The 565,981-nt window shown below is 48.3% G+C and overlaps 17 protein-coding genes and 1 non-coding gene across 50 annotated transcripts; 9 read left to right on the forward strand and 9 right to left on the reverse strand.

Moving 5' to 3' along the window:
* Positions 1 to 1,550: 1,550 nt before the first annotated feature.
* On the forward strand, positions 1,551 to 55,679 carry C12H16orf96 (chromosome 12 C16orf96 homolog). Its single transcript, XM_049903035.1, has 18 exons — positions 1,551 to 1,970; positions 22,750 to 22,854; positions 24,055 to 24,135; positions 24,314 to 24,404; positions 24,477 to 24,490; positions 24,560 to 25,007; positions 25,071 to 25,904; positions 29,255 to 29,340; positions 29,712 to 29,822; positions 37,949 to 38,023; positions 38,723 to 38,887; positions 41,131 to 41,249; positions 41,987 to 42,049; positions 44,622 to 44,714; positions 49,229 to 49,409; positions 49,507 to 49,609; positions 54,552 to 54,632; positions 55,324 to 55,679. Exons 1-18 carry the CDS (start codon positions 1,551 to 1,553, stop codon positions 55,539 to 55,541), a joined length of 3,288 nt encoding a protein of 1,095 aa, XP_049758992.1. The 3' UTR covers positions 55,542 to 55,679.
* A 1,602-nt stretch (positions 55,680 to 57,281) lies between these two features.
* Positions 57,282 to 68,100, reverse strand: UBALD1 (UBA like domain containing 1). The gene is made up of 5 exons (XM_049905021.1): positions 67,956 to 68,100; positions 67,777 to 67,837; positions 66,519 to 66,846; positions 63,080 to 63,142; positions 57,282 to 62,635 (listed from the first exon to the last, which is right to left on the reverse strand). The coding sequence occupies exons 1-5, from the start codon at positions 68,098 to 68,100 to the stop codon at positions 62,279 to 62,281; spliced, it is 954 nt and encodes a 317-aa protein (XP_049760978.1). The 3' UTR covers positions 57,282 to 62,278.
* Positions 68,101 to 73,320: 5,220 nt separating this feature from the next.
* Positions 73,321 to 151,220, forward strand: MGRN1 (mahogunin ring finger 1). Of its 7 annotated transcripts, XM_049902999.1 has the most exons (18): positions 73,323 to 73,567; positions 112,036 to 112,154; positions 114,340 to 114,428; positions 115,728 to 115,874; positions 117,342 to 117,459; positions 124,722 to 124,788; positions 125,528 to 125,577; positions 128,957 to 129,004; positions 131,010 to 131,078; positions 133,946 to 134,105; positions 136,577 to 136,686; positions 138,739 to 138,804; positions 140,508 to 140,734; positions 142,173 to 142,296; positions 142,528 to 142,573; positions 143,403 to 143,492; positions 146,075 to 146,119; positions 147,359 to 147,447. In XM_049902999.1, the coding sequence occupies exons 1-17, from the start codon at positions 73,480 to 73,482 to the stop codon at positions 146,113 to 146,115; spliced, it is 1,659 nt and encodes a 552-aa protein (XP_049758956.1). In that variant the 5' UTR covers positions 73,323 to 73,479; the 3' UTR covers positions 146,116 to 146,119; positions 147,359 to 147,447. The 7 variants fall into 7 exon arrangements, with proteins under 7 accessions (XP_049758958.1, XP_049758956.1, XP_049758953.1 ...); XM_049902996.1 differs by lacking the exons at positions 146,075 to 146,119; positions 147,359 to 147,447 and adding an exon at positions 150,262 to 151,220; XM_049902997.1 differs by lacking the exons at positions 146,075 to 146,119; positions 147,359 to 147,447 and adding an exon at positions 150,265 to 151,220.
* A 97-nt stretch (positions 151,221 to 151,317) lies between these two features.
* On the forward strand, positions 151,318 to 153,306 carry NUDT16L1 (nudix hydrolase 16 like 1). Its single transcript, XM_049903034.1, has 3 exons — positions 151,318 to 151,524; positions 151,599 to 151,859; positions 152,493 to 153,306. Exons 1-3 carry the CDS (start codon positions 151,375 to 151,377, stop codon positions 152,712 to 152,714), a joined length of 633 nt encoding a protein of 210 aa, XP_049758991.1. The 5' UTR covers positions 151,318 to 151,374; the 3' UTR covers positions 152,715 to 153,306.
* A 1,129-nt stretch (positions 153,307 to 154,435) lies between these two features.
* Positions 154,436 to 201,663, reverse strand: ANKS3 (ankyrin repeat and sterile alpha motif domain containing 3). 8 transcript variants are annotated; one of them, XM_049902986.1, is made up of 16 exons: positions 201,473 to 201,663; positions 189,305 to 189,476; positions 186,502 to 186,700; positions 186,239 to 186,360; positions 184,745 to 184,826; positions 167,491 to 167,626; positions 162,091 to 162,249; positions 159,375 to 159,512; positions 158,745 to 158,851; positions 158,245 to 158,421; positions 156,598 to 156,722; positions 156,086 to 156,227; positions 155,583 to 155,755; positions 155,222 to 155,307; positions 154,751 to 154,834; positions 154,436 to 154,523 (listed from the first exon to the last, which is right to left on the reverse strand). In XM_049902986.1, the coding sequence occupies exons 2-16, from the start codon at positions 189,472 to 189,474 to the stop codon at positions 154,444 to 154,446; spliced, it is 1,980 nt and encodes a 659-aa protein (XP_049758943.1). In that variant the 5' UTR covers positions 189,475 to 189,476; positions 201,473 to 201,663; the 3' UTR covers positions 154,436 to 154,443. The 8 variants fall into 8 exon arrangements, with proteins under 8 accessions (XP_049758943.1, XP_049758944.1, XP_049758942.1 ...); XM_049902987.1 differs by lacking the exon at positions 154,751 to 154,834 and having other exon boundaries at positions 154,444 to 154,523; XM_049902985.1 differs by lacking the exon at positions 154,436 to 154,523 and having other exon boundaries at positions 154,569 to 154,834.
* Positions 201,664 to 201,724: 61 nt separating this feature from the next.
* On the forward strand, positions 201,725 to 216,428 carry DNAAF8 (dynein axonemal assembly factor 8). Of its 5 annotated transcripts, XM_049903003.1 has the most exons (10): positions 201,726 to 202,098; positions 203,291 to 203,462; positions 205,573 to 205,719; positions 208,304 to 208,819; positions 210,267 to 210,384; positions 211,417 to 211,558; positions 212,547 to 212,678; positions 213,056 to 213,154; positions 214,669 to 214,960; positions 215,540 to 216,428. In XM_049903003.1, the coding sequence occupies exons 2-9, from the start codon at positions 203,301 to 203,303 to the stop codon at positions 214,949 to 214,951; spliced, it is 1,599 nt and encodes a 532-aa protein (XP_049758960.1). In that variant the 5' UTR covers positions 201,726 to 202,098; positions 203,291 to 203,300; the 3' UTR covers positions 214,952 to 214,960; positions 215,540 to 216,428. The 5 variants fall into 5 exon arrangements, with proteins under 5 accessions (XP_049758961.1, XP_049758960.1, XP_049758959.1 ...); XM_049903004.1 differs by having other exon boundaries at positions 201,725 to 202,098; positions 203,205 to 203,462; positions 214,669 to 216,428; XM_049903002.1 differs by having other exon boundaries at positions 214,669 to 216,428.
* Positions 216,429 to 245,483: 29,055 nt separating this feature from the next.
* On the reverse strand, positions 245,484 to 254,577 carry SEPTIN12 (septin 12). The gene is made up of 9 exons (XM_049905023.1): positions 254,412 to 254,577; positions 253,782 to 253,907; positions 253,625 to 253,706; positions 249,878 to 250,015; positions 249,590 to 249,707; positions 249,406 to 249,501; positions 247,200 to 247,296; positions 245,775 to 245,826; positions 245,484 to 245,685 (listed from the first exon to the last, which is right to left on the reverse strand). Exons 1-9 carry the CDS (start codon positions 254,575 to 254,577, stop codon positions 245,484 to 245,486), a joined length of 1,077 nt encoding a protein of 358 aa, XP_049760980.1.
* A 7,147-nt stretch (positions 254,578 to 261,724) lies between these two features.
* On the forward strand, positions 261,725 to 262,892 carry SMIM22 (small integral membrane protein 22). Its single transcript, XM_049902636.1, has 4 exons — positions 261,725 to 261,796; positions 262,127 to 262,338; positions 262,432 to 262,511; positions 262,654 to 262,892. Exons 2-4 carry the CDS (start codon positions 262,203 to 262,205, stop codon positions 262,693 to 262,695), a joined length of 258 nt encoding a protein of 85 aa, XP_049758593.1. The 5' UTR covers positions 261,725 to 261,796; positions 262,127 to 262,202; the 3' UTR covers positions 262,696 to 262,892.
* An 840-nt stretch (positions 262,893 to 263,732) lies between these two features.
* Positions 263,733 to 270,410, reverse strand: ROGDI (rogdi atypical leucine zipper). Of its 7 annotated transcripts, none has more exons than XM_049902631.1 (12): positions 270,011 to 270,098; positions 269,851 to 269,922; positions 269,096 to 269,174; positions 268,695 to 268,777; positions 268,419 to 268,473; positions 267,639 to 267,719; positions 266,384 to 266,479; positions 265,037 to 265,135; positions 264,546 to 264,659; positions 264,417 to 264,466; positions 264,189 to 264,315; positions 263,733 to 263,821 (listed from the first exon to the last, which is right to left on the reverse strand). In XM_049902631.1, exons 2-12 carry the CDS (start codon positions 269,895 to 269,897, stop codon positions 263,780 to 263,782), a joined length of 873 nt encoding a protein of 290 aa, XP_049758588.1. In that variant the 5' UTR covers positions 269,898 to 269,922; positions 270,011 to 270,098; the 3' UTR covers positions 263,733 to 263,779. The 7 variants fall into 7 exon arrangements, with proteins under 7 accessions (XP_049758588.1, XP_049758586.1, XP_049758587.1 ...); XM_049902629.1 differs by having other exon boundaries at positions 264,189 to 264,336; XM_049902630.1 differs by lacking the exon at positions 269,096 to 269,174 and having other exon boundaries at positions 264,189 to 264,336; positions 270,011 to 270,410.
* A 380-nt stretch (positions 270,411 to 270,790) lies between these two features.
* On the reverse strand, positions 270,791 to 313,264 carry GLYR1 (glyoxylate reductase 1 homolog). Of its 5 annotated transcripts, none has more exons than XM_049902628.1 (16): positions 313,181 to 313,263; positions 312,099 to 312,135; positions 311,047 to 311,126; positions 300,599 to 300,737; positions 299,813 to 300,055; positions 294,687 to 294,773; positions 293,819 to 293,875; positions 293,023 to 293,073; positions 292,859 to 292,932; positions 282,715 to 282,814; positions 278,997 to 279,089; positions 278,226 to 278,327; positions 277,274 to 277,436; positions 276,801 to 276,980; positions 276,346 to 276,470; positions 270,791 to 272,950 (listed from the first exon to the last, which is right to left on the reverse strand). In XM_049902628.1, exons 1-16 carry the CDS (start codon positions 313,216 to 313,218, stop codon positions 272,876 to 272,878), a joined length of 1,644 nt encoding a protein of 547 aa, XP_049758585.1. In that variant the 5' UTR covers positions 313,219 to 313,263; the 3' UTR covers positions 270,791 to 272,875. The 5 variants fall into 5 exon arrangements, with proteins under 5 accessions (XP_049758585.1, XP_049758583.1, XP_049758582.1 ...); XM_049902626.1 differs by having other exon boundaries at positions 270,792 to 272,950; positions 278,997 to 279,107; positions 313,181 to 313,261; XM_049902625.1 differs by lacking the exon at positions 270,791 to 272,950 and adding an exon at positions 279,295 to 279,357 and having other exon boundaries at positions 272,957 to 276,470; positions 313,181 to 313,264.
* On the forward strand, positions 307,097 to 307,203 carry LOC126087597 (U6 spliceosomal RNA). Its single transcript, XR_007519780.1, has one exon. It is a non-coding gene; the product is annotated as a U6 spliceosomal RNA (small nuclear RNA).
* Positions 313,265 to 313,382: 118 nt separating the features above from the next.
* On the forward strand, positions 313,383 to 343,245 carry UBN1 (ubinuclein 1). 3 transcript variants are annotated; one of them, XM_049902621.1, is made up of 18 exons: positions 313,383 to 314,582; positions 317,917 to 318,204; positions 321,247 to 321,333; positions 321,833 to 321,928; positions 322,250 to 322,384; positions 323,148 to 323,251; positions 323,989 to 324,427; positions 330,536 to 330,606; positions 332,297 to 332,426; positions 332,607 to 332,725; positions 332,924 to 333,052; positions 333,235 to 333,381; positions 334,515 to 334,565; positions 334,663 to 334,705; positions 335,760 to 336,986; positions 338,419 to 338,668; positions 338,887 to 338,976; positions 341,082 to 343,245. In XM_049902621.1, exons 2-18 carry the CDS (start codon positions 317,956 to 317,958, stop codon positions 341,129 to 341,131), a joined length of 3,417 nt encoding a protein of 1,138 aa, XP_049758578.1. In that variant the 5' UTR covers positions 313,383 to 314,582; positions 317,917 to 317,955; the 3' UTR covers positions 341,132 to 343,245. The 3 variants fall into 3 exon arrangements, with proteins under 3 accessions (XP_049758578.1, XP_049758579.1, XP_049758580.1); XM_049902622.1 differs by having other exon boundaries at positions 313,383 to 314,242; XM_049902623.1 differs by lacking the exon at positions 338,887 to 338,976.
* Positions 343,246 to 343,372: 127 nt separating this feature from the next.
* On the reverse strand, positions 343,373 to 396,618 carry PPL (periplakin). Its single transcript, XM_049902620.1, has 22 exons — positions 396,409 to 396,618; positions 371,099 to 371,198; positions 364,985 to 365,139; positions 363,819 to 363,939; positions 361,938 to 362,063; positions 361,805 to 361,846; positions 359,056 to 359,217; positions 358,842 to 358,949; positions 358,189 to 358,284; positions 356,787 to 356,909; positions 356,533 to 356,679; positions 355,652 to 355,803; positions 355,411 to 355,508; positions 355,091 to 355,248; positions 354,286 to 354,464; positions 354,062 to 354,200; positions 353,021 to 353,214; positions 351,552 to 351,702; positions 350,050 to 350,133; positions 348,958 to 349,074; positions 347,768 to 347,860; positions 343,373 to 346,981 (listed from the first exon to the last, which is right to left on the reverse strand). Exons 1-22 carry the CDS (start codon positions 396,468 to 396,470, stop codon positions 344,315 to 344,317), a joined length of 5,274 nt encoding a protein of 1,757 aa, XP_049758577.1. The 5' UTR covers positions 396,471 to 396,618; the 3' UTR covers positions 343,373 to 344,314.
* Positions 396,619 to 412,137: 15,519 nt separating this feature from the next.
* On the forward strand, positions 412,138 to 470,327 carry SEC14L5 (SEC14 like lipid binding 5). The gene is made up of 15 exons (XM_049904398.1): positions 412,138 to 412,200; positions 442,844 to 442,993; positions 443,493 to 443,624; positions 450,246 to 450,374; positions 451,446 to 451,638; positions 455,509 to 455,621; positions 456,493 to 456,682; positions 458,505 to 458,593; positions 458,707 to 458,777; positions 459,430 to 459,601; positions 461,124 to 461,258; positions 464,548 to 464,682; positions 465,229 to 465,456; positions 468,655 to 468,833; positions 470,219 to 470,327. The coding sequence occupies exons 1-15, from the start codon at positions 412,138 to 412,140 to the stop codon at positions 470,325 to 470,327; spliced, it is 2,088 nt and encodes a 695-aa protein (XP_049760355.1).
* A 9,829-nt stretch (positions 470,328 to 480,156) lies between these two features.
* Positions 480,157 to 497,504, reverse strand: NAGPA (N-acetylglucosamine-1-phosphodiester alpha-N-acetylglucosaminidase). Its single transcript, XM_049904169.1, is given in 12 exon segments — positions 480,157 to 481,747; positions 481,750 to 481,901; positions 483,418 to 483,481; positions 483,602 to 483,733; positions 484,040 to 484,168; positions 487,086 to 487,133; positions 487,223 to 487,428; positions 493,441 to 493,569; positions 494,459 to 494,567; positions 495,719 to 495,858; positions 496,844 to 497,299; positions 497,402 to 497,504. Coding segments are annotated over 12 exon segments (1,707 nt in total). The 5' UTR covers positions 497,488 to 497,504; the 3' UTR covers positions 480,157 to 481,691.
* Positions 497,505 to 501,535: 4,031 nt separating this feature from the next.
* C12H16orf89 (chromosome 12 C16orf89 homolog) lies at positions 501,536 to 511,836 on the reverse strand. Its single transcript, XM_049905024.1, has 8 exons — positions 511,629 to 511,836; positions 509,820 to 509,969; positions 508,380 to 508,530; positions 507,571 to 507,688; positions 505,128 to 505,263; positions 504,009 to 504,116; positions 502,437 to 502,520; positions 501,536 to 501,666 (listed from the first exon to the last, which is right to left on the reverse strand). Exons 1-8 carry the CDS (start codon positions 511,834 to 511,836, stop codon positions 501,536 to 501,538), a joined length of 1,086 nt encoding a protein of 361 aa, XP_049760981.1.
* A 2,066-nt stretch (positions 511,837 to 513,902) lies between these two features.
* ALG1 (ALG1 chitobiosyldiphosphodolichol beta-mannosyltransferase) lies at positions 513,903 to 530,746 on the forward strand. Of its 2 annotated transcripts, XM_049903612.1 has the most exons (13): positions 513,903 to 514,133; positions 515,249 to 515,326; positions 515,428 to 515,531; positions 517,337 to 517,485; positions 518,568 to 518,657; positions 519,015 to 519,125; positions 520,855 to 520,976; positions 521,115 to 521,153; positions 521,492 to 521,551; positions 521,936 to 522,046; positions 528,307 to 528,421; positions 528,627 to 528,702; positions 530,089 to 530,746. In XM_049903612.1, exons 1-13 carry the CDS (start codon positions 513,920 to 513,922, stop codon positions 530,218 to 530,220), a joined length of 1,401 nt encoding a protein of 466 aa, XP_049759569.1. In that variant the 5' UTR covers positions 513,903 to 513,919; the 3' UTR covers positions 530,221 to 530,746. The 2 variants fall into 2 exon arrangements, with proteins under 2 accessions (XP_049759569.1, XP_049759570.1); XM_049903613.1 differs by lacking the exon at positions 515,249 to 515,326.
* A 101-nt stretch (positions 530,747 to 530,847) lies between these two features.
* Positions 530,848 to 545,552, reverse strand: EEF2KMT (eukaryotic elongation factor 2 lysine methyltransferase). Of its 3 annotated transcripts, none has more exons than XM_049903614.1 (8): positions 545,403 to 545,552; positions 542,673 to 542,735; positions 538,229 to 538,309; positions 536,502 to 536,603; positions 533,761 to 533,894; positions 533,378 to 533,673; positions 532,059 to 532,208; positions 530,848 to 531,099 (listed from the first exon to the last, which is right to left on the reverse strand). In XM_049903614.1, exons 1-8 carry the CDS (start codon positions 545,496 to 545,498, stop codon positions 530,999 to 531,001), a joined length of 1,023 nt encoding a protein of 340 aa, XP_049759571.1. In that variant the 5' UTR covers positions 545,499 to 545,552; the 3' UTR covers positions 530,848 to 530,998. The 3 variants fall into 3 exon arrangements, with proteins under 3 accessions (XP_049759571.1, XP_049759573.1, XP_049759574.1); XM_049903617.1 differs by having other exon boundaries at positions 531,013 to 531,099; positions 532,059 to 532,168; XM_049903616.1 differs by lacking the exon at positions 538,229 to 538,309.
* Between the last annotated feature and the right edge of the window lie 20,429 nt (positions 545,553 to 565,981).

The following is a 565,981-nucleotide window of genomic DNA, read 5'->3' on the forward strand; positions in this document are numbered from 1 at the left end:
CACAACTACTAAAGGTATTTCAGCGCATAGAGAGATGGAATACTCCCAAACTCATTCTATGAAGCCAGCATAACCCTGATACCAAAACCAGGTAAAGACACCACAAAAAAAGAAAATTACAGACCAATATCCCTTATGAACTTAGACCCAAAAATCCTCAAAGAATTCTAGCCAATAGAATTCAACAACGTATCAAAAAAAAATAATTCACCATGAGCAAGTGGGATTCCTACCAGGTGTGCATGGGAAAACCTGATGGCGTAGTGGTTAAGTGCTACAGCTGTGAACCAAAGGGTCAGCAGTTCGAATCCAGCAGGTGCTCCTTGGAGACTATGGGGCAGTTCTACTCTGTCCTATAGGGTCGCTATGAGTCGGAATCAACTTGATGGCACTGCGTTTGGTTTTGATTATGGTTCAACATTAGAAAAACAATCAATGTAATCCATCAGATAAAACAAAAGACAAGAACCACATGATCTTAACAATTGATGCAGAAGAGGCATTTGACAAAGTCCAACACCCATTCATGATGAAAGCTCTCAGCAAAATAGGAATAGAAGGAAAATTCCTCACTGTAATAAAGGACATTTATACAAAGCCAACAGTAGGCAACTAAGCTAGGGGCACTGAAGACACTTTGGGTTTAGAGAATCAGGGTCAGAATTACTGCAATAATGGAAATAACTGTCACTTCCTCTGGCCTCTCCCTGCACCCTATACATGGAGTGTGTACCAGTCCAGCTGGTTGCCTGAGGTGGTGTTTGCCTTGGGCCGCTTATCAGGCCCCTCAAGGCCTCTGTAAACACTGGAGCCATGGACCAAACCTAGTGTTCTTGAAGCCCTCTTCAGAGAGAGTGAAAGCTGTGGGTCCGGACAAGTCCAGCTTTGATTGCCCACAGCTGGCTGAATGTGCCTTTGGGATGGCTTCGAGCAATGTCAGCTTTCTGGGACTCACTTCTTCCTGAACTCCCCATCCAAGTCTTGAATGTGGTCTCAGGGCCTGGGCAGAGGGGATGGGCCATTTGGCCAATGTCCAGAAATCAGATAAGTTCATCAGACTCTTTTCATTACAGCTCCTTTTCTCTTAAACTAGCTTTCCTAACTCCAGGAACATTGTCTTCTGTGCTGATTCTAGGGCCTTCCGAGGAGCAAGCTGCCTCTCTAGTGCCTTTTCTACTCATTTCTTGGAAGGGTTCATCAGTATTTTGTAACCGCAGGGCTGGAATCAAAGGGCCAGCTATTCACCTATTCAAACCTTCATCACATATTAACTGAGCACCTATTCCGGGCCAGGCTCACCCCAGAGCACCTGGCCAACTCTGCTCTTGGAAGCACGCTTACTTGTCCACGTTCCTTGGTGTCCTAGCAACCAGCAGAAACTCTGACCCGAGCTCCAGCCAAGACAGATGCCATTTTCTCCTTGACCGCTGTCGCTCGTCACCTCCCCAGACTTCTGAGGACTCATCCATCCAGCTCTCTGGGACCACAGAAAGCAACCACTGGTCCCCAAGTTCTCCCAGCACCCCGGCCCAGCAGCCCCTGCCTACAGAATGAGTTTCTCGCTCACGTTTGCTGAGCTGGTGAATATCGCCATCCCGCAGGGTGGGGTGGTGAACTTCCAGGCCCTGCACCTGCTGCTCCACGGCATCCTGGAGCACATCCACATGGCTGAGCTGAGGAAGGCCCTCTCAGGGGATGAGGACTTCCTCCAGACCTCGCAGGTGGTGCTCATGCCCAGGGAAGGAGATACCCAGCCCATCCTGAACCCCATGAAGAGGCTCAGCAACGTCTTTGACCATGTGGTGAGTCGCATCGACAAGTTAGAGAACCAACTGGCCATGCCACGGGAGCTGCCCTCCACTTCCCAACTGCTGGAGGCCAGCCAGGGAACCAACAAGCCCGTCCACGATCTATGGAACCTCATAAAGCTCCGGAAGATGGTGCAGGGCAATGAAGAAGCCATGGAAAAAGTAAGCCACCCAGCCTCTAGAACACTTCCAGTACCCTTTTCTGCCACTGACAGGGTAGAACTGCCCTATAAGGGTTTCTGGGCTGCAATATTTACAGGAGCAGATCATCAGGTTTTTCTCTTGTAGAAAACCCTGATGGGTAGGTTTGAACCACCAACCTTTCAGTTAGCAGGTGAGTGTATAACCAAACATCCTGCCTCCCACTCCCATGTGGCCTCATTTGATGAGCCCTTCTCTTATGACAAAGAGCCCGGGTGGCACAAAGGTTAAGTGCTCACTCGGTTGCCAGTTGAAAGGTCAACAGTTTGAATCTACCCAGTAGCTCCTTAGGAGAAAGTTCTGGCAGTCTGCTTCTGTAAAGATTACAGCCTAGGAAACCCTATGGGATGGTTCTTTTCTGTCACTTGGGTCGCCATGAGTCAGAATTGACTCAACAGCAACTAATAATAACAGCCCCTTACCACAGAGGGGGAAGAACAGGACCTTGGAATCAAAGAGAACTAAGGCCCCGCCCCCAGCTCACATCCTCCGTCAAATATTAATGAAGGGCCCACCATGGGAGAGGTTCCATGTTAGTCACTGGGGTTGTGATGTGAACAGGAGCTCGTGGCCTAGTGGGGGAGAAGAGACAGAAAGCAAATGGATAAAAAAGCTATAAAAAGTAGCTGCGTAAAGAGGGGGAAAGGAGCATTATCCACCTCTTTCACCTCAATTTTCTTTTCCATAATGTGGAGAAAATAATAGTAATACCTGATCGGGTTGTTGTGCGGGTTAAACGAGGTAAAGAATTATTGACACCTGACAAGGGCCAAGTAAATCTTAACTGTTATTATTGTTACCTGCTGTGTTAGTTTCTTGTTGTGTCACAACTTGGTGGCTTAAACAACATGAATTTATTATCTTGCAGTTCTGGAGGCCAGAAGTCCCAAATGAGTCTCCCTGGGCTAAAATCAGAAACCCTGATGGCATAGTGATTAAGTGCTATAGCTGCTTACCAAAAGGTTGGCACTTCAAATCCACCAGGCGCTCATTGGAAACTCTGTGGGGTAGTTCTACTCTGTCCTGCAGGGTTGCTATGAGTCAGAATTGACTCGATGGCAACAGGTTTGTTTTTTTTTTCGGGGGGGCTAAAATCAAGGTTTCTGGAGGCCCTAGCGGAGAATCAGGAGCCCTGGTGGTGCAGTGGTTAAGTGCCTGGCTGCTAACTGAAAGGTCGGTGATTCAAACTCACCAGCCGTTCCATGGGAGAAAAGACCTGGCGATCTGCTCCCGTAAAGATTTCACAGTAGGAAACCCCAGTTCTACTGTGTTCTATGTGGTCGCTACGAATTCGAATCGACTCAGCGGCACCTAGCAACAACAACAGGGGAGAATCCATTTCCTTGCCTTTTCTAGCCTCTAGAGACCTTGGCTCATGGCACTTCCTCCACCTTCAAGATCCAGCAGCATAGCATCTCCTAGCCTCTCTCTGACTTCTGCTTCCATCTTTACATCTTCTTTCTCTCACTCTGATCCTAGTACCTTCTTCTTTTACGGACCCTTGTGATTGAGTACCTGAGACTTACCTGGATAATTCAGCTCAATCTCCCCATCGCAAGAGCCTTAGCTTCATCACAACTGCAAAGTCCCTTTGGTCATGTAAGGTACCATATACACAGGTTCCAAGGATTAGGCCGTGGACATCTTTGGAGGGCCATGACTCAGCCAATTGTACCTATAGCATACCTGCTACATGCTAGGCTTTGGGCCAAGTCCTCGGTTCAGAGAGGGTGTCCCTGCCCTACAGCCCTCAGTCTTGCAGAGGATAAATTGCCTCATTCCCTGAAAACATACAGAGGAGAGGTAAAGGTTGGACAAAGAGAGGATGGATGGGATTCTCCAAGGCCAGGCTCGGGGGGAGGGCTAGCAGGTTCGGACCAGGAGTGCGGCCAGGTCGGGGACAGGGTGAGGCATGCGGCTGCTTCCTAGGTTGCCACAACTGTCTGTGTCACCAGAACATCCAAGGGAAGGCCTCTCCTCTCATCCTCCCGTTGGCCAGCTCAGAGGATCGGAAGTTAGAGGGCAAGGGGGTCTGGTGGGTGCAGTCCTTGTGGGCTAGCCTCCAGGCACAGAGCAGGTGGAGGAGGCTGGAGGGTGGGGTGTGCAGGGCCAGACAGAGGACACTCATCACCCTGGGGACCACTGCAAGGTGCCCCACAGAGAGGACTAGGGACAGAGTATCAGAAGGGAGGTGGGGTGAAAGCAGCAGGAATGGCCCTGGAATTGTTAGTTGCCATTAAGTTGATTAAAACTCCTGGAGACCCAACCTGTGCCAGAGTATAACTGCTCCGTAGGATTTTCAAGGCTGTGACCTTTCAGAAGCAGACTGCCAGGCCTGTCTTCCGAGGTGCCTCTGGGTGGGTTCAAACTGCCAACCTTTATAGCTAGTATCTTGTGCTTAACCGTTTGCAACCCCCTGAAGACTTGTTGGCCAGGAGAGGTGGATGTAATTCCTGTGGGCAGAGAGAGCAGAAAGAGGGACTTCCTAGCAAAGGAAGCAGGGGGAGCACAGGGCACTTTTGGAGAGGAAGGGATGGTCCTGTTGGCTGTTCCTCAGAGAAGGAGAGTGTCCGGAGGAGCCAGCCTCCCAGGGGTAGGCCCCTTGATGGATGAATGTTCTAGAATGTATGGGACTTTGAGAAGCTTATGAGGAAGAGGGACTTGCAGACAGGTTTGGACCTGGCCGGACAGTGCCCAGAGGTCTCCATGCAACTGAGGGATGTCTCCAGTGTTGGAGACTGTCGCCCTGCCCTGCGTGACTGAGGTTCCCAGGGGTTAGCACAATGCCCCATTGTTAGGGTTGCCATGGTTTTGGGGTCTAGGATGGTGCAAGCTGATTAGCTAAGTGTCTGCACCTACTAGCCAATCAGGGTGCCCCTCAGGTGGTGGCAGACCCAGTACGTGGAGAGCTGGGCTCACCTGTTGGTGCCCCCTCCACACCTTTCTCTGGGCTGGCCAGCCAGGTTATTGTCTTTTGCTGCCCTACTGGGCCCCCCTCCAGAGAACCAGCCCCAACTGAGGAAGCAGAAGCCCACAGGCCTCCTCACCCCCCAACCCCAGACAGGGCGAATGGGGCCCAGGAAATAAGGGCAGGCACTGGTGAGAGAGAGAGAAGGTTCCTGGGGATCCATACATGTGGCCCACTTGGGCTGGTGCCATTGGATAGTGCTCCACCAGACTTGGGGAGCTTGTGGGTTACATTACAGAGTTTCCCAGCCTTGACTCTATTGACATCTACGGCCAGATAATTCTTGGGGTGGGGGGTATCCTGTGCACTGTAGGGTATTGAGCATCATGCCTAGCCTCCACCCACTAGATGTCAGTAGCAACCGCTGAGTTGGGTCAATCAAAAATGTCTCTGTGTTATTATTAGTTGCCACTGAGTTGACTCCAACTCATGGCGTCTCCATGTGTGTAAAGTGCAACTACCTCACAGGGTTTTCAAGTCTGTGACCTTTAAGAAGCAGATCACCAGGCCTGTCCTCCAAGGCGCCTCTGGGTGGGTTCGAACTGCCAGCCTTTTGGCTAGTAGTCAAGCACTTAACTGTTTATGCCAACCAGGGATTCCTAAAAAATGTCTCTAGACATTGCCAAATGCCCACGGTGGAGCAGGGGGAGACAAAATCACTCCCAGTTTAGAACCCCAGGGTCAGAAAACTTGGGCTCCCAGCTGGGCTCTCCAAATCTTGACCCTGTAATCCCTGGGGTATCCAGCCCAGGCACACCCAGGGAGTTTCTCCAAAGTTGCAGATCCCCAGGCCCAGCCCCCACCCCGTTTCAGCATCTCGGCAGCACCCTTGTGTTTTACAGAGCTGCACTTGGGAGCTGCAGTCTGTGTCATCGAGGCCCTGGTGTGCTCATCTGTAGTAACAACCCTGGGTCAGCTGCAGAGGAGATAATGTGGGACAACATGAACTGTCATTCTGTCTAACCCTGTTTTCGTAAATAAACTTCTGGGTCCCGGGTTTGGAGAGATTTTAACAACCTGTTATCTTTTTTTTATTTTACTGCACTGTCATGGATTGCATTGTGTCCCGCAAAAATGTATGTGTATCAGTATGCCTAGGTCATGATTCCTAGTATTGTATGATTGTCCACCATTTTGTCATCCGATGTGATTTTCCTATATGTTATGAATCCTATCTCCATGATGTTGATGAGATGGAATTATCGGCAGTCATGTTAATGAGGCAGGATTCAGTCTACAAGATTGAGTTGTGTCTTGAGCCAATCTCTTTTGAGATATAGAAGAGACGAGTGAGCAGAGAGACATGGGGACCTCATACCATCAACAAACAATAGCCAGGAGAACAGCATGTCCTTTGGACTTGGGGTCCCTGTGCTGAGAAGCTCCTCGACCAGGGGAAGATTGTTGACAAAGACCTTCCTCCAGAGCCAACAAAGAGAGAAAGCATTCCCCTGGAGCTGATGCCCTAAATTTGGACTTGTAGCCTACTAGGTTGTGAGAGAATAAATTTCTCTTTGTAAAAGCCATCCTCTTGTAGTATTTCTGTTATAGCAGCACTGGATAACTAAGACATCCCTCAAGAAAAAACTCCTGCTCTATTTCATACAAATTGGAATGCTTTTAAATTTAAATAGATGTTCTGAGAATTTCATAACATAATTTAAAAGCTATAAAAGATTGAATTGTGTCCACCCAAAATGCATGTTAAATTCCTGGCCTTTATACCTATGGGTGTGATCCTGTTTGGAAATAGGGTTTTTCTTTTGTTGTATTAATGGTGTCATGCCAGTGTAGGCCACTACTCATCTGTCAGTTTAAAATACTGTGGTAGCTTGCATTTGGTGTGATGCTAGAAGCTATGCCACTTGTATTTCAAATACCAGCAGGGTCACCCATGGTGGACAGGTTTCAGTGGAGCTTCCAAACTAAGACAGACTAGGAAGAAGGACCTGGCAGTCTAGTTCTGAAAAAACTGGCCAGTGAAAACCTTATGAATAACAGCAGAACATTATCTGATATAGAGCTGAAAGATGACCCCCTCAGGTTGGAAGGCACTCAAAGGACGACTGGGGAAGAGATGCCTCCTCAAAGTAGCTGCCTCCTACTTCATGACGTAGATAGAGTCAAGTTTTTGGGACCTTCATTTGCTGATGTGGCCTGACTCAAAATAAGAAGAAACAGCTGCAAACATTCATTAATAATCGGAACGTGGAATATATGAAGTGTGAATCTAAGAAAATTGGAAATGGTCAAAAATGAAATGGAATGCACAAACCGATATCCTAGGCATTAGTGAGCTGAAATGGACTGCTATTGGCCATTTTTAATTGGACAGTGATATGGTCTGCTATGCTGGGAATGACAAATTGAAGAGGAATGTTGTCACATTCATCATCAAAAAGATCATTTCAAGATCTATCCTGAAGTATAACGCTGTCAGTGATAGAATAATATCCATACACTTATAAGGAAGAGCAGTTAATATGACTGTTATTCAAATTTACACACCAACCACTAATGTATATCCTACCTGGAGATTTTTACCAACTTCTGCAGTCAAAGTGATCAAACATGCACTCTTAAACGGAGTAGCTAAAGTGAATGGAAAAAAATGACGTGAAAGAGCCGAACAGAAGATTTCAAAGGGCGACTCGAGAAGACAAAGTAAAGTATTATAATGAAATGTGCAAAGACCCGGAGTTAGAAAACCAAAAGAGAAGAATACACTCAGAATTTCTCAGGCTGAAAGAATGGAAGAAAAAATTCAAGCCTTAAGTTCCAATATTGAAGGATTCTATGCACAAAATACTGAGCAACGGAGGAAGCATCAAAAAAAAGATGGAAGAATACACAAAGTCACTGTACCAAAAAGAATTGGTCAACATTCAGCCATTTCAGGAGATACCATATGATCAAGAACTGATGGTACTGAAGGAAAAAGTCCAAGCTGCACCAAAGGCATTGGTGAAAAACAAGGCTCCAGGAATTGATGGAATACCAATTGAGATGTTTCAATAAATGGATGCAATGGTGGAAGCGCTCACTCGTCTGTGCCAAGAAATTTGGAAGATAGCTACCTGACCAACCTACTGGAAGAGATCCATATTTGTGTGCATTCCAAAGAAAAGTGATCCAACAAAATGTGGAAATTATTGAACAATATCATTAATATCACATGAAAGTAAAATTTTGCTGAAGATAATCTTAAATGGCTATAGCAATACATTGACAGGGAACTGCCGAAAAGTCAAGCTGGATTCAGAAGAGGACATGGAACAAGGGATATCATTGCTGATGTCAGATGGATCTTGGCTAAAAGCAGAGAACACCAGAAAGATGTTTACCTGTGTTTTATTGACCATGCAAAAGCAATCGACTATGTGGATTTTAACAGATTATGGGTAACATTGGGAAGAATGGGAATTCCAGAACACATAATTGTACTCATGTGGAACCTGTACATAGATCAAGAGGCAGTCATTGGAACAGAACAAAGGGATACTGCATGGTTTAAAACCAGGAAAGGTGTGCATCAGAGTTGTATCCTTTCACCATACTTACTCAATCTGTACGCTGAGCAAATAATCTGAGAAGCTGGACTCCCTTAAGAAGAATGGGGCATCAGGATTAGAGGAAGACTCATTAACAACCTACGTTATGCTGATGACACAACCTTGCTTGCTGGAAGCTAAGAGGACTTGAAGCACTTACAGATATGATCAAAAACTACAGCCTTCACTGTGGATTACACCTTAACATGAAGAAAATAAAAATTATCATTACTGGACCAATAAGCAAAATAATGATAAATGAAGAAAAAATTGATTTGTCAAGGAGTTCATTTTACTTGAATCTACAATCAATGCCCACAGAAGCAGCAGTCTAGAAATCAAACAACGAATTGCTTTGGGCACGTCTGCTGCAAAGACTTCTTTCAAGTGTTAAAAAGCAAAGATGTCATTTTGAGGACCATGGCAGGCCTGACTCAAGCCATGGTATTTTCAGTTGCCTCATATACATGTGAAAGCTGGACAATGAATGAGGAAGACTAAAGAAGAATTGATGCCTTTGAATTATGGTGTTGGTGAAGAATATTAAATATATTATGGACTGCCAGAAGAATAAACAAGTCTGTCTTGGAAGGAGTACAGGCAAAGTGCTTCTTGGAAGGGAGCATGGCGAGACTTCATCTCCCGTACTTTGGATATGTTATCAGAAGGAATCAGTCCCTGGAGAAAGACACCATGCTTGATAAGGTATAAAGAGAAAGACCCTCGACAAGACGGATTTACACAGTGGCTACAACAATGGGCTCAACCATACTAATGAGTGTCCAGATGGCGCAGGACTGGGCAGAGTTTCTTTCTGTTATACATAGGGTTGCCCTGAGTCGGAACCAACTCAATGGCACGTAACAACAACAACCAGCGTAGGGTGGATCCTAAACCTAATCACTTCTGAGTTATAAAAAGACCAGAATAGACACACATATACACATGGGGGAAGACAGACACTGTGTGAGGACCTGCGTACTAGCCAAGGAACCAAGGAATACCCGGGGCTACTGATAAGGAGGGAATCAACACACCCAAGACCCTGATTTGGACTTGCAGCCTCCAGAACTGTGTGAAAATAAATTTCTGTTCTTTAAAGACACCCACTTGTGATATTTGTATTAGGGCAGAAGTAGGCAACTAAGTCAAGGGCACTGAAAACACTCTGGGTTTAGAGAATCAGGGTCAGAGTTAACTGCAATAATGAAAATAACTGTCACTTCTGCTGGCCTCTCCCTGCTCCCTGTACTGTGAAGGGCTTTCATTTTTCATTTCCCTGGGAGCCAAACACGGTTAGCATTCCCATTTGCCAAAGCCCTGGATATGGAGTGTGTACCAGTCCAGGTGGTTGCCTGAGGGGGCGTTTGCCTTGGGCCCCTTATCAGGTGCCTAAAGGCCTCTGTAAACGCTGGAGCCTTGGACCAAACCTAGCATTGTTGAAGTCCTCTTCAGAGAGACTGAAAGCTGTGAGTCCAGACAAGTCCAGCTTTCGATGCCCACACCTGGCTGCCGTGTGGCATTGGAACAGTTTCCAGAAAGGGCAACTTTCTGGGTCTCACTTCTTCCCGAACTCAGCCCCATCCAAGCCCTGAATGTGGTCTGTGAACCCTGGGCAGAGAGGATAGGTCCTTCCTGTTTATATTTCCTCTGAAACAGTCCAGACCTTGACCTTTTCAGACAGCCTCCCTCTACCAGCCCCTTCCACCCTAGGACAGACAGTCCAGGGCATATCTCCAGGCCAGGTCAGATAGCAGGTTGGGGATCACATGGTTCATTATCATGGGAGAGCAGCACCCCATACAAGAAAATAGTCTTGTTCTACCTTTCAACTGAAAGATCAGGCAGGCCTATAAAACAAACAATGATACATGTGAGGAACGTGCTTCTTAGATCAATCAAGTATATGAGATCAAATGGATAACAGCTTCCCCAAAACAAGAGAAGGCAGGAAGGGACAGGAAAACTGAACAAATGGAACCAGGGAACCCGGGCTGGAAAGGCAAAGGGGGAGAGTGCTGATACAATGTGGGATTGCAACTAATGTCACAAAACAATTTGTGTATAAATTTTTGAAAGAGGAACTAGTTTATTTTGTAAACTTTCACCTAAATCACAATTTTAAAAAAAGAGCGAGACTTGGGGAACATTTAGCTCAATTGGCGTAACATAGTTTCTAAAGAAAACGTTATACATTCTACTTTGGTGAGTAGCATCTGTGGTCTTAAAAGCTGTGAGCAGCTGTCTAAGATACTTCACTGGTCTCACCCCGTCTGGAGCAAGGAAGAATGAAGAAAACCAAATACACAAGGGAAAGATTAGTCCAAAGAACTAATGGACCACAACTACCACAGTCTCCATCAGATTGAGCCCAGTACAACTAGATGGTGCCGGCTACCACTACAAATTGCTCTGACAGGGATCACAATAGAGGGTCTTGGACAGAGCTGGAGAAAAATGTAGAATGAAATTCCAACTCACACACACACACACAAAAAACAGACCTACTGGTCTGACAGAGACTGGAAAAACCCTGAGAGTATGGCCTCTGGACACCCTTTTAACTCAGTCATGAAGTCACTCCTGAGGTTTACCCTTCAGCCAAAGATTAAATAGGCCCATACAACAAAACGAGACTAATGGGCACACCAGCCCAGGGGCAAGAACTAGAAGGTAGAAGGGGAAAGGAAAGCTGGTAACAGGGAACCCAAGTTTGAGAAGGGGAGAGTGTTGACATGTTGTGGGGTTGGCAACTAATGTCACAAAATCGTATGTGTGTTAATTGTTTAACAGGAAACTATTTTGCTCTGTAATACTTCATCTAAAAAGTACAATAAAAGAGAGAGAGAAGAAACATTAAAAGAACATCCTGTCAAAAAAAAGAATAGTCTTTCTCCATTACCCTTGGAGCAGCCTGTAAGTTTCTGCCATATTTCCTGGAAACCCTGGTGGCGTAGTAGTTAAGTGCTATAGCTGCGAACCAAAGGGTTGGCAGTTCAAATCCGCCAGGCGCTCCTTGGAAACTCTATGGGGGCAGTTCTACTCTGTCCTATAGGGTCGGCACTGAGTTTTTTTAATCCAATACTTAACCTTGTGAGATGGAAATAGTTATTACTCAGGTTCTTTAGTCCATGGGGTACCCTCAGTCGGAGAAGCATTAGCAGATAGGTGAGGAATCTGGACCTGACAGATTTCTCCAAAAAGCATTTTCCATCTATGGTAGATAAGATCATTGTAAACTCATCTAGTAATACCATGATCATGCCCAACAAAATTAAGAGTAACTCCTGATTACCATCCAATAGACAGTGTTGAAATTTCTCCAATTATTTCTAAAACAAAAAATGCTATTTTTTTTACTGCTTTATTGAGATATATTTCACATACCATAAAATTTATCCGTTTAAAGTGAATTCTGTGGTTTTAGTATTTTCACAGAGTTGTACAACCATTACCAAAATCTAATTTTAGAACATTTTCAACATAATCATTAGCAGTCACGCCCATTCTTGACCATCCTCTTCCTCTCTTCTTTGACTTAGTATGTTTTCAAGGTTCATCCATGTTGTAGCCTGTACTGGTACTTTATTATTTTTATAGCCAAATGATATTCCACTGTATGGATGTACCACATTTTGTTTATCAGTTGATGGACATTTGGAATGTTTGTACTTTTTTTGGCTATTACTAATACTGGTGCTTTGAACACTGGTATACAAGTGTTGTGTGGATATATGTTTTCATTTCTTTTTGGTATATAACTAGAGGTGGAATTGCTGGGTCATATGATAACTCTATGTTTAGCATTTTGAGGAACTGCTGACCATCTTCCAAAGCAGCTGTACCATTTTACATTCCCACCAGCAATTTATGAGGGTTCTAGTTTCTCCACAGCCTCACAAACACTTGTTATTTTGTCTTTTTTGTTATACCTATCTCGTTTTTGTTGTTGTGTGCCGTCAAGTTGATTCCAACTCATGGTGACTGTATATAACAGAATAGAAGCGCTCCTTAAGGGAGCAGATCACCACGTTTTTTCTCTGGCAGAGTGGCTGATGGGTTCAAACCGGCAATCTTTTGGTTAGCTGCTGAGTGCTTAACCATTTTGCAACCTGGGCTCCTTACAGCTAACTTAGTAGGTGTGAAGTATATTCATTTTTTTTTCAAAGTATTACTTTAGAAAAAAATTGTTTAGACAATTTAATGAAGACTGAAACTTGAAAATATATGCCAGAAGCTTGCTCGCTGTCAATGGGAATTTCTTTTTAAAATAATATGTTTGAATCTCAAAGTATTTTTAAACATAGAGGATCCATATTACATTCATGAATAGAATGTAACCATGAAACTAAAATATTTTATAAATATTAAAACAGCTCTTTGAAAGAAAAGGGGAATTTTCCAAGTATGCAAATAGGTTGCCAAACAAAAGAAGTTTAAACTTAGGATGCAAATATGATAGTCATAATTAGAGAAATCATCCACCCTATTGTATGTGTACTGTAGTTATAGGAAGAACCCAACCAGTTGCCATGGAGTTGATGTCAGACCCTACGTGTGTCAGACTAGAGCTGTGCTCTGTAGGGTTTTCTTTTTTCTTTTAATAATTTATTTTCTTTTTTGTTGTTTTGAGAGTATACACAGCAGAACACATACACAAATTCAACAGTTTCTACATGTACAGTTTAGTGACATTGACCACATTGTTCAAGTTGTGCAAACATTCTTACCCTCCTTTCCTGAATTGTTCCTCCCCCATAGCAAACTCACTACCCTCTAAATTCCCTATCTATTCTTTGAAATTGCTGTTGTCAGTTTGATCCCATATAGATAGTTCTTAAAAGAGCACAATGCTCAAGGCAGATATTCTTTACAAGTTAAGCTGGATGGAATACACAGGAATCGGTCGACTACATCTGTGGAAAGAGATGATGGAAAAGCTCAATATCAAAAAGTCAGAACAAGGCCGGGGCGACTGTGGAACAGACCATCAATTGTTCATATGCAAGATCAAGCTGAAGCTGAAGAAAATTAGAAAAAGTCAATGAGAGCCGAAGTAAGACCTTGAGCATCTCACCTGAATTTAGAGACTATCTCAAGAACAGATTTGGTGTATTGGACACTAATGACCAAATACCAGACAAGTTGTGGGACGACAGCATACATGAAGAAAAGAAAAGGTCATTAAAAAGACAGGAAAAAAAAAAAGACCAAAATGGATGTCAGAAGAGACTCTGAAACTTGCTCTTGAATGTAGAAAAACGAAAGTGAATTCAAGAAATGATGATGTAAAAGAGGTGAACAGAAGATTTCAAAGGGCAGCTCAAGAAGACAAAGTATTGTAATGAAATGTGCAAAGACCTGAAGTTAGAAAACCAAAGGGGAGAACATGCTCAGAATTTCTCAAGCTGAAAGAACTGAAGAAAAAATTTAAGCCTCAAGTTATAATATTGAAGGATTCTATGGGCAAAATATTGAATGACGCAGGCACCATCAAAAGAAGATGGAAGGAATACACAGAGTCGCTGTACCAAAAAGAATTGGTCAATATTCAGCCATTTCGGGAGGAAGCATATGATCAAGATGGTATTGAAGGATAGAAGTCCAAGCTGCACTGAAGGCACTGGCAAAAAACAAGGCTCCAGGAATTGACAGAATACCAATTGAAATGTTTCAACCAATGGATGCAGTGCTGAAGGTGCTCACTCATCTATGCCAAGAAATTTGGAAGACAGCTACCTGGCCAGCTGTCTGGAAGAGATCTATATTTGTGCCCATTCCGAAGAAAGTTAATCCAACAAAATGCTGAAGTTATCGAACAATATCATTAATATCACATGCAAGTAGAATTTTGCTGAAGATAATTCAAAAGCGGTTGCAGTAGTACATTGACAGGAAACTCCCAGAAATTCAAGCTGGATTCAGAAGAGAACATGGAACAAGGACTATCGTTGCTGATGTCAGATGGGCCTTGGGTGAAGGCAGAGAATACCAGAGAAATGTTTACCTATGTTTTATTGGCTATGCAAAGGCATTCAACTGTGTAGGTTTTGACAAATTATGGGTAACATTTCAAAGAATGGGAATTCCAGAACACTTAATTATGCTTATGCGGAACCTGTACATAGACCGAGGGACAGAACAAGATGATATCACATGGTTTAAAATCAGGAAAAGTGTGCTTCAGGGCTGTGTCTTGTCACCATATTTATTCAAATAATCATAATAATCCCAGAAGCTGGACTATATAAATAAGAACAGGGCATCAGGATTGGAGGAAGACTCAGTAACAACATGTGATATGCAGATGACACAACCTTGCTTGCTGAAAATGAAGAGGACTTGAATCACTGATGAAGAGCAAAGACCATACCCCTCAGTATGGATTACATCTCAACATAAAGAAAACAAAACTTCTCACAGCTGGACCGATAAGCAACATCATGATAAACAAAGAAAAGATTGATGTTGTCCAGAATTTCATTTTCCTTGGTTCCACGGTGAATGCCCATGGAGCAGCGGTCAAGAAATCAAACAACAAATTGCATGGGGCAAATATGCTGCAAAAGACTTCTTTAAAGTGTTGAAAAGCAAAGATGTCACTTTGAGGACTAAGGTGTGCCTGGCACAAGACATGGTATTTTTAATTGCCTCTATGCATGTGAAAGCTGGACAATGAATAAGGAAGACTGAAAAATTGATGCCTTTGAATTATGGTGTTGGAGAAGAATATTGAATAGACCATGGACTGCTAGATAAGTGAACAAATCTGTCTTGGAAGAAGGACAGCCAGAATGCTCCTTAGAAGTAGGGATGGCAAGATTTCATTTTACTTACTTTGGACCTGTTATCAGGAGGGACCAGTCCCTGGAGAAGGACATCATGCCTGGTAAATTAAAGGATCAGTCAATGAAAGAGATGAAGACTGTCAACGAGATGGATTGACACAGTGGCTGCAAGGATGGTTTCAAGCATAGCAATGATTGTGATGATGGCACAGGACTGGGCAATGTTTTGTTTTGTTGTACATAGGGTTGCTATGAGTCAGAAGCGACTCGACAGCACCTAATAACAACAATTAGGCGAAACTATTGGTTGGTTTTAAAAAGACTTCAGGGGATATTTTTGGTTTAAGGTTTAAAGATTATCTTACAGTAATAGTTTCAGGGGTTCATCCAATCTCCATGATTCCAGAAAGTCTGGATTCCATGAGAATTTGAAATTTTGTTATGTCTTTTCACCCTTTTGATTAGAATTCTTTTATAGAATCTTTGACCAAAACATTCAGTAAATGGTAGATGGGCACCATCCTGTTTTTTTTTTTTTGTTTGTTTGTTTGTTTTTTGTGTCATGGCAAAGGAGGCAGTTGTTTGTGGAGACAATTAGCCACACATTCCCTTTCTTCATTCATCCTATTTCATTATGGTTTTGATTTGCCTTTCTGTAATGCCTAGTGATGTTGAGTATCTTTTCATGTACTTACTGGCCATTTGTTTATCTTCTTTGGACAAATGTCTCTTTAGATTCTTTGCCCATTTTTTAATTGAGTTATTTTTATTTTTTATTGTTGAGTTTTAAGAGTTATATATTCTGGATATATGATGTCAGAGGTGATTTGCAAATATTTTCTCCCATTCTATGGTTTATCTTCATTTTCTTGACGGTGTCCTTTGACACTCAAAAGGTTTTAATATCTATGAAGTTCAATTTATCTATTTTTTCTTTTGTTGCTTTTTTTTTTAATTGCCGATGTTTTTAATGTGTGTAAGAAACCATCGCCTAACCCAAGTTCCCTGTTTTCTTTTAAGAGCTTTATAGTTTGGCCTCTTACATTTAAGTCTGTGATCCGTTTTGATTTCTTTTTGTGTGTGGTATGAGGTAGGGGTCCAAATTCATTCTTTTGCATATAGATATCCAGTTGTCCCAGCATCATTTGTTTAAAAGATTTTTTTTCCTTATTGAATTGTTTTGATACTTATTGAAAATCGGTTGACTGTAAATGTTAGGGTTCATTTCTTGATTCTCAATTTTGTTCCATTAGTTTTTACGTCTGTCCTTTTCCCAGTACTGTGCTGTCTTGATTACTGTGGCTTTGTAGTAAGTTTTGAAATTATTCTTAGTTGGTTTTTTGTTAATTTGTTTTTAATAATGAAAGAGTATTGGATTATGTCAAATGCTTTTATGTGTCTATTAAGATTATAGTATGTTTTTTTGTCCTTTCTATGGTGTATTACATTGATTGATTTTCTGATTTTAAACCAAACTTATATTTTTGGGGTAAATCCCATTTGGTCATGGTGTATAATTCTTTTTATATGTTGCTGAATTCATAAGGTTGCTATGAGTCAGAATCTACTCGATGGAAATGGGTTTGGTTTGGGTTTTTAATTCAATTTGCTAGTATTTTTTTGAGGATTTTTTCCATATATATTCATCAGGGATATTGGTCTATAGTTTTTTTTTTTTTCAAGATTGTTAGACTATTTGGGGGTCCCTTGCATTTTCATATTAAATTTGAGATCAGCTTGTCAATTTCTGCAGGAAAAAAACAACTGAGATTTTGATAGGAACTATAGATAGTTTTGGGAGTATTTCCATCTTAACAACATTAAGTCTTCCATGAACATGGCATATCTTTACATTTACTTATGTCTTCAATTTTTTTCAGTGATGCTTTGTAGTTTTCAGTGTACAAGTCTTGTACTTCTTTTGTTAAATTTACTCATAGGTATTTTATTCTTTTTCATGTTATTATAAATGCGATTGATTTTTTAATTTCAGGTTTGGACTGTTCATTGCTCATGTATACAAATACAATTGAGTTTTTTATATCACTCATGTATCCTCCCGCATTGTTGAACTTGTTTATTAGTTCTAGTAACTTTTTAGGACTCCTTAGGATTTTCTATATACAAAATCATATAATTTGCAAATATAGTTTTATATCTTCCTTTTTAGTCTGGATGACTTTTACTTCTTTTTCTTGGCTAATCACCCTGAGTAGAGCCTCCAGTATAATAGATGGAAGTGGCAAGAGTAGATGTCCTTGTCTTATGCCTGATCTTAGGAGGAAAGCATTAAATCTTTCTCTATTAAGTACAATGCTATAGTTTTCTTTTCTGGTGATGTCTTTGTCCAGTTTTGTATCAAGGTAATACTGCCTTTATAAAATGAGTTGAGAAGTGTTCCTTTATCTTCTACTTTTTGGAAGTTTGAGAAGTATTGGTGCTAATTATTCTTTAAGTGTTTGGTAGAATTCTCCAGTGAAGCTATTTGGGCCTGTACTTTTCTATGTTAGAGGTTTTTAAATTACCAATTAAATATGTTTGCTTGTTATAGATCTATTAAAATAATCTATTTCTTCTTGAGTCAATTTCTAGGAATTTGTTTGTTTTATCTAAATTGTCTAATTTGTTGGTATACTGTTGTTCATAGTATTTCTAAGTTCAATAGTGTCGTCTTCTCTTCCTGATTTTAGTAATTTTAATCTTCTCTTTTTCTTGGCAGTCTAGCTTAAAGTTGGTCAATTTTGTTGATCTTTTCAAAAAACCAACTTTTGGTTTAGTCAATTTTTTAATATTGTTTTTCTACTTTCTATTTTGTTTATTTTCTCTGTAATCTTTATTATTTCCTTCTTTCTGCTTGCTTTGGATTTTGTTTGCTCTTTTTCTAGTTTTGTAAGGCAGGTTAGGCTAGTGATTTAGACCTTTCTTCTTTTTAAATACAGGCATTTACAGCTATAAATTCCCCTCTAAGCACTACTTTAGCTGCATTTCGTAAGTTTTGGTATGTCGTGTTTACATTTTCCTTGTGATTTCTTCTTTGTTCCATTGTTTATTTAGAAGCATATTTGTTTAATTTCCACATATTTTTGTGAATTTCTAAATGTTCTTCTGTTGTTGATTTCTAATATAATTCTATTGTAGTCAGAGAACATACTTTGTATGATTTCAATCCTTTTTAAATGTATCAAGGCTTGTTTTGTGGCCTAGCATATAATCTATCCTAGAAAATGTTGCATGTACACTTGAAAAGCATTTCTTTTTGCTGTGTTTTGGTACAGTGTTCTATAGATAACTGTTAGGTCTAGTTAGTTGACAGTGTTGTTCAAATCTTCTGTTTCTATGCTGATCTTCTGTCTACTTGTTCTACCCATTATTGAGAGAGGGATACTAAAGTCTCCAAATATTATTGTTGAATAACGTATTTCTACTTTCAATTCTGTTTTCACTTTATGTATTTTAGGGCTCCATTGTTAGGTGCACATATGTTTACAGTCATTTTGTCTTGTAGATTGACCCTCTTATCATGATAAAATGTCCTTTGTCTCTAGTAAAAACTTTGTCTTACAGTGGATTTTGTCTCATGTTAATAGAGCCACTCCAGCTCTCTTTTGGTTACTGCTTGCATGATTTATATCTTTGTCTATCCTTTTCATTTTAACCTATGTGCATATTTGAATCTGAAGTATGCCTTTTATAGATACCATGTACGTGGATCATGTTATTTTTTTTTAGTTCATTCTGTCAACCTCTGCCTTTTAACTAGAACATTTAATTCACTTACATTTATGTAATTACTGATAAGGCTGACTTATTTCTGCCATTTTGCTATTTGTTATTTTTATTTGCTGAATGCTTAACTATGCACCAGGCCATGTATATACGTGTTCACATTATTTCATGCCCATTTTATAGTAGAGGAATCGAAAACTCAGAAAGATGTAGTAGCAGTGCCAGTCAGTGGTAGAGCTGAGCTGTGAACCTGGCATTGTGATCCTGAGCTCTTGCCTAGACGCTTCCTTACAGGTCCCCTGGCTTCCACAATTGCCCCCCTAGGGCCAGTCTCCATATGCAGTCAGAGGAATTCTTTAAAAATGTAAATCTAGCCTTATCTCTAAAATCTACACTATACCGCAAAAACTCAACTACAGAAAGACAAATAACCAATTAAACAATGGGCAAAAGATATGAACAGATACTTCACTAAAGAAGACATTCAGGTGGCTAACAGATACATGAGGAAATGCTCAGGATTACTAGCCATTATAGAAATGCAAATCAAAACTACAATGACATTCCATCTCACTCCAACAAGGCTCGCATTAATCCAAAAAACACAAAATAATAAATGTTGGAGAGGTTGTGGAGAGACTGGAGCACTGATACACTGCTGGTGGGAATGTCAAATGGTACAACCACTTTGGAAATTGATTTGGCGCTTCCTTTAAAAGCTAGAAATAGAACTACCATACGATCCAGCAATCCCACTCCTTGGAATATATCCTAGAGAAATAAGAGCCTTTACACGAAGAGATATATGCACACCCATGTTGATTGCAGCACTGTTTACAATAGCAAAAACATGGAAGCAACCAAGGTGCCCATCAGTGGATAAATGGATAAATAAATTATGGTTTATTCACACAATGGAATACTCCACATCGATAAAGAACAGTGATGAATCTGTGAAACATTTCATAACATGGAGGAATCTGGAAGGCATTATGCTGAGTGAAATCAGTCAGTTGCAAAAGGACAAATATTCTATAAGACCACTATTATGAGAACTCGAGAAATAGTTTAAACAAAGAAAAAGTATTCCTTGATGGTTACGGGGAGGGGGGGTAGGAAGAAGGGTGGAAGAGGGGTATTCACTAATTAGATAGTAGATAAGAACTACTTTAGGTGAAGGGAAAGACAACACACAACACAGGAGAGGTCAGCACAACTGGACTAAACCAAAAGCAAAGAAGTTTCCTGAATAAACTGAATGCTTTGAATGCCAGTATAGCAGGGGCAGGGGTTTGGGGACCAGGGTTTCAGGGGACATCTAAGTCAATTGGCATAATAAAATCTATTAAGAAAACATTCTGCATCCCACTTTGGAGAGCAGTGTCTGGGGTCTTAAACGCTAGCAAGTGGCCATCTGAGATGCATCAATTGGTCTCAACCCACCTGGATCAAAAGAGAATGAAGAACACCAAAGACACAAGGCGATTACGAGCCTAAGAGACAGAAAGAGCCACATGAACCACAGACTACATCATCCTGACACCAGAAGACCTAGATGGTGCCCGGCTACAACTGATGACTGCCCTGACAGGGAGCAGAAGAGCAGTGGGATGCAGACCCCAAATTCTCCTAAAAAGACCAGACTTAATGGTCTGACTGAGACCCTGGTGGTCATGGCTCCCAGACCTTCTGTTGGCTCAAGACAGGAACCATTCCCATGGCCAACTCTTCAGACAGGGATTGGACTGGACAATGGGATGGAGAGGGATGCTGGTGAGGAGTGAGCTTCTTGGATCAGGTGGACACTGGAGACTATGTTGGCATTTCCTGTCTGGAGGGGAGATGAGAGGATAGAGGGTAGAGGGGGTTAGAAGCTGGCAGAATGGACACGAAAAGAGAGAGCAGAGGGAGGGAGCAGAGTGTCTCATTAGGGGGAGAGCAATTGGGAGTATGTAGCAAGGTGTATGTAAGTTTTTGTGTGAGAGACTAACTTGATTTGTAAACTTAAAGCACAATAAAAACTAAAAAAAAAAAAAAAAGTAAATCTAATCATGACACTACTGCTCCCAATCCTCCAATGGCTCCCACTCAGAGCCGGTTGTGCTGCCTCCCTTGGTGGTTACCCTTGTTTATGTGTATCACACAGAAAAAGACATGAGATGCTTGGTGATGAGCAACTCCTGAGTAGCTAGATAAACTCAGCCACAAGTTTGCTCCTCATGAGACAGGCCTCCAGAAAGCTCAGAGCACTGCAGACTTTAGTATTGTTTGCTGGCCTCCAAGCACCTTCCAGAGCCCTGGTGGTGCAGTGGTTAAGAGCCACAGTGAGCTACGGCTGCAAACCAAAAAGTCGGCAGTTCAAATCTACCAGCCACAACTTGGAAACTGTCATGGATTGAATTATGTCCCCCCAAAAATGTGTGTATTAATTTGGCTGGGCCATGATTCCTGGTATTGTGTGATTTTCCTATATGTTGTAAATTCTGCCTTTATGATGTTAATGAGGGAGGATAGGGGGCAGTTCTGTTAGTGAGGCAGGACACAATCTACAGGATTGGATTGTGTCTTGCGGCAATCTCTTGAGAGATAAAAGAAAGAGGGGAGCAGAGAGACAGGGGAATCTCGTACCACCAAGAAAGCAGTGCCAGGAGCAGAGTTCGTCCTTTGGACCTGGGCTCCCTGCACTGAGAAGCTCCGAATCTGGGGGAAGACTGGTGAGAAGGCCGACAGATAGAAAAAGCCTTCCCCTGGAGCTGACACCTTGAATTTGGACTTTTAGTCTACTTTACTGTGAGAAAATAAACTTCTGTTTGTTAAAGCCATCCGCTTGTGGTATTTCTGTTATGGCAGCACTAGATAACTAAGACAGAAGCCCTATGAGGCAGTTCTGCTCTGTCCTATGGGGTTGCTATGAGTCAGAATCGACTCAATGGCAATGGATTTTTTGGGGTTTTAAGCACGTTTCAGCCCAGGCCTTGGAGAGCCTAGAGGACTGTTTTAGCCTGGGTTCTCTAGAGAAGGAAGACCAGTGAAGCATGTATAAAAAAACTATGTACATATATATGTGTATATATACATATATGTGTGTGTGTGTATATATATATAGACACAGAAAGAGAGAGATTTATCTTAAGGAAATGGCTCACACAATTGTAAGGGCTAGCAAGCCTCGAGTCCGTGAATCAGGCATCAGGCTGGAGGCTTCTCCTGACTCACGTAGCTTCAGGGGCTGATGAACCAAAGATCAGCAGGTCAGATGGCAGGCCACTGGCCCATAGTGTACGGAGGCTGACGAATCCCCAGACTGGCAGGTAAGCTGGTAGCTCAAGTCCCAAGAACCGGAGATCAGGTAATGAGGAGCCAGATGTAGGATACAGAGTGAGAGCCTTGCTGGAACATCTATTTGTATGCTGGAGGCAGACCACATCCCCAGGGAAACTACCTTTCAACTGATTGGCTGCACACTGCAGATTTCAGTGGAGTTGATTACATCATCACATAACTGACAAATTACATCATTACATAACTGCCAAACTACATCATAACTGCCAAACCACTGAGAATCATGGCCCAGCCAAGTTGACACACAACCTTAACCATCACAAGGATCCTTTGGGCTGTGGCCATCATCGAAAGTTTGCCCTACTGCACTTGTCTTCTCCCCCAGCCACATCTAACTTCATGTTTTCTCCCCTCCGCCTCTTCAGACCATGCATGTCCTGCAGGAACTGCTTAGCGACCTTCACTCAATTAAGGCCACTATTGAAACCCTCCGGAAGGATGTGGACAAGCTGAAGGACCAGTTTGAAAAGGTAGACTCTTCTCAGCATCCTCCACACTGGCCGTACTGCTCAGACTTCTGGTGGTTGAGGCAACAGGGAAAATCTAGGAAGCCTATTCTTAATCAAAAAAAAGCAGCCATGAGGGCAAGAAAAGGAGACTGACATGGCCCAGGCACTTGGCCTGTCCTGCTGAGCTTTGCTTGCCTTTGGGTTGTTACCCACGTTTGGTCCCCACGTGCTACTCACCGCACTGTGCTAGTCAGAACACTTGGTTGTAAATGACAGAAACTCAGTTCATCCTGGCTTAGGCAAAATAAAGGAATTTATTGTCTCATTCACAAAAAAGTCCAGGGATGGCTTCAGGTACAGGTGTATCTAGATGCTCATATAACATCAACAATCTCTTTTTCAGCAGTGCTTTCCTCTGGGTTGGCTTCATTATCAGGCAGGTACTCCCCACGACTCAGCACCTCCAGGCTTACATTCCATCAACTTAGCAGAAAGAGAACAACTTTTTGTCTTCTGGAAAGCTCTGTCCACAATGAAAAGAAGAGTAAACCTAGCCCAAGCATATATACTAACTCTTGGTGTCAATGCAAGAATATCAATCCAGGCATGTTTTAACATCCTACTATGACATGGAAGGACATGGAATCCCTGAAGAGTGATCAGTCAGCGCTGAGGTCAGAAGCCAGGTGTCCACACCCCTAGGCCAGTGTTGTGGCTGAGGTTTTGCAGCTTGCCCTGAAATAGTGTGACTTAATGCATCATCCCTGACTCCCAGGTGAGTGGATGCATTTGATTATCATGGCAACTGTGAGAACTCCAGTCTTGGGCTGGGTAGTCCCATCGGAACAAGAAAGGGCACTGTCCAGAAACCATGTCAGGGAACACCAAAAAGGACCCCTGGGACAAATTTGTTTCAGAAACTGCCTACTTGGCCCACCTCTTAGAGATTCTTAATGTACTTTTTCCACTAAAAGCTCTGAGAAGTCCTGTAGTAAAGGAACCTATTGAATGCCTTTTAGCCCAGCATTTCCCAGACTTACTTGCCCCTGAGACCCTTTCCCATCCCTCTCCCCGCTCTCTGGGAAGCACTGCTTTGCAATCTGTTCTTCCTCCTCAGACACTTAGTCCCCAAGAGCTAAATCCTTATATTCAAGGTGTGAAAAGAAGGGGGCTGAGGCCAGAACCTGCACCCCTAGCCCACAGGCTTGGTTCATTTGACAGATGAACCTGGAAAAAATTGAGACGATCTTTGATGATTTCAAAAGACAGAACCGCAAGATGACTGCCCTGCAGCGGGAACTGGTGAGGGCCATGGCACCTGTCCTTTTTCCCCCACTCCCCACCTTCAGGCCCAGGGGTGCTGAGGGCAGAGGGGAGAGGAGGAGAGCTGACTCCAGAATGGCCAGTGCATAAGGGAACCCCACGAGGGCAGGCCATCCTCCAGGTTCACACCACTCATCCCCAACCACCCCATCCCCAGATTGCCGTCCAGAACAAGGTCAACACCTTTCCCAAGAATGAGGATTTGGTGCTCTGGAGCAGCCTCCATGAGGCTATGTTCCCCTTGGTGAGTGAAAGAAGACGAGGACAAGCAACAGGGAGGCGGGGAGAGGGAGAGGGCAGGGGTGGTGGATGGGAAGCAGCCATGACCAGCCCAGTCCATCTTCCACAGAGAATCTCAAGAAGACCAGAAGGAAGGCCAGACCAGCTACCACAGTGGGAGCAGGGGCCTCTGTGGCAGACCACTGAGCTTTTCCCAGAGGCCACCCTGCTCCAGACTTCAGAGTACGTCGAGGCTGTTGGTCGCATCCAGGCCACAGACCCCATTCAGGGCACTGAGCTCCTGCAGACCGTGTGGCATTACGAGACCCCGAGTGCCCTCTCGGACGAGGAGTCTGCACAAGCCATTCTGCTCCCTGGGGCCCAGGAGCCAGGCCAGCCGCCAGCACGCCAACAGCCAGTGCCCCAGCCGGGGTCTTCACCACAGCCTGGACCCTCAACTGAATCTGAACCCAAGCGTGGGCCAGAGCCCAAGCCTGGCCCCGTGGCAGGGACAGAACCTATGCCTGCACTGGGGCCTATGCTGGCGCCCAGCCTGACCCCTGGGTTTGTACCACCACCTTGGCCTGTGGGACCGGGGCCTGCCCAGGGGCCTCAGCCCATGCCACCGGGAGGCTGGCCTATGCCCCACAGAGGTTGGCCTATGCCCCACAGAGGCTTGCCTATGCCCCCCGGAGGCTGGCCTGCTCCCAGAGGCTGGCCTGTTCCCAGAGGCTGGCCTGGGGCAAGCACTTGGCCTTTCTGGGCTTCAGACTTCTTCGAGCCTGGTCCAGGCCTGTCAAGCCCCCTGAAGCCCGCCCAGTCCCAGCACCCACCCACCAGGGCCCCGCCACCAGCCACGGAGCTGGGCTCAGCATGGCCCTGTCCACTTCAGCCTCATAAGCCTCGTCAGGCTGAGGCTACCCAGCTCCAGGCTGTTGCAGAAAAGGGGGAAGACCTGTATGCCCACGAGGCAGCGGCCTTCAAGGATGGGGCCCCCAAGGATAAGGCCACCATGGAGGCACACCCCAAGGCTCCCCGGTCTGCCTTTCAGCGGATGAAGACCACAGCTGCCATTGCCGCTGCCGCCGCTGCAACCTACGCTGCTGCTGCCAACACAGCAGCCCAGGCAGCCAAGGCTGCCGCCAAGGCACTCAAGGATGTTCCTGCCACCAAAATGGCCACCTTAGCCTCAAACATGGCCTCCGCTGGGCCCTTAGGGGTACTTGCAGATGTCTTGGGTGCTGGGACCTCCCGTGGTGCCTCCAGTTCCCTGGCCGTCAGTGATGACACAGATACAGAAGAATACTACCACTACTTCTCTCCTCCACACTCGAGTGCCAACATCTCCCCCGAAGACTCCTCGCCTGCCACCTTGCTGGCTGCCCAGAAGGCCGTGAGCCCTGAAGACAAGAGGAAGGCAGTGAAGAATTCCATGAGCTACATAGCCACGCTGCCTGCTAGACATGACTCCATGAAAGAAGAGTTTGCCCAGCTGTCCTCCAAGCTGCAGCAGCGCCTGACCTACCTAGGTAGGCGTGGCCCGGCCCCCTGTGCCTTTGATAAGCTCCTCCTCTCCTTCGTTTAGCTCCCCCAACAAAATCTGTGTTTCGCCTTTGGCCATGCATTTCTTTAGATTAAGTGTTAGCCTCTCACTTGTTACAGGTCATGGAGTTGGCCCTGACTCACTGCAACCCCATGCACAATGGAACAAAACACTGCCTGGTCCTGCACCAACCCATGATCAGTTGGTGTCTTAGTCATCTAGTGCTGCTATAACAGAAATACCACAAGTGGATGGCTTTAACAAACAAATTTATTCTCTCACAGTCTAGGAGGCTAGAAGTCCTAATTCAGGGCACCAGCTCCCGGGAGAGGCTTTCTCTCTCTCTGTCGGTTCTGGGAGAAGGTCCTTGTCATCAATCTTCCCCTGGTTTAGGAGCATCTCAGCCCAGGGACCCTGGGTCCAAAGGACACGCTCTGCTCCTGGCACTTCTTTTTTCGTGGCATGAAGATCCTCTCCTCTCTGCCTGCTTCTCTTTTTATTTTAAGAGATTGACTCAAAATATAACTTAATCCTGTAGATTGAGTCCTGCCTCATTAAGATAACTGCCTCTAATCCTGCCTCATTAACATCATAGAGGTAGGATTTATAACACACAGGATAATCACATCAGATTACAGAATGGTGGACACCCACACAATACTGGGAATCATGGACTAGCCAAGTTGACACATATTTTTGCGGAACACAATTCAACCCATAACAGTTGGGGATTGGACCAGTTGGGGATTGGTCCATTGTGATCCATAGGGTTTTCATTGGTGGATTTTCAGAAGTAGATTTTCAGGCCTTTCTTCCTAGTCAGTCTTAGTCTGGGAGATCCACTGAAACCTATTCAGCATCATAGCAACACAAAAGCTGCCACTGACAAAAGGGTGGTGGCTGCATTTGAGGTGCATTGGTTGGGAGTTGAACCTGGGTCTCCTGCAAGAAAGGCAAGAATTCTACCAATGAACCACCATCAGCCCCAACAGCCTCTTACTAGGCTACTCTTTTACAGTGAATGTATGATGACATCTTATCTTTGGGAGTGGGTGTTAGGGCCAGTACTGAAAGGGGAAAATCACGTGTCAAAGTGAATCCTGAAAACTCCTAAATGGCTCATAAAACCAGTACTATAGAGGGTTTGGAGAAGTCTAGCTTCTCCAAGTGCCAACAGCATTGAACAGGCCCCAGAGGAGGTAGTTGGCTTGGGATTAGAGCCACTGCCGGGCAAAAAAATATGTATCCTTAAAGACCACAGTCATGTTCTGGGTGGCCATGGGACCAGTAGATTTCTGCTGCCACTTCATGCCCGTGGCGGACATAATGCTTATTGGGTGGGATGGAGAACAGATGGCCTGCATGAATGGTTCTGCACTTGAGTCTGCCTCAGCATCCCCTGGAGAGCTTAGTAAAACCCAGATGGCTGAGTCCCACCCCACTCTTTTCTGAATCTCTCCATCTGAGTGGGACTCAAAAATTTGCATTTCTAACCCATTCCCAGGTAGCGCTGATGCTGCTGCCCGGGTGGACCCTACTTTGAGAACCACTGTCCTACACTCTTTAAACCATTATCTTCCTTTCTTGCTCTCTGCCAGTTATAGTAGTTGAATGAACCTAAGTTAAACCCATATGTGGTGCTACATCTGATAGACAGTGATATTCCAGGGAATATCTTTTTAAAAAGTATAACTTCATATAGCTAAAAAGAGTCATATTGATATCAGTGAATACTGGTACGTAGCCAAGATTATGATAGTAATAAATTTAAATGTAAAGGGTAAAGCAGTAATAGCCCAAATTCTACTTCAGACCAGCTGTGATTTTTGTTAACACAAAGGTTATAAAGCTCACCTTGGCCAAGATTTTTCATATACTCCCAGTGGTGTTGTGTATGTTATTTTTTGGTTTTAGGTCTCTGGCCTCCCATTTTTTACTGGTATTTTTAATCCCCCCCCCTCCTTTTTTTACGTTCTCCTTCCTTTTTCTCTTGCAGTGGAATAATATGTATACGCTGGTAAATAATATACTGTACTTCACAGTTTTGCTCAGGGTCATTTCTGGAGGAAGGTAAATTCCAGAAGTTTTCTTTAGGCCTTGTTCTGTCCTCTAGAGTAGCCCGAGCCACATGTGGATGTTGAGCCCATAAAATGTGGCGAGTTCAAATTCACACATGCTCTAAGTGTGAAATACACACCAGATTTTGAAGACAATAGAAAAAAAGAATATGAAATATCTCATTTTTTTAATTGCATATTAAAAATGATAATCTTTTGGATATATTGGGTTAAATAAAATATTTTATGAACATTAATTTTACCTGCTTTTTTTGTATTACGTTTAGTGTGGCTACTAGAAAATTTTAAAGTACGTGTATGGCCCTCAAGCTCACAGTATATTTCTTTTTTTTTAATTTATTTTGTGGTTGTTGCGAATATGCAAGGCAAAACCAACACCAAACCCATTGCCATCCAGTCGATTCCGACTCATAGCGACCCTATAGGACAGAGAGTAGAACTGCCCCCATAGAGTTTCCAAGGAGCACCTGGTGGATTCGAACTGCCAACCTTTTGGTTAACAGCCATAGCACTTAACCACTATGCCACCAGGATTTCCATACAAGGCAAAACATACACCAATTCAACAGTTTCTACATGCACAATTCAGTGGCATTGATTACATTCTTCAAATTGTGCAACCATTCTTGCCCTTCTTTTCTGAGTTATTCCTCTCCATTAACATAAACTCACTGCCCCTTAAGTTTCCTATCTAACCTTTCAAGTTGCTGTTGTCAGTTTGATCCCATATAAATAGATCTTGAAAGAGCACAATGCTCAAGGCAGACATTCTTTGCTAATTAAGCTAAACTGTTGTTTGGTTTTAAGAAGACTTCAGGGGATATTTTTGATTTAAGGTTTGAAGATTATCTCGGGGCAATAGTTTCAGGGGTTCATCCAGCCTCCGTGGATTCAGAAAGTCTGTATTCCCTGAGAACTTTAAATTCTGTTATGCATTTTTCCCTTTTTCCCCTTTTGATCAGAACTCTTCTGTAGCATCTTTGATCAAAATGTTCAGTAATGGTAGCCAGGCACCATCCAGTTTTTTGCCATGGTCTCATGGCAAAGGAGGCAGTTGTTCATGGAGGCAATTAGCCACACATTCCATATTCTCCTCCTGTTCCTGACTCTCCTTCCTCTCACAGTATATTTCTATTGGACAGCACTTGCCTGAGTCATCTCCTAATGGAAGCAGTTAGAGCTCTAGCCCACAGGGATTTCTGCCAGATCTTCTTCCTCTATCCCTGCCCCCAACAGCCACCCACTTCTTTGCTTTCAGTTAACATGGGTGCCTCTTCCAAGCTCGGAACCACCGTGGACGTGCTGCAGGAGAAGATTGGCAGCCTCCAGAAGTCCAGGATGAAGGTCAGTGTCTTGGGCAAACAGCTGCTTTAGGGATCACAGCTGGAGGTGAGATGCTCAGTGACTCCTGGAGCTCAGAACCAGGTGGAGCGTCTACCGTCCTAGACATGGCATTATCCTGCACCAGAAAGGATACCTGGAGGAGTAAGTTGGGCCGAGCAGGCAGCTGCAGCCACATGGAGGGGGCCCTGGCTGGTGTGGGTTCTCAGCCGGGCAGGCGGCTGCAGACTCCTCCAAGCGCAGTCCTAGTTGGCTGTTGAGATGAAGCGTCTGGTGACACACTGGTCTGGGGCATCCTCCTTGGCTGAAGCCCTCTCTTCTGGGCCTTCTGGCCCTGGTAACCTCAGAAGCTGAGGCCTGTTTCCCTCTTTCAGGAGGAGGAGCTTGAGCGCATTTGGGGTAGCCAGATTCAAATGATGAAGGATCACTACATCGTGTTGGACAGGACTGTGGAGAAGCTCCAGATTCGCATGGATGAATTCAAGGTTCGAGTCTAGAGAGCCCAGGGGAGTTATAGGAGGGCTAGTGAGGGGCCTTCCTCATCGGGACACTAGCCTCTCCCTAAAGGTTGCGTAAAACCCAGAACCCAGTGCCGTCAAGTCGATTCCAACTCATAGTGACCCTATAGGACAGAGTAGAATTGCCCCCACAGAGTTTCCAAAGAGCACCTGGCAGATTCTTAGCATAGAAGGTGGGAATGCATCAAAAGCCAGGGAACAAGTGGATATTTAACTGGCATTTCACTGTGTAAAAATTACAGTTCCCACCACCTACCTGTCGGTGTGCTGTACTGTGGTGGCTTGTGTGTTGCTGTGATGCTGGAAGCTATAACATCAGTATTTCAAATATGGTGGGGTCACCCATGGTGGACAGATTCCAGGGGAGCTTCCAGGCTAAGACGGATTAGGAAGAAAGGCCTGGTGATCTATGTCTGAAAATTATCCAGTGAAAACCCTATGAATCACAACAGAATATTATCTGGAAGATGAGCCCGCTAGGTTGGAAGGTACTCAGAGCACACAGTGGCCACAGCAATGGACACAAGCAGACCAACGATCTGAAGATGGTGTAGGATCGGGCAACATCCCTTTCTGTTGTACATGGGATTGCCAAAAGTCAGAGCCGACTCCACCGCAACTAACAAAACATACTTCAGTTAAAATGAAACAAATCCCACCTCGCCCCACACACAGATGCAAATAGAAGGGCATGGATGGTGCCTGTCTTATTGACCACTCTGTCACCAGCCCGAGAAGGGTGTCTGGTGCAAAGTAAATGCTCAGTAACATTCGCTGAATGAATCATTTCCCCTAAACCATTTCATTTAGAGGAGTGGAGCCCTTCCCCGAGTTCTCAGTGCCCTTGGACCTTTCCAGAACAACAGAGTCACTAACAGTGACCCACCAGCAGAGTCAGGGCCTCGTTACATGATTAATGTGCAGACAGACACAGAGCACCTACCTCACTCAACCCAAACTCCTTCTCCAGTGGGCCTGAAGGGTCCTGCCTTCCTGGGGTTGCCTGATGACCCTGGACTCGTAGGTTTCCAGGACCCACCCAGTCCAGTCTATACCCGTCCCAGACCAGAAAAGAGGGGCTCAAGGGACCCTTTCCAGTAGGAGCAAGCCATTCAAGGTTGCTTCCACTGGGGCTTCTGACCCCAAGTCAGGAGGCATATTGAGGGATGCCTTGGCATATTGCTCCCTCCCAGGACAGACACAGCATGACCAAGCTCAGACAGACATGCAGAGCAACTTGGAAGAGAAAAAAATTGTACAAGGAGAACCACTTCAGAGCCTAAGAAGTGGGGGCAGAAGGGACAGTTCCCTTTCTTTGTAGCTACTGGGCAGTGTGTGGGCAGAGGACATGCAGGCCACCACAGCTCAGACCTTTGTGAGTTCCACTGATCGGGAATGCCGTCATCTCCTGCCAGCTCTTTGCCCTGTTTTAGTCACTGCTGTCTGCAGAGGCCTGGGTCACCATGTCCCAGGGATGTATTGGTGTTCTTCCTTCATGGAGATTGTCTTAGTTTCTTAGTCCTGCTATAACAAAAGTACTACAAGTGGGTGGCTTTAACAAACAGAAAGTATTTTCTTACAGTTTAAAAAAAGCCAAACTCCCTATCGAGTTGATTTTGACTCAAATCAACCCTATAGGACACAGTAGAACTGCCCCGTAGGATTTCCAAGGCTATATAATCTATAGAAACCCTGGTGCCGTAGTGGTTAAGTGCTATGGCTGCTAACCAAAAGGTCTGCAGTTTGAATCCACCAGGCAGTCCTTGGAAACCCTATGGTGCAGTTCTACTCTGTCCTATAGGGCCAATATGACAACGGGTTTGGTTTTTTGTTTTATGCCTGTGGTTATGATCCCATCTGGGAATGGGTTATCTTTTTATGTTAATGAGATAGGATTAGTGTAGGGTGTGTCTAGAGTCAATCTCTTTTGAGATATAAAAGAGAATAAATAAACACGTGAGGAGAGATGCCAAGCCCAGGAGCAGAAACTAAAAGAGATGAGGATATTCCCCCAGAGCCAACGCAGAAAGAAAACCTTCCCCTAGAGCCAGCACCCTGAATTCAGACTTCCTAAACTGTGGGAAAATAAATTCCTGTTTGTTTAAAGCCATTCACTTATGGCATTTCTGTCACAGCAGCACTAGGTAACTAAGTCATTGACCCATTAGGGTGGAGTAGAACTGCCCCATGGGGTTTCCAAGGCTGTAATCTGTACGGAAACAGACTGCCACATCCTTCTCCTATGGAGCAACTGTGAGTTCTAACTGCCGACTTTTATGTTAGCAGCCACGTGCTTAACCACTGTGTCACCAGGGCTCCTTAGTTGTCCTTAGTCGGAAGAAACTTGAGAGTATGAAAGCCCTACCAAACAGTGTTAAAACGGGCCATGTTGACCTTTGTCCCAACTTCCTCCCTGGGTCTTGTGCCAACAATAATTACTTGCCGATAAATGTTAACCCTGGAAGGACCTGGAACGGGGCTTGTCTTAAGTGAACACATGCTGCAAGAGATCAGCTAGCCCATCCAACCCTTCCAGTAAGGAAATGAGGGCTGTAGACACACTGCAGTGGCTCTGTCACAACATCTGGAAAAATGAAGAGGAAGCCACTGTTAGTGCTTTAGCTGTTCATCTGTTTGAAAATGTTCTGAACCTAACAGTTGGTACAAGAAACCCTCTTATTCATTCATTGTATCATTCAGCAAATGTTATTGAGCTTTCACTCTGAGTTGGGCACCCTTTTAGGGGTGATGACACAGTAATCAACAAGACAGACACTATCCAGGCCATTGTGTGTGTGCGTGCATGTGCATGTGTGTATGTAGGAGCAGTATTTGTATGCTCTTAATTGAAATATAATTTATTCTTATAATTTTCACTGATCCCCAGTGGCACAGTGGTTAGACACCCGGCTGCTAACTGAAAGGTTGGTGGTTCGAACCCATCAGCTGTTCTGGAGAAAGGTGTGCTTCTGTGAAGATTACAACCTTGGAAATCCTATGGGGCAGTTCTACCCTGTTCTATAGGGTTCTTATGAGTTGGAATCAACTTGATGGCAACATATTTTGGGTTTGACAATTTACACACAGTGAAATGCCAAGTCTTATGTATTAAAAAAGAAACTTGTTGCTGTCGAGCCAATTCCAACTTATAGCGACCCTATAGGACAGAGTAGAATTGCCCCATAGGGTTTCCAAGAAGCAGCTGGTGGATTAAAACTGCAGACCTTTTGGTTAGCAGCCAAATGCTTAACCACTGCGCCGCCAGAGCTCCTGTATAAGAGGACTTACGTATAAGTGCTTGGTTAAGTTTTATCAGTGGACTCAAATATAACAATGGTCACAAAGACTGTGCAGGACCAGGCAATATTTCATTCTGTAATACATAAAGTCACCATGAGTCAGAGCCAACTCGAAAGCAACTAACAACAACAAACTTTACCTATTTATACACCCCTGTGACCACCACCCAATCAACACTGAAACATTGCCATCACCCGGGAAGGCTCCCTTTCCCAGGAAATACCCTTCACCTGTGGTTGCCTCTCTTTTGTCTCCTATTGCCTGTTTTTGAACCTCATATAAATAGGATCACACAGTCTCTGCTCATTTGTGACCCCATGCCCTTCTGGAGCTTAGTGAGAGGTTGTCTTTGTGGAAGAAAGACCTTCATAAACCACTTGGAGTAGAAAGATGAGATCTTATGGGCAGGACACAGGTTATTAAAAGAGTATCATCTCATAACTGGATATCCATCCATATGAAAAAAAAATGAACCTCAACCTCTCCCTCACTCCATGCCCCCGTATCAACTAGAGGCAGAGCGTAGACCTAAATGTGAAAGCTATAACTGTAAAGCTTCCAGAAGAATGTTGAAATGGCAAATATTTTGCTACATATATATTTACCACAATTTAAACACACACACACGAGAATATCAAAACCAGTAAAATGTATAAATACACGTAGAGATTTATATCAAGGAAATTGCTCATGCAGCTATAGAGGCTAGAACGTCCCAAGTTGGTGGGTCAGAACAGAGGCTTCTCCTAATTCATGTAACCACTGGGGTTGGTGAACCCAAGATCGGCAGGTCAGAGAGCAGGGCTCTTGCTCACAAGTTGTGAAGATTGACAAATCCCAAGGTGGGCAGGAGAGATTGCAGGTAAGCTGTTAACTCAAGTTCCAAGAACCAGAGGTCAGAAGAACCTGCAAAATCCAAAGCCAGCAAAAGCCCATGAGCCTTGCCACAATGCCCACTTACATTGGAAACAGGCCACACCCCCAAGGAAACTCCCTTTCAACTGATTGGCTGTTCACAATAAATTCCATCATGGAGGCGATCACATTATATCAAATCTCATTATGGAAGTGATCACAACATCATACGACTGCCAAACTACATCATAACTGCCAAACCACTGAGATTCATGACCCAGCCAAGTTGACACAACCTTAATCATCACAGCAACTTTGGGTTAGGTAAGATTTCTTACATCACAAATGTTGAATTCTAGTTATTGATATATATACTAAATAAAGGTCAAGAGTACTGATGTTAGATGAACACTTAAAAATGCATTTTAAAAAGGGTAGCTTGATCAAGTCTAAGAACATTCTATCTTTACATATTAGTTCTTTATATATTGTTGCCCTATTCCAAAACATGATCTGTATTTCCATTCACTCAGAATGTTTACAGCTCTATAGGTTTTGGAGTAATCAAGTGAGGTAATGTGTAGAAGTACTTTGCAAAGTCAAGAAATTTCTAGAAATGAAAATGGAAGGACAGGCTCATTCGCACGAAGAAGCTCATCTAAGACCCCTTGCAGAACAATCCCACTGGGAGGATCACTTGGGCAACAATGGCATCACAAACTTCAAGGGGTATAGTGAGTTGGATGGTGCCCCTAAAAGATATGTCCATGTCCTAACCCCTGGCACCTGGGAACATTTGGAAAAAGGGTCCTTGCAGATAGAATTAAAGGCCTTGAGATGATGAGATCGTCCTGGATTATCCCGGCAGCCCTAAATTCAGTGACAAGTGTCCTTGTAAAAACAAGGCAGAGGGAGATGACCCAGACAAACAGCAGATGGTTATGTGAAGGTGGTGGCAGAGACTGGAGCAATGGAGTCACAATCCCAGGAATACCTGAGGCCACTAGAAGCTGAAGAGGCAAGGAAGGATCCTCCCTTAGGGCCCTTTAGGAGCATGGTCCTGCTGACACCTTTGATTTTGGCCTTCTAAACTCCAGAACTGTGAGAGAATAAACTTCTGTTGCTTTAAGCCACCCCATTTATTGTCCTTTATTATGGCCTCCCCAGGACACTAACACAAGAGTTAACCATCTTCCTCAGACTCCAGGTTTAGGTGAGGAGGTCACTAAGAGAGACTGCTGGAGCCCTGCGGCTCTCGGCTCTCGTGGGCACAGTTCTGTAGGAGCCAAGCTGTGGGGCTCCCAGGAGTGCACAAAGCCAGAGGCAGCAGCTCCAACCCCAAACCCAGGATCAGTGAGTGCTCAGGGCCCTTTCAGCTGTCTTTGCAGGACAGTTTCAATGCCAGAAGCCCCACCATGGATAGAAGGATGGCAGAGTCAACAAGTGGCTGGGCCTAGGAGCCCCTGGAGTGCTTCCAGCCACAAACACAGCAGGAAACTGAGCAAGGACAGAATTCTCTCTGATCAGCTCCATGGAAAACATCACTTGCCCTTCGTAAGTGGACAAATGGCCTTTAACAGGCTGTGGCTGTGTTCCAAAATAATTCTTGGAACAAACTATTATACTCAGAGCCCTGGTGTGGTGCAGGAAAAGACCAATAGCTAATGAATATTGAATGCTAATCATCTGCCAGGGCTGTTATAAATATACTTTCTAGTCCCCTCAGTATTCCTGGAAGAGGAGTGGAATTAATGCCATTTTAAAAAGGAGGAAACCAGCCTGAGCTTACTTGGCTGGAAGGTGCCCTAGAATGTGGTTCAGAGCAAGGTTTTGAGACTAGATAGGCCTGGTTTGAATCCTGATTCTGCCTCTTACTGGGTGACTTTGGCATTGGAAAATAGAAGATGCTGACTAAATCACTCCTCTTTATTTCTGGACTTTAATTATAGAGAATATACATAAAGAACAGAGTGGGTATCTAAGTTTTACTGCTGGGCCTGATAACTCCCAAAGCTCCCTTCTAATGCTGGGTTGGAGGTACCAACTAGACTTAATGCCAAGCAGGAGCTTCTCTCATACCTCCACCTCCCACTCCAGACCTCGCGGCCCACCTGAGAGGCAAGGTTTGTCATGTAGCTTGGCTAATTAATTAGAATTAGGCTCAACTTCAAATAACATAAAACTCTCAAATAACTGACTTAAATAAGATACATGCATTTCCCTTTAACACTCAAGAAATTTAGAGGTATGGTCAGTCCAGAGCTGGTAAGAAACTCCACAGTGTTGTAGACCCAAGTTTTTTTTTTTCTCTTGTTCTATGCTGTGACTTCCATTCGCAAGGTTGCTTCCTGATCCAAGATAGCTGCCGGTGCTCTGGTCATTAGCTCTGCATTCAGGCCAGCAGTGAAGAAGATAGAAGATGAAGAAGGGCATGTCCTGTCCTACCAACTTCCAGTTACATCCCGATGGTCACGCCTAGCTATAAGGGAGGCTGTTAAACGTAGTCTTGGTCCTGGGCAGCCAGGTGCCAGCTAAAAGTTGGGGTTCTGTTGCTAAGGATGAGAGGAAGACTGGATAGGAAGGGAGAAGTAGAAGCCAGTGTCTGGCTTTTGAGGAAAACTGATCCTACTTCTGGAGACATGGCCCAATGGGTATGAGGCCAGGAGATACGAAGCTAATTATCTGCTGCTCCTCTCAAGGAGAGGATCTAGTAAGTAGAGAGAGGGCAGAATTATTGAGCTAGATCCATAGCTGCTGTTGAGTCACTCCAACTCAGGGCGACCTTATGTACAACAGAATGAAATGTTGCAGTCCTGCGTCATCCTCACAATTGACAACATGTCTGAATCTCTTGTTGCTGGTTATCATGCCAATCCATCTCATCGAGGGTCTCCTACACGCTCACTGGTCCTCTACTTCAACAAACATGATGTCTTCCTCCAGCAACTGATCCCTCCTGATGACGTGCCCAAAGCAAGCAAGTTAGGCAATGTTCTGTTGTGATCCATAAGTTTTTCATTGGCTAAATTTCAGAAGCAGATCATCAGGCCTTTCTTTCTGGCCTCTTAGCCTAGAAGCTCTGCTGAAACCTGTCTACCATGGGTGACCCTGCTAGTATTTGAAATACTAGTGGCACAGCTTCCAGCATCACAGTAACATGTAAGCCACCACAATATGACTGACAGATGAGTGGTGATTATTGGGTAGAGTCGGCAGCAGGGGCAGACTAACCATTAAGCAGAATATGCATGGGCTTATAGTAAACAAGGTACACACGGGCTTAATTGTGTTTAGTTACTAATCTGTAGTGCACAGTTTCTCATGGGTTTCACAGTTTCACAAGGATGTGGTAAAAAAGAGGTGAAATTGTGCGCTACAGATTAGTAATAAGTGCAAATAAGCCCATGCATACCTTGCATATTGGGTAATCTGTCCCTGGTTGACAAAATTATCAGAGAGGGGTGTTCCTCATGCAGTCATGCACATGGGAAATAAGGGTTTCCCCTTACCAGTTGGGCAGAGCATGTATGGCACATGATAAGTGGTCAGTAAATGAAAAGAATAGGATTCTCACTGCGACCTCGTTACAGATCAAAAGATTTCAACTTGCCTTAAACATCTAGGCAGCCAAGATACCCATCTTGCTTTGTGCTTTCCTCCTTCATGTGTCCCTCCACACAGAACCAAGTTTCTATGGTACCACCTACAAGAGGACAGCTTATCCCAAGTCCCAGTGTCCTTCCCTGTGTCAGGTGCTGCCTTCCCTCCTGATATGGGTACCTGAAGCCCTCTGAGTCCAGCCCTTCTAGTGTGCCCATCTGCCCACTGTCCAACAAGCCCACTGTCTCTTCCTAGCACATGGCATGGACAGAGTGGGAAGTAGACATTGCACTCAGGGCTCCCACAAGTGGCTGACAGGCCTTTGCTTCTGTTCTCAGACTCTCCAGTCTCAAATTAAAAAACTGGAAATGAACAAGGTGGATAAAAGCATGATGGAGCATGAGTTGAAAGAGGTGAGTAAGCAGAGAGGTTTCTCTGCCTTTTCTACTCCCCCATGCTGAGCCCCAGCTCTCCCACCCAGGAAAATGGAAGCATCCAGCAGAGGCAAAGCCAGGCAAAGAGCCTTCCAGATTTTCCTTTGAACTTTATTCATAAAGGAAAGTTGGGGAAGCTCTTTAAAAGTTGTCCCATCAAGTCCTATTCTCAGTGACTCAGGATTAGTGACATTTGTTATGTGGACTTAACAATCATATGCAAATATTGTATTATCTCACTTACATGAAATAAACAAACATAGAAAACAAAGATTATTACTATTACCAGGGGTGGAAGGGAGGCATTGAGTTTATGTTAATGATGGTGGAATAATTAAGAAAAGGATAGTGATAGGGCTTGTACCACATGAAGACTGTAATTAATGTCATTGAATTGTACATGTAGTTATTGTTCAATTGGTGAATGTTTTGTTATATATATTTTCACCTCAAACACAAAAAAATGTCATGCACCAACTTCTCTGTCATAGGAAGACATTGGCTTAGATCTGAATGTTGTATATGAGCCAGTATAGACTCCAAGGTTGAATTTAAGCTAAGGCTAGACCTCTAGAGTCCCAAATTTAAAAAAAAACTGACCAAAGGAGTCTGATTTTGTCCAGTCTGCCCCCACCCCCACCCCAGCAGCCCTGCCTCCTGAGCTCCCTCTCTCTGTAGAAAGCTGACAGGAGTGCCCTGGCAAGCAAGGCAAGCCGGGCCGACCTGGAGACAATGGTAACGGAGTTGAATGAGATGATGCATGGCATGCTGCTCAAGTTCACAACCAACAAGGAAGACTGGAAGAAGTCCTTGGAGCAGCTGAACAAGGATGTGAGCACCAAGGTGAGCACCCTGCGTTAGTTCTCTTTCTCTGTGTAACAAATTACCCCAAAACATAGCCACCTAAAACAACAAACATTCTGTTTCTGAGGGTCAGGAGTTTGGGAGCAGCTTAACCGGGTGGTTCTGGCATAGGGTTTCCTATGGGGGTGCAGTCAAGATGGCCATTGGTGCTGCCATCATCTGAAGGCTTACTGGGGCCGAAAGATCTACTTCCTCATTACACAGACTCCTTAGTGCTGCTTGAGTGTCCTCACAACATGGCAGCCAACTTCCCTAACAACAAGTGATCCAAAAGAGAAAGACAGAAGCTGCAGTGTCCTTTATGACTTAGCTGTGGAAGTCACACCCCATCCTTTCTGCAATATCCTGTTGGTTACACAAGTTGGCCCTCTTCAGTGTGGGAGGGGACTGGACAAGGACATAAACACCAAGGGGTGTAATTGATACTCTATTGCCCAATTGAATTTCTCTTATAAAACATGAGTTCAAAGATAACATTATTAGAAATTTCAAGATGGTAACAGCAGAGCATTAAACCAAGCAGGGTTCTTTTTCAGTGTGGGGCCCTGTATGACTGCACAGCTCTCTATGTAAAGCTGGCCCTGCGGCCAGGGGAGGGGAGAGGAGGCTTCAGTTCCCCACAAGTCCCTGCAAACAAATTTCCTTTGCTTTCATTGGCTAAGGCACCCACTATAGAACAATTCCTGATTGGCATGAGACCAACTAAGTTGGGATTTCTGTGAGTGAAACTCCATTGTTCCTAGAGAGATTTGAGGAAGTCTGCCACAGTGCTTGGCACATACAGCCCCCTACCCCCACAAATAGGTTGAATACACGAATTTGAGTATATGGGGACCATTGGAAGAAGTGCTTCTTGGGCCTCAGGGCCTGGAATGAGCAGTAGGCTTGGTTTCATCTTTTGGATGCAGGAAGTAATGGTGTTTCTTTGCCTTGGCCACTGTGAACCTCACTGCAGTTCCCCTCTAGCAATAAGGCATAGCATGTACTGGAAGTATATTTATCTCCCTCTGCTGCTGTAAAAAAGTACCACAAACTGGGTAGCTTAAAACAACAGAAATTTATTCTGTCACAGTTCTAGAGGCCAGAAGCCTTGAAATCAAGTTTGGTTCCTTCTGGAGGCTCTGAAAGAGAATCTGCTTCACGCTGCTTCCTAGCCTCTGGTGGTTCCTGGCAACGCTTGGCATTCCTTGACTTGTAGATAAAAAACAAACAACACACACACAAAAAAACAGTTGCCATAGACTTGATCCTGACTCACAGCAACCACATGTGTGTCAGGGTAGAACTGTGCTCCATAGGTTTTCAATGGCTGATTTTTTTGGAATTAGATCACCAAGTCTTTCTTCTGAAGTGAGCCTGGGTGGACTCGAACCTTCAGCCTTTCAGTTAGCAGCTGAGGGTGTCAACCCTCCAAACTTGTAGATGCATCACTCCAGTCTCTAGCTGCATCTTCACATGGACATCTTCCCTCTGGGTCTCTCTGTGTCTCTTCTCCACTTTTTACAAGGACACTACTCATCTAGGATTAGTATCCACCCTACTCTGGTGTGACCTCATGTTAACTGATAACATCTTCAAAGACTATCACCAAACAAGGTCACAGTACTGGGGGTTAGGACTTGAGCATATCTTTTTGGGGGACACAGTTCAATCCATAACAAGGGGTACGAACCTCAACCCAAGCATTATCATTTTCCTTTTTTTTTTTTTTGACCACCTCACTTGCTGTTACTTTTAAATCTTACCTTAAGGCCAAGAAGCCCTGCAGGAGAAGTGATTAAGTGCTCAGCTGTTAACTGAAAGGTTGACAATTCGAACCCACCAGCGGCTCTGTGGAGAAAGATGTGGCAGTCTGCTTCCATAAAGATTACAGCTTGGGAAACCCCATGGACCAGTTCTACTCTGTCCTACAGGGTTGCTATAAGTTGGAACTGACTTGATGGCAGCAGGTTTATTATAAAGCCTGGCAGTCTGCTTCCCAAAGGCCACAGCCTTGAAAACCGTATGGAACACAGTTCTACCCTGCACACATGGGGTCGCCATGAGTTGGAATTGACTAGATGGCACACCACCCAGATGGCAACTGTTTTTTTTGGGGGGGGGGGTGTGTATAATCTATGTAACTTTTTTAAAAAAAAAAAAAGGTGGCTGCAAATCCTTTTCTGGAATGGGGCAGGGTATGATTAATGGACTAAACTCTCTTTTCTTTTGACGTTTCTCAGCTAGTCCCAAGAGATCTGGACCCCCTGAAGAAAGAAATGGAAGAAGTCTGGAAAATAGTCAGGAAGCTGCTGATTGAGGGTCTGCGATTCGACCCCGACAGTGCTGCTGGCTTCAGGAAGTGAGTGTATGGGGGCTCCGGAGCCCCTTCAGGGTAGGGGTCCAGCTCCCATAGGCTGGGAGACCCTTTCTCTAGGAGGAAACAAGAGGGGTCCAGACCTGTGGGACATTGAGGGGAGGGCTTTCCCAACTCAGGTGGGTGGGTGGAGGACTGGGATGGGGCCACCCATAGGGCACACTGGGCACCCCTAGAGGTGGGTGGCTCTGGCCTTGGCTGGCAGAGGGACTCCAGGAAGGTGTCCACTCCAAAAGCTTTTGCCACAGATAAGGAAACAGAGGCTCAGAGGGGAAGGGGTTGTAGGAGGCCACACAGGGGGGTTGGGTGGGTCTGAGGCTGGAGCGAGGACCCCTGACCCCCACCTAGACAGTGCCCCATGCCAAGGGGCCTGATGTTCCTGGGTGGTTCCTGTCCTCAGCTCACCCCCTGCATGCCCCCAGATGCATGAAGGGCATCTTTCCAGAAAGCCTGGTTTTAAAGATCGTCCATTGTGTTTGGGGTGACGAGATAAACCACATCACTTTGGTCCCCCATCTCTGCTCCAAGGAGAGGGTCAGCAGAGCCTGAAGAGCTGAGGTGGGTGGGGCAAGGGAGGAGGGCATGAAGGCGGGCGTCAGGCCCAGAGGCACAGACAGATCTGCAGACCTCCCAAACCCCAGCGCTGCCGGGACCAGGGGCCTCCTCGCAGGGGCTGGGCAGGGGGTGGGTCCCCCAGCTGAGGGAGCCGGGGTCTCTTCTAGGAAGCTGTTTGAGAGCGTGAAATGCATCTCTTGCGACCGCCCGGTGGAGATGATGACCGGCCCGTGAGTACCTCCCACATCCTCCCGCCAGGGGGCGCAGGTGCACACCCTGCTTGCCTGGTCCCCGCCCGCCCACCCAGGTCCGCCCGCGTGCGCCTTCTCTCTACGAGTCCGCGCCCGCCCGCGCCCCTGACCCTGCTATGTGTACCCGGTTCTATAGCCATCATTAACATAACATCTACACGCCTCCATCATTCCATGTGCATCATTTCATTTCATTCACTGGACTCTGAGTGATTCCCTGGGCGGGGGGCATTGTCAGGACATTCATTCTTTCTTCACCAACCCTCTCTGGTGTCCTCTATGGGCAGGGGCTGGACCAACTCCAGAGGAAAAAGGGTGGTCCTCATCATTGTGGGGAGGAGCGGAGCGTTGTGGGCTTCCCTGCACTTAACCGTTATGCCTTAGTCGATTTCGAGTCCTGGTGGCACAGTGGTTAAGAGCTTGGCTGCTAACTAAAAGGTCAGCAGTTCAAATCCACCAGGCACTCCTTGGAAATTCTATGGAGCAGTTCTACCCTATCCTATAGGCTCGCTGTAAGTCGGAATCAACTCGATGGCAATGAGTTTGTTTGGGGTTTTGTTTTAGTGGGTTTTGATGACCAGGCTACCCAAGGTGCTAGCCTGGCCCCAACAGCCCACAGAACTCATCACCACCCCATACCACTTAGTGCTCATGGAGGGGCATGGAGTTACATCCAGAATTTTTCCCGTGAACCACAGATGTCTAGCTGCAGCTTTATTTATAACAATCGAACATGAGAAACAACCTGAAGTTCAGAAAAAGAGAAAAGATAAATGCTATGGTACATTCAGAAACCCTGGTGGCGTTGTGGTAAAAAGCTCCCACTGCTAACCAAAAGATCCGCAGTTCGAATCCACCAGTAGCTCCTTGGAAACTCTGTGGGGCAGTTCTACTATGTCCTATAGGGTCGCTATGAGTCTGAATAGAATTGACTCAATTCTATTCAGACTATGAGTCTGAATAGAATTGACGGCAATGGGTTTTTGTTTGTTTGTTTTTACGGTACGTTCAGGACGCTGTCCCACAGAAAGTTCCGCGATGGTTGCAACGTTCTGCATAGACGCTGCCCGGTGCATAGCTGCTTGCCACGTGTGGCTGCTGAGCGCTTGAAACGTGGCTAGTGTAACCGAGCAGCTGAGTTTTAAGTTTTGTTGAATTTTAGTTAACTTGAGTGCGAATTTAAATACTAAAACGTGGCAATGTGCTGCGGTCTTGAATAGAGTGGTTGTGGAAAAATTTTTAGTGAGTGACCTAAGAAAACGTAAAAAGTGAAAAAAAAGCAAATTTCAAGATAGTATATGTATTATGACCCTATTTTTTGTAAAAATAAAGAAACACAAACATGAAATACTGAAAGGACAAATATCTAAATATTTGTTATGCAGTTACAGTCATTTACTTATTTCTTTTTGCTTTTCTGTTTTTGAAAATTTTCACCATCAGTACATATTGCTTTAAAATTTTATTGTCTTAACATACACATATGAAGTACACACATGTTCATTGTATGGATCGATGAATTTCTACACGTGTATACACCTGTGTAACCACTGTTCAGACCAAAATGTAAAACAGTTCCAGCTTCCCAGAAGACTAATATTTTTTTAGATAAAAATTTACATAAAATAAATTTAGCCATTTTAATGTGAACAATTCAGTGGCATTTAATGCATTCACAACCTTGTGTCACCACTACCTCTTCCTAGCTTCAAAGTATTTTCATCACCCTGTACCATGAAGGAGTCACCCCATTCCCCTCTCGCCACAGCCCACGGCAAGCACAACTCTGCTCTCCGACTCTCTGGATTCACCTATTCTTGGCGTTTTACTTTGTATTCGTTTCCTAGGATTGCCATAATGAAGTACCATAAATTGGGTGGCTTATAAGAACAGAAACTTACCATCTCACAGTTCTGGAGGTTAGGAGTTGGAAACCAAGGTACCTGCTGTGTCAACTCCTTCTGACTGCTTAGAGGGAGATTGTACCAGGCTTCTCTTCCTAGCTTCTGGTAGTTCCCAGCAGCCCTTGGCTTTCCTTGGCTTCTAGATGCATCACTCCAGTCTCTGCCTCCATCTTCACATGGCCGTTGTCCCTGTGTGCATGTCTGTGTCCCTATTCTTCTTTCTAAAGACACCAGTCATATTGGATCAAAACCCACCCCACTCCAGTATGACCTCATATTAACTGATAACATCTTAAAGACTCTATTTCCAAACAAGGTCCCATTCACAGGTACTGGAGGTTAGGACTTCAACGTATTTGTGGGGGGGACATAATTCAACCCACAACAATGTTTATAATTGGAAAAGTTGGTCTTTATGTCTTATGTAGATTACAGTGTAATCAGGGTCCCTCATAATTGGGGCTGCGGACATTTCTGGAGAGAAGGCAGCATTGGCAGCAGGGAGGAGGTGGAGGGGGGAGCTTGCCCTAAGTGTACACCTCCTCCCTCCGCTCAGGAAGGCTTCCTGAAGGAGGTGGTGGCTCTAGCCCTCTGCTGGCCACATGCACCTCCCACTTAGCTGCTGCCACCTTCTTGTCCCCCAACAGACACCTCATCACCATCCGAAAAGCCCACCTGCTTTCAAGGCTGCGGCCTGCCAGTGCCAACAGCTATGAGTACCTGGAGCGGCAGCAGATGAGGTGAGCCAGCCACGGGAGGAGGCGCCTCCCTGAGGTCACTGGAGCCTGGGAGCCCACTCCTTCAGGGACATCCTGCAGCCCCAGGAACCAAAGATTGTCCCAGGGCATGGCCAGCTATCTGCAAGGGTATGTGGACATTCCAGGAGGTGACATGGGCAGCAGATGGACAGATGAATTGACTGAAGGAGAGACACTGACTGACATGTTTATTGGCATCTATAGGTGTTTTCTATGAGTCGGAATTGACTCAACGGCAATGGGCTTGGTTTCATTTATAGGCGTTTCCAAGGAGCCCTGGTGGTGAAGTGGTTAACTGCTCGGTTGCTAACTGGAAGATGAGCAGTTTGAACCCACCAAGCCACGCCTCTGGAGAAAGATGTGGCAATCTGCTTCCATAAAGATTTACAGGCTTGAAAACCCTACAGGGCAGTCCTACACTGTCCTATTGGGACACTAGGCATCAGAATCAACTCGTCAGTAATGGTTTGGGATTTTGGTTTATAGGTGTTTTCAGTAGGTCTTGAGGCACAAATAGTTAAGCGCCCGACTACTAACCGAAAGGTTGGAGGTTCAAACTCACCCAGAGGTGCCTCAGAAGAAAGGCCTGGCAATCTGCTTCAGAAAGATCAAAACCTCAATAACCCTATGGAGTGCATTTCTGCTCTGGTACATATGGGGTTGCCCTGAGTTGGAGTCAGCTCAAAGGGAACTGGTTACAAGTGCCCTCCTTCACTGGAAGGTCTCTCATTTGATCCCCCAACCACCTGTGTTGTTGCTGTTGTTAGGTGCCATCGAGTCTGTTCTGACTCATAGTGACCCTGTGTACCACAGAACGAAACACTGCCCAGTGCTGCGCCATGCTCACAATCGTTGTTATGCTTGAGCCCATTGTTGCAGCCACTGTGTCAATCCATCTTGTTGAGGGTCCTCCTCTTTTTCGCTGCCCCTCTACTTTACCAAGCGTGATGTACTTCTCCAGGGACTGATCCTTCCTCACAACATGTTCAAAGTATGTAAGATGCAGTCTTGCCATCCTTGCTTCCAAGGAGCATTCTGGTTGCACTTTCTCCAAGACAGATTTGTTTGTCCTTTTGGCAGTCTGTAGTATATTCAACATTCTTTGCCAACACCACAATTCAAAGGTGTCAATTCTTCTTCCATCCGCCTTATTCACCGTCCAGCTTTCGCATGTATATGATGCAATTGAAAATACCATGGCTTGTGTCAAGCGCACTGTAGTCTTCAAGTTGACATCTTTGCTTTTCAACACTTTAAAGAGGTCTTTTGCAGTTGATTTGCCCAATGCAATGCGTCTTTTGATTTCTTGACTGCTGCTTCTGTGGGTGTTGATTGTGGAGACAAGTAAAATGAAATCCTTGACAACTTCAGTCTTTTCCCTGTTTATCATGATGTTGCTCATTGGTCCAGTTGTGAGGATTTTTGTTTTCTTTATGTTGAGGTGTGATCAACCCATACTGAAGGCTATGGTCTTTGATCTTCATCAGTAAGTGCTTCAAGTCCTCTTTCAGCAAGCAAGGTTTTATCATCTGCGTAATGCAGGTTGTTAGTGAGTCTTCCTCGAATCCTGATGCCCTGTTCTTATTCATATAGTCCAGCTTCTTGGATTATTTGCTCAGCATACAGATTGACTAGGTATGGTGAAAGAATACAACCCTGATGCACAGCTTTCCTGACTTTAAACCATGAAGTATCTCCTTGTTTTGTCCAAACGACTGCCTCTTGATCTATGTACAGGTTCCTCATGAGCACAATTAAGTGTTCTGGAATTCCCATTCTTCACAATGTTATCTATAATTTATATGATCCACACAGTTGAATGCCTTTGCATAGTGAATAAAACACAGGTAAACATTTTTCTAGTATTCTCTGCTTTCAGCCAGGAGCCATCCGACATCAACAATGATATTCCTGGTTCCATGTGCTCTTCTGAACCCAGCCTGAATTTCTGGCAGTTCCCTGTCGATATACTGCTGTAGCCGCCTTTGAAAGATCTTCAGCAAAATTTTACTTGTGTGTGATATTAACGATAGGAAACCCTGGTGGCGTAGTGGTTAAGAGCTACATCTGCTAACTAAAAGGTCAGCAGTTCAAATCTACCAGCCGCTTCTTGGAAACCCTGTGAGGCAGTCCTACTCTGTCATATAAGGTTGCTATGAGTTGGAATCGACTCGACGGCAGTGGGAATGGGAATGGGATATTAATAATATTGTCAATAATTTCCACATTCGGTTGGATCACCTTTCTTGGGAATAGGCATAAATATGGATCTCTTCAAGTCGGTTGGCCAGGTAGATGTCTTCCAAATTTCCTGGCATAGATGAGTGAGCACTTCCACTGCTGCATCCATTTGTTGAAACATCTCAATTGATATTCTGTCAGTTCCTGGAGACTTGTTTTTCGCCAGTGCCTTCAGTGCAGCTTGGACTTCTTCCTTCATCACCATCAGTTTTTGATCATATGCTACCTCTTGAAATAGTTGAATGTTGACCAATTCTTTTTGGTATAATGACTCTGTGTATTCCTTTCATCTTCTTTTGATGCTTCCTGTGTCAATTAATATTTTCCCCATAGAATCTTTCACTATTGCAACTCGAGGCTTGAATTTTTTCTTCAGTTCTTTCATCTTGAGAAATGCTGAGCGTGTTCTTCCCTTTTGGTTTTCTATCTCCAGCTCTTTGCATATGTCATTATAATACTTTACTTTGTCTTATTGAGTGGCCCTTTGAAATCTTCTGTTTGGTTCTTTTACTTCATCATTTCTTCCTTTTGCTTTAGCTGCTCAACATTCAAGAGCAAGTTTCAGAGTCTCTTCTGATACCCATTTTGGCCTTTTATTTCTTTCCTGTCTTTTTTAATGACCTCTTGCTTTCTTCATGTATGATGTCCTTGATATCATCCCACAACTCATCTGGTCTTTGGTCATTAATGTTCAATGCATCAAATCTATTCTTGAGATGGTCTCTAAATTCAGGTGGGATGTACTCAAGGTTGTGCTTTGGCTCTCATGGACTTGTTCTAATTTTCTTCAGTTTCAGCTTGAACTTATATATGAGCAATTGATGGTCTATTCCACAGTTGGCCCCTGGCCTTGTTCTGACTGATGATGTTAAGCTTTTCCATCATCTTTTTCCACAGATGTAGTTGATTTGATTCCTGTGTGTTCCATCTGGCGAGGTCCGTGTGTATAGTCGCTGTTTATGTTGGTGAAAAAAGATATTTGCAACGAAGAAGTCGTTGGTCTTGCAAAATTCTATCAGGTGATCTCCAGCATCATTTCTATCACCAAGGCCGTATTTTCCAACTACCGATCCTTCTTTGTTTCCAACTTTCGCATTCCAATCACCATTAATTATCAATGTATCCTGATTTCATGTTTGACCAATTTCAGACTGCAGAAGTTGGTAAAAAATCTTCAGTTTCTTCATTTTTGGCCTAAGTGGTTGGTGGGTAAATATGAATAGTCGTATTAACTGGTCTTACTCACAGGAGTGTGGACATTATCCTATCACTGACAGCATTGTACTTCAGGATAGATATTGAAATGTTCTTTTCGACGACGAATGCAATGCCATTCCTCTTCAATTTGTCATTCCCAGCATAGTAGACCATATGATTGTCTGATTCAAAATGGCCACTACCAGTCCATTTCAGCTAAAACCCCCTTTGAGCTGGGATTAAATGCCCATGTCAGCTTGGAGAGAATAAGTAATGATACTTGAGCCTCAATGAGCCCTCACTGTGGCCCAGCTTTGACACTGACCCCACTGGGGTAGCTTCTATTATCATCCCCACTTCACAGTCAAAGAAACTGAGGCTCAGAGAAATTAAGTGACCTGCCTAAGGTTACAACTAATAAGAGGCAGAGCTGGCATCTAAACCTGCATGTTTCTGTCACACCCAGCTGGCTCACTCGGGGTTTAGCCTGGAATCTTCATCCAGCCCCATTCCCCAACCCCTGACACCCCAAAGTTCAGGGGTTTCCCAGTTCCAGCCCTGTGGGTGTGTCAGCCAGGTGGGAGGATAATGCCCAAACAGAACCACCACCATGCAAAGGGGATGCTTTGTGTTCTGTGCCCAACGCTCCCATTATCCCTGCCTGGTCCCTCAGGAGGCCAAGAGCCTACATTTGGTCACTGGAACAGGGCTGTGAGGGGCAGCTGGGGTCTGGGGAAACGTGTATCCCAATTTGGCTCCTCTGCCCCAACTCTGGAAACCCTGGTGGTGTAGTGGTTAAGTGGTTAACCAAGAGGTCGGCAGTTCGAATCTGCCAGGAGCTTCTTGGAAACTCTATCGGGCAGTTCTACTCTGTCCCATAGGGTTGCTATGAGTTGGAATCGACTCGACGGCTGTGGGTTTTGGCCCCAACTCTGCTTGTCTGTGTCCACACACCGGGCCTCAGACTTCCCCAGCTGGTAACCCAAACCTCAGGCCATCTTGAGGCTTCCATGGGAGGAGGTGGCGCTGGCAGCTGCTGACCACACTGCCCTGTGCAGGGAACAGCAGCACCTGCAGCAGCTCCAGGGCCTAGGTGACCAGGATGGGAGCCTGGACTCCCTGGGCTCCCAGCAGGAGTGGGGCAATGGCCCTCGGAACAAGGCCGACCCCAGGCTCAAGCCGTACAATCTGTCGACGCTGTACCCCTATGGGGACCCCCAGCTGCTTGACTACGACACTGTGAGTCTGCCGAGGCTCTGTCCTGGGGAAGGGGCTTCGGGGGGCAGGGCTCTACCTTCTGGCACCTAAACTAGAGAGGCATCTGGGCTGTCTGCAGGCGGAGGTGGACATTCTGGGAGTGGACGGGATCCTGTATAAGGGCCGCATGAACAACGCGAGTGAGGTGCGGCCTACCTTCTCCTCCGACAAGGAACTCACAGGTGAGGGTGGCATTCCTCCTGGGCACCCGCCCAGGGTCTGCTGTGCTCGGCAGGGTCACGGGTTGCAGGTGATGGGCTGCTACACTAGGTGCAGGCTGGCAGGGTGCAGACTGGCACTATCCCTGCCTGGGGGCCCTACTGTGCACCAGGGTCTGCTCCAGGCACTGGGAGACAGTGGGGAGCAAAGCAGACAGGCTATCTCTGCCCCCTGCTCTGAAGTTTCCACGCAAGGAGGGGGACAGACCGGGAGCAGACAACCAGAATAAAAGGATCCATGTTACAGGTGGAGATGGACAGCTGACCTGAGGGGAGTGCCCTGAGGTCAGGGGGCCTGTGATGCTGGCCCAGGGAGAGAACTGGGATGGTGCCCAAGGAAGGGATGCTCCGCTGGGCTATGCAGATGGGAGAGGAGTTAGCTGGGTGACGGGTGGGGAGGGAGGAGAGTGATCCAGGTGGAGGGAAGAGCAGTGCAAAGGCCCTGTGGTGGGAGGAAGCCAGGTATGCTTAGGAGCTCAGGGCAGTGAGGTTGGCTGGAGGGTGGAGATTGGGGTAGGGAGGCGAGGAGGAGACGTGGACAGGACCAGATCCTGGAGGCCTCTCAGGGCAACGGGCCATGAGCTAACCTCGTGAGCATGTGTTAGGCCGGGGAGACCCAACCACCTGCACATCTGGAATTCGCTCTGGTGGTTTGAGACCCAGTTCAGCTGGCTCCAGCCAGTTCAGCTCTGGGCTTCCACACTGCACTGGGGTACAAAAAGCGAAGTCTTCTCTTCTCATCCCTTGCGGGTTTTCCCTCTCTGGGAAGAGGCATTGTAAGTTTTGCCCCAGGTCGGAGCTACACACTGCCCCTTAGGTGGTCCAGGGTGGCTGGAGTGTTAGAACTGCCCCTTGTAATTCTTCCTCACCCACCACTTGCCCCACTGAGACGAGAACTGAATACCAGACTCATGAGAAAAGGAAACGGAGGGGTGTGCTGGACAAAGAAGGCACCCCTGTGTCCTGGGACAGCCGTAACAAATGACCACACCCTGGGGGTCTTAAAGCAACACGGACCATCCCCTCACAGCCTGGAGGCCAGAGGTCTGAAGCCAAGGTGTGGGCAGGGCCAAGCTCTTACAGAGGCGCTAGAGGAGGATCTTTCCTTGTCTCTTCCAGCCTCTGGCGGTTCCCGGCCTTCCTTGGCTCATAGATGCATCACCCCCAATCTCTGCCTCCGTCTTCACATGGTGTCTTCTGTGTGCCTGTCCTTGTCTGTCTCCTATAAGAACATCTTGTGAGATTTAGGGCAATCCAGGATCTCTCATCTCAAGACCTTTTCCAAATAAGGTCACATTCATGGCTCTGGGGGCATATCTTCTTGGGGGCCACCGCTCAGCCCACTGTACAGCCCCACCCTGGTTCCAGGGGGCAGGACCCTGCACTCTCTCTGGGGATGGATGTGGCTGTCGGTGGCTTGCGGTGTTAACCGCTGCTCCTGGACTTGGCTGCTCCAGCCCCCTTCTGCCCCCGCGATGGATGCTGCTCTGAGGGCACTCAGGCTGGGCTTCAGGGATCACCAGGCAGGATGGGAATAATAGTGGCTAATATTTAACAAGCCCCTTCTAAGCCCAAAACCCTGGTGGCGTAGTGGTTAAGTGCTATGGCTCCTAACCAAAGGGTCAGCAGCTCGAATCTGCCAGGCACTCCTTGGAAGCTCTATGGGGCAGGTCTACTCTGTCCTGTAGGGTCGCTATGAGTCGGAATCAACTCGACAACAGTGGGTTTGGTTTTTGGTTTTGGTTCTAAGCCCAAGATGACATGGGGCCCACCTGGATCATCCAGGCTAGTCTCTCCATCTCAGAATTCTTAATCACACCTGCAGAGTCCATGCGTCTTAGTTATCTCCTGCTGCTCTACCAGAAATACCACAAGTAGGTGGCTTTAACAAACAGAAATTTATTTTCTCCCTCTTTAGGAGGCTAGAAGTCCGAATTCAGGGTGCAGGCTCTAGAGAAAAGTTTTCTCTGTCTGTCAGCTCTGGAGAAGGTCCTTGTCTCTTAAGCTTCTCTTCCTCCATGTGGCATCTATCTTCCCGCACCTCTGCTTGCTTGCTTGCTTAATCTGCTGTTTAATATCTCAAAGGAGATTGATTTAAGACACACCCTACACTAATGCTGCCTCATTAACAAATTAAAGAAAACCCATTCCCAAATGGGATTATAACCACCATAGGCGTTAGGATTTAAAACACATATTTTTGGGGACACAACTCAATCCATAACACTGTGTAAGGTCACATGTTCCCAGATTCTGGGGATTGGGGGACATAGACGTTTTAGGGGGCCGTGATTCATCCGACCCCACGGACCTCAGGAGCCTGACTCCTCAGCCCACCTGCAAGGCCGCTTGACCTCCCACCCTGTCTGTCTCTACTAGCCACGGGGCCTCCACCCATGCTCTGTGCACTGCTTGGGGCCCCATCCCCATCCCGCCCCTGAAGAACCTTCTCATCTTCCAAAGCTTAGAGCACATGCTGCTTCCAGATATTACCTTCCCCCTCTCTAATCACAGTGTTTTCCATGTACCCTTAGGCCCAGCCACATGGACCTACTCAGAGCTCTCAGGCTAGGCCATGCTGTTTCATGCTTCATGACCCCTCTTGCCTAAAATATCCTTTCTCCACCATTCAAGTGTAGCTCACATCTACTTGTTCTTCAAACACTTGTTCTTCTGGGATGCCTTCCCCTAGAAGCCCTCCTGACTCTGGGCAGAGTGGGCTGTGGCAGCAGAGGGTTCAAAGGCTGGCTTCTGGGCTTCTGGTGTGTGTAAGTGGGATATTGGGAGAAGCAGGTGGGGAGGCAAGGCTGAGTTCACTTTGGACACGTAGGGTCCCAAGTGTATGTGGCCTTGGGACAAGTGTGGGGCTGGCAGATAGAGCCCCTCTCGGGGACTCAGAGGAAAACCCTTGCTGGGTCTGAAGTTTATAACCTGGGCCCACATTCCTTGTCTTGAGGGGCAACAGTGGTTCAGCTAGGGGGACAAATTAATTTAGTCTCACTGGTCAGCTGGTTGGTAGGTCCCATCTCTGGTCCCTGGAGGGGTCTGGGTGCCAAATGGTGATCCAAGCTGGCGACAGGGAGCCCCCAACTACTGGGCATTGGCACTCATGCAGACATGGGACCTGATTCAAGCCACATGGAGCCCAAAGTGGGAGTCAGGATGGCGCTCTGTGAGCTGGGTCCTCTGGAAAACCACCCTGAGGCCGAGTTAGGAGGGCAAGTGTTTATGAGGGTGGGACATAGCACCTGTGCAAGATAAAAAGGGGAGGGGACAGGGCTAGGCCAGGGGGTCAGCTGGAAAGGGGGGAGCAGGGTGATACCCCTAGACAGTGATGTGGCTTGGATGAGGTCCAGGCCAGCCCAGTGGGGAGCTTTGGCACAATGCTGAGGCTGGCAGAATGGCCTGCCTGGGCTGGTGGCAAACAAGTCACTGGCCAGGGACCCTGCCCTCCTTGCAGCTCTACAGCTGGTTCTTTCTTGGAGGGAGAAACGTCTTGGCTGCCACATGCTGCTGGTCATCCCCTGAGTAATTCCTGAGCCCCTCTTTGAGGCCAGGCGCTGTTTTTGCACCACTGGTGGTGCCTGGTGTGGTCAGGATGGTCAGAGTCTCTGTTCCATAGAGCTTGTATTCTACGGAACCAGAAAATACAAGCGAATCAGTGAGTTCAGTGAGGGAAGAGGTCAAATGTGGGGATGGGAGAGAAAGTGGGGTGGGGGAGCATTTGAGGTTGGGTGGTCTGGGAAGAACCCTCTGAAGAGTGACATTTAAAATGGGAATAATCAGGAGCAGCCAGGGAAAAATCTGGAAAACAGAGCTGTCCAACAGAAGGAACAGCCAGGCCCTGGGCAGCATGTCTAGCCTCCTCACCCCAGGCCCCTGGTGCCCTGTGGAGTCTCCTGCTCGCTCGCCTGTGGTCCCTCCCGCTCTCAGTCATTCTTTCTTCTTCTATCTCCTTGCCTATTCCCACATGTCCCCACCACTTCTCCAGCAGTGGCCTTTGGTCTGGGTGGTCAGTCATGGTGATTCTTGCCTGGATAAGGGGTGGCTTCCGGTTCAAAAATGAAGGAGGGGAGGGAAGAGGGCCTTATGGTGGTCCAGCCTCCAGTGGGAATGTCTCAAGGACTGCTGACAATGGGCCATGACTATTTCTGCCAGCATCACCTGGGCCTTGCGATGTGGAAACCAGGCCTGCCTCCTCCCTGGCCTCCAGCGACTCAGAAAGCCTTCTTTCAATGTCTTCATCTCAAGACCTCTAGACTCCAGAAGGCAGCAGGGCAAAACCCTCTCCTATAAGGCATGGGTAGTAACTGAGGGTATGGCCGTGGCCCCAAGGTGGGACAGTGTCTTAGTTATCTAGTGCTGCTATAATAGAAATACCACAAGTGGATGGCTTTAACAAAGAGAAGTTTATTTTCTCACAGTAAAGTAGGCTAAAAGTCCAAAATTCAGGGTGTCAGCTCCAGGGGGAAGGCTTTCTCTCTCTGTTAGCCTTCTCATCAATCTTCCCACAGACTAGGAGCTTCTCTGCACAGGGACCCCAGGTCCAAAGGACATGCTCTGCTCCCGGCAGTGCTTTCTTGGTTTGAGGTCCCCCACTCTCTGCTTGCTTCCCTTCCTTTTTTATCTCTTGAGAGAGAAAAGGTGGTGCAAGCCACACCCCAGGGAAACTCCCTTTACTTTGGATCAGGAATGTGGCCTGGGTAAGGGTGTTACAATCCCACCGTAATCCTCTTTAACATAAAATTATAATCACAAAATGGAGGACAATGACACAATACTGGAAATCATGGCCCAGCCAAATGGATACACACATTTTGGGGGGGGACATAATTCAATCCATGACAGATGGGAACTCTGGAAAGGACCACCCACTCCTGCCTCTTTCCGTTTGCTTTTCCCTAAGCTGTGAAGGTCCCCAGGCCCCCATCTCGAAACCTGTATGACCGCATGTATACCAGCGACTTATTTGGTGCCATCTACCCTAGTGAGTACCTGTCCCCCCAATTTCCTGGCCCAGCCGAGCCTCTGGCAGGACCTCGGGCGCTCCAAAGCCCAGCCCACATAACTTGGGCTCCTGGCCTCACCTCATCCATCTCTTACCTGCTCTGCCCATACCTGCCAGGACTGGGAATCCCTTCAAGTGGGCCAGCCTCACACAGCTCCAGACCCGGAAATGAGGGCCACAAGAATGTTGTTCCTGAAGGGTGGGAGAAGGGAGCCTGCTAGGCCCCTTGGACCTCCCTGTGACTCATATTGCCATGGTAACAAGCCTCTGAGGGGCAGAGGACGGTATACAAGCACTGTCTCCATTCATATCTCTCCTGGTCCTTATTCCAACCACTGTCAGCACAGTAAAGCAGGGTGCTGAGGCACAGGGCTGTGTCCAAGGCCATGTAGCTGACTGAGCCAGTGCTGGAACCTGGGACCAGCCTCTCAGACAGCAGTTCCTTCCCAGTGGTCTGCTCCCCTCTACTTTCCATTCCCAGGTTGTGTGTTTCAGGTGTAGGGCACCCAGGGGCTGGGGGAGCTAGCTCCCTGCCTGCTGTGGCCATAAAGTCCCTCCAGTATGGGGGCTCTGTTCTCTGAACAGGGACTCCCTCCAGGCTGCCACTCTGAGGCTGGGGTCTCCAAAGGGAATGCTCTTGAACACATGGAGGGTTTCTTCTGCCCCCTAGCCCTGTACCCCCGCACAAGTACCAGCACGGCTGCCCCAGGCCCCCATCTGACAGTGCTGTCCCCGCCACCATCTCTGCCACCTCTGCCACTGCTGCCACAGCTGATCTCGCCACCGCAGGACCCCCAGCAGGCTGCGGGGGCCACCAGGCACACGAGATCCCTGCGCTTTGAGTCCCGAGCCAGCACCCAGCCCAAGGAGGACCCCGCCAACCTGTGAGCCTCACAGCCCCCCGTGGCCACCAGGGTCCCTCCAGGGCTCTGAGCCTGACCTAGGAAAGGGGCTGTGGACATGGGGGGTGTCTTTACAAGTGTTGATCCCCATTTTGACCCAGTGGCTATTCTAACTGCACTTGTATGAAGGAAATGCCATGTCTTTCTGGAATGAGCTCTCCATTAAGCCAATTTAATACCCTGACCAATTTTCAGTACAACAGTGTTTTTCGTTTTTGTTTTTTTTTTAATGACTTTCTTTTTTATTCCATCACAGTTTTTCAGTGAAACTGATTCCTTGATCAACCCACCTCATATTGAACTAATACCACCTCCTGCCACTATCAGTTTTTTCTGGGGGCCATTATTTCTACCCAGTCCAGTTTCCCCATGGGAAAAAAATTTACTGCCTGCATCATTTTTTATTTTTTGTTGGTTATTTCGACCAGGAATTCCTGTTAGGAATTGGATCTTTAAAAACCTGATGGTTTGTACTTAGTTCTTGCCTAACCCGAGGACACTGGAGCAATGCCACTCAAATATGCCCTCATCGCCCGGCCCTGGGGGGTTACCCCTCCTGAGCAGTTCCCAACCTTTTGGCTGCTGTAACCACCCATGCACTTGGTGGGACCAAGAGCAGACCGTGAGGCCTGAGTGCCCCTTTGGCCAACTGAGCGCCTGGTCCTGGAAGGCAAAGCTTAGTGGTTCCCCATCTTTCCTGGGTGGCCTCTGGCTATTTCTTCCCCTTTCTCCCTTACCTCTCCCTCACTCCCCAGTTCGGGGATTCTGCTGCTTCACTGTGATGCCCAGTTTTGGGGCATGCCCCCCACCCCCCATGCTCACTGAGGTCCCTGGGGTACAGGAGGAGTCGGGGGGGGGCAGTGAACCACCCATGAGTCTGGAGGGGACTCCCCATCTTCACCACTTGGGCCCACCCTGGGAGAGGCCTGAGGGCTCTGGGCTCTGCTAGGGGTGTGCTGTGAAGGAGGGTCTGCCTGTTCCCAGCAGCCCCTGCCCTCCCCAGTCCCTGGCCCTGACTGCTGTCTTTTCTGAGGACTATGTCCAAATGAGGCCCCGGGCTTCCTGACCCAGTGACTTACCTGTCCAAGCTGCTTTGGGGGGAAATGGCCAGCAGTACCTCGGCCGCCCATCCCCACTTCCATGTCACAGATGAGTATTTTGCACCATTTTCCAGAATAAAATCACTTTGCTGACTGTGAATGAGAGTGACTGGCTGGTGCTCCTCTGTGGGGCTTGCCTTCCCCTTGTGGACAGAGGGAACCTGCTAGTCCCTCCTCCTGCCAGGGCCCCACTTCTGCCATCTCTCCCACCGCAGGGAAGGGAGGCACAGCCCTGGCTCCAGTAACTGGACAGATGGGGTCTGAGGGAGCCCTGCACCGGGCCTGTCGTGGTGGTGGGGCCTGTCCCTGAACCCCCAATGCACACCCACATCCTTGCACCCAGGGCTCCTCCCTTGCCCCCATGGCCAGGCTCGACTGACCCTCCCAGCCCCTGGTGCTTGATCCCCATATGGCCCTTGCAAACCCGGGTGCCTGCAGCTGAGGAGGGTGGCCTGGGTGTGCGACATGTAACATATTTGCATTCTCACAGTCCTCCTTCATAGGATGGGGAACTTCAGATGCAGCACTAGGCCAGCCAGGAGCAATCCCAGAGGAAGACATTCATATCTCTGTGGGGTGGTGGGTGGGGGCAGCCAGCCTCTGGACTGGTCCCAGGTGGCAGCCACCCTTCAGTCCCAGAGGGGTGGTACCTGGCAAGCCCTGGAAGCTGGGTGGGGGGTGTGGCCTCTTCCTGGCCCCTTGACAGGTGCCTCAGGAGGGGCCCCTCACCGTCCCAGCTCAGGGAGGCACTGGGGAGTGAAGGAACTGGGATGAAGCCGCTAGGGTGGGAATTCTGGGGGACAGAAGTCAGAAGCCCCTGGGTGCAGTCTCCTCCAGGCCTGGGACACAGTGGCAGGGCTGGATGGGGAGGGGAGCAGGGTGACCCACTGTCCTGAGTCTTGGGGCTTCCAGTTTTAAGACCAAAATCAGTTGGTCAAGTGGGGAGGGAGGCATCCAGGCTGGCGCTGCATGTTGGGCTGTGAGAGTGGGCCTGGCCAGGAAGGGGAGGGAGGTGCCTCCTGCAGAGCAGAGAGTGCCAACTCATGCGGTACTGGAGGGGAGGGGACGCTGTGCAGGGACTACCCTGCACCCCCAGCCCAGCCCCACAACACACCGCTGCACACGGAAGGGCCACTGAACATTTTCTCCCTTTCGAAGACCTTGAATTCATTAACCCTAAGGTATAAACAACTAATGGCAGCCTCGAGTGTGTATCCCAAACAAGACAATCTGCACTGGAGAAAGACACCACCAGTAAGTACCCAAAGTTAGGTGTTAGGCGCACTAAAGGGAAGGGCCTGCTGTGCAGGGATTCCTTGTTGTTGTTAGGTGTCTATTATTGACTTATAGTGACCCAATGTGACAGAGTAGAACTGCCCTGTGGGGTTTCCTAGGTTGTAATCTTTACAGGTGCAGATTACCACCGGGTGGGTTAGAACCACCTGACCTTTCAGTTAGCAGTCGAGCACTTAACCACCACGCAACTGCAGCGCCTTTCCTAAATACAAGCTGTGGTTAGAAAACTCAGAGACCTTTTCAAATGAACAAACTGGAAACAACCTTGCCTCAAAAGGAGTCAAAGGCATTCTTTGTCCTTGGTGCTGGGGACAAAGGAAAGGCCCCTCAGAGACCTCCAGGGACGCCCCCAGTGAGGGTTCCTGTGGCTGGCCGGCCACAGTGTTCTCAGAGAGCCCTGGCAGCCACCGAAAAGTTCCTGGGGACGCTCAGCTGCCCTCGTAGCGCCCCCAAGTCCCAGATAATCCACAGTGGAGAGCACGCCCTTCTCTTTTCACAGCCATCCAGGGAGGATCCCAGGCGGCTGCAGAAAGCAGTTTAGTGTCTTAACACATCTCTCACCAGCAGACATGGTGCTCATGCACTCGAGGCTCCCACCCCTCTGCGTAGGGTCACTGAAGTGCTTCAGCTGTGGAGAAAACCAAGATTCCTTCAGAGTCAAAGCAGAAGTTGGAAGTGCAGTGTCTGCAGTGGCAGCAATGTGGCTGGCTGGACAGGGACATGATGGGCCGCATCCCCAGTGTGATGGTCAGCTTTGGCTAGTGGTGGTTTGAAGGGAATTTGGCCAGATATTCCAGTTCTCCAACATCAGCCAGAAGTGGGGATTTTCATGTAAACTCTCGTAATTTTAAAATGTTGGCAATCACATAAGATTTAAACACTGTACAAGGCCAGCAGCACCCATGGAGGGATTGTGATCTGCCCCTCTAGGTGAAGCCCTTCCTCAGAATCAGACACATGGTGCTCGAAGCCCAGTCTTCAGAGCAACCTCAGGGCATGCAAATAGTGCTTCCTAGAGTGGACTTTTGGAAACAGCCAAAGCTATCAGGTCAGGTCTGGCAGGTGGTCAGGGTGACCGCCGCCAAGGCTGCCGGGCTTTGAAGTGGTGAGGCTGGTCTCCTAAGCTGCCAGGCAGCTCCCAGGCGGGTCTTGAAGCCGACAGGCTGGGGGCCTGCAGAGCTGGGTTCTGCTATCAGAGCACCAGCACTGTCTCTGCCAGTCACCACTGGCCCCATGAGTGTTCCTTCTTAACTTCCAGGCTTGGAAGTGGTGAGAGGACCCACTTCTAGCTCTCCCTTGTCAGTCGTGGTTGCTTTTCCAGCCCTGGGTGTGATGCCAGGGGCAGCCCTCGTCCATGAGCTGCCAGACAGACCCCCAAGTTCCCAGGCACAGTTGCAGGTGCACACATGGGACGTGACAGGAAGATCCTGGCCTTGGGGAGCCGCCCAGGCGGGCCACCCCATGGCCCAACTCTGTGAGGGGCCAGACTGACTGCCTTGTGACAGGACCCGTCCTGTGGCTCCCACCCCGCTGGGCCTTCCTCCAGCATGGCTGCCTGGGAGCCTGGAGACCTGGGTGTTTAACAAGCACCCGTGAACCTATCACCCTGAGAGGCTGCCCGGGGGTGTTTTTCCGAATAACTTTATTGAGATGTCACATGCCATAAAGTTCCCCCTTTCAAAATGTACAGTGAGTGGTGTTAGTATATTCACAATCAGTTGAGGGAGTGTTTAAAACCTACTCTCAGGCCCTCCCCCAAGATTCTGCTGCAGTAGACCCTGGAATCTGCTTCCTGCTGCTGAGTGCCACAGGAAGCTCTGCTGAGCAGCTAGGTACTGGAATGGGAGTCTAGAGCATTTCTCCACAGGGGCGATTGTTTTCCTGGGAGACACCAGCCAAGGTCTAGGAATGTGCCTGGCTGTCACACCTGGGGCAGGGGTTCCCCTGGCACCTGGTGGGTACAGACCAGGGATGCAGCTCAACACCCTACAGTGCACAGGCCACTCCCACCACAAGGACCGATCAAAAACAGTGTCAACAGTACCACGGCTGGGAAGCCCAGGTCTGGGAGACCTAAAGTTCCTCCAGCTTTCACATGACTACCTGAGACCTCCCAGCCCCAGTGGCCCCAGAGCCAAAACTGGGTCCCCAGCAGGCCAGCACTCAGTCAGGGCGTTGTGTGGGACGCATCTCAAACTTTAAGTCCATCTGCACCTCCTGGGGGTCGTGTTACAAGGCAAATTCTGACCCAGTAGCTCCGGGCTAGGCCCTAGATCCTGCACTTTCAGCAGGCCCTGGGGACACACTGGTCAGTGGCCACAAGGAGCAGTTGAGGGTGTGCTCCCTGCTTGTCCCAGGGGCCAACCTAAGTGGGGCTTTGGAGTCTGCTGCTCCTGCCAGGACTATGGGTTCTGCACGGCCACCTCAGTCATCTGCCCTCAGGGACAACCAAGGCCAGGCCCACCCCACACAGCAGGTAACTCAAAAACACATTATTTGTCCCTGGAAAAGTTTTTCTGCTACTTGAAGGCAGAGTTTCTAGAAAATTCTCTTGCATCCAAAAGCATGAAGCTGCAGAGTGAACACTTGGAACGGCTGAGATGTCTTCCCTTCTTGTCCTGCTCCTGGTCCCTTCCCACCCTGCCACTCGTGTGAATTGGATGATGTGGCGATCACTGAAGTGGAGCCGCCAGAAAGGCAGGTTCAAAGCCAGTGCAGCTCTCGGGAACACAAATACCAGCTTGTGTGGGCCAGCAGTCAGGTTTCAGTGTTGACCCAGAGGAGACAGTCATTCGAGGTAGGCTTCACGACTACCCAGGTCCCATCTGAGCAGAGATGGAGCAGGTGGGGACCAGAACAGGCACAGGAGCCTTGAACAAGGCTCTCAAGTAGGAGACAATACAGACACCTGAACAGAGGGTCCCCCAGGTGACGGACCAAGCACCAAGGAGGCCCTCCTAGGGACGGAGGGACAAGGTGCAACCTGAGTCCCTCCCAAGGCCAGGCCCTCTCGGAAAGGGTGCCAGGCCAAGGCTGCCTCAGGACCCCCTAGAGTGGGCAACCAGGAGCTGCACTCAGGCTCGTTCCCTGGGCTAGAGCGGGTGCCTGCCCAGACCAACAGGAGCTGCCTGGGACCTGTGCTCTCCTGCCCCTTGGGCCGCCAGTCTCCTTGAGACCTAACATCTGAGCCCCAAGCCAGCCCTGGCCTGTCCTCTGTCCTGCTGGCTAGTCCCCACTGGCCCTACAAGCCTGCTGCCTCCAGCCACATTTGCAGGAGGTTGGGCTCAGAGGGTCTAGCCTGCAGCACAACCACAGGGGCCTGCAAACAAGGAAGGTCCTTGTGTGAAACTTGGGTGCTCAGAGGTGGGGTCGGGCTCTGTCCACAAGAGGCAGGGTGGGCTGACTGAGGTTAAGTTCTGGCAACATGTGCCAGCAACGAGCTCCGTGGGAAGAGTCTCAGGGGACAGGGCAATTCCGGAGCATGTGGTAGTTGCAGAGGCAGTGACAGACAGGGCGGTACGGGGTAGGGAGGACCCAGAGGTGGCCCAGCTCTACATGGCTGCCCTCCCCAGCTCAGGAGCCACGGGTGGCAGAGCTGAGGAGGCACGGTAAGACCATAGAGCCTAATGGTGGTCTGCAATTCTTTCTTCTCCTTTGTTAAAAGGGAAAAAGAAATGAAGCTGGGGGATCCTCGGGCTCTGGGGAGGCATGCAGTCAGCCCTAGCAGGCAGAAGTTGGGGTATGTGTGGGAAAGTCCTGGAGTCTTCCACAATCCTCTTCTCTACACAGAACAGCAGTGACAGCTGATGGAAGGGTAGGGGTGAGGCAGGCCCTGGGGAGGGGGCAGCGGGCGCGGGGTTCACTCTAACATGCAAAGTCCCACTGCCCCATGAACAGCTTGCTTTTGGAAAAGCAATATACATATAAATACAGACACAGCCACACACACACACATGGACAGGGCCCTGCGGTCCCAGGGACTCAAAAAAAGTCAGGAACTGGCAAGTTCTCCACTGTCGTTGTTCTCTGTGGTGCCCTGGGTTGGGGAGATCTTGAAGGAAGGCTGTTTGGTCTCTGAGAAGTTCTGTCCACCAGGCTCTCCAAAGGCTTTATACCACATCCAGGTGACAATGGGCCACCCACCAGCTCCTAGGCGCCATGCATGCAGCTGTGCATGTGAGTGTGGGATGCAGCCCCCGCCTTGCCAGTCTCTCCCATCCAAGGCTCCAGGGAACGACGGGGTGCAGGAGGGATGTAGGGGGCCCATGGAGACGTCCTCTCCCCCCACCACAGGGCCCTGGCCTCCAGGAGGGGGGAGGGGCCTCCCTTATCTCTCTGCCTCCATGGCAGGGTGGGCCCTCGGTTCTGAGGCAGCCTGCTGGGGGGCCAGGGGTGGCCAGTCTGAAGTTGGGGAGGAGGGTGCCGGAGTCCACAGGGGCAGCTGCTGCAGCTGGTGGTGCTGTGTACCCACTGGGGGTGAGGCTGCAGTCGGCCAGCTGGGTGCCGCAAAGTTGCCGGCTGCGGCAGTGTGGGGAAAATGTGGTGGGGGTGACGTGGCCCCTGTGGCCATTGGGCTGCTGCTGCCCCCACCGTGGAAGCTCTCGGAGGCCTTGAGACGGGAGAACATGGTGAGGGCGTCAGGGAAGTTGGGGGGCGTGGCAGGGGTGTTGGCGGGAGTGCACATCTGTGGGGGAACAGAAAGAAGAGAGACGTGAGGCTCCCCTTTCTAGGAGCCCTCCTAAGGAGGACCGAGCCCAGACCATGGTCCAGAAGCCTTTTGGTTCCTATTCCTAGATGCTACCCAAGCAACCCCCCCATAAACAGCCCACCCCTCCAGGAGCTCCCAGAGTACAGCCACCCAGAGATGGGCTGATCCAGCCTGAGGGGCATCACTAACCCATTTCACAGCCACCTCCAATGAGGTTGGTACCTTCTGGACCTGCAGAGTGGCAGGAAGGGCTGGATTCAGGTGCTCACCCTGGCCATTGCCCCTGCTCTCAGGTCTCTGAGAAGCCCACAGCGCCAGTCCCAGCATCTGCCCTCCTCCCTGGATGGGGCCCACCTGCAGCTCCTGTCCTTCTCCCACCCAGAACTGCAGTGCTGCCCCAGGGACTCCAGGATCACTTACCATCTGGTGGTGGTGGTGGCTGTAGGGGATGTTGGTCTCCTGGAAAAAGGCGCTGAGGGCCGTCTGTGGGAAGAAAGGTCCACCCTTGCCTTCAGGATCCCTTCCAGGTCACTGCCCGGAAGCAGGCTTCCCTGGGGACTGTTGGGGCCCATGGCCCTGGGCCAAAGTGTGGGAGGGGGCTGGCTGAGGCGGTGCACCAGGAGCCCTGCTGAGCCTAAATCTCTGAGGACCCTCGGAACACTGTGGCCACCAGCCTGTCAGCTGCCTCTAAATCAGAGTCCTTCGTTTGCACATACCTGGGATCATCAGCCATCCCCATGACAAAGGGGTTCCAAGCAGCACCCCATCACACGGGGAAAGAAGGTTCTCTGAAGGCCTGTGGCTCCTCTGCCCACAGCCTCGGGGATCCTGAGTGCCAGCCAGACCCAGGTCTTTGATTCAGGAGACTCCAGTCAGGGTGACCCCTCCCCCGTTTGGGCCTCAGCTTCCCCATCTGAGCCAGCTCGGATGGTCCAGAACCAAGGCACATGGTCTGGGTTTTACACCCGTTTGCTTGTTCACTCAGGCCTCCTGTGGAATGTTCTCAAGGTGGCTAAGCAGGGGGACAGCACAGGAACACGTGCCTACAGGACTGACTCCTGGCCAGCCTTCAGGACAGGCCAAAGAGAGATGGAGAAGAGGGCTGGCCAGCCATTCTGGGTCTCCGGCTCAGATGTGTGACCCTGAGGAGCTGGAGCAGGGACAGGCTCCAGGGCGCCTCGCGAGGGGCCCCTGTGGGCGGCACTGGGTGATGAATCCTGCTCAGCGGCCACAGGAGGAGTGTTGGAGGGAAATAAGGGAACCAGCTGCTCTTGTAAAAGTGCCTGGTATGGGAGATGTGAAGTGTGTGAAGGGTCCGCCGGGCATGTGGCCAAGTCCTGGGGCCCAGCCTCGGAGTTGGAGCTGCCAACCCCACTGCTCTGCTCCAGCCCTTACCCTCCAGTTCCTCCCCGCCCAACACATCTTGATCCAGCCAGGCTCCCAGGGCCTGCCTTCAGGGGCTTTCTTAAAGTAAACTCAGAAGAATTACTCTGGGAACTTCCTGCTGGAGATTTCCTACCCTGTGTCCCCAAATGGGGGTGTAGGAGCTCCAAGCTGGGGGCTGGTCTTTAAGCACCTTCCAGTTACCCCAACACCCCCAGATGCTCGCTCAAAGCCAGTTTCACTCTCAGGGAACAGCCAGCCCCTCCTCCCCCACCAGCAGCCCCAAAGGCCCCAGTGTGCGGGGATCCCATTGGGAATTGTCTCCCCTCCTTATGCCTACCCCAAAACCCCAACCATTAAAGCACAATGGGTCAACTCACTTCGGAGGGCCCTCCCACTGCAGCCTCCTGCTCCCGTTAGCACCCGAATCACAGAGAACATGACCCAGAAATACCACCTCTGTTATGTCTGCATCTGCTGCCAGCACCAGAGTGGAGGGCCTGGGGGGAGGGTCAGCCATGGGAACCCCCTACTCACTCCCACCAAGAGGCCTGGGATTTGGGGTTCACAGCCACTTTCACCTTATTGAGCCTCCCCTGCATCCCTCGTTTTACATATGGGGAAACAGACCCTGAGGGAGCCCAGGGGTCAGGACTCCTCCAGGCCCCTCGGGTTTGCAGAGCACTGTCCCTCCTCCGACATTTTCCAGACAGTTCAATTCTCAGAGCCACATCGCCAATACCTGGAACCAAGGAACACCCACCTGTGCCACCTGGGTGCCCATCTCCTGCCCAGCTGCCTGGCTGGGCTGATCTTTACAGGCAGGCATCCACCTCCGTGGACACTTGCCTGACTTGCCCCCCTGGCAGGGAAGAAGCTGTGTATGCAGATACTAACTGCCATAAATGTGGTTTTGCAAGAGTTTTGGCACATGCAGCCCCTGATTAGGGGTGTCTGTTGTCAGAGAGGTGAGGAGCAAGGAGCTTCCTGGAGGGCTGGCTGTGGCCTGGGGGATGGGGCAGTCAGCTGGCCTTTCATTCCTTAGGGGCCTCTCACATCCCCCAGGAACAGATGTGGAAACTGAGGGCAGAGGTAAGAAGGAGCCTGCCCAGAGAAGCAGAGCAGCCTCTGTCTTTGGGTGTGAAGACACACAGAGTCAGGGGCCCCAGGTATCTGGGAGAGGGAAGGAAAGATTCATCCCGGTGGAGTGGACTAACCACTGTCTTCCCAGTCTTTCCAAACTTTAGGGCAGGAAATTCAATACCATTCCAACCCCCAAGAAGCTGACCAGGGCCCCTGGCTCCTGGTGCCTCTGGCAGCTGCCTGAGGAAGCTGGTCTCTCCAGGCCAAACACCTTCCCTGCAGTGGCCTTGGCTGGGGCTGTGACCCTACACACCACCCTGGGGTTATTTCTGAGCCAGGGAAGGCCTCCTGGCCTCCTGGGAACACAAGCTGTGGGCACTAGAGCCCCAAGGGACAGCAGTGGTCTGGGGTGAGGTGGAGCTGGACTGGGGGAAACAGCCCACCCTCCTGCCCAGTTGGCCTGAAAGCTACCAACCCTTGTACACCATTCAGGTGCACTGCTGCAGATATGCGATTCCCCTGCCAAGGGAGGGAACATGGACACGCTGACTTCCCCAAGGGTGCAGAGCATCCAGTCACTGGGGTGTGAGACTCCAACACACCACCCGCAAGCTCGGCGCAGTGTGGACACATGTCACACAGTACCAGGCATGACCACAACTGCAGAATGAACCACGACACCCAGGTACTCACCGAGTACACACGCATCTCCTACCACCAGGTCCACTGCGTGTTTACACACATGCCGGCATTTCCCCTCCCCCCTCAACCCGAGCACACAGACGTGCGGCAACGTGCGTAAATACAAATGCACATGTCCATACGCACAAGACGGGGCACGGACACGCGGACCACGCACTGGGGAGGATCCACCCGTGGGCCCAGGGCTCGCCCTTCGCCCATCCAGTAGCTCTCGGGTGGGGGATGAGGGCCCGCTTACCCGAGGCCTGGGGCGTCCTCCTTCCGGCCGCCCGCCGACTATACCGCCCAGCCACCGCCCAGCCCTCCGGCCCGCGACCCGGCAGTTACCCGAACAAAAGGGGCGGGGAATCCCCGATCCTGACCGCTTGGGGACTCGGAGGTGAGAACTCAGAACCCAGGTGGGAGGGTCTCCCCTGCCGCCCACCCCCGCCGCGGCGTTTTCGGGGGAGGCGGCGGCTGCGTATACGCGTCCCCGCGGGATCCGGGCCTGACAGCCCCCGTCGCGGGTGAGCGTCGGGGTCCGGTGGCAGGATGCGCGCAGGCCTGTCGGGAAACCCGGGCGAGACCGCGGACGCAGCCTCGGCCCCGGCGGGGCGCACACACCCGGGCATGTGTCCCCACGGCCCGCACAGCCGCACGGCCACGCGGGCACAGACACAGCGGCCCCGTGCCCACCCGGCCCGGCCCGCACCTCGAACTGCCAGTGGGCCGCCTGCAGGAGCTGCTTCGCCTGGTCAGCCGCGCAGCCCGCGGTCAGCACGAACTGGTTGATCATGACCTGGTGCTTGAGCTCGTCCATGTTCAATGACAAGGCGCCGCGCAGCTCGCTACTCCGTCTCACGCGTCCACCATTAACTAGCCGGCTCCGGCTAATACAAATATTTACTGTGCGGTTCTGACTCACCGAGCCTCGCCTCGCTCCCAGCCGGCGGGCGGAGCGCTGGGGATGCTGGGAATCGTAGTTCGGCGCCGCTTCCGCCTCTGCACCCTTGAATAGGAGCTGCGACGGCGGGCGCCCACTACGGGGGACGGGGCAGACCCAAGTCCCAGTGTGTCCCGGGCTGACTGATGTCGCTCGAGGCCCGGGCAAAGGGAAGGGATGGTGTGTCTGAATGTTAAGCACTTACCGTGTGCAAGCCCCGGGGGCCCAGTGCAGAAACAGGATGAGAACTGATGCGGGGTCAGAAGGCAAAGGGCCTCAGATCGTGAGTGCAAACTGCGGACCATACAACAGGGGCCTTTGTAAAGACCACAGAACCCTCAACCCTGCTGTGGTTGGCATCCTTCTGTTAAAGTGGCGTACTCTTGATGCGGAGGGGAAGACTAGGATTATTGGCAAAAATCGGCTGTGCTAGGCTTCAAGGTCCCCCAGGGCCTGGCACAGTTGTTGTTAGGTGCAGTGGAGTCTATTTCGACTCACAGCGACCCCATATGACAGAGTAGAACTGCCTCCTAGGGTTTCCTAGGCTATAATCTTTATGGGAGCAGATGGCTAGGTCTTTTTCCTGCGGAGTCACTCACTGGGTGGGTTTGAACTGCCAGTTTGAACTCGTCCAGTGAGTGAGTGAACGAATGAATGAATAAATCAGCCCTTCAAGGCGCTGCCGGAAGTCACCGCCTCCAGAAAGCCTTCCAGGTCTACCCGGTACTCGGAATGCAAGCACGCATCGCCCACTCATGGCCCGCGGCCTGACACACAGTAGGCCCACAGTAGCAACATCTGGGAACAGGTGGCCCGGGGATAGGCTGGCAAGGCCACCAGCCTGGGACGCCTCGGGGTCTCCCTCCCCTCCGCCACAGGACTCCCACATTCCCACTCAAAATCTCGTTCGCTTTAGCGGAAATCTCGGCTTGAACTGTGCGGGCTCCAAGACCGCGCGGAGCCAGTGCCGGAGAGCCCGCGAACTCCCAGTCCCAGAATGCCTCGGTTTATTTGCATCTTTCGGTACCGGGTGGCGTCACTGAGTGAGGTCGCGCCTCGGCCAATGGGAGGCCACGGGGTGTTAGGACCTGGCCATATAAGGTAAACAAAGCTGGTGGCCCAATGAGGCGGCTGTGGGGGCGGGGTCGGTGTGGGTGGGGGCGGGGCCGGAGAGGACGAAGGTTGGGCGTTGCGGACAGTGTTTACAGCCCGGCACATGCAGCTTCCGGTTGGCGTTTGGGCTCGGGCGTGCGGGTACCGGGCGGATTGGACCGGCATTGGGCGGCGGGGCGAGGCCCGACCCACGGCCTGGCTCCGCCACCCCGAGCCGACTGACCTTGTCCCGGTTCATTGCGCTCCGTGGGCCCCGGTTTTGTTTATGGTGTAACTATTTGTTGTGTTTTTATTTTCTGTGGGGCACTGAGCTGGCCCGGAGGGGTGGGGGACAGCGGAGGGCAAAACCGGGCTTGGTCGCCGCCCGCGGGTGGTTTGTTAAAAATCGCGAAAACAAATGTACGACTGCTGGTATGGAAAATGCCCAAAGGGAGCAGGCACAGGCCGTGAGGGTGGGTTGAAAGCTACTGAAGGGTTTTGATGGATCTGATGCCATGCGGGCCCCCTGCTAAGCCTTGACTGGGAATTGGAATTAATAGAGGAACCGTCCCGAATTGGGCGGCCCAACCTGTAGTGCTCTCCGGGGAGTCCTCCCGGGGCCCCTCATTGCTACCAGAGGCTCTCCATTAGCTGGCAGAGGAGATAATTGGGCGCTGGTGGACAGGGCCTGAAAGGTTTGGGCATTTGGGGCTAGTAGAAGTGAGCTAGCTCTTGATGTAAGGGTGATGCTCTGGCGGCAGAGGGTGGGGAGGAAAGGAGCTGGGCGCAACGTGACTGCTAAGCAGCTTCTGAAGCGCTGGGATTGGCGCCTAGGAGACAGTGCGGAAGCCTCAGCCCTGCCTGACCCCACAAAACAATTTCGGTCTTTTTTCGGTTTTTTAGGGATCACTCGGGCTCCACAGTTTCTTGCAAACTCTGGTGGCAACGTGAGATATTTTTGCTTTCATTGAGAATAGCTCCTCATTGTTGCAAAGCGTCATACACATGAATCAATGTGGGCAAAGCACTCAGCACAGGGCAGGCACAATAAAAGGCACCTCTGAATATGATTAGCATTATCATTACTGTTGTGTCAGCAACAATATAGTGGAAGTTGGTCAGGATTCTGGACCAGACAGTCCTGGGTGTCAGTCTTAATTTCCCCACCTACTGACTGTGATGTTGGACACTACTTCCTCTATGAGCCTCAGTTTCCTCATTTGTCAAAGCCAAGGTAAGAGTTGATTTAGGAAATAATATTAGAATCATTATTCCCTGTCCTTGAGCTGGGGCTGAATTCACGAGGACTCACAAGGACACATCCCAGATAGAATAATCTTAGAAAATATCTTTTAGGAAACTTTCACATAAGCCAGAACACAAAAGACTGTCCACTCTTATCTTTTCCTATTAACATTTTAGTGAATAGAAATTTGTTGGCCCAATGAAGATCCTCCCGATTGTCGTTACTGAAACCTGTACAATTCAAAATGTAAGAGATCACAGTTTCTAGCCCATCTGTGAAAAGGTGAAGCTTTCAATGGTTTTGCCCGTTTGTAATGTTAACATATACTGATGACTCTCTAACCTTCCTTGGATTTGGTCAGACATGGCTGTGGCAGTGTGCTTGTCCGTTTTCTCACTTTAGTCTCTTCTGTAATTTCCTTGGACTTGGGCAGCAATGGCTGTGGTACTAGGCTTGTCTGTTTTCCCATTCTTGCTTACTCTGTAATATTTCCCTGGACTCAGGCAGACATAGCTCTGGCAACATGCTTTGTTGGCTTCTCAACTTTTGTCCTTTTGGAATATAGGCCGAATAAAACTGTCTTTTTGCTCTACTGAACTTGGAGAGGTTTTTTCCCCTACAACAGAGTGCCTAGCTCTTCCAGGACGCAGTGGGGTATTATGCCTGTGAAGTGCTTAGGATGGGGCTTGGTGCTCATTGCACCCAATTGTCCCCTTCTGGATATCTCTGAGAAACCAAGGCCCCATTTTACAGATGAGGAAACCAAGGCTGAAATCCAGACCTCCTTACCCTCTCCCCAGGGTTCAAGGCCAGTGGAGAAGAATGGTCACCCAGGGTACAGTAGGATGTGTTTCTGGCAAGGGAGGGTGGGTGCCATCCTGGCAGGGCTCACCAGGGAATTGTCTTGCTCAGTGAGGCAGGATGTGCCTTCACCCCTCCCCCACCCTCATTCAGGTACCACTCAGGTACATGCTCAGGCTTGTCCAGCCCACAATCAACTCTCACAGGCAAAGGCAAAGGCGCAAAGGCAAGGCAGGCAAGGCAAGACTGGCAGGGCAAAGGTCACCCTGATGGTGCCCCCTTCCCTCCCCCGCAACCAGCTTGTTATCCCAGGGGCAGCAGGGAAGGAAAAAACAAGCTTGTTTTCATCCAGGAGCAGCCTGGCTGGAGTGGACTTTGGATTTCTGAGCAGGCTTGGCAGGGGACTTACATCTGGGGCCAGTGGATGGGGGAGGGAGAGGCGTTTCCAGCCTGGCAGAGAGGTTGTGGGCTTTGTGGAAGTTCCAACAGCCAGTCCCTGAGGGACTGGGGGCCTGGCCTCCCCTGGCCTCCTTCTCTTTGCCTCTCCCATCTTTCTTTCAAGGCACTCCAAAGATGCTTATCAAATACCCACTTCATGCCAGGCTCTGGGAGCTCCAGAATGAATACCCCAGGGTCCTCCCTGCTCAGGAGGCTTGAGAAAGTCTAGACCTGAGAGACAATGCCAGGAGGCCCTGAGCCGTTTCCAGGCTCTGCCTTATGTTTCAAAGGACCCAGCACTGGCTGATGAGGGGCCTGGTGTCCTGCCCCTGCCTCTCTCTAGACTTCTGCTCCTGTACTTTCTGCCCTCACTCTATTCTAAACACACTGGCTTTTGAGCCTCTGGATCACATTCAGCTCTTTCCTGCTTCAGGGCCTTTGCACATGCTGTTCCGGCTGCTTGGAACTGGACTGGCCTCCATTACACTTTGCTTGGTTACTTGTATTTCAAGTGTTAAATGTTTCCTTTTTCAGAGATGCCTTTCCTGACTCCCCTAATCAATAGATCTTCCCGATTATTTCAATCCATTCCTCCACAGAATTTACCCATGTTGTAATTATACACTCATTAACCTTTTTAGGGAAACTCTTGTGGCATAGTGGTTAAGTGCTACAACTGCTAACCAAAAGGTCGGCAGTTGGAATATGCCAGGCACTCCTAGGAAACTCTATGGGGCAGTTCTACTCTGTCCTATAGGGTCACTATGAGTCAGAATCGACTTGATGGCAATGGGTTTGTTTTTTTGTTTTTTTCCAACCTTTTTAGAGGAGCCGTGGTGGCACAATGGTTAAGCACTCACCTGCTAACCAAAAGGTTGTCAGCTCAAACTGGGAGAAAGATGTGGCAGTCTGCTTCTGTAAAGATTTGTAGCCTTGGAAACCCTATGGAGCAGTTGTACTCTGTCCTGTAGGGTCACTATGAGTTGGAATCGACCTAATAGCAATGTGTTTGGTTTGGTTTGGTTTAGTAACCTTTTTAGTGTCTGTTTCACCACTAGCTCGCAAGCTCTGTATCTGACTTGCTCCCCCATCTGAACACAGCTTCCTGGCTCATCGTCTGTCACATAGTGGCTGCATGGTAAATATTGATTGAATAAATAAAGGAATCACCCAGGGTGTTGGCTGTGGAGCTAGGACTAAAACAGAAGAGGCCTGGCTCCCAGCTGTGCATGGATAATCACAGAAAAGATAATGCTTCAGGGGTTTTGAGGCCAAAGGTCTATTAAATGGAACGTTTAATTAATCAAACATCCAGCTGTGAAGATGACAGCCATGGCCCAGGATCCAGCAGATTCAACACAGCCTGTTGGTGTTATTTTTCAGGGGTAGGTGTGGGAGCAGCATGGTTCTCAGCACGCCCCTAAACAGTAAAAAAAAAAAATTTAAAGGAGGTGGATAAATTGAATGCAGTGTTGGTATGTGCATGTGTGTTACCTGATTCAACAGAAGGAAGTCTAGAAAGAGGGAAGAAAGCTCACATGGCAGGGGGCAGGAAGGGAGTCTTCAGGCCTAACCTGGGCAAGAGACATGAAATCTGGAGCATCTGAGCATTCTTATCAGTGGGGAGGAGGAAGAGTGTGGCAATAAGAGCAGTGGATTGGTTCAAATTCCAGCTCTGCCACTTACCTGCTATGGGACCTTAAAGGGGGATGCTTCACCTCTTCTGTAAACTGATAATGAAAATAGAACCTACATCAGAGAACTGTTGTTAGGTGCTGTCCAACTGACTCAGACTCGTAGCTACCCCATGTGACAGAGTGTAACTCCCCCATAGGGTTTTCTAGGCTGTGATCTTTATGGGAGCAGAGCATCAGGTCTTTGTCCTGAAGAACTAAACCTTTGGTTTGAGCCTCCATCCCTTTGCTTAGTAGCCAGCACTTAACTGTTGCACCACCAGGGCTCTTTCATCAGAGAACTGAGTGAGAGAATATATACAAAGCCCTCAGCACGAAGCCATTCAGTAAATGGAGATCTTGGTAGTGGATAGGGAGTTGACTCAGGCTCCCTGGAGACCTGGACTCTCCCTCATATTTGCACAAGTTCCCCAAGGCTTTTATTCTTCAGACCCCTGGAAAGGTATATGGCTCATTTTAATAAGGACTCCGGTGAATTCACCATCTGCCCTCCCTAGCTGCTTTCTTGGCTTGAGTACCAGTAGCCCCGTGCATTGGGAAGTGACTTTCCTCTCTAAACCGCAGTTCAACACCTCTAAAGTAGGTAAAAAACAGACCCCAGCGTGGCCTGAGTATAGAGTTGTGTGTGAGTCAAAGCCAGAAAAGTACCTTGCAAACTGTGACGTTTATATCCTTACCCTGATTCCCGCAAACTTGCCTCCAGCACCTGACATGTAGCCCTCCCTCCTTTTCGCCTCAGTTTCCCTATCTGTAAAATGAGCAGAGGTCTACTGTCTTCTGTGGGGGCTGTAAAATTATGTCTTCAAAGTAATTGTTCAAGACGTGGGATCGGAGAGATGCCTTGAGGTCTCTCTAAGGCCAGAGCAGGCGCTTCACTTTCTACCAGAGCAACCTCCAGGGGCGGCAGGTAAAGGCGTGCCCTCTGCTGGCGGGGCAGGAGATAGGCCCTGGGAAGTGGGGAGAACCACGGTGGCTCAGGGAGATACTTCAGAGGAGTAATGGAAGGCTTTGGGTCCCTAGAAGGGTCTATATCTGAACAGATTAAGACGAGACTAAAGAGTTAAGATGTTAGTGCTGCGTTTGGAATGTAAAGGAAAGGACAATTTGCGGAGCGCTGATGGTAAACTCCCCTGTAGATTTAGGCCCATTTGGTTTGTCCCGCAGAGCTTGTCAACAACTTCTCAGGCCTGGTCTGGGATCATTCTGGGAATTGTAGTCCGCAGGCGGGCCCCTCGTGCCGCGGCCCCTCGCCCTCGGCGGCATCGGGACTCCATTTCCCGAGGTGCCCCGGGCCCGGGAGGCGGAGGCTGCCGTGGTCGAGCTGGGGGTGGGGGCTCAGGGGCCGAGGTACTGCGGCGGCCGTGGGCGAGCGTCCGTGCGGCCTGGTCTGGGCCGTGTCCGCGTGAAGACCTACTGCCGCCGTCGCCGCCCCTCTTCCGGCCCCGGCCGCGCGCGCACCATGGGCTCCATTCTGAGCCGCCGCATCGCGGGCGTGGAGGACATCGACATCCAGGCGAACTCGGCCTATCGCTACCCCCCCAAGTCCGGTAAGCGCGGCCCGGCCCCGGGGCCGAGCGCGAGGAGGAGGTGCGGTGGAACGCGGGCCCGGGCGGCAGGACGCGGAGACCTTCTGTGGAGGGTGCGAGGGTATGAGGGAACTCTGCCCGGAGCCGGGACCTCCCTGCCGCGCTCCTGCCCAGAAGCGCCTGCCTCCGCGCAGCTCCTCGGCCCGGACCCCCAGGAGCCCGTGGGGGCTTGGGCCCGGCAGCCTCCTAAACCGCCCGGTCGTGGGCCCTGGCCTGACTGGCCCGAGGTCACACCGGCTTTACCACTTCCTGGCCGGATGACCTTGGGTCAGTCACTTCACCTCCCTCGGCTGTACAGGAGGGAGCTACTTGTTCCAGACTCACATGGCCGGGGTGAGGGTTCTGGAGCCAACGGTGCTTGACATTTCGCATGTGCTTATAAAGTATCACTTGTCAGAAGGGCTGACATCACTACCGTCTTTGGCTTTTGCTCTTTGGTGGCTGGGTGTAAGGGCTGGGCCAGTGGGTTTGGACGCTTTCCATCTCAGGTGGGCAGAAGCCGAATTCGAACCCGCCTGCGACCTCCCGGGGTGGGTGTTGGCGGGGAGGAGAGTGGAGCTGGGCCCAAGGTGTTGTGATTGGTGCGAGGATGGGGCTCTGCGTTCTTACAGAGAGGAGGGGTCCTTCAGCTAAGTCGGAGAACAGGGCGACGGCTGGAGGGGGCTTTCCCGAGTTTTCTGGTTTCTGCTTTATGGCTGAGGGACCTGACGCCAAGAGGGAGGGAGTGCTTTCTCCAAGGTCTCAGCTGGATAGCAGCTCACCTGGGACCAGGTGTCTGATTCCCAGGCTCCAGGTGAGCCTTGTTCTGTTGCCTCTGTTGATGAACGTGGCTTGATTGAACTTATAGCTGTGGTTACTCGCCCTTAGTTGTTCGTGGTGGAAAGGAGAAAGGACTTGGACCTGGTGGAGACGTTCCAATTGGGTGCCTCAGGTCCTGCTTTCTGTGGGGTGTGATCTGATGTTGGGGTGTTCTGGGCCTCACAGTTGACATCAGCGCGCACCAGCGTTCCTCTGAGTGTGGTACGGTACCACCTGCTTCCACCTGGTGGGGAAACTTGTAAAATGTGCATTTCTCATACCCTGCCTCAGACCCACTGGGCCTTGTCATTCATTGCCATAGAGTTGGCCCTGACTCATGGCAGGCCCATGTGTGTAGAATAGAACTGTTCTGTAGGATTTTAGTGTTCAGCTGCTAACAGAAAGGTTGGCGATTTGAACACACCAGCTGCTCGGGAGAAAGATGTGGCAGTCTGCTTCTGTAAAGATTGTTTCGTTGTTGTTAAGTGCCATCGAGTTGGCTCTGACTCGTAGAGACCCTACAGGGCAGAGTAGAACTGCCCCATAGGATTTCCAAGGAGTGGCTGGTGCATTTGAATTGCTAACCTTTTGGTTGGCAGCCGAGCTCTTAACCGCTACGCCACCAAGGCTCCCTTGGAAACCCTGTGGTGCGGTTACAGTACTTTGTCCTGTATGGTCACTATGAGTCAAAATCAACTTGACAGCAATGGGTTTTTTAAAAAAATCTTCACGGAAGCAGATTGCCAGGCCTTTCTTCTGTGGAACTGCTGGTGGATTCGACCTGCCAACCTTTGGGTTAGCAGCTGATCACAAACACTTGCGCCGCCCAGGGTCCTTTGCTTAGGCCCAGGAACCTGCGTTTTAAACCTATTCCCCTAGATGAGTCTGATGTCTGCTCAAGTTTGAGAACCGCTCTGCCCAGATTTTGGAAGGTGAAAGAAGGGGAATTACTGGGGTTAAGAGATGTGGGGCGAGCACAGTTAAGAGGCAGCGGGAAGGGGATGAAGTCAGAGCTGGGTAAATGCACTATTGCCTACCACACAGGAGGTCTCCACACCTGCTTGTGTGCCAGGCCCAGTGGCAGGGCAGCTGGCCTGGTGTGTGGCTGTAAGCTAGTGGTGTCCCCTGGAGGCTCTGTGGGCTAGTATCCCTGGACCTGATGGAGTGGTTTTTAATGTCACCCTCTTCTGTCTCCAGTGTTCACCTAGCCTGTCTTCAGCTGAATGACCTTGGGCAAGTTAACGCCCTAGGCTACAGTTTTCCCCATCTGTAAAACGGGGTGATAAGTTTAACGGTGCGCAGAGCGGTGGCTGGCATGTAATAAGTGCTTCTCAAACATGAGCTGTTATAATTGCTTACAAAGGAAGGTAGGTGACCAGCTCTGACCCTGATAGCAGTTAGCAGCGGCATGGCAGATATACCAAGAAGGTATAGGCTTAATATGGTACCTCCTGTCACCTGGGACCAGAGTGAGGTTAGTGTCCCTTCACTTGGGAACTTGGAAGGAACAACGTATACATGGCATTTACAGTACCACTTTTGGATCTGGCCATCACAGACATGGTTATTCAATCATGACACTCTTTCCCACCAAACCTGGACTTGATTTCAGAATCCACCTAGCCACTACTAACCGATTGGAGCTGGCACCAGAGGTGAAACCCATTGGCCACATTGGTGATGCTGCCAGTGGTAGCAGTTCTGTTTTGGGCCGTCCAGTCCAAAGGCTGTCTTATCCGGAGAATATTATTTCCCTGTTTGCTTTCTCATCCTTCGGCCCACCTTACAGACTCTTGTGCCTATCATGCTTCATCTGTTCTGCTCCCTATCCTTGCTTGAGGGCCTGAGGATCCTGGTCCTCTGTCATATAGTCCTCTTTCTCCCCAGATCCTGCAGGAGAACACCTTAAGGTCAGGGAGGGACAGTGAGAGGCAGAAGGGACCTTCAAAATCCAAAAACCAAACTCATGGTGACTGTATAGGACAGAGTAAAACTGCCCCATAGGGTTTGCAAGGCTGTAAATCTTTAAAGCAGGCAACCACATCTTTCTCCCATGGAGCCACTGGTGGCATCAAACTGCCAGGCTTTTTCTTTGCAACCAACCTCTTTAACCACAGTGCCACCAGGGCTCCTTAAAGGGACATTAGCGGTCAGTGTATAGTGTGTTTCCTCAAGGGTGGACTGGGGACTGTGGGGTGTCTGAGATGATTTTTTAGGGGGTGCCCTGGAACATAAAGTCACTTATGTTGTCGTTCCCTTTTCATGACTCTGCCAGTTTTTTTTTTTTTGAATAATCATGATTTCATAATCACAATGACAGCTAGTTTTGTCACATGAATTACATTATGTGTTAAATCTTTTCCAGGTACTACCTAAACATTAAAGTGCATTTTTTTTTTTTTAGTTTTTCATTCAAAAGTGTGTACACAAATTGTGACATTGGTTGCAATCCCTGCAATACGTTGGCATTGTTCCCCTTTCCCTTTCCACCCTGGGCTCTCCGTGTCCATGTGTCCAGTTTTTCTGTCCCTTCCTGCCTTCTTGTCTTTGCTTTGGGACAGGTATTGCCCATTTGGTCTCATATACTTAACTGAACTAAGAAGCATGTTCCTCCCATGCGTTATTATTTTATCCCTGTGCCATCGAGTCGATTCCGACTCATGGTAGAACTGCCCCATAGAGTTTCCAAGGAGCGAACTGCCAACCCTTTGGTTAGCAGCCGTAGCACTTAACCACTACACCACCAGGGTTTCTTTTTTTCTTGTTTTATAGGCCTGTCTAATCTTTGGCTGAAAGGTGGATTTCAGGAGTAGCTTGCTTCAGTTCTGAGTTAGCAGGGTATCTGGGGGCCACAGTCTCAGGAGCTCCTCTAGTCTCTGTCAGACCAGTAAGTCTGGTCTTTTTTGTGAATTTGAGTCTTGTTCTATGTTTTTCTCCAGCTCTATCTATGACTCTCTATTATAATCCCCGTCAGAATGATGAGTGGTGGTAGCAGGGTACCATCTAGCTCTTCTGGGCTCAGGCTGGTGGAGGTTGTGGTTCATGTGGTCCATTAGTCCTTTAGACTAATATTCCCCTTGTGTTTTTGGTTTTCTTCATTCACCTTTACTTCGCATGGGGTTGGACCAATAGATGTATCTTAAGCTTTTAAAGCCCCATAGGCTACTCGCCAAAGTAGGATGTAGAACATTTCCTGCATGAACTATATTATGCCAGTTGACCTAGATGTCCCCTGAGACCATGGTCCCCAGCCCTCAGCCCCAGTAACTCAACCCCTCAAGGTGTTTGGATGTGTTTGTGAAGCTTCTATGACTTTGCCTTGGTAAAGTTTTGCTGCCTTCTCCTATGTTGTGTGTTGTCTTTTCCTTCACCTAAGTTATCTACTATCCCTAATTAGTGATTTCCCCTTCCTACCCTCCCTTCACTCGTAACCATTGAAGTTTTTTTTTTTTTCTGTGTGTAAACCTTTTCTTGAGTTTTTATAATAGTGGTCTCATACAATATTTGTCCTTTTGTGATTGACTTATTTCACTCAACATAAAGCTCTTGCCAGTTTTTTTTTTGATTATGTCAAAGACAGTCATCAGGTGCTGGTTTTTTTTTTTTTTTTTTTCTTGTTTTTGTAATGTAGGTTACAGTTTCCATAGCAAATTAGTTTCTCATTAAATAGTTAAAACATAAATTGTTTTGTGACATTGGTTGCCAACCCTGTGATGTGTCAGCGCTCTCCCCTTTCCACCCAGGTTCCCTGTTTCTGTTCGTTCAGTTTTCTTGTCCCTGCCTTCTTGTCTTTGCTTTTGGGCTTCATGTGTGTTATTGTTGGCTCTATAGACCTGTCTAATCTTTGGTTGAAGGGTGAACCTCAGGAGTGACTTCAGTACTGAGTTAAAAGGGTTTCCAGGGGCCATACTTTTGGGGTTTTTTCAATCTCTGTCAGACCAGCAATCCTGGTCTTTTTTTTTGGTGAATTTGAATTTTGTTCCACACTTTTTCCCCACTTTATCTGGGATCCTCTGTTGTGATCCCTGCCAGAGCAGTTGGTGGTAGTCATCAGGCAGCAACTAGTTGTCGTGGACTCATTGTGGTAGAGGTTGTGATAGTAGTGGCCCATTAGTCCTTTGAACTAATCTTTGTCTTTTGTCTTTGGTTTTCTTTGTTCTCCTTTGTTCCAGATAGGATGAGACCAGTAGATGTATCTTAGATGGCGGCTCATAGGCCCCAGTCGCTACTCACCACAGTTGGATGTAGAACTTTTTTTTTTATAAACTCTGTTAAGCCAGTTGAGCTAGACATCCCCCGAGATCATGGCCTCCAGCCCTCAGCCCAGTGGAACGGTCCCTCAGGGCACTTGGGTGTGTCCGTGAAGCTTCTATGACTTTGCCCTGGTCAAGTTGTTTTGAGTTCCCTGGTATTGTATACTGTCTTACCCTTTACCCAAGTTACCGCTAACCTACTACCTAAAAAAATGCATTGCTGTTGACTTATAGGGACGCTCTAGAAAGAGTAGAACTGCCCTATAGAGTTTCTGATGAGTGCCTGGTAGATTCGAACTGCCGACCTTTTTGTTAGCAGCCGTAGTTCTTAACCACTACACCACCAGGGTTTCCATCTACTATCTAGTTAGTGTTTTTCCCCCTCACCCTTCCCTTCCCTCATAACCATCAAAGATTGTTTCTTTCTATGTGAAAACATTTTCATGAGTATTTATCATAGTGGTCTCACACAGTATTTGTCCTTTTGTGATTAACTTATTTTACTCAGCGCAGTGCCCTTGAGGCTCATCCATGTTGTTACCACCTAACACTTCCCGATTTCTTTTTCCTAATGGAGTTTTCAGCTTGAGCTGCAATAGCATCTAGCTCAAATTTAAGAACATTTGCTTTGTTTTTATTGCATTTATTTTTTTCACCCTTAACAGCTTTATTTAGGTATAACTTCCCTACCATAAAATTCATCCATTGTAAATGCGGTTTGATGATTTTTAATAAATTTATAGAATTGCGCAGCTGTCACCACAATCTGCCGTTAGACGTTCCCATCATCCCAGAGCGTTTCCTTGGGCCTGTTTGGTGTTAGTTCCCACCCCCACCCCATCACTCATCTGCTTTCTGACTTTAAAATTTGCCTTTTCTGGATAGTTCACATAAATGGAATCATACAATACGTGGCCTTTTGTCATCTGGCTTCTTTCACTTAATATAACGTTTTGACATTCATCCATGTGGTAGCAGGTATCAAAACTTCTTTGTATGGATAGACCACATCTTGTTCATCCGTTCATTCATTGATGGACATTTGAGTTGTTTCCGCTCTTTGGCTTTTGTGAATAGTGTTGTTATGAGCATTGGTGTACGAGGTTTTATGTTTTCATTTCTCTTGGGTATAAACCTATGCTTGTAATTGCTGGGTTATATGGTAACCATGTTTAACTTTTGAAGGAACCATCAGACTGTTTTCAGTGACTACACCATTTTACTTTCCACCAGCAGTGTATGAGGGTTCCAAATTCTCCACATCCTGGCCAACATGTGTTATTGTTGTCTAGAGTTGACTAGATGGCATCTGGTTAGTGGGTGTGAAGTGGTATTTGTCTGTGGTTTTGATTTGCATTTACCTAATGATTTTGAGCATCTTTTTCATGTGTTCATTAGTCATTGTATATCTTTCTTTTTTTTTTTTTTTTTTTGCGCAACATCTATTTAAGTCTTTTGCTTAATTTTTAAAAATTGGATTTTCTTCTTATTATTGTAAGAATTTATGTATTCTGGATACAATTCTTTTATCAGCTATGTGATTTACAAATATTTTCTCCCAGCCTCTGATTTGTCTTTTTACTTCCTTAATGGTGTCTTTTGAAGAGCAATACTTTTTTTTTTTAAATAATTTTTATTGTGCTTTAAGTGAAAGTTTACAAATCAAGTCAGTCTGTCACATATAAGCTTATATACACCTTACTCCATACTTCCACTTACTCTCCTCCTAATGAGTCAGCCTGCTCCCTCCTTCCAGTCTCTCCTTTCATGAAGATTTTGCCAGTTTCTAACCCTTTCTACCCTCCTATCTCCCCTCCAGACAGGAGATGCCAACATAGTCACAAGTGTCCACCTGATAAAAGTAAGAGCAATGCTTTTTAATTTTGGTGAAGTCCAGTTCATTTTTCTTTTATGGATCATGCTTTTAAAGTCGTAGCTAAGAAATCTTTGCCTTGCACAACGTCACAAAGATTATCTCCTATGCTTTTTCCTAGAGGTTTTATAGTTTTAGCTATTACCTTTAGGTTTTCAATACATTTTACTTTGTGTGTGTGCGTGTGTGTGTATGGTTTGAGGTAAAGATCTAAGTTCATTCTTTTGCGTCTGGATATTCAGTTATTCCAGTATCATTTGTTGAAAAGACTTCCCTTTTCCCATTAATTGCCTTTGCACCTTTGTCAAAAATCAGTTGACCATAAATGTGAGCGTTGATTTCTGGACTGTCTTCTATGCCGTTAATCCAAATGACTATCCCCATGGTTCTCTACTTGAGCAAGTCTGAAGGGGTTCTTCAAACTTGCTCAAGTGTCTGTTTGGTGATTTTGCACCCCCAGGGGACATTTGGCAATGTCTGGAGACATTTTTGATTGTCACAGCTGGGAGGCAAGTGGTGCTGGCATCTAGTGGGTAGAGGCCGCAGGATAGCACCCCACCCCACCCCCCAGCAAAGAATTATTATTAGTTGCCATCAAGTTGGTTTTGAATCATGGCGACCCTGTGTATAAAAGAACAAAATGTTGCCTGGTCATGTGCCATCTCCACAGTCTTTGGTATGCTGGAGTCCACTGTTACGGCCACTGTGTTTTGAGCGCCTTCTAACCTAGGGGGCACATCTTCCAGCACTATGTTAGACAGTATTCTCTTTCAATCAATAAGGTTTTCATTGGCTGATTTTCACAAGTAGATTGCCAGGCCTTTGTTCCTAGTCTTTCTTAGTCTAGAAGCTTCTTTGAAACCTGTTTTCAATGGGTGACCTAGCTGGTATCTGAAGTACTGATATCATAGTGTTCAGCATCCCAGCAACATGCAAGCCATCACAGTATGACACTGACAGACAGGTGGTGGCAACAAAAAACTTTTCTGGCCCAAAATGTCAGTAGTGTTGAGGATAACAAACCTTGGTCTACCGTTATGCCAGCATATACTGTCTTGTTTACTCTAGCTTGAGAGTTTTTTTTTTTTTAATTGTGTTTTAAGTAAAGGGAAACCCTGGTGGCCTAGTGGTTAAGTGCTACGGCTGCTAACCAAAGGGCCGACAGTTCGAATCCGCCAGGCGCTCCCTGGAAATTCTATGGGGCACCTGTAGGGTCGCCATGAGTCGGAATCAACTCGACAGCACTGGGATTTTGGTTTTAAGTGAAAGTTAACAAACCAAGTCAGCCTCTCAGACAAAACCTTACGTACACCTTGCTACATCTCTTTTCGTGCCCATTTTGCCAGCTTCTAACCCCCTCTACCCTCTCATTTCCCCTCCAGGCAGGAGATGCCAACATAGTCTCCAGTGTCCACCTGATCCAAGAAGCTCACTCCTCACTAGCATCCCTCTCCAACCCATTGTCCAGTCCAATCCATGTCTGAAGAGTTGGCTTCAAGAATGGTTCCTGTCCTGGGCCAACAGAAGGTCTGGGGGCCATGACCACTGGGGTCCTTCCAGTCTCAGTCAGACCATTCAGTCTGGTCTTATGAGGAGTTGGGGTCTGCATCCCACTGCTCTCCTGTTCCCTCAGGGGTTCTCTGTTGTGTTCCCTGTCAGGGCAGTTGTCGGTTGTAGCTGAGCACTATCTAGTTCTTCTGGTCTCAGGATGATGTAGTCTGTGGTTCATGTGGCCTTTTCTGTCTCTTGGGCTCATAATTACCTTGTGTTCTTGGTGATCTTCATTCTCCTTTGATCCAGGTGGGTTGAGACCAACTGATGCGTCTTAGATGGCTGCTTCCTAGCATTGAAGACCGTAGACACCACTCTCCAAAGTGGGATGCAGAATGGTTTAATAGATTTTATTATGCCAGTTGACTTAGATGTCCCCTGAAACCATGGTCCCCAGACCCCTGCCCCTGGTACACTGGCCTTCGAAGCGTTCAGTTTATTCAGGAAACTTCTTTGCTTTTGGTTTAGTCCAATTGTGCTGACCTTCCCTGTACTGTGTGTTGTCTTTCCCTTCACCTAAAGTAGGTCTTATGTACTATCTAGTTAGTGACTACACTTCTGCCACCCTCCCTCCCTCCCTCCTCTCGTAACCACAAAAGAATGTTTTCTTCTCAGTTTATTTTTCAAGTTCTTATAATAGTAGTTTTATACAATATTTGTGCTTCTGCAGCTGAATTAATTCACTCAGCATAATCCCTTCCAGGTTCCTCTATATTATGAAATGTTTCACAGATTCCTCACTGTTCTTTATTGATGTGGAGTATTCCATTGTATGAATATACCATAATTTATTTATCCATTCACCCATTGAAGGGCACATTGGTTGCTTCCATGTTTTTGCTATTGTAAACAGTGCTGCAGTCAACATGGGTGTGCATATATCTGTTCGTGTAAAGGCTCTCGTTTCTCTAGGATATATTCCAAGGAGTGGGATTGCTGGATCGTATGGTAGTTCTATCTCTAGCTTATAAAGGAAGCGCCAAATCGATTACCAAAGTGGTTGTACCATTTCACATTTCCACCAGCAGTGTATAAGTGTTCCAATCTCTCCACATCCTCTCGAACATTTATTTATTTATTTTTATTAACTTTTATTGAGCTTCAAGTGAACGTTTACAAATTAAGTCAGACTGTCACATATAAGTTTATATACATCTTACTCCGTACTCCCACTTGCTCTCCCCCGAATGAGTCAGCCCTTCCAGTCTCTCCTTTCGTGACAATTTTGCCAGCTCCCAACTCTCTCTATCCTCCCATCCCCGCTCCAGACAGGAGATGCCAAAACAGTCTCAAGTGACCACATGATATAATTAGCTCACTCTTCATCAGCATCTCTCACCTACCCACTGTCCAGTTCCTTTCATGTCTGATGAGTTGTCTTCGGGGATGGTTCCTGTCCTGTGCCAACAGAAGGTTTGGGGACCATGGCCGCCGGGATTCCTCTAGTCTCAGTCAGACCATTAAGTATGGTCTTTTTATGAGAATTTGAGGTCTGCATCCCACTGATCTCCTGCTCCCTCAGGGGTTCTCTGTTGTGCTCCCTCTCAGGGCAGTCGTCGATTGTGGCCGGGCACCATCTAGTTCTTCTGGTCTCAGGATGATGTAGGTCTCTGGTTCATGTGGCCCTTTCTGTCTCTTGGGCTCTTAGTTGTCGTGTGACCTTGGTGTTCTTCATTCTCCTTTGCTCCAGGTGGGTTGAGACCAATTGCTGCATCTTAGATGGCCGCTTGTTAGCATTTAAGACCCCAGACGCCACATTTCAAAGTGGGATGCAGAATGTTTTCATAATAGAATTATTTTGCCAATTGACTTAGAAGTCCCCTTAAACCATGGTCCCCAAACCCCCGCCCTTGCTCCGCTGACCTTTGAAGCATTCATTTTATCCCAGAAACTTCTTTGCTTTTGGTCCAGTCCAGTTGAGCTGACCTTCCATGTATTGAGTGTTGTCCTTCCCTTCACCTAAAGTAGTTCTTATCTACTAATTAATCAGTAAAAAACCCTCTACCGCCCTCCCTCCCTCCCTCCTTCCCCCCCTCATAACCACAAAAGTATGTGTTCTTCTCAGTTTATACTATTTTTCAAGATCTTATAATAGTGGTCTTATACAATATTTGTCCTTTTGCCTCTGACTAATTTCACTCAGCATAATGCCTTCCAGGTTCCTCCATGTTATGAAATGTTTCACAGATTCGTCATTGTTCTTTATCGATGCGTAGTATTCCGTTGTGTGAATATACCACAATTTATTTACCCATTCATCCGTTGATGGACACCTTGGTTGCTTCCACCTTTTTGCTATTGTAAACAGAGCTGCAATAAACATGGGTGTGCATATATCTGTTTGTGTGAAGGCTCTTATTTCTCTAGGGTATATTCTGAGGAGTGAGATTTCTGGGTTGTATGGTAGTTCTATTTCTAACTGTTTAAGATAACGCCAGATAGATTTCCAAAGTGGTTGTACCATTTTACATTCCCACCAGCAGTGTCTAAGAGTTCCAATCTCTCTGCAGCCTCTCCAACATTTATTATTTTGTATTTTTTGGATTAATGCCAGCCTTGTTGGAGTGAGATGAAATCTCATTGTAGTCTTGATCTGCATTTCTCTAACGGCTAATGATTGTGAACATTTCCTCATGTATCTGTTAGCTACCTGAATGTCTTTAGTGAAGTGTCTATTCATATCTTTTGCCCATTGTTTAATTGGGTTATTTGTCTTTTTTTAGTTGAGTTTTTACAGTATCATGTAGATTTTACAGATCAAGTGCTGATTGGAAATGTCATAGCTGAAAACTTTTTCCCAGTCTGTAGGTAATCTTTTTACTCTTTTGGTGAAATCTTTGGATGAGCATAGGTGTTTGATTTTTAGGAGCTCCCAGTTATCTAGTTTTTCTAGTTTGTTAGTAATGTCTTGTATACTGTTTATGCCATGTATTAGGGCTCTTAATGTTGTCACTTTTTTCTTCCATGATCTTTATCGTTTTAGATTTTGTATTTAGGTCTTTGATCCATTTTGAGCTCGTTTTTGTACATGGAGTGAGGTTTGGGTCTTGTTTCATTTTTTTGCAGATGGATATCCAGTTATGCCAGCACCATTTGTTATAAAGACTGTCTTTTCCCCATTTAACTGTTTTGGGGCCTTTGTCAAATATCAACTGCTCATATGTGGATGGATTTATGTCTGGATTCTCAATTCTGTTCCATTGGTCTATGTATCTGTTGTTGTACCTATACCAGGCTGTTTTGACTACTGTGGTGGCGTAACAGGTTCTAAAATCAGGTAGAGTAAGACTTTGGTCTTCCTTTTCAGTAGTCCTTCACTCACCCGGGGCGTCTTTCCCTTCCATATGAAGTTGGTGATTTGTTTCTCCATCTCGTTAAAGAATGTCGCTGGGATTTGGATCGGAATTGCATTAAATGTATAGATTGCTTTTAGTAGAATAGATATTTTTATAATGTTAAGTCTTCCTATCCATGAGCAAGGTATGTTTTTCCACTTACGTAGGTCTCTCTTGGTTTCCTGCAGAAGTGTTTTGTAGTTTTCTTTGTATAAGTCTTTTACATCTCTGGTAAGATTTATTCCTAAGTATTTTATCTTCTTGGGGGCTACTGTAAATGGTATTGATTTGGTGATTTCCTCTTCGATGTTCTTTTTTTTGGTGTAGAGGAATCCAACTGATTTTCGTATGTTTCTCTTGTATCTCAATACTCTGCTGAACTTTCCTATTAGTTTCAGTAGTTTTCTGAAGGATTCCTTAAGGTTTTCTGTGTATAAGATCATGTCATCTGCAAATAGAGATATTTTTACTTCTTCCTTGCCAATCTGGATGTCCTTTATTTCTTTATCTAGCCTAATTGCTCTGGCTAGGACCTCCAGTACAATGTTGAATAAGGGTGGTGATGAAGGGCATCCTTGACTGGTTCCCCATCTCAAGGGGAATGCTTTCAGGCTCTCTCCATTTAGGATGATGTTGGCTGTTGGCTTTGTATAAATGCCTGTTGTTATGTCGAGGAATTTTCCTTCTATTCCTATTTTGCTGAGAGTTTTTATCAGGAATGAGTGTTGAACTTTGTCAAATGCCTTTTCTGCATCAGTTGATAAAATCATGTGATTCTTTTCTTTTGTTTTATTTATATGATGGCTTACATTGTTTCTCTAATGTTGAACCATCCCTACATATCTGGTATGAATGCCACTTGGTCATGGTGAATTATTTTTTTGATATGTTGTTGAATTCTATTGGGTAGAATTTTGTTGAGGATTTTTGCGTCTGAGTTCATGAGGGATATAGGTCTGTAATTTTCTTTTTTTGTGGTGTCTTTACCTGGTTTTGGTATGAGGGATGTGGTGGCTTCATATAGTGAGTTTGGTAGTATTCCGTCCTTTTCTATGCTCTGAAATACCTTTAGTAGTAGTGATATTAACTCTTTGAAAATTTGGTAGAACTCTGCAGTGAAGCCCTCTGGGCCAGGGCTTTTTTTTTTGTTGGGAGTTTTTAATTACCTTTTCAATCTCTTCTGTTACGGGTCTATTTAGTTGTTCTACTTTTGTTTGTGTTAGTTTAGGTAGGTAGTGTGTTTCTAGGAATTCATCCATTTCTTCCAGGTTTTCAAGTTTGTTTGAGTACAATTTTTCATAGTAATCTGATACGATTCTTTTAATTTCAGTTGGGTCTGTTGTAATATCGCGCATCTCATTTCTTACTCCGGTTATTTGCTTCCTGTCCTGTTTTTCTTTTGTCAGTTTGGCCAGTGATTTATCAATTTTGTTGATTTTTTTTCAAAAAGCTAGCTAGCTTTTGGTCTTGTTAATTCTTTCAATTGTTTTTCTGTTTTCTATTTCATTTAGTTCAGCTCTAATTTTTATTATTTGTTTTCTTCTGGTACCTGTGGGTTTCTTTTGTTGCTCTTTTTCTATTTGTTCAAGTTGTAGGGATAATTCTTTGATTTTGGCCCTTTCTTCTTTTTGGATGTGTGCATAATTGACCTCAGAGCACTGCTTTCTCTGTGTCCCAAAGGTTCTGATAGGAAGCGTTTTCATTCTCATTGGATTCTCTGAATTTCTTTATTTCATCCTTAATGTCTTCCATAACCCAGTCTTTTTTGAGCAGAGTATTGTTCAATTTCCAAGTGTTTGATTTCTTTTCCCTGCTTTTTCTGTTATTCATTTCCACTTTTATGGCCTTATGGTCAGAGAAGATGCTTTGTAATATTTCAATGTTTTAGATTCTGCTAATGCTTGCTTTCTGACCTAATATGTGGTCTCTTCTAGGGAATGTTCCATGTGTACTAGAAAAGAAAGTATAGTTGGTTGCTTTTGGGTGGAGTGTTCTGTATATGTCTACGAGGTGAAGTTGGTTGATTGTTGTATTTAGATCTTCCGTGTCTTTATTGCGCTTCTTTCTGGATGCTGTCCTTCACCGAAAGTGGTGTGTTGAAGTCTCCTACTATTATTGTGGAGCTGTCTATCTCACTTTTCAATGCTGATAGAGTTTGTTTTATGTATCTTGCAGCCCTGTCATTGGGTGCATAAATATTTAATATGGTTATATCTTCTTGGTATGTTGTCCGTTTAATCATTATATAGTGCCCTTCCTTATCCTTTCTGATGGATTTAACTTTAAAGTCTATTTTGTCAGAAATTAATATTGCCACTCCTGCTCTTTTTTGGTTGTTGTTTGCTTGATATATTTTTTTCCATCCTTTGAGTTTTAGTTTGTGTCTCTAAGTCTAAGGTGTGTCTCCCGTAGGCAGCATACAGATTTTTTTTTTTATGAATTTAGTGCTATCATTTTGATGTCTTTTTTTGTGCGTTGTTGACAGTTTCTTTTTCCCAGTTAATTTTTTGTGCTGAGTAGATTATATATTGTCCTTTCCTCATATTTGTTGTTGATTTTGTTTCTGCTGAGTTTTTTTTTTTTCTCGTATTTTATTGTGATGTGTAGGATAGTTTGTCTCCTTTGTGGTTACCTTATTATTTCCCCGTTTTTCTAAATTTAAACCTAACTTTTATTTCTTTGCATCGCCTTACCTTCCTCTCCATATTCAAGATCTATGACTACATTTCTGAGTCCCTCTTCTTTTAATGTTGTCTTCTTCTACATAATAACATTGCTATTACCCTGTCTTGAGCATTTTTTAAATCTTGATTCATTTTTTTTTATTTCCCTGCCTGGGTTGACTTCTGATTGCTCTGCCTGGTGTTCTAGTCTTGGATTGATACCTGATATTACTGATTTGATAACCAAAGAACTCCCTTTAGTATTTCTTGTAGTTTTGGTTTGGTTTTTACGAATTCCCTAAACTTCTGTTTATCTGGAAATGTCCTAATTTCACCTACATATTTGAGGGACAGTTTGCTGGATATGTGATTCTTGGCTGGCAGTTTTTTTCCTTCAATTTTTTAAATAAGTCATCCCGTTGCCTTCTTGCCTGCATGGTTTCTGCTGAGTAGTCCAAGCTTATTCTTACTGACTCTCCTTTGTAGGTGACTTTTCCTTTATCCCTGGCTGCTTTTAAAATTCTCTCTTTATCTTTGGTTTTGGCAAGTTTGATTATGTCTTTGTGACTTTCTTTTAACATCTATCTTATGTGGGGTTCGATGAGCATCTTGGATAGATAGCTTCTTATCTTTCGCAATATCAGGGAAGTTTTTTTTGCCAGGAACTGCATGTTTGTTGCTGGACTCCATGGAGTGAAATTTGTTTTCATGCTCTCCACTTCTGTTGCTCTGGTCCATGCATTTGACAGGTTGTGCTGACTCAAGGGACCATTCACTTTCTCCAGGAGTCATTGCGGGACCATTGCTTTAAGTCGAGTTGCAAATAACCTGGCTCCGTTGAGTCAGTGCAGCTGTATTGAGACTGCTCATCCTAGCCTCATGCACATGGGGTGTGTCGAACTTTCATAACAACTGCCCATCTCTTCAGCACTGGCATCCCACCAGGCACGCACGTGGAAGAGTCACACACCCTTTCTTTAGGCCTTTGAAATCATGCTCCTCACAGCCAGAGCAGCCCGGTGCTCTGGTTTTTGGACATTTGTTGGTCTGGCCTCTGCGGCTCAGGAGGAGGGGAACAGAAGGGAGCAGATCATTAAAAAATAGTAATAATAACAACAGCTTTTTTGTTGTTGTTGGGTGCCTGTTGAGTTGTTTTCTGACTCATAATGACCCTATATGACAGAGTAGAACTACCCCATTGGGTTTTCTGTCTTTATGGGAGCAGATCGCCAGGTGTTTTCTCTCGTGGAGCCGGTGGGTGAGTTCAGTTAGCAGTCTCGAGTGCTTAGCCATTGCACCACCAGGCCTCCTTATGAACCCAAAACCACACCCATGGCTGTGGAGTCGATTCCAACTCAAAGCGACCCCATCGGGTTTCCGAGGCTGTAAATCTCTATGGAAGCAGACTCCCATGTCTTTCTCACATGGAGCTGCTGGTGGTTTCGAACCGCTGACTTTTCAGTTAGCAGTCAATCGCTTTAACCACTGTGCCACCAGGGCTCCTTCCAGGGCTCCTTAGTAACAGCTTTATTGAGCTATAATTCACATACCAAAAAAGTCAGCTTTTTAAAGTGTACAATTCAGTGGGTTTTGTATATTCACAAGGTTATATGACTATCATCACGATCCAACTCCAAAACATTTTCGTTGCCCCAAAAAGAAACCCTGCGTCCGTTCACTGTCACTCCCCATCCTCCCCTTCCCCAGCCCCGCCACCCACTAATCTGCCTGTTCTGCACACTTTACAGAGATGGAGTCATACAATATGTGGACTTTTGTGTCACATTGATTTCACTCAGGATCCTGTTTTCAGGGTTCATCCATATTGTAGCATAAATGAATGCTACATTCCTTTTGATGGCTCAGTAATATTCCGTTGTATGGATGGACCACATTGTGCTTATCCTGTTGACCAGTGATGGACTTAGGTTGTTTCTGGAACAGGCCATGTTTTGATTGGCCCAGAGAAACTTCTGCACCCCCTGGGTCCCCAGATTTGTAGAGGTGGCCAGAGTTTCCCTTGCCCCTCTGCCTTGTGGTTGGGGGCTTTCTCTGCAGCCAGGTGCCCCTGGGGGCTCTCAAAGTAGCTGAAGGCAGGAGGCTGCCCAGGAAGTGAACATCTTCCTCCCTAGGAGGGCTCCCATTTCCCCTTCTCTCTCATCTGGGGTCTTGAGGACTAGGAGGCCAGGCTGTGAAGCTGAGCAGAGGCCTCAGAGCAGGCTCAGAGGGTTGAGGTTCCCAGTCCCTGTTTACCTGGGGGGCCCCAAGGCCTCAAAGATGCTATGGAAACAGTCCCTGTAAAAACTGGTCACCTGGTTTTGACAAAGACTCTGTCACTTCTCTGTCCTTCTGGAAGTTACTTCCTCTCGCTGTGCTTCAGTTTCCTCATCTGTGAAGTGGGCGTAATCAGAGTACTCACATCTCAGGTTATTGGGGGTGAGGCGTACGACAGGATGCATGTGCTGGGGACGCTGGGGCCTCACAATGAGAGCTGGACAGCGGCCATCTTATAAAACCCATAAAGCAACAGAAGCTCTGCTCAGACTCCTTCCTGGCTTTGACCAGGCTCTGGGTCATCACTGGGGTCCAAGTGCCCCTTGGGTCATGTTTCTGCCTTGGGGCACAGTTGGGGCTGTAGGCACCCTTTGTATCATTGCTGTCCTGTCCCTGAGTGCCCCAGACCCCAGAGTTTTTTCTCTGCCTCCTGCATTGGGAGTGGCATCAGGCCTAGGAAATTGGAGACCAGGAGGTGAACTGTCCCTCACAGTCAGAGGGAGGAGGTCCAGGCAGTTGGGGATTGGGCCTTTGATCCCATGCCTGGAGGTGGCTGCTGCCATCCCATTGCTGACCATGGCTACGAGGCCGGGGGTGGCCGGACTGCCCAGGATAAAAGGAGACTTGTGTTTTCTTCCTCACAAGTTAGAACGGGCTTTACTTTGTTGACAACATGCCCTTCCACCAAGATGGCCATGAAAGTTGACGATTAGTGGCTTGAATTTCATAGTTGAGCAAATTAGAAAAAAAAACAAAAACAAGACCAGAAACCCTCCTAACTGACCACGGTGATTGAACCATGGTGAGGGGCTCTTTGACCCCCAGGCCCTCAGGAGACATGGGTAGGTGGAGCTCAGGATTCAGGTCTCAGGCCCAAGTCTGTGCCAGCTCTGCCAATCATTTATGTTGTAGCCTTGAGCCAGTGGCTTGCTCTCAGGGCCTCAGTTCACCTGCTTAAACACAAGGCGATAACCTCTGGTTTCCCCAGGCCCTTTCAAATCTGACGGAGTCCACATAAACCGACAGGGTGGGCGGGGGCCAGGCAGGACCAAGCCCCAGCCCCAGCCCCGCAGCGCTTTTTGCTTTTCACCGGGCTGGGCAGTTTTCCGGAGAATTTCTGGTACTTCTTGGATGACCTGGCAGTGGTGATCACTCCCCCTCAAACCAAATGCTGCCAGGGCCAGACATTTGCACGGTATCATGTTCCATTTGTTTTTTCGAGTGTGTGCTTCCGTGTATGGTCGAATGTCTGTGTTGATTTGTAGAATGAAAGACAGCCATAGGGCCACAGATGCCATGCCTTCAGCCCTGAGTTGGGGCATCAGTAAAGAACGTTGAGTTGTTCAGTTCTGCCATCTGCCCCCACCATCTGCCTAGCTCCCTGGAGCTCGGGGACACCCAGGCCCATCCACCCCCTGTGCCCCGGGAGAGGCGACCATCCCACCAGAAAGGGGGTGGGAGAAGGATCAGGCCCCATAAGGGACAGTTTGGGAGAGGGGCCACTTGATCCATCGAAAGACTTCAGTTGATTTGCTTTATCATGTAGTTAGGTGAAGATGGGAGTCCCTGAGTGGTGCAAATGGTTAATGCGTTCGGCTGCTAACTGAAAGGTTGGTGGTGTGAGTCCACCCAAGGGCACCTCGGAAGAAAGGCCTGGCAATCTACTTTGAAAACTCAGCCATTAAAAACCCTATGCAGCTCAGTTCTACTCTGACACACATGGGGTTGCCATGAGTTAGAGTCAACTCAATGGCAACTGGTTTAGGTGAAGAAGAGAGCAGTTCGTGGAGTGACTCTGAACTTGAAACATTTGGCTTGGGCGACAGAATCTGTCCACCGCTGTTGCTGAACTAAGATACGAGCTGACATTAGAAAGAACACATCTCTCATTCCTTTCATCTGGTGCAATTTGATTTGTGCCCTGGGGCTCAGTCCTGGGTGCAGGCATTAGCGGCTCTCCCAGAGTCCACCCATTGTCTACTGGTCTGATAATAAAGTTTTCTTCTGACCACATCTCTTGCCTTCCGGAACTGACATTCATTATAATATTCCTGAGCGATCAGACTCCAGACTGCCTTTGGGGAATCAAAAGAAGATATTATATTCAGTTCAGAGCTTTAAAACACACACATACATACACATACATTTATATTTTAAATTGAAGTCTAACACATGTTTAATGAGCCTGGTGGCAAAACAGTTAAGTGCTTGGCTGCTAACCCATAGGTTGGTTGTTCAAACCCAGCGACTCTGTGGGAGAAAACACCTGGCGATCTGCTCCCATAAAGATTACAGCCAGGGAAACCCTATGGGGCAGTTCTGCTCTGTCCTGTAGGGTAGCTATGAGTCAGAATTGAGTCAGCGACACCTAACAACACATGAAAAATGTTCACGCCATAAACACAGCTTTATGAAAGATCACCAGCTCTGGAGGCCCCGCTCATGGCCCTGCCCTGTTGCTGCCTCCCTCCTCCTCCTGTGGGGAGATCCCTCCCGTGACTTCTACCAGTAGTGAGTTGTTTTTTGAACAGTGTCTGGTTCTTTAGATCCACATCGGAGTTGCCAACAGGTTCGTATGGCAGTAGTCATTTCATCTTGCTGCTGTGGGGCATTCTCTTGTGTGTTTGTACTGCACCGTGTCCATCCCTTCCACCGTGGGTGAGCGTAGTTGGGTGGTTTCCAGTTTGGGCTATTATGAGTAATGCCACTGTGGACGTTGTTGTCTCTGTGGTGCATGGGAAGTCTGATTTTCTTGGGGGACGTTATTATACCTGGACATGGGGTTGTTGGGGCCCTTGGTGTACATAACGCTCAGCTTTAGTACGTTTTGCAACCAGCTTTTCAGCGTGGTCATACCCGTTTGCATTCCCACTAGTAGCGTGTGAGAGTTCTGGCTGTTCTCTTTTTTCACCAACACTACGTATCATCAGGGGTTGTTTTTATTTTACTTTTTTAAAACTCTTCTGACACATATCTCATTGTAGTTTTTGTGTTTTGTTTCTTTCCAGTTGATTTTTTTTTTTATAATTTTTATTGTGCTTTAAGTGAAAGCTTATAAATCAAGTCAGTCTCTCACACAAAAACCCATACACACCTTGCTACACACTCCCAATTACTCTCCCCCTAATGAGACAACCTGCTCTCTCCCTCCACTCTCTTTTTGTGTCCATTTCACCAGCTTCTAACCCCCTCCACCCTCTCATCTCCCCTCCAGGCAGGAGATGCCAACATAGTCTCAAGTGTCCCCCTGATCCAAGAAGCTCACTTCTCACCAGCATCGCCCTCCAACCCACTGTCCAGTCCAATCCATGTCTGAAGAGTTGGCTTCAGGAATGGTTCCTGTCCTGGGCCAACAGAAGGTCTGGGGGCCATGACCACTGGGGTCCTTCTAGTCTTGGTCAGACCATTAAGTCTGGTCTTTTTATGAGAATTTGGGGTCTGCATCCCACTGCTCTCCTGCTCCCTCAGGGATTCTGTTGTGTTCCCTGTCAGGGCAGTCATCGGTTGTAGCCGAGCACCATCTAGTCCTTCTGGTCTCAGGATGATGTAGTCGCTGGTTCATGTGGCCCTTTCTGTCTCTTGGGCTTGTAACTGCCTTGTGTCCTTGGTGTTCTTCATTCTCCTTTGATCCAGGTGGGTTGAGACCAATTGATGCATCTTAGATGGCTGCTTGCAAGCGTTTAAGACCCCAGACACCACTCTTCAAAGTGGGATACAGAATGTTTTCTTTTTTAATAATTTTTATTGTGCTCTAAGTGAAAGTTTACAAATCAAGTCAGTCTCTCACACAAAAACCCATATACACCTTGCTACACACTCCCAATTACTCTCCCCCTAATGAGACAGCCCGCTCTCTCCCTCCACTCTCTCTTTTCCTGTCCATTTTGCCAGCTTCTAACCCCCTCCACCCTCTCATCTCCCCTCCAGACAGGAGATGCCAACATAGTCTCAAGTGTCCACCTGATCCAAGAAGCTCACTCCTCACCAGCATCCCTCTCCAACCCATTGTCCAGTCCAATCTATGTCTGAAGAGTTGGCTTCAGGAATGGTTCCTGTCCTGGGCCAACAGAAAGTCTGGGGGCCATGACCACCAGGGTCCTTCTAGTCTCAGTCAGACCATTAAGTCTCGTTGTAGTTTTGATCTGCATTTCTCTAATGGCTAATGATCGTGAATGTTTCCTCATATATCTGTTAGCTACCTGAATGTCTTCTTTAGTGAAGTGTCTATTCATGTCTTTTGCCCATTTTTTAATTGGGTTATTTGTCTTTTTGCAGTTGAGTTTTTGCAGTATCATGTAGATTTTGGAGATCAGGCGCTGATCAGAAATGTCATAAGTAAAAACTTTTTTCCAGTCTGTAGGTAACTCTTTTGGTGAAGTCTTTGGATGAGCGTAAGTGTTTGATTTTTAGGAGCTCCCAGCTATCTAGTTTTTCTTCTACATTCTTTATAATGTTTTGTATACTGTTTATGCCATGTATTAGGGCTCCTGACATGGTCCTTATTTTTTCTTTCATGATCTTTATCGTTTTAGATTTTATATTTAGGTCTTTGATCTATTTTGAGTTAGTTTTTGTGCGTGGAGTGAGGTATGGGTCTTGTTTCATTTTTTTGCAGATGGATATCCAGTTATGCCAGCACCATTTGTTAAAAAGGCTGTCTTTTCCTTTTTTAACTATTTTGGGGCCTTTATCAAATATCAGCTGCTCATATGTGGATGGATTTGTCTGGATTTTTAATTCTGTTCCATTGGTCCATGTATCTGTTGTTGTACTAGTACCAGGCTGTTTTGACTGCTGTGGCAGTATAATAGGTTCTAAAATCAGGTAAAGTAAGGCCTCGCACTTTGTTCTTCTTTTTCAGTAATGCTTCATTTATCCGGGGCCTCTTTCCCTTCCATGTGAAGTTGGTGATTTGTTTCTCCATCTCATTAAAGAATGTTGTTGGGATTTGGATCGGAATTGCATTAAATGTATAGATTGCTTTTGATAGAATAGATATTTTTATAATGTTAAGTCTTCCTACCCATGAGCAAGGTATGTTCTTCCACTTATGTAAGTCTCTTTTGGTTTCTTGCGGAAGCGTACTGTAGTTTTCTTTGTATAAGTCTTTTACAGCTCTGGTAAGATTTATTCCTAAGTATTTTATCTTCTTGGGGGCTACTGTAAATGGTATTGATTTGGTGATTTCCTCTTCGATGTTCTTTTTTTTTGGTGTAGAGGAATCCAACTGGTTTTTGTGTGTTTATCTTGTATCCCGATACTCTACTGAACTCTTCTATTAGTTTCAGTAGTTTTCTGCAGGATTCCTTAGGGTTTTCTGTGTATAAGATCATGTCATCTGCAAGTGGAGATACTTTTACTTCTTCCTTGCCAATCTGGATGCCCTTTATTTCTTTATCTAGCGTAATTGCTCTGGCTAGGACTTCCAGCACAATGTTGAATAAGAGTGGTGATAAAGGGCATCCTTGTTTGGTTCCTGATCTCAGTGGGAATGTTTTCAGGCTCTCTCCATTTAGGGTGATGTTGGCTTTGTATAAATGCCCTTATTATGTTGAGAAATTTTCCTTCTATTCCTATTTTGCTGAGAGTTTTTTATCATGAATGAGTGTTGAACTTTGTCAAATGCCTTTTCTGCATCAATTGATAAAATCACGTGATTCTTTTGTTTTATTTATGTGGTGGATTACATTAATTGTTTTTCTAATGTTCATACGTGGTATGAATCCCGCTTGGTCACGGTGAATTATTTTTTTGATATGTTGTTGAATTCTACTGTAGAACTTTGTTGAGGATTTTTGCGTCTACATTCATGAGGGATATTAGATCTATAATTTTCTTTTCTCGTGGTGTCTTTACCTGGTTTTGGTATCAGGGATATGGTGGCTTCATAGAATGAGTTTGGTAGTATTCCGTCCTTTTGTATGCTCTGAAATACCTTTAGTAGTAGTGATGTTAACTCTTCTCTGAAAGTTTGGTAGAACTTTGCAGTGAAGCTGTCCGGACCAGGGCTTTTTTTTGTTGGGAGTTTTTTGATTACCTTTTCAGTCTCTTCTTTTGTTATGGGTCTATTTAGTTGTTCTACTTTTGTTTGTGTTAGTTTAGGTAGGTAGTGTGTTTCTAGAAATTCATCCATTTCTTCTAGGTTTTCAAATTTGAGTTTAGTTTTTCATAGTAATCTGATATGATTCTTTTAATTTCAGTTGGGTCTGTTGTAATATCACCCATCTCGTTTCTTATTCGGGTTATTTGGTCCTCTCCTGTTTTTCTTTTGTCAGTTTGGCCAATGGTTTATCAATTTTGTTGAGCTTTTCAAAAAACCAGCTTTTGGTCTTGTTAATTCTTTCAATTGTTTTTCTGTTTTCTATTTCATTTAGTTCAGCTCTAATTTTTATTGTTTTTTTCTTGTGCCTGTGGGTTTCTTTTGTTGCTGTCTATTTGTTCAAGTTGTAGGGATAGTTCTTTCATTTTGGCCCGTTCTTTTTGGATGTGTGCATTTATTGATATAAATTGGCCTCTGAGCACCGCTTTTGCTGTGTCCCAAAGGTTCTGATAGGAAGTGTTTTCGTTCTCATTGGATTCTCTTAATTTCTTTATTTCACCCTTAGTATCTTCCATAAAAAAAAATTTTTTTGTCTTCCATAACCCAGTCTTTTTTGAGCAGGGTATTGTTCAGTTTCCAAGTGTTTGATTTCTTTTCCCTGCTTTTCCTGTTATTGATTTCCACTTTTATGGCCTTATGGTCACAGAAGATGCATTGTGATATTTCAATGTTTCGGATTCTGCTAATGCCTGCTTTCTGACCTAATATGTGGTCTCTTCTAGGGAATGTTCCATGTGCACTAGAAAAGAAAGTATAGTTTGTTGCTGTTGGGTGGAGTGTTCTGTATATGTCTACGAGGTGAAGTTGGTTGATTGTTGTATTTAGATCTTCCGTGTCTTTATTGAGCTTCTTTCTAGATGTCCTGTCCTTCACTGAAAGTGGTGTGTTGAAGTCTCCTACTATTATTGTGGAGCTGTCTATCTCACTTTTCAATGCTGATAGAGTTTGTTTTATGTATCTTGCAGCCCTGTCATTGGGTGCATAAATATTTAATATGGTTATACCTTCTTGGTATGTTGTCCCTTTAACCATTATATAGCGTCCTTATCCTTTCTGATGGATTTAACTTTAAAGTCTATTTTGTCAGAAATTAATATTGCCTCTCCTGCTCTTTTTTGATTGTTGTTTGCTTGATATAGTTTTTTCCATCCTCTGAGTTTTTGTTTGTGTCTCGAAGTCTAAGGTGTGTCTCTTGTAGGCAGCATATAGATGGATCTTGTTTTTTAATCCATTCTGCCACTCTCTGTCTCTTTATTGGTGCATTTAGTCCATTCACATTCAGGGTAATTATAGATAGGTATGAATTTAGTGCTATCATTTTGATGTCTTTTTTTGTGTGTTGACAGCTTCTTTTTCTCACTTGATTTTATGTTCTGAGTAGATTTTCTTTGTATATTGTCCTTTCCTCATAGTTGTTGTTGATTTTGTTTCTGCCGAGCCTCTATTTTTTCCTTGTATTTGATTTTGATGAGTAGGATAGTTTGTCTCCTTTGTGGTTACCTTATTATTTACCCCTATTTTTCTAAATTTATAACTAACTTTTATTTCTTTGTATCGCGGTATCTTCCTCTCCATGTGGAAGATGTATGATTACGTTTCTTAGTCCCTTTTTATTATTTTAATGTTGTCTTCTATATAATAACATCGTTTGTTGGGCTTTTTTTTTTTTTTTTTTAATAATCTTGCTTTGTTTTTTCGGATTTCTCTGTCTGGGTTGACTTCTGGTTGCTCTGCCCAGTGTTCTAGTCTTGGGTTGATACCTGATTTTATTGGTTTTCTAACCAAAGAATTCCCTTTAGTATTTCTTGTAGTTTTGGTTTGGTTTTTATGAATTCCCTCAACTTGTGTTTATCTGGAAATGTCTTAATTTCACCTTCATATTTAAGAGACAGTTTTGCTGGATATATGATTCTTGGCAGCCTTTTTTTTTCCTTCAATTTTTTAAATAAGTTATCCCATTGCCTTCTTGCCTGCATGGTTTCTGCCGAGTAGTCTGAGTTTATTCTTATTGGCTGTCCTTTGTAGGTGACTTTTCGTATATCCCTCATTGCTCTTACAATTCTCTCTTTATCTTTGGTTTTGGCAAGTTTGATTATAATATGTCTTGGTGAGTTTCTTTTAAGATCTACCTTATGTGGAGTTCGATGAGCATCTTGGATAGATATCTTCTCATCTTTCACAATATCAGGGATGTTTTCTGCCAACAAATGTTCAACGGTTTTCTCTGTATTATCTATTATCCCTCCCTGTTCTGGTACTCCAATCACTCATAGGTTATTTCTCTTGATTGAGTCCCACATGATTCTTAAGGTTTCTTCATTTTTTTTTTAAATTCTTCTATCTGATTTTTCTTCAAGTATATTAGTGCCAAATGATTTATATTTGAGTCCAGAAATTCTAGCTTCTACTTGCTCAATTCTGCTCCTCTGACTTTCTACTGAGTTGTCTAATTCTGTAATTGTATTGTTAATCTTCTGAATTTCTGATTGCTGTGTCTGGATTTTTCTAGCTCATTAAACTTTTCATTATGTCCCTGAATAATCTTTCTAATTTCTTCAGTTGCTTTATCTTTGTGTTCCTTGGCCTGTTCTGCATATTGCCTCATTTCCTTCCTGATGTCTTAAAGGGTTCTGTGTATTAAACTTTTGTATTCTGCATCTGGTAATTCCAGGGATGCACCTTCATCTAGAAGATCCCTGGATTCTTTGTTTTGGGAGCCTGTTGAGGTGATCATGGTCTGTTTCTTTATGTGACTTGATATTGACTGTTGTCTCTGAGCTATCTATAAATTATTGTATTAGTTTATGCTTGCTTACTGTGTTGTAGCTGCTTGCTTAGTTTTGTTTTGGTATACCCCTATGGGTTGCTTGAGTGAGCTAGCTTGATTATTTTCACCTTTGGAGCTCTGGTATCCTGTCCCTAGCTGGCTAGAGCTGTTATCAGGTATATCAGTCTAGGAGTCCATTCAGTTTTCTTGTATGAATTCAGCTCAGGTTTCTAGGTAGCTGACCATCAAGTGTGTGGTACAGGCTCTGTCCTACACCCTTAGAGGGGCAGGGGTGATTGGTGTATATACTGGTATCTGACTGTATCAGGGGGTCATGCTCTGAACAAGGCAGGGGGCTGAGAACCGACCCCCAAGTGTCTCTGAGGAAAACGCGTCTGTGTTCCCTAGAGCGTGCTCATGGTTGGGTTCTGCAGAAGGACCATGGGCACCCAGAGTTTTTGGTTATGAGTACTGGGAGGTACCAGTTATCTTTGGACCCCTGTTGCGGGTGGCTGGGTGACCTAAGTGGAGCTACCAGTCCTTAGGTCCCTGATGTGGGTAGGTGAGGACCTTGTTTAATAGGCAAAGCAATGTCAAATGTCAAACAGCCACCTCTCCACCGCACAGCTGAAATGGTTGGAGTTTGCCAACAAGGGCCTATTCTTCCAAAATAAGCCCACACAGGTCCATGCAGAAGGGAAAGGTACTCAAGGTCCATGGACGGTTTATGCCTGGACAGGAGCTGCTTCTCTCCTGAGCTCCCCCGGTTAATGGAGCTAGCAAATTATCTTTTACCCCCAATTGCAAAATTTTTTCCTTCCCCAAGGCCTTGAGGATGGCTCTAGGTGCTCACTAGGGTGTATCTGATCCCCAGGGATTCAGCCGCTGAAGCTGGCTGGGAGGTGGGGGCGGGGAATGCAGTAAAATATATGCAAGTATTTAGCTTTTACGGGGAGTGCCTTTCTCCTCAGCTTCCGGAAGTGTGAGCGGGCTGCTTGGCTGGCTGCTTCTCCCTGAGGAAACTGCGGCCGAACACTAGGACCCTACCCCCACCACCGCCGCTCTGGGAGTGGTATCTGAGGGCTCCCCGGGATTCAGGTCCGGTAACTCCTCAGCCAAGGAACCTCAGGTCCAAAGGACGTGCTCTGCTCCTGGCACTGCTTTCCTGGTGGTATGAGGGCCCCATGTCTCTCTGCTCACTTCTCTCTTTAATATCTCAAGAGAGATTGGTTTAAGACACCATCTAAGTCTTGTAGATTTCATCAATATAACTGCTGCTAATTCATTTTATTACATCATAATGATAGGATTTACAACACATACGGAAGTCACATCAGATCATAAAATGGCAGACAATCATACATCGGAATCATGACCTAGCTAAGCTGACAGATATTTTGGGGAACACAATTCAATCCATGACAGCACCTTTTCATAAATTTCTCTTCCTCCTCTTGTGAAGTGCCTGTTGAAGTCTTTGTACGATTTTAAAAATTGAGTTTTTTCTCTTTTTTTTTTTTTTTAATGATTGAGGATTCTTTACTAAGTGCCATTTTTGCATTTTGAATTCCTTGGAAATTGGTTGTCTATATGGCATTTATGGAAACTAGCTTAGGCAAGAAATGAATTTATTGGAAGGACCTAGGGGATGTCTCAAGGAACCAAGAAGTGGAAAGCCATCAGAACCCAGCATCCCCTGATCCACTGTAGCCCCAGCATCCTCTTCCTGCCTCTGCAGAGCTCCACACACAGCTCTGAGGACCTGGTTGAGCATCCTGTGGTCCCATTTCTTGGTTTCCTGGGAGACAGAACCTGATTGGCCCTGGTATCCATCTGGCCAATCATCTGTGTCCAGGGGGCTGGGAGTTCCATGCTATGGTGGCAGCAGCTGGGATCTAACCCTGTGGGTGGTGGATTCTGTTTCCAGAAAAGGGGATGTATGAGCTGCGGAGGACACTTTCTCCCCCAAAATGGTGGCCGCAACCACAGAAAACTCGGTGAACTGAAATCCCTGCTTGAGTGAGTACCTCACTGTTCCGCGCTCATGTTTCTGTCTCCTCCACTCTGGGTGCAGAGAGGTTTATTTAACGTGCTAACCCTGGTGGCACAGTGGTTAAGTGCTGGAATGCTAACTGAAAGGTTGGCGATTTGAACCCATCAGCCGCTGAGCAGCAGAAAGATGTGGCACAGGTGATGGGGTGGGCTTGGGCCCTCCTCTGGTCACCTTCTTCTCTCAGGCCAGCGTCCTGCCCTCCTGCCTTTCACCAGACATGTGGTCCTTGGAGCAGCCCTTGGAGATGTTTTCCCGAGATCAGTTCTCTTTGCAAGGGGCCCTGTGATGTGCTGATCACGTGGTTGTCCGATGCAGCTGGGTTAACTCAGTCCTCAGACCTCGTGAAGGTGCTAACGGGAAACATCTGTCCTCTTACAGAATTAGGAGAATTTTTGGCAGGTGAAATTGATGAGCTTTTTCCCTGCGATTACGGACATCACCTTCCACTCTGCATACAGGTGCCGATTGCCTGAGGCGAGTTGTGAAAGCCTTGAGCTTCGTCCCAGGTTCAGGGCATTGTTTCTTTGGCCAGGGGCAAGCTGGTGCCTTTAATAACTTTACTGCCTTCTTATTGTGTTCATCTTTGTTGTAGCTGAGGATGTAGCCTCTGGGGTCAGCTGAACAAAAAAACAAAGCAGCTGCTGTCTAAATCGACTCCTGGCAACCCCGTGTGTGTCAGCGTAGAACTTTGTTCCACAGGGTTTTCAATGTCTGATTTTGGGGGAGAAAGTGTCCTCCCCAGCTCATGCACCCCCTTTTCTGGAAACAGAATCCACCACCCACGGGGCTATACCCCAGCTGCCACCATAGCACGGGACTCCTAGCCCCCTGGACACAGCTAATCGGCCTTTCTTCAGAGGTACCTGTGGGTGGACTTGAACCTTCAGTCTTTTGGTTAGCAACCAAGTGTGTTGACAGTTTGCACCATCCAGGGACTCCTTGGGATCAGCCCCCTCTCACTGGGTGGGACTTGAGTAGGTTTTTTGACCTCTCTGTGCCTCAGTTTCCTTAACTGTCAGGTAGTAATAGCAGTGTTGTCCACCTTCATTTGTCCCGTGAATGTTTATTTAGCTCTGCTGTGGGCAGGCTAGGGTGGTAGTCATGGGGTGTGTAAGGATAGTCTTGGGTGGGGAGGCCAACAAATAAACAAGGAGAAACAGTGACAAGTACAGTGAAGAAGGTGGAAGTGGGAGGTCTGCCAGAGGGTGGGGAGGTGGCCTGCAGGGTGGTTGATGAGCCTGCTTGCTGAGTCCCAAGATGAGAGTAGCTTGTGGGGCCAGAGAATGTGAAGGAAGCCTGACAGTAAACGAGCTGGGAAGGGAGTGTGAGGTCAGGTGGACGGTGAGGAGCAGAGTCACTGGCTTGCTGGGTGGTTGGCATGGCGCCTGGTCTTAGGTTGAGGCTCAGCCGTGTTAGCTGTTGTGGTGTCATTAGCATCATTAGGCCTGGCCCCTCAGAGTGTGAACAGGGAGCCTGGACTGCCCAGAACGATGCTGAAAAGGGAACGCAGGGCAGCCCAAGTCAGGCCCTTGGGGCACACATCCTGAGGCAGATAGCTGGCTGGCCTTGGACTCAGAGCCCTCTGCCAAGACTCTACACATGGTCCCTACTCTTGGTCTGCATGCGGATGCCCACGTGATCCCTACGTTGGCCTTTCTGAGGATAGGGCCAAGATCTGAGGGGTGGCAGGTGAGCCGAGGAGGGTCGGTGCACAGGGCCTGGAGGCAGGAGGCGTTGTGTGTGCTGTGTCAAATCAGGGAGGAGGTGAGTGTGGTGTAACAACTCAGCGGCACGTGGACCCAAGGTAAGCTGCATCTTCAAGAGACCGAGGAAAGACTCCAGAACCAGCAATCATGACGTATGGTTTATTTGGGGAGCATACTTGTGGGACAGTGGGCCCAGGGCAGCGGCTGGACCAGTTTAGCACTCTGCAACCGCCTAGCAAGGGACACAAGCTTATATACTGTTCCAGCTGGGACCAAGGCTCGTCGTTTTTCTTCCCAAGCCCTTGGGCAGCCAGCATTCCCAGGGACTTTGTGTTCAGAGCCAGATGTTTTTCTTCTTGTTGCTAAGGTGTTCTCGGCCACCGGCCAGTAATACTACTCCCAGCCTTGTACCTTAGCCTGAGTCCATTCCATGTTCATCCCCAGCATGCTACGGAGAGAGCAAAACTGACTTTATTAGGAGGGGATGCGTATCGCTGAATAACATTACCCTACGGTAAGTGAGGGGCGCCAGGGCCTGGGGAGCCATGGTGAGAGTTGGGATACAGTCAGGATTCCGATTACGATCTGGGGTTGAATGTGAAGGTCTGATTTGCATTTTAAGTAGGTCCTTCTAGAACTGAGTGGTTATCTGGGGCCACCTAGAGCAGTGGACTGGTCTGAGGAGCCCCTGTTGCAGGCTGCTCATCATTCAGCTCTTGGGTAGACACAAGAAGTTCATGAAGCCATTTCTGCAGCCCCCATGGTGGTGATGGCTGTCCCTGCACTGGTGGCTACTGCTCCTGTGGTTGTGGTGGCTGTCCCCACAGTGGTGGCTACAGTCCCTGTGGTGGTGGTGGCTATCCCCACAGTGGTGACTGCTGTTCCTACAGTGGCGGCTGTTGTCTCTTTGGTGGCAGTGGCTGTTCTTGCAGTGGTGGCTTCTGTCTTCGTGTCCCTGCAGTGGTGGCTGCATTCCCTGTGGTGGTGGTGGCTGTCCCCACAGTGGTGGCTGCTGTCCCTGTGGTGGTTGGCAGTGGCTGCTGTCTCCCCGGTGGTGGTGGCTGTCCCCACAGTGGTGGCTGCTGTCCCTGTGGTGATGGTGGCTGTCCCCACAGTGGCTGCTGCTGTCTCCCTGGTGGTGGTGGCTTTCCCCACAGTGGTGGCTGCTGTCCCCCCAGTGGCGGCAACTGTCTCCCTGGTGGTGGTGGTTGTCCCCACAGTGGGGCTGCTGTCCCTGTGGTGGTGGTGGCTATCTCTGCGGTGGTGGCCTCTGTCTCTGTGGTGGTAGTGGCTGTCCCTGGAGTGGTGGCTGCTATCCCCACAGTGGTGGCTGTTGTCTCTGTGGTGGCTCATCTGGTACCCCTCAGATCATGGCCCTGTCTTCAGCAGTGGCTGTCCTTGCAGTGGTGACTTCTATCTTCATGGCGGTGGCTGTTCTCGTGGTGGTGGCTGTGGAGACCATGGTGGTGGCGGCTCTCCCCACAGTGGCAGCTGCCGTTCCTGTGGTGGTTGTGGCTGTTTCTGCAGTGGTGGCTACAGTGCCCGTGGTGATGGTAGCTGTCCCCGCAGCAGCAGCTGCTGTCTCCATGGCAGTGGCATTGGTGGTGTCACTGCTGGATGCCTTAGAGAGGGGAGGTGCTGAGCCTGCCCTGTTGTTTCTGTTGTGGGTGTCCAGAGATGGGTGGGTTTGAGTGCAAATGCTTCTCAAAGGTCCACATGTGGGAGTCCCAGTGGTGCCAAGCCCTGGTCCCCGATGAACTCTGGGTTTTAAGAACAAAAAACTCTGAGTGTGTAGTTGTGAAGGACTCAAGCAGCATGAGTGTTTTTAGGGAGAATGTCAAAGCCCCCTTTTACTCTTCCCAGCCCTCTCCCCACCTCCTCAGAGTTCCCTTGACAGTGTCTGGTGTGGGTCCTTCCAGAACCTTTTCTTCACATAGTGCCTTTTGTTTCGTGTTTTAATGTAAATTTGTCTGTGTTCTACGTACTAACTTGGACTTTACCTTTTTATATACCATCCTTTGGAGATCTTTCCTTGGCCGCATGCCTCCCTCCATTTCTTAGCTGGGTTAGTTCATTTAAGTGATTGAGACTGTTACAATTTTTCTCTTATAAATGGTCCTGCGTTTCTGTCAGTTTGTCATACTGTGGTTGCTTGTACGGTATTGCTGGGATTCTAGAAACTATGCCACTGAATTTCAAATACCAACAGGGTCACCCATGGTGGACAGGTTTCGCGGAGCTTCTAGACTAAGACAGACCAGGAAGAAGAAGGACCTAGAAGTCTAATCCTGAAAAAATTGGCCGGTGAAAACCTTAAGAATAGCAGAGTAACATTGTCTGGTATAGTGCCAGAAGATGAGCCCCTCAGGTTGGAAGGCACTCAAAATGTGATTGGGAAGAGCTGCCTCCTCAAAGTGGAGTAGACTTTAATGATGTGGATGGAGTCAAGCTTTTGGGACCTTCATTTGCTGAGGTGGCACAACTCAATATGAGAAGAAACAGCTGCAAACATCCATTAATAATTGGAACATGGAATGTATCAAGTATGAAAATAGGAAAATTGGAAATCGTCATAAATGGAATGCATAAAGATCGGTATCCTAGGCGTTAAAAAAATGGAATGGTATTGGCCATTTTGAATCAGAAAATCTCCTATGCCATGAAGGACAAGTTGAAGAGGAATGACATCACATTCATCATCAAAAAGAATATTTTAAGATCTATCCTGAAGTACATTGCTGTCAGTGGTAGGATAATATCCATACATTTACAAGGAGGACCACTTAATATCACGATTATTCAAATTTATGCACCAGCCACTAATGCCAAAGTTCAGGAAATTGAAGATTGTTTTTATCAACTTCAGCAGTCTGAAATTGATCAAACGTGCAATCAAAATGCATTGATAATTACTGGTGATTAGAATGTGAAAGTTGGAAACGAAGGAGGATCTGTAGCTGGAAAATACAACCTTGATGATAAAAATGATGCTGGAGATCACATGATAGAATTTTCTAAGCCAGCGAATTCTTCATTTCAAATACTTTTTTTCAAGAACATAAGTGGTGACTATACACACAGACCTCGTCAGATGGAACACACAGGAATCAAATTGAGTACCTCTGTGGAAAGAGACGGTAGAGAAGCTCAGTATCATCAGTCAGAAAAGGCCAGAGGCCGACTGCGTAACAGACCATCACTTGCTCATATGCAAGTTCGAGTTGAAGCTGAAGATCATTAGAGCAAGTCCACAAGAGCCAAAATAAGACCTTGAGTATGTCTCACCTGAATTTAGAGACCATCTCAAGAATATAATGCATTGAACACTAATGACTGAAGACCAGATGAGTTGTGGGATGACATCATACATGAAGAAAGCAAAAGGTCATTAAAAAGACAGGAGAGAAAGAAAAAACCAAAATGGGTGTCAGAAGACACTCTGAAACTTGCTCTTGAATGTAGAGTAGCTAAAGCAAAGGGAAGAAATGATGAAGTAAAAGAGCTGAACAGAAGATTTCAAAGGGTGGCTTGAGAAGACAAAGTAAGTATTATAATGACATGTACAAAGGCCTGGAGGTAGAAAACCAAAAGGGAAGAACATGCTCAGCATTTCTCAAGCTGAAAAAAACTGAAGAAAAAATTCAAGCCTCGAGTTACAGTATTGAAGGATTCTTCAGGGAAAGTATTGAACGACACAGAAGCATCAAAAGAAGATAGAAGGCCCTGACATCCTTTTAGCCCAGTAATGAAGTCGCTCCCGAGGTTTACCCTTCAGCCAAAGATTAGACAGGCCCATAAAACAAAATGAGACTGAAGGGGCACAGCAGCCCCGGGGCAGGAACTAGAAGGCAGGAGGGGACAGGAAAGTTGGTAATAGGGAACCCAGGGTCCAGAAGGGAGAGTGTTAACATGTCGTGGGGTCATCCACCAGTGTCATAAGACAATATGTGTACTGTTTAGTGAGGAACTAGTTTTTGCTGTAAAGCTTCATCTAAAGTACGATTAAAAAAAAAAAAAAACAGGAATGTCCTGGGCATACCAAAAAAAAAAAATGAAGATGGAGGGAATACACAGAGTCACTGTACCAGAAAGAATTGGTCAGTGTTCAACCATTTCAGGAGGTAACATATAATCAAGAACTGAAGGTACTAAAGGAAGAAACCCAAGCTCCACTGAAGGGAATGGCAAAAAACAAGGCTTCAGGAATTTAAAGGATATGGATTGAGATGTTTCAACAAATGAATGCCGTGCTGGAGGTGTTCACTAGTCTGTGCCAAGAAATTTGGAAGACAGCTACCTGGCCAGCTGATAGGAAGAGATTCATATTTGTGCTCATTCCAAAGACAGGTGATCCAACAAAATGCAGAAATTATTGAACAATATCATTAATATCACGTGCAAGTAAAATTTTGCTGAAGATAATTCTAAAATGGTAGAAGCGTATATGGATAGGGAACTACCAGAAAGTCGAGATGGATTCAGAAGAGGACATGGAACGAGGGATATCATAGCTGATGTTAGATGGATCCTGGCTGAAAGCAGAGAATACCAGAAAGATATTTCTCTGTGTTTTATTGACTATGCAAAGACATTTGTGTGAATCATCACAAATTATGGATAACATTGTGAAGAATGGGAATTCCAGAACACTTAATTGTGCTTGGAAACCCTGGTGGCATAGTGGCTAAGAGCTATGGCTGTTAACCAAAAAGTCAGCAGTACGAATCCACCAAGTGCTCCTTGGGAATTCTGTGGGACAGTTCTACTCTGTCCTATAGGGTCGCTATGAGTTGGAATCGACTGGGTGGCAATGGGTTTTTTTTTCCTTTATTTGTGCTCTGAGGAATCTGTATATAGACCCAGAGGCAGTCATTCGAACAGAACAAGGGGATACTGTGTAGTTTAAAGTCAGGAAAGGTGTGAGTTAGGGTTGCATCCTTTCACCGTACTAAATCTGTATGCTGAGCAAATAATCCGAGAAGCTGGACTGTATGAAGACGAACGCAGCATCAGGATTGGAGGAAGACTCATTAACAACCTGCGTTACGCAGATGACACAACTTTGCTTCCTGAAAGTGAAGAGGACTCAAAGCACTTACTGATGAAGGTCAAAGACTACAGCACTTCAGTATGGGTTTCATCTTAACAAAGAAAACAAAAATCATCGCAACTGGACCAATAAGCAACTTCATGATGAAGTCGTCAAGGAATTCATTTTACTTGGATCCACAGCCAAAGCAGCGGTCAGGAAATCAAATGATGTGTTGCATTGGGCAAATCTGCTGCAAAAAACCTCTTTAAAGTGTTAAAAAGTAAAGATGTCACTTTGGGGACTAAGGTATGCCTGACCCAAGCCATGGTATTTTCAGTCACCTCATATGCATGCGAAACCTGGACAGCGAATAAGGAAAATCAAAGAAGAATTGACGCCTTTGAATTATGGTGTTGGTGAAGAATACTGAATATATCACTGACTGCCAGAAAAACAAATATGTCTTGGAAGAAGTACAGCCAGAATGCTCCTTAGAAGTGAGGATGGCAAAACTTCGTCTCACATACTTTGGACATGTTATCAAGAGGGACCAGTCCCTGGGGAAGGACATCGTGCTTGGTAAAGTAGAGTGTCAGTGAAAAAGAGGAAGACACAGTGGCTGCAGCAGTAGGCTCAAGCATAACAACGATTGTGAGGATATCCCAGGACCAGGCAGTTTTTCGTTCTTTTGTACATAAGGTCACTATGAGATGAGCTCATGTGACGGCACCTAACGATGACGACAGTATAAATCGTAGTCATTGCACACTGTTTTTGTGAAAGTTTACATATCAAGTTAGGTTCCCATTTGACAGTTACCACACAAATTGTTCAGTGACATTACATTTATCACAAAATACCAACATTCTCTTTAATTGTGTTCTGGTTGTTCCATTTCTGGTGCTCTAGTTTCCCTGCCCCCTTATCTTCTCATCTTTGCTTTTGAGTAATTGTTGACCTTTTGGTCTCATACTGATGGTTTTTAAGTAGGGCACTGATCTTATGGGTAATAGCCTTTATTTTATGTGCCACTCTTGCTATTTTGCTAAAAGGTGATCTCAGGGGATAGGCTCGGTTCTAGATTTAAAGAGTGTCTCAGGGTGATAGTCTCAGGGAGTCCTTTGTTCTCTACTGTTTCAGTTTGTCTGGCTTTTTTTTTTTTTTTTAAGAAGTTGGGTTTTGCTCCACATTTTTCTTCCGTTGTATCCAAAACCATCTGTTGTGACCCCAGTCAGAACGATCAGTGCTGATAGCCAGGTACCATCTAGTTCTTCTGGTCTGAGGGTAGGTGAAGTTCAGGCCCATGTAGACTTGTTTCTTCTCTGCACTTTTGGTTACCTTCTTACTGTTTTCCTCCTGGCGAGTAGAGACCCATAGTTGTGTTTTAGGTAGCTGCTCTCAAGTTTTTAAGACCCCAGATGCTACTCACCTTACTAGGATGCAGATCATGATTTTTGTGAATTATGTTATGCCAGTTGACTGAGTTGTTCCATGAGACTATGGTCCTAAACTTTCAAACACAGAAAGCCAGTCTTGGAAGTCATTTGATTATATCTGAGGAGTATCTATATTTGTGTCTTCAGTGGGTATAGGTGCCTGCACCCACTTATTTGTATTTACACGTAGTGGCACAGTGGTTAACAGCTCTACTGGTAAGCAAAAGGTCAGCAGTTCACATCCACCAGCTGCTTCTTGAAAACCGTATCGGGCAGTTCTGCCCTGTCCTATAGGGTTGCTATGAGTCAGAAACTACTCGATGACAATGGGTTTTTGGTTTTTTTTTTTGGAGTTTTTTTTAATAGATAACTTCTGTTGTCACCTGCATACACACCTGTTCCTTATTTTATACCAATATGCCTGTACCCATCCATATGTGCTCAAACGCTCATTTTTACTTTGATTGTGCTGTGCTCACTACATTCACATTTGGTACCACTTTTCCCTTCACCAAAAATAACAACTCTCTACAGTCTAAAGTGTACTTTCCCCTCCCCGGTAACCACCAATGAACATGGAATCAGGAGGGACCAGTCCCTGGAGAAGGACATCATGCTTGGTAAAGTAGAGGGTCAGCAAAAAAGAGGAAGACCCTCAACGAGATGGATTGACACAGTGGGCCCAAACATAGCAATGATTGTGAGGATGGTGCTAAGACCAGGCAGTGTTTCGTTCTGTTGTACATGGGGTTGCGATGAGTCAGAACCAACTTGACACCTAACAACAACGACATACTAAAAAAAACCCAATTGGCATTGAGTTGACCCCGACTCACGGCGACCCCATGTGTGTCAGAGTAGAACTGCTCTCCATAGGTTCTCAGTGGCTGTTTTTTTGGTAGTAGATCACCAGGTCTTCCTTCCGAGGGACCTCTGGGTAGACTTCAGCCTCCAACCTTTTGATTAGCAGCCCGGTGTGTTAACCATTTGCACCACCCAGGGACTCCACATACTATAATATTGTTGTTGCTGGGTGCTGTTGAGTCAATTTTCAACTCATAGCTACCCTGTGTGACACAGGAGAACTGTTCTGTAGGGTTTCTAGGCTGTAATCTTTATGGAAGCAGATCACCAGGCCTTTCTCCCACAGAGCCACTGAGCAGGTTCAAACTGCCAACCTTTTGGTTAGCAGCTGAGTGCTGAACCAGGGCTCCTACTGGGCATTAAAAGTAGGACACACAAAATGTAAAAATGGCGTGGCAACAGTTGAGACTGTGTTGGCATCTCCTCCTTGGAGGGGAGATGAGAGGGTAGAGGGGGTTAGAAGCTGACGAAATGGACATGAAAACAGAATGGAAGGAGGGAGTGGGCTGTCTCATTAGGGGGAGAGCAACTGGGAGTATGTAGCAAGGTATATATAAGTTTTTGTGTGAGAGACTGACTTGATTTGTAAACTTTCACTTAAAGCACAATAAAAAACAAAAAAGTGCCACATTAGTGCGTGTTCCCTGAAAAGGTGTGACACAGAACAGAAGATTTGGTCTTTTGTCCCCTCCACATCTCTCTCAGCTCCCTTCTCCAACAGTACTTGGCATGCATCCTCCCAGACCTCTCTGTGTCCTTACAGCTCGTGTTGTATGCATCCCCGTGCATGCACTTCCCTGCAAAATGGGGCTTAGAAAATACATGCGACTTGTTTTACTTTTATTGTGGTAAAATGTATATAACAAGAAATTGCCATTTTTACCATTTTCAAGTGTATGTTCAGTAAATTCACCGTGCTGTGTAACCATCACTACTGTCTGTTTCCATAAGTTTTTCATCATCCGAAATAGGAACTTGGTATCAACTTGTTCTTTTCCTAACAAAGATGTGACCATCTTTTTCCATCAGCCTGTCCAGGGCTGTGATTTGCTTTAACAATCCATGGCGTTTCATAAACTAAGATGGGGCCATGAACTATTGCCGGTCACTGTCAAGTCAGTTCCAACTCATGGCAACCCTGTGTTTGTCAGAGTAGAACTGCTCCATAGGGTTTTCAATGGCAGATTTTTCAGAAGTAGATCTCCAGGCCTTTCCAAGGTGCGTCTGGGTGAACTTTTACTGCCAGCCTTTCTTTCAGTTAGCAGCTGAGTGCTTGAACCATTGCACCACCTAGGGACTAAAAAAGGCTGCTTTATTCTTTTTCTCTTGCTGCAGTTGGCGTTTTCTGGTTTCTGGTCTACAGGGTCAGTTAGGTACGCCCTCTGTTCCTTGAGACAGGCCCCCTGCTCTGGGAGGGGCTGCCTGGCCTCACCACCTGGCTCTTTGCAGACCTAGCTGAGCCCATTGTGACTGGAGGCTATGTTCTCAGAAAGAGTGTGCAGGTCCGTGGAGGCCCGTGAATTCCCCTGGGGGCCAGGTGAGGTCTCACACAGGCTCAGATGACTAGACCTGCCCTAGTAGAGAGCAGCAGGGATGGTGTGCAGGTCAGTATGCAGGCCAGCCCCCCTGAAAATAGGCTGCTTAGGGCTGGGCCCCTCGACCACCAGAGCCCACTGGGCTGTATGGGGCCTCATAATTGACAACTGTGTTTTCTCGTTTAACAGGAAACTACTTTGCCTCACACTTTTTCATGGGTGGTGAGAAATTTGACACCCCCCACCCTGAAGGCTACCTCTTTGGTGAGAACATGGACCTGAACTTCCTGGGCAACCGCCCGGTCCAGGTGAGCCAGGGCAGGGCCAGGGTGGGCTGCCCGTGGAGCTGTGGGGTCAATGGAGGTCCCAGCCTGGCTCCTGCCCTCAGTCCCTCTGTGTCCCAGTTGTGAGGACTGCAGGTCCTGGGTCACCCCAAAACTGGTGAGCCGTCAGCTGCCCAGAAGGGGTTGTGAGGTTGAGCTGAGAGTGTGTGAGTGGGGAGTGTCTTGGTGCTGCCCCCAGAGGCAGGAGAGTGTGGGGCAGGTTACTGAGGGACGAAGCTGTCTTTATTGAACCTGGCATCACATCCAGGCTATGTAGGACAGTGTAGGGAACTTTGCCCAGTTTATAGATTGGGTTCCAGCCTCTTGGATTCTTTTCTTTTAAAAAAAAAAAAAAAAAGGACATTACATACCAGGAGGGAAATGACAATGGCAGTGAGCATGCTTTCAGAGTTTGCCTTCTTTCAACCAAAATACCAAACCCATTGCCATCAAGTCAGTTCCGACTCATGGTGACCCCATGTGTGTCAGAGTAGAACTGTGCTGTACAAGGTTTTCAATGGCTGTAATCTTACGGACATAGATAGCCAGTCCATTCTTCCACAGCACCAGTGGGTAGATTCGAACTGCTGACTTTTTGGTTAATAGTTCAGTGCAAACCGTTCATGCCACCCTGCAGCTCATATGCTCAGTGTACATTTGGCACCTGCTGTGTGCCTTGGCCTCTTCCAAGGACTGGAGACATAGGATGGGTCTTGCCCCTGCTCCCCAGTGGGCTACAGACAGTGAAGAGGAAAATACTTGCATGACAGGCACTAAACAAGGATACAACGGGGGCTGTGAGGGGGACAGAGAGGGTCCCGGGGGCCCCACAGAGAAGCTGTGGCTGAGCCAGGACACACTTTGTGGGAAGGAGCCCCCACCACACAGAGCAGGGTGCACAGGCAAGAGCGACCCAGCTTGTGTTGTGCGGTGCTAGCCCTGCCCTCCCACGTCTGCGAAAGCAGGACTGCGGACCTCGGCTTACCTGTCTCTGTACCTTCAGCCCCGCTCAGGGCGGGGCCTGGCTCACACAGGCCTCTGTAAATCTTTTCTTTTTTGTTTAACTTTTTTATTGTGAAATAATTGTACATTCACCTGAAGTTGTAAGCAATAATACAGAGAAACCCCACGTACTCTTCATCCAGTTTCCCACAATGGTGATATCTCAGAAAACCCTAGGATAGTGTCACAGGTGGGAAGTTGACATTGATACAATCTACACACCTTTTCCAGATTTCACTGGTGTGTGTGTGTCTCTGTGTCAGTGTCTGTGTGCACTGTCTATAAATCTTTATCGTCTTAGTTTCCCAGGGCTGCCATTGCAAAGTACCACAAACAGGGGGCTTTGTTGTTGTTAGTGGATTGATTACTGCACAGCTCTGGAAGCTAGAAGTCCAAATTCAGGGCTGGCAGGGCCACACTCTCTCCCTCTTAGCTCTAGGGAAAGGTCCCTTTTTACATCATTCAGCTTCTCGTAGCCCCAGGCGTCCCTTGGCGTTCTTTGGCTTGTAGAGGGACCCTCACATGCTCCCTTCCACTGTGCATCGCTCTGCCTTTCTGTGTTGCTTTTATAAGATGCCACTCAGACAGGATTAGGGTCCACCCTACTCCAGTATGATCTTGTTAACTGATAACATCTGTAAACCCAAAACCTACTACCATCAAGTCGATTCCACAAAGCAAAGCCCTGTTTCTCCAAACAAGGCGGCATTCACAGGTTCAGGGGCTGGGACCTCAACATACCTCTTTGGGGAACACAGTCTGGTCCATTTACTGACCATTTTTGTTATGTGGAAAGACTGCCTTGTTCACAGTCTGAGTGGATGCCTGTGTCCCACCAAACAGGAATGCGCTTTCAGATTCCCAGTCTTATGCCCCTTCCTCCCTCTGGCCAGGCTGAGTCTTTTCTGGAACTGGGGAGTCCTGACTGAGTGGCCCGAGGGAAGGCTCCGGAATCATTCTGATGGTTCTGGTCCTGGCTTTGCCCCATGTAGCCATGTTGCCTTGCTTTCCTCACACGTAAAAGGAGGACAGTCAGCACAGCCTTTGCATAGCACCTGGCACCCAGGAGTCCAGTGTGGCCATGAGCCTTGCTGCGGTCAGTCCTGCTCCTCTGTCCCCTACCACTCCCTGGGGAGTCATGTAGGGTTATTTGGTTTTTCCCTCCTAGTTTCCTTATGTCACTCCCGCCCCTCACGAGCCAGTGAAGACACTGAGGAGCCTGGTGAACATCCGCAAGGATTCCCTGAGACTCGTGAGGTAACCTGGGCACTGCCGGCTCAGCCCGGGAGGCCAGGCCAGCTCTGTGGGATGTCATGTGATGCAGGGGCCCTGCTTCAGTGCTTGGGAAGAGAGGGGGCATTGAGAAGGCCTATCCAGTCTCTGCCCTCCTTTCTGTAACCTTAGGAGGCTGCTAGCAGGATGGGATGGCGGGGGGGTGGGGGGAGGTCGAGCAGGGGCCTGCTGTAGAACTCAATCCTTTAACCCAGGGTTCTCCATAGGGGCAATTGTTTTCCCGGGAGACACTGGGGAAGGTCTAGGAATGTGCCTAGTTGTCACAACTGGGGTGGGCGTGCTCCTGCTGTCTGGTGGGTGGAGGTCAGGAATGCAGCCCTACCACAAGGAATGATCCAGAACAAAGTGTCAATAGTGTCAAGGCTGGGAAGCCCAAGTCTAAACCAAAACCAAAACCAAACCTATTGCCATTGAGTTGATTGCTACTCATAGCAACCCTATAGGACAGAGCAGAACTGTCCCGTAGGGTTTCCAAGGAGCAGCTGGTAGACTCAAACTGCCAACCTTTTGGTTAGCAGACGAGCTCTTATCCGCCGTGCCACCAGAGCCCAGGTCTAGGGACCTAAAGTCCTTCTAGCTTTCATGTGACCACCTGAGACCTCCCAGCCCCAGTGGCCCCAGAATCAGAATGGGGCATGGTGGGACAGACCCCTAGCAGGCCAGCACTCAGTTGAGATGTGTGTGGGATGTTTCTCAAACTTTATGTCCACCTGCACCCCCTGGGGGTTGTGGTACAAGGCAGATTCTGACCCAGTATCTCCAGGCTGGGCATGAGATCCTACACTTGCAGTAGGCCTTGGGAATGCCACACTGAGTGGCAAGGGTGTGCTTCCTGCTGGTCCCCGGGCTGGCCTGGGTGGGGCCTCAGAGCCCACCGTCCCCACCAGAACTGCGGGTTCCAGACAGGTGCCGTCTTGGGTGTTCCACAGGCACAGTGCATAGGGTCGCCCCCCACCCCGTGATGAGGAGGGAGCTGGCTTCACATGTCAGCAGTGCTGAGGATGGGACACCCTGCTTGCAGCATCTGGGGCTGTCTCTAAACCAAGAGGCTTGCTTCCCTTTGCCATGGGTCAGGAGAAGGTGAAGGAAACCTGGATTGTTGGGCCTTGTTGTCCAGACGGAAGCAGCTTCCACATTTGCCACAATGGGTGCATAGAAGCAGTGGCTCCATAGGTCTCTTGGCCACAGTGCCCCTGCAACAGGTCACCCGGTCAGGCCTGGGCCCTGCTGACCTGTGCGCCCCCCGCCCCCCCCGCCCCTCAGGTACAAAGATGACGCCGACAGCCCCACCGAGGAGAACGAGAAGCCCCGGGTCCTCTACAGCCTGGAGTTCACCTTCGACGCAGACACCCGTGTGGCCATCACCATCTACTGCCAGGCGACCGAGGAGTTCCTGAATGGCATGGCCGTGTGAGTCCTTGGGAGTCCGTGCACACTGGCAGGCAGCTGGTCAGGGCTGGGGCTCGTGTGGGTGTGCGTGTGCGTGTGCGTGCGTGTGTGTGCACTTGCAGGCAAACATAAGCAGCCAAGGACCCAGCAGCTCTCTTACCAAGCCAGTTGCTGCGGAGATGATTCTGCATTGAATAGAACTGTGCTGCGTAGGGTTTTCAATGGCTGGTCTTTCGGAAGTGGATCACCAGGCCTTTCTTCAGAGGCGCTTCTGGGTGGACTCAGACCTTCAGCCTTTCAGTTAGTAGCTGAGTGCATTAACTGTGTGTACCACCCAGGGCCTCCAGCTCTGCTGCCAGCTGTTTTGTGTGTTGAGCTTTTGGATAAGATTTTGAGGTATGGGTCCTGCTGGCCAAGAGAGTTTGAGATCCGCACCTCAGTGCCCCACCTCCAGTCTCCCAGGCCGGGCTCCACCTGGCGGGGCCTAAAGGGGAGCAGGAATGTTCTTGCCTCCTTCCCTTGCTGGGAAAACCACTCCTAGGCCAGATTGGGATCTGGGAATGGCACCATGGTGGAGAGCTTGGGCTTTGAATCTGGCCCAGACCTGTCCCTACTGAGTGGCCCAGGGCACCCGATTCCTCACGCCTTGTTTCCTCAGCTAGGGTGGCTGGAGCCTCTCTCCTGTGGTGTTTGGAGAACAGGACACCTCTGTGCGCAGTGACTGGGGAGCGCAGCGCCAGGCTGTCAGTGAAGAAGCGGCGGCGGGGGGGCTGGGGAGAGTGTGGGCAGGGGCATGCGGGGTGGGGGTGGGGAGCATGTGTGAGTGCGTGAGAGCTGCTATTGAGCCTTACAGAGAGAGCTGCCAGTGCATGTGTGAATGCCCTCAGCCTCTCCTGGAGCCACACCTGGCTGCTTCGAGAGCAGAGGAGAGGGGCCGGAAGCAGTGTGGGGAGCCCTCCACACCACACGCCCTGGTGCCTATGAGGTGTGGGGAGCGCTCTGCACCATGTGCCCTCATGCGTTTGAGGTGTGGGACACACTCCATACTGTGCACCCTGGTGCTTTTGAATGTAGTACCTTGCTCGTTAAGAGCTGTACAAACCAGGTAAAGGGATGTGGGCCACATATAGAAAGGTCTTGGAGCTGGCGGCGGTTGTGGGCTCTGGAAGGGTTTGAACCGCATGACCCAGCTGTGTGACTGGCAGGATGAGTCAGTGACAGCTACATGGAGGGGCTCTCAGGGACAAGTGCTGTATGGCCACGGGGGCCACCTTCCTGCTTACTCCAGAGGGGGCCACGGACTTGCAGCTGTGGGAGATTCCTGCTTTGTCCCTGAAAGGAACATGGGTGCTGGCCTCTGCATGGAAGGTCTGTGCTGGCAGGGATCCTGGGTGGCCGACAGCAGGAAAGACTCACTGAGGTGGGGCCCAGAGGGGTGTGTGTGTCAGCAGAGCCTCACCGCCTCCCTTCTCTTTTGGTGCCCCTCAGATACAGCCCAAAGAGCACCGCCCTGCAGTCTGAGACCATCCACTACAAGAGAGGGGTGGGCCAGCAATTCTCCCTGCCCTCCTTCAAGATCGATTTCTCGGAGTGGAAGGATGATGAGGTAACGCTCCTGGAGGAGCCCCTGCTGGTCCCCGGGCCCTTTTCTGAATTCCCTCCCCTCAGGGTAGGTGGGCACGGGGGGCTGTTGTGGTCAGTTCCTTGAGTGGTGGCTCTACACCAGGAGCAGCTTCCCACCAGGACTGAGGTCCTAACCTGCATGTGCTGATAGGCAGGGTGCATCAGGTCTGAGCATTGGCCGAAGGAGTAAGCAGAGGCCAGACCATGTAGTAAGAGCACCAGGCTTGGTGCTGTGTGAGGAAGGGGCTCCCTTTGGGGCCACAGGGCTATGCTTGGCAGGACCCGTGAACGTGGTGTGTCGGTTTCACACCCAGGGACTCATTTTACATAAAATAGAAGGGTGTTTATTGCAGCTTTGTTTATAATCGTAAGAAACTGGAAACAACCTAAATGCCCATCCCAAGGGGATTGCTCACTTTATTTATATTGTGGGCACCATACATGTGTATGTAGGAGCCCCTGGGTGGTGCAAACAGGTAACACACTCGACTGCTAACCGAAAGGTTGGAGGTTTGAGCTTATCCAGAGGTACCTTGGAGGAAAGGCTTGGTGATATACTTCTAAAAAATTAAATATTGAAAACCCTAAGTTCTGCTCTAACACACATGTGGTCGCCATGAGTTGGAATCAATTTGACAGCAACTTTTTTTTTATTGTATATATTATGGAATCCATAGTTCATTTTACATTATGAGGTGCCATGCAGCCTTAAAGCAAATGAAAGAGATTTGTATATACCAGTGTAACACAGAGAGCCCTCCTGGGCACAGAGAAGAGCAAGTATAATCTTTGATCCCATATGGATAGATCTTAAAAGAGCACAATGCTCAAGGCAGACATACTTTATTAATTAAGCTAAACTATTGTTTTTTTTTTTTTTTTTTTATTGTTTGGTCTTAAGAAGACTTCAGGGGATATTTTTGGTTTAAGGTTTAAAGATTATCTCAGGGTAATAGTTTCAGGGATTCATCCATCCTCCATGGCTCCAGAAACCCTGGAGTCTGTGAAAATTTGAAGTTCTATACTGCATTTTCCCCCTTTTGATTTTGATTGGAATAGAATGTTTGATTAAGATGGTCAGTAATGGTAGCTGGGCACCATCCAGTTCTTCTGGTCTCATGGTAGAGGAGGCAGTTGTTCATGGAGGCAATTAGCCACACATTCCATTTCTTGAGGTATAATTTATGTACCATAAGACTCACCCATTTTAGGTGTACAATTCAAGGATTTTTAGTAAATTTATGGGTTGTACACTCATCATTACAATCCACATCCAGTTGTAGAACATTTCCATCTTCTCTGTGGGATCCCTCTTGCCCATTTACAGTGAATCCTTGTTCTACCCGCCAGCAACCACTCGTCTACTTCTTGTCTCTGGGTTTGGCCTTCTGGATGTATTGTGACTGACTTCTTTCACTCAGAATAATGTTTTCAAGATTCATCCATGGTGTAGCACTTCATGATAACAGTGCTTCATTCCTTTCTATGGCTGAGTAAGATTCCATTGTATGTTGTTGTTAGGCCATCGAGTTGATTCTGACTCATACCTACCCCACATGACAGAGTAGAACTGCTGCATAGGGTTTCCAAGGCCGTAATCTTTACGGAAGCAGATCACCAGGTCTTTCTCCCACAGAGCCACTGGGTAGGCTTGAACCCACCAACATTTTGATTAGCAGCCAAGCATGTAACTTTTGGGCTACAAGGGCTCCTTCATTGTACGGATAGACCACATTTTATTTGTGTTTGGGTTGTATCTACTTTTTGGCTATTATGACTCAAGCTGCTATGAACAAACTTCCTGTTCCAGGTTTGTGTGGACAAATGTTTTCACTTCTCTCAGGTGTAGCATGCTTTTTATTTGCATTTTGTTACTGAATTATACTGGGGATGTCTTTTGGTGTCAGGACTTCACCGTTCTCCTCCGAGGTCTTGGTTGGTTGTGGCTGGGGTGATGTCTTCACTAACTTTCTTCGTGTATTTACATTCATCTCAGTTACATGCCCTCCTCCTCCTTCACCCCTCACCTTGTTCTACTTGCCAGAGTGCTCGTGACCTGTCTGGTGGCTCATGTGTGGTGGGGAGAGCCTGAGGCACCCAGGGCCCAAGGCAGAGAGAAGTTACATGGCTGGCTCCCTCCAGGGCTGTACTGGGGTAGGGGAAGCTGAGCCTGAGGGTCTTGGGTGTGATGTGTACCCGTCAGCCCCCTCCCTGGGTTGCACGGCCACCCGTCCTAAGAAAGCCTCCTAGTCTTTGCTCTAAGAATAAAACAAATGTCTCTCCAGCTCGCCAGGGGGAGGAGGCTCTGCCCTCTCCTGCCATACCTTAGCGGTGCCCACGCCCAGCTGTGTGTGTGGCTTGTGGTGGTGCTGCATGCCCAGCTCTGCATGGCTCATAGGTGGCACTGTGTGCCCAGCTCTGTGGGTGGCTTGTGGTGGCGCTGCATGCCTGGATCTGGCACCAGGAGCCCCTGGGAAACGAAGCAGCTCACTGGTTGCCCCGCCTTCCCTGGGCATGGGCCTCACCATCCATGTGATGTGCCTGGGGTGGGGTGTTGTGACCCCCAGTGGCACATCCTCCTGGGCCTTGGTTCCATGGGGGAGGTAGGGTCACAGTGGGGTCTCTTTGCCCCCTGAGCTCTGCATTGGTCCAGCACAGAGGGAATCCCCAAAAACCAAAACCAAACTCATTGTTCTCGAGTTGATTCCAGCTTATAGCAACCTACAGGACAGAATAGAACTGCCCCATAGGGTTCCCAAGGAGCACCTGGTGAATTCGAACTGCCAGCCTTTTGGTTAGCAGCCATAGCTCTTAACCCCTGTGCCACCAGGGCTCCAGAGGGGGGTCCCCAAGAAGGGTTAACTGAAGACCGTGAAGGAGTTACCATGGAGTGGTCACTGGTCCATCCCACAGTGACCACTGAGGTAAATGTTAGTGGGAGGTGTCAGGGGAGGCAGCTCAGTGGAGAGCCTCGAGGTAGGTGTGTTCTTCAGGACTTCCTGCATTGTAAGTGACAGAAACACAACTCAATCTGGCTTAAGGAGAGGAAAAAAGGCATTTGTTGGCCTAGATTCTGAAAGAGTTGGACAGCTCGGGGTTTCTGCCTCTGGGGCCCAAGCAATGGCATCAGGGCAAGTGTCCCTGCGGCTTGGTGTGCTCTCCCTGCAGACCAGTGAAGGATGGTGCTGGCCAGTCCAGCTGAGGCTGGGCCGCCCGCTGAGGCCTGGCCGCCTGCTCTGGCCGGGTTAGGGTCACTCCACCCGCCTGCAGGGCCTGGAGGCCAATTCTGCCACTTCTGCTGCGTCCCTGAGACTTGGTTCCCCATCCGAAAAGTGGAGGTAGACGCAGTCCCTCCCTCTGAGGGTGTAAAGTGCCAGCCCCAGAGAGGAGGTGAGAAGGGAGAGCAGCCACCCCCTGCTGGTGGAATTATGCACACACCTCCCAGACTGTTAATTTTAAAAATTCCAGCACCAAAACGGAACTGCAAACTGGTGCTGAAACAGCATTCAGGTTAGAGTGCAAACAAGGAAAAAAATCACGAAAAAAAGTTATCAGCTCAGAGGCGTCAGCACCAGGCCCACACTCCAGCAGCTGAGCTGGCATGGGGGAGGGGGTACCAGGCCCTCACCCTACACCTCTGCTTTCGTGGGAGTGAGGCCCCAGTGGCTCCACTCCTGAGTTCAGTTATGGGGCTTGTGAGGTGCAGTCTCTTAGCCCACACCCAGTGCTCTTGTCATAACCACCAGTGACTGGGAAGGTCAGTGGCTGGATCACGCCCATGCACATGACTTGGATATAGAGGGAAGGACCAGGTGTACAAAGGGGCCCTTGTCCCCGTGGGTGTAGGTGAAATCTAGGAGGAGAAGGGGGTGGGGCAGGGTACTCAGGGCACCCGCCTGCTGGTACAGGAGTGAGGGCAATTGGGTGGCCTGCCCTGTCACAGATCCAGGCGTCTGAGGTATAGCCCTTCCCCTGGGACTGCACAAGCTGGAGGTCTGACCAGGCCCTGCTTGTGGGCATGTGGATGTGTCGGCCCCTTTCCAGGGTGTGTAGTTTCCTGGCATGTGTGGACCGCTCCACGGAGGGCCTCTATGGCCCAGTGCAGTCCTTGACTGCTCTCCTCAGCTGTCAGCCACCCCTGTGGTCCCATGCCCAGAGAAGGCAAGTACCTGATAGCCCCCACGCAGAAGTGTTGCTCAGCTCCCACTGCCCACACACTTGGGGCTTTCTTGTTGCTGGTGTTAAATGCAGTGCTCTCCTGGGCACTGCACATAGAGCTTTGCTTTTGGAAGAGGACACTGAAGCTCAGGTCTGAGCTTGTTCACAGTGAAAGGATGGGACCCAGGCTCGAACTCACAGCCCTGAGTCCTGGCCTGCTGTCAGCACCTCTGCCCAGTGCCTGCCACTTTCCGGCTGTTTTCCCAACCAATCATACTGCCATGCCTGCTGACATGTGACAGTACAGCTCCCTGCCCCTGCCTTTTGTGGCCCCTGGGTGTGGTGCCTGCTGCCTGCCAGCTGCCTCTCTCCTCCAGTGTGTCAGCCCCTGGCCTGGGGGCTCTGTGGCCCCCAGTCTACTCTGAGCAGATGTGGATTGGAGGTCTGTGGTTGGTTCAGCTGATGGTGCTTCCGTAGAGCCTTTGGTGTGGAGGGACATTTAAGAGTGGAGCTCTTGGCTTCCAGACAAAGCAAATGAAGCTCCTGGTGCGCCTGGGGAACCAGTACCATGGGCTGGCCATCGGCAGAGCTACTGGTGTCTTCCACTAAAACAGAGCTACTGGTGTCTTCCACTAAAACAAGGGCAGCACAGGTGTCTGACAGGTGGGTGGGGGTGGGGATCTGGGCTGTGGTCTTTCCTGTGTGTGTGTCTGTGAGTATGTATATGTGTATATTGTGAGTGTGTGAATGTGTCTGAGTGTGTCATAGTATATGAATGTGTACGTGTATGTATATGTGTATGTCTGTGATTGTGTGGGTATGCATGTGAATGTGTATGTGAGCATGTTTCTGTGTGTATGTCTGTGTGTCTGTATAAGGAATATGTCTGTGTGAGAGCATGCGTATTTGTGTGGTGCGAGTGTCTGTATATGTGTGCGTGATTATGTGAGTGTGCATGTGAATGTGTGTGAGCGTATGTGTGCATGTGTCTGGAATTGTGTGAGCGCGTATGTATGTGTGTGAACATGTATGTGTGTATCTGGGATTGTGTGAGTATGCATGTGAATGTGTGTGTGTGTCTGGGGTTGTGTCTCCATGTGTGCCTCTGGGCCCCAGTTGGGCACATGTTTGCATGTGTGTGTCTCCTGGCCTGCTTCTCTCTGCTTGTCCTTTGTTGTCTGTTTTGGCTCCTCTCTTCATTTGTATTTTTGGTAGGGATTCTCGGTATTTACAAATCATAGAATCATTGCTTCTGTCCCCTGAATAATGGTAATAACAATGGTGGCAGTAACCAACCCAAGTGGCACCTCTGTGCTAGGTCAGGTGGAAGGACTTGATGGCATCATGTCACAGGAACCCACGAAGTCCATGCGATAATCACCCCATTTTACAGAGCAGGAAATAGGCTTAGAGAGGCGGAGTGGCTTGAAATGGAAGTCACCTGGGCTCCTGGGTGGGGACATGCAGGAGGTCTCTGTGTCCAGAGTCTGCTTCCTAGAGGGACCTATGGGGGTGGGGGGCCCTGTGCTTCCCCTGCTTCAAGCTCATCCAGCTGACGCTTGGGAAAAACCAAAACCTGGTCTTGCTGAAAGTGCCTTTTTAGATCTGTGGGTCTTGCTGATTCTAAATGTATCTGTAGGGGATTGCTTGGCTGCGGGCTCAGGATTCTGGTATGTCAGCCCAGGAATGGCACTATTGTGACATTTCTGAAGGGCGGGTACTGCAGACAGACCCAGCGGCCTCTCCCATCACTCGGCTGCTGTTGCAGACTCTGAGGCGGAAGCAGTGCTCTCTGCGCCTGGCCTGCTGGGGTCACTGGGGTCCCCACGTCCTTTCTCTTTGGTGTTTTAGCCATCCTTTGTTTTGTTGTTGGGTGCCATTGAGTCGATTCCAACTCATAGTGACAATGTAGGACAAAGTACAACTGCCCCATAGGGTTTTCTAGGCTGTAAATCTTTTATGGAAGCAGATAGCCAGGCCATTCTACTGCAGAGCTGCTGGGTGAGTTCATTCAGACCACTGACTTTTTGGTTAGCAGCAAGTGCTTGACTGTTGCTCCACCAGGGCTCCTAGTATTTGTTTTTACAAAGCTTTACTGAAGTATTCTAAAAAGTACAGTTCACCCATTTAAAGTGCCTGATTCAGTGTTTTTTAGTGTATTTGTGCAGTTGTGCAGCGATTATCCATTCTTTTAGTAAACTTCTATTGAGAAATCAATGTTTTTTTCCTCCAGAAATTAAAAAACCGATGTTTGTGGGCGGGTGATGAGGGTGTGAATAGACGGGCAAGGTCTCCACCCCACGCGGGCTGTCTTCTCATGGGGAGTTGGGGAGATTATTTATGTGGTGCCTTTCCTTTTTCCAGTGGTCATACAGAGGTGACCCTGGGAGCCAAGAGAGTGTGTACTGGGGCTGCCACACTGGGGGTCCACGGAAGGTGATCCTGAGACCCAGAGGGAGTGGTCAGCAGGGGGCACTGGGGAGTGAGAGGTCCTGGCAGGAAGGAGGTTGTTGTTAGGTGAGGTGGAGTCGATTCCAACTCATAGTGCCTTAGAGGACAGAGTAGAGCTGCCCCATAGGCTTCCAAGGCCGTAATCTTTATGGGAGCAGACTGCCACATCTTTATCCTACGGAGTGGCTCGGGGGTTCAAGCCATTGACCTTTGGGTTAGCGGCCAAGCTCTTAACCACTGTACCACCAGGGCTCCTTTAGGAAGGTGGGAGTGGGCACATTTGAGGAATGAATGTGGCCTGGTCTGGCGGGGGGATGAACAGGTTGGGATGAAGTTGTAGCGTGTGGCGTGGGCTGGACGGGCTGTGCGAGGCCTTGTGGGCCTTGTGGGCCTTGCGGTCGTCCATGGGGAGGAAGCGGCCTTTAGAGCGTCTGGGAGCCGGAAGAGATTTAAGCCCCGGTGGGTAATGGAAGGAAGGAGTTTCTCCCGAGGTCCCCTTCACTTCCCTCCGTTCTGTAGGGGTTCAAGCTGGGTGCCTCTCTCTCTCACCGGCTCGTCCTTGTGTCCCCCCTCTAACGCTGAGTCCGTGGTCTGGCTACTGTGGTCCTGACCATCATTGCTTCCTTCCTCCCTCAGCTGAACTTTGACCTGGACCGGGGCATGTTTCCGGTGGTTGTCCAGGCTGTCGTGGATGAAGGGGATGGTGAGCAGTGTTGGCTTTTCCTGCCTCTCTCGTCTCCCTGGGAATGCTTCTTTCTAAGCCCTGGGCCTGTGGGAAGACCCTCCACAGGCCCTGCACCTGGCCAGAGTGGGTGGGAGCTATGAACTTGGCCCATGGGGCAGGTTTGGGCCCAGGAGCTGCAGGCACTGGACGCTTCAGCTCTTCTCTGCTGTGGCTGCTGCCCAGGTGCTCAGGGCCTTCCTCACCTCCCTGACCAAAGCCCCTGACTGCTCCTTTTCATCGTGGGACTACAGCTGATGGACAGGCTGGCTTCTCCGTCGCCTGCTTCCCCGTGCACATCTGTCTGGGCGAACCAGCTTGGTCATTGCAGTCACAGCCTCGAAGAGCATCCTGTGTTTCCTGGGCTCACACATGCCTGAGGAATCACCCCTAGTCACATGATGAGGATAGGTAGCGGAAAGGGCCAGAGCTGATGTCCGCGTCTCCTTTCCCATGTGCTTCCTGCTGAGGTGTCCCTCCATGTGTGAGTGAGACAGCAGATGGCTGTCAGTGGGGAGCCCATGGGCCATGAAGGCAAGCCCAGAAACAGACTCATGACTCTCTTGGTAGACCCATGAGCATGTAAAACCCCAGCCCACTCAGTTGAGGGGGTAAGACCCCATGAGGGAGAAGCCAGGGCAGGTAAGGGAGAAAGGCACTGGCATCCCCACGCCTGAGGGCAGCCAGCTCTGATAATCCTCCTTTCCCTCTCTCCCTGCAGTTGTAGAGGTGACTGGCCACGCCCACGTGCTCTTGGCTGCCTTTGAAAAGGTAAGTGCCATCTTGCCCACCTGCCCTTTGTAGGGGGCAGCCTTTTGAGACAAGGAGCGTGAACCTGGGGTTCAGGCTTGGAGAAGTGGGCCCAGTGCCGGAGGCCAAGGCAAGTGGACGATTCTCCCGTGTTCAGGGCCTAGGGGAGGATGATGCTTCCCAGGAGGCTGAGAGAATGTTCTAGACTGAGGCCAGCCCTTCAGAACTCTGTGTGTCTGTGTCTGTAGTGTGTATTTGTGTTGATGTGTGTATGTGTGTCTGAATGTATATGTGTGTATGTCTGAGTGGCATATATGTGTGTGTATCTGGTGTGTATATGTGTATAGTATATATGTATTTGTGTGGTATGTATGTGTCTGTGTATATTACTGAGTGTATATGTGTGTGTGGTATGTATATTTCTGAGTGTGTGTGTCGTGTGTATATGTGTGTGTGTTTGAGTGTGTGTAAGCATGTATGTCTGTGTGTGGTGGCTTTGATAACAAGGCCCCTCAGCTCCCCAGGGAATCATGAGAGAGTCACGTATTCTAGGAATGGTCAGACCCGTTGGTGACTGCTAGTTCCTGGGGGGGCCATGCAGACCACTTTGTGGGTGTCTGTCCCTAGAGCCAGTGAGTGCCAAGCTGTGTAGGGACAGGGTCCTGCTCACTAAGAACCTCACCAGAGGCCAGTGGGGTGTATTCCCTAATGCCATGGCTGACACCCCTGCCCCACACTCTGCCCCATGCTCTGACCTCCACGAGCACTTGGCAGCTGTGAATTTTCAGTGCCAGCCTGCGGTCCCTCTGTTTTCCAGACTGGCAGCAAGGTCCCATACTGGCTAGTGGATGGAGCCTGGGGCTCAGAATGTTCTGGATTTTTCCCGGTACACTGAGTGACCCGCTGACTCTTGGCTCCCCAGCCCCAGATGTGAGGCTCCTTCCTATGACCAGGCCTTTCCAAAGCACCCTAGGGAAGTTGGCACAGCTGGTCCACAGCCCCCCTGTCCTGTCCTCTGGGTGAGGCTGGGTGCCTGGTATGGACTTGCTCTCCTGCTTCAGAGCTGGCTCACTGCCATACCCACCGAGCCAGCCTTGTCCAGGGAGATGGTCACTGTTGGCCTCTAGGATCCTCTGGCTGACATTCTGTCCTGTGCTCCCGGTTTAGAGCCCGAAGAGAATCCACTTGACTGGTGGAGTCTAACATGTTGGAAATTTCCTTCCGATCCTACCAGCCTGTCTAGAACCTCCTGGCTTGGCTGGCTCAGGAGGGATGCTGGTGTCATCCCAGATCTCTGATCTCGTGCTTTGATTAACCTTATGCACCTCTGAGCAGCATGTCTCCTTGGGTGCTGCCCAGCGCAGCTTGCTTTCCGCTAATTTGCTCTTTTGGTTTTTAAAGCTTGAGCTTTTCTGTGTGTATGCTTTCTTCCTAATTAAGCCAAACCCTCGGAAAGCCAAATGGGTTTGCCTTGAGCTTTGCACCCAGGGCTCTTTCTTTTTTTAAATAATTTTTATTGTGTTTTAAGTGAAAGTTTACAAATCAAGTCAGTCTCTCACATATAAACTTACATACACCTTAGTACATACTCCCACTTTTTCTCCCCCTAATGAGTCAGCCCGCTACCTCCTTCCATTCTCTCCTTTCGTGACCGTTTTGCCAGTTTCTAACCCCCTCTACCCTCCCATCTCCCCTCCAGACAGGAGATGCCAATATAGTCTCAAGAATCTACCTGATGCAAGTAGCTCACTCCTCATGAGCATCTCTCTCCAACCCATTGTCCAGTCCAATCCATGTCTCAAGAGTTGGCTTCGGAAATGGTTCCTGTCCTGGGCCAACAGAAGGTTTGGGGACCATGACCACTGGGATTCTTCTAGTCTTAGTCAGACCATTAAGTCTGGTCTTTTTATGAGGATTTGGGGTCTGCATCCCACTGTTCTCCTGCTCCCTCAGGGGTTCTCTGATGTGTTCCCTGTCAGGGCAGTCATCGGTTGTGGCCGGGCACCATCTAGTTCTTCTGGTCTCAGGATGATGTAGTCTGTAGTTCATGTGGCCCTTTCTGTCTCTTGGGCTCTTAGTTGTCGTGTGACCTTGGTGTTCTCCATTCTCCTTTGATCCAGGTGGGTCGAGACCAATTGATGCATCTTAGATAGCCACTTGTTAGCGTTTAAGACCTCAGACGCCACACTTCAAAGTGGGATGCAGAATCTTATTAGAATTTATTTTGCCAGTTGACTTAGATGTCCCCTGAAGCCGTAGTCCTCAGACCCTTGCCCCTGGTACGCTGACCTTTGAAGTATTCAGTTTATTCAGGAAACTTCTTTGCTTTTGGTCCAGTCCAGCTGTGCTGACCTCCCCTGTATTGAGTGTTGTCCTTCCGTTCACCTAAAGTAGTTCTTATTTACTATCTAATCAGTAAATAACCCTCTTCCACCCTCCCTCAGGGGCTCTTTCCTGATGTGGGGGAGGGTCTTGTGGTCACTCGGACATTGGCTGAGTGTTCTTTAAACTGCAGTGTCTCTGCAAGTCACCCCAAGCTCGGTTTCATGGGTCAGGCCCAGGAGTCTGTGTCTTCAGAATGCACTCAGGTAGCTGTGACCCAGGTGTGGGACCGTGCTCTGAGAAACCTCGGCCTGACCCTTTGATCTTCACACATCCCCTCCTGTGTCTAGGTATGGGCGTGGACTGACCAAGGAAGGGCCTTTCAGCAGGTTTTAGGGTTTTGTCCTTTATTTCCACCCAGACCTGGAAGCCCCAGGCCACCTCGTTTTATGGGACACATTTTTGTTAGGGATGTGTGTGTGTGGTGTGTCTCTGCTGTATGCGTACATGTGTCATCGTATAGGAAACCCTGGTGGCATAGTAGTTAAGTGCTACAGCTGCTAACCAAAGGGTCAGCAGTTCAAATCTGCCAGGTGCTCCTTGGAAACTCTGTGGGGCAGTTCTGCTCTGCCTTTTAGGGTCGCTATGAGTTGGAATCAACTCGATGGCACTGGGTTTTTTGTTTTGGTCATCGTATATGTCTGTATGTGTCTCTGTGTGACTGTGTCTGTATGTGTCTGTGTGTGACTGTCTTTATGTGTGTGTCTGCTATGTGCGTGCATGTGTCTGTGTCTGCCGTATATGTACATGTGTTTGTGTGTTTATGTGTGCATTTGTGTGTCTGCATGTGTGACTGTGTCTGTGTATGTTTCTATGTCTTTGCATCTTGTCTGTGGGTGTCTGTACGTGTGCCTGCTCTATGCATACGTGTGTATGTATGTGTGCTGCATGTGTACGTGTGTGTGTGTGTCTGTGTGTCTGTCTGCTGTGTGCATAGGAGTGTGTGTGTGTGTTCAGCTAGGACCATTGAGAGTTACCAGCTCCACCGACTTACCCTTGGCGTTTCTCCTCCTGGCAGCACATGGATGGCAGCTTCTCCGTGAAACCTTTAAAGCAGAAGCAAATTGTAAGTTGGTCTGACTTGCTCTCGTGAGCCTTTTTGCTTTAAAAGATGCATGCACGTGTGCACACACATACGGAGTCCAGCAGTCTGTGCGCGTTGTTCTGCCTGGGCCACCTGGCTGCTGCTTCCAGCCACCTGGTGCCTGTGGACTTGCTGGCTCCTCCGCTGGGCTGTGAGCTGGAGCACCTGGAACAAGGACACTGGGTGAGTGCGTGTGTACTGCATGCCACTGTATACCAGCCACGGCTGCCACACGCCTGTCCCTGGTCCACCCTTGAACCCCATCCTGGTGTCTAGGACACAGTACTAAAAAAAAAACAAAAAAGGCATTGTCGTCGAGTCGATTCCAAGTCGTAGTGACCCTGTAGGACAGAGTAGAACTGCCCCATAGGGTTTCCAAGGCTGTAACCTTTATGGAAGCAGACTGCATCTTTCTCCAGCAGAGCACTTGGTGGGTTAAAACAGCCAGCCCAAACCGTTGTGTGCTGCCTGTCTATAACATGTAAATACAAGCCTGCACTCCCAGTGCCTCCATTCTGGCCCTTTCTTTTCCCCATACATCGCAGTTCTCCTGACAGTCACAGGGGCCCCCTCTCTCCTGGCCTTACCTTCCAGGGCCAGCCCCAGGTCCACAACCAGACCTCACTGTTGAATCAAAACCTAAAAGTAACACAACATCCTGGTCTGTTGCTGTTGAGTTTATTCTAACTCATAGTAACCCCACATGACAGAGTAGAACTTGCTCCGTAGGGTTTTCTAGGCTATAATCTTTATAGGAGCAGATTTCCAGGTCTTTTCTCCTTCGGAGCAGTTGATGGGATCAAACTGCCGCCTTTCGGTTAGCAGCTGAGTGCTTAACCACTGCGCCACCAGGGCTCCTTGGAACATAGTAAGCCTTCAGTAAGTACTTACTGAAGGGAATGGATAGAGGAAGGAAGGAAACAGGACACAGAAAACTACACCCTCCTTATCCTCCTCATGATTTGCTGAAAAATTGTTCATCTCAGGTAAAGACTCGGATTGACTTCAGCATTGGAGAGGAAGCATGGAATATTCTGGAATAAGTGGGAGCTGTATACCAGCCACATGGCCCAGACTCCTGTTTTTCTTTGGGGGTGTTAATTTCATGGTCCTACACGTGAGGAGCTCTGAGGAGTTACTCCTGGTGGCCTCGAATAAGGACCAGGAATTTAGGATGGGGGTCCCCTAAACAGAGCTAAGCTAGATTTTGATTTTGAGACTGATTTTAATGTGGGCAAGGGTGGGGCGTGTGTCTCAAGGCCATGGTTCGCAGTTTTCCTTGTGTGTGGCTGCTAAGGTGCGCCTCCCTATTTCAGACCACAACCGGGAAAGGTGTTTGTTATTTTTTAAAAGGTGGGTAGAGAGAGCGCCGGGAGGTCTAGCAGAGGGTCCAAGGCACAGACATTCAGAGGCACCTGCCTGGGAGGTGCGCAGCAGCAGGCGGCTCTCCATAGAGGTGCTTGTGCGTGGTCCGTGGGACCGTGGGGAGCGGCTTGGGGGAGCGGCTTTCAAGACCGCTTTTGAAAATTACCTGGGAGTGAAGGGCAGGGCAACGCCATTTGTAGAAAATGGGTTCAGTGTCTTGGAGATGAGAGACATTTTCTCCTTTTGTGGAAGGAGCTCTTATAAAGTAGTAGCGGCTCAGGCTGCCATTTGGTGCCTGAGAGACCTCAGTTTCCAGCCTCAACTCTGATCACTCTGAGGGGCTGGTGGTGGATGGGGTCAGAGTGGTTTGTCCCCAGGGAATGGGGGCAGTGAGGTGGGCATAGGGTGTGGGTGCCGGGCCCCCATGGAGCTTGGTTCAGTCTGTCTGTAATGGGCAGACCACCTGGGGCAGCAGCCCCACGTCCTGTGATGCTGGTCTGGCTGGGCAGGTAGCAGGTAACCCCGCAGCCTCACTTGGAACTGGGCCTGCTCCCTGAAGTGGGGCTGTGCCAGGTGAGAGCAGAACCTGAGAGAATGCCCAGCATGCCTCTCTGCCCTCCAGGTGGACCGAGTCAGCTACTTGCTGCAGGAGATTTATGGCATCGAGAACAAGAACAACCAGGATACGAAGGTATGTCCTCGAGGCTGGACCCCTCACGGCCCAGTCCCGCTTTCACGGGAGCCAGCTTGCTCTGAACGATCTAACCCAGGGCTCTGGGCTGATGGAGGTGAGCCGGCCCCCTCCCCTGCCTTCACCCAGGGGTCTCTGGCTGACAGAGATGAACCAGACCTCTTCTCTGCCTTCACCCAGGGGTCCTGGGCTGCTTCCCAAGCTCCATCCTTTTTTTTCTTAATTTTTTAAAGAATAATTTATTGTTTGCTGAAAACATACAAAGCAGAGCATACACAGTTTGACGATTTCTGCACGTACAATTCAGTGACATTGATTACATTTTCGAGGTGTGCAACCATTCTCAACAGATTTCCAAATTATTCCTCTACCATTAACATAAACTCACTGCCCCCTAAGCTTCTCATCTAACCCCTTTCCAGTCTTAATTTTTTTTTTTAATTTTTATTGTGCTTTAAGTGAAAGTTTACAAATCAAGTTGGACTCTCATACAAAAATTTGTAAACATCTTGCTATATACCCTAATTGTTCTCCCCCGATGAGACAGCACACTTCTTCCCTCCTCTATTTCTTTTTGTGTCCATTTGGCCAGCTTCTGACTCTCTCTACACTCTCATCTCCAGACAGGAGATGACAACATAGTCTCATGTGTCTACTTGATCCAAGAAGCTCATTCTTCACCAGTATCATTGTCCATCCCATAGCCTACTCCAATCTCTGTCTGAAGAGTTAGCTTTAGGAATGGTTCCTGTCTTGGGCTAACAGAGGGTCTTAGGACCATGACGTCCGGGGTCATTCTAGTCTCAGTCAGACCATTAAGTCTGGTCTTTTTATGAGAATTTCGCGTCCGCATCCCACTGCTCTCCTGCTCCCTCGGGTTCTTTGTTGTGTTCCCTGTCAGGGCAGTCATTGATTGTGGCTGGGCACCATCTAGTTCTCCTGGTCTCAGACTAATATAGTCTCTGGTTTATGTGGCCCTTTCTGTCTCTTGGGCTCATAATTACTTTGCGTCTTTGTTGTTCTTCATTCTCCTTTGCTCCAGGTGGGTTGAGACCAATTGATGCATCTTAGATGGCTGCTTGCTAGAGTTTAAGACCCCAGACACCACTCTCCAAAGTGGGATGCAGAATGTTTTCTTAATAGATTTTATAATTATGCCAGTTGACTTAGATGTCCCCTGAAATCATGGTCCCCAAACCCCTGCCCCTGCTATGCTGGCTTCCAAAAAAAATTCTTTTTTTTAAGGTAACAGATTATAGAACATTTTGCCCTTTTTTTTTTTTTAAAACAAATTCACTGGTTTATTATGTAAACCTCTGACTTAGGGACAGGAAAGGACACAGGAGGGCTCCATCTCCTCTGGGCTGAGCCTGCTTTGTGGTCTTTGCTCACAGTCCAGAAGAGAGTAGCAGAGAGAGAAGTTGACACCTGTCTGCCTTTTTAAAGTGTACTGTCACCTGTTTCATAAAATCTCTCTGGAAGCCTCACATCCAGCTTTTCTCAGGATAGCTGAAACCAGCTAGAAGCAGTTTGGGCAGGCCTTAGCCCTTTAGGAGTTAGCCTCAGATAAAGTATCCCTGCTCACTTCAGATGTTCTAGAACAGAGGCTGGCAGCCTTTCTGTAAAGGGCCAGATAGTAAATATTTTTGGCTTTGCAGGCCATCAGGTCTATGTCACATCTGCCTCCTACTGTCGATGTAGCACAAAAGTGGCCATGGATGATATGTAACTTAATTGACGTGACTGTGTACTGATGAAACTTTATTTACAAAAATGAGCGGAGGGCCAGAATTGTTGACTCCTATTTTAAAGCTGCCATTACCTAATGAAAAATTTTCAGACATGTTAAACTTGGTTGATATTTTTAGTGAAATAAGTGGGTACCCTCTGATCAAGGTGAAGATATGTTCCTCAGCATCATAGCTTTTCCACATTTTCTCTTTGGTTCTGAAGAATAGAGAGAGGCCTTTGTACTCTTGATCAGGGGTGTGTATGTGGTGGGGAGGATCACAGATTCCCCTCCCTGCATTGTAGTTGGCAGGGGCTGTATTGGAGCATGGTGTCCATCGAGTGTTGCTCTTGGCCGGACAGCTCTGAAACCTTGTCTGAGTCACAGCCCTTGCAGTGTCATTTGCAGGCTCTGGGGGAGGACACCAGTGGCAGGTTACAGCCAGAGGGTGGTAACTCCCACTTTGAGCAGCAGCTTCCAGCTCTGTTGCACTTGTATTGATCAAAATTCAAGCTTGCATTGGCCAAACCAGAGTCTGAGGGACCCCGGGGCCCTAGAATGTTATTGGGTCACTTAAAAGCCTCCCTAGTCCTGTTAGTCTGGAAGATGCTGGGTTAAACCAGCACAGTGGTTTTCTTTCCTGAAGACTTCTCAGGCCCGTATAAGGCCATGGCTTTGGAATCCTCGAAAAAACGATTAATAGTGACAGGACTGGAGTGCCAGTGCAAGTGTCTAAGTAAGTGCTTTGCATGTGATGACCCAGTGCTCAGCATGCTACACCATTCTAGAGGGGCAGACTGAGGCTCCAAGAGGCAGTAGGCCACCCGCACTGCACAGGAAGTGAGAAGCAGGCTGGGATACGGTTCCTGGACTGGTCTCACCCCAGGTCCTATGCTCTCCAGTCAACACTTCTGTGTTTCTGTCCTACCTGAGTGGGGAGCTGCAGTTGGGGTGGAGTGGCCTGCGTGTTGCCCCCAGGCAGCAGTGGCCTCTCTACTGGAGCCTGTGCTGGGGACAGACAAGGCCAGCTGAGGCAGCATGGGCCCCTCCTTGGCTCCAGCCTCTTTGCTCCCCACCAGCCCTGGCTTCCCAGCCTCTGGCCCTCAGAAGGCCAACCCACGGGTCCTTGTCTCCACAGCCCTCGGACGATGAGAACAGTGACAACAGCAACGAGTGCGTGGTATGCCTGTCAGACCTGCGCGACACTCTGATCCTGCCCTGCCGCCACCTCTGCCTCTGCAACTCCTGTGCTGACACCCTGCGCTACCAGGCCAACAACTGCCCCATCTGCCGGCTGCGTGAGTGCTGCGGGCCCCAGCCACACCTGCACTGGGTGGGGAGGGGAAGCTTTTGGAAGGAGATTAGGTCCTGGGCACAGCGTGGCAGTCCTGTACCAGGGGGCAGTCCCAGGGAGCTGCAGTTGGCGTGGTGACACATGTTAATTACCAGCAGAAAACTGACAGCGACCTCAGAATCTGAGTCTTAAGAACATTGGACTTGTTAGAAATAATGGCCATGAGAGAATGCTTCAGGGACAGATGTCATGTGTGAAACTCAAACAGGAGAAAAGTTGATCAGTGAATCAAGTGTTGATTTTAGAGCTTACATGGAATTGAATTTATATATGTATTTTTAAATTTATTTTTGTTGATAACAAACGCAGCAGAACATACATCAGGTCAGCAGTTTCTACATATACAAGTCAGTGACATTGATTATGTTCTTTGAGCTGTGCAGTGACTCCCACCCTCCTTCTCCGAGCTGTTCCTCCCATGAGCATAAGCTCACTGCCCCCTAACGTTCCTAGCTAATCTTTTGAGTTGCTGGTATCAGTTTGATCCTATATAGATAGTTCCTAAAAGAGCGTAATACTCAAGGCAGACATTCTTTACTAGTGAGGCTGAACTGTTGTTTGGTTTAAAGAAGACTTCAGGGGATATTTTTGGTTTAAAGTTTAAATATTATGTCAGGGCAGTAGTTTCAGGGGTTCATCCAGCCTCCATGGCTCCAGAAAGTCTAGATTCTATGAGAATTTGAAATGCAGTTCTGCAGAAATTAATTTATTTTGATAAAAATTATTGTAAACATGAAAAGGGGAAAACGTGCTGGTATAAAATTGATCTGGAACCCTTCAGCAGTTTTCTCAATCATCACGTTAGGCAGAATTCTGAATACAGTAATTGTCTTCAAATACAGGGAGTCAGACACTCTCAGGGTAGAACATTCCCTCGGTCAAAATGAGCATCACGCTGGTGTCCCTGTGGCCCCTGGGCCTGTTTCCTCTTCGGCCCTCCGAGTAGGTTTTCCACCTGTCAGGGACACTAATGGGGGCTGCCTGTGGAGCTGCAGGACACCTGTCTCATCTTGGAAACGTTCGTTAGTAGGTAAATGACTGCTTTAAAAACAAAAGAATGCCCTTCTGCTGTTCTCAGGCCAGGGCGTGAGGTCAGCATCACCAGGAAGCTTGTTGAAAATACCAACACTTCACATGAGCTTCTGTGCCGGGCATGGACCTGAGAGGGATGGGGGGTGCCTCACAGTCTGACCCCGGCTGTGGAGCCTGCCCTGGCACTTTTGGGGGCACAGGGAGGGACTTGCCCAAGGTCTCTGCAGGGTCGGGGCGGGCTTTGAACTGGAGTCAGCGTCGGAACATACGCCCTTGACCCCACAGACTGGAAGCAACTACACCAACTTGTCGTGTGATTGTCCCTCCCCTTCCCCAGGACAGCATGTGGGCTGTGGGAAGGGTGCGATTGTGTGTTTGCGTGTGTGTACACGTGTGTACATATGCTTCTGCATGCATGCGTGAGTGTGTGCATGTGAATGTGCACATGTATGCAGTGGTGGTTCTTCAGGGGCTGTGGACAGGCTGAGTGTGTGGATGTGGAGTCTGAGGCCGTGTCATGTAGGGGCCTCCAGAACCCAGGAGGAAGGCCCAGCCACGGCAGGACAGCAGGGCTGGGAGGGGAGCCTGCGGGTGGGTGTGTGCTGGGCCCTGGAGGGACAGCAGACAAGGCACCCCTGAGGCTGGATGGACTTTGAGCTGAGAGCAGCATGGTGTGAGGGGCCAGCTCAGTTCATCAGTTCGCTCCCTTACACTCCTCTTGGGTTGCTAGGAGACAGGCGGGGACGGGGATCAGGATGTCAGGAAGTGGATCATCAGGGACTTGGGGCCAGGGTGTGTGTGATGGAGGGTCTTTCTGTGCCCGGGGAGCAGACAGTCACCTCACAGTCACAGTCACCCTTCTTCTGCGGTCCTGCGCCTTTCTCATGATTGTTGTTATGCTTTAGCCCATTGTTGCAGCCACTATGTCAGTCCATCTCATTGAGGGTCTTCCTCTTTTTCTCTGACTGTCTGCTTAACCAAGCACAATGTCCATCTCCAGAGACTGGTCCCTCCTGAAAACATGTTCTAAGTATGCTTACTTATAAGGAGAATTGTGGCTATACTTCTGCCAAGATGGATTTGTTTATGTTCTGTGGGTTTAGACAAACGTGGGGTCTTGTATGTGTCTTACGGCCTGCTCCTTAGGAACTCCACTCCAGGCCTCACCCCTGGCCAGCTCCAGAGCAGCCATTTCCCTTCCCTGGGCCATCTTGTTAGGACTTTCCTTGCCTCTGATTTGGAAACATGGGCTGTCCCAGGGATGCTGCTGCAGGGTGGGAAGGGGTAGGTGGGGGTGGTCGGCGTCCCCAGAGCTTGGAGGGCCTCAGTGGGGCTGGAATGGTTTTCAGTTACCTGACACGAGCCCTCTCCCTTTTGCCACAGCTTTCCGGGCCCTCCTACAGATCCGGGCTGTGCGGAAGAAGCCAGGGGCTCTGTCCCCAGTCTCCTTCAGCCCTGTCCTAGCCCAGAGCGTGGACCACGACGAGCACTCTGTAAGTGTCCTTCCTCCTGCCTGTGGGCTGGCGGGAGGCGGGGAGAGCTCTGGAGGTGTCCCACAGGGCCAGGTGTAGGGTTAGTAGTGGAGCGTGGCCAGGAAGGAGGCCGGCCCCAGCCCAGCCTTCAGGGCAGCACCAGGCAGGACCCAGTCGGGCTACTTTGTCCTCATCTGTCCATCAGGCAGGCATGGCCCCCAGGGATGGCTGAGAGGCCTTAGATGGGCCCACCTATCCTGGGTCCAGTGAGCACATGGTGGTCCTGCCAGCAGGGGGCTGCAGTGGCTGATGATCTCCCTCGCCATCCTGAGAATGAGCAGATGTGAGCCCTGTGTTGCCCACAGTCACTCCCCATGCCAGGCATGCAGGGAGCTCATGGTTCATGACTGAGAAATGCCATTTTCCCTCTGAAGACCTCTCCTCCAGTGGTGGCTGGGACACTTGCCTTCGTGTACCCCTGCCTACAGCGGACCACAGGAGTCTCAGAAAGTGTTCTCCAGATTTGGTCTGCAGATACCCTGACCGTAGACCCTGCTTCAGGCAAACAGGGGAGTTAGAATCTGAGTTCTGGAACCTAAGGAGAGAGAGATGGACAGAGATGCAGAGAGACACAGAGATACATGGAGAGATGAAGAGAGCCACTCACAGAGATACAGAGACATATAGAGACAGAGATGAGTGTAGAAAGGGAGAGACTGAGAGGTGGACAGATAAGGAGAAAGAGATGGGGAGAGAGAGAGAGAGACAGTGATGCAGACAGAGACAGAGAGAATCAGATACTGAGAAAGAGACACACACAGGTGGGGTGGCTAGAAGGGGACAGACAGATGAGTGAGTAGGTGGGGGGTGGGGTGGGAAGCGAGTGAGGAGCCCCTGGAGGACAGTGCCAAGGGCAGAGTGGCCCTGGGTCTGTCCCTGCTGGCACTGCATGTGGTCAGTGGGTGAGTCCACCCGTCTCCCCAGTGCCCAGATGAGGTGGTTTGGACCAAGGGATTAAGGCCCTTGCAACCTCTGGGTGGTTGAACTCCAGGACCATGACTGCTCTGCGGCCCCTGCTTCAGAATCCTCAGGTTCGGGAGCTGGGCCACCGCCGTTGGCGGATGAGGCATGTTCGCCCCAGGGTGCTTCTAGATCGGAGCCACATTGATAATCACCATGCTCCCTTCAAACTTGGACACCTGGCTTCTCCTTCAAAATCCAAAGTTGTAGGCTCATAGCTGGAGCCGAGGTGTAGTGGCCCTCGGGGTGGAGGGCCCACCACCCCAGGCCCACCCCCGGCTTCCCTTCACCTGTGTCACGTGGGGTCTGTTGTGCATGTGTGTACTGTCTCCAGCGGCATGCTTTTTGGAGTAGTGGGAACGCCGCCTGGGTGTGATTTGCCCATGAAAGAGGAGGCATAGGAGTTTACAAGGGTGGATGCAGCGGTGGTGGCAGTGTTTGCTGCCCCCTCCTGGTTTGTGCCCTGGTGGCCGAAGGTCTGTTTCCTCCTGAGCTCTGGGGCCGGCAGCCAGGTGATTGTTTCCGCTTGTCCCGAGAGTGAGGAGACCCTTCTCGCAGCCCAGGGCCTGGTCCTAACCTTCATGTTCTGCCGAAAGGCCTTCATAGCAAGCACCATGAAGAACCCTGCGGAGTCTGTGCAGATAATCGGGTGTTGGGCTGCTTTGGGGCTGACATCTCCCCCTAGCTGTCTTGAAGAGTTGGATGTTGTGATAGGTTTATGACACTGAGCTGAGCCTGATCTCGATGCTCATTGTGGCCTTGACTGGTGACCTCAGTGTCCCTGTCCCAGGCCCAGCCAGGCCCTGCCTGATACTGGAGCCTTTGTGGGCACCTGGCCTGTCTGCCACTCGCTCCTGGCTCAGACCATGGGTGGTGGGTGTTGGGCTTTCTGCGAGCTGATTAGCAACACAGCCCTGGCTGCACCTGACCTGCGTCAGAACCTGCGTTTAACGAGTCCCATGGTCTGAGTGTCTTCTCCAGGGGCCCCATTCCACCGCTCTCATGCAAGTGGTGCGGCGGTAGTTGTAAAATGTGTGATTTTTATCTCGACAGTGCCCCTTTAAAAAATCAAAGTCGCACCCCGCCTCACTGGCCAGCAAGAAACCCAAAAGGGAAACAGTAAGTGCGCTTGGTCCTTACAGCTCTGTTTTTTGCCCTGTGCCCTCATTTTTACAAAGGACAAGGATGGGAAGTCATGTTCGCCCCACGCTAAATGTGTTCGGTTCATTTAACCTGTTGAATCCGCTCTCCCCAGTCCCAGCGCCCCCGCCCTGGAAGGGAGTTTTGTGGAACAAGCAAAGCTCACTCAAGGTCTGTAGGCAAAAAGCCAGTGTCCTGCCAGTCCCTGCCGGCCTCGTTGCCGCCTCCTCCCGCCAGCTTTGCTTCTGCCCTGTGGTCTCCCTGAATGGCCTCGTTTCCCTTTTTTTTCTTGCTGGCAGTGGAATGAATGTCAGCGGTGGAACTAACGTTGCTGCTGTTTTTGCAAACGACGCCTATCACGCATGCTGTGTGCGCTCCCGCACTCTCCCAAGGACCTTGGTTTTCTTGTGTTTTCCCTGCGTCTCAGGTTGCAGGGTCAGGGGGCCGGGAAGCCTGGAGCCTCCCAGGGACTTAACTGCCACCCATCCCACCGGCCCAGGGAGGCCTGGCTTCAACCCATGTCCTCTGTCAACGTGGAGAGAGGGGGAGTCAGCCTGTATTTACATTTTTTCCATTTTTGGAGGGGTGAGGGGATCCAGAGTAATCATTCACCTTTAAATTGATGGGCTAGGTGAGGGTCTGAGAAATGGAGGAAGCCCATCTGACTGGTGGCCAGGAGTTGCTGGCTGAGGCAGGAAGTGCCAGCCCCTGTGCTGGGTCCCTGGGGTGCTGGGTCGCCTCCTGGTCAGGCGGCCAGAGCGTCGTGGAGGGGCCACTGGGAGCATGGTCCCCCTGCCGTGTATAGTGAGTGTGAAGGCGGGTGTTGCCATCCAGTTCACCTTCCCCAGTACCGGGCTTCCCTCCTCCTTCACCAGCAACCCTAAAGCAGACTCAGCGTTGTTGATACCATCCACTCCAACCAAGCAAGGGGTGCCTAGTGGAACCTCCTGGAGTGGCCACCACCTGCACAAACGCCACCCTGGCCCATGAAGGGACTCGGGAGCCAGGCGGGAGGCCTGTGCCAGTGCAGCCCCCGGGGGCCAGGCTTACCCTGTCCTGGGAACCAGCGCCCCAAGTGGCCTCTCCTCAGCATGGCTTTGCTCTCCACCCGCTCCTGGTTCTCCTTGCTGTCACTAACCCCTCTCTCACTGTCCCCTCCCTGCAAAGGCAGGAACAAGCCAGGGAGGGGCTGGCGAAGGCAAGGTAGGGTGGCTCCAGCCAGATGCCTGTCTCGTCCTCCATCCTGGGCACCGATATGGGACGTGTGGGTGTCTGGGTGCCCTCAAAGTGACAGTGCCTCCCTTACCCACAACCTTTTGTGGTTGGGAGCATCAGGATGATCCAGTCCCATCTGTATCCTCCTCTAAGGGCGGAGGCAGGGCCAGGGCTGGTGTTCTGCCTCAGCCGGCTGGCTGGAGCTTGTACCTTTTATGCGAGCTCAGCTCTGGGTCCATCACTGCCAGCTCAGGCCCCCCAGCCCCCCGCCTCGAGCTGGGGAGCCCTTCTCCAGAGCAGTTCAGGAGCGGGGTGTTTACGTCCCCAGAAGGTGGCACAGACAGATTTCCAGAGAAGGTTTGGGGAGTAGACCATTCCTGGGGCTGCGAGCTCAGCATCTGGGGCTCTGGGCCCCAAACAGGGACGCCTGACCAGCCAGCCCTCCTCACCCACCCTTGTCCCCGCAGAGTCCTGACAGCATCCCGCCAGGCTATGAGCCCATCTCCCTGCTCGAGGCGCTCAACGGCCTTCGGGCCATCTCCCCTGCCATCCCCTCAGCCCCCCTCTATGAGGAGATCACCTACTCAGGGGCATCAGACGCCCTGTCCCAGGCCAGCTGTCCACTTGCTGGGATCAGTCAGGTCGTGGACAGTAGCCACCTGAAGGGCAAGCCGCGGAACAGGTCTCCTGACAGGTGAGTCTGCTCTGCCTGGCCCTCACCTGGGTAAGGTGTGTGGGAGACCCCCACCCCTGCTTTTAGTGGGCCCAGGGAGGGAGGGGAAGTGGTTATTTTATATGAAATTTAAATCAGGTTTATATGTGGCTTTAAATAGTTTGTATCATTCAGTGATGCACCAGAAGGACTTACGAGATCCACTAGCGGCTTATACACACGGCTAAGGTTTATTATACTGAGGCTGTGGTGGTTCAGTGTTAAAATTCTCACCTTCCATGCAGGAGACCTGAGTTCAGTTCCTGGCCAGTGCACCTCATGCGCAGCCACCATCCATCAGTGGAGGCTTGCATGTTGCTGTGGTATCTGAACAGGCTTCAGTGGAACTTCCAGTCTCAGACAGGCTAGGAAGAAAGGCCTGGTGATCTACTTCCAAAAATCAGCAAACAACAACCCTGTGGATGACAACGATCTGATCTGTAACTGGTCACAGGGATGGCTTAGGACCAGGCAGCATTTTATTCTGTTGTACGTGGGGTCACCATGAGTCGGGGGCCGACTTTGACTTCAGTTAACAAGGACAGCAAGGTTTATTACACAGAGCATACAGAGCAAAGGCAGTGGTGTCTGGTGGAATGCAGAGGGCTTCTGGTGTCTGTCCTTGTCCCTGGCCACACTGCAGGGAGAGCATAGAATGTGTGTGCCCAGGGAAGGCCATCAGAGTCTCAGGATCTGAGGACTTTATGAGAAGCACATTCTGCTCTGTGACCAGTCGTGGCAGCCAAAGCGCAGGGCCCAGTAATGAAGCCAGTGCCCATCGTCAGTGTTGATGCTCGTACAGAGCCACCTGGACAAGCCAGCACAGCATGGTCCATTGCTCCAGACTCGTCCATCTCTTAACACAAAGAACCCGAGGGTCACATACCCAGTGGTTGGCCAGGGGTCCATTACAGTTCCCTTGGAGACGTGCAAGCAGAGAGAGAGCAGGTCCACTGGGTCAGCTCCTTCCACACATGCATTAATTTTTTAAATAGAAGAGTGTAAAGAAGTACATTCTATAATACCACACCCAGGCTCGCCTCTGATTTACACACGTGACCAAACAACTCCAAAGATTCAGAAAAGATGGGAGTCCTTTTCTTGATACTCCCCTCACCCCAGTCCTCTCACTCCAAGAATATACCATCAGTGGTTTCTTTTCTCCTTTAAGGAAAAAAAAAAAAAAGAGTTGTGCCAGCATGCATGTCATGGAGCCTTTTTGTCAGCACGGGTCTGTGAATATCCCCTGACTGCTGGACATTTGGGCTAGCTCGTTGGTACCACTAGAAACACCTCCCAGTGAACGCCTTCTCTGTAGATCCTGGTGGACCTTTGCCCCACTGTGCCAGCAGAGGGGTTGATGCTTCCTGTCTAGTTGTCCTCTGCGCCCACCTTCACTCCCTGTCCCTTCCACCCCCAGCACCCTGCGGTCGCCGTCATCCCCCATCCGCGAAGAGGATGAGGAGAAGCTCTCAGAGGACTCAGATGCCCCTCCCCCACAGAGCAGCGTGGAGCTGGCACAGCGGGAAAGCAGCTCCCCTGAGGTGAGGCACTGCTCACTCCTTCCCCACCCTGGCCCAGCCTGCCTCCAGAATCTGTGTCCTTGCCTTCGTGAGCCCATTCCCACTGCCCATCCCTGCCATACTTGCAGCCTCCCGTGTCTTCTCCCCTGGCCACATGTGGCCTTGTTACCGGCGAGCTGGCCCCAGACCATGGCTGATGGCACCAGTCCTAAGCACTGGAGCGCCAGCCAGACTTTCCTCTTTATCCCCTAGAGTTTCATCACGGAAGAGGTTGACGAGATGTCATCGCTAAAGCAAGGTGAGCCCTCTCCTTCCCAAGAAGCTTGACTCTTCTAGAGGTTTCTCGAGGCATGAGATTCCCTCACTCCCACCACACTCAATCACAGCCTGCCCCTCCCAGGGGCAGCACTCCCAGGGGTGGCCGGCAGCGTCCTTTGCTGCTCTTGGTTGCCCCGCCATACCCATTCCAGGGCCTGTGCCAGGGTTTATTAGTAGCATTTATTTTGCTTCACTCCTGGTCATCTCTGCATGTGGTCTGGCAGGGACTATGGGTCACTCACAGATCAGCCTCCAGGCCTGTCCCCCCTGTATCAGTCACCCAGTCACATCTTAGTCTGGGCCTGCTCACAGCCCCCACCTCCAGAGTGTAGTTCCTGCCCTGGTTTTGAGGGGTTGTCTCTGGGCTGGTGAAACACTCTCCTTCCACCCTCTCAGCAATTCCACTCCAGTTAGATACGTTCTGCCTCCCTCCTGATGTGTATGCATAGTTACACATGCATGTAAGGCAGCACTCCGTCCTGGCCTCAGACAAGGGTGGCAGAGCCGTTGGGGTGGGGCCTCAAGGGAGGCTGTGCCGCTCACCTGGGAGGATGACAAGTGGTTAGCAGCCATCAGCGTTTGATTTTTTAAAAATGTGGTCATTGAATACTCATGTAATCAAAACAAAAGATCCAAGGCAAGGAAGAGAAGGAAGGAGAAAGAAAATGAGGAAAGGAACCATCTACCTTTGGGGCTCTTGCAAGGCTGGGTGGGAAGTTGGGGTGGGGTCTGAGGCTGTGAGCTGCCAGGTGGAGGGACGGATGGGCTCGTGGGCCTCTGGGTCACTGACCTGGCCCTCCTCACTGCAGGGAGCCAGGCCCCGTCCGTTGAGAGCGTCCTGCAGGACAGCAGCCCCGAGCACCGCGGCCTCGGCCCACCCGCCGACATCTACCTGCCAGGTACAGCTCTCATACCATGGGGGCTCGGGGCACCTGCCCAGCCAGGGCCCTGTGCTGTCTCTGTCCTTGGTATGCGGCAGGGGCTGGCCGCTGGGAGCCAGGCCTCCTGTCCCCTTGGCTCTATGCCTGGGTCCACCCAACACAGGACCCAGGCCAGGGCAGGTTTCACAGCCACCCCTCCTGTAGCACTGGCTCTTTGGAGTGGAGCCCGACTGCCAGGCCATTCCCACCTGAGATTCTCCATCTGTGGGACAAGCCCAGGGGCACTGGGCAAGTGCTGGGTAAGCTAGCCACAGGGTCTCTGCCCTTGGGGGCCATCGTCCAGTAGAGCTACAGACAGAAAGCCCAAAAGCAAGCATGTGGCTTCGTGTTAGGTGGGGGGTTCAGGCCAGAGAGAGCAGGGACAGTGACCTCTGGGCCACCCACCTGCCCCAGCAGCAAACGGGCTCCCACGGCACTCAGGGGAAGCAGTGTGCCGCAGGTCAGGGCTCAGACGGCAGGCTGTGTGCCCAGGTGCAAGTGAGGCCAGGGACAGTGGGAAGGGCCTTGCTTTTCTCTCCCCCCTTCACAAAAGCTTTTTAGGCCAGCCCCCTTGTCCTCTGCCTGCGAGGTTCAGATTTCACTGCTTCAAACCCTGGGCAGCAAGGAAGGGTGCTCAGATCATTTGTGCTGGCTGCTAGACACTACAGAGGTACTGGAAGCCCAAGACAGAACTTCCAAAGCAGCTGCCTGGCAGAGCCCGGCACCCCCAGCCTTGTTCCGAGACTGGCCGCTGCTTGGTCCTCCTGGTTGACTCGTCAGTCTGGGGTGGGGATGGTTATGATGGGCTTTGGTGTGAAAGACTCCCTGTGCAAAGGGCCCCTTAGATAAGGCAGGTGTCAGGGTCCCCAGATGTGAGAAAGCAGAGTGTTTTTTTTATTGGCACAGAAGAGCCTCCCCCAGATATAAACCCATGCGCAAAAGCCGAGTGTAGGACCCACACAGTTAGAAATAACACGGGCATTCAGGTTAGCTCTGTCAAGAGACATGACGCATGAGGAATGCCAGCCTCTGGGAGCCGGGAGTATGATTTTCGGCCCTGCATGGTGCCACGGGCATCTGGAGGGATCCCGTTCCTTGCCCCTCCCAGGGGCCTGCAGAGCATTGGAGTGTCCATGGCACCAGCCAAGGCAGGCACAGCTGCTCCGTCTGCTGGTTAGGCCAGAATGCAGGGATCTCGGGCCTCATCCCTGGGCAGGGGTCTTGGCTTCCTTAGTATGACAGTGGACTGTGGTGGGTATTGGGTAGCAGGAAGTTAAAAACAGCAGGTGAGGAGTGCATGATAACAGCCAACATGAGGTTGGTTTCCAAAGTGGGAACATCACTCATGTCGCCACCTTTCCACTTCTCATTCTGACACCAGCCACCCACGTGGCACTTTGATTCTTTCTGACTCTAACCACCCAGGGTTGAATCTGCAAAAGTTAAGACTCTATCCTTTCAGCCCCTGCTGAACGCGCAAATGCCAGGCTGTCTGCTGGCTCTCAATGGCCCCAGTGTATTCGATAATTCCCTAGGATGACTCACAGAACTCAAAAACCAGTACCTATGCTTATGGTGACCCATTTACTGTAACTGAAAGGACACAAGTGTAGAGTCAGATCAGGCAAGGTCCTGGCTCCAGGCCTCTACTATCCCCAGGGACATGTTGCTCCCTCACCCCTGCATGGGTGCTCTCAGCAATCCTGGAGGCTCTACCTGAGAGCTCCAAGGTCCTGGGTCCCATAGTCCTTGGGACCTCAGTGAATGTGTATGACTGGGGCCTTAATGCATAGTCCTGATTGATCCAATCAGTGAATATGCATGGATATGTCTTTTCAGCGTGTGTGTGTGCATGTGAACACACACACACCTGCACACATCCTTTTCATCGACTGCACAGTCATCCCCTGTGGCGGTAGCATAACTCAGTAAACTTCTGTGTCCCTCTTGATGGGAAAAGAGGCGATTTGGGGAAAAATGGAAACCTTGGTGGCATAGTCAGTAAGAGCTATGGCTGCTAACCAAAAGGTCGGCAGTTCAAATCCACCAGGCGCTCCTTGGAAACTCTATGGGGCAGTTCTGTTCTGTCCTGTAGGGTCACTATGAGTTGGAACCAACTAGATAGGAACAGGTTTGGTTTGTTTTTGGGGGGAAATATGTAAAATGGGAAAAGCCCAGGCCCCCAGTGTCCTGGACCCATGAGGTGGGGGCCCTCCCAGGCCTCAGGGCCGCACCTTCCCCCATTGGGGGTCAGCCCTCAGCAGCCCTAGCACCCAGCCCTAGACCCTCACTTTTAAGATGCAGAAGTGACACCACAGCATGAGTCTCGTGCTGGGAAATCTGCCCCCTCTGGGCCGCTGGATGGCTCGCATGGCATGGGCAGGCCTCACGTGATGCTGGGCCCGGCACTCTGGTTTCAGCGGTTGTTGGTGGATTCCCCCTTGCTTCAGCAGAGCTCCATGTGGGCCGCAGGCATTGTGTCGCCCTCCCCTGGCTTCTCATGCAGACATTGCGAGCGCTTTGCTAACTGAGCTCCGTCTGTCTTTCCTCCTTTCTGACAGCCCTGGGTCCCGACTCCTGCTCTATTGGTATAGAGGAGTAAGCTGGTACGTGACCTCCTTTCTTCGCTTTCGAGGTGGCTTTCACGGGCATCCGGCAGGGCAGTGAGATGAGTACCTTCAGGTTTTCTGGTCGTCTTCCCCATCCACGGCATCCCCCATGGGCATAGATTCTGAATCCAAGCTCTCACAGGCACCTTCACCCTAAAGATGAACTCTGAGGGGGTGGCTGGTGGCGTTTGGAGCCAGAGGCTTTCCCACCTGGACTGGATGGGCCAGTCAAGTCTTTCAGTCGTTAGGGTCCCGAGAGATGGCGACTCAGCCCAGACATGTGTGGGCCGCCCAGGCCTGCTGTAAGCAGGGCTTCATGCAGTGCCCACATGGGAAACGTGCTTCAAGGTGTGGCTCACCTGACCAGACTAGGCTCAGGTGTCTCTTTCTTTGTTGACTGGATGGCCAGTCTTGTGTTCCTGCAAACACCTTTCTCTCCTTGAGAAGCTTCTTCCTGATCTTGTCCCTCTGTGGAGGTAGGGCCCAGCCCTTCTCTAAAGTCGGCTGCAGCCTCCATGTCAGTGGGAGGTGCTCTTGAGAGTTGGGATTTGTTTAAAACTTCCGAAGTAAGAAATAGGACAGGCCTAGAGGCAGAGAAGCTGTTGGGCCTGTGGGCTATGGCACAGCTGAGCCCCTTTAGGAAACACCCCCTCCTTGCTGAGTTGGAGTTCTGTGTCCCAGGCCACCAGGTGACTGTGCAGAAGCATTTCTTGGCCTGCTGGTTGAAGGAGCTCATGGCACCCGAGTGTCAGGGTGGGCGGGCAGCAGGCACAGGCTATCTGGCATTCTGTGGCCCTGAGAAGTGTGGGCTGACCCTGCCTGCCTGAAACAGACCATCCATGTGAGCTTGGCGGGGGGCAGACACAGTCAAGGACGGAGCGCCGTACAGCATCATTGGGTAGTCTGGAAATGAGACAGAAAGCCTCCAAGGAAGCAACCCCCGCCCCCCCCCCCCCAGAAACCTGCTGGGGTGGCTTTGAGCAGGGGCTTGGAATCACCAGGGCTGGTGCCAGCCTGGCATCTACTGAGCTCCGTCCTGAACCATTGGAAAGGCCTCTGCAGGACAGCAGCTGTGGGAGACTAGGGAGCCTCACCTGAGAGAACCGTTGTTCTCCCCATGCTCCGCAGGCGCTCTGCCCTGGGCTCATGGAGGGTGGACCCCCAGGCCCGGTGGTGAGAAAAGCAGGTGAGGCTGGACCGGTCGCTAAGCATAACCCTTCTGCTTCCCACCTGCAGGATGTTCTGCCTCCATGGAGTTGCCCCACAGCCTCGTCACCGCCGGCCCCCCCTGGCCTCCACTGGGTGGCCCTCATCCTGACCCCGGGGCCACCAAGCTGAGCCTCCTCTGAGACCTGGCCTAGCAGGCGTTGGCAAGGGGCCGCTTGGACCCAGTGCGACCCAGCCTCCCATCTGCACGTGTCCGCAGCCACTGGCTCTGAGGACCAAACAACCCTCAACTAAGAGCACATGGACTGTCCCCTAATGCCCCCTTTTTCTACAGTCGGCGTATTTGTAAATGGTACAAATGGAGGAGAGCAGCTTTCTACCCCATTTCCTCTTGTGCCGCTGGTTGGCAGCAGGGCTGGGTGGCCTAGCATTGGTGGGGCCCAGCCCCCAGCCGGGCGGGCTGATGCCTGGGAACTCATCTGACCTGTGGAGGAGCCTTTGCTGGCCAAGTAGTGCCGTGTTGGGCCACGCACTCTGCTCCCCTCTCCCCTGCTGGCTGGCTGGGACCCTTGGGGCAGGCAGGGGTCTGGAGACAAGGCTGGGATGCAGGGTACAGACACAGGGTGTGCATTGGTGGTTTTGGGTGGTGGCCTGCCCACAGCTTTTTGGAGGCCCCAATCCACCTGCGTCTCATGCCTCCAGGTGGGGGCCTCCTGCTAGACTTGGCTGCCCCGAGGGGCCTGCGCCTCTGCCCCGGCTTTCCATGCCACGTCAGCATCCCTGTGCGTTTCTCTTTGACTTTTGTTGTCTGCGGCTCCTGGAGTGGACCTGCTGGGGACTGGGGTCCCACTGCAATGTATTTTAGGATAACCCTCTGAGCAGCAGAAAGATGATAGGGGCTGGCACTGGACCTGGTACTTGTAGGGCAAGAGCTGCCCCGCAGGGGCCTCTAGCCAGCAGGGAGGGGTCCTTGTGGCTCCGGGGCGGGAAGTATCCTGGGACCCCCACCCCGTGCCCCCAGCGTCTCCCTGTGGCTGGGTTGGCTGGGCCCTGGCTTTGCACATCTTGGCACTTGGGAGAATCCGTCAGTCTTTTCCTGCAGTTGATCCTGCGCGTGGTACCCTCACCTTTTTGCAGCTCTGCTTCCCCCAGGCCACCTGCCCCTGCACTCAGCTTTTACAGCACGCTTCCTGTCCTGCAGTATGTTCAGGCACCCCACCCCCTAATATGCACACACTCAAGCAGGCTTCTCCCCTCCTATTGCTGTCAGTGTTGGTGCCACCGCTCTGTGTTAAGGGTGGTGCTGGTTTTCCCTTCACCCTTATGTGTGCTATCACTTGTAATCTGATTGGCTAGTTTTGTGTCTGTTTTTACTGTATATTTATAGTAATAAAATCATGCAGTAATATCCTGTTCTTCCTGTGTAGCCACATGGGGGTGCACTCTTCCCCTCGGACCCCCAGCAGTTTCATGGTCAGCTGGCAGGGCACTGAGTGGTCAGGGCTGGCTCTGGATACCCTCATGACTGTGCGAGCACCACCTCATGGCCCGGGCCAGTCCCTCAACCCTCTTCAGCCTCAGTTTCCCCATGTGTGAGGTGGCAGTGGCAACTGGCTGCCCCAGCAGGGATAAGGGTTAAGTGAGGTTGTGTGTGGCCCACTGTCGGCCACCACAGGCGAGAGCTGCTGCTCCCAGCCATTATCTTCCTCGTCATCACTGCCAAGTCTTGGGTGGAGGGAAGGGGACCCAAGGGGCAAGGCCTTGAGGTGTACAAGGGGTGGTTTGAGCCCACTTCTCCATCACAGAGATGGCTTGTCCCAGGCATTGTGTTCCTGTCAGCAAGACATGCTGAATACAGAATCCATGCTGCTTACTGTGAGGAAGGAAGCAAACTGTTGACACGATAGAGGTCACATGGTACTTGATTTGACCAGGGAGGTTGGGGCCTGCTCTGAGGAGGCAACATTTAAGTCAAGACCTGGGAGATGAGAAGGAGCCGGAAGAGTTGTCCCACAGCAGAGGCAGCAGGTGCAAAGGCCTGGAGGCAGAGAGCCTAGGTGTGAGTGGAGTGGAAAGATGTGGGAAAACTTGGAAAGATCCCAGAGCATGCAGAGCTCAAGCTTTATTGTAAGGGCTGTTGGGACCTGCAGAGTGTCTTAGGCGGGGCAGGGGCATGCTCTGATCACGGAGGTAAAGCTGCCCTAGGGTCTCATGAAGAATGAGGTGAGAGGACAAGTGTGGTTGCCAGGAGATGGGTTCCCAGCTAAAGCCTGACCCCTCCAGTGGGGCATCATGGTCCCCACATGCACCCACCCCAGCACTGTGGGCCCCAGCTCCTTCCTTTGCACGTACGGCCCCTCTGACCCCAGCCCAGGGGGTGAGGACAGAATCCGGGTTTGTTCTTGGTCCGGCCCAGGGCCTGTGGGTATTCAGGCCCTAAAGCTGGGCTGAATCCAGTCCTTCTCTGCACCTCCGCAGACAGTCCCAGCCCTTTGGGCATGTCTCATATTGAGGCAGGCTGAGGCAAGGGAAGCTTTGCCCCCGTGACCTTGCCCCCGCAGGTCCTGGGTTCTACTGCCTGGAGATGGGCCCTCTTTTGGATGGGTGGGGAGGGGAGGGACCCTTCCCCTCGCTGGTCTCTCCCTTTCAGACCTGCTTATGCACCCTGGACTCTGGTCTCTCCCTATGGCTGCCCTTTCTGACCCCTGCCCCTGGCCAGAGCAGGGGACAGGTGCTCTCTTTGGGTTTTTATTCCCCACCTCTGGCAAACCAGCCCCATGGACCACGGAGTGAGTTCCTGTGGGCCCTGTCCACCCACTGCATATCTTTGTTGTCCTGCTGCCTCAGCCTGCTCGCAGCAGCCTTCTTGGTGCTAAGGAGCATGGGCTGTCTGCACAGCTCCCCAAGCCTGTGCCTGATGGCCCCCTGCCTGGCCACCCATCCTACAAGAGCAGGCCGGTGTTCTTCCTCAGCAGCTCAGCAAGTTCACACTCGCATGGAGCTCAGCCTGCTGTGGTGAGGAGAGCAGGTACCCTCTCAGGATTTGGGGAATCCTGTTGCTTCCTCAGACTGTCTCTCCTACACCTGAGCCCCCAGTGACCTCCTTTTCCTGTGTGGAACAGGTGGTAAGTACCCAGGCCCTACCCTGAGTTTTTCTGTTGTGGGCACTGAGTGGGAGCAGGATGGGAGCCTGGTGCTATCACCAACTGCTGGGTGCCCCTGGGCACGTCCTGCCCCTCTCGGAAGCTCCAGGCTCCTTGCCTGTCAACTGGGGAGACTCTACTTCCTCCCACAGTACCACATATAAGGTGCCTGACTTGGAAGCAACTTGGATGCAGAGCTGGGACTTCAGTCACTTCTGCCCCAGCAGGCTGGGTTGGGGATCCCAGGGTTCTTGTCATTCCCCAGCTGGCAGGATTGAGCGTGGGCACAGTGACGGTGGGACAGAAAGAGCTGCGTGCGGCTTTCCTTGCTCTTCTGGAGTCAGACCAGGGTCTGGGTCTTTGGACAAGTGCTCGGCAGGTGGTCGCGCCGGGGCAGTAGGGCTGTTGTGCATGCGTGCCTGGCAGGGAAGGTTGTCCCCTCTGGTGTCAGGTCTCAGCCGGCTGTGTTCCGGTGACTTCTGGGGCAGGAGTCCCCCTCTCCCCCTCTCCACGCGGGGCCGCAGGGGCTGAGCGGACCCACAGGTGGGAAGGCCGCACTCGGGGCATTCGCCGCTGTGCGGGAGCTGCAGCAAGGCGCCTCTGCGGTGGACCAGCCGTGTAGACGTGGCTGCGGAGCCGGCTCGTACTCCACGGCCCCAGGCGCGGCTGGGGCGGCCTCTGTAAAAGAGGAGCCGCGGTGCGACGGGAAGACGCCGCTATCTTCGCGGGTGAAGCGATCGGCTACGGCCTTCCTCTCCCGAGCACCCAATGAGGGGACACTAGTCGGCCGCAGGTCTCGGGCAGTGCATCCTGGGGATTGTGGTTTCGAGGGCAGTGGGCGGGGCCTCTTTGGGCTGCGCAGCTATTGGGCAACGGCGGCGGCGGGGGGGGGCTGCGCATGCGCGTAAGCGGCCAAAGCCGGAGGGCGGGGGCAGTGCCAAGATGGCGGTGGCGCTGCCCGAACTGAAGCAGATTAGCCGGGTGGAGGCGATGCGTTTGGGGCCGGGCTGGAGCCACTCCTGCCATGCCATGCTGTACGCCGCCAACCCCGGGCAGCTCTTCGGCCGCATCCCCATGCGCTTCTCGGTGCTGGTGAGGACGGCGGCGGGCGGGCCGGGGTTGGGTTCTCCGTGGCCCGGCCCACCCGTGACCCGCTCCCCTTGTAGATGCAGATGCGCTTCGACGGGCTGCTGGGCTTCCCCGGCGGCTTCGTGGACCGGCGCTTCTGGTCGCTGGAGGACGGGCTGAACCGGGTGCTGGGCCTGGGCCTGGGCTGCCTGCGCCTCACCGAGGCCGACTACCTGAGCTCGCACCTGACCGAGGGCCCGCAGCGCGTCGTGGCGCACCTGTACGCGCGGCAGCTGACGCTGGAGCAGCTGCACGCCGTGGAGATCAGCGCGGTGCACTCGCGCGACCACGGCCTGGAGGTGGGGCCGCCGCCGGGTCCCGCCCTGCCCCGGGTTGGCTCTGGTCCCGCGGAAGGCACCGATGGGTAACACGTCCCGAGCATTCTCTGGCCGGGCCGGGCGGGGTATCGCTGTCTCAGCAGCAGGCTGGGGGAAGGGGCTTGGAAGGGGCCGGGATGGAGGGGCTGGGGCACCCTCAGGGCTGTGTTACAGTGTCTGCCTTGCTGCCTGCCATTGCCAATCCTGGGAGTGGGGCGTGGGATGGGGGGATACCTGGGGACAGGAGGGGTGTGCTCATGGGCTGGGAGGGAAGGAGGCTGGGGATGTGGTACGGAGGTACTCGGTGTTTGTGGGTTTCATGGACTGGAGGAGCTAGATGCGACACTTCGGGTGTTTAGGATTCATGGAATGGAAGGGGGAGCATGAGGCGTGGGCTGGCAGGGGTAGCAGGTGAGGTTGGTGGGGGCGGGTAGGGTGGAAGGGGCATGGGGGTCCTGGCTTGTGTTGGCCTTGAGATGTGTTTGAGGTGGTGTGATGCTCCAAGGGGAGCTGGCTAGCTCTGTCTCATTGATCCTGGCCTCCCATTGTGTCCCTGGCCCAGGGGCTTGCTATCCCATGGGGGCCCCAGCCGAACCTTGACTCCTCTCCATGCAGGTGCTGGGGCTTGTGCGTGTCCCACTGTACACCCAGAAGGACCGCATGGGGGGCTTCCCCAACTTCCTCAGCAACGCCTTCATCAGCACTGCCAAGTGCCAGCTCCTCTTTGCCCTCAAGGTGCTCAACATGATGCCTGAGGAGAAGCTGGCTGAGGCCTTGGCCGCCGCTACTGAGAAGCAGAAGAAGGCCCTGGAGAAGCTGCTGCCAGCATCCTCCTGAGGGGCGCTGCCCCGGCTTTGTTGATCGCCCTGCCCCAGGCTCCCTGTGCCCTTGGGCTGAGACTCTACCCCGTGGAAGTGTGTCTCCTAGCGCGCAAACGTGTGTGTGTTTGACCCCCTGCTGACTGCCTGGGGCCAGTGGGCACCTTGTCGTTTCTTATCCTGAGCAGTCCCCTCGGCCCGCTGGAACTCAGGTTTGCAGGGCTGGACAGCCTGGGTGTACCAAGCCAGGCTCTCACCCGCCCCACGACACTTGTTCTCCTCTGAGTCTCTGTCCCTGGGCAGGTGGAGGCCTTAGGCTGATTCCCCAGGTGTTGCGGTGCCACACTCAGTCCTTCCATGGGCAGTTTGTTCCCTTGGAGGACGCCTTTGTCCAGGTTGACTCATTCCTGCGTCGCCCCCAGGGCCTGAGAGCCAGGCGGGGTAGGGTGTTGTACTGTTAGTCTTGGTTCTCCCTGGATTTACTGGGTTAGACTTTCTCTTCGACTTTCTCACTGCAGTGAGGCTGGGCTTGGTTCCAGAGGGCAGTCGGGGCCAAGGGCCCACTGTGTGTGCCTTGTTCAAGAGGAAGACAAATAAAGTAGCTCTTAAGCTGCTTTCCGTGTGTTCTCTATCCCAACTAGAGGCCAGGGCTAAACCTGGGAGGTGCCAGGCCCAAGAGAGGGCGCTGGCTCGTCCCTCCTGTCCTGGCCAGGGGTGCACACCAGCTCTGGCTAGAGATGGCTGTGTCTCCATGCTCACTGTGGCGCTCCTGACCTCCGGGCCCTCAGCATGGTTTGATGGCTTCTGAGTTAGGCTCCCTTTTCTAGGCTGAGCCCACTGCTCTGGATAACCTCCCTTTCTCCATTCTCAGCACAAGTTGCTCAAGGAGATGGCCTGAAGCATGGGCTGAGAACTCAGAACAGTGGTGGGGTTGAGAGGCTACTACCAGCTGCCTCCTGGGGCCTGAGACACCCCAAGGGTGCAAACGGGACATTTCCAAAGCCTGTGCTGGCTGGGTATGTAAGCAGTGCCCCGGCACAACCTGGGTGTCCAGTCTACCCGTGAGAGCTCGAGGGGTGGATAAACTTCGTCATGGTGCCATGCCCCCCATCCCCGCCTGCTCCAGGGAGGAGCTCAGCTGTAGAAGCTGCCTAAGTCAAGTTGGACTCTGTGCTCACTCAGGCAGATGGGCTGTCCTGGCTGTGGACCTGGGGGTTCACTGGGGCTGGGGTCTCAGCCTGGCTCTCTGTGCTTGGCCCGATGGCTGTAGCCTTTACTGTGTGGCCTGCGGCCAGAGGTGCACTTCTTACCAAGTGATCTTAAATTTTATTTTCCAACAAATAACATGTGCGGACCAGGCGTCCCAGTCTGCACTGAAAGGTCAAACCTGAATCTGGCACTTATGGTGTATGGCCCATGCACTGTTCCCATGCTCTGGACCAGGGCTGGCCACACACGGTGGGCCTCACGGCCAGTTTTGAGTGGCCTGTCCTGCCTCAGTGCTGGCCCTGCGCAGCCCGGCCCGCCTCTGCCACTGCTCCAAGGGGCCAGTCCTCGGCCCCCCTGGGCCACCACTGCTCCCTGCCTGCAATGTCCTTCTGGCGCACAGCTTCAGGGTGGATTAGTCACCCAACGTCAGATTCTGAAAAGAAAGGCCCCTGTGAAAGGGAAGGGGAGGCAAGGTGATGCCCTTCTGCTCCCCGGGCAGAGCCCGCCCCCCGTGCACTCACCTGGCCACAACTACCTGGCTATGGCTCCCGCCAGTTCTGTTTCCCATTCAGCACTTGCAGCTTCTCCAGGCTCTGGGTCACCGAGCACAGTGCCTGCCCTGAGGATGCAACAACAGTCACTGCTCTGCTGGTGGGGGGAGCTCTCAGGGCGCTAGGGATGGGTGACCTTGAACCTTTCTTGGTGGGCTGCCCCAGAGGCTCTCAGCTAAGGGTGCCTCCAAAATACAAGTGCTCTTGATGTTCACCGAAGTCTGGCCACAGAACCCCCTCCCTTTGCAGGAGCATGAGTCCTGGGCAAGGTGCGCTTGCTGCCCCCAAGACTTACCCATCTCCTGGACACGGTCCTCTAGGGCTCCGGACAGCTCAGGGAGGCTCATGGCCTGCAGGGATGCCTGCCAGCCTTTGCAATCTGCTGGGCAGAGGTCTGGTGGGCCTGGGGTCTGTGTCTTGCAGGCCCTGCCTCTGTCCTGGGCTGCTGAGCTGTCCCCACTGGGCCCCCTCAGACACGCTATGTAAAAAGTCAGGACTGAACCCAGGAGAGAAAGTGTGAGGCCCAAGTGGCCAGCCTGAAGGGAGACAGCTGGAGCAGTCACCAGAGGGCTTGTGTAGTGTCCAGTCCACCACAGCCTACACTCTCACCTCTGCCTGTCTCCCGCAACCTGGAGGGACAGGGCTCTCCCCATCATAGGTGAGGAGAGCCCAAGAGCTATGCACAGGGACCCAGAGAGGGGCCGTCAGACAGATGTGCTGAGGTACCTGGATAACCCACCCCTGAGCCAGAATGTGGCTCCCTTACCAGCAGTGGGTACAACTGGGCTCCGGGATGTCCTTCCTGGGGACTCATCCTGCCTCACCCGGGTTGATAGCTCTGCTTGGCAGGCTCTGTGGACACAAGACCCCAGGGGGGGGGCGGGTCCCGGGGTGGCGATGAGAGCTGACACCCTCCCAGCATCAGGCCTTAGGGAGTGAGGTTTGGGCACCAACAAGCCTACATCGGGTCCTGAGAACCGGACTGGCCCTGCAGGGACCAACACCCAAAGGAAACTCGGCCGTCGCAGTGAAGCAACCCAGAGACAGCCCCGTGGGTAGAGAACAAGAGGAAACGCAGTGACTTGGCACTCAGTCCCCTAGAAGCTGCCCTACAAGGGGCCACTCACCGCAGCTGATCCAGGACGAGAGCGGCAGTGCGCGTGAGGGCCTGGGTCTCCTGCAGCTGGGCTTGCGCAGCTTTGCGGACACCGTCTTGCTCTAGGAGGCAGCTCTCCACCACGGCCCGCAACTCCTGCTCCTGCGACACCTGGCCCCGCATGGCCTCCACCTCCTCGCAGCACTGTAGCAGAGGGTGCGGGTGTGGGGGCTGGTCCTCCTCCCCCTGGGGCCTAGGGTTACTGTGTTTCAGACCCACTGACTCTCCATCTCCTTGGCTCTGGGAGGCCTCTTCTCATAGTCTCCCTCCCTACAGTCCCTTGCAGCTTCCAAGTACACCACCTCACCTTCATGGTCTTTTCTACTTTGTTCCCGCTGGACTCTCTCCCCCGTCTGGGTGTCCTCTGTCTTTCTGTGCCTCCCCCTCTGCTGACCCACTTGGGGTGTCTGGCCCTTGCCCTTTCCCTGTGTTGGCCCTTTTCTGTAGGTGCAACTCAGCCCCTCGCCCTGGCACCTTGTGCAGCTGGATGGCCAGCTCCTGCATCTCAGCCTCGAGCCGGTCGGCGTAGGCCAGCTCCAGGGCGTCACCGGGGGGGCGGGCACTGCTGTGCCAGCGGGCAATGGCAGAGGTCATCTTCCTCTTGGGCCCAAACAAACTGCAGGGTGAGGAGAGAGGGCAGCCGTCAGCATCTCTGCACAAAGACCACGTTTCATCCTCTACCACAACTGTGTCCTAGGGATAGGAGGGAGGGAGAAAAGGGCCAGGCCCCTGCTGCTTTCCCCACACACAGTCCGTACTGGCCTGCTCGAGGCGTGGATAATGCCTGCCTCAGGTAAGTCTGAAAGTTTCCAAACGTTAACTGGTGGTAAAAGTCTGAGGGCCCCTGAATGCAATCTGCCAAGCCTCTGGACCTCAGGAGCTGACCTGATTGTATCCAAGCCAGGGGTGGGTGGGTCTGGTGGAAAAAGGCCGACCCCAGCCCAGCATGTTGGCTGGGCCAGAGGGATGGAGCCCTCTGCACTCACGTGATGCCGATCTCCTTCAGGTCACTCTCGGTGAGGGTCAGGAAGATGCGGAGGTCCACATCCTGCTCCTCAAACACCTGCAGGTACTTCAGACACCCAATCTGCTCCAGCAGTGAGGCAAGGTCCTGGAAGGCAAGATGGGGCCAGGATGGATCAGACATGGAGCACAAAGACAGGGTACAAAGCCATTCTCCTACTGACCACGCATCCCCCTCTGGGCCCTGCTGGTTCCACAGGTTCAGCACGAGGGAAGTGCTTTTTCCCTGTGGCCGCAGGCAGAGTAGGGAGGCGGGGACACAGGGAGACATTCCCAGTTGGTTTCTGATGAGAAACGGAGGATCCCTCGTATGTGACGAGTTACCTCTTTTGCTTCTTTTAAGATTGTCTTTGACTTTCAACAGTTAATGATGTGTGTAGATGTGGTCCTCCTAGAAGTTACCCTACTTGGAGTTTGCTGAGTTTCTCGGATGTACAGCCTCATGTCTTCCATCAGATTTGGGAAGTTTTCAATTGCCATTTCTTCAGATAACCTTGTTGCCCCTCTCCTTTCCTGGAACTCCCATTCAGAGTTTATTGGGCTGCCTGGTGGTGTCTCACAGGTCTCTGCATCTGTCGTCATTGTGTTTTGTTTTTTTGTCCCTTTCTGTTCTCTCTCCAATTCTCTCTCTTCCTGCTCTGATCTGCTTTTGAGCCCCTCTGGTATATTTTCCATTTCAGTCATTATACTTTTCAACCCCAGAATTTTTCTCTCTTTATTAATATTTTCTATTTAGTGAGCTATCACTCTCACACTTTTCTTTAGCTCTCTGAACACAATTAAAATAGCTGATTTAAAGCCTCTGTCTAATTAGTCCAGTCAATGTCTGGGCTTCCTCAGGGACAGTTTCTGCAGCTTGCTTTTTTATCTGTGTATGAGCCATACCTTCTTTGCATGTCTTCCATCTTGTTGGTCAAAACTGGACATTTTAAATAACATAATGAATAACTAGAAATCTGATCCCCCTGCTGCTGCTTGTTGTAGACGCTGTTTGCTTAGTGAATTATATCTGAAATAATTGTGTAAAGTCTATATTCCTTGTCATGTGTGGCCACTAAACTCTCAACATGGTTACCTTAGTGGTCAGCTAATGACTGGACAGAGATTTCCTTAAACACCTGGAACCAGTCTTGGCTGAGAGGCTGTGTGTGTGTTGGGGCATACCTTCAAAATTCAGCCAGGCTACCGACAGCTCTGGCTTTGGCTTCACTTCCTGCTTGCCCAGAGCCTCAAGGTCATTCTGAGGTGAGAACTCAGGGCCTTGCCAGGTCTTTCCTGAACATGCGTGTTGCCCTGCAAGCTCACAGCCTTTTACATTTCCAGGAATGTGTCAGAGCTTTTCAAAGTCCACATAAACATCTCATTCCTCAGCTTCCTTTTAAGCCTTTTGGTTAGTCTATTACTTGCCTCAGCTGTCACCTAGCGTCTCAGGCATCTGCATAGTTAAAACACTTGTCTGTAGTTGTTTTCACCAAATGCCCCCACCTCCTAAGCAGAAGGCTTTCTTTTTGTGTTGGGTAGACAAGATCGGAGTCAGGTCGGATACAGATGGCCATCGTTAAGTATACAAAACAAGTCTTAGAAATCACAAAAAGTGCCATCGTCCTTACCTGGGGTCCTGAATAGGGGGACCTCTGGGTTTGGGGGATGGATCCTGGGGAACAGGGTGCCCCAGAGGTTCTGGTGCTTGGAGGCCACTGGCTGTCACTGTTGCTGTAACGGCTCTTGGTCTTCACATAGCTTTTCGTTTGCTTGCGAACTAAGCTTTTATGTGTGTGATCTGAATCCTGGGGCAAGAGATATGTGTTTCAGGAAACCCTTAAGTAACCCCGCAGGACTCACAGCTAGCACGGCTGTGTCCATACTCTGCCCCATGACTAGCTTCTATGTTGTCATCTGTGCCATCTCCCTCATTCGCCACACAGGCATCCTTGGTGATTTCCACTGCAGTCTGTGCCACCAAACTCAGGCGGCACTGCTAGAGCCCAGGTCCCAGAGCCCGAACTTATGAGCAATAAATACTTGTTACCACCCTTGCTTATCTCAAGCTGCTAGGCTTCCCCCACAATACCAAGAGAGGAGATAGGAAATCAAGAAAGAAAATCTTCACCTCATTGCTCTCTAGAGAAGCCTCGCTGCTGACTCCCTGGGCCCGGGCCAGCCCCTCACTGCTGCTGCTCCGGGTAGTCCCATGGTTGGCACAGAAAGCATGCTCTTCTGGTAATGGTGAAGACAGGATGCTGACCACTGGCCTCTCTCAGGGTGACCGCAGAATCGGGCACTCCCAGCCCCACAGCACTCATCTACTTCTTAAACAGTGTGATATTTTCATCCATGTAGTGATGACTGCCTGTCCCAACACCTTCTGCACACATACGAGCAGGGCTTTTTGTTCAAGCCCTGAGAACAGTGCTTGGCACATGGTAGGCACTTAGTAAGTAGCTGCTGAATAAGTGAATACGTGTACTTAATAAGACATTTCCCTCTAGGAAGAGTGTTACAAAAGCCTCTGAGAGCTTATAAATCAAGGGGCTAAACCTGTGTGTTGGGATGACACCCCCTAACCCCAAACACTGCACTTGACACATCTCCTTGCCTGTCCCCACAACAGTCTTTGATTTTCCTCACAAGACCCAGGGCCCTCAGAATTGTTCACTGTATCATTATCTACTGGGTGGGCGCAGGGTGGGCACACATGAATTCCTAAACCTGGAACTTTGGCTGAGGTGGGTGTGTATACCCCTGCTGCTGCTGCTGCTGCTCTCCACGTCCTGGTCGTTGATGGGGGAGGTGACGTCCCGGTAGCAAAGCCCCCCCCCTTTCAGGGGATTCTCATCACTGCTGTTGAAGGTGACATAGCCCCGTGGAGGCACCTGCTCTGTGTAGAGAAGGGGGCATGTAAACCCATGTGAGCACAAAAGAGATTCACACCAGCCTCCTCAGGTCGCTGTCAGAGAAGACCCAGGACTTAGGAAGGAAGGATGGAACTCAGAATTCCCTGCACGTCACCTCATCTGCTCTCCTCAGTGCCTGGGACATAACTGCTCTTTGCAGTTTCCCCGACTGAGAACAGGCTCGGTGACCAGCAAGTGTAGAATGAGGCCAGGCTTGGAGCAGGCTAGCCCACTGCTGCCTTCCCCACTATACCATGCTGGCTCTTCTTTAACCCTTTGGTGACCCAGTCTTTTTCTCCTTTGAATTTTTTGTTGATACTAAGTGTTTTCACTAATGGAAGGCATGCTGATTCAAGGATCAATTCAGAATTTTTGTTACGAGGTATGTATGGATTTTGATACCCATTATCTGGGATCCCATATGTCCCAGTGGATGCCAGGATGTAGTAAATTTTTATGAGTCAATTAATGGTAGTAAGAATAACTTACAGGAGTTCAAGTTTCTTGAAAAGTACCACTGCAGTGCATTATTCCTTATTAGAAAGGCATTACTATTTGGAAGCTAGAAGAGAGCCAGTAACACCTGGAAACAATGAATGGCATAGAGAAGAAAATGGCCACTCTTGACTGAAGGCTGATGATGGCTTATTCTCCCGATAAGTACATACTCACAAGAACATGGTAACTAGGAAACATAGTGGAGGCTTATCTCACAGAAAGTCAAAGCTGTCAAAAGCTTAGAAAATTTACATACCCGAGAGGTATCACCTAAGACAATGCTCAAATCTACACAAAAATGAGGCTCCCACTCAGGATTTTTCAGTTTCACACATTTCAAAAGGCTTCTACCTTGAGGCTAAATGTGTTAAAATTGGGCTACCCCTTCTTCCCAAAGAACTCCAGAGGCATAAAAAATAGTTGGGATACCATCTAGCCCATGAGTCTCCAAAGGGTTAAGCTAAAAAGTAGGAAATGGTAAGCTGTAATCACAACTTCCTGAGCTACAGAAAACGAATAGTGATAGGTGTCCTCTTTAGCTGGAAACATCTAACGCCACACACACCTGCCTTCAACCTTCTCTGAGACCCTACACAGGCATTACTGGTGTTCCTCCTCGGGTTGGTGAATCCTGGCCAAAAAGAGATCCAGCTAAATAAGGTAAAGGTAGAATGTCCTGGGCTAAAAATTAACAGCAGCTACACAAACTTCCATACGTTCCATGTGTCTGCCTCCACGAAAATGTGCAGAAAAGGCAGAGCACAAAACTAAAGACGAAACAAAACTAGACAAGCATAACTCTTTTTTTTAAATTGTTAGTAAAGACAATACATGCACTTAGAGAAAATTCAAATACGATCACAAGGTACAAGGAAAATCTAAAGTCCCCTGAAATGCCACTACTGAGAAACACCTGCCAGCATCCCTTTGTTGAACATTCTTCCACGCTTGTGGGTATCACTATATAAAAATAACTGCGCAAGACAGGCTTCGGCCTTGTTTTGGTAATTAGAAAGGATTCTGTGTTAAGTAGCACCCGCTGTGTGGCTATGCAGGCCAATAACAAGTAACACCCCAGGGATAAGACCCGTCCTTCCTATCCCCCCAGCCATACCTCACGGTGGGGACAGGTAGCATGGACTCCTCGGAAGGACAGGCTGCCGCTCAGAGAGACAACGGTTCAGTCCTCCAGCTAGGAGCTCAAAAGCACACAAGCCAGGACACATGGTGGCTCCCGGCACCCAGAGGGAAGCTTGCCAGAAGCTGGGGGAAGGGTTTCTCCAGCCCCCCAGTCTGTGCAGGGAGAAGGCCCATCTGGAGTTCTCTACCCAGCGCAAATGAGTTTGAGCATCCCAGGACTGTATAAGGGAATCACATTACTCATAGTTATTGACTGAAACATGGTTGCCTCTGTTGGGGAAAGTCTCTTCCTACCCAGGCTTCAGAGGGGCTCACTCATGAGAAGGGACTACTAACCCAGCCCACCAGATCAGCAGCCATAGCCTGGCCCCAGGCAGTGACAGCCATCAAAGGAAGATGTCACTCACACCTGAGTATGTCACTCAGTAAGGCCAGAGCAAAAAAGAGCACCACACACAACTCACCACAGAACCGGTGCTCCCTGAGAACATAGCACTTGACACTTGATTTGAGAATAAACTCGAGATCTGGACAAAGGGTCTAGGATTCTAGCACCACCAAGTACACCACCTGACAGTTCTCAGAAGGGTTTGAGCACCACCTCCGTCATCTTGAGAAGAAAGCGAGACCAGAGCCATACCCTGGCCCTAGAAGCACATCCAGCCCACTGCCCAGCAGATGCCCAGGTGGTGTGGGACTTGAAGGGTCATATTTCCCTGCACTAGCTTATCCACCTGAACAAGTGAAATCTGAGCTAAGCTATGACAGCTCTATTTCTGACTCTAACTGGTGGGAGGGACAGTCAAGGAGATGAACCAGATCCCAAGCCAGTGGGGACTACTGTGTGCCCATCGCTGTAATCAGCTGTGGGTCTCAGTCTCGGAGTGAGACATCAAAGAGCCACCAGGAAAACGGAATGCTCACCGTAGCAAGGCTGCTGGGTCCTGCCTCCAAGTCCAATGGCAGTGATCCTGGCCAAGGCACGAGGCCCCTCATGGATGCTGAGGCCCTTCTTCCGGCACGGCCTCTGCCTCTGAGGAACAGAGTAGGATTCGTCGGATGAGCTTAGGTCTTCGTATTTTTCTGCGGGTCAGACATCAAAATTAAAGCAGTTTGTTCAATGATGGACTAATTCACTAATCCTTCAAGTAAACTAGAAGAAATTAAGAGTTGCTGGTTTTCCCAAATTAAGAATAAGAGGAGTGTGCCCCCAAAGACTTGACTTGTAAGAAATGCCACAATGGGCCAGACCACTGCTCAAACGGGACACGGACATCAGGGGAGGTGGCGACTTGCTAAGTGTGAGGCTAAACTAAAACAGCTCATTATGATGGGGTAGAAGTCTCCTTTCCCCATCTTCTCTTTGTGTTTTCCAAATTTGTTCTAAAATGCATGTATTGTTTACAATCCAAAATAAATTACATTCTAAGTTTAAATGAAAAGCAAGATCTATCACTTAATGAAAATACAGGCATATGAGTCACAACCTCTTAAATAATTTTATATTTTCAGCCTGAACAACTTCTTGGGACATGAATGCCGTATGTTTGCTATTGAAAGTTTTATAAAATATTTCAAATCACTGAGCTGAAAGAGCTCAACACACCTGTAGCCTTTAGCATTTTACAGTTTCTTACAGTTTTTTATATTTGATCATATACCCATTGGATTCTACTTTTAAGAGACAAGGCATTTAAGTGAGGAACTGATAAGCCCTCATCTTAGAGTTGCAGATATGAAGGAGTGGTCCCTCACGAGACCATCTCATACCATATGAGAGCTGGTATTTACTACAGAACACTCCTGATGTCAGAAAGAGAGATGGGCAGAGCCCAGTTCATTTAAACACAGCCAGTGCCGTCGAGTGGACTTTTGCTCTCCTTTCCCCATGAAATGCGCTCCTTGGACGCTCAAGGATCTACACCAAGAGGAGGAGGCTGTGGTCTCATCCAAGTAGGAGAGGAAGGAAGTTATAAAAATAAATGGACCTAAGTGGAATTCTGGGAAGATGGTGGCATAAACAGACCTTCATTCTGACTCTTCCCCCACAAATACAACAAGCAAGATGACAACGGATGGTGCTTGGCTTTGAGGGACTCTGAATTGGGGAGCAGAGGAAAGCAGCAGGGAACTGCAGACAGGGAAGAATCAGTGACTCAATAATGAGTCATACATGGTAGGAAAATGGCTTCTCCTACTGTCCCTACCCATCCCCCAGCCACACAGGCTGCCAGTTGTGGTGAACTGGGGTAGTGGCCCCAGAAAAAGAGCCTGCTTCCTTAACCACAACAGCCCCTGCCCAGAGACAGGACCCCCAAGCTTCTGTGCTTAAATCAACAAGACAGACTTCCCTAGGTGCTTGCTTGGAGTGTGCCAGCACCTCCCCACCTGAACTCTGTCGATGGCACGTCTACTGCAGATTGCTACAGAAAGCCTGTACAGTGGAGTCTGCTCTCATAGTGAACACTCTCCGTGCCTCTCTGCGTACTCCAGAGCTCAGGCCTCTAAGGCCTCTGAATCAACAGGATAGACCTCTGGGAGTAAGGGCAGGTCTGTCTGCTCCCCCTTCCAGTCAGTGCTGAGGACTGCTGACTGAGGCTGCTATGTGTTAGGAAGCAAGCATTTTTAGTGCAGGCTACGTCCACAGCCAATATACTACAGGGTGGGCTCTGACAGCACAAGGCAGACCTCCCTGGGGGTCTATTTGGAGTGTGACAACCCCCTCCTTCAACTGGTAATTGTCAGCTGCCAGACTGATAAAAACTCCTACAGAAGGTTCCCTACATTGGAGTCTGGGGGTGGGTCACCTAAGTAGAGACTGCTCCCCCAAATACTACAGGGCCACTGGGACTCTCAAACCAACAAGGAAGGTCTTTCAGAGGTCCTTCTGGGGAGTACCAGCCCCTCCTCCTCCTGAAGCAGAGGAAAGTCTGCCTCTGCTTCCCTTGAATGCCAGCTCAAATATAAACAGTCCCCACAGAGCAGGGAAGGAAGCCTTGCGCAAAAACAAAGGTAACATCTAGCCCCAAAGGGGGCTTGCTGGTTGTAGGTTTTCCAGCTAAAAACATGGCTGCAAAAACAGAGGAAAAAAAAAAAAAAAGGAAGGGAATAATAAAACAGAGAGAGGACTGTGCCCCCCCACCCCCAGTGGGCAGATTGATTAGTACATGGTATCTCACCTGATTGGCAGTACCTGCTGGTGGAAAGACTGACCACAACATGTTCTCTGGTGTGTTTGGGAGAGACAAAGTTGAAAACCAAGAGCTGGAACTTTCAAATCCTAATTAAACCAGGGAGGGAGAAGGCACTATCACAGAGAGGGAGAGGAAACTGCAAGAAAGCCGGAAGTCTCTGTCCACCTAAGAGTTTTCTGCAGAAAGTAGTGTGGGCAAAAACACCAAATACCAGGGAAAACAAAGTTAACACCCTCAAAAATCCTAATGCCCCAACAAAAAAATTCACAAGACATACAAAGAACAGAGAAACAATGGCCCATCCAAATGAACATGATAAAGGGAGTGAAAGCACATCTCGGGATGACCAAATAATGAAAAAAATGGAAGAATATAACAACATTAAACATAATTAAAGAACTAATGGAAAACATAGACAAAGAGCTAAATAAGGAAAACAACACAAGAACAAAATAAGGATCTAAAATAAGAGATACTGCAACTGAAAGGGACAATAACTGAAATGAAAAATACAATAGAAGGACCTACCAACAGATTTAATCATGCAGAAGAAATCAGCGAATTAGAGGATAAGACAGTTAAAATTACAAACACTGAAGAGTAACAAGACAGAAGTTCAAGAAGGCTGAGTACATTTTAATGCAATTTAATGTACTTTAATGATAAGAAACTTAGTATCTATTCATGAGAATTCCAGGCGATGAGAGAAAGGGACAGAAAGAATATTTGAAGAAATAATGACAGAAAAATTCCCCCATCTAACAAAGAACATGAATCTACAAACCCAAGAAGCTCAAAGGACCCCAAGCAAGATAAACCCAAAAATACGTACACCAAGACACATTATAGTTAGGGTCTCGAAAAGTAAAGATAAAGAGAGAATCCTGAAAGCAGGGATAGAGAAGCAAATAGTCACATACGAAGGATCCCAATAAGATTAGGGGCTGATTTCAGAAACACTAGAGGCCAGAAGCAATGGAATGATATATTTAAAGTGCTGAGAAAAAAAAAAAAAACTGTCAAAAATATTATACCCAGGGAAACTATCCTTAAAGAATGAGGGTGAAATTAAAACATTCCCAGACAAACAGAAGCTGAGAGAGTTTATATCTACCAGACCAGCCCTACAAAAAATACTATTGGGAGTTCTGCAGACACTAGAAAGTAATTCAAAGCTATACATAGCAAGACCCCTAATACAAGGAAATGCATGGACAACTATAAGGGCTAGTAGTAAGGTATTCATGCTTGATAATTCTAAATGTTTTGTCCATGTTTTTTAATAATAAATATATAAAAAGCAAGGATAAAATTATGTTACAGGGCACATGAAATATAAAGACATAATTAGCGATAACAAAAGGTGGGGGAGAGGACTGGCATATAGGATTTTTTGTATGTTATGGATGTTAAGTTGGTACCAACTTACCCTGGAATGTTATAAATACAAGCTGTTAAGTGTAATATTCATGGTAATCAGTAAGAAAACAGTATAGAAAAAAACAGAAAAGGAAAAGAGAAACTATAGGATATGCAAAGAAAAGAGAAACACACTAATAATAGGGGACTTTGTGGAAAAAGAAGTAAGGATGCAGAAGTCCTAAATAACATAAGGTAGATTTTTAGAAAAACAGTGGATTTTATGCCCAGGTAATGGAGAATTCCATTTCTTCTCAACCATACATGGACTATTTACAAAAACTGATCATTAAGCCACAAAGAGGACATTGATAAGTTCCATAAAGAGGGATTACAAACACTCTCTGATCAAAATGCAATCAAATCAGAAATTAATCACAAAATCCAAAAGGCCTGTTTATCTAGAAATAAAAACAAAACAACACTAACAAAAAACCAAACAAAACCAACTTCTATTAAACAACTCTTGGGCAAAGGAAGAAATATGAACCAAAATTACAGAATTTTTTAAAAATAATGAGGGCACATGTTAGAAGCTCTGGGATACATTTAACGCATCATCAGAGGAAATTCCATACCTTAAACATTTATATTAACAAAAGAATGAATTCAAAGAATGTAATCAATGTCATTGAATTCTACATGTAAAAACTGTTGAACTGGTGCACGTTTTGCTGGGTATATTCTCAACATCATCAAAATAATTTTTTTTTTAAAAGAATGAATCCTCAACTCAAAAAGCTACAGAAAAAAACAAAGTAAAACTCTCCAGCACCCTCCAAAAAGAGGCGCAAGCAGAAATTAATGAGGTAGAGAACTAAAAACCAGTGGGTATATGTAATTAATAAACCAAATTCCTGTTTTTTTTTTCTTTTTACTTACTAGACAAATGGACATAAAATGTAGTTCATTTATAAATTTACCACGGTCTCAATAAAAACATCAACACTTTGCTTTTGAGGAGCTAGGTAAGTTGATACTCAAGTTCATAGAGAAAAAGAAATAGCTAGGAAAACACTGAAAAAGAAAAGCTGTGAGGGGGACTGGCCCTCCTAGATATTAAAATAGACTAAACAAAGCCTCTGTCATTAAAACTGTGTGGGTCTGGTGCGTGAATAGAACAGTGTAACAGATGGTACAGACACAGACCCAAGTACAAATGGAAATTCAGTGTTAGATAAAGACAGCATCTCAAATCACTAGGTCAAAGATGGACTCTAAATAAATGGCACTGGGACAACTGGGTAGCCATTTAGAGAAAGATAAAATTGGAACCACACCTCACATCACATGAGAAAAAAGTCTTAACGGATCAGAGATCTCAATGTAAAAACTGAAACCAAGAACTAGCAGAAAACACGTGTGAATTCTTACACACTCAGGGTGCAAGGAAAGGTTTCCTGTGACTCAAAATCCAGAGGCAATAAAGGACTGATAAATTTGACTACACAAAATTAACATATTTTACAAGGCAACAAACACCACAGCATAGCCAGAAGATAACATAGAAGGAAACACTAGAACCCAGGTCCCTCTTTGTGGGCTCCATACAGCCTGGCACTGTCTCCCGTGGGCCAGCAGGCCTCAGCCTTGATGCTCAATGGAATCAGCTGTAGCCACACCTCAGAGGAGCAGGTGTTGGGGGGAGATCTTATTTCACTCACAGGTGCCCAGAATGCCCAGGGCAACCTCGACTTCCTCAGACAGGTACCTGGGCTCCGAAAGAGGCTCGTGGGCAGAGCTGTTGCGTGGGTGTCTATCAGCCCCACAATCTTCATGTGTCCATACTGCTTGGCCAGCATCCGGGCTGTGGCGCCATTGTGGTCTCGTGTGTCCACTTTGACTCCCTGTGAAAGCCATGAAAGAAGAATTGGGCACCTACCCTTCGAAGCACCCTCACTTCCCAGGCTGCCGGCCCTGGATAAGAGAAAGTGAGAGGCATCTTAACAGCACATCCAGAAAGCTCTGCTCCTGAGGGCCGCCAGACACGAGGGCCAGGTGAAAAAGGGGTGGAGGTTTGTCTGGTGGGGCTGAGGAGGGACTGCTGGACACGTAAAAGGGAGCAGTAATCAAGCTGTGGCACAGCTGCAGCCTCTGGGCCTCAAAGCACTGCCAGGGTGTTGTTTCATTTGGCTGAAGCCCACAATGGTGGATTGGACCCAGGTGGGGAAGGCAAAATTGGAGGGTCCCGGCCTGGACCCTTTTCTGCGCTTGTCCTACTCTCTCCACACAGGGAAAACCAAGACAACAGGCTCACTAGTGAAATGCCCTTAAAACCATGGTATCACCACCCTTCTGAAATAATTGGTAGCTTTTATCCAAAGCTCTGAAAAGTGCTTAGAGTCCCCAGCACAATAATTCCATGTCTGCAACTCTATCCTAAGGAATTAACCCTACATACAAAGAAAGCTTTTACATACAAAGATGTTCAGCACATTATTTACAATAACGAAAACCTGGAGGCAACAGCTGATGCTCATGTGGACGGGAAAGCCAGCTATGTTGCCGCCTCTTGGCAGAACACACTGCAGCCATAAATGTTGATATTTACAAACAGTTGGTATCAGCTTTTTAAAAAAGATGATGCAAAATTGTATGTACATTACAATTACAGCCATATTAAAACAAAACAAAAAAAGGTATACGGAAAACAATACAGGGAGGAAATATGCCCAAAATGTTAGTATTTTCAAGCAATGAGATGATGGCTTTTCTGCCTTTTTTTGGTTATTTTTTAATTTATTCTGCTGTAGGTGAAAGTCTACAAGTCAGTCTCTCATACAGAATGTTACACACACCTTGCTGTGTACTCCCAGCTGCTCTCCTCCTAATCAGACAGCACATTCCTACTGTCCACACTGTATTCACCGTGTCCATTCAGCCGGCTCCTGTCCCCCTCTTTCTTCTCATCTTGCCACCAGAACAGGAGCTGCTCACATAGACTCAAGTGTCCCTTGAGCCAAGAAGCTCACTCCTCACCAGTATCACTATCCATCTTATAGTTCAGTCCAATCCATCTTCAGAGTTGTTTTTGGAAATGGTTCCAATCTTGGGCTAACAAAGGGAATGTGGATCATGACTGTAAGGGTCTCTCCAGTCTCACTCAGAACATTAAGCCTGATCTTTTTATGAGAATTTGAGATCTGCATCCCACTGTTCTCCTGCACCATCAGGGATTCTCTGTTGTGTTCTCTGTCAGGGCAGTGATCAGTGATAGTCGGGCACCATCTAGTTCTTCCGATCTCAGGCTGATGAAGTCTCTGGTTTATGTGGCCCTTTCTGTCTCTTGGGCTCATCTTTACCATATGTCTTTTCGGTATTCTTCATTCTCCTTTGCTACAGGTAGGTTGAGACCAACAGATGCATCTTAGATGGCCATTTGCTACGTTTAGGACCCCAGATGCCTCTCACTAAAGTGGGATGCAGAACGTTTTCTTAATACATTTTGTTATGCCAATTGACCTAGATGTCCCCTGAAACCATGGTCCCCAGACCCCTGTCCCTGCTACGCTGGCCTTCAAAGCATTTGGTTGTGTTCAGGAAACTTCTTTGCTTTTGGCTTTGTCCAGTTGTACTGACTTCCCCTCTTGTGTGTTGCCATTCCCTTCACCGAAAGTAATTTTTTGTCTACTATCCAGTTTATCCAGTTAGTGGATATCCCTCTCCCTCCCTCCCCACTCTCGTAACCATCAAAGAATATTTTTTTCTATGTTTAAACTTTAGAGTTCTTATAATAGTGGTCTCATACAATATTTGTCCTTTTGCAACTGACTAATGTCACTCAGCATAATGTCTTCCAGATTCCTCCATGTTATGAAATGTTTCGCGGATTCACCGTTGTTCTTAATCGTTACGTAGTATTCCATTGTGTGACTATACCATAATTTATTTATCCATTCATCTGTTGATGGGCATCTTGGTTGCTTCCATCTTTTTGCTATTGTAAACAGTGCTGCTATGAACATGGGTGTCCATATATCTGTTCGTGTGAAGGCTCTTATTTCTTTAAGGTATGTTCTAAGGAGTAGAACTGTTGGGTGGTATGGTAGTTCTATTTCTAGCTCTTTAAGGAAGACCGAATCAATTTCCAAAGTGGTTGTACTATTTTACATTCCCACCAGCAGTGTATAAGTGTTCCAGTCTCTCCACAACGTCTCCAACATTTATTATCTTGTGTTTTTTGGATTAATGCCAGCCTTTTGGAGGTGAGAAGGAGTCTCATTGTAGTTTTGATTTGCATTCCTCTAATATTTTCTGCCTTTCTGATCTTCACGTCTATTTTTCAAATCGGAAGAGCCCAATTCACTTTACATTTCAAAAGCTACACGCCTGTACTCTCACACCTGGTGGTGGGAGGCTAACTGGCACACACTCGGGAGGGCAAACTGCACAGGGAATTGTTGTTGGGTGCTGTCCAGTCAATTCCAACTCATAGTGACCCTATAGAACAGAGTAGAACTCCCCCATAGGGTTTCCAAGGCTGAAATCTTTACGGAAGCACACTGCCACTTCTTTCTCCCTTGGAGCAGCTGGTGGGTTCGAACCACCAACCTTTCAGTTAGAATTGTCATGTAGATTTTAGAGATCAGGCACTGATCAGAAATGTCATAGCTAAAAACTTTTTCTGGTCTGTAGGTAGTCTTTTTACTCTTTTGGTGAAGTCTTTGGATGAGCACAGGTGTTTGATTTTTAGGAGCTCCCAGTTATCTAGTTTTTCTTCTGCACTCTTAATAATGTTTTGTATACTGTTTATGCCATGTATTAGGGCTCCCAACGTCCCTATTTTTTCTTCCATGATCTTTATTGTTTTAGATTTTATATTTAGATCTTTGATCCATTTTGAGTTAGTTTTTGTGCATGGAGTGAGGTATGGGTCTTGTTTCATTTTTTTGCAGATGGATATCCAGTTATGCCAGCACCATTTGTTAAAATGACTGTCTTTTCCCCATTTAACTGTTTTGGGGCTTCTGTCAAATATCAACTGCTCCTATATGGATGGATTTATGTCTAGATTCTCAATTCTGTTCCATTGGTCCACCTATCTGTTGTTGTACCAGCACCAGGCTGTTTTGACTACTGTGGCTGTATAATATGTTCTAAAATCAGGTAGAGCAAGGCTTCCCACTTTGTTCTTCTTTTATTATTTCCAAACCTTAGTTTTCTCATCCACAAAATGGGTCCAATCTCTTTGCAAGATTGAAGGAAGGGTAAAACGAGATACTATATGCAAGTTGCCTAGCACCGTGCCTAAAACATAACAGATGTGAAATGATGGTTTATCCCCTCCCCTTTTACATAAGAATACCCACCCCCTCCAGCTGAGGTTTCGCTGTGGGCCTGGGGGAGTCTGTCACCTTAATCTTAAGGCTGTCCCTGAAGTTGGTCAGTAGTGCCTTATTTTTCCAGGGCCTCTTTCCCTTCCATATGAAGTTGGTGATTTGTTTCTCCATCTCATTAAAGAATGTTGTTGGGATTTGGATCGGAATTGCATTAAATGTATAGATCGCTTTTGGTAGGATAGACATTTTTATAATGTTAAGTCTTCCTATCCACGAGCAAGGTATGTTTTTCTACTTATGTAAGTCTCTTTTGGTTTCTTGCAGAAGTGTACTGTAGTTTTCTTTGTATAAATCTTTTACATCTCTGGTAAGATTTATTCCTAAGTATTTTATCTTCTTGGAGGGTACTGATTTGGTGATTTCCTCTTCGATGTTCTTTTTGTTGGTGTAGAGGAATCCAGCTGATTTTTGTATGTTTATCTTGTATCCTGATACTCTGCTGAACTCTTCTATTAGCTTCAGTAGTTTTCTGGAGGATTCCTTAGGGTTTTCTGTGTATAAGATCATGTCATCTGCAAATAGAGATAATTTTACTTCTTCCTTGCCAATCTGGATCCCCTTTATTTCTTTACCTAGCCTAACTGCTCTGGCTGGGACCTCCAATACAATGTTGAACAAGAGCGATGATAAAGGGCATCCTTGTCTGGTTCCCGATCTCAATGGGAATGCTTTCAGGCTCTCTCCATTTAGGGTGATCTTGACTGTTGGCTTTGTATAAATGCCCTTTATTATGTTAAGGAATTTTCCTTCTATTCCTATTTGGCTGAGAGTTTTTGTCATGAATGAGTGTTGAACTTTGTCAAATGCCTTTTCTGCATCAATTGATAAAATCATGTGATTCTTGCCTTTTGTTTCATTTATGTGGTGGATTACATTAATTGTTTTTCTAATGTTGAACCATCCCTGCATACCTGGTATGAAAACCACGTGGTCATGGTGAATTATTTTTTTGATATGTTGTTCAATCCTATTGGCTAGAGTTTTGTTGAGGATTTTTGCATCTACGTTCATGAGGGATATAGGTCTATAATTTTCTTTTCTTGTGGTGTCTTTACCTGGTTTTGGTATCAGGGATATGGTGGCTTCATAGAATGAGTTTGGTAGTATTCCGTCCTTTTGTATGCTCTGAAATACCTTTAGTAGTAGTGGTGTTAACTCCTCTCTGAAAGTTTAGTAGAACTCTGCAATGAAGCCATCCAGACCAGGACTTTTTTTTTTTGCTGGGAGTTTTTTGATTACCTTTTCAATCTCTTCTCTTGTTATGGGTCTATTTACATGTTCTACCTCTGTTTGTGTTAGTTTAGGTAGGTAGTATGTTTCTAGGAATTCATCCATTTCTTCTAGGTTTTCAAATTTGTTTGAGTACAGTTTTTCATATTAATCTGGTATGATTCATTTAATTTCAGTTGGGTCTGTTGTAATATCGCCCATCTCATTTCTTATTCGGGTTATTTGCTTCCTCTCCTGTTTTTCTTTTGTCAGTTTGACCAGTGATTTATCAATTTTGTTGATTTTTTCAAAAAACTAGCTAGCTTTTGGTCTTGTTAATTCTTTCAATTGTTTTTCTGTTTTCTATTTCATTTAGTTCAGCTCTAATTTTTATTATTTGCTTTCTTCTGATACCTGTGGGTTTCTTTTGTTGCTCTCTTTCTATTTGTTCAAGTTGTAGGGATAATTCTTTGATATTGGCCCTTTCTTCTTTTTGGATGTATACATTTATTGGTATAAATTGGCCTCTGAGCACCACTTTTGCTGTGTCCCAAAGGTTCTGATAGGAAGTGTTTTCATTCTCATTGGATTCTCTGAATTTCTTTATTCCATCCTTAATATCTTCTATAATCCAGTCTTTTTTGAGCAGGGTATTGTTCAGTTGCCTAGTGTTTGATTTCTTTTCCCTGCTTTTCCTATTATTGATTTCCACTTTTATGGCCTTATGGTCAGAGAAGATGCTTTGTAATATTTCAATGTTTTGGATTCTGCTAAGGCTTGCTTTATGACCTAATATGTGGTCTATTCTAAAGAATGTTCCATGTGGACTAGAAAAGAAAGTACACTTGGTTGCTGTTGGGTGGAGTGTTCTGTATATGTCTACGAGGTCAAGTTCGTTGACTGTGGCATCTAGATCTTCCGTGTCTTTATTGAGTTTCTTTCTGGATGTCCTGTCCTTCACCGAAAGTGGTGTGTTGAAGTCTCCTACTATTATTGTGGAGCTATCCATCTCACTTTTCAATGCTGATAGTTTGTTTTATGTATCTTGCAGCCCTGTCATTGGGTACATAAATATTTAATATGATTATATCTTCTTGGTGTATTGTCCCTTTAATCATTATATAATGTCCTTCCTTATCCGTTATGATGGATTTAAAGTCTACTTTGTCAGAAATTAATATTGCCACTCCTGCTCTTTTTTGATTGTTGTTTGCTTGATATATTTTTTTCTAACCTTTGAGTTTTAGTTTGTTTGTGTCTCTAAGTCTAAGGTGTGTCTCTTGTAGGCAGCATATAGACGGATCGTGTTTCTTTATCCAGTCCGAGACTCTCTGTCTCTTTATTGGTGCATTTAGTCCATTTACATTCAGCGTAATTATAGATAAATAAGTGTTTAGTGTTGCCATTTTGATGCCTTTTTATGTGTGTTGTTGACAATTTCATTTTTCCACTTACTTTTTTGTGCTGAGACGTTTCTCTTAGTAAATTGTGAGATCCTCATTTTCATAGTGTTTGACCTTATGTTTGTTGAGGAGTTACGTTTTTCTTGGCTTTTATCTTGAGTTATGGAGTTGTTATACCTCTTTGTGGTTACCTTAATATTTACCCCTATTTTTCTAAGTAAAAACCTAACTTGTATTGTCCTATATCGCCTTGTATCACTCTCCATATGGCAGTTCTATGCCACTTATATTTAGTCCCTCTTTTTAATTATTGTGATCTTTTACATATTGACTTCAATGATTTCCTGTTATGAGCATTTTTTTTTAATTAATCTTAATTTGTTTATGTGATTTCCCTATTTGAGTTGATATCAGGATGTTCTGATTTGTGACCTTGTGTTGTCCTGGTATCTGATATTATTGGTTTTCTGACCAAACAATTTCCTTTAGTATTTCTTGTAGCTTTGGTTTGGTTTTTGCAAATTCTCTAAGCTTGTGTTTATCTGTAAATATCTTAATTTCGCCTTCATATTTCAGAGAGAGTTTTGCTGGATATATGATCCTAGGCTGGCAGTTTTTCTCCTTCAGTGCTCTGTATATGTCATCCCATTGCCTTCTTGCCTGTATGGTTTCTGCTGAGTAGTCTGAACTTATTGATTCTCCCTTGAAGGAGACCTTTCTTTTATCCCTGGCTGCTTTTAAAATTTTCTCTTTATCTTTGGTTTTGGCAAGTTTGATGATAATATGTCTTGGTGTTTTTCTTTTTGGATCAAGCTTAAATGGGGTTCGATGAGCATCTTGGATAGATATCCTTTCATCTTTCATGATGTCAGGGACGTTTTCTGTCAGTAGATCTTCAACTATTTTCTCTGTGTTTTCTGTCCTCCCTCCCTGTTCTGGGACTCCAATCGCACACAAGTTATCCTTCTTGATAGAGTCCCACATGATTCTTAGGGTTTCTTCATTTTTTTTAATTCTTTTCTCTGATTTTTTTTCCAGCTATGTTGGTGTTAATTCCCTGGTCCTCCAGATTTCCCAGTCTGCATTCTAATTGCTCGAGTCTGCTCCTCTGACTTCCTATTGCATTGTCTAATTCTGTAATTTTATTGTTAATCTTCTGGATTTCTACATGCTCTCTATGGATTCTTGCAACTTATTAATTTTTCCACTATGTTCTTGAATGATCTTTTTGAGTTCTTCAACTGTTTTATCAGTGTGTTCCTTGGCTTTTTCTGCAGTTTGCCTTATTTCGTTTCTGAGGTCATCCCCGATGTCTTGAAGCATTCTGTAAATTAGTTTTTTATATTCTGTATCTGATAATTCCAGGATTGTATCTTCATTTGGGAAAGATTTTGATTCTTTTGTTTGGGGGGTTGTAGAAGCTGTCATGGTCTGCTTCTTTATGTGGTTTGATATCGACTGCTGTCTCCGAGCAAGTGGTTTATTCTGTAATTGCTCACTGAGTCTTATCTTGTTTTGTTTTCTTTCAATATACGTGGATGGGCTACTAGATTGTGCTGTCTTGTTTATTGTAGCCCTTGACTTATTTATGACCTATTACCAGCTGGTATGGGCTGTTGCCAGATATATATGCCTGAGTCTATTCACTATTCTTGAGTAGAATCTGATTTTGGGTCATCAAGTGTGTGCTGCACCCTAACACCTATCCACCTCGAGAAGTAGTGGTGATAGTTGTGTGCACCAGATTCTATTAGCAGCTGGGGTTCACACTCCGGGGGGGCAGGATGCTGACAGGCTTCCCCCAAGTGTCAGTGAGGTAGGTGTGTCTCTATTCTTGTAGCACCTTGGTGGGAGGGCACTGCAGCTGTACCTTAGGCCCCCAGTGCAAGTACCTCTACTGACTGGTAGGTGTCACCCTCCTTAGACCCCTAAGGCAAGAGGCTAGGTGGTCTGGGGGGAGCTTCAGCCCTCAGTTCCCTGTTGTGGGTCAGTTAGGGCTCTGTTGAATAAGCTGAGATATCAGACCTGGGAAACTTGTTTTTCCAGAAAATCCGCTAAAAAAAATTCAGTCAGATCCCTATCAGAACTGGCTCTGGATTATAACCGCCACCTTGTTCCCTGTAAGGATGAAAGTCCGAGATTTGGATCATATATGCTTGGCTGTAGCTGTTTCTGTGTTTTTAGTCCAATTAAGGATGGATTTTTGGTCCCTGGGTTTTTTGTGGTTCCTTCTCTCAGGCCAGAAGAATGGGTTAGGAAAAGACCACAAAAAAAAAAAAAAAAAAGGAAAAGCAAAGCAGCCGTGGAGCCGGAGCCATTCTCCCTCTGGCTCAGGAAATTCCAATGTTAATGAAGCCGCCGGGGAAGGGTGGGGGAGGATTCAAAGAAACAGGAGATTAAAAAAAAAAAAAAAAAGGCACCCCAGAATATAGCCAAAGTTGCTTATCTTGCTTGGAATGACTATTTTATCTGAGACTCCTGAGGGGCATGTGGCCTATGTGTGCTGGCTGTGTGGAGATTGTTCCCGGGGGTCTGGCCCACTGAAGCCGCGGTCAGATTCTCCGCTGCCAGTCCAAAGCCCAGCGACAAGGTTCCCCTGCTGGGACGCTGCAGTCCCGGCTCCAAAATCAGTTGCTGCCTCCCGGGGACTTATCGTCCCACCAGCCGCGTTGCCGTGTCGCCCGCGCGGACCGGCTGGGCCCCCTCCCTGAGTTAGTTCAGGGGAGTAGGGCTACGCCCCGTGTTTGCGCCGTGACAGTGCCGAGTCAAAAGCCTGGCGCCAAGGTGCCCCGGCTGGGACGCTGCACTCCCGGCTCCAAAATCAGTCGCTGCCTCCCAGGGACTTCTCGTCCCGCCAGCCTCATTGCCGCGCCGTCCCCGCGGACCGGCTGGACCCCCTCCCGGGGTTAGTTCAGGGGAGTAGGGCTACGCCCCGTGCTTGCGCCATGACAGTGCCCAGTCAAAAGCTCGGCGCCAAGGTTCCCTGGGTGGGACGCTGCATTTCCGGCTCCAAATCCAGTCACTGCCTCCTGGGGACTTCTCCCACGAGCCGCGTCGCCACTCCGCCCGCGCGGACCGGCTGGGCCCCCTCCCGAGGTCAGTTCAGGGGGTAGGGCTGCACCCCTTGTTTGCGCCGTCACAAGTTTTTTAAGTTCAGCCCCCCTGGGCCCAGACCTAAGCCCGGTGCCAAGGTTACCTGACTGTGACATTGGCTCCAGGCTCCGAAAACAGTTGCTGCTTCCCCATATTTGTTCGTTCTCCATCTCTAAGTCTGTTTTTGTTGTTCAGGGTTCGTAGATTGTTATGTATGTGATCGATTCAATTGTTTTTCCGAGTCTTTGTTGCAAGAGGGATCCGAGGTAGCGTCTACCTAGTCCGCCATCTTGGCCCCGCCTCCTAATTCTCTTGGGTTGATTCCTGATATTATTTATTTTCTAACCAAAGAACTCCCTTTAGTATTTCTTGTAGTTTTGGTTTGGTTTTTATGAATTCCCTCAACTTGTGTTTATCTGGAAATATCTTAATTTCACCTTCATATTTAAGAGACAGTTTTGCTGGATATATGATTCTTGGCTGGCAATTTTTTTCCTTCAATTTTTTAAATAAGTCATCCCATTGCCTTCTTGCCTGCATGGTTTCTGCCGAGTAGTCTGAGCTTATTCTTACTGACTGTCCTTTGTAGGTAACTTTTTGTTTATCCCTCGCTGCTCTTATAATTCTTTCATCTTTAGTTTTGGCAAGTTTGATTATAATATGTCTTGGTGAGTTTCTTTTAACATCTACCTTATGTGGAGTTCGATGAGCATCTTGGATAGATATCTTCTCATCTTTCACAATACCAGTGAGGTTTTCTGCCAACAAATTTTCAACAATTTTCTCTCTATTTTCTATTATTCCTCCCTGTTCTGGTATTCCAATCACTCATAGGTTATTTCTCTTGATATAGTCCCACATGATTCTTAAGGTTTCTTCATTTTTTTAAATTCTTTTATCTGATTTTTCTTCAAATATATTAGTGCCAAGTGATTTATCTTCAAGTTCAGAAATTCTAGCTTATACTTGCTCAGTTCTGCTCCTCTGGCTTTCTACTGAGTTCTCTTAATTCTGTAATTTTATTGTTAATCTTCTGAATTTCTGATTGCTGTCTGTCTATGGATTTTTCAGCTTATTAAACTTTTCATTATGTTCCTGAATTATCTTTCCAATTTCTTCAATTGCTTTATCTGTGTGCTCCTTGGCTTGTTCTGCATATTGCCTCATTTCCTTCCTGATGTATTGAAGGGTTCTGTATATTAAACCTTTGTATTCTGCATCTGGTAATTCCAGGAATGCACTTTCATCTAGAAGATCCCTGGATTCTTTGTTCTGAGAGCCTGCTGAGGTGATCATGGTCTGTTTCTTTATATGACTTGATATTGACTGTTGTCTCTGAGCTATCTATAAGTTATTGTATTAGTTTATGCTTGCTTACTGTGTTGTAGCTGCTTGCTTTGTTTTGTTTTTGTATACCCCTATGGGTTGCTTGAGTGAGCTAGCTTGATTATTTTTGCCTTTGGAGCTCTGATGTCCTGTCCCCAGCTGGCTAGAGCTGTTATCAGGTATATCAGTCTAGGAGTCCATTCAGTTTTCTTGTATAAATTCCGCTCAGGTTTTCAGGTAGCGGATCATCAAGTGTATGGTACAGGCTCTGTCCTACACTCTCAGAGGGGCATGGGTGATTGGCGTACATACCAGTCTCTGATTGCAGCAGGGGGTCATGCTCTGAACAAGGCAGGGGGCTGAGAACCAACCCTCCAGTGTCTCTGAGGAGAACACATCCCTGTTCCCTAGAGCGTGCAGGTGGGTGGGTTCTGCAGAGGGACCACGGGCACCCAAAGTTTTTGGTTGTAAGGACTGGGTGGTACCAGTAATCTCTGGACCCTTGTCGCGGGTGGCTGGGTGACCTGAGTGGAGCTACCAGTCCTTAGGTCCCTGATGTGGGTAGGTGAGGACCTTGTTTAATAGGCAAAGGAATGTCAAATGTCAAACACCCACCACTCCATCGCACAGGTGAAGTGGTTGGAGTTTGCCAACAAGGGCCTATTCTCCCGAAATAGGCCCACATAGGTCCATGCAGAAGGGAAGGGTGCTCAAGGTCCACAGATGGTTTATGCCTGGACAGGAGCCACTTCTGTCCTGAGCTCCCCCGGTTAATGGAGCTAGCAAATTATCTTTTCCCCCAGTTGCAAATCTTTTTCTTTCCCAAGGCCTGGAGGATGGCTCTAGGTCCTCAACAGGGCCTATCTCAGGCCCAGGGATTTAGCCGCTGAAGCTGGCTTGGGGGTGGGGGGGGGCGCGGTGCAGTAAAATACACGCAAGTACTTAGCTTTTGCCAAGAGCGCTGTTCTTCACAGGTTCCGGAGGTGTGAGTAGGCTGTGCGGCTGGCTGCTTCTCCCTGAGGAAACTGCTCCGGGAACGGTGCCTGAGGTCTCCCTCTGATTCAGGTCTGGTAACTCCTCTCCACTTCTGAAGGGTCTCTTTCTCCCCCTGCTCCTCAGTTCGTTGTCTAAGCTTGCCTTTGATGCTCAGGGCTCCCAGTTTGTCACAAATATACTCCTTCCACTTGTTTTTTCGGGTCTTTGTTGTAAGGAGGGCTCGCCGGAAGCATCTGTGTATTCCGCCATCTTGGCTCCGCCTCCTGCTTTGAATTTTTTGTTGATACCATGTGTTTTCATTAATGTAAGCATGCTGAATCATTGAGTGTGTCAAAAATTTTGGTAGGTAGTATTAATTTTTTTTCTTTCCCCCTCCTCCCACAGGCTACCTAAGTGTTAGCTGTTATTGTCGGGTGCCGTCAAGTTGGTCCTGACTCATAGCAACCCCATGTACAACAGAACGAAATACTGCCCGGTCCTGCACCATCCTCATGATCGTTGTTATACTTGAGCCCATTGTTGCAGCCACTGTGTCAATCCATCTGCTTTAAGGTCTTCCTCTTTTTTGCTGGCCCTCAAATAGTCAAAAAGGCCTTAGCCTTTGTAGCAGCACACACTGTCGATAGTGCAGCAGCTTCCCAATAAACCTTCAGAGGCAAAAAAAAGTACCTGGTCCCTACAGGCACCTGCGAGCACGAAAGCGTTAAATTCTGATTCGCTCCTACAAGAGAATACTATGCAGCCTTTAAAAACAAAAAAAGGACAAAACAGCTACACGTACATTGATACAGAAAAACCTCTACAATGTACATTGTTGTTGTTAGTTGCCAGTCGAGTCTATACATACACTGATATAGAATGATCTCTATAATATGTTGTTAGTTGCAGTCAAATTGATTCTGACTAAGGGTGACCAGAGGTGTGCAGAGTAGGACTGCTCCAAAAGGTTTTCAAGGCTGTGGATCTTTCAGAAGCAGATCACCAGGCCTCTTAGAAGGCCTCTCTGGGTGGGTTCGAATAGCCAATCTTTCCGCTATTAGTTGGCTATTAGTCGAGTGGTTAACCATTTGTGCCACCTAGAAAGCAAGGTGGGAACAGCTACGTGGGTGGGGCAGACAATGTGCTGTAGGTGCTTATACATGCCCAGACTAAGAGGATACACAGAGCCTGATATGAGATGCCTGTGAGGAGGGCAACCAGGAGACAGGGTACAAGGGTGGGAGAAGCTCAGCTTCTGTGTCATCTCCATTTTTTTTTACCATGTACATGCGCTGTCCCCAGATTCTTTTTAAAAAAAGGGATGGCATTCTTAAAATGTATTATTCGAAACGTTCCCGCCAGTAAAAAAAGAACAAGCAATCCAACAGAAAATTGGGCCAAAAATACGACACAATTCGTGAAAGAAATACAACTCATAAAAGACACAATTCACACGGTCAATAAACATACAGAAAAAATGGTCAACCTCAGTAACAATTAAGGAAGTGCAGAGTAAAACAAATGCCACTTTCCTCCCACCAGACTGGCCACTTAAGAGACTAGGGATAGCCAACTAGTGAGACGGGGGGATGCGCACCTGCTGTGTCACTGCAGGAAGGACAACACAGACAACCTTTTTGGTGGGAATCTGTTAGGACCTACTAAAACTTCCCCCCACTGGACTTTTTAAAACCGTTTTATCGAGCTATAATTCATATACCATACAATTCACCCATTTAAAGTATACAAATTAGTTGTGCAACCATTACCATAATCAGTTTTAGAACATTTTGATCTCCCCAAAAAGAAGTCACATACCCCTTAGCCATCATCCTCCCCCACCTCAATCTCCACACTTCCCCCAGCCCTAGGAAATCACTCATCTCTGCTCCTACAGACTGGCCTGTTCTGAACATTTCATGTAAAAGGAATCATACAATATGTGGTCCTTTGTGATACAAACATAATGTTTTCAAGGTTCATCCACATTGTAGTACATGCATCAGTACTTCATTCCTTTTTATGACTGAATATTCCATTGTAATATCACATTTTGTGTATCCATTTAGCAGTGGATTAGACATTTGGGTTGTGTCTACTTTTTGCCTATTATGAATAATGCTGCTATGAACATTCATGTACAAGTTTTTGTTACAATACTGGTTTTTAATTCTTTTGGGTATGTATCTAGGAGTAAAATTTGAATCATATGGTAATTCTATGTAGACCTTTTTATGAAACTGCCAAACTGTTCTCCATAGCAGCTGCCCCAGTTTATGTTCCCATCAACAGTGTATCAGGGTTCCAATTTCTCTATGTCCTCATCAGTATTTGTTATTATTTGTCTTTTTTATTCTGGCCATCCTACTGGGCATGGTGTGGTATCTCATTATGGTTTTGATTTGCATTTCCCTGATGGCTAATGATGTTGAGCATCTTTTCATGTGCTATTGGTCATCTCTATATCTTCCTTGGAAAAATGTCTAGTCAAATCCTTTGCCCATTTTTTAACTGGGTTATTTGACTTTTTAATAGGGCCTGTTAAGTTTAAAATGTGACCACCAGCAATTCCTCGTGTGCAAATATAGTACATAGAAATAACTACATGTGTGCTAAAGCCACGTGTGCAAGGATATTCTCTAGAGCACTATGTGCAATTGCAAAATGTCGGAAAGTTAAATGTCTGCTAAGGAACTGATTCCGTTAAACTTGGGGCATGTTATCCATGGAATACTGTACAGGGATATGTGCTGACCTGATAAGATGTCTGTTGTTGTTAGGTACTGTCGAGTCAGTTCCAACTCATACCCACCTTATGCACAACAGAGCGAAACACTGCCTGGTCCTATGCTATCCTCACAATTGGTTGCCATGCTTGAGCCCACTGTTGCAGCCACTGGGTCGATTCATCTTGTTGACCCTCTACTTTACTAAGCACTATGTCCTTCTCCAGGGACTGATCCCTCCTGATAACATGTACAAAGTATGTAAGACGTAGTCTCTCCATCCTTGCTTCCAAGGAGCACTCTTGGTTATACTTCTTCCAAGACAGATTTGTTTGTTCTCTTGGCAGTCCATGGTATATTTAATATTCTTCATCAATACCACAATTTAAAGGTGTCAATTCTTCGATCTTCCTTATTCATTGTTCAGCTTTCACACACATATGCAGTGATTGAAAACACCATGGCTTGGGTCAGGCGCGCATTAGTGCTCAAGGTGACATCTTTGCTTTTCAACACTTTAAAGAGGTCTTTTGCCGCTGATTTGCCCAATGCAACGCGTCTTTTGATTTCCTGACTGGTGCTTCCATGAGTGTTGACTGTGGATCAAGTAAAGTGAAATCCTGGACAACCTCAATCTTTTCTCTATCATGATGTTGCTTATTGGTTCAGTTGTGAGAACTTTTGTTTTCTTTATGTTGAGGTATAATCCATACCGAAGGCTGTGGTCTTTGATCTTTATTAGTGAGTGCTTCAAGTTTTCTTCATTTCAGCAAGCCGGGTTGTGTCATCTGCATGTCTCGGGTTATTAATGAGTCTTCCTCCAATCCTGATGCCCCGTTCTTCTTCACATAGTCCAGCTTCTTGGATTATTTGTTCAGTATACAGACTGAATAAGTATGGTGAAAGGATACAACCCTGACGCACACCTTTCTTGACTTTAAACCACAAAGTATCCCCTTGTTCTGTTTGAATGACTGCCTCTTGATCCACGTACAGAATCCTCATGAACACAAGTGTTCTGGAATTCCCATTCGCCGCAATGTTATCCATAATTTGTTATGATTCCCACAGTCGAATGCCTTAACATAGTCAATAAAACACAGGTAAACATCTTTCTGGTATTCTCTGCTTCCAGCCAGGATCCATCTGACATCAGCAATGATGTCCCTGGTTCCACGTCCTCTTCTAAATTTGGCTTGAATTTCTGGCAGTTCCCTGTCGATATACTGCTACAGCCACTTTTGGAATGATCTTCAGCAAAATTTTGCTTACATTGACATTAATAATTTCAATAATTTCCCTGTTCAGTTGGATCGCCTTTCTTGGAAATAGCCATAAATATGGATCTTTTTCCAGTAGGCTGGCCAGATAGCTGTCTTCCAAATTTCTCGACATAGACGAGTGAGCACTTACTGCGCTGCATCCATTTGCTGCAACATCTCAATCAGTATTTTGTCAATTCCCAGAGCCTTGTTTTTGCCAATGCCTTCAGCGCGTCTTGGACTTCTTCCTTTGATACTATTCATTCTTGATCATATGCTACCTCATGAAATGGCTGAATGTGAAACAATTCTTTTTGGTATGCTGACTCCATGTATTCCTTCCATCTTGTTTTGATGCTTCTTGCATCGTTAAATATCTTCCCCATAGAATCCTTTAGTATTGTAACTCGACGCTTGACTTTTTCTTCAGTTCTTTTCACTTGAGAAATGCTGAGTGTGTTCTTCCCTTTTGGTTTTCTATCTCCAGGTCGTTGCACATGTCATCATAATACTTTACTTTCTCTTCTCAAGCCGCCCTTTGAAATTTTCTGTTCAGCTCTTTTACTTCATCATTTTTTCCTTTTGTTTTAGCTACTCCCTGTCCAGGAGCAAGTTTCAGAGTCTCTTCTGACATCCATTTAGGTCTTTTCTTTCTCTCCTGTCTTTTTAATGACCTCTTGCTTTCTTCATGTATGATGTCCTTGGTGTCATTCCACAGCTCATCTGGTATTTGTAATTAGTGGTCGACAAATCAAATCTATTCTTGAGATGGTCTCTAAATTCAGGTGGGATATACCTAAGGTTGTACTTTGGCTTTCACGGACTTGTTCTAATTTTCTTCAGTTTCAACTTAAACTTGCATATGAGCAATTGACGGTCTGATTCGCAGTCGGCCCCTGGCCTTGTTCTCACTGATGATACTGAGCTTTTCCATCATCTCTTTCCACAGGTGTCATCGATTTGATTCCTGTGTATTCCATCTGGTAAGGTCCATGTGTATAGTTAGTTGCTGTTTATGTTGGTAAAAAAAGGTATTTGCAGTGAAGAAATCCTCAGTCTTGCAAAATACAATCATGCGATGACTGATGTCTAGTGGATATTAAGTGAGTTTTTAAAAGGTGCAGAGCAAATACATAGTAGAATCCTATTTTTGTTCAAAACCAAAAGCGATGTGTTTGCACATTTATAGAGAAACATACAGTGTACCTGGGCAAGCAGAGGAATGAACCTGGGGAGGCTTTGTACAAAAACAGTGCAAATCTTGGGAAGGGGAAGAAGGGAGGGAAAAGGGAGGAAGAGCTTTGCCTTCTTATTCTATATAATTTGTAAAGTGACAGGATTATGAGTACTATTCACTTTTTAAAATCTGCTTTCCCACAGTCTTCAAATAAAAGTATTTCCAATGTCATTACAGGTGCAGATGTTCATTTTTAGTCTCCATGATACCTCTAATGCTAAGCTCCAGTGGACAATCATGAGAATGTCCATTTTCCATCCAATGTCCCCCAAATACATGGATGGAGGGTAGTTATTTCTGTGGAACGAGAACATTCTGTTATAGTTTCTACTTCACTGGCGTGATTCCTCACTTGCTGTGGCTAATTTATAAGCTAATAAACAGTGTCAACTTACATGGTTCAGAAAATACTGCACGATGATCTCATGGCCAGCAGCTGCGGCTTCCATCAGAGGTGTGAACCCGAACACCGGCTCCCTGCAAGATAGAGGCCACAGTCAGAGAGTAAAGAGGAAAAGTCCTGCCCAGGCAAAGCTTCCTGCTGAAGACAAAACCGAGCGAACACACAGGTCACCCATCTCTAAGGGCAGAGGCCTCTTGCTCACAAAAACCAGCAAGATGAGAACGAGAGCAGTTAATATTAACAGTCTCATTCACTGGTCTGGTCTGGGCCTCAGCTGTGGCCTTTTGACCTAAAGACAAGTCGTCCCCCATTCCCCTCCTCCTAAGCTGCTGTTCCCACCTGCTGCCTCCTAAATCTCCACTTAATCATGCTCAGAACATAGCCATTGCCCTGGACTGCTCACAGAAAACTGAATTACCCCTGACCACCTACCTCAATCCTCTCTATTGAGTTCAACATCCTCCAGGAACCCCTCCCTAAAAGCTCCAAGTACTACCCGTCTACCAGTTGACATCAAGTCAACTCTGACTCCTGGCAACCCCATGTGTGTCAGAGTAGAACTGTGCTCCATAGGGTTTTCAATGGCTGATTTTTCAGAAGATCACCAGGCCTTTCTTCCAAGGTGCCTCTGGGTGGACACGAACCACCAACCTTTCTATAAGGAGCTGAGCACATTAACCGTGCCACCCAGGGACATTAATCTAACCTGTCCTTAATTAGTCCCTAATGCTCACTCTATGTGCTTGGTTATAGTTAACTTAGCACTGCCTTCAGATTGCCTCATATCCTTACTTGTTTCAAGATGGTCTAGAAGGCAAGAACCACGCTAAACACTTGGTTTTCCATCATTCTAGGAAAAACGGTTTTACCATTTTAACATCTCGGAAATCAGAATGTGTCTCACAATCCACGGGTGAGTGGAATGTTATTTAGTAGCATTTTTCTTTCTTAGTGGCACATACAATTACAGCATGTCTTACAATGGCCAACATCAGTGGAGTACACAGAACCAAGCAGTAATGGATGCTGTGTTGGCTCTTGCTGTGTTAAGAGCGGATTATTCTCATATATGCTTTAGACAAAACCCCAGTCCCAGCTTATCAAACTCCTGACTGTTTTCAAAACATCACTTCATCTGATACAGACAAAGGCAAGTAAGAGAAAAGAATTGGTGCCTACTACCTGTTGGCCAAATGCCACGGTGTGTTAGACCACTGGTGCATGTACAACATGGGTGTGGGTGCCCTGGTTTTCAGATACAGACAAGGAGGCTCCATGAGCTTACAGTGATGCACCCATGTCTCCTGACAGGTGCATAAAAGGGCAGATTCTCACAGGTCCCGGGTGTGGTGAGACACCTTCCACTCTGCCCCTTTGTCTTGACCTCCCATCCATGGCAGAGGCTGCTCTGACTCTGCTTAGCTGCCCCCAGAGCTGCCCTTCCTGGCATCCACCAAGACCAGACCACTGAAAGTTGTGTACTCACCTCACATTGGCATTGGCTCCACTGTCCAAGAGAAACTTGACCATTTGCTGGTGCCCAGCGCTGGTGCAGTGGAAGAGAGCAGTCCAGCCCTGGATATCTTTCATTTCCAGCTCAGCACCTTGCTTCAAAAGAACACAGGGTGCTCATTACTGCCTGCCTCCCCTGCTGGAAGAGTCAGAAGCGATAGAAGCGATGGTGCCCTCTCGGTCTGGGCGGCCGGGAGAGCCCTCTGATCTCTGGGCCCAGGCACCCTTGCAGCTCACCTGGAGGAGGAAGTAGGCGATGCTCTCGTTGCCACAGCTGGAGGCCAGCATCAGTGGAGTCTGCCCTTCCGGGGTCGGCACATTCACACTCACCCCCGCCTCGAGCAGCAGGTGCACAATGGTATCATGTCCAATGTAAGAGGCATACATCAGCGGGGTCCAGCCACCACCGTTCTTCTTGTTCAAATCTAACTCTCTCCTAAACAAACGCAAGACACGCTAGCCATGCCCTGCTGTCTCGTGTAGGGTTCACAGCCAGTGGCGAGGCTGGGGCAGAGAAAGACCGAGAAGGGTTGACAGGAAACAGCATTATCTCTGACCTAGATACTCCCTGGCCAAGTCTTTTTTTGTTGTTAGTTGCCAGCAAGTTGATGTTCAACTCACGGTGATCCCATGTGTTACAGAGTAGAGCTGTGCTCCATAGGATTTTCTAGGCTGCAATCTTTATACATGCTTTGGACATGTTACCAGGAGGGACCAGTCCCTGGAGAAGGACATCATGCTTGGTAAAGTAGAGGGTCAACGAAAAAGAGGAAGACCCTCAATGAGATGGATTGACACAGTGGCTACAACAATGGGCTCAAGTATAACAACAACTGTGAGGACTGCGCAGGACCGGTCAGTGTTTCGTTCTGTTGTACGTAGGGTGGCTATAAGTCAGAATCAACTTGACAGCACCTAACAAGAACAACAACAATCTCTACAGGAGCAGATCACCAGGTTTTTCTCCCACAGAACTGCTGGGTGGGTTCAAACTGCCAACCTTTTGATTAGCAGCCACGTACTTAACCATTGTGTCGCCAGGGCTCCTTGTCAGGGAAAAGGAAGACAGGGAAATGCTTCCTACAAGCCTGCTATGCAAAGTCCATACCTCTCAGCACTGTTCCCCTGTTCTTATTCCATATTCTCACTGGCCCCTCCTGCCCAAGATCAGCAGTGCTCTTCTCCACACAACAGCTACTACACAGGTGGCTCTCAACTGGGGAGACGTTTCTTTTTGGTTGTCACAACAGAAGGGGTTACTAGTGGCATCTAGTGGGTGGGGGCCAGGGGTGCTGTTAAGTGTCCGATGGTGCACAGGATGGCCCCATGACACACAGTAATCCAGCCCTAAATGCCTAGAGTGCTGAGACTGAGATACCCTGGACCAGACCCTTGACCACCCACCAAAATCAACTAGACTCTGTTAGTCCAGTGCTGGTAGGGAGGGCGACAAAGGAGGGAGGGACTCTGACAGCGGATAAGCCCCACCGCAACTGATTCTTCCTTTGTCACCTTACCCTACAGAAACATTTGTGACAAATCCGTGACCAAAGACTCCTGTCTTTCTTGCTGATTTCTGTGAAAATTCTAGAAATGGGTCTTCTCATAGGGGGAAAAAAAAGCGGACTTCCCAGCCTGGGAGGGGGGGTTGGGGTTGAGGAATCACACTTAAAGGAATATCTGCTTCCAGGAGCATCTTGCATTGTTATGTCCCCCCAGCCTGGCCTCACCTTCCCTGTCCACAATTCTTGCCTCTGGCAGAGGTAACAATAACAAGTGGCTCTCACAGGTATACACACATTAAGCTGTACCAGACAACTATTCAGCAGGCACCAGAGTCTCCTGTTGATTCTGAGACTCACACGCCCGGGCAGCCACTCCAGAGCAGTGACTGCCACTATGCTCTGGAGGACAGGCTCACTGGGCACTGGAAAAGGCACAGGTGAGACTCATTCAGATATAGACGTAGGTCATTTCTCCAAGTTATTAAATGAGACATGGGAACCAGAGGAAGCTTAAAGTTGGGTGGAGACGAATCCTTTTCCAAAAATTACAGCAAGTATCACACTGTACTAAGAATAAGACATGGGACTTTGTTGTTTGGGGAATTAATATACATATAAATCACTTGCTGTCAAGTCGATTCCAACTCATGGTGACCCCATCCATATGTGTCAGAGTAGAACTATAATCCATAGGGTTTTCAATGGCTGATTTTTTGGAAGTAGACTGCCAGGAATTTCTTAGAAGCACCTCTGCATTGACTCACCGCCAACCTTTCAGTTGGTAACTGAACACTTAACTGTTTGCGCCATCCACAGACCCTAATATGCGTATATTGTGTTGTTCTTGGGTGCCACCGAATTGATTCTGACTCATAGCAACCCTGTAAGACAGAGTAGAACTGCCCATAGAGTTTCCTATGCTATATTCTTTACAGGAGCTGATTGCCAGCTTCTTTCTCCTGAGGAGCCACTGAGTGGGTTCCAACTGCCAGCTTTTCAGTTAGTGGCCAAGTGCTTAACCACTGTACCACCAGCGCTCCTTTAATATGGATATACAGGTTAGTAAAAACCTGCATGTCAGCAGTTGTTCAGGTGGCAACCCTCCAGAGGGGAGATAAAACCCAGCCCCCTTCCTTTTCTACAGCAGAAACTACAGGAGATAGGAGGGCATTAGAGATAAAAACAAACCCATCTGGCAAAGAAGGCCTTACAGTCACCGGCTTCTATCTTTTGTTTTTGAGGTTCTTGCAATGACTTAGTGAAAACTATATACTTACCGTGTTTAAATTTTGAAGTTCATATTGTTTATAAGCCGCTGAAAAAAGTTTACATCCTTCTTTTTCTTCCTAGGAAGAAAACCTCCCCCGCATCATCATTACTGACAACTGGCCAAGATAAATGGGAGTCAATTCACTCCACATGCATGAAATGTCTGTCCCTGTGGCCTTGTTAGATCACAGATATCTTCACATGGGATCTAACAATGCAACGGCGCTCAAATCTGAGAAGAACGGACATTTCGTAGTCCCTCTTACCGCTGGACACACTCCTTTACCACTTCGTACTGGCCGATGGAAGCAGCGGTGTGCAGATCCAAGGGAACATCCAGCTCCTCCCGGCTGACCTGTGGACCCAGCCCATGCCACATGGACAGGCTGCGGTTCAGGAGTTCCGGCTCACTGGCCTCATCGCTGAGCTCCGACATGGCTGTGGAAGGAGGCACGGAGGTTAGGGCTTTCCTTCTTGGCTGTTCCAGGCATGAAACAAGATGGTCTTCCTCCAAACTGCAGTAGGCCACCCATTACTACCCTATCAGTGATATTTAGTATACAATTATCTTTCGTCAAGTGTCATATGGTTTGGGCAGCTCCATCATGTTCACCCTCAGAAGCTTCTTACCACAGATCCTGAAAAGAGAACTCTCAGGAACTCAAGGAGCCTGACGGGCTATTGGCTGGGCAGTAAAGAAATGGTAATTGGGTCATTTGACCAAAAGTGTTCTTGGGTATAGTGGGAAAGATCCCTAGACTTGGGGTTAGATCAAAATTCAGCTCTGAACCACATGATCATCTCAAAAAATGCAGAAAAAGCATTTGACAAAATTCCACACCCTTTCATGATAAAAACACTCAATAGGACAGGAATAGAGGGGAATTCCTTAATACAATAAAGGGCCTTTATGAAAGCCCACAGTTAATATCGTAGTCAATGGAGAAAGACTGAAAGCTTTCCCATTAAGATCAGGAACAAGAAAGGGATGCTCACTCTCCTCATTGCTAGTCAATATCGTTCTGGAAGTCCTAGCCAGGGCAATTAGGATAAGAAAAAAAAGCATCTAAATCAGGAAGGAGGAAGTAAAATTACCCCTTTTCACAGATGACATGATTCTATACAAGAAAGCTACTGGCATTAATCAATGAATTCAGCAAGGTGCCGGGGTACGAGGTCACCACACAGCAATCAGTCAGGTTTCTATATACCAGCAATGAGCAAGCTGAAAAGGAAATTAAGGACACATTCTCATTTATAACAGCACCTAAAAGAATAAAGTACCTGGGAATAAATTTAGCCAGAAAGATAAAAAACTTGTACACAGAAAACTATAAAACATTCCTAAAAGAAATCAAAGAAGGCCTAAATAAATGGAAGGACATTCTGTGTTCACGTAGTGGAAGGCTTAATATAGTGAAGATGTCAATATTATCTGTTTAGACTGAATTGTGCCCCCTAAAAATATATGTTATAGATTCTACTATACCTGTGGTTATAATCCCATTTGGGAATGGATTTCTCTGTTTTGTTAAGGAGGCAGTGTTAGTATAGGGTATGTCTTAAATCAATCTTTTTGAGATATAAAAGAGCAGATTGAGCAAGCAACCTAGCAAGCAAGGAAAGATGGGAGTAGACAGATGCCATGCTACATGATCACCAAGGAACAGATGCTGGAAAGAGACAAGGATCTTCTCCCAGTGTTGACAGAGAGAAAGACTTCCCCTAGAGCCAGTACCCTGAATTTGGACTTCTAGCCTCCTAAACTGTGAAAAAATAAATTTCTATTTGTTAAAGCCATGTACTTGTGGTATTTCTGTTATAGCACCACTCACTAACTAAGACGCTACCTGAAGTAATCTATAAATTCAATGTAATTCCCATCAAAATTCCAACAGCCTTCTTTAGAGAAATAGAAAAGCCAATCCTCAACTCTATAAGAAGGGCAAGGGACCCCAAATAACTAATCTTGACAAAGAAGAATAAAGTAGAAGGACTTGCACTTCCTGATTTCAAAACATACTATAAAACCACACTAATTACAACAGCCTGCTACAGATATACTTAAAGACATATATGGAATAGAACTGAGCATTCAAAATAAATCCACACATCTACGATCAGCTGATTTCTGACAAGGGTGCTAAGTCCATTTAATGGAGAAGGAACAGTCTCTTCAATAAATGGTGCTCGGAAAATTGGATTTCCACATGCAGAAGAATGAAGAAGGACCCATGCCTCATACCATACACGAAAACCGATTCACAACAGAACAGGGACCTAAATATGAAAACTAAAACCGTAGAATTCTTAGAAGAAAATGTAGGGACAAGGCTGTAGAACCTAGTTTTTAACAATGCATTATCAGTTACGACAACAGAAGCACAAGTAGCAAAAAACAGATAAATGGGACCTCAAAAAAATTAAATACTTTTTTTCATCAAAGGACTTTATCAAAAAGTGAAGAGACAGCTTACAGATTCAGAGAAAATTTTCGGGAATCATATATCAGACAAGTCTCTAACACCTAAAATATATTTTTTAAAAATGTCTATAACTCAGAAAAGACTGGGTTATAGAAGACATTAAGGAGGGAGTAAAGAAATTCATAGAATGCAACGAGACTGAAAACACTTCCTATCAAAACCTCTGGGACACAGCGAAAGCAGTGCTCGGAGGTCAATTTATATCGATAAATGCACACATACATAAAGAAGAAAGAGCCAAAATCAGAGAAATGTCCCTACAGATTGAACAAATAGAAAGCAAGCAACAAAAGAATCCATCAGGCACCAGAAGAAAACAAATAATAAAAATTAGAGCAGAATTAAATGAATTAGAGAACAGAAAACCAACTGAAAAAATTAACAAAGCCAAAAGCTGGTTCTTTGAAAAACTTAACAAAATTGATAAACCACTGGCCAGACTGACTAAAGAAATACAGGAAAGGAAACAAATAACCTGAATAATAAATGAGAGGGGCCATATCACAACAGACCCAACTGAAATTAAAAGAATTATATCAGATTACTATGGAAAATTGTACTCTAACAAATTTGAAAACCTGCAAGAAATGGCTGAATTCCTAGAAACACACTACCTACCTAAACTAACACAATCAGAAGTAGAACAACTAAATAGACCCACTACAAAAAAAAGAGATGGAAAAGGTAATCAAAAAACTCCCAACAAAAAAAAAAAAGCCCTGGCCCGGGCGGCTTCACTGCAGAGTTCTACCAAACTTTCAGAGAAGAGTTAACACCACTACTACTAAAGGTATTTCAAAGCATAGAACAGCATGGAATACTACGTAACTCACTCTGTGAAGCCAGCATATCCCTGATACCAAAACCAGGTAAGGATACCACAAAAAAAAGAAAATTATAGACCTATATCTCTCATGAACATAGATGCAAAAATCCTCAACAGAACTCTAGCCAATAGAATTCAATAACATATCAAAGAAATAATTCACCATGACCAAGTGGGATTTATACCAGGTATGCAAGGTTGGTTCAATACCAGAAAAACAATTAATGTAATCCACCATATAAAAAAAACAAAAGACGAAAACCACATGATCTTATCAATTGATGCAGAAAAGGCATTTGATAAAGTCCAACACTCATTCATGATAAAAACTCTCAGCAAAATAGAAATAGAAAGAAAATTCCTCAACATAATAAAGGGCACCTATACAAAGCCAACAGCCAACATCATCCTAAATGGAGAGAGCCTGAAAGCATTTCTGCTGAGAACAGGAACTAGACAAGGATGCCCTTTATCTCTGCTCTTATTCAAAATTGTGCTGGAAGGCCTAGCCAGAGCAATTAGGCTAGACAAAGAAATAAAGGACATCGGATTGGCAAGGAAGAAGTAAAATTATCTCTATTTGCAGGCAACATGATCCTACACACAGAAAACCCTAAGGAATCCTCCAGAAAACTACTGAAACTAATAGAAGAGTTGAGCAGAGTTTCAGGTTACAAGATAAACATACAAAAATCACTTGGATTCCTCTACATCAACAAAAAGAACATTCAAGAGGAAATCACCAAATCAACACCATTCACAGTAGCCCCCAAGAAGATAAAATACTTAGGAATAAATCTTACCAAAGATGTAAAAGACCTGTACAAAGAAAACTACAAGGTACTACTGCAAGAAACTAAAAGGGACCTATATAAGTGGAAAAACATACCTTCCTCATGGACAGGAAGACTTAACATTATAAAAATGTCTGTTCTACCAAAAGCCATCTATATATACAATGCACTTCTGATCCAAATTCCAGCTACATCTTTTTAATGTGATGGAGAAACAAATCACCAGCTTTATATGGAAGGGAAAGAAGCCCCGGGTAAGTAAAGCATTACTGAAAAAGAAGAACACAGTGGGAGGCCTCACTCTACCTGATTTTAGAACATATTATACAGCCACAGTAGTTAAAACAGCCTGGTACTGGTCCAACAACAGACACATAGACCAATGGAACAGAATTGAGAACTCAGATATAAATCCATTCACATATGAGCAGCTGATATTTGACAAAGGGCCAGTGACACTTAATTGGGGAAAATACAGTCTTTTTAACAAGTGGTGCTGGCATAACTGGATATCCATCTGTAAAAAAATGAAACAGGACCCATACCTCACACCATGCATAAAAACTAACTCCAAATGGATCAAAGATCTAAATATAAAGTCTAAAGCGATAAAGATCATGGAAGAAAAAATAGGGACAACGTTAGAGCCCTAATACAAGGCATAAACAGAATATAAAACATTACTAAAAATGACGAAGAGAAACCTGTTAACTGGGAGCTCCTAAAAATCAAACACCTATGTTCATCTAAAGACTACACCAAAAGAATAAAAAGACCACCTACAGACTGGGAAAAAATTTTTCAGCTACGACATCTCTGACCAGTGCCTGATCTCTAAAATCTACATGATTCTGCTAAAACTCAACCACAAAAAGACAAACAACCCAATTAAAAATTGGGCAAAGGATATGAACAGGCACTTCACTAAAGAAGACATTCAGGCGGCTAACAGGTACATGAGGAAATGCTCTTGATCATTAGCCATGAGAGAAATGCAAATTAAAACTACAATGAGATTCCATCTCACTCCAACAAGGCTGGCATTAATCCAAAAAACACAAAATAATAAATGTTGGAGAGGATGTGGTGAGATTGGAACACTTCTACACTGATGGTGGGAATGTCAAATGGAACAACCACTTTGGAAATCGATTTGGTGCTTCCTTAAAAAGCTAGAAATAGAACTACCATACGATCGAGCAATCCCACTCCTCAGAATATATCCTAGAGAAATAAGAGCCTTCACGCGAACAGATATATGCACACCCATGTTTATTGCAGCACTGTTTACAATACCAAAAAGATGGAAGCAACCAAGGTGTCCATCAACGGATGAATGGATAAATAAATTGTGGTATATTCACACAATGGAATACTATGCATCAATAAACAACAGTGAGGAATCTGTGAAACATTTCATAACATGGAGGAACCTGGAAGGCATTATGCTGAGTGAAATTAGACAGTTGCAAAAGGACAAACGTTGTATAAAACCGCTATTATAATATCTTGAGAAACAGTTTAAACTGAGAAGAACACATTCTTTTGTGGTTAATAGAGGGGGGGAGGGAGGGAGGGTGGGAGAGGGTTATTTACTTATTAGATAGTAGATAAGACCTACTTTAGGTGAAGGGAAGGACAACACTCAATACAGGAGAGGTCAACACAACTGGACTAAAGCAAAAGCAAAGAAGTTTCCTGAATAAACTGAATGCTTCGAAAGTCAGCAAAGCAGAGGCAGGGGTTTGGGAACTATGGCTTCAGGGGACATCTAAGTCAATTGGCAAAATAAAATCTATTAAAAAAACATGCTGCATCCCACATTGAAGTGCGGCGTCTGAGGTCTTAAACACTAGCAAGCGGCCATCTAAGATGCATCAATGAGTCTCAACCCACCAGGATCAAAGGAGAATGAAGAACACCAAGCTCACAAGGTAATTATGAGCCCAAGAGACAGAAAGGGCAACATGAACTAGAGACTACATCATCCTGAGACCAGAAGAACTTGATGGTGCCCGGCGACAACCGATGACTGCCCTGACAGAGAACACAACAGAGAACCCCGGAGGGAACAGGAGAACAGTGGGATGCAGACCCCAAAGTCTCACAAAAGACCAGACTTAATGGTCTGACTGAGAGTAGAAGGACCCCGGTGGTCAGGGTCCCCAAACCTTCTGTTGGCCCAGGACAGGAACCATTCCCGAAGCCAACTCTTGAGACATGGATTGGACTGGACAATGGGTTGAAGAGAGATGCTGATGAGGAGTGAGCTACTTGCACCATGTGGACACTTGAGACTATGTTGGCATTTCCTGTCTGGAGGGGAGATGGGAGGGTGGAGGGGGTTAGAAATTGGCAAAATGGTCACGAAAGGAGAGACTGGAAGGAGGGAGCAGGCTGACTCATTAGGGGGAGAGTAAATGGGAGTATATACAAAAAACCTACCCAGTGCCGTTGAGTTGATTCCAACTCATAGCGACCCTATAGGACAGAGTAGAACTGCCCCATAGAGTTTCCAAGGAGCGCCTGGCGGATTTGAACTGCTGTAAGGTGTATATAAGTTTATATGTGAGAGACTGACTTGATTTGTAAACTTTCACTTAAGGCACAATAAAAATTATTTTTTTTAAAAAGTCTATAACTTAACAATAAAAAGACAAACTGAACAGATATTTCACAAGAGGGTATCTAAATGGCCAACAAGCACATGAGGTGTTCAATATCATTAGCCATTGTTTTTGTTATTGTGTGCTGTTGAGTCACAGCAACCCTACAGGACAGAGCAGAACTGGCCTATAGGGTTTCTTAGGCTGTAATCTTTATGGGAGCAGATCGCCAGGTCTTTTCTCCAGTGGAGTGGCTGGTGAGTTCAAACCATCAACCTTTCAGTTAGCAGTCAAGTGCTTAACCATTGTGCAATCAGGGCTCCTTCATTAGCCATTAAAACAAACACCAAACCTACTGTCATGGAATCTATTCTGACTCATTAGTCATTAAACCCACTGCCGTTCGGTCAATTCCAACTCATAGCCACTTTACAGGACAAAGCAGAACTGCTCCATAGGATTTCCAAGGTTGTAAATCTTTTACAGAAGCAGAATGCCATCTTTCCCATGGCGTGGCTGGTAGGTTTGAACCACTAATCTTTCAGTTAACAGCCAAGCGCTTAAGCACTGCACCACCAGCGCACCTCATTAGGCATTAAAAAAAAACCAGTGCCGACTCACAGCGACCCTATAGGACAGAGGTGCAAATCAAACCACAATGAGATTATCACCTTACTCCTATTAGAATGGCAATGATCAAAAAACTGGAAAACAACAAGTATTGGTGAGGATGTGGAAACACTGGAACCCTCATCCATTGCAGGTAAAAATCCAAAATGGTACAGCCATTGTGAAAAACAGTTTAAAGTTTCCTCAAAAAGTTGAACATAGAACTACCACTATTGCTTGTTATTCGGTGCTGCCAAGTTGGTTCCGACCCTATGCACAACAAAACAAAACACTGCCCGGTCCTGCACCATTCTTTTTTTTTTTGTTTTAACTTTTATTGAGCTTCAGGTGAATGTTTACAAATCAAGTCAGACTGTCACATATAAGTTTATATACACCTTACTCCATACCCCCACTTGCTCTCCCCCTAATTAGTCAGCCCTTCCAGTCTCTCCTTTCGTGACAATTTTGCCAGCTTCCAACTCCCTCTATCCTCCCATCCCCCCTCCAGACAGGAGATGCCAACGCAGCCTCAAGCCTGCACCATTCTTACAATCATTGTTATGCTTGAGCTCACTGTTGCAACCACCATGTCAATCCACCTCGTTGATGGTCTTCCTCTTTTCCGCTAACCCTGTACTTTGCCAAGCATGATGTCCTTCTCCAGGGACTGATCCCTTCTGACAACATGTCCAAAGTATGTAAGACGCAGTCTCGCCATTCTTGCTTCTAAGGAACATTCTGGTTGTACTTCTTCTAAGACAGATTTGTTCGTTCTTTTGGCAGTCCATGGTACACTAAATATTCTTCACCAACACCACAATTCAAAGGCGTCAATTCTTCAGTCTTCCTTATTCATTGTCCAGCTTTCACATGCATATGATGTGACTGAAAATACCATGGCTTGGGTCAGGTACACCTTAGTCCTCAAGGTGACATCTTCGCTTTTCGACACTTTAAAGAGGTCCTTTGCAGCAGATTTACCCAATGCAATGCATCTCTTGATTTCTTGACTGCTGCTTCCACGGCTGTTGATTGTGGATCCAAGTAAAATGAAATCCTTGACAACTTCAATCTTTTCTCCATTTATAATGATGTTGCTCACTGGTCCAGTTGTGAGGATTTCTGTTTTCTTTATGTTGAGGTGCAATCCATACTGAAGGCTATAGTCTTTGATCTTCACTGGTAAGTGCTTCAAGTCCTCTTCACTTTCAGCAAGCAAGGTTGTGTCATCTGCATAATGCAGGTTGTTAATGACTCTTCCTCCAATCCTGATGCCCTGTTCTTCTTCATATAGTCCAGCTTCTCGTAGTATTTGCTCAGCAAACAGACTGAATAGGTATGGTGAAATTATGCAACCCTGACACACACCTTTCCTGACTTTAAACCAATCAGTATCCCCTTGTTCTGTCCAAACAAATGCCTCTTGATCTATGTAAAGGTTCCTCATGAGCACAATTAAGTGTTTGGGAATTCCCATTCTTCACAATGTTATCCATAATTTGTTACGATCCATACAGTCGAATGCCTTTGCATAGTCAATAAAACACAGGTAAACATCCTTCTGGTATTCTCTGCTTTCAGCCAAGATCCATCTGACATCAGCAATGATATCCGTGGTCCCAAGTCCTCTTCTGAAACTGGCCTGAATTTCTGGCAGTTCCCTGTCGATATACTGCTGCAGCCGTTTCTGAATGATCTTCAGCAAAATTTTGCTTGCGTGTGATATTGATATTGTTCTATAATTTTCACATTGGGTTGGATCACCTTTCTTGGGAACAGGCATAAATATGGATCTCTTCCAGTCAGTTGACCAGGAAACTGTCTTCCATGTTTCTTGGCACAGACGAGTGAGCACCTCCAGTCCTGCATCTGTTTGTTGAAACATCTCAACTGATATTCCATCAACTCCTACAGTCTTGTTTCTTGCCAGTGCCTTCAGAGCAGCATGGACTTCTTCCTTCAGTACCATCGGTTCCTGATCATATGCTACCTCTTGAAATGGTTGAACATCGACTAATTCTTTTTGGTATAATGACTGTGTATTCCTTCCATCTTCTTTTGATGCTTCCTGGGTCATTTAATATTTTCCCCATAGAATCCTTCACTATTGTAACTCGAGGCTTGAATTTTTTCTTCAGTTCTTTCAGCTTGAGAAACGCCAAGCACGTTCTTCCCTTTTGGTTTTCCATCTCCAGCTCTTTGCACATGTCCTTATAATACTTTACAGAACTACCATATGACCCAACAATCCCAATCCTAGGTATATGCCCAGAAGACTTGAAAGCAGGAATGCAAAAATGTACACGAATGTTCACTGCAGCACTTTTCACGATAGCCAAAAGGTGGAAACAATCTAAACGTCCACCAACAGATGACTGGATAAGCAAAATGTAGAATATACACACCATGGAATACTACCCAGCCATAAAGAGAAATGGGGTCCTAATGCATGCCACAACATGGATGAACCTTGAAAACATCATGTTGAGTGAGATACGCTAGTCATAAAAGGACAAATACTATATGAACTCATTCACATGAAATAAGCAAATACATAGAAACCAAAGCTTATTAAGTGGTTACGGGGTGGGGTGGAAAGGGGGAGTGTTTGCTTAGGGGGCAGTGAGTTTATGTTAATGGTGGTGGAACAATTTTGGAAAAGGATAGTGAGATGAGTGCACAACTTGAATGTAATCAATGTCACTGAACTGTACTTGTAGTAACTGTTGAGACGGCGTATGTTATGTATGTTTTCACCACAATTAAACAAAAAAACACCAACAACACAACTTAGTTCTTTAGCATCTCCAAGTCTCTTGCTCCTCACTGTCTAATGGGGGTATTCCTAATACCTCCCAGGGCTGCTGTTAAAAACACATGGAAGAATGGGTGAAAACACTGTGGTACATCCATACAATGGAAGGCTACTCAGCAATAAAGAGGAAGGAACAGTTGATACATGCAACACATGGATGAATCTCAAATGCATTACACTAAATGGAAGCCAAACTCAGCAGGCTGCCTACTGTATGCTTCCTTTTATATGGCATTTGGGAAAAACCAAAGCCACAGAGTTGGAGGACAGATCAGTGGTACAGGGTGGGAAGGGGCACACCACAAAGGGGCAACAGGAGGGAATTTTCCGGGTGATGGAGCTGTTCTGTATCTTGATTGTAGTGGTAGATAAATGACTCTAAGCATCTGTTACGACTCATAAATCCGAACATCAACATGAGTGTGAGAATTTTAAAAATAGATTTTTAAAAAATGGAAAGAAAGCCCTGAAACAGAAACTAGGATGTGGTTGGTGCTCAGCAAATGTCAGGTGACTAGAAATTCCTCTAAGCATTCCCTGGAAGAGGGCAAGGTGAGGGGGATGTGCCAGGTGGATAAATCTGGAGGACACTTCCCCTGAGATGGGACAAGGCTGGTAATGGCAACCCAGCATGGTCCTTTATTCCAGGAATCCCAACTTAATGAAGACCAAGTCATTAGCTTTCTAGTGGAACTCTTAGGGCCAGGAGCGATATCTTCTTTTTACTGAGGGTGGAAAAGAACAAGAAAGCAAGTGTAGAAAAGGGAGAGGAGAAAACAAAGAAGGCCATACGATGTTCAAATGACCTAAAGGCTACAGACACCATCGTAGTTCACACAAATGCCATTAAGATCTCAGTCTCTAAAGAACACTTTCGACTCCCGGATGACAGCCAAGATGGTCAAACAACAAAAAAGGCACCAAAGTGGGGGAACGAAGAATTTAAAGTCCCTTGGGGAGAGTACCTGTGTGTGCGATGGGGCAAACACATTACAAAGTTAAGGGCAAACCCCTGCTTCCTGGAACCACAGCGTCTTCACACTGGCAGGACCTGAGATCACCTACCCCTCACCTGGAAGATCCAAAAGCCCACCGTCAACAGTCCTGGCCAACAGAGCCTGGACAAGGGTCCAAATAAGCTGACAGTTCAGGGCCATTCTCAATACACCCCTCAAGCCTTCTGTGGGGGTGTGTCTTCTACTTCAAATGCCTCCTTCAGGGTGGGGCCCATGTGATCTTGCCACTGACAGGACACTCACATATCCAGGACCCTTCAGAGTGCTGAGGGCCAATCAGAACCAGATCCCGACTCGAGAAACCTACAGAGAGAGGATGTGGGTGCTACGGGGCTACAAATCTGCCACCTCCAGTCAATTCCAACTCATGGCAACCCCTCATGTGTCTGAGTAGAACTGTGCTCCATCAAGCTGTCAATGGCTGATTTTTCAGAAGTAGAGCACCAGGCCTTTGTTCCTTGGCACCTATGAATGGCTAAACCTTTCAGTTAGCAGCTATTTGAACCACCAAGTGATAAAACTACCGTTATTTCCTTACCACCCTACCACATTTCTGACAGATGCTCTACAACACGTGGGAAATAAATTATTAATAAAATGGGATCACATTCACACACATATTTATACACAGTAGAAAACTTTTTGTGTACTGCTTCCAGAACTCATCTTCAGGAAGGAGAACTGGAGATACCCACCGCGGTCCAGTCGATTCTGAGTCATAGCGGCCCCACAGGACAGAGTAGAACTGCCCCATAGGATTTCCAAGGAGCGGGTGGTGATTTCAAACTGCTCACCTTTTGGTTAGCCGCCCAGCTCTTAACCACTGAGCCACCAGGGCTCCAGAACTGGAGATAGGACCTTTTAATTGTCTATCTTCGATTCTGTCTATTTTTTAAATGCTAAATATCCGTTACTTTTAAAGTAAACCCACAAATAACTACTTAGAATAAATGACGCTGGTGGTCCACTGTCAGGCCCACAGGGCACCCCCTCCCGCCAGGACAGAGGGAGTTACGACGACCCGGGGAGCCTGCAGCAGGGAGCGGGCTATCAAGACTCACAACACTCATCCTAGTTAACAACCTGTCTCGACGCCTCGGGGGCATCCCCTGTCGCCTCCCCGCTGTAACCCTATAATTCACAAGGCATTATTATCCTCACTGAACAGCTAGAGAAGAGGAAGGTCGGATCATAAAGTTATACGCGGAGCAGGTGACAGGGCTGGGCCTCCGCGGGCGCAGGTGCCGGCACCTGGCAGCCTGGAAGCCGCAGAGCCTACCTGCGGTGGGCCTCAGGCCTAGGGCCACCCTCGGGCCGCCGCCGCCACCAATCCCGCAGGCCGTTCGCCGCGCTCCCTCGACCCGGGCCGCGATCTTGGGCAGCGCGCGCTCGGGATTCCCTCCGCGCCGCCGCCACCACAGCTCCCAGCTGGTCGGCCCCGCTGCCCGCCCCGGAAGTGGTTGCAGAAGGGCGCAGAGCACGCCGGGACGCTCTCTGGTCCCCGCGGGGCCGCTCTGGGCACTGTGGAATTGGCCTTTCCCGCACCCGGACCTTCCGGTCAGCTCGCCCATCTCGCGGAGTGACGTCCATGGCAGCCAATGAGCAGGCGGATCTCGCCATACCCCGCCCCTCCACTGGCACAGCGAACCATTCCTGTTCTAGAGGAGACAGGACGAGCCAGGCCCCGGAAGAGGAGCGTTGGGAAAGGAGTTGGAAGTCCAGTTGTGTAGGACTTTCTGGAGGGGGGTATTTCGGAGGACTCGACACCCCCATAATTGCACCCGACCCAAGGGGGCGAATTGAGACCAGAGTGACCTGCTGGAGACTGTTTATAACCATGTCAGGACCGCGCAGGGAGAGGAGATGGAAGCGGAGGCCTGAGGTGATTGGAACTGCACAATAAAGGTCGGTAATTGGAGGAAACAGTGGGAAAACAGAGAAATGGGTGGGATGAAAAACAGTAAGTTTTCCCGCTTCCCAGCTTTAGAATTTAAAAGCTCAGCCCTGAGGCCGTTGGCGTCTAGTTGTCATAACAACCCACCGCCTCCTGGCAAACGGGGCGGGGGCGGGGCCTGTGGGGGCGGGCCAACGAGCTGCAGCCAAAAAGCGGAAATGGAGTTAGAGTCAGATTTAGAGACGACTCTGCGCTTCGTTTTCCAGTAGCATCTGACTTAATCCTCGCCGCGAGGATGAGTCGAACTTCTCAGCCTGAGGTTCAGGATCCTTCACGCTCTGGCCCATTTTCACCGTATAATTCCAGCCACTGACACCTTCTTCCCTCAAACATGTTGAGCATTTTTCACTCCTCTGAGCAACTGTACACGCTCTTCTTCCTATTTTTAATGCCTTTCCCACTCCTCTGCCGGAAGAGCGGTCTCTGGCAGCCCTTTTCCCCTCTGTGATTCTGTTGCCCTGTGAAATACTGCGTCCTGAATTGCCAGGCAGAGATCTGGCTCCACAAAAGACCCCCTGATGTATGTACCGGGGCCCCCGGTGGTACCGTGGTTAAAGCTGCTAACAGAAAGGTCAGCAGCTGAAATCCACTAGGCGCTCTGTGGGAGAAAGATGTGGCAGTCTGCTTCCATAAAGATTTACAGGCTTGGAAACCCATGGGGCAGTTCTACTCTGTCCTGTAGGGTCACTTTGAGTTGCAGTTGAATCAACACCAGTGCGTTTGATGTACCAGACATATCCATTCCTAGTTTCCTCAGTTCAGAGTGCTCCAAGCACCTGCCTCCCTCCATGAGCTCAAAATAAGCAAGAAAAGCCCCTACTCATGTCTCCTGCTGTTTCCTTGAGAGTGTATGGGAAGCTGTGGCTCACTGTTTATGATTGTGTGTGTATATATACTCCTCATAGTATTACACACACACTAATACACACATGCATATACACGCAACACAAAACACACATGGCGCAAGCATAGAGCCTGGCACTCAGTCACAGAATGCTGCAGATCCAGAAGGGGTAACAGAGGCAGGGATCTGACAGTCTGCTTCCATCTCCTACAGGGTGGCGGATGCACTGAAACAGCAGCCCCCATCTTCTGACCCTCAGCCATCTGGACCCTTCTCACCTCACCCCATGTCCTCCCCAGGGCTTCCTGAATGATGGCGTGCTGGAAAGCTCCCCATGACCCAGGCTCCATGGCGTCCAGAGATGCAGCATCCCCGCCAGACTCTCCCTGGGGGCCCCGCATGGGGCCCTGGGATGCCATCCTCAAGTCCGTCAAGGAACAGATCCCATCCCTGGACTCGGATTCCTCCTGGGTGAGCAGACCTCTCTTCTGAGGACCCTGACCATCCTCTCTCCCATGACAACAGTATGCCAATTCAGACACAGCTTTGCGGCACTGCTTCTGTGGGCTTCTCCCTCTGACCTTTAATAACCAGCAGTGAAGCGGCCCGAGTTCATTTTGATTTGGCATCATCCGGCCTTACGTACAGCCTGTTTTCTGGCTTCCTGCTTCATCCTTTCTTCTGAGTCTGTCACATTCTCTGCCTTGTTCCCTGGATACACCTGGGTGCTCAGCTTCTTTGCAGGTCACTTCTGTGCTCTGAAGCCCCAGCTGGAGGAACCCCCAAGGGCTCACCACGATGCACTGAAACAGTCACCACTCTGTGTGCTGGCTGCATCCTGGCCCAGCAGAGGGCTGGAAACGGCACAGTGGCGGAGCGGAAAGAGCAGGGGCTTCAGCATCAAAGCAGACCCACTCAACTGCTAACTGGTTGTGTTTCCTGGGCAAGGTTACCATACCTGGTTCACCTGTGTATTTGGCTGCAAACCATGAATAGTCCTTACTGGGTCAAATCTGAGATTTGCATGAACACAGCTCCTGGCCTAGAGCAGGTGCTCAGTAAACTGTTAACAAAACCGCCCCATTCTGGGATATTTCCTGTCCCAGCAAATGCCCTGGGCTGCTTTGTGTGAACAACAGACAGGCAAGAGTATCACATGAGAGTTAAGTACTGGGGCTCCGCACTGCCTGGCTCAAACTGGTTCCTTCTGGTTCGACCCCCTGCTGAGAATTTGCTTTTCTACCCAGATATACTGAACCAGAATCTACATTTTAACAAGATCCCCTGGTGATTCTTATTTACGCATATGAATCACCTGGGGATTTTGTTAAAATGTAGATTCTGGTTTAGTGTATCTGTGGTGGAAAGGCAAATTCTCAGCAGGGGATTGGACCGGAATGAACCGGTTCAACGCCCTGGTTCAAACCCCAGTTCTGCCATTTTCTGACTGTCTAATCGTAAGCAAGTACCTTAGACTCTCTCAGCCCCAGTTTCCTAAGCTGAGGTAACTGTTCCCTTATATATGCACCTTACAGAATTGTCATAGGATTAAGTCATCCACATGACAGCACCAGGGTGTATGCTCAATGCTGGTCATTGTTACCATTGATCACCTACAGTTACTCAACAAACATTCACAAAGCCCTTTAAAACACTGCAACACTACCACAGACCCTCCCTCACAATAAAAAGTAGCGGTGATTATATTCCAGTTTCTGCTGACTCAGAGAATGTCCAGTGACAAAAAGCGACTCTGAATTCAGGTTTCAATGGCCGTTCCAGCTTCTACACATAGCTGGGAAGCGGACGTAAGCACATGTGTAAGATGCAATAGTGGCTCTGCTACAAGGCAGGGTGGGCGGTGTGTTGGGCAGGAGCCCCCCAGCACTGCACTGCAAACTGGTGTGACTGGGGGCTTCACAGAAAGGGCAAGGGTTTTGTAAGTGATGGGCCCAGGTTCATGTTCTACCTGGGGCACCTGCAGAGGTGAAGGTGACAGAGCTTTCTGGGCCCCAGGGACCATCCAGTGCATGGGAGGCATCGGGGAGTAGAGAACTAGACCTCAGAGCACTGCAGTTTTCGGAGCGTGTCCACATCTGCCATCCTCTTTGATCTCATCTTCCCGATGACCCTGTGAGGTACGCAGAGCCGGTATCAGCACTTCTGCTTTAGAGATGGCAAACCGAGGCCCCCTGTTATAGTGGTGGCTCATGGTCACAGGGGAGGTTGTGGGCTGGACTCTGCTCTTCCAGCCACCACACACGGCTTTGTTCATCCAGCAGGACACATTAACTGGGCACCTGCTATATACAAGATTTCAGGTGTGGTAGGTTCGTGCAGAACCTGGAGCCCTGAATTTCTGCACCACAAGGGGGTGCTGCTGAGTTCATTTCTCAGTTGATGGAGTAAACCAGCAGGGTAAGGCTGCTGGGGAGAGAGCTGGATCTCCGCAGGCCGGTTCAGAGCAGCAAGGCCGGGCCAGGAGGGCGAGGGTGGAGGGTGGAGGGGCTGAGGCCCTTCCGTCCCTGCCTGCTGCCACGTAATCCAAAAGCCCTCTCTCTTTCTCTCTCTGTCTCGACAGTCAGACTGTGAGGAAGAGGAGCTGTTCATCTTCCAGCGAGATCAAACCGCCCTGATTCCCGACCTGTCGGAGGAGCTGGCTGAGGACCCTGCCAATGATGGCGTGTCCGGGCCCTGGGTGGCTGCGGGTGATGAGTCTCCTTGTGAGGTCTGTGGGATGCAGGCCTCAGGGATCCACTCTACCTGGGACCCTGCGGGCAGAATGGGGTGTGGATGTGTGTGTACATGTGTGTACATGCATGTGTGTGTTTCTATGCATATGTGTGTTTCTATGGCTCTCATTAGAGTCCAAAAGGGATTTGGATCTAAAACGGCTAAAAGCACAAGTCTAGCATCTGTCCTGAGTCCCTGTGTGGTGCAAACAGTTAACACCCTCTGTTGCTAACCAAAAGGTTGGAAGTTTGAGTCCACCCAGATGCAACTCAGAAGAAAGGCCTGGCGATCTGCTTTTGAAACATCAGTCATTGAAAACCCTGTGGAGCGCAATTCTACTCTGACACACAGGGGCGCCAGGAGTTGGAGTAAACTCGATGGCAGCTGGAGCATCTCTTCAAGCCCCCATCCTTTGTCCAGATGCAAACTCCATGGGGTTCAGAAGCCAGACATCTCACCACCATATCAGCCCCTCCCCCAAGGAACCCAGCAGCACTTAGGGCTGGGGGAGGGGGGCACTTGGTTTTCTGTCTGATTCTGCCCTTTTGCCCCCTGCCCCAGTCCTGTTTTTTACCAGGCACCCTGAGCCGTCTGGCAGAGGCTTTGTCACACTTTGTTCTCATAAACACATCTCCCTTAACCCAGCTGGGTTCAGAGGTGCCTGAGACCCCTCACTCCCAGCTTGAGCCTTGGGTGTAAATAGGAGCTCCCTAAACACTTGTTGAATTAGTGTATGATACAATAGAAGTCACTGAGTGGCACAAATAGTTAAGCGTACTACTACTAACCGAAAGGTTGGCCGTTTGAACCCACTCAGGCACTTCAAAAGACAGCCCTGGTGATAAGTTTCTGAAAGGTAGCAGCCCTTGAAAACCCTATGGAACAGTTCTACTTCTGCACACATGGGGTCACCATGAGTCAGAATTGATTGACAGCAACCAACAAAAAAAAAAAACCTTGAACAAATATGAGAAGACACTCAAGAATTCAGGACTTCCTTTAGGACCAAGAATTCTATATAAAGGGAATGGCTTGATTCTGAAAATGAATTGCTGCCTCTGCAGAACCCGTTGTTACTGGGGAGGTCCCTGACTGGCTGGACCTGTTCAGCTCCCTCGATGTGGTTGTGATTAAACCTCCCATTTCCAATGAAAACATTTTAGAGGCTCTAACCCACTTCCATAATGAAGAGCTGTGAATGCCCCAGGTAACTGCAGCAGCTCCAGATTCAATTCCCTCAGCCCAGCCCAGCTCCGAGGGACCCATCATCTTCATTAACCAGATGCAGGGGGCTTGAGCACCAGAATAGGACCACTGTGCCAAACCTGTCCACTTCCTGTCACTGTGGCAGAAACCACACAGCCAAGCCTAGACATTTGTTTGAGATGACTGAGACACAGGAGAAATTCCCGGGTGGACAAAACCCTGGCTTAGTTCAGGTGGAAAATGCCCATGTGATTTTATTTTGTGCATTCTTTGTTCCTACAATTACTTTGGCAACTCTCCTGCACGATTCCTTTTTTTTCCCCCTTTATTCTGGGATGGGCAAGTCAGCTGGTGAATGAGGCCACAGCCTTGCTTTGGAGTCAGAGGGCCTGGACTTCTTCCTGGCTGCCACTTAACAGCTGTGTGGCCTAGGACAACATGTGCAATGCTCTTGAGCCCCAGCTCTCTCATCTGTAAGGTGGCAGCTGTAATGGGACCCACATCCTGGGGTTGGAAGATGATTAGGTCATCCATGTTGTCCAGGTCCACAGGCAGTGATAAGTGGTGGCTACTGTTATCATTATCGATAATTTAAAAATCACTCCATTGCTGTACAGCTCCACTGTATTCTTGAACTTAAATAGCAAGATGCCTGGTGTGTCATCATCTCTAACCGAGTACATGTCTTGGTGGTAGCTTCCCAATGTTGTCTTAGATTTATATTTATCATTGTGTTGTCTACTGTCATTGAATTGGCCCCTGACACATGGCAACCCCATACACAAGGGAACGAAATGCTGCCTAGTTCTGTGCCATCCCCATGATCAGTTGTAGATCAGACCACTGTGCTCCACAGGGCTTCCATCATCTGATTTTTGGAAGTAGATCACCAGGCCTTTCTTTCTAGTCTGTCTTAGTCTGGAGGCTCCATTGAAATCTGTTCAGCATCCTAGCAGCACACAGGCCTCCACTGACAGAGGGGTCCTGGCTGCACATGAGGTGGAGTGGCCAGGAACTGAACCTGATCTCCTGCATAGAAGATAAGAATTCTGCCAGAACCACCACTGCTCCCTGGATCATTGTGTAGATTCGAGCCCTGCTTGAAGGCCAAGTGTCTCTGAAACACAATCATGCCTATTGGTTCATGTCAGGGTCTAGCTGTGATACAGGTGAGACTGTAGGTGTGATAACAAAAGCAGTCACAGCAGTCCTGTGCCAGGACCATCACCCCCCCTACACACACACACACACATTCCCTTCTGCGACATCGATTCTGAAGCATTAGGAGACAATTCCCTAAGGCTAATAAGAAAACAACCCCTACGGTATATATGTTTAAAAGATGCTAAGCATGGACCCATTTTTCCCAGTAGCCAGCTCTGGTGACTGTGGAATTTGCTGCGGAGCTTGGGAGTGAGTGGAAGTCCAGGACCAAGGATTCAGCCTCTCAGGAAGGAAGGGACGTCCAAAAGCCTTTCCAGAGCCGTGGTGAGACCAGCTCTCTTCCTAGGATCCCTGAGGAGAGCCCCAGGTGGCAGGAAGGTGCCCTTGAGAGTGTCTCCTTCGGCACTAAAGAGCCCCAGACTCCTCCCGGGGGGCCACAGGGAGAAGCCCCCACCTCCACCCGGGCAGAGGGAGCCCTAGCGACAGAGGCTCCGATTGTGCCATTGCTACCCCACCAAGGCTCTGCTTCTGTGGACCTCAGAGCCCTGAGACGAGAGAGGAGAAAGATGATAGAGAGGGATATGCTCCACAGAGTAACCCGGGGGGCCCAGGACTCAGCCTGTGGCGACCACAGGCAGGCAAAGAAGACACCTCAAGAAGCAGCTCCAAGGCCGCAGATGCCACCAGGGGAACCTCAGGCTGGCTGGCCTGTGCTCTCCCTCCAGGTGGGTGTCTCCACTGCTGGCACAGCCCCCGCCCCATGCGCTGGGGAGGGAACTAGCCCAGTCCATTACCACCATAGGCCCAGGTTCAGGTTCACCTGCAGCTCACCAACTCCAGGGGTGTGGTCCCAGCAGACACCATCCTCGGGGTGAGGTGAGGGGGAGCAGAAGGAGGAGACCCCAGCCTCCCTTAAAGAGGAAAAACAATGAACACTAACTCCAAGCATATGTTTATAAACACAATACCATCTACAACCACAGATAAAATACAGAGCAAGACTTTGTCTAAGGATATTTCTCAAAATGTGGAAGTCCCAGTGAGTTTACGTCAGTGTGGGGAGGAATAGTTCAGATAAGAGAGTGAGAGAGTTTACACAGCTTGAAGAATGCAATCAATGCCACTGAATTGTAGAAACTGTTGAATTGGTACATGTTCTGCTCAAGGCTTCAGACTGGTTTGTTCTGGTTCGAACCCCTGCTGAGAATTTGCATTTCTAACAAGTTCCCTGCTTAGGGGCCAATTCTGAGAACCACTAGTAGAAGCAGTGATTCTTAAAATTTAGTATACATAAGAATCACCTTGGGATCTTGTTAAAGTGTAGATTCTGATCCAGTATATCTGGAGTAGAAAAGCAAATTCTCAGCAGGGGTTTGAACCAGAAGGAACCCTGTCATAGAGGTTTGTCTCTATGCATTTTCCTATTTTAAGTATTTTATCTTAAACCTGTATGAACCTATTTTTAAATGGCACTGACCTTCCTCCAGATCAAACAACATCTTTGTGCCAAAAAAAACCCAAAAAACAATTGCCATTGAGCCAATTCTGACTCATGAAGACCCCGTGTGTGTCAGAGTAGAACTGTGCTCCATAGGGCTTTTTTTTTAAATAATGTTTTATTGTGTTTTTGGTGAAGGTTTACACAGCACTTTAGGTTCCCATTCAACAATTTCTATACAAGTTGTTCAGTGTACATTGCTTACATTCTTCACAATGTGTGAACATTCTCATTATTTAAGTTCTGGTTGTTCCCTTTCCATTAATCTAGTTTCCCTGCCCCCTTACATTCTCATCCTTGTTTTAAAGTTATTGTTGATCCATTGGGGTTTTCAGTGTCTGACTTTTCTGAAGCACCTCTGGGTGGATATGAACCACCAACCTTTTGGTTAGTAGCCAAGAAATTAACTGTTTGCACCACCGAGGGTAGCCTCCAAAAATGAAGCATTGCCCAACAAACTGAAGGAAAGGGGTGCAAGAAAGGCAGCTCCCACTTTACTGGAGGCAGTTCATTCAGCCACCCACAAAGAACAGGGACCCCATATTCAAATGCTGTAATGAACTCAAACCCTGATTGCACTGTAAAACACCCCATGATCAACCCTCCGTCAGTAGCAGCAGCTGTGAAGTCAGAGGCCCTGCGACAGCTTGTAACCACTGGTTTAATCATTTCAGCAACTTGAAGAGTGGGATTTAGACTACATCCTTCAGAGTCTGGTGGGACTAGAGGAAGACTGGGGAGACGGAGAACCTGGAGACATGTGGCGGGCAGCTGACCACTGCCAAGGCCGAGGTCTGACCTTGAACGCTGCCACTGGGCAGCGTTCCTGGCCCCCTTGCTCAGCCCCTTGTGGTTCTGGACACTGATGCTGCCAGTCCTTAAAAGACTTCATTCATTCACTCAGTCACTCATTCAACACCTGAGGTGTGGGCCAGGCCCTAGAGATACAAGAGACCCTTCAGACACGGCGCCTGCCCAGGACCCATACCTTTTCCTCCTCCCCACCTCCTGGGTCTTCCTTCCTTCTCTCCTTGTCCCCCCACCCCTCCACCGCCCATGTCTCTCTTTCCAGGGGAAAGTAAATCCTGCCTTTTATGCTCCTTTGCTCAGCCCCTGCACACAAAACAATCCTGTCATTAGTACACCCTCTTTGCAGGGTAATGTGGCAGAATCTCTTCTCTGTTTTAAAGGCACCAATCCTTTGATCAAGCTACTGCACTTCTAAAATCTACCCTAACCACACACTCACCCTAATGGGCAAAGATTTGTATTTGAGGATGTTCGATGCAATGTTGTTTATAATTATGAAAAACTGGAAACAACCCACATTCAGCGGGAGTCTAGATAAATCAATTTTAAGTCACTCCTACTTCAGAAGCTGCTAACTGAAAGGGTGGTGGTTTGAACCCACCAGTGGCTCTCCAGGAGAAAAGACCTGGTGATCTGCTCCTGTAAAGGTTACAGCCTAGGAAACTCTACGGGGCAGTTTTGCTCTGTCGCATGGGGTTACTATGAGTTGGAATCAACTCGACAGCACCCAGCAACAACCTCAGAAAGCTCACATACAGCAGGCCCTGCTCTTAGAGCTCTCTCTCCCTGGGCCCTGCCGAGCTGGAGGGGGAGTCCTTACAAAGGGCTGTGAATAGAGGGGAGGGCTGCGGGGTGGGGGGGGGGCTCTGCCTTGTCCCCCGTTGCTACCACAGTAGACAAGCCTGATGGATACCCACACAAGGAGACCCGAGATGTCCTGAGGCTTCAGCTGCTGTGAGTCACACAGGGCCCCAGGTCCCCACTATGTGCCCCCTCTCCTTTGGCAATCCTCAGACCACACTGTGCCTGCTGCCCAAGACTGGCTCATGGAACAGCTTACCCTCCTGTGTGCCATGCCGTCCATACTGTCATCCTCTGCCTGGAAGGTTCCTGCAGACAGACCCCAAGACACCGAGGAGCGGCAGGCCGGCCACAGGTGGGAATTCCTGCCAGCCATTGGCCTTTAGTCTTTAGAACTGGCTGTGGTCTGGCAGCATTTATTGAGCCTACTATGAGTGGAACACTTGATGTGCGTCTTCTCATTTAATCTCAAAAAATCAATCAGGTAGCTGCTACTGTTATAACCAGTTTATAAATGAGAAGGCTGAGGCTCAGAGAGGATGACTTGCTGGGGCTGTAAGTGGCCGAGCTGGGACTCAGGCCTCAAAGCATCTGCTTTTGCCCCAAACCCCATGACAATCTCCCTTCACTATCCACTCAGCCTCCTAGAGCGTGGCAGGGTTATCACAAGACCCTACCCTCTGGCCACAGTTGAATGGCCCAGCCATAGCATCTGACCTCAGCTAGAACAATTGGCACCCTTCCCTGGTAATTTTCAATCTGTCTGTAGGAGGGCGGAAGGGCGATCTGCAACCACGTGTCCTGCCACAGGGAGAAAGGCAGGCTGTGGGGAGAGGTTGAGACAGGCCCAGCTGTACCCTGTCCTTCCCGCACTTTGGTTGTTCCACCCTTCGTAGGAACCTGAGAGACCATGAGTTCACCTTTATGCCTGAGCTAGCCGGACTGAGCTCCTGTCACTGGCAACCAAAAGTATCCATACAGTAGCCACCAGCCACATGTGGCTACTGAGCACTTGGCTAGTGCAACTGAGGAACTGAGTTCTTTATTTTGGTAATTTAACTAGCCTAGCTATAAATTTAAATAGCCCCCTGTGGCAAGTGGCTCCCGTACTGGGCAAAGCAGATATTTTCATCATCACAAAAATTCTACTGGACACTGTAGGACTATATCCTGAGGGTTGTTCTGAAGGATGAGAGGGCAAATGGGTTAAAGCGCCTACCTCAGTGCCACAATATAGAGGACAGTCCTTCAGGGGCAGCCTCGAGCATCAGAAGGGTTGGGTAAGTGCAGTCACGGGATCGTCGCAGAGAAATGATGCTTTGGCTCCACTTTCCTCACCGCAGACATGCTTCCACGAGGCTGGGCTTCCAGGCTGAGCTGGGCCAGGGCATGAGGCTGAAGGGCCTGGTGGAGCTGCCCACCATCTTCATTGATCTGCGGCAGGCCAGGCCACCAGGCTGCCTGTCCCCGGCCAGGTACAAGAGCAGCAGCATGTGGCCATGTCAACCTTGTGAGCCACTGGTGGTCCCGGGTGGAGACACAGGGATTTGAGGAGGAGGATGACCCGGGTGAGGGAGTCCTTGGGGTATTCTCAGTTAAAAAGTCCTTTTGACAGGAACCAGGCCAACAATTTCACTTGGTCCAGTTGGCAGATACTGCCAGGCAGGAGAGGAGGGGCCAGGACAGAGGATGACTTCCGCAGGCTGGGCTCTGAGCAAGCCTTGTCCAGTGGGCACATGGTGGCTTCTGCCTGCCCACCCTGGTTCCCAGGGAGGCCCAAGGGCTCCGAGTCCCAGGGGAGAACCTGGGCCTGGCCAGGGTGGACTGGGTGAGCCCACATTTCCTCCCCCAGCTCCAGCCACAGCTCCTCTGACAGCGAGGAAGACTCAGCAGCTGCGAGGGACCAGCAGGGCCCGGTGGAGGGGGCACTTTGTTCCCCCCAGCAGCTCCGGTAACCACAAAGGCGCCCCAATGGCATGGGGCCTCCTGCCACCCTGGATGCCCATCTCTGCACCCCAGCCTGCCCTCACCTTGGCATGTCTAACACTGGAGCCTTCAGCTGTGGGTCCTGCACCTGAGGGACCCGCATGGGGGAGTGGGGTGCAGGAGCCCACAGACAGCCCACTTGGGGCCCAGTGCCTGTCTCAGCCTGGTCTGCTGTCCTCCAGCTGTTGTTGAGGATACCTAACTCACTCTCAAAAAGGGATTACTACATCTTCTTTCTGGAAAAATGCCCTGCAAATTTATCCTGCTTCCTGTTAGCGCAGCTATGGATGAGAAGAGAATGTGTAGGGATGGGATAAAGCAATGGCTGTTAGCCAGAAATGAAAAGGTCAGTGTGGAATAAATAGCAAAGCATCCAACTCAGAAGAGGCTCAGGTCGAGGGCTAATGACACACAATGGCAGTGTTTGTCACGGCAGAGCTTGCAGAGCCGACCCTTTGGGAATGCCCCCAAATGTGGCACACAAACAGCCATCAGAAGAAAATGGGGGGAAGAAAAAGCTGGGTTGGGAAGCCCTTAACAAGGCAGTAGGCATCTGACTCAGTGGCTGGGCCACCACCCTCCCTTTTTATTTAGCATCTCGAGAACCAGGGAGCACTCTGGAAGCACACACGGGGCTTTTGCACTTGTGTCTAGTCTAGTGACAGGCCACCGAAGTGTCTTTTTCCTCCTCTCAGCACCACCCATGGCAAGGACTTGTTTTTCTCAGAGCTGAGGGCACTGCCTGTGACAGGAAGTGCTACTCTCCTGGCCTAAGGAGCAGGAGACAGCTCAGTCCCTTATGGAACTGGGCACCAGCACCTGTGCTGTGCCCGTGAGCTCCGGCATCAGACCTAGCTCACTTCTGTTACTACCGCCTTCAGCTAATCATGTAATCTCGCCAAGACATCTTCATCTGTAAGACCGTCCTCAAAGGATTCTATTCATAAAGGACTTCTTCCAGAGTGGGGAACATGGAAAGTAGTCAGACAGTGGCAGTTCTGACATGATCTGAACATCCCCCACGCGCTGACTGGGAAATCAGCCCAACTGCACAGGAGAGCTCCTGCAACAAGGACCTCTCTGGTCTGTATAATTCCTCCTAGAATTTTCCGGCAGTAGGTTTAACCAGGATCAAAGCCTTAAACTCAGAGAGCAAACTCAGAAGAGGCAGAGACGACATTGTTCTAGTTGTCTTGCCAGCTGCATGGGGAGGCCGTGGGGACCCCAGAGTCATTCCAGGGAGGCGGGTACTCTGCTCTGCGTTGTAAGGGCACTGAGTAGAAGCCACAAGTTCCAGCCATGTGGCCCCTGCTTCCCAGGTGGGACCCAGTAGTGGCCAAGGTTACCAGAATCATGTCCTTAACTTCTGTTCCCAGGGAATCGATGTTGTTGCAGAAGCTGCCATTCCCTTTTTTCAGTGGTGAAGCTGGGAGGTCTGGCCTCCACTTTGTGTTGACTGAGGTCCTTTCATTGTCACAGGGACTGCACCGGCAAGAGCCAGCTGCTCCAGCAGCTCCGCGCCTTCTGCAAAGGGGCAGCTGCACCCAAGCTGGGTGCTGGCAAGGGTCCCAGCAGCCAGAAGGCTCAGGCCCCTGAAGATACGGCTGGATTGGGAATGAGGAAGAAGCAGCACATCAAACTCTGGGCCCTGGGGCGGGGTGCCCCGGCCACATTTCCAGGAGGAAGTCCCAGGGCCCTGGGGGGCTCTCTTGGGCCAGCGACAGACAGGGAGGCCATTATGACTCCACTGGGCCAACCATAGATGGCTCAGGTAAGGAGACCTGTGGAGAGGTGGTGGGAGACTTGGCTTTCCATGGACACGTGAGCCCAATGATGTACCTTCTCCCCTGTGTTCCCCCAGGAGCGTGATTTGTTGAGCAGGGACCCCCGAGTGTCTGTTAGAATCCCGTCAGAATTTTCTACGTGCACTTAGAGCAAGGGTGTACATACGCAGGTGTACCTGAAGTTGGGAAATAAGGTGACCCCCATCCTCTGAGACTGGATGGAAAGACCCCGCAGGATGGCTTTGTTCTGACAGTTCTGGACGGTCAGAGCCTTGTCTGTCTTTCCCGTTTCTGCATCCTTTCTCTTTACTGAACATCTGTCATCTCCATCACACAAATTCTTTTAGAAATAGAAAGCTTTAAAAAGTAAAAACTGCTTAGAGAATTGCAGGGGTGGAAGGGTCTTAACAGAATTTAGCTTGATCTTCTGGGTCCCTGGATACATGCGCACCACGCATGTGTGCGCGCACATGCGCGCACGCACACACACACACACAAGACCAAATGGACTTTTCATAAAGGAGAAAAGGCTGGAATCTGCTTTCTCTTTTTTCTCTTTAACCAAGACACAAAGGCACAAGTGTGTTCCAGGGTGGTCCAGGCCAACTAAAGAGAGCACAGACCTTACACACATGGATGAGACACAGAAATGTTCTAGCCGCTGGAACCTCTGTGTGGAACTGAACAGCACCTTCCCTGTCGATAACCAGCCAGAGCTGGGGACAGCTGGGCCCCCTCTTCCCTGCCAAGGCCCCCACTCCACACGGGCATCTCAGGTCTCCACCTCCTGGATCAACCCTGTCATTGCCATGCCCCCATTGCCCACCTCTACAAAGAGCTGCTCTGACCTATGCTCTTAGCCCCGAGTTGTCCTCCTGCCCAAGGACCCCCAGCTATTTTCCAGTGTATTAGACACCCCCCTCCGTGCCCCGCCCCATGGAAAGAGCAGAGAAACCACCTCAGGTCCCAACCTACCTCCAGTCAAACAGCAGACACGTTGCACCTGAGCACCAGACATGGGACAGGTCCTGCTTGGCCTCTGCCAGTGGTTACATCACGAAATGCCAGCCACAGGTGGCTGAGACCTGGCACAGACCATCACACTCAACTCCACTTGACCCACCCACACTGGAGACCCCCCAACTGGAGTAGCCCCACAAGGCCCCCCCCCAGCCCCCAAGCCCCAGTGAGGGGCAGTCTTCATTCACACAGCTGCTGTCTCCTGTAGCCCAGCTCCCCCAGCCTGCAGAGGCCTCACCCACCCCACGCTGTGGGATGCACACAGCAGGGTGCTGTCTGGTTCCTGATGTCCTCAGCTACTGCCAGCCTCACTGTCAAGAGCAAAGGTGGTTTTCCCCTTTAGTCCCCTTTTCTCCCATCGCTCCCCCTTTTAATGCCAGCAAATTCATTTCGAATGTCTCTGAAACAGCGACAGAAAATAAATTCTCTGCTCTGAGCCCGGCTGTTTGTGAATCACTGTCTTATGTAGGCGAGCAGGGGAAGCTCAGACCTGGGGCAAGAGCCGGCTTCATCACCCGAGCAAGGTGTTAACATATGTTGTGCCTCAGTTTCCCCACCCATGAGAGGCAGTATCACAGCAGAGACTCACACCTGGAACAAAGACCTTCCGTACATGTTGGCCATGAGGATGATGATGGTGATAAGGGGTGAGGGGATGCAGGCAAGAAGGGGAATATACCTGGACCAATGGAGGCAGCCAGAGGCACAGCTGAGGGCATGAGCAAGCGCTGGAAGGGGCCCAGTGGGATAGCCTTGGCCCAGGCAGTTCTAGTCTCCCAAGAGTGCAGACCCCAGCCAGACTGCTTCCACCTCTGGCCATAGCCTTGAATGAGAAGTCTGGGGGCCAGAGACTGCACGGGAGTGCGGATGGTCAGCAGAGGGAGATGAGGCTGGGAACTAGTGCTGGCTCAGGGCTAGCACTCGGGTACTCTGCCACAGGAGCCCCCAGAGCTGGTCTAGAAGATACAGACCACCTGCGAATTGGGAGGCCCTACTCTCCAGAAAACACATGGGACAGAGCAAATGGCTCAGGGGGAGAGTGGGGTCATTTATTGAGGGAACGAAGAGACTGGGGTTGTGCTGACAGGTAACATGAGAACATGCACAGGGACTGGTGACATGCAGAGTGAATGGAGCAGAGAGAAAAGGGGCAGGGAAACTAGAGCACTGGAAACGCAACAACCGGAATGCAATTAGAGAATGTTGACGCATTGTGAAAATGTAACTGATGTCACCGAACAGCTTGTGTAGAAATTGTCAAGTGGGAACCTGATTTGCTATGTAAACTTTTATCAAAAACAGTATTACCTAAAAACAAAGTGAACAGAGTACTGCAGGGTGGGGTGAAGGCAGGGCCACCTGCCACAGGACAGCTACTCAGCCTGGAGGGAATGGTCCAGAAGGCCCTGCTCAGCAGCTGCCCCCTGACGCTGCAATGATGAAACCAAAAGAGGACTCCATGCTGTGCCTCCTGCCACTTACCTGACAACGGATGTGAATAGGTAAGAGGGGAACACATGCCTTGGAGTCCACACAGAAGCTCAAAGGTGAGACTTTGTGCCTTAGAAAGACCCAGTGGGGCATCGAAGGAAGGCTTAGTCCCAGAAAATGACCCATTGGCCCAGGAGCGGGGCAGCCCTCAACCCTGACTCTGGGGAGGGGTCAAGCTCAATCAAACCCCAGCTTCCTCACCTGGCTTGGGGTGGCCATGAGGACGGGATTTTATGTTTCCATGCCAGACGTCCCCACCCTGCGCAAGATAAGGAGCTCTGAAGGTGACTCCCACATACCTGCCTCCCTGCTGACACCCCAGTAAGACTGGAAAGCAAGGATGGAGGCAAGGCCAGGGACAGTTACCTCGCAAGCAGCTACCACCAATGACCCCTTTGCTGTCCCTGCTTGGCCTCCAGGTCGTGCTCAGGCACTGTGCCCATCAGGGCAAACCTGCTGGGCGTCCAGGACACGCTCAGGTGCTGCACCCATTGGGGTGAACCAGACCCACGTGAAGCTGCTCTGAGAGCAGGGTTCTGGTTCTCTGTAAGTGACTGCGGTGGCTTCATGAATTGTCACTGTGGAATTCTAGAAGGTTCCTGTAAATGAGAAGCACTGTGTGTTGTGGTCAGCTTTGGCCCCAGGGGCACCAAAGTCTGTGCAGGGCTGAGGCCGGGGGGCTGGCCAGAGCTTCCGTCCCCTGCTCTGCGGGCTTCCTGGGGACCCCCCGCTGATGCTGTCAGAGAGAGCCCTCCCCACTGGCCACACATGCAGGGGGCTTCTCTGTGGTGTGGGTCTGCAGTGTTTGTGGAGATCGGTGCCCCATGGAATCTCCTGCCTCCAGGCATGTGTGGGGCTGCTTGCCCATGTGGATGTGCTGGTGGGCGCTGAAGCGGAAACAGTCACTGAAGCCCTTCCCACAGGCAGCGCACACGCAGGGCCTCTCCACAGTGTGGTGCTGGGTCAGGTGGGAGGCTTTGATGAACCCTTTCCCACACCTGGAGCAGAGAGGTGGCCCCCCTCTCTCAGGCTGCAGCCAGCCCACAGGGCCCTGGCTTGGAAGCAGGGGCCAGGTCCCCTAGCGCAGTCAGGGGCACCGCTCTATCCTCCTTGGTGTGTCCTCCCCGGGTTGTCACCATCATCGGCCCAGAACGAAATCATAAGGAGAGAGGAGCACAATGCCCAAGGGGTCACAGGGAGCCAGGGTGGAAAGGAAACCACTTCTAACAGTCAGGTGACCAGGCTGGGCTGGCAGCTTCCCATCTCATTAACCCCTGCTCTCCAAATTCCCCTCAGAACATCTCACAGAGAAGCCTGACAGAGACTCAGGAGGCAGATGGCAGTGCAGATAAGTGGGAACTCACTAAATCCTTGTGGCGCCCACTTGAGTAGGTGTCACTATCACCCTTGCTTTACAGACGAGGAAACAGACACAGGGTGGAGAGGTTAAGGAACTTAGCCAAGGTCACCCAAGGTTGCTTGGCGAGTATGTTACAGAGCCCAGGCAGCCGGCTCTGGAATCTGTGCTCCTAACTGCTAGGCCAGGAATTCTCAACTGGGGGCAGTGTTGCCCCCCAAGGGGGTCCTTGGCTATAGCTGAAGACAATTTTGGTAGTCACAGCTGGGGGTACAGTGCTACTGGCTTCGAGTGAGTGGAGGCCAGGGATGCTGCTCAGTATCCTAGAGTGCACAGGACCCAACCACAGGGAATGATCCAGAACAAAGTGTTCATAGTGCCAAGGCTGAGATGGCTGCCCTGGTTGAAGAGGTCCCAGCACCTTGGCCTACCTGTTGTATACTCAGGGGGCAGCCCCAGGGCCTCTTCGCAGATACATATTTAGGAGCCACTGCTGTTGTGAAGGCACAGGGCAAGAGGACCCTGGTCTGGCCCTGGGCCCAGGACCCCGGGTTATGTGACTCTGGGCAAATGACTTCACTTCTTTGCTTTGGCATCTGCAGAATGAGGACTATCCCACCCAGGGATCATGTGGTACAGAACACAGGAGGGCGTCTGGGGGCCTGGGTGGGAGCAGGCATCTTCAAAATCAGCACACAGCACCACACAGGGACAAGACCAAGGAGAGGCTCACGAGGGAGGCCACTGGCAGCCCCGAGATACATGAGGAGGCTGGCTGTCCAGGCCCGAGCCTCCAGGCAGGTCCCTACTCTCCCCAAACCTGCACTCCCAGAAAGCCCAACATGGGGTTAAACATACACTCCCACATCTGTAAAACTGGGATCAGGACGGGACCACCTCACTACTACCCTGCTGCCTCCACCCGCTAGATGCCAGCAGCACCTCCCCCAGCTGAGACAACCAAAAATGTCTCCAGATGTTGACCAATGTCACCTAGGTGACAAAACTGCCCTCCCCATGCCCACTTCATTGAGAACCACGGTTATAGGAGCTATCACTGGGGCCTGCTGATGATCAACCTAAGCTTCATCCCAACCCAAATACGTCCTCTAAAAACTAACTTCTTCCCAATTCAGACTTGGCATTCCCTCCACCTGTGGTAAGCTGGAGCAATGCACGTGGACAGCAAGAGTGAAGTCCTTTTGCTGCGAGGCCATGATCTCAGGAATCCCCGAGACACTAACGTCTGAAGGCTACTGGGCTGGTACCTGTAGGCAGTGGGAGCTAGTGACAAGTGCTAGGAGGGAAGTGGCCTAGAAAGTGCCTTGGGTCCCCTGACCAAGCACGCCACACACAGCAAATGCAGGGCCACTGCAGCTAGGCCTGAGAAGAAGAGTAACCATCCCGGAGACCGGCCTCCACACCTGGCCGAGCTCGCAAAGCTCCCAGGGGAAGGGACAGGTCTCCCCACAGGGCACGTTACCCCCAGCCCCCCCGCAGGGCATTCTGGCTGCAGCCCACTGAGCTGCACCCCACTCAGACCTGGCCCCAAGTGGGTGGCCCTCGTCACCTTGTGTGAGGCCACGAGCTGTGGTGCAGCCACCCCCCCATGGCTCCTGCAGGCAGGAGCCAAACCTGGAGTTCACCTCTCCTCAACCTCTTCCCTTCTGCACCTGGCGGAGACCTTGTCCACCCTATCCATGTTCATGCAGGCCTGATCTCCTGTTACCCACCCCTCCACCTCTTTCTAACACTATAACTACTATGTTGTTTTTTACTGCCGTCAAGTTTGCTTCCAACTCATGACAACCCTATGCCCAACGGAACAGCCAGCCTGCACCACTGCCATGATCAGTTGTGGATCAGACCATTGCAATCCATAGGGTATTCACTGGCTGATTAGCAAAAGTAGATCACTAGGCCTTTCTCCTAGTCCATCTTAGTCTGGAAGCTCCACTGAAACCTGCTCAGCAACACGCAAGTATCACAGCAACGTGCAAGCCTCCGCAGACAGACGAGTGTTGGCTGGCTGCGCATGGGATGCATTGACTGAGAATCAACGTGGGTCTCCTGCAAGGACGGCAAGAAAATTCTTACAGTGAACTACCTTTATTATTTTTTTTACCGTTATGCCACCAGGACTCCTATAATTTTATTTTTCTTTTTATCGTGCTTTAGGAGAATGTTTACAGCTCAAGTTAATTTATAACTCAAAAATTTATACACATTGTTTTGTGACACTGGTTGCAGTCATCACAATGTGACAGCGCATTCCCCCTTTCCACCCCGGGTTCTCTGTGTCCATTCATCCAGCTCCTGTCCCTTCCTGCCTTTTGGGCAGAAGCTGCCCATTTGGTCTCATACATTTGATTGAACTAAGAAGCACATTTCTCAGGTATGTGATTTTTTGTTTTACAGGCCTGTTTAATCTTTGTTTGAAAAGTGGGCTTCAGGAATGGTTTCAGTTTTGGGTTAGCAGAGCGGAACCGTAGTTCCAGGGGTTCCTCTAGTCTCTGTCAGACCTGTAAGTCTGGTCTCTTTATGTGGATTTGAATTCTGTTCTACATTTTTCTCCTGCTCTGTTGTGATCTCTGTCGAGGCAGTTGTTGGTGGTAACTGGGCACCATCTAGTTCTTCTGGTCTCAGGCTGGTGAAGTCTTTGTTTCATGTAGACTGATAACTTAACGCACACTTATTACTTACTATAAGTTACTCTTTCCAGTGCAAGAATATATATATACACATATATACATACATATACTATACTATGGCTACTGCGTTCTACCCCACAGCTGCAGGACAAGGTGGCCAGTCAAACGGACAGATCCTTGCACATGGCAACTTGGCCAGCTGGGCTGTGTAGCACTCCCTGCCTTACCTCAAGCCAGACCTGGGACCCAAAGTGGGTAACTTGGGGACCTCAAGATGCTTCTATGTCAGTGGTCCCCAAATCTAGCACTAGGCTGACCAGGAGCATGATAAAAAACAAGTAAACTATGTCTGGAAGAGGGAAATCCAATAGAGACAAGAAGTGGATCAGAGGCTGCCTAGGGCTTGGAAAGGGGAGATTGGGGGTGACTACAAAAGGGTGCAAGGTATTTTTGAGGGGTGATGAAGATATTCTGGAATTAGATAGTGGTGATGGTTTCATAGCTTTGCAAATACACTAAAAACCCCTAAACTGTACTCTTTAAATGGGTGAATTGTATGGTATGCGATTACATCTCAATAAAACTATTATTTAAAAACACCAATTCAACAAAAAAACCAAGTGGACTTCCGTTCCAGACCAGAGATGTGAGAGGAATCTACATTCTCTCCCCAGAGACAAGCTCACAGCAGGTTTGTGGTCACTGCCCTGGCTCACTGCGGGGCCTCAGACTCTTCCAGGTCCCCTGCCTAACCCTCAGGAGGCATGTGGAGAGAAGACAGGACTCCCGGGAGGCAAAGGTTGGGGCAAAGGCTGGAGGCAAAAGCTGAGGCAAAGGGGTGGGCGGCTCAGAAACACGCAGACCTGGCCCCAGGACAGACTTGTTGGGTGTGTGCATGCATGCACTGTAGGCCCAGTACCACCCTACTCACCTAGGACCAGGCTGAAAAGAAGGGTACTGCTGTCTCCTGAACCTGGGAGGCCTGTGGGCCTGGGGAAGGAGCTGTTGCCTGATTAGGGTCTGTGCCCTGAAGCAGTCAGCCAATGAAACGTATTCCAAGTCAGAAAGAGTGAGAAAGTTTATTTAGGAAGTGTCTACCACCGGCGATACGACAGTAATGCAGGCTGTCTCTATGGAGTCCCAAAAGGCAATTTTACATTAGAGCTTATATAGGATTTTTACAAGGGTTACAAGTGTCTCTGTAGCCTGCAGATGGCATGGCAGGAGGAGTTATTCATTACCAGAGACTCTTTATCAGACTAAAGAGATACATGTCAGATCTCCCTGTGGGGGGTCTGTAAGTCAAGGGTGTTCGGACAGAACAAAAAAAAAATTATAAGCATCAGATCAAAACAAAGAACAAAGTTATTTGCATCAGATCAAAACAAAGTCATTAACAAAGGTATGTGGAAATGAGAAGGAAGGCAGAGGAAGGAGAAAACCTTTTAGATTCATCATGGTGTTATGTCAAACATTCAGCTGCCCGTTTTGAAAAGGAGAAAACATATTGGGGAGTGTTAGGGTCACAGAAACAGAGAGTCACGGGCTGAGCCCACACAGTTCTCTCTCACACACACGGGTGTGCGCGTGCACACACACACCCCTATGAAGGCACAGATGGCTGTGTAGCATCTGCTTCTACCCAAGCCAGCTCCCTATGGAAACCATGTTCACTCCCACCCATACCCACACAGGCTCCCACTCCTATGACCCCCATTTCCTTCCCCCCTCCCTCACCTACAATACTTCTCTTTGCTTTAGAGGCAGCTACTCACCCGTTTGGCTGTAGCTGGGGCCCTTTTTTGGTCTGTGGCTCAGCTGGTAAAGCTGACAGAAGGTCTCAGGGCTGGGGTCTTCCCATTCCAGGGACGGCTCCTCCACCTTCACCATCAGGATCTCATCCTGCTCCAGGGCAGCCAGGAGCTGGAGTCCAGAGGTCATTGCCATTGTGCACAGCGGGCCTTGCTCTTCCTTGTCTGGTGGTCCAAACCTATCTCTACCTTGTACTTCTGGCCACACACTTCAAATGGTATTTTCAGGACTCTGGGGAAAGAGAATAAAATCACCTAGAGTGAAACACTGGGGCTGGACGAACCCTCTAAAAACTTATACCTTGGCTCTAGGACTACCTCACATTCACTGGCAAAAGGAAAGGGTTGAAATAGAACAATCCTGACTTTGCTACTAGCCCCATTTAATCTTGAACAAGTTACTTAACCTCTCTGGTTCTAAGTTTCCTCATTTGACAGAGATGAAGATATCACCTACATAGGTTACTGAATATTAAATGAGATGTTTGAGAAGGATTTAGCACGGTGCCTGGAATGTGGACATAGTTCAAGAAAAGTAAGTTTTCATCACTACATGTTGCCCCAAACCTGGTGGAAACTAGAACCTCCTCTGCCCAGAAGGATGCAGATTCTGTCCCAACTTTACCCACAACTTCGGGGCTAGGCGAGCCCTGACGCCCTATGCAGGCCCTGTCAGGTACAAGTGGATGGTCACCAAAACCAAAAACCAAACCCATTGCTATCGAGTGGATTCCAACTCATAGTAACCCTATAGGACAGGGCAGAGCTGCCCCATAGGGTTTACAAGGAGCAGCTGGTGGGTTGGAACTGCCGATCTTTTGGTTAGCAGTAGTAGCTCTCAGTAGACTGCCGGGTCCTTCTTCCTAGTCTGTCTTAGTCTGGAAGAAGGACCCGGCAGTCTACTTCTGAAAAGCATTAGCCAGTGAAAACCTTATAAATAGCAGTGGAACACTGTCCGATATAGTGCTGGAAGATGAGCCCCCTAGGTTGGAAGGCACTCAAAAGATGACGGGGGAAGAGCTGCCTCCTCAAAAGTACAGTTGACCTTAATGACGTGGATGGAGTAAAGCTTTCAGGACCTTCATTCACTGATGTGGCAGGACTCAAAATGAGAAGAAACAGCTGCAAACGTCCATTAATAACTGGAACCTGGAATGTACAAAGTATGAATTCAGGAAAATTGGAAATTGTTAAAAATGAAATGGAACACATAAACATCGATATCCTAGGCATTAGTGAGGTGAAATGGACTGGCGTTGGCCATTTTGAATCGGACACTCATATAGTTTACCTTTCTGGGAATCATAACTCGAAGAGGAATGGTGCTGCATTCAACCTCAAAAAGAACGTTTCAAGATCTATCCTGAAGTACAACGCTGTCAGTGATAGGATAATATCCATACGCCTACAAGGAAGACCAGTTAATACGACTTTTATTCAAATTTACACACCAACCACTAGGGCCAAAGATGAAGAAATGGAAGATTTTTATCAGCTGCTGCAGTCTGAAATTGATCGAACATGCAATCAAGATGCATTGATAATTACTGGCGATTGGAACGCGAAAGTTGGAAACAAAGAAGAAGGATCAGTAGTTGGAAAATATGGCCTTGGTGATAGAAACAATGCTGGAGATCGAATGACAGAATTTTTCAAGACCAACGACTTCTTCATTGCAAATACCTTCTTTCACCAACATCAACTGTGACTATACACATGGACCTCAGGAGATGGAACACACAGAAATCAAATTGACCACATCTGTGGAAAGAGACAATGGAAAAGCTCGATATCATCAGTCAGAACAAGGCCGGGGGCTGACTGTGGAACAGACCATCAATTGCTCATATGCAAGTTCAAGCTGAAACTGAAGAAAATCAGAGCAAGTCCACGAGAACCAAAATATGACTTTGAGTACATCCCACCTGAATTTAGAGACCATCCGAAGAACAGACTTGATGCATTGACCACTAGTGACCGAAGACCAGATCAGCTGTGGAATGACATCAAGGACATCATCCATGAAGAAAGCAAGAGGTCATTGAAAAGACAGGAAAGAAATAAAAGACCAAGATGGATGTCAGAGGAGACTCTGAAACTTGCTCTCGAACATTGAGCAGCTAAAGCAAAAGGAAGAATTGATGAAGTAAAAAAACTGAACAGAAGATTTCAAAGGGCCTCTCAAGAAGACAAAGTAAAGTATTACAATGACATGTGCAAAGAGCTGGAGATGGAAAACCAAAAGGCAAGAACACGCTCGGCGTTTCCCAAACTGAAAGAACTGAAGAAAAAAATCAAGCTTCGAGTTGCAATAATGAAGGATTCTATGGGGAAAATATTAAACAACCAAGGAAGCATCAAAAGAAGATGGAAGGAATACACAGAGTCATTATACCAAAAAGAACTGGTCGATGTTCAACCATTTCAAGAGGTGGCATATGATGAGGAACCGATGGTACTGAAGGAAGAAGTCCAAGCTGCTCTGAAGGCATTGGCAAAAAACAAGGCTCCAGAAATTGAGGGAATACCCATTAAGATGTTTCAACAAACAGATGCAGGACTGGAGGTGCTCACTCGTCTGTGCCAAGAAATATGGAAGACAGCTTCCTGGCCAACTGACTGGAAGAGATCCATATTTATGCCTATTCCCAAGAAAGGTGATCCAACCCAATGTGGAAATTATAGAATGATATCATTAATATCACACACAAACAAAATTTTGCTGAAGATCATTCAAAAAGAGCAGCAGCAGCAGTATATTGACAGGGAACTGCCAGAAATTCAGGCCAGTTTCAGAAGAGGACGTGGAACCAGGGATATCATTGCTGATGTCAGATGGGTCCTGGCTGAAAGCAGAGAATACCAGAAGGATGTTTACCCGTGTTTTATTGACTATGCAAAGGCATTCGACTGTGTGGATCATAACAAATTATGGATAACATTGTGAAGAATGGGAATTCCAGAACACTTGTGTTCATGAGGAACCTTTACATAGATCAAGAGGCAGTTGTTCAGACAGAACAAGGGGATACTCATCAGTTTAAAGACAGGAAAGGTGTGAATCAGGGTTGCATTCTTTCACCATACCTATTCAATCTGTATGCTGAGCAAATAATACAAGAAGCTGGACTATATGAAGAAGAACAGGGCATCAGAATTGGAGGAAGACTCATGAACAACCTGCGTTATGCAGATGACACAACCTTGCTTGCTGAAAGTGAAGAAGACTTGAAGCACTTGCTAATGAAGATCAAAGACCACAGCCTTCAGTATGGACTACACCTCAACATAAAGAAAACAAAAATCCTCACAACTGGATCAATGAGCAACATCATGACAAACGGAGAAAAGATTGAAGTTGTCAACGATTTCATTTTACTTGGATGCACAATCAACTGCCATGGAAGCAGCAGTCAAGAAATCAAAAGACGCATTGCATTGGGTAAATCTGCTGCAAAGGACCTCGTCAAAGTGTTGAAGAGCAAAGATGTCACCTTGAGGACTAAGGTGAGCCTGACCCAAGCCATGGTATTTTCAATTGCATCATATGCATGTGAAAGCTGGACACTAAGCTGGACACCATGGACTGCCAAAAGAATGAACAAATCTGTCTTAGAAGTACAACGAGAATGCTCCTTAGAAGCAAGGATGGTGACACTGCATCTTAGTTTGAGGAGGGATCAGTCCCTGGAGAAGAACATCACGCTCGTCAGAGTACAGCGTCAGCGGAAAAGAGGAAGACCCTCAAGGAGGTGGACTGACAGTGGCTGGAACAATGAGCTCATGCGTAACAATAATTTTAAGGATGGCTCAGGACCGGGCAGTGTTTCGTTTTGTTGTGCATAGGACCGCTGTGAGTCGGCACCGGCTGGAAAATACCTAGCAACAACAAAATAGTTCTCGGGCTCTTTGCCACCAGGGCTCTAGGATGGTCACCAAGACCCTCCAATTTCACGGTCCTGGGAGGGGTGGGGGCCTCCCGGCCGAGATGCAGGCCCCTCTCATCCCCTCTTGTGACCAGTGCACGGAGGCCCAAGCGGACGCCGGGCGCGGAATGGAAGCGTAAGCCCGACCCTGCACGCTAGCGCACGCAATCACCGGGAGCGCCGCGGGGCGTGGAAGGCTCGGGGTCGCAACGCTAGCAGCGGTAGGAAGAGGTCCGGCTGCCAGCGCGTAGGAAACAAGCGTGTAGACCGACCCGCGGAGGGCATTGTGGGTAATGTAGTCTTCGCCCATTGGCTGTGGTGACCCCGAGTGCGTGGGAACATAGGCGGGTGGGCCCACAGAGGCACCAGTGGTAATATACTCCGCAACCCTACCACTGAGCCCAGGCTGGGTAGACGGGCATTGTGGGTAACGTAGTCCTCGCCCCATTGGGTTAGCCACCAGGGCGTGGAAACGAGGCCGGATAGGCAAGCCCATGGGGGGCATTGTGGGTAAGATAGTCTTTATCCCAATGCCTGAGCCAAACTTCAGGCATAGGCACGAGTAGGTAGGCGGGCCTTCGGGAGGCGTTCTGGGTAACCGAGTCCCCGCACCTTCAGAGGATTCGCGAGCGGTTGGAGGTTTCGCTGACCTCTGGGTCACCTTCCCCTCTCATCCACACCTGGCCTGAGAAGGTATGAGGTGGAGGGGACCTTGGAAATTTACTTTATTCTTACATAGCACCTTCTGTGGGCCAGGCACTGTTCTAAGGAATTTACAGTTAACTCTGTTTATCTCTAAAACCCTCCCCTAAGACGTGGTACTATTATTTCCATTTTATAGATGAGAAGACCAAAGCACAAAGAGGCTCTGTGACCTGCCCAAGGTCACTACTAGTAAGTGGCCGAGCTGAGGCGTGGAAGCAGATCCCATCAGTCTAACAGAGAATTTTTGGTTATCCAGTTAATATCGGAAACACCTATTATGTGTCTGGAAAGAAGCCCTTGGGGCATCATGGTTTGCACTTGGCTGCTAACCGAAAAGTTCGTGGCTCGAACCTAACCTGAGGCTCCACAAGTGAAAGACCTGGCCATCTGTTAGATGAGACCCTAGAAAACCCTATGGGGCAGTTCGACTCTCTCATATAGGGTCGTTATGAGTTGAAATGACATTGTAACAAATAATTACAAATACGGTGGCTTTATTCTAGGTCAGAAGTCTGAAATGGGTCTCACTGGGCTAAAATCAAGGTGTCAGCAGGGCTGTAACTCCTGGAGGCTCTAGGGGAGATCCCGTTTTCTTGCCTTTTCCAGCTTTTAGAGGCCCTCCCTCCATTTTCAAAGCCAGCAACTTTACATCTCTCTGACCATTTTCCCATAGTCACATCTCCCTCTAACTCTCAGACTCCCTCTTCCACTTATTTTGTTTTGACAGTCTTTTTTTTTATTTATAATACTTTATTGTGTTTACATAGCAAATTAGGTTCTGATTTAACAATTTCTGCACAAATGATTCAGTGATATTGGTTACATTTTTCAAAATGTGTCATTCTCATTCATTCTGTTTTGGTTGTACCATTTCCAGTACTCTAGTTTCCCTGGTCCATTACCTTCTCACCATTGCTGTAGAGTAATTTTTGACCATTTGGTCCCATTTTGCTTTTAAGTACCCTTGTGTCCACCGGAATAATCAAGGATGATCTCCCATATCAAGGCCAACTGATGAGCAACCATAATACATACCATCTTCGACCTTAATTCAATTCCCCTTTGCCGTGGAACTGAACACATTAGCAGGTTCAGGGGCTTCGCACACGGGCATCTTTGGGAGGGCCATTATTCCAGCCACCAGGTAAAACCGGTAGGCCTGACCTAGCCTCGACTCTGAAATCAGGGAAAGCTTTCCTGAGGAGGTGATGCTTGAGCTGAGGAAGGATAATGAGTCTGAGTTAACTCAGCAAAGAGCAGGTACTAGGGCCTGAGACTGGAAAAAAGCTTAGAGAGTTCCAGAAACTAAGAGAGGCCAAGTGGCAGGAACACAGGGATGAGGAGTGGCAAGAATGAGGCTGGAGAGGTGGGCAGAAACCCAACACTATGGGTTAATGTTAGTCTTGAGCCTGTGCTAGATAGGCAAGGGGGTGACAGGGAGATTGGTCTGTCTGCACCTCAGTATCCTCATCTGTAAACATGGATATAGAACCCATCCTGCCTAGCACAGGAGGTGGCCATGAGAATCTAATGAGATAACTTAAACAGGACTTACACTCTGAAAGGCACACCGTGTCACACATACGAAAGCACTATTTCTTGTGTCAGACCTGAGGTAACCACCAATCTGCATAAACAAAGAGCCTTATCAAAGTCACAGGAGGTAGGGATGACTACAGGTGCTGGGGCATGTGTCCAGAAAGGGAAACAAGGAAGGTCAGCAGTAGAAAGCTGGCACACAGAAACTACTACTACATGGATTCCACAACAAACAAAGGGAGAGAGAGAAAAAAAAGAACACCGGGGTAAGATCAAGGATGTGACAGAAATCAAAGGCTTAAGCACTGCCAAAGGCAGGTCTTGTCTAGCTCCTAAGTCCTGGTTATCAGTCTGCAGGTCCCTCCACACTGAGGGAGGTGTCAGAGCCTGGAAGGATACATTGAAAGCATATGGACAGGAGACTGAAGTAGGACTAGGCGGTCAGGATACTGCCTTAGAAATACCTTGGAAAATTCTGCAAATGTCCAGACCAAAACTACTCAGACATCGTCAGGTATACTATCTATTCAAAGTTGTGATCCACACCATTGTCTCTTCAACATATCTAGAACCCTTTATAATGTAAGAACGTCTTCAAAAAAAATTAGGGGTGGGGAGATAGAGTACTGCTTGTAGAACTGAAAATACTTCCTTCCGAAAGGGCAAGTTCTGATCCAGCTGTTCAGTCTGATCATTTATAAATGAGCTGGCTGCCCACCACACAGACATCTCCAAAGCACTAGCTGGTACGTGGGCCCGTTAGAAACCTTTTAAACCATGTAAAAGGGGGCAATGGGGACTCAGTGATAGGATTCTTGCCTTCCATGCGGGAGACCTGGGTTTGATTCCCAGCCAATGCTCCTCATGCTCAGCTACCACCCATCTGTCATTGGAGGATTGTGTGTTGCTAATATGCTGAACAGGTTTCAGCAGAGCTTCCAGACTAAGATGAACTAGGAAGAAAGCCCCAGGGATCTTTGTAAAATCAGCCAATGAAAACTCTATGGAATGCAGTGGTCTGATCCTGTTGCTCATGGGGTCACCATGAGTCGGGGCTGATTCAACAGGAGGTAACAACAACAGACCAGGTAAACTCATCCAGGTGTGGATACGATCAGCTAGAAGTTAGACCACACATATCAGAAAGTAAATCACCGCTGGTCATGCTAACCTTGATCACAGATCTGCTGTTCGCCAGATTCCTTCACCAGTCTTATTTTCCCCTTTCTACAGTATTCTTCAGAAGTGAGCCACTGAGTCTAGCCCACCGTCCAGGAGAGGGGAGTGGTGAGGGAATAAGGTCTCCCTCATGGAGAGGGGATTTATATATATTATTTTGAATTCAACTGCTAACCAAAAGATTGGTGATTTGACGCTAGCAAGCAGCCATCTAAGATGCATCAATTGGTCTCAACCCACCTGGACCAAAGGAAGAATGAAGAACACCAAGAACACAAGGTAATCATGAGCCCAAGAGACAGAAAGGGCCACATGAACCAGAGACTACATCAGCCTGAGACCAGAAGAACTAGATGGTGCCCGGCTACAACTGATGACTGCCCTGACAGGGAACACAACAGAGAACCCCTGAGGGAGCAAGAGAGCAGTGGGATACAGACCTCAAATTATTGTAAAAAGACCAGAGCCTTTTTACAAGAATTTTTACAGCCTGAGACTAGCAGGACCCCAGTGGTCATGGCCCCCAGACCTTCTGTTGGCCCAGGACAGGAACCATTCCCAAAGCCAACTCTTCAGACAGGGATTGGACTGGACGATGGGATGGAGAGGGATGCTGGTGAGGAGTAAGCTTCATGGATTAGGTAGACACTTGAGACTATGTTGGCATCTCCTCCCTGGAGGGGAGATGAGAGGGTAGAGGGGGTTAGAAGCGGACGGAATGGACACAAAAAGAGAGTGGAAGGAGGGAGTGGGCTGTCTTATTGGGGGAGAGCAACTGGGAGTATGTGGCAAGGTGTATATAAGTTTTTGTGTGAGAGACTGACTTGATTTGTAAACTTTCACTTAAAGCACAATAAAAATTAAAAAAAAAAAAAAGATTGGTGGTTTGAAACCACCAGCAGCTCTGCAGGAGAAAGATGTAGCAGTCTGCTTCCATACAGACTTACAGTCTTGGAAACCCTACAGGGTCGCTATGAGTAGGAATCGACTGGATGGCAGTAGGTTTGGTTTGGTTTTTGCGAGAAGACTTGCAAGACTCAGTTTTAATTCTGGGGCACAGCTTGAGCTCTGGGACTTCTACAAGCCCCCCAAGGACTGTGTGCAGCCTGGGTTAAGAACCACTGTGGTCTTCCAGCTTCCAGTCTCCTCCCAACACAAACCCGGCCATGTCATACCACCATTTAAGCCTTTGATGGTTCCTCGTCACCAGCAAAATAAAGTCCCAACTCCATTGCCTGGCCCACAAGACTCATCAGGATCTGGCCTCTGACCACCTCTTCAGCCTTATCTCTAGCCCTCCCCCGTGTTCCAGCAACACCAGAGTGACTGTGGCTGCCTGAAGCCTTCCCCACACCTAAAACATACTCTTTACTTGGACACTTGCTTCTCTTTTTTCCCTTTCCGGCCATTCCCAATCCCAGCATGGAGCACCCTCAATCTCTGCTTCTCTCTCTCTCTCACACACACACACACACACACACACCACCCATCTAGCAAATGCCGGCATTTCCCAAGACAAAGCTAAAACACCGCCTCCTCTGCAGGTTTGCCCCTGCGTTCCCAGGCCAGGAAGATTGCTCCCCCAGGGTTTGCCTCTGACGCTTGCATGCATCCTGCAGCTCCACCACTCAGGATGCTTACCACTCACTGCTTCCACATCAGGCGCCTTTGCTCAGCTGAGCTCTGAAGGCAGAGGGTGCAGCTTTCTACTTCCAAGTCTCTCTTTCTGACCTAGAACAGTGCTGGAACAGAGCAGGTGATGGAACGGAGCAGGTCCTCGTAAGTGACAGCTGAACAACTGAATGAATAAAATACACACCACATGCAGACACCAAACTCATGATACTAAAAACACATTTAAATGCCATTCATCACTTGAAGGGGAATACAAATCAAAACGGGAGGGAGGGAGAGAGAAAGGGGAGTCATTGCTTAAGGGGCTTCTGTTAAGGGTGACAAATAAATATGGAAATGGATAGTGGTGATGGCTGCATAACATGGTGAATGTAATGTCGCTGAACTGTACATATTAAAATGGCAAATGTTTTGCTGTATACATGTTTATTTGCCACAATGAAAAAATTAATAACAGCAAATTTGAAGCAAAAACCAAGGACCCTCAGCACCTTAGGGGGCAGCTGGGAAGCTTCCTTAGAATAGGTATTATACCAGCACCAGCATTAATAAATGACACTGAGCCCTGGTGGCACAATGGTTAAGCACTGGGCTGCTAACTGAAAGGCTGGTGACTTGAACCGTCCAGGTGCTCTGCAGGAGAAAGACCTGGTAAACTGCTTCTGTAAAGATTACAGCCTAGGAAACCCTATGAGGCAGTTCTACTGTGTCACATGGGGTTGCTATGAGTTGCCATCAACTCCACGACACCTAACAGCAGGCTGATATATCGACAAGTATGTTTCTTGTATAGAGATGGTGTGTAGGGTTAAATGAATAATGTCTTTTATAAGGATCAGCACCTTATTTGCATTAGCCAACTATTCATCACCCACACACACCTTATTTGCATAGCCCCACCCATCATTTTGTGGGAGTTACAAGATTATGCATGGCTAGAAGGGCCATATTAAGTAATTGACTGCATCGGAAGGGTCCAGGACTCTGGTAACCAGATTTTGATCAACCAACAAACATTAAATGCAATTATGCGTTGGCATGTCACTGAGGGTCTGCAACCACTCAAGGCTGAATACCGCTTTAACTTGACAAGCACCAACCCTTCTGAAAGAGGAGACATAAAAGCTCCTGCGTCAGGTCTTTGCTCACTGCCTGAGTCTGCACACACGACATAAAGGGGCGTGTGTGTGTAATGTGGCAAAGGGCTTTCCAAGCTATGATGGACAGAACCTTTTGTTGGACCCAAAGTCAAGTCTACTAGCAGGTTACCTCACTGCACAACCTCCCAACAATTTCAGGTGTCAAACATCTGAAAGAGGTAGGTGTGGGGTCTCTTGCTAGTGCATGCACCAATAGGTAATGAGACCAGAGTTCCGGCTGACACCCTTCCTGGACGTGCCACACTCATGGGGTCTCCCACTGGTGTGCTCCTCTGGTGGCCAGTGAGGTGGAATTTCCCAGGGAGGCCCTCTTTGCACAGGTCGCACTTGTAGGGTTTCTCTGTGGCGTGAGAGATCTGTGCTGGATGAGGTGTGAGGCTCACAAGAAGGTTCTGCCATAATGGGTGCACTGGCATGGCTGCCCAGCCAGGTGGACCTGATTCAGGTGGGTGACAAGGGAGGGCCTCTGAGCAAACCTCTTCCCACAGTGGGCACGGCCATGAAGTGCCTCTCCTATCTGCGTTTGCTGGTGGGAGAGGAGCTCTGAGCTCTTCATGAAGCCTTGGTCACACTGGGGGCACTTCAAGAATGTTTTTTTATCCTGCCTGGACAGCGAGACATCCTTGTTGGGCAGGATCATGTGTTTTGGCACTGTGAGAACTCCTTATTTGAATTCAGCTGACTGAAAGCCTCCTAAATCTCTTTTCACGACACAGGCCTAACCTCTCCCTCTCGGGTCTTCCTGATGCAGCCTCGGAAGTTTCTCCCACCTCAGAAAGGGGTGATGGAGGCATCTCTTAAAGTAGTGAATTCCCTGTGCTTTCTGGCTGAAATCTCTCCTCCTCACATCCACATCCTCGTGCTAAGAGAAAGTCCAAGCCCAGTTCTCCCCAGCTGGGGACAAGAAGAAAACTACAGATTGAGAAGTTATTCAAACCACTCCAAATCCCAAAATAGAGAGAGCAAGTAAAAAAGTGGCCAGTGCATCTAAGATATATCAATTGGTCTTAACCCACCTGGAGCAAAGGAGAATGAAGAATACCAAAGACACAAGGAAAATATGAGCCCAAGAGAAAGAAAGGGCCACATAAACCAGACTCCTATCAGCCTGAGACCAGAAGAACTGGATGGTGCCCGGCTACCACCGATGACTTCCCCGTCAGGGAACACAACAGAGAACCCCTGATGGTGCGGGAGAAAAATGGGATGCAGACCTCAAATTCTAGTAAAAAGACTAGACTTAATGGTCTGACTGAGACCAGAGCGACTCCAGGGGTCATCGCCCCAGGATTCTCTGTTAGCCCAAAACTAAAACCATTCCCGAACCCAACTCTTCAGACAATGATTAGGCTGGACTATAAAACATAAAATGATACTGGTGAGGAGTGTGGTTCTTGGCTCAAGTAGAACACTTGGGACTAAATAGGCAGCTCCTGTCTGGAGGTGAGATGAGAAGGCAGAGGGGGACAGGAGCTGGTTGAATGGACACAAGAAATACAGAGTGGAGAGAAGGAGTGTGCTGTCATGTTTTGGGGAGGGCAACTAGGGTCACATAACAATGCATCTATAAGTTTTTGTATGAGAAACTGACTTGAACTGTAAACTTTCATTTAAAGCACAATTTAAAGGAAAAGGAAGGAAAAAAATGTGGCCACTCATACACTGCTGGTGGGATTGTAAAATGGTACAACCACTTTGGAAATCCATCTGGCGTTATCTTAAACAGTTAGAAATAGAACTACCATACAACCCAGAAATCCCACTCCTCGGAATATACCCTAGAGATACAAGAGCCTTCACACAAACAGACATATGCACACCCATGTTTATTGCAGCTCTGTTTACAACAGCAAAAAGCTGGAAGCAACCAAGATGTCCGTCAACGGATGAATGGGTAAATAAATTGTGGTATATTCACACAATGGAATACTACGCATCGATAAAGAACAGTGACGAATCTCTGAAACATTTCATAACATGGAGGAATCTGGAAGACATTATGCTGAGCGAAATGAGTCAGAGGCAAAAGGACAAATATTGTATAAGACCACTATTATAAGATCTTGAGAAATAGAAAAAAACGGAGAAGAACACATACTTTTGTGGTTACAAAGGGGGGAGGGAGGGAGGGAGGGAGGGAGAGGGTTTTTTATTGATCAATCAGTAGATAAGAACTGCTTTGGGTGAAGGGAAAGATAACACACAGTACAAGGAAGGTCAGCCTAATTGGACTGGACTAAAAGCAAAGAGGTTTCCGGGATAAAATGAAAGCTTCAAAGGTCAGCGGAGCAGGGGCTGGGTCTGGGGAACATGGTTTGAGGAGACTTCTAAGTCAACGGGCAAAATAATTCTGAAAACATTCTGCATCCCACTTTGAATTGTGGCGCCTGGGGTCCTAAATGCCAACAAGCGGCCATCTAAGATACATCAATTGGTCTCAACCCACCTGGAGCAAAGGCAAAGGAAGAACACCAAGGCCACACGACAACTAAGAACCCAAGAGACAGAAAGGGCCACATGAACCAGAGACCTACATTATCCTGAGACCAGAAGAATTAGTTGGTGCCTGGCCACAATCGATGTCTGCCCTGCTAGGGAGCACAACAGACAACTCCTGAGGGAGCAGGAGGCCAATGGGATACAGACCCCAAATTATCATAAAAAGACCATACCTAATGATATGAATGCGACTAGAGGAATCCCAGAGACAATGCTCCCCAGAACTTCTGATGGCACAGGACAGGAACCATCCCCGAAGACAACTCATCAGGCATGAAAAGGACTGGTCAGCGGGGGGGGGGGAGAGAGATGCTGAGGAAGAGTGAGCCAATTAAATTAGGTGGACACTGGAGAGTGTGTTGGCAACTCTTGACTGGAGGGGGGATGGGAAGATAGAGAGAGAGGGAAGATGGCAAAATTGGCACGAAACGAGAGACTGAAAGGGCTGACTCAATAGGGGGAGAGCAAGTGGGAGAAGGGAGTATGATGTATGCAAACCTACATGTGACAGACTGATTGGAATGGTAAATGTTCACTTGAAGCTTAATAAAAATTAATTAAAAAAAAATGTGGCCAATGGATAAGAAAGGCAAAAATAGAAAAAAAAATTAATGACAGGAAAATTATTCCCATGCCTAGGAGCTACAACTGAATGACACAGAGTCCTTGCCCCAACCAGTTCCAAGCTCACCTGTAGAGATTTTGAGCGGAGAGAAGTGGCAGAGAAGCCCATGGATTTATGAGCCTCATAAGGCTTAATGAAGGAGCCCTGGTGGCACAATAGTTAAGCCCTTGGCTGCTAACCAAAAGGTTGTCAGTTCCAACCAACCTAGCTGCTCTGCTGGAGAAAGACCTGGCAATCTCATGTAAAGATTAAAAAAAACCCCGTTGCCATTAAGTCAATTCCAACTCATAGTGACCCTATAGGAGAGAGCAGAATTGCCCCATAGGGTTTTCAAGGAACAGCTGGTGGATTCGAACTGCCGAGCTTTTGGTTAGCAGCCGAGCTCTTAACCACTGCCCTGCCAGGGCTCCATCTTGTAAAGATTACAGACTAGTAAACTCTATGGGGCAGTTCTACTGTCACATGAGGTCACTAGGAATTGAAAATCGACTTGATGGCACCGAACAACAAGGCTTATGGAGAACGTGGGCATTCAGTTTTCAAACTAGAGAACAAGGAACCTTCTGGAATCTATCCAGACTGACTTAGAGTAGAACTAGGATGGGAAACCAGTTTTACTGTCACTTCCTCCCAACTCTGTTCCTAATACAGATTTGAGAATCACATGTGTGAAAAAGGCAAGCTAAGCCTTCTTTCCTTACACTAGGTATTACAGTTTGTTATTGGTTAAGAGCAGTTTAACTTTTGTAGAAACAACAGATCACAGCAGCACCTCCTGCATTTCCATTTCTGGATGGTGTGTTTACACAAAAGCTCACTAACAATGCCCCTATGCCCTGCAGGTCCTAGAGACCCCATTACCGGAGCTGGAAGTCAGAATCCCTACTGTCCCACAGATCTCTCCATTGCTGTACTTATCACACGGTCCTTTAAAAAACGGTACCTCTTCAGAGTGGTTTGAAACCCATAAATGCCAAATATTGTTTGTGGTCTAAATTAACAGTATTTGTAGTTATACAAGCACATCAATATTTATATTCAGACATATAATAATAGCTTCTTTTCGTAGTATTTATAGAGCACACAACAGCTTGACTTTAAAAGCAAACCATAGAGCAGCACACACATCCCTCCTATAACAGAGGGGATGATAATCTTTACACTGATGACTGTTTCACAGACTGAATTAATGCACATTTGTTCTTACTATTTAAGGCTGGGAAAAATGGCCTAAGATCAAGCACTCAAAGCTGTCATCTTTGGTAGCAATTTTCCAATGTCAAAATGACAGCCAACAACTGAATACAAGTCAAACAGTTTAGCTAATTCAATTTAATCATCTAGGAGGGTCGCCAAAAAGCTACAATGCCACAAAATGTAGTGGACATTTTATTACTCTTTTTCTGTGGCCTCTGCGAGCTAATAAACCTAACTTTTTTTTAACACAATGCCTTATTGTGTTTTCAGTGAGAATTTATATAGCAAATTAGGTTCCCATTGAACAATGTCTACACAGATTGTTCAGTGACATTGGTTACACTTTTCACAATGTGTTAACATTCTCATTAATTTCATCCTGGTTGTTTCATTTCCGGTAGTCTAGTTTCCCTGCCCCCTTACCTTTTCATCTTGACCGTTTGGTCTCATATAGATGTTTTTTTTAAAAAGTATAGGGAGTCCTCTAGTCTCAACCAGTACAATAAGTCTGGATTTATTAAGAATTTGAGGTTCTGTTCCAAATTCTTCTCCCATTCTATCAGGATCTATCTATTGTGGTCCTGATCAGAATGGTTGGTAGTGGTAGCTGGGCACCACCTAGTTCTTCTGGTCTCAAAGTAGATGAGTTTCTGCAGACTATCATAACTATAGACTAGTTTCTTCTCTGAGTCTTTGGTTTCCTTCTTTCTCTTTTGCTCCAGACAAGTAGAGATGAATAGTTATATCTTAGATGGCTTCTCACAAGCTTTTAAGACCCCAGACACTACTCACCAAACTATAAAGCTAACGTTTTTTAAAGTACTTAGTAAGTACACGGAGTTGTGCTTTGGCTGTGCTGCCTTAACCTTCACAATGACACTTGTGTGGACATCAACAGAACCCACACTTCAGACAAATAAACTGAGGCTCAGAGAGGTGCAGAACCTCACCCAAGACAAACTCAAGCTGGCCAACTTCACAGCCGACCACTCCCTAAAGGTGAGACTGAACCCTGGCCAGGGAATCAGAGCCCTGCTTTGGAGATGTCCAAACTGCCTTTCAGAAGACTCTGGTCCTGTACCACGATTCTCCTTTGAGATGGCTGTCCACTCAATGCCATTATGCCCCCTTCTGCCTGGTTAGACATAGTAGGTGGATCTTTTGGCACAGAGTAGGCGCTTATCAATGGTTAAGTGCTTGGCTGCCAACCAAAAGGTTGGCAGTTCAAGCCCATCCAGTGGCCCCACAAGACAAAGATGTGGCAGCCTACTTCCGTAAAGATTACAGCCTAGAAAACCCTATGGGCCAGTTCCACTCTGAATCATGGAGTCACTGAGCCAAAACTGAACAACAGCAACAATATTTGTCAAATGACTGAATAAACAAATGGATTAAATTTGCTCTTCATCAGCCACACAGCCGGTTCTTGCAAGAACCATGACACTGAGCTCTGCTGCCTAATCCTTATCAAAAACCGGACTCTAAAGATAATATACATACAGAACTGCCCATTAGCTGGTGTTGTCATTATGTCCATGAACAGTAAGGATGACGGATAAGAAACCTTGATGTGCAGTGCTCCTGGAGTCCACTTTTGCTTTGGTTCCATATAAAATTTTAAACAGATGAGAGGTTAAATCAATGAACAGAAAGGCAGGGGGTATTCACTGTTTAAACCTTAAATTGCTCAGCCTTTGAAACTCTGCCTGATCCATAGAGGTTGAATGAGAAACCAAAACCAAATTCACTGGCATCAAGTTGATTCTGACTCATAGTGACCCTTTAGGACAGAGCAGAACGGCCCCACAGGGTTTCCAAAGCTATAAATATTTATGGAAGCAGACTGCCATATCTTTCTCCGGTGGATCCACTGATGGGCTCAAACCATGAACTTTTCAGTTAGCAGCCCAGTGCTTAACTGCTGCGCCAGCAGGGCTCAGACAGATGATAACAGCTTTTCAAAGTGTACAAATTCCATTGAGGGAGAAAGACCTCTAGAATGAAGGCATTCTGAAGAAAGGCCAGAGGGCAGAGAAAGAAAAGGTGACTTAAGACCAGGCATGTTCTGAAATCCTTACCTGTGGGGTGACATCTGCTAAGCTCTAATAGCACTGTGAAGAAAAATACAGCGGGGTGAGGGGGAGAGAGATATTGTTGCTCTGGTTGCAGTCAACCTAGACATCACTTGGAATGAAGATTCACACAGTCCTCCTGGGAAAAATACACAGATCCTCAAACACCACCAGTCCCTGAAAAAGCACAAGATTCTCAGTCTTCAGAACACCATCCACTCTAGACCTGGGGTCACCTGCTCAGACACCCACAAGGCCAGAGAGGGAGGCAGGGCTTTCGACACAAACACACTGTTTGTATATCAAACACTCTGGAATATTCTTGCTTTCCACAAACACACGTCCCCTTGGTCTTTCTTTTGTATGACCATTTTTTAGAGTAATGGGAGTATGGAGAAATTTTCTCCACCACAGGAAAACACAAGAGCCGGCATGATGACAAAGGACTGCCATGCAAGGCCTAGGTGTCAGGGAAACAGGAAGTAAGGGCGAAAGCCTGCTTTAAAGGAGGCCGCCACTAATTAGAAGTCCATGGGTGGTGTAAACAGTGAATGCACTTGGCAGCTATCTGGAGGTTTGAGTCCATCCACAGGTGCCTCAGAAAGGCCTGGTGATCTACTGTTGAAAAATCAGCCACTAAAAATCCTATGAAGTACAGTGCTGTTCTGACACATATGGGGTCACCAAGAGTCAGAGGTGACTCAATGGCCACTGGTTTCTTTTGCCACTTCTTGGGTCCTGGAGGCTCCTCCTATGGGGGATGCAGACCCCCTCTGCCAGCCAGTCTGATTGTCCTTGAGAAGCCACGTATCTTCATTCTTACATGCAAACTCCCAATTGTGAATGTGGACTTAAAATAGATAAAAAAAAATACCATGTGAGGTAAATAAAACACACATATCACACACAAATAAGGCTACATACACATACATGTACATATGAAATGCCAGGTGGTGACAGCACTATGCAGAAAATAAAGCGTGGTCAGGAAGAGTGATGCCATTGCTCTATTAAAAATAGAGAGAGAATACTTAGGTAAAAGTCCATCAGCTCACCTGGGCTTAAGAATGGAAGCCACCATCTCCTCGGCTCCAATCTGTCCTCAAAGGCTTTCTTAAGGGTAGGAGGCCAGAGCTAAGGGAAGACAGTCAGAGGTAGCATGTCTGGCTCCCCTAAAGAATCTGCTGTGGGCTGAAGGCAATTAATAAAATGCAAGCCTATGAAAGAGAAAGAGAAATACACACACAGAGGTCCAGTTGAGGAATGAATGGGCATCTTTCTCAACCACTTTCAGGGTAAACGAACTCCCCATTGTCTTGCTCTGTCCTCTACAACCTACTGTGTTAACTCACTATTCCTGAGCAGCTCGAAAACTGCTCTCAAGAAGCAAAAGTGACTTTGCAATTCTCATTTCTAAAGGTAGAAGCTGTTCAAATACGACTGGATAAGAGGAGGAGCCTGGTGCCTTTGCCCATCCTCTGTCCTGGGGCTAAAAGATCTCCCATGTCAACTCCTAGCCCGCCCTCCCCTAGTCCCCAACTTCCAACCCTAAATATCCCTTGTCCGACGCCTGCTTCTTCCAGAAATAACAAAATAATTTTTGAGCACCAGGCAACACACATTTGCACTACGTTTGTTCCTAATTTAATAATAACAGAGGTAAGCAAGGCAGGGTTTCGGTGCCCAGGTGGCTGTGACCACGCCCAAGTGGCCTCTCCTCCCACAGCTTCAACCTCTGCACCCAAGAAAGCGCCCCAAAGCCCAGCTCTCGCGGCGCACACAGTAGGTGCAGAATCAATGTCAAGACGCGAACCCCGCTAAGCTCCACCTGCCCTCCCAGACCCCACCGCCCGGATTCGCCACCGCCGAGCGCGCCTTCCTCTCGGCTCTCCGGAAAGGTGGCACCGAGAGAAGCGGAAGTCTCGGGCACCACATCCGGGGGCAGGCTGGGACTACACTTCCCAGAGTGCCCCGCGCCGTGCCTGGGTAGGGGATACCTGGGAGCTCCGGGGAGCCTGTGGAGTTTCCTTGAGGGTCTCCCAAAGAGGCGGCATTGCGGTGGGCTCCGAGGAAGGGGCTTCAGCTTCTGGGAGGCCGAGTCTTTGTTGCCGAGACCATGGGCTAGTCCCACGCGTGCTTTGCGCCTCAGTTTGCACATATGTGAATGGGGCACAGTAAGCGCTCAGAGTTGTAACTCTTTCAGGCCTACTGACCTACAGAACTTCTGACCTGCAGAACTGTAAGAGAATAGATATGTGTTAAGTTGTTCCCGGGTGGAAACCCCAGGTTTTGCTCTGCCCAACTCATCACAGCCAATAAACATGAGGCCAGGGTGGGAGAGGAGAAAGGCCTTTATTTCATTGCCCCTAAGACTGCTAAGACAGGGTGAAAGGGAAGGTTACCTGTATGGTGTTTACAAGCAAAAAGTTCATACAAGTTACATCAGCAACATTTGTAATCGTTTTAAATCATACTACTCAGGCCCAGGAGGTCTTCCCAAGAGGTGGCTCTGCATCACATGTTCAGAGAATGGTGGTTAAACTTACCCAGAAGCAGAGAAGTTACTGCGTATAAGGTATTTAATGAGCTAAAAAGTTACCCAGAATGTCAACATGGCGCCTAAACTGCATCTGCTGGTTTCTTCCAGTTCCGGCCAGTAGTTAAGGAAAGGGGAGTCAGGATGTTAATGTAAAGCTAAGGGCCTGCCAAGGAAGCTGCTTGAGACCTCTGTCTTAAAGTCACCAAGTTTGTGCTAATTTGTTACAGCAGCCACAGGAAACTTATACATGTGGTATGGCTGTCCCATGATTCATTTTCCAGCCCACACCTGGTGGACAGTTAGGCCATTTCCCTGTGCTTCTACACTGGATACTGTCGAAGAATTTCTAAGAGTGGAAACACAGTTAAAGTAATGCTAGAGATTTATTAGTCAACCATACAATTCACGAATTAGGCAACACACAGCATAAAACTGAGTGTTCCAAAGAAATGGGACAGATTGGGGTTTTTGTAGTCCTAGGAACGAAGAAAGTCAGGGAAGGCCCAGTGGTTTCGCTCAATCTTTTGAATATTCATCAAAATGCCCCTTGAAGACCTTTTTTCTTTAGAAATGTCAGTTTTACTAAGAAGACAGATGACACTGTTCTCCAGGGGGTCAGTGCCTGCCAACGAAGGTTTCCAGATGGCAGGGACATCTGACCTCCTCTGACTTCACAAAGGGGAAGAAGGATCAAGGTCAACAGCCCAAGGCTGATTCCTATGAGGCTGAGATCAGACGTGCCTCCTACCCTCCAAACTTTTTGCCAGTTCTGACTCCAACCATCCGTCTCAAGGCACTCTCTAATTCTCTGCTGGGTTTGATATTTTGTTGCAATGACCACACAGAACTCACAGACAATATTTATGATTGTGGGGTTTATTAGGAAGGTAACAGGTCACAATTCAGGTTCAGGAATGCTCAGGAGACAGTTCTTCGATAAGGACAGCCTTTTCTCCACTGTGCCCACAGGTACACCTCTCTTTCTAGCCCCTCAGCCTCTGCCTTGCTCTGGCAAGTGTTTCAGAACTGTTTTAGCTCTGCCGATAAGTGTCCAGAGGCACCCTACTCTGCCAATAAGCCTCAGCCCAAAGGCACTCAGCTTTCTCTCTCCGTGGGCCTCCCTGCACCATCTCTTGGTTGGCCTCCTGGTTCAGCTGCCTCTGCTGCAGCTGGCCCAAAATGTCAAGAAATGCAACTGCTGTGCCAAAGAGCGTATGATTTTAAAATGTCGTAGATGTTGCCATATTGTCTGGGGCGAATCTTAACCTCAGGAATCTGATGTGAAGTAGTACAGTGTCTCAGCAGGCCAGCTGAGATGTTGGCTGTGGATGGTGTGGGTTCCCACAGGCCCTGGGTGCTCTCCAAGCCTGGAGTCAACCTGGGGTAGGGCTGGAGGGGCAGATTTGTGAATCCCACCCATAAATAGCTATGGGCCAGGCACTGTAGGATTCACTCATTCTGCACTGGGAGCAGGGATGTCTCCTCAGATATACATCTGCCCTCACAGAGCTCCCAGTCTAATGGGAAGGACTGACTGACTGGGAACCAAATCATGTGATAATATGTACACAAGGGAGCAGTTCCAGCATCAAACTGGAAGGCAAGGAGGACTTCATGGAGGAGGTGACTTTTAGCTGTACTAATACCTAGCTCAGAAACCCTGGTGGAGTAGTGGTTAAGTGCTATGGCTGCTAACCAAAGGGTCAGCAGTTTGAATCCGCCAGGTGCTTCTTGGAAACTCTATGGGGCAGTTCTACTCTGTCCTATAGGGTCGCTATGAGTCGGAATCGACTCCATGGCACTGGGTTTGGTTTGGTTTTTGGTAATACCTAGCTTATTTACTTAAGGCTCACTATGCGATCACTCCTATAACTTGGGTGTATCCCCCACTCCCCAGATTTTAGGGCTTACCCCTTATCTTAGCTGTCAAGTGCTGCTATAACAGAAATACCACAAGTGGATGGCTTTAACAAACAAATTTATTTTCTCACAGTTGAGGAGGCTAGAAGTCCGAATTCAGGGTGCCGAGGTCTAGGGGAAGGCTGTCTGCCTCTGTCTCTTCTGAGCTTCTACTCCTGGGTGATCTTCATGTGGCTTGGCATCTCTCTTCCCCTATCTCTGCTTTCTTGGTTGTCCTAATCTGGTCCTTTTTTATCTTGCAAGAGATTGACTCAAGACACAACCTACACTAATCTTGCCTCATTAACATGACAGACAACCCACTCCCAAGTGGGATAACTACAGGCATAGAATTTAGGATTTACAACACGTTCGGGGGGGACACAATTCAATCCATAACAACCTTCCACTTGCTACCAAACTAACTTATTTTTGGCCTCCACCACATGGGACTGCACAAAGTCCCTTTATTTTAGAGGATTCTGTAGGGTCCTGGGAGAGTGCTCACATCCTCCCTCCCTGGACTGATGCACACCCCGTTCCTCCATGCCGTGGTGGGCATGGTCCATGAATGATTGTGCTTTATGCACGCAACAGTGCTCTGAGAGGGGTACTGTCGCCCCCATTTTATAGATGGGAAAACTGAGGGACAGGAAGAGTAAGTGACTTGCCCAAGGTCACACTGCTTGTCAGTTGCAGAGCTGGGATGTTTGAAGCAGCTTTGCCAGACTCCAAAGTTGGAGCTGCTTTCTCACTGTGCTGTGCTGCCAGGGCAGGGGAAAGAGGAAGGCAGGAGGCAGTGGGGCAGAGTTTGATATCCAAACAGTGAGCAACCAAAGACAGGGAGTTTTTAAGTGTTGATCCTGTGGGCCTAGTGCTGTGCCAGGTGCAAGGGGTTGGGATGTAGCAGAGTTTGGCATCTCAGAATCTGGTTGGTAACTTGAGTCTGTTCTGGTCCAAAGGAGGGACTCCTTCCCAGGTCTTCAAGATCCCGAGGCCCTTGGGTCTCACACTATTACTTACAAAAGAACCACAGTTTTATTTGAGAAAAGCTTAAAGAAGCCATTTACAAAACGCTTTTGGTTTTCAAATCACAGCTTTTCATAAAAAGCAATGTCCATCTTTAATAGATGCTCTAGTACACAGGTATACACGGGTACGCTGCTGGATTCGGGGAGCTCAGCAGGGCCAGAATCCACCAGGGCTCAGAATTTCTCCTCCGAGTCTTCCTGGACCCTACCGGGGACCTTCGAGGACCTGGGGATGACCGGGGAGCTGGCCGGCACCGGGGCCAGGTTCACCCAGCCTGGCCCCCGGGGCAGCACATGGCTCTGGTTGAGTCTGAAGACACGGTAGTTCTCATAGTGCACGTTGTGAGTGATGTCCTTCAGGTCTTGCAGGTGGGAGCTGGGAGGCAGGAGGCAGGTCAGTCGCGGCCTGAGCATCCCCCGGAGTTCCTTCTAGCTCTCCAGCCCCGGGGCTGCCCACACCCTCACCGGATCAGCAGGTCTCTCAGGAGCGGAAACTCACAGTGCGCCATGTTCTCCACTGCAAGACAAGGGTCATTGACTGCCTACTGTATGCTGCAGTACCACCTGATACCCACCATAGCCCCTCCCCCATGTCTCACCTCCTATTTGTTCATTCATTCAGTCATTTATCCATTCAGTCACTGTCCCCAGTGCCTGGCACAGGTGGCTAGGTGGCTCCTACAAGCACTGGTTGAATCGATGAGTCCACCCATCATTTATCCTTACATTTTAATACTTATAAATTGTAGAGGAGCCTTCCCTGGCTCTGTAAGGTGGTCCCCCCTTGTTATGAGTTGTAAATCCTAATCCCTATACCTGCACCCTGGTGGCACAGTGGTTAAGCACTCAGCTGCTAAGTGAAAGATCTGCGGTTTGAACCCACCAGCCGCTCCTCAGGAGAACAATGTGGCAGTCTGTTTCTGTAAAAGACGACAGCCTTGGAACCCTATGGGGCAGTTCTACTCTGTCCTATAGGCTTGCTGTGAGTCTGCATAGATGGTTTATACCTGTGTTTACAATCCCATTCGGGAATGGGTTTCTTTGTTACATTAATGAGGCAGAATTAGTGTAGGGCGTGTCAATCTCTTTTGAAATATAAAACAGCAGATTAAGCCAACAAACAAGCAGAGAAGGGGAAGACATATGCCACTCCACAGGAAGATCACCAAGGAAGAAGCCAAGGAACAGAGGCCGGAAAGAGACAAAGACTTTCACCCAGAGCCCAGAGCCAACAGAGAGAGAAAGCCTTCCCATAGAGCCAGGGCCCAGAATTCATCTTTTAGCCTCCTAGACTTTGAGAAAATAATTTTTTGTTAAAGCCACCCACCTGTGGTGTTCTGTTATATAGCAGCACTAGGTAACTAGGAAACTCTGTCCTATAGTGTCACTATGAGTTGGGATGAGTTGATGGCAATGGGTTTTGGTTAGGTAACTAAGACAGCCACCCTCACCCTGTCATTGCCTCCTTTTTTGGGTTATTGCCGGTCTCCCAGCTTCCACCTGAACAGAAGCTCTGTGGGGACAGGGATCTGGTCTGTCTTGCTTTCACTACATCCCGGAAAACAGGACATAGTAGGCCCACAATAAATTCTGTTGAGTGAACAGAGCCTCCTGGGAATTGGGCACCATGCAAGGTGATGGGGAGTCCTCCTTTCTCTGCAACCTCCACCCCCACCCCATGAGGCTGATGCTATGACAACACCCACTTTCCTATGAAGACACAAAGGGCTGGAGAGTCAGGTGACTTGCCCACAGCCCCACACTGGGAGGAAGGGCTTGATCCCAGGTCTATCGCCTGTCTTTGGGCTTACCCACGCCAGGCCCTATGGGTAGGGTTTACAGCTCATTCTCACTTGCGTCAACCCCAAACCTCCAGTGCCCCTCACTGACCTTCAATGATGCCCCACTTCGTCTTCCGGCCCAAGACACACCTCCCATTCACCAAGTGCTCTCGGTCAGCCCCAACCACAGCAAAGGGGATCCGGTCCTGCAGGGTTGGTAGGACACAGGAGGGCAGGCCATGTTGGGGAGGTGGAAGAGAAGGCACCCAGGCAAGAAACAGGGACAGAAAGCAGTAAGAAGAGCACAAAATACCTAACAAGTCAAAAGACCCAAGTTCTAATCTGTGCCTCCATGTCCTCATCTGTAAAATGGGGATAATAGTAGTACCAGTGTAGGGCTTTGTGAATATTTGTGAAGCATTTAGCCTAGTTAAGGATTAGCAGAATAGACTTTGGAAACTGTAACATTACTAGTAACCACATAAATAATATAATCTTGCTAACCTCAAGCCTCTTACCTGTTAAATAAAGACAGTAATCTTCAATGGTTATCATAAAGGTTAAAAGAGAGAACTTTGTAAACCAGGGAGGGATCGGCAATTTACAGCCCAGGGGCCAAATCCAGCCAACACCCTGACTTTGTAAATTTTTTTTTTATTGTTGTTGAAAATATACACAGCAAAACATACACCAATTCAACGATTTCTACATGTACAATTCAGTGACATTGATTACATTCTTGAGGCTATGCAACCATTCTCACCCTCCTCTTCCAAACTGTGCCTTCCCCATTGACGTAAACTCACTGCCACCTAAGCTTCCTCCTGTCTAACCTTTTGAGTTGCCATTGTCAGTTTGATCCCATTTAGATGGTTCTTTAAAAGAGCACAATGCTCAAGGCAGACATTGTTTACTAATTACACTAAAATGTTGTTTGGTTTAAAGCAGGCTTCAGGGAATATTTTTTTGGTTTAAGATCATACAATATGCGGCTGTTTGTATCTGGCTTCTTTCACTTAGCATATGTTTTCAAGGTTCATCAATGTTATAGCATCTATCCATACAATTCAGTATTATTCAACTATAAAAAGGAAACTTCATTCCTTTTTATGGCTGAATAATACTGAATTGTATGGATAGACCACATTTTGTTTATCCATCAGTTGATGGGTATTTGGGTTGTTTCCACTTTTTGGTTATTATGAATAATGCTATCATGAACATCAATTTTTAAGGTTTTGTGTGGAAACATGTTTTCATTTCTGTTGGGTCTATACCTAGGAGTGGGATTGCTGGGTCCATAGAATACGGTTAGTCTATTTAATATTTTGAGGAACTGCCAAATGGTTTTCCATAGTGGCTGTACCATTTTACATCCCACCAGCAGTGTATGAGGGGTCCAACCTCTCTACATCCTTGCCAATACCTGTTATTATCTGTCCTTTTGATAACAGCCATTCTAGTGGGTCGCTATGAGTCAGAATCCACTCAGTGGTGATGGGTTAGTTAGTTGGGTTAGTAGTGGGTGCAAAATAGTATCTCATCGTGGTTTTGATATGCATCTCCCTAGTGGCAAATGATGCTGAGCATTCTTTCATGTACTTATTGGCCATTCAAGGAGCCCTGGTTGTGCAAAGGTAGAGCTTTTGGCTGCTAACTGGAAGATTGCCAGTCTAGCTCACCCAGCAGCTCCATGGGAAAAAGACCTAGTAATTTGCTTCTGTAAAGATTACAGCCAAGAAAACCCTATGGGGCAGTTCTTTTCTGTTACATGGGGTCCTTGTGAGTCACAATTCACTCGACATCTCCCAACAACAACACTAACCTGTTGCCATAGAGTTGATTCCGACTCATAGTGACACTATAGAACAGAGTAGAACTGCCCCAAAGGGTTTCCAAGGAGCGACTGGTGGATTCGAACTGCTTACCTTTTGGTTAGCAGCCAAACACTTAACCACTGTGCTACAACAACATTGGCCCTTCATATATCTTCTTTGGAGAAATGTCTATTCAAATTCTTTGCCCATTTTTAAATTGGGTTAGTTGTCTTTTTATTGTTGAGTTGTAAGAGGTTCTTTATATATTCTGGATAAAAGCCCCTTATCAGATGTAGGATTGGCAAGCATTTTCTCCCATTGTGAACGGTTTCTTACTCAGCTGGAGTCTGTGGATGGAGATTCAGACCTACTAGAAATACATGAACATTTCCCTGAGTTGTAGAGCGAGATGCATGTTCAGATGCAATGGATGATTAGGAAGAAAACCACCCAGCCTTAAGTCTCTCAAGCCTCCCCTCCCTCACCCCACAGCCATACCCGAATCTTGCTGTTAAGGATCTTGTCATTGACATCCTCATCAAAGCACTTCTGTGGGTACACGTCGATGCAGTGGGTCCTCAGGTTGTGCTGGATCTGGGGACCATGCACAGGTGACCTCAGCCCACCCACGCTGTCCACTGTGCCCCACCCCACCCAGCCCCACCTTGTGTGCCTAGCTCACCCTGCGCCTGAAGGTCTCTCGCTCCTCTAAGGTCAGGCTGTCTGCCCGGGCGATCACGGGCACCACGTTTACCGCTTGGCACAGCCGCTGCAGGAACTCAATGTCCAGGGGCCGCAGGCTGTCCCCAGTACGGTGGTGGCAGTGGTGGTGGTGACAAGTGTGTGAATGAGGGGGTGGCGCCAGCCCACAGCCCGTATCAGCAGACCCTCCTCCTCCTCTGGACCCCTGCAGGTACCCAGAGCCCTGCCTGTGTCTCCCGCCCCAGCCTGCCCGGCCCAGCCACCTCACCAGTGCCCAGTAGGTGGCACGAAGTACACACAGCAGTGCACCCGGGTGTCGGGGATGTGGCGCTGGCGGGTGATGAGGATCTCCTCCTGCAGGTACCGCTCATACTGCTCATTGATGTAGCCCAGGATGGGGTCCCAGCTGAGGCGGCAAGACGGACCCTCCCCTCAGAACCACCCCCGAGGCCCCAGCCTGCCTCCCCTGCTGTCGAAAACATCCTACCCTCCCACCCTTAGGGTGACCAGTCCTCCTGGTGTGCCTGGCACTGAGGAGTTTCCCAGGATGCAGGACTCGATTCCAACTCATGGCGACCCCATGTGTGTCAGGGCAGAACTGTACTCCCTAGGATTTGCAATGGATGTTTTTTTCAGAAGTCTATTTCTACCCCTTTCTTTTCTTTCTTCTTCTTTTTTTTTTAGGTTTTCAAAGTACTTTTTGTATTACAGAGATGGAAAGTTCCCAATACATTCTTTGAAAAAACACTGCACAGATTCTCCCATGCAAGCACATGAATTCAACAGCTTTCCAGGTTTTCAAACTACTTCGTGTGTAACAAGGACACTAAAGAACCTAAAGCATTCTATGAATAGACCTTTCTTTTAAATCGCCTCTGGGTAGACTTGAACCAGGGACGGATTACCCAATAACCAAGGTAAGCATGTGCTAAGGCCATCAACGAAACAGGTGCACCACTTGTCCAAAGCAAAGACTCACACTTGCCTAGCAGATGGGACACAAGGAAAAGCGAGTGGTGCCCTGGAAGACTTGATTCATTATCCTTATTATGTATGGAAGTAGATATTGTTCTGCAGCTTAATTGTGATGAAATCATTGAAGAATTTGTAAGTGCAAAGAATAGGAAAGTGTTTTTAACTGTAACATATTAGAGATGAAAGATCTATCTAAAAATAAAATATAGTAATTTGTAATTTGTTTTTTGATGATTAAATTTTCTTTTATGACATCTTTTCATTTGATCATTTATAACTATAGCATTACAAAACAAGCGTCAAAATTTAAGTATGAGCCGTTTAAAGCAAAATTGGTGAAAGTCAATTTTTCTTTGTGGAAGATCAGCAGATTTTTATATTGATTGTTGAAACAACCAAGTTCACTGACTCATTTTCTTTGTTGTAGACTATGTGGAGTATTCTTTTTCTAGAAAATGTGGTAGTAGTAAAAATGTTAGTACCCCACATCCACTAAAAATTTGATAATATAGTTCATCTCATTCCGCTAAAATGGCACATGCCAATTTGCATTCAATCACTGATATTATATTTAAACAGAAGTTATGTCATGGATAGCTAAAACACACACACGCGTATATGTAGATATACATGTGTATATATAACTCACATACCCCGTTCAAATGCATGAGTAAGCAGAGGAGGGAGCACCACAGATTGTCAGCGTTTAGGGCCCTCACATGTCTTAATCCAGCCCTGACTCAAACCTCTAACTTTCAGGTTAACAGCCACTTGAGTTCATGGTTTGCACCACCCAGGGACTTCATAAAACTTAGTTCTGGGCAAACTGAGAGGGCTGGTCAGCCTGTTACCTTCCCCAGCCTGCATCGTCAGAGAGACACAGGAGACTCCCTGCTATTCTCAAACTGAGACCTCAGCTTCCTTGTCTGTAAAATGGGCACAGGGGAGTGGTGAGCATTAAACAAGGTTAACAGTCATGCCTGCCTGGTTCAGACCACCACTGACTCTCACCCGGATTATTGCAAGAGTGCCCCGACTCCTCTTCCCGTGCCCCCTTGTACCTCCATCTATTGTCAACACAGTGGCCCAAAGGATGCTTTTAAAAACAGGAGTCAGTCAGATCGTGTCCCTTTTCTGCTCAACCTCTAGAGGCTGAGAAAAAGCCTGCAAAGCCCTACACCATCTGACCCCATTTCCTCCTGCCCCATCTCCCCATCCGCCTCTCCTTGTTCACGCCCTTCCAGCCTCCTCGCTGTTGCTTGAGCACACCTGGCCTGTCCTACCATAGGGCCTTTGCACTTGCTGTTTCTCTGCCTGGAGCGCTCTGCCCCCAAATATCCACATAACTCATTCATTAACTCCAAGTCTTGGCCCATTTGGCTCCTTCTCAGTGAGGTCTTTCTAAGTGTGTTCTTATTCACACTCTACTATTGGAGAAAATTTGCAAATTTCAGCAATGTTGCCTCTATATTACTAAGAGAAAAATGCATTTTTTTCTGCTATGTACTGATTTTTTGGGGGGGAGGTGTGAAAATATATATAGCTGAACATACACCAACTCAACAATTTCTACATGTACAATTCAGTGATACTGACCACGTTCTTCAAGTTGTGCAACCGTTCTCTCTGCCCTTTTTCCAAACTATTCCACCACTGTTAGCATAAAGGAAACCCTGGTGGCTTAGTGGTTAAGAGCTATGGCTGCTAACCAAAAGGTCAGTGGTTAGAATCCACCAGGTGCTCCTTGGAAACTCTATGGGACAGTTCTACTCTGTCCTGTAGGGTCACTATGAGTTGGAATCAACTCAACGTCAACAGGTATTAGCATAAACTCTCAGTGAGGTCTCTCTTGATCACCTACTGGTGGCACAGTGGTTAAGCACGCGGCCGCTAATTGAAGGTTCAGCCACTCCATGGGAGAAAGACGTGGCAGTCTGCTTCCATTAAGATTTACAGCCCTGGAAACCCTATGGGGCAGTTCTACTCTGCCCCATAGGGTCACTATAAGTCACAGTTGACTTGATGGCAGTGGGTACAGCTTTCTCTACCCCCTTCCCTGTCTTCTTTTTTTTCCATTAGCATTTTGCATCTTCTAATAGACTGTGTTTGTAGGTGACCACATCTCACAGTTCACCTGGGACACTCCTGGCTTCCCCCTGCTGCCCCAGTATAATGAATCACAATACCCCCTTAACTCTCAAAAATGTCCCATTTGGATGATAGATTTTGTGTTCACTCTCTGTATAACTGATTTATTTTCTTCATTGCCTGTTCCCCACCCCACCTCCACCCCCACCACCACGACCATGGAAGTTCCATGCAGGCAAGGATCTGTTTGATGTTGACTGCTGTATTCCCTGTTCCTAAACCAGAGCTTGGTACATAGCAGGTACTCAGTAAAGCATTGTGCACAGGGCCGGCTTCACGGGTGTGAACTGTGCAGTCAAAGACAGCTCACGCCTAGAAGGGCCCACACTTGGTTTAATGCTCTGCTGCCATGATCTTAAAATTTTTAATTTTTAAGACAAGGGGACCTGCATTTTCACTGTACTGGGCCCCCCAAACCACTCAGCCGGCACTGATTGTGTGTGTGTGTGTGTGTGTGTGTGCACTCCCAGCCATGTCAGGGGCTCTTATCAACTCCCTAGAACAACTCTCTAAGGTGCTGTCATCATCCTCAAGTTACAGTGAAGGAAATCAACACTCAGAGAGCTTATGTGAACTGTCCCAGCTTAAGCAGCTAGAAAGTGGCCCAACCCAGGGGTCCTAACTCTGGAATGTGGGATGCTCACAATCTGCTATACAGTGGCCTTTAGTGAGTGCTTACTGTATGCCAGGCAGCAAGCTAAGACCTTTACATACTGAACTTCAGTCATTGAGGTAGAGTTGAATGCACCCATTATACAGACAAGGAGACTGAGGCTCAAAGATGCAGCAGCTAGGTGGCTTCAGATCTGTTCCCCAGGCCAGGGTGGGGGTTCAGGGGAGTAGGGTGGACAAAGGGTAGAGGCAGCTGGGGCTCAGCCCCCAGGGGACCCACCATTTGTCATTGTTGATCTGGTCCCCAAAGCCCGGCGTGTCGGTCACTGTCAGCTTCAGCTTCACACCCTTCTCCTCGATGACTGTGGAGGGACACCGAAGGGGAAGGAGATTGGACCGGGTAGGGTAGGAGGGGGTGGGGGTGGGGACTTACTCACCATGGGTCACCGACTGCAGCTTCAGCGTCTGGGGCGTGGGCCCCCCCAAGCCCGGCGGGGTCGACTTCCACACCTTGGACTTGAACAGAGTGTTCACCATTGTGGACTTGCCCAGCCCGCTCTGCCCTGGGAGTAACCGTGATGGAAGCAAGCATGGTGGATGCTGTAGGTATTCTTTCTCAAACTCCTAAGTGCAATTTTGTAAAACTTAACTGTTTTCAAAGTACAACCTACATACAGAAAAGTACACACTGTTCTCAGTGTCCAGCTCTATGCATTTTTACAAACTAAGCACACCCATGTGAGCAGCACCAGGCCAAGAAGCAAGGCATTACAGCACCCCACAAACCCACTCCTGCCCCCTCTCTGTAACTACTCATCAGATATTCCATCAACATCCAATAGTTCTGCCTGCCTTTGACCTTGACATCTGCGAAACCACATAGCATGCGGTGTCGGGTGCTTTTGTCTATTAAGGACTCTGCAGTGTTTCCCAGATTTTCACCGACAGTACCCAGTGAGGTGCTATTAACAGATGGAGAGACTAAGGCTCCAAGAGTTGCAGTGACATACCTAGGCTGATGGAGACATGTCTGCTAGCCTGTCCAGCGAGCCCAGCCCCGCGCTTACCCACCACCATGATGTTGAACTCAAACCCCATCTTCATGGCTTTGATCTTCAGCTGGTCCAGCACAGCCTCAATGCCCACATAACCAAGCATCTCGCCGCAGGGTGGGGTCCTGGGGCTGGGGGTCCGCGATGAGCAGGGGGATGGGGACCGCCTTGTTGGGTCCATGGGGCCAAGGGCACGACAATGCCTGTCATCAGAGTGGGGTGGGGGAAAGGGCCGTGTCTTGGGCTCCAGAAGGGGAAGCACCCTGAGCTCTAGCTTCTGAGCCCTGACTCCCAGCACCCTTCCTGCCCCTTAGTCTACCCCAAGTCCTCTGACCTGAGGGGTTTGGTGAGCGGTACCTACGGAGAGCTGCTTCTTGGGGGAGACTCAGCCCCCATGCTGAGATGCACCCCAAGGATCTGCCCTCCCGCTAGCTTGCACTCATGTCCCTAACCCTAGCCAGGGCAGGAGTTCTCAGGCTGGCTCCCTGCTCCATCACTTCCCCTAGAAGGGGTCTGCCCAGGCTTGGGGTGGGCTTAGGGTCTCGGCTGGAGTCATGGATGAGGCCACAGGGTCCAGCGGACATGGAGAGGCAGTTCATGTTTTAGCAGGCCACTTGGGGAGTGGGCTCAGGAAGAGGTGCTCCCTGCTCAGGGGCCTCACTCTGCCCCCAGGACACACGACAGAGATGACGGAGATGGGGATCGAGAGAGGCTGCAGGAGAGCAAAAGGGACAGAGAGAGAGAAGCCAGGAACAGGCCCCAACAGACAGAGGAGATGGTCTCCCGGGGAGGCAGGGCAGAGAGCTCGCAGACAGACAGAGAGAAAGAGAGATAGAGAAAGGAGGGCAAGAAGCAGCAATCTCTGAATGCACCTGGTGGCCCACGTCCCCTGGGAGCTATCAGCAGCTGCTCCTGGCTGAGCAGGCCCTGGTGTGTATCCAGGGGGAGGGCAGAGGGTGACAGTTAACAGAAGAATCTGAGCTCCATCCCCCTTCCTGGGACCCCCACCTGGGTGGGGGCTCTTGTGCAGCTAGAGGAGGAGCAGGGAACCGGGAAGATGACTGTCATGGACTGAATTATGTTCCCCCCAAAATGTATCGATTTGGCTGGGCCATGATTCCCAGTATTGTGTGGTTGTCCTCCATTTTGTGATTGTAATTTTATGTTAAAGGGTGAGATCGTAACACCATTACTAAGGTCACATCCCTGATCCAATGTAAAGGCAGTTTCCCTGGGGTGTGGTCTGCACCACTTTTTATCTTACAAAAGGAAAGGGAAGAGAACAGAGTACGGACCTCATACCACCAAGAAAGCAGTGCCAGGAGCAGAGCGGTCCTTTTGACCCAGGGTCCCTGTGCAGAGAAGCTCCTAGTCCAGGGGAAGATTGATGAGAAGGCCGACAAAGAGAAAAAGCCTTCCCCTGGAGCTGAGGCCCTGAATTTGGACTTTTAGCCTACTTTACTGTGAAGAAATAAATTTATCTTTGTTAAAGCCATCCACTTGTGGTATTTCTGTTACAGCAGCACTAGATGACTAACACAATGACCCCCAGGCCCTTTTGGGACAATGCCCCTGTAACCCTCACAACAACCCTGTCCCAGGTGATGCAATGACCGTTTACAGTACAAGGACCTGGAGGCTCCCAGGGCAGCTCCCTTGCCCGAGGTCCCGGTGCATAGCTGGGCTTCTGATGTCCAAGTTCATGCCTCTTAGCCACTCTGCCAGGGGAAGCAAACCCGCCACCCATGGCCTGAAAGTGGAACGTAGTGTGTTTTCTTTGGCCAGTGTTGGTGTCAGAGTGTTTAAGATGACAGTGCTGAAAAATTAAAGGATTGATTTGGCAAATATTTACCCAATACATGGCATTGCTCTGGGAGGTGTTGGATATTAATTTCCTTAACACTCATCATGACCCGATGAACTAAGTGCTGTTGCCACCCCTAGTTTACAGGTAAGAGAAAGGTGGAGGGATGTGCTCAAGGTCACACAGTGAGGAAGTGGCAGAGCTGGGATTTAAGCCCAGGCACTCGGGGTCCAGAGTCATGTGCTCACTCTTTACTGCCTTTTTTCCTATTCACTAAAAATCTAGATTTCTGGTGTATCTTAAAACCAAACCCACTGCCGTTGAATCGATTCCGACTCATAGCAATCCAATAGAACAGAGTAGAGCTGCCCCATAGGGTCTCCAAGGCTGTAAATCTTTACAGAAACAGACTGCAACATCTTTCTCCTGATGAATGGCTGGTGGGTTAGAACCTAGGGCTTTAACCACCAAGGTTCCTCCCAATGCATCTTAAACGATCCCAAACACTGGCAACTCTAGCACAGTCCCATGGCTTGCTTGTACTGCCTCCTGTAGATAGGTGATGTGCTTTCCAGCTTGCCATAGTCCTCACCCACCCTATTGTCTCTCTAACTCTTTGGTGCTGTTGTTAGGTGCCCTCCAGTTGGTTCCTACTCTTAGCAACCCTGAGTACAACAGAACAAAACATTGCCCGATCCTGGGCCATCCTCACAATCATCACTATGTTTGAGCCCATTGTTGTAGCCACTGTGTCAATCCATTTCATTAAGGGCCTTCCTCTTTTTCACTGACCCTCTACGTTACCAAGTGTGGTGTCCTTCTCCAGGGACTGGACCCTCCTGATAACACGTTCAAAGTATGTGAGATGAAATCTCACCATTCTTGCTTCTAAGGAGCATTCTAGCTGTACTTCTTCCAAGACAGATTTGTTCATTCTTCTGGCAGTCCATGGTATAGTCAATATTATTCTCCAACACCATAATTCAACCCTAAGATATTTTTATCAAGCCCGGCTCACGTAATTGTTTCCTATTCGCCTGTTTTCTGGCACCTGAGTTCGCAAGCCCTAAGCATTCCTCTGCCCCCAGGGGTCAGCAAACTTTTTTGTAAAGGGCTTGTTGATATTAGTTGCATGGAGTTGGTTCTAACCCATGGCAACCTTTTGCATAACAGAACAAAATGTTGCCTGGTCCTGTGCCATCTTCATGATGGTTGGTATGTCTGAGCCCATCGTTGCAGCTATTGTGTAGTGCCTTCCTAGGGTAGGGGGCTCATCTCCCAGCATTATATCAGACAATATTCTGTTGTGATCCATAAAGTTTTCATTGGTTGATTCTCAAAAGTAGATTGCCAGGCCTTTCTTTGTAGTCTGCCTTAGTCTGGAAGCTCCGCTGAAACCTGACCACCATGGGTTACCCTACTGATCTTTGAAATATTGGTGGCAGAGCCTCCAGCATCATAGCAACACTCAAGCCACCACAGTATGACAATCTGATAGACAGTTGGTGGAAAGCGTTAGACAGTAAATATTTTAGGCTTGATGGACCAGATAGGTTTCTGTTGTTACTACTCAACTCTGCCATTGTAGCCTGAAAGCAGCCCTAGACGGTATGTAAATTAATGGCATGCTGTGTTCCAGTAAAACTGCATTTACAGAAGCAGTGTAGTTTGCTGCCACTATCATCCTCTCAGGCTCACCACCTCTGCCCCAGTTTGCTCACCTTAACTATCCTCAGCCCCAAACAGCCCTCTATCCTTCTTCATCTATGGCCCTTCCACCGCTTCCTTTCTTCTCGGCTACTGCCCCCACCTTCTACAAGACTGACAGTGTAGACTTAAAGGGTTGGAGGACAGGAGTTGGGGCTGGATAGGAGCCAGGACAGGAGGATGGGGGCCAAACCTACCCTGGACTACGGTTCCATTTTCAACAGTGAAATCTCACAAGCTACAGCTCTGAAACAGGCTGCTCAGCCATATCTTGAACAGTACCTGAGCCAATTTTTTTTCCTTCTTCTTTCTCTCCTCTAGCCCATCCCTGCCTCCAAGTAAGATCCTGATGTTAGCTGCCCAAATGGTTAAGTGTTAACCAATGTTTCCTCTAAGACTGTGGAAAACAAGTGATATTGATCTAAGCCTGTCAAATAAGAGGAAGGATGGCGCCAGCTACCCCCTGAGCTGATGGGATAATGGCAGGAAAAGATCAACATGTTTGAGATACGACCACCAAAACCAAACAGAAGAAAGAGGGCACACATTCCGCAGGTCCCTAAAACTTATGGCCCCTTTTCCCTTAAAAACCCGAACCTATTGGTAGTCTGGTGAGACAGACGACTTTAAGGGGAGATCATTCCCCTCTGTCTCCACATACCAGTATATCTAATAACGCTCTTGTTACCCACCTCACCCCTGTCTCAAGAATTGGCTATTTGCGGCAGGCGGCTCTCACTTGCGAAAATTGTGGTAACAACTCCAGAATGCTCCTTGAAAGCAAGAACGGTGAGACTATGTCTTACATACTTTGGACATGTTATCAGGAGGGACCAGTCCCTAGATAAGGACATCATGCTTGGTAAAGTAGAGGGTCTTCGAAAAAGAGGAAGATCCTCAACGAGACGGAATTACACAGTGGCTGCAACAATGGGCTCAAGCATAACAATGATTGTGAGACTGGAGCAGGACAGGGCAGTGTTTTGTTGTTGTACATAGGGTCACTATGAGTCAGAACCGACTTGACGGCACCTAACAATAACAACTTCACAGCTACTGAGGACAAGCCTGGCCTCATAAAAGTAAACAAGATGTTATTAAGATGGAACAGTTCCAGTGACAAATGGACTGGCCTTCAACCAAAGTAGATTCCACTTCTGGGAATGTTCCTGAAGGAAATAAACCTCTTTGCAGAGAAGAAACTTTCTCCAGGAAGATCATCCCAGGTGAGTGATGTATGAGTCTGAAAACTCTGGGGGAGACAGTATCAGTGGGCACTGGCAGGATCTTACAAAGTCAGTGTGTGCAAAGGACAGGTTCCTAAGTAATCTTGAGACTCAGGTGTGCAGAAAGTGTTACCAATCGCCAATCTGACACAAAGGGTCCTTGTCTTTTCCTGAGTAAGAATACACACGAAAGACAAACTTTATCTTCAGCAAGCTGTATTTTGCTTGAGTCAAGCAAAAGGAGTCAGTGGGGCAGTAAGCCTCTCCAAAAGGCTGACTTGAAAAGGGAAGCAAGGCTAGGGCTTATGTGGGTTTGGTGGAGACAACAGAGTAATGAATATTTAGTGGGCTTCCTTCAAGGGGTGGGTACTTCTCAGAATGGCGGTGCATGTTAATTAGGTTGCACGCGCATCTGGAATCCAAGATGTAACCTGCTGTTATTCAAGATGGAGTCCTCTCGGCAGCCCTTGGCATCACTTATTATGGGATATAGAGCAAGCGCACTGACCTTTGGCACTACGTCACCATCTTCGGAGGGCTAAGGAAGGTTAAAGAGCGGTCACACCTTGTTTTCCTGTGCATGTGGGAGCCTGTAAAGAGGAAAGGGACTAGAAAAACACTAAGGAGATAGTAATTTCAGCCTTATCTCATGTTGACAGGGTGTGGTTCCTGTTTACCCAACTTCTATATGGTAATCTTTTAACAGCTCTTTTGTTCTGCCAGCACAGTTAGCCCTATCTGTCTCAAAAGCGCACATTAACTGGGAAAGGTGCTCTTGGCTGTGTTGCTGGGGAAACAGGCTAAGGCGATTTGAGCCGTTTGACTACAGCAGGCCAGCCCAAATGCATACAAAGAACAAAAAACTGGGCAATTGCACCCATGAGTTGGGTTATAGTAATACACGACCATTTATTACAGTGTGCTAGGCATTATGCTAAGAAAGTTTTTACGTTATTTAATTCTCATGACAACCCTAGGAGGTGGGTACTATGAATATACCCACTTTACAGAGGAGGAAACTGAGACAGAGAGGAGTCAGGGAATGTGCCCAAGGTCACATACAGGTGGGTGTGAAGGGCTGACCTACCCTAGCTACTGCCTACCACTGCCTCCTATTATTGTTCTGCTTCGGTCCGGGTGGGGGTTACAGGGGTTATAGGCAAGGAAATGGATTCTGTCCCAGAGTCTTCAGAAGGAACGCGGCCCTGATGACCCATTTTAGACTTCTGACCCCCCACCAAGAACTGTAAAATAATAATCTGTGCTGTTTTAAGCCACTAAGTTTGTGGTTATATGTAACAGTAGTAATTGGAAACATACTACACTAGGTGTGTGATTTGTGTTAGTGGCTTAAATTCTCAAGACCTCAGTTTTCATATCTTTAAAGAGAGAATAGCAATAACACCCACATTAGGATGGCCATGAGGAAGAAATTAGATAATGTATGTGCAGCGATAGGCACGGAGCCTAACATTAAAACCTGTTGCTGTGGAGTCGATTCCAATTCATAGCGACCCCATAGGACAGAGTAGAACTGCCCCATAGGGTTTCCAAGGAGTGGCTGCTAGATTCAAATTGCCAATCTTTTGGTTAGCACTCAAGCGCTTAACCACTGCACCACCACGGCTCTGAGCCTAACATTGTTTTTTCCCCTGCTAAACCATGAGTGCCACGAGAACAAGAGATTGTGTCCACTTGGTTCACAGCCATACCTCCAGTGCTGGACACAGCCTCTGTCCCCTAGTGGGGATGGTCAGAGATATCAGGGTCAAGGTCAGGACCCCAGGCCCCAAGTTTGGGGAAAGAGCTCATTCGAGGGATAATCATTACCGCCTGCAATGGTTACTATGAGGATTAAAGCAAAGAAGATAAGAACCATCCTGGCTGCCCAAGGAACCATAACCAAAAAATCAAACCTGTTGCCATCACCCTTCAGGCCGGTAGAACTGCCCCATAGGGTTTCCAAGCCTGTCATCTTTACAGAAGTTGACTGCCACATCTTTCTTCCACGGAGCCAGGGCCACTGGGTGGGTTCAAACCTCTGACCTTTAGATTAACAGCCAAGCACTTAACCACTGCCCACCAGGGCTCCTTTAAGGAGCCACACCAGTTGCCGTTACCGTTGACTCTGACTCATCGTGACGGTATAGGACAGAGTAGAACTGCCCCATAGAACTTCCAAGGAGCACTTGGTGGACTTGAACTACGGACCTTTTGGTTAGCAGCCGTAGCTCCCAACCACTACGCCACTAAGGTTTCCTAAGGAGCCATAGTGGAATGTAAACAAATTGTCTCCCTCCCTCTCTCCCTCCTTTCTCTTCTCTGTTTGCCTGTCATGAAGCCCACAGTGGCTGAGTGCCCCCTGGGTTCCAGGTTGTTTGGGATACTGAGAAAAGAAAAAGAACCTGACTGGCCCCTGGGTCCTGCAGCATGGCCTCTTGGGAGGCAGGTGTGTGCGCACACCTGTCAAAGGCAGGCTCATACCTGTGGGGGCTGGGAAGGCAGCACTGGCGCCCCCCCTCCCCTGAGCTCTGGCAACACCTGGCTGTCCCCAGAGAGGGGCGGGGCTGGTTGCCAAGGTCTCAGGTGGCCAAAGATCCGGAAGCAGGAAGCAGTCTGGGCTTTCAGGACCCAGGACTTGACTGCCGGCGGGGAGCCCCAAGGTAGGGATCTGGGGTAGGGGGACTAAAGGGAGGGTAGGAGCTGGGGAGGGGGCTGCCCAGACCTGGGTCAGGGTAGGTGTGGGGGTGGGCCTGAGCCAGGAGCAGGGGAGAGACCAGGGGGAAGTGCTGGGGCTCAGGGGCCAAGCCGGGAGGGGTTTGGGCTGGCATGGGAGTCTAGGGCAGAAGCAAGGGCAGGAGTGGAAACAGGATATGTATCTGGGGAGGGTGTGTTGTGGGGCTGGGGTGGGAACTGGGCCAGCTGGGGGCTGGGGCTGGGCAGTGTGACCTGGGGTTTGGCTCAGCCCTCCTGGGCCACCACTGTGTGGCCAGCCTGCAGAGGAGCCCAGGGTTCTGAGGTGGCCCTGCTGGAGGGCTGGGCAGGTGGCACGCAGGACACAGTGCTGAGATGGCTCCGTCGGTTGAGGACCTGGGACAGGAGTTGGAGGCCACAGCCCAGGATGTGTTGGGGAAACTGAAGAGCCGCCAGCTGTTCCAGTCTGATTGGGACACGGCCGCCTTTGTCGTCTTCCTCATCTTTGTGGGTGAGTGTGGCCACCGCCTCCAGCCCCCTAGTAGCCTCTGTCCCGGCCCCAGAGGGCCAAGGGACAGGTCTGGACACTCATTCTCATCCATAGGCACGGTGCTGTTTCTGCTACTGCTTGTCATCATTCATTGCTGCTGCTGTTGCTGCTGCAACTCCCCCAGGTCCCTGAAGGTTAGCCCCATGAGGGTGCGTCGGCTGGCCTTCCTGGTGCCCGTGCATCACAGACCGCACTGGGGGAACGAGGGTGGCTGCAGGGCGGGTGCTGGCTCTCCCACAATTGGAGCGCCACCAGGCTCCTCTGTGTCTCTTGCAGCGGAGCCCCAAGGGGGTAGATAACCTCGCCCTGGAGCCTTAACGAGTCCCTGCCAGCCCCTTCCTGTGTCCTGCATGGCTGTGACAGTAAGAGCGCCTGGTGCTGCCTGGAGCTGAGCCTGCCGCAGAGTGTGTACACAGCCCCCGGTGGTGGTGTGCAGAGGGAGGACTTGGTGCTTCACGTGGACAACCACCTGGTCCCTCAGTGTCTTCAGCTGCTGATGGCTGTCACTGTGCTGTGTCACACAGAAGCCTGGCACTTAAAGGCTTTAAGGGACTTGGTGGGGGTCACCTAGCTATTGAGAGGAGAAGCTGGTCTCAAATTCAGGGGACCGAATCCCCAGGCAGAGCCGTCACCATCCCCCTGGGCCCTTGGTAATGCTGGCAGCCAGGGCATCCTGTCAAATTGGGCTGTGTGCCCCACAGGCGTAGGGAGGGGAAACCCAGGGCTGGTACCATTGGATGCTCCTTGCAAGGAGCTCACCCAGGCCTGGGTGTGGTGGGAAGAGGGGAGGCTCCTGACTGCCAAGGATCCCCATTCTGTGTCCCAACTCAGACACAAAGACAGGCAGACATAGGGGCTCCAGGCAAAGTCTGATGATCTTTTATTTCTCGGATGTCCCCGTGGGGTTGTAGAACAAACTCAACCAGCGGCATCAGTGCTTGGCCAACCCACCTATCTCCCCTCCTCCCCTCCAACTCACAGCTTGTTAGCCCCCCTACCCCGATCCTGTGGCGGGAGAGGGTGTCCAGCTACCTTTGCCATCCTACTGGTGGCGGGGGTTGGGGGTGGGGATAGGTGGGGGGGACAGCTCAGCAAGGCAAGGCAAAGGAGAGCCAGCCCAGCTCCACCCTGAGTGCAAAGGTCCCCGTCAGGGCAGAGCTCAGAATGTGGGCCTCCTCTCAGCAGCCTTTTGACCTCCCTCCAGAGCCAGCCCAAACCAGTTTCCCTCCCTCCCAGTGGTCCTAATGTCAGCTCCCATGGGTGTGATGTGAAGGGCAGAGTAAGGCAGAGAGGGAAATAGCCCACAGGGCCCAGGCTCAGACCCAGTGGCACACAGGGTGTGAGGGGTGGGACAGGACGCCCTGGGTCACGTGCCAGGGAGACAGGCTCCTGCGCGCTCTGCTCAGAAGGGTCTATAGCTCCAGTAGCTGGAGAACACGGAGATCTGGGAGGGGGAGCGCAGTCAGTGGTGGTGGGGGGCTCCCTGCAGAACTTGGCCCCTGGAGGGAGCAGGCCCTGCTGCATTTCCCTGACTCAGGGGAGGTGTTAAGGTCAGCAAAGGGCAGTGTGTCAGGGGAGAGGGTGGTGTTGCCTAGCAATGCTGAGGCTCACTGCCCAGTGGGGTAAGGAGGTACAATGAGCCTTGAGATTTGGGGGCACTTTGGAGGTGCGATAGGAGCCCTCAGAACCCACTCCCTCCCCATCATGGACAAAAGGTCCTGGGGCCCTGAAGGGGTTAGCAGCCCTGCCCCCTCGCTGGTCCCTGTGTGAGAGTGAGCCCTGCCCCCCAACCTGCAGCCCCCATCCCCCACCTTATCCTTGAGCTGCTGGCAGAGCTGCAGAGAGACGGTGAAGAAGACTAGGGCGTCGTTGAGCCAGGGGATCACGCACTCCACCTTGTGCACGTGGCTCACCTCCAATCGCTGCGAGCCCCACTCACTGTGGGGAGTACGAGGGTCCCTGAGGGTGGGCCTGGCCAGCTGAGCCCTCCCCCAAGGTGCTCGAAGATCTCCCTCTGCTCCAGTACCCCACATACTTACAACATGGCCCCGGGGCTGTGGAGCACAGCACCTCCTGCCGGGCGGAAGTTCTAGACAGAGAAGTGGGCAGCGCCGTCAGACCCGCCCACCGGCTGCAGTGTATGGGTGGGCTGGGTGGGGGTCCCTCACCTTGGTGGAGTTGGGCTGCAGGGCATGAAGCTGGTACATGGTCAGGCAGAGTTTGTTGAGGTTGATGTAGACATTCACCAGCAGGTCCGAGGGCAGGGTGGGGGCGAACATCCGCTAAGAGAGGCATGGTGGGCAGTGGGTACAGCAGACCACCACATGGGCCCTCTCACCCAGGACTGAACAGAGTGGCCACTACACCCTCATCCTTGAGATGCTCCTCCCATGGGCTGGGGCAAAGACCGGCTGCCATATGCCCCATGGGTGCCTCAGGTGTCTTGCAACACCACCAGGTACAGGTACCCCTGACTCAGAGCACGGTTAACATGTTTGGGGTACACAGGATGGAAGTCAAGGACTCCTTCCCAGAAAACCATGCATAGAAGCAGAATTCTGACTGACCACAGTTCGGGGATTCCAGGACCCCTGTGTCCCTCCCAGGGTTAATGACCCTGCTCTGTAGGGTCCCTGCCTCCTCCAATAGGGGAACTGACCGTGAGGCCACTAGCAGCAATCTCGGGCAGGGTGAGGGTGGCCGGGGTGGTGAGCCGGTTGCGGGCTCTGGTCAGCTGCAGCATCACGGCATCCATCAGCTAGGGGAGAAGGCAGTCACACTGCTGCATGGGCAGCAGGCCCTGGTTCACTCCTCCCCGGCTCAGGGAGCTTCTTGTGTCAGGCAGGTCTGGGCTAGATCCCAGAGACAAAGTAATGGCAGTTTCCAGTTCCTGCCTTCGGTGGCCCTGCTTCTCAGGTCCTGATGCCCACAGCAGGGGTTTGTTAAAGATGCAGATAGTTGGGCTCCAGCTGGGATGCAGACCAGGATACGTGCACTGTCCACCATCCATTCGGGAGGTTGTGGCATATGGGGCCTGGATGTTGGTCCAATGCAGAGCTATGTCCCAGGGGTGTAAGTGCTTTTGGGATGGGGATGAAAGCAATGAATGCATTTGGAAGAAGAGCCTCTGTCTGGCTTGGGTGCAAAGGCTCTGGGAGGGCTTCCTCGAGGTGATGGGATGGCTGAGTTGAGTCCTTAAGGTGGGCAGCACTATTTTTATAGATGAAGACAGTGAGGCTCAGAGGCCCCTTGTCCAAGACCACACAGCTATTGAATAGGGGAGCCATCTGGAGCCTCTCCCTCAGCCATGGAGCAAAGCCCTGGCTAACTCCTCAGAGTTGGCCTCCTGGCCACTCTCTGGCTGTTGCTATGGGAGTTGGGGTGATCTGGCTCTGGGGAGACAGCAGAAGAATTTGGTGGAGGAATGGGGGCTGGACCTCCTATCCCCTCAGGTGGAAGGGATCTTAGTCCACCTGGTTCCAATTTTTTATAAGAGAAACCAGAAGCCCAGAGAAGGTGGGCGATCCACCTGGGGACACACAGAAAGTCAGGGCAGAGAGAGGATGAGTCCAGGCATCTGATCTCAGCCTTCCTACCACACCAAGTCGATTCACTCTGTAATTGTCGTAAAGGTTGCTTGTACTACTACTACTAGTACTGGCAGCTACCATGAATCGTCATGTTTATCGTTCTAGCCTGTCCCCTTTTACAGGTGAGGAAAATAAGACACAGAGTGGCTACATATGTGACTTGAGGCCACACAGCTTGCAGGTAAGGCCGTGGGACTAGAATCTCACTCCAGAGCCTGGGCTGTAGCCACTATACTGTAACTGATGCGTACCTCGAGAGGTGAAGGGTCAAACTGCAGCTGAGCCTGAGAACATGGGCCCAGGCCCAAGAGTCCAGGCCTTCCTAAGAGCCCTGCAGGCTGAGTCCTCCAGGGGCTCGTTCAGAGGTCAAAGCCGGGGTTGGACAACCTGCTCTCCCGTCTCTGCTGGTGGCTCACCTTGAGAACTTCAGCTCCTGTCTTGAACTGGTAGCTCTTGTCCCGGTTGGTGAGCAGGTAAATGGCTTGGGTCACATGGTTCCTGGCGTCCTGGATCTGAAAACAGCACCTGGCCTAGGCCTCCGCAGGGAGGCATGACTCCCCACCCTGAGGGCCTGTCCTCCTTGGAGGGGTAAGGTAGGTGCTGCCTGCCTGGCCCAGTTCACTCAACCTCTCATGTGGCAGCTGTGTGCTCCACACTCTCCGAGGCTAGGCCCTGGCTGGGTGCTGGGGATATGGCACAGAGAGGCAGGCTTGGTCCCTGCCCACATATAGCTTTTCTTTTTTTTTTATTGTACTTTAGATGAAGGTTTACAGAGCATATTAGTTTCTCACTAAAGAATACACATATTGTTTTGTGACATGGGTTGCCAACCCCATGACATGTCAACACTCTCCCCTTCTTGAACTCGGGTTCCCTGTTACCAGCTTTCCTGTCCCCTCCAGCCTTCTAGTCCTTGCTCCTGGGCTGGTGTACCCACTTAGTGTCGTTCTGTTTTATGGTCCTCTCTAATCTCTGGCTGAAGAGTGAGCCTCAGGGGTAACTTCAGTACTGAGTTAAAAAGGTGTCCTGGGCCTATACTCTTGGGGTTTCTTGGCTACATTCTAAAGCCAGAGACAGACAGGAACCAGTAGGTAACAAACAGGGTGAGGCCGAAGGAAGGGTAGCCTCTCCAGATCGGGAGTCAGAGGAGGCCCCCAATGGGGTGGCTCTTGAGCCGAGACCCTGTGGTGAGAAGAGCTGGGGGATGAGGACTCCAGTAGAGAGGCTCTCACTAGCAAAGACCCCAAGGTGGAGTCCAGGGTTAGCGAATGGGGGCTGGGTAGGCAGGGCCAGGGGCCATAGCCAAATCTCACTGGAGCTGGTAAGGAGCACGGATTTTGACCTACAAGCTATGAGAAGACCCCAGAGGCTCTGGTCAGGGGAGTAACTTGTTGAGGGGTACTATGAGTGACCACTCCGGCTGCTGTGGGGTAGGGGACCCCTGTGGTTCATGGTGGGACCCAGGGCCCACAGACAGGCAAGCCCTCCACCTCCCAGATGGCACAGCTCTGGGGCCCCAGGCACTGCCTGCACTGGCTTCACTGCTAGGAAATGCCTTCCCAGGCTTGCTGTGGCCACAACACCCCACGGCCAGTCTCTTTCAATGGAGGCCCCAGGCCTGCCCCTACCTGCCCCTGTGGCCTGAGCCCTGGCCGGGAGGGGCTTCGCTACCTGCTGCAGCTTCCACTGTTTGTCCTCCCGGAAGGCGAAGTGTAGCAGCTGGTTGTTCCGGGGCATCTTCAGATTCACATCCTGCAGGATAGGAGTGGGGATCAGGAGGTGGGGGTGGGGTGGGGGGGGAAGAGGGCAGTACAGGGAACACCCTCCCACTTTTGGCCACATTGAGTCCTTGGGCTGGGTGCAGAAAGAGGCAGGGTGTGGTGGCTCATGTCCCCACCACCCCCTGGGGCAGAGGGTCTCCCAAAGCCTTGGCCATTTGGAGGATGAGCAGGAAGGTCAGGAAATAGGAACTCAGGCCCCAAAGGAGCCGTAGAGAAATGAAAGGGAAAAGAGGCCCCGAGAAAGGGGAAGGGCAGGAAAAAGGGGAAGGTGGAAGAAAGGGGAAGGCTGGGAGGAGGTATGTGATTGTGGGCAAACGGGGAATAGCTGCTAAAGGCCAAGAGGCTCAGGCTGGTGATGGGGGCCCCTCGCCCAGCCTTGGTGCCAGGAATGCTAATCTGGTGCCAGCCTAATTCTGACAATACCCACGCTTCACTGGGCCTGGATACTGTGCCAGGCTGTCCACAGAGCTGGCCCTGTCCCGTGCCCTCACGGAACCCACATACCAATCCAGGAGCAAGCACAGGCATGGCTGTCATTTACAAATGAGGAAACTGAGGCCCAGAGAGATCAGGGCCCTGCCCAGAGCCACACAGCAGAGCTGAAATAAGCACAAGACCCCCATCCCCTTCCCCACTGGTAGATGGGCAGGGGACAGGGGGTGGGACTCACCGCCTGGCTCAGCGCATCCCCTTGGAGAGTAAGCACGCCCTTCACTTGGTCTGTGCTGCAACATATGGGGGTCAGAGGGGTGCTCACACCCTACCCCTCCTACCAGTGTTCCTGGTTGTCACAGGATGGACCACGGGCCACGCCTGTCCTGCCCACACCTTGTGCACATCAGAGCTGACATCAGCCTGCAGGGAGGGGCTGTGGCTGTGCCTCCTAACCCCAGAGAGTGCTCCAGGAGTCCCCAGTCCCCATCCCCTGGTTTCCAACTGGGCTCACCCACAGCTGCCCAGGATGAAGTTCTCCTGCTTGGCTGGCCCCTCAGTGCCTGTGCCCGACAGAGTGAAGCGGAGAGAGGCCTCCTGCAGGTCAGAGGAGAGCAAGGGAGGAGGAAAGTCCACATTCAGAAGCTGGGGTAGCTTCCAGCTCTGTCCAAGCTCCAGAACCTTTACCTAATCAAGTCTGCCTAGGAGAACAAAACTGGGGCTAGATGGTGATTGCCAAGCCTTCAGAGCACCTTGCAGTAGCTCTGGCCCCTCCCCAGGGCCTGAGTTTCAGGCTCCGTGGCCAACCTGCTCATTCCATATTCACTGAGATCTCAGCTGAGGTGCTGGGAAGGAGAGGAGCAGAACCAGGGAATAAAAACAGCAATAACTGTAACCAGCAATTCCCAGCCTTACCAAGCTCTGGGCGACACATTTCTGTGCGTTGACTGGCTTATTTTCTTCATCACAGCCCCAAGAGACACTGGTATCTCCCCTTTTTAAAAGAGGAAACAGAGGCCCTGAGAGGCTGAGTAACTTGGCTGAAGTCACCACGCTCTGGACAGGTGGAGAGCCTTCAGATCTCAGATTAAATGCCACCTCTTCAACGGAACCGTTCCTGACCCCCAGGAGGGCTACATCAGGCCCCTGCTGGGCTCGCTCATTCGGGGCCAGCAGTTTTCCTTCGAAGGACTGGGCAACCCCTGCACTCACCTACTTGCTTGTGCATTGGTGTTAAATGCCACCAAGTAAATTTTGATCCATAGCGACGCCATGTGACAGAGTAGAACTGCCCCATAGGGTTTTCTAAGCTGTAATCTTTACCGGAGCAGATTGCCAGGTCTCTCTCCTGCGGAGCCGCTGGGTGGGTCTGAACTGCCAGCCCTTCGGTTAGCAGGTCAGTGCTTAACCGTTGCGCCACCAGGGCTCCTTTCTTGCTTGTGTAATTACCTAACTATTTGCTTGTGTCGCCCACCACATTACAAGCTCACTGCGGTTAGGGGCCCTGTCTGAGTATCCACGCAGGCGCTCAGTAGACAGGATGGCTGCTGGAACAAGTGGAATAAGAAAACGAGTGGTCGGCATGCCCAGCAGGGAGCCGCGCCTGCAACGGCCCGGGGGCAGGGTGCGGGCAGGCACCGGGCCCGGGTCCGCAAAGCCGGAGGCGTTACCTTGAGGATGTCCTGGAGCTGCCTGAGCACGGCGTGCACCTCATCATGCAGCAGCCAGCGGAACTCTTCTTCCTAGCCGGAGACGACGCAGTCAGAGGCCGGCGGCGCGGAGGGCAGAGGGGAGCCCCGGCCCGGACCCCGCGTGCCGGCCGCGCCTCACCAGCATCGCTCGCTCCGCCGCCGTAGCAGCCATCGCAGTCGCCATCGCTGGCCGCCGCCGAACACCCGTCACCCGCCCGCAGCCCTCAGCCCGCCACCCGCAGCCCGTCGGCCCTCAGCGCCTCAGGCCCCGCCCCCTGTCCTGCCATCAATTGGCCGAGCGGGCACCAGCCCCGCCCCAAGCCCGTCTCTGGGTCGGCGATTGGCCAGTTCCTCTAGGCCCGCCCGGCTCACGAGACCTGCGGGCGCCCAGAGGCTGGTGATTGCGCTACTGTAGCCCTCCCTCGGCGGCTGCGCGAACCCGGCTTGCGCCAGTTCGTTCGGGACGCCGTCAGCGCCTGCCTCGGGGCTCTGACTCCGTATTTACACCGGCTGTGGGTCGGTATGCGGTGACGCTTGTCTCGTCCCTCCCCGGCTCTGATAGGACGCCCTTCTTTACTCACACCCCGTGATTGGATAACGTGGTTTCGCTGCGCCCGGTGATTGGGCCCTGCGACGGTCTATTGTCGCTCGGCCGCCCCATTGGGCGCCTGGGCCCCGTGGCTCTTCGCGGACGGCCAGGATTGGGGCCGCTAGGGCACTGACCGGTCCGCACCAATCGGTGTCTGTCCCCGTCACACGCCGGGGTCTGTGGACCGGGTCTCTCTGCGCAGTTAGCCATCTCCGCACTCACCCTCCCTCTCACCACACCAGCAGGAGCTCCAGGAGGCCCGGCCACCCCCCGCCGTGCATGTCCCTGCTGCAGACCAGGGCCACCGAGACAATCGACTCACGCCGCACAACTATGTTACCAAGAAATGTTTTATTTTTCTTGCAGTAGCTTTGTTAATTGCACAAAATCATGTTGTTTTTGCCATTTAAACATTATCACACATTCCTATTCTGAAAAACAAATGTTCATTAAAAACAAAGCAAAAATAAAAATTCACAACCTTAATCACCTAGAAGAATTGTCATTTAAAGGAAGTTTAAAGGAAAAATAAATGGGGTGCGGGTAGAGGAGAGGCTTTTCTTACAAGCTTTTTCACAAGTGTCACATTTTCTCTTTAAAAGGGAAAGATTTCAAAATAAAGGTGAAATAGCTTAAACAGAAATATTCATAAAAAGGAACTTTACAGAATTGTCAACAATATTTAGACAACATTGACTAACCAGTTTCATTACAGCACCCCCCACCCCCCTCCCCCGTGTGTCCGACCAGGACAACAGGCTTTGTGTTCAGACAGAAATGAGTTGAAACCCAAATTACAAACGGTGCCAAAAACTGGACAGGCATCTCCCCTGCCCTCCCCCCATGGCCTCAGATCATCTAATAATCAGTGAAAAAGGGCCAAGGTTGTGCCAGGCGGGAACCCACACCAGTGTGGCCACAAGGTTTTTTAAATATATATATATAATTATATATTTCCCTATAAATGCTGACGTTCTGCAAATTGTGGCTTTGGAAAAACCAACCCATGCTGAGGGAGAAAAAGCTGACATCCCGTGTGTGACTTCTCCTTGTTCTTCTGCAACATTCCAACCCCACTCTGGTCCCCTATCCAAGGAAAAATGCTAGGGCCTCGAGGATGTCTGAACTCTGTCTTCTGAGGGTTAGTCAGGTCAGGTCAGGTCAGATCCAGTTCTCCTCCTCCCTGATCCACGGAACCCCAGGCTGGGAAGCCCGAAGATCATGATGCTGGCTGGAGGGAAAACACTCTTTCCTCTCTCAAGAGCTAAGCCTAAGAAATGGTCCATCAGGCTGGATGTGGGCCAAAGACAGCACAGAAAGAAATACTGTCCCTCTGGGAGGAGAGGGGGAAGGACAGGGTGGGGGCAGCATGCAGGGGACTTGTGCAGGGAAGGGCAGGCAGCTGGGAGAAGGCAGGGCCGCGTGAAGGGCCAGGTCAGAGCAGCTCTCCAGAGCCAGTTGAAGAGTCTGTGGCATAACGGAAACAGGAAGGAGCCCATCTCCCCCAATCACTCTTCACTCCTCACTGGCAGCCCTCAGAGTCCCTTTCCCAAGGGCTGGAATGCAAATCCAAATACTAAAACAGTCTGGTGAGAAGCAAGCTCCCACTACACTGACAAAAGGAACTCTGATCCCAGCCCAGGGCTCCGCAGTGCTGGCGACTCCTGGGACAGGTGTTGGGAGTAGCGAAGAGGGCAGGGCTTCCACGAAGCTCACCCAAGGGCTGGCTACTTTCTGCCCTCCCTGGAAAGCCACTGCCCTGTCTCTGCTGGACTTTGCCAAACTCTCTTCAGCTCACAAAGGCATTTATGAAGAGGTGGTAGCACACTGGTAGCTTAAACATGAAAATCCTTATCAGCTGGTCACCTGATGTTGGCAGTCCCACAAGACTCTCCTTCTGGAGTCTTGCTGGCTCATTTTGGCCCAGAGCCTCTACCTACAGGGGGTCCAGTAGGTTGTGAACATGACTACAGCCTCCTCACTCTGTGGAAGCTGTCAGGAGCCTTCCAACTCTCACTGCTGATTCCAGTTCCTTGGCTGGAAGGGGTCTGAGATAAGACAAACTGAGAAGAAGAAAAAAAGCCAGGTAGCAGTTTCTGGACAGCCTCTATCCTGGAGCGAGAGCCTGTGTGTTTGTGTGTGTGTCTGTGTGTATATACACAACCACCTAGTCCAGGGGCCAGTGCCCAGCTCGAGAGCTTTCCCACAAGCCAATTCTGCTAGCAGCCCTCCCTCCCCAGGACATCCAGGGGAGTGGTGCTGTATGCTGCGCTGATGGCAAGTCTCAAAGTCTGTAGAAAAGGAAATGGAGACAGGTGGACTGGTCCAGAGCTAAGTCCCAGGACCCTGACCCCGTGTGAGGAAGAGGGGGTCAGAGGGAATATTGGAGGGGTGGGGGTAGGGGGCGTAGACAGCTTAGTGTATATAGGCTCGGTACACGGCAGACATATCATTGTCAGACTGGTCCAGTGCCTTGGCTCTTTTGTACACCTGGAAAACAAGAGATGGGGATCAGCCTCTGGCCATGGAGCTGACTTAAAGACACGGACCTGATTCTGGAGGCCGTTCCAGGTGCAGCTAAGCAGGGAGGTTCTGGAGTTGAGACTAGGTATAAACCCTGGCTCCCCTACCTACTAGCTTGACATGGGGCAAAGTATCTGAGCTTCTCTGCTTCAGCCATTGCCCTTCCTTCACTGGGACAGTATGAGGATGAAATGTAGTAAGAGGTGTGAGTGCTCAATGTGCTGTGCTGTCAGTTGTGACAGCAATGCCCCCTTCTGCTCAGGACCCTCCAAGGCCCTCCTGTTTTACTCTCTGGCCTTTGCCCCTATGCCTGGACCACTAGTCCCACTGTGAAGCTGTCCCCTGCCCCATTAGCTCACAGGCCTTTCCTGCCCACGCCACCTCAAAGAGCGGTTGCATCCCAGCTGCATCTATCTATGGACTGGTTTTTTTAAAAATCTTATTTCTCACTCTCTGAAATTCTTAACTTGCTTAAATGTCTGTGTGCTTATTTTGTATCTCCTTCCATTAAAATGGAAGCTCCACAGGAAGGGAAGGAGCTGAGCACCAACATGTCCTCAGAGCCTGCAACAGTGCCTGGCAGTTAACAGTGATCCAGAGACACTAGGTGCGTATGTGAGAGGGTGGGGAGAATTAAAGAGCCACTGCTGACAGGGCACTATGACATCTAGTCGTGCTGAGGCAAGATTTTCTGCTTGCTTGCTTGTGTCTTAAACATAGTCCAGTTGGGGTCACGATGACTAAATAGGTGACGTGATGACTGTTATAGCTCAGATGTAAACACTGGAAGAACCCGGAGCCCGCTCTTGGCACCCTCTGCTCTCAGGCTCTCTGTGACTCCTAAGTGGGTCTGAAGGGGCAGGCACAGGGCTGAGGAGAGCAGCCAGAAACACCCTGGCTTCTCTGGGGGGTGGATCCTGCCACCCTGCCTCTGGTCAGCACCTAAGGTGCTAGACAAGAGCCCAGGGATGTCTGCTCAACTGGGGTGCAGACCCTTGTGGGAGGCCATTATCGTGGAGAGGGTGCATGACAGACAACATCTGTTTTCAGAAAGCTGTGACAGAACCCTCCCCAGAGAATGGCAACCAAGTCTCATTCCTTCTCCCTAGCACACCGTCAAGAGAGGCACTGACCTGGTAGATGTTCTTTTCAGCCTCGCTGTGGCAGAAAGCCTGGGAGAGCCTAGATGCTTGACCAACCCTCCTCCCAATCACAACTATAAACTCTGGACCAAATACAAACTCCCCATAGGCCCCACAGGGACAAGCAGACAGATTCTGGAGGGGTCTTGGTACTTGGAAGGAGGATGCCGCAGGGATGGGTTTTCATTGTTTCTTTTTGCCTGAAGGTAGGCTGTAGCTTGCACAGGCAGGGCAGCTAAGCCTGCAGCTTTTTGGGCCTGAAGAATCAGAGGCCGGAGTCTGGGGCAACCACAGCCACTAGAAACTGAGGGAGGGATCCTAGAAAGGAGAGCACCAGAGAGCGAAATCCCAAAAATTCCCCATGTAAACTCTGCCCAATCTCTGGCTGACCCCTTTCACATGCAGGACAGAGCTCAACAGCCTGACCAGGAATCGAAAAACTGAACTGAGGTTTGAGTTGCTGGTGAACAGTTTGCAGTTTGAGTCCAACCAGGTTAACTCCTTGCTATTATATCAACAATAAAAATGCAACACTTTTTGTTGGAATAAAATAGAATCCAGAGTCTCCACGACATAATCTTTACAATGTCCGGGACATAATCCAAAATTACTCAATATATGAAGAAACAGGAAAATGTGACTCATTTTCATGTGAAAAGATAAGCAACAGAGACTGACCCTGAGGAGACCCAGATATCAGAATTAGAAGACAAAGATTTAAAAGCAATTATTATCCTTAGGCTTAAGGACATGAAGGAAAATATGTTCACAATAAAGGAAGAGACAGGGTATCTCAGCAGAGAAACTACATAAAAAAAGGAACCAATGGAACTTCTAAAACTGAAAAACAAACAATTTATGCAGAATGGAGATGACAAATGAAAGCATCAGTGAAAGACTGGATCATTTATACAGATTCTACTGGAGCTCTGGTGGCACAATGGTTAAAAAGCTCAACTGCTAACCAAAAGGTCGGAAGTTTGAATCCACCAGTCACTTCTTGGAAACCCTATGGAGCAGTTCTACCCTGTCCTATAGGGTCACAATGAGTCAGAATCAACTCGACGGCAATGGTTTTGTTTTTTTTTTAATCCAAGGAAAAGAGAAAGAAGGGCTTGAATGTCCGAGGACTTCTCATCCAAAAACAATGGAGGTCAGATGACAATGGACCCATATCTTTAAAGTGATGGAAGTAAAAACAAGCCCACACAACAACGTAACTGTTAACTCAGAAGGAAGGCTCAAAAGAGACCTTTTGAGGTAAAAGAAAACTAAGAGAATTTGCCACCGGAAGATCTGTATTACAAGAAATGTTAACGGAATTCTTCCAGCTGGAAGGAAATAATACTAGATGGAACCCTGGTTCTATAGGAAAGGATAAAGAAGAGCACTGGAAAGGGTAAATCTAGAGAAATATAAAATTATCTTCCTCTTAATTTCTTTAGCATACATGTAACCACTTAAAGCATAAAATCACAGTACTGTCTGGGGTCTCAAACACAGGTAAATATAATACACAGGACATTACTTTAGAGCAGTGGTCCTCAACTGGTAGAGATTTTACCCCCAGAGGACATGTGGCAATACCTGGAGACATTCTGATTGTCACAATTGAGGGGGTGGCCAGGGTACTGCTAAACATTCCACAATGCACAGGACAGCCCCCCATCACAAAGTATCAATAGCGTGGAGGCTGAGAAACCCTGCTGCAAAAGATGGGACATGTTAAATGGATCTTGACGGTTGCAAGGTTTCTGCGTTTTATGTGAAGTGGTACAATATTAACTCTAAGTAGACCATGATATGCACACAGGAACAGTTAACAAGCCAGTAAATAAGATAAAATGAAATTCTAAAAAATATTCAAATAATCCAAAAGAAGGCAGAAAAGGGGAAAGAGACAGACAAAAGACAGAAGTGGCAAACAGAAATCAAGTGATAAAACGGCAGCTCCGTATCCAACCACATCACAATTCTCACAAGACCCTGAAATTGTGGTTCACACTATTTGGTGGTCAGAAACTCCCATGCTCCATTGAGAAATTAATCAAAAAATTTGTTTCCAAGCCAATGAATCCTATAGAGTCAGAGCAGAGGGAACTCAAAAAGCACCTCACAGAGATGCTTCCCCAACTCGGGCCACTCTTGGAACCCTTCAGAAGTAGCTGCAGTTGAAGGTGGCCTCACTGACAGAAAGGTACACAGTACAGGAGCTGGTACCTCATTGGCTGCAGCTGCCATAGGAGTTGGATGGTTGACAGCATCACCCAGAGCAATGGCTAAGCGCAGGTCCTTTTGAATGTATTTCAGGTAGAAATCAGGCTTAAAGTTCCCTTGTAGGATATCTGAGGAAAAAAAATCACTCATCAGAAGTAATAAAAGGACCATAAATAAGAAAACATCTGCAGAAGCAACAGGGCTAGCCACCTAGCATTCCCAACTTGTCTAACCCTTTTGGTCCCTCTAAGTCCTGAGCCTGTGCCCTCAAATCTCTTCCACAGTCTCTCTAGAAGTCCTTGGACTGAGGGCATATACTGACTGGAGAGAGTCCTTCTTTCACCCCCAGTGAGGCCCTGAAGAAGAAACTGTCTTGTGGCAGGAAGCAGCTGCCTGACCCAGTTCCCTACTGTGATGAATTAGTAAAATGGGTGAAGAGAGGCCAAAGGCAGCTTTACTTTGGCACTTCTGGTCCAGGAAGATGCTGGCCAACTGTCCCTGATTGAGGATGTCCAAGAGTGTCTGCTGGGACTGGCCTGTCACTTGGGCCAGGGTCAGGCCCTCGGCGATGGTGGCCATGAAGCTCCCCTGGACCATGTTCACGATGAGCATCATCTTGGCTGCATTGCCAACCTCACCTGCAAAGAGTCACAGTCACTTCCATGAATTCTGCAGGCGAGCAGTTTCTGCCCCACCCTCAGCCCTGCTCAGACCCACCCTCCAGCCCTCTGGGCCCATCTCTTCACCAAGGAGGGGCCCCATGCACCTGCCCCCAACAGAACTGGCTCTTCCTCCTTCTGGGCACTGACTGTGCAGGCCAGAGGAAACCTCCCAGGGGGGCCCCAGCAGAGGCTGTGCTGGGCAGCTGCAGCTGTCAGTGTGGTCTGGGGGAGTGTGGCCTGAAGTGACACGATGGTGCCAGGAGTGTTACCTAGGAAGAAGGAGGTCTTCCCCATGGCCTGGAAGCAGCTGCTGCAGTCCTCATACAGGCCCCTGTCTCCGGCTGCTAAGATCACCAGCATCCCATCATTAGACAGCTGCTGGTTCCCTGAGACGGGGGCTTCCAGAAAGCGGCCCCCCCTGGACACAATCACCTGGGAAGGAAAGTCACAGCTCTTGGAACCCTGCCTCTCTCACAGGGTCCACGTGGGGAGCACATGGGATAGGGAGTACAGAGGGCCCTCAGGCAGGTGTCTCTCAACCTGGGAACACATCTGTTCACCATCCCCACAACAGAGTTAAGGGGTGCAAGCTCTGAGCCGTCCACTGAGGCCCCAGAGCCAAGGAAGGGCTAGACGGACTGTCCTCCAATGGACACACAAACCACACGGCAGTAAATAGAGACGCTGGAGCCTCCCTGGAGGCGCCCACTTACCCTGCATCTTCTTACAAAGACGAAAGAATATCACCAACTGTGACTTTTGCAGTGTCATCTGTTTATTCAGTAGGGGGCCTGCCTAGGGTGGTGGTCGAACATACCATCCCTATATTGCCCTTTCTGACTTTAGCCCCCCTACAGAACATTCATGGGGTCCAGAAGCCACTGCTCCCTCATGTGGGCCCAGAAACTCAGGGAGGAGCAGTACTTTTCCACCATGTCAACTGGAGATAGCTGCTCAAACCAAAAAGGCCATGCTGGCAGCCTGGACCACTTCTCATTGTGAGGGGTCAGCTGCAGGGCCCAGTGCCCAGCTCAGCTGGACAGCAATCTCCTACAGCCGTTCCGACCTGCTGCAGCTTTGAAGTAGAATGTGAAGGCCAGCTAGTCCTAAGGCTACTTGTCTCCAAGGGTCATGAAGTTGCCAACACTTGGGTCTGTTCACTCTGGGTTGTGGGCTCCAATTGAAAGGGTGTTGGAGGGCCAGCCCAAACTAGGCTGCTACCTGTGCCAGCTCGGTAACTGTGTCTGCGTCCACTGTTGACATGTCCACATAACACTTCCCGGGGCGGATCCCTTGCAGCACACCACTGGGGCCCAGCACCAGCTGTGGGGACACAAGGGAGAAGCAATAGCCCAGGCTCTCAGCCAATTGCCCAGCAAGCCCCTCAGGCCCCAGATCAGAATCCTGCTGCCTTTTGGGCACATTTCCCAATTAGGAGCTAACTACTAAGACTGAAAAGGGAAGCGTAATTAAAAAAGCAAGGGAAATAGAAGTATTTCCAGTAGGTTCTCATTCATCTTTAGAAAGGATATTTGTGTGTTTCTTTTCATTAAAAACATCCCAGTTAAAAAAGGAACCACAGTGTTTATTTTTTAGGTCTTCTTTGGGTTTACTTGGATTAGATTAGCCACCAGTTCGACAAGATGACTACTTTCATCTATGTTTGAACTTTTAGGGCATACAAATACAGTGACAGCTAAACACAGGAACTTGGCACATAGACCAAAGGCACACTCAGCCCAAAAGCTTCCAGCTCAACAAGAATACATGGAACCCTTTCAGCCTAGACCTCTGGGACCCTGGTGGTTTTCAGTCATTATTCTGAAGGAAAGGAAGCCCGCATTCAGTTGAACACCCTTCACAAAGGGAGATGGCCCCAGGTGGAAAATTCCATCCCCACCTGCAGACACTCACTCTGTGTGCTAGGGAGAAGGGGAGCAAGCTGGCCAGCTTCCCTGGCTACAGCCTGGGGAGGGAGGGAGGGATCCTTACGTCCTTGGCTGCCTTGGGATCCGACACGCAGGCGAACGTGATGTCGCAGGTTGAGACGACTTCAGCGGGGGTCCTTCCTAGGCGGGCCCCCTCCTGAATGAACAGATCACACTGCAAAAGTCACAGATGCCAATGTGAGCCACAGGGAGCACATAACAAACGTGCCAGCCAGGCCAGAGATGCAGTGACCAGCCCTCCTCGCCACCTCCCAAGGTGGAGCAGGATCCCAGAGCTAGAGGTTCAACTTCCTGAGGGAAGGGAACGGGCCTCTTAAGGACTGTGTTGTGTCTTTGCATACCTGGTGCCTAGATCGATGTTCTACTTCACAGAAAGCACAAAACAAGTGTCTGTTGTTGGGTTCCTGTTTGAAGAACAGGATGTTGAACAGTACCTGTCCCCAGCCCCGCTGTGGTTGTCTTTGCTGTGGCAGAACCCATGCCACAGCCCAGAGCTACCAGTGCAGTGCTAGGGAATCAGGTCTGGGCACAGAGGCTTCTATCCTGGCTGATGTTCCTCACTGAGCAATTCTCTGCCAGGCTGAGACTTCTGGGGGTCTAAAAGTGCTAACTCTTCTGATAATTAAAATCACTCAGAACATCCCATGACAAAACACATCCTTAGTATTTTTTTCCACAAGCATTTAACAAAGTAATGAGAATAATTGTGTCTACCATTTGACATTTATTTTTATATTTTATATGATTCAAATTTATCCATACTGTTGTGGTCTTGGAAACTCTGGTGGCGTAATGGTTAAGTGCCGTGGCTGCTAACCAAAGGGTTGGCAGTTCGAATCCACCAGGCACTCCTTGGAAACTCTATGGGGCAGTTCTACTCTGTCCTATAGGGTTGCTATGAGTCAGAATCGACTCAACGGCACTAGGGTTGTGGTCTTTGATAATTACCATTTACAATGGATGGCTGCAAAACATTCCATTGAGATACACCTCAATTTACCAAACTGTTCCCCTACAGTTTGACGTCTAGCCTGATATCAAGTTTTAATTAGGGACACTCAACAAACACTTTGTGTCCAAAACTTCCCTTCTTTGTTTCAAATTTACACCCTCATAATTTAACAGAATAAAACTGGTTCCAAACTGTTCTAAAGTACTGATAACACTAAGACAAATGGCTTTCCCACAGGGCTGTGCAACTTATAATGATCATCAGCAAGGTCTCAAATGACCAGCACTGAGTCTATCATTTAAAAACAACAAATAAGCCTGCATAAATACATTTTAAACTTTTCCTACTTCATAATTTAGCCAGCCAAAAAACGGCAACTTCTGGTTTGACATATTTTGAATATGCCTGATTATCAAACCATTTTTACACCTTTGTTTACTGTGTTCCTTCTTCTGTGAGCTATGTTTGTCTTAGAGTTACCAAGCAATGTGCTTAATAAAATCAATGCACTACTCATTCTATCAAAAATGTGTTGATCTTTTTCTTAAGTGACTTTGATTGCTTCTGGGCTTAGAGACCAAAACCAAACGAAACCCATTGCTGTTATGTTGATTTCGATTCACAAAGACCCTACAGGACAGAGTACAACTGCTTCAGACGGTTTCCAAGAAGTGGCAAGTGGATTAGAACTGCTGACCTTTTGGTTAGCAGCCGAGCTCTTTACCATTGCACGACCAGGGCTCCAGGCTTAGAAAGGCCTATGTAAATATTTTATTTAATTTCTTCTGGAAACATTAATTCAGTAATCTATCTGGCATATATTTTAGTATGTGGTAGGAAGTAGACTGATATTTCCCTAAATTTCTTCTAACCAAACATAATTTACTGACTAATCCTTCATTCTGTTTCACTGATTTGCAAGGATGCCATTTTTCTCTGAGTAACTCCTAGGCTATTAGACTGATTCCTATTCCTACAAGTGCATTGTCATGGCTTTTTAGTACTACAGCTTTCATACTACGTTTTAAGCTTTGCTTGGGAGAGTCCTTCTCACCACTCTTCTTTCGAAAAATTTAAAAATGTTTCCTATTTAGCATTCCCAAAGAACCAGAGAGTCATTTTTGTCAGGACCCTTTAAGAAATTACATGAGAATTGTAGCAGAATTAGATTAAAACTGCTTTTGAAAGCTAACATGTACTAAATAATTTGTGCAGGCATGGTGCTAGGTACTTTCATCATCTCATTAAAACCTCCACACCGCTATGAAGGAGGTGCTTTTGTTAATATCATTTTAATATTTACATTTAAAGGCAACTTGCTCAGGAGGTCTGTGGCAGAGCTGTGCCAGGTCCTTAACTGCTCTCTGCTCTACTGCCTTCCCATAAATTAAATCAAATGACCATTTAGGTTTCCCAGTGACTGGGGGTACTTATATCTAAGGGGGCTACACTTATAACACAAACCCTCTAATTCTCCTGATGTTCTAACAAACAAGTCTGCACAAGTGTTCTGGCCACCCTGCTCTTCGGCCATAGGGGGGACTTGGAAGAATATTTGAGTTGCAAGGTAACCAGCCAATGGGGCCTCTGAGACCTCGCTGCTGGCTCAGACACCCGCAGTGCCAACCCTTTGTCCAGCGCCTGACACCCCCATCCCTTTGCTTGGTCCTCAGTGCCTCTTTTCCCTGGGACCCCTTTCAACTCTCTAATCATTTCCTTGTTACTTTGGAAAAGGGCTTTTTCTCAGCAAAGTGAGTTTTTTACTTTGCCTAGAATGTTCCTGTTAATGAGCATTGTTAGCTCTGACACTCCTCTAGTGAGCACACCTCCTGTAAGTTCTCCCCACTGCCGTGCATTCGCAGGGCTGCCGTGATGCTGCTCTGCACACACATGGGCGCTAACCCATTCCCTGAGCCACCCGCAACCACATCATGCTCTTCAGCAAGCTGGTACTCTTCTGTTCTCTTTTCCTTTGTTCCTGGCGATAGGTACAGTGCTTTATTTTCCTGGTACTCAGACTGTGGCTCCTCACCTCTTCTTGGAAGAAGCCATGGACCACCTCAGTCTGAGACACTTTTAAACCTATGCTGTCTGCTACCATCAACCCTAGCCAAATGAGGCTATTTAAACTTAAATAAAACTGAAAACCTGATTCTTCACTCACACTAGTCATATTACAAGTGTCCAATGGTCACTTGCGGACAGTGCAGATACAGAACATTCCCATCACCACAGAGTGTTCTAGTGGATAGCGCTGATCAACACAAACGAAACAGAATATACTGTGGCCACTGAAAAGAACGACACAAATCTATACACATTCCACGTGAACGGAATTCATGATGTACACACACACACACACACACACTCCCCCCAAACAACAGAATACATGTGGCCACTGAAAGAATGAAACAGAGCTATCTATATGGACTTAATGTGAGCGGAATTCATGATATATGGACAGACGCACATCAAGCAACAGAGAAAAGAAGGAAACAGAGATATCCATTTGCAATCGATGTGAACGGAGTTAACAATATATGTCCACACACACACATGCAGGTAACAGCAGGGAGTGGGGGTTTTCCTCTCATTGTATACCCTCGGGTATTTTTAACATTTGGTCTCTGTAACATCCTAAGCTCATATACTTACATTTCTATCTCCCTGAACTTTGCAGGTGCTTGGTTGCTCCTACTCTATCACACATAAAATGCTGAGCACCGGAAGAAGTTCCTATCTTTGAAGTCACTCCCCGCCTCCCTCCCCTCCCCGCCCCGGCATGAGCAGCACTGCTGCGAATGCTCACCTTCTCTGCAGTCCGGTTCCAGACTGTCACCGTGTGACCCATTTTTAGCAAGTTGGAGACGATGCCACTTCCCATGAGGCCAAGGCCCAAAAATCCTATCCTAAAACAGACAGAGACTGATGAGTGCATGGAAGAACGGGCGGGTACAGGTGCACATGTTCTTATGGTGGCTCCAGGCAGAGGCATGACCTCAGGACACCAGAGGCACTGCTGACACAGGGTGTTGACATTACATTTGCAGAGCCAGACTGTCTTTTCTTACTGTGCCATTTATTTACAAGTGTCCCTAAATTTAAAGATTTTTTAAAAAACTTTTTACTGTGCTTTAAGTGCCAAGTTTACAAATCAACTTAGTCTCTCATACAAAAATTTATATACACCTTGCTATATATCCCTAGTTGCTCTCACCCCAATGAGACAGCACACTCCCTCTCTCTCCACCCTCTATTTCTGTGTCCATTCAGCTAGCTTTCTGTCCCTGTCTGCGTTCTCAACACCCCTCCAGACAGGAGCTGCTCACATATTCTCATGTGCCTACTTGAGCCAAGCAGCTCATGCCTCACCAGTATCATTTTCTATCCTATAGTCCAGTCCAATCCCTGTCTGAAGAGTTGGCTTTGGAAGTGGTTCCTGTCCGGGGCTAACAGAAGGTCTGCGGACCATGATCTTCAGAGTCCTTCTAGTCTCATTCAGACCATTAAGTTGGGTCTTTTTATGAGAATTTGAGGTCTGTATCCCACTGCTCTCCTGCTCCCTAGGGGTTCTCTGTTGTTTTCCCTGTAAGGGCAGTTATCGGTTGTAGCCGGGCACCATCTAGTTCTTCTGGTCTCAGGCTGATGGAGTCTCTGGTGTTCTTCATCCTCCTTTGGTCCAGCTACGTCGGGACCAAATGATGCATCTTAGATGGCCGCTTGCTAGTGTTCAAGACCTCAGACACCACTCTCCAAAGTGGGATGCAGAATCTTTTCTTAATAGATTTTACGATGCCAATTGACCTAGACCTCTCCCCTGAAACCATGGTCCCCAAACACCTGCCCTTGCTATGTTAGCCTTTGAGGCATTCGGTTTATTTGGGAAACTTCTTTGTTTTTGGTAGCCCAGTTGTGCTGACCTCTCCTGTACTGTGTGTTTTCTTTCCCTTCACCTAAAATACTTCTTGTCTATTACCTAATTAGTGAATACCCCTTTCCCTCCCTCCCTCCTCTCATAAACCATCAAAGAATATTTTCTTCTCTGTTTAAACTATTTCTTGAGTTCTTATAATAGTGGTCTTACACAATATTTGTCCTTTTGCAACTAATTTCACTCAGCATAATACCTTCCAGATTCCTCCATGTTATGAATTGTTTCGCAGATTCATCATTGTTCTTTATCGAGTCATAGTATTTCATCGTGTGAATATACCATAATTTATTTACCCATTCACCTGTTGATGGGCACCTTGGTTGCACATATATCTGTTCATGTAAAGGCTCTTATTTCTCTAGGATGTATTGCGAGGAGTGGGATTGGTGGATCGTCTAGTAGTTCTATTTCTAGCTTTTGAAGGAATCGCCAAATCAATTTCCAAAGTGGTTACACCATTTGACATTCCCACCAGCAATGTATAAGTGTTCCAGTCTCTCCACAACCTCTCCAACATTTACTATTTTGTGTTTTTGGGGTTAATGCCAGCCTTGCTGGAGTGAAATAGAATCTCATTGTAGTTTTGATTTGCATTTCTCTAACGGCTAATGATCGTGAACATTCCATATATTTGTTAGCTACCTGAATGTCTTTAGCGTCTTTGCCCATTTTTTAATTGGGTTATTGGTCTTCTTGTTGTTGAGTTTTTGCAGTATCATGTAGATTTTGGAGATCAGTTGCTGATCAGAAATGTCATAGCTAAAAACTTTTTCCCAGTCTGTAGGTAATCTTTTAACTTTTTTGGTGAAGTCTTTGGATGAGCACAGGTGTTTGATTTTTAGGAGCTCCCAGTTACCTACTTTCTCTTCCGGTGTTTGTGCATCGTTAGTAATGTTTTGTATACTGTTTATGCCATGTATTAGGGCTCCTTGCGTTGCCCCTATTTTTTCTTCATGATCTTTATCATTTTAGATTTTATATTTAGATCTTTGATACATTTTGAGTTAGTTTTTGCACACGGTGGGAGGTATGGGTCCTGTTTCATTTTTTTTACAAATGGATGGCCAGTTATGCCAGCACCATTTGTTAAAGAGACTGTCTTTTCCCCATTTAACTGACTTTGGGCCTTGGTCAAATACCAGCTACTCATATGTGGATGGATTTATGTCTAGATTCTCAATTCTGTTCCATTGGTCTATGTATCTGTTGTACCAGCACCAGGTTGTTCTGACTGCTGTGGCGGTATAATAGGTTCTAAAACCAGGTAGTGCGAGGTCTCCTACTTTGTTCTTATTTTTCAGTAATACTTTACTTATCTGGGGCCTCTTCCCTTTCTGTTTGAAGTTGGTGACTTGTTTCTCCATCTCATTAAAAAATGTTGTTGGAATATGGATCAGAATTGCACTGTATCTATAGATCGATTTTGGTGGAACAGACATTTTTACAATGTTAAATCTTCCTATCCACGAGCAAGGTATGTTTTTCTACTTACGTAGCTGTCTTTTGGTTTCTTGCAGAACTGTCTTATAGTTTTCTTTGTACAGGTCTTTTGCATCTCTGGTAAGATTTATTCCTAAGTATTTTATCTTCTTGGGGGCTAATGTAAATGGTATTGATTTGGTGATTTCCTCTTCGATGTTCTTTTTGTTGGTGTAGAGGCATCCAACTGATTTTTCTGTTTATCTTGTATTGTGATACTCTGCTGAACTATTAGTTTCAGTAATTTTCTTGAGGATTCCTTACGGTTTTCTGTGTATAAGATCATGGCATCTGCAAATAGAGATTATTTTACTTTTTTATTACCAATCTGGATGCCCTTTATTTCTTTATCTGGCCTAATTGCTCTGGCTAGGACCTCCAGCACAATGTTGAGTAAGAGTGGTGATAAAGGGCATTCTTGTCTGGTTTCCGATTTCAAGGGAAATGCTTTCACTCTCTCTTCATTTAGGATGATGTTGGCTGTTGGTGTTGTATAAATGCCCTTTATTATGTTGAGAAATTTTCCTTCTATTCCTATTTTGGTGAGAGTTATCATGAATGGGTGTTGAACTTTGCCAAATGCCTTTTCTGCATCAATTGATAAGATCATCTGATTCTTGTCTTTTGTTTTATTTATACCATCAATTACATTGTCTTTCTAATGTTGAACCATCCCTGCATACCCGGTATGAATGCCACTTGGTCACGGTGAATTATTTCTTTGATATGTTGTTGAATTCTATTGGGTAGAATTTTGTTGAGGATTTTTCCATCTAAGTTCATGAGGGATACAGGGCTGTAATTTTCTTTTTTTGTGATGTCTACCTGGTTTTGGTATCAGGGATATGTTGGCTTTACAGAATGAGTTTGGGAGTACTCTATCCATTTCTATGCTCTGAAATACCTTTAGTAGTAGTGGTGTTACCTCTTCTCTGAAGGTTTGGTAGAACTCTCCAGTGAAGCCATCCGGGCCAGGGCTTTTTTTTTGCTGGGAGTTTTTTAATAACCTTTTCAACCTCTTCCTTTGTTATGGGTTTATTCAGTTGTTCTACCTCTGTTTGTGTTAGTTTAGGTATGTAATGTGTTTCTAGAAATTCATCCATTTCTTCTAGTTGTTCCAATTTGTTAAGAGTACAATTTTTCATAGCAGTCTGATATGATTCTTTTAATTTCAGTTGGGTCTATTGTGATATCACCTATCTCATGTCTTGTTTGGGTTATTTGCTTCCTCTCCTGTTTTTCTTTTGTCAGTTTGGCCAATGGTTTATCAATTTTGTTGATTTTTTCAAAGAACCAGGTTTTGGTCTTCTCAATTCTTTCAATAGTTTTTCTCTTCTCTATTTCATTTAATTTTTATTATTTGTTTTTTTCTGGTTTCTTTTGTTGCTATTTGTTCAAGTTGTAAGGATAATTCTTTGATTTTGGCCCTTTCTTTTTGTATATGTGCATTTATTGATATAAACTGACCTCTGAGCACTGCTTTAGCTGTGTCCCAAGGGTTCTGATAGGAAGTGTTTTCATTCTTTTTGGATCCTATGAGTTCCTTTATTCCATCCTTGATGTTTTCTATTACCCAGTTGTCTTTGGGTAGGGTATTGTTAAGTTTCCTAGCGTTTGATTTCTTTTCCTTGCTTTTTCTGTTACTGATTTCTACTTTTATGGCCTTGTGGTCAAATAAGATGATTAGTAATATTTCGATGTTTTGGATTCTGCTAAGGCTTACTTTATGACCTAATATGTGTCTATTCTAGAGAATGTTCCATGTGCACTAGAAAAGAAAGTACACTTGGCTGCTGTTCGGTACAGTGTTTTGTATATGAGATCAAGTTGGTTGACTGTGGCATTTAGATATTCCGTGCCTTTATTGAGCTTCTTTCTGGATGTTCTGTTCTTTCACCGAAAGTGCTGTTTTGAAGTCTTCTACTATAATTGTGGAGCTATCTCACTTTACAATGCTGTTAGAGTTTGTTTTATGTATCTTTCAGCCCTGTCACTGGGTGTGTAAATATTTAATATGGTTATATCCTCCTGGTCTGTTGTCCCTTTAATCATTATATAGTGTCCCTCCCTATCCTTTATGGTGGATTTAACTTTAAAGTCTGTTTTGTCAAAAATATTGCCGCTCCTGCTCTTTTTTGATTGTTGTCTGCTTAATACATTTTTTTTCCATCCTTTGAGTTTTACTTTGTTTGTATCTTTAAGTCTAAGGTGTGTCTCTTGTAGGCAAAATACAGATGGATCGTGTTTTTTTAATCCATTCTGCCCCACTCTGTCTCTTTATTGGTCCATTCAGTATAATTATGGATAGGGATGAGTTTAGTGCTGTCATTCTGATGTCTCTGTTGATGATAGTTTCTTTTTCCCACTTAATTTTCTGTGCTGTTTGTCTTCATATATTGTCTTCTCCTCTTATTCATTGTCGTTGATTTTGTTTCTGCCGAGTCTTTAATTTTTTCTTCTATTTTACTTTGAAGAGTAGGATCGTTAGTCTCCTTTGTGCTTACCTTAATATTTACTCCTATTTTTCTAAGTATAAACCTAACTTTTATTTCTTTATATTGCCTTGACTTCCTCTCCGTATGAAAGATCTATGACTACATTTTTCAATCCCTCTTTATTGTTTTAATGTTGTCTACTGTTACATAATGACATTGCTGTTTCCCTGTTTTGAGCATTTATCTTGATTTATTTTTGTGATTTCTCTACTGGGCTGACATCTGGTTGCTCTGTCCTGTGTTCTAGACTTGGGTTGAAACCTGAGGTTATTGATTTTCTAACCAGATAACTCCCTTTAGTATTTCTTGTAGTTTTGGTTTGGTTTTTACAAATTCCCTAAAATTCCGTTTATCTGGAAATGTCCTAATTTCGCCTCCGTATTTGAGAGACAGTTTTGCTGGATATATGATTCTTGGCTGGCAATTTTTTTCCTTCAATGCTTTATATAAGTCCTCCCATTGCCTTCTTGGCTGCATGGTTTCTGCGGAGTAGTCCAAGCTTATTCTTACTGACTCTTCTTTGTGGGTGACTTTTCATTTATTCGTAGCCGCTCTTAAAGTTCTCTTTATCTTTGGTTTTGGGAAGTTTCATTATAATATGTCTTGGTGACTTTCCTATTAGAGTTTGAGGAGCATCTTGGGTAGGCATTTTCTCATCTTTCACGGTATTAGGGATGTTTTCTGCCAACAAATCTTCAACAATTCTCTGTATTTTCTGTTATCCCTCCCTGTTCTGGTACACCAATCGCTAGTAGGGTATTTCTCTTGGTAGAGTCCCACATGATTCTTAGAGTTTCTTCTTGTTTTTTTAAATTCTTTTATCTGAGTTTTCTTTGAATATAATGGTGCCAAGTGTTTCACCTTCAATCTCACTAATTCTGCCTTCCACTTCCTCAATTCTGCTTGTGTTTCTATTCAGTTGTCTAATTCTGTTATTGTTAATGTGAATTACTGATTGCTGTCTACAGATTCTTGCAGCTTATTAAATTTTTCAGTATGTTCTTGAATAACCTTTTTAATTTCTTCAACTGCTTTATCTGTGTGTTCCTTGGCTTGTCCTGCATTTTGCCTCAGCTTCTTCCTGATCTCATTCCCAATGGCTTGAGGAGTTGTATATATTAATCTTTTGTACTCTGCATCTGGTAATTACAGGAAGGCACCTTCATCCAGAAGATGCCTTGATTTTTCTCTTTTGAGAGCTTGCTGAAGCGATCATGGTCTGCTTCTTCATGTGATTTAATATTGACTGTTGTCTCCGAGCCATCTATAAGTTATCATATTAGCTTATTTCATGTTTGCATACTGCATACTAGCTTCTTGCTTTGTTTTGATATGCCCAAATAGGCTGCTTGAGTGAGCTAGCATGATTATTTTCACCTTTGAAGCTCTAATGTCCTGTCACCAGATGGCTAGAGCTGTTACCAGGCATATAAGCCTAGGAGTCCGTGCACTTTTCTTGTATGGATTCAGCTCAGGTGTCCAGGTAGTTGGTCATCAAGTGTGTGGTACAGGCTCTGCCCTACAGTCTTAGAGGGGTAGGGATGATTGGTGTAGGTATAGGTATCTGGTTGCAGCAGTGGGTCATGCTCTGAACAAGGCAGGGGGCTGAGAACTATCCCTCAAGTGTCTGAGGAAAGCACATTGCTGTTCCCTAGAGCGCTGTGGTGGCAGGTGTGTCCTGCAGCCGTACCATGGGCACCCAATGCTTTTGATTGTTAAGAACTGGGAGGTACCACTTATCCTTGGACCCCTGTCATGGGTGGCCAGGTGATGTGGGTGGAGCCACCAGTCCTTAGGCCCCTGATGTGGGTAAGGACCCTGTTTAATAGGCAAAGCATTGTCAAACATCAAACATCCACCTTTCCACCGCACAGCTGAAACAGTTGCAGTCTCTGCCAACAAGGGCCTATTCTCTTGAAATGGGCCCAAACAAGTCCACCCAGGGGTGTAAGGTATTCACAGTCCACGGACCATTTATGTCTGGACAGGAGCCGCTTCTGTCCTGAGTGCCCCAGGTTAGTGGAGCTGAAGATTATCTTTTCCCCCAATTGTGAATTTACTCACTCTTCAGGGCTTGGGGAATGGCTCAGGCAACGCAGCAGGCCCTATCTCAGGCCCAGGGAAATCGACAGACACTGAAGTCGGCTTGGGGGCTGGGGACACAGTAAACTAAACGCAAGTACTTAGCTTTGGCCGAGAGCGCCGGTTTTCTCTGGTTCCAGAGGCGTGAGTAGGCTGTGTAGCTTGCTGTCTGTTCCTGATGAAACCATGTCCAGAACGTGACTGCCAGCCCTGCCATGGTCACTCCAGGGAACAGAGCCTGAAGGTTTCTGGTGATTCAAGTCTGGCAACAGCTGTCTGATTCTGAACCATCTCTCCCTCTCCCTACTGCTTGGTCTGTTTTCTAACTTTGCCTTTGATGTTCAGGGTTCCTAGCTTATCGTAAATATAATCGTTTCACTTGTTTTTTCGGGTCTTTGTTGTAAGAGTGATCACCTGAAGTGTCTGACTACTCTGCCAGCTTGGCCCCACCTCAAATGGGGATTTCTAAACCTTAAACTGCCAGAGAAAGAAACAGGTCTTGTGTGGCTTAAGGCACATCTCCCATGTTTGGTTTCTTGGTGCTTTCACTGAGGGTCTGAGCTTGCCAATTCTGTTATGAAGAGAAGGTACACAGCTCTCTTCAGCCCTTTAAACAGCCCCTCAATCAGCATCTCAAGTGCTGGGCTTCAGATCCACCCCAAGTAACTGAAATAATGCTCCAGAGCTGGGCAACTTCCTCAACTAGGAAACAGGATCACAGTTTGTATCTTCCCTTAACTCCGATTTTTCCCAACTGTATGCCCCTGCACGACCTTTTCATTCTTCCTGCTGCCAGCAGAAATGGGCCTTGTGGCTCTTCTCCAAAGCTAAGTCTGTCCCCCAAGCTTTGGAGCCAATCTTTCTTAGCTTATGAACTCTTCTTCCTATGTCTCCTCCTCCTGATCTTCTCCCAGTGACCGCACCCCGACACGCTTCTATCTACAGGTCCATTTCGACCCTTCTGTGACTGAGCACTCAAATGCTCTGCTTGCCTCACTTCCTACAGGCTCTAGAGCTTGGGGGTGTTGCTATGACTCCACTACTGCTCACTGTTTCTACGTGTTTGTTCTGATGATATTATCTTGCCTAGACTTCACTTCTGGGTTCTTGTATTTTTTTCTCTCTCACTGCACAGAACATGGGTAGGCAATGCCTCTTCCTTTAATTTTGTTTACATCATGCTTATGTTCAATTCTGGTTTCTCTCAGCTCTAGGGATCCTGTTAGCTTTTCCACTTTGACCCCACACTACCTTTTTAAACAGCTCCTGTCCTCTGAGGTTATCTGAATCCCTACTGGAAAACCAGCTTCTCACACTCTCTCTGTCCCGCCCTGTATGAATCACTGGGATCAAAAGTTGAAAATGGAACTCATGTCTCTGGCCCACTATACTTTAAGCCAAGGCTTAGAAACAAGGAATTATCTTTTGTTCTTCATAGTTAGCTGTGTATTACAATTTCCTTCTGTGACTCTACATCACGACAGGCTAATTCCCTTCCCTTGTCTTGGTGTCCTTTACACACCCAGCAGACCTGGGGGTAAAGCACCTAGATTTTAACATGACAACTCACAGTCCTTCACAGTGTTCCTGAGACAAGATGGAGAAAGGCGGATTTACGGGGGCTGGGTGATAAAATAATTGGCTTGCCTTCCAGTTCACTTCACGCTCACATTAAAAAAGAGTTTTGACTAACAGGGTGCTAAAGGTTTCGGTGCAAGCATCAGGACTCTGTCCTCAGTCCCATCCTGGGCTGTTTTTTTTTTTTTTTTAAACACACACATACCCCCACACACCCACCTACCAAACCTGTTGTCACTGAGTTGATTCTGACTTAAAGTGACCCTGTAGGACAGAGTAGAACTGCCCCTATAGGGTTTCCAAGGCTGTAAATCTTTTCGGAAGCAGTGTGCTACATCTTTCTCCCACAGAGCAGCTGGTGGGTTTGAACAGCCAACTTTTTGGTTAGCAGCCAAGCACTTAACCACTGAGCAAGGGCTCCCTCACAACTCTCACTAAATTAATGGCAACACCCATCTTCCTTTTAGTTAGCATTTAAAATGCCCTATCTCCTTTACTCTAGAGGGAATTGTACTAAAGATAATCTGTGGAATAAGTGATTTCAAGAGAACAAGAAATTATAAAGTAAAAGATACACTATTTCTAATCTGAGAGAGAACTGCACGGAAGATACGAACTGGAACTTCGGTCTTCGTTTTGTTGCTCTGGAGAATACTCCTTCTTAGTAAAGAAGGCCTTTTAGTTAACAAGATTCTGCCAACACAACTGGCCCATAGAGTGAAGCCAAGTGCCACTGTAGTAAGCATAAGTGAAGGTTTGCAGTCCAAGTCCCAGGAGGACCAGTCTTGGTTCTCTCACCTGCCTGGGCAGGTGGAGAGTGACAAGCAGGTGTATGGGAGGTAGGATGGGGGACAGGTGGTGACAGCAAGGAGGGCCATGGGAGGCAGGGAGATGGGCTTTACTCCAAATACCTTCACCTTCCTATCCTCCACCTGTCCCACCATGGCTAATTTCAGGGCTGTCATCATGTGTCCACTGGGCAGGAGTTCTCAAAGTGTGGTCTCCTGACCAGCAGCAGCAGCATCTGCGCATCTGGAAACTTGCTTCACTGACTTAGAAACCCAGCAATCCGTGTTCTGCGAGCTGCCCTCCAGGTGCGTGTGAGGAAGTCTGAGAACCCCTGTACCAGGAGCTGCCAGCTCGGTGACTCACAGTGAGTTAGGAAGCCAAGCCCTTAGCATAGGCTCAGGGGAGCACTGCTGTAGATTCACATGACAATTTGTCTTCCCCAAGCCAAATGATGCCCAGGAAGACCACTGTCAGTAAGGGTCATCACCTCAGCTGTCTCCTTCCAGTGGCTGGGACACTGCCCTTGAGAGTCCCCTCAGTTTACCCGCCCCCGGCAGAACCTGTGCCACAGGCAACGATTCTATGGCAGGGCGTACTTTTTATCCGTGGGCGTGATGCTACCGTTCACTGCTGTGCTGTCCGCCGCCTGGATGGAGGTGGAGCCAGTCTCCTAGGGAGAGGAATCACACAAATGATGAAGCCAGCTGCCCATGGAAAGGCCCCAGGGGAAACAAAAATGGGAAGTGCGGATGCCACGTACCTCTTCACATATTTTCAACTTCTTCGTGATTGCCTGGTAACAGACAGCTGGCTAATAAAAAGGGAGGAAAAAGGCCATTTATTAAACCCAGCTCTTAACAGGTCTTCATTATAATTCCCCTAAAAGTAATTTCATGAGACAAATACAATTTCCTTAAAAGGTTAGGTCTAAAGTGCGAAGGCAACACCGAACACTAATTTTGTGTCCAATTTTATTGAACTGCAAATAACACACTAGAAACTTAACACACAGCACCTCAACTACCTGTCCATACCACTGTGCGTGGTTCTTTTGCAGATGATGACACTGTGAATCAGAGCCCTTGAGTCATGTGCCTGGGGTTACATAACTAGTCCGTATAAACTGGGCTTAGAACCCAGGTCTGTCCAACTCTAAAGCCACAAATGGCACCCTAGCAAGATTCAGCCTCACCACAGCCTCGTTGACACTCAGGGAAATGTCCCCTCCACACCCCATAACTCACTGAAGCTGCCTGGGCCGAGAGCCTCAGGATGCAGCCGCTAAGCAGTGTGAACTACTTTGCAGGTCGCTGACGGCTCAAGATGTTTGCTTTCTGCCCTAGATGCTAACGGCAACTGCGAATCCTCAGCCAAGGTGGACTGGGCTTTTTAAATCTTGACAATACTCAGTTCACTTGTGGGCCCATATTTGACTTTGTTAACTAGTTGCTCTGGGCAGTATACAGGAAGAGCCTATCTAGTCAGTCCCGAGGGAGCAGGATTCTCCCTCAGGCTAGCCCCTGACCAACAATCTACACCCTTAAAGAACAGCTCACCTTCTCTGTTTGGCTGAGCAGGAAGTGATGGAAATGAGGGTCTGCATCTTTAACAGGCTGAAACCAGAAAATGATGAAATTAAATAAGTTATCTTTCACAAAAGGTCACTTCCTTCTGCCTGATAACCAGACTGTCCTCTGGTAGAAACACCTCTGGGATCTGGCCTCTTTTTTTTACAGCTCTCTGGAAACTCTCCCCACTGTTGGTTGGAGCCTTTTATATGTGGCCTCCATTCCAGCTGGAAGAAATTTGGCTTCCAGTGGAAAAGATGTTCCTGGCAGCTTGGTATATGAATTACTCTAACCATTATTCGTGAGAAAAATATTAAAACACATGCTGGTATTTTTTAAATTCAGTGTACACCAGCCACTTCGGATAACCCAGCAGACTAAGCTAAATCGACTCTCTTCTCCAATTTTAGGGTCTACATGTGTGTGGTACTAGGCCTGAGTGGCTCATCTTACTGAGGACTGGCAGTAATGAAACAGCTTTTCCCAATTACGCCCAGCAACAGGAGCACAGCGCAGCCACACCAAGGATAAAATATTAAGGGGAAAAAAAAAATCTGCAGAACAACCCCACTTGTGTGAAAAATGACCCAATCCCCAACAACAAAGCTACACGTGAGTATGTAATTATGTAACCGTTGGATGGATGTACCAAAAGATCTGGAATAAGTTATGTCAAACTTAACAGCGATCACCCTGGAACCTTCATATTTTACCTCATACGCTTCTGTAACATTTTTGGAAAAAAAAAAACAAAAGCCTCATACACAAGATGGAAAAAGAAAAGAGCACTACACAGCAGCTCCAGGAACCAACTCTGAAGCCGTGGCCTTTGGCAGCATGCAAGAGAGTGTATTACCTCACTCGCGGTCGGCTGCCATTTAAATGCTGCCATCGGTCCAGCCATCATTCCCTTCACGGTACTAGACTCGGGGACAGTGAGGTCCTACAGAGGGGAAAGGCAAAGCATTAAGACACCGAAGCCACCTTGGTAGCAGATGTACCCGCCCTCTCCGCCCCGAATCCTCACCGCCTTGCTTGCTTCCAGCCACACCCACCCCAAACTAAGCCAACAAGGGTCAGTTCAGGCGAAAGTCTTTAGACAGGTTCTGACTGACATCTGTTGGGAGAGACAGGCCTGTACTTCCCATAAACAGAGGGTAGGCCTTCTCCACTGCTGAAATAACAAAATGTTCTCTTCTGCCTGAATTTCACAGGGCAGAGATAATCGGGAAGCTGCAGTGGGCTCTTCAGTATCACCAACAAGTGGCAGAGAAAATCCCGATGGCAGATGACAAACATTAAGAAAGAGTGTTGGCTTCAGAAGGAATCACTATCTCTCAAAAAGAATCACAAAGTCACACGATGCTGATGAGGAGTTTGGCCCCATAATTTATATCTACAAAGTGACAAGACCCGAATTAGAGCCCAGGACTGTCTGAACCCAAAAGCACTGCTCTCTCCCCCAACCCCAGCAGCTTGTCTCCTGAGATGGATGGAAGGAGATGGAGCAGCCCTCCTCACTGATGGCCTGGCCCAAGCCCTTCCTGGACAAAGGCTAACTGTCTCAGCTTTAACACGGCTCTGCCCCAGCCCCTCACTCCAACTGAGTGGCCTTTCCGACATGCCCCAACTGCACTCTTGGTTCCCCTGGCCCAAAATGTTCTGCCCGCTGTCTTCCCAATCTTAGAAAATGGCAACCACATCCCACCAGGCCAAGACCTCTGGAGTGATCCTTTTATTCCACTCTTCACCGGCTGCGACTGCAGCTGCATAATTAGAAATATTCCCAGCCCTTCTTCTCACCATCCCACCACTGTTACCCAAGCTCAGGGCACCTGCACCTCGTGTGGACCGCCGCCAAAGTAAACCTCCCCGCTCCCACTCTTGCCCCTGACAGTCTAGTCTCTACAAAGTGGCCAGGTTTTATTGAGGCCTCCATGTAGGCCTGCTCTGCAGTCCCTACCCTGTGCTGGGCTCCCTCTAACCTCTCTGCAGCTCACTAGCACCCCCCTGGCTCTCTGCTTCCCAAACGCACCAAGAGCATGCCCACCTTAGCGACTTTGCACTTTTCACTCCCTCTGCTGGGAAAGCTGTTCCCACAAGAACCAACTTGAGTGATGTTCTCACTTCAGGCTGCTGTCATCTTATCAGAGTGGCGTTAGCTGAACTCTATCTTCCCGTTAGAACGCGCTGATTATGACATTGATAATGACAGCCAAAGCTTTGGGAGTGCGTACTATGTGCCAGATACACTATCAGCATTTTATGAGTATATTCTTGCTTAATCTTCACAACCTCGTGAGAATTATCATATCCACTTTACAGAAAAGGAAAACTGAGGCACAGTTTAAGTAGCTTCGCCCAATGTCACAGAGGTAAATGAAATTGAAACCCAAGGCATCTAGCTCCAGGGTCTATGCTCTCGTAACAAAGTTCTACGAAAGCCAGAGTTCTGCCAACTTTGTTCACGCTAGATCCCAATGCTGGGAACTATGTCTGGCACATAGTAGGTGTACAACATTTATTGAAGAAACGGACATGAGATACCTTGTCTATCTTTTATACTGCTTTATCTCTAGACATCTGCCCTGGAGCTTCAGTTGTGCAGTGGTTAGCAGCTCGGCTGCTAACCAAAAGGCCAGCAGTTCAAATCCACCAGCCACTCCTTAGAAACTCTACGGGGCAGTTAAGAGTAAGGAGGACAAGTGCTAGGTCCAGCAGGAACTCATGCTGTTGCCTCCCAATCCTTTCCTCTCTGCAGCAACTTGGTCTTTCAGGAGAGCCAGAGGACTGACAATATTACTCTGTCAGGGTAGTTTGTGCCCAGAGCTGTAGCTCTTGGCTCGGGACTAGAAGAACCTGCGAGGGTGAGAGCTGCTCTGCCCGGCCCTACACCAGCCTTTGCTGACCTTCACCTAACTGACACCTCCACCTCCGTGATCATGGTCAGTCTTTCTGTTCACCAACACCCGCCCTTCCCCCCGCTCCCCCCCGAGCAGATTATGCCCCGAGAGGCAATCATGAGGGACTCTTCCCATTCATCAGCATATGCTATTCCTCACTGCTTATGAGAGGAGCTCTACAGCCAAGTGACAATTATTCTAGCAACACACTCATTTGAGACCATAGGGTATATGAGATTGTAAGGTGCGCCCAAATCCCAAGGCCCCTACTTCTCTGAAGGTGCTTAACCCCACCCGTGTGAACTGGTGCATACCACTAGCCACATGCCTGGTGACAAATCCTTGCACAACAGGTCAGGTCAGGTGTGAAGACCATGTAGAAGGGACCCCTCACAGAGTCAACAGCAGGCAGAGCTCCTGGGTTGGGATCTGGCTCTGACGAACAGAAGTAGACACGCTACTGTTCAAGTTAGGTGTCCAGACCCAAGGGCAAACTGGCTTTGACCAGGAGCTTCTGAGGCATTCTGAGTAGCAAGCCTGGGCAGCAGCTGCTGGAGTGGCACTAAACGCCGCCTACATCTCACCACACACCTGCTACTTCCTGAGAAACAACAAACCAACTGGCCAGATGCTCTGTGCGCCACAGGCACTGTGCTTGTCAGGAACCTGCGAGGCCCTTGCGGTTACTGTCCCCAGTGGCCAGGTGAGGACACTGAGGCCAAGGTAGCTGCCACTGTCACACAACTGGAGCAAATCCTGCATTCACGATTCAAATGCAGGGTCCTCGGTCCTAGTCCTAGCCTCTCCTCTGAATTCTCTTTGTCCAAGAAGAAACTGTTCCTCTGCAGAGCAGGTATGATGGGAGTCGGTGAGATCCAGCACTTCCGACACCAGGCAACATCAAGTTGGAAAAGAGTGGAACTCGACAGCCCTGGGTTCTCAGAAAGTAAGCTCAAAAAGTCACAAGACATTTTTGTGGATCAAATCACAATAGGATCACACCCTCTGAAAAATCCTTCACACACCGTAGCTGGCCATTTTTCCAAAACTTGCCCACCTTTGGACTGGCGGTTCCCTGTACACACCGCCATCCGGGCCGTCACCCAACTACATTCTGCCCTCATCTAGTAGTCGGCCACTTCGCAGTGAGAAAAGCCTTCTCTGACCTGGAGGTCGCACAGTGACAGCCCACAGGCAGAATCTAGCCTAGAGAGTTTTTTTTTTTTTTTTTTTACCTACAAAGTGTTTTTAAAATTGGAACTAGCTTCTAACATATAAAATTGGAACATTTCATATAATCTGTATTTCCAATTTCTCTCGAGAAAAACCAGGCAACCTGTCAACAGTCGGCTGGAACCCCATAGGCAGAGCACCCCAACCTCCCCAGGCTGTCAGCCTCTGTGCACCGCCCCTAACACTGAGGCAGAGGCTCAGGGCTGGGGGAAACCACACAGCTGAGCTCTGTTTCTTCTTATGCCCAGGTGCTTCACATGCTCCCATTATCTGCCTGGCCTCGCTGGTGTCTGAGTTTGCAAGTCCCAATCCAGAAATCTAATGTCTAGCATTTCATCTACAGCCTCATCACCGAACTGTTTTGCCAGCCATCTGGTTTCTCTTCCCTTTCTCCTGCTGTGACAATCTTCGCCTGCGCTCCTGATACCAACCACACCCCTTATCTCCAAATGCTCCTCCCTCCGCTTCTGAGACTCTAGACCCACATCTTCTTAGGAAGAAGGCAAGATACGTTGTTTCCACTTTATTTAACTTGGCTGGCTCTTCTGACTCCTTCCATCCTCTCCCCAGAGTCTCTTCTCCCCTTTATTCTTCTCTCTGCTTGTTCTCCCCTAAGACACCTCCTCCAGTCTCGTGGATTCAACTCTCCTTCCTAACACTTGGCTCCCAAAGCTACATTTCCAGTGCTGACATCACCCCCCAGTCTTCCTGGCTGTCTAGACATCACCTCAAATTCATCATGTTCAAACAGGCTGGTCTTCTTCCCCCATAAATCAGTTCCAGTTCCATTTCTGACTCCTCTGCTTTTAAGAAAAGCATCACCATTTTCCCAGGTCTGAAGCTTGAAGTCATGTTCATCTCCCTTTCTCATTCATTCCCTATATAACCAGTTGCCAAATTTTAGGAACTATTCCTTTGAAAGTTCCTCACATGTTACTTTTCAGTATTTGCTATCACCCCTTAGAAAAGCTCCTTAAAACTGTACATATGGGTTTAGCCTTCTACTTGGCTTTGAGTCTTTCTTCTTTGCCCTCAGTGACTATCAGGAGCTTTATAGGCATTATTCTCAAAACAACCCTAGGAAACAGGTACTGCTGTCATTCCCACTTGCTTTTGGGGAAGCACATAAAAAAAAAATCAAATCTGACAAAACACACAGCTTGGATCACACTGCCACCTCGACACCCAGCTCAAACACTGTCAAGGCCTCCTGACTTTGTTGATATCCACACTGCTTAAGTAGGCCTCCCAGGCTTCTCCATAATCCAGTTACAGCCTACTTATATTCCTCCCCTTTCCTTATTATTTTATGTTGCGTGCCATAGAGTTGATACTGACTCATAGCGACCATATAGGACAGAGTGGTTCTGCCCCATAGGTTATCTTAGGCTAAAATCTTTAGGAAGCAGATGGCCAGGTCTTTCTCCCATGGAGCTGGTGACTGAGTTTGAGCTGTTGACCTTTTGGTTAGCAGCTGAGAGACTAACGATTGCCTTCCACGTACTGAGGGCGTTCATACCAACCTTGGCCGCAAGTGGACTGTGTCCTCCATCTCTGAAACACCCTGCCTCTCCCTGTTGAGCATCCAGTGCAAGCCTTTGCCCTCTGGCTCAGGCCAACCACTCTCCTGCCTTGACCCTCTGGCTTGAACCTGTGTGGTTTACTGCCTGGTATTCTAGTTCACGCCATGCATCCAGGCCATTCCTCAGCCTGGTCTATAAGATTCTTCAGGGCAGCAGTTAGCCTAGGACTACGACTGCTCAGTGAGTTGAAGCCCGGCGGAGCACTCAACTCTACCTTCTACAAAAGGAAGCCACTAATCCCAAAGCTGCAGAAATCAACAAACCTTCTCATCCTTTGGGGGCCGACCCCGCTTCCGGGGGCTCTGCTCTTGGGCTCTTTTCAGAGGGGATTTGGAGCCTCTCTCTGAAGAGCCTGAAGACACCCTCTTCTTTCCTTCTCCCATGTTCTTCTTCACCTTCCCTTCAGACAGGCTAAGTTTGCGCTTCTCATCACCTGAGTTTGGCCTACTTCTCTCCTCACTGGAGTTACGCCGACTCTTGTCATCAGCAGAGTTGTGGGATGATGTCTGAAAGTTTAATAATAATAATAATAACCACAACAGCTGCTTCTACTGCCATCACCACCACCGTTGACACATGCCAGGCAGTCAGCTTTAAAGGTATCACCCTCACCACCCTAGGAAACAAGCACTGCTGGCATCCCCACTTACTTTTGGGGAAGCACATAAAGAAAAACCAAGTCACTTGCCCAAGGTCCCAAAGCTAGGGAGTGGGACTTAAACCCAGGAGGTGTATCCCAGAGGTTGTGCTCCTCATCACTGGGCTATGAGAGCAAGAAGCGGCCTTTGCTTTACCCAAAAGCTGAGCTACTTCCCCTGGGTCCAAGCAACTTTCCTAAGAGCACCAATCTACTCCAGAAAGGTTAGTTGCACTCATGGCATCTCCAGATGATTAGCAAAATGCTGATTCCTTAGAATTGAAGTAGCTCTCCCTCCACTGGCATTTTATAAGAGTAATGTCTCAGGTTTGAGTGATGTTTAATCCACTAGTTACTACACAAAAATAATCAGTCTGGCGTTGGCATAAATGAAAATTGCTCAGTCTCTCACCTGGTCCTTTCCTTTGGCTCTTCTTAGGAACTCTTCCACGGCATCTACAGCTTGCTGGAACCGTTTGCCCTTGTTAATCTTTATCATTTCCTCTTTATGAGCATGGTAGGGTTTTAGCTGTTCCACTTTGATCCAGGCACTAGCAGAAAACAAACAAGAAAGGGTCTCCGATCCACATGGCGCACACCAAACAGTACCGAAGACCTCGTCGGAACACAGGCACACATCCATGTGGTTTAACTCAACTCTGGAAGAGGCTCCATGTTTTCAAAACAGGCCATCAAACATCCCAAACTTGTGGGCCTAAAAAGGTACTTTCTGGAAACAAGTGAAGCACAGAACAGTAACAGACACAGACCAGAACATTCCCCAAATGAAACCATTTAGTTGGAGGCTCTTCAGTTCCACTTTTGCTCAGTCTTCAGTGCCCAACTCCCTGCACCCTGCCTCTTGCTCAGAGCAGAGAATAGCTGGAGATGCCACCATGTGTACCACAGGACAAATGGCCACATGTGGGCCCCTGGGAAGCACTATCAACTGAGGCAGTGCGGCTGTGCCGTCAAACCCTTGCTGCCTGTTAACAATCTGAACCAGATTTACCACCTATAAATCTGATAATACCAACCAAGAATCAGGGATGTTACCAGGGTTAAGGAAATGCAGCATCTTCTAAAATTTGCTGCCTTTACAGATATCACAGCCATCAAGCCTGTATTTATTCATAAATGACTGTATCCATGGCTACTAAAACCACACAAAACATGTGATACAGAGCTTGGAATGAGGGCAGCAATCACTAAAGGGGGTCCTTAAAAACAAGATTCTTCTTGAGGCTGAAGGTAGAAGAATATGTTCCTTCAATATTTAAATCTGAATTCCTACCATCAACGTATGACATATGAAAATGAAACATTTTCAGCTGTCATTTCTGGGCTATCTGGTCTACTCTCCTAACCAGAATAATGCAGCTGGCTTTCTGTGGCTTCCCTAAATGACATTCAACTCACAGACACCAAGTATAAAGGAAAAGGTTTCATAGGCTTGGCAAGGTACTAGTTAATTCACGTATGTCTGACTGTGTAACACTCACAGGTTTCATAGTATAACCCTCAGGAAAGTGGGTCAGGTTAAGGATATGAGCTGGCTAGAGAGCACTGACTCATAGTAGTAAAGTGCTAACCTCTGCACGTGAAACAATGTCATCAACCAACCAATGGTGATCTGCTATTTTGAGGGCTGTGCTAACAGTCTTGATGATGGCTCTGCATGAATGTAACAGCCCCGGATCATTAGCCTGCAAGTACCAGACAGCAAAATAGGACTAAGCAGGTTATCCATGGCTGAACAAGACGACAAAAGGGGACACAGACACTGGCCTCACTGTCACAGGGCTCCAACCAGGTGAGTTAAGCAGATACCTTCCTAGTGACCAACTCATTTTAAAGTCTGAAATCTAACATAAGGAGCCACGGGCCCGATCATACGGAGAGGAAAGATGGAATTAAATCCTGACCCCGTATCTTCTGGCAAAGGTATCACTGAGCTGACACTCACACTGCTCCTTGTGTTTATAGCATTTCTAAGGACAGACAAGGGCAATCAGGTGCAGAGCCAGACATGCCCTGTAGAGCAAGTGAAGCTGTGTGCTAACTGGGGGCTCTGAGATGACACAACCAAGACCACTGGTGAGGCTTAAAGGGCCCGGGAACTGCACAAGTCCCCATCCTAAGATCGAGATGGGACAAAAGACTCCAAAACCACTGATCCCACCCACTTCGTCCTGCTAATGCCACCCCTACCTCCCCGTCTTGGAGCTCACGTTAACCTCTGATTCAGAATAAATGGGAAGGTGAGGGCATCTGTGGAGGAAATGCTGATAAAAGGATGCCAATTGTTTTGTATGCAGCCCTGGTGGCACAGCGGTTAACTGCTACAACTGCTAACCAAAGGGTCAGCAGTTTGAGTCCACCAACTGCTCCTCAGAAACCCTACTACTCTGTCCTGTACGGTCACTTAAGAGTCAGAACTGACTCGACCACAATGGGTTATTGTTTTGTTTAAGCATTTTAAGTGGTTTCTTAATTTCTGCCTTCTTTAGAAGGAACAAAAACCCTGGTAGCACAGTGGTTAAGAGCTACGGCTGCTAACCAAAAAAGTTGGCAGTTCGAATTCACCAGGCACTCCTTGGAAACCATATGGGGCAGTTGTACTCTGTCCTGTAGGGTCACTATGAGTCAGAATTAACTCGATGGCAATGGGGTTTTAGAAGGAGCAGTACGGTCAAAAATCCCTTTTTACCCTGAAGACTGAATTTGAGATATTTAAAGTGAAATCTCCCTCTGTGCTACCATTTTTGAAAAACTGAAAGGGTTTGCTAAGTGAACCAACGCTATAAATATGGTTTCAAGGCGGATAACTGCAGGAAATGTTCATCTGCTTAACACCAGAAAAAGAGAAAACAGAAAAGCTGCCACATCAGAAAAAACTCATCTCAGTTTTTTTTTTTTTTCCTGATGTGGCAGCTTTTCTGTTTTCGACTCGACGGAACTGGGTTTGGTTTCTTTTTTTTTTATCAGAAAAAAAGTCACAATCATCAGCCCTTCAGATCCCTCGGAGGATGACCTCTTGAAAGCAAGCCAAAACTTAAAATCATTTTCGTCAACTGAATAGAAACTTCTTCCTTTGAAAGGCTGTATTACAAAACCCTGTCTCTCTGAAAAAGGGCATGTCTTTCAGTCTCAGTGACACAACACTCTCTTCCAATCCATGGAGGCACAGCAGTCCAGCCTGGCCTGTGACTAGTGCTCAGAAAGTAAACCCTGAGCAGAGGATGTCATTGGGCACGTCTGAGGTTGGGATGCTCGCCTCTGGAGTAACCGGTCCCTAAAAAGCTCTGCTTTGTAAGGCTGTAAGGTTTTTTTGGCTGTTTGTTCTTTTAAAGGACTGTTCCATCTTCCCTTGTCACAAGCAGTAACTTGTGATTTCCCTCCTGACTTCCTCACTGTGCCTGCCTGGCGTGGCACCTTTTCCCGCCCAGATACTCAAGCTTAATAAAGGTTTGTCTGCAGTAAGAGGCTTTGCTTTTATGTACAAGGAAGTTAATCACACATGGTTTGTAATAGTAAATGCCTGAAAACAAGCTGACTGGCAATCAGTGGAGGACTAACCCAGTCACAGTGCGTTGACAATGGGATTCTGTGAGGTCGTTACCAGGAAGTAAACGGAAGGTCGCTGAAGGTATCTGGTTGACAAGAATCAGCAAGATGCTGAATAGTGTGGTCGGTCCACTACCATTTACGCAGAGATGAGCAAAGAGGAATATACAATGTCTTGATCATGCACACAATCTCTCTGAAAGGACACACAAGAAGCTAGTCTGATTGGATGCCTGTGGGCGGGGGACGGAGCCGAACGGAAACTTTTCACTGTTTACAGTTAGATTTTTTTTTTTAACCACAAACATGCAAAAATCCATTGCCATCGAGTTGATTCTGACTCATAGCAACCCTACAGGACAGAATAGAACTGCCCTATAAGTTTCCAAGGCTGTAAATCTTTATGAGAACCAATGAGTGCCCTGATAGGGAACACAACAGAGAATTCCTGATGGAGTAGGAGAAAAGTGGAGTGCAGAACTCAAATTCTAGTAAAAACATGAGACTTAATGGTCTGACTGAGACTGGAGGAATCCCAGAAGAAATGGCCCCCGGACTCTGTTAGTCCCAAACTAAAACCATTCCTGAAGCCAACTCTTCAGACAAATATTAGACTGGACTATAAAATACAAAATGATATTGGTGATGAGTGTGCTGCTTAGCTCAGTAGACAATGAGACTAAGTGGGCAGCTCCTGTCTGGAGGCAAGATGGGACAGCAGAGGGGGACAGAAGCTGGTTGAATGGACATGGGAAAAACAGGGTAGAGAGGAGGAGTGAGCACATTATAGGGAGAGCAACCAGGGTCACCTAACAATGTGTGTGTAAGTTTTTGTATGAGAAACTGACTTGAATTGTGAATTTTCACTTAAAGCACAATTAAAAAAAAAAAAATCTTTATGAGAGCAGAACTGCCATATCTTTCCCCCTTGGAGCAGCTGGTGGGTTTGAACTGCCAACCTCTTGGTTAGCAGCTGAGTGCTTTAACCATTGCACCAACCAGGGTACCTTCCATAAACATGTATTACCTTCAAAAAAACAAATCAATAATAAAAGCCTGCGCTGTGGAGTACAGGCTATTCTCCCTGCCCAGAGGACCTCCCCACCCCCACCACTGACTTCCTGATTTGTAGGTTTGCTCCAGGAAAGGAGCAATATATTGCCTGGCTGCTGGTGTAACTGTCCCTGTCATACCGCCAAAAGCAGCAAGCTCACCTAGTACCCTGATCCACCCGCTTATACAGAACATCCACTAAACCACTGCTGAGTTACTCACTCTCAACTCTGCTCAAAATGAATAAGAGAAAACTCACAATTGCAAAAACTTCTATATTTCTGATCTGCTTCCCCTTTAAATTAAAATCACACCATGTAGGTATCATATTAAAGATGCCTACGAACAATCTCAAATACCCTCACATGCGTGTCTTGGACTCTGCAAAGGAAACTGGCAGCTTTCTCCTTGTGAAGAAACTCCTCCCGAAAAAGAAAAAGAGAACAAAGTGCCGAAGTGAGAACAAGGATGGGCTAAGAAGACGTGGGTTTGCGCTCCTGTCTCCGTTTGGTGAGTATAGTTGGTAAACAATTTCTATTAGGAATTTCTCAGTTAATTTCAAGCAACTATAATCGTACAGGGAAACCCTGGTGGTGTAGTGGTTAAGTGCTACAGCTGCTAACCATAGGGTCGGCAGTTCCAGTCCGCCAGGCGCTCCTTGGAAACTCTATGGGGCAGTTCTACTCTGTCCTATAGTGTTGCTATGAGTCAAAATCAACTCGATGGCACTGGGTTTCGTTTTTTTTTTTTTTTAATTGTACAGATACCAAGTAAGACTCACAGGTAATACAGAATTAAAGGATTCTATTTCCAAAACTTGAACGCTTTTTAAGGATACACGTTCCCAAATGCTGGAGAGGCTTTTACATGTGCTGCTTGTTATTGCCTATGCCAACATGGCCAGCAACTTCTCTTTGCAGCAGTTTCTAAAATTCTGTTACATGACACCTGTGACTGAAGCTAACACATCAACTCAGAAGGGAATTGCCAGTAGGATAGGAGCTACTGCTGGAGGAAGGGAAGTGCCTTGATTCTCTCCAGGACAGCTATTGTCTGACCCTGGCAGAGGGACACTGCTGCCCCAGTCAGCCCTCACTATCCTCTGCACTCAATTCTTCAACTATTACAGGGTGTCAGATGTAGTGAAAGTGAGTCATCAGGTGCCAAGTTTTAAGAAGCAGCATACACAGAAAATATGAATGGACATTTAGGGATGAGAAAGATGAAAAGAAAAAGGGAGGCTCACATGGTCCCAACCTGCTATGTTCTAATTACTAAATGCCATCAATTTTTCTAGAAGTTACTTTAGTACTGTCTCAGACACTTCACAACTACTCAGATTTTTTCCACCTTGTATCTGGAAGATGGTTTGGTGTAAAAAGTACTGTGTCTGGGATCCTGGACACCTTAGCACTTAAATCCTCAAATCCCCTGCCTCTCAGTTTCTTGGCTGTGAAAAAAACAAGAACCAGAACAGCTAACCCGTCCATTTCCTCTAAGGGCTGTTAGGAGGATCAGATGTGAAGATTGCTATGGAAACTCTAGGGTAGTCTGAATTGGTTTGCTCCTGGCAGCTTCCTGGCACCTGCAAACTAAATGAATACTCCCTGCCATCCACAGCACTGACAAAACCTTTAAGCCCTGAGCTCAGTTTCTACTGTGATGGCAACCACCAGTGGTCAGACCTGTCCAAAGTGGACCCTCAGGCACCTGAACTTGATTTCTGGACAGGGTCACCTGGTATAGCTGGCCAAGTTACGGTACAGTTATTTTTCCCTCTGTATTTCCACGAAAACAGTTCTTAAAATGACTGTGAGTGATCTCTGTTTTGGCTATCAAGGCTCTGAGAGCAGAATTCAGCTATCTTATTAAGCCACCTCCCCATCCAGGGAGGCCTAGTCCTGTCTTCCTAACACTGGGATGGTAACACCATCACAACTTGTTAGATGGTTTGGTAGAGGAAGGGAGAGAGAAAAACCAGCTTTCTAGGACACTGAAGTAATCATACATCTTGTCTTAGAAGCTACGTTTTTTACTCTTTAGTTATATTTATGGTTTTTTTTTTTTTTTTCCCGAAATTGAACATTTCTGACCAAATCCTCTGTTTCTTAGGAATACAGGAACAGCCACACTTCCAAACCATATCTACCCAGTCCAGGATCCAGTAACAGACCAAGTCCCACCCCAGGATGTACCAGGAGTAACATCAACCGGTAAAGGTGAGGTTGAATCTAGCTTCTTCTGTAGCTACACAGAACAAACTAGTTCTCATCCCTAAAAGTCCACCCGTGTGCTCGCTTCGGCAGCACATATACTAAAATTGGAATGATACAGGGAAGATTAGCGTGGCCCCGGTGCAAGGATGACACGCAAATTTGTGAAGCATTCCGTATTTTTGAGACTAACTTGCTTTGTAAACTTTCACCTAAAGCACAATAATTAAAAAAAAAAAAGAAGTCCACTTGCACTTCCTGTCTACCAAAACCAAAACAAACCAAACCCACTGCCATTGTGTTGACTGCAACTCATAGTGATCCTATGGGTCAGAATAGAGCTGCCCCACAGTTTCCAAGGCTATAAATCTTTATGGAAGCAGGTGCCACATCTTTCTCCCGCAGAGCAGCTGGTGGCTTTGAACTGCTGACCTTTAGGTTCGTAGGTGAGCGCTTTAACCACTGCACCACCAGGGCTCTTATCTGCACCACCTCTTAAATGTCTACTTCATATATTTGCCTGAAACACACTCACACACCATTTCTTCCTTCCACCAGAGGGGCCCCTCGTCAAAATTCATGAGGGTTTACAAACAAATTAGTGTTTACATTCTTCAGACCATTCAGTTACTTCATAAATCCTGATCAAGCTCTTGTTTCAGCCTTGGCTTTTCCATACCAGAGGCCTACTCTTTTGTCTGCCTCAGTCCCCTTCTCTGGATCTTGACTAATTCCATCAGATCCTTTTGGAAGCATGAGATGAGGTCCAGGTAGTATACCTGGTGAGGCACATTACATTTTTACATAAAGCAGGAATAGCGTTTTGTTTTGTGTTCAAAGCCTTTCTCGTCAAAAGAGCATACCTGGGTGACCAACTCTCAGATTCCTTTCCTTACGTAGAGGCATCTGCTGTTGCTAAAATTCACCAGCTGTTCTTCCCTCTTGTATAACCAATGTGTACCCTTGTCTTGTGCTTGCTGAACACCTGCTTGCATGCCAAACCACACTCTATATGAGCGATCCTACTTTTCCTTCCCCAGGACAAGGTAGGGGGTGTTATCCCCATATGTGGATGAGGACAGGAAAGGTGGAACAGCTCACCTAAATCACAGAGGCGGCAGAACCGGAGTCTGAATGCACACCAGGCTGGTAAAAGATCCAAAGCTCTTGCCCCACAGTAATCCGATGCCACTTGCCACTTCAGGTTTTATCTTCAGATAACAGAAAAAGACTAACTAAAATTTGCCTTGACACCAATCCTTGAGGAACTCTTCTCCTTTTTACAGGGAAATGCTTACCTTCTATTTCCTTTCTCTGAATCAGATGTCTACCCACAAAAAAGATAGCATGTTAGTTGAGGGATGACTTCATTTTTATAGCTTTTTAAAGGCTTAAAGATATCGTATCTAGCAGTTGCCCTGTATCCACTATGCTTATAAATGCCCCAAAGAGCTTGCTAGTTTTTCAGAAATCACATCATTGCCCCCATCACTGCCACCAACCACCAATACCATCAGGCTATTTCTGTGTCCGGTCAAGCCCATCCTTTATCACTGGCTTCACCCGTTTGCCTGGTTAAGCACGGAAACTCACTCAACTCTAATTTTCTGTGTCCCATGTCAACTATTTCTTTTACACAGGGGTCACAGTTAACTCTCGTGCCTTCCACCATTAAAAAATAAATTACCATAACAAAACAATGGCTTTGAGCCCTCTGTAATCTGATTCAGTTCCACTTTCCATGAGTTCCCATTTTTGTTTCAGACTTGTGCAATTCTTTATTTAGCCAACCAAGTTTGCGCCAAGCATACCATCTGTTATTCTCAAGCACAAGCTCTTCACTCAGGCAGGGAGGGAGCCTCTCTCCCTGCCCCAAACAGCCCACTTATTGCCCAGCTGTTGTTCACAGTATCCCCACTGCCTGGAACTCCCTTCCCGTTCCTGCCTATCCATATTTGATCTATCCTCCAGAACTGGATTCAAATCCTGTTGCTTACATCCAGCTCTGGCCTCACTGCTCTCCACTGGTCCCTCTCTCATCTAGAATCATTTAAGAGTTACCTGCCTGAAGCAACAAAAGAAGAAAGAGTCAAGAATAGGAGGAGGAAATGGAACGTGTAGCTAACTGTATCCATGAACAACTGCCTCCTTTGCCATAACAACTAGATGGTGCTTGGCTACCATTACAGAACATTTTAATTAAAGATTCTAGAGAAGAATCCTGATCAAAAGGGGGAAATTTCAGGAAAAGAATTTCAATTCTCAAGGAATCCAGGTTTTCTGGAACCATGGAGGCTGGATGAACCCCTAAAACTACTGTAAACCAAAAATATCCCTCGAAGTCTTCTTAAAACCATATTTTAGCTTAATAAACAATGTCTGCCTTGAGCATTGTGCTCTTTTAAGATCCATAGAGAATCAAACTGAAAACAGCAACTTAAAAGATTAGACAGGAAACTTAGAAGGCAGAGAGTTTACATTAATGGGGAGAAAAGGAGGGTGAGAATGGCTGCACAACTTAAACAATGTAGTCAGTGTCACTGAACTGTACATGTAGAAATTGTTGAACTGGTGTGTGTTCTGCTGTGTGTATTTTCAACAACAACGAAAGTTACCTGCATTGCTCATTTTGAATGTAATCTTGTCTGAAACATTTATATCTTGTCCATCTACCCGAGCGCCTAAGAGAAGCTTCATTGTGAAGCAATGCAGACTGTGGATGAATAATCAACACTTACTTTTATGCATCGGGACAATCGTTCTTACGGAATTCATGTCACTGAAGAACAGTTTCTCTTCCAGAGTGTCTTTGGCTCTCACAGCTGCAGGCTGGGACTCCCTTGAAATGATGCCACCGTAAGCCTACTGAGTTGGTTTGTGATAAAGAATTGGGGGCTGGGTATATCGATATATTTATATTGTTAAAGCAGACACTAAACCAGAGAGAGGACTCCACTGTATAAACTCCAGAATGAGTTAAAAACAGGGTTTATACAGGATTTTCACCTATACTATTATATATTACTTTCTAGGAAAGCATATTAACCACCTAACATTAGATTAAGGAGCTCTGGTGGCACAGTGGTTAAGTGCTCAGCTGCTAACTGAAAGGTTGGCAGTTCAAACCCACCAGTTGCCCTGAGGGAGAAAAATGTGGCAGTCTGTTTCCATAAAAATTACTGTGTTGGAAATTCTATGCAGCAGTTCTATCCTGTCCTATAGGGTCGCTAAGAGTTGGAACTGACTCACTGGCAACAATGGTCAAGTATTAGATTTATCAGAGAAGTCAAGAGACATTTTCCAAACCCAAAGCTACATTTCCCTGTAAGGATCATAAATAAAAATACAACTACTTAAAGAGATCGACCCATCTAGCTAGGCTCAGGTAATCAAACATGATATAGTGACAAGAAAGCAAAGCAAATCACTAGAAACTCAAGTTATACATGCTCTTCCTCTCATTATGACTTCTTACATAGCCCTGGAGAGTCAGGTCAAAGAATCTCAAATTAATGGCCCTGGTTTCCTCAACCTAGGACAGATCTGGCTAAAAAACTTTACTGCTACAATATTAAGGCAAATCATCTAGTTTTACAGTAGAGAATAGAATTAAACAATTATCTCTATCAAGATAAAGCAAATTTGAGTTTTCACTGTATACCTCACGCACAAACCACAATGATACACAGCCATCAAAAGAGACCTAAACATGGCTCTTGTCACAGGAACTGCCTAGTGAGGTGCGTAAAGAGAGGTGCAAGAAACTCAATGTAGTTAGCACATTTAGAAGGTAATGAACTTCAGTCCTTGCTTGACTGAAATTGTCACTGGCCCCAGGACAGTTGCCCACAGCAACATCTGCAATAAAAACTGCACCTTCCATTTAGGAATTAAGCCAGTTTGGTATGCTATTCTTGCAGGCTATAGTAATACTAAAATAGGATCCCTAGAATATTCTCGAAGTAGCTCAGACCCAGGGTAACTTCCAAACAAAAGCAAAGTGAAATTCTTGGGGAGGACTACTCACTGATCCTCTGTTCCAAAAAACTTCACAAAGAAGCATTTCTTTCCACGTGGTTTCTTCAAGTCTTTGGGAGGATTCACAATCTGGGGGATAAAAGGGAAGAAAAGGTTTGATGGTAACATAGTCCACGAGAAAGTAATTTTTCACAGCTGTAAACTAGTAAGAAAAATAAGGTGAAACAAGAGAAATGTATATTAAAAAAACCCAAGGCCTAGTATACATCCAAATCTGGCACTTTTCTACTGAGATATGTGAAAATGTCAAAATACTCTGGAAGTTCCCTATAACTAACATGTGGTACAGCACTTGGCACAACATCCCTTTTACTGCAGTGGCCTGGTTTTAAAAGCAGCTCAAACTAAGATCAGCATCATTTCTCCCTCAATGTGACTCTGTCTCATACCCATTGCTGAAAAAGTGTTGAGGACACTCTTAAAAAATACTTCTCGTGCAGGGGGAGTTAATAAGGCAGATAACAATGAAAAGGCAGGGCAAGAGGGTCACTGAAAATGCCATATTCCAAAGAGACAATCTGAAGACATTTACTGGCTCCTGGCAAGAATATAAAAACTGAACATTTGGAAAGCTGTGATGGACTGCCTTGTGAAGAATTCAGAATGCCAACTTTTGGAAAGACACTTTGGAGCAGCACATATGGTAAAACGGAGAGAAGATTTAAACTTAGTTGGGACAAAAATACTCTGACTTTTTACTAACCTACATTTAGACTTCTCCCTTCCTAGATACTCGTCCCCCTCCCCACACTTTAGTTAGATTTAAACATAAAGCTTAATTCAATGAGAAGTGATTTCCTCGGTCAGAAAAAAAAAAAAGACTTCATAATTCATCTCCTATTCAAGAAATAAGTGTTTGCTGCAGGCTAAATGATCTGGTTTATATGGCCTTTTGTGAATGAGCTGATACTAGGAAGAAAAATTGAATGAGTGTTATTTAAACAGGCTCAGTTTTACTCAACGTTAGAAACCTGCATTCATTCATTCCCCACTTCCCCAAACCCAGGTTTGGATGTCTTCCTTTAGTAGCAAGACACTCACCTTTCCTGGCCAAGGAGGATATCGGCCGAGTTTCCCCCTAGAGAAAACACAGAGTCAGCAGTTGCCCTGGGAAAGCCAGTCCATCTCCTTCAACCCACTCAAACTGCAATTTGTTTTCCTAAATCTCGGCTTGCACCCTCAAGTGCCAGAACAAAAACCGGCCAAAAGGAGTTCTTAATCTGGATTCCAAGGTTGGGCCCAAGAAGGCCCAAAACCCTCAGAAACAGAATGGAAAATGGTATACGTATGTACGTAGATAGTAGATACTAGCATTCTTCGGCTGACAAAGAATACAGAACAACAAAACCATCAAGAGCCACTTGTCTAGAGCCTCCCAGTGACCGGGGTGGGGGACGGTTTCCTCCGTAAACATAGACTTCCCTTTACAAAGTCTGCTTTAATTCACCACGAGACCAGTCTGGCTTTGACAAATGCTAACAGAAGCCTTCCTCTGGGTCGAGAAACAAGCTACGCAGCTCCAGGGAGGAGGCGACAGTCAGTCTTGGTTTGGGTGGTTGTCTGGGACACAGAAGCAGACCATGAGGCACCCAAGAAGGCACTGGTCATTGCCAAGCCTTCGGTTGTCAAGGAGAAGTCCCCCCTCCATTTCTTCACGCGGCAGCGCCAGCAGTCCGGTTTCAAGAACCCCGGCCGAGCCGCCCGTACACGTCAGTTCCATTGCAACGCAGGTTTTGAAGGGCCTGCCCCGGCGAACTGGCCCGGCGGGCTCCCCGGCTTTCGGGGAACCCAAGCCAAGACCCCGCGAACCCGGCGGCCGCGGAAGCCGCGCGGCGCCGGAGGCTCCCATCGCGGTGGCCGTCGGCGTCCGGGCCGGAATGCAGCCCTCCTCGGGGTAGCCTCGGGGCTCAGAGCCGGGCCCCCCGCGGCCACCCTCGGCCTCCGTCCCCTGGGGCCGGACTGCCCCTTCCGCCCGGCGTCGCTCCCAGCACCGGCACCTCGTCTTCCCCGCTCTCCGTGGCCTGGAGTGCATAGAAAGGCAGCTCCGGGGCTGGCCGTGAACCCTGCGCCCAGAAGAGCAGATCCCCGACGCATCTCACTTGTCCCCCGCCGCCCGGACTCACCACACCAAGTCGCCGAGCCGCAGACTCACAGCCGCCATCTTACCACCCAACCACCGCCGACGCACTGGCCGTCGGGAACATCAGGTGGCCCCGGCACCGCCCATTGGAGTGGGCCTGGCCACGTGACAGGGGCCGGCTGTCATCGGCCACGCCGCTGCTCTGACGTCACCGCGCCTGCCAGATCTCATTGGCCGGCCGAGTGGCACGTGATTCGGGCGCCTTGGTCTCCGCGCGTCGGAGCGCAGAGACTCCCGGCTCCTTCCCCCTCCCTTCGGCTCGTGACAACGAAGCGCCCGCGGTCTGAGGCTGGGGCGGCGGGGACGACGGTGCGGCCGGTCGAGCGCGTGAGGGAGCTGGCCTCGCGGCCCACCCTGCCTCCCGGGCCTTGGGGGACTCTAGTCTTCTTACCGCCGTGGCGCTTCCGTTACGGCCGTTATCCCCGAGCGGGCCCCGGGGCCATTCTCGAGCCTGTGGCACCAGCCGGCCCGTCGCGGCGCCCAGAAGTTCCCCTGACGGACCTCGGCGCGACCTGGAAACCGGCCGCCCCCGGAGCTCGGGGCCCCGCTCCGGAAGGGCTGTGCTCGGCCGCAGCCGCGAGGCCAGGGTCCCCCTTGTCTCTGCGCTCCCCGGAGCTCCGGACGCCACACTCTGCAGGCGGGTGATAGGTCAGCTCTCCCGCCGCCTGGTTTCGCTGGACCACTCTTTTACCGCGGCCGGCGTTCGGGCAGCCGCTTTCGGGGGTCTGGGTCCGCCGCAGCAAGTTCTCAAGGGGCGCCCTCTGGCAGTCTGCCCGGTGATCCCCCGAGTTGCTCCCGGACCTCGAGAGGGCATTTCTCCACCTTTTTCTCCGTTGGCCTCCGCGCAGAACGGCTGAAGAGGCTCCCCGGGCGCGTTGGGGCCGGCCATGGGCCGCGGCTCCGGCCGGCCGCCCGCGGGAAGACATGCCTGGGGAGCCGGCCGTTAGCAGCGCCGTAGCCTGGGGTCCCGGGCCGGCATGAGGACAGCCGTGGGGGAACGTCTGCGGCCCGCAGGGCTGTAGTTTCGTCGGCGCTGGGGACAAAGGTGCGTGTCTTTGTAAGGACCGGGCTCTGCAAGCCCTATTGCAGTTTGACACTTTGAGAGAAGTTGCGATCGGGCTGTTGCGGCAACAGGGCGACAAATGCCAAGCGTAGTTGCAATACGTTAAAATGAAACCGTGAAGTGGAAACGGTTAATAGCAGGCCAGCACAAGTCTCTGCTCAAACCTCCGTACGCCAGGCAGGAAATATAATTTTAAGAAAAATCGCAGTGTCACAGACCCCAAGGATTCATTCCGGCGCTCAAGTTAGAATCGGAGTTTAGAGTCACCGACTGCTGGAAAAGGTAGCCTGCTGGAGAAGGTAGCGGTCCGCCCGCATTTCCTGTAAGCGTTTTGTTATACAGAGGCTTTGGTTGTAAGTGGGTTTTAAGGTACTGGTTGTCCACAGCTTGGTGTTTCTTTGGAGTCGGCTTTGTCTTAAGTTCTGTGAATTAGTTTTAGAAACTGTCATTTACTTTTTTAAAGACAGACCGATATATCAACACAGTTTACTAATTTAAAAATTCTTAATTTTCAGAGTCAAGTGATATTTTAATAACTGGGTAAAGAATGGTGTTAGGTGCCTTTGGGTCGATTCTGAGTCATAGTGATCCCCACGTGACAGTGTAGAACTGCCCCCAAAGGGTTTTCTTGGCTGTAATCCTTATGGCAGTAGATCCACCAGGTCTTTCTCCAGAGGAGCTGCTGGGTGGGTTCCAACCACCAGCCTTTCAGTTAGCAGCTTAAACATTGAGCCACCACAGCTCTTGGGTAAAGAATAAAAAACCTATTGCCTTGAAGTGGATTCAGACTCAACAATGATCCTATAGAGTAGGGTAGAACTGCCCAGTAGAGTTTCCAAGGCTGTAGTTTTTACAGAAGCAGACCACCATATATTTCTCCTACAGATCCACTGTGAGTTGGAACGGTGGACTTTTTGATTAGCAGCTGTGTGATTAACCGTTGTGCCAAAGGAATATTAAATCAACATTGTACTGGACCTAGAGGAGTCAAGGAAAGTGGTAAAGAATATAATGTTTACTAACGTATATATATGTAATATTGTCTATTGTTATTCTGGAAGTTCTAGACAATGCAATAAGAAAAATAAGAAATATAATTTTTCAGGAAGAGAAAGACAAAATTACTATTTTGGTGGATGATAGGATTGCCTAGTTGAAAGAAAAAAAAAGCAAGGGGAAACTATTAATAAGAGTTCAGTAAAAGGACTAATGACACAATCAGCATATAAAGTTCAGTTAGTTTTTCAGTTTAATCACTAACCAGCTTTAAAACTTAATGGTTAAAAGATTCTGCTCACAATAGCCAAAACCTGCAATTCCTGGGAATAACCCGAGGTACAAAAGGAAGCTTGAGTAAATGGGTATAGCATTCCTTGGATAATATCAGTTGGAACTTTTTAAGAGGAATGCTTTTTTTTTTTTTTTTTGACATTTCTTGGGCATTTATTTAGAGGCGCATGCTTTATCCAACCTGTTGAAATTCATTGCTGTCCAGTTGATTCTGACTTACAGCAACCCTATAGGACAGAGTAGAACTGCCCCATGGTGATTCTAAGTAGTGGCTGGTAGATTCTAACTGCTGACGGTTTGGTTAGCAGCTGAACTCCTAATCACCGAGCTACCAGAACTTTATCTAGTTTGCTAAAATCCCCGTCACTCTCACTGCCCCACACAATCCTTGCGACTATTTTATAGTTCTGATAGTCCCTAGGTGGTGCAAATGATGAAACGCTTGGCCACTAACTGAAAGGTCGGAGGTTCAAGTCCACCCAGGGGTGTTTTGAAATAAAGGCCTGGTGATCCACTTCCGAAAAAATCAGCTGTTGAAAACCTTATGGATCACAGCTCTACTCTGACACACATGGCGTCACCGTGAATCAGAATTGACTCGATGGCAACTAGTTACTGGTGGTAGTCTTTAAAGTTTGGGTACCTGGCTTTCTTCATTCCCCAGCTGCACTTCACAGAAGAGAGGGCTGAGCCCAAAAGGCTAAAGCAAACAATGGGTCAGGTGGTCTGCCCATCAGGCCTCTTAAGAGGAATGCTTTTGTGTGTAGAACACTGTTCAACTCATTGAAGTTGCATATTTAAAGGTTCAGCTTTTTTTGAGCATATAAGTTTTACTCACAAATCTTTTTATTTACAAATATAAGAATTTTCATATAAAAAATTACTGGATCTTTGACAAAGTTTCAATTAAGATACCGGTTTAGCAGATTGAATTCCCCTAAACAATTACGAACTCTTTTTACAAACAGCTAATTAAATTCCCTTAACCCTTTTAAACTGCATGTAAAATTTTATATGCTTGGTTCAAATATTCGATCAGTGCTTGATTGATGATGGAAGAAACCAAGGAGAGTTGGTTTCTATCATATCTCATAGCATAATAAATTCTACTTGCATTAAACAGTTAAATATGAAAAATATGTCTATAAAAGACTAAGTAGATAAATTCTTATACAAGATCTGGTTGGAGAAGGACATTTTAGACATAAAAGAAGTGGGAGATGTCATAAGGAAAAGAGCCCAGTTATGACTGCGTAAAAAGTTAAACTGTTTGTCATCCTATCTTACTCTCAGCAAAGTTAAACAGGAAATGACAAACCAGGAAAGTACTTGTGAGAGATATGACAAGCAAAGGGAAATGTCTTGATACTGTATGAAGAGACCTTATAATTCAACAAAACTACAATGTATTCAACTGTTGCCTTATTGCTGTACATTCAGGTTCCTTCCATATTTCTTATACAAACGAGGCTGTGACGAATACCTTTATCGATATGGTAGAAAGTTTGCAGTAGAATGTGAGTTTATAAAAGGAGGACACAATTTTATACCTATTGTGCATGTGTACATGCACACACACACACAACCTAAATATATGGCCAGTATTTGCATATATACCGTAAACCCTTGTGATTCTGGCATTCAGAATCTGTTCTGGCCATTCCCAAGCAACTTTGAAGGTCTTTGGTATGTGATCAGTTGTTACTTTGCGGATGCCTGTATTTGGGTGGTAGGGGCAGAATCACAGAAGCGCAGGAGCCGTGAGTGACTCTGTTAGAAAATGAGCCTGGCCACACCCACCTGAGACAGTGTTCTTTTCTTATCCTGGTGGTAGGCAGCAACTTTTGTGAGGGAATGAAAGCTTTTTCATTGTGAAAATTAGCCCCAAGCATAAGTAAGCTGTGCTGGTGGTGAAGGGATCTTAAGAAAATAGTTTATTCTCTGCTAGAAAAAAGATAAATTCGGTGGAAAACAATATTCTATAGTGGTATTTGCAATTTTGAGGATTCTTAAGGATCTGTTGGCATGTGTTTTCTAACATTAAGGGTCTACTATATACCCACCACTGCCGTCGATAGTATACATCTACCATATGTATGTAGAAAAAAGACTGGAAAGAAAGAATGCTAGACAGTGGTTAGCTCTGGATGATAAGATTTGGGAGTGACTTTCATATGTACCTATGAAAATGTGTATATTTAAAATGAGTGCTTTTAAGCGGAAAAAATCTGTTAATGCTAATTAGGTTCAACAGTGGACTCTTCTTGATAATAAAATTCTTTTAAACCTAAATCTATGTAGCTGAATGGGAAAACCATTATTTTATCATCTTGGCTTGACCTGGCCCTTCTTTTCAATGTTAACAGAAGCCATGCAGTGACAACCACTAAGACTTGTTGGTAGCCATGTCGGAGCCCCACAGGGTCCAGTTCACCTCTCTCCCAGGTCCTCTGAATCCTGCATTCTTGAAGAAATCCCGGAAGGAGGAGGTGGGGGGAGCAGAACAGCTTCAGGACTCTGAGCCGGCGGCTGCAGCTGTTCGGATCACACTTACCCTCTTTGAACCAGATCACAAGCGCTGCCCAGAGTTTTTCTACCCAGAGCTGGTGAAGAATATACGAGGGAAAGTGAAAGGCCTTCAACCCGGAGACAAGGTACACCCGGTGTCACTCAGCCGATCTAGCTACTGGGTATCAGCATATGCAAATGTGACTTCCGTGAGGTGGAGGCAAGACTAGAGAGGCTTTGACTGTGCCAGGATTATGTTACCCACCCCAAGAAAGAGAGAGCAGGGTTTGCTGGTTTTGCTTCTGGGCGTGAAAGGGTAGAATTCTTTCTGGAACCATTCTCCTGACTTATACTAGAAAAAAATGCATGAAACATCCAAGGTTCATTTGAATTATGGCAAATTAGTGTAAAAAAAAGAACAATGAATTTTTCATGCCAAGTCTTAAGTGCTCATCAATGAGACCAGTCCCTGGCTATTCCGATGAAGGAATTCTGTGCTGGGCATTTTTTCTTTTCCATGAGACTCTCACTCTCTGCCTGGTGTAAGGGCAGATAAAACACAAACTGCTTATCTCTTCTAAATGTGGGGATGGTCTGGATAGTTTCTTCACCTGGCTGGATAGAGATCTATTTTTGCCCTTTTTTAAAACATTTTTTAACTTTATTTTTTATGTGCCAGAATTGAGCTATAACCTTCAGGGCTCTAAAAAATCAGTTTGATTTCCTAGATGTTTTAAAAATGATCTGTTTATTTTGCTGGCAGATATGTTTTACTTTTTAGTGTGGAACTTTTAACACACATGTAGGAGTGGAGAGAATAATGAAAGAAGCGTCCACATGCTTACTCATCACCCAGCTTCAGCCATTACTGATGTTTTTGCAATTCGTTAACTTTTTTTTTTTTAATTTTTCAAAAACATTTTAAGTTTAATTATGTACAGAAGTGCACATGTGATAAATGCACAGCTTTGTGGATTTTCACAAACTTGACACACCTGTGTAACCTGCACCTGGGTTAAGAAAAGAAACCTTTACCGGGACACCTATATATGCCTTTCAGAGACTGTACCCCTACCCTCAAGAATAACTACAACCCTGGTTGCAAACAGCTCCAATGAGTTTTGCATGTTTTTTTATTTTCTATAAATGGAATCATACAGTATGAGCAGGAGTTATAGGTGAGGAACATTTTTAAGCACTTACTTTATACCCATACACTGTGCTAGGCTCTGAGGACAAGATAAGTAAGGTCCTATGCCTGTGGTATTTTGGTTTCTAGTATGGGTCTTAGTAAAGTAGAGCTAAGGACAATACCTGGCTCACAGGGTATTTGAGGGTAAAACGGGACTATGTAGGTAGTTTCTAGCAGAGTGCCTTAGTGGCAAGTGTGCATCCTAATTCAGTGTCCTGTTTAGGATGAGCATGTTTGGTTAGAAAGATAAGAATTTTTCTCAGTTGGTGTCTGATTGGCTAACAGAAGCCAGTGAGTTTGTATCAGAGGACAACCTGTTATGTGAGGACCAGCTGGCAAGATGAGAAGAAATAATTTCATATCCGTTCACAATCCCTTTTCGAAAGTGGAAATGGTATTCTCTTTGAGAGGAAGTGAGGAAGCAGATTGATTACTGTATTTATTTATAGGCTCAAACCAAATCAGTAGATCAGTTGAACTTAGAACTTCAGTACTGTGGTTTCTCTGTTGGATTCCACATGTCTTTCTCCATTGTCGAAAATTGTGCCGAGTGTACGCAGAGAACTTTGGGTCTGCTCTCTGCAGAGTCATTCCTGGACTTCAGGTTGAGAACTCCAAAATCTTCGTGTATCTACTCTGCGTGTTTAGAAGTACAATATAATCTGACAGATTCATTTACTAATTCATTTAGCACATATTTTTTACAAAGGGGAGGTAGTATGCTGGACCGTATGGGCTATATAAGGTGGAGAAGCTGCTGTTTTAACCTCAGGGAACTTGCAATTTTGTAGATGTTTTAGGACAATTATAACAACAAAAGTAACAAGTTACAATGTGGTAATTGTTTAAATTTAGAACAAATACAGGCCGTTGAGGGTGTGAGCAAGGAAAGCTTACATTCTGGAAACTGGACAGACCTGGGGCCTCCTACATCCAGGAAATGGTTATTGGAGGACTACTGTGTGCAAGGCATTGGGAGTATACATCGATTGCGACCAACACTGCTCAAGATTGGTGGGAGTTTTTAAAATTATGTTAGTCACTTAAGCTATATGTGATCGTTGTAGAAAAATTAGAAAATACAGATAAGCACAGGTTTTAAAAACCACCCATTTGTAGTACATACATTATGTATATGTTCTGTAATCTCTTATTTAACTGATTCTTTATGGGTGGGTGGGAATCAGTAGGCAGAGATGGGAAGGTGAGATAATGGAGCTTCGTTTTCAAACAAATATCCACTCTTTAGTGATTTTCGTCTGCTGGTAAACATACTTGGTACGGGAATCTTTTATTAAAACTAATACATCTTGCCCAAGAAGCTTAAGTTCCAACTCTGGAAAATTTATTTCATGAGAAAAATACAAGAATAAGTAAGTTTATGAGTAGGGATGAATTTGGAAAGACTACATAAAAATATTTGGAGTATGGAGATTGGGAGGACAAGAGGAGATTGATGACTGATCCTTCAAGACAGGCTTCCAGGGATAGGGAATGCGTGAGTGGAGAGCCTTGTTCCCAAATAGCACTAGAGAGCTTGCGCTACCTTCGGTGGTTCTGAGCCTTTTTTGAGCCATTGGCCACTTGGGAAGTCTGGTAAAGTCTGCGGATCCCTTCTTAGAATAATGTTTGTAAATACATAAAAATAACTTTCAGGATTACAAAGGAAATAGTCTCTATTGAGACCCAGTTGTCTATAGGCTGAGCACCCTGTCTGGAGGCCCTTTGGTGAAATCGGAGCCCTACGGCATCTAGTGTCATGGGGGTGGATTTGAGGCTTAATCAAGTTTTGTTGAGTTACACAAATGGAATTTTTTTCTTAAACAGCCAAGGTAAACATTTGTGAGATGGTAGCATGTACTCTACCTTGTCTTTTCAGAAAAACAGTTATTTTTATTATGCAGTTTGTAGGTGTGAGTAGTCAGTGAAGGTTCTTTGAATAGGCTTCTGGGAATTTTTTGTGACTTATTTTTTTGTGGAAATGGTCTCTTTACAGAAGAAAGATCTCTCAGATCCTTTCAATGATGAAGAAAAGGAAAGGCATAAAGTGGAGGCCCTTGCCCGGAAATTTGAAGAAAAATATGTAAGATTTCTCTCTTGGGCAACAACAACCTCATTGGGGGGTGGGAGAGCCTTCCAGACATTTTCATCTCCTTTAGTGAACTGTGATCTAAATGAATCCTGGCCTAGAACCTACTGTAGAGCTCGGATGGAACAGAATACAATTATTAGACAGATGCGTTAATTTACAGAAAATCCATCTGTAGGAAATAGTTGTGTGTAGTTAAGTAGACACATGAACATGAAGGACTTGAACTCTTCCTTAGAATAAGTGTTTGGTATGAAGCATAAGAAGCCGTTTAGTTCATTCTTCTATCTTAAGCCATTTTATGCAGAAAAAAATCTGTTCTGTTTCAAAAGGTCTTCGGGGAAAGAGGTTTTGGTGTGTGTCTGCATGCATGTGTGTGACTGGTTCCAGTGCTTTACAACCTTCAGTAACGAGCTGATGAAGTTCATGACAGCAATTAATTCTGTGCAGATATTTATCAAAAAACATATGCTTTGTTGTTTTTAAATTTTAGGGTGGAAAGAAACGAAGAAAAGACCGAATACAGGACTTGATTGATATGGGGTATGGTTATGATGAATCCGATTCCTTCATCGATAACTCCGAGGCGGTAAGTATTTAATGGGAATGGATTATCAGAACTGTAGCACTTGAACTCTCAATGGTAATGGCCAGGAAGCGAGGGTGGGGTCAGAAAAAGCAGCACAGCTGAGAGAGGAAGCAACACCCCTCTCTCTGGGCCTTAGTTCCCTCGTCTGTAAAATGATGGCCAGATCTGACCAAAAAGCCCTCTAGCTCTGGCAGTCTATGATTAGCCAGCAGGGATGTCTTAGCAAGCTCTCTGAAATGTGACAGAGAGACTCAGTGTCTGCTCTCTGAGGACCAGCTTTGCACCTTTGGAATATAATTCCAGAACTTTTTCCCTCTTCAGTATGACGAGCTTGTTCCTGCTTCCTTGACAACCAAGTATGGAGGATTCTACATTAACTCGGGGACCCTGCAGTTTAGACAAGCATCGGAATCCGAGGATGACTTCATTAAAGAAAAGAAGAAAAAATCCCCAAAGGTTAGAACATTGCTTGCTTTTGGTTCTCAGAAACGCTTTTTTATGTGACTGTGTGAGATCAGGAAACGTGATGGCTTGGTATGCCTCAGACAATTGTGACAAGAGTGGGGTGTACACCTACTGCCAAGGGTGGCAGCTCCCCTCTCACATCTGACCAGGACAAAGTGATGTGAGCTAGGAGGGCTCTGCTCAGCTCCTGGGCGTCATGTCCGCATCACACTGACATCTGAGTAGGGTCAGCAGGGATTGGTTCCTGGAGGTGGTCTCAGGGCGGGGACAAGGTCGGTGAAGGGTGTGGTTGAGGGAAGTGTGCACCACCTGTGCTGTGTCTCTGCCATGGACATAGAGGACTTCAGTTCCCAGGGCTGTCAACCCAGTGAGAACAAATCCGCCTTCACGTCACTTTATTTAAAAATGTATCTTCGCTGCCTGTGTGTTTAAAGTGAGAGCTAGGGCCCACATAATCTTGCGGATGCTCATTTCAGTCTGGAAAGGTTTCCTCTCAGGCTGCAGGGTGGCCCACTGCTGCCTCAGTCCCCAGTGTCTCCAGGAGACACTGGCTGTGAGAAAGCTGTGTTGAGATGCAGCGGGCATGTGTGGTGTTGTGGCTCCATGTCCAGGGACCAACCGCAAAGCTTTTGTTCATGAAGGAGAGGAGGCCGGTGTCAGAGTGTAGCCCGGGCGGGGCAAGGCCAGTGCTGTGGCGTGCACTTGCTCCCTGAGCCAGGGAGCCGCGTAACTGTGCCTTGTCTTTAATTCTCAGAAGCGGAAGTTGAAGGAAGGTGGTGAGAAGATAAAGAAGAAGAAAAAAGATGACACTTATGACAAGGAGAAGAAATCGAAAAAGTCCAAGTTTTCCAAAGCCGGGTGAGAGGCAGCAGCTTCTTTGCTAGGATAAAATCTGAGCCTTTAGGTCAGCACACCCGGGAGCTGACTCACCTTCTTCCCCACAGCTTTAGACGAGGCAGCAGGGCCTGTCCTCCCACCTGCCTCCCCAGTCCCACCCTGGGCCGTCAGTGCTCTCACATCTGTGTGTCAGATAGCCAGTGCTTTCTCTGTGCCACTGTCAGTGTTGGCAGCTATTTCTGTCACTGTATGATGCCGGTGTTTCTTGTCCTCCTGGGCACTCCTGTCTCTGCCCCAGTTCTTTCTCTGTCTCTGCGTTCTCCTTTGTCTCCTGTGGTCATGCTTCCTTTTCCTCACTCAGTCTCACCCCAGCTGCTCTTCAAGTTGCTGCTGTTCTCTGCTGCTCCTGCTTTCTCCCTTTAAAGATTTCTCTTGCCCCCTTTTTTTTCCTTTCTTGTATTTTGTTTGTTTGTTTGTTTTGCAACCTTTTATTTCAGCCTGGCAGTGATTTTTAAAAACCTATTGGATATGTAGCATTATGTGACATTGTGTTGCTAACCTGTATTAAATCTCAAGCTTTGGTCTCAGCAAGAACCAGCTCTCTATGCCAAGAGGAGGGAGGCTTAATAACAGGGAGGCCTTGTGGCTGTTGCGGTCCTCCCAGAGGCCATTGTGCCAGGAGCAGGGGTGAAGTCCCTCTGAATTTCCCTTTGAAGGTATACCACAACCTTCATAAGCAGTTCCCCTCTTGCTTGCAGCTTCACAGCCCTCAATGCAAGTAAGGAGAAGAAGAAGAAGAAATACTCCGGGGCTCTAAGCGTGAAAGAGATGTTAAAGAAGTTTCAGAAGGAGAAAGAGGCTCAGAAAAAGAGGGACGAGGAGCATAAGCCTGTAGCCGTCTTGTCCGCAGAAGCTCAGAGCCTGCGGGAACTGGAGAGCACCTCTGACCCCTTGCTGTCTCTCTTCGGCTCCACTTCTGACAATGACTTGCTGCAGGCAGCCACTGTCGTGGACTCGCTGACTGATTTGGACTTGGAGCAGCTGCTCAGTGAGTCTCCAGAAGGAAGCCCTTTCCGTGACATGGATGATGAAAGCAATTCCCTTGGGGTGGGATTGGACCCGGAATTCAGGCAGTCCTCCTCCCTCCCCGAAGGCCTGCCCACGCCCCTGGAGAAGCGCATTAAGGAGCTGGCTCAGGTATGGTGACACTGTGTGGCCGGGCTCTCCTGGAAGCGGTTTGCTGGGGCAGACTGACGTTGGTTCCACACCACAGGAAGCTCTATGCCCTGAGAAACCCTTCCTTAGCAAGCTGGCAGTTAACATGTAAGCTCTTTCCAAGCGCTGTTTCTTTCTGGAGGGGGAAAACTGTAAGCTTTGCCCATCGGGCATTATCTTCAGTCCTTTCTTGGTTCAGTCACTCCTGGAAAATTTACTTTCTTCTAGGGAGATCTTCTCTTCTGTTCTCTGTCCATCAGTTCCTTTCCAACAAAGTAGCTTTCCTTTTGTGCCATGGGCTGACACTAACATGGGCAGTGGGCAGTTGAGGCCGAGACTCAACTTTGTAGTATTCTCTTGAAGGTTTTGGAAATTTACAAAAGCTTTGCACACACATAACTTACGTGCTTATTGCCACCAAGTTTTAGTTGCTCCTTTGAATTGCATATCATTCGTGTTAGCAATGCCTGAATTATGACAAATGAAAGGAAGCTGAACCTCAAATGCTGTCCATGCCCAAGTAAAACAACAGCAGCAGCCTTTAGAAAAAAGCAGCCATTGCTGCCCTTTCCCCCAGAGATTGGGAAATGATCCCTTTGGTGCTGAGAATGGTCGGTTCTGTAGTATGTTACTAACTGTAGACCAAGCATGGCTCATTAGTTATGATGACCTTTTAGTTAAAACATTTTACCTTAGGCATCTGGACCTGTAACACATCTCCAGTGGTGTTTATACTCGATGGCGCTGAGTTTTAAATCGGTGATCCTCACCACAGTATTACGTATAATGTCCTTTGGGTTTTAGGGCAGAGTAAAATGTGAAGAACCGCTGCTACACATGATTTTCTCACTTTTCCAAAATATTTGAACACAAGTTATGAAGTATATAAGACATCTTACTCAAATCTTCAGCTCATCCTCATTAGCCTGTGTGCAGTGTTAGACCTAAGTATTCTATTTAAATGTAACAGTTCAAGTCAACTTTGCCATGTCAGGGACTCAGAGCATAAAGATGGAAGGAGATAAATGTGAGCTTGGCATGTTTGAGCCTACAATCCTATATTTGCTCTCAGAATTGATGTTAAAAAAAAAAAAAAGTTACTTCTTGTTCTTTTTCAGTCCTAACACTTTACAATCAAATTGTTTTGTAGCTTCTGAATGACTTAAGTTAAGTTAGATCTGTCTGACAGTAGCCAGTCATTTTTTAGAGAACAGTCAAAACAATTCTTGGATGGGTTTCCCCTCTCTCCCACCACAGGCTGGGTTCTAGTTGGAAAACTTATACTCATTATTTCGTTTTCTGGGGAAAGATGTGGGCAAATTTAGTGGAAATGAAGTGGCGTGGTGCGCAACAGCATTAAGTTGTGATGCAAGAAACCCTCAGTTTCTGGAGTCTGCTTAATGGACAAGCTGTTGGCAAGCTGTCCTCCTTCAGTTCTCATTAAGTCTGATCTGCTTGGGCGCGATGGAGATAGGGTTTGGAGTTCCATAGCCAAGGTGGACTCACGGTAGACTTACTGGTTTGAAAATATAACATTCAAGGATGAAGTTGATGCTTTAGTCATTACCTGCCCCTTCGCTGGTAACAGCATCAAGAAACTGTGGAAAATGGGATGGAAAGCATGAAAATTATATATCATCCCACTGACCTAAACATGATTTTCAATTTGCGTACTCCTTTCTAGCCTCTGTGTACGTGTTTTTATGCGGTTGTAATTATAGTTGTGAGTAATTGTTTCTTGTTCTTTTCACTTAATAAATATTATTGCAAAGCCCTCATCATTTTTGACGGTTGCATTAAAAAGAAGGCTTATTTTAGAGAGTTATTTAGTGCCACGCATCAGGTCCCCAGGTACTCCTTTCCAACCAGAGCTCTGCACTTTTGGGACTTCAAGCTTCCCATGCAAATGTTCTTCCCAGTCGTGCATGAGTGCTCTTGAACCAGGCCGTTCTGAGAACCTGCTGGGAAAGAGAGTCTTCCCAGGAAGAAAAATGCACATGGACACAAAAATTGCATATAATTTCAAAAGCCATCCATGGATATTTGGATCCTTAAGAAGGAGCCCCATCCTAGATCTTGAAATGGACATTGCATTTTTTAAAAATTTAAATTGAACTCAATGTTAATAACTAAGATTAGCAGTGTTATGTGTTTCTCACTTTATTTTTCGTTCCTCTTCTTTTTCTTCTCTACTTTCTTTATTTTATAATAATATTGGTTAGATTTTAAATCTTGGCCCTAGATGATATACGTATCATTTGCTGATACGTTTCTTTTGCTGTCTAGAAAACCACCCCAAAACTTAGTAGCTTAAAACAGCGATTTACTTCTGATTCCATGGGCTTCTGGGCAATTTCTCTTCTGGTCTTTCCTGGGCTTGCTCATGTGGCTGCATTCAGCTGGCAAGTTGGCTGGGCACTGGGACGGCTGGGGTGGCGGGGCCTCTCTCTCCACTGGGCTGTCTGTCATCCTGGGCTTCTTCAGGGCATAGCGGTCTCAGAGCAACATTTTAAGAGGGCGAAGGCAGAAGCCACGAGACCCTTAAGGCCTAGCCCCAGAAGTTACGAGTGCGACATCATTTCCACCATGCTGTGTTGGTCAGAGCCAGTCAGAAGAGCAGCCCAGCTTCAAGGCTTGGGGAACTCTAGGCACTTCCTATGCAGGAGTGCTCGCACTGGGTGGGGAGGAGTTGGTCATGTTTTGTGATCTGCCCCAGCACGTACAATGAATCTAATCTGATATGTATCCATCTTTTAAGGAAAAACCCTTTCTTTGTAGGAATTAAAAATTACATTACTGTCTAAGTAATGAGATACTGAAAACTTTAAAAAATCATATTTATAAACTTATTCTCAAGAGGCTCTCCAAGAAGGGCACCCTGGTGGACACCTGTGGATGCTTCTCATTTTCTTTTCACGTCAGTTCATTTTTTATCTCATCCCCTCATGCCATCCATTTTTATGGGTCCCAGGAATCCAGTGATTTGATTTCATGGTCTTACTTTGTCTCCTCTTCCTATGCATTGCTGGGGTCTTTGGTCTTGGTTGTTGGAACCAACAGGTATTGAGGAAGCTCAGGGGTTGTCTTAGTATAATTGGCAGCCACTCAGCTGGTCCACACAGATGACCTAGGTCTGTTTTGGCCCTCTCCAGTCAAGCACCGAGTCCTGGTGGGGCAGTAGTTAAGAGGCAGTCTGCTAACCAAAAGACCCGCAGTTAGAATCCACCAGCTGCTCCTTGGAAACCCTATGGAGTAATTCTACCCTGTCCTATAGGGTCACTATGAGTTGTAATTGACTTGACAGCACCAGGTTTGGGTTTCTTTAGTCAAGCATAAAATGGCAACGGCACTGAGAGCTGAAAAGAAGCAGAGACTCCGGGTCCCCCTCCCCTCTGCTGTACCCATTGCTGCTTACCCTCCTATAGATTTAGGACCCCTGCACCCCAGAGACACCCAGGAGAGGGGATGGATCCAAAAAGAATGAGGTGGGGGAAAAGCCAACCTGTTTGATCTTTTTTAAAAAGAGAAGCTTGCCAGATTTGATCCTGTTCAGCAAAAATAGGTACAGTATGTAAGGTTCTGAGCTAGGTGCTGAAAGGCTATGAGTGGTAGTTCTTAGGATAAATAAAGCAGCTCACTAAAAGGTTGTTCAAACTATTGTAAATTGACACGATCGGGTGTTTAGTTTAACCTCATTTCTGACTTAATTTAGGATTGATCAGTTTATGCAACCTCTGGAGCAAGGGTGTCTCAGGGTTGAGGGACCTACCTTACTTCTGGAAGGCTATTAGATGTGTATATATTTAATAATTTTAATTAGATCTTTTTAACTGACTAGTTATCAATTTAGTTGACTATCTTTAATAGAAAAATAGACCTTGAGATTCTACACAATTCAAAAGGCTTTAAGAAAAAATAATCTTTTTAAAGATCATCAGGGTGGGAAGCTTCAGAAGTAATGGAGAAATGGCTGATATCTAAAAATAAAATTTGATTCAGAACAAGCATTGGATGGCTCTGAAATACATGTTAAAGAGATTTGGTTGAATTGACATGAAGGTGCTTCTGGCCTGAACAAAAGAGTGACTCAGTTTTATTTTTGATCAAACTAAAGTCATAATTCCAGTACATTAAAATTGCCCAGGCGACATTCTGATACTTCTGAAGGTATAAGAAATTAGCAGGTGACGCCATTCCCCTTCCATTACCCATCCCCTTTCTTCTCCTGTCTCTGGGCCCTCCTATAGCCAAGGAATCTTCACAAGTTCGACTTTTGCATGTCTCCTCCAAGTTATTTTTGGTTGGCTCAGTATTAAGCTTTTCTTCCTCTGGTTTGCGTCCTTTTAGTGATATCTGTCCATTTGCATGTTCACTCATTCATTCGCTCAGCCAACACTAAGTATCTATTCCGTAAGGCGCAGCTGTGGGCAGTATATTGAGGAATAAGATTTGGTTCCTATTCTCAATGAGCTTATTAGTATGTGAGTGAATTGATGGACATGCAGACCACTGACTGAGGGCAGAGCAGAGTGAAACGAGCTCTGCGATGTTTGGATGGCCGGACAGATGGTCAGATAGTTGATGGACAGCCAGACTTAGGTGGTAAGAGAAGCTTTGGGAGAGTACAAAGGAGTCAGACTGCAGGCAGTGGGTCGGCCAGCCTCATGGCAGAGGCAGCCTCATGGGGAGCCAGGACACAGAGCCAAGGTTGGGCAAGTTGTTGGGTGATGGGAACCCCTGGAATATGAGGGAAGGGAGATTGGAGTGGATGGCTGGGTCCAGATTCTGGGGGGCCCTAAATGCCGTGTGCAGGAGCCTGGGTTCTGAAGAAGGGAGTAAAAAGATTTAGCAGGGATGGGAGCTGTCGTGGGAAGTGGGGGACACAGGAGGAAGGGTAGATGCGGGCAGAAGCCAGTGGGTGTGATTTTGGGCAAACTGAGTTTGCAGGGCAGAGGATCACCTTCGTAGAAGTCCGTTAGAAGACTGAGATTTCTGGTCCAGTGCATAAACCGAGATGGGGCAGTCAGGGAGGTGCAAAGAGCGCCCAGAGGAAGACCAGCCAGTGCAGGAGAGGAGGGTGGAGGGGCCAGCAATGTCTGCATTGTTAGAGGGTGAACAGGATCTATCCCTTCACTCTCCACGGTCCCCTTATAGCACTTGTTTGCCATCATTAGTGCATATCCAGTTTGATTTCAGAAATTTGATTTTGCCTGAAGCCGTCAGACCAGCGACTCCTGAGTTTAGGTCAGCCGTTCTCAGCCCTCTCTGCACATCAGAATCACCAGGGTCACTTAGGAAGAGTACCGATGGCTGGGCCTCATCCCCAGAGATTCTGATGTCATTTTTCTGGGGTGAGGGATGTGCCCCATGGGGTTCCGGAAAGTCAAAGATCCACTGGTGAAGGCTTCTGCAGGGCTTGTCTTCCTGATTTCGGCCTCAGTGCAGTGCCTTTGCTGCCACTGTGTCTGCTTCAGGGTTCTTCAAGCTTGCCATACAGGGCGTTGACTGTGTTCTTGTGGAAAGCAACAAAGACAGTATAGTAGCCTGCTGGAGCAGGTAATAATGTCTTTCAAATGATCTGGGTGATGGAGAGTTTGTTACATACTGTTAAGTAGATGATGAGTCTTCATGTCCTTAAATGCTACACGTAATTCCTGCCCACCCCGGTGGAGAAGGGGCTTTAAATCTTATAGGTCTATTCAAACTCTTCATTGTTTTCGTGCTGTGAATTGATGGAAATTCCAGTTCACAGTTTAGTTGATGAGGTGCTGGCTGAATTAGCCTCCGTACTAGGTATCTCACGATGCTTTGACTTTGTTTGATTTTTTTATGTGATTTACTTTAAGTCCTGGGAAGAACATAGACAGTTTATAGATGCTTCCGCAGCATTTGGAAAGAGCTAGAGATATCATTTCTGTGAACACTGATCACGGGTGAGCTGAATCTGAGGTCAGGGCAGAGTAGGGAAGGTGGCGGCGAGGATTTTACCGGCAGAAGTTCTTCAGGGACCGATGGCTCTTGTGCCTGTGGGTGAGTGTGAAGGTATGTGGGTGTCAGTGTACTAACAGATGTTACTGTCTGATGAACCAGGCTGCCAGAGCTGCTGAGGGAGAGAGCAAGCAGAAGTTCTTCACCCAGGACATTAATGGCATCCTGTTAGAGTGAGTATTCTTTGTTTCTTGCTTGCTTGTTTGTATCTGCTGTCACCATGCCTAGGGAGAATGGGAACAGGGATATAGACCAAGGGGAGAGTAACAAATTGAGCTATATAAAGATGACATTGACTACCAAGGAGATAAAAGAATTACTGTTGTTCTATTTTAAAAAAAAAAAAAGAACCCTGGTGGTACAGTGGTTAAGCATTCAGCTGCTAACCGAAAGGTCTGCAGTTTGAACCCACCAGCCGCTCTGCGGGAGAAAGATGTGGCAGTCTGTTGCCATAAAGATTTACAGCCTTGGGGAAACCCATGAGGCAGTTTTACTCTATCCTACACGGTCGCTGGAAACCCTGGTGGCGTAGTGGTTAAGTGCTATGGCTGCTAACCAAAAGGTCGGCAGTTCAATTCCACCAGGTGCTCCTTGGAAACTCTGTGGTGCAGTTCTACTCTGTCCTATAGGGTTGCTATGAATCGGAATCGACTCGACGGCAACAGGTTTTTTTTTTTTTTAATAGGGTTGCTATGAGTCAGAATCGACTTGATGGCAATGGGTTTTACATGTTTTCTTAAGAAAAAAAAAAAAGGGAGATATTAAATATGTTCCAGGAAATGATAGGCTTTACTAGGGCTTCAGCATGAGGCTTTTTTACAGCACTGTATGTAATAGTCATGGCCCATTGAAAGATGAGTTCTTGGCAAGTAGGAGATAGATGAGAGAAAATGTGTTGTTTACCATCTCTTGAGAATCCAGAAAAATAAGAGACAACTCGGTGCAGCCTCAGCATCTGCTCCATCGGGTGTCCCTCAGGCACCTGGTCATTCTCTTCTGCTCCCTCTGCCAGTGCACTTCATCCTGTGCCACGTCTCCCACATACCTGAATGTCTGAGGCACTGTACTGCCTGAACTGTATTAGAAGGGAAAAACCAAATGTGCAAAGTCCAAGCCCAGTTCTTTGTGTGTGGCTTTCCTTTGTACCTGGGCCACGGCTTTGCCAGCTGTTCCTTGAGTTGCATTATGTGGCTGAGGAAGCTTATTGCTCAACTGAGGATTTGGCACATTTAAGAACTGTTGTCAAGACTTGGGAATATTCTAGCAAACCAATGACCTTGCCTGGCAAGCATCCATGTTGGCCCCTGGGTCAGGAAGGAAGTATAGGCTGTGGACGGTACACAAGGATTGGCACAGGTGAGAGCTTCGTGTTGACAAGGAACCTGCTGGAGCATGCCCAGTACAGAAGGCGCATCCGGTGTAGACTGGGAAAGTGGAAGGGTTGGCCGTTCTCCTGAGCTTGTAATCATGGATAAAACTGGGAGCTGGAAAAAGGAGACGCTGCTAGGAAGTATTCCCTGTCAACCCCAAACAGCTGATTACTCTCCCTTTGGGAAACTTTTATTAGTTTTTCATTTAAAAATGTAGTATTTCAGTGCTTGTCCTCTTGGGCTTTGCTTTCCTTTGACATGGTTTTGTCTTTGACACGAAAGTCCTGACCCACCTTACCTAGCCAAGGTCAGGAGTTCTTTTAGTTTGTTGGTTGCTGAAGATCCTTTGCATTGGCCATGCAGTTGTATATGCAACCAACAAGAAAGGTTTGACCTGCCTGTGGCCCCTACTCCTCCCCATGGCGGGATGACCTAATGGTGGGAGAAGCCACAGTGGGCTGCGGGCCGCCACTGACTGTGCTCTGTTCTCCAGCATAGAGGTGCAGACGCGGGAGCTGAGCAGCCAGATTCGCTCAGGGGTGTATGCCTATCTTGCTTCAGTGCTGCCGTGCAGCAAGGACACCCTACTCAAACGTGCTCGGAAACTTCATCTCTATGAGCAGGTGGGTGACTGGGGAGTGGGGTGCCTTGGCTTTTGAGGGGGGCCCCCAAGGGGCATGGCCATGTTTTCATAGATGCCCCATCTGCTGTGGCACGGCCTCCCTTCAGTTGGTCCTGTCGTGTGTCCTTAGTGTGGGAAGTGGTGTGTGAACCTGACTTGTGGTCTGTGATGCTCTCTGCAGGGCGGGCGTCTGAAGGAGCCTCTCCAGAAGCTTAAGGAAGCCATTGGCAGGGCGATGCCAGAGCAGATGTCCAAGTACCAGGATGAATGCCAGGCACACACGCAAGCAAAGGTTGCTAAGTAAGTGCCCTGTCACTCTTAGGTGGCATCATCCCCCTCTCTTTTCCACGTGTGTCAGTACTTAGCGGTGTGTCCTCATGAGGCCCTTAGCTCTTGGGCTGTATTTCCACCCCCTTATCTTAGAAGCCCAGTTACGGGAGAGGGAGCAGCTTTCATGCGGTGGCCTTAGGGTCCCACTCGATTCTCTTCACCTTGTAGGATGCTGGAAGAGGAGAAGGACAAGGAGCAGAGAGAACGAGTTTGTTCAGATGAGGAAGAAGATGAAGAAAAGGGGGGGCGACGAATAATGGGACCCCGGAAGAAATTCCAGTGGAATGATGAAATCAGGTGTGCCCAAAGTGGGACCTTGCCTCATTGGAGGGTTTGTAGGGCCAGTTTCTGAGTATGTCCCCATATTTCTAATGAAGGTTAGAGTCATTTATTTTCAGCGGGGCTGCTGGAAGAAAGAGATTGAACCCTGGAAGAAGCCTTTGGGGTAGTTGGAATTTCTGATATCTGCCCCTCCTCAGGGAGCTGCTCTGCCATGTGGTGAAGATGAAGCTGGAGAGCTACGATCCAGAGAGGAACAACAAGGCCCAGTCTTGGGAGGACTACGTGAAGGCTTTTCTGGATGCTGAAGTCAAACCTCTCTGGCCCAAAGGCTGGATGCAGGCCAGGTGAAGGCTGGTGAACAGCTGTACCGGGTCGGGGTGGGTGTGACATGAGGTAGAGCCTTCATGTACTCAAGGAGTGTCTGAATGCTGCTCTTGTGCCAGGCCAATAGCGTCCCACCTGCCAGGGTATCATTGTATCGTTTGACTAGACTCAAGGCCCTACCTGTGCGGAATCATCGACTGACTAGACCCCGATCTCACCTGTGTACTGACAGTTGTTAAGGGGGGGTCCTCATTGTCTAGAAAAAGAGAAAGTATCTATGAGGTTTGGTCTCTGTCATTCTTTGTCAGGTTGACTGCATGCTCTTTCCATCTCAGGCAACAGTTTCCTGTTTAGAGATAATGGCTGCTGCTAGAAGTTGGGAGGGGGATTCATCTTGGGAACATCTTAATGTTCTGAACAGGGCTCATTTGTGTCATGCCACTTCCCGTGAATGGAATATGTCTGCAGTACACAGGGCACAGACATTTGGAGGTAGTTGTCCTGATAGGGTCTGATTTCATCCACAGTTTGGACAAATCATGGAACGTTCCCTGGTCTCACTGTCCCTTAAGATGGCACTGCTCGTCTCTCCCAAAGGTGGGAAAAGACGCTGTGGGTCACTGCACATTTTTCTCTTGGAAGAGATGAGAGTAGGCAGTAAAGAAAAGCACCATTGCCTTACCCACTGCCAAACCCATTGCCACTGTGTTGATTCCAACTCACTGTGACCCCACAGGGCAAAGTAGCACTGCCCCATAGGGTTTCCAAGGCTGTGATCTTTATGGAAGCAGACTGCCACATCTTTCTCCCACGGAGCACCTGGTGGGTTCGAACCTCCAACCTTTTGGTTAGCAGCTGAGCCCTTAACCACCGCACCACCAGGGATCCTTCTTTTGCCTTTGGGAGGGGAATCGCTGTGATAAGCTCGGGGCAAAGCGTGGCTTTTCTTGGTAGAGACTAGACTTTGGCTCTTGGGTGGCCAGTACAGCTACTGGAGACCTTCTTAGCAGTAAGCGGCGGGCTGGTTAGTTGACGTGGAGTGAGTAATACCCACTGACTTCTAGTGGGGTCAGTGGTGGAGAGCTCTAGAAGCAGAGTCCCTGCTTCCAGGGAGGCGTTGTACAACTGCCCATGTTCTCTCTGCTCCTTCTAGGACCCTGTTTAAGGAGAGCCGGCGCGGCCACGGGCACCTCACATCAATCTTGTGAGTGTCTTGGGGTCTTCACTTCTCGGGACTACTCTCATTTTATCTCTTTGTGCAAACATCCTCTAAACATTTTCCATGTCCTTCCTTTGAACAGGGCCAAGAAGAAAGTCATGGCCCCTTCTAAAGTCAAGGTGAAGGTGAGTCAGCCTGCCTGGCCCCGTGATGCCCATTCTCAGCTGTCTCCTGCCATGCCCCTGAAACCTCTCACGTGTCTAAGGGCAGCCTTTCAGGTTGGTACTTGGAGGCTGCCTAGGAGGCAGCCTGGCCCACTTGGGGGCATGGGGCTGGCAGTGCAGAGACCCGGGCCTCTGCCCTCCAGCTCAGTTCCCCCAGCACAGCTCCCGGGGTGCTGGTGGGGAGTCCATGAGGTCTTCATGACAGCCGTTTGAGAAGGGGAGCCCCCTGCAGGTGTGAAGGCATCACACTGGTTTTTTTTTTTTTTATGGAAGAAAGCCTGGAGCTGCACAGGGACAAAAGGTGGCTGTGTTGGGTTTACCTGGCAGAATGAGAGGGAGGTACAGTGATTGGAGAAGAGAATAGAGCCCGAGAAATCCTTCTTGGTGTTGATAAACCTCTCAGGGTAGTAAAAATTGCTATTTTACCAAAGCTTTTACCAGTTCATCAGCCTTGGTAGTGCCCTTGATCACACCTGCACACTCTGTGAGAGTACTATGGGCAAAACACTTAGGTAGTGTCTGCTGAGCCTCTACCATGTCTCAGACACTGCCCGAAGATGCTGCATTGAGCCTGGGGCACACAGGGGCCCTTGGAGAGACCCAGTTCCTGCTCCCCAAGGAGGACTTTCCTTTTGAACCCAGGCTGAGCAAACAGGTGTGGGGAGAAATCGAGGAGAAAAAGAAAGCCCGTGTTAGGTCGTGTGTCATTTTCCAATGGCAGCTATCAGCTCGCTGAGGTAGTGCAAATGCCAGCAGGCAGAGCGTCCCTGCTACAGTCTCATGGGTGTGTGTGTACTTAGTGACGAAGCCTGTTCAAATAACCCGGCACCTGCCAGCAGCCATGTATCACAGGGTAGTTAGTGGCAGCAATTGACAGTCATAGCAGGCATGGCACCCACCCTTCTCCATCTCTGGTTTTGTAATCATACGGGAAGACCCGGTTCCCTGGACCTCGAGACAGGGCGTGTCAGCACCGTTGGACATTCTAAACACCAGTGTTTCTGCTTCCCTCTAGGAATCATCTGCTAAGCCTGATAAAAAGGTCTCTGTCCCATCAGGCCAGATAGGCGGCCCCGTTGCTTTGCCTTCCGAGCATCAAGGAGGAGGCCTGAGCATTGCAGCCTTGGACCGGGAGCTCTCCTCCCAGGCATCCAGCAGCCTGGTGAACCCCGCACCCATCAACCTGGAGGACTCTCTGGATGAAGACTTACTGCGTAATTCATCCTCCTCACTGGAACCTGTGTCCAAGGAGCTGGACGTGTTGAATAGCAGAGCTGGTGGGAGCTCTGAATTCGCACTGCCTGCACCCTCAAAAGTGCCTGCAGAAAAGGTCACAGGTGTTTTATGTATGGAAGAAAAAAGGAACTTTCCGAAACCCAGCACTTCCGCTCCACTACCCTCTAGCTCTCTGCAGTCGCCTCTCAATTTTCTGGCTGAACAGGCTCTGGCACTGGGGCAGTCCTCTCAGGAGAAAAAAACAGAAAGTTCTGGCTACAAAGAGCTGTCCTGCCAGGCTCCCCTCAGCAAGAGCCTGCAGGAAGCACACCAGCCCAAAGCAAAACACCACAGCTTGCCGCGGACGTCCCACGGCCCCCTGGTGTCAGCGCCAGTGCCCGGCCCCCAGGTGAAAGTCTTTCACGCAGGCACGCAACAGCAAAAAAGCTTCACCCCCCCGGCTCCCTTTGTCAACAAGCTCCAAGGCCCAAAGGCATCCTCCCCACAGTGTCACCGCTCCCTCCTCCAGCTGGTAAAGACCGCGACCAAAGGCCAGAGCTTCCATTCCTCCCCGGCAGCCACCTCTGGAGGTGCCCCAGCCTCCAGCAGCAGCAGCTCTCACAGGAACCCAGCCTCGTCCTCTGCTTCCCTGAGCCATGCAGCAAAACAGCACTCGGCCAGCTTGTCAGGGCCATCAGTGTACAAGAACAGTCCCTTTGCGGGCTCTATCTCCAAACACGCGCCTGCTTCCGGCAGCTGTGCCTCTGGAGGAACGCCAGGCCAGAGCTCTTCTTGCGGGAATTTGCTTCCAGGTATACAGCCTCCCTCCGTGGGACAGTCCACCAGCCGACCGGTTCCCAGCTCAGCAGTGAAGAAACCTTCTGTTTCCCAGAAGCTGACCCTGGTGGCACCACCGGGTGGTCCAAATGGAGACTCGAGTGGTGGGACCCAGGGGGTGGCGAAGTTGCTGACCTCTTCCCTGAAGCCCACTGTGGTCAGTAATGTGACATCGTCTACCTCCTTGCCAGTGAGTACCCACGGGACAGCACCCTTCATGTCTCTTGAAGATGAGGCTGCTGCCTTGCCCTGTTGGGAGAATGTGGTCTGAAAAGGTCGGGTGGGGTCACTGAGGTCAGAAATGTATTTACTAGACCTCCCTCTCCTGGTGGCAGGAGTCCCGGGAGAGCCTGAGGCTTCTCCTGAGAATGAAGAGCGAGTGACAGGACCAGTGAGCACCTGTATCTGTAGAGAGAATGTGGACCTGCGAGGCATAGAAGGCGCCAAGCGCTTCCCTTCTTCCATAACCTGTGTCCTACACATTGTTCCACACAAGTGAAAGGAAAATGCCATTACCTATGAGATCTTAGCTTTGTGGGGATGTCTGGGCCCCAGGAATACCACCACCTGCTAAGGGTGGTTCTCCTGGTTTTTGAAGGAACCTGCAGCAGGTCAAACAAGGGTGATTTGACCAAGGCCAGCCATCCAGGTCCAGCAGTCTTACCTGAAATTTGGAAGCAGTCTGGGGAAACAGGAAAGGGTGTTTGTTTTCTTTTTCCCATATGTAAAACTGTGGTTGAAAGATAGAGTTTTAGAAAGGTTTGTTCAGAGAAGGCTCACTTCCCTCACTCTGTTCCCCCTGCCCCCATGAAGTAAGTATTTTCATTAGTTTCTCTCTCTTTTAGTGTATTTCATTGGTCTATTTTTCCTGTTTGTCTTTAAAAACAAAGGTTAATAAATATATAAAAATACATGTATGTATGTTTGTATGTACATAAGTATGTACATGCATGTATACGGACATACATACATCTGTGGAGATCTATGGGGCAGTTCTACTCTGTCCTATAGGGTTGCTATGAGTCGGAATCAACTCGATGGCACTGGGTTGGGTTTGGTTTTTTTGGTAAGGAGCCTGGCGACACAGCGGTTAAGTGCTCAGCTGCTAACTGAAAGGTCAGAGGTTCGAACCCAACAGGCGCTCCAGGAGAGAACTATGTAGCAGTCTGCTACCATAAAGATTAAAAAAAAAAAACCACTGCCGTCGAGTCGATTCCGACTCATAGCGACCCTATACCACAGAGTAGAACTGCCCCCATAGAGTTTCCATAAAGATTACAGCCTTGGAAAACTGTACGGGACAGTTCTCCTCTGTCCCATAGGGTCACTATGAGTAGAAATCAACTTAATGGCAATATTTTTTTTTTTTTTCTTTTTGGTGCATATAACATTTTCAACATGTTCAATCTCCTGATTTCTAAAACACGCCATATCCCGGAAGCCCTTCTGTTTCAGTTCAGAGCCCTTCCTCCTCCTCTTTGTGGCTGCAAGGCAGGAGGGCTCGTTGTAAGAGGCATTGGACGCACGTGTGTGTGTCCCTGACCTGTGTGGTCCTGTGTGTGGTTGTGCGTGAGCCATGCATAGGCTGAGCGTTCTGACCCTTTGCTGTGCTTCCTTCCCAGAAAGGAACCAGTGGGGCCGTGCTGCTGACCAGCACCTCGCCCTTAAACCTGCTGTCTCCATCCTACAAGCCCAGCAGCCCAAAGCTGCCCGGGACCATGAACTCAAACTCCCTGGGCATCATCGGCCCCGTCCCGTTTCCTGTCCATGTGCTCTCCTTCCCTGCTGACTCTGCTGCCAAAGCAGGGGTCTCCAAGGACGCCATCGTCACCGGCCCTGCCCCTGGGACCTTCCACCATGGCCTCAGCCACAGTAAGTGCCCCTCTCCTTCTCACCTCGGTGAGCTGTGACCGTTGGTCAGCTTGCCCCCACTGTGTGCTGTGCTTCATGTTTGTGTGTCTGGTGTGCGGCCATGGGGACGTTTTCTGGGCGCTGTGGGGCTCTCACTGAGAACTGGTCCTGGAAGCTGCCCTTTGTTGCGTCTTCAATGTGTGTGTTTTGTTCTCTCTCCCCCTCCTGTTTCCTCACAGGTCTTCTGGCTGGCTTGCACTCCAGCCCACACCCTGCAGCGCCCCTCCCACACGCTGCCTTGTCCACCCATCTCCCACAAAGCCTGCCAGGTAATGGTTGATGGCTGCCTGCCCTGTGCACTGTGCATCACCCCCCGCTTGTCTGTGCCAGATGTTGCAGTCTTCACCTCGTTGTCGCTGTGTTGTCCCTCAGCTTGTCCTTTGAGGTGCTGGCTCTGTGGGCATGAACAGAGGGTGACAGCAGGGCTCTGCCACTCTGACTTGTCCCTTGGTCCCCACCCTGGAACCACCATTGGGCCAGCCTTGTTTCTTAGATTGCCACCCTGTGTGACCATAGGCTGTCGTCACAGAGGAAGCCATGGTGGCCTGGGTAGGAGGCAGAGGAGCGCCCAGCCCTGAGCTCAGATTCTCCTCTTTATTTCAATTAAACAGAAACAGAAGGGCCATGGGACATCTCTCCCAAGGGCCAGTTGGGGCACTGCGAGGCCTTGTAAATTAAAGCTGCTCGGCCCTCCATGAGGCGCTTTGAACTTAGTTTAAACAAAAGGGAAAGTCCAAACAGCAGAGGGTGATGGACAGGGATGGCCTTCAGAAGGGCACCTTAAGTTCTGACATCGGATAGGTCCCAGAGGAGCAGCTTCAGATTAAGCTCAGGTGTAAAACCTGTATCCACACAGACTGAGAGCATGGCAGGGACGTGGCTGGCGTTCCCTCACCTCCTGCCCTTCCTCCTTGTGGTGCAGTGGCCTTGAGAAATCGGGAGCCTCTCAAAGCCCTGGGCTCTCAGACACTGGCGGAGCAGGGGGAAAGACGGCCCAGCTGCCCCAGCTGGCTCCTTTGCGTGAAGTGATTCGCCTGTCTTGCCATGAGCCTTGGTTCTCACGTATACTACATCCAAGACTGGTGCTAAGCCTCATGGCATTTGGTTTTGACCTCCTGCTCTTCTTACTACTCTAGACCTGCTCTAGAAATGACCAGGGAGGCTACACTGGTCAGGGCAGGGCCACTCTTGAGGAAGTGGATCCCCCAGTAACGCTGGTGGGCTGGTGGTGCCGGGGGGTGGGTCGGGAAGGGAGGATGAGAGCTGAGAAACCCTAGGTGCAAGTGTGGCAGTGGCCCTGAGCGCTCAGCCTTCGACTCTCTTGAGTCCCTTTGTGCCTCTCCTGTGGCGTGGGCTCCTCGGCACCCGTGTTGTAGTGAGGGAGGCAGGCTGTCCTTGGGATGTTCGGCCTGCCGCCAGGTGGGAGTCTCCCAGGTGGAGGTTCTGCTGCTTGTGAGAGGCACACTGAGGGGCCAAGCCTATGCCTGCAGTCTCTTTTTTTCCCTGGAGAAGCAGTAACATGCACTGGGCTGACTCCATACCCTAGAGGCCGCCCCTGTCGTTCGGAGGATAACTGAGGGAATTACAGAGCCACCTAGGTGGGCAGTTTTGTTGTTCTAGAGATTGCGAAGCCTCTGCTTGCTTTTGGGAACGTTACTACTTTTTCAAAGACAGAAAATCGAAGAGCCATTGGAAACATGGCTGTTAGTCTGTGGTATTTTTCGTTTAAAAAAATGAGAGATTGTTTTCTTGTACCATTTCTTTCCTGTTTTCTTCTGGGCATTAAAAGGCTATCTGTCAGAAAAGTGGTGATGCTAAAGGAGATTATCCCAGTAAGCATATAGTGTTCAGCTGTGCTCAGGTCGTAGGATTAAACCGAGTGGCTCTAAGTGGAAAGCTGTCTGCTTGCTGCCTCTTTTTCCTCCATGGACTCTCAATGCTAGTGCCCTTGCAGCTCTGTCTCCACATGCCTGAGGCGCCTTGGGTGGTTAAGAGAATGGCGAGTGCCACCTTGAGTTTCCTGGGACAGCCAGGCCTCACATGAGAGCCCAGCCTGCTATGGGGTGGTGGTTGCAGCTGGGGGACTGAGCGGCTTGAGTCGCCCAGTCACTGCTCTGTGAACATGGTACTCAGCAGTCTTCTGCCTTCGCTTTGGTCAGTGTCCCGTGCAGCCCGCTGAAGCCTGCTCCAAGTCTCAGTGCATGCAGAAGACCACTGTCAGATGCCTTCTGGCTTGTTTGAGCCTCAGAACACTCAGCATGCAGGAACTTTTGCTGCTTCAGAAGTGATCCCCTTGGCTTACCTTAAGGGGGGCCCTTAAGAGAAGCCGAGATCCTGAAACTCGTGTGTCCTGTTTTTGCTTACTCTTTTCCAGATGCCTCTCAGCTTCATGGGAAAGGGCCCAGTGTACCACGGAAACTGTGACTTCTTCAGCAGAAAGGCTCAACCAACTTATGTCTGTCTGGGTGGAAACTGAACGTACAGGTCTCAGAAACTGGACGTCGACTGCACTCTTTTCTGCAAACAGGCTTTCTTCTGGAGAAGGCGTGAGTTCTGAGGGGAGCGTTTCTTGGCACGTGTGATGTGCCTCCAGGTAGGGGAGCAGCTGTCTGTTCCTCAAGAAGCACTTACTTACCTGGTGCTCTGGGCTTCACGGCTGTGTCGCTGGACATTCGTCGAGGGGCTTGCCGGGCCCTGTGGAAGCCCACTGTGACTAGCTCCAGTGGTGCGGCAGATGAGTTTGCACACCTGTGTTTCCAGTCTGCCCTACCCTTGGTCTTTGGTCAGAGTACCTCACGGCGCCCTACCAGACAGGGCTCCTTCTGGCCACAGCAGGATCCCTGGCATAGCCATGGTGTCCATCCCGTCCTCGGGCCATGTGCTGCACAGGACATAAACTGGGGTTAAAGCCACAGCTGGGAGATGACCTTGTCCCTTTGAGGGATACTAAGAACACCTGGTGTGTGCTCACTGTGGGGGCCGGTCTCTCCTCTGAGCATAACAGAGAAGTTCTTTGAAAGAAAAGATCTTTGTAGATTCAACCATTGTGATAGGATTTTTAAAGACACTTATTTTTGGCTGTTTTCATCGTCCCCATGAAATGCATTGGATGGAGTGGGACTGTGGATCGTGTGTCATGTTGTAGGAAGACATAATCCCAGTGCCTTTATGGTGGAGCAGAATCAGACCACATGTCCATCTCAGCCCTGAGTGCATCTCAGATGAAGACATGTCTGTAGTCAAGACATAACCAGTTTTATTTGAGTTTTTTAGGGTTGCACATCATAATCTGTGCCAGCCTGACTAGAAGGTCACGTGGGCCCCAAAAACCTGGTTCCCAATTCAGCCAGGGCCCTAGCTGTTTTTCCAGAGTTCACATAGGTGGATTCCAGAGCCCCAAAGCCCTATCTTGGTGGGCAGAGGAGACAAGGGGTTCCAAGTCACGGTAGACATTCCACTTAGTTTCCTTAGAAATCACTGTTAGGCAGAGCTGCAGACACAGGCCCGGGAAATATCTGTCCTGCAGACACGGGCCATGATGTCCTGGGGCTCTCCGGGGGGTGAAGTTGTGCGTTCCCTGAAGGGTGACAAGACATGCGGATGATCTCAGAGAGTAGGTCAAAGACGAGGACAGTCATTCCAGATCACCAGGTGTTCACGCCCAGGCAGCGCTGTTTCCCAGGAGTCTCAGGGCGCAGGCCTCCATCTGTGCAGTCTGCGCCACAGGTGTGCAGGGCCGACTGCTACAGCTAGGTTATGTCATGCGTGGTAAGAGTGGGCAGCGGCCTCAGAACGCACACCTGCGTGAACACACTATAGCCACTTGTGGTATCCGAACCCGGGGATGTGTACTCAGCGACTCACCGCCGTGCAGACGTGCTGGCGCTCCAGCTTCCCTCCTGGGGAGCCAGGCCTGCTACTGCACTCAGCCAGGCCTCTGCTCTGACTTTTTTTAACAAGGGAGAACCAATTTGCATTTCACATTATGCTAAGTAGATTCCTTATTCCTTTATATTTTTTTCAACTCGGATTCCAGTTTGTTTACAGAATAGTCTTAGGTAGTAGCAAAACAGCCAAAGAAGAGATTTGTGTTGCTGAGCTCAGAGCCACAGGGAAAGCTGAGCAGTGGGGGTTCTCAAGGCTTGTGTGCCTCAACCATCCCAGGCGCAGTCCAGCCTCTCCCTCCCTCCCTCCTCCCCTGCACCGTCAGCGCGCAGCTGGAGCGGAATACCCTCGTTTTTAGGAATCTAGCGATGCCTCTTGCCTCAGGGAAACGTTTCTTTGATGGGGAGTTTATGAGATTTCTTTCTTTATGCTTTATTTGTGGTAGCAGGAGAGTGAATGACTTAAACAGCCACGGCAAGGCAGAACTGTAAGCCCCGGCCACCATGGAAGGCGGGTGGCTCTGGGCCTGGGGCTGTGGCGGCTGCAGGGGTTTGCTTGGCCCTGCCTTGGCACTGTCTGAGGTGTGAAAGGGCTGTGGCTTTTGTGCAGCGGTTATGTTGGTGTTATGGGGTGGTGTGGAAATTGTTAATCTTGTATAAAGTAACTCAATAAATTGTTTCAAGTTTTCCAAAACGTGTTCCCTTTTTACCGTATTTGCAAATAATTTTTCCTCCGCAGGAGCTGGTATATATGTAATGTCCATTGTGGCTGAAAGCCAAGAAGGGAGTGTGGGGGAATATGCTTAACATGCAAAAGAGGGAAAAACGTGCCTTACAATTAAATGAGAATCAAGCCACCAGGTTTTTATTTTCACACTATAGACTTCCCCATTGCTTCCCATTTTCTTACATAGTACATGCTCTACAAAATCAGAAATTCATTTGGTGAAAAATCATCTTTTTTGCATTCCTAAATACCAGTGAGATAAGCAAGACTTAAAGGGCACTGAGACTCGGGCTACAGCAACACAATCCACTATTAAAATCCTCTAATTTCAGAACCATAGGACAATCTCTGGTACGTTTTCTAGGGACATCTAGCTGACAGTTCACCTCCACTCTAGCACCTCTCAAGGGCCAGACATGGTTCTGGTCTCTCTCAGCCTTTGCTGGCAGTCTAGCTGTGCCTCACAAGTAGGGTAACTCCGGAGGAGGCTGCTCTGACAGAAAGCTGGTTCTCGGCCAGAAGCCCGGAGGAGTGTGAGTGCTAGTATGGGCCCTGGCGGCCTAGTCCCTGGGGGAAGGGACAGGTGTGTGGGAAGAGGGCCCCTTTGCCATAGAGTTGGGCCATCTGGTGTGCCAGGCCTGAGCCGTGTGGAGCGGGCTTGCCTGCCTTGGCTTGTGCTTTGGTAGATTTCAGATTGTTTCCAGGCATCACATGAGTCTATTGAAGGGAGTGTGTAGGAGATAGGAAAAAGGGCATTGCAGCTGTCAAATCATTGGAGGGTGCAGCGGGTCACCTCCCAGGTGACAGTTGAGGATGCGTCACAGTCCGGAGTTGTGGTCTGAGCAGCCTGGCAGTGAGGCATGGCTACAGTGCTCAGCTCCACACAGAGGAAGGAGCTGCATGAGGGCACATGGGGCCAGGGAGGAAGAGACACCCAGGAGGGTGCTGGGTAGGAGAGGGTTGGCCACTGAGAAGAGACTGGTGGAAGTGCCAGGCCTACTTCTGCCCAGACACCAGGATGGCCAGCTCCTGGATGGACATGTCCTTGTTGACGTAGCGATCATACTGGGCAGGGCTTAGCCGGCCACTCTTGAGGGCCTCCTCAATGGAGAACTTCTTGCCGGACTTCCTGTCGTGGATCACCGAGGACTCCCCGTTGGGGCCCTTCACCGATATCTCCTCCCAGTCACACTCCTGGCTCCGGAGCTTCACAAACATGCTCCAGTCGATAAGGCCTGCCCGGCGTGCCTCCTCAGGGGACAGCTCGTGGCCTGTGTCAGGGTCAATGACCACGATGGAGCGCCGCAGGTGGTTCTCCCGCTGCTCCCGCTTGACAGCTGCGTTAACCAGGCGCTTCTGCAGCTCATCGATCTCGACATCCTTGTCCCTGGAGAGCCTCTTGAGTTCCTCCAGCTCTTGCTCCAGGGACCACAGTCTGGAGTTCAGGCTCAGCCCAACGTCCACTGCCGACAGGCTTCTCAGGTCCCGCGTTTCCACTGCCGCCATTTCGATCTCCGACTGGAGCCGCCTGGTCTCCAGCTGCAGGTTCTGCCGCTCAAGTTGCAGTCTGTGGTTCTCCTCCCTCAGGAAATCCAGCTCCTTGGATGACTTGGAGTTGTGGAATTCCAGCTCAGACAGCTTGGCCTCCAGCCGGCTCACCTCAGCGTCTAGCTCTCTCTTGCTCCGGCTCTCCTCCTCTAAGCTGCCCTTGAGCTTCTGGATCTCTTGCTCCATGTCGCCCTTCTCCACCTGGACACTCTCAGAAAAGATCACCTTCTCCTTGACTTCCATCTTCTCCAGGTGGAGCAGCTTCTTCCTGAGGGTCTCGAGCTCGCTCTCCAGGACCTGCCGCCGGTGCCGCTCCTCCTGCAGCTGGAGCGTGAGCAGGGCGTGCTCCCGGACCTGCTGGGGGTCCTGCTGCAGGACCACCTTCTGCTTGAGGGTCACCTTCTCATGGGCCTCGCCCTCCTCCTTCTCCAGGTCAGCCAGCCGCTGCTTCAGGCGCTGCACCTCCAGCTCGGCCTCCCTGCGTGCCTGCCGCTCACGCTCCAGCTCCTCCAGCTGCCGTTCGAGCTCACCACGCCGCCGCTGCAGCCGCCGTAGCTCCCCACGGAGGTTGTCGATCTGCCGGAGCTCGATGTCGATGCTCTCGGTGAAGGAGTTCACTTCGGCCCGCAAGCCCGGGTCCTCCTCATACTGGACCACCTCCTGCTGCACCACCTTCTCCCTCACTTGGGAAAGCTCCTTCTCCTTCTCCTGGATCTTCTCCTCCTGTGAAGCCTTCTCCCTCTCGAGGTCCACCTGCTTCTTCTGCTCTTCGGACAGCTTTGCCCTCAAAGACTCCACTTCCTCCTTGGTCTGGGGGTCTTCCCGGAACTGAAGGATCTCTTGGATGACCTCTTTGGTCTGCACCTGGGGCTTTGTGTGTCTCAGGGACTGGATCTCCTGCTTCAGCTGGTAGATCTCCAGGTCACACCTCTCAATCAGCCTGGTCTTGTCAACAATCTCCTCCCTGAGCCGCTGGAGCTCCTGCTCCATTTCAGGGTCCGTCTTGTACTTGATGACTTCTTTGGTCACTTCTTTGACCTCCACCTGGGGGCCTCGCTTCCGGAGTGCCTCCAGCTCGCTCTGGTAGCTCTGCAGCTGCTCCTCAGCCCCCCGGTACTTCCTCTCCTGCTCGACCAGCTCCAAGCGGAGGTTGGCCACCTCGCTCTCGGCCTTGGGGTCTGGCCGGACGATCTCCCGCACCTTCTCCTGCACCACCACCTTGGCGTTCTCTTCCTCCAAGGCCCATATCTTCCGGAGGAGCTCCGTCTTCTCCCTCTGGTTGGCGTGCGCCCTGGCAGCCTCGTCCTCGTACTGGCGTTTGAGATTGCTGACCTCCCTCTCAGTGGCCAGGTCCTTCTCCACCTTGAGCACCTCCTTGATAGTGATCTTGCCCTCGGCCATAGCCCGCTCCTTCTCCAGCCTCCTCAGCTTGTCCTGCAAGAAGCTCAGCTCCTCTTCCTGCTTCTTCCGCAGCTGGCCCTCCCGCTGCTGGTCCTCCTGCAGCTGCCGGAACTCCGCCTCCAGCTGGGGGTCATTCTGCAGCTTCACCACCGCCTTCTCCATGACCTTCTCCTGCGTCCTACTCTTCTCCTCAGCCAGGGCCACGATGCGCTGCCGCAGCAGGGCCACCTCTGCTTCCCGCATACCCTTCTGCCTGCGCAGCCCCTCCAGCTCCTCCCGGAGCCGCAGCACCTCGTCCTCCTGGGCCTGGTCGGGCTCGATGCGCAGCACCTCCTTGACCACATACTCCTGCCCCGCACCATCCTCAGCCTCATGCTCCAGCGTCCGAAGCCGAGCCCACAGCGCCTCCAGCTCCTCTTGCAGCAGCTGGTTCTTGTGCTGCTCCTCTGCCAGGGTACGCTGCATTTGCTGGAAGCTCTCCTCCAGCGCAGGGTCTGGCACCTTCTTTAGCACCTCCTTCCTCACCACCGACTCCTGAGGCTCCCGGCTCTGCAGGGTCAGGATTTCCTCCTGGGCACTCTTGACCTCGCTCTCTAGCTGCTGCCGCCGCTGGGTCTCCTCATCCAGCTCTTTCCTAATCTTCCACATCTCCTCCGCCCTGGACCCCGGCTTGCTCCCCTGCAGGGTCTCATGGGTTACTTCCACTTCTGGCTGCTGGGATGGAGAAGGCAACACACGGTTAAAGCCAGGCTCTCCTGCAGCCCGTGCCCCGGGTCAGAGCTGATCAGGGACACCTGGGAATGGGTCAGATTGGCTGTCCTAAGGTCCCAAAGGACTTCCCCAGTGCTGGCTCACATCAGTCCAATTCTAGGGTTACTTCTGGAAAGGGCAAAATGACTAGCTTGGGTTTCTAAAATGCATCTGGTACACATGCTAGAGCTACAGAAAACTCAGGAGTGCAGCAGTCTCCCGCCTCGGCCCTGATGAGGCATTTTCTGTGCACACGCAGCACGCATGCTGTCCACGTGCACCCTGTGTTTGCTTCTCCCCCACAAACGGTGGTCTCCTGGGCTGCACCCTGCCTGCTGCACTGAGTGCATGGAGATAATGCCACATTGTTACTTCGAGGCTACGCAGCCTTTCACTGTAAGCACGGGCCATAATTTACTGAACTAGCCCACTGCTCAGGAATGTTGCGGTGTTTCCAGGTTCTTGCTATTACAAACAGTGTTGCCCTAACCATTATGGACTTTAAAAAATAAGTTAATGTTTACCAGGCACTTGGCAGATGTTTACTGATTTGAGGATGTAAGTTACCACCCACCCGTGTCCACAGGAGCAGTGGCTCAGCCCAGCGTCTGCATGGGCACTGCCCAGAAACGCCAGCAAGTGGCAGTCCCCTGAATTCACAGGCTGTGTCTCTGAGGCAGAGTGATTCTTCTCTTTCTCACCTAGCTCGTGAGAATGGTTTCAGTGGCATCTCTGGCTGAGACTGGTTACCTGTCTCAGGAGATTGAGAGCGAACTCCAGATTCTGTAACTTCTGTCTGTTGACAGCGCTGACCTCCGTGAACTTGGCAGCAAGAGAGGCTTCCTGCAGGGAAGGTGTTTAGGAGCACAGTTAGCAAACGGGTCTACAGGCTACTGGGGAAAGAGCTAGAAAGCCTGGACACAGCATCTGAAAAATCTGGTGTTCAGGTGCTAGAAGGATTAGCTGCTGCTTATTTAAAATAAAGATTTGAACATAATTTTATTTTCCAAATAGTTGTGCTGTTGTCTCTAAATCATACATTGAATCATTTATATTTACCTCATTTTTAAAAAATTTTGTCGTTGAGAATATACATAGCAAAATGTACAGCAATTCAACCCTTTCTACGTGTATGATTCAGTGACACTGATTCCATTCTTCGAGTTGTACAACCATCCTTGCCCTCCTTTTCTGAGTTGTTCCCCCCCATTAGCATTGCTCCCTAAGTTTCCTTTCTAATCTTTTGAGTTGCTGTTGTTGCTTTAATCCCATACAGGCAGTTCTGAAGAGAGCATAATGCTCAAGGCAGACCATACCTCATTCATTTTTAATGCCACTGCTATCATACCAGAATTCCCAAAATTTGGATTTATTTGCTAACCCTCTAAACTGTTCCATTGTTTTAATCTTTCTCTGGCCCAGTATCACCATTTTAATGAGCACAGCTCTATGTTTTAATAAAATCTGATTGTTGTTATTGCTGAGGGGTAGCTCCTTGCCTACTGATAACCTGGAGCTCTACTCCAGTCTCTGGAGTGGAGAGAAAAGTGATTTAGAGTCAGACGCGCCAAGTTTGACTCTTGGCCCCTGCGACCCCAAGCCTGTTTCTCTGCCTCTCGTGTACCTTCATTTTCAGTGCATAGGAAGAATAACATCTGCCCTTCTCCTGTGTGCTTAATGAGGCGCACCAAAGCAGGAGCTTCCTAAATCCATCCCTGTGGCCCAGATGCCTCCCTCTACTAGGCTGTCACTGTAGGCCTATCAATGTCAGCGTCCTAGAATGAGCTCATCATTCTTTCCTCTTACCAAACCTGTTTGCAACCTGGGAGGGCACTCACCCCAGTCTCCCTACTGTGCATTATCTTGGAGGCCCGCTGGCAGTGCCCTGGGGAACCAGGCAGCCCGCCCTGTGTCTCGCCACCCAGATGCCAACAGCTCACCTCTTCCTTTACTCTGGCGGCCGGAGACTGGAGCCTGGCTCTCTTGCTCACGTGACTGTTCCTTCCATTCTCCAGGTCGAGCAGGGACCTTAGTTTCTCTGCTTCTAATTCGTAGTCCTGGGTGAGACAGAGAGACATGCCAGAGGACAGATGACAGGAAGTGAGAAGAGACTAGAACGTTCTTATACCCTTTCCAGCTGACCCAAGCCCTGGCCTTTGCCATGTGGGACTGAGTCTTTAAACCATGCTGGTCTGATAAATGGAACCCTGCTGGCACAATCATTAAGAGTTTGGCTGCTAACCAAAAAGTCGGCAGTTCGAATCCACCAGCTGCTCCTTAGAAACCCCATGGGGCGATTCTACTCTGTCCTATAGGGTCCCTATGAGTTGGAATCAACTTGACAGCCACAGGTTTGGTTTTTTGGTTTTGGTCTGGTAATCTGCACAGGTCTTTCTCCCAGCTGCACCCTTTGCTAACTGCCAGGAGAGCAATAAATCATTACTGCATCTGCAAAGCACAGCTATGCCACGGAGCAGCAGGCCGGAAAAAGAAAAGGTCTGCCCACAGTCCCCATTCCCCCACCACCTGTTCCAGTGTTTCCTCCCCGAGATTTTGACACCCCACTTTCTTCACTTAACATCAAAACATACACCTTTTCTCATGTTGCCGCCACCTCGTGTTCATGTTCATCAGTTTGATAACTTTGTAATCCATCCAATGGATGTGTCATGCTATTGGGCACTTAGGTTATTTCTAGCTTGTTTTTATATTTTTGTTTCTAGTTTGCTATTATAAATAGTGCTGTTACAACGATTTTGTTTATCCTGCATTGTTCTTTTGTACTTTTTCCTTTAGGGTAAATCTCCCCAAGGAGTTTACTGGTGCAAAGCGTATAAAATCATTTTATGGCCTCTGGTGCCTAGTACCATACTGTTTTCCAAAAGGGCTGTGTTGTTTACACGGCCACCAGCAGGGTGTAAGCCTAACCAGTTACTCATCAACCTGCCAGAGCTGTGCACTGCTCCCTAGCTCACCTGGTGTACAGAGGTACCCTGTTGTGTTGTGCTTGGGGCTGGAGTTTTGTGTCTCACCTTTACAGCCTGCTGGTACTGCTGGGAATTGGCATAGACTTTCTTTACTTCCTGTTCCTTGCTTGCGATTTCATCTAGCAGGTTCTATAAAACAAACGAGATTTTAAAAATCAAAATTAAAACAAAAAAACCCTCTTGATAGATGTTACGGATTAAATTGTGCCCCCTAAAAATGTGTGTTATAAACCCTAATCTCTATGCCTGTGGTTACAGTCTCATTTGGGAATGGGTCATCTCTGTCGCATTAATGAGGCAGGATTAGTGCAGGGTGTATCTCGAGTCAATCTCTTTTGAAATTTAAAACAGATTAAATGCAAGTAAGCAGAGAGAAACGGAGGAAGAGAGATCCAAGCACATGAAGACAGCCCAGGAGCAGAAGCTCAGAGGAGACAGAGACCTCCTCCCAGAGCCAAAAGACAGCCAAGCCTTCCTCTAGAGCCAGCACCCTAAATTTGGACTTCAAGCCTCCTAAATTGTGAGAAAAAAATTTTTTTAAAGCCATCCATGTGTAGTATTTCTGTTATAGTAGCAGTAGATAACTAAGACAACAGAGTAGCTGGATTCCTTAGAATCTGAAATTATTCTCTTGTGTGAAGTATGGCACCCTGGTGACGCAGTGGTTAAGTGCTTGGATGCTAACCCAAAGGTCGGCAGTTTGAACCCACCAGCTGCTCTGTGGGAGAAAGATGTGGCAGTCTGGTCCCATAAAGATCATAGCATTAGAAACCCTACGCAGCAGTTCTGCTCTGTTCTATAGGGTCACTATGAGTTGAAATCAACTTGATGGCTTCCTTGTGTTTACTTGTTCATTACAAAAATCAATCCTGAGGCACTGTGAAGAAGGGCCAAGAAGATAATCACCTTTGCCAATAAACTCACGTTCTAACTGTTCTAACATCTTACTTAAATCATCTCATTCAATCTTCAAATAATCCTATGAGGTAAGCACCATCATTATCTCCAGCTCATGAACGGGAAAACTGAGGCACAGTGAGGGTAAGTAACTTGCCCACAGGGACATGGCTAATGAGTGATGGAGCCGGGCTTTCAGTCTAGGTTATCTGATTCCAGGGCTCAACCCCAAGGCATTGCTGCCTTCTGAGGCAGGACTCAAAAAAAAAAAAAACAAAACAGGTTTTTTTTTTTTTTGTTCCCCCCAACGCCCCACAAGGGCTACTCTTGTGTTTCTGTGCCATTGGCTCACTCAGCCAGCCTTCACCCAGTGTCCACTCTGGGTCAGGCCCTGTGCTAGACACTGAAGGAGGGAGGGGTGGATAGGCACAATTCTAGGCTGAAAGAGAATGAGGTGCTGGGAGCCAAGCAGGGCCAAGGTCCAGCAGGACGGTTGGGCCAGGTTCTGTCTTGTTCCCACCAAGGCTGTTAGCCACCACTGCCTGCTCTACTTCCTGAGGGTGTGGCTCTTCTCCATGGAGAAGGGCTTGTTGGCCTCTAACCCTTCCCTTTGCTGCCATACATCTGCAAACCAGAAGAAGCCACCTTACCTTCTGATTCTTCAGCTTGGTCTCCATCTGGCTGAGGCTGTCTGTCTCTTGGGGCTTGTAACTGGGGATGTTGGCCAGGAACTGAAGCATGTGGTCATAGCCGCTACGGTAGTTGTTGTAAGCAGTCTTGGCATCCTGCAGGCTCTGAGACCTACATGAGGAAAAGCCACTCAGGACTCTGCCACAGGCAGCAGGTGCCTCACTAGAAGCCACCTCAGATCCTCTTTGAAAAGAGGCTGTCCTAATTTCTTCAAAAGGAAAAGAAAGGGTAATTTAACTGGAAATAACCTAAACATTTACCAGAAAGCGACTAATTCAGTAAATTATGGAATGCTAAGTTGGAGCACTCCATAGCCTTTGTAAAGAACAAGGTTAGCCTCTAAGCAGTGACCTGCAAAGATCCCCACACTATAGGGTCTAAATAACTCATGGTCAAAGGAGAAATCACAAGGAAAAGCTAGGAAATCTTTTGAACTCACTGAAAATAAAAATATCCGAATTCAGGGGATACAGCTAAAGCAGTGCTTACAGGGAAATACATAGCATTAAAATGCTTATTAGAAAAGAAGAAAAATTTCAACATCTAAGTTTCCACCTTAAAAAAGAGGAGCAAATAATGAAGAGTGGAAATCAATGAAGCAGAAAACAAAGGAAAATGACTGAAACCAAAAGCTAGTTCTTTGAAATTATCTTAATAAAATTGATAAGCCTCCGACAGACTGATCAGAAAGAAAAAGAAGACACAATGACAACAAAAAGATGGTAATAAGAATGAGAGAGAAGGGATAATACCTCAGATCCTACAGACATTAAAAGGGTGAGAGTGTTATGTGACAACCATATACCAATAAATTTAACAACTTAGATGAAATGGACAAATTCCTTGAAAGACACAAACTACCAAAGTGAACTCAACAAGAATTAGATAACCCAAATGTTCCTGTACTATCAGAGACTGAATTTGTAATTAAAAACCTTCCCCCACACAAAAAACTGAAGGCCCAGATGGCCTAACTAGTGAATCCTACCAAGCACGTAAGGAAGAAAGACTATCGATTCTACTTATACTCTTCCAGGAAACAAGAGGAGGGAATTCTTACTGACTCACGAGGCCAGTGCGTGTAAGACAGGAAAAGTAACAAGATGTAGTATACACGGTATGTTGTCAGTCATGTGCTATTTATCTGTCCATCCACCAACCCATCCATCCATTCATCCATCCTTGCTCAAACAGAATATTTCTGGGAGGATACACAAACTGATAACCCCCTTACCTTGGGGGTATTCACTGTTTGAACGTCTTACTGTGTATACTGCTTTCTTCAAAAAGGAAATTACTTAGAGAAAAAAACAAACAGCCGTCACTGGCTCCTGGAGGATTCCTACCTTCATGGCTTCGAGGCAGACCAGCTCAGCCCAAGGCTGCTTCCTTGTCCGCGCCACCCCTGCCCATCCTCTGGCCAACTCACCTGTGGTCAATCTGCTGGCGCAGGTTGTCGAAGCGCTGGTTGAGCTTGTGAACCTCAGCCTCCTGCCGCTCGAGGTCAGGGCAGTGCTCCTGGAAGCGGCTGACCAGCGAGCTCGAGCACTGCTTGACTGTCTGCAGGTTCTGCTCGGCCTCGCCCAGGAGGGACTTCTTGGCCTGCAGCTCGGAGGCCATGGCCTGCCCAGGCAAGGAGGGAGGAAAGGTGGGCACTATGGACAGAGCTCCTGGAGCCCATGGCAAGTGCTCTGACTGAAGTGCTGGGACCTCTGCTCAGGAGGGCACTCAAGCCTGGGAGTAGAAAGGGCCCACAGAAGCCTCTGGGCCTCTCCTTAAACCTGGTGATATTCCTGCTGTGTTCTGAGGAAGGGGCCACCACAGAGGTCACAGACTCAAATGGCTGCAGGCAGGCCAGTGCGTGCAGGGCCTGGTGGACAGACACCCCAGCAGGGGAGGCAGCCGCCCCTCCACTCAGTGGACTTCCCATGTGGGTGCACAGGCCAGATCCACTGCTCAGCAAGAGACACCAGAAGCCTGGAATTTTATACAGACATTTGATTTCAAAATATGACGGGCTCCTGAAATTTCACAGGCCACACAGACCACACGAGCCGCTGGGATTTGGGCCGTGGACCTCCACTTCGCAACTTCTAATTTGACACCCTTAGGAATTCTCAAAGGAGCCCTAGTGGCGCAGTGGTTAAGTGCTCAGCTGTTACCTGAAAGGTCAGCAGTTCAAACCCACCAGCTGCTCCTCAGGAGAAAAGACCTGGCAACCTGCTCCCATAAAGACTACAGCCTAGGAAACCCTACGGGGCAGTTCTGGTCTGTCACATGGGGTCACTGAGTTGGAACTGACATGACAGCAGTGAGTTTGGTTTTAGTTTTAGGCATTCCCAAAATGGAGACTTGTCGCTGTGGTAACTTGGGGCCTTGGTTTCCCCTTCTCTAAGGGCGGTGGTAGGATGGGATACACCCAAAAGCCACCCCCACCTCAGAGGAGGACTCCCCGTGGTCCCCGACTCACGGCCAGCTCCTGCCTCTTGTCATCCAGGGCATGGCCACTATCAGGCACCATGTCATCCTGAATCAGCTGACTCTCATATGTGGCCAGCAGCTCCCAGCCCTGCTGCAGGCTCTTTTCCAGGCGGTTGGCAACGTCGACCCTGAGGACAGTGGACAGGAGTTGAGGGGTGCCCTCCTGGCCCCCTGCCTGCTATCCCAGGCCCTCATTGCCTGCCTGCCACCCACTTCTCCTGGGCTGAGTCCAGCAGCTGGGCCAGGCGCTCGTATTTGCCATTGGTGTCGTCCACCCGGGTCCTGAGCAGGGGCGTACTGCCACTGCCCGGGAGGGCCTGGATGAAGGCTTCACACTCGGCTGTGCTCCGCACCATCTCAGGCTCGATGTGCAGCAGCTCGTTGGTGATGTTCTGTGAGGAACAGAGCCCCCTGGTCAGCATGGCCAGGCCAGCCAACCTGGGCAGCCCCCACCACCCTCTGTCCCTCCAAAGATGTACCCAGGTGGACACAAATAGGGGAACAGCATGTGGTAAGAGGGCAGTGGGCCCCACGCTTCAGGGATAGCAGGAGCAGTGTTGAGGTTTGGTGAAAATGCAGAGGCCTGAGCCCACGCCCTGGAGGCTGACGTGTCTGGGGCGCAGGCCCAGGAGCCTGCGTTTTTAATGAGCACCCCAGGACACACTGATGCAGGTGGACTATGACTACCAGTAGTGATGACAACAGTCAATGGTTGATACTTGAACACTTAACCATTCTGAGCAGTTCACTTGATGGTCTCATCTAATCTGTGGCAACCCTATGAGGTAGGTACTCTGACTGTCCCCATCCACCTGGGTTCTCAGAGTCTACAGAGGTGGAAGGAACAGCCCTGCCATTGCCACAACACAGAGCTGCTGGTTACACGTTGTTACACGTGGCAGGCAAGCCACGTGGCAAGTCAAGCACCTGCCATCAATGTCCCCAGACCCTTGTAGGGCTGAGAAGGGGCCACGGCCGAGTTCCCCAGGGCCTAGCCTGGGCCCCTGCTGGGTGGTACCTCGAGACCCTTGGCCCGCTCAGCACTGTCCTGCACAGCCCGGCCCTGCTCCAGCGGTGGTCGAAGGATGCCCGTGATGGCCTTCTCCTGCTGGTCCAGGTCGCGGGCCACCTTGTCCAAGCCAGCCAGCAGCTGCCGCCCCTGCAAGTCAGAGGCATCTGCCGGAGGAAGACAGGGTCGGGGCTGGCCGCAGCGGGTCGTGAGGCCAGGCAGGGGCTGGCCCAGCCTCCCCTGTCCCTGCCATTCCTCCCATTGCACAGCCCCTGGTCCAGCCCCTCCCTCCATCCTCCCAGAGCCGTGGTCCAGTCACTGGCACCCACCTCCAGGGTTCTCTGCCTTCAGCACCTCGTGCCGCTGCTGGAGCACGCTTTTGCTCCCAGCTGCCTTCTGCCGCACGCTCCAGTACTGGCTGCCCAGGCTGGGAGAGCAGAGGAGCAAGCTGGGGTCACGGCACCCACCTACCCCTCACCCACAGAAGCAAGTTTCCCCGGCTTATGACTGGGGCCCAAGAAGCCCCTAGGCGCAGACAGCCTACACCAGCTCCCTCCTTTGCCCCTGTACCTGTCAGCCAGAGCCAGGGCCTCAGGGTCAGTTGGGGGGATCATGAAGCAGATGGCTGGGGCGGTCAGCTTGTTTCCGGCACTGTCTGTGAGCTCCCAGCTCTCCCCGTTGTTCTTCTGTAGGGTGTAGCTGTAGCCCCGTGAGATCAGGCCCTGGAGGGCACAGCGGGCCACACCGTCAGAAGACTTGCAAGGCCTGCCTTGGCTCACCCCAACTCCTCGCCTGCCCCCTCGATCTTGGACCTGGGGAGTCTTAGCCTCTCAGACCCACCTCAAGACACCACCATATAGAGGCTTGGGCAGGGACATCAGTGGGGTCTGCCAGCCCAGCACCCCACCTCGATTTTCCTTTAGGGAACCACCCCGCCCCAATTCCGGTCCATGACAGCTCCGGGTAGACACATAACTCAGGGCTGGCCCGCGAGAGAGCTGCGTCCCAGCCCCAGTGATTGCTTTAGAGTAGACACATAATTCAGGCCAGGCCAATGAGAGCCTTCCCTGGGACTCTGGTGGAATGGCTGGGGCTGCCACACTGGGAGAGTCTAAGGCCAGGACAGATACGGTGGAGGGGCATACATGTCTCCCACAAGAGAAACACCAACGGTGGCCAAGTACACAGGTTGCTGAAAGCATCACCAGAGGCCCTGGAAGCAGCCATACTGCTGCTGAGACTTCCCAAACCAAAACCAGTTGCCACTGAGTCGACTCCAACTCACAGCGACCCTACAGGGCAGAGAAATGCCCCGTAGGGTTTCCAAGGAGCAGCTGGTGGATCCGAACTGCCAACTTTTTGGTTAGCAGCCAAGCTCTTAACCACTGTGACACCAGGACTTCCCAGTGACGTGAAAATGGCAGGTCTGGGACTGTGGGGCAGCGGCTCACCTGGTCACCCTCAAAGTCACAAAGCGCCTCCACGGGGATGGGCTTGAGCGGTGTCTCCCGCCGGTACTTGAGGGGCACCACCTGCTGGGCTCGCTGCTGCAGGCCCTGTACCACATCCTCGTACTTGTCCAGTGCCTTTTCCTGGTCCTGACAAAGCGGGGGAAGCTGGGTGAGACCCGCAGCCTCTCAAGGGGGTGGGGCAGAGTGGGTGGCAGGTGGGGGCTGAAGTGGGGACCGGGAGCCCCATCACGCACGTCCAGCTCCCGTAACAGCATCTCGATCTGGTAACGGTCCTTGAAGTCGGGGCTGTATTTCTGGTTCAGGTCCAAGTCCACTTTCTGCAGTAGTTCCTGTGTGTCTTTCACGTCTTTGTGGAACTGGGGGGACCAGGTGGCCTCGTTACAGGCAGGAAACCACTAGAAGCCCCTGGACCTTCTCCCGGCTATGGCTTCAAACTCAGTCCCAGGTGGAGCTGGGCCTCCCAATCACCTGACCCACATGGCCTGGCCCAGGTGGGCCCTCCCCACCAGCCCTCCAGATGCCACCTCTCCTACATATCAAGTTCTCCCATCTGTGCCAGTAAGCTTTGGGCTCTCTTCTCTACCCCGTTCCTCTCTCTGTGCTAGGCCACACCATCTTGAGGTGATACTTCCATTGCAATTCTCAAGAGATGGAAGACAAGCCTCCCACTTTGTTCTCCAAAGTCATCTGGCCTGTTCTTCCATCGAATTCCCTAGGCAGTGCAAATGGTTAATGCACTTGGCTGCCAACCAAAATGTTGGAGGTTCAAGTCTAACCAGAGGAATCTCAGAAGAAAGGTCTGGCAATCTACTTCCAAAAAATCAGTCACTGGAAACTCTATGGAGCACAGCTCTACCCTAACACACATGGGGTTGCCATCAACTTGACACAACTGGTATTCTTTCATCAGGGCCATCAATTCTGGATCACCTAGTCATCCCCATGCCCCCTCATGCCCTAAGCTTAACATGGATCTCTGTGAAGCTCATAGTCCAGCAGGACTCAGACATTCAAGTCCAAGTTCCCCTAAACTGCTCAATCCTAAGAACCTGCAGCTCTTGTTAAAATGCACATTTCTCCCCCTACCCTACCCCTGATGACTGGTTGAATCAGACTCTGAGGTCCCACCCCCCCGGGGAGAATGCACAGAGCCCACCAGCACACTTGGGGACCGCTCACATCTTTAAAAGTGTGGGCACCCAAGACAGGAACCATTCCCAAAGCCAACTCTTCAGACAGGGATTGGACTGGACTATGGGATAGAAAATGATACTGGTGAAGAGTGAGCTTCTTGGATCAGGTAGACACATAAGACTATGTGGAGAGCTCCTGTCTGGAGAGGAGATGAGAGGGCAGAGGAGGGCAGAAGATGGCCAAATGGACACGAAAATAGAGAGTGGAGGGAAAGAGTGTGCTGTCTCATTAGAGGGAGATCAGCTAGGAGTATATAGCAAGGTGTATATAAGTTCTAGTATGAGAGAATAACTTGGTTTGTAAACTTGGTTGTAAACTTTCACTCAAAGCACAATAAAAATTAAAAAAAAGTATGGGCACAAAGAGCCCCTGCAAAGCTTCTGGAGCCGAGGCCAGGGGGGCCAGCAGGTCCTCAGCGCTCCCACACAGGTGGTCGGGTACCTGGTGGTAGTCCTCCATGTACTTGAGGTGACTCTCCTCACAGATGAGCAGGTTCAGGTACTCCTTCCAGTCTGCGTGCACAGCCTCCATGTGCGCCTGCACGGGGGTGGGAGGCAGACACAGTTGGTCAGGTGCTAGGGTGCAAGGTGGGCCCTGGAGGGATGCTGGGCCCACAGAATAGTGGGTCAGAGAGGGACATCTGGTGTCTGCCTGGGTGTGGCCCACAAAGAGGCTGCCAGTACCTGCACAGATGCTGGGGAATGGGCAGGACCCAGAGGTCACTCTGGGCCAGGCACCTGGGGTGGGAGGAGGAGAGAGGGGCATGTCTAGGAGGTGAGCAGGGCTGTCATGTAGAGTTGCTCAGGTAGTACAGTGCATAAGGAACGAGTAGGAGCTGTACCTGCTCAGACAAAGGCACCCTATGGGTTCAGAAGTCCTGGGGCCAGGGGCAGCATGTGCCAAAGATTCGAGATGTTGAGAGAAGGGAAGAGCCAAACAGAGCAAGAAGGAGCTGGCAAAATGGGGAGATAGAGTGGGAGAAAGAGAGACAGACAGATAGACATGGATGCAGCACATAGGACCAAGACCTCCAAGGACTGCCCAAGCGCCGGGTGGCCCAGGTGGAGGGCCATCCCCTTCCGCTGTGCACCTACTTCAATGGAGTTTCTCCCAGGATGCTCAGCCACCAGCAGCTGGTCCCCCTCACTATGCAGCTTGTTGATCCTCTCCTCTTTGGCCTCCAGGTTCCGGTTGATGAAATTCTACAGTGTGGGACAGAGTAGGTCTCAGTGCCCCACCTGGCCACCCTCTGCTCACTCCCGGGCCCCTTGCCTGCCCTGGGTGGTTCTCCTGAGCCCCAACGCCCACCTCATACTGGCGCCGGCGGCTGGGGTAGTCAAGGTTGCGGTCGCTCCAGTCATACTGCATGCGGCCCTTGGCCTGCTGGTCCAGCCAGTACAGCTCATTGGTGCTGCGCTGCATGTAGTCCTGCAGGGAGCTCAGGTGCTGCTGCCATGCCTGTGACAATGCCTGGGGGGTGTGGGGGTGATGCAAGGATAGGCTAGGCCCTGGGACAAGTCACCTGACCCCTGTGAGCTCCATTCATTCATTCAGCAAATGTTTGGTGAGCCTCTAGTCAGTCCCAGGCATCACTCCAGTCACCGGGATACAACAGAGAGCAAAACACACAAAACCTTCACAGCACTGATGTTTTAGTAGAGCTTCAGTTTACCTGTCTGTAAAATGGGGATAACGATAGTGCTGACCTTATAGGGCACAGGGAATGGCATATAGTAAGTGCTCAATAAACGTTAGCAGCTACAGCTTCCACTTTCAGCTTTATCATGACCCTTTAGAGAGAGCTGGAAAGAGCAACAAACTGCTGCTCATTTATGTCTGAGAAGTGGTGGGGCAGAAAGGAAGGGAGAGGTGGAGAGATGCTTGTGCTTTCTTCTGCATAATAACAGTCCCTAGCATGTACATAGTCCCTGGGTGGTTACAAAGAGTTAACACGCAGTTTCCTGTTCTTACTGTCCATAGTTTTGTCTTTTCCAGAATGTCATACGGTTGGGAATCATACAGTAGGTAGCTTTTCCAAACAGGCTTCTTTCATTTAGCAATACACATTTAAGGTTACTCCAGGACTTTTTATGGCTTAAAAGCTCCTTTTAGCTTATGCTCGGCTGCTAACAAAAAGGTTGGAGATTTGAGTCCACGCAGAAGTGCCTCGGAAGAAAGGCCTGGCAATCTAGTTCTGAAAAATCAGCCACTGAAAGCCCTATGGAGCGCAGCTCTACTTTGGCAAACATGGGGTCGCCATGAGTCAGAATCAATGGCAACTGCTTTGCTGCAGATTTTAGATTCGCCAACTCCTGCAATGCCCGTGAGCCAGCGGGCCTTTGGCCTGTTGCCTGACCTGCAGATTCTGGGTTCATCAGCCCTTGTAACCAACCATGAGAGCCAGCAGAGGTCATCAGCCTGTCTGTTGTCTGTCTGGGACTTCCCAGGCCCCACAACTGCATGAGCCATTTCCTCACAACTGCATGAGCCATGGAAATAAATTTTCTCTATATATCTACATATACTTCACTGGTTTTGCTCCTCTAGAGAACCAAGACTAGGAAAGACAGGGACTTGCAGTAACTCCATTCTACAGATGAGCAAACTGAGACTGCCAGAAGCTAAGGAGCTCACTTAAGTTCTCACCACTGAGAAGTGGAGGAGCTGGGACTCAAACCCAGGCCACTGGCTCCGGAGGCTCCCAACTGCTATATCATGCTGCCTCTGTATTCTCATGGCTGTGGTGTTTGAAATATTTGCAGGAGAAAGCATTCGTGCACTGCTTATGCAATTTCAAAAAAATCACGTGGTATATCCATACAGAGGGGCATTATTCAGCAATAAAAAAAAAAAGACAGGGAGGAATCTTTAACACATACTGCTAAATCAAAGAAACCAGTCTGAAAAAGCTACATACTGTATGATTCCAACTGTATGACATTTTGGAAAAGGCAAACTACACAGACAGTAAGAAGAACAGTGGTTGCTAGGGGCTCAGGGGATGGAAGGAGGGATGAAGAGATGGCATTTTTAGGGCAGTGAAACTATTCTGCAAGATACTGTCATGACAGACACATGATGTTAAGCATTTGTCAAAACCCACAGGACTGCACAACACAAAGAGTGATCTTAATGCAAGCTATGGACTTTAGTTAATAAAAATGCATCAGTATTGGTTTATCAGTTGTGATAAATGCACCACATGAATGCAAGACGTAAATAACAGGGAAAACTGTGCAGAGGGGAGAAGGGCACGTAGGAACTCTGTCCTTTCTGCTCCACTTATCTGTAAAGCTAAAACTAGTCTAAAAAATAAAATATATTAATTTTTAAAAAAGAATGCATTTTTAAAAAGTTGTAAAAAGGGAAAAAGAAAACTATTGTATACAAAGCATGTGCACTGTGCTCGGCACATGGTAGGTGCTTCATCAAGAAATAACAAGCACATTGTAGGACGGGCTGTATCCCTTGGGGTCTAGTAGAGTTGTCCATGAGCACAGAGCACAGCACAGGAATGGGCCAGGGCACTGTCTCTTCTCACTTCATCCCGTCCTATTCTGTGAAATGTTTACTGCAAGCCTATATCATTTTGATGAGGCAATGGAAGAAGTCTCGCCTTCCACACGGGAGACCTGGGTTGGATTCCCCGCCAGTACACCTCATGAGCAGCCACCACTCGTTTCTCATTGGAGGCTTGCATGTTGCCATGATGTTAAACAGGTTTCAATGGAGCTTCCTAGTCTCACTAAGACAGACTAGGGAGAAAGGCCTGGTGATCTACTTCAAAAATCAGCCAGTGAAAACCCTATGGATCACAATGGTCTGATCTGCAATTGATCACGGGGGTGGTGCAGGACCAAGCAGTGTCTCATTCCGTTGTATATGGGGTCACCAAGAGTCAGGGGCCTACTTGACGACAACTAACAAACATACCGTTTTTAACAGGATAAGTTAATGATGCACAGAGATGCTTCTCATCACCATGATTTTGGGCGCCTGATCACCTCCCACACCTGCATCCCTTCACAGGCAACACCTCCCCCTGAGAAATTCTCACCAGCAGTTTCTGGTACTTGGCCTGCAGCTCACTGTTCTGCTCCTAAGGACAGAGCCGGGAGCACAAGTTAGGTTGATGACTCGGGACTGAGCTCCCTCCCTCCCCAGGTCCCCACCTCCACCATGCAGACTACCTTGTCCCTGTCCTTGGTGAGGTGAGGTCCGATGGCCTTGACCTCGTTGTGGAAGATGTTGTGCTGCTCCACCTGGTGATCCACCAGTGGCAGCTCTGTCCCGAAGCCCTGGCTGCTCAGCTTGTCCTGGGCAGAGGGATGACACTGGAGGAGGGGCTGGGCAGGGGCTTGGCTGCCCACTCCCCCCTCAGGCCCTCAGCTCTCAGCCCTGCACCTGGGACAATGCTCTGTTCCTCACAGGGCGTAAATGCAGTGGCCCCATGAGAGGCAGGGAGAGACACTTTTAGGGGTAGAACTGTGTCCCCAAAAGGATATGCTGAACTCCTAACCCCTGTACCTATGAATGCAACCTTGTGTGAAACTAGAGTCTTCGCAGGTGTTATCAGCTAACATGAGGTCATACTGAAGCAGGGTGGGTCCTAACCTTATATGACTATAGAAGAAGAGACATAGACACGGGGAAACAGAGGAAGGACACCAAGTGAAGACGCACTCCAAGCCGAGGAACGCCTGGAACTGCCAGATGCTGGGAAGGCAGAATGCATCAGATTGTCTCTCAAGCCTCAGAAGGAATCAACACAGCCAACAAACACCCTGACCTCGAATTCACACTCTCCAGAACTGTGAGACAATAAATTCCTACTCTTCTAAGCCTCCCTGTTTGTGGTATTTTGTTACAGCAGCCACAGGACACCAAAACAGAGGCCCTCAGTCTAAGATACAACCGTTGGTCTGTACTAGTCCAGAGGAAGAGAGAAAGAAGGAAAACAAAGGCTCAAAGAAGAAACTAGTCTACAAGACTAACAGTCTACACAAACCACAGCCTCATCTACCCTGAGACCAGAAGAAGAACTAGATGGTGCCCGGCTACTACTACCAACCATTCTATGCAGGGCCACAATAGATGGACCCTGACAGAATGGGAGAAAAACATGGGACTGAACCTCAAATTCCTAAAAACAAACAAACAAAAACAGAGCTACTGGACTGGTTGAGACTAGAGGACTCCCCGACACTACTGCTCTGAGATACTCTTCAAACCTTGAACCAAAACTAACCCGTGGTCACCTTGTAGCTAATAACAAATTGGCTCACAAATAATGAGTATCACCTGTAAGTACTGTGCTCCTTTAAAAAGTCACCTATATGAGACCAAATGATCAACAATTGCTTCACTGGAAACTTCAAAACAAAGATGAAACGGTAAGGGGACAGGTAAATTAGATTAATGGGAATGGAAATAATAAGAACGTTCATGCATTGTGAAGAATGTAACCAACGTCACTGAACAACTTGTATAGAAATTGTTGAATGGGAACCTAAACCGCTGTGCAAACCTTTACAGAAAACACAAAGTATTATTAAAAAAAAAAAAAAAAAAGCAGAGGCCATCAGCTTTACCACTGCAATTCAACTTTCTGAGCATTCGCCCCGATATGTCATGTCCTCTCATTTAATCTCACAACCACCTAACAGACCCACAGTTATTGCCCCATTTCATAGATGGGGCAGCAGAGGCTCAGAGAGGTGGAGGCAGTTGCCCAGGGTCACACCAATAAAAGCGGGGAGCCTACACTCCGATTAAGGAAACCCCACTTGAGCGGCCATGCTCTTCTCTGCGAGGGCACAGGAAAGATAGACTTCCCTCAGAAGCCTGGCCACTGCCCCACCCTGGGGTGGAGATCAAGTGCCCGGGAAGCAGCATGGAATGGCTAACCTCCACTTCTCTGTGTGGCCTTGACCCAAAGTCTCTCTGAGCCTCCTGGGCAGGACACTCTGAGCCTCCCGGGCAGGACCATGTGCCCACGAAGTGACAAAGCTCTCCCTGCACACACAGGCCCACTCCCCAGCTGCATCCCTGGAGCCCTGCCCCAGCCATACCAGCTTCTCATCCACCAGAGCCACCCAGTTGACCTGTGGGTCCACCTCCTTCGCCACCAGGTTGTAGATCTGTTTGTGTTTCCCACGCAGGTTGGTCACACGCTCCTTCAGCTGCCGGATGCTGAACAGGGACAGAGGCCACCCCAATTAGCAGGCCCCGTGGAGGAGCCCCCAACCCCAGACCTTAGCCTCAGGCTTTCCGCTCAGTCAGCTCTCTTGCTCCCATCCTCCCACCCCTCCTTCTATTCACCTCCCCTTCCATCTTTCTTCCCCCCATCAATGTTACTGAGAGCCTGTGTGGCCAGAACCCTAGAAGGTTCTGGAAGGGCCTACTGTGTGGCCAGAACCGTAAAAGGTTCCAGAAGACCCAAGCAAGTCCACTGCCCTCTAGAGCTCACTGTGCCCTTGGGGAGGCAGCTGGACCTGTGTGTGCTATCACAGGGACAAGTACAGGGAGATCATGGGGCCTCGAGAGGCCTGACCCTGCCTTGGGGTAGGGTGCATAACTGGGGGGTCATGAAAAGTTAGTTTATCCCCATCTAAGTAGAGACGTGAGCAACAAGCACAGTCAGCTCATTGCTGGGATGGTGGGTGGGACCTTGGGTGTGGGAAGAGATGGAGGTTAGAGAAAATGGGCAGGCTCAGGGAACAGCGGTCACACTGTGACCAGAGCAGGAGACATCAGGTCTCTGAGCCTCAGTCTCTCCTACTGCAAAATGCATTGTTATGAGGCTAAGGGTAAGCGTTTGACCCGTGCCTGGTGTTTATGAGTTGAAATCAACTTGACAGCAACAGGTTTGGTTTTTTTTTTGTTTTGAATTTAGTTAACCAGTTGCCATGACTCTGACTCATGGCAACCCTGTGTGTGCCAGAGTAGGACTGTACTCCATAAGGTCTGCAGCAGCTGGTTTTTCAAAAGTAGATCACCAGGCCTTTCTTCTGAGGCGCCTCTGGGTGGACCTTGCAGCTAATGACCGAGGTGTCTACCGTTTACATCACCCAGGGACCTTGTCCAGTATCCTTGGTAAGTGTCCCCCTGACTCAGCTGCCCACAGCCTTCAGGGTCACTCCTGAGTGCTGAGCTCCCTTGGCCACCACCCCACAGCTCTCTTGCCCTGGCTCAGAGCCCAGAGGCTCCCTGGGGACCCAAAGTGGTAGGGACCTACTCCTCGGCGATCATGTCCCCCTGGGGGTGCTTCATGTGCTTGGCGATAGCCGCATCCGCCTCCAGCACGTACAGCAGCTTCTCTGAGTCTGACACCTTCTGCAAGGCCACATCCCGGTGTTCCGGCTGCTGGCCCTCCTGCAGCCGGGCCAGGTCCTGCGAGGTCACATGAGAGGACAGTGGGCTCGGGCTCAATACGGCACTTCAGGAATGTGGGGTGGCAGAGCCATGGGGACTGGAGGGAGGGGCCAGCGAGGGGCTCCCACAGCTGCCCAGCTTCACTGCCAGGGGTCTGGGGAGGTGTTCCTCCTCCAGCCACTCAGCGCACAGTCTCCAAGTGCCTGCTATGTGCCTGGTACTGGGACACAGTTGTGAATGGGACAGACCTATCCCCTGCCTGCCTGGAGCTCACAAAGATAAACCACACAATGATGAATGCAAGTCCAAGTCAGTGTTTACAAAGGAAACCAACCACAGAAGGAACCTAAGAGAGCTACTTCGGCTCCAGGGACACAGCTAAAAACAAAAGATGAGAAGGGTCTAGCCAGGAGGAGCAGGAAGGGTGTTCCAGGCTGAGGCAACAGTCCATGCGAAGGTCCTGTGGCAGGGAAGAATATGCTGTGGTTGAGGCATGGCAAGAGGCCCCTGTGGCTGAAAGGCAGGATCCTGTAGCCTTTCTGGTCTCGGTGTCCCTGTCTCTACAATGTGGATAAGAAAAACACCTACTTCAGAAAAGGCAGACAGGCTAATGGAGGAATATTACTCAGCAAGAAAAGGGAACAGACTACTGACTCATGCCATGTCATGGACAAACCTAGAAAACACCACGTGGAGTGAAAGAAGCCAGACACACAGACCGTATCTGCAGGGTTCCATTTACATGAAATGGCTGTGAGAGGTGGATCCAGAGAGGCAGGGAATAGCGATCGCTATAAATGGGCCAGTGGGTGCTACTGGGGGATGGAAGCGTCCTGAAACTGATCTCTGGTGATGGCTGCACCATTGTGTGATGTTACTACAATCACTGAACTGGTCGCTTGAAATGGGAGCATTTCATGCCTCAATAAAGGTGTGAAAGAAGGAAGGAGTGGGGGGAAGGGGAAGGGAGAGGGAGACAAGGAAGGGAAGGAGGGAGGGAGGGAGGGAGGGAGGGAGGAAGGAAGGAAGGAGGGAAGGAGGGAGGGAGAGAGGAAGAGAAAAACAGATACAGAGATAGAGAAAAGGGAAAAAAGAAAGAGAAAAAGGGAAAGAAAAGAGAGAGAGAATGAAGGAAAGAACAAAGAAAAACTGACAGAGGTGATGTGGGTGCCTGGTGCAGAGCAAAGGTTCAACAGATGGGGCTCTTGGAGGAGAAAAAGGTGTCCAGGCCATCCTTCCCGGACCTCTCAGGAGGGCCGAGGGATGAGGGGGGTCCTGGCTGCCCCAAGCAGCCTGAAGTTGAGGCCAACACGCCAAAGGCCAGTGGAGCTGGCTCACGCCCCACCACCCCAGGCAGGTCTGGCCAGCTAATTACAACCAAACGGCACAGTCCTTGGCTTGGGTGGAATTTTATCTACCCCACCATCACCAGCTGATCTGACGCTGTACTGAGCACTTAACAGTGTCAAAGGTTAATTCTGCGAAGGGGGGATAAATTAATCATTACCTAATTCATGCCAGAGTTGTGTGGGAACACAAGCCATCTCACGAGGCAGCTGAGACATAAAGAGGACATCTAGGCATAGAGGTGTCCCAAAGTTCAAAGCCAGGAAAAACTAACAACAGTGAGAGAGATGAGGAGTGGTCACCTCTGGGGAATACTGATCAGGAAGGGTCACGAGGGACCTCTGTGATTTTCCTGCCACAATGCATAACCTCATTCTAATCATGAGAAACCAACAGACAAGCCCAAATCGAGGGAAATTCCCCCAAACCACTGAACAGGACTCTTCAAAAGTGTCAAGGGAAACAAGGAAAGACTGAGGAACTGTCACAGATTGGAAGAATGTATGGAGACTACATACATGCAACATAGTAAACCAAAAACATCCCCTGAAGTCTTCTTAAAACCAAGCAATAGTTCAGCTGAACTAGTAACGAATGCCTGCCTTGAGCGCTGTGCTCTTTTAAGAACTATCTATATGGGATCAAACGGACAACAGCAACTCAAAAGATTAGACAGAAAGCGTACGGGGCAGTAAGTTTATGTTAATGGGGAAGAACAACTCAGAAAAGGAGGGTGAGAATGGTTGCACAACTTGAAGAATGTAATCAACGTCACTGAACTGTACTTGTAGAAACTGTTGAACTGGTGTATGTTCTGCTGTGTATATTCTCAACAACAACAATAAATAATTTGGTGCCCGGCTACACCCGATGACTGCCCTGACAGGGAACACAACAGAGAACCCCTGAGGGAGCAGGAGAGCAGTGGGATGCAGACCCCAGATTCTCGTAAAAAGACCAGACTTAATGGTCTGACTGAGACTAGAAGGACCCCGGTGGTCATGGCCCCCAGACCTTCTGTTGGCCCAGGACAGGAACCATTCCCAAAGCCAACTCTTCAGACAGGGATTGGATTGGACAACAGGATAGAAAAAAGATGCTGGTGAAGAATGAGCTTCTCGGATCAAGTAGACACTTGAGACCATGTTGGCATCTCCTGTCTGGAGGGGAGATGAGAGGGCAGAGGGGGTCAGAAGCGGGCGGAATGGACAAGAAAAGAGAGAGTGGAGGGAAGGAGTGAGCTGTCTCATTAGGGGGAGAGAGCAATTAGGAGTAAATAGCAACGTGTATATAAATTTTTGTAGGAGAGACTGACCTGATTTGTAAACTTTCACTTAAAGCACAATAAAAATTTTTTTTAAATAATTTATTAAATAAATAAATGCAACATGGGATCCTGGATGCAATCCTGGACCAGAAAAAGAATATTTGTGGAAAAACTGCACTGTAGCTCATTACACAGTGCCAATGTTAATTTCCTGGTTTGATCTGTTGTTGTTAAGTGCCATCGAGTCAATGTTGACTCATGGTGACCCCACGTGTGCAAAATAGAACTGTTCCATAGGGTTTTGAAGGCTGTGACCTTTCGGAAGCAGGCTGCTAGGCCTTTCTTTCGAAGTGCCTCTGGGTGGGTTCGAACCGCCAACCTTCTGGCTAGCAGTTGAGCACTTAACCATCTGCGTCACCCAGGGACTCCCGATCGTCACGCTACAGCCATGGATTTGCTCACATTGGGCAAAGCCAGCTGAAGGGCATACGGGAATTCTCTGTGCTATTCTGCAACTTTTATGTAAGTCTACAAATTGTTTTAAAGTTACAAAGCAATGATGCTGTAGATCTTGATTCACGTGGCCACGATACATTATCAGGTAAAATAACAGGTTACTTGATGGCATACAGAGCATGATCCCATTTTGGGGAGGGGGAAAGAAAACATGCTGGGCTTCTGGGCACACACATGCCCACACTGGTGTGAGGACAGGTTGAGAAGGCACACGCCACACTGCTAATGGCTGACAGCTCTGGTGGTGGAGTCATGAGAAGGCACACGCCACACTGCTCATGGCCGAAAGCTCTGGTGGTGGAGTCATGAGAAGGCACACGCCACACTGCTAATGGCTGAAGGCTCTGGTGGTGGAGTCATGAGAAGGCACACGCCACACTGCTAATGGCCGAAAGCTCCGGTGGTGGAGTCATGAGAAGGCACACGCCACACTGTTCATGGCCGAAAGCTCTGGTGGTGGAGTCATGAGAAGGCACACGCCACACTGCTCATGGCTGAAGGCTCTGGTGGTGGAGTCATGAGAAGGCACACGCCACACTGCTCATGGCCGAAGGCTCTGGTGGTGGAGTCATGAGAAGGCACACGCCACACTGCTAATGGCTGACGGCTCTGGTGGTGGAGTCATGAGAAGGCACACGCCACACTGTTCATGGCCGAAGGCTCTGGTGGTGGAGTCATGAGAAGGCACACGCCACACTGCTCATGGCTGATGGCTCTGGTGGTGGAGTCATGAGAAGGCACACGCCACACTGCTCATGGCTGAAGGCTCTGGTGGTGGAGTCATGAGAAGGCACACGCCACACTGTTCACGGCTGACGGCTCCGGTGGTGGAGTCATGAGAAGGCACACGCCACACTGTTCATGGCCGAAGGCTCTGGTGGTGGAGTCATGAGAAGGCACACGCCACACTGTTCATGGCTGAAGGCTCTGGTGGTGGAGTCATGAGAAGGCACCGCCACACTGTTCATGGCTGACAGCTCTGGTGGTGGAGTCATGAGAAGGCACACGCCACACTGGTCATGGCTGACAGCTCTGGTGGTGGAGTCACCCCTGTTTTTAGAGTCACCCCTGTTTTTAGAGTCACCCCTGTTTTAGTTGGCTTTGTTAGACCTGTTTCTTTCTCCTCAACTATTTGTAATGAACACATTACTTTTATTATCAGAGAAAAGAGAGACACACCCAGAAAAGCTGTTTTCATTTAGGAAAGGAAAGAACATCTCTGGGGGGGCCAAGAGACAGGGGTAGACAGAAAGTTCACAAAGGGAGCCGGGGACAAGGGGCTTCTGGAGGGAAAGGGGTGCTGAAGCGGGGAAGCAGGAGGTGGAAGGCGAGGTGTGAGCCAGGGAAGGAGGGGGGATGGGCAGGGGAAAGGGGGCGAGAAGGACTCCCAAGATCCCTGCAGGGGCCAGCTTGTGACAGAGAACAGAATTCTCTCAGGCCTTCCTCCCCGACTCTCCCCACAGCCCCATTATTCATGGTCTCTGCATCCCCCAACCCCAGCCGTACAGACTCCAGCACTGCCCCCACATCCTCTGGGGTCTCTGGACTGTCTGTGGACAGGCCCTTGGGAAGGCAGACATCTGGGCTGTCAGAGTGGCAGTGGAGGTGGACGGGCAGGAGATGACCGGGCCTGTCATCACAGCAGGGCCTGGGGAGAGCAAGGGGCCAGGCAGACCTTGAACTCCCTTGTGATTCTCCATCTTCAGCCCCCCACCACTCTGGACCTGTCTTTTAGTCAACCCCGGGGTAAAGATGCCAGATGAAGTACAAGATACCCCCCTAAATTCGAATTTCAGATAAATAACAACGCATTGTGAAGCATAAGTATATCCCAACTAGCTCGTGGGATAAAATTACACTAAAAAATAATTTGTGTTCTCAAATTCAATCAGACTAGGCAGCCTATATTTTTATTGGCTAAATCTGGCCACCACATCCCTGGGCTGCTTCTGGGGCCAGTTCTGGTGATGACTCATCACTCGAGCTCTCTCTAAACCTCAGTGTTTCAGCTACAAAATGGGCATGATGCTAACCACACCAGGCTGGTGGAAGGTTCAAAGAGAAGGTGATCGTTTCAGCAGCTCGCAGGTGTCAGCGCGTCTGGCACAGTGCAGAGCTGTCATCTGTTCAATCCTCGGGAGAACCTGTGAGTCAGGGTGGGTGTGATCCCGGCATTACAGAAGAGGAAACTGAGGCACAGGGAGGCAAAGGGGTTTGCCCAGTTATTTTTTCTCTCTTCTCCAAAAAAAAGGTGGAGGACCACAGGGTCCTGAATGCTGGCAGCAGCAGTGTAAGTATTGATAATGATGATGCTAACAGCAGCACTGATCCCTGCACTGTACCTACACGATCTCATCCCATCTTTATGAGAGCCCAGCAAGGTGGGGATGCTCACGCTTACCCTCGTGCGAAGGGAATCACTGCACCCCAGGTTACACATTATCTGGTGGAGCTGGTTCTCCTCCCAACAGGGAAGAGTGGCGCTATGGGGTACGGGTATTAACAACGATAACAAGGCTCCCTTCCCCATCGACAGATACTACGTGTAGACCCGGGCTGCTTGACTTCAGCACTGCTGACATTTGGCCCAGCTCATTCTGTGTTGTAGGGGGCTGTCCTATGCACTGCGGGCTGTTGAGCAGCATCCCTGGCCTCCATCCACCGGGTGCCAGGAGTATGCCCTCCAGTTGTGACAACCAGACCTGTCTCCAGACATGGCCACATGTCCCCTGGGGTGCAGTTGCCCGAGTGAGAACTGCTCATTTGATTCAGGCACTGAGACTGCTCGGAGCCGGTGGTACAGCGGGAGTGAGGGGGTGAGGGGCTGGCTGGGACAGGGGCACTCACACTCTGCATCTTGGCTTCCGTGTCCACGATGTTCTTCTCCACCTGGTCGGCATTCTTCTGCAGCTGCTCTATCAGCTCCGACAGTTCCTTGTTGGAGATGCTACAGGCGGGGGGCGGGGTGGGGGAGGGCGGTGGTCAGTGGAAGGCCTGCGGCCGGGCAGCCTCCCCTCCAGCACCCTGTCCTCCCAGGCTGCCCCCCAACACCAGGCTTGGAGCAGAGACTGTACCCATGCCTTCAAAGGGGCTTGGCTGTCACCACGGGTGACATCACTAGAGCTACAAAGTGTTAACAACTGGACGGGGGTGTCTGTCCCCACTTCATTCATGTACTCTAGTGCTGCTGTTTTGTCATGTTGGCTGAGCAAACCCTTTTTTAAAGTTGCCTCATTGTGGTAGAAACATATATAACAAAACATTTGCCAATTCAACATTTCTTACTCGTACGATTCAGTGTCACTGGCTACATTCATCATGTGTGACCACCACCACTATCTGTTTCCAAATTATCCCACCACCTTTAACAGAAACTCAGCGCCCCCTAAGCAATGGCTCCCCCTCCTTCTCCCTCCCAACCCTAGTAACCACTAACAGGCTTTGGTCTCTATACACCTGCCTAGTCTAAATATTTCCTATAAGTGGGATCATATCATAATTGTACTTTTGCGACAGACTTATTTCTCTCAGCATGATGTCTTCAAGATTTATCCTTGTGGTAGCATGTCACCCTTTTCCCCATGTTTTACTGAGATATAATTTACACACTGTAAAATCCACCTTTTAATAGTGTACACATCAGTGGTTTTAGGATATTCACAGAAGTGTGCAGCTACCATCACCATCTAATTTTAGAACTTCTTCATCACCCCAAAGGAAACTCCGTACCCATTAAGCAGTCATTCTCTAGTTCCCTAGCAACCACCTATCTGATTTCTGACTCTTTGGATTTGCCTTTTCTGCACACGTCATGTAGACAGAATCATACGATATATGGCCTTTTATGTCTGTCTTCTTCCATTTGGCATAATGTTTTCAAGGTTCATCCGTGTTATAGCATGTATTAGAACTTTATTCCTTTTTATGGCTGAGTAATTTGAATTATGGTGTTGGCAAAGAATACTGAATACACCACGGACTGCCAGAAGAACGAACAAGTCTGTCTTGAAGAAATACAGCCAGAATGCTCCTTAGAAGCAAGGATGGCAAGACTTCATCTCACATACTTTGAACATGTTATCAGGAGGGATCAGTCCCCAGAGAAGGACATCATGCTTGGTAGAGGGTCAGCGAAAAAGAGGAAGACCCTCGACAAGATGGATTAACGCAGTGGCTACAAAAACGAGCTCAAACGTAGCAAGAATTGTGAGGCTGGTGCAGGACCTGGCAATGTTTTATTCGGTTGTACACAGGGTTGCTATGAGTCCGAACCAACTCAATAGTGCCTAACAACATCAAAATTCCATTGTATGGATAGACCACATTTTGTTTATCCATTTATCCATTGATGGACACTTGGATTGTTTCCATTTTTTGGATGTTGTGAATAATGCTGCTATGAACATACTCATAAGTGAACAAGTTTTTTTGTGCCCACCTTGTTCTTAATTAATATTTTTCTTGCAATCTACTCACTCTTCGAAATTAAATGCATTTACTGAAAAAGGTCACTTGCTCTCCCCCCACTGTACATAGAAAACCAGGAGCCCTTGACATAAATGGAGGTAACCCTCAAAACAAATTTCATGGAACTAAAACAACGGCAGTACATTCTAGCTGGACACGCAAGTCGCCTGTACACAGCCCGTCTGAGCCCTGCCCTTTCTTGCTCAAGAGCAGGGCTTGGCACATTATCAGAGCTGTTAGAACATATGAGCACCAAGCACAGACTTTCTCCTGGAGGTTCTCAGAGAGGCTGAGAGAGACTTGAAAACAGAATGGCGATCTCCCTCTGTGTGTCAATGTTCTCTGCAGTCACATCTGTCACAAATCAAGTTACAGACCAACTGTGGGAAATGCTATTGAGGTTAAATAAGGACCTTGGCTCCAAAATCAAACACGGGTTCAAATTTTGGCTCAAATCAGCCACTAGTTGTGTGACCTTGGGCAAACTGCTTTACTTCTCTGTGCCTCCAGTTTCCTTCTGTCCTACTGAATAACAGTACCTGCTATCTGTACTTACCAGCGGGGAGTGAGGAATGGGAACTAAAGGCTTGCACACACAGGGACTGGGGTGGGGGGGAACTTGGAGAAAAAGACCCAGGCCCCACCCTCTGTGAAATCAACCAAGGAGGCAGCTTTTCCCAAAGTGGGGTCCTGGGAACCCCAGTTCTATAAGTTACTCCCAGAAGAAAGGTTTCAGCAATCAAGGTAGCTAGGAAAACCTAACCCCTCCATCATCACAAAAGTTAATGAGTCAGCAAAGACTCTGAGAAGTCCTGCAGGGGAGAAAACTAGTATCTGCCAGAGTGACCATGAAGGCTCCGGAGGGGGGAATTTAGGGGGAGGGTTTGGGTGAGGGGTGATAAGGGTGGGTTTGCAGAGCTACCGTGTCAGAGGCCCACCCTTAGGCTGGGCGGGCCACCGGGGGAAGGTCTATTCTGAGCACTTCTAGGTTCCTCAGCCTCATGGGCATGGACAGGCCCGCCCTAGTCACCCACTCTCAGTCTAGCCTGTTGCACCCGGAGCAGTGAATCCCAACCTAAATATTTAACCCATGACTGTTGGGCTACCATTAGGAACTTTGTCCCTCTCAGGCCCTCCCCAACCCCACCTCAGGGTCCTGGGCCAACTCCCAAACCTGCCCTATTCCTGTTTGGGATGTGGGAGAAACCACCACTTAGACCCCACCCCGCCGGTCCCATTGTTTCAGGCCAAGCCCTGCATGGAGGGGCCACAGCAGGGGGAGGGGCATCTTGGGTTCCTAATGGGAACAAAGGAGGGCTCAGCATGAGCCTGCGGTCAGACAGACACAGCTCCCAAGTCCAAGATGGCCGTCCGCTGCTTCTACAATCTCAGGTAAGTCACTTTCCTACCGAGCCTCAGTTTCTCCCTCTGCCCACTGGGGATAACCACAGGTATCACAGCAATTTGACACTTGGCTGTGTGATTTATTAGCACCAGGCACGTTCACTCCAAGCCCCTGGAGGAGGTTTGCCTACCCCTGTACAGATGAGGAAACTGAGGTGTGAGACGTCAAGATGCACGCCCAGGGTGGCAGCTTGTACACAAGGAGCTGGGTCCTCCTCTTGGGCAGTCTTGCTCCAGAAGACACATGATCAACCACCGGGCTAACAGCTACTCTAGAGGTACTGGGAACCACATGAGCCAGCCTATGGCAACAACCACCATCACCATGACAGCACAAGCTAATATTTACTTTCTACATGCCAGGCTCCCCACTCACTTCGTACTTAATCTTCATTACAACACGGTGAGGCAGGTGTCAGCATGGTGGGTTAACTGTTATTCCCACTTTACAGATATGGAAACTGAGGACCAGAGAGGTGGAGACAATTTCTGGCAATATGGCAGTGCCAGGATTCTAACCTTGGCAGGCCCCAGACTCCAAGTGTCTACAACTCCATGTGACAATCCTATGGGGGCTCCTGCAAGTAGGCACTTAGCCGGATAATTTAAAAATGTCAAGTGCCCCAAGTCACCATGAGATACCACTAGGATGGCTAGAATGAAAAAGACAGATAATAACAAGTGTTGGTGAGGATGTAGAGCAACTGGAACCTCTAAACACTTCCGGCGGGAATGTAAACTGGTGCAGCTGCTACAGAAAGAAATTTGGTGGTTCCTCAAAAAAGTTAAACATAGTAGCAGCATTATTTGCAATAGCCAGAAAGTGGAAACAACTCGCATGTCCATCAACAGATGAATGGATAAACAAAACGTGTTACATGTGTACACAATTCAACCATAGAAAGGAAAATTCCTGACATATGCTACAACAGGGATGAACCTTGAAAACATGATGCTGAGTGAAAGAGGCTGGATGCAAAGGCCGTATGTTGCATGATTCTATTGTATGAAATGCCCTGCATAGGCAAAGCATAGAGACAGAAAGTGGATTAGTAGTTGCCAGGGGCTTCAAGGATGGGGACTGGCGGGTGACTACAAAAGGATACCCAGTTTCATTTGGGGGACGACAAAAATGCTCTAAAATTGATTATGGTGATGGTTGCACAATTCTGTGACTGTACTAAAAAAAAAAAAAAAAAAAAGAACCGTAAATTGTACACTTTAAAGCATTACCAAAAAAAAAGGTAAATGCCATTTATAAGTGAGAGGGGTTTGTAGGAGTCGGTCCTGCCTTTTAGCTTCTGTTTTTTTCTGAGGCGGCTGGGCCAGCTCCAGGTTAACGCCCAGCTGCATGGGGGAAGGAGCTAAGTCTCAGAGGGCTCACTGCATGGCAGGCACAGGGCTGAGCAAGTCGCATATACATTAGCTCACCCATCCTACCACCTCAGAACTAGGTAGCATTGCTCTAGCCATTTTACAGACGAGCAAACTGAGGCACAGAGCAATTAGGTAACTTGGCCACATTCCCACAACCAGAAAGCAGGGCAGAGCCAGAACTCAAACCCAGGCCTCCAGTGGCACAGTTCCCACACTTCAGCACAACAGGTCCAGGCTTTCACCCTTTGGGTACGGGGTCCATTCCTCCCATGTGAGCATCCTTCTGTGTGGCCACATACCAGGAGCTACAGGAATGCAGGCGGGCCAAGAATACGAAGGGAGGAGGGACAGGTCCCAGAAGTACAGGAACTGGCCAGGCCAATCAGGCTTTTCATCTCACTAATGAGCCACACTGGGCTGACCAGACATGGTATCCGTGGGCGGTCAGCCCCACTGATGGAGGCCAAGATACAGCCCTTCCCTACCAGCCTTGTTCAAGTCCAATCTACCTACACAGATGGCAGTCACCTAGCTGAGGTAGGAAAGCCGAGGTGCCCCCAACCACCTCAGGGAAGAGAAGGGACAGGAAGGGGACAATGGACCTACACTCAGGGCTTCCAGCTCCTACAGCCGACATGCTGGGAAGCAGAACGCACCAAGGCCTCCTTCTCCTTACTCCAAGGTTTAACATGGACACAGGTCTTGAGGCCAATGACCACTGGCATAAGAAACTGCCTCAGAAGTTATTGAGCCCCACCTGCTCATTATACAGATGAGCAAACTGAGGCCCTTGGAAGCAGAGACACCAACCCAAGGTCATCCCGGGGCAGCTGCAGTATCCGGAGCCAGACAGACTGGATTCAAATTCTGACTATCCCCCAACTAGCAGCCTGACTACAGGAGCTACTTTTTACTCTGAGCCTCAGTTTCATCATCTGTAAAATGGGAGTAACAAATCCTACCTTGTTAGGTGAGATGGGGAGGAGGTCAGAATCATTTCTGAAAACACCTAAATTGAGTTTCAAAGACAACTTAGAGGTACAAGGACTGAGCTGGAGGTTCAGAGTAGCATCTAGGGACCCAAGAGCAGATGACAGATACTCTGAACTCACAGAGATAGGAATCTTTGGGGTGTCACTGCTGTCTCTCAACTCCTAAACAGTGCCAGGGACACACAGTAGGTGTTCAACAACCAGCTGCCACCGAGTCAACTTCAACTCATGGCGACATCATGTGTGTCAGAGTAGAACTGTGCTTCGTGGGGTTTTCAAAGGCTGATTTTTCAGAAGTAAATTGCTGGGCCTTTCTTCCGAGGTGCCTCTGGGTGACTCAAAACTTCAGCCGTTCAGCTAGCAGCCAAGCTCATTAGCCATTTGCATTACCTAAGGACTTCCGGTGCTCAACAAGTATTTGTTAAATGCGGAAATGTGAATGATCTAGCACTTACCAAGGCTCCATAAATAATAAGAATCATTCATCCATGCAACAAATATTCACTGAGCTTTTAGTCCCCGCTGGGGCTGCCATTAACAATGAAACTGATCCTCTACATTGCTCCCTAAATTGGACATACAGCTCTGTCTGTCAGCCCCTTTCTCTCCTGGGAGTTCCTCACTTGCCTGTAGTGCTCAGACCTATAAAATAGGTTCCTTCTAGAACTACAAGGGGCCCTGGTGATGCAGTGGTTAAGCACTTGGCTGCTAACTGAAAGGTTGGTTGTCCAAATCTACCGCTGCTCAGTGGAAGAAAGATATGGCAATCGGCTTCCATAAAGAAGACAGCCTTGGAAACCCTATGGGACAGTTCTGCCCTGTCCTGTGGGGTCACTATGAGTCAGAATTGATTCAACGGCACCAGGTTTGGTTTTAAGAACCGTAACTTTACAGTAGCGACACCAAGAGTTCTAGGTTAACATCGCCAGCATGAGATCAGTCTGCATCGTGTAACCCCTGATCTGGTAAGCTGAGGAGGACACGTATCACGTCTGTGGACTCCTTTCGAGGGAGGTAAGCCTCCATCTCATCCCTGGAACCCAGCAAATAAACCCAAATCAAGAGGCATTTTCCAAAACACCTGAGCACTGCTCTTCATAAGCCTCAATGCCAACGAAGACAAGGAAAGACAAAGGAATCACCACAGATCGGAGGGGACTAAGGAGACATGACAAGTAAATGCAACATGGGATCTTGGATGGAATCCTGGGACAGAAAATGGACATGAGGGGAAAACTGGTGAAACTAAAAAAAACAAAGTTTCCTTCTAGATTTCCAGGTCTCCTGGCAAGTTCTGAGAGGAGCAATGCCTCACACAGTGATGACAATGGTGTCCGGGACGCCCACCTGTGGACAGGTAGGGAGGAGGTAGGTTGCTGAGGCCCCAGTTTCTAACCTGGTAAAAAGGGATTTGAACGGGAACCTAGGACTTGGCTGTCCTTGGACACAGCCCCCTTAGCCCAGCCCAGATACAGGTCAAGGGCTGCCAGGCAGGTTTTACAAGCCCAATGGAGGTCATGTGGGTAGACTGGGGCTATTTCTCCCAGGAATCAGCCTTGTTTTCTATTCCCAGGCTGGGAAAGCCAGAGTCGAGTATGGGTCCAGAAGGCCCATATCCTGCCCAGAGGAGCGACCAGGTACCCCGTATACTGGGCCTGGTCCATACAGGAGACTCCTGGCACAAGGAGCAAAAAAGTGGGGCCCAGGCTGGCCAGGGGGCTGGTCTGAAGATATGGTCAGGGGCCAGACCAGGCCTCTTTGAGACTAACCCACCAGCGTGAACACAGAACAGGCTCCTCTTTGGGTCCCAGGATGCCTTTGGAGCTTCGAGAAGAGGGCCTGAGAGCCTCAGATGGCATCAGATGTATGTGCTCTGTCACTGGGCATCAGAAACTCAGTAACTGTGGCCCAGCTACTACACGATGGCCAGACAGTGGCATGCTAGATCTGCTTCATAGCCAGCAACTCATCTGCCACTTGCATTCACAGGCAAGGACACAGCGGTACAGACAGGTCAGTTGCAAAGTGGGGAGCTGTGATTCGAACCCAGGGCTGTGGGATACCAAAGCCCATGGTCTGCTCAAAGGGCTGGCAGGAAGGCCCATCAGTGAGGCTGGGGAGAAATGGTACCCTGGCTTACCAAGACACCAGCAATATTCCACGCAGGCCAAGGACGAAAATAAAGGCATTTCGAGGGGCCCTCGCTCCCCACCTTTCTAATCTCCCCTTTTTGCTTTGGTTTGTACAAGTATCACTTGCTCTTTTCTGCAGCTGAAGGCAGTACATCCTAGTGGTTAAGCACCCAGGCCTGGGTTGGAAATCTGGCTCTGTCGTTGTTGTCAGCTGCCATTACCTGGCCCCCAACTCCTGGCAACCCCGTGCACAGCAAGACTGGACCATTATGATCCACAGGGCTTTCATCGGCTAAGTTTCAGAAGTAGGTGGCCAAACTTTTCTTCATAGTCCATCTTAGCCTGTAAGCTTTGCTGAAACCTGTTCAGCCTCATAGCAACACACAAGCCTTTACTGGCTCTGTCCTTGGAAGCTTGTAAATGACTTAGCCTTGCGAGCCTCAGTCTCCGCATCTGTAAAATGGGCATTATTGTCAGACGTATGCCACAGGGCTGGGGTGAGGATTAGTTGAGAGAGCGGATATAAAGTGATGCCTCGAAATGGAGCCCTGGCTCTTTGCTTGAACCTTTGTGCACCAAACAGGGGAGGAACGTGGGCTCCTTTTAAGGAGGTGACGGAAGCCAGCAGCCCAGGCCCAACGCCAGAACCCGCTGGCACTGAGGAGATTAAAAAAAGACCCCGGGCTGCCCATACTGATCCTTGAGCAAGCCGAAACTTGCTCTGGATGTTGCCTTGTCCTGACTAGGGGAATTTGCAAATAACCTCAATATTTGGAAAGTTTCCTGCAATATCTGTGGCCACTCTCAAAACAGGAGAAGCAGGGTTTCACACATGGGTAATATACCTGCTGTGAGGATGCTGGACACCAAGACCCAGACTTCCCCCAAGCAGCTCGGTGTCTTGGGTTTGGGCTGAGGATCCGGGTTGGTAAGTTTGGGGGTCAGAGGAAGCCGAGGGTGTTTCTGCCACAAGGTATGCTCTGCTCTGAGAACCCTCCTCTACCTGTAGGAGGGACTCACAGGAGGAAGGAGACAGAGGACTGGTCTACCCGGTTGTTCAGGCAGAACCCAAAGAACCTTCCAGAGCCCTGTCCCTGGTCCCACCTGCGAATGGATCTCCCATCCATCATCCCCTCCATCTGCCACTATGGCCCACACCTGATGGCTATGGCCTCCTCTCACCTGGACCGTGCAAGGGCCACCCCCAACCATCTCCTGCTTCCCAACTCTCCCTGCCTCTAGCCAGCCTCCTCCCTCCATCTGTCAGTAAGATTGTTCTGGGTGCAGCCAGATGGCTGTCCTCCAGCTTAAACTCCACTGTTATGGATTGAATTGTATCCCCCAAAATGTATGTCAACTTGGCTAGGCCAGGATTCCCAGTACTGTATGGTTGTCCTCCATTTTGTGATCTGATGTGATTATCCTGTGTTGTAAATCCTAACCTCTATGATGTTAATGAGGCAGGATTAGAGGCTGTTTTTTTTTTTTTTTTTAATCTTAATGAGGCAGAACACAATCTACAGGATTAGTTGTATTATGAGTCAACCTCTCTTGAGATATGAAAGAGAAAAGTGAGCAGAGAGGAGAGGGACCTCATTACCACCAAGAATGAGGAGCCAGGAATGGAGCGCATCCTTTGGACCCAGGATCCCTGAACCGAGAATCTCTCAGACCAGGGGATGATTAATGACAAGGACCTTCCTCCAGAGCCAACAGAGAGAGAAAGGCTTCCCCTGGGGCACGTGCCCTGAATTTGGACTTTTAGCCTCCTAAACTGTGAAAGAATAAACTCCTGTTTATTAGCGCCATCCACTTGAGGTGTTTCTGTTATAGCAGCACTAGGTAACTAAGAGACCCACCCACCTTGCTCCCCAGTGATCACAGAAAGGGTCAGACACCACCCCACCCTGGTCTCGGACCGCTCCCCCCCGCAACAACTGCACTGCCTTCAGGGCAAAGGGCTTTCCCATCTCAGAGCCTCCGTGGGGGCTGCACCCAGGTCACCCCTACAGCGATGCAGGTGGATAGCGCCCCAGGGCCACCTTGCAAACCTCCCACCCACCCCCCACCTCTCCACCTCTTTCAGAGCTTAGCAGCCCACAGAAGGACCTACTTCCCAGCCTTCAGCCTCCCAGGAGACACCAAGCCCTCCAAGGGGCACCATGAATGGCCCACCCCCAGCCGTTTTCAGCAACCTGGGACTGGGGGGGCTCTCTAGGTGGGGGTGCAGTGAGGCCCGCGCTTGATACCTTCTGCACCAACTGACCTACACTTCTCTTGACCCCCCCCTGCAGGGACAGAAACTGAGGCCGCCTGACATAGAACACAGATTGTAGAGCTGTGCTGACCTGGGTTCCTTAACCTTTCTGTTCCTCAGTTTCCTCCTCTGTGAAATGGGGTAAGAGTAGCTCTCACCACAGTTGAGAAGCTCCAAGGAGATGTTCCTTGCAAAGCACTTTGGATGTGGCTGGCCTACACTGAGGGCTCATGGGGGCTGGGAAGGACATTTGTCTGTTTCGTTCCCCGTGGTGTTCACAGCACCCAGCACAGAGCTGGGTCAATGAACGGCTGGATGAATGGCTCCGGCTATTGGGAAAAATGGCACATATCATTGTGCCTGTCTCAGCCTTAATTTCCTCATCCATAAAATGGGTCATCGTGTCTGCTCTAAGCATAGCAAACAGAACCAAGCAGGAAATGTCCCCAAGGCAGGGTCTGAGACTGTGCTGCTTTGTGTTCAAGGCCAGCACTGTTCAATAGACATACAATGTGAGCCACACAGGGAATTTAAAACTTTCTAGTAGCCACATAGAAAGTAATGGGTGAGCTTAATTTTCATAATATATTTAACCTGCTGTTCTTAGCTGCCAGAGAATTGACCCCTGCGTCATAGTGACCCCATGCACAACGGGCAAAACAGTGCCCGGTCCTGTGCCATCCCCATGATCAGTTGCGGATTGGACTGCCATGCTCTATAGGGCTTTCTCTGGCTGATTTTCAGAAGTAGATCTCCAGGCCTTTCTTCCTAGTCCATCTTAGTTTGGAAGCTCTGCATCTTAGCAACATACAAGCCTCTACTGACAGATCAGTGGTGGGCTGCACATAAGGTGCACTGGCCAGGAATCGAACCCAGGTCTCCCACACAAAAGGTGAGACTTCAACCACTGAACCACCAATGCCATCTTATTTAATCAAATGTATCCAAAATATTGTCTTTTTTTTAAATTGTGCTTTAAGTGAAAGTTTACAAATCAAGTCAGTCTCTCATATAAAAACTTATATACACCTTGCTATGTACTCCTAGTTGCTCTCCCCCTAAATGAGACAGCATACTCCTCCTTTCCACCCTGTATTTCCCGTGTCTACTCAACCAGCTCCTGTCCCTCTCTGCCTTCTCATCTCGCCCCCAGACAGAAGCTGCCCACATAGTCTCATGAGCCAAGAAGCTCACTCCTCACCAGTATCATTTTCTGTCTTATAGTCCAGTCCAATTCCTGTCTGAAGAGTTGAGTTGGGAATGGTCCCTGTCTTGGGCTAACAGAAGGTCTGGGGACCATGACCTCTACAGTCCCTCCAGTCTCAGTCAGACCATTAAGTCTGGTCTTTTTATGAGAGTTTGAGGTCTGCATCCCATTGTTCTCTTGCTCCATCAGAGATTCTCTGTTGTGTGCCCTGTCAGGGCAGTCATCGGTTGTAGCAGGGCACCATCTAGTTCTTCCAGTCTCAGGCTGACGCAGTCTCTGGTTTATGTTGCTCTTTTTGTCTCCTGAGCTCATACTGACCTTGTGTCTTTGGTGTTCTTCCAAAATATTATCATTTTGACAGGTGATCAATCTAAAAACATTCTTAAGTAGGTACTTTACACTTTTTTTTTCATACTTTTTAGGTGCCATCGAGTTGAGTTGATTTTTGACTCATAGCGGCCGCACATGACACAGGAGAACTTCCCCATAGGGTTATCTAGGCTATAATCTTTACGGAAGCAGACTGCCAGGTCTTTTCTCCTGCAGAGCTGCTGGGTGGGTTAGAACTGGAAACCTTTTGGTTAACAGCTGAGTGCTTAACCATCATGCCACCAGGGCTCCTCTTTTTCCTACTAGATTTTCAAAATCTGGCATGCATGTTAAGCTTCTGGAACATCTCAGCTGGTGAGCACATCTCATGTGGCTCGTGGTTACTGTACAGGGTGGCGCAGTTCTAGGTGATTCTGGGGTCTACTCTAAGCCCACTGAGGCTGTAGCCTGCCAGTTTTGCTATAATAAAGCTGAGGGATGCTCAAAACATTTGTTTGCCTTGCTCAGTGCCTGGAAACTTGGGGGCACTTAACATGTAGTCATTCCCTTTCCTCCCTGCTGCCCGGCCACAGACCCACACATGCTGACCAGACACCTGCTCCAAGGGTCCGTGGCTGCCCAACTCCAAAACTATCCAGCTCCCAGCTGCACCCATGGCTGCCTGGGTGTGGAGTGCCAGGGCATACAGACCATAGCCTGACCCCCTTCCCCAGGCTCTGAGGACTGCAGCATCCTTGCCCATGAGCCACTGGGTAGAGCTGGGCGCTTGGCTTATTCCACAGCATCCCTCCCTCAGGCTGGAAGGACATGCCCCTTCACTAACTGGCCGCTCTGGGAGCATATCATACCCCAGCAACCAGAAGAGGCCATGTCCTTGCCATCAGCCCTGACCCAGCTGTCCCTGCCCAGTTGTAGCCCAGCCTGCCCTCCCTTTTCATGTGTAGGGATGGGAGCTTGCAGGCTCTGGTATGCTGGTGGGGATGGTACTCCCTGCTGGACAAGCCACCTCACAGTCCAGGTATAAGTCAGCCCATTTGTTTTGGCCCTTGATCACCCTTATGTTCCTCCCTTTGGGGGTTAATTCTGTCTCAGTGGGTGCTCAGGGGAGGGGAGCAGGGAGCACTGGAACGTCTGGAACGCGAAAGAGTGCACACTTTTCGCTGGAAACCAGCCTCGCCCTTCCTGGAGCCTGGAGAAGGGGCCCCTGCAGGCCACAGTCATCCTCTTTCAGGTTCCCACGTGCTCCTGGGCCAGCCAGCACCTGAGGGGCTTCCTGGTGACCTCCAGACCTGGTGGCTGGCTGTCCTGAGGTGTTGTGTAGTTCCCTTGCCTGCACCTTCTTTAAACACTGGCTGGGGGCTCCCCAAAGGACCCCTGGTGGTACAGTGACTAAGTACTCGGCTACTAACCAAAAGGTTGGCGGTTCAAAGCCACCAGCCAGTCCTCAGGAGAAAGATGTAGCAGTCTGCTTCTGTAAAGACTACAGCCTTGGAAACCCTATGGAGCAGTTCAACTCTGTCCTATAAGGTCGCTAGGAGTCAGAATTGACTCAAAGGCAACGGGTTTGGTTTTGGTGGCTCCCCGAGCACCTGTCTTGTCCTTGACACAAAGGCAGCACAGAACAGGCAGTTAGGAAATGACTGCTTAGTAGTAATAACAACTAAAAAGAGCCAGGTAGCACAATGGTTACATGCTTGGCTGTTGACCAAAGGGTACAGTTCCAATCCACCAGCTACCCTGCAGGAGACAAGACCTGGTGATCTGCTCCCATGAAGATCACAGCCTAGGAAACCCTATGGGGCAATTCTACTGTCCTATAGGGTCCCTGAGTCAGAATTGACTCGATGGCATACAACAATAACAACTAAATATTTACAGCACCTACTACGTGCCTATTACCCTGCTGAGCCCCATTCCTGCATCATCCATTAAAATCTTGCAGTCCTAGGAGGTAGGGATCATTATAGCTATTGGGGTGCCCCTCTGCGACCCTTAATTCCAGGCCTTGCATAGGCTTGGGGTTCAATAAAATAAGTGCTGAATAGAGCAGACATTTTATAGCATGTCAACAACTCATGCCTCCCCATTTTCTAGATGAAGATAACAGGCTCAGAAGAGTTAAAAAACCTGTACAAGGACACACAGCTGGCAAGTGGTGGGAACAGGATTTGAACCCAAGCAGCCACCTTCTCGATAAAAGGGAAAACTAATATTGACCCACAGCCACCCCACTACAGACAAAAAATAGAGAGGCATTGGGCAAATGGGGTGATGTGGAGGGGCAGTCACCACCCAGGGTAACATAATGATTTACGTCCTGTTGGCATTTTTGTTAGTACAATTAATCCTGGCGGCTGGGTAACACTTGAGGGTGGTAAATTGAGGTTGAGTCATTCTCTTAAGATGCTACTATAAGAGATTCCCAGCCTGTTCCTCTGAGCAGACCTTTCAGGCAGAAAGGACTTTCAGGCAGAAAGGACTTTCAGGCAGAAAGGACTTTCAGGCAGAAAGGACTTTCAGGCAGAAAGGACTTTCAGGCAGAAAGGACTTTCAGGCAGAAAGGACTTTCAGGCAGAAAGGACTTTCAGGCAGAAAGGACTTTCAGGCAGAAAGGACTTTCAGGCAGAAAGGACTTTCAGGCAGAAAGGACTTTCAGGCAGAAAGGACTTTCAGGCAGAAAGGACTTTCAGGCGGAAAGGTATTCAGTGAACACCTTGTGGGGCCACGCCTTGTTCCAGTGCCTGACATGCATTCCCTCTTTAATCCTCCTAACAACCCCTCAAGTTAGGTACTATTATTATTCACACTGCAGATGCTGAAACTGAGTCTCAGGGAAGAGAAGCAACTTGTCAGGGTTACAGGGTTAGTAACTATGTTAATGAGTGCTGTAGTTCCAGTTGGCACATTCTAGATGCTCAATAATTACTGAGTAAAATTTCACCCCCACCACACATCTCTTTGTCCTCTCTTCACCCTTCTTACAGACCCTTAGGATAGGGCCTTCTCCATTCAACAAACTCCAGAAGACATGAGTTGCTGACATGCTATAAAATGTCTGCTCTATTTGACATCTATTTATTGAGCCCTAATCCTAAGCAAGGCCTGGAATTAAGGGTTACAGACGGTCCCCTACAAAAGACGAGTAAATCTTCATTCCCCAGAAGTTTATGGCCTAATCGGTTAGGGTTAAGAAAAACACCCCCCAATGGGATAGAAAATGAGGCTGGCAAAGAATGAGCTTCTTGTATCAAGTAGACACGTGAGACTATGTTGGCATCTCCTATCTGGAGGGGAGATGAGAGGGTAGAAGGGTTCAGAAGCTAGCGGAATGGACACAAGAAGAGAGAGTGGAGGGAAGGAGTGTGCTGTTTCCTTAGGGGGAGAGCAATTATGAGTATATAACAAGGTGTATATAAAATTTTGTATGAGAGACTGACTTGATTTGTAAGCTTTCACTTAAAGCACAATAAAAATTAAAAAAAAAAAAAACACCCCCCATGACTAAAATTACCAAGACTTCAAATTGCCTGAGTCAGAGTATTTTCCTCCATCCTGTACCACCCAGACCTTACATCCTAACTTTAATTGTGAAAATACAGTTCAACCCAATGAAAAGCAGGAAAACAGAAACAAAAGAAATGCATGATAAGTAGGAAATACAAAATAATGTGGCAGGAGTAGGTCTAAACATATTAGTTATTACCATAAATACAAATGGGTTAAACTGGCCTACCAAAAGACAAGACTCTCAGATGACAATACGAAAAAAAAAAAAAAATCCACCTACATGCCATTTTATAAAACACATATCTGAGACCAAACAATATGGGAAGGTTGAGAATAAAGGAATGTAGTACAACATACCAGACAACTGCCACTGAAAAGAGAAAGCATGGTCCATTTAGTCAAGACAAGACAGAACGAGGCAATCTGTATAAAAATATGGGTTCCACCACTGGCTGCACATCAAAAGATGATGCTTGGGCCCCACCCCAGAGATTCTGACTTAACTGGTCTGGGAAATTGCCTAGATATCAGTCTTAAAGATTCTCAGGTGGTTCTAATGTGAGATTAGGGTTGAGAGTGAGGAAATGACCCATAGGGATACGTTAAGAGGATTAAAGGGAAGTAGATGAGGAAGAATCCCTAGATATCTACAGGAAGAACGTCTGTGAAAAAGCAGTACACAACAGGCACCCAATAAATATCAGATTGACTGGTCAATTGACTGATACTCTTCCCACTAGAAACCTGCATAATAATTAGACAGTAAATTCCCCCAGACCCAGCTCTTAATCCTGGGGAAGCATAGCCTCAGCTGGGAGAGTTGTTGGTGTGGTAGTAACTATGGCTCCGTTTCACAGCCTAATCTGCTTGCACCCAGGTGAGGCCACCCCACCTCTGGCCTTTCAGTAGGGCCTAGGCTTCCTGTCAGGCATGTGCTCTTGGTCTCTCATTACAGACACACACAGAAGTTCCAGTCTCTTTAGGTAACACCAGGGCACGACTTGAAGATTTTTGCAAGATTAAGACAGGACTCAAGGCAACCTTGTCACCCTGGGGGTTAGGATGTCACTCTGGGTTCAAGACCAGTGGGCAAGGAGTACGAGCCTCAGTTTATTGATCACCTACTACGTGCCTGACGCTTTACACACATCATCCACAATTCTACATGCCTCCAATTTGCAGATTCAAAACAGACCTCCAACCACCAGTGAGCACCCACTATGTGCTGGGCACTGTTCTGTGGGTACAGCAGTGGCCACACAGCATGGAAAGCCCTACCCTCATATGCTTACATTCTAGAGATGAGAGGTAGGAACATGACCAGCATCATTCACAACCAACAGACCTGGGCCTGGAAGCCCCAAAGCTCTGGTTCTTTGTTCCCGACCCACCACGTTCTTGGTCCTTGTCCATGGGCCTTGGTTTCCTCATCAGTAACATGGATGGGAAGAGCCAAGTTCCTTATCTTGGGGTGAGGAGGAGCAGAGCCAGAGCCTCCTCTGTTTTTTATGCCACAAACTCATGATCCTTCCTAAACCTTCAACTGGACAGTCTCAACTCTTTTCAGTGGCAGTAGCTACACCCAAGATTGAGAAGACAAAAACCCTAGAAAGTATGCTGAACCTAAAATCCCAGCCCAGGCAGCTGGAGCAGCAAGGAATTCTGTAAACAACAGTTCTCCTGCAGCCCCATGGCCTTCCCAGCCCAGCAGCAGGATGGAGCTGCCAGCAAGCAATCAGCTTTGCAGCAGCAGCATTGTGCTTATCTTACAAGACTTGACCAAACCCTCTGTCCAGGGAAGGAGGGGTCAGGGTGGCCAGCTCGGAATCTCCTCCTGACAGCTGAATGTTCTTGGACACATCACTTAAACTCTGAGCTTCAATTCTCTCATCTGGAAAATACGGGTGAGGGCAGTATTTATCTGAGAAAGACAAACGCAGTAACAAATGCCCAGTAACAACATAATCATAATTTAGGGTCTTTTATTCTGAGCTGGGATCCAACCTCAGGGCTCTTCCTAAGCTCACAGCCTTCCCCATTTCCCCTCCCCTCCCACTTCCATCTAACACCTTCTGTGTAAGTCTCCCCATCCAGAACCTGTTGGCTTTCCCTCCATTCTTGCCCCCACACCTGCTCCCCTTTCCCCTCCTGTGGCTACCTCCTCCACCTCCCCTGAGACCCTATCTCTCCCTACGCACTGGCCTGAGATGCAGGACTCTGGGCCCTGCACCAGGCTCTTGTGCGTGCTGTTTCCTCTGATAACATGACTTTAAGTTTAAAAACCTTTAAAAGTCCTCACCTATTTCAAACATAAACAGAAGTACTGAAAAGAACCAGTCACCTATGTTCCCACCACTGTTGTAAGTGGTGCTCTCACTTGGCCATCTTTTTTTTTTTTTAAATAATTTTTGTTGTGCTTTAAGTGAAAGTTTACAAATCAAGTCGGTCTCTCACACAAAAACCGATATACACCTTGCTACACACTCCCAATTACTCTCCCCCTAATAAGTTTTGGTTTTTGGTTTTAATGAGACAGTCTGCTCACTCTCTCCACTCTCTCTTCATGTCATTTTCGCCAGCTTCTAACCCCCTCCACCCTCTCATCTCCCCTCCAGGCAGGAGATGCCAACATAGTCTCCAGTGTCCACCTGATCCAAGAAGTTCACTCCTCACCAGCATCCCTCTCCAACCGATTGTCCAGTCCAATCCACATCTGAAGAGTTGGCTTCGGGAATGGTTCCTGTCCTGGGACAACAAAAGGTCTGGGGGCCATGACCACTGGGGTCCTTCCAGTCTCAGTCAGACCATTAAGTCTGGTCTTAGGAGAATTTGGGGTCTGCATCCCACTGCTCTCCTGCTCCCTCAGGGATTCTCTGTTGTGTTCTCTGTCAGGGCAGTCATCAGTTGTAGCCAGGCACCATCTAGTTCTTCTAGTCTTAGGATGATGTAGTCGCTGGTTCATGTGGCCCCTTCTGTCTCTTGGGCTCGTAATCACCTTGTGTCCTTGGTGTTCTTCATTCTCCGTTGATCCAGGTGGGTTGAGACCAACTGATCCATCTTAGACGACACTTGGCCATCTTTGCTTCAAATATTTTTAAAGAAATAAATAAAATGTGTATAAAGTTATCAAGCTCAGAAAAAAAAAAGAATACTTCAATAAAAAATTGTATTCAGGTAAAAGAGAAAAGAAAAGAAATATCGTTCAGCTAGCTCACCGTACTTATCCTTTTAGCCCCTCTGATAGGTTGGAGGTTTGAATATACCCAGAAGGGCCTTGGAAGAAAAGCCTGGCGATATACTTCCAAAAGATCTTAGTCACTGAAAACCCAGTGGAGCTCAGTTCTACTTTGACACTCATGGGGTCGCCATGAGTTGGAATCGACTCAATGGCAGTGGCAGCTAGTTTGGTTTTTGGTTTTTAGCAGTAACAGCATCCTGAAGTTGCTGGTGTCTGCCTGTTTTATATTTTCAATACATATACACATTTGCATCCAGAAACATCACATGGAATAGCTTTGTAGGTATGTTTCTAAAACTTTGCATAAACTCATCATAATCTTTGCATCCTGTGTCAACTTGCTTTATTCGCTCAGTATGATGCTTTTTGAGATTTAGGTACATGAGTACATACCTCCCCTGCCTCATTTCCCTGGTGCTCACTCTTCCTTTCCCCATCTCCTGCTAGTCCTCATATCCGGCTTAGATGCTGCCTCCTCCAGGAAGCCTGCCTGTCTAGGTTTGGACCCTGCTCTGCTCTCCTGCTGATCTCTGCCTCCTCTACCTCAGGTCTTATCACCCTTCATTGTTGTCAGCTATTTGCTCAGCCCACTCACCCCCACTGTCCTGCACATAGAAGGCACGCAGTACATGACTGGATGGGAACAGGGGTCAGTGGACACCTTTGCACTCCTTTCCACTAGACAGAACCCCTGCCTTCTTGGTTCTACTGACCCCCTAGGGTGTGTGTGCACACACCAGCATGTACAAACATAAGATGTTTAAAGAAGGGACAGAATCTCAGCAGTCCCCCATAACTGACCCCTAGGCATTCATTCATTCATTCATTCAGTGCCCCAGCCAGTCTCTGGGGGAGATGGGTATTCATCACCCATCTGGCCCCCACATGGGATCAAATGGCCTCTGAGGTAAGAGCCACAAAGGAGACCAGGAGACCACAGACTAGGTGGGTCAGCCAGGCACAGAGGCTGGGGAAGACTTCCCTGAGGAGCAGAGGTGAACCCTGCAGGAGGAACAGAAACGAGCAAAGAGGGGCAAGAACAGCATTGCAGGCAGGAGGAACAGCGTGGGGGAAGGCCATGAGGCTGATGCAGAATGGAGATTGAGAGGGTGGTGGCGTATGTTCATGTTGTGCAGGGCAGCAGCCTCCAGGATAACTGAGAACTAAGGCGCTAAACAGCCGGGGACAGGGACAGATTCGCCTCTTGCCATGAGCTCCCTGGCCACCACAGGGAGAACGGACTGGGGTGCTTGAGGAGGGCACAGGACCAATGAAGAGGACACTGTAGTGTCCAGGCAAGAAGAGCTGGTGGCCCAGCCTGGGCTGCTAGCACTAGAGGCAAAGAGAACTGGGGACAACTAAAGTAGAGAAGGGCAGGGCTGGACCTGAAGTCAGACTAAGTGCACCCAGCAGCCTCCCCCAGGCTCAGGAAGCTAACACAAAGGTCCCACAAAAAGCAGGGAGAACAAAGAGAGAGGCTATTCCCTCTTTCCTCTCCCCAGACAGGCTGGCTGGGAGGGCGGCAGGTGATGCCAGAGCCTCCTGCACGGCCAGCTTGGAGCAAAGAGGAGCTGCTTGCTCAGAATCCTGGGTCCACCATCCACAACAAGAAGCTTTGCAAACACTCTGCAAAGCAGCTTCTCCGCCAGCCCCCAGCCCTCCCGATGACCCTCTCCCACCTCGGGGTGTTGCTCAAGTATCCTGAACTGAACTATCCCTTTCCCTCAAGACACCCGTCCCCCAAAGTATTGCCCCTGACAATGCCTAAAATGTCACCATTAGCAGCCATTCCTTTAAGTCAACCTCGGCTGTGCCCTGAATCTAATATATCGAGTCTTTTTTCCTCTGTCAAGAGAAGCTGGGCAAGTGGGGGCAACGTCTGAGAGAGGAGCAGCAAAAAGGGCTGCTGGGGGTAGAACCAGGGAAAACAGACTCTACCATCTGGCCCAGGGAGTCCCTGTGTACTCCTGCTGCCAGTCCATGTCCGGTGGGGAGACCTAGTTCCCCTCCACAGGGGTCCCTGGACCCCCAGCATCAGCCATTTGTGAGCCCAAGGCGACTGCCTTTACTCTAAGCCTCAGTGTTGCCCTCTGCAAAATGGGACACCACCACCTGCCTATAGATATGTTGTCAGAATGAGATCACATAATGTCCTCAGCCATGCTGGGCACACAGCAGATGCTCAGTAAATGGCTGGCTCACTCCAGTCCAGGCCCCAGATATGGATTTTGCCGACGGGGCCCTCCCCAAATCGTTCAGGCTCTCCAGCTGTTCCTTATCAATGTGTGCACGTGTCCCCAGGTGCCTGCCTTAAAGGGGGTCCATGTGAGTGTTGGGGAAATGGGTCGGTTCAAGTACCCTCGTGCGACACCGGAACCGGAATGAGACAAGCTGCCCCCGTCGGCTCTGGACCTAGCACTATTGTTACTCTCAACAGCAGTGCCATGATTACTGATACTGGCTGCTCTGATTTACAGAGCACTTATTTCTGAGCCCTGGTGGCGCAGTGGTTAAGGAGATCAACTACTAAAGGAAAGGTCAGCAGGTCGTAAACCACCAGCCGCTCCTCGGGAGAAAAACATTGCAGTCTGCTTCCATAGAGATTTTTAGCCTCGGAAACCCTATGGGGTCACTCTGAGTTGGAAACCACTCACCAGCAGTTACTAGTTTTTTTTTTGGTACTGAGCCAGGTCTAGGGTGGGTCCGTCATATACATTACCTGGCTTAATCCAGCCAGCGACCTCACTACCTCACCCATTTCACAGATGGGGAAACTGAGGCTCAGAGACATTAAGTGGCCGGTCCAAGATCACGCAGCTCAGAAGCAGAACTGAGGATTCAGCACACGCCTGACCAACATCAAACTCTGTGCTCTTAACCACCAATAGGCTCAGAGTGTCCCCAACAGCTTCAAGGAGAGCATCCTCTCATTTCACCACCCTCCTGGGCCACTGTCCAAGGACTCTGCTCCTGAAACTGCCCTGCCTAGGCCGAGGTCGGGAGGTGAGGTTAGGCCACTGTGACCCAGGCCAGGGAGGAAAAACAAAATTAGCCTCATTTTACAGATGGGGAAGCTGAGGCTCAGTGAGATCAAGTTTCCTTCACAGTGTCAAATGGAGGCAGAATTCAGTCTCATTGCAGAGCTGGATCTTAAGTACCCCATTCATTCTTCTCCCTAACAGGTCAGACACCGCCTCCAGGATGACCTCCCTGACTAGCTCCAGAATTTCCACTTAACCCCGACTCCTCTCACTTCAAGACCTGTCACAGAGCACCACAGTGGTCAGCTGGAGACCTCACCTGTCCTGTTCTATGTCCCATTGTCCCCTGATCTACTCCAGGACCCCATGACACAATCATGTCACATATGTGTATTAAAGCATGACTCCCCTTATCTCCCTGACATGACCGCCAGGAACTCAAGTGCAGGGAGAGGGGTCATAACTCCTGCACATCCATCTGCCCCCTGTGGATCCATTACAGCCTTTCAGGTGTGCAGTGCACAGCCTGTCCATCATGGCATCTGGCTCAATCCTGGACAAAGAGTAGGTACCTTAGCCACATTTGTTCAATAATTACAACTATTGTTCAATAATTATAATTATAGTGGCTGGATAGTGAGGCCTCCTATTGTTCTTAACCCCGTCCCTACATTATTTCATTGAATCATTATGCCAACTGTGCTTATCCCCATTCTACAGGTGAGAAAACAGAGGCTCAGAGAAGCCAAGCAGTTCTTCCAAGGTTGTGCAGCCAGGAAACGGCGGCTGGTCAGCCACAGTTCTGTGCTGCCTCCAAGGAGGCTGGGAACAGGTCCCCCAGGCCCTCCCCACCAGGCTGGATGCTGGCTTCTGGTGACCTGCACCACTGGCCTGACCCTGTCATTAGCTTGAGCATGAATATCAGCTCCCACACCTGTCATTAGGAACCAGGACTACAGGCACAGCCGGGGTTCACGCCCTTATTCCACCCCTCCCCAGTTTCAGCTGCCAAAAGGCTGACATACAGGGAGGGGCAGTTTTCTCGACCAGGCTCAGCCACATCCCGGCCCCTCTGTTCACTAACTCAGCACTTCTGCTGTCCCCTTGACTGCCTGGGTGTGACAATCACACCTCCTGACTTCTGGGACCTCTTAGTTCAGGACAGTGGTCAGTTCCTATGTGCTAGAGGCATTCTCTCCATCATTACATGGGCTTCTCCCTGCAACCCTGTGCAAGAGACACCTATTATCACCAGCCCCACTTTGCAGGTGGGGAAACTGGGGTTCAGAGAGATCCCATGACTTCTCCACAAGCAGATGTAGCAAAGCTGGGGTCAGAGGCATTCTGCTCCCAGGGCTGGAGCTCCTACATACCATGCCCTGCCGAATCTCGGCAGCAGCCCCACCCTCACCCAGACCAGGGAGGAGACCCCTAGAAAAGTCAGGGTGAAAGAATAACCTGGAGACTCAGACACTTGTATGCCAGTGTTCATAGCAGCACTATTCTCTATAGCCAAAAGGTGGAAACAACCCAAATGTCCATCAAATACTAAGTGGATGAACAAAACGTGGTCTATCTATACAATGGAATATTCTTCGGCCATAAAAAACAATGGGGTTCTGATACATTGGCAACATGGGAGAGCATGGGAAACATTACGCTAAGTCAAATGAGCCAGACGCAAAACGACAAATATTATATGACTATACTAATATACTTATATGAAATGTCCAGGACAGGCAAATTTATACTCAGAAAACAGATTAGTGGTTGCCATGGGCTGGGGGGCGCAGGAAGTGGGGAGTTATTTTTAAATGGGTACCAAGTTTCTGTACAATTTAAAAATGGTTTAAAATGGTAAATTTTAGTTTATGTATATTTTACCACACTACAAACATTTTTTAAGATAATTTAAAAAATAAACCTTGGGGGTCAGCTCACCCTAACCAGGGACCACATCTTAGAGCTACAAGCCCCTCATGTGGCACTTGGCACTTGGAACCAAGTATGTACCGATTAAGAGATTCTTGTTGGGAGAGGGGGACAAAGTGTTGTCCCACCCTACAATCTGGTCCGAGTACTCGACTCCCACCAAGAAGAAGGAGCAGAGGGATGCCCAGGGCTGGCGAGACCATACAGGGAAGGACCAAGAACCTACTCAGGGCTAGGACCGCTCTCATTCTCAGTGCTGGGACAGGGGTAACAGAGAACCCAGCGGAGCCCATGGGAAGGGTCTCACCCTAGCCTGGGCAGAGTCATCAGGGCAGGCTTCCTGGAGAAAAAAACCTAAGCTGAGATCTGGGGACCAACCAACGGATGTCAGCCAAGGCAAGAGGCGGCTTCCTCCAGCCAGGAGTAAAGGAGGGGAGGGACAAGGGCAGGACCCCATGTCCCTGCAGCTGTAAAGGACAGGACGCCCTCCTTTCTACCCTTTCCCGGGAAAGCCAGAGCCCCTCCCAGCTTCTCTGGGTTCATTATAACTTTTTGTTGTGTCCAAGTTCAGGCATCCAAACTCAGGCCTCGGGGGACGAATGGAGAGCTGGGAGGTGGGAGGCAGAGGGTAGGCCCTGCCTGATACAGCTCCCCACATGTGCATGAGTGTGGGTGTGTGCATGTGTGAAGGACTGGAGGAGCCTGAGTCTTGTGGTGGCGGGGGGTGGGGGGGGACAGAACAGCCATTCGTGGCTGGCACAGCGTATCTGATTGTGCAATGCCCATCAACAGCACGGGGACTGGACCAGACCCCAGGCCCAGTTTGAGTGCCAGCTGGACCTGGCCACAGAGGAACAGTGGGAAGGACCCCACCCAGTCTCTGGGGTTGTGAAAGATCATATGAGGGGTGGCTCTGAAGGGGAACATCGAAGGGGTGGGGAAGAACTGCCTCTGAACTTGAAACAGCCCAAACAGACTGGGTGGTGGGAAGGCCAGGGCAGTGGGGTTTGTGAAAGGGCTGGAAATCTAGGGAATCAAAGTGCCCAGGCCCACCTGCACCTGTCAGACAGGTCCTCGGGGCTGAACCACAGGGGCAGGTGCCAGCCCAGGGCCCAGAGCCCTCTTGTGGCCTTCACATGGGGGTTGGGGAGGGGTTGAGGGACTGCTCAGGGGTGCAGTAGGGGCCACACAGTGAGGGTACTTTGCAGTGGTATTCCCAGTCAGGTGGGCTGTGCCCTTGAATCTCCCACCTACCTTCCCCCTAGTTTAGAGAAGCTGGGAAAGTGTTTCCTCACAGCCAGGAGCCCCCAGCCCATTTTCCCTGGGCGAAGGGGAGAAAGGCAGGGCCAGAGTCGCACCCCCTCCCTCAATCTCAGCATCTCCAGGAGGCTCCCCCAAACCGGTTATTAAGTGAATATATTAACGCTTGTCAAAACAGATGTGGGCCGCCGACTCAACGCAAACACATCAAGACCTGTTATTCCCTTCCCATGCTGCCTGGGAACCCGCGGCTCAGAGACGCTGCAAGTTTCAGGGTTGGCTCGAGGGACGGAAAGAAGGACACACCCTCTGAGAAAGAGTGAGGCGAGGAGGACTCCGGCGCCCCCCTGCAGCAGCGCAGACCCCCGACCCCCGGGAGGCTGGAGGGTGTCCCTCAGCCTGTGCCTCCCACCCGACCCACACCCACCCGGTTCCTCTGGGCGCGGCTCTGAGTGCAGAGTGGCAGGTGCGGGAAAGTGCTGCGGCAGGTGGCTCCCCCACTGCGCCGCCCCCGCCTAGCCTCCCCGACGCTAGGAGCACCTGTGCGCTCTCCAAGAAGCGCTGGGCGCGCCCCCCACGCCCCTGCTCAATCTCCCTGTCCCTGTGCGTCCCCTACACGGTGCTTCCGGCGCCCCGGCCTTGGTGTAGCGTCATCGGACCCCCACCCGTATCCCGGCGGTGCTTCAGGGCCCAGGGAGACGCCGGGCGCAAGGGCGACGCCGGGCTCAAGGGCGACCCCAGGACCCGGGTGTTCCTGTGCCCAGCTCAGTTCCCCGCCCTCTAGGCCCCAAGATCGTGCTCCGAGGATTCTAGAACTCCCTAGGGCCACCTATCGGGCCCCCTCGGCGCCCCAGCCCACCCCCATCCCCACCACAGCTCCAGGACGCTCCCGGGCCCGTGTTCCCTGGTGTCTCACCCTGCAGGCCTCCGGGGCGTGCTCCCCACGCCCCAGATGCCCCCAGGGCGCCGCCGTTGCCCCGCGCCCGGGCGGGGCTTGCGGCCCAGAGCGCCCTCACTTCGCGCCGCGGCTGGAGGGCTCCGAGGGCCCCGGGGCGCAGCGAGCGCCTCCTCACCTCCTGGTGTGCACGGTGGGGCTGTATTTGCCTTTGTTTCTCTTCCTGAAGAGCGAGTTCATCGTGGCAGGCAGTGGAGGCGGGAAGGCTGGGAGGGCTGGCGGCCCGGCACGCACCGACACTGCGGGCGCAGGTGAGGGCGCTGCGGACCGAACGAACGAACGAACGAACGAACGAACGAGCGAGCGAGCGAGCGCGCGGCGGCGCCAGCTCTACTCGGAGGGGGCGGGGCGCCCGCCGGCCACTCGCGCTCCGGCCGCTCCCCGCGAAGGTGGTGCTTACCTTCCCCGAGGAGAAGCCGCGGTGGGCGGGGCTTCCCCGCGAGGCAGGCGCCCAGCCTCCATCCAGGCCCAGCGAGTGGGGCTGGGGCCTGCGGAGAGGGGCGCTGGGTCTTGGCCAGACCCCCACCCGAGTCCGGGGCTCCAGAGGGTGGTACAGACCGGCTTCCCCGAGCACCCACAGGCCTGGCGCGCGCCCCGGCTGAGAGCCCTCGCCTGGCTTGTTCCTCCCCCCTCCCGCCCCCGCGCTTGACTTGGACACTCAGGGGGCTCCCCAGCCCTTATAACTAGAGAACTACACTCTAATGGGCGCAGTGGAGGGAGAGGCTACTGAAAACGAGCGGCTCTGAGGTTTGCCGCCACATCAAATCCTGCCGCCACAACTGGCCACCGCTTCGCCGGTATCTTCCCTCGGCTGCCTCAGTTTCCTTATTTGGCAAACAGTGGTAACAGACGGCCCCTTCCCAAAGTGTTGTGAGGGGATTCCTGCAGATAATCCCAGACACGGTGCCTGGCCCGAAGCCAAGTGCAGGGAGCTTTGCTTTGCTTCTCATCATGCCATCTAGGGCAGACAAAAAGTCCTTTGAAACTTTAATAACTCTAGGTCCTGGCATGACAGAAGTACTTCATGCCTGGTCTTAAAAGCTGCTTGATTCTGGTTCAGAATGGGCATATTGCACAATTCTGCCATTGTGTGTCCAGGCTGGACCTAACCAGTGTGTGCCTGGGTGAGGCCATGCACCAGTGTGTGCCTAGGCTAGACCACGCCAGCGTGTGCCCAGGTTAGACTGTAGGTCAGTGAAGAAGGCTGCAGTTGGGCAGACAGTAAACCGAGCCTGGCAGGGAGCCCGAGTGGGGCCCTAACAGCTGGGAGGATTCCGCACCATTCTGGAGGACACTGGGAGGTTCAAGCACACAGTCTCCAGGGGGATACTCCAGAAGTCTGCAGGATAAATTATGGCCAAAGTGCTGTGCTGTTGGTCAGATGGGGAGTATGGAGGCCCACTGGGGCCTGGGGGAGGGGGTGGGCCTCAGCCCAGGACTAGTGTGAGTCCTCAGTCCCTCCCCTCATGTATTTATTTGTAAATTAAGGATGTCGATGGGGAATTTGACTTCCAAGGTTCCTCCCTGCCCCAGACTGCAGAGCATCTAAAGACACTGGATGCTCTTCAGTCCCTCTATTGCCCCTGCCACTGAAGGGACATCGGTGGGTGGACTTGAGGGGGTCTGCATTTCCCCTAAAGTTGCTTGCATAATGTGCATGTCCGTCCATGTGTGCTTTTTTCTGGGGAAGGGTCTATCACTTCACTGGATTCATACATTGGCTTCTTAAGGGATAGTTGTGAATGCCCTCCCACCCTCTGTGCATGGCTCTGCTACATGAGAAAAGAAAACCACAAAACAGAAAAAGGGGTCTTTCTCTCAAGGGGCTTTCAGTCTTGGGGGGACTCATGATAAAAAAAAAAAACACTCAAATAGTTAATATACTTTTCAGAAACATGGGAACCGAACAAGGAGAAAGGACCCCAACTAGGCAGCGGTTCTGAGCTGTTGTGCATCAGAATCCCCAGGGAATATGCAAAATGCAGATTCCAGGGTCCTGGCTCCTTTGGGTGCTGATAGAGGCAGTCTGGGGAGGGGCCCAGGAATCTGAACTTTTTGTTTTTTTGCATGTACTATTCAGTGACATCAATTACTTTCATAATATTGTGCTATCTTTCCAAATTTTCCCATCACCTTTTACAGAAACTCAGTGCCACCCAGGGAATCTGAACTTTTCATGGGTTTCTTTGGTAGTCTGCAGCCTCGCTCTGAGAAACTGGGAGTGAGGGTCTCTGTTTGCAGCCCACTTGCCACTCAGGCAGGGACCTTGATGCGAGCTTCCCACCAAACCTCTCTCTAGTCACTCCCTTCTGAACTTGGCTTTGCCTGGCTCCCTTCTAAGCTGGAAGTTTGTTAGGGCAGGTAAAGTCTTGAGCAATTCCTTCCGCTTGAAGTAACTTCCCTTCCTGAGGTGGAGGTTCAGACAAGGGCTGGAGGGCACCTAGGGGATGCTCCCTTTAGCCAACTGACATTGGGAGCAGGTATTTCCAAACATGGGTGGAGGGGGTGGTCAGCCCACCGGGACCCGCAGAAGTCAAACTCATCACAGAGCTTGTTCACCCACATGGACCCCTTCTCCTGCACCCCAGATGGGCCACAGGGACGGGCTCAGAGGGAATCTTGCTGGTCCCCTTGCATTTGCCCATGCTGTCACGCTGCCTGGAAACCGTTTTCTTACTTCTCCCTGGGAGTAACTTCCCTACAGATGGGTTCCCACTGGGTGCTAAATTCACAAAGGTACTAAGTGTACCTTCAGGGATGTTCGCTGTCACATTATAGCTAAGGAGGAAGCCCTGGAAACAATCTGATAGTGTAGAGAGGAGGTTGATTACATAATCCAGGATGCTTCCACACTGGGAGGACCCTGCAGCTGAAGAAGAATGATAGCCTAATGTGGAACGCTCACCAGACACGTATATATATAGTCGAGTGCAAGAACAAAGTGCCAAAGAGTGCATAAGGGGCTCCCATTTGTGTTAGAGAGAGAGAGAGAAAGGAGTATATGTGTGTGTGCCTTATTCTTGTACACGCATAGAAAAAACTTCTGGAAAGGATCCACAAGAAACTGTTAGCTGCGATTCCCCTCAGAAGGGATAAGAGAGAAATGTGAATTTTCACTGTGTACTCTTTTATGGTGTTTGCATTTTATTTATAATCATGTATATGATTTTTTTAATGAATTGCTTTTTTCACTTTTTATTGAAGTAAATATGTATGTAACAAAACGTTTGCCATTTCAACATTCTTTACATGTACAACTCAGTGACATTACTTGTGTTCATCATGTTGTACAACCATCATCATTATCTGTTTCCGAATTTTTCCGTAACTCTTACCAGAAACCCAGTGTCGCCTGAGTCAAGTTACTGATAGTCCAGGGGCAGAGGCAAAGATACAACTATAAAGCCGACCAGCATAAGAGTCAGGGAAGAAGGGAACCTCATCAGGGTTCAAATGCTTGGGTAGAAAAACCCAGTGCTGGTCAGCTGTGTGAAGGTAAGCAAGGCATTTTGCCTCTTCTACCCTCAGTTTTCCCCGTCTGTGGAATGGGTGCAATTGTAGCCTTGACCTCATAGGATACCATCCTGTGTGTTAAGCACTCAGCATGGCCCCTGGCAGTTAGCTAGGGCTCAGACCAATGGGAGGGAGTTAGATCTGTAGCTGAAGACTACAAGCTTGTGGGACTGAAGGGTACAAGCAGTTTGCTGGAGCTCCAAACAGTGTCCAAACCCTAGACTTGTTGAAACTTCCAAACCTCCTTTCCCCATACCTCCTAGGAAGGTGAAGGTCAGTTTTGGGGAGGGATCCAGACCACAGATCTCCAGGTTAGTGGGCCCGTAGTTCAGCTGCTGAATAACAGGAACGACACTGATAATAGTCACGTCGTTTATGGAGGGCTGACTCTGGCCAGGCGACATGGCCTGTGCCAACCTGCCCAGGGGTACAGATTTTCCGCAGTGCCCCACATGGGGTGAAACAGACCAGCTGCCCGCCTGGGAGGTGGTCAGTCTCTTGTGTTCTTTCCCAGAGAAGGGAACCAAGGCTCTGTGGAGTGCAGTGGCAAGCTGGGCTAGCCCCCGTGTCAGCCTGCTGCAGCATCCCAGGTCTTGGACCCCCGCGTGCCTCCACCCTCCACCTCACAGGCTTCGGGCAGCTGAGAGATGGGGAGAACTAGCATTGCAGGAGGAATGTGAGTTGTTCTCCACCACCCCTGCCCCCTCTGTGCTCTGGAAGCCCGCTCAGAGCTGATGGGTGCTGTGGGTGTGCATGTGTGTACACACGTGTAAAGATACATATCTTTGGGAAGGCCAGATCAGGGGAGGTCTGCTCCACCCTGTGCATCCTCCTCTGGGCAGATGCAATTTGTTGGGTTCCATGGAGCCCTCATATGCCAAATGACTCATTCCTCTCCTGACGTGGGGGTGGGGGCCCAGCCTGCTCCGGGGCCAAGGAGGGTGTTTCCTTTCCTCCAGGAATGCTTGATGGTTAACCCCACAGAGATGGCACCTGCAGGCCATCCGGCTCCCTGGCCACCAGGCCCCCCTTGGCCCCTGAAGCCGGTCCCTTCCCTGCAGCTGAGCAGGAGCCTGAAGGGGTTGCCCAGGCCCTCCCTATTTCCTGGGAGGTGTAGTGGTGGTCAGAGCTTTCACCACGTGAACCAGTTTGAAACAAGCAGGGCAGCATTCTCCCCAGCCTGGGAGAGGGGTGTGTGGGATGGGGCAGCCTGTTCCTTTCAGGATGGGATGGGACCTGGAACCTTCTCCTCCCAGGGTGGAGGCCCGGGCCCATCCTCCCATGGGCAGCCATTCTCCCACTGCTATCTGGGGAGCGCTTAAAAATGCAGATTCCAGGCCCCCCTCCTCCAGAGATTATGGTTTGGTGGTTCTTGGTGGGACCTAGAAATCTGCCTTTTAACAAACCCCTACCCATGGAATGCTGGGTCACCCTGACAAACAGCCTTGAACAGATGCTGGACAGACCAGGCCATTCTGTCTTTAGCTTGGAGCCAGCCTGGCCTTGCATCCTGGCTGTGTGACCTTGGACAGGTGGCTTGACCTCTGAACCTCAGTCTCCCCATCTGTAAAATAGGGACGAGCCAGTGAGCAGGGACGTGCGCAGAGTGCTTAACCTGGAGGCCCCTTTCATTCCCACCCGTCCTCCAAGGGACACGAGGGGGCTGGCCCAGCTTCACCCCATATTTTGCAATGTTTATTTACTTTTCTGGAAGGACTATGCGAGGGATGGAAAATTCTGCTGGCCCTCTAGCCCAGATTGTCTGACTCACACTCAGCCCTGAGCTGGGGGCCCTCTTGGGGCAGAAGGGAGGCTGGACCTGGCAGCAGGGGCAGGAGGGGGTCCTTGGTGAGTCACCAGCTCCACCTGCCCCTGAGTCATTCCCTGAGAATGTGCCCAGGGCTCCCGCCCACCAAGGCCTGTTCCTGGCCACCTGCCTGGTAGCCCTGCCCCAGGGAGCCACTGCTCCTATGACCCCCTGCTGTGCACCCTCCCAGCTGCAGGAGTGCCCATGGTCAGTCGTGTCTGTTGACAAAATATTGAAACACCTCCACACCAGTGGTTGAAGAGCAGCTGTTCTGAGTGCCCAGTGCCCTCCAGCCACCCCCCTCCCTGCCCTTCCCCAGGACCCAGCCACAAAGGGGTTAACCCAGCTCAGCAGGGGGCCACCACAGCTGCTGGTGTCCCCCTCTGACCAGTCTTGTCACCAGGAGCTCATCTGGCAGATCCAGGCCTCAGGGGTTTCAGACACCTCTTCTTGAACCCTGGGCAGCCTTTCCGGTACAACCTGCTACACACGAGCGGACACCTCATTTTGAGTCTGACCCAGGGCTTCTTCAAGCTCAAGCCATCCGCCAGGGCACGGTGTGGAGCTGGGTGGGGCCAGACAGGCTCTGCCAGGCCTGGGATCCCCGCAGGACAGGCTGCGCAGCCTCACCCTAAAACTCCTGTCTTCCCTCCACCCGCTGCTACTTCCTCGAGCCCCGCCTCACAGGCCCTCCCAGGGCTCATGCTGCCAAGACCTGTGTGGCTGCATTCCTGGGGCCAGTATCCAGAATATGACCTGACCCTGGGGAAGGTCCCAGTCAAGAGGTCGGGACCCCTTCCCTCTGGAGCCTGGAGCCCTGTGTGTTGGCCCAGCCTGGCCCCACTGGGCAGAACCAAAGTCAAATCCGAATTCTTCATTTCCTGGCTGTGTGACCCTGGGCAAGTGTCTGCACCTCTCTGAGCTCAGTCTTCCCATCTGTAAAATGGGAAACTCTGCCACCTGCCCCACAGGGTTTTTTTTTTTTAATGGCGAAAATATACACAACAAAACATACACCAATTCAACAATTTCTACATGTATAATTCAGTGACATTGATTACATTCTTCAAGTTGTACAACCATTCTTGCTGTCCCTTTCCAAATCGTTCCACCACCATTAACATAAACTCAATGCCCCCTAAGTAATGACTCCCCATGTTCCCCTCCCTTCCATCCCCAGTAATCACTCATAAGCTTTGGTTTCTATATATCTTTGCTTATTTCATATAAATGAGATCATATAGTATTTGTCCTATTTCGACTAATTTTGCTCAGCGTAGTGTTTTCAAGGTTCATCCATGTTGTGGCATGCATCAGGACTTCATTTCTCTCTATTGTAAAGTCGTATTCCATTGTTTGTATGTATCATACTTCGTTTATCCATTCATCTGTTGATGGACATTTTGATTGTTTCCGCGTTTTGGCTGTTGTGAAAAGTGCCGCAAGGAACATGTGTCTGTTCACGTTGCTGCTTTCAAGTCTCTTGGGTATAAACCTAAGAGTGAAATAGCTGGGTCGTATGGTAGTTCTCTTGGTAAACTAGAGGGTCAGCAAAAAAGAGCAAGACCCTTAATGAGATGGATTGACACAGTGGCTGCAACGATGGACTCAAGTATAATGATTGGAGGATGTCACCAGACCCAGCAGTGTTTCAGTCTGTTGTATGCAGGGTTGCTATGAGTTGGAACAGACTCGAAGGCACCTAGCAACAACACGGTAGTTCTATGTTCAACTTTCTGAGGAACTGCCAAAGTGTTTTCCACAGTAGCTGCACCGTTTGACATTCCCTCCAGCAATGCTTTAGGATTCCTATTTCTCCTCTCCAGGGTTTTGAACAGACAATGAAGTAAGTCATGTAATAATGACAAATCATAGCAACACTTATTGAGCACTTACCGTGTGCGAAGTACTATGCTAAGTGCTTGACTTCAGGAGTTAGCACTTCTTTTTTCGAGCTTTAATGTGGTATGACAGACATGTAATAAGGTGCCCATATTAAAATGTGTAAGTTGATGAGTTTTGATGTAAGTATCCAACCATGAAATCATCCCCACAATTGAGATGATGAATGAGTACTCTTCTTCTCCCCACTTTCCAGACGTGGAAACAGAAGCTCCACAACATGAAATGCCTGCTCAAGGTGATCGGCAGTCGACTCAGGATTTAAACATTGCCAGTCTGAGTCCAAGCCTTTGTCCCCACCTCTGGCAGCATCAGACCAGGTGCCTGACCAGAGGAGGTACTCAATGTCATTGTTGAATGAATGAATGAGAGGACCAATGCCCAGGGAAGGCCCACAGAGGAGGATCTGCCAAGGATTACTAGGGCCTGAGTCAGGGGCATGGGAAGTCTGTATGTCTGCCACCAGAAGGAAGCCCAAGATGTAGGGAGTAAAACAAGGAGGCCACCACCATTGTTGTTGTTAGGTGCCGTCAAGTCAGCTCTAACTCAGCGACCCCATGTACAACAGAACGGAACGTTGCCCTGTCCTACGCCATCCTCATAATCATTGCTATGTTTTAACCCATTGTTGCAGCCACTGTGTTAATCCACCTCATTGAGGGTCTTCCTCTTTTTTGCTGACAACCCCCTACTTTACGAAGCACGATGTCCTTCTCCAGGAATTGGCCCCTGCTGATAACACACCCAAAGTAAATGAGATGAGATGTCATCCTTACTTCTAAGGAGCATTCTGGTTGTACTTCTTCCAAGACAGAGTTGTTCGTTCTTTTGGTAGTCCATGGTATATTCAGCATTCTTCACCAACACCATAATTCAAAAGCATCAATTCTTCGGTCTTCCACCACCGTTAGGTGCTGTCTTTTTGCCATTTAGACTTAAAATAGAGCTGCCCTGTCTCCATGAGCCCCCTCCTACCTGCCTCAGTCTGGGTCTGCCCAGACCCTTTGTCCACTCTCTCTGCTGAGCTCAAACATTCCTGTTCCATCAACTGCCCTTCCAGGCCATTCTCTGGTCACAGGCTCAGGCATAATCCCCTGCCCAGCCAAGCCTCAGGGACCGATGAGTCAACACCAGTGGGATCTGGACAACCCCCTCCTCCTCCCAGCCCTGGTTTCCCGCTCCACCCCTGACCCCAGTCCAGTCCATCCTGCTCCACTGAAGGGGCCCAACCTTGCTTCTCCCAGCCCCAACAGATGGGGAGTGGAAAGGGAGGGTTAACTGATCATATTTTTAGTGTTCAGTAGTGTCTCACTCTTTGTTTGGAAACGTGAATGACTCACAGCACTTGACAAGCTTTATGTATTTATTACACAGACAATATTTTCCCAGAAAATAAAAAATAAAATACAATTGCAGAACCTTACAAAAAAATTAGCCATTTGAATGTGTACAACTCAGTGATGTTTAATGCATTCCCAGTGTTTCAAAAACACCCCCTCTCTCCAGTTCCAAATCATGTTCATCACTGTAGGGGTTGTTTTGAGGATTACATGTGCTAATGTCTGCAAAGCCCTCACAATGGGGCCCGGCACAGTAAGTGCCAATGAGTGTGCGCTAAATGGTAGGAATAATTAGTAAGAGAGCAGTGCTCGTAATAGGTTGCACGTGGTAGGCGGTGGTGTTTATTATTAATTGGAATTGCCAGGGCTAGAGGTGGAGGGACCTAGGTTCTCTCTTCCCGTGGGCCCCATCTTCAGCTGACACATTGCCTCCCTCCACCCTCCTTTGTACTCCTCAAGGTTGGTGGGTAAGGGAAGCGCTGATGGTAGCAAGGAAACCTGGTCCCCCCAGTCTCAGGGCTTCTCTTGACCCTGCTCCCCAATCTCCCCTGCCCCCTTCTGCTCCCGCAAGCATGACAAGGAGACACATGTGGGGTGGGGGTGGGGCAGCCAGGAAGATTCTGCTTGGGTGGGCCATCACAGTGATGGCCAGTGAGGAGCAGCCACACACCCCCATTCCCGAGGAGCTAAGACTTATCAGCAAGCCCCCCCACCCAGGCATCCTGGGATCCTGAAGGCTTGAGAAACTGCCCGCACCCCCCCCCCCCCGCCCACCGAGCTGTCAGCCAGCGTTGTCCAGATTTGAATAGCTTGTTAAAAAGGCAGATTCCACTAGATGGTGCCTGGCCACAACCGATGACTGCCCTGACAGGGAGCACAACAGAGAACCCCTGAGGGAGCAAGAGATCAGTGGGATGCAGACCCCAAATTCTCATAAAAAGACCAGACTTAATGGTCTGACTGAGACTAGAGGAATCCCGGCGGTCATGGTCCCCAAACCTTCTGTTGGCCCAGGACAGGAACCATTCCCGGAGACAACTCATCAGACATGGAAGGGACTGGACAATGGGTAGGAGAGAGATGATGATGAACAGTGAGCTACTTGTATCAGGTGGACACTTGAGACTGTGTTGGCATCTCCTGACTGGAGGGGAGATAGGAGGGTAGAGAGGGTTAGAAACTGGCAAAATTGTCACGAAAGGAGAGACTGGAAGGGCTGACTCATTAGGGGGAGAATAAGTGGGAGTATGGAGTAAGGTGTATATAAGCTTATATGTGACAGACTGACTTGATTTGTAAACGTTCACTTAAAGCTCAATAAAAATTATTATAAAAAAAAGGCAGGGAGGCCTCACTCTACCTGATTTCAGAACCTATTATACAGCCACAGTAGTCAAAACAGCCTGGTACTGGTACAACAACAGACACATAGACCAGTGGAACAGAATTGAGAACCCAGATATAAATCCATCCACATATGAGCAGCTGATATTTGACAAAGGACCAGTGTCAGTTAATTGGGGAAAAGATAGTCTTTTAAACAAATGGTGCTGGCATAACTGGATATCCATTTGCAAAAAAATGAAACAGGACTCATACCTCACACCATGCACAAAAACTAACTCCAAGTGGATCAAAGACCTAAACATAAAGACTAAAACGATAAAGATCATGGAAGAAAAAATAGGGACAACGTTAGGAGCCCTAATACAAGGCATAAACAGAATACAAAACATTACCAAAAATGATGAAGAGAAACCAGATAACTGGGAGCTCCTAAAAATCAAACACCTATGCTCATCTAAAGACTTCACCAAAAGAGTAAAAAGACCACCTACAGACTGGGAAAGAATTTTCAGCTATGACATCTCCAACCAGCGCCTGATCTCTAAAATTTATACGATTCTGTCAAAACTCAACCACAAAAAGACAGACAACCCAATCAAGAAGTGGGCAAAGGATATGAACACACACTTCGCTAAAGAAGATATTCAGGCAGCTAACAGATACATGAGAAAATGCTCCCAATCATTAGCCATTAGAGAAATGCAAATTAAAACTACGATGAGATTCCGTCTCACTCCAACAAAGCTGGCATTAATCCAAAAAACACAAAATAGTAAATGTTGGAGAGGCTGCGGAGAGATTGGAACTCTCATACACTGCTGGTGGGAATGTAAAATGGTACAACCACTTTGGAAATCTATCTGGCATTATCTTAAACAGTTAGAAATAGAACTACCATACAGCCCAGAAATCCCACTCCTCGGAATATACCCTAGAGAAATAACAGCCTTTATACAGACAGATATATGCACACCCATGTTTATTGCAGCTCTGTTTACAATAGCAAAAAGCTGGAAGCAACCAAGATGTCCATCAACGGATGAATGGTTAAATAAATTGTGGTATATTCACACAATGGAATACCACACATCGATAAAGAACAGTGACGAATCTGTGAAACATTTCATAACATGGAGGAACCTGGAAGGCATTATGCTGAGTGAAATTAGTGAGAGGCAAAAGGACAAATATTGTATAAGACCACTATTATAAGATCTTGAGAAATAGTATAAACTGAGAAGAACACATACTTTTGTGGTTACGGGGGGGGGAGGGGGAGGGTTTTTTACTGATTAATTAGTAGATAAGAACTGCTTTAGGTGAAGGGAAGGACAATACTCAATACATGGAAGGTCAGCTCAACTGGACTGGACTGGACCAAAAGCAAAGAAGTTTCCGGGATAAACTGAATACTTCAAAGGTCAGCGGAGCAAGGGTGGGGGTTTGGGGACTATGGCTTAAGGGGACTTCTAAGTCAATTGGCAAAATAATTCTATTATGAAAACATCCCACTTTGAAATGTGGTGTCTGGGGTCTTAAATGCTAACAAGCAGCCATCTAAGATGCATCAATCGGTCTCAACCCACCTGGATCAAAGGAGAATGAAGAACACCAAGGTCACACGATAACTAAGAGCCCAAGAGACAGAAAGGGCCACATGAACTAGAGACTTAATCATCCTGAGACCAGAAGAACTAGATGGTGCCCAGCTTCAAGCGATGACTGCCCTGGCAGGGAGCACAACAGAGAACCCCTGAGGGAGCAGGAGATCAGTGGGATGCAGACCCTAAATTCTCACAAAAAGACCATACTTAATGGTCTGACTGAGACTAGAGGAATCCCGGCGGTCATGGTCCCCAAACCTTCTGTTGGCACAGGACAGGAACCATCCCCGAAGACAACTCAGCAGACAGGAAAGGGACTGGACAGTGGGTAGGAGAGAGATGCTGATGAAGAGTGAGCTATTTGTATCAGGTGGACACTTGAGACTGTGTTGGCATCTCCTGTCTGGAGAGGGGATGGGAGGATAGAGAGAGTTGGAAGCTGGCAAAATGGTCACGAAAGGAGAGACTGGAAGGGCTGACTCATTAGGGGGAGAGCAAGTGGGAGAACGGAGCAAGGTGTATATAAACTTACATGTGACAGTCTGACTTGATTTGTAAACATTCACTTGAAGCTCAATAAAAGTTAATAAAGAAAAAAAGGCAGATTCCCAGGCTCTTCTGGGTGATGCCTGGGAACCTGCATTTTAACATGCACTCTAGTGGAGCCTTCAACCCAACCCATTGCCGATGAGTGGATTCTGACTCATAGCGATCCTATAGGACAGAGTAGAAGTGTCCCATAGGGTTTCTTTACAAGAGCAGACTGCCACATGTTTCTCCCCGCTGAGCCGCTGGTGGGTACCAACCACTGGCCTTTTGGTTAGCAGCCGAGCAGTTTAACCACTGCGCCACCAGGGCTCCTCTGGGAAGCCTTAGGAACTGGAAAGTTTGGGACAGACTGCCTGGCCCCATCCTTCCAGGTATAAATATCCTCTGTGGTTGCTTTGTACCAACTTGATGCCTTTGTGCTGGTATTAACAGCGACGTTAAAGCTCACTACAGGCCAGGCACCGAGGCCCAGGTGGAGGAGGAAGGGTTTGCTGGATAAGCCACGGCAGGGCCAAACGTCCCTGGACCCTATCTCCACCCTCAATTCCCTTTTTGGAGACTCCCGGGAGCGACTGGCTGTCCTTTGCTGCCACCTTGTGGCAGGAACGAACTGTGCACTCTATTTTCATAATGATTTTAAATCAAAACGTCCTAACACCTACTAACACCTAACACCCCCATTAGGAGCCTGCCCACAGATGACTAAGACAGAACTAAGACAGACAAGTTCCCTGCCCTCATGGAGCTCACAGCGTCTGAGAAGAGACAGTCAGTAACCCACAAACAAATGAAAAAATACAATAATTACAGAGCACCATACACACCAAACCAACCCACCAACCAACCCCCTGCCGTCCAGTGGATTCCAACTCACAGCCACCCTGGAGGACAGAGTAGAACTGCCCCATAGAATTTACAAGGCCATAAATCCTTACGGAAGCAGACAGCCTCATCTTTCTCTGGCACAGTGCCTGGTGGGTTCCAACTGCCAACCTTTTGGTTGGCAGCCGAGTGCTTTAACCACTGCGCTACCAGGGCTCCTTTGGTATACACCAGGAGCTAGTTTTCATAAGGTGCAATGACATATTTGATAAACGAATCTTGTCTGCCTTCCTGCCGGTCTCTCCACCCCCAGGCACGTCTTTTTGATTCACACATGTATCCCTGTTCAGTAAGTGTTGTATGAACAAATACACGGATGACAGTGCTGTCCAGAGTAGGTCTCTTGCTTCTCTCAGACCCCAGTAGGTGGGGAGTATTTACCGGGAGGGAGGCTGGGCCCTCCCGGGGTCCTAGGAAGAGGGTAGGGACGTTTCAAAATATCCTATTTTAAATTGACGCCATTCCGCTCCCTTTCCGTCCCTCTTCCCTGCTTATTTATCCCCCTCCTTGGCATTTTCAGAGGAGCCCTGGTGGCGCAGTGGTTAAAGCGCTCGGCTGTGAACTGGAAGGTCACTGGTTCGAACCCATCAGCCGCTTCTCAGGAGGAAGACGTAGCAATCTGCTTCTGTGAAGATTTACAGCCTTGGAAACTCTGGGACAGTTCTGCTTTGTCCTATAGGGTGGCAATGAGTGGGAATCGACTCGTCGGCAATGGTTTGGTTTTGGGTTATTTGGTATTTTCAGCAGCTCACATACTATGAGTTTGTCTCATTTATTTAATGTCTGCCCCAGCAGAATGTAAACTCCATAAAGGCAAAGTTTCCTGTCTATTTTGTTAAATTTCCAGCGGCTGGAGCGGTGCCTGACACTTGGTAAAACCAAAGCCAAACCCGTTGCCCTTGAGTCCATTCCGACCCTATGGGACAGAGGCGAATTGCCCCATAGGGTTTCCAAGGAGCAGCTGGTGGATTCGAACTGCTGACCTTTTGGTTAAGAGCCCTAGCACTTAACCATTGTGTCACCAGGACTCAGATGCTCTATAAATACGTACATGTAGACAGCACTGGGTTTGGCTGGGTACCTGCAGGGTAGGGGCCTTGGTGATGCAGTGGTTAAAGCGATCGACTGCTAACCACAAAGCCTGCGGTTGGAGGCCACCAGCTGCTCCCCGAGAGAAAGAGGTGACAGTCTGCTTCAACAGAGATTTACAGCCTTGGAAACCCTGTTAGTTCGCCATGAGTCGGTGTCCCTCAACAGCAGTGGGTTTTGGTTCTTGGACCTGCAGGGTGAATGAATGAATGAATATGTGGGCGGGGCGCTGACGGGCTCTGGGGCGTGGCCAAGTGCAGGATTGGAGCTCAGAGCCCAGAGTGGAGGGACTGGAGGTCGAGGTGAGTCCGAGTTAGGGAAGGGGCCAAATGTCAACTGTCCTAGGAGAGGCGGGGCGGGTCAGAGCGTAGGGTCCGCCTGGAGGCGGGGCTAGACTAGGGGTGGAGCCTGGGGGAGGGGTCTTCTGGGGCCCAGGCTAGGCACCTTAGGGACAAGACCGCGAGGGGGCGTAGGACCAGGAATGGGGATGTAAGGGGAGGGGGCACCTATATAATTTGGGGGCGGGGCCTTCCTAATACATGATCGGGGGCGTGGTCAAGCCAAAGAGGACTAGAGATTGGGGACGGGGCTGGGCTGCGGGAAAGATCAGGGCGCAGAATGGATTTGGGCGGGGCCAGAGCGGGGGCGGGGCAGCCCGGCATCTCCGCTCTCCCCGGTCTTAGAGAGCTCTGCTCCGCAGATCCCGCTTGCGCCTCTCAGGCCGGTCCCCGGCGGGTTGGGCCGCAGGGTGTGCAGGGCCGGACGCCCCAGGCCGGGCGCCCGCACTAGAGTCGCGCCCCAGGCACTGAGCTCCGAGCTGGGCGGCTGCACTGGGGTCCCGCCCCAGGCACTGCGCTCCGACCCAAGCAGCTGCAGGGACCCTGGTAGGCTCAGCTCAGGGCCAAGCCGGCGCCCGGGGCACTGCCCAGGGACTGCGTCCCCAGAAGCTCCGAGGGCGAGGTGAGCAGGGCTGAGGGGCCTGTGTGCGTGCTTGTGTTTGTGTATGTGTGTGCATGAGTGTGTGCGTGCTTGTCTGTGTGCATACACGTCTGTGCGCACCAGGGGATTGTGTGTGTGTTGGAGTTGGAGCCCTCGAGGCGCGGTGGTTAAGCGTTCGGCTGCTAACCAAAAGATAGGCAGTTCGAATCCACCAGCCGCTCTTGGACCCCTATGGGCCATATCTACTCTGTCCTATAGGGTTGCTATGAGTGGGAATCAACTCGATGGCAAAGGGTTTGGTTTTTGGTTTCTGGAGTTGGGTAGGTGTGTGTGCTGGGGAGGCTGGGTGTGTGTGTGCGAAGTTGCGTACTTGTGCAAGGGTGGTCCCGTGTGGGAGGGGAGCCGTGCGTGTGTGCATGACGGAGACAGTGCGTGTGAAATTTGGTGAGCTCTATGTGTGTGTTGGGGTGTCTTGGAGGAAAATGGAAAGAATACTTGGATGGGCTATACGGTCAGGATGCCTGTGGAGTGCATGCGTGAAGTGCATTGTGGGAGGTTAGGAATTGTGGGGGGGGGTGTGTTTTCACGCAAGTGGCAGTGAGAGGTGCGTTGTGAGGGCCCTCAGTGTGGAGAGGTGGGGAAGAAGAGACGTTTGGATGTGCTGACCGCGCTGGTCTGGGGAGTGGGAAATGGACAGGATAGGTGTTTGGGGTTTGGCTCGGAGTAATTTGGGGATCAATTCCGGCCCCCTCACTTTGAGGGCTGGGAGATGTGGGGCCAGAGGGAAAGCCGGGGCGGTCCCTTACTCGTCACTACCTCCCAGGTTCTGCGTGCCCACCCTGCCTGGACTGCTTCACCTGGAGCCCCTAGTGAACATGGTGCAGAAGTACCAATCCCCGGTCCGCGTCTACAAGTACCCATTTGAACTCGTCATGGCGGTGAGTAACCCCGATTCTCGGCCCTCGGGTGATGGTGGTGGGACAGGGAGTCCCAGATCAGTCTGAGTCAACTAGACCACCCTGCTCAGCTGACCTGATGGGTCAGACTTCTAAGCAGTGACCCCTCCACTCAACCATTCACCACCCGCTACCTTTCACCAGAACTTCTGGAATCCTTGTCCAGTGTCAGCAACAAGTCCTTTCTTCCTTCTCCTAGTTATAAAGCTTACCTATGCTCTCACTTGAGCCATCCTTGACAGAAAACAAGTATATCAAGGTCCAAGCCACTGCTGTCATTTTGTGTGATAATAATAAGTAAATATAAGAGACATGGTGATACAACAATTAAGTGCTCAGCTGCTAACAGAAAAGTTGGGGATTCAAACCCACCAGCTGGCTCCAAGGGAGAAAAGACCTGGCAATCTGTAAAGATTCCAAAAAAAAAAAAAAAAAACTGGTTGCTGTCCAGTTGATTCCAACTCCTACTGACTCTATAAGACAGAATAGACGGCCCCATAAGGTTCCCAAGTAGCACATGGTGGATTTGAACTGCTGACCTTTTGGTTAGCAGCCATAGCTCTCAACCGCTAGGCCACCAGGGTTTCCCTGTAAAGACTAAAAAAAAAAAAAATAGAAAATCCTATAGGCAGTTCTACTCTATCATACAGAGTTGCTTTAAGTTGGAATCGATTCGACGGGAACGGGGGTAAACTGAGGCTTGAATAGGTGTTGTGGCAGCTCCAGGCTTCGTCAGGAGGAAAAGTAGAGCTGGAGATCAGAACCACACTGAGGGGGAATGTTACGAGAATAAGGTTCTTGCTTCTCGCTGGTCAAGAAGGAGCGGGTAAAGCAATGTAGTTTTCCATACAAGAAAAACTTTATTGAAGAGACTTGCAAGTGGAGATGAGGAGGGCCTAGACTAGCAACGCTTACCCCTCCCCCCCGCCCCCCTCACAGAACAAAAGACAGGCCCGAGTTTTTAAAAGTTCTTGGGCTGAAAAGATTCATGTTTATTCATAGACACAGGTGGGGATATATTAACTATGGTGCCTATGCAGCAGCTTTCCAAGATGGCTCCTGCCTCTGGGATTCGTAGCAGGACTTATTATGGGGTGTCGCACCTGCCCAGTCTCTCACTCCCTGGGTTCGATTCCCTGGCTGGGGCTGTGGCCCCTCACTGCCTCTGGTAGAAGGCGACACAGCGGCTACAGGTGGATGTTCTGCGCGTGTCCCTGGGCCTGGTTTTCTCCAGCTACTTCTGAAAGGCAACTTTAAAGAATTTTGCGGGTTATTTTTAGATACTCTGCCCCATTGTTCTGGGGAATGGCTTTGTTTCTGTGCCCTGGCCCATTTCTTGTTACTTTGTTTGCAGATTTGGGGGCCTCTCTGTTCTCTGTCTTAGTAAGTCTCTAGGTTCCACACTCAACCCCTTATTACCTCCTTGATAGTATAGCCTATTTCTCTTAGGAAGATGGAGTGGGGGGTGCTCCAGAGCTTCGATTTTAGCCATGACATCCATGAGGGTCCTCCTTCTGCTCCCAGATCCCCTCCCCTCCACTTTGGGAGTAGAGAGTAGAAAGGGGGTAGGTGGGCACAGAGGTTGTGGGCGCTGCCACCTTGGATGCACACCCTGCTCCTGTGCAGACAGGGAAGAGCAGCGAAGGGTGTGTTGGAGTCCTGGTTGCTGGTTCTGAGGTCTACGTGCTGTAGGGCACTGCTTCTTGGGGCCCAGGCAGCTCCTGAAACATGGGAGCTGGGGAGAGGGCGAGGTGAACAGACTTGGTGTCTCCAAGTGCGGGTGCCCCTAATGGTGGTTTGGAAACAGCTAAATGTTGTGAGTTGTTTTCCAGGTAGACTCAGAGTGGCTTTGCTCAGTACTGCACAGCAAGGCAGTTGGGGGACAAGGATGGCCTTCAAGACTCTCAGCCCCTGCGTCAGTTGTCTTGGCACCCCAGGGCAGATAGATGGGGGTTTCTTTCTCGGCCCCACCCTCTGCCTCTTGGAGCCTGGCTTCCCTTCTTGGGAAAATAGAGCAATGCTGTGGGGTTGTGCTGAGGATTAAAAGTGATATTTTGTGGTGCCTCTGGCTCAGTGCCTCGCACGCAGTAGGTGCTCACTAAATGCTGTTGTCACTGTTATTGTACACCGGTACAAGTTTCAGTCAAGGAGACCCCATGTGTATCAGAGTAGAACTGTGCTCCATAGGGTTTGCAATGGCTGATTTTCTAGAAGCAGATTGCCAGGGTAGACTCAAACCTCCAACATTTTGGTTAGCAGCTGAGCACCATTAACTGCACCACCCACGGGACTCCTATTGAACCACACAGTCTTATAAATGATTGTATTCAAAGTGTTAGAAACACTAGAATCCCTCCCCAGGCTGTTTAGCCCCAGCCTCCTGTCCAAGAACTTTGATGTCAGTTGGTGTGTGTGTGTGTCCTGCCCAGTCACCTGTAGATTCTTCCAGGTAGCAGAGAGGCAGGAAGCATTGTGGTTACAGGTACAGATGGTGCAGCCATTCTGCCTGGGGTCATTCCGAGCTCCAAAATGGACTAGCTGGGTGACCTTGGGTAAGTTCTTTAACTTCTCTGAGCCTCTACTCTCTCCACTGTGAAATGGGCATCACAGTGGTTTCCAAATCTGGGGTTATGCTATGGATTCAATGAGTCTATATGTAAAGCTCCCAGCGCAGGGTTCGGCACAGGTCAAGTGTTGACTGAGTTTGAGCTGCTTTATAACTGTTGCTGTTGCCTGTGGCTGTTTGAGTTTTCTTCATTTATAAAGGCAATGGAGCGCCAGGAGTGCCAGGAGGTGAGGAAGAGACAGTCGAGGTAGAGTCAGAAGCTTTGGGTCGCAGCCACTGCTCTGCCACACTCTGGCTGTATCTTTGGGAAGTTGCTGAGCTTCTCTGAGCCTCAGTTTCTTCATCTGTGAAATGGGGATGGTTACATGAACTGCATAGGGTTGTCATGAGGAATAAGATGATTGTGTGTGTGGGTGTTTGTGTGTATGGTGCCCAGCCCAGGGCGTGGTCCATAGTAAACAGACAATAAATCGTTGTTGTTTTTGTCAGTTGCCTACAAGTCAGCTCTGACTCATGCAGACCCCAGGTACAACAGAACAAAACATTGTCTGATCCTGTGCCATCTTCATGAACATTGATCATTGAATGCCTTCCAACCTACGGGGCTCATGTTCCAGCATTATATTGTTACCGCAATTTCGTGAGTTGGAGCCGCCTGCCGCAAATAGCCAATTCTTGAGAACGGGGTGAGGTGGGTAACAAGAGCTTTATTAGATATACCGGTATGTGGAGACAGAGGGGAATGATCTCCTCTTAAAGTCGTCTGTCTCACCAGACTACCAATGGGTTCGGGTTTTTAATGGAAAAGGGGCCGTAAGTTTTAGGGACTTGTGGAATGTGCGCTCTCTTTCTTCTGTTTGGTTTTGGTGGTCGTATCGCAAACATGTTGATCTTTTCCTGCCATTATCCCATCAGCTCAGGGGGTAGCTGGCTCCATCCTTCATCTTATTTGACAGGCTTAGATCAATATCACTTGTTTTCCACAGTCTTAGAGGAAACATTGGTTAACACTTAACCATTTGGGTAGCTAACATCAGGATCTTACTTGGAGGCAGGGATGGGCTAGAGGAGAGAAAGGAGAGAAAGAAGAAGGAAAAAAAATTGGCTCAGGTACTGTTCAAGATATGGCTGAGCAGCCTGTTTCAATATCATACAGTATTCTGTTGTGACCCGTAGGGTTTTCACTGGAGAATTTTCAGAAGTAGGTCGCCAGGCCTTTCTTCCTAGTCCATCTTAGTCTGGACGCTCTGCTGAAACATGTCCACCATGGGTGACCCTGCTGGTATTTGAAATACCAGTGGCATAGCTTCCAGCATCAAGGCAACACACAAGCCACTACAGTACAGTACAGTAGCTAAATATAAATAATTGTCCTCTGTTTAAAGTTCTTGGGAGCTCACACATTCTAAGGCCCTAGGATTCATTCATTCAATAGAAGAGGGATACATCCCCATCCTCTGGAACAGACAACCCAGGAGTTCATGGTTCTCTGTCAAGAAGCAGAGAAATAAATCCACGTGACCACAGAATGGAAAACTAACTACTGCGTGGACTTGATAAATGTAAACAGAATTTAGTATGTTTAAGGTTCTCAAAAATACTGATAATCTTTGCACTGTAAAATAAAACTTGCCAGCTAATGGGGCTCTTAGGACTGTATTAATAGGACTACTAACGTACTCTCTTTCCTTGATCAGAATATGTTACACATACTTTGTAAGCTTCAAGGTCCATAGGAACCAACTCGAGTTAAGATGAACCACACTTAAGGCCGTCTCTTTTTTTTTTTTTTTACATCTTGTCATTAGTAATATGTGCTACATACAATGTTAAAATATATTTATAAGTTTATATGTAATGTCTCCAACCCCCAAAGACAAAGATCGAATTTAAAAGATATTGATAAAAAAAAAGTCAATAATAATGAAAACTAAAAGTCAGAATACAGCGGAGTCCTTGGAATGGAACCTCGTCGTAAGTCGTAAGTCAGGGACTACCTGTATAGAAGCTTGTGGCTGCAGTGAGGAAACAAGGTTTTCAAGTATGTATTATCTGCATCTGTGCTAATTTATTTGTATTTTTCAATGGAACTGCCACAATCAAATTCTCTTATCTTCCTTACAGTTCTTGTCAGTGAAATGACCCCAAACCACAGCAGCAGGGCTGACAAAGCCACTTTGCCAGCATTGTCCCGTCCCCGCACACCCCCCCCCCGCCCCGTAGCTGCATAACTCGACATCAGTTATGCGCTGTAGAAGCACAACAGGAGTTTTCTGCACTTAATGTTCCTCTTTGTTTCTCAGCTAAACGCTTGTCCTCAGTGTGGAGCAGCTGCCAGGGAAGTTGCGAATGAACTAAGCTATTTTCTCTGCATCCCAGTGGCCAGATGAGCTCGCCTCTTGGTTTTTCTGTTTTAACATCAAAGTGACCTTGCTTCTTCAAAACTCCACCAGTGACAACAAAACAGCTGAAATTAGGTTCATGGAATTGGTTGTAAAATAGTACTTTGAGGCAACTTTTCTAGACCCAGGTTAAAAATTTTTTTTAATAATTTTTTTTTCCCTTTTACTTAAAAAATCTCTCTAATCTCATGAATGGGTGTCTCTCTCCTTGGGCCAAGTGACCTGACATGAATCCTGCCGCCAGTGATGGAATTCCAGGAGATTTTTACTTTCTTCTTTCTTGATAAAAATAGCAGTCTATATATATATTTTTTATATTATTGGGTGCCAGACAATGTGCTTGTATTATCCTTATAAACAATGAAAACAATAGAGGCAGCTGCAGTACCCAAGGTTGGAGCAGGTCCTTGGTTCCTGTGACTGTTGTGGATCCCCTGAGGTGGTTGTGGGGCTGTGTCGAGGTCCATATGTGTAGGATACAAAGGACAGATCTTGGACTGTGGGATCAGATCGATTTGGTTCTGAAGGCCACTCTCTGGTCATCTCATTGTCTCTATTCTAGATTATATGAAGGTTTTTGTGGTTCAGTGGTAAAATTCTCACCTTTCATTGGCTCAGAGGAATTAAGGAATCATCCAGGAGCAGAAACCCAGCCTTGTGGGTCTGGCTCTTACCTACCACCCATTTGGGAAGTTGGCTGCCATCCAGTCAGCCCGACTCATGGCAGCTTCATGCACAACAGAACTGAATGCTGCTCAGCCCTGTGCCATCCCCATAAGTAGTTGTGGATTGGACTGTTGTGATCCATAGGGTTTTCACTGGCTGATTTTTGGAAGTAGGTTGCCAGGCCTTTCTTTCTAGTCTCTCTCAGTCTGGAAGCTCTGCTGAAACCTGCTCAGCATCACAGCAACAAGAAAGCCTCCATGGACAGACAGGTTGTGGCTGTGCATGAGGTGAACTGGCTGGGAATCGAACCCAGGTCACACACACATGATTGGCTTCTTTCACTCAGCATAATGGTTTCAGGGTTCATCCACACTGTTGCATGCATCAGGACTTCATTCATTTTTATGGCTGAGTAATATTCCATTGTATGCCTGTACCACATTGTGTTTATCCATTCATTCATGGATGAGGGGATATTTGGATTGTTTCTACCTTTTGGCTATTATTAGTACTGCTGCTGTGAATATTTGTGTTCAAGTTTTTGTGTGGACTTGTGTTTTCATTTGTCTTGGGCATATGCTTAGCAATGGATGCCTAGTTTTAGTATTTTTAAATTTGAAGCCTAATGCTCATTGTCCCTTCTCTCCCTCTCCCGTTTCTAAACTCCATCACCAGTAGCCGTGTGATAAATTTCTATAACGTTGAATCAAGTATCCCTTCCAAAGAAATCCCTGCTGTGAGTCGTGGTGATGATTCAATAGGTATAAGCAGATTACATTGTAAATTTTCTTATTTAACAATCATGCACGCAGCACTGATGAGACCCCCAGCACTGTTCTGAACCCATTCCAAAATTAACTAATAGGCTTTTCATAACTACCCTATGAGTTAGGTTCTGTGAGTGGCCCCGTTCTACAGGTGAGAAAACTGAGGCACAGACAGGAGGAGTGGATTACCCAACACCACAAAGCAAACATGCAGCAGGCTGGGACCTACACCCAGGCCGCTGTCCTTTCTCAGAGCTAGCTTGAGGGTTTGAAGTTACCGTGGAGGCCTCAGGGCGAAGGGAGGGGTTTCATGAGGACGGTTACCAATAGGACTGTTTCCAGATCACCCGCACTCTTCCAGGTTCGCACAAAGGGAAGCACAGCTGAAGCCCACGGACCGTGACCTCCTGGAGGCAGACAGTGTCTACAGAGCCTGGTGTTTATTGAATGCTCTCTGTTGTTGTTAGCTGTTGTTGAGCTGGCCCCTGACTCATAGGGACCTCATGCACACCGGAATAAAACGCTGCCTGGTCCTGTGCCATCCCCATGATTGTTTGCCAGTTGGACCATTGTGATTCATAGGGTTTTCACTGGCTGATTTTCAGAAGTAGATTGCCTGGCCTTTATTCCTAGTCTGTCTTAGTCTGGAAGCTCTGCTGAAACCTGTTCAGCATCATAGCAACAGGCAAGCCACCACTGACAGGTGGCTGCACAAGAGGCACATTTGCTGCTCCCACCCCTTGCCATTATCTCAGACCTAGGAACTATTGTAGCAGCCTTATCTCTGGCAGACAAGGAAACTGAGGCTTAGGAAGGTTCAGGAATCTGTCCCAGAGCGTAGTAAATGGCAGAGCTGGGATTTGAACTCAGGGCCTCTGACCCCACAGCCTAAGCTCAAAGCCATGGCACTCGTATTCTGGCTCTGATGTCCCAGCTTCAGGAATGGCATGGCAACCTCTTGTCCAGCCACTCCCCAGGGATCCCTGTCCTCCACACCACCTCTGGCTCTGCTGTCCTAAAGAAGGAAGATGGCAGGGAGTAGAATTTCTTTTCTTGCTGAGGAAGGGTAAGGAGGTGAGGGCTGTCATTAGCAATTACATGTTGAAATATTTAAAGGCCTTGCTTTGTTGTATTGATAAACAGCTGGTCATTTAGCAAAAGGATGTTTAATAAGGAGCAAAAAAACTGCCGTTGAAATCCTTGTTTTGGATGTAGCCTTAGTAAAGCGGCAGGGGCCTTATTTAAATGAGTTTAAATTAGTTCCCTGGGGCCTGTCATCTGATCCGGTTGCTAACAGCTTAAAGGAAACAACGTCTTCCACCAGATAGATCACTTACAGGGAGGGCCCTGAAGTTGCTCTGATTCCAGCTGGGAGAAAGGAGGTGATCTGCTGCCCAGGGCAGTGCTCTTCTGATCTCAGAGGACCCTGAAATATATTTGAGGACTCCATTCGTTCATTCATGTATGCATTCCACAAATATCTATTGAGTTCTCGCTGTGTTCCCAAGTACTGTACAACCTGTTGCTGTTGAGTTGATTTCAACTCATAAGGACCCCGTAGGACAGAGTAGAACTGCCCCCCAAAGAGCTTCCAAGGCTGTAAATCTTTATGGAAGCAGATCGCCACATCTTTCTCCCAAGCGGCTAGCAAGTTTAAACCACTGACCTTTCAGTTAGCAGCCAAGCGCCTTAACCACCGTGCCACCAGAGCTTCTGTGCTAGGTGCAGGGGCTACAAAATATTTGGTCGTAGCACTTTTTGAAATGCATCATTATTCTGTTGATTTGCCTTCTTACTCGTTTACCTGAGTCTTTTCCATCAAGGCCAGCTCCATGGAGGAAGGGACTAGGTCTGTCTTGTTCAGCTGGCTCCCCTGTTGTGGTCCCTGACTGCTGCCCACATACAGCTTCCAGTCTAGTGTACGTGTGTGTGTGCGCGCGTGTGTGTGTGAGAGAGAGGGGGAAAAGGAAGGGAGAGAGAGAGAAGCAGCCAGGCAAATACCATGCTGTTATGGGTTGACTTGTGTTCCCCAAAAAAGATGCACTGAAGTCCTAACCCCTGATACTGTAAACGTGACCTTATTTGGAAATAGGGTCTTTGCAGATATAATTGGTTAAGTTCATATTAGTTCATACTAGAGTATGGTCCCCTAATCCAATATGAGTAATGTCGTTATGAGAACAGACACACAAAAACTGAGGGAAGATGCCATGTGAAATCAAACGCAGAGATTGAGGGGGTGCATCTACAAGCCAAGAAATGCTCAGGGCTACCAGAAGCTGAAGAGACAAGGAAGGATCCTCCCCTGGAACCTCCAAAGGGAGCCTGGACCCAATGACACCCTGAATTTGGACTCTAGCCTCCAGAACTGTAAGCATGCATTTCTGTTGTTCCAAGCTGGCCAGTTCCCAGCACTTTGTTACTGTGGTCCTAGGCCATGCATGCACATATAGGAGCATGTGGGGTACCATGGGGCAAGAACTGGGCATTGTAGGAACACAGAGAAGGGGTGGGAGGTGGACCTGGAGTGTCATTTGAGTCTACCAGGCTGCAAGTTGCTGAGGGAGGGAGGGTGAGATGGAGCAGCACATGCAAAGGCCCATGGGAACAGAGCTTGTCTCTCCCGAGAAATCGAAGTGGCTTAGTTAGAAAGTGGCTGGCGATGTCAAGAACTTTGGGGACCTTTGAAGGTTTTAAGCAGGGCATGATATGATGGGATTTGGGGTGCAGGAGGATCCCCTGGCTGCCTGTGGATTGAAGGAGGCTGGGAGAACAGTCCGGAAGCTTCTGCAGTTATCCAGGCAGTTATCTGGGCGAGAGAGGATGGGGGCGGGGGTGGGTGGCTGGAAGCATTCCTGAGACACTTGGAGAATCTAGAATAGCTCTTCCCCTCTGACCGAGATCTTGACATACCACCTAAATGTCAAGACATCTGGAGTAGCCTTGCTGCCCCAGCATCTCCCCCAAACCATCAGGGGCACCACCTGATCCTGAAGTGCCTGTGCGCAGCGTATGTTCAGAGCAGGAGAAATTCCTCCCCCACTCTGACAAATGGGTGAGACTCAACAGCAGGCTGTGTGTGCCGACGCTGGGGATGGGCAGTGGGCACCAGCTGGTACATTCTCCCAGCGCCGAGGGGCTGGGCGTGCAGATGGTGTGTCTTCACATGGGGAGACATGGCAGCCAGCACAAGGGAACGTCCCATCCGTGCAAGGAGCCTGCCTCGCTTGGGGGAAGAGCCAGGAATGAATGAAAACTAGGCCCCCTCTACCTTTTCCAGGCTGCAGCTACAGGTCCAGGAACTTGTTAAGAACAGGTAAAACTGTTCTTGCTACCTTGTTCACGATTATTCATTGGCCAATGCCACCATTTTCCCAGGTGCTGCAGCTGCACTGCTGCTCATTATGACAGCAGAGAGGGATCTCAAAAAAAAAAAACAAAACCAAACCTGTTGCCCTGGAGTCAGTTCGACTCACAGTGACCTTATAGAGGGGGAACTACTGGGGCATTCATTCCACCTGCCGAATAAGCACCTTCCAGAACTTAGCATTGGCCGGAAATTGAACTTGGGTGTCCCTTATCCAAAAACCAAACTGAACCTGTTGCTGTCAAGTCGATTGCGACTCGTAGCGCCCCTATAGGACAGAATAGAACTGCCCCATAGGGCTTCCAAGGAGTGGCTGGTGGATTTGAACTGCTGACCTGTTGGTTAACAGCTGAGCTGTTTAACCACTCTACCACCAGGGCTCCAGTGTTCCTCATGGAAAGTGAGAATTCTACCAGTGAACCACAATGCTCTTTGGTTAGAGTAGCAGTGGGCTTTTCAGCAGGAAGGCCACACGGGTATACCTGTGTGTACAGAGTTGCTGCATCGGCCATCTTCGGGAGCTGCTGGAATAATGTCGTCCTCGTTCTAATATGTCCCCTCCCCTTTGTCAGCTGGGATGACACAATGCCATCAGGTGTGTGGTCATTCGGCAGAAAAGCTCTGGTTGACATGCTAATCAGGGCCACAATACATGGACCATGATAGAATGGGAGAAAAATGTAGAACTGAACCTCAAATTCAAAAAACAAAAAAGACCTAACTGGACTGGGGAGCCATGGTGGCACAGTGATTAAAATGCTCGGCTGCTAACTGAAAGGTCCATGGTTCAAATCCACCAGCCAATCCAAGGGAGAAGCATTCTGCTTCGTGTAAAAATTTACAACGTTGGTAGCCCTATGGGGCAATTCTATTCTGTCCTATAGGGTCGCTATGAGTCAGAATCGGCTTTAGGGCAGTGGGTTTGGATTTCAGTTTGAAACTGGACTGGTTGAGACTGGAGGACTCCTGAGATTATTGCCCTGAGCTATCTTCAGATCTTGGACTGAAACTAGCCCCTGAGGTCACCTTGTAGCTAAATAAAAGATTGTCTCAAAAATAATATCGCTCATAAGAACTGTACTCCTTGAAAAAATCACCTATATGAGACCAAAGGTCAACAATTACTTTAAAACAAAAATGAGAATTCAAGGGGGCAGGGAAACTAGATCCATGGAAACAGGACAACCAGAATGGAAATAATGAGAACATTCATGCATTGTGAAGAATGTAACCAATATGTTATAGGGAAAAAACATCGCAGAGTTTAGCAGAGCAAAAAGAAAGTTTTATTTGGCATATATTCAAAAAGGCAAAAGTGGGAAGCGGACAAGCATGCTACCAGAGCTAATGTCTGCCTGAATCCAAGGAATATTTGATTTAGGAAATATTAGAATCATTATTCCCTGTCTTTAAGCGTAGAGAATGTGACCTAGCTGAAGTTTTCTACCCTACAGCATATTACAGAATTGACAAAATAAGCTTCCCCTTTTCACAGATTGGCTAGAAACTGTGACCCTACATTTTGAATTGTCTTTCTTAAAAATTGTTTGTACTGGTTTCAGTAAGGACAGTCAGGAGGGTCTTCACCGGTCCAGCAAATTTTCTATTCACTAAATGCTAATAGAAAAGATAAGAATGGAAAGTCATGTGTGTTCTGTTTGATTGGCTTATGTGAAAGGTTCCCTAAAAGATATTTTTCTTCCCTAAAAGATACTTTCCAAGATTATCCTAGCTATTGTCTTTCACCTCAGGGCTCAGTTGATGTGTCCTTGTGAGTCTTTGTGAGCTCAGCTCTAGCTGGGTCACATTCTCTATGCTCAAGGTCAGGGAATAATGATTCCAATATTATTTTCTAAATCAAATGTCACTGAACAACTTGTGTAGAAATTGTTGAATGGCAACCTAAACGTCTGTGTAAACCTCCACCGAAAACACAATAAAATTTAATTAAAAAAAAAAGCTCTGGTTGAGTGCCCCTGGCAAGAGGTAGGGGGTCCATTCTACTCACCACTGTCCACCCATGAAAAGGAATGAGGTCCTGATTCATGCTAGAACTTGGATGGACCTCAGGAACATGATGCTAAGTGAAAGAAGCCAGATACAAAAGGACACATATTGTCTGACTCCCTTTATGTGCAATGTCCAGAACAGGCAAATCCATAGAGACAGAAAGTAGATTAGTGTTGTCTAGGATGGGGAGAGGATGGAGGTAAGTGGAATAATTGCTAAAGGCTATGTCTTTTTTTTTTTTTTATGTCTTAGTCATCTAGTGCTGCTATAACTGAAATACCGCAAGCAGATGGCTTTAACAAAGTTTACTTCCTTATAGTAAAGTAGGCTAAAAGTCCAAGTTCAGGGCATCAGCTCCAGGAGAAGGCTTTCTCTCTCTGTCAGCCTTCTCATCAATCTTCCCCCTGCTAGGAACTTCTCCGTGCAGGGACCCCGGATCCAAAGGATGAGCTCTGCTCCCAGCACTGCTTTGTTGGTGGTATGAGGTACCCTCTCTCTGCTTGCTTCTCTTTCCTTTTTATCTCTTGAGATAAAAGGTGGTGAGGGCCATACCCCAGGGAAACTCCTTTTACATTGGATCAAGGATGTGACCTGGGTAAGGGTGGTGTTACAATCCCACCCTAATCCTCTTTAACATAAAATTACAATCACAAAATGGAGGACAACCACACAATACTGGGAGTCATGGCCTAACCAAGTTGACACATATTTTGGGGGGACACAATTCAGTCCATGACAGGCTACAAGTTTTGGAGTGAAGAAAATGTTCTGGAATTACATAGTGGTGATGGTTGCACAACCTTGTAAGTATTCTGAAAACCACTGAATCTATACCTCAAAAGGGTGAATTTCATCTTATGTGAATTATATCTCAATTGAAAAAACAAAAGAATTGGGGAGGTGATTTGCTTGATACCCTTGCCTGTTCCAGGGTCCTCCAGGCTTGCAGGGGGTTGATCAGTGAGACTCCTGAGGAGTGTGGTGGGGGAGAGGCGTCCTTGATGCCCTGTCACCGAGGGACAGTGCCCTGAATCCTGCCTGTGGAATAGAAAAGGGAAGGCAAAGTATTGCACTAGAATGCGTTGGTGCAGTTTGGATATTCCTTCCCTGCTCACGACTGAAGGTTTGGGGTAAACAGTGTTCCAGCTCCCTCTGAATTTGGATGAGGAACAACTGGAAAGGGGGGAGGGGGAGGGGAGAGAGCAGCTGTCAAGTGAATTGATTAGCAGAAATAGCTTTTCTTTATAGAACTTCTCTTTGGAAATTTAATTTTATTTAACAAATGTTTATATAGAACTCAACCATATGCCAGGTACTGTTGTAAAAGCTTCACAAAAATTAACTCTTTTATTTCCCCTGGCAACTCAGTAAGGCAGGCACTTTAATTATTCTCCTTTTACCCATAAATGAATTGAAGATCAGAGAGGTTAGTGACTTGTTCAAGGTCACACAGCTAGTATGATTCAGAGTGGGGATTTGAACCCAGGCTCTAAAATCTGTGCTCTTAACAGCTATGCTATGCTGTCATTCATTCATTCATCATATAGGTATCTATTGAGTGTCAGTTGTGTACTAGGCATTTTGCAAAGCACTGGAGATTCAAGCATGAACTGCCAGGGAGCTGATGACTCCTGACTTCAGCAGTCTTGATGCAGGAAGGAAGGAAACAAGCACCACTGAGCACTAATTGGGAGGTTCTGGGGTGACTCCACTCTACAGATGATAAGCCTGAGGCCAAGAGATAGGAAGTGACATGCTCAAGGTCACCCAGCCTGGAGGTGGGCCAGCCTGGGTAGGGACCCAAACCCAAAAAAATTAAACCCAGTGCTGTTGAGTCAATTCCGACTCATAGGGACTTTATAGGACAGAGTAGAACTGCACCACAGAATTTCCAAGGAGCGCCTGGTGAATTTGAACTGCCAACCCTTTGGTTAGCAGCCGTAGCACTTTAACCACTAGGCCACCAGGGTTTCCGGGTAGGGACTCAGGGCTGTCTAACTCCAGCCACCCACCTCCACATGCTGAGGCAAGATGGGCGTCTCAAAGGAGGCAGCCAGCAGAAGTGCGCACCAGTCTCTGCCCGCCCCAGCTGGTAGGCTCAAGTGTCTCTCTCCTGCCACCTGTCAGGAGGGCTGTAACTGAATCCTCTGCTGACCATATGTGTGTTCAGCAGAGAGATGCTCAGGCCTCATTCGTGGGTAGCAGTGCTGGGCAGGCCAGCTGTGGGGACGTGAGCCAGGCGGCTGAGGCCCTTGCTTACTTGGGCAAATCTAACCTCGACGAGCTGGTTTTGACACAGGGAGGGTCCTGTACACTCTTTGACTATGTGAGCCTGCTGCATAGTGAAAGCAAAGGGGCTAGGGTCTGCTCAGACTCAGAACCCCTGCTGAGGCCTTCTGCCAGGCAGGGGGTCCTGGACTCAGACTTCTCAAGGGCCAAGCGTGGGAAAGAAAATAAACGCAGTAATTGTAGACTATGAACAGAAGCCTGCAGAATTGAAATGAATCAATGCTAAATTCAATGTCTACCAAATGCCCTCTCATGTCGGGTTGTCACCTGGACCTCGGCTCCAATGGGCTGGGGTCATGCTCGGCCCAGCCCTGACCCTCCTCTGCCTTCCTCCTCGGGCAGTCCCCCACGTGATGGGGACGTGTCTGTCTTCCCGACGACTCTGAACGCCTCTGAGGGCGTATTCACTGGTGTCCCCTGCCTGCTGTTGGCTCAGAGCAGGAATTGAATAAACACTTATTGTATAAAATACAAATGTCTGCCAAGTGAATGGGGACTGTTACAGGCTGAAATGTGTCCCCCAAAAGACATGCAGTTAGACTTCAGTAAACATCAGCTAAAAACAGTGTCCAACACTGGACCTCACAACTCCTGTGGATCCCCCAGGCTGGATTGCTGGCACAGGGATGCTGAAGAGTTCCTTATCTCGGTCTCTGACTTCCCCAGTCTGATGGAGCCTGAGCTTTAGGGTCTCCCAATGCCTGGGGTTTGTAACTGAAGGAGGTTTCTTGTCCTGTCCTATTAGCCAATCAAAATAAGTCAGATGCCACGCCACCAGTTGTAAAGGAAACAGAAAGTGGAAATTTATTGTCTGTGCAGACAAGGAGCAACGTGGGGTCTAGTGACCATAGGGCCACGTGCTCGCTGTCTGAGGGAGTTGGGGAGCTTTTTATTTCCAGTGGTGTCTGGAGGTTAGGTTTGGTGCTGGGAACTCTCCGTCCTTAGCCCTCCCATGTCCACATTTGGAGGTCCAGATGTTGAATCATGTCGGTGATGTTCAGGTCCAAGGAAAGACTGAGGACACAGCTCTTCAGGTCCTGCACACTTGCCGAAATCTTGGTTTGCACATGGGCAGGATTCTGGCAGCAATTCAAACTGATTATGGCCACAGCGTGGTTGGGCCAAAATGCAGCTAGAAGCTGTGGCTTGGTGGGCTGTGACAGGGGTGGGGAACTGCGGCGGAGGGGAGGGGGAGTCTCCGTAGAGGCTTCAGTTTCAGCACTGGTGGGTTGAGTAGCCACAGGTTACACGGAGAAGGCAGTGCCTTTCCTTTTTTTTATTGTGATACAATATATGTATATACTGCAGCAGTATATTCACAGGGAACTGCCAGAAATTCCAGCCGTATTCAGAAGAGGATGGAACCAGGGATATCATTACTGATGTCAGATGGATCCTGGCTGAAAGCAGAGAATACCAGAAAGATGCTTACCTATGTATTATTGACTATGCAAAGGCATTCGACTGTGTGGATCATAACAAATTATGGATAACACTGAGAAGAATGGGAACTCCAGAACACCTAATTGTGCTCATGAGGAAACTCTACATAGATCAAGAGGCAGTCGTTCGAATAGAACAAGGGGATACTGCGTGGCTTAAAGTCAGGAAAGGTGTGCGTCAGGGTTATATCCTTTGACTATACCTATTCAACCTGTACGTTAAGCAAATAATCCAAGAAGCTGGACCATAGGAAGAAGAATGTGGCATTAGGATTGACCCATTAACAACCTGCCATATGCAGATAACACAACCCTGCTTGCTGAAAGTGAAGAGAACTTGAAGACCACAGCCTTCAGTATGGACTACACCTGAACATATAGAAAACAAAAATCCTCACAACTGGCCCAATAAGCAACATCATCATAAATGGAGAAAAGATTGAAGTCAAGGGTTTCATTTTACTTGGATCTACAATCAACACCCATGGAAGCAGCAGCCAGGAAATCAAAAGACACATTGCATTGGGCAAATCTGCTGCAAAGGACCTCTTTAAAGTGTTGAAAAGCAAGGATACCACCTTGAGGACTAAGGTGTACCTGACCCAAGCCATGGTGTTTTCAGTTGCCTCATATGCATGCGAAAGCTGGACGATGAATAACGAAGACCAAAGAAGAATTCATACTTTTGAACTGTGGTGTTGGAGAAGAATACTGAATATACTATGGACTGCCAAAAGAAAGGACAAATCTTGGAAGAAGTGCGACCAGAATGCTCCTTGGAAGCAAGAATGGTGAGACTACGTCTCACATACTTTGGATATGTTGTCAGGAGGGGTCAATCCCTGGAAAAGGACATAGTAAAGTAGAGGGTTAGCGAAAAAGAAGACCCTCAACGAGATGGATTGACACTGGCTGCAACAATGGGCTCGAGCATAACAACGATTGTGAGGATGGTGCAGGACTGGGCCGTGTTTCGTTCTGTTGTATATAGGGTCACTATGAGTTGGAATTGACTCAATGGCATCGAACAACAAGAACATATATAACAAAATGTTTGCCATTTTAACCATATTTTAAGTGTGCGATTCAGTAACATTAATGACATTCACCGTGTTGTGGAACTATCACCATTATCTGTTTCCTAAAATTTTTCATTACCCCACACAAAAATTCAGTACCCATTAAGCAATAATTCTTCATTTCCTCCTCCCACCTGCCCCCTGGTAACCAGTCATAACCTTTGGTCTCTATGCATTTGCCTAATCTAGACATTTCATATAAGTGGGATCATCTGATATTTGCCCTCTTGTGTCTGGCTTATTTCATTTGGCATGATGTTTTCAAGGTTCATCCATGTTGTAGCATGTACCAGAACTTCATTTGTCTTAAGGACTGAATAATACTTCATTGTGTGGATAGACCACATTTTGTTTATCCATTCATCCGTTGATGGATGCTTGAGTTGTTTACACCTTTTGGCTATTGTGAATTGTGCTGCTGTGAACATTGCTGTACAAGCAACTGTTTGAGTCCCTGCTTTCAATTCTTTTGGGTAAATACTTAGGAGTAGAATTGCTGGGTCGTATGTTAATTTTATGTTTAATTTTTTGAGGAACTGCACAGCTGTTTTCCACAGTGGCTGCACCATTTTACATTCCCACCAGCAATGGATGAGAGTTACAATTTCTCCGAATCCTTAAAAACATTTGTTATTTTTTATTTTTCTGATAGAGCGATCCTACTGAGTGTGATATGGTATCTCATTGTGGTTTTCATTTGCATTTCCTTAATGACTAATGAGGTTGAACATCTTTTCATGTGCTTTTTGTCCATGTGCATATTTTTGGAGAAATACCTATTCAAGTCCTTTGCCCATTTTTTAATCAGGTTATTTGTCTTTTTGCTGTTCAGTTGTAGGGGCTCTTTATATGTTCTGGCTAGTAAGGTCTTATAAGATAGATGATGTCATGGATTGAATTGTTGTTGTTGTTGTTAGGTGCTGTTGAGTCAGTTCCGACTCAGAGCGACCCTATGCACAACAGAACGAAACACTACCCGATCCTGAGCCATCTTTAAAGTCGTTGTTATGCTTGAGCTCATTGTTGCAGCCACTGTGTCAATCCACCTCGTTGAGGGTCTTCCTCTTTTCCGCTGACCCTGTATTTTGCCAAGCATGATGTCCTTCTCCAGGGACTGATCCCTCCTGACAACATGTCCAAAGTATGTAAGACGCAGTCTCGCCATCCTTGCCTCTAAGGAGCATTCTGGTTGTACTTCTTCTAAGACAGATTTGTTCGTTCTTTTGGCAGTCCATGGTGTATATTCAGTATTCTTTGCCGACACCACAATTCAAAGGCGTCAATTCTTCTTCAGTCTTCCTTATTCATTATCCAGCTTTCACATGCATATCATGCAATTGAAAACACCATGGCTTGGGTCAGGCGCACCTTAGTCTTCAAGGTGACATCTTTGCTCTTCAACACTTTAAAGAGGTCCTTTGCAGCAGATTTACCCAATGCAATGCGTCTTTTTATTTCTTGGCTGCTGCTTCCATGGCTGTTGATTGTGGATCCAAGTAAAACGAAATCCTTGACAACTTCAATCTTTTCTCCATTTATCATGATGTTACTCATTGGTCCAGTTGTGAGGATTTTTGTTTTCTTTATGTTGAGGTGCAATCCATACCGAAGGTTGTGGTCTTTGATCTTCATGAGTAAGTGCTTCAAGTCCTCTTCACTTTCATCAAGCAAGGTTGTGTTACCTCCATAACGTAGGTTGTTAATGAGTCTTCCTCCAATTCTGATGCCCCGGTCTTCTTGATATAGTCCAGCTTCTCGTATTATCTGCTCAGCATACAGATCGAATAGGTATGGTGAAAGAATACAACCCTGATGCACACCTCTCCTGACTTTAAACCAATCAGTATCCCCTTGTTCTGTCTGAACAACTGCTTCTTGATCTACGTAAAGGTTCCTCATGAGCATGTTTAAGTGTTCTGGAATTCCCATTCTTTGCAATGTTATCCATAATTTGTTATGATCCACACAGTCGAATGCCTTTGCATAGTCCATAAAGCACAGGTAAGCATCTTTCTGGTATTCTCTGCTTTCAGCCAGGATCCATCTGACATCAGCAATGATATCCCTGGTTCCACGTCCTCTTCTGAAACTGGCCTGAATTTCTGGCAGTTCCCTGTCGATATACTGCTGCAGCCGTTTCTGAATGATCTTCAGCAGAATTTTGCTTGCGTGTGATGTTAATGATATTGTTCTATAATTTCCACATTCAGTTGGATTACCTTTCTTGGGAATAAGCATAAATATGGGTCTCTTCCAGTCAGTTGGCAAGGAAGCTGTCTTCCATATTTCTTGGCATAGATGAGTGAGCACCTCCAGCGCTGCATCTGTTCGTTGAAACATCTCAATTGATATTCCATCAATTCCTGGAGCCTTGTTTTTCGCCAATGCCTTCAGAGCAGCTTGGACTTCTTCCTTCAGTACCACCGGTTCCTGATCATATGCCACCTCTTGAAATGGTTGAACGTCGACTAATTCTTTTGGGTATAATGACTCTGTGTATTCCTTCCATCTTCTTTTGATGTTTCCTGTATCGTTTAATATTTTCCCCATAGAATTGTTCATTATTGCAACTCGAGGCTTGAATTTTTTCTTCAGTTCCTTCAGCTTGAGAAACGCCGAGCGTGTTCTTCCCTTTTGGTTTTTCATCTTCAGCTCTTTGCATATGTCATTATAATACTTTACTTTGTCTTCTTGAGCCATCCTTTGAAATCTTCTGTTCAGTTCTTTTACTTCATCAATTCTTCCTTTTGCTTTAGCTGCTCGATGCTCAAGAGCAAGTTTCAGAGTCTCCTCTGACATCCATCTTGGTCTTTTCTTTCTTTCCTGTCTTTTCAATAACCTCTTGCTTGCTTCTTGTATGATGTCCTCGATGTCATTCCACAACTTGTCTGGTCCTCGGTCACCAGTGTTCAGTGCGTCAAATCTGTTCTTCAGATGGTCTCTAAATTCAGGTGGGATGTACTCAAGGTCATATTTTGGCTCTCGTGGACTTGTTCTGATTTTCTTCAGCTTCACCCTGAACTTGCATATGAGCAATTGATGGTCTGTTCCACAGTTGGCCCCTGGCCTTGTTCTGACTGATGATATTGAGCTTTTCCATCCTCTGTTTCCACAGATGTAGTCAATTTGATTTCTGTGTGTTCCATCTGGCGAGGTCCATGTGTATAGTTGCCATTTAAGTTGGTGAAAGACGGTATTTGCAATGAAGAAGTCATTGGTTGGTCTTGCAAAATTCTATCATTCGATCTCCGGCATTGTTTCTGTCACCAAGGCCATATTTTCCCACTACTGATCCTTCTTTGTTTCCAACTTTTGCATTCCAATCGCCAGTAATTATCAATGCATCTTGATTGCATGTTCTATCAATGGATTGAATTATGTCCCCCCGAAAATGTGTGTATCAGTTGGGCTGGGCCATGATTACCAGTATTGTGTGGTTGTCCTCCATTTTGTGATTGTAATTTTATGTTGAGAGGCTTAGGGTGGGATTGTAACACCTCTCTTACTCAGGTCACCTCCCCCATCCCTGGGGTGTGGCCTGCGCCACCTTTTATCTCTCAAGAGATGAAAGGGAAGCAAGCAGAAATTTGGGGACCTCATACCACCAAGAAAGCAGCACCAGGAGCAGAGCGCATCCTTTGGACACGGGGTCCCTGTGCCTGAGACATTTCTTTTTTTTTGAAAGTTCTATTGTCACTTAAAGGAGCCGTGTTGGTGCAACGGTTAAGCACTTGGCCGCTAACTGAAAGGCTGGTGGTTTGAAGATTACAGCCTAGGAAACCCTATGGGGCAGTTCTACTCTGTCACATGGGGTCACTGTGAGTCAGAATCGACTCCATGACACCAAATGACAACAACATTGTCACTTACTAAATTATACATGTTTTATATCTCCCAAAGCACCACTAGGTATAAAGGTATTCTACACATATTTTAGATCCAAAAAATAAACAAGTGTTACCAGTTGCCAATCTGACACAAAGGGTCCTTGTCTTTTCCTGAGTAAGAATAGACGCGAAAGACAAACTTTATCTTCAGCAAGGTTTATTTTGCTTGAGTCAAGCAAAAGGAGTCAGTGGGGATCTAAGCCTCTCCAAAAGACTGACTCAAAAAGGGAAGCAGGGCTAGGGCTTATATGGGTTCGGTGGAGACAATAAAGACTATTTAGTGGGCTTCTTTCAAGGGGTGGGTACTTCTCACAATGGCAGTGTATGTTAATTAGGTTGCTCGCGCATCTGGAATCTAAGATGGAACCCACTGATATTCAAGATGGAGTCCTTTGTGCAGCCCTTGGTGTCACTTATTATGGGATATAGCACAAACGCACTCGATCTTCGGCACTATGTTGCCATCTTTGGAGGGCTAAGGAAGTTTAAACAGTGGTCACGCTTTGATCTTGTGTGTATGCGGAGCCTGTAAAGGAGGAGGGGACTAGAAAACACTAGGGTTCTTTCAATCTTATTTCATGTTGACAGGGTGGGTTCCTGTTTATCCAACTTCTAGGTGGTAATGTTGTAACGGTTCTTTTGTTCAGCCACCGGCACAGTTAATCCTATCTGTCTCACAAGGAGAGATGATTTAGGAATGACCTACAGTTGTTTTCTTAGTTTTTTGGGTTTTTCTTAAATAATTTTTATTGTGCTTTAAGTGAAAGTTTACAAAACAAGTCAGCCTCTTATACCTTACTACATATTCCCACTTACCCTCCCCCTAGTCAGTCAGCCCGATCCCTCCTTCCAGTGTCTCCTTTCGTGGCCTTTTTGCCAGTTTCTAACCCCCTCTACCCTCCTATCTCCCGTCCAGATAGGAGATGCCAACATAGTCTCAAGTGTCCACCTGATGCAAGTAGCTCACTCCTCTTCAGCATCTCTCTCCAACCCATTGTCCAGTCCAATCCCTGTCTGATGAGTTGGCTTCGGAAATGGTTCCTGTCCTAGGCCAATAGAAGGTTTGGGGACCATGACCGCCGGGATTCTTCTAGTCTTAGTCAGACCATTAAGTCTGGTCTTTTTATGAGAATTTGGAGTCTGCATCCCACCGTTCTCCTGCTCCCTCAGGGGTTCTCTGTTGTGCTCCCTGTCAGGGCAGTCATCGGTTGTGGCCGGGCACCATCTAGTTCTTCTGGTCTCAGGATGATGTAGTCTCTAGTTCATGTGGCCCTTTCTGTCTCTTGGGCTCATAATTACCTTGTGAGCTTGGTGTTTTTCATTCTCCGTTGATCCAGCTGGGTTGAGACCAATTGATGCATCTTCGATGGCCGCTTGTTAGTATTTAAGACCCCAGACGCCACACTTCAAAGTGAGATGCAGAATGTTTTCTTAATAGATTTTATTTTGCCAATTGACTTAGATGTCCCCTGAATCCATAGCCCCCAAACTCCCGCCCTTGCTCCACTGACCTTCGAAGTGTTCAATTTATTCAGGAAACTTATTTGCTTTTAGTCCTGTCCAGTTGTGCTGACCTCCCCTGTATTGAGTGTTGTCCTTCCCTTCACCTAAAGTAGTTCTTATCTACTACCTAATCAGTATAAACCCTCTCCCACCCTCACTCCCTCCCCCTTCTCGTAACCACAAAAGAATGTGTTCTTCTCAGTTTAAACTATTTCTCAAGATCTTATAATAGTGGTCTTACACAAAATTTGACCTTTTGCCTCTGACTAATTTCACTCAGCATAATGCCTTCCAGGTTCCTCCACGTTATGAAATGTTTCACAGATTCATCATTGTTCCTTATCGATGCGTAGTATTACATTGTGTGAATATACTATAATTTATTTATCCGTTTGTCCATTGATGGACTCCTTGGTTGCTTCCAGCTTTTTGCTATTGTAAACAGTGCTGCAATAAACATGGGTGTGCATGTATCTGTTCGTGTAAAGGCTCTTATTTCTCTAGGATATATTCCGAGGAGTGGGATTTCTGGGTCATATAGTAGTTCTATTTCTAGCTTTTTAAGGAAATGCCAGATCGACTTCCAAAGTGGCTGTACCATTTGACATTCCCACCAGCAGTGTAGAAGTGTTCCAATCTCTCCACAGCCTCTCCAACATTTATTATTTTGTGTTTTTTGGATTAATGCCAGCCTCGTTGGAGTGAGATGGAATCTCATTGTAGTTTTAATTTGCATTTCTCTCATGGCTAATGATCAAGAGCATTTCCTCATGTACCTGTTAGCCACCTGAATGTCTTCTTTAGTGAAGTGCCTGTTCATATCCTTTGCCAAATTTTTACTTGGGTTGTTTGTCTTTTTGTGGTTGAGTTTTGACAGAATCATATAGATTTTAGAGATCAGGCACTGGTCGGAGATGTCATAGCCGAAAATTTTTTCCCAGTCCGTAGGTGGTCTTTTTACTCTTTTGGTGAAATCTTTAGATGAGCATTGGTGTTTGATTTTTAGGAGCTCCCAGTTATCTGGTTTCTCTTCGTCGTTTTTGGTAATGTTTTGTGTTCTGTTTATGCCTTGTATTAGGGCTCCTAACGTTGTCCCTATTTTTTCTTCCATGATCTTTATCGTTTTAGTCTTTATGTTTAGGTCTTTGATCCATTTGGAGTTCGTTTTTGTGCATGGTGTGAGGTATGGGTCTTGTTTCATTTTTTTGCAGATGGATATCCAGGTATGCTAGCACCATCTGTTAAAAAGAGTATCTTTTCCCCCATTAACTGACATTGGGCCTTTGTCAAATATCAGCTGCTCGTATGTGGATGGGTTTATATCTGGGTTCTCAATTCTGTTCCATTGGTCTATGTGCCTGTGTACCAGTACCAGGCTGTTTTGACTACTGTGGCTGTATAATATGGTCTAAAATCAGGTAGAGTGAGGCCTCCCACTTTGTTCTTCTTTTTCAGTAATGCTTTACTTATCCGGGGCTGCTTTCCCTTCCATATGAAGTTGTTGATTTGTTTCTCTATTACATTAAAAAATGTAGTTGGAATTTGGATCAGAAGTGCATTGTAATATAGATGGCTTTTGGTAGAATAGACATTTTTACTATGTTAACATAGTGTTCCCATCCATGGGCAAGGTATGTTTTCCCACTTATGTAGGTCCCTTCTTAGTTTTTTGTTAATTGTGGTAGATATAGGTGTAACAGAACATTTGCCATTTAACAACTTGCACGTGCACGGTTCAGTGGCTTTAATTACATTCATCATGCTGTTCAACCATCGCCATCAACCTTTCCTGAAGTTTACCACCTCCCTTAGCAGAAGCTCAGTGTCCCCCAAGCATTGACATTTCTTTATTATGCCTCAGTGTGTGCCAGGGACTGAGCTGGGGCCAGGCATGAGGTCACTGTTGCCGAAAAGCACTTTTATTGACCAGGCTGGATTCATGATATGTTCATTTTTTTTTCTTCTGACTTGTCTCAGTCATCTAGTGCTGCCATAACAGAAATATCACAAATAGGATGGCTTTAACAAAGAGAAATTTGTTTTCTCACAGTCTTGTAGGTTATAAGTCCAAATTCATGGCATCAGGTCCAGGGAAAGGCTTTTTCTCTCTGTTGGCTCTGGACGAAGTTCCTTGTCCTCAATCTTCCCCTGGACAAGGAACTTCTGAGGTGCAGGGACCCTGGGTCCAAAGGACGTGCTCTGCTCCTGGTGCTCCTTTCTTGGTGGTATGAGGTCCCCAACTCTCTGCTTGCTTCCCTTTTCCTTTTATCTCTTGAGAGATAAAAGGTGGTGCAGGCCACACTCTAGGGAAACTCCCTTTACCTTGGATCAGGGAGGTGACCTGAGTGAGGGTGGTGTTACAAATCCCACCCTAATCCTCTCAACATAAAATTACAATCACAAAATGGAGGACAACCATACAATACTGGGAATTATGGCCTAACCAAGTCGATACATTTTTGGGGGGACATAATTCAATCCATGACATGACTTTAAAAGAAATTAAAATGAAACCATTTCCGTGGGCTCCTGAAAGTATTGTGGGTCTCAGGCACTGTGTCTGCTGTGCCTGGTGGTGATGACTGCTGTGAAGCAGAATGAAGCCAGGTGAGGGTTTAGAGTGCCAGCTGTACAACCAAATCTAATTTTTAACATCTTTATTGAGATATAATTCACATATCACACAGTTCACCCATTCAAAGTGTATGGTTCAGTGGCATTAATTATATTCACAATGTTGCACATCCATCACCTCTATCCAATACCAGAACATTGCATCACCCCAAAAGCAAACCATATACCCATTAAGCAGTCACTGCCCACTCTCCTCTCCCACCGGCCCTGTCATTGTTAGCTGCCTTCAGGTCAGTCCCCCACTCATGGCAGCCCCATATGCAATGGAATGAAATGCTCCCTCTTCTGTCCTGTGCCATCCCTATGATCAGTTATGGATCTGACTGTTGTGATCTATAGGGTTTTCATTGGCTAATTTTCAGAAGTAGATAGCCAGGCCTTTCTTCCTAGTCCATCTTAGTCTGGACGTTCGTTGAAACCTGTTTAGCATACATGTTACTATGATGCCCCCAGATCTAAACAACTAGTAATCTACTTTCTGTCTCTAAGGATTTGCCTATTCTGGACATTTAATATGAATGGAACCATGTAATGTGTGGCCTTTTGTGTCTGGCTTTTTTCACTTAGCATAATATTTTCAAGATTCATCCATGTTGTAGCATGTATCAGTACTTCAGTCCTTTTTATGGCTGAATAATATTCCATGGTATGGATATACCACATTTTTGTTTATGTGTTCATCAGTTGATGGGCATTTGGGTTGTTCCCACCTTTTGGCCGTAATGAGTAATGTTGTGAATAAGCAGGTGATCTGACATTCAGTGGTCCAAACAGACCTCTGTGGAGCAGGGGCACATAAACAGGGAGATCTGAATGGGGTGAGAGAGGGAGCTGTGGGGCAGGAGCATTTCAGAGTGAAAGTAAGTGCAAAGGCCCTGTGGAAGGAGTGAGATTGATGTGTTTTAGAAACAGCGTGAAGGCTGGTGGGGCCAGAGCAAGGTGAGAGGCCCAGGGGTGGGTGGTGGGCTGGTGGGGCAGATCCTCCAGGCGTGGTGGACCACGGTAAGGAGCCTAGGATTGACTCTGAGCATCAGGGTCTGTTCTGAGAATGTCCCTCCCGCAAATTGTTCCACTGAGGGGACAGGAGAGAGATTAAAGGACAGTCAGAAGAAGAAGAGCAGCTCAGGGGCAATTGGCCGTGGCTGGTAGAGTTGAAGGACTGAGGGTGGAGAAAGGTAGAGAAGTGACCAGCATGGTTCTGGAGGACAATGTCTGGCTGTTTCTGAGCTGCCTACAAGAACAAGCCTGGTTGCTGAGCAATGCATTCCTGGAGCAAGGGGGGCCTGGGCTTGGGTCTGGCTGACTGGGGATTCAAATGATTCTGGGTTTCCCATTTCGAACTGTGTAACCTTGGATAAGTTACTGGGCCTCTCTGGGCTCCAGCTTCCTCATTTGTCAAATGAGGTTGCCATTCAGAGGATTAAAGGAAAGAAAGTGCAAAACATGCCGAACGCAGCCAGTCTCGTGGAGGCAGCCAAGGCGTGCTGTGTGCTGACTGCTGTGGGACACTGTCTACGAACATCCTTCCCACCACTGTGAGGTGGGGCTGTATCGGCTGCTGTCAAGAAGATTCTGATCCATGGGGAGCCCATGTGTATCGGAGTAGAGCTGTGCTTCACAGGGTTTTCAAGGGCTGATTTTTTGGGAGTAGACTGCCAGGGCTTTCTTCTGAGGGGCTTCTGAGTGGACTCGAACCTTCAACCTTCCAGTTAGTGGCCAAGCCTGTTAACTGTTTGCATCACCCAGGGATTCCTGTACAAACTATACAGCCCCATTTTACAGATGAAGAAGCAGAGTCTCAAAGAGGTCAAGAGACTTGCCCCACATTACTCAGTGAGAAAGTAACAGAGCCAGGACTTGATCTGAGCCTAAGCACTTCTGAATTATACATACTTTCCCCATATGCCTTAAAAAATGTCAGCACCCATCTGATCAAAAGGGGGGGAATGTGGAACAGAATGTCAAATGCTCATGGAATCCAGATTTTCTGGAGCCATGGAGACTGGAGGAACCTGTGAAAGTACTCCCCTGATATAATTTTTAAACCTTAAACTGAAAATATCTCCTGAAGTCTTCTTAAAGCCAAACAATAGTTTAGCTTAACTGCTAAAGAATGTCTGCTTTTAGCATTGTGCTCTTTTAAGATTTATCTATATGCGATCAAATTTACAACAGCAACTCAAAAGATTAGATAGGAAACTTAAGGGGCAGTGAGTTTATGTAATGGGGAGGAACAACTTGGAAAAGGAGAGTGAGAATGGTTGCACGACTTGAAGATTGTAATCAGTGTCTCTGAATTGTACATTTTGACACTGCTGGTCTATGTTCTGCCATGTATAGTCTCAACAATAACACACAAAAAAAACATACATACATATATATATATATATATATATATATGTCAGTTTGTCATACCATGGTAGCTTTCATGTTGCTATGATGGGAAGCTTTGCTGCCAGTATTTCAAGTAGCAGCAGGGTCACCTTTGGTGGACAGATTTCAGTGGAGCTTCCAGACCAAGACAGACTAGGAAGTAGGACTTGGCAGTCTACTTCTGAAAAAATTGGCCAGTGAAAAGCTTATGATTACCAGCGGAACATCGTCTGATGTAGTGCTGGAAGATAAGCCCCTCAGGGTAGAAAGCACTCAAAATACGACTGAGGAAGAGCTGCCTCCTCAAGGTAGAGTCGACCTTAATGATGTGGATGGAGTCAAGCTTTTGTTTGGAACCTTCATTTTCTGCTGTGGCATGACTCAAAATGAGAAGAAACAGCTGCAAGCATCCATTAATAACTGGAACCTGGAATGTACAAAGTATGAATCTAGGAAAATTGGAAGTCATCAGAAATGAAATGGGACGCATAAACATCAATATCCTAGGCATCAGTAAGCTGAAATGGACTGATATTGGCCATTTTGAATGAGACAGTCATATGGCCTACTATGCCGGGAATGACAAATTGAAGAGGAATAGTGTCACATTCATTGTCAAAAAACATTTCAAGATCTATCCTGAGGTACAGTGCTGTCAATGATAGGATAATATCCATACACCTACAAGGAAGACCAGTTAAAACTATTATTCAAATTTACACATGAACCCCTAAGGCCAAAGATACAGAAATTGAAGATTTTTACCAACTTCTGCAGTCTGAAATTGATCAACCATGCAATCAAGATGCATTGATAATTACTGGAGGTTAGAATATGAAAGTTGGAAACAGAAAAGGATCGATAGTTGGAAAATAGGGACTTGGTAATAGAAATGGTGTCAGAGATCCCATAATAGAATTCTGCAAGACAACGACTTCTTCACTGTGAATACCTTTTTTCACCAACATAAATGGCAACTATACACATGGACCTCACCAGATAGAAGACACAGGAATCAAATCGACTACATCTGTGGAAAGAGACGATGGAGAGGCTCAATATCATCAGTCAGAATAAGGCCAGGGGCCGACTGGGGAATGGACTATCAATTGCTCATATGCAAGTTCAAGTTGAAGTTGAAGAAAATTCGAACGAGTTCACAATAGCCAAAGTATGACCTTGAGTATATCCCACTTGAATTTAGAGACCATCTCAAGAATAGATTTGATGCATTGAACACTAATGACAGAAAACCAGATGAGTTGTTGAATGACATCAAGGACATCATACATGAAGAAAGCAAGAAGTCATTAAAAAGACAGGAAAGAAAGAAAAGACCAAAATGGATGTCAGAAGAGACTCTGAAACTTTACTGCGCATGCTCTGTACCTGGTGAGGCCTTGAAAAACAACTGAATTGTGCTGATGAGGAACTGTTACAGGGCAGGGCTCCCCAGAGTTCCCATTCTTCTCAATGTTATCCTCTGTTCATGTGGAACCTCTGAGCCTCTCCTGGTCATTCTTGGTCAGAAAAAGGTAAGAACCTGAACAAGGCTTAGTCCCAGTTCTAATACTGCTGTTTTGTCAAAGTATCCAGGTTTGAAATATAGCAGGAAGCAGTTCGGTCTTTCTGACTGTGGGTGGGGGAGTGCTGGGCTGGCCTAGTGGGGACTGGGGTGAGACCAAAGACACCTGGCCGCTATCGCATTTCTTTCTTGACCCCCTCCCCCTGCTCAGGGAGAGGTGACACTTCTCTGGGGAGCGTAGGGGTATGGGGGAGGTGATGTCTGTCCTTAGATGTCAGCACTGTTTTTGCACTCGCGTTGATCCCGATTCCGGGGCACATGGGCTGCAGCAGGCACTTGGAGCAGACCCCACCTGTGAAACGTCAGCCACAGATGCCAGGCACAGCCCCCCACCACCCTGACCCCAGCACTTCTAGAACTGGGCACCAGCTCTTGGCCTTCCTGAGCGCTGTTTATGGGCTTGGAGATCCTCCCCAGCTGCTCTCACCCAACTCAGCACCTGCCTGAGAGGACCCCCTGCCTGCAGGAGGGAGCCAGCCCCGAGCCTGCCGCTGGCCTGAGATGGCTCCAAGGACAGCAAGGCTCAGTGCTGTGGAGCCCAACTCCACAACCACTTGCTTAGTGCCAAGCCCTGGGAAATGATCCAGCTGTCCCTTCTTCCACCCACTTCAGCTCCCTCATCCTCATAGTGACCCTGAGCAGTAGGGCTGTGTATTAGCTCATTGACAAGCGTGGAAACCGAGGAACTGAGAAGTAACCTGCCTGAGGTCACACAGCTCGTAAGTGGTGGAGCTGGGGTTTGTACCCAGGCAGGAGGCTCCAGGGTCTGTGCTTTTCACCCCAGATGAGACTCGCTACAGCTCACAGGGGGCATGTGCCGAGGGGTTCACCAACAGCCTGTATATTAATATATATATACACCCATTGCCATCAAGTTCATTTGAACCCATTGTGACCCTACAGAACAGAGTAGAACTACCCCATAGGGTTTCCTAGGCTATAATCTTCAATAATCAGCCGAGAGCTTAACCACTGTGCCACCAGGGCTCCTGTGTGTACATATACATTTATAATACACCAAATACGTCTGTATAAGCCCTGGGTAGCTCAGCAGTTAAGAGCTCAGCTGCTAATCAAAATGTTGGTAGTTCGAATCCACCAGCTATTCCTTAGAAATCCTACTCTGTTCTATAGGGCCGCTATGAGTCAGAACTGACTCCACGGCAACAGGTTGTTTTGTGCCTTAAAAATTACGTGTGTGTGTAAAACCCGTTGCTGTAGAGCTGGTTCTGACTCATGGCAACCCCGTGTGTTACAGAGTAGACCTGCTCCATAGGGTTTTCTTGATTGTAATCTTAGTGGAAGCAGATCTCCAGGCCTTTTCTTCCCCAGTGGGTTCGAACTGCCAACGGTTAGGTTAGCAGTCAAGCACAAACTGTTTGCACCACCCAGGGACCTGTGTATATATGTAATTTTATATATACATACGTAATTTATATTATATATATTTATGTTGTTAGCTGCTGTCAAGTCAGCACCCAACTCCTGGAGACCCTGACTCATGGGAACCCGAAACAGAACGAAACACTGCCCAGTCCTGTACCATCTCCACGATCAGTTGTGGGTCATAACTTTGTTATCCATAGGGTTTTCATTGGCTGATTTTCAGAAATAGACTGCCAGGTCTTTCTTCTGAGGTGACTCTGGGTGGACTAGAACCACCACCCTGGGACTCCTTTTATCATGAAGGGGTATTGAATTTTGTCAATTTTTTTTTTTTCCCTGAAAGACACACTCTTTTAAAATGTGCCAGGCTAGTCCACTCCTCCTTCTGGGAGCAAACACTCAGATGTAGAACTAAAAGGTATTTGCCAAATCGGTGCCCAGGCACTCTTGTATCACTGCTGTAAAAAGTGTTAAAATGACGCTATTGTTAGTAATAACAGCAGTGATCCCTGCTCCTTCAAGAGTTAGCGATGCTTTCCGTAAATAACACAGCGCTGTTTTTTTAGTGGGGCAGGTGGAGGGCTGAGCTCTGGACGACCAGCCTGGCCGCTGCCCACCCGCCCCCGACCCTGGCCCTCTGCGCTCACGCCCGCTCCCCCGCCTCCCCAGGCTTATGAGAAGCGCTTCCCCAGCTGCCCGCAGATCCCGGTATTCCTGGGCAGCCAGGTCCTGCGCCAGTCCCGCAGCACCGATGGGGCGGTGCACGTGGTAGAGAGGAGCTGCCAGCTGCGCGTGGAGGCCCCGCGGCTCTTGCGGAAGGTGGGCAGGGGCCGGGGAGCAGGGCACCGGGGGCACGGGAAAGGAGCCAGTCTGGGCGGGAGGCGGGAAACTGGGGTGCTGAGCCGGGGCTGCACCGGCTTCAGAGGGTGGGGGTGGGGTGAAGGAAGAGAGGGGACTGGGGCCCGGGAGACCAGGTACCGGCGGAGGTGCGGGGTCCACGGGTCTGGGAAGGAGTATGGGATGCCTGGGGTGGGGAGACTTGGGAGAGCGGGCGGCGGGGCGGGGACCAGACAGCTGAGTCAGGGCCAGAGTGCTGGGAGGTAGCAGGGGTCCGGGTGGGGTCCAGGTCTGGGGGTCCTGCGCTGGGTAGGAGATAGCTGGGGGGAAGTGACCGAGGCTGTGGGAGTTGAGGCTGGGGACTTGGGGCCGGGGCGTGGGCAGGAGATGTGGGTGAGGGAATCTGCTGGGGCCTTGGTATGCGGGTTCGGGGTCACCCCCCACCCCTCGTGCTCCACTGCCAGCCTCCCTTCTCTCGCAGATAGTGGGCGTGGAGCACGTTGTTTTTGTGCAGAGAAACGTCTTGAACTGGAAGGAGAGGACGCTCCTCATCAATGCGCACAACGAGACCTTTGCCAGCCGTGTGGTAGTCAACGAGACCTGCAGCTACACGGTGAGCACCGTGGCCTGGCATCCACCTCTGTGCCCAGCACTGTGGTGGGATGCCCATTCGGTCCCTAGCCCCCTCCCTCCCTTCTAGGCGTTGCCAGATAAGATGCAACACGCCCAGTTATGTTGGCAGGTCAGATTAACAATAGATAACTTTTGTAGTATTAAGGTTTTCCCTGGCTGATTTTTTTGTGAGGAGTTGATCATCAGGTCCTTCCTAGTCAGCCTTAGCCTGGAAGCTCTGCTGAAACCTGTCCACCATGGGTGGTACTGGTGGCATAGCTTCCAGCATCATCACATCAATAGGCAAACCACCACAGTACAACAAACCGACAGACAAGTGGTGGTTTTTAGTATGTCTTGAATATTGCTTGGGACATACTTACACTATTATTCATAGTTTATCTGAAATTCTAATGGGACTGGATTTCCTGTATTTTATTTGCTAAATCTGGCAACCCTGCTCCTTCCCTCCCTCTTTGCCTCTCCCCTTTCCTCCCTTCATCAAACTGTACCTCAGTTTCCTCATCTACAAAATGGGATTTTGTTTTGTTTATGTGCTTTAGGAGAAAGTTTACAGTGCAAATTAGTTTCTCATTCAAAAATTTATACACGAATTGTTTTGTGACATTGGTTCCAATCCCCACAATGTGTCAGCATTCTCCCTGGGTTCCCCGTGTCCATTGGTCCAGTATTCTGTCCCTTCCTTCCTTTTCTTCTTTCCTATTTGGCAGCAGTTGCCCATTTGGTCTCGTGTACTTGATTGAACTAAGAAGCACGTTCCTTACATGTGTGTTACTGTTTGTTTTAAAGGCCTGTCTAATCTTTGAGCCCAAGCATAACAAGGATTGTGAGGATGTTCTTTATAGTTGAGTTATGTTTCATTGTGTGTAGGTACCAAAGTTTTTTTTATCCATTCATCTGTTGATGGGCACTTAGGCTGTTTCCACCTTTTTGCTACTGTGAATAATGCCGCAATGAACATGGGTATATATATGTGTATTTGCATGATGGCTCTTATTTCTCTAGGATATATCCTAGGAGTAGGATTGCTGGATCATATGTTATTTCTATTTCTAGCCTTTTAAGGAGGCTCCCTGCCCCCACAAGTCTGTCAGTTTTTCGTATTATGGGGGCTTGAACACTTATGGCCAAAGACCAGACGAGTTGTAGAAGGACATCATACATGAAGAAAGTAAGAGGTCATTAAAAAGACAAGGAAGGGAGGGAAGGGGAGGGGAGGGGAGGGAAGAGGAGGGAAGTGGATGTCAAAAGAGATTCTGAAACTTGCTCTTGAATGTCCAGTAGCTAAAGCAAAAAGAAGATGAAGTAAAAGAGCTGAACAGATTTCAAAGGGCGGCTCGAGAAGACAAAGTAAAATACTATAGACATGTGCAAAGACCTGGAGATAGAAAACCAGAAGAGAAGAACATGCTTGGCATTTCTCAAGCTGAAAGTACTGGGCAAAAAATTCAGACCTCGAGTTGCAATATTGAAGGATTGTACAGGGAAAATATTAAATGATGCAGGAAGCATCAAAAGAAGATGAAAATAATACACAGAATCACTATACCAAAATAACTGGTCAACATTCAATCATTTCAAGAGGTTGCATATGATCAGGAACCAATGGTACTGAAGGAAGAAATCCAAGCTGCACTGAAGGCGTTGGTGAAAAACAAGGCTCCAGGAATTGACAAAATACCAATTGAGATGTTTCAACAAATCAATGCAGGGCTGAAAGTGCTCACTCGTCTATGCCAAGAAATTTGGAAGATAGCTACCTGGCCAACCGACTGGAAGAGATCCGTATTTATTTCTATTCCAAAGAAATATCATCAAAGGAAAAAAAAAAAAAACCCAAACCTAACCTGTTGCCGTCGAGTCGATTCTGACTCATAGCGACACACAGGTCAAATTTTGCTGAAGATCATTCAAAAGCGACTGCAGCAGTATATCGATGGGGAACTGCCAGAAATTCAGAAGAGGACATGAAATGAGGGATATCACTGTTGATGTCAAATGGATCCTGGCTGAAAGCAGAGAATACCAGAAAGATGTTTACCTATGTTTTATTGACTATGCAAAGGCATTCAACTGTGTGGATCATAACAAATTATGGTTAACATTGAGAAGAATGGGAATTCCAGAACGCTTAATTGTGCTCATGAGGAACCTGTATATAGATCAAGAGGCAGTTGTTCGCACAGAACAAGGGGATACTGCGTGGTTTAAAGCCAGGAAAGGAGTGGGTCAGGGTTGTATCATTTCACCGTACTTATTCAATCTGTATGCTGAGCAAATAATCTGAGAAGGTGGACTATGTGAAAAAGAATGTGGCATCAGGATTGGAGGACGACTCATTAACAACCTTTGTCATGCAGATGACACAACCTTGCTTGCTGAAAGTGAAGAGAACTTGAAGTACTTACTGATGAAGATCAAAGACCACAGCCTTCAGTATGGATTACACCTCAACTTATAACCAAAACCAGACCAAACCCAGTGCCGTCGAGTCGATTCCGACTCATAGCAACCCTATCGGACAGAGTAGAACTGCCCCATAGAGTTTACAAGGAGTGCTTGATGGATTCAAACTGCCGACCCTTTGGTTAGCAGCCTTAGCACTTAACCAGTATGTCACCAGGGTTTCCCCTCAAAAAAAAAAAAAAAAAAAAAAACATATAGAAACATATAGAAAACAAAAATCCTCACAACTGGACCAATAAGCAACATCTGGATAAATGGAGAAAAGATTGAAGGATCATTTTTCTTGGATCCACAATCAACCAACACCCATGGAAGCAGGAGTCAGGAAATCAAAAGACACATTGCATTGGGCAAATCTGCTGCAAAGATGTCACCTTGAAGACTAAGGGGTGTCTGACCCAAGCCGTGGTGTTTTCAAACGCCTCATATTCATGCAAAACCTGTATGATCAATAAGGAAAACTGAAGAAGAATTGACACCTTTGAATTGTGGCACTGGTGAAGAATATTGAATATTCCATGGACTGCCAAAAGAACGAACAAATCTGTCTTGGAAGAAGTACAACCAGAATGCTCCTTAGAAGCAAGGATGGTAAGACTATGTCTCACATACTTTGGACACGTTATCAGGAGGGATCAGTCCCTGGAGAAAGACATCATGCTTTGTAAAGTAGAGGGTCAGCGAAAAAGAGGAAGGCTCTGAAGGAGATGTTGCAGCACAGTGGCTGCAACAATGGGCTCAAGCATAAACAATGATTGTGAGGATGGCACAGGACTGGGCAGTGTTTCATTTTGTTGTAGACAGGGTCGCTATGAGTCAGAACTGACTTGATGGCACCTAACAATAACGAGGCTCCATCTTGTTTTCCATAGTGGTTGTACCATTTTACATTCCCACTAGCAGTGCATAAGAGTTCCAATCTCCCCACAACCTCTCCAACATTTGTTATTTTCTGTTTTTTGATTAGAGACAGTAATGTTGGGGTGAAATGATATCTCATTGTAGTTTTGATTTGCCTTTCTCTAAGGACTAGTGATCTCGAGCATCTCCTCATGTGTCTGTTAGCTGCTTGAATGTTTTGGTGAAGTGTCTGTTCATATCCTCTGCCCACTTTTTAAATGGATTTGTAAAATGGGGTTAATCCTCCAATCCATCACATAGTTTGTGGTGAGGATTAAGTGAAGTAAAATAACCAAACCCCTTGGACCAATGCATGGTACATACTATGTCCTGTAGAAGTATTACCTCTTTAAAAAAAAAAAAAAAAATTGTTTATTTTTGTTGTTGAGAATATACACAGCAAAACATATACCAATTCAAGTTTCTACATGTACCATTTAGTGACACTGATTACATTCTTCGAGTTGTGCAGCCATTCTCATTCTCCTTTTCCAAATTATTAAAAAAAAAAATTTTTTTTAATAAATTATTACTCCCCTATTAATATAAACTCACTGCTCCTAAGGTTCCTATCTAAACTTTCAAGGTGCTGTTATCAATGTGATCCTCTATAGATAGTTCCTAAAAGAGCATAATGCTCAAGACAGACATTCTTTATTAGTTAAGCTAAACTATGGTTTGAAGAAGACTTCAGGGGGTATTTTGGGTTTAAAGTTTGAAGATTATCTCAGGGCAATAGTTTCAGGGATTCCTCCAGCCTCCATGGCTCCAGGAAGCCTGGATTTTTCCATAAGAATTTGGAATTCCGTTCTGCCTTTCCTCCTTTTGATCAGGATTCTTCTGTAGAATCTTTGATCAAAATGCTCAGTAACGGTAGCTGGGTACCATCCAGTTCTACTAGTCTCATGGCAAAGGAGGCAGTTGTTCAGTGTTACCTCTTGATATAATGAATTATTATGCTCCAGCACATTCTGATTGAGCACCTACTACATGCTAGACTTCTTGCCAAGGTTGGGCTCCCAGCAGTGGGCCAGTCTGCCCTCACTTTCCACATCTGCAGCTCCTCTGGGGGCTCCTAGAATCTGGTACCAGGATGCTCTGATGTTTCCCACTGGGGAGGCATGGGTTTGTTTTTTTTTTTTAAGTCTCTTGTAGTGTGAAGTTTCTCAGAGGGAGTTTTGCCAGTAGCTGAATCAGCATCACCCAGGCTGCTTGCTGTGAAATGCAGATTCCCTGGCTCTACCCTGGACCTGCTCAGTCACAAGTTTCTAAGGCTGGGCCCAGGAATCTGCATATTTTGCAGACTCCTAGGTGGTATTGAGCCCATGGACTTTTTTTTTTTTTCCTATTTTTTGTTGTTGTTGTTGTGCTTTAAGTGAAAATTTACAATTCAAGTCAGTTTCTCATACAAAAACTTAAACACACATTGTCATGTGACCCTAGTTGCTCTCCCTACAATGTGACAGCACACTCCTTCTCTCCGCCCTGTGTTTCCTGTGTCCATTCAACCAGCTCCTGTCCCCCTCTGCCCTCTCATCTCGCCTCCAGACAGGAGCTGCCAACATAGTCTCATGTGTCTACTTGAGCTAAAAATCTCACTCCTCACCATTATCATTTTATGTCTTATATCCAGTCCAATCTTTGTCTGAAGAGTTTGATTTGAGAATGGTTTTAGTTTTGGGCTAACAGAGAGTCTAGGGTCCATGATCTCTGGGGTCCCTCCAGTTTCAGTCAGTGACATGGATTGAATTGTGTCCCCCCAAAAATATGTGTCAACTTGGTTAGGCCATGATTCCCAGTATTGTGTGGTTGTCTCCATTTTATGCTTATAATTTTAAGTTGAGAGGATTAGGGTGGGATTGTAACACCGCCCTTACCCAGGTCACCTCCCTGATGCAGTGTAAACGGATTTTCCTTGGGGTGTGGCCTGCACCACCTTTTCTCTCTCAAGAGATAAATGGAAAAGGGAAGCAAGCAGAGAGTTGGGGACCTCATACCACCATGAAAGCAGCACCAGGAGCAGAGCACATCCTTTGGATATGAGGTCTCTGTGCCTGAGAAGCTCCTTGACTGGGGGAAGACTGAGGACAAGGGCCTTCCTCCAGAGCCGAGAGAGAGAGAAAGCCTTCCCCTGGAGCCGACACCCTGAATTTGGACTTGTAACCTACTAGACTGTAAGAAAATAAATTTTTCTTTGTTAAAGCCATCTACTTGTGGTATTTCTGTTGGCATCACTAGATGTCTAAGACAGTCAGACCATTAAGTCTGGTCTTTTTATGAGAATTTGAGGTCTGCATCCCACTTTTCTCCTGTTCCATCAGGGATTCTCTGTTGTGTTCCCTGTTAGGGCAGTCGGTGGTGGTAGCCAGGTACCATCTAGTTCTTCCAGTCTCAGGCTGATGGAGTCTCTGGTTTATGTGGCCGTTTCTTTCTCTTGGGCTTATATTTTCCTAGTGTTTGGTGTTCTTCATTCTCCTTTGCTCCAGATAGGTTGAGACCAATTGATGCATCTTAGATCAGCACACGGACTTTGTGGAACACTGATCTGGGGTCTGCAGAGTAGCTCTGTCAGCGAAGTTTGTTTTTGCTGTTTTATATATATAGTTCTTAAAGCATATTTATATACAGGATATATATAGTTTATTTATAGTATATTTTTTCTTATTTTGAGGCGCCCTGGTGGTGCAGTGGTTAAAGCAATTAGCTGCTAACCGAAAGGTCGGCCATTCGAACCCACCAGCTACTCTACAGGAGAAAGATGTGGCAGTCTGCTTCTGTAAAGATTACAGCCTGGGAAACCCTCTGGGGCAGTTCTACTCTGTCTGATAGGGTCACTATGAGTTAGCATTGATTAGACAGCAGTGGGTTTTTGGTTTGGTTTACTTATTTTTATATAATATTATGTATATATCAATGTATTATTTATATATACATGTTATATATGATATTATATACATGATTGACGGCAACTGGTTATACATAATACATATGTTATGTTGTTGTTGGGTGCTGTCAAGTTAGTTCGGATTCATAGCAACCCAATAGGACAGAGTAGAACTGCCTCAGAGGGTTTCCCAGGTTGTAATCTCTAAGGAAGCAGATCGCCAGGTCCTTTCTCCCACTCAGGGTTGTCTACAGTGTGTCCTGGCTGTGCCCAGGTCACTGGGAGAGCCTCGGGGGAGGGCTCAGTGTCCCCACACTGAGGCCCTGTCATCACACCACTTCTGGCTTTCAGGTCCACCCCGAGAATGAAAACTGGACCTGCTTCGAGCAGTCTGCCTCCCTCGACATCCGGTCCTTCTTTGGCTTCGAGAATGCCCTGGAGAAGATTGCCATGAAGCAGTACACAGCCAACATCAAGAGGGTGAGAGGCAGGTTTGGTCTTCACCTAGATCTCAGAGCCACCAGTCCCGGGTTCAAATCCTATTCTGCCACCTGACAAGCCATATGATCCTACCCTCCCAGGCTCAGTTGCCTCATCTCTAAAATGGGTGTTATAGTAATGACCATATCACCTGAGATAATGGGTAGAAAATATGGCCTGTAGTGGGTGCCCTGTCATGACTGTCCAAAGCCCCCTGATGTTGGGCTTTGGAATGAACCCTCTGGATGGAGGAGGGACATTCCACGGTGCCTTTTCCTGGTTAAAATGATCACTGCTTGGTTTAAAGATCTCAGACCCATCACTTATTAGAGGCCTTTTAGTGTAATGGGACAGGTGGAGTTAATTTTGATGGTACATTGCATCTAACATGCTATCAATATGAGATTAGATGAGATAGACATTTTACATTCTTTCATACTGTATCAGCCTCCTGTGGCCACTGTAACAAATTAACTGGATGGCTTCAAACTACAGAAATTCATACTCTCACACATCTGGAAGCTAGAAGTCCAAAATCAAGCTGTCATTAGGGCCACACTCCCTCTGAAGGCTCTAGGGGATGATCCTTCCTTGTCCCTTCAGCTTCTGGTGGCCCCAGGCATTCCTTGGCTTGTGGCAGCATAATTCCAATCTCTGCATCCATCTTCACAGGGCTTCTCCCTCTGTGTCTCGTCTCTTCTCTTCTTATAAAGACATCCGTCATATTGGATTAGGGTCCACCTTAATAGCTTGTCTTAACTTGATTATGTCTACAAAGACGCTATTTTCTAATAAGGTCACACTCTCAGGCACTGGGGGTTAGGACTTGAACATCTTGTTTTGGAGGACACAGTTCAAACCGTGTCCTATATGTATTCAACAGTAACATGTGCTAAGTCTTGGAGTGTGGTGTGTGTTACACATATAGCGCATCTCCGTTTGGACCAGCCACATGTCAGCTGCTCATGAGGTGTGTGTGGGGGCTGGGGCTAGACCCAGGTGGGGTGGCCCTGAGGCTGGAGCCACAGCCACCCTGCCCCTGCTCATGTGTCTCGGGTCTCTGGCTTCCAGGGGAAGGAGGTGATCGAGCATTACCTGAACGAGCTCATCTCCCAGGGCATCTCTCACATTCCCCAGTGGACGCCTGCCCCTGTCTGTGAGGAGGACTTGTGCACCCATGCTGGACTTCGGGACGCAGACTCCCTGAAGGCTGGCAGGCCCAGTAGCACCCTGGACCTGGCTCCTGAGACGGCTACTGTGGATGGTAGGTCCTTGCAGCTGAGGCTGGTGGCCACTTTTGCCCTCGGGGCTCCCCGCAGTCCCAGGAAGTCTGCAGCAGCTCCACTTGCTCTGCAGATGGTGAATCACTATGGGTCCTCTTGGGTCGGGTCTTGGTCCTAGATGGGCTACAGCCCGCTCCCTTTCCTGACTGCTCTCAAAAGCCAGAGCCAGTTCATTTCTACATCAGGGATTGACCTCTGGTGACTCAGCATTGCTTTTTCCTCTGGTTTTATGAAAAAATTCAAACTGCTCAGAAGATGGACAATGAGAAGAGGACTCCTTTCCTTTCAGTTGAGGCAACAATAGTTTTGTGTTTATGCTTCCTGAAAGTATCTAAGCATACATAGGTTGTTGTTAGTTGCTGTCAGATCTACTCTGACTCATGGTGACCCCACGTGTGCAAAGTAGAACTACCCTATAGGGTTTTCAAGGCTGTGATCTTTTGGAAGCAGATCACCAGGCCTTTATTCTGACATATCTTTGGGTAGGTTTGAACTGGTAACCTTTTTGTTAGTAGTCAAGAGCTTAACGGTTTGTGCCACCCAGCAACTCCATATATATAGGTACGTATTTTTTTTTTTTTGGGTATGTGCATATAAGAAGCCCTAGTAGCACAGCGGTTAAGCACTTGGCTGCTAACTGAAAGGTTGGTGGTTCAGATCTACCCGCTGCTATGCGGGAGAAAGATGTGGCAGTCTGCTTCCGTAAAGATTTATGGCCTAGGAAACCCTATGGGGCAGTTCTATTCTGTCCTGTAGGATCACTGTGAGTCGGAATTGACTTGATGGTTTGGTTTCAGCTTTAACGTTTCTTGAACAACTTTCTATATCAGAGCATGTGTCTTGTTTTACCACATCGCAGTATTCCATGATGTGACTGAGCCATTATTTAGCTAACTCCTTTATGATGGGCATTTAGGTTGTTTAAGTTTTTTTTTTTTTTTAAATACAATGTGGAACATCTTTGTACTTAAGGTAGGTTTTTTTAAAAACTGTATTTGTATAAAATTTAAAAAGTGGATTGCTGGGTTCAAAGGTGATGTACAATTAAAATTTTGGTAGATATTATCCATTTGTTCTCCTAAAAGGTTGTACTAAAAGTGTGTAACTGTGTCTATTCCTGACTCCATACCCACTCCCCACAAGATTATGAAATGATTTAAATTCCTGAAAGGCGCAGAACAGTCACTCAGTTCTTTAATTATAAGAAAAAAAAAATTTTTTTTATTATAAGCAAGATCAAGTATTTTTTCATTATTAGACATCTTTGTTTTCCTCTTTTATGAATTCCTGTTCCTGTCTTCTTTACATTTTCCTTTTTGCCCATCAATTTCTTATTGATTTATAGGAGCTCTTTGTATATTAAGGCAATTAGCCCTTTATCATACTATAAAGAATTTTTAAAGACACGGAAAATATTTACAATATAATGTTAAAATCTTGGATACAAAACTGTACATACACCATGAGCCTAGTTTTTTAAAAATGTGCATGTGTGTTCACATTGATTCAGTTTTTCCCCCAGGGTCCCTGGATTGTAGGAGTTTACCTGGCTCCAGGATACACAGATGATAGTGCCTGTAACTAATGTGCCTGGGGCTGTGTTAAAAAAAAAAAAAAAACAGTTGCCCAGGAGTCAGCCCTGATTCATGGCAACCCCATGTGTGTCAGAATAGAACTGTGCTCCATAGGGTTTTCAATGGCTGATTTTGGGGGGAGAACAAAACTCATTCATGCCATGAGTATTTATTCCACACCAACTCTACAAAGGCTGGCTGCTAGTATACCTGCAGGTTTTTCTTAGCACATCCCGTGCCTCTTCCAGTACACATACTCAGTGATGTCATCCCCTTTGTGTCCCCACTTGTGCCCCAGCCTGCCCTCCCCTTTCTGTCTGTGCTCCTCCATTGCCCCAGCAGGGCTGGCACTCAGGGCAGCTGGCAGAAGCCAGTTGCACCCCTTTTACCCATACTGAATCATGGCACTTTTGTGTTCAGGAGAAAGGGCTTTCACATCTGCTTGGAGGCAATCTTCTCCAGGACATTTTCTCCCTGCCCATCCCCTCCCTGTCTCTGGCATCTCTACTGCTGACCACTTTGCAGTGTTGCAGGGCCTGGCTGGTTCCTCTCCTGCCTCTATTTACACAGATACCTCTTGGTGCACTTGGGGTGACCTTGGCCCTGGGCTTATCTGTTTTGGGGGAGCCTTGGGTGCTGCTGGGAGCCCTGGTGGTGCAGTGGTTAAGCACTCGGCTGCTAGCCAAAAGATCAGCAGTTCGAATCCACCAGCCGCCTCTTGGAAACCCTATGGGGCACTTCTACTCTGTCCTGTAGGGTTGCTATGAGTTGGAATCGACTCAACGGCAGCGGGTTTGTTTTTTGCTTTTTTTTTTAGGTCCTGCTGCTGGAAATGTGGACATATAAGTTGTTTTCTTGTTGTGCCCATCTATACACAAAGGACCATTATGCCCACACAGGCTGCTTCTTTTTGTAATGTCTCCACCCACTGCTGAGATGCTGTGGTGCACTGCCATCTGCCACCCAGTTGAGAGGGGCAGTGGGCATTGCTGGCGGGAAAGTAGAGTGATGCAACCACTGTGGAAAAGAGTTTGGTGGTTCTTCAAAAAGTTAAACATAGAATTACCATGTGATCTAGCAATTCCACTCCTAGGTATATTAGGGACTCAGATACGTGTAGACCAATGTTCATAGCAGCACTATTCACAATAGCCAAAACATGGAAACAACCCAAGTGTCCATCAGCAGATGACTGGATGAACAAAATGTGGCATATACCTACAATGGAATATTATTTAGCCATTAAGACAGATGAAGTTCTGATACATGCTACAACATGGATGAACCCCAAAAACATTATGCTGAGTGAAGTAAGCCAGACACAAAAGGGAAATTTTGTATGATCCCACTTATATGAAATGCTTAGAACAGGCAAATGCACAGAGACCAGTTTATTAGTGGTTACCAGGAGCTGGGAAGAAGGGGAAGGGGGAGTTAATCCTTAATGGGTACTGAGTTTCTGCTTGCGGGGATGAAAAATTTTGGAAATAGGTTAATGCCACTGAATTGTACACTTAAACAAATGGTTAAAATGGCACAATTCATATTATGTAAATTTTACTGCACAGTAAAATTTAAGGGAAAAAAAAAAAGAGGAGGGCATTGGGACTCAGGTGGGGGAATGGCCTTTAAATGCTGACCCGTGCTGACCCAAAACAGCTCAGTCGAGTGAGACGGGGCAGGACAATGGGGGTGATCCTCATGGCACCAGGGCCCCTAACCAGAGGCACAGTGGAATTTCAGAATCAGGGTCTGGCTGCCAGAAGTCTCAAGTCCAGCAAGAGGGTAGGGAGATCAGAAAGCCAGGGGAGCTGATATTTACCAACCACCTCCTTCATGCTGGGCACATGCTATATGCATATTCTCTTTTGACTTCACCTCTCGGCTTCAGCTTTCCCTTCTCTAAAGTGGGAATAGAGACAGTTGCCTCACTTCCTCGCTGTTGGGAGGATTCCCTGAGCTGACATGGGCCCTCATCACCCAGTAAATATGAGCTCATGTTGTTAAGAGCCCTCAGAACAGCTCCAGAGGGTGGGAATTCTTATCTTTATTTCAGAAGGTCAAAGAGGAGAACTCATTGGCTACAGAGAGATGTGACCAGGCTCCTTGGACAAAAACACCACCTTGGAAACTGGTTTGGGCCCAGGGGGCTATCATCTGGTGAAGGGGTCACAGTATTGCTGGGAACTGTGTTTCAGAGCTAGGATGGCCAGTAAGGCAAGGGCTACAGAAAGGGGTATCTCCCTCTTCTCCTGAACTCCCTTCTTCTCCTCCAAGGGGACAAGCTGGACTCGGACTACATTGAGCGGTGCCTGGGCCAGCTCACACCCATGCAGGAGAGCTGCCTGATCCAGCTGCGGGACTGGCTACAGGAGACCCACAAAGGCAAGGTGGGTGCAGGGCTCGGCCCTGCAGCAGTGTGTAAACCTTCCGCTGCAGGTAGACAGGCACCAGGGGCAGGGAGGAGGGTGAGGTCGAGATGTTCATGGAATTAACAATACTGGAAACTTATATTTCACCTTATTTTTTATTATATATTGTCTCATGTGGTGCAAACGGTTAAGTACTGGGCTACTAACCAAAAGGTTAGTGGTTCAAACCCACCCAGAGGCACCTCGGAAGAAAGGCCTGGCAATCTGCTTCTGAAAGGTCACAGCCATGAAAACCCTGTGCAGAGCAGTTCTACTCTGCACACACATGGGGTCGCTGTGAGTTGGAATCCATGTCATGACAACTGGTTTGATTTTTTTTTTTTTTGGTTTTCCATGTATCCGTAAAGGATCCCCGGTGGCACAGTGGTTAAGCGCTTGGCTATTAACCAAAAGGTCAGCAGTTCGAACCCCCCACCATTTTCTCTGCAGGAGGAAATTGTGGCAGTCTGCTTCCATGAAGACTTACAGCCTTGGAAACTCTATGGGGGCAGTTCTACTCTGTCCTACAGGGTTGCTATGAGTTGAAATCGACTCAACAGCAGTGGGTTATGTATCCATAATACATGCTTTGCTATTTTGCCTTCTCAGCCTTGGCACTATTGACCTTGTGGGCCGGATCATTCTTTGTGGTGGGGGCTGGGGTGGCCCATCCTGTGCTATTACATACACTCCATCCCTCGATTGCCTCTCTGCCTGTGCTTGGGGGAAAACTGGGTTCTATTCCTGCCAAAACATTTTTGCAGCTGAGACAGAAGACTTGCTTTTTGTCATGTCACCTACTGGATTAGAGGATAAAATCCTATGGGTTTCCTCCTCCGTCTTCTCTCAGATTCCCAAAGATGAGCACATTCTTCGGTTCCTGCGGGCTCGAGACTTCCACCTGGACAAGGCCCGGGACATGCTGTGCCAGTCCTTGAGCTGGCGGAGGCAGTACCAGGTGGACTCCCTGCTTCAGACCTGGCGGCCCCCTGCCCTGATGGAGGAGTTCTACGCTGGGGGCTGGCACTACCAGGACATAGGTGCGTCCCTTTACCCATGTAATGTACACAGCACTCCAGGGTCACTGCCAAATGCAGCAATTGTTTGCACCACCCAGAGACTCTAGAATAGCTTTACCCATTGCCGTCAAGTCAATTCCGACTCATAGCAACACCACAGGACAGAGTAGAACTGCCCCATAGGTTTTCCAAGAAGCGCCTGGTGGATTTGAACTGCTGACTTTTGGTTAGCAGCGAAGCTCTTAACCACTGTACCACCAGGGCTCCAGAATAGCTTTAGGGCTACGGAAAATTTGCCAAGATAGCAGAAAGTTCTCACATGTACCTCACCTGGTTTCCCCATGATGCATAAACCTTATCTTTATTTCCACACTTTTGTTATTCCTGTCTTTCGTGGTAAGAGGTCTGAGCTCCTCTTAGAAGCAGGCAGGTATGAACGATTTGACTCAATGGCACACAACAACATTAGTGAATGAATGAATGGATTGGGCCTTGGTGGGCCGTATACTGGGCACCTCATTCTCTGAGGAGCTGACCTTTTCATCCCCAGCTTTGACCTGACCCTCTCATGCATACAAAAAAAACCAAACCTGTTGCCATTGAGTCAACTCCGACTAGTGGTAAACCCACATGGGTCAGAGTAGAACTGTGCTCCATAGGGTTTTCAATGGCTGATTTTTCTGAAGTAGATTGCTGGGCCTTCCTTCCAAGGTTCCTCTGGGTGGACTCAACCTTCCAATCTTTCAGTTAGCAGCTGAGCACGTTCACTGTTTGCACCATCCAAGGAACCCTGTGCACATCCAGTTGTCAGTTAATAGATGCCAAGGCTGTCCCCACCTTAAACCCAGGAGGAGAAGTGAAATGGGGGTGATGTCGGGGTCAGAGTGTTGGAGTCCAGGATATACCGGCAGTTCTCCTTCTGACATGAAGAAACTCACCTAGGCTCCCTGGGTCTGTCACCATGGAGCAGAGTTAACATGCTCTATCTTGCAAGATATATTAAAAAAAGAAAAAAACCAAACCCAGTGCCGTTGAGTTGATTCCGACTCATAGCGACCCAATAGGACAGAGTAGAACTGCCCTATAGGGTTTCCAAGGAGCGCCTGGCGAATTCGAACTGCTGACCCTTTGGTTAGCAGCCATACCACTTAACCGCTACGCCACCAGGGTTTCCTGCAAGATAAATTCTCCACATAAAACCAGTTGCCATCCAGTTGATTTCGACTCATGGCAACCCCACGTGTATCAGAGTAGAGCTGTGCTCCATAGGGTTTTCTTATTTTATATACATTTATTTTTGTTGAAAATATGCACAGCAAAACATACGCCAATTCAACAGTTTCTACGTGTACAATTCAGTGATATAGATTACATTCTTCAAGTTATGCAAACATTCTCACCTTCCTTTTCCAAATTGTTGCTCCCCCATTAGCATATACTCACTGCCCCCTAAGTTTCCTATCTTATCTTTAGAGTTGCTGTTGTCAGTTTGATCCCATATAGACAGTTCTTAAAAGAGCACCATGCTCAAGGCAGACATTCTTTACTAGTTAGGCTAAACTACTGTTTGGCTTTAAGAAGATTTCAGGGGGTATTTTTGGCTTAAGATTTAAAAATCATCTCAGGGCAATAGTTTCAGGATCCATAGGGTTTTCAGTGGCTGATTTTTTGGAAGTAGGTCACCAGGCCTTTCTTCCAAGGCACCTCTGGGTGGACTCAAACGTCCAACTTTTTGGTTAGCAGCCAAGTGTTAACTGTTTGTACCACCCAGGGATTCCCTGCCCCTCTCATCAGTATCCCCTAAATAACCGGCCCTTCTCTCTGCTTGGCCCCATCTCCCCAGATGGCCGCCCCCTCTACATCCTGCGCCTGGGCCAGATGGACACCAAAGGCTTGATGAAAGCAGTGGGGGAGGAGGCTCTGCTGCAGCACGTGAGTGGGACCCATTTCTGGGACCCGGTGGTGGCTGGGCTGGGCCTATAGGAAGGCTGCCTGCAGGTGGGGCTGCCATGAGAACACCTCCCACCACTGTCTCTACCATCCAGGTGCTTTCCATCAATGAGGAAGGCCAGAGGAGGTGTGAAGGCAACAGAAAACAGTTTGGCCGTCCCATCAGGCAAGATTCTGGGCTGGGAGCGAATTCCCCCTAAGTGTTAGACACAGCTAACCTAATTTCCTCACTAGATCCAATGAGGCAGGGACTGTTCTTGTCCCTGTTTTCATGGTCGGGGAAACTGCTTCTCAGAGGGGTGAGGCTCACCCAGGTCACTGAGCTGGTAAGTGGTGAAGCTGGGATTTGAACCCAGCCACTTGGCTCTGCAGTACACCTTCCACACACTCTATATTTAGAAGTTAGCATTTTTTCAGTAATTAGTAACAACTAGTTTTTATGGTGTGCATGCTGTGTGCCAGGCTGGTGGAAGGCTTCACCTACACCACCTGATTTAATCCTAACAATGGCTTGAGATGGGGACTGTGATTCTCATTGCCTCTCTCCTGGCAAGGAAGGTCAGGCTCACTGCCCATGTCACACAGCTCTCAGGGGTGGAGGTGACACTTGAATCCAGGTGCCAGTCTCAGTGTCCACGCTCTTAACCTCCTCTCCACATGCCCCACCCCATGGTGTGGGATCCTGTGGCCCTGCTCCCTCCTTCCAGCCCTGCCTTACTGAACCACCCCCTCCATCCCGCTGTATGGGACCCTGAGAGCATGTTGGGGCCGTGGCAGGTGGAAGAGTGAGGTGGCATGAAGGGCTGTCTTTGCCGCAGCTCCTGGACCTGCCTCGTGGACCTGGAGGGGCTCAACATGCGGCACCTGTGGCGGCCAGGGGTGAAGGCCCTGCTGCGAATGATCGAGGTGGTGGAGGACAACTACCCTGAGACCCTGGGCTGGCTGCTCATTGTGCGGGCCCCCTGTGTCTTCCCTGTGCTCTGGACACTGGTAAGAGTGGGAGCCGGGGCTGCATCCCCCTCTGGTGGAAGCTGATGATGGGCAGGGCGGTCCCTCTGTGAGCTGCCCTGCCCCTTTGTCCCATTTCATTTCTTTTGCGGGGGGGGGGGGGGGTGGACTTTAAAAATATGATATATGATGGGGTAATTAATTTACCCTAACACGATCTTGTTTGTCAGTACATTCTCACTTCTTTCTCTTTTTTATTTTTTTGTTGCTGTTGAGAATATACACGGCAAAACGTACACCAAGTTTCTACATGTACAATTCAGTGGCACTGATTACATCCTCTGAATTGTGCAACCATTCTCACCTTCCTTTTCTGAGTTGTTCCTCCTTCATTAACATAAACTCACTGCTCCCCAAGTTTCCTGTCTAACCTTTCCAGTTGGTGTTGTCCCTTTGATCCCATAGAGACAGCTCTTAAAAGAGCATAATGCTCAAGGCAGACATTTTTTACTGGTTAAGCTAAACTGTTGTTTGGGTTTCAGGTGACTTCAGGGGATATTTTGTGTTTAAGATTTGAAGATTATCTCAGGGCAATAGTTTCAGGGATTCATCCACCCTCCATGACTCCAAAAAGTCTGAATTCCATCAGAATTTGAAATTCTGTTCTACGTTTTCTCCTTTTCATCAGGATTCATCTATAGAATCTTTAATCAAAATGTTCAGTAATGGTAGCTGTCATTTCTTTTTAATAACAGCTTCAGTGACATATCATTCATATACCATTATTTCACCCTTTTAAAGTGTACAGTGTAAAGTATAAAGTGTACAGTTTCTTGGTTTTTAGTACATTCACAAGATTGTGCAACCGTCACATCACCCCACAAAGAAACCCCATACCAGTTAGCAGTCACTTCCTATCCTCCCCTGCCCCCAACTCCTTCAGCAATCCTATAGGACAGAGTAGAACTACTCCATAGAGTTTCCTAGGCTGTAGTCTTTATGGAAGCAAATCACCAGGTCTTTTCTCCCGTGGAGCTGCTGGGTGGGTTCAAACTGCTGACCTTTTGGTTAGCAGCCAGTTGCTTAACAATTGTGCCACCAGGGCTCCTTCCCCCCAGCCCCTAGACAACCACTAATCTACTTTCTATCTCCGTGAATTTGCCTTTTCTGTACGTCACAAAATGGAATCATATAATTTGTGGCCTTTTGTGTCTGGGTTCTTTCACCTGGCATCATGTTTTCCAGGTCCATCCACGTTGTAGCAGGTATCTGTCCTGCAGTCCTTTCCATGGCTGAGTGATATTCCATTGATGGGTGGGCCCCATTGTGTTGATGCCAGATGGGGAGTATTTTTAACATCAGGCAACAAGCTGCCTGTCGATCTGGTTTCGTACTGCACCCTGGATGCTTGTGGGTGGGTTCAATAATGGTGAATGAATGAATGAGAGGCATTTAGTATGGCAGAGCGGGCATGAAACAGTTCAACAGTAGAACCATCTGGAACTGGGAATGGTTCAAAAAAAAAAAAAAAAGCTTTCCATTTCATTTATTTCCCACATTCCAGATCAGCCCCTTCATCAACGAGAACACCAGACAGAAATTCCTCATCTACAGCGGCAGCAATTACCAGGGCCCTGGGGGCCTCGTGGACTACTTGGATAAGGAAGTGATCCCCGACTTCCTGGGGGGCGAGTGCGTGGTGAGCACAGCAGATGGGGCGCTTGGGCTTGCTGGTGGGTGGGAGAGGTAGCACTGCAGCCCTGTCATCTCCTCAGGGCCTCTGGTGACAGGATTCCTGGGCTCTAGGGCTGCAGGATGCAGCCTCCGGAGCGCTGGAGTAAAGCGAGAGCATCTGTTCTTCCTGGGGAGGGTCATCCTGGCTCTTCGGAGGACACTGCTTGTATTAGTAGCTTCCCCAAGCGGTGTGACTGCTTCCTGAGTGTGTGACCTTAACGTCGATTCTTTCAAACACAATGGGAAAGACAAAAGTTTCAGGAAACCCAGACACCAGTTTGGAGGTTTACTAATTGCCATTGAATCGGCTTCAACACATGGTGACCCCACGTGTGTCAGAGTAGAATTGTGCTCCATGGGGTTTTCAGTGGCTGATTTTTTTGTTTTTGTTGACAAGTATTTATAAAACCTGTTGTGGTCCAGTTGACAAGCATCTAGGGATTACCTATCCAACGTCTACAACACCAAACATTTATGTAAATTAACTGTTTGAAAAAAATAAAATTAAAAAATCACCACCCTACCAGTCCTGATACTTAAACAGTATTTTTCATTAGTACACTCAAGCAAACAAGATAGGCATGACCAGCCTCCAACCAGCAAATGTCTCCCGAGCTTCCTTTTCCAAATCCAAAGAGCCTGAACTGAACCAACAGTAACTAGCTCCAAAGCACCACACGTAACAGAAAGGTGCTTCGTTTCTGCAGTTTTTAATGGAAGTTGTAGGTAAGATTGTTTCACTCCTGCATCTTCTCAATTGTTTCTTCCTTGTATTTGCCGTTTTCCTTTCCTACTTGACGAGATTTGGCTTTACGTTCGAGGATCTTTTTGCGGTCTTTGTCCAGTTTGAGTCTAGTGATAACCACTCTTGTTAATTGCTGAGAAGTTGATTCCAACTCAGTGGCCCCATGTGTGCAGAGGACTGCTCCATAAGGTTTTTCACAGCTGTGACTGTTCAGAATGAGACTGCCAGGCCCTTCTACTGATGTTACTTCTGGGCTGTCAAGAGCTTAACTGTTTGTGCCACCCAGGGCTTGCTGGGGTGAATGCCCACGTGGACAGTTGTGCCATTAGCTTTATCTCGCTGCACCCGTTCGATGTAGATGACATATTTCTTCCTATAAACCTGGACTACTTTGCCAATTTGCTGACCTTTGTAGTGTCCTCGCACAACCTGAACTTCATCATCCTTTCGGATGGGCATGGACCGAACATTGTATTTCTGTCTCAGCTCCTTGGAAAGAGGGGAAGACATAATCTTCCTGCGAATGTGGGAAGGTGCATTGAAATGCCTTTTGCGGTTTTTGCTCCGGTCAGAAGTCACAAAGGGATTGAACTTCATTTTGGCTGGAAAATCCTGCATAGTTTTCTCGGATCCAAAAGCCATCCGATGGGCGAGCGCGGTTTGGAAGTTCCATGAATGCTTTACCGAGAAGTTATTTCAAGGCCATTCTTTCGGAACTACACCGCCGAGACGTGACTCCATCCCGACAGGTCCCCTTCCTCCCAGTTTCTGAGTCCCAACACTCCTGGTCTTGCCTCCCCTCCCCAGCCCGGTGGCTCCTGATCTAGGGGGAAAATGGGCCGAGGCTATCCCGGCCCCCTTATTCGGCTTCTGTTCGGCCACCGGGAAAGTCTCAGGGTCCCCGGGGGCGAGGGTCACCGGAGCCGGGAAGGGATGGCAGCAGATTACACGCGCTTTGCCGGCGAGTCCTCACCCGCAGCCGCTTCAGCGATGGCCGCAAAAGGGAAAAGCTCAATGGCTGATTTTTTGAAAGTAGATTGCCAGTCCCCTCTTCCGAGGTGCCTCTGGGTGGACTAGAACTTCAAACCTTTCTGTTAGCAGCCAAGCGCATTAACCAGGGCCACCAGGGACTCCACCAAAGGTTTACCCATCCTTATTCCCTCTCCAAGGTGTTGCTAAGCAGCCATCAGAGTTTACATGCTCACGCTTCCCTCTGCCGCAGGGGCAGCAACTTAAATGTCCCAACAGCCCTGGATCCCGAGCTGGCGTACCCAAGGGATCTGTCCCAGCACACAACCACACGGCACCTTGGGAGCATCAGGCAGCGGCTTCAAGAGCGAGGCCCACACCCCTCTTGTTGCCTCCCTGGTGCTGAAATGATGGTGGGCGAGCAGGTCCCTCTGTTCTTCTCTAAGAGAAGTACTAACAGCATGCATGCACAATTTCCAGATTAAAAAAAAGACTTCATAGGAACAGGGCCAACCTCGCCTGCTCTTCCACTTGTTGCGATACATTTATATGGTTTATTTTTAGCAAGTGGGTCAGCAGGTCTCAGAGTGACTGATTTAAGGGCAGTGGGCAGCAGCTTTGCCTTGTTAATACTGGTGTTTTCCCAAGTGAAATGGAGTGGGGTGGGGGTTCCTCTAGCAGTGGCAGGGCATCTCCTGAGGGCCTGGGGATCCATGATGCCTTTGGTTTTAGGAAGCCTGTATATTACAACAGCCCACAGCTGTTCCATCCCCATCATGGAGGGAGAGACATAGCCCCCGCAGGGTGCAGTGTGGGAGAGGTCCCAGGCTTAGGCATCAGTTAGGGATAAGGACCATGAGCCTAGGGGTTCGATGAACCTGGGTTTGCATCCTGGCCGAGCCCTTTTCTTCTGTGTGATCTTAGGCAAGGGACGTGACCTCTCTGAGCCTCTGTTTCCTCCTCTGTGAAATGGGAAGAAAAATAGTTCTTACCTAAGAGGTAGTTCTGGGGGTAACGTGTGACCACGGAAGCCCAGCTCCCAGCTCAGTACAGGGTAGCTGTGGTAAGTGTTGTTTCAGGGGGTCGTAGAGCACCTTCTTGGATCAGGTCAGGGCTGGATGGCCCCGGACCTGACAACCTTTTTCTTATCTTTTGTTTTAATTTTAAAAAGTTATGGTAAAATATAGCAAAAAACCACACTCATTGTCGTCAAGTGGATTCTGACTCTTGGCGACCCCATGTGTGTCAGAGCAGAACTGTGCTCCATGGGGTTTTCTATGGCTGTACTCTTATAACAAAATTTACCGTTTTAACCAATTTTAAATGTACAAGTCAGTGGCATAAAGTACATTCACAATATTGTGTAACCATTACCACTGTTTTCATCACCCCAAACAGAAACCCTGAACCCCATTCCCCCTCCCCCAGCCCCTGGTAGCCACTATTGTACTTTCTGTCTCTATGTATTTGCTTATTCTAGATATTCCACATTAGTGGGATCATATGGTTCTTGTTGCCACCCTTTGTCTTTGTCCCTCAGTGTAACGTCCCCGAAGGAGGGCTGGTCCCCAAGTCCCTCTATCTGACTGAGGAGGAACACGAACACGCCGACCAGCTGCGGCAGTGGACTGAGACCTACCATTCAGCCAGCGTGCTCCAGGGCGCCCCCCATGAGGTGTTGGGCTTGGCCTGGGAGGGCCTACGAGGCTGGGGGTGGCCCTAGGTTCCCCAGACGCAGAGCCTGAGACAAGAATCCTTGTGCAAGTGACTGGTTGATGGACAGCTCTCGGGTAGCCTGCAAGGAGTGGGGCAGCTGGGCAGGGGGAGGAACCTAAGCCAAGAGGCAGTTTTCACTGACATAAGCCCGCGGGGACCTTGGGAGTGTGGGCAGCATCACAGAATGGCTGGCCTTGCAGCTGTCTGTACCTGTCTCAGTCATTGACTGTGGCCTGCCCCCAGGGCAGAAGCTTCCAGGCAGTTCAGGGAGAGGTGGCCTCTTTTGCCCAGAGCAATTCTCTGGACCTAGGAGCAGCTGTGAACCTTAGCAGCCCACACTCAGGGAGTGAGCATGTGGCCCAGGAAAGGAGACCTGGGTGGGCACCCCCAGTACCTCCTAAGGCTATCTTCCCCATCCCAGCTCTTCTCCTCCTGGGGAGATTCTGGTGGGAGGACAAGGTACTCATCCTGGCCTGGACCCTCAGCCTTGCTGTCTCCATTGCAGGTCGCAGTGGAGATTCTGGAAGGGGAGTCGGTCATTACCTGGGACTTTGACGTCTTACGCGGGGATGTGGTGTTTAGCCTGTACCATGCCAGGCAGGCACTCACGCCGGGCCCCCGGGAACCTGGAGCCAGGGCCGGTGGGCAGCTGGTGGACAAAGGCTGGGTCCTGGGCACCAACTATAGCCACGTGGAGGCTCCCCTAGTCTGCCGTGAAGGGGAGAGCATTCAGGTGCGTGTTCTTCTGTTTACGTAGTCTCTCGTCACACACTGCTGAGCCCTAAGTGCCAGGCTCTGGAGATACAGCAGTGGACAAAGCAGATGAGGTCCCAGCCTCAGGGACTCTGCGGGGCAGGAAGAGAGAGAGACATCGTGTAAGTACTCACCCAGCCAACCTGCACTCAGTGCTACGTAGAAAATGTGCGAGGCCTCGGCTGAGAGGGGCAGCACATTGGCAGTGGAGAGCACCAGGCTCTGGAGCCTTGGTTTTACCATCTGAGAAATGAGAATCATAGCATTATCTAAGTGTATTGGTGCTATAGGACTGCCATAGGAGTCCCTGAGTGGCGCAAATGGTTAAGCACTCGACTACTAACCAAAAGGTTAGTGGTTTGAACCCACCCAGAGACACCTCAGAAGAAAGCCTTGGCTATCAGCTTCCAAAAGGTCACAGCCTTGAAAACCCTATGGAACACAGTTCTACTCTGCAACACGTGGGGTCATCGTGGGTTGGAATCAACTTGATGGCAACTGTTTTGTTTTTTAGGGCTGTTGTAACAGAGTGCCACAAACTAGTGGCTTAAAACAATAGGAATTTATCTTCTCTCAGTTCTGGAGGCAAGCAGTCTGAAGTCAGGGTGCTGGCAGGGCTGTGCTCCCCCTGAAGGCTCTAGGGAAGGATCCTTCCCTGCATCTCTTCTAGCTTCTGGTGGCTGCTGGCAAGTCTTGGTATTCCTTAGCTTGTAGATGCATCACTCCAATCCCTGCCTCCATCATCACGTGGCCTTCTCCTTGTGTCTCTTTTTTGGGTCTCAAATCTCCCTCTCCTTTCTCTTATAAAGACACCAGCCACTGGGTTTAGGGCCCACCCTAATCCTTAATTACATCTGCAAAGAGCCTATTTGCAAATAAGGTCACATTCTAAGGTTCAGGGTGGGCATGAAATGTTGTTGTTGTTGTTGTTAGGTGCCGTCAAGTCAGCTCCGACTCATAGCGACCCCATGCACAACAGAACAAAACACTGCCTGGTCCTGCACCACCCTCACAGTAATTGTTATACTTGAGCCCAGTGTTGCAGCCACTGTGTCAATCCACCTCATTGAGGGTCTTCCTCTTTTCCGCTGACCCTGTACTCTGCCAAGCAGGATGTCCTTCTCCAGGGACTGATCCCTACTGACAACATGTCCAAAGTATGTAAGATGCAGTCTTGCCATCCTTCCTTCTAAGGAACATTCTGGTTGTACTTATTCCAAGACAGGTTTGTTCGTTCTTTTGGCAGTCCATGGGATATTCAATATTCTTCGCCAACACCACAATTCAAAGGCGTCAGTTCTTCTTGGGTCTTCCTTATTCATTGTCCAGCTTTCACATGCATATGATGTGATTGCAAATACCATGGCTTGGGTCAGGCACACTTTAGTCCTCAAGGTGACATCTTCGCTTTTCGACACTTTAAAGAGGTCCTTTGCAGCACATTTGCCCAATGCAATGCATCTTTTTTTTTTATTAACTTTTATTGAGCTTCAAGTGAACGTTTACAAATCAAGTCAAACTGTCACATATAAGTTTATATACACCTTACTCCGTACTCCCACTTGCTCTCCCCCTAATGAGTCAGCCCTTCCAGTCTCTCCTTTCGTGACAATTTTGCCAGCTTCCAACTCTCTCTATCCTCCCATCCCCCCTGCAGACAGGAGATGCCAACACAGTCTCAAGTGTCCACCTGATACAAATAGCTCAATCTTCATCAGCATCTCTCTCCTACCCATTGTCCAGTCCCTTCCATGTCTGATGAGTTGTCTTTGGGCATGGTTCCTGTCCTGGGCCAACAGAAGGTTTGGGGACCATGACCGCCAGGATTCCTCTAGTCTCAGTCAGACCATTAAGTATGGTCTTTTTGTGAGAATTTGGGGTCTGCATCCCACTGATCTCCTGCTCCCTCAGGGGTGCAATGCATCTTCTGAATTCGCCATTTATCATGATGTTGCTTATTGGTGCAGTTATGAGGATCTTTGTTTTCTTTATGTTCAGGTGCAATCCATACTGAAGGCCTTTGATCTTCATTAGTAAGTGCTTTAAGTCCTCTTCACTTTCAGCAAGCAAGGTTGTGTCATCTGTGTAACACAGGTTGTTAATGAGTCTTCCTCCAATCCTGATGCCCCGTTCTTCTTCGTATAGTCCAGCTCCTTGGATTGTTTGCTCAGCATACAGATTGAATAGGTATGGTGAAAGGATACAACCCTGACGCACACCTTTCCTGACTTTAAACCACTCCGAACAACTGCCTCTTGATCTATGTATAGGTTCCTCATGAGAACGTTCTTCTGGCAATCCAGAAGGAGTTCTTAAGAAAGGGCTGTATGTTGGCTCAGGCTGGGGTAGGGGGCAAAGTGCAGGGACTCAGGGGAGGGAGGGAAGTGTAACCCAAGTTTGGTGAAGGAGCAGTTGTTCCGATTGATCAGTGGGGACAAGCAGTTCGTTTGCTCATTTCTGAGGCGAGGAACTGGAGTTTGGAGAGTCTGGTCCAGCCGTGTCATAGGTAAACCAGGGGAATTTGTGTCTCATGCAGTAAGCCGTTTTCTGGAATGCAAAGGGAAGGGAATTTCCTTAACCATTGCTGTTTCCACGGGGTTCAGGTAAAATCCAGCATTATCACACCAGAAGGATGAGGGGGGCTGCCCTAGTGGGGAAGGGCACCATCTATCCCAGAGAGGGGCCCTTGGGAGGAGGGTCTGTGGGCTGAGCCAGGTGAGGGTCTGTGAGGGAGGTGTGGATGGTGCAGAGTTTAAGGTGGAGCTCATTCTCAGGGTTCAGTGATGCCACCTTAAATTTCAGGCCTCATATGCTCACCCTGATCTCAGGCAGCTAGGCTGAGAGGGGAAGTCTGGAGGGTGACTCACCTTGGCTTTCAAGGCTCTCCTGGTCACCTCATGGTGACCCCATGTGTGTCAGAGTAGAACTGTGCTCCACAGTTTTCAGTGGCTGACTTTGCAGAAGTAGATCACCAGGCCTTTCTTCCCAGGTGCCTCTAGGTAGACTCCAACCTCCCACCTTTCAGTTATCAGCAAGCACTTTAATCGTTTGCACTACCCAGGGAATCAGCACAGGAAGCAGGGCCCACTTGTCCACTCTTGGGCCCGGGAGCCTATGAAGGCTCAGCCCCCATTCCAGGCCCAGGAGGATGGAGCCTCAGGCAGCTGCTGTGTTCCAGGGCTCCCATGTGACCCGCTGGCCCGGTGTCTACCTGCTGCGGTGGCAGATGCACGGGGGGCCTGGCAGCATGGCTTGCAGCCTCCCCGGCATGGACGATGTCTTGATCACCCTGCACAGCCCTGGCCCCAAATGCAAGCTGCTGTACTACTACGAGGTGCTGGCATCCGAGGACTTCAGGTAGGAGGGATGGGGACAGGGACGCCCCTCCAGGCCAGGCCAACATTCCTGAGCACCTCTTCTGGGCTGGGGGTGTGGGATGCACCCACCTGCTGATTGAATATCCAGATGCCCAGGACCTTCATACGGTGAGCTGTGAGCCTGTGGCAAGGGGGCCTGGCATAGAAGGGGACGTGGGAGAGGCTTCTGGAAAGGCTTTCTGGAGGAAGTGACATTGGAGTTATTGTTAGTTGCTGTCGAATTGATTCCAACTCTTCGTGACCCCATGTCTGCAGAGTAGAGCTGCCCCATAGGGTTTTCAAGGTTCTGATCTTTCAGAAATAGATTGCCAGGCCTGTTTACCAAGGTGCCTCTGAATGGGTTCGAACCACTAACCTATTGGTTAGTAATTGAGTGCTTAGATTCAGCAGGTCTGGTGCAGGGCAGAGATGGTACATTTCTAGCCAGTTCTGGGTGGTGCTGATGCTGCTGGTCCCTAGACAACACTTTGTTGTTGTTGTTGTTGTTAGTTGCCATTGAGTTGATTCAGACTCATGGCAAACCCAGTTGTGCAGAGCAGGACTGCCCCATAGGGTTTAAGGCTGTGACCTTTTGGAAGCAGATCGCCAGGCCTTTCTTCCAAGGTGCCTCTGGGTAGACTTGAACCACCAACATTTTGGCTAGTAGTTGAGCGCTTCTCTGTTTGTGCCACTGAGGGTCTCCCACATTTGCTTAGTGAGGCCCTAAGGCTCACTGTCCAATGTGGAGCTAACGAGCCACATGCAGCAATTTAAATTAGCAATCAGAACGAACCAAAGCTGAGCATTTGGTTCCTTAGCTGCTCGTGCCACGTTTCAAGTGCTCTGTAGTCCTGCGTGGCTCGTGGCTTCACGTTGGACAGAGCAGACACAGAACACGTCCATCATTGCTGAGTTCTACTAGGCAGTCCTGCTCTGAAGTTTGGAGTAGGAGTTAACCTAACAAGGAGGGTGAGCAAAGAAGGTGCTTCAACAGCAGGAGCAGCACATGCAAAGGTCTTGAGGCTGGAGGGCAGCCAGGCATCGAAGGAGCTGCCAGAGGCCAGTGTGGCTTGCTGGCAGAAAGCAAGAGGGGGGTGAGGCTGGAGGTGGGGCCACGGACTCTTCCAGGCTGTGTTCAGGTGAGTGGGAAGCCCCTGAACGGCTCTATGTTTGGGGGTAGAATGGGGGAAGGGCTGGAACTTCATTCTCATCATTGCTTTCTTGCTTTTCCCTCTGCACTTGGCCCGGTCTCCGGGCTGTTATCAGCCCAATGGTGTGAGCCCTGGGACCTCATTTGCAGTGTCAACAGCTTTCCTTCTGCTGTGGCTTGGCCCTGGGGCTGTGTCACCACCAGCAGGTAATGCCGTGCCCTGCCTGCCTCCCCAGGGGCTCCATGTCCAGCCTGGAATCCTGCACTAGCAGCTTCTCCCAGCTCAGCACAGCTACCTCCTCGTCCTCTGGCCAGTCGCACAGCAGCTCCCTCATCTCCAGATAGCACCTCCCATATCTCCAGATAGCACCTCCCATGGCCATCTGGAAGTGTCCAGAACCAGAATCCTGCTGGCTGTCAGGTCTGGGGCCACGTGGGCTGGTGACCTGGGTCTAGATGCTGCCAAAGTCACGGTGTCCAGAGCCTGTGTGCCACATGAGCCTCTAAGTCTAGGCTCTTGAGGTTGTAAGCAACAGAACTGTGTAACGAAGATACGAAGTGTCGCTCTGACTACCATGGGGTCCACCTGGGTCTCAGGGCCAAGTGATGATGTCGTCAGGGCTTACCCTGCCCTCTCCACTCTTGCTGTGTTTTCTCCTGGGTCCTGTTCATTTTCAGGTGGGCATTCCCCGTGCAGGGGGCCGCGATCACCACTAGGTACCCTCCCCACCAGCTCAGCAAAGGAGAGAACTTCTTTCTCCCAGAAGTTCCAACCAATGTCATGTCCTGGAATTGAGTTTCCATAAACCTAACTGGGTCCCCCACACATTCCTGAGCCAATCACAGTTGCCAGGAGAACAGAAAACACTGATTGGCCTGGGTCACATGCACACTCCAGGAGCCAGCCATGTAGACTGAAGGGGCAAATGGGTACCCCAAAGAATATTGGGGTCCCCCTCAGAAGAAGGGGGAAAGGGTGCTGGGCAGGTAAATGGCTGGTGTTCGTCATGGTATCTGACTCTGTAGCCAATGCCCAGTGTCCCAAAATGTGTGTGGTTGAGCAGTTACATGAGTCATAGACTGCTTTTGTGGGGAGTAACCCGCCTTGGAAGGAAAAGCCATTTCCCAGCTCTCTGGTGGGCAGGCCTAGCCCTGAGCATCCCTGATCTGAAGAGAATGGGGGAGGCCCAGGGTTTCTGTTAAGTTCCAGGTAGTGATGGGGTGATTCAGGCTGTCCCCACCCTCCTCTGTAGGCTCCTTTCTCTCCTGGTTAGCAGTTTAATTATAACTTTTTTGGTTGTAAGTCGTAGAGACTCATTTCTGAGTTGCTTAAACAAAAAAAGGTAACCATTTATTGGTGCATGTAACTTGTCAGTCTAAGGGGCCTTCAGGTACAGCTGGATCCAGGCCCCAGCATGGCATCAGAACTTCCCTGCAGGAGGGAGCTTGTGACTTTGTTGACTCTGTCCTGGGGCAGATCTGACTCGCAGACCCAGCTCCAACACTGACCTCAGCTTTCTCTGTGTTCTTAGATGGGAGAGTCTTCTGTCTCCTTGAGACCCGAGGACCTTTCTCCCTTCATTTCCTGGGCCCTAGAAGAGGCAACAGATCAGAGCTCCCCAACTGGCAGCCTGCAGTCTGATCTGCCTGCCCTTTATTTTACGCCCATAGAGTGATCTCAAAATTGGGAAGTTTTACTTCAAATTCAGGATGTCCAGCAGCTCTTAGGCATTTGGGAGTGTTGGTAAAACGAGGGCACCATTTCTGCATGAAAGTAACCGGCTGTGACCTCAGCGCCTGTGTCTCTTGGTGGGACTGCCTCAGTCCCTGGTCCTCTCTATTGCCTCATGCCCAGCCCACGTCACTCATTCATAACTGCCTGCAAGGGAAATACAGCTCCATCGGCAGCCTGGGCTCCAGTCTGGGGGCTGAGAGATCAGTATTACTGTTATCTCTGTAAGCTTAGAGTTGGGGGCTATCAGTGGCTGACACCCAGAGTCCCTGGGCCTTGCATGATGGCTGCATTTATACCCACAGTGATGGGGATCGTCACCTCATCACAGGCTTAGCCTTATGGGACAAGAAGAGCAGGGCTTCTGTACCAACCTTAACCCAAACCCCAGAGCAGAGGCCATTCTTTTTAGAGACATCTTTCTCCCTTTAGGAAGAGCACCTCATCCAACTTCTTGTTGGTTCAGGTTTATGACAAAATCCATTACTGCACCCTGTATCAAAGTGTGAATGTGTGTGTGTGCATTGTACAGATGCAAGAGGGAGAGAGACTGGAGGAAGACATTCTCAAAACTAATTGTGTCCACATCATGGGACGTTTATGGATGAGAGCAATTTGTGATGTTTTGTGATCTTTCCATGGATTTCTAGCTTACTGCTAACAACTAGGGGCCATCCTAGAAGTGTTTTGGGATCAGCTTCCCTGGTGCTCTCAGCTGTCTCTGGAACCCAGAGGATGTCCAGGAGGTCTCCCCCTCCCCATTCGGCAGAGGCTAAAGCACAGGTGCTGGTCTTATAGCCCCTTTGTAGGTTCTGTCCGGAGGCGGGCACTGGAAGGGACTGTGTTAATGATAGTGGGGTCTCTGAAAACATCCATAATCAGAGTCAAAGGCAAGACCAGAGGCTTATGCCGGTCTCATTGCATTTATTTTCGAGGACCAGGGCTCTGAGAAGGAGGGAGAAGTCTTTCCTTGACTTGGGATTTTAATTGGCTTTTGATAAACTGGAGGAACCTGGATCTGTTGATTCCAGAGAGGGAGGTCTGCCGTCATCAATCCAGTCTTGACGACAGGGATGAGGAGCCTCAGAACCCTTTGGCATGCTTCTTAAGAGCTCTCTCTCCCCTCAGGAGAAACCCACTCACACTGGTTTATGCCAAGCAGGGAAGTCACTGGCCCCTGTAACTGGGAGGGCTGAGTGTGCTTCAGGTATGGCTGGATCCAGGAACCCAAGGTCATCAGGGCTCAGTCTCCCATCCCTGCATGTTTGCACATTGGCCTCATTCTCTCCCTCATCTGGTGGCTCCCAGCAGCCCCAAGCCTACAAGCACATGGCTCAGGACCTCAAAGGCAGAGAGATTCTCTCTTCCCCATCTCAGATCTCACAGAAAGGCTCTGACTGGCCCTGCTTCAAGTCACATGCTTATTCCTATGGCCCATATTGGCCAAGGGACTGGGGGTCCTGTGATTTACATTCCTACCCCAGAAGTGACACTGGCCTGGGGGAAGGTCAGTCCCCCAGTGAACAAGGGGAGCTGGGCCACACCACCATCAGATGCCCATTGTGGTGTCTGCTCTGGTTCTCTTCCCATGCTGGGAGTCTTTGTGGCCCATTGAAGCGTCAACAACCCCTTTCTCTTGCCTTTGGGAGGCCTGGAATGAAAACTCCAATGGCAGGGCTGCCAAACTTTTGGCTTTTTGATACCCCCATGTCCCAAGGGCTGGAAACTCCTTGGGGTGACTTCTTCCTCCATCTCACTCATTGATCCATTACGGCCAGAACAGCAGTAGCAGCAACAATTGCCAGCTACAACCCCCTGCCCAGGCACCATGGTGCTGAGGAGCCTGGGACTTGAATTTAGATGGGGTGGCGTTCAGACCTCAGCCTTCCTTTCAGTAGCTGTGTAACCTTAAGCAGGTGACTTAACCTCTCTGTGTCTCAGTTTCCTCATCTGTAAAACTGGGATAGCAGTGCCCACCTCACTGGGTTGTAGTGAGACTAAGCGAGATAGCAGTTGTGAAGTCCTTAGCACACAGGAAGCACTTAATAAATGCTAGCTGTTACTCTGATTATTTAATGCTTCTCATCCAAAAATTCCAGGGTCCTTCCCAAGGATACTTGTTACTGTTTTTCATGGGACAGAAGGGCTCAGAGTACTGCATAGGTCCAGGGAAAAGTGGGTGTCAAGCTATTATTTCCCTCATAGTTGGGCGGGCAGGCAGTCAGATTCTCCCTCCTGAAAGCAGCTTGTGTTTTCTGGGCAAATCCACTGACCCAGAAGAGCAGCAATTTGAGTGGTGTTCCCCCTCCAGTTAGAGAATGTTTTCTCCACAGGTTGGAAGAAGGGGAGTTTCAGACTTTGTTCCTACTCTGTGCTCTCTGGCATTTTTTTTCCTCTGCGAAATTAATTGTTCAATGAAAGTAGTGTACTTCTTTTCCACAAAGTCTGTTTCAGCCAGTAAAACATGATTTCTTGCTTGCCTGATAATTTGCTCCAACCAGAAGCATTAAACATTTTAGATTTGGATATAACTCTCTCGTCTACTTCCTGAAACCCTGGCGGGGCGGCGGGGGGTTCCCTGGGCTTGTTCAAGAATCTTAGCTGTTGTTTAGAAGGCTCTAGAGTATCGTCGGAGAGCATAGATGGTGCAGTGGTTAAGAGCCTGGCTGCTAAAGAAAAGGTCGGCAGTTTGCATCCACCAGCTGTACCTTGGAAATCCTATGGGGCAGTTTTACTCTGTCCTGTAGGGTTGCTATGAATCGGAATCGACTTGACAGCAACGGGTTTGTTTTTGGTTAGGGCATTGTCAACAGGAGTGAAAAACTGGTTCTTGTTGGGGTCCCTGTGCCTGAGAAGCTCCTCAGCCACAGAAGATTGAGGACAAGGACCTTCTTCCAGAGCCGACAGTGAGAGAAAGCCTTCCCCTGGAGCTGACGCCTTGAATTTGGACTTTTAGCCTACTTCACTGTGAGGAAATTTATCTTTGTTAAGCCATCCACTTGTGGTATTTCTGTTATGGCAGCACTACATCACTAAGACAGTGATGGTGGTGGTGGTGGGGATCTTGTTACATATAAATCACATATATACGGACATAAACAGATTTACAGACAGAATATCAATGATGTTCAAATTTAACAGTGGGACAATGAGATACCATCTCACCCCAGCATTACTGGCACAAATCAAAAAACAAAAATAACAAATGTTGAAAAGACTGTGGGGAGATTGGAACTCTTAGGCACTGCTGATGGGCATGCAAAAGATGATCCAGCAATTCCACTCCTAGGAATATGTCCTAGAGAAATAAGAGCCATCACACGAATAGACATATGTACACCCATGTTCATTGCAGCATTGTTCCCAATAGGAAAAACATGGAAACAACCTAGATGTCCATCAACAGATGAATGGATAAACAAAACTGTGTACATACGCACAATGGAGTATTACACAATGATAAAGAACAATGATGCATCTGTAAAACATCTCACAACATGGATGAATCTGGAGGGCACTATGCTGAGTGAAATAAGTCAATTAACAAAAGGACAAATATTGTATGAGGCCACTACTATAAAAACTCATGAGAGAGTTTACACAGAGAAACAATCTAGATGGTTACAAGGGAGGTGAGGGGTGGGGATAGAAAAACGCTAAATAGACAATAGGTAAGTGGTAACTTGGGGAAGGGCAGGACAGTACACAACCCAGGGGAATCCAGCACAACTTGTACAAGGCAAGGTCATGGAAGCTCTACAGACACATTCAAACTCCCTGAGGGACCGAATTACTCGGCTGAGGGCTGTGGGGACCATGGTCTCCAGGAACATCTAGCTCAATTGGCGTAACGTAGTTTATAAAGAAAATGTTCTACATTCTACTTTGGTGAGTAGCATCTGGGGTCTTAAAAGCTTCTGGCAGCCATCTAAGATACTCAACTGGCCTCATCCCATCTGGAGCAAGGGAGAATGAAGAAAACCAAAGACACAAGGGAAAAGATTAGTCCAAAGGACTAATGGACCACAACTACCATAGCCTCTACCAGACTGAGTCCAGTACAACTAGATGATGCCTGGCTACCACCACCGACTGCTTTGACAGGGATTACAATACAGGGTTCCAGACAGAGCTGGAGAAAAATGTAGAACAAAATGCTAACCCATAAAAAATGACCAGACTTACTGGTCTGACAGAGACTGGAGAAACCCCGAGAGTATGGCCCCTGGACACCCTTTTAGCTCAGTACTGAAGTCACTCCTGAGGCTCACCCTTCAGCCAAAGGTTAGACAGACCCATAAAAGACAAAAGGGGCACACCAGCCCACGGGCAAGGGTGAGAAGGCGGGGGAGACAGGAAAGCAGGTAATAGGGAATCCAAGGTCGAGAAGGGGAGAGTGTTGACATGTCATGGGGTTGGTAACCAATGACACAAAACAATATGTGTACTAATTGTTTAATGAGAAGCTAGTTTGTTCTGTAAATCTTCATCTAAAGTACAATTTAAAGAAAAAAAAAAAATGGTGGGAGGTGAGTAGGAAGAAAAAGTCAAAAAGGGCCCCTGAAAACAAAAATACAAACCAGTTGCAGCTGAGTTGACTCCAACTCATGGTGAACCCCATGTGAACTGTGCTCCATAGGATTTTCAGTGGCTGATTTTTCAGAAGTAGATTGCCAGGCCTTTCTTCGAAAGCACCTCTGGGTAGACTCAACCCACCAATGTAGGATGTGGGGAGGGGGATGATTAAAAAAAATGGTTGAGAAACGTTGCTCTAGAATAAGTTACCCATTGAATCAGCTTCTCAAAAAATCGCCCAGTCATCTGCTGCTATAAGCACTGTGACTTTCTGGGGCCACGCAGATGTCACCAGGAGCAGCCCCCTTCCCAGAGTGGTGCCAGATTGCCTGCAACAGGATCTCTCAGCCCCTTATGTAAAATGCAGATCCCTTGGGCCCACTCAGCCCTGCTGAATGGGAATATTAGGGGTGAGTTTCTGGAATCTTCTTTCCAGTCTCCATCCTTCCCCAGCCACCCTGCCATTGGACTTCGCTGTTCCCTGGGGTTTTAAGGGAGTCTCGCTTGGAGTCCAAGGACAGCACCATGCTTAAACCCTGTCCAGGGTACCTTCACTTCCTGTGAGCCCTTGGCAAGGTGGGTGGGGTTGGAGGGGGTGGTAGTGCTGGCTGGGACACAGATCACATGACCGTTGGAACTGTGGGCCAAACACAGTCATTTGGGTCAGGAGAGGAGGTGTGGTTCCTTTGTGTGGTGGCACAGGGCTGCCTGTGTTGACACCTGTCTGCAGTGGTTTCCCTTACCCAGCCCTGCCCAACACATCCAATCCGGAAAGATGAGCCAACCCTCACCTGCTTCCATACCTGTAGCCGTTTCACGCGAACGTCCGTGGGTCTCTAACTGTGGGTGAGGAATTTCAAAGAAACGGCTGACCTGCGGGTGCAGCCATCAGTGCAAGACTGAGCCACCTGGGGCGGGAGCCACCAGGATGGGTCACTGCTGACGTGGGTCTAGGCCAGAAGCACCTCTTGGGGTCTGGGCCCAGAGGGCACAACGTTCCCCAGAGGTTGCCTGTGACAGGTTCTCCCTCTGGGGCAGGTGCAAACGCAGACCTTGGGCGTGCCGAGAGGCAGGTCTGGGCCATAGCAGCCCTTGTGGGAAATGGGGGTAGAGCTGGAAGGAGAGGGGCTGGGTAGCTCTCAGGGATGCCAGAGGCCTGTGCTTCAAGTTTCTCCCCAGCCCATCTCCCCCTCCCCTCCCTCCAGTACCCTACACCCCGCCCTAGGGCGTTTCTGAGGAATGTGGGTCTCCAACAAGTACAAATTGAGACTTCTGATTCTGAAACTTCTGATTTAAGTTTTCTGAAGATTTTTCTGAGGCTGAGGATCTGATGAAAGTTGTGGACAAACACACATGCACACACACATGCATGTGCACATACATACAATGCACGCATGCATGCGCACATGCATGCCGTGCACATACGTGCACACACTTGTGTTCCATTTCCATTTCATGTCTTTAAAGAGCCCCTGAAAACCCACCCACTGACCTCAGGATTGAAACTTTTTCTGGGGGTCTTTCCCAATGCTAAAGGAGCCCTGGTGGTGCAGTGGTTAAGCTCTCGGCTGCTAACCGAAAGATCAGCGGTTTGAACCCACCAGCTGCTCCAAGGGAGAAAGATGTGGCAGCCTGCTCCCGTAAGGATTACAGCCTTGGAAACCCTATGGGGCAGTTCTACTCTGTCCTAAGTGGTCACTATGAGTTGGGATCGATTCGATGGCAGTGGGATTGGGTTCGGGTCCCAAGCTAACGTTTATAAAGAGCATCCCAGCAGCCGAGATGTGTGTTGACGTGGGAACTGCCCAGCACACAGAACTCTTGGCAACTGGGCTCCGAATCTGAAGAGACTTCTGATCCAGTCTGTGTCCTCAGCCAACGATGACCAGGTGCTGGAAGATCAATGCACTAGCTTCCTTGCTCTCAAGTGGTACAACTCTGGGGCATGCTCCACACACTCTTCCAGAGGTCCCCGCTGGCACTGAGCCCCAGCTGCCCACAGCAATGACCCACTCACCACTGCATCTGTGTGGCTGCCTTCCCTTTTGCAGTCTCACTCAGCCACTGCCCTACCTGTGTGTCCTGGAGTGCATCTCAAATGAGCTCGTTGCACTCACATCCTTGTCTCAGGTCCTGCTTCCAGGCACAGAACCCAGCCTGAGACAGGACTGCTACTAAAAGAAGGATTGGATGTTGGGCAGGCAACGATAATATCCCTTGCTGTGGAGTCAATTCTGACTCCTGGCAACCCCAAGTGTGTAAGAGTAGAACTGCATGCCATAGGTTTTTCAATGACTGACCTTTCGGAAGTAGATTGCCAGGCCTTTCTTCTGAGGCACCTGTGGATGGATTTGAACTGCCAACCTTCTAGTTAGTAGCCATGTTCACTAACCATTTGCACTCCTGAGGGACTCCTTGATACATAGCCCTATGACAAATAAAAAACAAAATCCATGGGGCCACAGGGTCGATGAGTGTGGGCAGAGGCAGACTACCCAGTAAGTAGTGAAACTCATGTGAAATTGATCACTACAGATTAGTAAGTAAGCACTAGTAAGCCCATGCTTACCTTGCATCCTGGGTCATCTGTCCCTGTCAGGGACTGTACATTTGAAAAGAGGTTTTGATTCTGTAGGAAGGTGCTGTGGGGTTGGGAGACAGATGCCAGCCATCCCTAGAAGCAGAATCTTTGATGTGGTAGAAAAATGTGAAATTGTTCACTACAGGTGATCTGGTAAGGAAGGTAAGCACTGTGTTTACCTTGCCTATTGGATAATCTGCCTGAGTGTGGGCAGGACTCATGCCCTCTGGTATGCCACGATGGACCCTCTTCAGGCACTGCGATGCTCCATCTGGGCCTGGAGTCTGTGAAGCTGATGCACAATACTGTAAATTCTCCAACTCAGCTGCCAGCACAGCAGAGGACAGACATGTCCCCTGCACAGGTGAGAATCTTCAGGGTGATGGTTTCCACAGCCTGTTGTTGGGGCTGCTGCCTCAGAACCCCAGGAGTGCTACCTGTAGACTCCTGGGCCCCCCATCTCTGAGATGCAGATTCAGCGGGTCTGGGTTGAGGCCCAGAAACTCGCCGTTGTAGAACATTCCCCAGGGGAATCAAGTCTGTTCTGAGTCTGGCCAACGAGACTTCTGATTCACATTCTCTGCCCTCGACCAACAGTGAGCAAGTGCCAGCTGCCTTGCTTTCTAGTGGTACAACTCTGCGGCGTGCTCTACATGCTCTCCCACGCTTGGGACAGCTGACTGTCTTAGAAATTCATCAAAGGGATGGGAACTGGTCCAAAGGTCTTGGCTATTTCCTGCCCCTGAACTTGGAAGCAAAACATCAGAGGCAGCTTTATCCATTAAAAGAAAGCAAAATACACAATGAAATTTTCCTGTGGCGTTTCAACACAAAGTTCCTGGAGGAACACATGGACGTGGTTGTTTACATTTCTGGAAGGATGAATTAAAACTTGAAGCATTCGCAACAGATGAATGAATAAACAAAATATGGTCTGTCCATACAATGGAATACTACTCAGCCATAAAGAGAAATGAAGTTCCGATTCATGCTATGACATGGATGACCTTTGAAAACATCATACTGAGTGCAATGTCAGACACAAAAACACGCATATGGTATGGCCCAATTGATATGAAATGTGTCCCAGTGTACCAGCTCAGGGCTGCCAGCTCTTTCTCCTTAGAAGAGAAACGAGAACCCTGGAGTTCTTTGTCAATGTCTGGATTTTTAAACATTGGTAACCAATTTACATTTTATATAAATGCTGTGTGGTTAAACCATAAACCAAAAATATCCCCTGAAGTCTTCTTAAAACCAAACAATAAAAAAAAAAAAGTTTAATTAGTAAAAAATGTCTGCCTTGAGAGTTATGCTCTTTTAAAATCTATGTAAGATCAAACTGACAACAGCAACTTGAAATATTAGATAGGAACCTTAAGGGGGAGTGAATTTATGTTAATGGGGAGGAACAACTCAGAAGGGTGAGAATGGTTGTACAACTTGAAGAATGTAATCAGTGTCACTGAATTGTACTTGTAGAAATGGTTGAATTGGTGTATGTTTTGCTGTGTATTTTCTCAACCGCAACAACAAAAATACCATGTGGACTAAATCCACGGAGCCCTGGTGGTGCAGTGGTTAACAGCTCGCTGCTAACCAAAAGGTCAGCAGTTTGAATCTACTAGCTGCTCCATGGAAACCCTACGAGACAGTTCCACTCTGTCCTATAGGGTCGCTGTGAGTAGAAATTGACTCGACGGCAAAGGGTTTGGTTTTTGGTTTTGGACTAAATCTTTGCTGCTCACAGTGTTATCCATGGACCGGCAGCATTGCCATCACCTGGGAGCCTCCCAGAAATGCAGCATCTCAGTCCTTATCGCAGATTCTGAATTTGAACATAAGCTCCGAGTGATCCGTGTGCCTTATTCTGATGCCTGTCATGGCATGCATGACCCCTGAAAACATCATGTTGAGTGAAGTCAGTCATAAAAGCTAGAGAAGCACTGGATTAAACAAAATACACCATGGAGTCAGGACTTGTCAAGATTCAGGTTAAGAAATCTCACCTGTTTAAGACCTCCAAAACTAAAACCAAACCCATTGCCACTGAGTAGATTCTGATGCATGGCAACCCCGTGTTTTAGAATAGAACTACTCCATAGGGTTTTCTTGGCTGTCATCTTTATGGAAGCAGATTGCCAGGCCTTTCCTCTGCAGGGCTCCTGGGTGGGTTTGAACCACAACCTGTTACCAGCTGAGCACAAACTGCTTGCACCACCCACAGAACCTGTTAAGAGCTCAGAGGGCCCCAATGTTCGTGACTCAAAATCCTGATACCACCTGATGGCTCCTTTTATTATAACAATGTATTCAAGTGATAGAAAACTCTCTCAGTGCAAGACAAAATAGGAAGACTGTAAACATGGTGATTCTTCCATCTCCTCTCCCCCCTTCCCTTCTTCTAAGGAGCTTGCTACAACAGGAAGTAGAATTCTAAGTTGGCAGATTCAGTGATGAGGTCAGAAAAGCTGAGATTCGTCAAGGGGGCTAGCTGGTATTTGCCACTTGGGCATGATTTGGTTATGGGGAGGTTGGTCGCCAGCGGCCCCTTCTCCAGCAGGCTGGAGACTCTTTGGCACAGGGGCAGGCCCGGAAGGATGGGCCTCGTGGGCAGCAGACACAGGTGGGAAGGAGGCGCAGTCTCTCTGTGAAGCATGGTATTGCTGGGAGTGCGTGTCCTGGAGCAGCACAGGTGTGGGGCTGAGGCACAGGGGCCACTGGGATGTGTCCGTGCCAGTGGCTTTGGAATGTCCCCTGTAGGTACCAGAGCACGTGAACATGAGTCTTCACGACAAACCGTCACGGGCAGCCTGAGGCTTCAGTCCTTGAAGGGGCTGTGGGCATCTCCCAGCTGCTCCTCCTCTGCTGCTGGAGCTCCCCGTTCACCTCCCGCAGCGGGTGGTAGACATAACCGCCATCCAGGTGCCGGTTCCGCTCTGTCCTTGAGCCTCGGAGCAAGATCACGTTCACCGCCATGCTCATCAGCAGCAGGAACAGCAGGGTCAGTGTGAGGACCAGCCAGGTGGTCCTTTGGCGGGGGGCGGGGGGGGTGCAGAAGAGAAACACCCGACAGGGAGGGGCTGGTTAGGCCAACTTGGGGCTGGGGACAGGCCCGAGGGGCTCTTCCCACCCATAACGGGGGTCACAAAGTCAGAGGCCTCCAGAGACCACACAGGTGATGTCAATGAGCAAAAGTGGGTGGGGGGGGGACTGCAGCTCACCCTCGATACACATTCAGGGACCAGGGAGTTACTACGTGGATGTAGGCCTGCCACTGTCACACCTTCTGCTATTTCAGGAGACTGTTGTTGAGCTGCTGTCGAGTGGGCCCCTGACTCATGGTGACCCCACGTGTTACACAGTAGAACTACTCCACAGGTTTTCTTGGCTGTAATCTTTACGACTCACAGCGACCCCGTTTACATCTGCTTATTCCAGATATTTCATAAAAAATAGGATCAGCTAATATTTGTCCAGCTAATGTTTACTTCACTCAGCATAATGTTGTTTTTTTTTCTTAATGGCCTCACTTGAAATAAGGCCCTGGATGGGCCAGGTTTACTACTGGCTGCTAACCCAAGGGCTGGTGGTTTGAACCCACCCAGCAGCTCCGCGGGAGAAAGGCCTGGCGACTTACTTCTGAAGAACGAATCATGGAAAACCCTATGGAGCACAGTACTACTCTGACACACATGGGGTTGCCGTGAATCAGTCAACTCCACGGCAGCCAGTTCCGTCTGGCGGTTGCTGAGGGGTCCCAGGTCTCAGGGCAGAGGGCCTCAGTCTCTCTCCTGGAAAACTGAAAGCCTGGGGCATAGGACTCAGTAGCCTTGGCTTGAGTGTGGCCCTGAGCCTTCAGGGTCTTGGGCACTTAGTGAAATATGCAGTTCTAGCCTGCTCCTCCCCACTCAGATTTACCAGAGCAGAGCCTCCAGGAGGGACCTAGGGTCTGCATTTGTGAGGTGCTCCCAGGTGACACCTCTAGGCCAATGCCTGGGGGTTTTCATTCACACCTACACCTGGATCCCACCTCCAGGGACTGCGCCACCACAAGAACCGTAAGAATACTGGTTCTCAAAGTGGGTCCCCAACCAGCAGTATCAGCATCACCTGGGACGGTTCAAAATGCAGACTCTTGGACTCCACCCCAGATCTGCTGATACAGAAAACTCAGGTAGGGTGAGCCCTCCAGGGCATAAGGTTGGAGAGCCACTGCCTTGTCCCAATGCCCAAACATGGAGGTGCCTCCTGAGAAACCTGAGCTCCTCAGGTCTTAGCGTTCGGAGTCTGTGGCCGGGAAGTGAAGCCCTTGGCCTCTCCTCTCGGCCCCCAGGGGGATAGTGAGCTTGGGCTTCCCATCAGCTCCCAGCCTGCACTGTTTCGCGGCTGCAAGCCTCAGCTGTACCTGTCCCTGTGCTACGTCAGAAAACCATCCCATGGGTACCTGATGCTGCCTCCCAGCCCGGCTCAGTCCCCAGGGCGAGGTGGCCAGCCAGGGGGTCGGGGAGGGACCACTCTGACCGGTCTCCAGGAAGCCAACCTACCCCGTGAAAAATGAGAGTTCTTTTGCCCTCAGGGTGGCCTCGGGTGACACAAAACACTGCTTCACTGGAAAACAGAGAGAGAAGATGAGGGGCCAAAAGGGGGGCGGCCCTTGCTTCCCCAGGTAGGGGGGTGCCCTTGCTGCCCCAGGTCAGCGGTGGGGCTGCATTTGGAGGCGGTTCCTACTTTGGGAGAGGAGGCTGGTCACAGCAGGCGTCCAGCTGAGGCTGCAGTTGCCGGTGTGGGGGTTGCAGGGACACTGATGCTCACACTTGCAGGGGCTCTGGCAGCCAGGCCCATGCCAGCCGAGGGGACACTCTGCAAGAGGACATGGAGGATGATGCTCAGGGCCTCCCTGTGCACGGTCAGACGAGCCCAGGTGTAGCCCCCTGTGCACTGTGGGAGGGATGTATCCCCTGTGCACCATGGGGGATGTGTCCTCTGTGCACTGTGGGGGTGTGTCCCCCCTGTGCACTGTGGGACAAGTATGTGTGGAGAAGGTAAGGGCAGCAGGAGATCCCTCCAGGGCAGCTGGATAAGCCCCTTCCAGCTCCCCAGGCCAACCCTGTAGGTTGCCCCTGGGATTCTCCAGGCTTGCTGACCGGTGGCTCCAGCCGGGCTTACCCTGTGCACAGATGTCCCCAGTGAAGCCAGGTGGGCAGGTGCAGGTCCCATGAACTGGGTCACAGGCAGCTCCGTTCTGACACTGGCACTTCTGGGCACAATTCTCCCCGAAGGAACCATTGGTACAAGCTGGGATGGGGAAAGGGGGTCTTTGCAAAATCTGGCCCTGCCCCCTCCTAGGCCAGGGCCCACAGGGTTTCAATGGGATCTCCGCCACCCCAGAGTGGCCTGCAGGCTCCTGTGCTCACCCAACAGAGAGTTACTGGGAATCTTCTAGGCACCAGACCCTATGACACCATGGTCACAGAACATAGGCCCTGCTCCCGCGGAGCCTACAGTATGGGAGAGGAGACACAACAAGCCAGTAAGCTGACAACACAGTGCAAGGGACAATCACTGACAGAACATGGACAGAGCGTGACAGCAGCTGGTGGGGGCTGGGGACACTTAGCTTGGTGAGGGAAGGCTTCCCTGTGGAGGTGATGTTTACGCTGAGTCTTGGAGGAGGCGGAACTGCTCAGGGAACTGGGGGAACAGCAACTGTGGAAGCCAGAACCAGAGGTGGGAAGAGAAAGGTGGGAAATCGCTTGGCCTGTCTCAAGACCCAAGAACAGGAAGGCCTGCCGGGTGCAGGAACTGGGGCACATGGGCAGAGACAGGCTGGAAAAGCAGGGGGTAGGGGAGGAGCCAGAGCACACAGGGCCTAGCAGGTCATGCCAAGGAGACTGGGGTTTCCATAAGTGCAAAAGAAAGCTGCTGAAGGGTTTTAAGCTGTGGGTGGTTGTAGTGGGTTGAACTTTGTCTCCCCAAAAGATACGTTAAAGTCCTAACCCTGGGTACAGGTTGTCAGGTGCCAGTTGAGTCCATTCTGACTTGTGGTGACCCCATGTGTTACAGAGCAGAACTGCTCCACAGGGTTTTCTTGGCTATGATCTCTATGAGAGCACATCACCAGGTCTTTTCTCCCACAGATCCACTGGGTGGATTAGAACTGCCGACCTTTCAGTTAGCACCCCAGTGCTTAACTCTTGCACCACCAGAGCTCCTTTGAGCACAGGTCTCAAGATGAGGAGATCATCCCGGATTTAAGGTGGGCCCTAAATCGGTGACTGGCGTCCTGATAAGAGAAAGGACGGGGGAGATTTGATACAGAGACAAACAGGAGACCATGTGAAGATGGAGGCAGAGATTGGAGTGATGCCACCCCAAGCCAAGGAACACTGGTGCCACCAGAGGCTGGAAGAGGTAAGGAAGGATTCTCTCTAGAGCCTTGAGAGGGGTGTGGCCTTGCCAATTGTGACTTCTAGTTCCAAAACTCTGAGAAAATACATTTCTGTTGTTTTAAGCCACCCAAAATCAAAACTAAACCCATTGCCGTGGAGTTGATTCCAAGTAATAGCAACCCTGTAGGAGAGAGTAGAACTACCCCAGAGGGCTTCCAAGGAGTGGCTGGTGGATTTGAACTGCTGACCCTGTGGTTAGCAGCTGAGCTCTTAGCCACTGCGCCACCAAAGCTCCTTAAGACACCTTGTTGTTGTTGTTGTTAGCTGCTGTTGAGTTGGTTCCGACTCATAGTGACCGCATGAATAACAGAATAAAACACTGCCCAGCCCCACGCCATTCTCACAATTATTGTTATGCTTGAGCCCACTGTTGCAGCCACTGTGTCAATCCATCTAATTGAGGGTCTTCCTCTTTTTCACTGATCCTTTACCAAGTATGATGTCCTTTTCCAGGACTGATCCCTCCTGACAACATGTCCAAAGTACGTTGAGACGTAGTCTCACTAACCTTGCTTCTAAGGAGCATTCTGGTTGTACTTCTTCCAAGACAGATTTCTTCATTCTTTTGGCAGTCTATGGTATATTCAATATTCTTCCCCAACACCACAATTCAAAGGCATCAATTTTTATTTGGCCTTCCTTATTCATTCTCCAGCTTCTGCATGCATATGAGGCGATTGAAAACATGGCCTAGGTCAGGCGCAGCTTAGTCCTCAAGGTAACATCTTTGCTTTTCAACACTTTAAAGAAATCTTTTGCAAGCTGATTTGCCCAGTGGAATGCGTTGTTTGATTTCTTGACTGCCATTTCCATAGGTGTTGATTGTGGATCCAAGTAAAATGAAATCCTTGACAACTTCAATCTTTTCTCCGTTTATCATGACGTTACTTATTGGTCCAGTTGTGATGATTTCTGTTCTCTTTATGTTGAGGTATAAACCATACTGAAGGTTGTGATCTTTGATCATCAGTAAGTGCTTCAAATTCTCTTCACTTTCAGCAAGCAAGGTCACCTGCACAACACAGGTTGTTGATAAGTCTTCCACCAATCCTGATGCCCTATTCTTCTTCATATAGTCCACCTTCTCAGATTATTCTCTCAGTGTACAGACTGGATAAGTATGGCGAAAGGATACAGCCTTGACGCACACCTTTCCTGACTTGAAACCATGCAGTATCCCCTTGTTCTGTTCAAACAACTGCCACTTGATCTATGTACAGGTTCCTCATGAGCACAATTAAGTGTTTTGAATTCCTATCCTTTGCAATGTTATCCATAATTTTTTATGATCCACATAGTCAAATGCCTTTGCATAGTCAATAAAACACAGGCGAACATCCTTCTGGTATTCCCTGCTTTCAGCTAGGATCCACCTGACATCTGCAATGATATCACTGGTTCCACGTCCTCTTCTGAATCTGGCTTGAATTTCTGGCAGCTCCCTGTCTACATACTGCTGCAGCCACTTTTGAATGATCTTTCACCAAAATTTTACTTGTGTGATATTAATGATATTGTTTGATAATTTCCTCATTCAGTGGGATCACCTGGTTGGTGGTAATCTGCTGAGGCAACCCCAGGACACTAACACAGTGATTGACATGTGAGGTGGGAGTGAGAAACAGGGAAACACATACTTCCAGCCAAAGGCAGGGGTGCTGCCCCCGCCTCCCCCACTCCCGAGGGGAGTAAAGGCAGCTGAGAAGCTTGAAGCAGCCCCAACACCTCGCCCCCCGCCCCCGTATCTGGGACCAGCCTCTTACCTTCACTGCAGTCAGGCCCGGTCCATCCGGCTTTGCAGCAGCAGCCGGCTGCCAAGGCAAGATCAAGAGGAGGTGAGGGCCGGCGCAGGGCTGGGGCAGCAAGGGCCAGGAGCTGTCTCCCTTGAGCCCCTACTCACTCTCAGTGCAAAGCCCATGCCCACTGCAGTTGGAGGGGCCGCAGTCCAGCTCGTTGCAGGCCGTACCCCGCCAGAAGCGCCCCAAGCACTGGCAGCTCCCTTGCACGCAGATCCCATGGCCGCTGCAGTTGGGAGGCTGGCAGCGTGGCTCATGCACACACACCACGGTGGACACGTGCCGGGGACAGCGCCACATACTCTCCTGGCTGCAAGGGAACGGTTCTATGTGAGGAGAGGCTGCAGTGCTGGTCACTCCTCCTACAGCCCATGGGGTATGGTCCCTTCCTGCCTCCCTCTCATTCTCACTTCTCTGGCCTTTCATGGGTTCCTGAGTCCCCGGTGGGGCACATGACTAATGTATTTGGCTGCTAACTGAAAAGTTGGAGGTGCAAATCCACCCAGAGGCACCTCAGAAGAAAGGCCTGGTGATCGACTTCCAAGAAATCTGCCACTGAAAACCCTATGGAGCAACCTGAAGAATGAAATCAATGTCCAGTGTCACTGAATTGTACGTGTAGAAATTGTTGAATTGGTGTATGTTATGCTGTGTATATTTTCAACAGCAACAAAAGAGAAAACCTTATGGAAACAGTTCTACCCTTTCATGGACTAAACTGTGTCCTCCCAAAATATGTGTCTACTTGGCTAGGCCATAATTCCCAGCATTGTGTGGTTGTCCTCCATTTTCTGATATGATGTAATTATCCTCCATCTTGCAATGTGTTGTAAATCCTTACCTCTGTATGTTAATAAGCCGGCAGAATCAGTGTGGGGTGTATCCTGAGTCACAGTCTTATAAGAGATTGTGACTCAACCTACATCCTTACTCAAGCCACACCCTTGCTTGAGTCACACCTTTTATCTTATGAGAGATAAAAGAAGAGCGGGGACCATTGTCTATGGAGAACATCCAGCTTAACTGGCATAACATAGTTTATAAAGAAAATGTTCTACATTTTACTTTGATGAATACTGTCTGGGGTCTTAAAAGCCTGTGAGCAGCCATCTAAGATACTCCACTGGTTTCACCCCTTTGGGAGCAAGAGAGAATGAAGAAAACTAAAGATATAAGGGAAAGCTTAGTACCAAGGACTAATGGACCACAACTACCACAGCCTTCACCTGACTGAGTCCAGTACAACGAGATGGTGCCTGGCTACCACCACTGACTGCTCTGACAGGGATCACAACACAGGGATCTGGACAGAGCTGCAGAAAAATGTAAAACAAAATTCTAATTCACAAAACAAACGATCAGACTTACTGGCTTGACAGAGACTGAAGCAACCCTGAGACACCCTTTTAGCTCAGTAATGAAGTCACTCTCAAGGTCCACCCTTTGGGCAAAGACTGGACAGGCCCATAAGACAAAACAGACTAGAGGGGCACACCAGCCCAGGGGCAAGGACTAGAAGGCAGGAGGGAACAGAAAGCTGATAATAGGGAACCCAAGGTCAAGAAGGGAGAGTGTTGACAAGACATGGGGTTGTAAAACAATATCATAAAACAATATGTATACTAACTGTTTAATGGGAAGCTAGTCTGTTCTGTAAACCTTCATCTAAACAAACAAACAAAGGCATAAAAGCAGCAGCTAGCAGAGAGAAGTGGGACTTCACGACCACCAAGAAAGAAGAGTCGGGAGTGGACTGCGTCCTTTGGACCTGGGGTCCCGGCACTGAGAACCTACTAGACCCAGGGGAAGACTGATGCCAAGACACATGGAGATCTCCAAGGAATGTTGGACCCACAGATGTTGAAAGGAGACAAGGACCTCCCCCCAGAACTGAAAGAGCGAGAAAACCTTCCCCTGGAGCTGGCACCCTGAATTTGGACACTCTAGCCTCCTAAATTGTGAGAGAATAAATTTCTGTTTGTTAAAACCATCCACTTGTGGTATTTCTGTTATAGCAGCACTAGATAACTAAGAGAGAATTGAGTATTGGGAGTGCGGTGGTACTCTAAACCGATACCTAAATTGTGGAAGGGGGTAATGGGTAGAAGCTGGAAGAGTTTTAAGGTACCTAACAGTAAAAGACTAGATTGCCTTGAAGAGACTGATGGTGGAATTACAGATGCCAAAGGCAAGTCTGGTGAGGGCGCAGAAGGAAGTGAAGAGAGCTGCAGAGAAAGTCTCTATCATCTTAGAAAATGCATATGATGGCTAGAAAGGTGGACGTTCAATGCTCTTGTGGTGAGGCCTTGAAAGAAAACGGTGAACGTGTGATTGGACAGTGGAGGAAGGCTGATGCTCTCTATGCAGTGGCAAAGAACTTGTCTGAGTTATGTTCAGATATTTGGTGAAGGTAGAACTTCTAAGTGATGAACCTGGATATCTGGCTATTGAGATTTCTAAGCCAGATCTTACAGGAGCCACATGGTTTCTCCTTGCTGCTTACAGTAAAATGCAAGAGGAAAGAGATGGACTTAAACATGAAGTGTGCACAGAAAACCCTAAGGAATCCTCCAGAAAACTGCTGAAACTAATAGAAGAGTTCAGCAGAGTATCAGGATACGAGATAAACATACAAAAATCTGTTAGATTCCTCTACACCAACAAAAAGAACATCGAAGAGGAAATCACCAAATCAATGCCATTTACAGTAGCCCCCAAGAAGATAAAATACTTAGGAATAAATCTTACCAGAAATGGAAAAGACTTACACAAAGAAAACTACAGTACACTTCTGCAAGAAACCAAAGGAGGCTTACATAAGTAGAAGAACATACCTTGCTCATGGATAGGAAGACTTAACATTATAACAATGTCTATTCTACCAAAACTGATCTACACATTTAATGCAATTCCGATCCAAATCCCAATGACATTCTTCAATGTGATGGAGAAACAAATCACCAATTTCATATGAAAGGGAAAGAGGCCCCGGATACTTAAGGCATTACTGAAAAAGAAGAACAAAGTAGGAGGCCTTACTTTACCTGATTTTAGAACCTATTATACCGCCACAGTAATCAAAACAGCCTGGTACTGGTACAACAGATACATGGACCAATGGAACAGAATTGAGAATCCAGACGTAAATCCATCCACATATGAGCAGCTGATATTTGACAAAGGCCCCAAAATAGTTAAATGGGCAAAAGACAGTCTTTTTAACAAATGGTGCTGGCATAACTGGATATCCATCTGCAAAAAAATGAAACAAGACCCATACCTCACTCCATGCACAAAAACTAACTCAAAATGGATCAAAGACCTAGATATAAAATCTAAAACGATAAAGATCATGGAAGAAAAAATAGGGACAACATTAGGAGCCCTAATACATGGCATGAACAGTATATAAAACATTATAAAGAACGTAGAAGAAAAACTAGATAACTGGGAGCTCCTAAAAATCAAACACTTATGCTCATCCAAACACTTCACCAAAAGAGTAAAAAGACTACCTACAGACTGGGAAAAAGTTTTTAGCTATGACATTTCTGATCAGCGCCTGATCTCTAAAATCTACATGATAACTGCAAAAACTCAACTGCAAAAAGACAAATAACCCAATTAAAAAATGGGAAAAAGAGATGAATAGACACTTCACTAAAGAAGACATTCAGGTAGCTAACAGTTATATGAGGAAATGTTCACGATCATTAGCCATTAGAAAAATGCAGATCAAAACTACAATGAGATTTCATCTCACTCCAACAAGGCTGGCATTAATCCAAAAAACACAAAATAATAAATGTTGGAGAGGCTGGAACACTTATACACTGCTGGTGTGAATGTCAAATGGTACAACCAGTTTGGAAATCGATTTGGTGCTTCCTTAAAAAGTTAGAAATAGAGCTACCATACGATCCAGCAATCCCACTCCTTGCAATATATCCTAGAGAAATAAGAGCCTTTACACGAACAGATATAGGCACACCCATGTTTAATGCAGCACTGTTTACAATAGCAAAAACATGGAAGCAACCAAGGTGCCCATCAATGGATGAATGGACAAATAAATTATGGTATATTCACACAATGGAATACTATGCATCGATAAAGAACAGTAAGGAATCTGTGAAACATTTCATAACATGGAGGAACCCGGAAGGCATTATGCTGAGTGAAATTAGTCAGTTGCAAAAGGACAAATACTGTATAAGACCACTATTATAAGAACTTGAGAAATAGTTTAAACTGAAAAGAAAACATTCTTTTGTGGTTACGAGAGGGGGGAGGGAGGGAGGGTGGGCGAGGGGTATTCACTAATTAGATAGTAGATAAGAACTATTTTAGGTGAAGGGAAAGACAGCACACAATACAGGGGAGATCAGCACAATTGGACTAAACCAAAAGCAAAGAAGTTTCCTGAATAAACTGAATGCTTTGAAGGCCAGCGTAGCAGGGGCAGGAGTCTGGGGACCATGGTTTGAGGGGACATCTAAGTCAACTGGCATAATAAAACCTATTAAGAAAACATTCTGCATCCCACTTTGAAGAGTGGCATCTGGGGTCTTAAATGCTAGCAAGAGTCATCTAAGATGCATCAATTGGTCTCAACCCACCTGGATCAAAGGAGAATGAAGAACACCAAGGACACAAGGTGATTACGAGCCCAAGAGACAGAAAGGGCCACATGAACCAGCGACTACATCATCCTGAGACCAGAAGAACTAGATGGTGCCCGGCTACAACCGATGACTGCCCTGACAGGGAACACAACAGAGAACCCCTGAGGGAGCAGGAGAGCAGTGGGATGCAGACCCCAAATTCTCCTAAGACCAGACTTAATGGTCTGACTGAGACTGGAAGGACCCCGGTGGTCATGGCTCCCAGACCTTCTGTTGCCCCTGGACAGGAACCATTCCTGAAGCCAACTCTTCAGACATGGACTGGACAATGGGTTGGAGAGGGATGCTGGTGAGGAGTGAGCTTCCTGCATCAGATGGAGACTTGAGACTAGGTTGGCATCTCCTGCTGGGAGGTGAGATGAGAGGGTGGAGGGGGTTAGAAGCCGGTGAAAAGGACATGAAAAGAGAGAGTGGAGGGAGAGAGCAGGCTGTCTCATTAGGGGGAGAGTAATTGGGAGTGTGTAGCAAGGTGTATATGGGTTTTTGTGTGAGAGACTGATTTGATTTGTGGACTTTCACTTGAAGCACAATAAAAATTATTTAAAAAAAAATGAACAGTGCAGAATGAAAACAGGACTTAAAGATTAAAAAAATTATGTTGTACAAACTAAGGACACGTGTCCTAGAATGTTCACCAAGGACGTGGCTATACAACCTTTTGTTAAAGAGATTAAGCTTGTGATAGATTTAACCAACTACCACAGCAGAACACCCATCATCTTGGACTGAAGGGGACAGAGAAAGAACTGTGAGTGAATAAACTTCTGCTTGTTAAAGCATCCACTTGTGGTGTTTCTGTTACAGCAGCACTAGGTGACTAAGATATACTCTGACACATATGGGATCACCATGAGTTGGAGCTGATTTGACAGCAACTGTTTTTTTTTGTTTGTGTACATTTGCCACAATTCCTCCTACCACAGGGCCTTTACACATACTGTCCCTGCTGCCTAGAAGGCCATCCTCATCCCTGCCTAGCCACCTCCTCATCCTTCATCATCCTCACAGAGGTCTTTCCTGACCAATCAACCTTACTTTGTAGGCTTGGGTTGTTAGCTTTGTTGTTAGCGGCTGTCCAGTTGGCTCCAACTCATAGCAACCCTACGCACAATGGAATGAAACACTGCCTAGTCCTGTGCCATCCCCATGACTGGCTATGGATCAGCCTGCTGTGATACATAGGCTTTTCACTGGCTGGTTTTCACAGAGCAGATCACCAGGCCTTTCTTCCTAGTCCATCTTAGTCCAGAAGACTGCTGAAACCTGTCTGGCACTATAGCAACATGCAAGCCTCCACTGACAGTTGGTGGCTGCACATGAGGCACACTGGCTGGCAATCAAACCCAAGTCTTCTGCATGGAAGGCAAAAATTCCTCCACTGAACCACCAACACCCTCTTTGTGGTACCCGGATATTAGCACACTCCACGGAATCCCTCACACTTGCTGTAAGCAGTGGGACAGTGATCATGGCTTGTTCTGCTCACTCCAGAATCCCCAGAGCCTTGAATACAATAGGTACTCAGTATTTGCTGGATGAGACAGTCGGGGCAGGGAATCACCATTAGGGGCTGTGAAGCCTGGGGTTTGGGCAGGCCTAGGCTGGACCCTCATGAAAGGGGGCCCTGGTGGGCTTACCAGTGATCAGACGGGTAACTGGCCAAAGTCCCATTGAGCACAAACGTGGCAGAGCCGCCTCCGTCCAGGTTGATGGCGTTGACGATGCCCTGCTGCAGCAGGAATTCTGCCGCCTCCCACAGGTTGATGCTGCGGCAAACACAAACACAGCACTGCTGACCGCTGTGGTCACCGCTGCATCTGGTTTTCACAGGTCTGACTTTCAACACTGGAGAGCATCACACCCACTATGGCAAGGAGATTTCTAAAGTGGCCCCAAAGATGTCCCGCTCTGGCCCCTGGAGGCTGTGAATGTGATGGCACAGCTGACCTGAGTGGAGAGAGACTGTCTTGGAGCATCTGAATGGACCCAACAGAACCTATATTATCTAGAATCAGCCCCTAAAAAGTGAGACTTTTCCATGGCCAGCGGCAATAGAAACAAAGACTTCAGTCCAAAACCACAAGGAACTGAATTCTGCCAACTACCTGAATGAGCTTAGAAGTGGATTCTTTTCCAGAACTTTCAGACACGGCCTGCCTGGCCAACTCTTGGATTTTGTCTACGGGTTGGAGACAGAAGCTGATTATCCCACCTGGATGTCTGACCCAGAGAACTGGGATTTAAAAAACGGATGCTGCTTTAATACCCATTTGTTATGTAGCAATAGCAAAAGGATAAGCTCACTTTATGGAGGAAAAAACTGTAGCTCAGAGAGGTTGAGTTGAGTCTTGTCAATGGCCACAGAGCTATCAAGTGGCCAAGCTGGGGCTGTAACCAAGGTCTCCTCCCTCCCATTACCCCAACTGAGGGGCAGGTGGGATGAGGCCTTGAGTTGGGGAGATTGTGAGGGGAAGTGTGTGGAAGATGATGAATCCTTGAAAGTGTGACAGACCTAGGGACCTTCTTCCCTGGGAAGGTGGGGAACCAGAGAGCAAGGGGGGGCGGGTGAGGGGAGAGGTATCACAGGAAGCTGTTGGTGGAGCTGAGGATGCACAAAACCCACCTCAGCCGAGGCCTGGCAGCACCAGCACTCACCCCCGCTGCTCCGTCTGCCCATCTGCATGGAAGAGCACCACCTGCCCCTTCTGGTCATGGCCCACTGCTGTCCTGGCCGATAACACATTTACAAATTTGCTGAAGGAACCTGAAGGAGAAGCACCCTGGCTGACACCTGGCTCTTTGGGTGATCCCATGCTGCCCACTCTGTCAATTCATCTACCACTCTCCACCTCCTGGTCCACGCCACCACCACCTCTCGCTGGATGCTGCAACAGCCTCCTCAGTGGCCTCCTGCTCCCTCTGCCCCATCCCCGTCCAGGCTGGGCAGTGTAGCCAGACTCTCCTGGTGAAAATCCTCTGATGTTTCACTGCTCTTAGAGAAGAGGCCAACGTCCTTCCCCAGGCTTCCAAGGCCGGCACAGCCTATTTCCCCTACCCACATCCCCGCTCACCACCTGCACCGCTTTCTGCCTTAGGGCTTCTGCATATTTGGGCTGATGGAACGCCACTCTCCAGGCTTTCTGTGCTTCATTCTTGCCACAGTCACCTCCTTCGTGAGGCCTCCTCTGACTGCCTAGTCTAATCTAGCCTGTTCTCTATCCTAGTATTCCCCATCCCAGTGATTCTCAAACTCAAGCGTCCATCAGAATCACCCAGGGAGTTTATTAAAACGCAGACTCTTAGGTCTTGCCCCCAAGGGTTCTGATTCAGGAGGTCTGAGGTGTGGCCTGAGGCTCTGCACTCCTAACAAGCTCCTGGATGATGCTGGTCTGAGCATTTCTTTATTCCCATACCCCTGGCTCCCTGCTACTCTCTCTCCCCTTAACCCACTTAGCAGCTGCACAAACGGATACCTTACTTTTCTGTCTTAGCAATTACCATTTCCTTTTAGTATATTATAAAACAAACTACCAAAGGGCAGGGGGGGAACCCCAAACCCATTGCCATCGAGTCGATTCTCACTCATAGCAACCTTACAGGACAGAGTAGAACTGCCCCTTAGGGTTTCCAAGGAGTGGCTGGTGGATTCGAACTGCCGACCTTTTGGTTAGCAGCCTGAGCTCTTCATGTATAAATTATACATCCATTCATCCCTTCTTATACATTCCCTGAGAGCAGGAACCTCATCTGTCTTAACCTCCAGTTCCTAGAACAGTGCTAGGCACAAAGAAGCTGCACTAGAAGTACTTGTTGGAAGACTTCCCAAGAGTCGCTTCCCCCATCAGCCCACTGTTCCTGGTTCTCCAAAGGGCTGCTGCCAATTGTCCCCTGCACCCCCATGCCCCCCAAACACACCTGTCTCCTGTGTCTCATCACATTCGGTGGCCAGGCTCTCATTGATATAGATGCTTCCATTGCGAATCAGCCACACGACCCCGCTCAGCAGCTGCACAAATGGATTCTCAGTGTCCAGTACCTCCTCCTCAGACAGGTACCTGGACATGGGAAAGGCTTGAGGCTCACTCACCAACAGGGCAAGCTGTGACTCATGGGGCTCCCTTCCCCTGCCCCCCAGCTTGGCTCCTTGATTCTTCCTGGTGCCCCAGGGACCTACCTGGTCAGAGCTAAGCGACAGAACTGAAGTCAGGCACAAGGGCCTGGCGATTACCTCCCCCACCCCAATACACACACACCTTTGTAAACATTCAAGCACTTCCCAGTCAACAATTCATCTAATCCAAAGAATCACCCCAACACATATCAAATCCATCCACTGCCCTCAATCTTCCTGGCTGTCACTCTGGCCAAAGTACCACCTGATCCCTATAATAGATTGTTAATTGGTCTCCTTGCTTCTATTCCAGCCTCCTCCAATGCATTTTCCACCCAGGGTTAGAGAAAGCTTTTAAATAATCAAAGCCAGTCACCTGACACTCTGTCCTTCTTTGGGTTCCTCAAGCACACCAAGGCCCCCTGAATCCCTGGGCCTTTGCACTTGCTGTTCCCTCATACTGGTATGAGCACAGCAGTGGAGCTCCCTTCCTCCCTCCCTCCAGTTCTGACCCTGGCTGACAGGTGAGTAATCTTCAGGTCTCCATTCAAAGATCACCTTTTCAGAGAGACCTTTCCTGTTCACTATCCCTCAAATCAACACTCTGCTTGGCGGCACTTAAACAATCCGAATTTACCTCAGTTTATTTACCTGGCTCTTGTTTATTTTTCTTAGTAATGGGACAGTTTAGTTAAGGTAAAGATCTGGGTGTTGGTCACTACCACACCCCCAGTTTCCAGCACACCTGGCACAAAGCGGTGCGCAGGGATACTGGTTGATGAATTACCCCTGCAAAGAAGGTATTACTACATCCATTTGCAGATAAGGGAACAGAGGCTTGGGTAGGTGACTTGAACATAGTGTTGTGGCTACAACCCAAATCTCTGGTCCTCTGTCCCCGAAAGCCCCGAGGCTCCCTGCCTCCTTACCCTGTGACCAGAGTTCCGTCGCGGCGGATTCCGAACTGCGCGTTCTGCAGCCCCCTGGAGCTGCTCACCCGTCGGCCGTCGCTCACCACATTTCCCAGGCACTCGCCCGTGTCCATGCGGAAGAAGCCACCGTTCTGGGCAACGCGGCAGCCCACCGTCCGCGCCGTCTCCTCCACGGTGGCGCGGCGTCTAGACGCGCAGCCACCGGGACCGCCGGGCTCTAGCACGGAGAAGGTACGCAGGGGCGCGGCGGCCCGGGTCACGTGGCCGCCCACAGCGCGCCCAGAGAAGTGCGAGAAGAAGTAGCGCACGGTTGGGCTGACGGCTCCGGGGGGCGCGGGGGCGGGCGGCCAGCTCTCATGCTCGCGGCGGCCGGTGTGCACCAGCGTGCAGTCCCGGGCGGCGCGCACTCGGGTACGGGTGTAGGGCAGCAGCAAGTCGTCGTCGCGGGAGACCCTGCAGTGACCAGGTGACGGGGAGGCTGTGAGCTCAGAGGGCCGCGCCCCGGGCAGGGACGGCCCCCGAGCCAGGCTTCCCGCCCCCGGGAACGGCACTCACCCCGAGCCGAGGCTACCGGTCGCCTCGCGGAGGGAGCCGAGCAGCGCGAGGAAGAAGAGATGCCAGCGACCCATGGAGGCAGCCATGTTGGGCTCGGGCCTCCCGTCACGTGGGCTCACCACACATGACACGAGACCTTCTGGCGGCAGCTCTCCGCTCAGACTAAATTGCTTTGTTTGCCTTCCGGCTTCTGTAAAATGCCCTCAACTGTACTGTGGGTTTTGCCGGGGCAGGGGAGGGGAGGGAAGAGGATAGGAGAGCATAATTTTTTGGGTTCGAATCCCTCAGGCGCTCCTTGGAAGCCCTATGGGTCAGTTCTACTCTAAGTCAGACGGCAATTTTTTTTTTTTTTTTTAACAATAGCAACGTTTCGCATCAGGATTCTCTTTTCTAGAAAGTACTTACGAGCTCGTTTCTCCTATAGTCCTCCCCCGCCCTGGTTTGACAATTTAAGCCTTTTAAAATGAGTCCGTGTCAGGCTCCAGGGACTAATCCATCCTAAATTCAGGAAGGACGGAGGTGGGGCATAACTTCGTCTTAATCCTTTCATGTGCGGCCTCTCAGTAAATTTTTGTTTGCAAGGCAATGTGAAAGAAACCTTTGAAGCACATGGAGTGCCACGTGGGTATTAAATTCTGGCCCCTGGCCCTTGGCCCCCTCGGAGAAACAAAAGCAAATCAAACCTGTCAGGGAAATCCAGGAGCTGACAGTTCAAAAGCGACTGTGGGAAAACATTCGGGGGACAGCAACAAAGAGGATTAGATAAAAGGACAGAAGAAAGGTTTAGAAGAATACCTTCTCTGAGTTATTCAGCTAGGCGTGGGAGGAATGAGGGGCATTTTCATTCTGGTGCTCAAAAATGACTATATTGTTACCAGAGAATCAGCAACAGCGGTTTTGCACCTTGAGGCAAGGCAGAGGAAATCTATCACTGAAGTTCCTTAAGGCTGGAACTATTACCTAAGGCCTTGGTGGAATTACGTTGGTGGGGCAGTACAAAGAAAACACCGTTCCCAGGGTGGGATTGTAGTGATGAAAAAAGGTTAAAACCCAGGGCTGAAACTGGACCAGGGTGGAGGAAATCAAATCAGCTAGAGAAATTTCAGGGACTTGACAATCTTGGACTCTCCCTGAGTTGAGTACTAATAATAATTATAATAAAAATGACAATTATGATTAAAAAAAACCCACACACACGCATTCTAGGAGCTCTGGTGGTGCAACAGTTAAGCGCTTGACGACTAACCAAAAGGTTGGCGGTTCAAACCCATCCGGGGGCTCTGTGGGAGAAAGACCTGGAGATCTGTTCCCATAAAGATTAAAAAAAAAAAAAATCTATTGTTGAGTCAATTCCGACTCATAGTGACCCTATAGGACGCAGTAGAACTGCCCCATAGGGTTTCCAAGGACTGGCTGGTGGATTTGAATTGCTGACCTTTTGGTTAGCAGCCCAGCTCTTAACCACTGCACCTACAGGGTCCCCCATAGATAGGGTTTTCTAGGCTGTAATCTTTCTTTACATGAAGATTACAGCCTAGAAAACCTGTGCCAATTCTGCTCTGTAACATAGGGTCACTATGAGTTGGAACCTACTTGACGGCACCCAACAACCACCACCACCACCCTCCAAACTACAGGAGAAAAAAAATGAAGTTAAAAAGAAAACACATTCTTTCATACTGGGACTAGATCTCATGTGGACCTTTCAGGAAGCAACAGAATGGTGAACTTAAGGATACCTCTAGCCCAAGAGCTGGACTATTAGCTGGTTTTTCTACCTCGGAGTCTAATTTTGATGCCTTTCTGTGCATAGACCATGATAGCATCACAATCAGCACCTAAATCTGGAATATGGCTCCAGAAGGTACTTTCTCAAATACTAAACTAGTGTCAGAGGTCCAAGTAACACATTTAGATACCTCCTCCTGAGTCAGAACACAAGGGAAGACCTGGATAAGCTCCACTGTGTAAGACACCATCACCATTATGGCAAGAGGCAGCACTTAACTAGCACTTACTAGGTTACAGGTACTGTTCTCAGTACATCACAAAGATAACTCTCAGCAGTAGAAGTAATGTTGAAGTTGTTGTTAGTTGGAGCCTTGGTGGCACAATGGTTTAAGTGCTTGGCTGCTAACCAGAAGGTCAGTGGTTCAAACCCACCAGCTGCTCCAAAGGAGAAAGGTGTGACGGTTTGCTTCTATAAAGATTTACAGCCTTGGAAACCCTTTGGGGCAGTTCTACCCGGTCCTGTAAGGCTGCTATGAGTCGAATTTGACTCAGTGGCAACAGGGTTTATTTTGTTTTTTGTTAGTTGCTGTAGGTTTGATTTCAACTCATGGCACCCCCATATGTGTCAGAGTAGAACTGCTCTGTAAGGTTTTCAAGGCTCTGACCTTTTCAGAAGCAGATCACCAGACCTGTCTTTCAAGGTGCCTGTAGGTGGGTTTGAACCACCAACCTTTCTGCTAGTAATCAAGCATTTAACTGTTTGTGCCACCCAGGGACTCCTAATATTGAAGTAGGTGCTATTATTATCCCCATTTCACTGATGAGAAAATTGAGGCACAAAGAAGTAAATGACTTTGCCCAAGGACATGGAGCTAATAAGTGGGGGAGCTGGGATTTAAATTCATGCAGCCTGGGCACAGAACCCACCCTGTTAACCACTAGGCTACACTGCCACTTGTAAAATGATGATTGTGATGTGATATGATGTAATGATTCTGAAGAGTTCTCCGTACAGGGTCTAAAATTTAGTATGGGCCACCTTCTGTGATAACATCTGTAGTTCTAGCTCATGACTTAAACTGTTATTTTCAGAGACCTCTGATCCTTTCACTCAGCAAGGTCCAATAGTTGACATTCAAACAAATAGGCTTTATGACTACAGTTTATGAGTCTTTTGGAGCCCCTGGGTAGTGCAAATGGTTAACATGTTTGGCTGCTAAACAAAAGGTTGAAGGTTTGAGTCTACACAGAAGTGCTTCAGAAGGAAGGCCTGCTGATCTATATGTGAAAAATCAGCCACCAAAAACCCCATGGAGCACAGTTCTACTCTGACACACACATGGAATCACCATGAGTCAGAACTGACTTCATGGCAACTGGTTAACTGGTGGAATTTGTGTTAAATGAGATCGAAGATTCAAATCAGAGATCTAGAGATTGTCCAAGGTTGTCTTAAAGACTGAGAAACAAGGCCCAACTCAGAACTCAGCCCCACTCTAAATATATTCTTCTAGACCGGGGCTCTGAACTAGTTTGTTCTGGCTGCTGAGAATTTGCATTTCTAACAAGTTTCCAGGTGATGCTAATGCTGCTGGTTAGGGACCCATTCTGAGAACCACTAGTACAGCAGTGGTTCTCAAAATTTGTTATACGTGAGAATCACCTGAGGATCTTGTTAAACTGCAGAGTCTGATTTAGTATATGTAGGTGGACATAGAAATTCTTAGCAGGGGTTTGAACCAGAATGAACCAGTTTGAAGCCCTGATCTTGACAAGAACTTCTCCAAGACCGATGACCCTAGGGAGACAGGGACGGAGCTGGACATGGCTGTCGGAATGCACTGGCTTTCACCAAAAGATCGCAGTTCAGCATGGCAAGAACACTTGGAACATCGAGAGTTTACATACCGAAGAAGACACCACAGACCCATTGATGAGCACTGTGAGTGATTAGTTATAATTAGAAATGATTCATCTCATGACACCAGCTATTGGCTGAAGGGAATAGGGGATGGATGATTTGGAGGGCTGTCCTGGTCTCTAGGTATTTCGGTCATTCATTCCCCAAAAGACAGATTCCCAGGATGGCCTGGTCTGGGCTGGGCCCTGAGCTCCCCGCAAATCCCACAGATGGAGCAGCAGGCCCAGAATTCCCAGACTTGGGTGAGTAGGAAGCCCCGTTGGAGAAGAGGCTGCAGCAGGGAACAGAGGGAGGGGCTGGTGCTCAGCCCATGGGCCTGGACCAGACAGGCTCCCACCCTCCCTGCTCACCCAGGCTCCCCAGCAACCTGAGATGATATATGTGGGTTACTTCTTTCTTAGGACAGGACCCTAGGACCCAAGGAAGAAAGGACTAAACAGGTCTGTTTCATCTTTTGAGCAGCAAGTGTGGATCCATCCGTCTCAGGAGCTGTGTGGTGGTGATGGTGTGAATTGGAGCAGCTTTCCATGAGCTGGGGGGTGCTCTGCCAGGACATAGAGGAAGCCATCCAGGGCTTCAACTGCCATGCCAGTGTTGTGGGCAGAGCACCCATCTGGGGAGAGAGAGTCCCCCAGTGAGGGCTGCGGGCAGCAACCTCAGTCCCTTATTCGACATCGTTCTCTCATAAGTGCATCTCGAATATTACTACAGCCAGCTTGCTGGGACCGTATAAATGTTGTTGATGCCCCTCACAGACCCCCTTTCTTGAGTCTGGAAGCCATCCTCCAGCTACTAGGAGTGTTGCCTGCTAATAGCTCTCTTCTCGAGAATAATCGTCAGCCCGCTGCAGCCTCCTCACTTGGGAGGTTATGCCCCCTCCCCAAATGCCTCCCATCACCCATCTGTCAGTTTGTCATACTGTGGTGGCTTGCGTGTTGCTATGATGCTGGAAGCAATGCCACCAGTATTTCAGATATGAGCAGGGTTAACCCTAGTAGACAGATTTCAATGGAGCGTCCAGACTAAGAGAGACTAGGAAGAAAGGCCTGGTGATCTACCTTCAAAAATCAGCCAATGAAAACCCCTATGGAGCACAATGGTCTACTTTGTAACCAATCATGGGGCTGGCACAGGACCAGGCAGCATTTAGTTCCTTGTACGTGGGGTTGCCATGAGTCGGGCGCTGACTCAACAGCAGCTAACTACATCCCTTCCCTCCACCTCCCAGACATGATCCATGCCCCTTCAGTGATACTGGGGCCTATCTTCCATTGAGGGCTGCCTTCTACTCCATACTGTGTGTGGAAGAAAATGAACACAGGCCTCCACCTTGCTAGGCATCTCCATTTCATGCCATGAAAGTCCCTTGGGTATTTTCATTACCTGTAAATTGTTTTTCTCGCCTCTTTACTCTTCTTAAAAAATGCTGGTGGTATTGAGCAGCTTCAGATAATCTGTCATCTTCAGGAGCTGATGTCGGGGAACAGGGAGAGGAATCTAAGATCAACTTCTTGAGAAGGACTTTCAAACTCACTAAACCTCCCACCCCTCTAGAAATACTTGAAGCAACTCAGGTCTTCCTCTGTAACTGGAGGTTTTTCCAGAAGCTTCTTCCCACATCTGTCTGTAGATCCTTCTACCTGGTCTAACTGTATCATCTCCTGATGGTTCTTCAAATTGTGATTCCTCCACTACCCACATCAGAACCACCGGAGGAGCTTTCTAAAGATGAAGGTTCCACAGCTCCACCCCTGACCTGCTGAATCTATAGGGCTGGGGACCTCAGAATCTGCATTTTATAAACCCCACTGATTTAAAACAGACTATTTTATTTCAGGAGCCCTGGTGGCACAGTGGTTAAGAAGAGCTCAGCTGTTAACCAAAAAGGTTGGCAGTTCAAATCCACTAGCCTCTCCTTGGAAACCCTATAGGGTAGTTCTGCTCTGTCCTATATGATTGCTACGAGTTGGAATTGACTTGACAGCTGTGGGTTTGGTGGGGATCTTATTTCAAAAGCTCTGCTGCTTTGAGCGTCCCGAGCTTCTCATTGGATTTACTGGGAGCTTCCTCTGCACTGTAGGCCCTGAGTGGTGCACACGGTTAAGGTGCTTGGCCGATAACTGAAAGGTGGGAGGTTTGTGTCCACCCAGAGGTGCCTCAGAAGAAAGGCCAGGTGATCTACTGCAAAATCAGCCACTGAAAATTCTATGGAGCACAGTTCTACTCTGACACACGTTGGGGTGCTGTGAGTCAGGGCAGCTGGTTATTGGCCTGGTAGCTTCACATACATTGTGTCTGCTCTTCCTCCCAGCTTAGGATGGTGGATATTATGATGCTTATTTATTTACAAACAAGAAAAATCAGGGCTCATAGAGGTGAAGCGACTCACCCCACAGACACCCAGCTGCCCCGTCACACAGCTAGAAAGGGGCCATGCCTTTAGTCCCTCTGCCTCTCTGCAGGTAAATCACCTCCCCCAGGTGTCCACCCTGAACACTCTGCCTAAGGAACCTTCCCAACCTTCTTCTCTTCCTCGGCCTATTGTCTCCTTCACAGCCGTTATCAGAACCTGCAGCTCTTTTATTTGAGGGCCTGTTGAGGTGGTCTCTGCCTCTTTTCCTCAGGGTCCTGTTTTCCCTCTGTCCATTTCGTTCCCCACCAAATCCCCAGAGCCTAGAATAGTGCCTGGCACATAGTAGGTGCAGTAAATGCTTGGTAAATGAATGGATTTGCTATTGTACATCCAGGGAATTAGATGTCTTCCAATGAGATGGCGTCCTATCCTGCATAATTTTGGCTTCCAAACCTCCCAGCCCTTTTCTGTCTGTGTGTGTGTGCCTGTTACAAAGCTCTCTCCATGACCCTAACACACTGCATTCCTTCCCCACCTGGTGTGGAACATGCAGCCCAGTCCCTCCGCTCCTTTCTGTCCCCAGCCAGGGTGGAGGCAGAACTCATTAGGCTTCCCAAAGCATCCTTCTCTTGGCTTCTGCCAGCTGAGGATGGCCTCCAGCCACTGGAGCTTGTAGAAGTCAATGAATCCGCCAATTCCACAGAGCATGACTGGAAGTAAAGACAAGGGGACCCCCTGCAAGCCTGCTCCCCAGGTACACTTCCTCCCTCTCCCCAAGGCCACCATGGAACACCTGCCGCCTCCTCCATGGGCCAAGCAGCCGAGCATGTGGCACCCAGCGCACTGGCTGGAAGAGGCAGCCCAAGGCTCTGCCTTAGCAACAAGGGACTCCTGGATTTGTGCTCTACTTCCTGCTTAGGGCCTCACTTGTAGCTACTCAAGAGTTGGGATCAATAAATGGATTTGGACACTCAAGCAAGTATATAAGTATATCCCAAATATTGCATGGGACATACTTACACTAAAAACTAATTCATTGTTAAATCCGAAACTCCAGTTTAATTGGGCGTTAAACCCGGGGCCTCCCTTTTGGCCTCATTTCTAAGGTTTTCAGGGTCTGTTTGTCAGTCAGCTGGCCGGTCAGTCTGTCCAGTGCTGCATCACTGGGTCAGCCTTTTGGAGGCAGGCAGCAGTCACATGGTGGTGGTGAAGGCAGCCTCTGTGTTAGAGCTGCCAGATAAAATACAGGACACCCGTTTAAATTTGAGTTTCAGATAAACAATGGATCATTTTTTACTACAGTAAAACCTGTGAAAGCTGGAACCTGTGTAAGGTGGAAACCTGTCAGAGAAGAACAACTCAAATATTCTCCACTAAAATGAGTGATAGAAAAGTGGTAAGACTACCCTGTCAAAGGTGGAAAACTTGCAAGACCCGGAAAAACAAGGCAGTCCCATTGAGTTCCAGCTCTCACAGGTTTCACTGTGTAAGTATATCCTATGCAGTATTCGGGATATATTTATCTGGAACTCAAATTCAACTGGGAATCTGGTATTTTTATTTGCTGTATTTGGAAGCCCTACCATGTTCACATGCATGTGTATGTGCACGTGTGTACATTTGTGTGCACATGTCTGTATGTGTGCGTTTGTGTGTGCGTGTGCATGCCCCAGATCAGGGAGGCCCTGCTGCTTTGTCTGAGGGAGGAATGTGGGGCACGCTGTTTTCCATGAAGATGTCCCAGGTGGGATAGGTGTATCTGACAGCCTCAGCTCTCCAGTTCAAATCCATCATGTTGGCACAGAAGAGGTCCATGTAGTGCTGGCTGTGACGGAACAGCCCTTTTGTGCATCCTGTCTAGGGGACAGACACCCGGAGACAAGGAAGTCAGTACCAGTGACAGACACTCACTGCAGCTGCTACAAGGAAAGATGTGCAGTTGTGTGGTGGTCTTGCAGGTGGCTGCATTTGGGGCAGGCCTTCCCCTTTTTCTCAGGATTTCTTCCTCACCACCACACCCAGCTTGTTTGGGCTCCATCACTGGAGAACAGCTCCGGGTCAGAGGGAGCTGAATTCAAGTCCCGCCTCCACCACTCACTAGATGTATGACCTTGGCCAGCTGAGTTAAGCATTCTGAGCTCCTGGGGAAGGGCGATGCCACTAGGAGCTGAACTAGAGGATGTCTCATGTGGGTGGATGAAATGAATCCCAGGAAATGGCCAGCATAATACCTGACACTGGGACACCTTCTGAAACTTTTAGCTGCTACAATGCATTCTGATTTGGGACAAATCCTTCAATGCTACTCCAAGTGTGGTCCAAGGGCTGGGGCTGGTCCCTGGCCTGTGACTTGAAAAGGACAGGAATTGAGAGAAGGCTTTAGCAACATCTATAGCCAGCTGTCACGGTCATTTTCTATCTGTTGAATCTAATAATTCAATTTCTTTATAAGTAAGTTTTATTGTATTTTATTAAAAAATTGGTCTGTGGCAGCTTGAGGATATATAATTAAAAAAAACTGTCAAAAACAGCAAGTTGCTTTTCTGCTAAGAATTTCTAGACACCAGTTAATAATTTTAAAGATAGAGCTCTGCCTCCTTCATATATAAATGCAGAAATACATATTTTTAAACTTATTATTATTTAGCATAGTTGTGCTCTTGACACCACCACCCTGGCTTCTGTTGACAGGACCCCATGGACAGACCCTTTGCCCCAGATGCGATCCGCAATTCCTCTCTGCCTCGTTCCGGGCCCCGCGGGCCACACGGGGGAGCTGTGCACTCAGGTCACCTGAGACCATAGGGATACCTGGTTTGGGCTGGCTGGGAGCAGCCTCTTACTTGAGGCCTCTCCTTTTTTTTTCCCCCCCTCAACAATTTCCACCTTATTTTTTAAAAGTCATGCTAAAACAAACAAGCACACAAAAAGCCCAGTTTCCTCTTTGGTGTTTTAACATAACTGTTACCTTTGCTGTTTCACTGTCAAAATTGCCAATAAATCCTAAGGGGGAGAAGTATCACCCAAAAAGCAAGGAAAGGTTGATGCTTCGGACCCTCCCTTCTTTCCCTCTGCTCCCAAGCCACTCTCTCCCAAGCCGCTACTGCTGAGGACAGCCCACTGCCCCTCACTCCTGACTTGGTTAATCCACTGGAAGCGGCTACCAGAGATGCCGTCCTAAGTCCTCGATTTGTTTTTGTTTACTGAGTTTCTCCAGTTGATTTTCTTTAACTCCCTCTATTGCCTTTTGTAAGGAGTCCTGGTGGCACAGTCGTTGGGGGCTTGGCTGCTAACTGAAAGGTTGGTGGTTCAAACCCACCAGTTGCTTCTTGGAGAAAGATGTGGCAGTCGACTTCTGTAAAGATTACAGTCTTGGAAACCCTATGGGGCACTTCTACTCTGTCCTGTAGGGTTGCTATGAGTCAGAACTGACTTGATGGCAACAGTTTTTGGGTTTTTCTTTTTTTGCCTTTTTTTCTGACACTCTGTGATCCAGTTCAGGATGCAAAGTTATCTATTTGGTTTGCAGGCCAATGGAATCACAAATCTTTCCCCATCACTGGAGCAGATCTGTGACTGGTTATTCTCCCTTCTCCTTCCTGATGTCTCAAGCACAAATCCAAAAAGGTGCTTGTTTCTCTGGGGTGTAGCACACAAAACTGCACCACCATTTAACCAGCTGCTGTCAAGTCACTTCTGACTCGTGGCGACCCCATGTGTGTCAGAGTAGAACTGTGCTCCGTAGGGTTTTCAGTGGTGATTTTTCAGATATAGATTGCCAGGCCTTTCTTCTGAGGTGCCTCTGGTTGGACTCAAAGCTTCAACCTCCAACCTTTCAGTTAGCAGCCAAACATGGTAACCACTTGTACCAGCCAGGGACTCCATACTGCCATTGACCTGTTGCTGTTGAGTTGGTTCCAACTGATGGTGACCCTCCCTCCCCACCAGGTGGCAGACATAAAACTGCCCCATAGGGTTTCCTAGGCTGTAATCTTTATGGAAGCAGGTGGCCAGGTCTGTCTTCTGTGGGGCAGCTGGTGGATTGGAACTGCTGACCTTTCAGTTAGTAGCTGAGCGCTTAACTGTGCCACCAGAGCTCCTTATACCATTAGCCCCCTTTCACCTTTCCCTTCCCTCCACAGGCCGTGGCCACCCTGCACTTACCATTCTGGCAGAGAGGAAGTAGAGCAGCTGGTGGGACAGGCAGTAGCCTGAGGAGCTGGCCCTGGTCATGAGGGTTCTGCAGAAGTCTGAGAACCTGCAGGGCTGGCTGCTGTCCCTCCTGGGGAAAGAGGTTCCAGGCCATTACAGGAGGAGATCCTCAAGGAATCTGAGGGCAGGAGCTGCCCCATTCCCACCCACACCTTCCCTGAGCATGATCTAGTCTCTAGTCATCAGGCCCCTAATACCTTCCAGGCACCCAGCTGGGCATGAGTGGGGATGCCAGATGAAATATAGGTGTGGTGTGCGTGTGTGTTTGTGTTTGTGTGTAGAGGTGACAGCTCGGACAAGGGCTTGAAGTGGGAGGGAGGCTTTAAGAACTTGAAGGGGGTCCCAGGAGAGGGGCTGGGGGCTGGGCAGGGCCCAGAAGGGCAGCAGGAGTTTGGACTTTGTCCCAAGAAAAAGCATGTGGTTTTGGAAAGAGCTGTCTAGTTGAAGTGTGAAGTCCCAGGCAGGGATGGACATGGAGACTGGTCAGGAAACCTGGATGGAGTTCAGAGGGAGGTGTGGCAGGGCCAGGCTGGATGCAATGGTGGGGCTGAAGGGTGGTAGAGACGGGCAGGCTGCTGGGTGGTGGACCGACTGGGGAAGGCCGGAACAGAGGGTAGGAGAGGAGGTGTCGGTGACTCCTGGGGGACCTGGGCCTGGTTTTGCACAGACCTTGGGTTTAACTGTGGGGACTTGCAGAGACACTGGGACATGGGGAGAGTACTTTGGGGCTTGCAGGAAGCGGGTGAGTCAGCCGAACACACCTGGTTCCCAGCAGCTGCACCAGGCACATGACACCTCGGTCCTCCGAGAAGGAGTCTTGGGTCTCGAACGTGGGGTAGACCATGGAGGCATTGGTGCGGGTCCAGGCATGGGGAAGCTTCCAGAACCCGGGCAGGATGGTCCGCTGGAACTCTGGCAGAGAGCAGAGGCAAGGTGGGGAGAGGCAGGGCAGCTACCCAGTGGCCAAGATGAAAAATACACACCTGGGCAAGGGGTTTCCTTGGTATTAGGGACCAGGCCTGGGTGGAAGGGGGCCACAGCAGGAAGGGCTGTGGTGGGGCCAGTTGCAGCCCTATTGTTTCAGATCCAAGTGTGGACTGGCTAATAGCCGCCCTCACTCCAGGCTCTGGGGCTCAGAGCCAAGGAACTGGATTTCTTGCCCCGAGTTGCTTCCTGACCCCGTGAAGGGGAGCCCTTTGCCTTTGAAACACTCAGGAAGTATCTTTACATTTTTTTTTTTTTAAATCATCAGGAACAGCACCTAGCCAGGCTTTGACTTGTTGTGTTTTGTGGTGTCGAATGGATTCCGACTCATAGTAACCCTGTGTGACAGAGCAGAACTGCCCCATAGGGTTTCCAAGGCTGTAATCTTTATGGAAGCAGATTGCTAGGTCTTTCTCCCACGGTGTGGCTGGTGCGTTTAAACTGCCAACCTTTTGATTAGCAGCCAAACGCTTAACCATTGTACCACCAGGGCTTCTGGCTTTACCTAGATTCATGGTATCCCATGAAGCTTGAGACATTTAAAAGGATTAGGAGACTCCTTTGGTTTGGGAGTCTCTGGGTGGTATAAATGGTTAAAGCACTCGACTGCTAACTGAAAGTTTGGAGGTTCAGGTCCACCCAGAGGTGCCTCAGAAGAAAGGCCTGGTGATCTACTTTCCAGAAAATCAACCACTGAAAATCCTATGGAGTACAGTTCTACTCTGACACATATGGGGTTGGGGTCCACTCGGTGGCAAATGATTCCATTTCCTACCTGGGAACAACATAGGGCAGGGTTATAGGATGGGGCCTCTTGTGGTGTAACTCCAGGTTGGCGAGGACAGAGAAACGCTGAGCATTGTAGGGCCCAGGAGATATGCTAGCAAGACGTTAGTCTTTGCAGTGCAAATAATTCAGCTACCTTCTAGATATTCCACCCCAAGGGACAGACCACTAGTCTAGGATGAGGGCCTCCAACCCTGGAGGTGAGCTGAATAGATGAGGCAGACATATTCCCTGCACTCCAGCCCCTCCGAGGGGGTGGGAGGGGCCGTTTCACCTGGAGTCAAGGGTGACTGGACCTTCCCTGGGGTCCACCTGTGGTTATAGGTTATCCTGACCCTCCCCTGCACATCACAAGCCTATACTAGGTTATTTCGGTAAACACCCCCAGACCCTACATTCCTGAAGCAGTGTGGATCCCCCTGTGCGGTTACCTCGTAGGTAGTTGGGGTCATTCAGCTTCAGGTGGGAAATGGATCTTTGGAGAAGGGCCACCAGCTTCTCAGCCAGCCTTCCCATTTGCAGGCTCAGTGGCCGCAGCAGGGGATCCCTGACCCACTCCTCCTGAATGGCTTTGAGCTGCACTGAGAGGGAACACAGTTAATTCATTCAGCTATGTGTTCAGGAAAAAAACATACTAAGTTATGATACTTACTGTAATGGGTTGAATTGTGTCTCCCAAGAAAGATAGATCCAAGTCCTAACTGCTGTACCTGTGGATGTGACTGTTATGGATTGAACCGTGTCCCCCAAAATGTGTTGTAAGCACTAACCCTGGTAGTGGTTATAATCTCATTTGGGAATGGGTTTTCTTTGTCATGTTAATGAGACAGGATTAGTGTATGATGTACCTTAAGTCAATCTCTTTTGAGATATAAAAGAGATTAAACAAGCAAGTGAGCAAGCAGATATGGGAGAAGAGAAGTGCAAGCCAGAGGAAGATCACCAGGGAACCAAGGAACAAGGACCTTCCCCCAGAGCCAACAGAGAAAGCCTTCCCCTAGAGCCGACACCCTGAATTCAGACTTCTAGCCTCCTAAACTGTGAGAAAATAAATTTCTGTTTCTTAAAATCACTCACTTGTGGCATTTCTGATATAGCAGCACTAAGAAACTAAGACACCTTGTTTGGAAATAAGGTCTTGGCAGATGTAATTGAGATCTAAGTTAAGTTGAGGTCATATTGGATTAAGGAGCCCTGGTGGTGTAGTGTTTAAGTGCTCAACTGCTAGCTGAAAGGTTGGTGGTTCAAGCCCACCAGCTGCTCCATGGCAGAAAGATGTGGCAGTCTGCTTCCATAAAGATTTACAGCCTAGGAAACCCTATGGGGCAGTTCTACTCTGTCACATGGGGTTGCTATGAGTTAGAATTGACTCAATGGCAATGGGTTTGGGCATCTGTCTTGCCTCACCTTGGTCCCTGCCGGTGGGAGGCAGGGGCATAAGTAGGTCTTGGGGTTTTCCAGGATGCAGCCTGGGAGATCAGGGGTCCAGAGGGAACCTTGGGGAAGGCCATGTGGCTGTGAAGCCATGATGTGGCCCCAGAGACAGAAGTAGACCTGCCCTGGAGCCCCACCTCCTGCTGAATCTGGAGTTCCCAGGTGGGCGGAAACCCCACTGCCAATGCAGAATAGGTGATTTGGAACGCCCACTGCCCAGAGCCTGGCGAACATGCTAACACCAACCCCAGGCAGCTGCAGGGAGGAGCTCAATCAAGGTGGGGGTGCCGGCTCCCTGTTTGCTTTGGCCCATCTCCAGCCTACTCCTCAGGGATCTCAAAGCTGACCAAACACTTGACTGTTTTCTCAGAACCTCCAGGTGGCTTTGGCTGGGAGTGGAGGAAGTTGGGGTTGGGACCCATCTCGAGGGTCTCTAGTTTGGTCCCTGGACCACCCTCCTGTGAGAGGAGCGGCTGTCCCATAAACGTCCATTGGAAGGATGCACTCCCACTGCCTGCCTTGTTAGTGGCATGCCAGAAGGGGCGTTGGAATAACAATTTCCAAATCTTTTCTCGTGTTGCCTTGAAATCCTTCCTACTTCTACGACTTTGCTGACAGGCAGGCCCCAGACACCCAGGAGGAAAAAGTCACCCCTCTGTCCCTTTCCTTAGAGCCAAAGCAGGCTACTCGGATGCCAGGCAGCCACTGGACCCCCCACCCCCATCCCGCCAAGGGTTCGGAGTGGGGCAGGGCAGGGCTGGAGCCAATGATCCTGGGGCCAGTCTGGGGCCAGGAAGCTCATCCACCTTGCAGTACTCGGAAATCCACCACACCATCCAGGTTGAGCTCAGGCAGCCTCTCTTCCAGGAAGACAGTGGCCCGCTCCAGTGAGGAGAGGATCAGGCCCGTGATGGTGGCCTTGACCTCTGGGGTGTCTGGCTGTGGCAGAGAGGAGGCCCGCAGTGGCCATGGGGCCAGGAGCAGGAGCAGGAACAGCAACCCCAGGCTGGACATGGTTCACTTCTGCTCCCAGCTAGTCGAGTGCTTCTGTACCAGCAGCTCTGGCCCAGCTGCCTCTCTCGCCTCCACCCACCTCCTCCTTTTCTTCCTGCTTCTCCTGGAGACAGCAAAGTGGCCGGGCAGGGTTGACCCAGCAGCCTGGGTAGCTGGGCCAGACCAAGCCTCAGGAGAAGGTTCACGGAAGGACAGCTGCAGATGGGCAAGGCAGCTGCCTGCAGGCTGTTGTCTTGTGCCATCCAGTTGATTCTGACTCATGGAGACCCCATGTCTTACAAAGTAGAACTGCTCCATAGGGTTTTCTAGGCTGTAATCTTTACAGAAAGGAGTCCTAGTGGCACCGTGGTTAAGAGCTCGGCTGCTAACCAAAGAGGAAGTGGTCAGAATCCACCAGCAGTTCCATGGGATAAGGATGTGGCAGTGCTTCTGTAAAGATTACAGCCTTGGAAAGCCTGTGGGGCAGTCCTATTCTGTCCTATAGGGTTGCAATGAGCCAGAGTTGATTCAATGGCAATGAGTTTTTTTTTTTTGTTGTTGTTAATCTTTATAGAAGTAAACTACCAGAGCTTTTTTCTTCTGCAGTGCTGCTAGGTGGGTTTGAACTGCCAACCTTTTGGTTACCAGCTGAGTGCAAATGGTGCCACCCAGGGACCTTATATGACCCTCTTGACTGTTGGGAGGGTTGGACCTCTTGAGTAATGTGTTCTGGCCCTGGCCCCAGGGAAACAACCCCACTCCTTCCTAATAGGTGTGTCACATCCCAGAAAGCAAAAGGTTTACTCTTGGTTTGTCATAACTTTGGGGTCTTGTCCGTATCCTCTGAATTATCAGAGCTAGAGGGGCTCTCTGAGACCTCTCCCTTAATTTACAGGTGAGGAAAGCCAACTGATCCGGGTGACCTGCCCAAGCCCAAGCCAGGAGCCAGGACCTCCTGGGGCTGCTGTCTCCACATCCCAGCCCCACCCTGTCATAGAGTGGGTGTGGCCGAGTATGTGTCCCTGCCCCTACCCCAGCACAGGTGACCTAAAGGCAGATTGCCCAGTGGCTGCCTGTCCACCCCTCCCATCTATACCTACTGACTTATCCTTCTAATTCTCACCACAGGGTTCGAGCCTAAGCTCCGGCACGTACTCACTGACGGTGTGTCTGTATAAAAAGGCGAGCCACAGGGCTGTTGTGAGAATTAAATCAGAAATGTACCAAGCCCTGAGCCAGCTCTGGGGACGCTGGAGGACCCCACCAACTCGGTGCTGCCCTGCCAGGCTCTTGTCAAGGGGGAGGTTCAGAGCCGTTTGCTGTTTGCCCGAGGTGGGTGGGGACTGTGGGGGGTGCACTGCGGGTTCTGGGCAGCCCCCAGGGTGAGGCAGTGGGGTAGCTTCACCAACGTGCTTGGTTTCTCAGCAAAGGGACCCCTTTCAAAGTCAAAAACATTGTCACAGGGACACGCTGAACTCTTCACTGGTTCCTTGCAAAGCGACTCTCCCGACTTCTAGCAGCAGAGACTGGCTCTGGATTTGACATGCATGGGATCATGAAGCGTCTGGCTCTTCTACTCAGCGTTGTGATTATGAGATTCGTCCAAAATGCTGACTATTTTTAAATTGTCTCAGAACTTTGAAAAAAAAAGTTTCTAGATCCCCGCGATAGCAAACAAAAACCAAACCCAGTGCCGTCGAGTCGATTCCGACTCATAGCGACCCTACAGGACAGAGCAGAACTACCCCATAGAGTTTCCAAGGAGCGCCTGGTGGATTCGAACTTCCAACCCTTATGGTTAGCAGCTGTAGCACTAAACCACTACACCACCAGGGTTTCCCCATGATAACAGCTTTAGTTTTTCACAGTGGAAATACACAGGAGTTTGAGAAAGAGTGTGTGTATGTGAGAGAGGAGTGAGAAAGAGGAGGAGAGAGAGTGAGAGAAAAGAGAAACACAGAAGAGAGGAGGGGGAGAGAAAGAGAGTGAGCCACTAGCTGCCCCGACAGAGGTTCCGCGGACACCCATTTTGAGGTCCCTGCCTCTGCGGCTGCGCACTGCGTGCCCGGCGGGCGGGGTCACGTGACTCTTGCCGGCTGCGGAGATGGCGGCATCGTGCGCGGCTCTGCTGCTGACGTCCGTGCTGCTGGCGCTGCTGCTGCTGTTGGGCTTGTGGAAACGCTGGCGGCGGTGGCGGGCCGCAGCCCGGCACGTGGCTGTCGTGGTGCTGGGCGACTTGGGCCGCAGCCCTCGTATGCAGTACCACGCGCTGTCGCTGGCCAAGTGCGGCTTCTCTGTGACCTTCCTGGGGTTCTACAGTGAGTGCCCTGGGGCGCGGGTCCGGGAGGCATGCTGCTCCCTTCGCCTTTTGACTACTGGCTTTGACCACCAAAGGGGTCCGAGACCGGGGCGCTCCTTTTCTCTCTCCTCTCTCAGCCAGCCCTTCGAGATTGGACGAGCCCGGTCTGGCCTGGATGGCTGGTTCCCGGTTTCTGCTCATACTCTGCTGAGTGGGTCTCTAGAAACAGCTTGTTATGTGCCAGGACTGTGGTACATTGCATGATCATATTTAATTATCCTAGTAAGCGGAAAGACTGGGAGTGGAATCCAGTGCGCGTAACTCTGGGGCAGGTGCCGCTAACCCAGCTTTCATATGGTACTCCTGTGCCAGGCTGTGCCTCCGCGCAGGGGCAGCACGTCCCTTATCTTGATTCCTCACCTCTCAGTTGCGAGCAGCAGGTGTGTCTGCTCCTCCGTTTTTCTCTGTATTGACATCTTTGGAGGGTAGCCTAACTCCATCTCGGGGGAAAAGCAAAAATAGTACTGGTTGCCTTTGGTTCCTGTTGTTGTTAGGTGCCCATGAGTCGATTTCGACTCATAGCGACCCCATGTGACAAAGTAGAATTGCCCCATAGGTTGTAATCTTCAGGGGAGCAGATCGCCACATCTTTCTCCTCCAGTGCCTCTGTGTGAGTTCCAACGGCCAACCTTTTGGTTAGCAGTCCAGCGCTTCACTGCTGAGCAACTAGGACCCTGTGATCCTTGTTTAAAGTCTTCTATCCCTGGTTAGGGGGTGGACTGGGACTTTCTAGGGGTTTCAGTGTGGGATAATTTTGGCATCTGGAAATTCAGATCAATTTAATTGAAGAACAACTATGTTGGCCAACCAGACATTGTGTTAAGTAAAAGTGGATACAATTTGAGCTCTCTCTCTGTGGGCAGTCTGGTGGAATCTGGACAAAAACTGGCCTCATTATTTGTTCTGGCTACTGAGCAACAGACAGATGTTTTGAAAAGTCTTATTTTCCAGAACATTGCTTTTTCCACTCTTCAGCCTGGGCTGGTAGAATACCTGGCTTTAAGTTACATCACCCCATCTCAGGACTGATAGAGACATTCTGGTGGGACATTAAAGGGGGCATTCTCATTTCAGACTCCAAACCCCATGATGAGCTCTTGCAGAATGACAGAATTGGGATTGTGGGGTTGACAGAACTTGAGATGCTTGCAGGTAGGATGTGTGTCAACTCCAAATTCCTCCCCTGAATCTGCCAAGGAAGCCTTCAGATTGCTTAGTGCTTGTTGCGTAGCGACAGCCATTTTGACTTGCAGTTGGGCCCCCTGTTCTCCAGTATGGAATTAAAGTTGTCGTTCAGGCTTTGCAGCTGCTCTGGGCTTTTGTGAAGATGGAGCCTGCAGTCTACGTCTTCCTCCAGGTATGTGTCAGCTCCTGCCTCCCTAACCATTGTAAACGATTTTCTTTCTTTCCAGCCTTCTAAAAATGTACAAATTGATAAATAAATTGCATATGCATGTATGTATATAAACTTTTAAAACACATGAGTAGGAACCTATGATGTGTGTTCATTCTATTTATGGTAATCCTACTATTTTTGCGGGGCAGTGGTAGTTCAGTGGTAGAATCCTTGCCTTCCGTGCGGGAAAACTGGGTTCGATTCCCAGCCAATGTGCATCATGCGCAGCCACTGCCTGTCTGTCAGTAGAGGCTGGTGTTGCTATGATGCCGAACAGCTTTCAGTGGAGTTTCCTAAGACGGACCAGGAAGAAAGGCTTGGCGATTTACTTGTGAACATCAGCCAGTGAAAACCCTATGGATCACAATGGTCCCATCTGCCACAGATTATAGGGATGGCGCAGAACCAGGCAGTGTTTTGTTCCATTGTGCATGGGGTTGCCATGAGTTGGGAGCAGACTTGATGGCAGGTAACAGCAACAACATATGATTTTTTGGTACCGTTATGGATAGAGCCTATATTTACATTGCGCTTTTTACATACTAGTCTCTGTTTTGAGAACATGTATTAACTCCTCACAGCAACCCTAAGGAGTAAAAAAAAAAAAAAAAATTTTTTTTTTTTTTTTTAAGGAGTAGGTGCATATATATCTACAATTTAGAGATGAGGGAGGCTAGATCCAGAGAGGCTCTATAAGTAGCCCATCATCACACAGCTTGGAATTGCTGGAGCAAGGATTTGAATCCAGCCAGTCAGCCTGGTTCTAGAGTTAATGCACTTAACCTTTTCCCTTCATGGCTTCTTTTTCTTTCCACATAGTAGGTTCTCTGTGAATGTTTCCTTCCCTTTACTACATTAAAAAAAAAATTGCAGTGAAACTAACATGATATAAAGTTAAGCATTTTAAAGTGAACAATTCAGTGTCTTTTAGTACCTTCACAGTGTCGTGCAGGCACCACCTCTGTCTAGTTCCAAAATATTTTCCTTGCCCAGAATAAAGCCCGGTACCCATCAAGTAGCCACTCTCCACCCTCCTTCAGCCCAGCCCGTGGCAACCACTACTTTCTGTCTCCATAGATTTGCCTGTTCTGGATATTTCCTGGGAATGTTGTTGCTTCTGTTGAGTCAATTCCCATTCATGGCGACCCCATGTATGCAGAGTAGAACTGCTCCATAGAGTTTTCTTGGCTGTAATCTTAATGGAAGTAGATCGCCAGGCCTATCTTGCCGAGGTACTGCTGGGTGGGTTTGAACCGCCAACCTTTAGGTTAGCAGTCAGTTGCAAATTGCGTGTGTCACCTAGGGGTCGTTTTCATGTGAATGGAATTCCTGGCAGTGGAATTGCTTAGTCAAAGCTTGTGCACTTTTAAGAGGCTGTAGTATGTTACTGTCTAGCCCTAGCGTAACGTTGGGCTAATCTATCCCCCACCAAATGGGGGTGCCTCTGCCCCCACACCCTTACCACCACTAGACTTCTTTTAGTCTTTGCATTCGCAGGTGAAAAATGACACCTCCATGTTCCATACCTTCATGATTTTCAGTGATCTTTTTTTGTACTTTTCAGATTGGCCAATTCTATTTCTTTTATGACATTTTATACCTTTTTTTTTTTTTTTTTGGGTGGGGAGATCTTTTTCCTCCTTATTATTAGGAACTCCTTAAAGATAACTGACTCTTTGCCATGTATATTGTAATTGTTCTCACCCTGTTTGTGGTCTGCTGTAGTCTGGGTTTCCTCCTCTTGATTTGCATCTGCCTCCTTCTAGAACCCCCCGGGCCTGCCTGGCATTGCCGTCTGCTGGCTCGTGTGTTGCCTCTTTGGGGGCAAGCTCGTCGTCGACTGGCACAACTATGGGTACTCCATCATGGAGCTGGTGCATGGCCCTAGACACCCCCTCGTTCTGCTGGCCAAGTGGTGAGGGTCTGGGAGGAGGGCCAAGCCACCTTGGGAGGGGAGCGTGGTCGGGTAGGAAGAACGGCGGCAGCGTGGAGACTCAGGGGAGCTGGTGTCTGTGGGCTTCTCAGGGGGAGGGGCAAGGCTGGTGAATTGGGCTGGACACTGGTTACAGGTGACGGAAACAGCCCTTGTCTTAGTTACCTAGTGGTGCCAAAAGTGGGTGGCTTTCAAGAACAGAAATTTATCGTTTCACAGTTCTGGAGGCTGAACGTCTGAAGTGTGGTCTCAGCTCTGTAGATTCCTTCATTGTCATTGGCCTGGGCATTCTGTTGTTCCTGGGCTTGTAGATAGTCCACACATGGTGTCTGTCTTGCCGTGTGCTTGTGTCCCTGTGTCTAATCTGCTCTTCGTGTAACTCAGAAGTGATTAGATTTTAGAATGCACTCTACTCAGTATGACCTCATTAACATAACAAAGAAAACCCTATTTCCAGACAGGGTCACATTCACAGGGATAGGGGTTAGGATTCCAACACATATTTTGGCGGAACACAATTCAGTCTGTAACACTGAGTAAGGACCAGGGTGCATAGGCTGACAGGGTGCCCCTGCCTCATCCTCTGGTCTCTTGTCTCAGCTTGGAGCATTGGGCTGGGTGATCCCAGGTTACTCAACACCCTGTCAGCGTATGCTCTCCCACATTTACTATAACCCCTTCGTCACACACTGAGGGCAGGCCTCGTCCTACAGCCTCTACAGGCAACAGCCCAGCATAGCTAAGGTTTAAGAATGAGGCTTTCATTGTCTTTTTTTCTTTTTTTTTATGGCAAGGGAGCCTGGGTGTTCATCTTGGTAGTGATAGACAGTTTCGTCTTAAAGCCTGCGTGCAAGCTAAAAACCAATGCGATTTACAGGAAGACGTGAAAGCAGTCAGTGCAGGTGGTGCTCAGGTGGCATAAGCACTCAAGGGGGCCCTGCCAGGGACTGGGTTTGAGAAGCCCCAGTGCTGCAGCCTCTTCTGTCTTGGGGTATTGAGTCATACTGTGACTGCATGGTGGACCCGCCTAGGGCCCCGGGCTGACTGGTGATCCCTCTTTTCAGGTGCGAGAAGCTCTGCGGGCACCTGTCTCACCTGAACCTGTGTGTGACCTACGCAATGAGTGAAGACTTGGCCCAGAACTGGAGCATCAAGTAGGAGGGGGGCGGGGTGGCCATCAGGCCTGGGGAGGCAAGGGGGCCGGGGACCGTGGGCGTAGGGAGGTGCTACATTGTGCTGCCCAGGGACTTTGAAATACCTGGGGACTGGGGGATGGTTCCTGGTTTGGGAAGCGGGAGGAGGTGGCAGGTGCTTCTTTCCCAGGCGGTCAGGTGGTCTAGGCTGCTTTGGTCTTAGAACACCTTTCTGCTTTTCCAGGTGATTCTAAAGCATCTTGCAGTTATTGTCTGAGACTCAGATTCCCCTAGCCTGCCTCCTTTTCTGGATCCCCTGGGTCCTCTCTCCTTATGGTTTTCTCTACCCTCTCAAGGGTCCCTATGATCCTGTTGCAGGGCTGTGACCGTCTATGACAAGCCAGCGTCCTTCTTCAGAGAGACCCCCCTGAACCTGCAGCACCAGCTTTTTGTGAAGCTGGGCCGCATCTACCCTGCATTCAGGGCCTGGTATGTCTCCTGTCTCTGTGCCCATAATAGCAGCTGCCTTCTCTGAGCTTGCTGCTGTGCTGGTTTCTCCCCATCGCCTCACTGCAGACCTGGGGTCCTCTAGGCTAGCGGTCGGCAAGATATGGCCATGGGTCAGCTGCCTAGGTTTTTTAAATTTTTAATCATTTATTTTGTTGTTGAGAATATATACAGCGGAACATACACCAATTCTGCAATTTCTGCATGTATAATTTAATGACAGATTACATTCTTTAAGTTGTGCACCATTCTCGTCCTCCTTTTCTGAGTTGTTCCTCCCATTAACATTAACTCACTGCCCCCTAAGGCTCCTATCTAATCCTTCAAGTTGCTGTTGTCAGTTTGATTCCATATAGATAGATATTTTATTTATTTAATGATATTTTATTGTGTGGTTTACACAGCAATTTAGGTTCCTGTTCGGCAATTTCTTCACAAGTTGTTCAGTGACATTGGTTACATTATTCACAATGGGTGAACGTTCTCATTACTTCTGGTTTTTCCATTCCCATTAATCTAGTTTCCCTGCCCCTTATATTCTCATCTTTGTTTTAAAGTCATTGTTGACTGGTCTCATACAGGTGATTTTTTTAAAAAGAAGCATGGTACTTATGGGTTGATAGTCATTATTTTTTGAACCAGGCACCTTTTTTTTTTTCCATGGAGTTTGTGTGTTTCTTCTTTTTTTTCCTAAATTTTGTTTATTTTGTTGTTGTTGAGAATATACACAGCAAAACATACACCAATTCAACAGTTTCTACATACAAAATTTAGTGACATGGATTACATTCTTTAAGTTGTGCAACCATTCTCACCTTCCTTTTCTGGGTTCTTCTTCCCTCATATACATAAACTCAGTGTCCTCTAATCTTTTGAGTTGATGTTGTCAATTTGATCACATATAGATAGTTCTTAAAAGAGCATAATGCTTAAGGCAGACATGTTTTACTACTTAAGCTAAACTATTCAGTTTTAAGAAGACCTCAGGGGATATTTTTGGTTTAATGTTTAAAGAGTAGTACAGGGCAGTAGTTTCAGGGGTTCATCCAGCCTCCATGGATCCAGAAAGTCTAGATTCCATGAGAATTAGGAATTCTGTTCTGTATTTTTCCCCCTTTGATTCAGCCACCTATTTTTGTAAATAAACTTTTATTGGAACATGGCCCAGCCTATCTACATAATGCCTATGGCTGCTTTTGTGCTACGGCAGAAGAGTTCAAAGTTAAACAGAGACCAAATGGCCCACCAAGCTGAAAGTATTTATTCTCTGGCCTTTAAGATAATGTTTGCCAACCCTCGTACTAGGCTGTCATCCTTACCTGCCTACAACAGGTTCCTCACCCTCAGGTGGGGTCTGTGACCTGCATGTCCTCCAGGGCATCCCACAAGGCTAAGGAGAGGGCCTTTGTGTAGCTCTTCACATGCACACCCTCCCATTTGCTCCTATCAGGAACCCAGCATGGTTGTTGGAGTAGGTATTGCTGTCCTTATCCTATAGTGGAGGGAGTGATAAGAACAGAAGCCTGGTGAAGGCAAAGACGGAAATGGTCTTGTTTCCTATTGTAGCCTCAGCCCCTAGCAACAAATATTGTGAAAGGACCCGTCCATGCCCAGGCCTCGGGGTGGCCAGGCTTGCTCCATGGTAGGTGATGCCATCCTGGAGCCTGCCAGTCTTCTTGTTACCATCTCATGGGCTTTGTCTCTTCCTCAGCTCAGAGCCTTCGGACCCAGCCATGGATTTGTCAGCCTTCACGGAGTGGGATGCTGGGAGTGGGCTGGTGACACACCGGTGGGGGCGGCCAGCCCTGTTGGTCAGCAGCACGAGCTGGACAGGTCTCCAGGACCTCCCGTTGGGGCTTGTTGGGGTTGTTGTGGATGCTGGGTCCCTTATGAGGAAGGGGAGGACGCATTGGGCTGGGGGGGTGGGCATCTAGAAATGGGCCCATAACCCTCAGTCTTCTCTCCTTGTAGAAGATGAAGACTTCTCCATCCTGCTGGAAGCACTAGAAAGTAGGTGTGTGGCTGCTGTCAGCAGCCCTGGGTGTGCTGGCGGCTGTCGAGCTGCTTGCCTGGCTTTGCTCGGTGCCCTGGGTGGAGTGTTCCTGCCCTTGGGGCCCTGGGTGTGTCAGCCTGAGGCTAGCATGGGTAATGGAGTAAGCAGCTCCGAGTCCCCATCTGGGTTATTGAGTGATTGACCGAGTCCATGTCCGAGTGCTACGCCCGGGAGAATGGTCTCCACAGGACCTCTGGCTACCTGGCAGGTTGCAAGGCTCCTCCCCCACCTCCATTCCCCTGGTTGGGTAACCCTGATTATCCTTTATGTGTCTCTTGTTTTATTTTAAACACAGAGTTCGAACAACTGACTGTTGATGGAGAAAATCTTCCATCTCTCGTCTGTGTGATAACAGGTACTGCCCAGGACCCTCGATGTGCCTCTGTTTAGGTGGGGGGCAGGAGGAAGGGCAGAATGCAGGCAGCCTTTATTATAAGTGTGTCTTCTGCATGCCGGGTGCTGCATGTCCATGGTCTCCACCCCACTGAGGCTCTTAGAGGCTTTCTCCACCCGCTTCCCAGAGGGTAGGACTCTGACCTGGATACAGACCTAACTCTTGCTTAGGCCTTTGGGGCCCTGTGAGGTTCAGAGATGGCATGGCAGCTTTTGGAATGTTAGGTCTTGCAGTGCAGGGGGCTTCTGGGAAAATAGATGCTTCCACCCAGGAGAGTTCCCCAAGCCCAAGTCTGTGGCCAGGGCTGGGGATGAGTCAGCACAGTGAACTCTGCTCTGTGTCCAGGCAAAGGGCCACTGAAGGAGCACTACAGCAGCCTCATTGGCCAGAAGCGCTTCCAGCATGTCCACATCTGCACCCCGTGGCTGGAGGCCGAGGATTACCCCCTGCTCCTGGGTAAGTGCATCCCAGCAGGAGCCTAGAGGGAGAATGCTGAGGTTTAAAAGGTGTCTTAGTTATCTAGTACTGCTGTAACGGAAATACCACAAGTAGGTGGCTTTAATAAGTGAATTTATTTTCTCACAATTTAGGAGACTTGAAGTCTGACTTCAGGGCCCCAGCTCTAGGGGAAGGCTCTTGCTGTCCGCTGTGGGGGAAAATTCTTGTCTCAGCTTCTCTAGTGTTCTTTTTGGCATTCCTTGGTGATCTCCATGTGGCATCTGTCTTTGCCTCATTTATACTTGCTTGTTTGTGTCTAATCTTTTCCTTTTATATCTCAAAAATGAGTAAGTTTAAGGCACACTGTACAGTGAATGGCCTCATTAACTTAACAAAACCCTATTCCCAAATGGGATTATATCCACAGGTATAGGGGTTAGGATTCTAATGCATATTTTTGGGGGGCACAATTCGATCCATAACAAAAGGGGATATGCTAGGACAGGATACTGTAATTTTCTGTAAAGGGTCACGTAGGAAGTATTTACTAGCTTTTGTCATATATTCTTGTTTTTACATCCCTTTAAAATTTTTAAAAACTGTTCTCAGCTCCGACTATGTGCCTGTCAATTTGTTGTATTGTGGTGGCTTGTGTCAGTGATAAGATAATATCTATATGCCTACAAGGAAGACCAGTTAATCCCGCTATTATCCTAATTTATGCGCCAACCACTAAGGTCAAAGATGAGGAAATTTAAGATTTTTACCAACTTCTGCAGTCTGAAATTGATCAAAATGCAATTAAGATGCATTGATAATTATTGGCGATTGGAATGCGAAAGTCGAAAACAAAGAAGGATCGGTAGCTGGAAAACATGGCCTTGATGATAAAAACAATGTCAGAGATCGCATGATAGAATTTTGGAAGACCGACGACTTCTTCATTGCAAATACCTTTTTTTCAACAACATAAACGGCGACTCTACACTTGGACCTCGCCAGATGGAATACACAGGAATCAAATCGACTACATCTGTGGAAAGAGACAATGGAAAAGCTCAAATATCATCAGTCCGAACAAGGCCAGGAGTCCACTGTGGAACAGACTATCAGTTGCTCATATGCAAGTTGAAGTTGAAGAAGATTAGAACAAGTCCATGAGAGCCAAGGTATGACCTTGAGTGTATCCCACCTGAATTTAAAGACCATCTCCAGAATAGATTTGATGCATTTATAACACTAATGACTGAAGACCAGACGAGTTGTGGAATGACATTAAGGACATCATACATGAAGAAAACGAGGTTATTAAAAAGACAGGAAAGAAAGAAAAGACCAAATGGATGTCAAGAGAGACTCTAAAACTTGCTCTTGAACATCAGGTAACTAAAGCGAAAGAAAGAAATGAAATAAAAGAGCTGAACAGATTTCAGAGGGTGGCTGGAGAAGACAAAGTATTATAATGAAATGTGCAAAGACCTGGAGATAGAAAACAAAAGGGGAGAACATGCTTAGCATTTCTCAAGCCAAAAACCTGAAGAAAAATTTAAAGCTTCAAGTTGCAATATGAAGGATTCTATGAGGAAAATAGGATCCCTGGTGGCATAGTGGTTAAGAGCTTCATTGCTAACCAAAATGTTGGCAGTTAGAATCCTTCAGCTGCTCCTTGGAAACCCTGAGGGCAATTCTACTTTGTCCTATAGGGTCACTATGAATTGGAATCGCCTCAACAGCAATGGGTTTGGTTTTTGGTTTTATGGGGAAATATTAAACGATGCAGGAAGTATCAAAAGAAGTTGGAAGGAATACACAGATAACACTGTACCAAAAAGAATTGGTTGACATTTCAAGAGGTAGCATATGATCAAGAACTGTGTACTGAAGGAGGAGGCCCAAGCTGCGTTGAAGGCATTGATGATAAACAAGGCTTCAGGAATTAACGGAATATCAATTGAGATGTTTCAACAAATGGATGTAGTGCTGGAAGTACTCATCTATGCCAAGAAATTTGGAAGACAACTACCTGGCCAACCAACTGTAGGAGATCCATATTTGTACCCATTCTAAAGAAAGGTGATCCAGCAGAATGTGGAAATTATCAAATAATATCCTTAATACCACACACAAGTAAAATTTTGCTGAAGATAATTCAAAAGTGGTTGCAGTAGTACATCAACAGGGCATTGTCAGAAATTCAAGCCGGATTCAGAAGAAGACATGGAACAAGAAATATCATTGCTGATGTCAGAGGGATCCTGACTGAAAGCAGAGAATACCAGAAAGATGTTTACCTTTATTTTCTTGACTATGCTAAGGCATTCGACTGTGTGGATCATAAGAAATTATGGATAACATTGTGGAGATGAGAATTCTAGAACACTTAATTGTGCTCATGGGGAACCTGAACTTAGATCAAGAGGCAGTCATTTGAACAGTACGAGGGGAACTGTGTGGTTAAAAGTAAAAAAATATGTGCGTCAAGGTTGTATCCTTTCACTGTACTTATTCAATCTGTATGCTGGGCAGATAATCTGAGAATTTGGGCTATATGAAGAAGAATGTGGCATCAGGATTGGAGAAAGACTCATAAACCTGTGATATGCCAATGACACAATCTTGCTTGCTGAAAGCGAAGAAAACTTGAAGTACTTACTGATGAAGATCAAAGACCACAGCCTTCAGTATGGATTACACCTCAACGTAAAGAAAACAAAAATCCTAACAACAGGACCAATAAGCAACATCATGATAAATGGAGAAAAGATTGAAGTTGTCATGGATTTCATTTTACTTGGATACATAATCAACACCCATGGAAGCAGCATTCAAAAATCGATGCATTGCATTGGGCAAATCTGCTGCAGAAGTTTTCTTTAAGGTGTTAAAAAGCAAAGATGTCACTTTAAGGACTAAGTTGTGCCTGACCCAAGCCATGGTGTTTTCAGTTGCCTCATATGAATGTGAAAGCTGGACAATGAATAAGGAAGAATGAAGAATCGATGCCTTTGAATTGTGGTGTTGGTGAAGAATATTGAACATACCATGGACTGCCAAAAGAACGAACAAATCTGTCTTGGAAGAAGTACAACCACAATGCTCCTTAGAAGCAAGGATGGCGAGACTGTGTCTCACATACTTTGGACATGTTGTCAGGACGGACCAGTTCCTGGAGAAGGACATCATGCTTGGTAAAGTACAGGGTCAGTGGAAAAGAGGAAGACCGTCAATGAGATGATCAACACAGTGGCTGCAACAATGGGCTCAAGCAGAGCAGCAATTGTGAGGATGGTGCAGGACCGGGCAGTGTTTTGTTCTGTGGTTCATAGGGTCGCTATGAGTCAAAACTGACTCGGTGGCACCTGACAATAACAACAACAATGGACTGCCAGAAGAACAAATCTATCTTGGAAGAAGTACAGCCCAAATGCTCCTTAGAAGCGAGGATGGTGACTTCCTCTCACGTACTTTGGACATGTTATCGGGAGGGACCAGTTCCTGCAGGGCATCGTGTTTGGTAAAGTAGAGGCTCAGTGAAAAAGAGGAAGATTCTCAATGAGATGGATTAACAACGTGGCTACAGTGATGGGCTCAAGCACAACTACGATTGTGAGACTGGTGCAGGACAGGGCAGCATTTAGTTTTGTTGTACATAGGGTCACTAGGAATCGGAATGGCCTAGATGCCATCTAACAACATTCTCAGGTCTGATTTGGCTCTGCCTAGGGCCCTGGTTGGGGGCCCCTTCGGAGGAGGGCAATGTGGCCTGCCAGGCAGCTGTTGGCAAGTGCTGGCTGGATGCCAGGAGAGGAGGTCGTTTCCTGGTATACAGCCCCTTCCTGCCTGGTAGCCTGGAGCTGTTTGCTAGGGGGTGACAGAGGGCCATGTCCTCTTTGCCTCTGCCTTCAGGAGCCCCTTCCTCCCATACCTCCAGTCAGTTCTGCTCTTTTGTCCCAGGATAAGGGGTGGGCCTGGGGTAGGGTCAGGGCCCACCTTCCCCCAGGCATGGGCGGGCTATGGCTTTGGGAGGTGTGGAGGCGAAGCATTAAACATTGCTGACTGTCTGCGAGGACATCACTCCTCACTCCCCTTTAGTCTCTTTCCATCTCATTACTCCGAGGAGGAAGGTCGTCCGGGCTTGGTGCTGGTGTGCTGCTGACATGCCTTCTTCTAGCCTCAGGTCTTAGAGAGCCTGGTGGGCAGACATCCCCAGCTAGTGTTCAGAGGTATTAAGTTGCTTTGTTGTTGTGTGCCAACTCATAGCAACCGAGTGTGACAGAACTGCCCCATAGGGTTTCCTAGGCTGTAATCTTTTTTTAAAATTGTGCATTAGGTAAAAATTTACAGAGCAGATTAGTTTCTCATTAAACAATACACTGTTATGTGACATTGGTTGCCATTCCGTCAGCATGTCAACACTCTCACCTTCTCGACCTCTGGTTCCCCATTTCCATTTGTCTAGCTTTCTTCTCCCCTCCTGCCTTCTCGTTCTTGCCTGTGGGCTGGTATGCCCATTTAGTCTCCTCTATATGGTTGAACTGCGTGTGTTATTGTTTGTTTTATGGGCCTAATATTTGGCTAAAGGGTGAATCTCAGGAGTGGCTCCAGTACTGAGTTAAAGGGTGTCTGGGGGCTGTACTCTCGGGGTTTCTCTAGTTTCCGTTGGACAGTAAGTCTGGTCTTTTTACTGTGCGTGCTTTAGATGAAGGTTTACAGAGCAAATTAATTTCTTTTTTTTTAAATCTTCATTGTGCTTTTAGTGAAAGTTTACAAATCAAGTCAGTCTCTCATATAAAAATTTATATACACCTTGCTATATATACTCCTAATTGCTCTCCCCCAGTGAGACAGCCTGCTCCTTCCTGCCACTCTCTTTTTGTGTCCATTCCGCCAGCTTCTGACCCCCTCTGCCCTCTCATCTCCCCTCCAGACAGGAGCTGCCCACATAGTCTCATGTGTCTACTTGATCCAAGAAGCTCATTCTTCACTAGCATCATTTTCTATCCCATTGTCCAGTCCAATTGCTGTCTGAAGAGTTGGCTTGGGAATGGTTCCTGTCTTGGGCTAACAAAAGGTCTGGGGGCCATGACCACCAGGGTCCTTCCAGTCTCAGTCAGACCATTAAGTCTGGTCTTTTTACGAGAATTTGGGGTCTGCATCCCACTGCTCTCCTCCTCCCTCAGGGGTTCTCTGTTGTGTTCCCTGTCAGGGCAGTCATCACTTGTAGCCGGCACCATCTAGTTTTTCTGGTCTCAGGCTGATGTAGTCTCTGGTTTATGTGGCCCTTTCTGTCTCTCGGGCTCATAATTACCTTGTGTCTTTTCATTCTCCTTTGCTCCAGGTGAGTTGAGACCAATTGATGCATCTTAGATAGCTGCTTGCTAGCGTTTAAGACCCCAGACACCACTCTCCAAAGTGGGATGCAGAATGTTTTGTTAATAGATTTTATTATGCCAATTGACTTAGATGTCCCCTGAAACATGAATTTGATTTTTTTCTTCTGCAGTTTTTCTCCCACTCTGGTCAGGACCCTCTGTTGTGATCCTAATCACAGCGGTCGGTGGTAGTATATGCTGTAATCTTTATGGGAGCAGAGTGCCAGGTCTTCCTCCCGAGGAGCAGCTGGGTGGGTTCAAACTGCCAACCTTTTGGTTAGTGGCTGAGTGCTTAACTGTTGCGCCACTAGGGCTCCTGTTAGTTGGCTTTCTCTTCACAGTGATAGTTCGTTTTCTGTTGGGTCTACTTCTGGGTTCTTTTAAAATAAATTGTGCTTTAGTAGAAAAAGTGAGTCAGTTTAAATAAAAACAGTAACTAAGAGACAGGAAATCTCAGACGGAGGGAGCAGCATGGTCAGGAGTGGCAGCTGGGGACGCTGCTGGGGTCTCTGCCCCTCACCAGGCTGCTTGGTTTGAGCCATCTGTATTTGGGTCTAGGGAGTCCCTGGGTGGTGCAAACAGTTAACATGCTTATCTCCTAACTGAAAGGTTGGAGGTTGAAAGTCCATCCAGAGGTGCCTTGGAAGAAAGGCCTGGTGATGTACTTCTGAAAAGTCAGCCATTGAAAACCCTATGGAGCACAGTTCTACTCTGACACACATGGGTTCACCATGAGTTGGAGTCACTTGATGGCAACTGGTTCATTGGATTTGGGTCTGGGGTGGGGGAGTGGAGTGCTTGCCCTGGTGGTTGCAGTGGGTGCTGTCTGATTTCCGGGTAGCACTGACTCAGTCCTTGTAGTATTTGTAGTCGTCATTTAGATGTCCCCGTCACCCTTGCTCATAGGGTCTGCGGACCTGGGTGTCTGTCTGCACAAGTCTTCCAGTGGCCTGGACCTGCCCATGAAGGTTGTGGATATGTTTGGGTGCTGCCTGCCGGTGTGTGCTGTGAACTTCAGATGGTAGGACCCAAAACCCCATCTTCCCCAGGGCTGAGGGGGAGATGGGGTGCCATCAGACCACCTGGGAGGTGCCCTCAGGAAGGTGCTATGTGCCCCCCATTGTGGGAGCCCCTGGCAGAGGGTGGGGTGGGTCGGGGTAGCACCCCAGGGTTCCGGATTGTTCTGCAGGTGGTGGCTCTCAGGCCTCCCTTGATTCTCTCTACAGTTTGCATGAGCTTGTGAAACATGAGGAAAATGGCCTGGTCTTCGAGGACTCGGAGGAACTGGCAGCGCAGCTGAAGGTAGCTGTGTTTGCTGACTAACAGCCCTGGGGGGAGAACAGATGAAGCATGGAGGGCAAGCAGGCCGGCCAGGCCTTGTTTGCTGTCCACATTTCATGGGCTCAGTGGGCTTGGAGAATTGGGACTTGCTTTCTCTGGACTTGTATAGCTTACAGACATGAGTGCCGTTGAGAGAGGTATCTCCAGGGAGTGGTCAGGGTCAGGAGGGAGAGGGAGGGCTGGAGGGAACTTCTGGACCAGTCATGAAAGGTGGGAGGATTCTTAAAACTGCTCATTTTTAATTTTAAATCGAGGTGAAAATATACACAAAACACACCAGTTCAACAATTTCCAATGTACAGTTCTGTGACGTTGGTTACATTCTTCAAGTTGTGCAACTCTTCTCGCCCTCCTTTTCCAAATCAGTCCACCATCATCAACATAAACCCAGCGTTCCCTAAGCAAACACTCCCCACTTCCCTGTCCTTCCCATCCCTGGTAACTACTATTAATCTTTGGTTTCTATATATTTGCTTATTTCATGTAAGTGAGATCATATAGTATTTGTCCTTTTACAACTGACATGTCACTCAGCATGATGTTTTCAAGGTTCATCCATGTAGCGGATACTTACTTATTATTATTAAAAAGCAATACATCATCATTTTTTATTTAGACTGGGGGTCGGCATGCTGTTTCTGTGAAGGGCCAGAGAGAAAATATGTTGGGTTTTGCCATACAGTCTTTATGGCAAGTATTCACCTTTACCCTTATAATGTGAAAGCAGGAAATCAGCCATACCCACCCAAAGGGGTGTGGCTACGTGCCAATAACACTTTATTTTCAAAGACAGGGCAGGCTAGATTTCGCTGGCAGGCTGATGTGTGCTAACCCCTGATTTAGACAGAATGGCAGAGCCAAAAAGAATAATATGGACATCACCCTGGTCCCAGCAGATACGCAGGACTGGGCCAGGCAGGGGCTGAGGGGAGGGTACTCTTGGGGGAAGGGAGAGCTAACCTGTGTCTGGGAGGTAGTATTGCACGTGGCTGGGATGGGATGCATGGGAATCTCTAGGAGTGTCATCCAGTAGGACACAGCACAGGAAGGTGTGTTTGCCACTGGGCATGAGGGTCTGGACTGCCAGGGAGGGGTGTGTACTCAGGAGGGTGGCTTTGCCAGGTGGGAATATCAGGGTCAGGGTTGAGCTGTGCTGGAGGGGTCAGCCAGGTGGCGGGTGGGAGCTGGCTGGAATGGGGAGTCCAGCTGGGAGACTCCAGGGAAAGGGCGACAGGAGCTGGCATCTAGGGTGGGCAGAGTCCAGGGAGAAAGGCGGCAGGACTGCTGTGGGTGGGTGGGGGTGGAGGGTGCTGACAAGTTAAGTCCTGGTCCTTGTTTTTCTTGTAGATGCTTTTCTCAAAGTTTCCCGATCCTGCTGGTAAACTGAACTTGTTCCGGAAGAACCTCCGGGAGTCTAGGCAGGTTCGCTGGCACGAGAGCTGGAAGCGGACAGTGCTCCCTTTGCTTGTGGACATGTGACCACTCGGGCCAGAGATGAAGCCCCTCCACATGCCCATCCACCCTGAAGACCTTCACGCTGATGCCGCCTCCCCGCCCTCTCTCCTCCTGAGCCCCCTTCCTCTCCCCAGAGCAGGCCCACTCCCCTCCTTGCAGCCTCCTCTGGCTCTGCTGGTCAAGTCCAGAGTCCCAGGTCCTGGCAAATGCATCCGAACAGTGCCACTTTTTGAAGTTATTTCTTTACAACCCAGGAGCTGTAATTCTCCTGGTTTCTTCCACGGAGGCTATGGAACGCCTTCCTCGGTTCTCTCATTTTGTGTACCTGTCCTTCCCCTAGGTCATAACTTGTTTATTATTTGTGTGTGACCTCTTCAGCATCTTTGTCCCTGGACTCTGTCTCCTGGTGTGTCTGTCTCTCCTAATATTTGGTTCCTGACTTGAGAACAGGCTGTTACATTGTTGGGGGTGGATGTACCATGTGTGAACACACTGGCTTCCTGACAAACGTGAGTGCTCAGGCTGGGGACAAACTTATTTGACGTTTTTATTTCCACAACTGAAATACTCATCTTTGAGCCAAAGTTCTCATTTCTAATTTATGGTGATTTGTAAACAATCAGAGCTGCTGGCAGGAAGGGCACCACCACACTTGGGCCAACACTGTATTTAATTACAACACTTTGTGGTTCCTGAATTGGAATTTAACACTCTTCAAAAATTTGCATCCAGTGAAAGGTTTATCAGCTTTTCCACGATGGTTTTTCCAGTCATGATTTAATCTTCAGAACTGCTGGGAGACCTACAGCATTAGTTTCAGCATTCCCATCTCTGAGGGCTTTTCGTAAGGAAATTGTTTCTGGTTGTGATGAGGCACTGCTTCCCATCGGATCCCAACCTGGCCTGGGGACAGAAAGCACACGCCTCACACAGGTGGTGTCATGACAGGACATGGCCTGTCAGTACAGGGCAGCCAGGATGGCTCTGGGCTGCATGTACGTGCGTGTGCAAAGGTGTGTATATGTATAGGTGTGTGTGTATGTATATGTGTAGAGGTTTATATGTGTGTACATGTAGGTATGTATGTGTGTGTAAGTGTGTGTACATGTAGGGATGTGTGTGTAGGGCTGCCAGGCCTGAGGGCAGTGTCTGGCCTGCAGTGGGCCAGTCCAGGGCTGTCTGGCTGTGTAAATGGTTGGCCCTTTGCCCTGCCCTACAACCATCCTTGGCTCTTGCAGTTCCTCAGCACTCATTGCTCTGAGGCACTGCTCTAGGTGTGATGTTAGTTCACTGTGTTCACCTCTGAGGTGGGCGTTTCTAGTTTACAGATGGGGATACTGAGCCCAAGGAGGCTTTGCCGTGTGGGTGGAGGGACTGGCTTCAAGGCCTGTGCTCTCTGCTACCAGGTCTGCCATCACCCCCATCCTACACACAGGGGAACAGAGGCAGAAGGCTTACAGATGCTGCTGTCACACAGCAGAATAGCTCGCCACAGACCTGCCATCACCATGCCATGCTGCCTCCCTTGACCTAAGTGTTTAGGCAGGCTGGCCTGAGCCCACCTGCTCACCAGCCCTGCCTCCTGCCCTAAGTGTTCAGGCACGCTGGCCCGAGCCCACCTGCTCACCATTCCTGCCTCCTACCCTAAGCACTCAGGCAGGCCAGCCTCAGCCCACCTGCTTACCAGCCCTCCCTCCTGCCTCCGCCACAGGATGGGGGTGCCACCAGCCCCGGTCATACTGGGTGTTGCTACGGAGCTGGTGGTGTGGGCTTCGGTACATTTTCCTAATTTCCACCTAACTGGAGTCCTCTGTGGGAACAGGGCAGGCCCGATGGTTCTCTCCTGTCTGGCAGGAGCTTACCTAGCTCGGCTGTGAATAGTCTGCACGTCTCCGGGTTCCGTATGGTGAAGGCAACGTAGGCATCCAGAGCTGGCCGGTCCTTCCGGCACGCCGAGAGCATCTGCAGCACCCTGACCAGGGAGAGGATGGTCTGTGGGCAGTACAGCACATCTACAAGGCAAAGCCAGAGCTTACCGCCTGGATGCCCTTGAAGGCTTCAAGATGGAGAGTGTGGCTTTGCTGCCCTTGTGCCTGGGGGCGGCGGCTGCATCAGATTTGTGTTTATTAAACTGAAAATCACTTGGGCAAAGAAGGAAAACCAGAGGAGAGAAAGAAGATACTGCAGCAAATGAAAAACCCTAGGACTGGGTGGTGTTCCTTTAAAGGGAGTCAATTCTTTGCTGACTGGCCTGTTTAGAAAATGCTGTAGACTATCTCTAATGATCTCTGTCTGCTGCAACCAGGGTGTGCTCATGCCTGCCTGCCAGACACATGCGGGGGAGGGGCTGTCCCCCAGACCCAGTGGGCTATGGGTTTCAGGTCGGTGGCCTTGGACAGCTGAGTGAGCTCAGCAGGGGGTGGGGTCTGCGAGTGGCCACACCAAATACCATCTTAGAGACACAGTTCTCACGCCACAAGTAGGTGGTTGCCTCCTGAGAGGGTTATGGACATGGACCAAGACACAGATGGGGACACCACAGGGATACAGACATGTGGTGACAATGGGGACCCCAGAGCAGATGGGAGGTGAGGGCACACAGCAGCCTCCCCTGTCCAGTCCACCTAGTGCCTAGCTCAGGACTGGTGTGGGGATGCGCGGAGGAATTGGACACGGTCCTGGGAGAAGTGTGCTGTGCCCTGGGAAACTGAGCGAATAGGCTGCCATGGCCATTTCCGCCCTACACCTGGAGATGGTGAGATGCCAGCGTCTCAAACGGGAGAGGAGGAGGGGTGGGGGGCCCATGGCTTCCCCTGAGATGTGGCTGCTCTGGCCATCTCATGCAGCTCTGGAGGGCGATGGAGATGCTTCCTCAGATGCTGTAGAGGGAAATCATGTCTGTCCACGCAGTGGGGGCCTGCCTGGTCAGCCAGCCTGGGGTGGCCCCTGTGGCCTGGTCTGTTAGGCTCAAGCCTTGCTGGGAAGAACTGGGGCACATGTCTACTAGAGCCTAGTGTGGCCACTGTCACAGACAAGCCCACTCTGCCTCTGACCTCGCCCTAGAGACAGACCCTTCAGTGGCTCTCCAGTGTCCCATGTCCCCCTGTCCTGGTGTGTCCACGGCTCCCTTTCCCTGAGCTGTGAGCTGGGTGAGCTGCTAGGAAGCCGAGGCTGGCAGTACCTGCTGCAATGACAATGTCTGGCTGGAAGGCAGAGAGCTGTGGGACTGTCACAAGGTCCCAGTCCAGGTGGGCCACAGTCACAGCAGGCTTCTCCAAGTCTGGGATGCCACACCCTGGGTGCTGCAAAGGGGGTGTGACACCTGGCTCTACAGACAGGCCATTTAGAAAGATGTTCTCTCGGAGCTGCTCCAGGACCCGGCCGTGATAGTCGCTGAAGACATATCTTTTGGGACGGCATGTCTTGCAAATGGCCAGGCCTGTGAGGCCGGCTCCGCTGCCGAGCTCCAGGACAGTCCTGGTGGAGAGGGGGAGACTCAGCATTGGCCATGGCATAGGGCAGACCTGCACGGGTGCCCCACTGCCTGGTGTGCCTAGCTGTCACCTGTCAATGAAGGCTGCCGGGTTCTCCATGGCCCACTCTGCAAGGTAGAGGGCGGCATCCCAGGTAATCAGGCCTGTGGTGCCGTGTGACACAATGGCTGTGCTCTCGGAGAGGGTGACCGCATCTCCGGAAGGCTGGACAGAGAGACAGGGAGAGAGGGCTTACCCAGTAACCAGAATAAAAGTAGCTGCTTCACATGGTGTTAAGCCACAATCAGTAAGGAGCTAAACCAGCTGTGGTCCACCCATACTGTAGATACCACTCAGCAGTAAACTTTCTAAAATGGTTTTCAGTAACCATATTGATGGGTAGTGTTAGCACTGTTCTTCTGAGATGGCTGTATGACTTATACAAGATGAAGTAATTATAATTAATTATGGACTATCTTAACTCTGTAGGTCCCTAGTTGGTGCAAACAGTTTGCTCTTGACTGCTAACTTAAAGGTTGGTGGTTCAAACCCACCCAACAGTTCTGCAGAAGAAAGACCATTAAGGTTACAGCCAAGAAAATTGTATGGAGTAGTTCTACTCTTGTCACATGGGGTTACCATGAGTCGGAATCGATGGCAACCAACAAAAGCAACATCTTCCCTATGCTGTTGAGAACCAGGATTTTCAGTGTAAAAGGAGATACAGAATAGAGAAGTTGAGGTGCTTCTGAACTAGAAACATTAGTATGAACTTATGAGATATTTTATCTTAAAAAGTACGAACACCTATCTCCATCCATATCCCTGCTGTATCCACTGGGAAGGACTACACAGCAGCAATGAACACCTCTACTGCCCAGATTGTGGCTTCTAAACACCATTTCCCACTAAAAGAAACCAGAGCTACTTAATGAAACGGCTGGGGCAGGAAATGTACAAGAGGAGTCTGACATAAGAGAAAGCCAAAAAACAAATAGGGTAACATCAAAAGGACTCGGAAGCCTGCCTGAAGTGGCCCTAAATAGGCTGTTTTGACCTGAGTAGGGCTAAGATTTGCAGTGGATTGAGCTGCTTCACGGGTGTGGGACCCTGAAAGCTGGGCAGAGAAAAGGGAAGACTCAAGCCTTTATCCTGCTTTTCCTGTATGATCAGTACCACTGGGTGAGCAAAGAGTGGGGGAGGGGAAGCACCTCCTTATAAAAGTATTCTGGCTAATAAATGAAGACAAAGCAACAGAATCAGAACACATTTCTGCATCCCCCAGTGGATGAATGGTCTGAGCACTGAGGATCCCTGACTGCTAACATCAAACAAGAGCAAAAAGCTGACAGTGCAGTGGTACAGTGGTAGAACTCTCGCCTTCCATGTGAAAGACCTGGGTTCGATTCTGAGCCAATGTACCTCGTGTGCAGTTACCACCTTCTATCAGTGGAGGTTTGCATTGAGCACCTGGCTGCTAACCTAAAGGTTCGCAGTTTGAACCTGCCGAGCATTTCTGTGGAAGAAAGACCTGTTGATCTCCTCCTGTAAAGATCACAGCCTAGAAAGCCCTATGGGACAGTTCTACTTTGTAACACATGGGGTCGTCATAAATCGGAATAGACGTGCTGGCACCCAAAACAACAACATGATGCTGAAGTTTTCAGCAGAGCTTTCAGATTAAGATGGACTAGGAAGAAAGGCCTGGTGATCTACTTTTGAAAATCAGCCAATGAAAACCCTATGGATTACAATGGTCCAACCCGCAACTGATCATGGGAATGGTGCAGGACTGGGCCATATTTTGTTCCACAGTGCATGGTGCACCATCAGTTGGGGTCCGACTCAACAGCAGCTAACAACATGTGCCTCCTAGAACCCCATGTTGTGTTCTTGCTGAAGTGAGTGAGCAGGCTGTGTGTGACCGCACAGTGATGGTGGCAGAGGACATCGAGGAGAGACAGCTGTCCAGCACATTCGTCTACCAGGGATTTGCTAAGGACGGGGTGCCAGGTCCTTTCCTAAGCAATTAACGTTCATTATCCAATTTAACCCCTCTAAGGAAACCCTAGTGTCATAGTGGTTAAGTGCTACAGCTGCTAACCAAAGGGTCGACAGTTTGAGTCCGCCAGGCACTCCTTGGAAACTCTATGGGGCAGTTTTACTCTGTTCTATAGTGTCAATATATATGTCGGAATCAACAGAATGGCAATGGTTTTTTTAAGGTTAAAACAAACCAAACCCGTTGCCATTGAGTTGATTCTGATGCATAGTGACCTATAGGACAGTAATCTTTACAGAAGCAGCTCACCACGTCATTCTCCCACAGAGCAGCTGGAGGGTTCGAACCACCTATCTTTGGGTTAGCAAGCCAAGTGCTTAACCACTTTACCACCAAGGCTCCTAACAGAGGTGATACCAAAAAAAAAAAAACAAAAAAACCCAAACCCACTGCTGTTGAGTCTGTTCCAACTCACAGTTACCCTAGAGGACAAAGTAGATCTGCACCACAGGGTTTTGAAGGCTGTAAATCTTTACCGAAGTAGACTGCTGCATCTTTCTCCCATGGAGCAGCTCGTAGGTTCAAGTGGCTGACCTTTCCGTTTGCAGCCAAGTGCTTAACCACTGAGCCATCAGGGCTCCTTCCCCCATAAGGTAGGTACTATTACTTATTGAAATACTTAGTTTGCAGATGAAAAAACTGAGGCTAACTGACCATAGAGCTGATGAGTCAAGATTTGGCCTCATGTGGGACTGACTGGAGCCTGAGTTTTTAACTGTCAGGGAAGGACCCATGTCTGGTGTGTGTAGGGTAGGGTGCGTGGCTTGTACCAGCAAATAGCTCCGGTGGCACTGGGTGGACTCCTCAGCAGTCAAGACCTCTGCCAAAGCCTCGTACAGCTCGTCCAAGGGCTCCGAGTGAACAGCCTCGTGCTGGGGACAGACAGGACAAGAGCTTCAGCCAAGAGGTTTACCCTTCATGAATAAAACAAATGCTCTGCCTGCCTGCCTGCCTTTACTCTGATCTGTAGAAAGACCTGGGTGATTTTTACCCGGTTTGGAGGTAGATTTGAGATGGGCTGACTTAACATAAAGGCCCCTAGGTGGCACAAATGGTTTGCACTTGACTTACCCTCTGCCACTGAGTCGGTTCTGACTTCTAGTGACCCTGTACGGCAGGGCAGAACTGCTGAGTAGGGATTTCAAGGCAGTAATCTTTACAGGGAAACCCTGGTGGCAAAGTGGATAAGTGCTATGGCTGCTACCCAAAAGCTCAGCAGGTCAAATCCACCAGGTGCTTCTTGGAAACTCTATGGGGCAGTTCTACTCTGTCCTGTAGGGTCGCTAGGAGTCAGAATTGACTCGATGGCAACGGGTAATCTTTACAGAAGCAGACTGCCACATCTTCGTCCTGTGACCTTTTGGTTAGCAGCCAAGCACCTAAACACTGTGCCACCAGGGCTCCTTTGCACTCGAGTACTAACCTAAAAAGGTTGGTGATTTGAACTTACCCAGCAGTACCATAAAAGAAAGGCCTGGTGATCTGCTTCTGTAAAGATTACAGCCAAGAAAACCCTATGGAAAATTTCTGTATTCTGTAGCACATGGGGTCGCCATGAGTCGGAATGGACTAGATGACAACGGGTTTGACTTAACATAGGCCACCTGGTATATAAAACATTCATGTGGTGGGGGGCCTGGGGACACCTCAAAGAGAGGTATAGTCACCCCCCAGGGCAGCAGAAACTGGGGATCCATGACAGCCAAATGAGTACCAGGCAAGTGCCCCAAGGACGGGCACCCCTAATTCAGGGTGTGGTTTTCACTGAGCCAATTCCCATTGGCTTCCTGGGGAACAACAGGGGAATTCATCTGATGAAGGTCCTGCTTCTCCTGGGTGGTGATGGGGAGATCCCCTTGGGGACTAAATAGATGGGGTGAAGGAAGCCAGGACTGCTCTGTTTGCTAAGCCTGGGCAAGGCATTCAGTGGCCAACTGCACCAGATCTGCTACTGACCACGGAGGGGTTGCCTCTGTGAAGTCCAGTCTAATGGAACCCCAACAAGATTAGGCTCCTCCTTAAAAAGCCATCCTGTATCAGCCAGGAAAAGAGCCCACAGCAGGTAGCTCAGTGGGGAGAACATATAGGGTAACTAGTTACAAGGGGATCAGAAGAGCTAAAAAATTCCAAACGGGTCAGTGAGGCAGTCTGGAGATTCCTGAAGGCAGGAACTACTGAGCCCCCTGGGCTGGAGGAACAGGAGTGTGCAGGGACAGGGGCTGCTGGTGAGAATGAGCCCGCAGGTTGGGAGCTGGAACCCCACAGGAGACACAGCTGCTGGGAACCCAGCAGAGAGGAAGAAGTACGCCAGCCTCTCCCTCCCTCCAGCCCTCCGTTGCCTCCCATTGGTCAAACCAGATGGAAGCCAGTTTCAAGGGAGCCAGTTTTATGTGTATGACAGGGACTTGAAGACAGGCAAAGGACAGCAGACGGCCATATCTGGAGGCCAGCCGAGTCCCCGGTTCCGTCAGCTGCCAGAGGAGCTGCCATTACTGACCTTCTTGATGAGCTCCGAGAGAAAGTAGCGCACAAACTTGGCTGACGGGGGGTGCTTCACACACAGGGGGTGCTTCACAGTCTATAGCAGAGGATGAGATGCTGACTGCCAGGAAGACCCCTCCTGAAGACTCCCATGACCTTCAATCTTCAAGCGAATATACTGACAAACCCCAAAGTTCCCTGATCCCTCCCCACCGATGACAAAGATAGGGTCAGGCCACAAAGACTTTTGTCCACTGGTATCTCTAACTCATTTGTCTTAGTCACCTAGTGCTGCATAACACAACCACTCAAGTGGGTGGTTTTAAAGAACAGAAATTAATTTTATTACAGTTCTGGAGGCTAAAAGTCTACATCAGAGTCCGGGCTGTGCCAGCTCCTTCCTTGTTGATAGTTCTGGGTGTTCCCTGGTTGCTCGGCTTGTAGATAATCCTCACATGACATCTGTCTTACCCCAGTGTGTGTCTCTGTGTCTAATTGGGGGCTTCAAACCAGTTTATTCTTGTTTGAACCCCTGCTGAAAATCTGCATTTCTAACAAGTTGCCTGCTGAGAATTTGCGTTTCTAACAAGTTCCCAGGAAGTTACATATAAAAATCACCTTGGGATCTTGTTAAAATGCAGATTCTGATTCAGTATATCTGGGATGGAAATGCAACCAGTTTGAAGCCCTGGTCAAATCTGCTCTTATAAGTCAGAAGTGATTGGGTTTAAAACCCACCATACTCGGATATGATTTAATTAACATAACAAAGAAAATCTGTTTCCAAACAGGACCACACCCACAGGTACAGGAGTTAGGTCTCCAACACATTTTTGGGGGGACACAATTCAATCCATGACAGCATTTTAAACTTTCTTAAAGCACGTTTTTTTTCCCTCTACAACTGCACAAACTTGAAGGTATTTCTAAGGCCTCTTTTGGGGAGGAACATGGGGGCTGTGGACTCAAGCTCAGGCCCCTTTGCAGGGGGGGCCAATGTGAACTGGAGTTTGTGGCAAGGACATCTGTCAGCTGTATCTGGCTTTGTGGAAAGGTGAGAGCCCAGCCAGTGGAAACCAGGCAGGCATGGGGTAGGCATGGACCAAAGGCATAAGAACGCTGTAGTCAGGGCCTGTGGCCTGGGGGGGCTACAGATCCTACCCCAGGGCACCATCCAGGGCTCTCTGGTTGGGTGGATTAGGTTTTAAAGTAGCAGTTCTACCCCGTCTGTCAGTTTGTTGTACTGTGGTACAACAAACAAGCTATGCCACTGCTATTTCAAGTACCAGTAGGGTCATCCACGGTGGACAGGTTTCAGTGGAGCCTCCAGACTAAGACAGACTAGGAAGGAAGGCCTTCCAAAAATTAGCCATTGAAAACCCTATGGATACTATCCCCTGAAGTCACTGTTAAACCAAACATAGTTTAATTAGAAAAGACTCTGTCTTGAGCATTATGCTCTTTTAAAGAATTACCTACATGAGATGAAACTGACAACAGCAACTCGAAAGGTTAGATGAGAAGCTTAGGGGGTAATGAGGTGGTGTTGATGATTAAACAGTTCGGAAAAGGATATTGAGAAAGGTGGCACAACTTGAAGAAAGTAACCATCAATGTCACTGAATTTTGCATGTGAAAACTGTTGAATTGATGTTTTGCAAAAAAAAAAAAAAATACACCTTTCACCCTGAAAAAAAGAAAACCCTATGGATCACAATAGAATATTGTCTGATACGGTGCTGGAAGATGAGTCCCCTAGGTTGGAAGGCAGTACAATAGCTACAACAGTGGACCGGAGCATACCAATGATTGTGACGATGGCACAGGACCAGGCAGCATTTCAGTTATACGTAAGGACGTCATGAGTCAGAGCAGACTCGATGGCGGTAACAAAAACCACCCTGCATTTTATGCTCTACCACATACGGTGTGATGTTTGGGGGGGGAAACCAGAGTGGGCCACAGGATAGTGACCTCAGATACTTCTGTGTTCACAGTTCTGAGCTATGTGACTGCTCCAACAGTCTACCTTTTCTATGGTGTGTCTTTTCTATGCTGTAGCTTTGTAGATATTCTCCGTTCACCCTCTAGGACACGAATTCTGAACCTGGGCTCCTTGGATGGACTTGGTGGTTGGAGGGGGTGGGTCTATGACTCCTCTGAATTGTATGCAAAATATGTCCAAATTTGTCCTTCTGGTGCATCTCCCCCCACCCCCACCAGAATCTGTAGCTTTTGATTTTCAGAAAGGTTTATGATTCTTTTGAGTTGAATTATATCCCCCCAAAAGACATGAAGTCCTAACCCCTGGTCCCAGTGAATGTAACCTTGGAAACAGGGTCTTTGCAGATGTAATCAGGTAACCTCAGGCCATACTGCAGAAGGCTGAGCCTGATCCAATGACTGGCGCCCTTATAATAAAAACAGAAGAGACACAGAGACAGAGACATGGAGGGAAAGCGGCCTGAAAATAGAGGCAGAGATTGGAGTGATGTATCTACAGGTCAAGGAATGCCAGTGGTTGCCAGGAACCACCATAAGCTAGGGAAAGGCAAGGAAGGATCCTCCCCTGGAAGCTTCAGGGAGAACATGGCTCTGCTGACGCCTTGATTTTGGATGTCTAGCCTCAAAGGCTGTGAGAGAATAAATTTCTGTTGTGTTAAGCTGCACGCCTATGGTAGTTTGCTACTGCAGCCCCGGGAGACTAAGACGTTGACCCTCAGTACCAGGATGCAGTGTGTTCTGTCCTTGAACCACACGGCCAAGGTCAGGGTGGGGTCACGTCAGCCAGAGTGGTGGTCCCACCTCTAAGCCATGCCCAGATGCACCTTAGAATCCAAATCCCACCTCTCCCAAATCCCACCATCAACACCAGAAGGGAGATGAATGGGCAGAGTCGCCTCCTATTTTCTCCATAAATGTGAAGAAGGAAATTTTAGATCAGCTACCAGATGTCTGCACCCATCACCTCAGTTCTCACTGAGGATGGTTTAAAAGACATTCCTTGGCTTTCCTCCCCACATGCAGGTTTTTGTATACTCTGAGGTCTTCACCTAAGAAACAAAAGAGGCAGAGCTATCTAAGGAGGTGGCACCAGAACGTGGTGCTGACAGACAAGTGGTTTCCTTCAACAAATGCACTCACTGCACCTGGCATGTCTTCACAATAAGTGAGGAGGCTGGAGACGTGTCCCTGTGAGCCTGACGCTTGAACTGTTTCCGTCCAGTGGACTCTGGCCCCATGAGCATCAGAGTTGAACTGAGCCACAGAATTATAGAATTCTTCTATAATTCATTTTTTGTTGTTGTTGGGAATATACACAGCAGAACGTACACCAGTTCAATGGCTTTTATATGTATAACTCAGTGACGCTGATTACATTCTTTGAGTTCTGCAACCATTCTCATCCTCCTTTTCTGAGTTGTTCTTCCTGCACTTCTTAGTTATCTAGTGTTGGTATAACAGAAATACCACAAGTGGATGCTTTAACAAACAGAAGTTTATTCTCTCAGAGTTTAGGAGGCTAGAAGTCTGAATTCAGGGCACCAGCTCTAGGGGAAGGCTTTTTCTCTCTGTTGGCTCTGGGGGAAGGTCCCTGTCATCAATCTTCCCCTTGTCTAGGAGCTTTTCAGCAAAGGGACCCTGGGTCCAAAGGACATGCTGTTCTCCTGGCTCTTGTTTCTTGAGGCCCCCCATGTCTATCTGCTCACTTCTCTCTTTTATATCTCAAAAGAGATTGGCTTAAAACACAACCTAATCTTGTGGACTGAGTCCTGCCTCATTAACTGCCTCTAATCCTGCCTCGTTAAAATCATAGAGGTAGGATTTACCACACATAGGAAAATCACATAACAAAATGGTGATCACACAATACTGAGAATCATGGCCTAGCTAAACTGACACACATTTTGGGGGGACATAATTCAGTCCATAACACCCAGTAGCATAAACTCACTGCCCCCTAAGCTTCCCAGTAATCTCTCAAGTTGTTGTTGTCAATTTGATACCTTAGATTTTAAAAGAACAATGCTCAAGACATTCTTTACTAGTTAAAATAAACTAGTGTTGGATTTTAAGAAGACTTCAGGCGTTATTTTTGGTTTAAGGTCTAAAGATAATCTCAGGGCAACAGTTTTGGGGGTTCATCCAGCCTCAGTGGCTCCAGAGTGTCTGGATTCCATGAGAATTTGAAATTCTGTTCTGCATTTCCCCCCTTTTGATCAGGTTTCTTTTATAGAATATTTAACCAAAATGTTCAGTAATGGTAGCTGGGCACCATTTAATTTTTCTGGTCGCATGGCAAATGCTCCCCACAGGGTTTTCAATGCTGATTTTTCAGAAGCAGATGACGAGGCCTTTCTTCCAAGGTGTCTCTGGGTGGACTTGAACTGCCAACCTTTTGGTTAGCAGCCGAGTGCCTTAACCGTGTGTACCACTCCAGGACTCCCTGTAACTCTTACCTTCTGCAAAATATCCAGTAGCAGCTGAGAATCTGACGAATCCCTTAACTTCTCTTCTAGGCTCTATTTGGAGGAGAGTTTAAAAGAGAGACAGGGGTGTCAAGGGCATTTCATAGGAACGTTAAACATGCAATGACACATGTTGGCAAGGTGCTTAAGTGGTCCCTCCCTAGGGACTTGAAGCCAATCAGAACTGGAAGCTCCAGCAGCTCAGAGCCTGACCTTGTGACATCATGGACGAACCTGGGTGTGTCAAAGGAGGCTTGCCAGAAGGCAGACTCGTGGCTCATGTTAGCCCTGGGTCACATACCAGGTACACAGCTGAACTGGTTGGCCAGGAAGCTTATTGCAGACTTGATCTCAGAGCTCACACAGAAATATACAACATGCCAGGCCTGGTTATGCTGTTGTCTTACAGGTGACTCGAGCCCAGTAGCTCATTCTGGCTCGAGTCAGGTCAACTTTCTCAGCTGGCACGTGACATGAGGTAAGCCACTTCATTTCCCCAGAGCTCCTTGTTGTTGCTGTTGTATGTCGTCAAGTCGATTCCAACTCATAGCAACCCCATGTGACAGAGTGGAACTGCCCCATAGGGTTTTCTTCATTGCAATCTTTAAGTGAGTGGGTTTGCACTGCCAACCTTTTGGTTAGCAGCTGAGCACTTAACTGCTGTGGCACCAGGGCTCCATGCCCTAAAAAGCCCCCTTTGGCTGACCTCATCTCCTGCCACCCCTGCCCATTCCCCTCCAGCTATACCGGCCTCCCCGCTATTCCTCAAACATGACAGGCTTGTTTCCACCACAGGGCCTTTGCATGTACTGCTCCCCAAGACTTTCCCATGGCTGGCCACTCAAATATTGCCTCTTTGAGGAAGCCTTCCTTGACTCTTCTACTTTGATGAATCTTTCTCTCTCTTCCCCGCAAATTACCCAATTTGACACCTCCCTGTTTTATTGACTTTACAGGCATTCTCATCACCTGATATTTTCTTGTTTATCTGTTTACGTGATTGTTCTCTGCCCCTCCTGGGCAAGCAGGCCCTTTTTGTATGGCTGATCCCTGGCTCACAGAAGGCACTGAGTGGGTGCTTCCATACTCAGAACACCTTGACAACAGCCCTATGAGGTACATATTATTTACGTCTCCACTATACCAAGCAAATAACTAAGGCACAGTGAGATGCAGCCACTTGCCCAGGGTCAAACAGCTACATGTGATAGGGCCCAGGATCCAACGCAGGTAGCTGCCTCCCGGTGTGGCTCTGACCACTGCACTCTACTTCTTTCCTAATCAAACATGAAGGATATAATAAGAGTACCTACCTTATTGAGGAGCCCTGGTGGTGTGCTGGTTAAGAGTTCAGGCTGCTAAGCAAAAGGTCGGCAGTTCCAACCCATCGGTCACCCCTTGGAAACCCCATGGGGCAGTTCTACTTTGTCCTATGGGGTGGCTATAAGTTGGAATTGACTTGAGGGCAATGGGTTACAAGTTTACCTGATTGGGCATTTTGGGCAAGCTGAAGTTAGCATCTGGCATGTGGTGCCTAGCACATAGAAAACATTCATTTCATGGGAACAATTATAGTGGATATTGAGTGGGGACCCATGGATGCTACTACAAAGGTTCAAATTAGGGGTTAAAAAAGGCACACATTCCTTACGGACAGGAAATGATGTCTCAGAAGGCTAAATGTTTACGCTGATGAAATAACACAAACAACTAACCAATATTCTGCAGGATGGGGTCCACAGGGGAAGAATGTATACTCAAACAGAATCATTCCAAGGAGCTGGCTTGGCACAGGAATTATGAAGGAAGTGCTGTCCATTAGAGGCCTGTCTGCAGCCACCTGCCTGTGTCCAGGCGGCAGGACCCCAGGCCACCCTCTTGTCCCCCCCGCCCACCCGACCCTGGCCCCTTTTGTACCCTGGTGGCACAGTGGTTAAGGGCTGGACCGCTAACTGAAAGGTTGGTGGTTCTAACCCACCAGCAGCTCCGCTGGAGAAAGACGTGGCGGCCTGCTTCTGTATAGATTTACAGCCTTGGAAACCCTATGGGGCAGTTCTACTCTGTCCTGTAGGGTCGTTGAGTCGGAATCGATTTGTCAGCAACGGGTACTGCATCCCTTCCACCACAGGCAAAGCTAAGAGCCTCACGTTGCCTCTTGGATGACTTAGTCCAATACCTGATCATTCAGATGAGAGCACTGAGGCTGGGGTCTGGGACCCGGCCAAGGCCACAAAGCAGCGGCTTCCCTTCCCAATGATCCGGAGGATAAATGGCTTAAACTAAAATTCATGAAAATAACCGTGAACTGTCTGTAGACCCTGGAAACCAGACCAGAAAACAGTGCGTCGCCGGAAAAAGGGCCCTGGGAGGAATCCGTCAATCCCTGGGGCTCCGTTGACGAGTCAAAGTGGGGGTTACCAAGGGGCCGGTTCCAGGGGAACCAAGCAACTCCCGGGAAGGAGCCCAGAGTGAAAGCAGCGGCCGAGTGCTGGCTTGTTGCGAACGCTACCAGCTCGCGGCGCCCAGCCTTGCTGGGACACCGGACGCCGCGCGTCCTCTCGGCTACGCCCGGGGACAAAGGACCCGGACGCACGTTTCTGACCCTGGAGGGAGGCGAGGCCGGTGCGAGCTCACGTGGCAGGAGAGCGCGGGGTACTTGGGCCCAGCTGCTGAGACATCTCCCCCCGCCCCGCTCCCCAGTCCCCGCGCCCCGCTGCCCACCTGCCAGGGGAAGGAGCGCAGTGCGCGCGCAGCCAGGAAGCGGCGCTCGAAGCTCTGCAGCAGGCCCGGGGCCTCGGCGCTCTTGTCTGGCACCATGGCCCGGCGGGGCCGGCCGGCGTAGCCCGGGAGACGGGGCGGAAGCGAGCCCGGCCCGAGAGGCGGGGCTCAGGCCGGGGGGCGGGGAGGCGATAGGCGGGGCTTGGGGCGGGGCCCGACTCTGTGCTCGAGTCCTGGGAGGTGGTGCTTGGGAGCGGAACTCAGAGCCCAGGGGGCGGGCTATGGAGGCGGGGCTTGTGAGCGGAAAGCGGGACTAGGGGTGGGTGGGCAGTGCCACCAGGGCTCCTGCACCTGAGAAGGTCTTGGCAGGGGCCACACGGTCAGCACGTGGGTCGGGAGGCCTAACTCAACCCTACTCCCTCCTCAACGCTGCCTTTGTGAGAACCGGTGGGAGGGAGCCTTACTGCCCTACCTGCCCAGCGCTAGTCCGAGGGCGCGATGCAGGCTCAGGCCATCCCCGCTCTTTCTGTCCTTGGAGAAGGGCATCAAGGTAGGAGGGTCCCCCTCCCCAGCCTTTGTGTCTGCCCCTGCGTTCATCAAGCACTTGTTAAGCACTGTCAGGCCCTGGGCATGCAGGAGTGAGAACAACCAAGCGTGGTTCTTGCCCTCCAGGGGTCCAGGGTCTTGTGCGGCAAGCAGACATTGAACTAATTGGTCGTGGTAGTTGCCACTGAGTGGACTCGGACTCAGAGTCACCCCATGTGTGGAGAGCAGAACTGCTGCATAGGATTTTCAAGGCCTGTCTTGGGAGGTGCCTCTGGGTGGGTTTGAACCATCGGCATCCATTCGGCTGGTAGCCCAGCGCTTAACCGTTTGTGCCACCCAGGGGATCCATTGGACTAATTATCCCCCAAATAAATATAAGAACAAAGGCGGTGTCTGCTGTGAAGGCAAGCAAGTGGAACCATGAGGGCTGGTCTTACAGGAGGAGTTTTGACCTTGCAGAAAGAAATCTGAAAATAGAGTAGGCGTTGGTTCCTGGGATCTGTGTGTGTACAGAGGTTGAGATGGGGAGAGTGGGGAAGAAAAAAGTAATTCTTTTCAATTCCACGTTATTGTGTCTTGAAGTGGAAGGCAGTGCAGTTAGCAACCCACTGGTTCTGCCTCTGAAATATGAACTGTGTTCAAAGTCTGAAACGTTTACCTTAACAAACCTTTCGTAAAACTGCGTTTGGAAGAGCCCCGAGAGTTAATTTGTTAAATATACATGCAGAAAGTAGATGAGGGGACAGATTAAATCTTATTACTACTTTCAGATGAGAAACACTTAAGCCCTACTCAGCTATGAAAACGAGAGGGGAATTAATTCTGATGGAATGCAGTTATTCTCTCATATTTATTATTCCTCCACCAGTAGCAAGTGAGCCCACAACTTGACCTTCCCCCCTCCAAAAAATGTGTCTTTTATTTCCTGAACGCTGTTGATTTGGATTTAAATTATCATTAAACAAACTGTTAAATCAAACATTTTAAATAAATTAAAATATTAAGAAATAATGTTATTTAAATTGCTGGTCAATAAATTTAAATAACATTGGCCATTGCTGTGTTTTTGCATGGAATCAATGGTTTCTGGGTTTGAGATATTGCAGAGACCAAAATCAAACCCACTGCCATCGAGTCAGTTGTGACTCAGTGCAAGTCTATAGGACAGAGTAGAACTTCTGCATAGGGTTTCCAAGACTAATCTTCATGGAAGCCGATTGCCACATCTTCCTCTAGTGGAGTGGTTAGTGGGTTCGAACTGTTGACGTTTTGGTTAGCAGCAAGCGCTTTAACCACTGTACCCATAGGGCTCCTGTGAGACATTGCATAAATTCTCTTAATCACAGTATCCTGAGAGAGTCACTGACGTAAGAGGAGGAGTCCTAACCCACGCTGGGTTGTGGTTGTTAAAGAGTGCTGGCTTCAGAGCTGGGTCAAGACCACTGATTTGCTTTTGCTGTTTTGATCAGCTCTCTGCCTGCTGTAGACAATGGGAACGGGTTAGTTAAATTCATGAATACAGAGCTTATTCTAGTAATACATATAATGATGGTGATGATTATAGCTGCAGTAGTGTTGGACTCATGGTGACTTTATGAACAACAGAATGAAACGCTGCCCGATTCTGCATCATCCTCATGATCACCAACATGCTTGAGTTCACTGTTATGGCTACTGTGTCAGTCCATCTCACTTAGGGTCTCTCTTGCCCTTGCTGGCCCTCTACTTCACTAAACATGATGTCCTTCTCCAGTGAATGGTCCGTCCTGATGAGATGGACAGTGTTTAGTTGTGATCCACAGAGTTTTCATTGGCTACTTTATGGAAGCAGATTGCCAGGCCTTTCTTCCTAGTCTGTCTTAGTCTGGAAGCTCTCCTGAAACCTGTCTACCATAGGTGACCCTGCTGATATTTGAAATACTGGTGGCATAACTTCCAGCATCATAGTAACACACAAGCCACCACAGTATGGCAGACTGACGGATGGGTGTTGGAATAATACACATAACCAGAAAAAGCAGTTGTTGTCAAGTCAATTCCAACTCACAGTGACCCTATAGGGCAGAGTAGAACTGCCCATAGAGCTTCCAAGGCTGTAATCTTTATGGAAGCAGATTGCAACATCTTTTTCCAGAGATGCTGCTGGTGGGTTTGAACTGCCGACCTTTTGGTTAAGAGCTCAGTGCTTAACCATTGTGCCACCAGAGGCCCTTAGTAATACACAAAAAAACCAAAAACCAAACACTTTGCTGTTGAGTGGATTCCGACTCATAGCGACTCTATAGGACAGTGTAGAACTGCCCCATAGGGTTTCCAAGGAGTAGCTGGTGGATTAGAACTGCTGACCTTTTGGACAGCAGCTGAGCTCTAACCACTGCGCCACCAGGGCTCCTAGTAGTACACATAATAGCTATTAATCATGTTTCTGAGGAGCAAAAGGACTTGTACAATCAACAGCAGAGTTAACTAATATATATGTTGTTACACTAAGATATTAATAAATTAAGGCTGATCTGGCCTTCCCTGGTGTGGGCCACAGAGCTACCCTGCATACACAGGAGAAAACCTTGACCATGTTGTGTGGGCTCTTCGGAGGGACAAAGTGATACGTATCTCAGACCTGGATCTGGGAAGGGTTAAGGCACTGAAGATGTTTTAATGGACCATGGACCTCACAGGTTTGATGTTTTCAGGCAGACATGAAAACTGGACCCACTGCTTGCAACAAAAAGGAACAATTCCAGGTGGCTTTGATAGAGCAGCATTAGGACATTGCCCAAGTGGTCCTGCAGGGCCAGAGGGGTGTGTGTGTGTGCTGTATTAAAGACTTCACTTCTGGAATTGAGGCTTCCTTTAATAATAATAGTGAAAATCTAATACATTTGAGCTGTATGGAATGGTTACCTTTTAGAAATTATGCTGTAGGCATGGTAGCTGAATCAGTAAATTGAAATTGCTCCTTTATCTCTCCTATGGCTAATGGCTTCTGTGAAAAAGGACCAATTGATTTCTTTTCTAAAATGTTGCTTCAGGGTGTAGAGAATGTAATATAGGTCATGTTTCAATTTATAGAAAATTTTTATAGTTCAAATATAAATTACGTTAGTTGTGGATTTTGCAATGGAGTTTAAGGTTGAGTAAAGTTCCACGTTTCTTTAGGCTGTTTATGGCATTCAAGAGGCCCCGTGCAATCCTGACAGCAGCTATGTTAAGGTAGGAGAAATGTTCAGGGTTGGGTGAAGTAAGGAATATGAGGCTTAGTCTGACAATATAACTATTCAGATGTACAAAAAGGTGCCCCAATGGCAAATAATGCTTAGGTTGGTGGTAGGACCAGCTACATAATTTTCAGGGCCCAGTGCAAAATGACAATATGAGGCCCCTTGTTCAAAAATTATTGAGAATTTTGAGACAGTGACAGCAGATTATTAAACCGAGTGGGGGGGTCCATCTCAGTGTGGGACCCTGTGTGACCAAATGGGCCTGCCCTGGCTGCTGGGTTCTCCAAGGGTTGGCCTCCACCCCTTAGGGCAGGAAGTGGTTGAAATGGATTATTTCAAACTGTGCTAACCAACCACCAAAACCAAACCTATTGCTATCGAGTCAGTTCCAACTCACGGTGACCCTGTGTGTTACAGAGAAGAACTGGTCCATAGGGTTTTCTGGTGCAATCTTTACAGAAGCAGATCGACAGTACTTTCTTTTATGGAGCTGCTGGGTAGGTCCGAACTGCCAACCTTTAGGCTAGTAGTTGAGTGCAAACTGTTTGCACCACTCAGCAACATTTGATCAACTACAGGAAGCCCAGAGACCACTCGCTTCTTTTTCTGGCAAACGGCTGTGTGTGTCACACTAGAGACAAACAGAACCGCGGGAACACCTGTGACAATTCTGAGGGACCAATCCCTGTGTTTCAGAGAATGGATGCCGCCTGTATCTCCTCTCCTGTTAAAAAAAAAAAAAAAAAAAACCAAATGGTTTTTAATTGCCAGATTATTAAGAGGCTGTTCTCGAGGCTCATAGGTCCCTGGAAAGCTCTGTGTCCAGGTGCCAGTGAATATTAATTATGGAAATGAAGTGTACATTTAACCCAAGGAAGTGCTCACTGTAGAGAAGTCTTGTAGGGCAAGTCGTTGAAAGCCAATTTACTAAATGACCTATTCACCAAATGACCTATTTGCCTAACGGCCAGTTTGCCAAATGACCAATTTGCAGAAAGCCAATTGGCTGAAATCAGTTTGTGGAATGTTCTGCTTCTCAGTAACTGACAGTTAGACATCTCACACCAGGCTCCCAGTGAGACAAGGGGTCGGGGCAGGGCCAAAAGAGTTGTAGCAAAACTCTGAAACTTAAAAAAAAAAAGTCAATAATTTGGTGAATCGGTTCATTTAGTTCATTGTTTTCTGCAAAATGGCCTGCTTCCTCTAAGTTCCCAAGAAGATCATGGGCAGTTGTTAGTTGCTGTTTAGTTGGCACTCCAACTCATGATGACCCCATACCCAGTGGGATTGGACAGTTGTGATCAAAGGGTTTTCATCAGCTCATTTTTGGGAATAGATTGCCAAGCCTTTCATCCTGGTCTGTTTTAGTCTGGAAGCTCCACTGAAGCCTGTTCAGCATTACAGCAACACGTAAACCTCCGTGGACAGACAGATGGTGCCTGAACTTGAGGTGCACTGGCTGGGAATCGAACCTGGGTCTCCATCATGGAAGGCAAGAATTCTACCACTGAACAACCACTGCCCTTGGCAGTGACTTAGAAGAAGGAAAAGGGTGCAGGACACTGTCCTTTCTACTCCTTGTTCAGTGGAATTGCTTTTTAAGCACTCCATCAATCACTGGGTAGTATCTTTATATTGTCTCTTTTGGCAGAAGAAAAGATGACCAGTGTTTGTAAGACAGGTAGGTAGAAAGATAGATGATAGACAGTAGATAGATAGGTAGATAGATGACTCTAACTCATGATGACCTTATTTATGTACAAGAGAACAAAACGTTACCCAGTCGTGCAGCATCCTCATGATCACCGGCATGGTCGAATCCACCGTTGTGGCTATTGTGGCAATCCATCTCACCGATGGTCTCCCACTCCCTCGCTGGCTCACTTCACCAAACATGATGTCCTCCTCCAGCAATTGATCCCTCCTGATGTGTCCACAGCAAGCAAATTGCACAGTGTTCTGTTGTGATCCGTAGGGGGTTTTATTGGCCAGTTTTTGGAAGTATATCTCCAGGCCTTTCTTCTCAGTCTTAGTCTAGAGTCTCCGCTGATACCTGTCCACCATGGGTGACCCTCCTGTTATTTGAAGTACTGGTAGCATAGCTTCTAGTACTACAGCAACATGCAAGCCACCACATACGACAAACTGACAGATAATCTACTGAAGAGGGTTGAGACTGAATTCCTGGAGGTAAACCTATACTTACTTTATATGGTTCATAGAAACCTGCCCAGATTTAGGGTCTGGAAATCTTAAGAATGAACAGCTTTATTTACAGACCCTCCCTTTCACTTCTTTTTTCAGCAACAAGTGGAATTAATTGTAAGGCTTTGCTTCTCATCTCAGAGTGACTTTTTCCAGGTGTCAGTAAGCACCCGTTGCCAAGGGAAGGCTTATTTTCTGTATCCAGAAGAGGCGTGTTGGGGCAGACCCTACTCTCCATTTGCCGAGGATCAGAACCATCAGCACCCGACTTCCTCTACAGAGCCCTTCCTTTTGCCCAGAAGGTGCCATGTGAAATACCACCAGCGCATGGAATCCCCACTTCCTCTGCCTGTGTTCATAGCTGTCGTTATCTTGCCCTGAGGCCTCCTAAGCTGCTGGAACACAGTGTTCTGCCTGGATTTTAATCCTCCTCTGGAGATGGCTTTTTGAATCTTTGCTATCTCAGGAAAGAATAGCCCACGCTGACAATTTCCTGGCAGTTGCTTTTGTGTCTCACCTGGCTGCTGTTTGTGAGGGTCCAGCAGCATTTCCTGGGTGAGTGCCAGAGAGCCGTTGAGAGGCATGGGGATGACTCCCAGGAACCTGCACATCAAGGGGTAGATGTGGGTGCTGTGGAAAGGCTCAACCACGTGGTTCTTCCCGAAATCGGGCCCAGAAGCCCTGAAGACGGTCTTTATGTCCATGAGGGCATTATCAAAGCCATGATCCCCTTTGTTGAAATATAAGTCACTGAAAAAGAAGAAGAATAAGCCATTTTAGATGCCAGTCCCCTGAAAGAAAACTGTCTCTCAGTTAATGTCAGGCTGTCGGAGCCTAGAATCCTTGAAAATATAAACTATGAGGACACTGCCCTTCACAGTGGCAGAAAGAAAAAAAAAAACCTCCTTGCTGTTGAGTCCATTCCGACTCATAGCGACCCTATAGGACAGAGTAGAACTGCCCCATAGGGTTTCTAAGGAGGGGCTGGTGGATTTGAATTGCCAACCTTTTGGTTAACAGCCTTAGCTCTTAACCGCTGCTCCACCAGGGCTTGAGCAGAAAGAATAGGAAGGAATTAAAGACCTTTAAGAAAGCAAATAAAGAAAGCATAACCATTAAAAACAGCAAGAAAATAATAGTGACAATGATGATGACGATAATGATAAGCTAAAATATATGGTGCTTACTTTTTTTTTACTCTGTACCTGGAATTGTTATGAATGTTTTATAAATAAATATTAACTCCACTGCTCCTCACTGGAGCCCTGGTGGTGCAGTGGCTAAGAGAGTGGCTGCTAACCGAAAAGTTGGCAGTTTGAATCCACCAGCTGATCATTGGAAACCCTATGGAGCAGCTCTGCTCTGTCCTGTAGGGTCGCTGTGAGTTGGTATTAACTCAATGGCAACTTTTTTTTTTTTTCCCCACTGCTTCTCATTGCAGCCCTGTGAGAGTGCTGTTACCACTGTCACCATTTTGCAGATGAGGAAACTGAGGCACAGAGATTAAGGAGCCTGCCCTGAGACATGTAGCAGCAAGTGATGGAACAGGTATCTGAACCTGGGCAGTCTGATTCTAGAGTCAAGTGCGTTTCTTATGGTGCAAAACATCTGTGTCTGTGTCTATATCTATGTTGTTGTTAGCTGCTGTCAAACCAACTCTGTGACTATATGAAAAGTCATTGAATTGTACACTTTGAGTGGGTACATTTATGGCATATGAATTATATTTCAGTAACCCCCCCCCCAAAAAAAACCCACTGTATATTTCAGTAAAGCTATTACTAAAAATAGTTAGTTGCTGTCAAGTCAATTCTGTCTCACAGTGATCCCATGCACAACGGAATGAAATGCTGCCTGGTCCTGCACCATCCCCATGACTGACTGTGGATCAGACTGTTGTGATCCACAAGGTTTTCACTGGCTGATTTCTGGAAGTGGATCATCAGACCTTTTATCCTAGCCTGTCTTAGTGTGGAAGCTCTGCTGAAACCCATCCACCATGGATGACCCTTCTGGTATTTGAAATTCTGGTGGCATAGCTTCCAGTATTAGAGCAACATATAAGCCACCACAGTACGACACATTGACAGACAGGTGGTGATGAAGGCAGGAAGGTACATGTGAATCTGAGAAATGTATTCAGGGAGAGGCATTGAGACCCAAAGGATTTTCTGCCTGGTGGTCACTTAACCAGAAGATTAAACTGACTACAGCATCCTATTCCCTCTAACCGTTCAGTTGGTAAGGTTGGGAATGCTTTTGTCCCAGTAAACACCCTTATGTCTTCTCTCCATTGTGAATACCACTTTCAATCTGTTTAGTTACAAACACGAACCAGGTTTACAAACAGGGCAAATGCACATGGACGGAATATCCCCTTGGTGAGGCCTGAGCTTCAGGCATGTGGTCTCAATTTTCTGGGCCACTCGAGGGCTTAAAAAATACCTTAGATGATAAATTGTTTCTCGCTGTGAATATTTTCACCAACACGAAACAACAACCCTTGTTAATTTTCTCCTACCTGTCATGCTCTGGAGTTGTAACAAGCTAAGAGTATACAGGTTGCAAACGTAATTACAATATTTGGATCCAGTCCACAGTCTTAGGCAGGGGTTTTTTAAGCTATACCTGGGACAGTCTTTAGTAATGGGATGGCTATGTTGTTGTCCTTAGGTGCCATTGAGTCGGTTCCAACTCATAACGACCCCGTGTATAACAGAACAAAATACTGCCCAGTCCTGTGCTGTCCTCACAATTGTTGCTATTTTTGAACCTATTGTTGCAGCCACTGAGTCGGTCTATCTCATTGAGGATCTTCTTCTTTTTTGCTGACGCTCTACTTTACCAAGTGTCTTAGGCTGGGTTCTCTAGAGAAGCAAAACCAGTAAAGTGAATAAATATATGTGTATAAAGCTTCAAAAACCAAACTCACTGCCATTGAGCGGATTCCGACTCATAGCAACCCTATAGGACAGAGTAGAGCTGCCCCGTAGAGTTTCCAAGGAGCACCTGTTGTATTCGAACTGCCGACCTTTTGTTAGCAGCCACAGCTCTTAACCAGTACACTACCAGGGTTTCCATGTGTTTAGAGAGGTTTATATCAAGAAAATGGCTCATGTGATTGTAGAGGCTGGAACTTCCCAAGTCCATGGGTAGGACAGAAGCTTCTCCTGATGCGTGTAGCTATAAGGGTTGTTGAACCCAAGATTGGTATGTTGGAGAGCAGGGCTCTTGTTCACAGTCTGTGAAGATCAATGAATCTCAAAGATTGGCAGGCAAAAGTGCAGGTAAGCTGCTAGCTCAGGTCCCAAGAACTGGAGGTCAGATTAACCGGAGGCAGCTGTAGGATCCTGAATGAGCAAAAGTCTACAAGCCTTGCCAGAATGTCCACTTATATACAGTGCAGGCCGCATGCCCAAGGAAACTCCCTTTCAACTGACTGGCTACTCAGAGCAGATCCCGTCGTGGGGGTGATCACGTAATATCAGAGTTCATCATGGAAGTGATTTCATCATCATATGACTATCAAATCACTGAGAATCATGGCCCAGCGAAGTTGACACACAACCTTAACCATTACAGTCCACCACTTGTCAACTTGGCACCTGTATACAACTCCTCAAACCATACATAATCTCTGAATAAAGCTAACTGTAAACTCATACTTCCCCTAACATGATACAACAAACATACATACAAAGCAGAAATATAATAATTACAGTCCTTTTTTCTGTAACTTGTTACATGGCCACAACTGGTTTTTAGAGATACTGTCTTCCACCACCCATTCTGTATTCCCTTTGCCCTCAGCAAGCACCTCAACTGGTCATGGTTCTTTGCCTGGTGGGGTGACACAAACCTTCATTCCTGCAGGGTCTGGATCATTAGTAGTCGTGTCAGAATTGGGTTGCTGTAATTTCCCGTTGAGTTTAATCACAGGGCATGGTAGTGCTAAGAGAGGCCCTAAGGGATATCCTGCATTCCAGACGTACTCTTCTTCACCTCCGTTATGTAATGTCAGTCCGATTTCCTCTTGGTAATCAGCATCAATCGCACCAGCCAGTACGGTAACTCCCTTCTTTGCCTGTTGATCCAGAGGCATAAGGAGGTCAAAGTGACCAGGTGGCATTCTTAGCTTCCAGTTCAATGGAATCAGTGATGCGTCTCCAGGTGGGAACAGTCTTCCCTTTGGAACTAAGACCTCCAGACCAGCAGAGCATAAGGTCACAAGGACAGGAAGCAAAAATTTTATGAGTGGGTCACTAGGTAATAATGAGTGGTGCCACTCCCATTTCCTCCCCTTGATTTCTGGACCCATGAATCCTGGCTATGGGAGAAACAGCACCATATATTGAATGCTGGTGTAGAGCATATACAGCCTCTTGGAGAACATTGTCTCAACCCTGCAAGGTATCACCACCTAGCTGGCACAGTAATTGTGTCTTTAGAATGCCATCCCATTGTTCTGTCAAGCCAGCTGCATCAGGGTGATGGGGAACATAGTAAGACCAGTGAATTACGTGAGCATGCGCCCATTGCCACGCTTCATTTGCTGTGAAGTGAGTCCTGTGATTCAAGGCAATGCTGTGTGGGATACCATGAGAATGGATAAGGCATTCTGTAAGTCCACGGTTGGTAGTTTTGGGAGAAATATTTTGTGCAAGGAAGGCAAATCCATATCCACGGTAAGTGTCTATTCCAGTAAGAAAAAAACGCTGCCCTTTTCATGATGGAAGTGGTCCAATGTAATCAACCCCATGAGGTTGCTGGCTGATCACCTCAAGGGATGGTGCCATATCGAGGACTCAGTGTTGGTCTCTGCTGCTGGCAGATTGGGCACTCAGCAGTGGCTGTAGCCAAGTCAGCCTTGGTGAGTGGAAGTCCATGTTGCTGGGCCCATGCATAACCTCCATCCCTATCACCACGGCCACTTCATTCATGAGCGCATTGAGCAATGATGGGAGTAGCTGGGGAAAGAGGATGAGTGAATTCCACAGAATGCATCATCCTATCCACTTGATTGTTAAAATCATCCTCTGCTGAGGTCACCCTTTGGTGAGCATTCACATGAGGCACAAATAAATACCTTCACTTCTTTGGCCCATTCAGAGAGGTCTATCCACATACCTCTTCCCTGTAAATCGTTGTCTCCAATTTTCCAATCATGTTTCTTCCGAGTCCCTGACCATCCAGCCAAACCATTGGCCACAGCTCATGAATCAGTGTATAGTCGCACATCTGGCTGTTTCTCCTTTCAAGCAAAATGAACAACCAGGTGCGCTGGTTGAAGTTCTGCCCATTGGAAGAATTTTCCTTCACCACCGTCCTTCGGGGGGGGGTCCCAGAAAGGGGTTGTAGGGCTGCTGCTGTCCACTTTTGAGTGGTGCCTGCATATTGCACAGGACCATCTGTAAACCAGGCACAAATTTTCTCTTCTTCAGTCAACTGATCGTAAGGAACTCCCCATGAAGCCATAGGTGCAGACTGGGAGATGGAGGGTAATGTGACAGGAGTGGAGACCACGGACATTTGGGCCACTTTGTTATGAAGCTTACTTGTGCCTTCAAGTCCTGCTCAGGCCTGATCTTGTATATACCACTTCCATTTAATGACAGAGTGCTGCTATGCATGTCCAACATTATGATTCTGTGAGTCAGACAACACCCAGTTCATGTTGGGGAGCTCAGGCTGCATGGTGACTTGGCGTCCCATGGTTAAGCGTTCAGTCTCTACTAAGGCCCAGTAACAAGTCAAAAGTTGTTTCTCAAAAGGAAAGTAGTTATCTGCAGAGGATGGTAGGGCTTTGCTCCAAAATCCTAAGGGTCTACACCGTGATTCACCAACAGGGGCCTGCCAAAGACTCCAAACAGCATCTCTATCTGCCACTGACATATTAAGCACCATTGGGTCAACTGGATCATATGGCCCAAGTGGCAGAGCAGCTTGCACAACAGCCTGAACCTGTTGCAGAGCCTTCTCTTGTTTGGGTCCCCACTCAAAACTAGCAGCTGTTCAAGTCACTTGATAAATAGGCCAGAGTAGCACACCCAGATGAGGAATATGTTGCCTCCAAAATCTAAAGAGGCCCACTAGGCATTGTGCCTCCTTTTTAGTTGTGGGAAAAGCCAGATGCAATAACTTATCCTTTACTTTAGAAAGAATATCTCAACGTGCCCCACACCACTGGACCCCTAGAAATTTCACTGAGGTAGAGGGCACCTGGATTTTTGTGGGGTTAATTTCCCACCCTCTAGCACACAAATGTTTTACCAATAAGTCCAGAATCATTGACGCTTCTTCCTTACTAGGTCCAGTCTTCATAATGTCATCAGTGTAATGGACCAGTGTGACATCTTGTGGAAGGGAAAGGTGATCAAGGTCCCTGCGGACTAAATTATTACACAGGGCTAGAGAGTCGATGAAGCTCTGAGGTAGGCAACTGAAGGTGTATCGTTGGCCTTGCCAACTGAGTGCAAACTGCTTCTGATGGTCCTTAGAAACAGGTATGGAGAAAAGGGCATTAGCCAGATCAATAACTGCATACCAAGTACCAGGAAATGTCCTTCTATAGGGACTGGTCCCTCCTGATAACATGTCCAAAGTATGTGAGACAAAGATGGTTTTAATATCACCCAAACTTTGTTTGTGTCATGAATTATTGGATGGTGGTTAACAAAAGCTAGACCACCTCATTTGTGACTCATGGTGGACATTGATTCTATATATTTTTTTCTTTTTTAAGGCCTGTTTATTTTTAATAACATGTTCAAACCAACCCATTGCCATTGAGTTGATTCCAACTCATAGTGAGCGTATAAGACAGAGTAAAACTGCCTCATAGGGTTTCCAAGGCTGTATGGAAACAGACTGCCACATCTTTCTCCTTTGAAGCAGCTGCTGGGTTTGAACCACCAACCTTTCCATTAGGAACTGAGCGCTTTAACTATTGCACCACCACAGCTCCTCTACTGAGTTGTAGTTCATATACCATACAATTAAAATCATGACAAATGGAGAAAAGGTTGACATTGTCTTTCATTTTACCCGGATCCACAATCAACACCCAGGGAAGCAGCAGTTGGGAAATCAAATGACGTATTGCACTGGGCAAATCTCCTGCAAAAGACCGCTTTAAAGCAAAGACGTCACTTCAAGGACTAAGGCGCGCCTGACCCAAGCCATGGTGTTTTCAATCGCCTTGCATGCATGCGAAACCTGAAAGCTGGATAATGAATAAGGAAGACTGAAGAAGAATTGATGCCTTTGAATAATGGTGTTGGTGAAGAATATTTAATAGACCATGAGCTGCCTGACAAACAAACAAATCTGTCTTGGAAGAAATAAAGCCAGAGCGCTCCTTGGAAGTGAGAATGTTGAGACTTTGCCTCATATACTTTGGACATGTTATCAGGAGGGACCAGTCCCTGGAGGAGGACATCATGCTTGGTAAAGTAGAGGGTCAGTGAAAAAGAAGAGGACCCTCAAGGAGATGGATTGACAGCAACAACTCAATTCACCCGATTCAAGTGTACAGTTCAGTGTTCGTGCATTCACAGAGTTGTGCAACCATTACTCACAGCCAATTTGAGACCATTTTCTTCACCATAAAGAGAAACCCTGTGCCCATTAGCAGTTACTCCCCATTTACACCCAACTCCCTTAGCTGTGTTGTTCTTGTTGTTGGGTGCCGTCAAGTCGATTCCAACTCATAATGACACCGTGTGACACAGTAGGGTTTTCTAGGCTGTACCCTTTATGGGAGCAGATTGCCAGGTCTTTCTCCCAGGGAGCTGCTGGCTGGGTTTGAACCGCCAACCTTGCAATTAGCGGCCCAATGCTGAACCATTACACCACCAGGGTCCCTTCCCTAAGCAACCAGTAATCTACTTTCTGTCTCAATGGATTTGTCCTTTGTGGACATTTTACATAAACGAAATCATACAGTATGGGACCTTTTGTGTCTGCCTTCTTTCACTTAGCATAGTATTTTCAAGGTTCAGCCATGTTGCATGAATCAGTACTTCGTTCCTTTTTATTGCCAAATAATATCCCATTGTGTGGATATACAATGTTTTGCTTAACCATGCATTCATTAATGGACATTTGGGTTGTTTTTACTTTTTGGCAATTGTGAATAATGCTGCTATGAGAACTCATGCATGAGTTTTTGTGTAGACAGACTTGTTTATTTTTTAATATGGGCAATGGGAGCTAGCAGGGTGGTTTTTTGGTGAATCTATTGCAGAGTGTATTGTGTATTGATCTATGCATAATGATCAAACCTCAGCTTTTCACTTCTCATCCCGTTACTTCTGCCTAGGCCTTGGTTTCTTCATCATTAAAATGGGGGAATTAAGAGCAGGAGTCCCTAGGTGGTGCAAAAGGTTAACACACTCAGTTGCTAACTGAAAGGTTGGAGGTTCAAGTCCATCCAGAGTCAGCTCAGAAGAAAGGCTTGAACGTCTATGTCTTAATCTTCTAGTGCTGCTGTAACAGAAATACCGCAAGTGGTTGGCTTTAACAAAGAGAAGTTTATTCTGTCACAGTCCAGTAGGCTAGAAGTCTGAATTCAGGGCACCGGCTCCAGGGGAAGGCTTTCTTTCTGTCGGCTCCAGAGGAAGGTCCTTGTCATCAGTCTTCCCTTGGTCTAGGAGCATCTCAGCGCAGGAACCTCAGGTCCAGAGGATGTGCCCTGCTCTTGGCACTGCTTTCTTGGGGGTATGAGGTCTAAATGTCTCTCTGCTCACTTCTCTCTTTTATATCTCAAAAGAGGTTGGCTTAAGACACTACCTAATCTTGTAGACCTCATCAGTATAATTGCCGCTAATCCATTTTATTACATCATAGTGATAGGATTTACAACACACAGGAAAATCACATAAAATTGTGGGCAATCACACAGTAGTGAGAATCATGGCCCAGCTAAGTTGACAGATATTTTTGTGGGACACAATTCAATCCATGACAGTCTATTTCTGAAAAATCTGCCATTGAAGACCCTATGGAGCACTGTTCTGTTTTGACACACATGGATTGCTATGACTTGGAGTTGACTTCACAGCAATTTTTTTTTTTTTTTTTTGGTATGGCTGTTGATAAGACAAAAATGAAATAAATCATGTTAAATTTTTAGCACAGGGCTGGACATGTGGCACTGGTCAGGGATGTTTGTCATTATTATTGCCTAATGGTAATGCAGAGCAGGGTTAGTTGGGTGGAATGTAAAGTGGGTTGGGGAACTCTTAGGAAACCGTGGGTTACAGCTCCTAGTGTATGCACTAGGTCTTAATTTTTTCAGAATTGTTCCCTCCGATTGCTGTCTCCCAAATCCAAGGTGACTGTTTTAGCATCAACTTACCTCATTAATGTTGTAACTAGAGTTGGCATATATCACAATTGGCAGGATCAGCTCATGTTCAACAAAATGAAAGCATTCTGGAAACTCCTCCTTTTCATAGACATTGAGGTGTGCATCCTTTAACACTTGGTAAATGGCTTCCTCCTGTCCCAGTTTGGGAAGAAGCATCCCAAAGCCTCCGTAGCCCATGATGTCAAACTTGACCCTGTCCTTCAACTTGATGTAGTTCATCGAGAGGATCTTGGTGACATTGGGCTTCTTCTTTACCATGGTCTGATGTGATAATGACATTAAGGTGCTCCATCAAGCTTTGTCTCTCAGTGGCTTCCACCAGTACCTGATGGTTCTGTCGATTTGCCAAATCATCACCCTCCTGTCCAACATCTCAGGGCCAACTCAGTGCCCCACACCATCTGGCTCTCCATAGTAGAGGGTCACAAAGTCAAAGTCTTCCTTGGTGAACCAGTTAATGACAATGTCATTGTTCTCCCTCCACTCTGTCTCGTTGCTGTTCAGGTGGATGTAAGATTCCACAAGGGACCTCTGGACTGCCTGACCGTCGCACTTTGAACCTCCCCAGAGATAGTGGAATGACGCTGCTTTTCTCCCCTGTGAGTGAAGAAGAAAATTCTGTCAGGGCCATTTCTCATGTCATTTTCACAATGGGCAAAGCCCAACTTGTTGACATCTCTGCCCCATCCCAGAGCAATAGAAAACACACAGATTTTAGAGTCAGAGGTTGGATTTCACTCCTGGCTTCACCAGGATTTTATCAGATCTAAAACACTGTTAATTGTAAGATGTACCGTTATTTTGTGTGTCGCTCAGAAGAACAATCCACCACTCATCTATCAGATTGTCCTACTGTGGTGGCTTGTGTGTTGCTATGATGCTGGAAGCTATGCCACCAGTATTTCAAATACCAGCAGTGTTATTCATGGTGGACAGGTTTCAGCAGAGCTTCCAGACTAAGACAGAAGAAAGGCCTTCCTAGTCCAGAAGAAAGGCCTGGGAACCTACCTCTGAAAATCAGCCTATAACATCCTCTGGATCACAACAGGAAACCCTGGTGGTGTAGTGGTTAAGTGCTATGGCTGCTAACCAAAAGGTCAGCAGTTCGAATCTACCAGGCACTCCTTAGAAACTCTATGGGGCAGTTCTACTCTGTCCTGTAGGGTCACTATGAGTCGAAATGGACTCGACAACAATGTTTTTTTTTTTTTCTCGGATCTCAACAGAATAACATCCAATCTAGTGCTGGAAGATGAGCCCCCTAGGTTGGAAGGCACTACACAATAGATGCAACAATGGACTCAAAGATGCTAACCATCAGGAAGATGGAGCAGGACCAGGGGATGTTTTGTTCTGTTATACATGGGGTGGGTTGCCATGAGTCAGAGCTGACTTGACGGCAACTAACAACAACAACAACAGAAGAACAGTACTGCCAATTGAACTATGACACTCCATGACTGTCAGGTGCATTTTTTAAAAGAATTTATTTTTGTTTTTTGTTGAGAATATACACAGCAGAACATATACCAATTCAACTGTTTCTACATGTAAAATTCACTGACATTGATGGCATTCTTCAAGTTGTGCAACCACTGTCACCCTCCCTTTCCAAATTGTTCCTCCCCATTAACATATACTCACTGCCCCCTAAGTTTCCTATCTAATCTTTCAAGTTGCTGGTGTCAGTCTGACGCCATATAGACAGTTCTTGAAAAGAGCATAATGCTCAAGGCAGACATTCTTTACTAGTTAAGCTAAATTATTGTTTCGTTTTAAGAAGATCTCAGGGGATGTTCTGGTTTAAAGTTTCAGGTTTAAAGATTGATTGTTGGTGCATTTTAATTTCAGGGATGGCAACATGAAAAAAGTGCCTTAGAATGGAGGAAAAAACTGTAGTTCTTATGTTGGTAATGGTGAGGGAGCTCTTTCATCTTAGTGCCTCAGTGTTTTTACCTGTAAAATTAATGCCCAAAAGTTGACCTAGAACAGGTCTGGCTCAGAGCAGACACTCGATGTTGGTTGAATGCATATTGAATGAATGCATGAGTCTCACCTCCTTTTGTGGGTGAGAAATTAATCTTTCTGTCACTTCTGATGAACTCATGGAAATAAGTACAGAATTTCTTTCACCTTTGGGCTCCAGCATCTTATTTGTTTTTTTTTACAGGTAGCACATTTTCCTTCCTGGTAATGGAATTGCTTTGGTTGCTTTAACTTGCAAACGCTCTAATATTTGTTTATTGCCTTCCTGATTGACATTAAACATAATTCTCAGTTTTTTAGCAACAGCACTTTGTTTAACTTACATATAAATTGACTGTGCCCTGAAGTATGGAATAGATTTGAAGGATGAAACCACTAACACTTGGCAGAACATAGTTTGATTGGCTATGTTATTATCTAGAATAAGCCGACACCAACATTATGAGGGACTTAAGCAGCCCTGAATATTCATTTGAGCTCCTGATGTTTGCACATTACATGTCAGATGCTCCCAACCTGAAATTATTATTATTTTTAATAATGTGTCTTCAACACACAAGCTCCTTTAAAGCTATCCCAAGCTGTGGTCTTAGGAAGCTATGATTTTTCTCACTTGGTCTCATAGGAATTTGAGAAGCTATGCTGCTCTGCAGGGCTGAGCTCCAGAGAGGAATGTGTATGTGTGTGCATGCACACACACACACACATACACACACTCATACACACTTAACTCTGTTTATTTGGGACCCTGGATGATCAAAAGTGCTATATTCAACAAATACTTCTGCGAAATAATTTGAGTACTTCATTTGATGCAAAAGAGTGAGTATTTACTATTCTACCCTTTAATTAGCATAACCAGTGTTTTCAGCTGCAATAGCCATTGGAAAATCACTAGCTTTATTAGCTTCATTATTCTCCCTTAGTGTAGTCTTGCATCACTGTGGCCATTACTCTTAAGTTGCTTCCTTACAGCAAGGGTTGGGACTTCTTGTAGGCAAATTCTGACTCTTAGGTTTTGTACAGAGTCCACCCAACTCTTGAGAACCAAGAATCAGAGAAGTTGCCCCTTGGGTTTGCATTTTGTCTCGTCTCTTCCTTTGGGCGACAGAGCACATGTTACGAGGCATGAATGCTTTAGGGAGGTGCGTGGACAGCCCATCACTGTTCTCCTTTGATGGGAAGGGTGTGTGGTTTAGGGTAAGGAGTTAGTTCCTCAGTCTAGGAACAACTGAGTGAAAAGAGATGGACTCCTGGTATTTGAAATTCAGAAGCGAAGTTTGGTTTAGACTCTTTGTACTTCTGTGCTCCAGAGGAGCCACTGAAGAGAAGGAAGCTAAGATTTCTTGCTTCAGCCTAGAGCGATAATAGCTTGTGATTCTCAGGGCCTTTATAGTGCATAATTAAGACATATTATTATGGGCCCAGATTGGGATGCATTACCTTGGTATTAACGTCTTTGGAGTCCCTGGGTGATACAAGCGGTTAATGTGCTCAGCTGCTAACTGAAAGTTTGGCAGTTTGAGTCCACCCAGAGGTGCGTCGGAAGAAAGCCTTGGCAATCTACTTCCAAAAAACATTGAAAACCCTGTGGAACATAGCTCTACTCTGATATACATAGGGTCACCATGAGTTGGAGTCAACTCAACAGCAACTGATGAGGCAGAAGTACAGGCACCATCTTGCTCACAACTCTCCCAAGTTTGGAAGCTGTTTGCTAGGAGACTTGGTTTACACGGAGAACCATAGCTGCCTTCCCCAGCCTCTCTCCAAATTCCGTCTTGGCTGTAGCCAACATAATCCTGTTACAGACCCTTGTTGGCCATGAGGATCTTACTCAGTCCCTCCCTCGGCCCTTTCACTCTTTAATTCCCTTCCTGAGAGACATAAAACAAGGTCTGAGATCTTCGTGTTTTTCCTGGGTCTTATAGCTCTGGTGAGAACTCCGGTGGTGTAGTGGTTAAGTGCTACAGCTACTAACCAAAGGGTTGGCAGTTTGAATCTGCCAGGTGCTCCTTGGAAACTCTTTGGGGCAGTTCTACTCTGTCCTGTGGAGTCGCTATGAGTCGGAATCGACTTGACAGCACTGGGTTTGGTTTTGGTTTTTTATAGCTCTGGCTGCCTGCCTTCAGCTGAGAAGCAGGACTTGGGAACTTAGTGAAATACATCAGCCATTAGTCATGTTAACTTCTTCAAGGGGCTCATTTAAAATCTGAGCCTGCCCCAGATGGACCCTCTTGCTTTATACCCTGCCCATTCCTGATCCTGCTGGAGCATGGACACAAAGGCAGCAGGGTTCCGTCTTTTAAGCCTCCCCTGCCCAGACATGTCCCTTACCATGTGTCATGATGGGCTCTGGCAGCATTGGTGTCATTGAAGGAAAACAGTTTCACCATATTAAACATGAATGCACCAATCTCTGCAAAGCTTGTCTGGAAGACACTTGGAAAAGTGCGGGTGTTCCCCAGTGATGGAGAAGAGGTAGGCTACCCTCCTATAGCCTCTCCTGACAGCGCAGACGAGCCCCTGAAAGGTGCTAACTGAAAGGTTGGCAGTTGGAGCTAGCTGGCGCCTTGCTTGTGGGGTGTTGACCTGGGACCACAGGTTTGCTTTCATTGCAGTGGCTGTGTCAGCTGCTCCTCAGGGAGCTGGCCCCTGGCCCTGTACCATGGCAGGATCTGCCGGTGGCAGAGGGAGACACAGCAACCTGACATTCGCCTTCCATGCAGGTTGTCTATCACCTGGCCCCTGCCCCAGCACCTCTTTTTGTGCAACCGCTTCTGAATTCAGGAAAGAGGAAGAACACTGAGCTAATGAATTGAGCAGAAAGAAATAAAGTCCTGCGAACAGGTGACGAGACAAAAGCTGTGAAAAAGAAAAACGACAGGAAAGGAGGATTGTCTTAGGCTGGGTTCTCTAGAGAAACAAAACCAGTAATGCATATAAATGTATAAAGAGAGATTTATATTAAGGAAACAGCTCACGCGATTGTAGGGGTTGGAACATCCCGAGTCCTTGGATCAGGATAGAGTCCTTTCCCAATTCACAGAGCCGCAGAAGCTGGTGAGCCCAAGATGAGCAGGTTGGGGAGCAGGGATCCCGCTCACAGGTTGTGACAGTTGAGGAATCCCCAAGGTCGACAGGCAAAACCCCAAGGTTTCTCCTGAGTTACTTAGCTGCTGGGGCTGGCGAACCCAAGATAGGCAGGTCAGGGAGCAAAATTCTTGCTTGCAGGCCGTGAAGATCCGAACCCT

Source organism: Elephas maximus, chromosome 12 (genome assembly GCF_024166365.1).
Source record: "Elephas maximus indicus isolate mEleMax1 chromosome 12, mEleMax1 primary haplotype, whole genome shotgun sequence".
In the NCBI taxonomy this organism is placed as follows: domain Eukaryota; kingdom Metazoa; phylum Chordata; class Mammalia; order Proboscidea; family Elephantidae; genus Elephas; species Elephas maximus.

Excerpts from the sequence above, each read along its gene's own strand:
- SEPTIN12 (XM_049905023.1), bottom strand. The coding sequence starts at position 254,577 with ATGGACCCAACAAGGCGGTCCCCATCCCCCTGCTCATCGCGGACCCCC. Across the intron at positions 253,707-253,781 it reads GCTGCAGTCGGTGACCCATG|TCATCGAGGAGAAGGGTGTG; the intron begins GTGAGTAAGTCC and ends GTCCCTCCACAG. Across the intron at positions 249,502-249,589 it reads GAGAGACCTTCAGGCGCAGG|ATCCAGCACAACCTGAGGAC; the intron begins GTGAGCTAGGCA and ends CATGGTCCCCAG.
- C12H16orf89 (XM_049905024.1), bottom strand. The coding sequence starts at position 511,836 with ATGTCCAGCCTGGGGTTGCTGTTCCTGCTCCTGCTCCTGGCCCCATGG. Across the intron at positions 509,970-511,628 it reads GGATTTCCGAGTACTGCAAG|TGCAGCTCAAAGCCATTCAG; the intron begins GTGGATGAGCTT and ends GTTCCCTCTCAG. Across the intron at positions 502,521-504,008 it reads ATGCTTTGGGAAGCCTAATG|CTGAAGATGACAGATTATCT; the intron begins AGTTCTGCCTCC and ends CGACATCAGCTC.
- UBN1 (XM_049902621.1), top strand. The coding sequence starts at position 317,956 with ATGTCGGAGCCCCACAGGGTCCAGTTCACCTCTCTCCCAGGTCCTCTG. Across the intron at positions 324,428-330,535 it reads GCATTAAGGAGCTGGCTCAG|GCTGCCAGAGCTGCTGAGGG; the intron begins GTATGGTGACAC and ends CTGATGAACCAG. Across the intron at positions 332,427-332,606 it reads AACTTCATCTCTATGAGCAG|GGCGGGCGTCTGAAGGAGCC; the intron begins GTGGGTGACTGG and ends TGCTCTCTGCAG.
- NUDT16L1 (XM_049903034.1), top strand. The coding sequence starts at position 151,375 with ATGGCGGTGGCGCTGCCCGAACTGAAGCAGATTAGCCGGGTGGAGGCG. Across the intron at positions 151,525-151,598 it reads CCATGCGCTTCTCGGTGCTG|ATGCAGATGCGCTTCGACGG; the intron begins GTGAGGACGGCG and ends CTCCCCTTGTAG. Across the intron at positions 151,860-152,492 it reads CGCGCGACCACGGCCTGGAG|GTGCTGGGGCTTGTGCGTGT; the intron begins GTGGGGCCGCCG and ends CTCTCCATGCAG.
- C12H16orf96 (XM_049903035.1), top strand. The coding sequence starts at position 1,551 with ATGAGTTTCTCGCTCACGTTTGCTGAGCTGGTGAATATCGCCATCCCG. Across the intron at positions 38,024-38,722 it reads TGGAGCATGAGTTGAAAGAG|AAAGCTGACAGGAGTGCCCT; the intron begins GTGAGTAAGCAG and ends CTCTCTCTGTAG. Across the intron at positions 49,410-49,506 it reads AGCTGCTTGACTACGACACT|GCGGAGGTGGACATTCTGGG; the intron begins GTGAGTCTGCCG and ends GGCTGTCTGCAG.
- ANKS3 (XM_049902985.1), bottom strand. The coding sequence starts at position 189,474 with ATGTCGGAGCTCAGCGATGAGGCCAGTGAGCCGGAACTCCTGAACCGC. Across the intron at positions 159,513-162,090 it reads GACCCAGCAGCCTTGCTACG|AGCAGGTGCCTCCACGGGGC; the intron begins GTGAGCATTCCG and ends TTCTCTACACAG. Across the intron at positions 155,308-155,582 it reads CTCGTCCTGGATCAGCTGCG|AGCCTGCCAAGCAGAGCTAT; the intron begins GTGAGTGGCCCC and ends TTGTGTCCACAG.
- DNAAF8 (XM_049903004.1), top strand. The coding sequence starts at position 203,301 with ATGATGGCGTGCTGGAAAGCTCCCCATGACCCAGGCTCCATGGCGTCC. Across the intron at positions 211,559-212,546 it reads GAGCGGCAGGCCGGCCACAG|ACATGCTTCCACGAGGCTGG; the intron begins GTGGGAATTCCT and ends TCCTCACCGCAG. Across the intron at positions 213,155-214,668 it reads TGTTCCCCCCAGCAGCTCCG|GGACTGCACCGGCAAGAGCC; the intron begins GTAACCACAAAG and ends TCATTGTCACAG.
- PPL (XM_049902620.1), bottom strand. The coding sequence starts at position 396,470 with ATGAACTCGCTCTTCAGGAAGAGAAACAAAGGCAAATACAGCCCCACC. Across the intron at positions 358,285-358,841 it reads CTGGGAGAAACTCCATTGAA|GCGCACATGGAGGCTGTGCA; the intron begins GTAGGTGCACAG and ends ACCCCCGTGCAG. Across the intron at positions 356,680-356,786 it reads TGCTGTTACGGGAGCTGGAC|GACCAGGAAAAGGCACTGGA; the intron begins GTGCGTGATGGG and ends CCGCTTTGTCAG.
- GLYR1 (XM_049902624.1), bottom strand. The coding sequence starts at position 313,218 with ATGGCGGCTGTGAGTCTGCGGCTCGGCGACTTGGTGTG. Across the intron at positions 311,127-312,098 it reads ATCCTCCTTGGCCAGGAAAG|ATTGTGAATCCTCCCAAAGA; the intron begins GTGAGTGTCTTG and ends TTTATCCCCCAG. Across the intron at positions 300,056-300,598 it reads GAGCCAAAGGAAAGGACCAG|ACATCATCCCACAACTCTGC; the intron begins GTGAGAGACTGA and ends TTAAACTTTCAG.
- MGRN1 (XM_049902994.1), top strand. The coding sequence starts at position 73,480 with ATGGGCTCCATTCTGAGCCGCCGCATCGCGGGCGTGGAGGACATCGAC. Across the intron at positions 114,429-115,727 it reads GATTCCCTGAGACTCGTGAG|GTACAAAGATGACGCCGACA; the intron begins GTAACCTGGGCA and ends CCCGCCCCTCAG. Across the intron at positions 129,005-131,009 it reads CTTTAAAGCAGAAGCAAATT|GTGGACCGAGTCAGCTACTT; the intron begins GTAAGTTGGTCT and ends TCTGCCCTCCAG.
- ROGDI (XM_049902629.1), bottom strand. The coding sequence starts at position 269,897 with ATGATGAGGTGCACGCCGTGCTCAGGCAGCTCCAGGACATCCTCAAG. Across the intron at positions 265,136-266,383 it reads CAGGAGCTGAAGTTCTCAAG|CTGATGGATGCCGTGATGCT; the intron begins GTGAGCCACCAG and ends CTTCTCCCCTAG. Across the intron at positions 264,660-265,036 it reads TTGCTGCTAGTGGCCTCACG|CGGATGTTCGCCCCCACCCT; the intron begins GTCAGTTCCCCT and ends TGCCTCTCTTAG.
- UBALD1 (XM_049905021.1), bottom strand. The coding sequence starts at position 68,100 with ATGAACCGGGACAAGGTCAGTCGGCTCGGGGTGGCGGAGCCAGGCCGT. Across the intron at positions 67,838-67,955 it reads GAAGCTGCATGTGCCGGGCT|GTCCTAACACCCCGTGGCCT; the intron begins GTAAACACTGTC and ends TTATATGGCCAG. Across the intron at positions 63,143-66,518 it reads CGGCCCACTGGCAGTTCGAG|ACGGCCCTCAGCGCCTTTTT; the intron begins GTGCGGGCCGGG and ends TTCTTCCCACAG.
- SMIM22 (XM_049902636.1), top strand. The coding sequence starts at position 262,203 with ATGGCTCCGTCGGTTGAGGACCTGGGACAGGAGTTGGAGGCCACAGCC. Across the intron at positions 262,339-262,431 it reads CGTCTTCCTCATCTTTGTGG|GCACGGTGCTGTTTCTGCTA; the intron begins GTGAGTGTGGCC and ends TCTCATCCATAG. Across the intron at positions 262,512-262,653 it reads ACTCCCCCAGGTCCCTGAAG|CGGAGCCCCAAGGGGGTAGA; the intron begins GTTAGCCCCATG and ends TGTCTCTTGCAG.
- ALG1 (XM_049903612.1), top strand. The coding sequence starts at position 513,920 with ATGGCGGCATCGTGCGCGGCTCTGCTGCTGACGTCCGTGCTGCTGGCG. Across the intron at positions 514,134-515,248 it reads GACCTTCCTGGGGTTCTACA|ACTCCAAACCCCATGATGAG; the intron begins GTGAGTGCCCTG and ends TTCTCATTTCAG. Across the intron at positions 522,047-528,306 it reads GGATTACCCCCTGCTCCTGG|GGTCTGCGGACCTGGGTGTC; the intron begins GTAAGTGCATCC and ends CCTTGCTCATAG.
- SEC14L5 (XM_049904398.1), top strand. The coding sequence starts at position 412,138 with ATGGTGCAGAAGTACCAATCCCCGGTCCGCGTCTACAAGTACCCATTT. Across the intron at positions 464,683-465,228 it reads TCCAGGGCGCCCCCCATGAG|GTCGCAGTGGAGATTCTGGA; the intron begins GTGTTGGGCTTG and ends TCTCCATTGCAG. Across the intron at positions 468,834-470,218 it reads CTGGCATCCGAGGACTTCAG|GGGCTCCATGTCCAGCCTGG; the intron begins GTAGGAGGGATG and ends CTGCCTCCCCAG.
- EEF2KMT (XM_049903614.1), bottom strand. The coding sequence starts at position 545,498 with ATGGTGCCAGACAAGAGCGCCGAGGCCCCGGGCCTGCTGCAGAGCTTC. Across the intron at positions 533,895-536,501 it reads GCCACCGGAGCTATTTGCTG|CCTTCCGGAGATGCGGTCAC; the intron begins GTACAAGCCACG and ends CTCTCTGTCCAG. Across the intron at positions 531,100-532,058 it reads ACTATTCACAGCCGAGCTAG|GCCAGGTTGGGATCCGATGG; the intron begins GTAAGCTCCTGC and ends TTCTGTCCCCAG.